General features: G+C 36.2%; 2 protein-coding genes and 2 pseudogenes across 2 annotated transcripts; 2 read left to right on the top strand and 2 right to left on the bottom strand.

Moving 5' to 3' along the window:
- Positions 1-8012: 8012 nt before the first annotated feature.
- Positions 8013-9032, bottom strand: LOC149232578 (thioredoxin-like protein CXXS1). Its single transcript, XM_089376521.1, has 2 exons — positions 8747-9032; positions 8013-8572 (listed from the first exon to the last, which is right to left on the bottom strand). The coding sequence occupies exons 1-2, from the start codon at positions 8825-8827 to the stop codon at positions 8279-8281; spliced, it is 375 nt and encodes a 124-aa protein (XP_089232647.1). The 5' UTR covers positions 8828-9032; the 3' UTR covers positions 8013-8278.
- Positions 9033-111476: 102444 nt separating this feature from the next.
- Positions 111477-112375, top strand: LOC149232577 (uncharacterized; annotated as a pseudogene).
- Positions 112376-112406: 31 nt separating this feature from the next.
- LOC149232576 (uncharacterized) lies at positions 112407-113945 on the top strand (annotated as a pseudogene).
- Positions 113946-174909: 60964 nt separating this feature from the next.
- LOC149232575 (thioredoxin-like protein CXXS1) lies at positions 174910-175599 on the bottom strand. Its single transcript, XM_089376520.1, has 2 exons — positions 175498-175599; positions 174910-175323 (listed from the first exon to the last, which is right to left on the bottom strand). The coding sequence occupies exons 1-2, from the start codon at positions 175597-175599 to the stop codon at positions 175039-175041; spliced, it is 387 nt and encodes a 128-aa protein (XP_089232646.1). The 3' UTR covers positions 174910-175038.
- Between the last annotated feature and the right edge of the window lie 401117 nt (positions 175600-576716).

The following is a 576716-nucleotide window of genomic DNA, read 5'->3' as shown; positions in this document are numbered from 1 at the left end:
GAAACTAGCCCCATGATTTCACCTCCGCGAGAAAGCAAGGAAGAGCTTGTGAAGGTTTCACCAAGAAGCAAAATTAGTTTGATAAAGCAGTGAATTCCACGCATACCACTTCCACCTACACCATTGCTAGTTTCACCATCTTCAACCCTGTCTTCGCCCACACCACCTCTGCCACCACTATAGTTCAATATGGCAAGTGCAATAAACTTTTCGGTGGTCAAAGGAGTAGGGAATGAAGATCCGAACCAATTTTGGTTCATGGTAAGGGCTGTATGGGAAATGCATGGAGTCACAGATGACAATATAAAGAAATCAACACTCGTCAATGCTCTACAGGATTGTGCACTGACTTGGTACATTAAGAATTCCAATGAAAATCCGAACGTAGGGATCACAGATATCCAAGTTGTGCTAAACAAGGAAGATAGCAGGCAAAAAGCAAAGACACACTAAATCATTGGATTTAAGAAAATCGTGATGCTTCTAGGCGAGACCCCCTAGCAGCTGGATCAGAGACTGAAGTGTATAATTCGTGAAGCGAATATGACCTTGACAGATGGGCAACACCGCGCATGGTTTGTAGAATTGCTAACATCGCATCTAAGGAACATGTTGTCATAGCGGAAGCTAACCACTTTGGCAAAAGCCTTGAAGATCACAATGAGACTGCACAAGACCCCGATCAAAGATCCTAACTTGGGGGTTAAACAGATCCATGCGCAGTTGAAAAACTTGTGCCTTGAGATGCAGAGTATGAAACATGATAGGACGGTTCGCCTAGATGCGCACGAGGAGGTATGGTGCATAAAGTACATAGGCCAGGGACATGACAAGGACCATTTTCCAGTCTTCGTGAACTTCCTGGAGGGAGGAGGACCAATGGCATTGAGACCAAAGGCACAAATAGGACTGAGCGCTACGCTTGCATTATGGTGTGCGATTTGTCAGATAGGAGGGAAGCATGCTACATAAAACTGCCATCTATTACAGAAGTATACACATAATTCCTAGTAGTTTTTCTGTAATTTCTATAGGTCAATAGGCCATGATGAGCACACATGTAGAAGTTATGAACTGGTGATGGATCAAACTCCTACCTACAGACTTCAGACCACAACGCAGGCCCTCAATCCAAATTCAGGGATGGCACACACTGGATTTTAAGGGCACAGATGAGATTAAGATGGAATGGGACCAGGAAGAGGTCGCGGACAACTGACATGTTACAATTGCACACGACCGTGACATTATGCCTACAATTGTACAAATCCAACCCGACCATCATGCTTATACTGTACCCAGTTTGTTCATGAGACAAAGGATTGTCCTATGTTGATAGCAAGGTTGTGCAACAAAGGAGCACTCCAACCTTCCCCGACTCAGAACTTGCAAATGATGAGGACTGAGTTGCACGAGGAAGACCCGAATGTAAATATCATACTTTAAAGTGGTATCACGATAGGAGATGACAAAGGAAAGCAACCCGAAGAGTGTGCCTGGTTTTGCAAGGCTCCAATAAAGGAACCAAAATTCAATTTGGAGCGCATGAAGGAGACATTCATGGAAGCTAATAAGAGCTTTGCGGAGGCCTCCACTTTAGGAATTAATGACAAACTGGAACCAGAAATGGACCCATCAATGCTCACTACATTTTTGGAGACATGCATCAAGCTGCTGCATGACAACAGAGGTGTGAAGGGACTGCAAAAACTCATAAATAGATGTGCTGGGATCTCGAAGATGGCCATTATGGGAGCTTGCAAGAAGAATATCAGAGTAAAAGCCACTGCTAAACTCTTCTTTGAATGAGTGTGGGTACACTTGGGGATCCCACAATCCGTCATCTCAGATCAGGACAAAAGGTTCCTCAGTTCATTTTGGTCCAGTCTATGGTCGACAATGGATAGCAAGCTCACCAAGTCCACAGCTTTCCATCCCCAAATTGATGGCTAGACAAAGGTTGCCAATATAATGATCGTACGCATTTTGTGCATGTACAACTAAAAGCATTCATGCACATGGGATTAGAAACTTGCCTATGTCCAGTACAACTATAATCGGGCTCTCCATTGCTCAACTGGACACAACCCCTGTTAGGTGGGCTTGGGATTCCAGCCACTATGTGCCATTGGTGTGGCGATGCCATTTGCAACTACTCAGGAAGATTCGGCTCATGTCCAGTCTAAAACTAATAAGGTAAACAACTTCATTGAGCACATCCAACATATCCACCAATAGGTACACGACATTCTAGAGAAATCAAATGCCAAGTACAAGAAGCGACATGATCAACATCGGGTGCCACACATGTTTCAGGTGGGCGACAAAGTCTAGTTGCATTTGCAGAAGGAGCTCCTTACCGGAGCCTATTAGAAACTCAAACCACTATGATATGATGTTTACACCATTACCAAGGTTGTATGAGAAAATGCACTTACCCTCGGAATTCCCCCATTCCTTGGCCTGCACCTAGTGTTCAATGTGGACCGCCTTCAACCATACTTCCCACCATTGCAAGACATATCAGACATTGCAGAACAACTCACACCTACAGAGTTAAATCTAGATTACATGGAACATGCCAAAACTGATCAAAGCATGGACACACAAATCATGAACAACCGACAACAAAGGATCCAACTATATCGAGTTGTCAAAGCAAGACAACTCCTTCGCCAAGGAAAGTGGCTCACTAGGGACCAAGTTCAGCAAAAGTTTCCTCAACTCATGGAGGAACTCAATGCAATGGGGACCATTGATTCCTAAGGGGGGGGAATGATCCAGGTGGATATTGGTGGCAACCCACCTATTCCACTTGTACCTCCACCATTGTTTCTTTCAATTTTTCAGTTTCCTTATTTGTAGCACAATTTACTACTTTTGGCAGTTTTTCAGGTCCTGAACTTCCAGAGCCGTTTTGAGGCCCAAAACGAAGTCTTTTCGGAAAAATGGGAGCAACCATGAACCAATGTTGCTCACTCAAAAGTTGTAGTCCTCAGATAAATCTTTCTAATGAGGTATTGTGCGCATCAAACGAAGGTCGTATACCAAAGTTATGACCCTAGGAAGTTGATGAACCAATTTACCCAAAAAGGGCCCATAGTTTGGCGCTTGATCACCTTAGGTTAGGTTTTCGGACGTTTAGGGTTTTCCATTGTTTCTCAACTATAAATAGGCCTTCAAGCCTCATTTTAAGACAATTCAGAGGCATGTAGCCGCCACATCTCTTCTCAGAGATAAGCTACCATCGCCCGAGCTTGTTTATTTCCATTTTTGTTTGTAAGCATATTTCAGTATTTTACATCAATGAAATGAAGTGTTATTTTTGTTGCATCTCTGTATTTATGGTTATATCTGTAATTTTTTGCATTCTTGCTTAAATCCAGATCACCAATAAATTGCACGATTTTGATTATGAATACACATAGGTTTTCTACTAGTGAACTTTCATGGTAGAACCATATGTTATTACGGACAAGAGAGTTTTATATTTTTAGAATCAAGTACCAGAGTAGGTCATGGTCCAATGGCACTAGTATAATCCAAAATATGTTACTTGGTGGATACATAAATAGTATACATTAATATTTCTTTCATCTTATTGATTAAACATTACTTTGGGGCAAAAAGCTCCAAAAAATTATTACATCTGATTTATTAGTGTATTCTAGTGATTAAAGTATGGTGGTTACATTTGTTAAACCAAATTTAAATTAATCTATATTATAATGCATGTTGAATTAAAGGATGTAAATCAATCAATCAAGTCTTGGATTGATTATTAAGCATAAAAGACGATTTACTATAATAGATATTCAAATCCCCCTAAAACATGTTACTTATATTTTTAGTACTCTTTTTCCCATGCAAATGAACTACTTTATAGAATTGCATTTAAGTACAAGCGAAAATTATTTTGGTGGAATAAATATCTCTCAACTAAAACTTTTAATACAAATTCATTTCGACATTGGATATTGTAATTTAGCTATAAATCATTACAATACTTTCATAAAAATAAAAATGCTTATTTACAAATTCCAAATTTGATAATTTCAATATGTTTAAATAACTTTAATTTTTTTAATGCCAATTAATATGTAGTTATAAAATGCCATGCCATATCCACAAATTTCATTAAACGATTTTATACATCTATATATATATATATAAATAATAATCTGATTTTCATTTAGTTAATTTATTTTTAATTTCGATTTTATAAAATGTAGATGACATAAATTTTGATATCAAATATAACTTAATATGTATAAGCATTTACCAATTATTTAACTTATATAAATAAACTCATTTAAATATATTCAAACTTTCCCTATACAATTTTAATATACATATATATGTATGGTTTCCTTTAATAGGAAGGATAAATAATAATCGCTTCTCTGTGACAGATATTATTACCGCAATAACTGAGTCAAAGATTAGATAGGATCTGTTTTGGACCATCCAATTTCTTCGAGTTATGTGAAGGCTGGGCAGACATATTCAATCCTAAATGATATATTATATACGTTGTGTGTGTTAGAAGACATGACATATTCGACACAATGTGTAGGAAGAAAGACACGTTATTCTTGGAAGCTCTATATTAAAAAAAAAACACGCTATTGTTGTCATACATTCTCATTATAAAACATAAGAATATTTCTCAATTTCTACATAAGTTTTGAAGAATAAAAGTAAAAAATATAAAATTAAATGAGTAGTATTATATTGTTTACAACAAACCAAACCACGATTATATATATATCAGGTATCTATAGCTTACTTTTATTATTATTTTAGATTCTCTTAGAGATTTTGTTTTTTAAATAAAATTAAATGTTCGATGGTCTATTGTGGAAATTATTTTTATTTTACAATTAAACATTATATTAAAAAAATATTTTTATATATTTTTAAAGATGTTTTGTATTTAAAAATAATATTCTGTAGATTTTCAATGGAGTTAAACAGGAACTTTCAAAGTAAACAATGTGGTTATTAATTTATTTTCCTGAATTGAAAATTGAAAATTAATTTATTTTAGTTCTTAATTTTTTATTACGATTCTAATAAAATATCGAGATATTTATTTATTTGTTTAAAAATATTTAAATGTGGGTAGGAAAAACTCATCGCTGGTTTCAAGATTGAATAATTTTAAAGTAAACCTTCTGATCATTACTTCATAGCATGGCCATTCCTTATTAAGCTGCCGCCATAAACTTTGATTAAATTTTATTTATATAAATAATAAATTAATATTGATTTAACTTAGTTGTTTTAAAGATGAACACGATTTGATCATTGATTTCTTTTAATTTTTAGTAGATTAGATAACATACAATTCTCAAGTATAATATTCTCGTCTTGGAATTGACCACTTCGTTTAAGCCAATGGCATCTTAATGCAATGAAGTCTGGATTAACCAAAACGACCTTAATCCTATCAGTAAATTTAAGCATTCATAAATCAATTAAGTTAAAATAAACACGCTGTGCATAGTTCACATGGTAGGAAAAAATATCTCAAATCATGCGCTCATCTTTGGAAAAGATGAACACTATCTTCTTATCTTGATCTTATAGAAATCTTGCACTCAAACTTTATGAATATGTTACGACTATGCTTTTAATAGTATATTAAGACTTTTCTAATGCGCTTCATATTTTAAAGAATCGACGTAAATTTAATATATGACAACAAGGTTGCGTTTCAAAATGCATATATCCATTCGATGCTTTTGTGTTTGCTTATAAAACTGTTCTATGTATATAATTTTTAATTTAAAAAATATTTATTAAATTTAATGTGACTTTGCGTCTAAGACTCTACCCCTAGAGAATTCTTAATTAAAAAATTATTTGTTAAATTTCACTTGGAGATATTATTTTGAGATTAGGTCTATTTAATATGATTTAGACATTTTTTAATATTTTAGGTTTATCTCTGCAATAATATATTTCATCATATTAAAATTATTTTAGGAACATATTTTTTTTTTCAATTATTTTGTATTTCAGGGATATTATATATAAGTAATAATATTATAATATTAATTTACTTTAAATTTAATTAATTTATATTATTTTAAATTGATATTTTTAAAGTGAGATAGGAATTTCAAAAGCGTTAGTAATTTTGGAGGATTTTTTTTTGGGGTCATTATTACATTCAACTATGACTCCAAAGTGCTCAAGGAAAGCTATCATGAAAATTCAGGACGGTTGAATTTCTCGCTCCCCACCCGTGTTCCCGTTGATATGTCCCTGCTGCTCCGCACCCTATGTGTCTTATGTTTGGGTTGCTCAGCAGCATATTCCGTCATTATGCATTTATACATATTGTATATAATGTGAAATTGTGAATCTGGACTATATTGTAGGTAAATAGGGGAGTCGCCCCCTCTTTAAGAAAATATATAAATAAATATAAATATTATAATTTCACTTACATTAATAAATATAAATATTATAATTTCACTTACATTAATTTTTTTGGTTTATATTTATTTTAAATCAACGGAAACGAATTTATGGGGAATGTGTACTTTGGAAAGATCTGTTGCCACTATTAACTATTACGTCTATTCTGTTATGCCAACCATATTACACCAAATACAAGCACTGTTACTCTCGCAAGATGTGTTATGATCCTATGCGAGCACAATAACACCCTATTACACCAATTACTTCTACTACACCATATGTGGGTGGGTTTTTTGGGGTACTACTTCAAGATGTTGAAGATGTTCATGGTGCTAGGAATTTTTTTTGGTGTAAAACTCTTCCTTTTTATATAGTGAAAATTTCTATTTTTTACCATAATTCACATTCAATTCTTTTAGATTTATTTTAAATTGAAATTTATTAAATATATAAAATATTAAATCTTTTAATGTGTATTTTTAAATCTTTCTAGTTTTATTTCATCTTTCAAAATATCTAATAGAGTTAAGTTTAAAGTGAACTTAAATTTACTTATTTAGTTTTTAATGTTTAGTGATTTATTTTTCTATTTAATTTTTTTATATTTTTTTAATGTGATATTATGGTATTCATTGTATATAGAGTTTAGAGTAGCTCATGACAAAGGAGTTCTATTAATGTATTTTATGATGAAAAGCTAACAAGTTTGAATTTTTTAGCCACAAATATAATTATGAATATTGATTGGTGTGACTTGAGTTAGATGCAATTTTTAAGTAATTTTGGCAACTTAAATACCTTTACTTGCTTAAATATCCTTACTTACAATTTCTCAAATCATATGTTAATCCCATCACTAACCTAATAAAAACTAAAAACTTGTGGGAAAATATCACATCGAGTGATACCAACTCTTCTAAATAACTTAGTGATCCCACTAAAAGACCAACTCCTCCAAATAACTTAGTTATCCCACTAAGAGACCATATTCTGGTTTACACATAAAAGCTAAAAACTTGTTTCTCGTTTACACATAAAAATTAAAAACTTGTGATAGAAGATCACATCCCAGAGGTACCAACTCCTCCAAATAACCTGGTGATCCCACTATTTGTTTCTGATTTACACATAATGATCATGAAATATTTAAGCCTTTAAGTGGACCATATTTGTTTCTACCAACTCCTCCAAATAACCTTGTGATCCCACTAAAGGACCATATTTGTTTCTGATTTACACATAATCATCATGACATATTTAAGCCTTTAAATGGACCATATTTGGACCATATTTGTTTCTGATTTACACATAATGATCTTAACATATTTAAGCCTTTAAGTGGACCATATTTGTTTCTGGTTTACACATAATGATCAGGACATATTTAAGCCTTTAATTTATTATAAATTCTAAAATATTTTAGAAATCCTTAAATATAAGGAAAAATTGATTTTAATTAATTTGACTTATTTTTAATATTTTATATAATTTTCAAAATATTCCAAAATCTCTGTGATGAATTAACGGGTCATCCTGTAACAAAATCGATAAATAAATACAATCAAATTTAGGGCGGCTGATTGTTTTCATAAAAAAAATGTTCAGAATACAAGATTCATTTCTGGATTGATATACACAAGCTCTGAATAAATTGGTGTAGATGATTATTACATATAACACATCATACATCATGTGAAAGCCAAATCTCAGACTAAACAATCCACACAAGAAATTTCCAGTGAATGCCTGTTTAGGTCACAGAGCACCATCAAATTTAAAAGCCATGGAGACAATACATTACAGGAAACACAGATGTATACATTACTGTGCAACTTCTTGTGCAAATTTAGCACGGGCGGGCACGCTCTTGGGCAGATTTGCGGGCCATCTCCGCAAAGTTGGCCACTCTTTTCTGCAGCTCATCAGCATTGGCTCCCACTATTTTGTCCACCTGCACATCATTTTTCATTAAGAGGAAGGTCGGCATGGCCTTCACTTCCATTTTATTCTTAACACCTTTTACTTCATCCACATCAACTAGCAAGAACAGGATGTCAGGATACTTCAACGCCAGATTCTCGAAAAACCCCGCCATGTATTTTGAGGGCGCGCACCAGTCTGCGGTAAAATGCACTGCAACCTGCGATGGTGTAAAATCCTTTTATAAACAAATACAACTCCAATCATTTTAATATATGAAAATGGGTGTCTTCGCCAAAGGTATCTATATCATCTGTAAAATAAAGTGCAGAGATATATATAAATCTGCAACAAATGAAATGAAAGGTTGGATTTAACAGAAATGGTGACTAACCGGGCAGGATTGGGCATGAGCTTGAGCCAAGATATAATCCCATGATTGGTGAGAATTCACAACCAAAACTCTGGAACCCATGACCTTGTCAGGATTGAAAAAATTGATGATTAGATCTTCTATGATGGGTTGTGATGTTTAACTCGAAACGTTTAAAAAATAATTTACTACACAAAATTCCAAACACTCTCTAATATAAATCTGAAAAAACTCCAAACACTCTCTAATATAAATCTGAAAAACTCCAAACACTTTCCAACACAAACCTGAAAAACACTCCAAACACTCTCCCATACAAACCTGAGAAAATACACGAGCATTTATGATTAGTTTCAAAGCTGGTGTGGTGCTTTTATAGCCGAACACGGGGCCCTTATCAGTGGAGTAGGTGTCGTGTGCGAAAGGGGAGGCGGGGTTTTTCCTCCGTTCTCCGGAAAATTCAAAGCAACAGGCAGTCAACCAATTTTCATTTTGTTAACCAACGTTGGCATGCGATCCCGTCTCACAGTTCCAACGAGGCCCTATACTTCCAGTGATGGACATTGTTATTCCCAATTTGGATTTAGTTTGCAAGCTGTCTTTACACAGTATTAGCGATATTATTGTATTTATCTTATTTGATATCAGAAAATAAAAAGGACTTATTTTCCTTGCGAAGTTTTAGATTTTTTGAGGTGAAATTTTGATGTGTTATTTAAACTATTTTTTTTATTATATATATTGATTCAATATCTATAAGCACTTGAATTGTACCAGAATTACCCATCAAAATTATAATTTCAATAAATTCTAACCAAAACCAAAAAAACATCCAAAACAAAACACTAAAATCAACCCATTAAGAAAATAAAACAATTCAAAAAGCTTAAACAATTATAAACTTCATTCAATCATAAAACGTTCAATAATAGTGGAATCAAATGAAAGTACAAGTCACTTCAACCATAAATAGAAATATGTCATTAAACCTATTTATACACGTCATTCCGTAAAAAGTATTAATAATAAATAAATATAATGGAATATACACCTTTGATTTAAAATACTATAGATAAGTTTATATATGTCTCAACGTATTATTTATCGTTTTCAACTCTCTATTTTATTATAGATTTCTATTTTTTAGGTTTTCCATTTAATTACCAGCTACTATTTTAATTTTATCATTCTTTTTTTGATTAAGAAAAGTTGTTTTCAAGCGAAATGAAAACTACTCAATCTAGTATTTTTAGAATGTTAATAGTTTTGTGGGTTAGATTCATTATAAACTTTTAGTTTTTACATATTACAATTTTGGAAAGTGAAAAATATTTTTTCATATATTACGCTTTTTTTTGGTCTCGTTTTTAATTACCAGCTACTTTTGATAAAATAATTATCCGTCTTTTTATATATAAAAAAGTTATTTTTAGGTGAACTAAAAAATGCTCCACGCCCTATTTTTAAAATATTAAGTTTTGGACAAGAGAACATTTTTTCATATTTATATTGTTCTTATGTTTGGTATTTAATTAACAGCTACTTCTGGTAATAATTTTATCATTCTTTCTATGCTTGAAACAGTTAACTTTAAAATGAAATGAAAAATAATCCATATCATATTTTTAAAACATTATTTTTTTTAGCGGGTTAAATTGATTATAAACTTTTACTCATTACAATTTTGGAAAAATAAAAATAAAAAAACTTTTTAAATGAACGATCAAAATAATTTAATTTTAAACCATGTTTTTAATTTAAAAAATTAATAATTAAAAAATTTTAATATAATTATTTATAATTTTTTTTTAATTATATTTTTTGGTTCAAAAGTTAGATTAAATAATACACATGTAAATTCTTATTAATTTTGAGATTATTCTTTGCAATATATTTTATATATCTAAAAGTATGATGGATCTAAATTGATTTTATGGGTAATTGCAAAAGAATTATAGATGATCAACATTATGTATATGTATATGTTTAAAATTTATCTGCTGATTTGAAATATATTTTTTCTCAATTAAAAATATAGATAATATTATCTTTTATCTATCTTCTTAATATGGTCAAAATTATGTCTATGTATATTTGTAAGATGAATTCAAGCATTTTGAATTTACTCACTTGCTTGGAGTTGTTGAGAACATAAAGAATATTATTTAAAACTATACCTCAATAGTTACATGAAGAATAAGTTAGATATGAATAAAGTAAAAAAGTTATAAAATTGTGATCAATTACAAATAAGTTGACATTGTGGTAAGTCTCAATAAGTCTCAATATATTCTTTCTATGCCTTTACTATAGTCACACCAACTAGTTTTTCCATCTTTACATATTGATTAGATGAAAAGGGAGATTAAAATCATAAACCATTCAAACCTTACCTTGAGATATTGCATTAAACATCATATCTTATCTCTCTTACTTCCCAATATTAATAATAGTATTCTTCTCGAACATTAATCCTTGTTCCTTATGAATTGTTAAGCCACAAGCAAATTTCAAATGAAGTGTTACATTCACAATTATTCTAAGAGGGGGTTCAGGGGGCGGGGGTACATTTTTTACTTATTTAAAGATCATAAAGCATCAATTTGATAAATTGAACAAGTATCACAAGATATATGCCAATACCTTGATATGAAAAACCCACAAAAATTGCTTATATCGATGATATCATAGGCACTAATCTACTATTACATCCATTTATAGACACCCACCTACAAGAGATTTCAATCCCCTCTCTTGTTTTGTAGACACCAACCTATAAGAGACATCAATCCCTAGCCACTTTATAGGCACTGATCTACAATAGGAACCAATTCCCTTTGATGCTTCATAGGCACCAACCACCAGGCGACACTAATCATCTCTGCTGCTCCATATGAACAAACCTACAAGAGACATTAATCCCCTCTAACATCAATACCAACCTCTTGGAGACACCAATATCCTATGTTTTTTTCTAGGCACCAACCTATAAGAAACATTAATCCCCACTACTCCAAATATCCTTAGAAACCAACCTGCTTCACTACTTTTGTGTGCCTCTCCACAATTTCTATCAGTTTCTTTTTCTTCCAGCAAGTCTACTTTTTTCTTTTTTCCTTAACCGGGTTTATTAATTACTTATGACTTCACTAGATCTACTTGTCACTACTTCTTTCACCATGTCTACCTCTCCCCAAACTTTTTGTTGCTTTCTTCTTTCCAAGAACAAACATGCACAACATTTCATGTATTCAATTTTTCAATTCGAGTGCTAAAATGTTTACCATATGTACATAGATATCTCTTCTTTGTCTCTTCTAGATTTCATATTCTATTTAAAATAGATATTATGGGAATTAAGGAAGCCTGACTTACTCAAACCATATCTCTGATATTATAGCAAACCAAGGTCTGAAATTTTAATCAAAGGTACATGAATATCTTCTATTTGTGTCCTCCAAATTTCACATTATGAGATTGCGCAAAACAAAAGTTATAACTAGAATTCCAGGTTGACCTATTTGATGAGCTTTCAAGAAGCTTAAATTCCTTACACGATGTCTCTAAAAATATAGGGAACCAAGTTTTAACCATTCATAGATGAGGATCTTCTATCTATATCCTCCACGTTTTGTTGAGAAACTTAGGATATCTAGATTAGGTGATTTCTCTTATTTTGATCATTTCTTGTTATGTATTTTTACTTTACTTGATTCACTTCTTCTTTAACTTTATTATTATTAATGTTCTTATCATCAAACAAATACCAAACAACAAAGAACAATGAGACAAGAGGGCACAAGATATAGGTGATCGACCAAGGCTAAAACCTTTCCAACTGAGAGTAAAACCCACACAGATTCTTTTGTTCTTCTGATCTTCAATTGATGAATTCCAAGAGCTAGACCCCTGACAAAGACTCCTCCAAGGACAAGTCAACATTCCTTGATTTTCACAGCTTCTAGTAATAAACACTATCCTTCCAACAACTTCTTCAGCGAGTTCGACCCCTAGTAAGAACTTCTACAACTTCAAACTAGTAGATTCATGACTTTCACCTTGATGAAGATTCACAAGTTCAACCTTGTAGCTTCAAAGCTTCGACCTAGAACCAACTTCACAAATTTTCACCTTTCAACTTCATAACTTCAAACTTACAACTTCAAAAATTGACCTAAAAGCAACTTCACAACTTTGATGCAACTTCACAACTTCAATGAAACTTACAAATTTCATCTTTCCCAGTAACTGTAGAAACACTAACAAGAGAGAGAGAGAGAGAGAGAGAGAGAGAGAGAGATCCAAAAAAATCGATCTTCTTCTTCTTCTTCATCCTTTTCCAGCTTATATCTTGTGGAGATCGAACTTGCTTGAGTGTGTTTCCAAATGAGGTTGAGTTCCTCCTTATATATATGCTTTTGAGGGGTATGAATTTCTTTATTTAGGTTGAATTTTCCCTTTATTTAGGCTAACTTGACCTCTGTGCCATGATGAGGTCTTGGAGGGTATTTTGACTCTAGTTTAAATCAAATAATGTTTCTTTACAATATGTAACATCCCCAAATAGGTCTTCCTATAATGTAAGCATGAAAACAACAGAATCCAACTGGGACAAATAAATCTTGCTATAATGTTTTCTCACCTGTTCAAAATGAAATTGAATGTTCTATTTGAAATCAAATTGTTTATTAATAAAATGAATGAATAAGTAGGATGAAGTCATCTTATAACATCAAACAAAAATCAATACCACCCAAGGTGTGGTAAAATAAAATTACTACGTCTAAAAATTGTGGTCTAGCATTGTATGCAGGAGATCAAGAGCATCTACGGTATGTTGATAACAGATGTTCAAAGCATATGATAGGTGAAAGAGATAATTTTGTTTCTTTTAATGGAATTAAAAATGAAAAAAATGTGGCTTTTGTTGATAACTCACCTTCTGTTATCAAACGGAAAGGATTCGTGATTTCAAAGAAAAATATCAAGGTTGGAAATGTATTATTTGTTGATGGGTTATGGCTTAACTTGTTAAGTATTTGTCAAATGTTTTATCAAGGAAATGATGTTATTTTTAGATCGAAGAATTTCATGGTAAGAAATATGGATACAAGTGAAATCATAATAAAGGGAATGAGAACTCCAAGAAATGTCTATCTTAGAAGGCGAAAAAGAGCATTGGTTTCTAAGAAGATATGAAGAAATATGGATTTGGCACAAAAGGTTGGGGCACCTTAGCTTTTCTCAATTATAAAAGTCAAGCCATATGGGAGTAATTTGTTACTTTCCCAATATCTCTCCACCTAAAAATAGAATTTGCAAATCATGTCAATTTGGCAAGCAATCCAGAGTTCAATTTCAATCTAAAGAAGATACTTGAAGCAAACCCCTTGAACTTGTTCACATTGATTTATGTGGTCCTCTAAGATAGAAGTCTCCTCTTGGTGAAAAATATTTCATATTATTCATTGATGACTTTACAAGAATGTGTTGGACTTGTTTACTAAAGTATAAAGATGAGGCATTTGATGAGTTTTTCAATTTTTCTAAACAGCATGGCATCCAAAGGCAATTTTCCATAGCTAAAAATCCTCAACAAAATGGAGTGGAATAAATAATGAACATGGCAGTTCAAAAAATGTTATGTGCCATGTTTGATGGTTCAAGAACACCTCACACCTTATAGGGAGAAGCAATACATACAATCGTGGATATACTTAATAAAGACATAGACTTTGAAGAGACATTTTCACGTGTATCTAGACTTGAAGCCATAACAATATTTCTTTCATTTCCCATCTTTCATAACTTTAAAGTATATCAAATGGATGTTAAATCTGCATTTTTAAATGGGGATGAGGAGAAGAATTTTATATTTTTAAACCTGAAGGATTCACTCTTGTAAATAATAAAAATATTGTTTTAAAACTTAAGAAGGTGTTGTATGTGTTAAAACAAGCTCCTCGTTCATGGTACTATCATCTTGATATGCATGTTTAGGAACAAGGATTCAAAAATGGTTTTGGAGATAGCAATTTATATATGAAATTTGACGAGGAGAAACTTTTGATGGTAGTATTTTATGTATATGACATCATATTTTGAAGCAATGTAGAGCCTATGATTGAAGGATTTTCTTCAGTTATGCAGTAAGAATTTTAAATGTCTCTACTTGGTGAAGTAACGGACTTTATTGGTCTTCAAGTTCAATAGACTGAAGATGGTATACCTCTTTATCAAATAAAGTATCTCAAATAGATTATGAAAAAATATGCAATGGAAGACTACAAGCCTATATGCACACCAATGGTAATAGAATCTAATATTGGCCAAAATGATGATTCTTCTTCAGTTAATGAACCCAAATACATATCTATGATTGACAACTTGAAATATCATATAAGTACATGGCCAAAAATTATGCATGCAATCAGAATTGTTGGACAATTTCATGAAAATCTAAAGGAAAGTCATCTCCAAGCAGTAAAGAGGAATTTCAAGTATCTACAAGGAACTCAACATTCTGTTCTATGGTATCCCAAAAAGGAAGATTTTTCACTTCATGCTTATGGAAATGAAAATTGGGAAGGGAATGTTGATGACCTCAAAAACACTATGGAGGAGCATTATTTTTGGGACCTAGCTTAGTTTCATGGTCCTGTAAGAAACAAAGCTCTATTTCTTTATCAACTAGTGAAGTAGAATATGCTTCTATTTACTCTTGTTGTACTCAACTTCTATGGATTATCCAAACATTGCAAGACATTCAAGTCACTTCTCCTCAACATGTACAGATTCTCTGTCATAACACTAGTGCCATAAGTACCACTAAAAATCTTGTCGTGCTTTCCAAAAGAAAACACATTCCCATTAAATACCATTTGCCGAGAGAGCAGGTGCTTGAAAAAAAGGTTAAGCAGGAATATGTTCCTTCAAAGGAAAAAGTTGCAAACCTATTTACAAGGGCACTTCCACATGATTCCTTTGAATATCTCAAATAAAAATTAGGAATGATTCTTGCCTCTTCACTTTCCTAATTGTTTTAACATGCCTATCATGTTTAGCGGGAGTTCTAGCTAAAAGCTCCTACAATTTACATTTTATCTATAGTTGGTATGAATGACAATAGTGCATATACATGGTTTTTTAGTTAAACATTCATGGATTCCTCTCAGTAATGGGAAACTCGATAATGGAAAAGATGTGGCGCAAATTCACAGGGAGCTTCCCATATTTTTTCATCATTTTGTTATTGGTATCTTGATTCTTACATTAGCTTGATGCAATTTGATGGTAATGCCCATATGCTTCTTAAGATTGGTTCATAATATTGTTTCAAAGCATGATTATTGACGTTGGAATAGTTCTTTGGAACTTTTTCTGATTTGATATATATAATGTGATTTGAATTGATGGTGAAAAGCTGGCACCAATTCACGCGAAGCATTTGCTATGCTTCTAATAGATAATTGTTGGCATTATGGTTGCTTGAGCATTTATTGTTGCATGATGGTTATGATGAGTACATATCATTGTTGATGTATGGTTGTTAGTGTTACTATTGTTAAAGATACAAATGTTGTTGTCATTATTTCATTAGTTACCAATGATGCATGGATTCTGTATGACGAAGTTATCGATGATGTTTATATCTTTCCAGACAATGTCAATAAATGTTATACCTGATGAGGAGGAAGTGTATCTTATGTTGGTTGATGTTTTTCTTGAGTTTCTTGGTGATGCTTGGAAACATTACATATTTGGTCTCATATTGATGAGATTCTTCTATGGTGCATGGTGGTTCATGATGACCATCATGATCTTTCTACCTCACTATTTAGGTTGCTAGTTTCAATTATAAATGTCTCTTGATGTAAAGGTCAGGAAAGGATCCATGTTATCAATAATTATAAAATTCAATCTTGTATGGGATATTGGGATCATGTCATGTTATCTATGTCATCCTATTATTTTTGGACTTCGATGTAAATTTTGGGCCAAATATGTAAACCCAATATTTTGGGTGTCTAATGTAATCACCGAGACATTATTGATAGGAAAGGTCATTGTAAGATCATCTTCGGCAAAATCACATAACCAATCTTTTGTCAACGTGTTTCGAACCAACCAGTGTGGTTCATCGTCAGGACAAGTTGAAGAACCAATCCAGCTTAGCGTGATTAAATAGAGCGTGCGGAGACCCCAACAGCTAAAATGCTAACGGCTAGTTTGACCTAGTGACCATGGTCAAACTACTAAAAAAGTAATTAATATTTAGGTAACTAAAGGAATCCCTTTGGTAAATTTAAAATAATTAGGTATATTATTCTTATTATCCCAAATACCAAGAAACACACATATTTTAATTAAGCTGGTCATTATATCCCATAATAGATATTAATTAACCCATATTTAATTATTATTCCAACGTAAAGGTAATTAAACCCTATTATTGTAACTAATATTCTAACTAATATTATGGTAAATCATGATTACCTATAAACCTCATGGCCAATAATCCAAATTTTTATTCCAAGGTAAGTCTATTAATACTTATAATTTAAGGTTGATATGATTATTACTAAAACTAATATTACTGGTCTCTCATAATTTATCCTTTAAACCTAAAGGCTGAAGTAATATTTATTAAAAAGATTTCCATTCCAAATTTATTAAGGTTAACCATGTCAATATTATTTATTATTATTATTTATAAGTTAGGACTATATCATATTGTTATTTAAATAGATAGGTCCATTGAGCTATATAAAATAATAATCTAAATCTTCATGATAAATAATAGATCTAAACAAATTGTTAAACTATTATTCCTAGAGTTTAGTTATATTAGGTAAATATTATAACTAATATTATGGTAAATCATAATTACCTTTAAACCTAACGGTCAGTAATCCTCAATCTATTATTACTTATAAATTAAGTTTGATATGTTTATGACTAAACTAATATCATAGGTATCTCATAATTAATCCTTTAAACTTAAGGGTTTAATTAATATTTAATGAAAAGAATATTTATTCCAAATTTATTAAGGTTAACTATGTCAATATTATTTATTATTAATATTTATAAGGTTTAAATTGCGTTTTTTAGAAATTAGTTAAAGGGAAACTCAATTCTAGGGTTAGAAATTTGATCAAGTCATAAAGTCTTGTACTCTATTTAATATGTAGAAAATATTAAGCATATGATCAGGGAACATGGTCAGTATGCACATTCTGTGATTTACCTTTAGCAGATCATATCTCCAACGATCGGCACTACAAGGGAAGTAGTTCATCTAGCCTAGTTCAACCCGTTTTCATTAATGTCAAAGGGGGAGACCAGCTTGGTGTTTGGAAAGAGTTATTTGAAGAAGAAGTATTGATGTTTGCAGGTGTGTTTATAGGTATTTAAAGGTGTTAAACAAACACCGAAGTGGTTTCCATTGAGTCTAAAGGGGGAGATTGCTGGAATTGTGGCTAATATGTTGTCCTTGATGGAAACCTACTAGATAAAGATGTTACCATTAATGACTATGGAACTAATGCAGATTGGTACAAATGCTAAAAGTGTTATGAATAGAGAAATGACAAGTCAAATATAGATCAATGATAAAGGTGAAGTTTGAGAAAGTATATGCAAATCCTATGAAGAAGGTCCGCATACATATGTAGGTCCTGTATGTTAAATTGATGTATACAATCATAACCATGGTAATATGGATGTCAGGAGTCTTTTCCATGGTATTGGACCATAGTAATTGAAGTGACAGTGGTTATTTGATTTTGTCAAAGAATTCTAATGAAATTACCAAGGGTTTTACCTAAGGTATTGGCTAAGGAGAAAACTATATAAGAAGATGGAGATCATGTTGTTAGGTGTGCAACTAAATGATCTATATATATAGGTGATTTGATTTGGAATAAGTGTGTACTAGGGAGCAAAGATATGGTTCAAATATGATATATCTAAAATTGTTGTGAATATTAGTACTTTCTTGATATATTTTATGCTTATAATTTTTTTATTTGTAGCTATGATGATTTCTTTATCTGAATATAATGAAGTGCGTTGTGATCTAAGTTTAAAATTTTTTGTGAATTGTAGCGATGGTTTAATTAAGTGACTCAATATATGTATGTTGTCTTGTTTCTGATTTTTTGCGTACACACATGGTCTCGGTTGAGTAAAATAGCATATAAATTGTGTGATAATTTACTTAGTATATTGAAATATATATATGCGGGTGTCATGCATGGTAGTCACGTACATACGCTAACATGTTTCATGGATATAACATATATGATGCAGGGTTTGCAGTGTGACTTGATGATGATATTTCATGAGTTCTAGCTTATTTAATGTTATCTATCAATGATGTCCCTATCTTGACTATATGCATCCGACAGTGTTGATTCGGTTGAATGTGGAATGGAATATTGATTGTTAATAATGTGAAAGTTTGGAGATATGTGATTAGTTCAGTGATTTTTGATTGATCTATGTATTTTCCAGTGATTGATTCAATGTTATAGTAATTCATGATTTAAATAATCAGTACTTTGAGATTTATACCTCAGTGTTAAGTAGAGGAAACACGTAGATACATAGGTTTTATTCAGAATAGTCGCATGCATATTCTGATATGTATTTGTTTGGTTGAGTTATACATTCAATGGTTTGATGCTTCTAAATTTCAGTTTATTTAGAGTCCTTCAGTGACTCAGATTCATTATTTTAGTTTTTCATGTTTGGTTTTATTGTTAGTATGGGTCCAATTTCAAAATTTGTTGAAAGGTGGCCTATATATTATTTGATGATTGTTCGATAGGTGGATCTAGTCTAAAACATTCTAAAAAGTCATCCACATGGAGTTGAGGGTTGCAACCCTTAGAAAGGGGGTAGGTGCTCCCTTCCAGTAGGAGCCAATAAACACGTTTACGAGGTTGTGGCTCCTAATGGTACTCCAAATTAGACATAAATGAAGGCCCATTTAACTATCCTTTAGCACATTAATCCTCCCTTTTTGCATTAGATGACATATTTTTAGTTTTAATATTTTCATTAGTAAGGTTTAGAGATAATTTCATATATGTGACTAATATTATTTATTGATAAAGAATATTGGGAACATTATGAAGATTTGTTGGAAGAGATAATCTAGGGACTTGTTCCCTACTACAAGAGGATAAATATTAGATAATAGATCTAGAATATGTTATGAAATTATTTCACAAATTCTACAGCTCCAATGATTGAGAAAATATAGGAATGTGTTCCCTCTCATTTAATGCAGATTCTTAGTGTTGGGAACTGGATCCACTATTTGAGTGATTTTGGAGGGGAAAGATTCCTCCTTTCAAAGATAATTATTCCTCATTGTTTTGTATAAGTACAAATTCAAATTTTCCTCTAGGCGATGTTTTTTCTTAGTCTTCTTGTGGAGAAAACTTGTAATTTTGTAGGTCCACCTTCATTTCTAGCATGGATGTAATTGCATTAATTGAAATAATGAATCTTGGTGCCATTTTTAGGTTCTAAAGAATGGTCTCCTTCATAGGACTCTAGGTTTCCTTGGGCTTGGCCATGCCAGGAGCCCCAAAGCCCTTTTCTACAATTTGCTTTTCTTCTTTTCACTTATTATTCACATGCATCTCTTATTCTTGTTTTTCCTATTTCTGCATTTAGTATTGATGATTTATTGTCACAGGATTGACTTAAATGGTTGAACTAAGTTATTTTGTAGGATCAAAAGAATGACTTCATCCTTGGAACAACTTTTATATTTCGTAGTAATCACTGAGCTACTTGGATTATTTTTCTTATTAACAAATCTAAAATATTCTGGAAGTCCCTTGTAGCAAATAGTAGTAATTTTATGATATTTTTTCTAACATGCTAATCAAGTTTATTTTATTTTATTCCAATCAAATAAGATCATAAAAAATATAAATTTAATAAAAAGAATTGCCCCATTTCATTTTCACTTTATTAGGTTAGCCATTTGATAGGTTAACTAGCTCACTAGTTCTCACATTTCTAGATTACAGATTAGTACTTTTCTACTATTTTTTAGCACATCTTATGTTATGAAACCAGCTTAAGAAACGATAGAAAAGATAGATCAACGCCTTAGAATTCAGCCTCTTCGAGGAGGAAACCTCCATTATATTACATAAATGAACAATTCTTGGATGATACAAATGAAAAGACCTCCTTTCTTTATATTGGAGTCTAAGGGGTCATAACATAATCAGAGCCAACATAACAATAATAATGTAAGGGCACAATAATAACAATAATGGGCTTCTATGGGGCACAATAGTAACAATATGGGCACTACATGGGTACATCAGTATAATAAGTGGGTTGTACTAATAACAATAAGGGGTTACACTAGTAGTATAGGGGCCTAACATGCCCCTCTCCTTCAAAAGGCGTTGTCCTCAACGCTTGAGTAGTTCTTGATGCTTCTGTATAAAATTCTTGTCCTCCCATGTGGAATATTCAGTAGTTCTTGATGCTTCTGTATAAAATTCTTGTAGGTTGTGGAAGGCTAGGAGAAACAACACTTCCATCTTTATAGTTGTGAGGGGTATGCTTCCTAGTTTCCATTACTTTGCTTTCCACTATGTCACAAATCCCTTTTACTATTTCCAAATGTTGTGGTGTTGCTCTAAAGAAGGTGTTTCTCTTTGTATCCTCATAATGTGCTATCATTTCCTCCATGCAAATTGACCATGTAACAAGTTGTTTACGAGAAAAAAGCCCTTCATACCATAAAAATTGATCCGGTTCTAAATATGAAGATGCAATACATACCTTTTGTAACAGTTGTACACCATGTAGATCAAAATATTTCTCCATCTGAAGTATCCAATTTACTGGATCCTTGCCATCAAACTTCCTCATCCTGCTTTTTCTTGATTTTAGGAGCTCGATCTTGAAACGACTGTAACTTTGTACTTTCGGATCTTTAAGTTCTGAAATTGCGACCTATAGTAGCCCTTTATGTGCTCTTTCCAATGCAACTAGTCTGACCCAAATTGGATTCTCCAAGGAAGAGTTATGTGAAATCTCCCACAGTGACTTGATTATAGACTAGTTCAGTAGAGCAAAACTGTACGACGTGCCACGAGTCACTGTTTCGACCTTTGGATCTGAAAAATGCATACAAGAAACCACAGTCTGTCCTATTTCTGTACCTTCTTACGAAATTTCAATCCGATCCCCAGATAGAAAGTTATGACGATTTTCCCCAGGTCACCTGTTTGAAATGTAATTCAGGAGTCTGAAAAAAGACCAACTTCCTCCGATCATATCTCCGCAAATATAGTGCGAAAAGCTCTAAAATTTGGACCTGAGGTTCACTGCGATTTCTTCTCAAATGGGTTTTTTTTGCAACGTCTGAAACATCGCAAAAAAAAGTTATAGCAAAAATTCCACGATGACCTGTTTGGAGCAGCGAAACCCTAGAATCCAAAGCTCTGATACCAAATGTTATGAAACCAGCTCAAGAAAAGATAGAAAATATAGATCAATGCCTTAGAATTCAGCCTCTTCAAGGGGGAAACCTCCTTTATATTACATAAATGAAAAATTCTTGGATGATACAAATGAAAAGACCTCCTTTCTATATATAGGAGTCTAAGGGGTCATAACATAATCAGGCCGACATAACAATAATAATGTAAGGGCACAACAATAACAATAGTGGGCTTCTATGGGGCACAATAGTAACAATATGGGCATTACATGGGTACATCAATATAATAACTAGGTTGTACTAATAACAATAAGGGGTTACACTAGTAGTATAGGGGCCTAACATCTTAACAAGGGTATTTATGAGTAATTCCACTTGGAATGGAGACATAAGAGATGCTATTCAATAAAAATAATTGTCCCATCCCATTTGGATTTGATTTACTTTATCATTCGGTGAATTATATCTTCCTGTAGAAAACCTGTAACGTTTTATAGAAAACACTGTAACTTTATGTAACACTCCTCTAGCGCGTGTAAACTTGATTAAGTTTGCTCAAAATCTTGGCTTTTGTCTCTTAAGGTTGAATAATCAACCATAGGCTCTAAATACATAATTGAGGAAGAATAAAAAATCAATTATGACATGACTTTTTTTAAAGTATATTAGGCATATTTATTTGAACTCATGCTCTTAGGATTTCAATTACAAATTCTTGTTCTTAAATAGGATTAATTTCTTTTAAAAGTAACATTTACATTTATGCAATTATTTTAGGATTTGATTTCATTACATTCACTCCATTACATCATGGCAGTGAAAGAAGGAATAATTGTATGTTCCACATATTGTTTCGATAGCTTTTAAGTTTGTACGAGCCTCAGGTTAGTAATTCAAGTTGGTAGCATTGGGAGTTGTAGCATTCTTGTTGCGTTACTGAGGCTCATAACTTTTGGGTGTCATTTCTGGGGAGGTGTCAAGGTATGCATTTCATTCTTCCCTAATTGATTCATTTCTTTTTACTTTTTGCAAAAACAAAAATTGTATTAAGAATCTTTCACTTCAAGAACAGAAAATTGCATTGCATTAGAATTCTTATTCAAAAAATTCTCCAAAACCAAATCCCTCCATATGATCACATAGTGCAATAATAGCCACATCACCATTCATTTTTGTAGGAATAAGAAGAATTGGTCACAAATAAGGTAGTAGAAATGGATGGAGATGATGACAATGAATAAGATCCTCTTCGATTTCCTGTTCAAGATATAGACGTCAATGTTCATATGAAGAACATCCCTCCATATTTCATTCCCAACTTCCATGGCATGAAGTTAGAGCATCCGGAAATATTTCTCTTTGAATTTGAAATTTTTGTAGATCTTATGCTTAATTATTAAAAACTAAAAAATTGAGATTCTTTTCGACAACATTGAAGGATAGAGCTCTTAAATGGTTCATGTGTTTAGGAACTAATTCAATAAGATCATGGAATGATATGCAAAGGATATTTCTAGAAAAGTACAAAGACCATAGCCTTAAGGAACAAAAATTTAGAATGAATCGAAAAGAAGATGAGAGCCTTGAGGATCTGATAGATAGGTTCATGTCTAATGTTAAGAGAGGAAAATTACATCATTTAGGATCTGACTCGCTAAAAACACTCTTACTTATAAAAATTAGAGATGAGTGGATTGATGTCCCTGATGTCATGACTAAAGGTGATGTATGTCAATTATCTTTTGAAGAAATTTTTGAAACATGCAAACACATATCAAGAAGAAGAGAAAGATTAAGTCAATCAACATCAAGACCAGTAAATAAAGCTAAAATTGGAAATTTTCTTGATAACTTTAAAATAAAGATTCTTAGAAATATATGTGAACAAGTAGAAATGTTAAGAATGGAAAATGAGAAAAAATAAGATGTTGATATTTGTGTTGTGCATGCAAGATCGCATGCTATTCAATATTTCCCATCATTACCAAGGTTGAAGGATGTTTACCAAGAGGAAAATAGAGCAAGTAAATCAACAAAGAAGTTATGTTTTGTAGCTCCAAGAGGACAATGGAAACCTAGTCAACCTAGTATGATGCAAGAATCTAATTCAAAAATTCAAGGTTATGCACATCCATCCCATAGTAATTGGAATACACCCATTCCTTGGAAACCTTGGCCATCTCAACCCCAAAAGAAATCTTGGCAACAAGGTTGGCAAGGACCTTACGTCATAAATTCACAACATCCTCAATATTTTCATCAATATACTTAATATCAAACTCCATGTTATCCTTACCATCCACCTCCACCACAACCACAACCCCAACCACATCCATCTCAGTGATACACTCCCACTCAACTACTTATACCACCATTTCCAAACCCACATAGTGAAGTAGCTTAGCCCACTTACAATGTTGAGCTACAACACTTCCTAACATCTGCTATTGATCTCAATAGTATTTATCTTAGCTCAGGAAGAGTATTGAAAAAAAGTGATTCTCTTGATGCCATTGAAGCACAACATGAAGAAAAATAAGATTCAAATGAGAAGACAAAACAATCATGGGCTACAATTTATGAAAAGCAGACATCAAAATCAAATATTGAGAAGGTTCCCTCATGTTTACCATCAGAACCTCCATGTGTTCAATAGAATAATCTGCAAAAAGAGGAAGATTTGAATTTAATGGTAGAAGAATACATCCAAAATGATCTAAATGAGCAAGTGAACAAAGGGCATCAAATCTCTATTGAGGTTTGGTTCCAAAAACTCAACAAGATGGAGCATCACTCTCTTCTTCACTATGGTTGATATTGTAAAAGTTAAATCATTTGGTCTTTGAAATTTAGTTACATGTGAAAGCATATATTTCAAACATACACATCATAATCTATCAGCTTGATGTGCATATGGCTCCATTGGAAGTATTCCTAAAATGAAAGAGGCTTTGTTTTTCAAGTAGAGTAGGATAGAAAAAGAAAATAAAATTAATAATAAGATAAAAAAATAATATCTCAGGTGAAAACCTCATTTGAGGCGCTTGAGATTGGTTCATTTATGGAAAACATCCATGAGGTGGTCAATGGGTACGAAAAAGAGAAAAAAGATAAAATGAAAAGATCATAGATGAAAACCGCCTTTGAGGCACCTAGGGAGACCTACTAGTTGAAAACCTCACTGAGGCAGCTAGTCGACCTAAAAGAGAATAAAATGAAAAAATGGAAAGAAAAAATATTTTCTCCATGTATCTATCTCTGATGAATGCAAGTGCTCTCCAACCTCTGCAAGCAACAAAGACAAGCTAGCTATGAAAACAAAAGTTGATCGAAAGAATAGTCAAAGAAAATCAAACTTGGAATTTCTCCTCCTTTGCCTAGATGCTCCAACAGGACAAGGCCATGCCAATCCATCACCCTCATCTATTTCCACCATCCACGCATCATTCCCAATATTTTCCCACTCATTTTCCTCGCTCTCCTAAAATTCTAAAGGAGGACTCTGTTTTGCTACAGGAAGCCAAAATAGATAGAGAAGAAAATTGTTTTTATCATATTTTGAAAACTGTGCATCCATTTTCTGAGTTCATGGATGGGGAGATGCATATGGATGATCGTAACATGCTCAAGAAATTTTAGAAAATTATGTTCTACACTTTTTGAGAAATCAACCTACATCACCTACAACCATTTTTAAAATTTATCGGTATTCATGCATCCATTGGCCAAGAGGTTTTATGGGGAGGTACATAAGCATGATGTAAATATAGTCAAAAAAATTATGATCAATCTAATATACCATTTGGGAGATATGGACAAAATGAATATGCTACAGAAGGTTGTCTTAAAATGTTGCAGGAAGGACCATAATTGCTAAAGAAGCTCACCTACAAGATCTCCTCCATCCTTCCATCCATACAATCTTATATACATACCTCTCACTCATATAACCATTTCTCTCCACCCTCCAATCAATCAAAATGTCAAATTTCACCTCTTCACAGTAATGCTACTGGAGGACTTTGTGCCACTACAACAAGTAGATTCGATTGGAGAAAGGGGTCACAAGGTCATGTCTTCTTAAGGGAAGTTTAAGAGAGGTCCAATAACACCAATTTCATCACTCATCCACTCCATTTAACCAAAATTAATCTTCAAATACCATTCATCCTTACATGAAAAAATCAGAGAAAAAAAAAGTTTGTGATCGACTTTTCCACCACCTACATCACCCCTTTATGATTTTAACCTTGTCCTTACAGCTCCTATTAATTTCAATTAATCCCAGATAAGTTAATGAGGTGTTAAATATGAATTAAATGACTTATATAGGAAGAATATTTCTCTTGTAGCAGCCTGTACAATTACAGCTTAACTCAAAATCAATTTCCTTTTCCACTCACACAGAAAAATATCTAGCCACCTTGAGCATCATGAAACTATTTCTGAAGATTGAGAAGGGACACACCCTCTTTAGGAAGAAGTCCACCCACTCCACCAGCATCAAATTCAACACTAGAAAGAAACTTTCACATGACAACCTTATCAGTCAAAGAATCATCAAGCTATGAAGACTTGTGCAAAAGAAAGCAAAGAAAATTAATACCTCCAGATAAGCATGGATAGATCATCAAATCAACAACAACATGCATGACTCTCCAACCCATGATGATATGAGCCCAATAACAACATGCATGCATCTAAAACAACCCAACATCAGGTAGGCACAGGTATCCATTTATTCTTCATCTCTCCTATTGAGCATATTAAGGTAAAAAAAATATTTTTAATGCACATGAGAGAAGGTTTTATAGGTTGAATGTGGCTAGTAAACTTGGACACTCTTGACTAGTAAGACTGCAGATTACTTAAAAAGACATCCAATCTGAATAATTCAAAATGGGGAAAAGTGATGATTACAAGCAAAGAGAAATGATTATAGCAAGAAGGGACAATTATCCACAAGAGCAAACACAGGTTAATTCCAATCCACTAAATGCTCCAATATTTTAACTAAAAGAGGATATAATGTGTTGGCATGACTTTATTTTCACCATTAGTCATTCCAAAAACACATAGAGGAAGAACAAGTTAGTGCCTAGGGTGCCATTGAGGAGTTTCGAACATAGACTATTAGTGCTAGAGGATAGAGCTATAAGCAAGCCTACAAGTGCTAGAGGGCAAAGAGGAGCTACAAGAAGAGTTGGGAGGAGAAAAAAAGGTGTCATAGTGATCTGATATTATATCAACCTTCATGCACCCCCATAATTTCTCTTACAAGAAGTGAGTGACACCCTTCTTCCTCATTTCCACATCAAATTAGATGAGAAGTTTTGTTGAAATTAAGAGCCTATAATAGTCAATTGATCAGTAGGAGGTTTTTTTTAATTTTGGGCTTGGTTGAATCAATTTGAGCACCCTTATTCCTCAATAATACCAAACAGTTTACTATTTTTTCACCACTGAGACTATTTATAAATTTTATAGGTTCTGCACCTACATAAAATCCAAGAGGAATACTAGGAGAAATGGGTGGAGAATTTATTATAAGGAGAAGAAATTGACTAATGAAAGGGAAGCCTAAACCTCCCTCAACAACCGTAATCATAATTAAGTAATTGATCTATCAACAAAAGAAGAATTAGAGGTAAATAAGGAGAAGATTAGAGGAATAACGTCCATCCAAGCTAAGGGGAAGTAGCTGAAGCCTCACAGAGAAAGCCAAAAACCTGGGGAGCCATGACTACCTAGATGTAAGAGGATTTTCCATTGTTGTAGGAGAAAACAAAGCTACTACAGGAGAAACAGGGTTGCTACAAGAGAGACAGGCTGTGCTATAGGAAAAACAAAGGTGCTACAGGAAGGAAAACATTATTGCAAAAGACCCTTATCTTGAGGAATTTCGCTGCCAAACCCTCAGATTTGAAGGAAAACATCATAAACAAGTGTAAATACATATTTCTCCTTACCATATATGAACAAGAAGCCTGCAAAAATTTACATTTTTTCACTAGTACAACCTATGGAAACTTTTGATAAATGTTTACAAGTAAAAAAATGAAATATGGATGTTTCCCTTGAATTTCACCTCATAAGAAGGGGAATTGCAATTATTTTTTAGTGAGCATTAAATCAGACTTCCTCCAAGAAATATGAGAAAGTTTTTATTTTTGACTCTATCATAAAACCCTCATTTAACAAGAATATATAAATTTTCTAGCAAAAATAGACAATTGTCTTGCCCACTTTGGAAAGCTGTATTGGAAGCTATGGGGGGTGGATCTAACCATAGAAATCCCACAACCAAAAAGAACGAGAATAAGAAGATAATGAAGAACCAGAAGAAGATGGAGAAGACAGAAATCAGCCAAAACAAAAACTCAAGGAGGAAGAAGGAATAAAGGAACAAATTATGCTAAAAACCAAAATAGCAGTGCCTAAGAGAGACCTAATAAAAAAAAGAGAAACCCAAAGCCCATTACGAAATCATCTAGGCCGCAAAAGAGAAGAATAAGGAAACACAAGGCAAGAAGGCATTCACCATGAAAATAGAAGTCAAACCATATTGATGAAGAGGGGCTTTCCAAGAGGTCTCTAATATTTTTCTAGTTTTCTTCCAAGGCTTAGAAGCTGTTATGGAAAGGTAACAAGAAAAAGTTAAGCATGAGGTGCAATTTTGGTCAAGATTTGATACATTTTGTGGTGTGCTATAGGTCTACTACGTGATTCTCTTTGTTGCTACATGATCACATCTGAGGGCATTTTGAGGGTTTCAGAGGTGTTCAAATGGTAGAAAACTTTTGCAAGAGATTGTAAAAGAATGTGGAAGACCTTTCCAAACCAAAGAATATTCAATAACCCATCTTGAATAAGGTGGAAAAAGAAGGAATATACAATAGATAGACCAACAAGGCCATGAATGAGGCACAATTAGGTCACTAATTTGCTCAATGGATGAGCAACACTTTTAGGAGGGGGTATGATAGGCCTCCAAATTAGACATAAATTAAGGCCCATCTAAATTTCCTTCAGCACATTAAACCAATATTTTTGCATTATATGACATATTTTAATCTTTAATATGTTCGTTAGGAAGGTTTAGAGATAATTTCATCATTTGTGCATGATATTATTTATTTAAAAAAAAAAATTGTGAGAATATGGGGAAGATTATGAAGATTTGGTGGCGGAGATAATCTAGGGACTTTCTCCCTACTACAGGAGGATCAATATTGGATAATAAATCAACAAGATATTATGAAATTATTGTACAAATTCTGGAGATCCAATGATTAAGAGAATCTAGGAATGCATTCCCTGTCATTTAATGCAGATTCCTAGTGTTGGGAACCAAATCCACTATTTGAGGGGTTTTGGAGGGGAAAACTTCCTTCTTTCAAGGATAACACTTCCTCATCATTTCTCCTCTAGGGTATGTTTTTTCCTAGCCTTCTTGTGGAGAAAACTTGAATATTTGCAAATCCACTTTCATTTCTAGCAGCGATGTAATTGGATTAATTCAAAGAGTGAATCTTATTGCCATTTTTACCTTCTAAAGCATGGTATCCTACATATTACTATGAATTTCCTTGGGATTGGCCATCCTAGGAGCCCGAGATCCCTTTCGTATAGTATATGTTTCCTCTTTTCCCTTATTATTCACATGCATCTCTTGTTCTTGTTTTTCCTATTTCTGCATTTAGTATTGATGATTTTTTGTTGTAGGATTGGGTTAAATTTTTTAAGTGAATTATTTTGCAGGAGAAAATGCATGATTTAATCATTGGAAGATATTTTAAATATCATAATAATCATTTACCTACTTGGATTAGTTTTCTTATTCACAAATCGAAAATTTTTTGGAAGTCCCTTGTAACAAATAGTAACAATTTTATTCTATTTTTTAGAACATTCTAATGAGATTCATTTAAATTTATTACACTTTCATTAGATCATAAAAAAAATCAATTTAATATAAAAATATACTCCATTTAATTTTCACTTCATTAGGTTCATCATTTGATAGGTTAACTAGATCACTAGTTCTCGAATTTCTAGATTTTAGGCCAGTAATTTTATCCTATTTTTTAGCACGTGTTAACAACGATATTTCTGAGTGATTCCACTTGGAATGGAGACCTAAGATATCCTATTCTATAAAATACAAAAATCCCATTCCATTTTATTTTTGTTTACTTGGTCATTCGGCGAATTATATCCTCTAGTAGAAAACTTGTAATGTCGTGTAGCAAACATTGTAACTCCCTGTAGCACTCCTCTAGCACATGTAAACTTAACCATATTTGCTCAAAAAGCTTGGGTTTTGTCTCTTAAGGTTGAATAATCACCCCTAGGCTCTAAATCTGTAATTGAGGAAGAATAAAAGACCAATTAGGACATGCCTTTTTTAAAAGTAGGTTAGGCCTATTTATTTCAAGTCAAGCTCTTAAGATTTCAATTACAAATTGTTTATCTTGCCTAGGATTAATTATTTTCAAAGTTAAATTCCATTTATAAAATTAGTTTAGGATTTTTTTCATTACATTCAGTCCATTACATCATGAAAATGAAAGTACACACTCTACGATGCACATATATTGTGGATAACTCTTAAGTTTGTATGAACCCCGGGTTGATTATTAAAGTTGGCAACCTTGAGAGTTGCAACGTTATTGGTGGAATATTGAGACTCATCAGCTCCCTTCTAGTGGGTGTTAGATAATTCGTAGAGGTTGTAGCCTCATGTAGGTGGTTTCGTACATACTGGCAAGAATCTGCATTAGTAAAAAAATGTAATGAAGATTTTCTTTATTTAATAAGAAAGAAGAAAGAGATAGCAGTAGCGGTGGTTTTGTCCCACATTGGGTTTCCACCTAAAATCCTATTTTTCTATGTGATTTTATTTTACGTTGTCATCCTTTTCATTTCTTTACTACATATTGGAAATATATTTATTTGTTGATGCAATGGTTAAATATAATTATCTAATGCAACACATAAAAAATTAGTAAATTGGATATACGTTGTTTTCCTTCTCTTAAGTCGCTTACATATGTAGCTTTCTTTAAGAACAATAGAATATAGAACTATGTATATAAAATTGAAAGTTAAATTGAATTAAAATACTAATTAACCACCCCACCCCTTGCCCCCACTCCCCACCCCCTCCAAAATATTTTTCCCAAAATATTGACCTAAAAAACAATTTCCCTTGAGGATGAAACACATGCCTCAAGAATAACAATAATAATTTTATTTTTTTATCTTTTCATTAAATACATAAAATCATGATTACATATTTCATTATGAAGACTGAACCTAGTTACATATTTCATCACGTTTCACGTTCTAAAACATCATATAAGAAAACATAGAGTAAAAAGGTCCAAGATGACTCGTTCATCTAATAAATCACATTTTTTCTTCCACCTATAGACTCCAAGAATCACCCCAAAAAAAATTCATCAGCTCCTCTAGAAACCTTAGATATCTTCTTTCTTAAATTATGTACAAATGAACTCATATGCCATTTATTTATAGTCTATATATGTTCACTAATGGGGCTAATATGTAAAACTAGTTGGCTTGGCCTACTCGTACTTTAGATGGGCCATCCTAATCAAACCTTTCATATCCTCATTCCTATGGAGATAGAGGTAGTGGAATATACCATATGAGACCTATCATAATAATTTTTTCAACCATATATCTTATGCTCCAGTTTGAGCTATGAAATTAGAGTAAAAATTCCTTCAAATATAGGGTATCCAAATTATATATCAAAAGTTAAAAACCAATATTTCCAACAATCCTCATCTTTCAATTTTTATATTGTACATATGTAATCTCTCCATGTCATTAAAACAAATGAAAATCATATTACATACAATCCCCCTCTTTGTAGTTAATGGCAACCCTTAGTCAATTCTACAATAACAATGAAGAACTCCCCCCATCTATGATTTTCTTATACCTACAAATTCTCCCCTTTTGACATCAATGGAAAATGGATACTTCCCTTAAACTTGTGCTTCTCCTTATATATGACTCTTCTTTCATATAGAACATTTAGTAGTGTTTTCCTCTCTTCCTCTATTTGAAACTTCTCTTAGTAAGTATAATTGCAACTTTACATCCCTTGTCAATGTTATGTCTCTTTGTCCCTACATGCAACATTTTCTCTTGTACTCTACTCCTGATACTGCACCCCACCCCCCCCCCCCCACCACCATGCTTCAACATCAATTTACTTCTATTTTGGGACTTCTCCCCCTAATCTTACGCAAACTTTATTCTACAAGTTAAATATTTTGACATCAAAGGGATGCTCGCCATGAACTAGTGTTTCTCCTTATTTTTAAACCTCCCCCATTTTCATTTATTTCCAATTGAATTTCACCATTTAGTTCAATTTCAATTACTAATTCATATCCTACAAACCTTTCATTTCACCATCCTTCTTTAATAACTCACTTTCAAAAGTTCCCATCATTTTATTGTGGTTTGATATGTTGCAATAAGATGGGAGAGATATCGTTCCCAACTTTTGTTGTTGATATTTAAATGATTCTCTAGGAAGAGGAATGGTAAATATATTTTTGACTTGTTCCTTGTTACTTGGCAGTAGTTTAAACCATTTCAACACTTTGTTTAGCTACCTACTCCCTTAGAACGTGATGTACTTGATGTGAATGTATTTTGTCTTTAAATTCATCACATGGTTCTTTGAAATGTAAATTGTACTTATATTATTACAAATGCTTCATATTTGTTAATCATATTATATTCCAATATCCTTTAGAGTCTACTTCATCTAGAGAACTTGAGCATAACATGGTGTTGTGTCAATGTATTCAACTTCAACTATGGATAGGGAGATTAAGGTTTGTTTTTTGCTCAACCATGGCACTAGACAATTTCCCAGAAAGAATGGTCCTCCACTTGTATTTTTCTTGTCATGTACACATCCTACCCAATCTACATATGAAAATGTTATTAAAGTACAATATTTTCTTATTGAGTACCATAGGCCATAGGCCAGAGTGCTCCTCAAACATATGACTATTCCCTTAACTAATTGCATGTGTATCTCATTTGATGAAGAATAAAATCTTGCAACCAATCATGTTTTTCCATAATATCTGGTCTTAATGATGTCAAATATAGTAAGCTTCCAATCACTGACCTATACATTGTTTGATTTTTATAAGGGGATTCATCATATTTTCTCAACATGTATCACGTTCACGTCACAACAAGAGTGCTAATAGATGCACACATTTGCATGCCAAATTTCTTTAACATCTCCTTTAGATACTTTCTTTTGGAAATGAAAATACCTTCAAACATTTGATTGAAGCAAGCATACATTTCTATAACTTATAGTGGGTCTTATTGTTGTTTACGATGATCTAAGCCTCATTTAGTATATTAATTTTTGAAAGGACAACTTGTCCCCAAAAGGTGTTTGGAACATTAACTTCATCAAGCATAGTTCTTGCCATTTCTTACATAGCCTTATTTTGCCTTTCAATAAATCCATCTCGTTGAAGGGTTCTTAATATTGTGAAATGTATTTTGGTATAATGTTCTTCAAAAACTTTATTGAATTCAAATAAGAAGTAAACGATCATCCTACGTTATATCTCAATAACTCTTTAAATCAATTTCATTCTCAACTTGGGATTTTAATATTTTGAACCTGTTAAATGCTTCATGTTTCCCTTTGAGTAAACCAACCCATGTCATTCTAGTATAATAATGTATTATTAACATGAGGTATATTTCACCCCTTAAAATTTTTGTTCTTGTTCTCCCACACATATATGTATCATCAATTTCCAATGGCCTTGCTGATGTATGCTCTTTTGTCTTGAAGTGGACTAACGTCTGCTTCCCATGTTGACAAGTCTTGCAAATAATATTACTTAGCTTTGAAATATTATGCATGTCTCTTGTTTCCCCCTTCCTACTAAGTTTATCAAGATGGCCAAAGCTCATATGACCCAACCTTCTATGCCATAACAAAATTCCATCTAGTTCTCCCATGCAAGAATTTTCTTTTGCTCCACTTGATATGTATAGATACTTCAGGTTCTACTTGCATTTACCACCACTTTTCCAAAATATATTTTCTTCAATTCAAATCATATGGAATGAATTGCGGCATAATATCCTTGATCACTTATTTTCCTATCACTTAATAGATTATGTTTTATACCATTAACATACAAACAATTATGAACATTAATTTTTCTATTATCAAGGATAACTATCCCTTTACTGATTATACTAGCTAGTGTATTTTTTCCAAAAGTGACACTTCCTCATTTATCTTCCCTTAGATAGAGAAATTTTCTCTTATCTCAATTAATATGCTTTGAGAATCGACTATCAATGTACCATCGATTTCCTTGGCTTTGAGCATATAGTACAAATCAACAATCTTTTTTTCTTTCTTTCTTCTTTTTCCAAATATTTATGAATTCTTCTTACTTGTTTTTCTTGGGAGGATTTATTGAGCCTCTTTTAAACCAACTTGCTTTGTACCCATATTTATTTAATTCTTAGCATTCAACATAACCTAATATAGGAGAAAATGACTTGTAACCTCCTTAATAAAGATTTCTATATTTTTTTTCTTTAATAGTCATTCATCGAGGTCTTATAAGATCCTCTTCTTATATTTCTAATATCGCCACTTCTTACATAGGTTATGAAATCTATTTCCCTCTGAAAAAAAATATTTCATAAAAATAAATATCCATAAATAAAATTTTGGTACCTGCATGTGAATAACCTTCTTGGTGGAGTAGTTCTTGTAAATCCATTCCTAGGTCTTAGCTAGTCATCACTTTCTTTCTTGTTGTTTTTTTGTTGTTGATAGGGTCATATCTCTCTCGATCCTTAGCTTCATCTTTTATCTATTTTCATTTATTTTATATTCTTTGAGCACGTTGGCACAACTTTTAGGGTCTTATTCTTCTAGTGCCTTTGATCTTAATTCCGATTTCAATGTCTCATGATCTTGATTATAAGAAAGTCTTATTTCAATAAAGGTAGATGTATGGTATATGAGAATGTTATCTAATGATTTAGTCCCCTTTTCAAACTTCGATTTCAAATTAGCTGAGAATTTTCATTTTATGGATCCTTTCTTAAGGATACATCCTATGCTTGTAGCTTCTCACAGTCTCTTTCCTTTTCTATCAGCTGATTTATTAGTAATGAGAAAAAAAAAATCTGGAGAAATTATGTTAACAATATTTCAAACATCTGACATTTTGGGTGAACCCTTCAAACGTCATTAGGGACATGAAGCAAGAAACATAAATGAAGCGAAAGAGACAAATCATTTTAAAATGCAATGGGACCAGGAGAGACGTTAAGGAGAAGGCATTGAAAATTATTGAAAATATAGAAGGTTTTAATAATATTAGAAAAAAGAATAAGATATAACAAAATATAATTATTTTTCATTATGTCATCATTAATCAAAATAATTATAACTATTAGAGTAAGACAAAAATTAATACAAAAGGTATTATAAAGTAATATATAAAATAATAATTAATAATTAACTATTAGAATATTAATATAAAAATAATTATAACTATTAAAATATTAATGTTAAATAAGTGATAAGACCAATTAATATTATTAATAATAGTCCATAGGGTGTTAGACAGACGGTGATCGAACACTCAATTCTCCGCCCCAATTGGAGAAATATATTGGACATGATGAAGATGTAGTCCTGCGAAGCTTACAAAAAAATACATATATTATTATTAATAATTAATGTGAAAATATGAATATGTCTATGTATAAAAATAACTATTATTATTATTAAAATATTAATATGAATAACAAAAAAATTAAATTTATAACAATAATTATTACTAGATTAAGGCATAGTCTAACTTATAGATGAAATAACCTTTCTCATTGGAATGTGGCATTGCAATTTCAAGGAAAAATGTGATTAGTTGTTGTTTAAACTACATTTTGAAATGCATAAATGGATTCAACAACCAAGAAAACCCATGAGACACTCAAATTCTATAGAATAAATGACTTAAACTAATATTTTTAAAAATATCTCTAAAAAGGGTCTTGGATAGTTGTTGATCAGGTGCTCTATTAAGGAACTCCTTGATGTGAAGTCATCGGTTCAATTCCCTTCCCCGATCATAGTTATATATTAGACATGACGAAGATTTAGTCCTACCAAGCTTAGTCCATGGGGTCTGGGATAGACGGTGATCGGGTTCTTTGTTAAGGCACTCCATGATGTCATGTCATTGGTTTAATTCCAAACCTTTATTGTAGTGATATATTGGATATGATCAAGAGGTAGTCTTGCCAAGCTTACAGGAATAAAATATTTGTCAAATTTTGGATAGAATTAATAAAAAAAATAGTTGTCAAAAATATCATTTCGTCTCTATGCTAGACTATGCCTTATATTAATATTAATATTAAAGCTATTCAGAATTAGAATAATTAATAATTATAACTATTAAAATATTTGAATTATTGAGAGGAAAATTTGTCAGAATAAGATGTTATAAAAATTTGTTATGCAACGAACTCATAAAATAGAAGAAAGAGATAGATCAACGACTTATGATGTAGCCTCTTCGAGGGGGATACCTGCTTTACATTACACAAATGGACAATTCTTAGATGATACAAATGACAAGACCTCCTTTCTATATATAGAAGTCTAAGGGGTAACAATATAATCAGAGTCGACATAACAATAATAATAATAATAAGGGAATACACTAGTATTATAGTCACCTAACAAAAATATATAAAATATTAGCTAATAACAAATTATTATAATTATAATTAATAATAATAATAATAATAATTATTATTATTATTATTAAATATTAATAATATTAAAAATATAGAAAAATTAATTTGAAGATGTGAATATGATTAAAGCTAACTATTATTATTCTTCAAATATTAATATTACTACTAATACCAAAAATTATATAATATTAATATTAATACCAAAAATAACTTTGAACTTAAGATATCAAATTTATAAATAATAATTATTATTCTGATTTAATGTAAAACAGGGAAAGGGGGGGAGGAAAAGGGCAGGAGGAAACGACCTAAAAGAAAAGGATAAATGGTAAAGAACATAAGGGTAAGCGGGAGTGGAGCCAAGGAATAGCTTAGGGACGGGTAAAATGAGGGAAAGGCTTGTGAGAAAAACAGTGGATGGTGGGTCACCAAGATTTGCTAAGCTTAAAACAATCCTCTCAGTTAATATTGTTAGGGTTATTTACAATTTCGATGGCTTACCTAATTAGATAGGTAGTGTGGAAGGGAGAAGAAGAGAGAATTCTCACTCTTTAAAAACAAATGAGATGTTTGGTGTTTTGAAAATGCTCAACAATTGCTCATTTTGAAACTCGATTATGGATGTTGTTAGTCATGTGCTCCTTGAAACAGACCTTAAAGGATCTACCTATTTGGCTTATGTACAACTTCCCACATGAGTAATGGATCTCATAGACACTAGGGCCAAGAATGGTATCAAAATTGTCTTTGGAAGACCTAAAGGGTTTGCTGAGGGTGGTCTAGGGTTTGAAGGAGATTTGCCTATTTTCCTTCCACATTATATTGGAAATATGGTCAATAACAATTTGGATGTAAGGAAGGGTTATTTTGGTTAAGGGATGAGAATAGTATTAGCATTGGGTTTATGGTGGAGGGTAAAGTGAAATTCATTTCTAATTTTGGAGAAGGAGTAGCCTTGGGGTTTGGTAAAGAGAAGGCTTTATTTGTTAAAGTATTGGGGGTCAAAGATGAAAATGACATGGCTCACTAAAGTCTTAATAATGACAATCTTTTTAGAGAGATGGTGATGGGATTAGCCATGAAGGTATCTACTAGTATGAGCCTTTTTCTAGTAGACTTCATAGGATAGGGATCCATTAGGACACTTGGAGAGGAGGATGTCGAGAAACGGAAGGGAGTTGTCAACTTCCATTTCCATGGTGAATAGAATATTGGGAGGGATATGCTTAAGGTGGTCTACAAAGGAGTTTAAAGCAAGCATTCCATGCAACCAAACAATAAAGGTGTTATCCACGAACCATTTCTAGAATTTAGATTTTAAATGAGAGTTGTCGAAGGCACGAGACTCGAAGGATTCCATGAAAGTGTTGGCAACAACAAAGGAGAGGTATGAGTTCATGGCGGCTCTTTTGGTTTGGTCATGGAAAACACCTTTATATGAAAAGAATGTGGATGAAAGACATATTTTGATCATGCTAAGTGTTTTAGAGTCAACAAAGTTAGTAATGATATCAATGAGTTTATGGGTTGGATTTTAATAATGAGGGGAAAACGTCAAAACTAATAAGGATATCATGTTTATGAAGATGAAGATGTTTTTTCTTATTAATGAAATCAATGGAGTGTTTGATAAATAACAAGGATTGGCTGGTAGGGGGTTGAATCTTCTAAGAAGGGTAATGTGATAGGGCATAGGTGGGAGCACCAATGGTTCTAACAATGGGTCTCAGGGGGATATGTTTTTTGTGTATTTTTTGGAAAACAATAGATTATGGTAGTTCAAGGCCTAAGGGGTATCAAAACCTTTTGAATGGAAGTATTTGGAGAACGAGATTTGGTAGCTTTAGTCACGAAAGTTGAGATGGAGGAAATAGGGTTGTTTGAAAGAGGCTTATAGGAGGACGATGAAAGGAGTTAAAGAAATTTTGAATCCTAATCCAAGGAATTCTTAATGATAGTGGAATAACATTCATCTTATTTACGTATGAGAAAATCGAGATTATTATTAAGGTTTCTGAGGGCTAATGGTTATTCCTTGGAGATGTAAGGTCAGTGAAATTTAGAGGAACAAAGAATGGGAAAAAATTCTTGTCTAACTTCTTTGGCATCAAAGGGCGAGAGATGAAGGGTAATTGATTAAAAAAAACAAACTATTTCTCTACAGGGAATGTTACAAGGGAGGATAGCTAAATAAAAATCTTTCTCTACAATATTAAAGGGTACCTGGTTAAGATTTTTTAAGGAGAAATTAAATACAATGGAGGGAAAATCATGAGCATTAAGGGGAGAGTATTGAACTAATTTATTAGGGGGAGAAGAGGAAGAGGGAGGAGGGGGGTTAGATGGAAGGGAAAGGGAAGTGGAAAAAACTAAAAATGGTGAGTTGGAGACATTAAAAGAAGAAGAGGGTGGGCGGATTAAAAGAATGGGAAGGAGGGGAATTTAGAAAGGTTTTAATTATAATGTAGTGAGAGGGATCAATTGAATAATTAGTAATAGGGGGTTGATTATAATTGATTAATTGTGAGAGAGATCGAGGGAGGGTTTAGTTAAAGAATAGTTGTAGGGATCTATTAATGAGGAACAAGTGAAAAGAATGAAGGATGGGGAGGTTGACTTAACAAAAGGGGGAAAATGAAGGGATGAAGGGGAGAGGTGTGAGGGGGAGAGGAGGGATTATGGGAGAAAGGAGATGTGTTACGTGATTTATTAGTGTATCCTATATTTTCTTTCCCACCTCTAGTTTTTTATTTAGGAGGAGGATTGATGTTTCATAAAAATCATGATCTTTCTTTTCATATTTTTATAATAGATCCTTCAAATTTTTATTCTTTCTTCCAAGTATTTTGTTTCTTTTAAGGAAATAATAATTTCTCCCTCAATATCTACCTCCCCATCAACATCCTCTTCCTCTTTTTCTTAAATACAGTTCTCTAAGGCTATGAGCAGGCATTGTTCTTGCTCTTCATTAGATGCATTTTCATCACTATATTTTTATGAGTTTCCATTTTTCATATGGACATTTAGAATCCTAATGAGCTCTTTTACCATAGCCAAAAATTTTGAATAGCAACTTAACTTTATATTTTTTAGACCCACTTTTCAACTTTCTCGCAAACTGAGCTTCTTCTTCATCTTATTGAAAGCTAGAATGATTATGGTCCTTATGTCATTTTTTTTTTTAATTCTTGGAAGGTTTCTTCCTTTAATATTATCTTTTCCTATTTGTTGAAAATAGAACCAAGAAATGTTAAAAATAACATCCAGAAAGAAAATCCTAATTTAATTTGTCCTTGAATGAAATTGTGAATTAAATTATAATTCCATATCTCATGAAAGCTTGTAATACTTAACTAATTTAAATTGACTTAGTTGGCTCATTTAATTCGAGTTGAGGGTCTAAATAGAGTCATGTAGACTGTCTCCTACAATTAGGATCACTAGTTGAGATTATTATGAGTCGTAATTATTTAATTTAGTCCAATTGAGTTAAAGTATGTTAAACTAGCTCCAACTGATGGAGGAATTAGTGAGAGAATAGCATCAGTGCTGTGTAACCAGTAGCAGTGGGGTGTAACTTATTATAGGCAGGTGTGAATTACTGTAGTGGGGTGTAACATACTATAGTGGTGTGTAACTTACTGTAGTGGGGTGTGACTTACTACAATAAGGTGTAACTTACTGTGGTGGGGTGTAGCTTACTGCATTGGGATGTAACCTGCAGTAGTGGGGTGTAACCTAATGTTGTGCGGTGTAGCCTACACTGATCAATAAAATGAAGATTCACTTATAATTAACTCATGAATGCTAGATCAAAGAAAGACCCAGTTGAGATTGGAGTTCAAGGAAATTGTACTATCAATTGTAAAATCATCTAAATTAAACATATGGTCCATCTAGATAGAAAGAGGAATAAAGGTAGAAGTTTAATCATTTTTTTGGTGAGCACGAGTTAGTGAGACAAAGCAATAGGAAGCATAAGTTTGTGCGGGGAGCTTCTAAGGGAAAGGAACTAGGAGATTGGAATGCTAGGAATTTGGCTAGGTATTAGCAAAAGGTAGTTAGTACAGGTGGATGATAGAAAATACTTATGCAGGTTGAGCTCAAGGTTCAATAAAGGATATTGTATTCATACAATAATTTTCTTAGAAGTAGTGAGACCAGTAGAGGTAGTGGAGAGGTTTCTCGGGCGTGAGAAAAGAATTGTAATATTCTAATATTTTTTGACTAATGCAATATACAATTAGGAGGGGTTTTTAGCTATGGCTTTCCCCGAGAAATGATTGTGTAATGTGTTGATTGAATTCTTTCTCATGTATGGTTCGTGGTTTCACAATTGTTTAGGTATTTTTACTGATGAGTAGAGTAGTTTCAAGTCTATTATTTTAGTAAAGTTAGAAGCTTGAATTTGCAAGGAATTTCTACATGGTATCAGAGTTAGATTTGTAGAAATTTTGACATGGTATTAGAGCTATAATTGTAGGAATTTCTACAACGTACCAGAGCTCTATTTGCAGAAATATCTACATGGTATCATAATTCAAATCACAATAGAAGAGAAGAATTTGAAGTTGTCCTTGCATATTGATGGAGCTCTAGTTCAGGGAGAATCCAAAAGACCCAATGAGAAAAATTCTTAATGGAGAAAGAAGGTTTCTAGCGGGCATATCAATGAGGCAATGTTTAGAAACACAAAATTAGTTGTGATCATCGATATTCGTAGATTGGGGAGCATAGAGATTTCCCACAGGGAGATCGACACTCAGAGGGATCTAGTTTCATATGGATCATCACTATGGAAGCTAGTACATCAATATGTGGGGAAACTAGACTCATTATTGTAGTAGTTGCAGCAGTCGTGCAGAAGAAATAATAGAGAAGAAGTAGTTGCAATATGAGTAGATCAAATTTAGCTCATGCATGCAAAGCCTTGAGGAGAAAGGAAAGGGTTAAAGACTTGGTGGTCGAGAAGGAGCATATATTATCTCTTAACATGCAACCTCAGATGTAGCCTCAAATGTATCCTCACAAAGTTGTGGAGCATCCATAATCGGAGAAGCAAAGAGGAGACCGAGTGGAGACATCCATTCAAGAGGCTCACTAGCAGAGTTAGTAAAAACACAGTTTTCCCTGTAGACAGTTTCATACATAGTTGATTTAGTTTATTATGTTTGGAAGCTTTTTGTTACAAATTTTGTAGTAGCAACAACAACAGTGACAAGTGTTTCATGAAAAATTGTTGGCTTAGGGGGTCCTGACTGATGTTTAGAGTTAATTGTGCCAAAGAAAACCCTACAATACTAGCCCTTTCAGAATCAACCCGCATAGTGTAGGCTGAAGTCTCACGTGCAGTATGGGGGGATGCTAGAACAAAGTTTCCACATACAGAGATGAGTGTGATGTCTCCCATTGCCTTATATCTACCTCTGCATAGCTTTATAAGTCCCTAGGGATCAGCTCTACACCTTCCTTTAGATGGATTCTAGACCTTTGCGTAGGTGTATGATAGGGCTTTGCAGATCCTTAATAGATAAAATATCCACTTATGCATACCATAAAAAAAAACCTAGGTCTGAGTTCGCACATATCTACTTGAGTGTTTAATAAACACAACAACATGTATGATAATATTCACGCAAATACTCAACATGTATTGCGTACAATTAACAATACTTATCCAACATATTCATGCATCAATACCTCAATATTTAATAAAGGCATTTATTTCATCACAACATATATTGTAAACATAAATAAGCGTACAAAACAGATAAACACATAAATTTATCCAACAATCTTCTTTATTGATATTCAATATGAGGTTACAAACTCAAACTGCCTTGCGCACTCAGCTGCAGGGGTGCACACACTTAGTTGTGGACTCTAATCTAGGCCTCTGCACACTCTGCTATAGAGCCTTTTCCTCCTCTATGACTCACCTCTTACCACTATCTTCTATTGACCCATTATATCCATCATCATTAGACTAATTATTACTTCCTTAAACTCTGTAAGACATGCCTATTTATAACTTCTCTTCATACAATCCCATTGTTCGTGGACCATGGGTACATCTCAAAACCAACTTGAATTTACATAAATAAGAGTTTAAACCCCTTTTTAATTCTAACTATCTACATCCTCCGCATCCACAGTTTGCAGATAATTTACATATTTTTACCAAAATTTACACCAAAACTTGGGTTTTTAACCCCAAAACTAACCCAGCGGACCCAATCCCAATAGGCCGCCAAGACAAAAGTTGTGATTCACCTTCGAGTCACTTGGCTGGAGCAGTGATATTGCTATGAAGATCCCCTAGGTCCACCTGCACAACTGCTACCTCAACAATGCTCTATGTAGCGGCCTGCTAGACTTCTTCGATGAGCTGCTCTTTAGCTAGTCCTTCCGCAACTAGCTTGATCTTTTGCTGTGTTTGCTGCAAGCCCATCAGCCTCTCCTAAATGTTGGTTATTACTTGGTAAGCTTCATCTAACCAAGGTCCCAGCGGACCCTTAGGCACAACCTCCTTCTGTTGGGTTGCTTCTACCTTTCTGCGGAGCTTCTTCTGCTCCTGCAACTTGGTGACGTGTTGTGCTAGAGAAATTGAGCGCATCATCGCCTCGACCTCATCATATTGCTTCTACAACTCGCAAAATTCTGTGTTCAACATCTACAAGGTTGGTTCTTTCTGTAAATTTGTCACTAATTCTATCGTATGTTCAACTAAGGTCAAGCAGTCAGTGACTGCGACATCCAAAGTGGTCATTCATTCTTTTATAGCAGCTTCCGTTGCTCCCTAACCTTGGGCAAAGTCGAAGGCTGTGATTTGATTTGTAGCTCTGTGACTTTCATGTTGAGTTCAAATTGAACTCTCCCAAGCTCTACCTTCTCCTCACGGACGTCTGCAGCTAACTTTAAGAATTTGGCCTCCAGTTGTGCGTCCTCGAGTATGTGCGACTCCAGAACCACCTTCTATATGTCATGATCTATAACCAAGTATCGTAAATTATACCATTTCTATTGCGCGTCTTTGCGCTCCTGGATGTAGACATGGTGGAAATTAGCTTTGAACGTAGCGTATGGGGAGAACTGCTCATATAAGGTTGGGGACAACCTTGATCATTGATTGATCGCCATGCGAAAACTCATTTCCATCAAGACCCAAAAGATATTTGTTTTTGTGACCCACGCGGGGTCCTTCGCGACCTACAGGGAGGCGAACTATGTCGCCTCCAGTAATCCTTCCTTCAACAGAGGAAATTTGTTGTCCTATGGTAGCTACCATGCAACCATCACAACGGAGATCAACAACCATGCATTGTGGAAGGGCTTGCTCTCATCCTAGACCTTGCAACGATTTGTAGGGAATTCACTGCATAAATACCGTGACTAGTTAGATTGCACACCGTTCGCTCATTGCGCAGCTAATGATATCACAGGTGCTAGAACCTCGTCCACGCGGCACTTCCTCATAACCTCTACAGCAAGTATTTGGGTGGCAATCTTCACCATTGGATCATTGATAGAGGTGATGGAATAGTCGTGTGACATTTTCACAAGCTCAAACTCCTTTTTCATTTCATCTTGCAAGTCTTTTTCTACTACCTTTCCACTAAACTCTCTAGCCGAATTCAATCCCTCACGCTGTAGGTGTGTGATCCTGTGGATGCGCATGTCTGTGATGGGCATAGTCGCTCCTAGACATAAGAACCCATCATTTATGAGAGTCAATAATTTCCACACACAATTGGTATTAATTGTAGTGTGGTGATAGGGGGCACACACAATAGGTTCAGTAACGTGGAAGTTTCCACTGCATGGATCCAATCCACCATCTCCAAATCGGTGAAAACTGAATCCCGATAGTAAATGTGCTTCATGTAATTTGTGCTTGGTAGGTGTGGGAACCTCTCATGGTCCACTAGGTCCCAATCCTCCATCTTTAGTGGGGGGATCGACGTGAGGTGTAGACCTTCAAAGGGGACCCGCTCCAGCAACAGGGGCATAGAGATGATGAATTTGTCAAAATTAGGGTCCTCGGTGACCTTTGACTTCCCTTTGCATGGAGGGATGTAATCAGTTAACCTGGTAAAGGGCTCGCTACCTCAGCATCTATGTCTTCGATGCCCTATCCCTCCTCATCCTCCAAATTGAAAACCCACTTGGGTTGCTTTTCATTGTCTCACTTTTGACTCGCATAATGTTTTATGGGTGACTCACACTCCGGTACTAGCTTGTGCTGCTTAGCCTTCTTCAGCTTCTGGGTTTCTCTAACAGGTGTAGGCTTTAGCCTTGGCGACCTTGGCACCGTAGGCATAGGCACTGGAGCTTCCACGCTCAAAACTTTTGGAGTAGCTCCTTCCAATGTGACATCTCTCCTAGTGCTCAGAGTCTCAATAGGGCTTGGTCCTAACATGGTTTCAAGCATAAACTTCTGGTTCAGTAATGGTAAATTGGAAAATGCAGGGCTTGGGACCAAATCCTCAAATAATTAGCAGCTCATAAGCAATAGACCACTCAGCGTAAAAACTCTAAGTGTGCAAAGTGTTCTCTGTTGGACTGGCATGTGTAATTTATAGGGGTTTTTGAGTTCAAATCCAACTGTTCCCCCCAAAATTTGATTATTAATGTTGTTTTTGCGACATATCTTCAAATATTTTGGCCTTAAATTCCGCCATATTTCTCCTCTTAACTATCTTTTTGCTATCAAATCATGAAGAGTGAATCCAACAATAATTTTCTGGCTATGCTGCGTGGCATCTCCCTTCATAGCGCAACTCCTCTTGCGAAGTTCCTTATACTGTAACTAAGGAAAATTTTAAGAACCACCCTAAATTTATATGTATAATAAATGGTCTAATCCCCATGATACATAGGAAAAATGGGAGGCGATTTTATCAATAATAGAATATGTATATATAATTTTTTTTGCGAATCTCTCACCAGATTATATTATCTTGTACAGTGATGGAGAATCTTTCACTGAATTATAAAGTGTTGTAAGATCTCGGCAAATCTTTTACTGAATAATAAAACATTGTGAAGTCTTGGTGAATGTTTTGTTAAAGTATGAAACCATATATGATAATAAGAAAACGTATTCATTAAACTGTAATATACTAACATACATGCTTGGAAAAAGGAAACATAATTTTCTCTTCCTACAAACAATGTTCCAAGTTCTAGTGGCCTTGTTTGTCAAGGTTCTTACAATACCCTCTTTCATATCCTTCTATTAGTTTTGATAATATTCCACAACAAAGTTCTTGTAGGTGTTGATATTTACAACGAGTTCTGTCAAGGTAGGAGAGATTAATCTTTTCTCTAAAACTTTTGTCAAGCTACCACTTTTTTCAAGTTATCAAATTTCTTTCTTATTCCATAGACTCCAACTGCCAGATAAGAAAAAAACACATCAAGTTTGTTTACCCCAACACACCAACAAGTAGGAAGCCCCAACTGTATTATATAAGAAAGTATTAGGTATCCCAAAGGCTTGAAGGGGATCTAATTGAAAAAAGTGACCATTGTGAGAATCCTTCCAATCAATATATGAATATATAAATGTAGATTTATTATTATTTTAATTGGAAATCTTCAATTAAATAATAAAATTTAATTACGTCTCTCCCAATCTAAATTGCTTATTAGTATAATTCACTACCCTCGTACGTCTTGCATTTTTTAACAATGTTGTAACATGTAGATTAATTTCCTTTTTGGTGAACAATCTCCACCTTTTAGGAAAATATGATGCAATGGCTCCAACCCCTACAAATCATTAAGACAAACTAAAAATAGCACAGAAGATGAAAGGTTGTACAAACCAACATATTTTTCAAACAACTAATCCAACATCAGTACCTAAACTTTTTCATGAAGATATCATATTGACAATGTTTGAAAAATGGTGATAAATCTTCTGCGAGGGTGATGCAGAAAGAATGATAAGGTTTCATTGTTTTGAATTTTTTTTGTTAAATAAGAAAAAGTTAAAAACCAATATTAATGGAGATATTGGTATTCTTTACTAAATTTTGTGAAGTGACTAAATGTAGCTTTAACAATTCACCTTAAGATCTTTCTACAATATAACTTCCGAAGTATATTTAATATCTTCATTATCTTAAAAACCAACCTTTATCCATCTTAACTCCATATCTACCACTCTTAGGGGGATGAAATATATTTATCCCTCTGAGCACTTGGTAGACCCAAAATTAAGATGGATCTAAGATGATAGAATTTCCCGTTTAAATAGTCTATGCTCACATGAATAACATGGTATTACCATGGGTCAATACCATGGGTTATCATAAACCTGTAGCTTAAAAATTACTATTATTAATTTATAAAAATCAATAAAATTAATAATTGAATTTTATTTTATTTTTTATTTTAACCAAGCTAAAATGTTTAACATACATTAAATTACAACATCCATTTTTCCTCTTGATCCACCAAGCCCTGAGAGAGATCAACTATTTTTCACTGTATCCTAGTTTGCATATCACGATATTTGATCCCTCTCTGGGCTTACTAGATCTAGAGTAAATATGGATCTATGCTAGTTTAATTCCCCCATTTAAATAGGCTACATTCCACGTGAATACCATGGGTCAATACCATGTGCCATTTTTATTTTTATTAATACTAATATTAGGGTTAATAATCTCTTTTGCATGGTATTAATAATAATCTAGCCCATGGTATTTGGCCCATAGTATTTTGCCCATAGGTTTCACCTAAATATAACTCATTTTTTGAGTGTTCGTAACTATAAGGTGACTTATGAAGTAAATATAGAAAAATGTTTTATTTGTTTACCATACCTCTCTTTATTTATATTTTTATTAATTTACCATACCTCTTTTACAAATATGGTATTTGGTCCATAGGATTCACTTAAACAAAACCTCTTTTTTGAGCCTTCATAAATAGAAAGACGGTTATGGACTGAATATAAAAAGAGAATTTATTTATTTACCATACCTCCACTTTATTTATATTTTTATTTGTTTACACCCTTGCATGTATATAAGGTGACTTATGGTGTAAATATAAAAGATGTTTTATTTATTTACCATACTTCTCATTTATTTATATTTTTATTAATTTACCATACCTCTTTTATAAATATGGTATTTGGCCCATAGGATTCACTTAAATAAAACCTATTCTTGAAAATTAAGGTGAACAGAAGATTGTAACTCCTAATTTCAAGGGCTAAATTTACCTTTTTTTCCCTCTCCCTTAAAATAAGGTGGGCTATTTGAGGCAATTTGTAAAAATGTACTATGATACAAAATATTCGCCCACTAAAAATTTAAAACCCCTTAATTTCGCCAAAGGCCGAACATTCACCCCTAAAATTTTCCATGACTGTAACTTCACCAGTTTCCACGCAGCCCATCTGCCATGGTGTCCTCCAACCCGAGCAGTGTAGTTTATAGTCCTATGCTCCCTTACAACTGCCTAGAGCACTAAGACTCTCCTGTCGTCATATAGTCACTAAGCCGGATCCCCTGTATATGGCTTCAATCGGCTGCCATTCACCCTTGATGGAAAGGTTCTCCAGTCAGCTTCACTAGCTAATCTACACCTCCATCTGTAATATCTTTGATAACATATGGCCTAAGGAAGTGAATATGAAATTTCCTCAAAAACATAGTGAACTTGCCATCATGCAATAATACCAAATCATTTACCTTGAATGTGCACAGCTTCCTGTGTTGATCATGCCATGCTTTTTCATGTTCCTTATGTACTTGCTAATGACATCCAGCTAAGAATTTGTCTTCTTCAGGCTCCATCAACTATGTGAGATGTCATTCCAAGGCTTTGCGATCTTCCATACTTGTGAATGTTGCTATGCATAGACTAGGCACGATATATTCCATCAACATCAAAACTTCTACGCCATAGACCAATTGAAAAGGTGTCTGGCCTGTTAGCTTTTTGCAAGTAGTCTTATACACCCATAGCACTACAGCTATGCACACATCCCAGTCATTATGTTGTGCATTACAGATCTTCGTCAACGTGTTTTACAATACCTTATTAAAGGCTTCAACCATTCCATTAGCTTGAGGATGGTACGATGTGTTCTTTCGATAATTAACCTAGAACTCCTCAGTCAAGGCGCTGATTGTTTTGTTTAGGAAGTGCGTACCCTGATCACTCATCAATAGTTTTGGGTAGCCAAATATGGTCAACACATACTCAAATAATAACTTCATTGTTGTAGCCCATGTACAATCCTTCACCAATTGTGCCTCTGTCCATCTAGTTAGATACTTTGTCGCGGTGATGATATAGCACACACTTGTCTTCTTTTCTCGGGGGTGAATGGACCCACTGAAGTCAGTCGCCCATTTTTCAAATGGCTGCAATGATACCTGAGGATTCAGTGGCAGGTTGTCCCTCTGTGATGGTCTACACATTCTCTGATAAGAATCACATGCCCTCTAATATGATTTAGCATATTTATGCTGTGTAGGCCACCACAAACCCAAATGAAAAATCTTTTGCATCATTTCCTTTCCCGCATAATTTCCTCTCATAGCCCCTCCATGAGCTTCAATGAGGATGATATTCCTTACAAAATTTGGCACATACCGTCGCAATATCTCGTCTGCACCCATTTTATACAAATGACCTACAATCACTGAGAAATCCACTACGCACACTACTAATTCCTTCTTCTATTGACTCATATACCCTTCTGGTGCGATTCCTGTAGTTAAACAGTGGATAATATATGAAAATTTGTTATCTTCTATGTGTACCATGAAGATATGCACATCAGTCAACCCTTCCTCCAAATTAGTAGGCTCCTCTCCTCTCTCAATCCGTGACAAATGGTCAGGTACTGCATTCAACCTTCTTGGCTCCAATGTCACTTCGAATTCATACTCCTAGAATAGAAACAACCATTAGCAGATCTTCCTTTCTAACACAGGCTTATTGACCAGGTATTTCAAGGGGGAATGATCTGTGTACATTTTGAAATGTCTACCCAATAAGTAGTTCTTGAACTTTTGAAGTGTGTACACCATATCCAATCCTTCGTGCTCTATCATTAAGTAATTTGTTTCAGCCTTTCATAATTTCCTACTCACGAAGGCAATAGGTTAGTCTATCTCTCCTTCACCACTTATGTTAGTACTACTCCCAATGTAATGGAAGAGGCATCAACATGTACATCAAATTCCTTCTTCCAATTTGAGAAGACCAAAATCGGTGGAGTGACCATTTTTTCCATCAGTACATCCAAAATATACTGAAATTCGTCATCCCAACAAAATTTGGTGTCCTTCTTCAACAATTTCTCCATGGGCATGATAATCTGAGCATAAGCCTTGATGGAATTTCTATAATATCCTATATGCCCAAGAGTTGCATGCAGTTGCTTGAAACTTCTTGGGGATTCTAAATTTACTATCACTGCAATCTTTGTAGGGTCCACCATCAGCCCTTGCTTGCACACCACATGACCCATCAGGATCCCAAAGGGGAAACATAATAGACATTTCTTTAGGATCAATGTTATCTGGTATCTACGGCACATATCCAGCATCAGACACAGACTTGCTACATGGCATTTCACTAAGCTAAAAATTGTCCAACCATCAAAATACACTTCCAAGAACTTATGGATGAAATCTTTAAACACTTTTATAACTACGTGAGAGAATATCGTGGTTGCATTCTTGAGTCCAAACTGCATGATAATATACTGAAAACAACCCCATTCAATCGTGAAGTTTGTTTTGCTCCTATCCTCTAACACGATCTTGATCTGATGGTATTCCGCAAATCCATCAATGAAGAAGTATGCCTCCTTCCCTCCAATGTTATCCAATACCTCATCAATAAATGGTGTCAAAAAAGGATCATGGATGTAGGCATCATTAATTTTCCTTCTATCTATGCAAATCCTCATTTCTTCCTTATATTTATTTTCTTGAACCACCATCGGGCTCACCCAATCAGATTATTCCATAGGTTTGATAATGCCTTCCTCAAGCATCTTATCCAACTCCAGGCGAACATTTTCCTTGTACTTGGGATTAATGTGATACGACCTCTACTTAAGAGGCTTCACGTCCAGTTTCAATGTAATTTTCATCACACCCAAGTCACGTATGATCCCTTTCAAGTTCAAAAACTTGGTAGCAAAATTATCTTGGTATTCACGGAGTAACTTAGTAACTTTATCCACTGTGGCATCATCCAAGTAGTTCGCGATATTCACAAATTTTGGCTTTGCTTTAGTACCAATGTTTACTCTCTTGGTTTTTAATGGTGCAGTGGTGTACAGGTTATCTATCTATGGACCTTCAACTTCGTGATTGCCTTCTACCTCTGGAATATTAATATTTCTTCGATCTTCATCCTCGCCCTCAGCGGTCACATTATAACATTCTAGGGCATGGCACAGCTGGATGCTCCAATTGGGCTGCACCAACTCCAAAGGATCCTATGGAATTTTGAAGATCGTTGCCTTAACTGCCTGCAAAGCTTCATCAATGCATTTGAACCCATCTTCAAAATTGAAGGTCATTAAGAATCACTCCCTTAATATATCCCACTTGGTGGTGCCATGGCGGAGCTTCATTTCCAGGTACCAATTCATAGGGATTATATCTAGAGTATGATAGAATAAGTGCACCCACTCTAGTTGTAGCTCCATTGCATAAACTTTAGTCCACTTTCCTAAATGATTGCGCAGATCATTTCTCCAACCATGCTTCTCAGTCAGTTGAATTTTAGGACGATCAAATTGTAACCTCATCAGCCTTCTATAATCTCTCCATTCCTTAAAGCTATCCTTGTGCAGACCCCACCAACATGAGGGCGTAGCACACAGTGCCAAATCCAGTGCTTGGAAGCAATGATCCTCACGGACCTCTCATTCAAAGGCATCCAAAAACTTATCTATGTCAGTTAAACCATCATAATAGGGTGAATTTCTTACCTCCGATGACACACAGTGCAACAATTTAGTCATCATGTTGAAGTGAAACATGGATACTTCATGCAACCTATTATGCTAATGCTCTAGTTCTTCTCCTGAATTTGAGGTATAGGAACATTCACTGTCCCATGCAATCCATCCATCAGTTGTTGGATTAGTCTAGTCTTGACCTTGCATAGTTATTTTTTAAATCTGATCCAAGTCATCATCACTTTTTTCATAGTCACAGAAAAGTTCAGTATAGCATGGTCCTTCTGCAAGGTCCAATCGTAGTTCAACTCGAAGTGATTTCCTCTCAAACGGTAGTGTTCTCTTCTTCAAGTTGATGACTCCATTCATATCAATGGCCTAATCAATTCCAAGGAGTGCGGGGTATCAATTGTTGTCGTCCACAATTTCTATTACTTCAAAATCAACCAGCGTGCTCAGACCTTTTATATCTATAGTGACTCCATGTAGTCATCCCATAGGGATGATCTTTTGGTCATTTCCCATCCTTGGTTGGATCAGAAACCACTGGAACTAAGGTCTCCCCATTCTCTCCCATGTATGTTTAGGAAAAATGTTTACGTCAAACCCTAGATCTAGAATAACGATGTCCATCTCATAATCACCTATATTTGTAGTGAGCCTCATCTCGTGCCCTATTATTGCCTTATGTTTTCTGATCTTTTGTACTACACAGTGTCCATCAGGAGCATTTTCTTTACTACCACACTTATTTATCAACTCCTGCAGACCTTTCATAGCCTTTCTATCACATAGAAGTTTCATGTTGGTTTCCAGGAATGTGGTTAGTAGAGAGGGATCAACCTATGTAGGCACACTAGTTTCTAGTACTTTGCTATGAATTCTTGAAGTAGACACCTCAGTGAAGCTTTACTTGGCCTCCATAAATGTTTCCTTCACACATGCCATATTAGAAGTAACTTCCTTTTCTAGGGCCTTACTAACCCATTCATCTTCTTTAGGCTGTTTTCCCTTATCATCCTGAGTTGTTACTCTGCTTCTCAGCACGATATTCACATTTGGATCTCCCTCACAGGGCTCAACTATCATCATTTGTAAGTTATGCGTAGGTTGTTGAGGCTGCTCCTTCTTCTCCTGCATCTTAGCGATCAACATAGAGCATTCTTCTATAGTGTCGTCAAACTAGTTGTAGTATTGGCAAGACAGGCGTGTCCAATTCTGACACTCTCATGCATAGTGCGCTGGCATCCCACAACTATAGAAAATAACCTAACCATGACCTTGACCAGGTCCTCATCCTCCTCGGCCTCGTCAACACCCCTGATATCCTCCACGTGCTCCCCAAGTGCCCTGATTCAAAGGTTGAGTTTTTGCTTGCATTCAATAGGTAGAAGTTCTCTCCATCATCAACTCATAGCTACGACAGTGGTACTCATCGTGGCCTACCAATTTGTAGAAATTGCAGAACAATTTTTGGGGCAATTGAACAAAATTTTGTAGAAAATGACAATTATTTGTTACGTGTTTTCTAGTGACCTCACAAATAGCACACCATAGTGCGGGCCCCACGCTCGATCCTACAGGAGCTTCCTGCCTCATGGGAATCAGTCTCCCTCCTATAATATAATTCGTGAAGATAGAGCAATGGTCTTTATCATGGCCCTGGCTCTTACACATAAGGAACCAGACTTCCTCACATACCAATAGCCTAGTGTTTTGGAGAGTTTGGTATCTACAGATAAACAGTAATTCCCTAGATAAGTAGCTATATCTAGAACACAAGTTTAAAGTATTTTAGTCTTTTCCTATAAGAAATAGATAAGATGAGAAGACCTACTTGTAGTTCTTCTTTCCTCTCATCTCCTTTTTATCAATCCTATCACTCCTTCCCATACTTAATACGCTTGAGAAGTACCTGTAAACATAAACAGAAAACAAAGAATCGATCAAATAGAAAGATCTATTGAATATAAGTGAATGGAATCAGATACATTTCACAAATATAAGCATTATAAGACAATACAAACATATGGGAGAAAGGTTCAAATATTTTATTAAATAGAAGAGGGAATTACAACCATTGTGTCTGATTCAAAGTCATTCCTCCAGCTTGGATCCCATCCACATCACATCAAAAGAATGACAAACTTGTAGCATTACAATACTTTTTTCAAAGCCAATTCTCATAGCAACATTATCTCCTTAGAATTCAACATAATCTAGCCCCTGATCACTTAGATGAGTGGTCCATTTATAGGGAGATGAAGGAGGTTTTGTCATAAATGGTGGCATTGAATGGCCTTCCATACTTAGAATTAGTTCCATGGAGGAAGGGATGAGAGGATAGGATGCATCTTAACTCATTCCTCATCCATTTTTGAGACCATATGAGTTGATAAGTTAGGGAACCTTCTAGATGACTCCAAAAGATAAGAATATTCCCCAAACCCTATGTGAATTTCACTCAAACTCGCCCAACACAGGTGAAAGGAAGCCTAAGTGCTCTGTAGAGCACCCTCACATGGACTTAACTACTCTGCAACACACACTTACATGGGCCTACCTGCACTGGTCCCTCTAAAGGCCATTTCTGGATGTCTTCAAGTCCTGAAACTATCTGAGAAGGAGGCATTCAAAGGGATGACTTGTTTAGGGCATGTAGCAACTGAAATTAGGGTTTGATGAGCCCTAAAACACTGATCTAGATGATGGGATTGATGTGCCCAAATGGATCTGTAACACCTAGCCTCTTTCTCTTTTTTCAAGCTCTGCAATTCCAAGCAGAGGTTCTATAATTGCAAGTGAATTTGCTAGATTCCCAAAGTCGCATCCTGAATAGGTGTCTCATGCAATACCTATCTTCTGTTGTGACAACACAATCCTTAGGTTGGGTAGAAGAGAGGCTATAAACCACTCGTGGTGCTGACCATCTCTGAGATGCATATTAGCTTCATAGATCACACATTTCAGCCTTTGATCTATCTCGAAAGGCATCTCACTATCCCTCATTATGATTTCCTTAAATCTGACAGCTGACTGTGAGTCACACTTAGGCTTACTAAACTCCTTGTTTAAAGAATCCTTAGTATATGCTAGTGTTGCTAAAGGATGATCAGTACAATACTTAATATACCACGTTAACGCGCGATCCTGTAAATAAGTAACTAAGTGTGGCTTCTTTATGCTGTCATCAGTGATCTTCTGTGCGATCCATATAGAATTTGCAACAAACTAGAATTGATATGTATCTTTGTTCCCTATACCCTTGAAAATCAAAAACTTTACTGAGTTCGAGATGTTGAAAAATGGTGGTGGTGGAAATGGTGTGGGTGAAGATGTATGCTGTGGAGGGGAAGGTGGAGGTGGATTGGATCGATGATGTATCTGCAAAAAACCCTATCTTATCAGTTAGACCACACTGTGGGATAAGGCTTGTGACGTTCCCTTATCGTCTCTCGAAGTAGGTCCAATCAACGGGCTATACTCAGGGCTTGCTTTCTCTCGATTTCTGAAGATTCGTCCACTTCGCATAGATCCAAACATCAAAGCAATGGCATAACCCATTTATCACATAAGAGACTCTTTATCCAAGTATTCAAAGATCTCAGATACTTACCTCGTGGTGCCTCGAATAAGCATCACTCAGCTTTGCTATAGATGACACAGGGATCAATCAAGAACTCTATAACTAATCCTCCTATTATTTGATCGACCTAGTGCTTAATGGTGCGCATGATCTTGTCTTCATAAGCTTCTAGCCTTTGCACTAGCTGCATAGTCCACACTATTGGACCATCAAGCCTCCACCTTCCTTGGTCATTTTCCAATATAACTATCCACTCATATCATTCGATCGGAAAGGTGGAGAAGAAAATTTTGTGTATTTCTATGTACAAATATCTATCTACCCATTGCTCCTTTGACAGGTGCAGATTCTTGTTCTGTTACGCTGCGAATTTGTGAATCTTCCTATCAAACTACTTCTCCATTTCCTTCTTGTTTGGATTCCAATGATGTGACATCACACATCTCTTTATGTAGATCCTAATCCCGACAATGGAACCATTTTTTGGCTTAGGAGGTCCTGACCTAGGTTCAGAGTTAATTGCATAAAACAAAACCCTACACTATTGTCCCTTTCGGCATCAAACGACATAGAGCAAGCTAAAGTCTCACCCAAAGTAGTATGGGGGGATGCTAGAACCAAGTTTTTGAATCCAAAGATCAGTATGATGCCTCCTATTGCACTAGCTCTTCCTTTGCGTAGCTCTATCAACCCCCAGGGCTTAGCTCTGCAACTTCCATTAAATGTCTTCTAGACGTTCGTGTAGGTCTATGATAGGATTTTGCAGACCCTTAACAGATAGAATATCCACTTACGTGTACCATAAACAACCCTAGGTCTGAGTTTGCACACATCTACTTGAGTATTTAATAAACACAACAACATGTATTATAATCTTCTTGCAAATACTCAACATGCATTATGTAGAATTAGTAAGACTTATCCAACAAAATTGTGCATTAAAACATCAATATTTCATAAACACATTTATTTCATCACAACATATATTGTAAACATAAATAACCAAAGTAAACAGATAAACACATGAATTTCTCCAACACTCTTCTTTATTGATATTCAATATGAGGTTATCGACTCAAACTGCACTATGCACTTAGTGACAGGGGTTCGCGCACTCAGCTGCAGACTCTACTCCAGGCCTCTATGCACTCAGCTATAGAATCTACTCTAATCCTCTGCACACTCAGCTACAGAGCCTTTTTCTCCTCTATGACTCACCTCTTATCACTATCTTCTATTGACCCATTACATCCATCACATCAGACTACTTATTACTACCTTAGACTCTCTAAGACACGCCTATTTATAGCTTTTCTTCATACAATCTCATGGTCCGTGGACCATGCGTAGATCTCAAAACCGACTTGACTTTACTTAAACAAGAGGCTAAACCCCTTTTGACTTCTAACTATCTACATGCTCCGCATCCACAATTTATGGAGACTTTACATATTTTTACCAAAATTTACATCAAATATTGGGTTTTTAACCCCAAAGCTTACCGAGGGGACCCTATCCCAAAAGAAAAATTCCAAAGGTACCAGATCAAGATAGAGTTGAATTCCTTTATTATTAAGAGGGAGTGGTTAAAATAACAACCAAAAATGTTAAAAATAACATCAAGAAAGAAAATCCTAATTAATTTGTCCTTGAATTAAATTGTAAGTCCATATCTCATGACAACTTGTAATAGTTATCTAAGTTAATCTGACTTAGTTAGCTTAGTTAATTCAATTTGAGGGTATAACTAGACTCATGCAAAGTGTCTCCTACAATTACGATCATTAAGTGTTTAGTTTGATTTGTAATTAATTTATTCATTCTAACTGAGTTAAAGTTAATTAAACTAGTTCCAATTGACAAAGGCACTAGCGAGAGATTAGAAACAATCGGGTGTAACCAATAGTAGTGGGATGTAACCAAAAACAATGGGGTTTCACTTACTATTATGGGGTGTAACTTATTGTAGCCAAGTTTAACTTACTGTAGTGGGGTCTGACTTACTACGGTGAGGTGTAACTTATGGTAGTTGGATGTAACCTGCGGCAGTGGTGTTATAGACATTTTTGTGCCTTATAGCTCTAAGCATGAAATGTCCATAAACCAAGGGCTCCTAAGTTCGTAAAAGTATTGTTCTAACTCCTAAAGGAATAAGGTCAACAAATTACAGCTTCTCCCAGAAGTTCTCCACCAAAAACTGCTCAGAACTAGTCAAATCAGGATCATTTCAGCTGCTCCACTAGCTAGCTGCGTTGCAAAGCACCCAAATACACTAGCTAGGTGCATTGCAACACACCTAAATGCACTACCAGGGTGGGTTGAGCGGGAAATGACAAGTGGCAGAGTCATTCCACGAGGTGGACAGACAATGGAAGCTTCTAGAATCTTCTCCAATGACACTTGCCTCACTGAATTCGACCAGGGATGAGTAAGAGGCTCTCAGTCTCCAAGTGGAAGCAAGAACTGACAGAGAGAAGCCACTAATCAATTCATGAGCTGACTCATCCTCTTTGCATACATCTATATATGGATCCCTCATCCAAGAGATCCGGAGGCTGGACTATTGTACATTGCAAAGAATTGTTGTTGGTTTTGAGATAGATATCAGAATATTGGGTGATTTATGCTTTGTTTGAGGTGAAGAGGGGCTTCTCTACTGAGAGGTTGATGCTGGATCAAGAATCATCAGTTGTAACTCCTCCTGGATCTTCTTGTTATATCAATAAAACTATTTGAGTTTCTCCTACATGCTTGTGTATTATTGATGTATGTTACATTTGTATGTTTAGCTTAAATCTGATCCTAAGCTTTTTATGAGTATGAACCCATGTCTTTGTATAGTTTCCTTCTTCTGTGATCTTGCAGGTACTTGGTGAAGCTGGTCAAGTAAAGGAGCAGGTAGCTAGAAGCTGTCAAAGAGGAGAGAGATTGGATCAAAGGACTAGCGCAAGACACATGTTGGTTCATCCTACTTCTCTTTGTTTATAGTTCATAAAGGAGAATACAAAAGTAGTTTTCTCTGTTTGTTTCTAAGGTCACTGTCACACCTTAGTGGGATAGGGTCGTTCTGAATAGACACTTTTCCTGTTAACAAAATGGCGACTCCACTGGGGACGATCGTCTAGTTGGTTTGTTTGTGTTTCTCTTGTTGTTTGTTTCATAAACTTAGAAGTAGTGAATCGAACTGTGTTTGCCATTAACAAATGCAAAGTAGACATCTGCTGCTTCAATCCATTCATTGGATCTATTTATGATTTGAACAGCTGATTCAAAAATGATCTGATTGCCCTTTGTGATAGCTCTTAGACCTTCTTTAAATCCACCCTCTAATTGTGAATTATTGATTGCTTTTACTTGGCCAAAAACCATAGATTAAACTGCAAACCATGACCCAGAACCCAGATAGAATTCTCGTTTCTGCCCCAGCATAGGTACTGTGAAGAGTTCCTGCATTTCAATGCAGTTCCCGAGAGGGCAACCTGTGTTGCAATCCAGTTTCTCTGTGCAACAGGTGCGCTCATCAACCTAGCCTTGTGCAGCTGAGGTTCTTTGCTTCATTTTTTCAGTTTTGTCTCTGATTTTTGCAGCCTGTGATCAATGTATGTGTCTATTTAAAAACCCCTTTTCTTTGCTGTAATTCCGCCTCAGTTGTATAAAAGAAACTGTAGATGTTTTTTGTGTGTTTGTTACGTCATTTACAGTTTTCCATTGCAAAAGTATAATAGTCGTACTGTCGTCCTTTGATTTAGATCTGTCGCAAGTGTCGATTTTGATCATAGGAGAAAGTTTATTTGCTGTTGATAGTCGATTATGCTTTTACTTTTGTCTTTGGCTTGAATTTGTCACTTTCTAGTGTCGAAACGAGTGTTTATTTCAAAATCTTAAAGTGTCGTAATCATCTCTACCTTTTGATTTCGAAAAGAAGCTTGTTTGTGTTTGTCACTTGAAAGCAAATTCAGATTTGTACAACAACTTTCTTTTTAGGCATCAATATTAAGAAAATGAAAAACAAAACACATGCATGTGCATTTGCATATTGGCAGTCTGTTTGGCTTGATTTAGGAAAAGTGCATTTACAGTGTGCTCTTTGCTCTTTGCGAAAAGATTGTGTCTTTCTTTTCCCTTAGTAGCTAGGATTTTCATTGGTGAAAAGAGATAAAAGCTTGTTTATCATCTTTAGATTGCATTTTAGGAATTACATATACATCTCGTGGTGATCCCAAAAGGCAAACTTCATGAAAGATCAACCTAAAATAAATTCAATGAACTTAATAACACTTTGTAACTTAACGCACAACATTTAGAGGTCTAGGGTAGAGACGTATTCTGGCGTCGTAAAGCCTGGTAACTGTTGTCCTCACTGATGGTTGGGTGATTCCTTCATTTTGAGACGATAAGTGCCAATACGGACTTGTGCTCCCACGTACCGTCGAGTATATATTGGGAGACCCCTATAGGCATAAAACCTTTGTCCATAGGAAGCCGTGTCGGCCGCCCTACTGATCGCAATGCACCGAACACAGCATTCGGGAAGATTGACTGTCGTACCGTAAAAAGTACTCTGCAGTTTTGCGATTGGTTTGGTACTCCCTCTACCTAGACCTCCAGAGCAGTCCCTTTCGTTCCTTTTCAGACTCCTTAACGGAAAAGGTCCATCTGAGCACTTGTCACTTCAGGCTCATTAAAAATCGAAGGAGACTAGAGTCATCTTTTGTTTTTTCTCGACTCTTTAAAACTGAAAAAACAAGTTGTGTCAAAGCGTGTTAAAATTTATTTTAAATGGAATATTCATATCCTTTTCATACGTTGATCTTTGAGTTGAGAAAATGGAGCCTACCAACCAAGGAATTCCCCTTGGTGGAAATCCTAGTCCCTTCTCCTCTTGGGGAGATGTTGGTGCGCCCCATATGGCCACATTGTCGCTTCCAGGACTGAAAATTGGCTTGCCAGTATGGATCTTCTCAACCAATGTCGTTCAGAACACCACTATTCCTGAACAATCGAATCAACAATTAGACGAGTCTAGAGTTACCCACCAGCCTTCTACTTCCTCTAATTCTTCCTCTCCTCCTTTCTCTTCGCTTGACGGGACTGGTAAAGCTAAAAGCCAAGTTCCTAAGGAGAAGAAGGGAAAGAAGAAGAAAGAGAAAAAGAAGAAGGAGCCAAAGCCAAATGGGGGAAAACAAGTGTCGTTTAACGAAAATCCACACACAGCACCGACCAGGCTTAAATCGCCATGTGTCATTTGCAAAGGAGACCACTTTCACAGAGATTGTCCTTGCATCCCCCGGATACTAAGGGACTGGTCTCCTCGTTTGCACAATCCGGTGTCATCAACCTCTGGAGATCATGTTGAAAGCACACCATCAACTAGTGAAAGTGAAGCCCCAGGACAAAAAGGGAAAGCTAGATTTCCTTGTAAATTGTGCGAAGGCGACCATGCCCTCCACCATTGTCCCTTCTTAGACGAAGCTAAAAGAGTTTTGGATGATCGTCCGGTTTCACCATTACGACTTCCTCCTGGATATAAAAAACTCTTGCCGAGTCCGTCACTAGTTGAGAATCCAGCTGGCCCGCTCAAGTGGTCGGCTGAAGCGCCTACCATTGAAGATAAACCAACTGAATCCATACCAGACGAAAGTCAAAGGGTCGAGGTGGCAGTTGACCCGGTCTTGCCTTCAGAGGTTTTATCTTCGGATGATACAGTCACTGAAGAGAACGAGGATGACACCGTCCAAATTCTCTTCATCAACACAGACTCCGACGAACATGGGGGCAATCCACCCGTTCCTTTACCGCAGGAAGGAAGTTCGTCAGAGCCATACCCGGCCGTCTACTCGGTCCCATCTCCAAGCAACCTAGTTACCTCCTTCGACTGGAATCAACTACGCAGACCCCACCTACCGGCGAGTGTACCATTCTGAATTATCGTTCAAATATTTAGAATGGTCATGGCTGGTACCATCATAGATGAGGGGGCTTCTGTGAGTATCCTTTCCTCTATTGCTTGGAAAGCGCTCGGTTTGCCATCGCTTTTGCCTGAGATGAGAAATCTGACAGGCTTTGATAAAGGAACCAGTCGACCTTTAGGGATCCTTCCTGATGTGCCCATAACATTGAGAGGGAAGATAGTTCGCATGAATGTCATGGTCATTCAAGGACCCTTGGATTATGACCTACTCCTTGGACGAGACTATATTTATTGCATGGGAGCCATCGTCTCCTCACTCTTTAGAGTAATGTATTTTCCGCACGAAGGAAGAGTGGTCAAGCTCGTGGACCAGCGTTCATTTCCCAGATCACGCATAGAAAATAGTCATATACTGTCCCTAAATGGTCTCTTCACAAAAGAAATGTCTCAATTCCCAATCCGTCCTCCCGATGAGTGCGAGTAATTCGGAGGGATATGACTGAAACCCAGGGGGCATGCATCCTAGTCTGCTTCAGCAGGAAAACTTCGGGTATAGGGTAGGTTTCCACGGGAGAATATGACTAGTCTGTACCCCGTCCGTCGGTGGAAGAGGGGTTAGTCTAGAATAAGATTCTCTTGTCAAAGTTATGTGAGTTGGCGGACGTCGTCACTCGCCTTTGTTTATCTCGGTAGACATCGCCGAAGAAGTGTTTTGTTTGCACCGCAAATAGAGCAATCTTTGGTAACCTGTAAGAGGTAGGCCTCTCTTGATAGAACAAATGTTTTATCTGCAAATTGAGGGGTAACCTTGAAACCATATTTTATACCTGGGGGCATGCAAACCTTTTGGAGTGCAAGCAAAGGGCAACTATTTATTTTTTAAATTTTTAGGTCCTCTCTTTAAACCTGTAGGCTAACCCTTTAAACTCGTAGGATTAGTCGTCACCAAACATGCATAAAGAAAGGATGTGGGGCAAAAATCTAAAAGCTGCCATTTTTATATGAGACATTCTTATCATATGACTGGATTAATCGAGCAGTTTTAGCACATAGTTCAAGCTCGTTAAAAAGTAAACATAAGACCGAGCAAATGTTTCCACCTGCATTTAAGATCGTTAAAAAATGAACTATCCCCCCGGTAAATAACCACCGTGAATGAAACATTTCATCCATTAAAGCCTTGGTTGTGTTTGCACCGTCACCTCCACTTTTCCATTGGCCGATCATTCACCTCCATTTGAGTGTTTACCCATTTTGAGGAACAGCTGCGAAGAGTGATTTCACTAGCCATCCTTGTGACACTGCCGTGATTGGAAAATTCCAAACCTTACCTGGAATCAGCTGCTACCCATTTTATCACTCGTTCCTCAAAAGACGAGTCTTCTTTAAGCTCTTCTCAACTGACTCGTAAAATGTGAAAAGATTGTCGAGATTTTGCCTTCCAGCTCGTTAAAGCGACCGGAAGTGTTATCCCTCCTCTAGATTTTAATCTTTTTGGACCTGAGGGATTATTGCACAAAAAGATCGAGTGCTTGTGTTGTTCGGCTCATTAAAACTATCGAAAATTCATCCCTTCTGTATTATTTTATACTTTTTCGGACTTAAGGGATTACATGACGAAAAAGGAATTTCGGATTTAACTTTACGTACCTTTTCAGACTCTCTAAAAATGAAAAGGACCGAGTTATCTTTGTCATTAGACTCGTTAAAAAGATTAATAGCGACAAACTTGTCTTTAGACGAGAACGAGTTTGACTATCGCTAGGCTCGTTAAAACATAGTGATGGGTTTGCCCGAAGGGAAAATTATAGAACAAGCATATGTTATCCTCCTCAAGCTTGACAAAAATAAAGAGGTACTGGTTAGCAATGACTGGGGAAAATTTGGGAAGAAAACTCAAAGAAACTTTGTTGGTAGCAAGTCGCTCTTGAACATGACACTTCCACTCCGTGCCTGAGTCGGGTTGGGTTGTTTCATTCACTTGTCACATCGCCATGGTCTCGCCATACCATCCATATTTGGGGTAAATGATACCAATCCATCACATAAGTGTCGCCGACATGTTCAAGAGAAGTCATCCAGAGAAGTCACCTGTGTCCCATCCACTACCATACATTGTACTTCATCCTTTCATGACCGCCATCCTGAAACATATATCATCAGATCATTTTCACCTCCATCAAAATCATTTGCTCCATTCCATGTCATTGATGTGGGATTCATTAAGGCCCTCCTTTGACGGATCGCTTCTTGTCGACATCAACTCATTATCCAAGAAGTTGATCTAGGAACACCCCATTCAGTACTTTGAAGCTTGCATGCCTCAATGGCAAGTTTCTCACATCCGGCGACAGGTATACATCAATGACCTTCGACCGAAAGATTTTGCGTGGTGTTCGACGCCAAGTCCTTTATTCACACCACGTGAATTGTACTGCAATACCTTGAGGGTCATTATCATTATCGGTGATTCCTCTCGCGCTTGTTAACAGTTTACATCATTGACTGGTAATCAAGCGATGTCTTTCCATGTTCGACTTCAAAACATTTCTCACATGGATCGACTTGTACTTCGAGTGAAGATCGGACGAGATTGAAGACCCTGGATCTAGTTTCATCCATATGGGCTGCGATATATATTTAGGAAAATAAAGACATTGAAATGTACATCATTGCAGCACACATAATCATCCTACCAAAAGGATGATGGCTCTATCAGAATCATCAGTCTACCATCAGACGATTGTCTATCCTATGTACATGAAAATGAATTTATAAAGCTGAGCATCGGAATGCCCACCTCAACTAGATCATGAAAACAGTATGAAGATAACGTATTGTATTATATCTTATTAAAGGTCTCCTCCCAGCATTGAAAGAACTTCGGATCCTCCTAATAAAGAATTTCACCTGATAAACGGCCTCATACTTTAGGGGGAAACTATTATAGACATTTTTGTGCCTTACAGATCTAAGCATGAAATGTCCATAAACCAAGGGCTCCTAAGTCCCTAAAAGTGTTGTTCTAACTCCTAAAGGAACAAGGTCAACAAATTACAGCTTCTCCCAAAAGTTCTCCACCAGAAACTGCTCAGAACTAGTCAAATCAGGATCATTTCAGCTGCTCCACTAGCTAGCTGCATTGCAAAGCACCCAAGTACACTAGCTAGGTGCATTGCAACGCACCTAAATGCACTACCAGGGTGCGTCGAGCAGGAAATGACAAGTGGCAGAGTCATTCCACGAGGTGGACAGACAATGGAAGCTTCCAGAATCTTCTCCAATGACACTTGCCTCAGTAAATTCGACCAGGGATGAGTAAGAGGCTCTCAGTCTCCAAGTGGAAGCAAGAACTGACAGAGAGAAGCCACTAATCAATTCATGAGCTGACTCATCCTCTTTGCATACATCTATATATGGATCCCTCATCCAAGAGATCCGGAGGCTGGAATATTGTACATTGCAAAGAATTGTTGTTGGTTTTGAGATAGATATCAGAGTATTGGGTGATTTATGCTTTGTTGGAGGTGAAGAGGGGCTTCTCTGCTGGGAGGTTGATGCTGGATCAGGAATCATCGGTTGTAACTCCTCCTGGATCTTCTTGTTATATCAATAAAACTATTTGATTTTCTCCTACATGCTTGTATATCATTCATGTCTGTTACATTTGTATGTTTAGCTTAAATCTGATCCTAAGCTTTTTATGAGTATGAACCCATGTCTTTGTATAGTTTCCTTCTTCTGTGATCTTGCAGGTACTTGGTGAAGCTGGGAAAGTAAAGGAGCAGGTAGCTGGAAGCTGTCAAAGAGGAGAGAGATTGGATCAAAGGACTAGCGCAAGACACAGGTTGGTTCATCCTATTTCTCTTTGTTTATAGTTCATAAAGGAGAATACAAAAGTAGTTTTATCTGTTTGTTTCTAAGGTCACTGTCACACCTTAGTGGGATAGGGTCATTCTGAATAGACACTTTTCCTGTTAACAAGTGAGGTGTACCCTGTAGTAGTGGGGTGTAACCTACAGTGATCAGTAAACTAAAGATTCAATCATAATTATCTCATGCATGTCAAAATAGAGAAAGACTTGGTTGAGATTGGAGTTCAGGGATAGCGTACTATTAGTTGTAAAATCATCTAAATTAAACATATGTTGCATACAATTAGAAGAAGGCCTAAAACAAATCATTCCTTAATTAAAAAATTCACTAATTTTAACCATTAAAGTTGCATTCAAAAGGAGGAATTAAGGCACAAGTTTAGTCACTGTTTTGGTGAGCACAAGTTGTTGAGACCACGCAATAGGAAGCACAAGTTTTTTCATGGAGCTTGTGAGGGAAAGGAAGTAGGATGTCCGAAGGCTAGGAATTAGGCTAAGTACTAGCCAAAGGTAGTCGGTTAGGAAGAGGATAGAAAACACTTATGAAGATAAAGCAAAGCATATTTTATTCTTCCAATACTTTTCTAGGAAGTAGTAAGAGAGATAGAGAGAATACATAGGTTGCTTGGTCTTGGGCAAAGCATTATAATCGTCTCATATTTTCTCAATAATGCAATATGCATATATAAGGGGTTTTTAGTTGTGGCTTTCCCAAGGAAGTCATTTTGTAATGTGTTGATTGAATTATCTCTTGTATAATTTGGGATTTCATGATTGTTTAGCTGTTTCCGCTAATTAGTAGAGTAGTTTCAAGTCTATTGTTTTAGTAAATTACAATTAGCAATTTGAATCTATAAGGAATTTTTACACTATTCTCGTCTCATATGAAACGAATATTCCATGTAGTTAATCTATATTCATATCTTTTAGTTCTTTCATTTCTTCAATAGTTGAAACCTTTGGATCAAACCTCAATGCAAGATATCTCAATACAGTTTGAACAATTATTGGTTCTTCAATATTTTCAACCAAACCTGTAATAGTTCTCACAAGTGCATCTACTAAAAAAAATGTGATGTCTTCTTCTTCATTCATCATTAAGGATTCAAATTGAATTCTATATGTTTTAATTTTAGCCCTTTTTACCTTTTCATCTCCTTCATAGTTTCTTTGAAGCTTTCTCTAATTTTCTTTAGGAGATTCAAACTACATTGTATTGAAAAATTCAAAATCAATAAGACCAATAGAATGGAATTCATTACTTTGGCATTATTTACAAAAGCATTTTTCCCATCTGCATCTATGGGAGGAATAGTTGGAACTTTATAATCATCTACCAAAAAAATCCATACATCAACAACAAGAGAAATTAGATATGCCCTCATCCTTATCTTCTAGAAATAATAATTTGTTTCATCAATCTGTGTGGATATTTTTGGGAAGGAGCTATCATTTCTAATCATTTATAGTTGTAACATTTAACTTCCATTTGTAATCTTTCTTTTGGTGGAACCTGCATTGATACCAATTTTTCGATTCACAATTCTACTGAGAGGAGGGGTGAATCAGTATAAGGACAAATTTTACTTATTTAATTCATTTAAACATCAAAAAATTTTAATTTCATAAAGTTAACAAGTAACAAAAGACATATGTCAAAACCATTATGGTATAAGATGACAAAGAATATTTATATAAAATATATTATCGGAACAAATATACAATTACATCAATTTCTAGGGACCAGTCAATATGATACACCAATCCCTTATATTATTTTATAAGCACTAGCTTATTAGAGACACCAATCCCATCTATTTCTTTGTAGGTATCAACCTACAATAGTCACCAATCCCCTTTGTTTCTTTAGAGGCACAAACCTATTGGACATACCAATCCCACTGCGGATTCATAGCCACCAACCTTTAAGAGAGATCAATCCCCACTGTTGATTCATAGGCACCAACCTATACAAGACACCAATCCCCTCTACTACTTTGTAGCCCCCAACGTCACTTTTTCTACTTTTTAAGCATCATCCTTCATCAGACAGTAATTCCCTCTGCTACAAATGATGATAAAACTGTCCTACTTCACAAAGAATTCTTGGTTCTTCACAATCATTACTAGTTTCTTCTTCTTTCACTAAGTATTCTTTTTGCTTCTACCTTCACTAGGTTTACTAATTTCTTTTTCCTTCACCTAGTCTACTTGCTACTTCTTCCTTCACCAAGTTTACTTCTCCAAAAGATACTATTTTCGGTACTTCCCAAGAGAAATGTTGTAGATCATGCCACACATTCAGTTTTGAAAATCTACTCCTAAAACTTCTATCATGGGTACCTAGAGATCTCTTCTTTATATCCTCCAAATTTCATAGTATGCTTGAAGTATATTTTATGAGAATTCAAGAAGCCTAAATTCCTTCAACCATATCTCCAAAATTATAGTGAATTGAGCTCTGAAGGTTTAACAAAAGGCACATGCTGACATTCTATCTATATCCCCGGATTTTCACATTCTGAAACATCTTATAAAAAATGTTATAGAGATAACATGAATCTAACCTAATTAATGAGCACGGAGGAAGAAAAAACTCCTTGGAATATATCTTTGAAATTGCAGTGAAGAAATATATCAAAATTTTACAGTTACTATGTGAGGATATTCTATCTATTTCCTCTGAGTTTCACATTGTAAGACATCCTAGAGGAACCATTATAGTGAAAATTCTAGCTTAACTCATTCACCTCATAAATCACATTTATGCTTCCACCGTTAGTTGTCAAGAATCACCACCAAAATTATTCCTCAACCCCTCTTGCCGCGTTAGATATATTCCTACTTAAACTATGTACAAATGAATTCACATGCCATTTATTTATAGTGTTTGTATGCACGCTATGGAGATAAAAAGTAAAATTGGTTGGGTTAGCGTGCTTGTACTTTAGATGGGTCATCATGATGAAATATTTCATATCTCCTCATTCCTGTACACTTAGAGGGAGTTCTTTATACTATTACAAAGGTATCACAATACGATTTCCAACCATATTCCTTATGCTCCAATTTTAGTTATGAAATTATAGTATAAATTGATTCCATGATAGGGTGTCCAGATTAAACATCAACAATCCAAAAAAAATATCTCCACAAATCTTCATTTTCTAATCCTTATCTTGGAAGTATGCAGTCTCCCCATGTATTTGAGACAAACGAGAACAATATTTCTGGCATTAAGTTATTGTTTATTACTTCTTGCTATTGGTGTGATAGGAACTATTCAAGGGAATGATTGATCCCATAAGAATCCTATATAGTTATCAAATCTTATTAAATCATATGTGGGTGGCTCTAGTAGTAAAATTATATGGTTATACAAAAACATTTCTATATCTCCAAGAGAAATCTTGATCAGACATACATTAGTCCATGTTTTTTATGTAAGCATAACCCTGGATCCAAAAGTGGTAAGTAACTCAATTTCCATGTCTTTCTCAAATGTTTCCATAGACAATCTCTTTTTATTCTTATAGAAACATTGGATGCAATAAGACAATTTAGGTTCCTTACAAAATGCTTATTATGATTTTTTACATCATCATTAGTTGCAAAAAAATATATTTCGTTATGAAATAACTCTTTTTTAAAATAACGGAAGGAATTGTCAATACAAGTCATAAGTGACTTATAGTATTTTGTAGTCTCCATTGCATCCAATACATTCATTGGTGAATGATGAAAACATTTTTTATCATTGCTTTGTCCATCTTGCTGCAACACAATATCCAGGGTAAAAATTGATGTGAATGAGTTCCATGATTCTATTTCAGGACCCTCATATGCATATATAGGTTTAGCCATAACACACAACAATTTTTTGAAATCATCGTCTAACATAACTAACCTCCTACCAAAAGGATTGTTAGAATTTTTTAGGAAATCCTAGCAAAGTCTCAACTCAATATTTTTTAACAAAATTCTTCCAATAAACTCATTTCACTTATCATGATGTATTTCACACGCTTCATCTCTTCTTGTAATGTAATTAAATATGACCCTTGTAGATGCATTATCTCTTAAATTGGTACTTTAAGTGTATAATGCATTATTGTGGTATATATGTTGAATGTTGTGATCATTGTAGGAGATAAAAGAAGTAACAAACTATTCTTAGTAAAAGACTTAAACTCCAACACATTTCTAATATCTCGAATCAAATATAACTTTCAAGTTCTTGTCGATCCTTGGATTATCATGAGATTTTATCAACCATTGATCTATAATGGATAAGGATAATATCAAATTATCTTATTTTCTTAATACCCAATCTTTCAAATGCATAAGACTTTTCGTGTTGGTTAGTAAGAATGGAGTTTAACTTTCACTTATGAGATATAAAATGAGTAACATGATTTCAAGTGTCTCCATCCACAAAAATTTCATTTCAATTATGCATAACATCACAATCCCTTGGTCTAAGAATAATCTAAATATAATTGTAACTTAAAAATGTATTCTTATATACAACCTACAAATGATCTCCCACTTATTAACCCAAAAATCTCTATGTAGTTTTGAAACTTTTTATTTTTTATTAGATTCAACAAGATTGATTGGAGGTAATGGATTTCAATTGATATGAAAAGCTTTGTATTGAAGATTTTCCAAATTATGTACTAAATCATCAACTATGTTTCCTATATCTCTATGGAATCATGGAAGGTCTTCCATAACACCAATTCAAACCATCAAAATTTTATGAACTTATCATCTTCTCAATTAGAAGCTAAATTGAACTAAGGAAACATGCATATATTGACTGCATTCTTCTATGGTATTGATTTACCCTGAAATACATATTTCTCATCTCACCAAAATTTTGTGACATCTATCAATGTAGGGTATTCAATATGGGTGGCTCACTTGGTAGATGCATCAATAAGAAAATTGTCAGTTTTGGCATTATACATATCAAAATTTTATTGTTTTAAAACCTTCATACCAAAATTTAGAACCATATAATGATGAATACATTAAAAAAGATGAAGCTCTAGAAGAAAATGATACATATCCTATGAATTTTTTTCCTATCAACAATGATTTCACACAATAAAATCCTATATGCAGATAATGCTAATACATTTGGATTTTGAATATAAGATACATACATCAATGTATCATGCAATGTTTATGATCTTTTTTTCAAATTTTCTAGAATATTTTGCAATGCAATTAACGATATATAATTTGTTATGGATATATTCCATTGGAATAGTTCATCACAATAGATATTATAATATTATAGATCTTAGACTATGAAAATTAATTTTTCCTTAAATTCCAAATTATTTAATTAAAACTTTGCTTAAATTTTTTGGAATGATGAAAAAAAACAAAATTATAGGCACACATATACACCATCCATATAAATGAACACAATATTTAACTTTGGAAACCCAATATAGGAGAAAAACAATGGTAGGTCTTGTTGTACCTCTGAGTTAATAGTGGTCAATTATCAATGCCAGAGAATCTAAGATAATTGTTTTGGGGGTCTTTGTTTTAATTTGGAAGACCAATGAGTAAAACAAATGTAACATTATAATGCCTAACCTTTTGAATAATATTAATCCCAAAGTAAAGGGATGCTATAAAACTTCACACAATGATAAATCTTGAATAGTGGTGAGAAAAACCAAAAACATAATATTATTATTACAGTTTTCAGACAGAAAATTAAACAATAATAAGTATGAAAACCTCTCACTGATGTTCATAAGGTGCAAGGAAATATTCTTATTCTTACAACAAGATGCTGATTATTTATTCATTCAGAGGGAACTAATTAAACAGACAGTTCATTAATCAATTCTATCTAATGATTATCTCTTCAGAAGATTATAGGAATAGATTGAGACACAATTAGTCCTACCCAGGTATCTATGTAGGAAATAAGAATATGAAGAGAAACATAATGTGTTACTTGAAAGACATACAGGAAACACAAACTATGTAAAACTGAATTCAGAATCCTTTGCTTTGTGTTAACGGTCCAGAAAAACTAGTACATCAAAGGTTTACAAATGCTTCTTCAAGAGTGAACTCTCTTTCAATGGTCAACCTGGTCCAATGGTGAACAATGAACTTGGTTCAATGCTAAACTTGTTTCAATGTTTCAACCCTGAACCTCTTGAGAAGAGAGTTATTTATAAAATAGTAGAACTAAGAAAACATCCTAAATTGTTTAAGGATTTATTCTAGGAAAAGGAAATATCTTCATGCAAGAATATAGAGACAGCTATTGAACTAATACTTGTTGTCCCTCTTATTTAGGTTCCGTTGGCTTTGGTCTTTGAAATTTTTCGCTTTAAGCTACTCGTTTATTTGATCTTAACGTTGGATGTCATATTTACTTATGACATTGAATCTGATACACTTTAACCATTTCGTCTTTCATTTGTATGTTCTATCTGCCTCCTCTATTTTATCTTTTAACTGTGTAAATTGTCTTTTTTAACATTTACTGTGTAAATGACTTCTTTTTGCTTTGTCTCTAATTGAAACTTGATCTTTTGTTTTTACACAAAATTTAGATAAACGAAGCCTTTTGAGTAGATATCCTGAGAATCTTGGAGTAAATAGTTTTTTAATTAGTTTCAAAATTGTTTATCCAATCTCTTCGTCTTCTGCTAATCACCTCCAAAATACAACAATTGTTAAGAAAAACTGAGGTTGACAGGGAGGGCCACAATGTCTTCATTTGAGTTGAAAGGTCTGTGGATGGATTTCAAAGTCTTTTCAGGAGGTAAACAAGGGTTAAATGTGTTGCATATGCTTAGGGTGGTGCAGGACGGTTATGCAGGTTTTACTATGTAAATGGACAAAAAGAGTGAAAGTGAGGGTTTTCGCGTTTAAATGGGTAAGTATTTAACTTTTGAAATTTTGCACAAAGTGAACAATGGATGGTTTTACCATACATAGGGGAGTGGTTTTGGAGACTCATTGTACCGCTTTTATTCATGGGGTGGTATTTTTGCGACGACATGAGAGTTAATGTGGGAATGATACATAACCACAAGGGGACCAAGCAAAACCACTAATTTTGTGTGCTCTCGGGCTGGTAAAGGTTGGAGATCGAGAGTGTGGGATATGGTTGTGGATCCTTAGATCTGGGAGCAGGTGATCATATAGCTATCATGCAGTTAAGATTCACGGAGCTAGTAGGTGTGAAGATTAGCGGGCCCGGGGAATAATTACATGTGATTTGTAATTATTTAATGAATAAGCAAGGCTTTAAAATTATAATGTGATGGGTTAATGCAGTGGGACCAGGGTTTAAATGCAACAGGGTTTATTTAACCACACCAAGGGTGGTGGGTTAAATAGAGATATCAGGAAAAGGAATATAGTGGAGGTTTGTTAAGAAATGCGGTAGTAAACCAAACTTAGGCTTAAAAGGGTTTTATGGATTTTTAGGGAAATTATAAGGGAAATTAATATTTTCAAAGGGAAATAGGTTTCACACTAGGGAAAAGGGGTTTTTAGGTAGGGTAATGAGTTTGGAGGTTAAATTGCTAGGAAAATGTGTGAAGGCAATAGTAAGGATGAAAATGAAGGGCAGATGAGGAAATTAAGGGATGATTAGGAAATTAGTAAGTATGTAGTGAGGGATGAAATGAAATGAAGGGAAGTTAACCAAATCAACCTGTGAACATCTTTTCACTTTCATAACTGCTCGTGCACACTGAAACACATAATCAAGTATGGTAAATGTACTTCTGCAACTTTTTTTCTACCTACTCATTTACTTACCCTAACATTTTCTTTTCACTTATTTGGGTGCATTTAGGTTAGTAGACCCTTTTCTTTTGAAAAGAAAACTATCCAAATCAAACCTTATAACATCCAAGTGCTCAAATTAAATTGATCAGCTCCTTATTATTCTCTACCTAACTATTGATCTGCCAAGATTAGATAGTTTGGCTAGATCCTTATTCTCTAACTCTAAACATGAAATTTAAAGCATGAACTAGTCAAGATTAAACTATTTGACTGTCATGGGTTGTGGCATTTACAACAAGCTACACACAACCATTATTTTTCAGAATAAAGTAAAAAGTAGTGGCAGTTGGACTTGCAAACTTTCAGAGTTTGTTGCTTTTTTCTTTTCTCTCTAACCTAACATTTTATTTCTACCTTTATTTTCTAGGGCATCTATTATAACATTTTATTTGATATGGACATGTTTATCAAAATATTTCCCAACATTTTTTATTCAATATTCTTTTTGTCCATATCCTAGCTTAACATTTTTTTAAAAATATTTTAATTTTTTGACTAATTGATTTTAACTTATCAAAACCCAAAAAATGCTACAACATTGGCTCCAACTAGGGACTACTTTCTCCTGTACAATGCAGAGAACTTGGAGATCGATCTACCTTCTCCTCGAGCTATGGAGTTTTTTTCTGTAGAAAATCACACTGACAGCTTGAAAAGTAAAAGAAACCGAAATTTTTACAATGGTAGTAATGAAATCTACTTCAACTTCTCAGTACTGAATGTAATGTTTGAGAAGCCTCCCATTTACAGGATAACTGGAATATCACCGCTCAATATTTTGTACCACAAAAGTGTTGTTTCCCTTCACTTCAACAATTGCTAAAGTTCCAAACCATGGGTTATCAAACTTTCCATGTTTTCCCTTTTCTTCTCTCCTTGAATCCCATCTTCGAACTAGGTCACCTTCCTTGAATTTCCTTTCCCCGGATCTTCTGTCAAACAGGCTCTTCATATCACTTTGATAGTTTTTCAATTTGTATTTAGCTTCATCTCTATTTACATTTAGTTGAATAATCTGATTTATTCTCCTTGAAAAATCATCAGGTTCATCTTTTGAATCCTGTAGGAACTTCGAAACAAGGAAGGGCAAATTGGTTGGGAATATTGCATCTTTCCCATAAACTAAATAGAAAGGAGATTTTTCTGTAAATATTTTTGGAGTAATTCTACTTGCCCATACTACATAAATTAAATGAGAGTCCCAACTCTTTTTATGATCTGCTAGGTCTTTCTTATTACCTTTACTAGACTTTCATTTTAAGATTCAATAAGGCCATTACCTTGTGGGTAATATGGAGTTGAATGATGTAACAAAATCTGGTATTTCTAGAAAAACTCAATCATTTCAACACTAGAAAAAGTTGCTGCATTATCCGTGACAATTTGAGTTGGGCAACCAAATGTAGATAAGATGTTATCTTCAATAAATTTGATTATTACTGAATCAGTAGCAATTCTAACGGGAATTTCTTCCACCCATTTAGTTAAGTATTCTGTTGCAGTGAGGATCCATCTATGATCATTACTTGAAGTAGGATGAATCTCTCCAATAAAATCTAATCCCCATTAGCTAAAAGGTTTTGATACTATTGATGGAACCAGTGGAAGAGCTGTTAATTTTTTCTTACCAGCAAACATTTGACAAATAACACAACTTTTGACCTTTTCTCTTACTTGTATGAACAATGTTGGCCAATAAAATCCTCCCCTTAATATCTTATGTTAGGCCCCTATAATACTAGTGTAACCCCTTACTGTTATTAGTATAACCCACTTATTATATTGATGTACCCATGTAGTGCCCATATTGTTACTATTGTGCCCCATAGAAGCCCACTATTGTTATTATTGTGCCCTTACATTATTATTGTTATGTCAGCTCTGATTATGTTATAACCCCTTAGACTCCTATATATAGAAAGGAGGTCTTTTCATTTGTATCATCCAATAATTGTTCATTTATGTAATATAAAGGAGGTTGCCCCCTCGAAGAGGCTTAATTCTAAGGCGTTGATCTTTCTTTTCTATCTCTTCTTGAGCTAGTTTCATAACATTTGGTATCAGAGCTTTGGATTCTAGGGTTTCGCTGCTCCAAACAGGTCATTGTGGCATTTTCGCTATAACGTTTTTTCTGTGACGTTTCAGAAGTCGAAAAAAAAAACCATTTGAGAAGAAATTGCAATGAACCTTGGGTCCGAATTTTGGAGCTTTTTGCGTGATATTTGCGGAGATATGATCTGAGGAAATTGGTCTTTTTGCAGACTCCTGAATTACATTCAAAACAGGTGACCTGGGGAAAATCTTTATAACTTTCTCTCTGGGGATCAGATTGAAATTTCGTAAGAATGTGCAGAAAGAGGATGGACTATAGTTTCTTGTATGCATGTTTCAGATTAAAAGGTTAAAACAATGACTTGTGGCACGTCGTACAAGTTCGCTCTACTGAATTAGTCTAAAAGCAAGTCACTGTGGGAGATTTCATATAACTCTTCCTTGGAGAATCCAATTTGGGTCAGAATTGTGGCATTGGAAAGAGGACTCAGAAGGCTACTACAAGCCAAAGTTTCAGAACTTAAAGATCTGAAAGTACAGAGTTACAGTCGTTTCAAGGTCGAGCTCCTAAATTCAAGAAAAATCAAGATGAGGAAGTTTGATGGCAAGGATCCGGTAAATTGGATACTTCAGATGGAGCAATATTTTGATCTACATGGTGTACAACTATTACAAAAGGTATGTATTGCATCTTCATATTTAGAACTAGATCAATTTTTATGGTATGAAGGGCTTTGTTCTCGTAAAAAACTTGTTACGTGGTCAATTTTCACGGAAGAAATGATAACACATTATGAGGGTACAAAGATCAACACCTTCTTTAGAGCAGCACCAAAACAATTGGAAAGAGTAAAAGGGCTTTGTGACATAATGGAAAGCAAAATTATGGAAACGAGGAAGCATACCCCTCACAACTATAAAGATCGAAGTGTTGTTTCTCCCAGCCTTCCACAACCTACAAGGGTTACACCACAACAATTGGAAGAAAAAGGAGAAAAAGGGATTTGTTACAATTGTGATAGCAAATGCACTAAAGGTCATAGGTGTGTTGAGAAGAAATTATTTTACATAGAATATGAAGAGGAGGAAGAAAAGGATCAAGAAACATCAAAAGAAGAGGATATACGCCAGGACACCACCCCAGAGAAAGAAGAAATGAATCAGACCATATCTTGTAAAGCATTAGCAAGAATTACTGCTCCTCAAACTCTCAAGATAGAAGAGCATATCAAGAAGAAAAAGGTGCAAGAAGTGAAAGATCACATCGAGAAAGAAGAAATGAATCCAACCATATCTTGTAATTCAATGGACGAAATTACCACTCCTCAAACTATCAAGATAGAAGGACACATCAAGAAGAAAAATGTTCAAGAAGTGAAAGATCACATCGAGCATCAAGAAATGAATCCGACCATATCTTGTAAAGGACTGGAAGAAATTACCACTCCTAAAAAGATAGAAGGACATATCAAGAAGAAAAAGGTTCAAGCAGAGAAAGATGACATCGAGCATTAACAGCAAGTTCTCCAACTTTTAAAGGATAATGCCACTTCGGTGCAAAATCAAACGAAACAACAGGTAGATCAACATCGTAGTGAAAATTTTTTTGATGTATGTGATTGGGTATTTTTACTGCTACATCTCAAGCAAGCTATTTATGAGAAGGAAATGTTGGCAATACTACATGCACTTAAAAAATGGCGACCTTACCGAATGGGAAGGCTCTTCAAAGATGAGGATGTGGAAGCATTGTTTTGTGCTATTTATATTATCCAACCAGATTGGATAAATGAAGCAAGGGATGAATGGAAGAAGGACGAAGAAGTATGGCCACTTATTCAAAAGTTGCAAAAGATCCCAATTTAAGCAATATTGCCAGAAATTGTAGAGGAAGGAAATATCATATTGGAACCTGGAGCAGTCACAGAAACAAGAACCCGACAGCTACGAAATCGATCAATTTCAGAGTATCTCGTCAAGTGGAAGAACTTACCCGCTAAATATTCCACATGGGAGGACAAGAATTTTATACAGAAGCATCAAGAACTAGTCAAGCATTGAGGACAACGCTTTTTGAAGGAGAGGGGCATGTTAGGCCCCTATAATACTAGTGTAACCCCTTATTGTTATTAGTATAACCCACTTATTATATTGATGTACCCATGTAGTGCCGATATTGTTACTATTGTGCCCCATAGAAGCCCACTATTGTTATTATTGTGCCCTTACATTATTATTCTTATGTCGGCTCTGAGTATGTTATAACCCCTTAGACTCCTATATATAGAAAGGAGGTATTTTCATTTGTATCATCCAAGAATTGTTCATTTATGTAATGTAAAGGAGGTTGCCCCCTCGAAGAGGCTGAATTATAAGGCGTTGATATTTCTTTTCTATCTTTTATTGAGCTGGTTTCATAACATCTTATATGCTGTTTCTCTCCAAACATAATGTCCTCAACAAAATCCTGTATTAAACTGGTCAATGATTCCTTTAGTTTCTGATTCTATTAAACATAATAACAAAATATTCAGTGGGTCTTTCCAGTACAAATTTGCATCTATGATATAGTACTTGACTGCTTTTATTTTGAGGGTTTTACACTAGCTTTTGGAGAATGATGATAGACATTCAAAATGGATCAATAAATTTACAATGTCTTGGTACCAATATGACAAAAAAAATCATCAATATCTAAAGGGCTGATCTGATATGAAGGTAAAGGTTCTTGTGGATTCTTTTCTTCAGAATGAAGGGAAAGCTCTTGTGGATTCTCCTCTTTTGCAAGGACAAAAGGTTCTTGTGTATTCTTCTTTTTTGAAGTTTGAGAAGGTTGTTGTGGATTATTCCCTTGTATCTCTAAAACTGAATTGATTTCGAGCACTTTACCATTGGATTAAACTATAAGATTAACTAATCCTTCAACTTTTACTAGCTTTGTAGTTTTGATAGTTAGATCAAACTCTAGAATTTTAGTGATCCATCTATCTCTCTTTCCGTCATTGTCTGGTTGGTTTAAAAAAAAATTCATAGCACTGTTAGGAACATAAGTAGTAATAGGAGAATGTAAGGCATACATCCTAAATGATTTCAAGGCTTGAATAAGGGCATAAGCTTTCTTCTCGATTATGTCATACGTAAGCTTGGCATATCTCATAACCTTGCTGAAAAAGGCTATGGGTTGGTCATGACAATCTTCATTCTTTTGTAGTAGAACAATAGCAAGCCGGGTTGTTTCTGGGGCAACGGAAAAGATACTGAATGGTTTAGTGTAATTAGGGTTGGCCAAGGTGGGAGCTTTAGAGATAGCTTTCTTGATTTGATCAAATGCATGCCTGGAAGAGACAATCCATTTAACTTCATAATCATTTCGGAGCATGTCAGTTATATCTCTTACAATATCAGCATAATTTGGGATGAATCCCCTTAAAAAATTAGTCTTTCCTAGAAAAGCTTGAATCTCCTTCTTCTTTCTAGGTAAGGTCAATGTTTCAATAGTAGACACATGCTTGGGATCAATCACTACTCCTTATTTTGAAATTATATGGCCCAATACTTTTCCTTCTTTGATAGAAAAGAGAGAATTTTTAGGATTCAATGATATTCCGAATTTTCTATACTTGTCAAAAACCTTCATCAAGTGCTTTAGATGTTTCTGATCAGATTTGGAAAAAATAGTTATGACATCAAGATAAATAACCACAAATTTATTTACCTGACCCACAAAATCTACATCCAGAGCTCTCTGAAATGTTTCTCTAGAATTGGTTAAGCCAAATGGCATTTTGGCATACATGAATTTACCCCAGGGTGTAGGAAAGTTTGTCTTTTCTTTATCCGCTAAATCAACATTTACTTGAATATAGCATGAAAAACCATCAAGCATAGAAAGTCCTTGTGCTCCTGACACCATTTGATGTAACTGATCCATTTTGGGCATAGGATAGTTATCTTTTAATGATGCCTTGTTCAAATTTCTAAAGTCCACACAAAGTCTAATTTCTCCATTCTTCTTTCTGACATGAACTAAATTTGCAACCCAATTAGAATATCTAAGAGGGAGAATGATCTAGGCATCTAGAACTTTCTTAATTTCCTTCTCTACAGTTGGTAGAAGAGTTGGATTGATCCTCCTAAGTTTCTACTGATGAGGGAGTTCTTTTGGCTTTAAAGGAATCTTATGCTATATTAATGAAGTGTCATATGTTTTTAGATTAGCATAGGTCCATGCAAAAATGGCCCTATAATTTTGAACTCAAGATATTGAGCTTTGATCTCAAGATCTATATATGCACAGATTTTGATGCTTATAATATCATCATTTGTTCAAATATTAATTTCTTCTATATCATCTTGTGACGAAATGGACTGAACGATATTAAATTCATCATTTTCATCAAACATTTCTTCTAAAGGAATGAGGCCTTCAGGAATAAAATTGTTAGACAATTGAATAATGTCATGATCAACAATTTTTGAATTGAAATTTGAAGTATAGTTTTCATTTTTATTTTCATCTATTTCTTTTCTATCCTCATCAATTTTTAGAACTAAAAAGTCATCTATAACTTGTAGAAAATATTTCAAATGTTCATCATCTTCAAATATCTACCAGCATTTTAGATTATCTGGCATGGACTGTCTGTATCTGACTTGTATTTGATAGAGTACACGGGTTTGATCAGGAATTTTAAATGAACTAGTAGAAATAGCTAAGGCATCTACATGAATATTCTGATCTCTTAGAATATATGTCATATTAAAAGCATCAAATAAGTTTTCAACTGAATCCGAGACTTCATTCTGATAAGACCTAAGTCTAGGATTCTTAGTCAAGCAAATATTTCTCACTTGTTTAACAATAAGTTCTTAATCAGTAAAAACACTTAAGTTTTGAACTTTTCAGCTTTTGGCTAATTGAAGTCCCAAAAGGAAAGCTTCATATTCATCCACATTATTGGTAACTTCGAAGTGGATTTTGCATGATTGGGTGATATTTTATTTCTCTGGTGAAATTAAAACTACCCCGGCTCCTGCCCCATCTTTTGTACAAGAACCATCAAAGAATAGTTTCCATATATCAATTTGATTTGGTTCAGGACTTTCAATTAAAACTTTTATCTTAACTTGAGTTTCATGTTTTTGGTTTGAAGAGAGTTGAAAGCAACCAAAATATTGATCAATTGCATAAATATGATGGTTCCTTAGATCGTCTGTTTTACAAATAGTGTGCACAAATATTACCTCTCTATATAACCTTATTTGTTCTCCCCCATAAACTGGAATAGTGGCGTAAGACATATCCATCTGAAGAGTTCCCCCTAATTTTGTACAGAAAGACCTAGAAACAAGCATTCCAAATTTGGGACAGATATTTCTGACAACTATATCAAGCACTACACTCTTCACTGCAGTTTGGGCAAGGGTGAGTACTAAATCCTTAATCAATCCTAAGAAGGGCACCATTTTAGAATCGAAGGTGACAAGTCATGATAAGATCTAGTTATGTCAAGTTTCAAATGGTTCATGAAAGTTTTTGGCATGAGGTTATGTGATGCTCCAGAATCAAGCATATAATTATATAAAATGGAATCATTTGTCTTAAGAGTTACATAGAAAGGAGGCTTTATTTCATCTATCATATCTGAGCTAAGACTAAAGACAACTACTGGTTTTTCATCTTGCAGACTAATGATACCACTTTCAGCATCAACTAAGGTGTTTTGTATCCATTTGGAGACTTTCCTTTTATATTGCACGTTTTTAGAAAGTTCTGAAAGTGGAATTGGGATTTTAACTCTTTCTAACTGTTTTTCAACATTAATGTAGTCAAAGCATTTTTATCATTGTGAGCAATATCAGTTGACTGGTTTAATGGTTGAATAACAATTGTTTAAGTTTCAACAGCTTTGGTACACGGTTCAACTATTGGAATCCCCTTAGGAGGTCTTCCAAGGCCATGTCTAGGCCTAAGATCATATCTCTTGTTCAACTCTACGATTAATTCAAGGAAGGCATGGTATATAGAAACTTGTGAGGATTTTTTATCTTCATGAACCTGATTTTGTTGTGAGAGAGGAAAAATGATTATTTGATTTAGAAAAATTATCCATGTTATTGATATCTTCAGTAAGAGTCATAGTAATTTCATCAGGTTGTTGGTCATCTATTAGTAAAGGAGTAGGAACCTGCTGATCATTAATAGGTCTCTAAAGAATTTGTAATTGTGGATTCCTTCTATACTAACCTTGATTTTGATTTTGATTTTCCGGTTCAGTAACTATTTTTTGAACTATCCTAGGTTGAGTCTCAATATTGGAAATTATATTAGATAGATTTCTAAGAAGAGGGGTTATTTCATCTATTTTAGAATCTTTAGTTTTAGCTTTAGAAGAACTAGAGGAACTAGAGGCTTCTTGAATAGATTTGAGTTTTCTTTGGGCCTTTTCCTCTTTAGATTTAAAGGAAGTCAAAGCAGCCCTATTTTCTTCCACCTCTATAGCATTTGTTTACATATATTCAATAGTTCTCGAATTTCTCTCTCTTAACATTATAGCAAAATCATTGTCAAAGGCTTTAGAAAACCTAGACTTAGCTACTGCTACAAGGGGTTTACAATCAGTGGGCATCTTATGATAAAGTTTGTTGATCCTTTTGATGAAAGCTGATACAGGCTCACCAAATTTTCTTTTAAGTTCTTCAAATTTAGTTAGAAAGTAAAGAGGATCTTTCTTTACACCCCATTGGTTTTTAAATATGTTTGTAAGCACTTCCCAATTTCTAATGGAATTTACAGCTAACTACCTAAACCGGATTCTTAAAATTCCTTCAAGTGACTGTACAAACAATCTCATGTAAACATTTTCTTATTCAATATTCATGTTGTCAGCAAAATCTAGAAAAGCTTGAAGATGGTCCTTAGCAGTAGGACTAGTTTCTCCATTGTACTTGGGAAGGTATTTCAAATATCCAACTGGGAATGCATCGAGGTTAGCAGGTAAGAATAAAGTTACATATCTAGCTTGTACAATAGGTTATAATTCCATGGTGGCAGGTGGTGTATGAGGTGTTTGTGTGGATGAAGAAAAAGAAGATGAAAAAGAAGAAGATGAAAAGGAGGAAGAAGAAGGTGATTGAGGGGGTGTGTGACTATGTGGAGGTGAAGAAGGAGGGGATCTCCTGAATAACTTTAAAGGAGTCTCAAGAACTAACTTTGGGACCCCTAAAGGAATACCCTCTTTTGGCTCAAAGAGTGGATTTCAATATACAATGATGGTCTCTTCAGATTGTTCAGAATTAGAAGCTTTAGGTCGTTTAGAAGTGGAAGGGAATGAATAAGTGGTATGGGATATGAAATATATGGGTTTGTATTCAAGTAAATGAACACCCAAGTCAGACTTAGTTTTAGGTGATACTAGTGGTAGAGGGGGTTCTGGATGGTTGTCAAAAGAATGAATAAGGAAAGCTAAATATAAATCAAATCCCCTATCTAATAGTTCAGAAACCCTAGGAGGTATTTATGTCAAATTAGGATCATATGGAATATTACTAAAAGGATCAAATGATACTAACTCTTTAGACTGAAAGGAAGAAGAGGAAGAAGAATACGGTTGTTACCTCCTTTTAGAAATGGCTTCTCTTAGAAGTTTTTCAGGATCTGACAAAGGGTTAACTAAGTCAGATTCTTGAATGAGATTTGTTGTGCTTAAAAGGTACCAGTTTGGGCTAGTGGAGTTGCCAGGTGAAATATTTTAACCTTTCTAGACCTTTAATCACCTTAAAGTAATAGAATAAATATCATTGTCGTAAGGAAATCTAATGGAATTTGAATCCCCGGCAATGACGGCAGGCTAATGTTGTACCTTTGAGATAATAGTGGTCAGCTCGCAATGCCAGAGCATCTAAGATAATTGTTTTGGGGGTTTTTGTTTTAATTTAGAAGACCAATGAATAAAACAAATGTAAGACTATAATTCCTAACATTTTGAATAATATTAATCCCAAAGCAAAGCGATGATATAAAACTTCACACAATGATAAATCTTGAATAGTGGTGAGAAGAAGCAAAAAATAATATGAATATTATAGTTTTCAGACAGAAAATTAAATAATCATATGTATGAAAACCTTTGATCGATGTTTAAAAGGTTCAAGATAATATGCTTATTCTTACAACAAGATGTTGATGATTTATTGATTAAGAGGGAACTAATTAAATAGATAGTTCATTAATCCATTCTCTTTAATGATTATCACTTCAGAAGCTTATAGGAATAGATTGAGACACAATTATTTCTACCTAGGTATCTCCGTAAGACATAAAAATATGAGGAAAAATAGATTGTGTTACTTGAATAACTTACAGGAAACACAAACTATGTAAAACTGAATTCAAAATCCTCTGCTTTGTATTAAGGGTCCAGAAAAGCTAGTACATCAAAGGTTTACAAATTCTTCTTCAAGAGTGAAATCTCTTTCAATGGTCAACCTGGTCCAATGGTGAAGAGTGAACTTGGTTCAATGCTAAATTTGTTTCAATGTTTGAACCCTGAACCTCTTGAGAAGAGAGTTATTTATATAATAGTACAACTAAGAAAATGTCCTAAATTGTTTAAGGATTTATTCTAGGAAAAGGAAATATCTTCGTATAAGAAGATAGATATAGCTATAGAACTGCTTCTTGTTGTCCTTGTTATTTAGGTTCTGTTGGCTATCGTCTTTGATATTTTCCCTTTAAGCTGCTTCTCTGTTTGATCTTCATGCTGGATGTCATATTTACTTATGACCTTTCATATGATACACTTCAACAATTTTTTCTTTCATCTCTATGTTCTATCTACCTCCTTTGTTTTATCTTTTAACTGTGTAAATTGTCTGTTTTAACATTTACTATGTAAATGACTTCTTTCTGCTCTATCTCTAGTTTAAACTTGATCTTATGTTTGTACATAAACTTCTGATGAATGAAGCGTTTTGAATAGATTTCTTAAGAATCTTGGAGTAAACAGGTTTTTATCATACGTGGGGGAGTGGTTTTGGAGGCTCATCACATCAATTTTAGCTGTGGGGTCATATTTCTACGAGGGCACGCGAGTTAACATGGTAATGACACGTAACCACAAGGGGCTAGAGTAATACCACTGATTTCTCATGCTCTCCGGTGGGTAAATGTCGGAGATCGAGAGCACACGATATGGCTGTGGATCTCTAGATCTAGGAGAAGGTGATTGGATGGCTATCGCGTGGTCAAGATGCATAGACGGAGCAGGCACGGAGATTAGTGGGCCCGAAGAATAATTACAAGTGATTTGTAACTATTTAATGAATAAGCAGGGTTTTAAAAGTATAATGTGATGGCTTAATGGAGTGGGACTGGGCTTTAACTACACCGAGCTTTATTTATCCACACCAAGGGTGGTGTGTTAAAAAAATTTATATCATAAAATTGAATATAGCGGAGGTTTGTTAAGAAATTTGGGGGTAAGCCAAACTTAGGCTTAAAAGGAGTCTTATGGATTTTTACGGAAATTATAAGGGAAATTAGTATTTTCAAATAGGAGTTTCACACTAGGGAAAAGGGGGTTTAAGGTAGGGGAATGAATTTGGAGGGTAGATTGCTAGGAAAATGTGTGAAACCAAGGGAAAGGGTGAAAATGAAGGGAGGATGAGGAAATGAAGGGATGATTAGGAAATTGGTAAGTAGGTGGTAAGTGATGAAATGAAATGAAGGTAAGTTAACCAAATCAACCTGTGAACATCTTTTCACTTCCATAATTGCTCCTGCCCACTGAAATACATGATCAAGCATGGTAAATGTACTTCTGTAACTTTTCTTCTACCTACCCATTTACTTACCCTAACATTTTCTCTTCATTTAATTGGGTGCATTTAGGCTAGCAGACCCTTTTCTTTCCATTTTCTTTTGAAAAGAAAACTCTCTGGACCTAACCTTATAACATCCAAGGGCTCAGATTAAACTGATGAGCTCCTTATTATTTCTACCTAGCTACTGATTTGCCAAGATTAAACTATTTGGCTATACCTTTATTTTCTAACTCTAAACATGAAATTTAAAGCATGAACTAGTGAAGATTAAACTATTTGACTGTCATGGGTTGTGGCATTTATGACAAGTTGCACACAACCATTATTTTGCGTAATAAAGTAAAAAGTAGTGGCACTTGGACTTGCACACTTTGAAAGTTTATCGCTTTTTGCTTTTCTCTCTAGCCTAACATTTTATTTTTTCCTCCATTTTTTAGGGCATCAATTCTAACATTTCCTTTGATATGGACATGCATATCAAAATATCTCCTAACATTTTTTATTCAATATTCTTTTTGTACATATCCTAGATTAACATTTTTTGAAAAATATATTCATTTTTTGACTAATTGATTCTAACTTATCAAAATTAAAAAAATGCTACAACAGGTCCCTATAGTACTAGTGTAGCCCCTTAATGTTATTGTTAGTGTAACCCCTTTATTGTTATTTTTGTGACCATGTAGTCCCGATATTGTTATTATTGTGCCCCATAGAATGCAACTATTGTTATTGTTATGCCCTTAAAATATTATTGTTATGTAGGTTGTAATTATATTATGAGCCCTTAGAATCCTATATATAAAAAGGAGGCCTTGTCATTTGTACCATACAAGAATTTTTCATTTATGTAATGTAAAGGAGGTTTCCCCCTCAAAGAGGCTAACTTTTAAGTCAATAATCTATCTTCTCTTCTATTTTGTGAGCTAGCCACATAACATTTGGTATCGAAGCTTTGGATTGTAAGGTTTCACTATTATAAACTGTCCATAGTGGAATTTTTTCTATACCTTTTTTTCTACAGAGGTTCAGAAGTTGAAATTTCTACCACAAGGATCTGAAGCTAGATGAGATTTCTGTAAAAATTTCAGATCTGTGTTCAATATATTTTTAGAGATATGGTATAAATATTCTAGGGTTTTCCCATGATCCAAAATTTCATCTCAAATAGGTAACATTTGAAAAATCATCATAAATTCATCTAAGAGCATCATATTTGAATTTCATAAGAAGTGGCCAAAGTTTGAAACAAGGACATGTGGCACTCCATAAAAGTTCGCTCTACTCAACCAATCCATAAGCAAGACATTGTGGGAAATTGAGAATAACTTTACCTTGAAGAATCAATTTTTTTTTCTGACTTGTGGCATTAGAAATAAAACTTAGAGGGCTTCCACCAGACCAAATTTCATATCTTGGAGATCCTAAATTATGGAGCTACAACATATTCAATATCGAACACGTACAAACCAAGAAAAAGGTGTGTATGTTTCTAAACTTTTGCATAAGTTTTGTTTGAAAAATAAATTTGAAGTGATTCAAGGGCAATAGTGAAGCATAAATATCATTGTTTTATTCCAAAATTAATTGAATCAAGAAAATGGAAAAACCTAGTAAGAAACCATCAATCTCTACTGTGATGCATGAGAAAGATGAACACATACAACATGATATTTCAAAATTACGAGACCGAGTGCAACAAATTTCACTCTCACAAAGAGTAACCAAAATTTAAATGCAAGCTAAGATGGATGGTTTGAAGAATGGCTTAAAATTAGAATTGAAAGGTTTGAAAGATGGTTTAAAATCATACATGGAAGGTTTGAATGATGGCTTAAAAATAAACATGGAGGGTCTCAAGGAAGGTTTGACAAAGTTGCTACAAGAAATGCTTCCTAATGGAGAAAAGGTATTAGATGAAACTCATGCTAAGAAAAAAATAAAATGTTGATCGTGATTCCATGGACTCTAATATTGGATTGAGGAACCAACATATTCCAGAGATCGATATGAGGTAGTTTGATGGCAACGATCTAGTAACATGGATACCACAGATGGAGAAATATTTTGATCTCCATGATATGAAACACACAGAAAATGTACACATTGCAATTTTATATTTAGAACCCAATTAGTTTTTATGGTATCGATGGCTTTATTCTCATGAAACTCTTGTCACTTGGTCAATTTAAATGGAGGAAATGGTAGCACATTTTGAGGATACAAAGAGTAACACCTTCTTTAGCCAATTGATAAATATCAAACAAAATGGTTCAATGTTGGATCACATTGACGACTTCCAAAAATTTAATATAAGGGTAAATATTATTCCATATGAACATAGGATTGATGTCTTCATCGGGAATTTAAAGGATAAATCCAAAATGAGGTTCTCCTTTGAGAGCTTGATTCATTACAAAAGCCATTCAACCTGACAAGAAAAGGTGGGAGAAAAATTATGGAAACAAGGAAGTATACCACTCACAACTATAAATATTGAAGTTTTTATGCTCCTAACCTTCCCCAACATACAAGTTTGATGCCACCAAAATTGGAAGAAAAAAGAGAAAAAGAGTTTTTTTATAGTTGTGATAGAAAATACACTAAAGGTCATAAGTGGTTTGAGAAGAAATTATTTTACATTGATTATGAAGAGGAGGAAGAAAAGGAAAAAGAAACATCAAAAGAAGAGGATATACAGTAGTAACCAACCCTAGAGAAAGAAGGAATGAATTTGATCATATCTTGTAATGCATTGGCAAGAATTATAGCTCCTCAAACTCTCAAGATAAAAGGACATATCAAGAAGAAAAAGTTAATAGTATTGATTTATTCCTTGTAAGATAGCAAAGGAGTTGAATTGCTTCCTATATCCAACACCAGAGTGTCAAGTGATGCTTTTATATGGAGGAACTACAAATTGGTCTGGTAAGTTCCATAATATCAATCTAACCATGGGGAAATATGTATTAAATAGTCCAATGCTTTCCATTCCAATGGGTAGTGCTGAGGTTGTACTAGGAGTCCAACGGTTACAATCTTTGGGTATGATAACTTTTAATTTTCAAGAACTTTTCTTGAATTTCCTTTGGGAAGGAAATGAAGTTTAATTAAGGGGTATCGCAGGGAAACCAGGAAAGATAATATGTTATACTGGCATGAAAAATATTCTAAGGAAAGAACAATAAGGAGTAATTGCACAATTATGCTCACTAGAGGTTCAAACATCTAAATCATCTATTTCTCAAGATATCCAAAACATCTTGGACAATCATCCAAAGGTATTTGAGGCTCTCAAAGGCCTCACACCTATTTGTGATCATGATCATACTATTCATTTGCTTCCATAATGTGTTCCTCCAAACATCAGGCCTTACAGATATCCATATGCCCAAAAGAGTGAAATTATCATGTATGGTTGCAGAAATGCTAGAGGCCAATATTATTCAACCTAGTCAAAGTTATTTCTTTGCTCCAATAGTATTGGTGCCTAAGAAGGATAGATCATGGCACATGTGTCCAGAGTATAGGGAGCTCGACAATATCAATATTAAATACAAATTTTCCATTCCTGTCATTGTTGAATATTTGGATGAATTACACAGGGAAATTTATTTAATCAACTTGAATCTTTGTTCGATATATCATCAAATTCGAATGAAAAATAAAGACATTTTGAAAAAACATTTAGAGATTATAAGGGTCATTATGAATTTTTGTCATGCCTTTTGGCCTTACCAATGCACCTTCTACATTTCAAGGTTTGATGCATCCCATTCTGAAACACTTCCTTAGAAAATTAGTGTTAGTATTTTTTGATGATAAACTAATCTACAACAAGTCATGGAAGGATCGTGTTCAACATGTTTTCGTGGTGCTCAAACTATTGGAGGAGAAAAAATTATATGAAAAAACCTCTAAATGTTTCTTTGGAACAAGGTGGAATACCTGGGTCATATTGTATCTCGTGAGGGTGTTAAGGTAGACCATAACAAAATGAAGTCCATTAAGGAATCAAAAATCCCCACAACCATAAAGCATCTTCGATGATTTCTCTGGTTGAAAATGTATTATCACATGTCTTTTAAGAATTATGGAATAATAGTAGCACCTCTAACAACATTAATGAAGAAAGATGTATTTTCTTGGACTCTAGAAGAATCTAAGGCCTTTTAACATCTTAAAGCAGAAATGTGCCAAGCACCAGTATTAGCTACAACAGACTTCAAAAAACCTTTATTATGAAATGCCATGCCTCAAGAAAATGAATTGGTGTTGTTTTAATGCAAGAAGGAAGATCCATTTCTTTTGAAAATCATCTAATCAAAGGAAAGTATTTACACAAACTTATTTATCAGAAGGAATGTTGGAAATACTACATGCACTAAAGGAATGGTGACCATACCTGATGGGAAGACACTTCAGGGTAAAAAAATATCATGATAGTCTTAAATAATTTTTGGAACAAAGATTATATTCAAAAGAGTAGCAAAAATGGGTAACAAATATGTTTGGTTATGACTTCAAAATAATCTACAAAAAAGGGAAACAAAATGTTGTTGTAGATGCACTCACAAGAAAGGATGAGGATGTGGAGCATTACATTCTTCCATTCTATTATTCAACTACATTGGATAATTGAAGGAAGGGATGAATGGAAGAATGACGAAGAAGTGTGAACACTCATTCAAAATTTGCAACAAGATCCCAATACACATGATACATTTAGCTGGAAAAATGATTCATTATGGTAAAAAGATTGCTTATATTTTTGTATGAAATCCAAACTCAAACAAAATATTTTTTTGGAATTACACAACTCTCCCTTAGGAGGACACTCGGGATTTTTAAAAACTTACAATAGGGTCAAGAAGGAATTTTTTTGGTATGGCCTTAAATATGATATTCAAAAGTTTGTGGTGGAATGTGTGTTTCTCCAACAAAATAAAGTGGAGACAATTAAGGCTTGAGTTTGTTAAAAACTTTAGAGATTCCTAGTCAATGTTTGGAGTAGGTTTCAATGGATTTCATCACAGGTTTACTCAAGTATGAAGGACATATTGTCATCATGGTGATAGTTCATAGATTTACCAAGTATGCACAATTTTGTGCATTATCTCATCCATTTGAAGTCATTACAATTTCTACTACATTTAGGGAAACAATTCAAAAGCTACATGGAAACCCAAAGATTATTATAAGTCATAGAGATCCCATTTTCACTAGAAGTTTTTTTATTGAAGTATTTTCTTGTCTGGGTACTCAATTAGCTCATAGTTCATCTTATCATCGTCAATATGATGGGAAAACTAAGATAGTGAACAAATTTTTTTATGTATAACTTTGTTTCTTTACATCTGATAAACAAACACAATGGGTCAAGTGGTTAGCTCTGGCTAAATGGTGGTTTAACACTTCCTTCCATATTGTAGCAACAATGACCCCATTTATGGTACATTATGGATATCATCCACCTTCCATCACATCATATTTAATAGAAAATTATAGTGTTCAAGCAGTGGAAGATCACATCGAGCACCAACAACAACCTCTCCAACTCTTAAAGGATAACCTCACTTTGGCACAAAATCGAAGGAAATAATAGGAAGATCAACATCAGAGCTAAATAAATTTTGATGTAGGCAACCAGGTGATCCAAATTTAAACAGGAACGCAACAAATTATAGAGATAACCATAAACAAAGAGATGCAGAGGAAATAATACTTCATTTCATTAATGTGAAATATGCTTACAAACAGAAATGGAAATAAACCAGTTAGGGCGATGGTAGCTTATCTCTGAGAAGAGATGTGGCAGCTACATGCCTCTGAACTGTGTTATAATGAGGCTCAAAGGCCTTTTTATTATTAAACAATAAGATCAAACCCTAAACAACCAATACCCTAACCCGAGGAGATGTACCACCAAGAGTTTATGGGCCCCGTTGGGGTGAGTTGGACAACCAACTTCAGGGGGTCGCGACGCGGTCATATTATCTCCATTTGACGTGCATGTTAACTCGTTGGAAATATCTCTTCGAGGACTGCAACGAAAAGGATGATTTTAAACAGAAAATGCCTAGTGGTAAATTTCCCAAAAAACGTCGTTTAGGGCCTCAAAACGGCTCCAGAAGTTTAGGACCCGAAAAACTGCTAAAAACAGTAAATTGTGCTACAATTAAGGAAACTGAAAGATTGAAAGAGACAATTGTGGGGATCCAAATGGGATAGGTGGGTGGCCACCAACATCCACCTGGATCATTCCTCCCCCCTTAGGAAGCAATGGTCCCCATTGCATTGAGTTCCTCCATCTATTGAACTTGGTCCCTGGTGAGTTGTTCTGCAATCTCTGATGTGTCCGGTAATGGTGGGAAGCATGGTCGAGGGGGTTCCACATTGAACACTCAGTGCAAGTGAAGGAATGCAGGACTATTATGCTCCAAAGCATTTTGTCTCATGACATTGGTAATGTTGTAAGGACCATGTCAGAGTGGTCTAAGCTTCTGATGGGTTCTGGTAAGGTGTTCTTTCTATCGATGCAACCAGACTTTATTGCCCACATGAAACTTATGTGGTACCCATGGGGGTGAGGAGAAGCTCTTCGTGTGTTCTATCATGACTGTATTCCTCTACAGCTATTGTTGTGTGGAGGAACGCTTCGCCGAGGTCATGGATGTGGCGACTATCTTCCCCTTGCTTTGGGAGCGAACCAAACAGAAAATGAATTTACTGGTCTAGGAGACGATCTTGTTGAATTTCTTGGAAGAGGTCAAAGAGGTGGTGGTAGGTGGGGATATCTCCAGTATCCTGTATAATGAATTACCCAAAGTAACAATAATAGCGCGAGGCCTTGACTCATATATAGCATGTTGCCTCCACAAGTATGCCTAGCCTAATAATACATCACAAACATCTAGAGGTGCAACATCACACAATACCTCGTCTGTGAGGGGTTTGATGATGCAGGGAAGGCGACACTTCTAGTGAACTCAGAGATATCATCCTTGGTGAAGCCACCCAATATTGTACTGGTGCGAGTGTGGTGTAGCTGGTAGGACCAACCGCTTCACGACCTCTGCTGAAATGAGGTTCTTTTGGTTCTCTCTGTCAATAATGAATTGCAGCGGCGAACCCTTCACCCACATCTATGAGTGGAAAAGACGCTCCCCCTCCTCTAGATCTTCAGGCTCATTCTTCTGGATCTTGGTTGTGGCAATAGTGATGATGGGCTCTGCATCAATGATCTTCTTCCCTTTGTCATTCCCCTTGTCAGGTTCTGACTCAGGGTTGGAACATGCGTCTGACTCGAAAGCCTTCAACTCGGCCACCAACAACTTCTTGGTCCGGCACTCACTTGTGTTGTGAGTGGGGCTCTTACGGAACTCACACCACTTTCCTCTATCCTTCTTCAACTTTGTGGTGTTGTTCTTTTCTTGTGGCTTCGACGAGTTGTCTTGGGTTGCCCCATCTTGGCTTTGTCCTTTGGTCTTTGAATTCATAGATCCAATGTCTCACTTCTTCTATTTGAATTTATACTCGATTTTTACAGCATATCACTATGCCATGCTAAGTGAGGAGATGCTCAGGAAGTCCATATCTTCTTGGATGTATCTATGTAGGCAACCACGGTATTTGAGTACCAAATGCAACTCAGAATCCTTGATACTCGACTATGTGTGAAGGGTATGAAAAATGTTTGTGAACTCTAGCACATCTTCGTCCCTTCCCTGCCATAGCATGGTCCACTTTATGTATTTGTCCTCGTAGCTTTTGATAGGGTAGTACTGCTCCTTGGTGGCATCTCGGAATGCATTTCAAGTGGGTGCGACTGAAAATAGTGAGCCCGTACTTTCATCCTTCTCCTCGCAGTAGGTTTCCCACCAGTCCTTGACGTGGGGGGTTGCTTTGAGAAGAGCGAAAACAATCTTTTCCTGACTCAAAAGTTCATGAATAGAAAGATATCCATCTAGCAGATTTAACCATTTATCTACGATATCTACATTTATTTGACCATCAAAGATGGGGATTTCAAAATTAACTTTTACCTTAAAGAGTGTGGCGTTTTGAGAGTAGCTCTTGGAAGCTGATGTGTTGCCTCTCGGTAGCCATTAAAGGATCTGCGCAAAGTTGTCCATCAACGCATTCCTTTCTCACTCGAGGGATTCTTCAAGCAAGATTTTTGATAGGATCTCCTGCCTCCCTTGTTTTTGTTTTCATCCACCATGGGAAGCCATCGAGATTTGCAAGGCTGGTCTTGCAAAGGTTCGACCAATTCAAGCCCTAACTCCTTATATCTCGACCTTGTTGGGGGCATGCGAAGAAAAATAGAGAAAAATTAGACCGCCTTGATACCACTGATCTAGATTTAAATAGAAACGCAACAAATTACAGAGATAACCATAAACACAAATATGCAACGGAAATAATAGTTGAGTTCATTAATGTGAAATACTCGAATATGCTTACAAATAGCAATGGAAATAAACTGGCTAAGGCGATGGTAGTTTACCTCTAAGAAGAGATGTAGTGGCTACATGCCTCTGAATTAAATTACAGTGAGGCTCAACGGCCTTTTTATTATTGAACAATAAGAACAAACCCTAAACAACCAAAACCCTAACCTGAGGAGATGTAACACCAAGAGTTAATGGGCCTCGTTGGGGTGAGTTGAACAACCAACTTCCCGGGGTCGCGATTTGGTCATATTATCTCCCATTGACGTGCATGACAACCCGTTGGAAAGATCTCTCTGAGGACTATGACAGAAAATACATTTTTAGGCAAACAATCGTTGCCGGTAGGTTTCCCAAAAAACATCATTTAGGGCCTCAAAATGGCTCTGGAAGTTTAGGACCTGAAAAACTGCTAAAAATAGTAAACTATGCTACAATCAAAGAAACTGATAAACTGAAAGAGACAGTGGTGGGGGTCCAAATGGGCTAGGTGGGTGGCCACCAACATCCACCTAGATCACTAGATATTTTTATGGCTACAACCATATAAACAAATGTCCTCAAGCAAGGTAAGAAGGATAATAAATTATCACCAAAGTACTATGGTCATTACAAGGTGTTTCAAAAGATTGGTACTATGGAATACAAATTGGAGCTTCCTGTATCTTCGAGAGTGTGCCCAGTTTTCCATGTTTCATGCTTAAAGAAGGTTAGAGATGACAAGCTCATAGTTGAAACAATATTTCCAGAACTTGACGAGGAAGGGAAAATCATATTGGAACTTGAAGTAGTCACGAAAACAAGAACCTGACATTTACAAAATCGGTCAACTTCAGGCTATCTCATCTAATCGAAGAACTCACCCGCTGAAGATTCCACATGGAAGGATGATTTTTTTACAAAAACTTCCAAAACTACTGAAGCATTGAGGACAATAGATTTTGGAAGGAGAGGGGCATGTTAGGTCTGTATAATACTAGTGTATCCCCTTATTTCTATTGCTAGTGTAGCCCCCTTATTGTTATTTTTGTGCCTATCTAGTCCCCATATTGTTGTTATTATGCCCCATAGAAGTACACTATTGTTATTGTTGTGCCCTTACATTATTATTGTTATGTAGGCTCTGATTATATTGTGATCCCTTAGAATCCTATATATAGAAAAGAGGTATTATCATTTGTGTCATTCAATAATTGTTCATTTATGTAATGTAAAGTAGGTTTCCCCTCAAAGAAGCTAATTTTTTAGTCGTTGATCTAACTTCTCTTCTATTATGTGAGTTGGTTTCAGAACATTTATTTCCCTATCAACAATGATTTCACACAATAAAAACCTATATGTATATGGTGCTAATACATTAGGATTTTGAATATAAGATGCATACATCAATGTATCATGGGATGTTAATGATCCTTTTTTCAAATTTTCCAGCATGTCTTTCTATGTAATTATTGATATGTAATTTGTTGTGTATATATTCCATTGCAATAGTTCATCACAATAGATCTTATAATATTGTAACCCTTAGACTATGCAAATTAATTTTTCATTAAATGCCAAATTATTTAACTACAACTTAGCTTAAATTTTTTTAAGCAATGAAATAAAAAAACCAAGTTATAGGCACACATATACACCATCCATATAACTGAACATGATATTTATCAATGGAAACCAAATATAGGAGAAAAAACAACTAGAAGGTGATTCCTATGCTTTGTTTCCTTTGCTTCTATTCTATAATGCACATAAAAAATGAATGGGACCTCATTATGGAGCTTCCTTTTGATATTGGGTCTTGAATGGCTGCTAAAGTATCTTGCTCACAAAATACCACACTCAAATTTTTTCCTTAACTATGAAACAATATATACAATGGTAAAGAATGGAATCCCTTCTCGTCCTAGTGGCATAGTATTTAGGATAGCTTGATAGGCATTTTCAAGTAGGCTTTGTATCTTATAGAATCAACCACATGTGTTAATAATGGGAGATGATGTGGCATCCACTTGTACGATAGTGCTCAACAAGGTGGGTCAACCTACAAGAGACATAACTTTCAGATACAAGTTAATTTAGGTTATTTTCACATTGTTGGAAATGACTTAGTGTGTATATCAACATCAAGGGTGTGTGCACATGTTATAGACATATGTGACATTAAAATAATTTCATTTCATATCTCAAAATGGCTTTGGAAGGTTTGTTTCAAATTCCAATTTTCCAAACTAGGACCTAATAACAAAGTAATCCCTACATGCTACTTCATCTAAATTGCCACCCAAAAAATACCAATATAGATGACAAGTTATATGATGATATAATCCAAATCATACCTCCCCATTTATGGAATTTTTGGTCCCTGAAATATTTGATACATGATATCAAAAATAATAAAAATATAAAAAGTCCTCGACCTTCTCCCTATAGTACCACTTTTCTTTAGTCAAAAGTGATCCTTTCAACCCAGTTTCCAAAGGTCACACTACCCTTGTCCTATAGTTTTTGGATTCTTCTACAAATCTTTGGCTTCTACTAACTCTACTTAAGCACCTAGTGCTAAATCCTCTATGGTCAATAGGACCCATTCCTCCTCGTGATCTTACATGGAAGGTTTATAAAGTAATCTAAAATTATCCACATTTAGTACTGAGTAAATGCACATGTACATGGGTAGACTAAATTTGCAGGTTTTATCTTCCATCTTCTCTAATACCTCAGAAGGTCAATACCATAGAGCATTGATCTTCATTTTGGGACCCTGTAATCTTTTCTTGTTTGATTATAACCAAAATTTGTCTCCTACTTTGAAGGAATTCTTGGTCTTGTTGATTATGCTCGGACTTACAATTTTATTTCTTTTATGTGTTTCACGGACCTCAAAGATCAATGAATTCTATGTCCATAGACTATTTGTACTATGAATATCCACCTAGTGGATTATATATCATTATGGTCAGTTAATAGAAGTAATGTTGTACGACTATTGATGTCTCATTTGTGATATGGAATTTTGACATCAAAAGATGATATGGATAGATGATGTGACATGCTAATGTGGGATGATTGTAAAAGCGAAACTAATGTGGTAGTTGAGTCATTGCATGACATGGAATATATAGGCACCCTAATACTTGACCTATTCATCCTAGTGGAAGTCGAAAGATCCATAAATTTTGTTAATAAGAACTTCTAAGAAAGCCTAGACTTTAATAAAATCCATATCAAAAACCATTACTTGACCATATAATTATATGCTAGAGTAATTCCCCATAATTATATATATTCTATATAGTGGGGAATCTAGAATATGTTAGTTATCATTCTCATGAATGTTTCCCATTCTTAGATATGATCTAGATGTAGATTCTGTTAAGATGTTACTTCTAGAAAATGCACATTAGTGGAAAAAAAATATATTTTGATGCCACTAATATGGCTCATGTGGATGTCCTGTGGATTCCTCATGGAAGTACCATTGATGTGGCATTATCGATGTCATGGTTAACATGTCACTACTGACATGGTATTATGGAAGAATGTTCATGATGTGGCATGCTAATGTGGAATTCCAACATGAAATAACATGGTATAGAATTGATACGAAGATGATGTGGTGGGTGATTCGGAGCCACATAATAGAGGTTATATGGAGACTGGGAGTTCAATATTTAGAACTTTGAAATGATGATGTTTTTATTTTTTCTATATATGGATGTCACAGATTTATCAAGTTTTTAAATGTGACACATATCTGGATGAGAAGAGTTTGACCCACGTTGACCAAAAATAACATGATGGGATATTGATATGGGTTAGATACACAGTAAATCTTAGGTGGAACCTTAGATGGTTACCATTGTGGAGATGATGTGGGTTAGCAGATAATCCAGATAGGAAAAATCAAAATATCTAACTTTTTAATAAAAGGTGACATATGGAAAATATAGATATAAATATTTGGCCAATTAACTACCATTGGGAATCCAAACAACTGGAAAAATGGGAAATGGATGGTAAATAAGAAACCCATATCTAGATGTGACCCCATAATTGACATGCCTAACTTGTAGAGGTGGATAAAAATAGTCGTGCGATGTGAGCACACTATCAGCATATGTTGGCCACATTTTAGATGAACTAGCATAATATGGTGGCATCACATGACCAAAACACTACCACATCTCAGCCGTGTGTCTAGTGTACAAATCTTAACATGCGATAAATTAGAAATCATTTTGCGAGTAATAACTTTACGCCTAGAGATTGGAATGAGATGAAATTTGTATCATTGAAAATCTCTTGAGAAGTAGAATATAATGGTGACCTCAAAATAAGATTGGATATGTTGCAAGAATATAAGAAAATTCTATGTAACCTCCTATAATGACCTTAGGAGTTGTGTATATTACAATATGAATTTTACGTGGAGACCTCGGAAAACCCCTATGGGTTGGAATTGCTTAGATGATAATGTTGGGTTTCACCTTGAGATATACCAAGAGATGGAAGAACGAATAACATAAATGATTAGTATACTTAAGGAACCAAAATATCACCAAAAGAGTTATGTTGATGCCAAGAAAATTGATAGAAGCTATAAGGAATATGTTGTAGTTTTTTGAATTTAGACCATGAGAAAGTTCCTCCTAATTTAGAAAAGGAACAAAACTATCTCCCAAATTTATATGACCGTTTAAAACCACAAAGTATGGAACCTATTGCTTATCACTTTCAACTTCCAACCTATTTCTAAACTATTCAATTGTGTATTAAGTGTATGCCTAATAAATACTATGTTTTGAATTATGATAGTATATAGTCTTTTGAGGAGAGAACATTCATGGTAGAACCATATCCATTATGAAAAAAAGTATTTAAAATCTTTAAAATTTATCATTGGAGAAATTCAATGTCCAATGGGACAAATATAGTCCAATGTTTCCCATTTTGGAAGATATAGATGACATGCATCAAGATTTTGATCTTCGTTTTTACTAGAAATGACCTTAGGACACAAAGCTATGAAGAATTATTACCTTTAATTTAATATTGTTTATCAGTCATTGGTGTGATGGTTATACTAGTGGTTGTTAGATTGAATTTTAGTCAATTGATTTTATTTTATATGTTCAATTGAATTCTCTAACAAGGCCTTCGATCAATGATCAAGTAGAGGGCATGATATTCCTTCATCAATATTCAAATCCCCCAAAGATATGTTCCTAAAGGGTTTGTTGTGAATGTATTTTATGACACACTGAACAAAGGAGTGTACCGTTTGGTTAATGCAAATGAACTATTCTATATAGCTACATCTAACTGCAAGTCCTAGGTGATTTTCATGGAATAACTACCTCCCGATTATAGTTGTTTTCATTATATATATATATATATATATATATATATATATATATATATATATATATATATGAGTATGAGGAAAGAAATCAATCTCCCCCTTAGCCTAAGGGCTAGAGTAAGGTTGCTAGTATCAAGCTAACCCATAGATATACTTGCTTAAAAGTTTACAAGGCTCAAAGCTAATACAACAATATATATAGGCATATACCATTACAACAATATTTATCAAGGAATTATAGTTCATCATGTGACTAATGGGGATTTGAATATTTGGCTATCTAGCATTTTAAAAATTTACATGATGGCAATGTTAACCCTAATTAAAAATTGATATAATTATTATGTATAAACAAAATAAAAATTCAACATTGGTTTTACTGAAAGTGAAGTGGAATTTCATTTGTGAGAAAGGGTGAAATAATTAAATTCAAATAGTTAATTTAATGGTGGTGGACTCTAGATATTGAATATAATATTTTTGTTTTAAAATATAATATAATATTTTTATTTTTTAATAAAATTACTCCTTTTTTTTGGGCTGAGAGGCGCTCTCCAACCAGGATTAGAGATGTGTAGTGTTAATGTAAACATTTTGACTAGACAAAAATAAAAATAAAAGATAGTAGAGACGTGTAACTTAATGTAACGTAATATAATGTAAACATTTTAAAATAAATATAACAAATTAAAAATAACCCTATTAAGTTAATAATAAAAAAAATAAAAATGACCCATGGTATTCATGTGTAATATAACCTACTTGAAGGAAAAATTAAGCTAACCTAAATACATCTTAATTTGATGTTATATATAAATACATAATTAATTGTAGAACATAATGACGATAAATCCATATAAACTATAAAAATAAAACATTTTCAAAATATGTTTGCATAGTTATATGTAATTTTTATTTATTTGTATTCAAAATAAGCTTTCCAAAAAAAATGAATATATCACGATGCTTTAAAATAATTAAATCCACATGAGCATCACTATGTTGCACGCCAATCAATCTATCATAAATATTAATTAATTTTTAATAATATATTTAAAATTATTTAAATATAAAATAAAATTCCAAACATTACTCATGTAAACAACGTGTGCTTTTAATGTTTCGTTGAAATTTTCAATAAAAAGATGTGAATGGAAGTCCCTTCAATACTACGAATATTATTACGGCACTACTGTGTCAAAGATTAGATAGTATCTCATCAATTCCCTATAGTCATGTGAAGACCTATTCAACTAGAAATTGAAGACACGTCATTCTGTGAGCCGTCGTAATTCTAAAATATAGCTATTTTTCCATATGATACATGAGGGACATAGACTTTCGAAAAGTCTTAATTAAATTTTTTCCATATCATACATGGAGGACATGAAAATAGGCCGTAAACTTTTGAAAAATCTTAATTAAATTTTGAAGATTATGAATAGTCATAAATTTCAATTTGGAGGACATGAAAATAGGCCGTAGACTTTTGAAAACTCTAAATTAAATTTTGAGGATTATCAATCGTCATAAATTTCAATTTGTAAAGAAAAGTATAAAATTAAACAAAGTGAACAAATTATATTAAAACATACTTGGAGATTTATAATCGCATGACATAATTTGAAATTCAAAAAAAAGATTAAATGGTATAATATCAATTATTTAAGATAATTTAATTATATTGTATTTTATAATTTAATGATATTATTAATAAAATAATAAGTATTTATGTATTTGTGATAAGATTTTAAAATTTACGTTAAATTAGGTTAGTATGGTTAGATTTGGAGGGTTTTCTTTGGGAAAGGGGAGAAGATTTGAAATTTCTGATAATCGAGAGGAGATATTTAATTTCCAAAAAATAGAGAGATATTTAATTTCCAAAAAATAAAATATATGTGGTGTAAAAATATTTCTTATTATTTTCTAATTTAGAAGGTAGGATTTTTTAAGAGTCTTGCCACCCACGTTTTTAGGATTTTTTTATGAGAATCACTTAGAAGAAGAAAAATCTCATTTTCTGATGTTTTTTGAAAATAATGGCTACAATAGATATAAAGGCATTTGTGTATCTAAAGAGCTTGTAAAGAATCTTGTGTTAAGCTTATTCATGATGATCATATTTCAATAATGGCTAAAATAGACATTAGGGTGTTTGTGTATCCAAGGAGCTTGTAAAGAATCTCATGTTAAGCGTGTTTGTGATTATCATATTTGTAATGTGTCATTTCTTTTCATCCTAGGGACCACATATAAGATTGTGCATGTTCTTAAAAGGAATAAAATTGTTGCTACTTTCAAACCTCTTAATAAAATTAGGAATTCTCTTAGATCTGTTAAAGACTCAGTTAACCCTAAAGACATGAAAGGGGTATACTCAATTTTGTGCTCATGTGGGATTCCTTACATTGGTGAGACTCATCACTCCATAAACCAAAGAATCCAAGAACATGTGGCATACATTAGGCACAATCACTCGTGTTCCTCAGCCTTAGCTGAGCATGCGGCGAATCAAAGCACCATGTTTGCATTGAGGATACCCAGGTCATCATGAGGGTTTATCATTTCCATCATGAGAAACTAAGAGAAGTCATTGAGATTGAGAAATATTCTATGAATCTCAATAGGGATGAGGGTTGGAAATTAAGCAGGAGATAGATTCCTGCCCTCTCCATTTGATAGTTCTTTTCTCTTTTTTCATATTTTGTGTTCTACATTCATTTCTCTCTCTTCTATTTTATTTTTTTCATTCCATCATTTATTTCATTTATAGATTCTCTGTTTCAATTTCTAACTTCCTTATTTTTTCTTTTTACCTTGAGAGTTTAATAATTAATTATTATATGAGAACTATGTTTGAGTCGTCTTCTTATACTCCACTTTCTTTTTTTTGTTTTTTTATGGGATGGTTTACTAATTTATAGTTAGTAATAAACACTTCTATTATTTAGTTTTAACATTGATATTAAAAATAGATTATTAATAAATAAAATTTTATTTCATTAATTTCACAATATATTATATTAGAGCGTTATAACCATTTATTTACTACATATGAACCTTGAAATTGTAATTAAATAATTAATTATTATATTTACTCAATTAATTCTTAACAATTTTTTCCTAACGACTAATTCTGGGCAAGGATCTTTCTCTGCTATTTAAAGCTTTGTGAAGATTTAGTTTTCCAGCATTTGTCCTGAGGATGAACCACATTAGTCGGTTAGAAACTTCGACCAAATCTATACAATGTAATTAATACGAAATACAAACTTATTATCAATATGGATCGCAAAATTCTAAAATCTAAGATCATATCTATTTATCAAATATTTAAAAGCATCATGTGTAGTTCTTTTTATTATTTAATTTCATGTAATGTATAAAAAAAATCACATATTAAAATAAATATAATTCTTTTAAACGGTAAAATTAATTTAGACACATTTATATTTTAACAGTGATAAAACATTATAAATAAAAATCAATTTACTTTTATTTTTTATGTTCAAATAATAATACATTAGATAGTGCCTATGGGGCATTGAATAGATGGTGATGAGGTGTATTGTTAAGGTACTTTGTGATGTGAAGGGCTCTAATTCAAAACTTCTTGGCCAAAATTCCGTTCATGTTAAAGGCTAGTGTGGCCCAAGTCAAGTGTGTTGCCTAAATAATAACTATTTCAACAACTAAAATACTCTTCACTCATAATTTCTCAAATGAAAAAATAAACATATAATCATCTTAAAACTCACACCACTTAATAACCAAAAAAATAATACATTAACAAACATATTTTTATCTTCAAATAATAACAATAACTTAAATAACATAATTTTATCTTTAAATATAATAAATTAGAGAAAAATTTAAGCAGTAATTAACTTAAATAACATAATTTTATCTTTAAATATAATAAATAAGAGAGAAAATTTAAGCAGTAAAGAAAATTTCAATTTAAGATCACAAAATTCACATCGTAATTTCTTTATTAAATTACTTAAAAATCAAATCATATATATACACACACGTTGATTTTATGTAATTTTGCACTCAAACTTTAATATAAATTTAGACATTTAAAATGGACTTTATTAAACATTGTTAACTTTAATATATTAAATAAATTAAATTTGATATTTATAAAGTTAATTAAATAAAATTTGTGTTTTTTAATTTTTTTGTAAAGTTGTACCAGTATATAATTTTGTTTTCAAGGCGTAGTCTAATTTATAAACGAAATAGACATTTTCACTAGAATCAAGTAAAATAATTTCGATAAAGAATATGATTATTTTTTGTTATTTAGAATGTATTTTTGAATCCATAAATAAATTCAACATATGAAAATTTTTTGAACACTCTAATTACATAAATTAAATAACTTGAACACAAGTTTTAAAAATCTATATCATATTTAGTTAAAATTAACCAAAAAATATATCTAAAAAACCATTTCATCTGAATTTTATACAATGCTTTCTTTTAATAAAATTTCATTTTTAATTTATTAATTAATTATATATCAAAATAATAAATAAAATATATATATTAAATTTAATATATATATGAATGAAATATATAAATGTATATATCATACTAATTTATTAAAAAGGGTATCAGAATGTTTGAATAAAGAGTGACATTAAAGACGTTCTTAAATTGTGCGGTAATAAACATATAAAAAAGCTTTGAAATTTCTCGAGAGAAGTCAGTTAGTTGGGAATTTAAAAGCATTTAATGGAAAATAAATCATATCTTAAATATGTGTTGTTTCTTTATATTTTGAATATGTAGTTTATTCTCTTAATTGAAGTTAATTGAGAACTAGGGTGAGGGTGGTTATAAAGTAAAGTTGAGTATTTTCCTAAGTTATAGTTTTTTATATTTTTTTAATGATAATATAAAAATTTTGCTTTAATTTTTCTTGAATTAAATTAAGAGAAAATTGTAATTTTATATCGCAAGATAATAAGAATGAGTTAACTAAGTTAATTTTACTCAATCGACTCAGTTAATTTGAGTTGAGGATTTAATTTTAGTCATGTAGAGTGGTTCCTAGATTTTAGGATTTTAGGTTTAGTTTAATTTGAGTTGTGATAGTTTAGTTTAGTTAAACTAAGTTAATGTGAGTTAAACTAGTTCCAACTATTTGAGGAACTAGTAAGAGGTCTAGCAGTGGGGTGCAACTTCATGGGTTCAACTGGTCACCAAATCAATTTCCATAATTAACTCATGCATGCATGAAATTTGACTTACCTAGTTCATATTGGATTTCAAGGGAAGTTCGCTATCAGTTGTATAATTTTTCGAGTTGTAGAGGTGGTGCATACAATCACATAAGGGCCTATAGGGATTGTGCAATCCAATATGGGGATTTTCCTAATTATTACAGGGCTAATACCTTGAGAGGCATCACAAGGAAATAGGATCTTCATAGGCAACAAAATTGGCTAAGTATTGGCTAGAGTCATATTGTGAGGCAGTGAAATAGAATATACTTGTGTAGAGATTGTTCCGGAAGAACAAGCATTATATTTCTTCTCTATTTTTTTGATATAATGCAATATATGGATAGGAAGGTGTTTCGAGCAACAATCTTTCACCTTATATTACTCTCTAAGGATATGTGATTGGATCTTGTCTCATTTTTCGTCATTTCTCGATCGATTAATTGTTTCCAAAGATGAATAGAGTAGATCCAAGTCTTTTTCTTTAGCATATTACATAATCTGTTTTAATCTACCAGCAATTTCTACATGGTATCAGAGCAAGAATCACAATAGAAGAGAAAAATTTGAGTTTTTCTTTGCAGGTAAATCAAATTTGTAGTATCATTCTTCGGAGCCAGCAGGATGTTGTTTTATAGATTGAGATGTGAGTATGTCCTTGAGGGTAGCTCAGATTATATTGCTTGGAAAGAAAGGATGGAGGCAGTATTGGATGATAATGGGCTGAAGGATTTCATAACAATGATATTCCTAGACCCCCAACAACTGATGCTCAAGATGTGGCAAAGTGGAAGAAATTTGTGGCAAGGGCAAGGAGGACCACACTAGTACAAAATGAGAGATTAGTGACTACGTGACTAAAAAACTTGGTCAACACACTTATTCCAAGTGAATCACTACTAAATTTGAGGAATTTTAAATGACCCAACTAAAAATAGCTATCTTAAACGACTAATTTGCTATAGGGATAAAATATATGACTAAATAATAAGTGGCCCATCTAAGAGTAACTGACTTGAATGACTAATTTAGTCCAAGATTAAAATATATGACCAGATAATACCTGAAAAAATTAAAAATGATTGACATAAATGACTACTATAGTCGAAGAATAAACATATGACCAGCTAACAAGTACATCAAGTACATAAATTAGTCATTTATGCTATTCATTTATAAGTGTGTCACCCCGGAATTGGAAAATTAAAATTTTGATACTGATGTGTTACATTTCAAGAAATTTTATCACTACAGATGGATTTAGATCTAAATATATCTACAATGTTAAAAATTAGAGACCTCTTTAAGGGGGCCTATAAATCCATATGCAATGTTAAAATTTAGGTGGATGGATTCAAACACCCCCTTAAAGGTGTGTACAAATCCATCTATAATGTTAAAATTATAACAATTTTACACTGTATACAATATAAGTTTACAATATAGGATAGTTTTATACACCCTTTGGAAGGATGAACAATAAGAGAGTTAGAAACTACTATAGAAGGGTTTTAAGGATTAATAGTAAATTGTTCCTCACATATTATAAAGACAACACACTATTTGTTGTGGGGGTTTTGCGGTGTTGTTCCACACCATGGTTTATTATTGCACTAAATTAATAGAGATGATGATTTTATTCATTTGAATTTAAAGTATGTTGATTTAAAATTTGTCAATTAATATAAATCTAGATTAATCTAAAGCCATATTATTCTATAAATAATTATACATATACATGGATTCCAAAAATATGTACAAATTCTAATAACGCATTCAAATTCTTATAATGTGCACACATTATTATTAGAAAACCATAGATACTAACAATTCTTGTGGCTCTTTATGTAGAATAACATGCTATGGCTCCCATATCCAAGTTGAAATATAAATACTCCTTAAAGAGTATCTATGTGGTTGTTTCTAGGTCACTGCATGTTTGAGGTACCTAGAGTGAGATGATAACTACAACATTTCACACAATTTGAGGTACCAAGCCTAGTTTTGGTTAGGACATGCAAGTTAAGTGGAACACATGTGATACAAGTGGTTGGTGGTTATGCTTAACTAGTAAGGTCACATTGAAGATGCTTGGTGAGCATGTTTCTTGAGTGGTATTTGACACTCAAGTGCAATAAAATTTCTAGCCACATGACAAGTTGTATTAAATCTATGTTTGAATGCAAAATTGTGGAGTTTTTCTTCACTATCCACACCCATTTCATTGGAGAAGTTGATGGGGCTGTATTGATGAGGATGTTAACAATTCATGTTAGGAAGAATGTAAGGACCTTCCTCAAGGTGCCACTAGGAATGTTATCATGTATAACATGCTAAGGAAACATGATAAAGGGTGCATGACTAGTTTATCTGTTTCATAGCCTTCATGATAAACTCACAATGATCCCTAAGACATTTAGGTTGTTGTACTAGTTTGTTGTGGACTAGGAGGATGAATGATGTCTATCCTAACAAGGATGGATGATCAATGAAGTGTTACAACACAAATTCACCAAAGGATAACATAATATGGAAATGTGTTTGATATTGTGTTAGCCATGGCAAGACAACATCATTGATGAGTGTATTGAAGGTAAGTATAAGCCGGTTGCCACCAGGTACATGACCTTTAGAGAATTACAAGAAGTTGGTTTATATGGAGACAACACAGTCTTACACTAGGTGGTTAGTTATTCACATGTGTTGGGTTCAAGGATGCGATGAAAGGTTGTTTATGTATGCGTGGTGATGACACAACATCACCTATAATGAAACAAGCACTAAGGTGCCTAACTTTGGTTCGATTAGGACATGTTTTCTAGGCATAGTTTGAATGGTACAAGAGGTTGATCATCGTGCACAACTAGTAATGTCACACCATTTCCATAGAAAAACATGGCTTCTTGAGTGGTATTAGATTCTTAAGTGGATTGATAAGTTCACCCCCATGACAAATGGTGTCAACACCACATTTAAATGCAAAAATTATAGTGTCTACTCACCATCAATGGCATGTCCAATAGAGAAGCCGATGGAGCCATGTTTATGAAGATGCCAACAATTAAAGTGGGGGGAGAATGCAGAGATCTTGCATGAGGTATCATTAGCAATGACACAATCTTTGGCATGTTGGGTAAACATGACTAAGAGTGGAGAATGAGTTTATATGTTTGGTATACTTTGTGAGTGACTTAGGTTGTTTCATGAGAAAATTTTGAAGGTGTACTAGTTTGGTGTGGACTAGGATATCCCCTTAACAATTGTTTACCAATGACAAATCATTGTAATACAATCTTAAGGTAGGATGATGTAAAGTGGAAATATGTTGAATAATGTGTTAGCTATGGAAATTCAACATCATTGATGAGTAAAATGTAAGTGGAATCTTGTTTCCACTAGGTACATGATCATTGTGGACTACAATGAGTTGGCCTTGATAGAGACAACATAATTCTATAGTGGGTGGTCAGTTGTTGAAGAATGCCTGGCATGGAGGAGGTGGTAGAATGTTACCAATGGTTGGGTGGTGATGATGTAGAATTATTTACCACTAAATGGACATTTCAACAGTTTTTATAATTCAAGGTGCTTCCCTTTAGTTCAATTAAAACATGTTGGTTAAGCATAGATCATTATGCCTAACTGGAAAAGTTTATTAATGGTATGCAATGAATAATTTTTTATAATTATATAGCATTCTTAAATAATGACTAAATTTTTATCATTATATAGGAATTTCTTAAAATAAAATAAAAAGTTTAACATTGTGACACCTCTCTCTTACTCTCTTCTTCTTCTGTTTTTTTATATTAAATAATCATAACTTCCTTTTATACCAATCTAGATCCATCTCAATTTTATATCTACCAAGCACTTTAGAGGGATCGAATTTCTTTTCAGTCTAAAAGAGATTTGCATCTCAATATATTTGATCCCTCTCGATGTTTGGTAGATCTGGAGTTAAGATGGATCTAGGGTAGCTTAATTGTTAATTATAGTGAATTATATATTTTATTATTATTTGGTCAAAATGTTTAATAAAACATTAGAATATCTCTATTATGCTAGGCTTTTATTTATATTTATATTTCATTTTCTTTATTTTTACTGAGTCAAAATGTTTAACTAGACATTGTACTTTTAAATAGACACGGGAACATCTCTACCATAAAGGTTAGAGAGCCATCAACAATAATTAAAAGTGGAGGAGCTAAATTTATCCCAATAAATTAAAAACTTGAAAAATTAAAAAACTGATAAAATAATATTAAGAATGATCTTTTAATTTAAATTTATCCCAATAAATTAAAAACCTAAGAAATTAAAAAGCCAATAAAATAATATTAGGGATGATATTTTCATTGAAATTTTCCTTTCCCTCTCTTCCATTAATGACTTAGTCGATGTCTTATTGTCTCAATGTTATTTCTTGGGTAGAATGTGGAGAGACCACATTTCATTTTAAGAAGAAAAAGTAAGAGATTAGTAGCATCTATGTTATTCGTGCCTCTCATTGTTGTCGAACGAGGATTTGTTACCAAAAAACTACTTCTATACCTTTTCCCACTACCTTTATAAAATTTACCCAAGTTTTTATAGCAATATATACCTATTGGTTCCACATTTTCTCCATTAAGCCAGGCTTCCCTAAGGAGCCAGCAGGCGTAAGGGATTTGGTGAGAAAAAAACATGACCAAAAATCTTATAGAGGACCAACAATCAATGCCTACCTCCCAATGTCAACCCTCATGCCATGAAACCCCTACAATTGTTCATAGAAAGAAGTTAGTAATCATAAGAATTGCTCTTATATTCATCTCTTTGACCCGACAATTGTTGTTTTTCCAACATTTTTGTGTACATGCATTGATAAGGTTTGAAGCCATTTCACCACTTAATGCTTCAAATTAATGCAAAAATTAATTATTTATCTAGGGTCTTGTTTTGTGTGTAGTGGTTTGAAGATGGAAGAAAATATATGCTAGAAGGAAGATGAGAGGTTTCTCAAATACGAGGAGAAGAAGAAGGTAAATGCTTGTAATTTACTATCCTTTTCTAACTCTTCATTATTGATATCTATGATGCTAAATTAGGACAATTTGTCATAATTATAATGTTATTCAAGTTTACTTTGGCATCTACTAGAAAATGATCTCCACAACACTTTAATACTTATTGGTTTGAACTCCTATAAACTTGATTTTCAGGTATTGGTATTAAGTAATATAGATGTTTCACCGTTGAAGGCAATGGCATTCCAAGCCAACCACGAATCTTCAATTCTCGCAGAAGCCTAAATATTGAAGATTGATGGTGGCATTGGCACTTCGTGTGCACTGTCTCCCATGGAAGTACGATAATGAAAATAAACATTGGTGACTAGCGAGCAATAGCAACAACAACAACAGATACCATAGCTGGATTTGAGCCCGTGATGATCTATAAATATGGGGAAATTTTGTTGATACACCTAAAGCTATGTGATATTTATTCTTATGTTGAGGTACATATCTATAAACACACTTAAAAAAATAAAAAACAATTATTAAGCTTGGTTACAGCAGTTCTAAGAGTCAATGTTATGGTTATGGGGGGAAAAACTTGCAAATATTCATTCACAGTTATTACAGATGGTATCATAACAAGTCTCCTAACTACAAATCAAGACATTGAGGGGGTGATTGTACCAATGTGAGACAATGTGTGTGTTATTCTGGATTATTTGTGTAGGCACTTGTTTACAAAGGTTGAAGAAGCTTTATTAGGGGATTTAGTTAAGCATGAGGGCTCTAATGGTTCTCCATCCCTGATTCTCTTGGATGACTTCACTTCTCTATCTGTAGAAGGAAAGGGAGAAGAGAGAACCATCGATGACAAGAAAGGGCATCAAAAACAAAGGGGAGTAATTCGATATGCTCAGAATGAAGATGAAAGAATCATATGTCTACCTCAAGATATTCCTTTGAGGAAGAGAAGTTGCTACTTTCTGATGATGAACATCTTCCTAAAATTGGAAGAATGGATAATCAGTCATTGGCTCAAAGAAGATTGCCAAACAATGCAATAGATACAAGGATTATAGTCAATGAACTGGATTGTAATCCCATTAAACATGGACATGCAAGGGGCCACATAAATGCAAGAGACAATCTAGTTATCAATGAAGGTGACAAGGTGGTTATGTGGATGGCACAATGAATAATTGAAAATTCATTTGGAATAGTTAAATCTCAAAGCATATCCCAATAGGTTTATGTAAGGTCTAAAAATTTGAGTGATTTACGTCCCCTAGACAAACATGCATTGAGTTTGGGTGTTGAATGCAATGAGTTGAAAGGATCTATAGAAATAAATATTAATGGTATACTGAATACTGCATGCAAGTTTTATGACTCACAAAAAGCAAAAACTTTTGTGGGGTCCAAACTTCAGACGAGATTCAAAATAAAATTAATGTCACAAGGGAGACAAGGAAGTCCATTAGAATAATTGGGGGGTCACCATGCAAGGAAGTGGATATTCAATATCCAGCAAATGAAACTTCTTGACTCAGTGGAAAAGGAAATAATAGGAAGTTGGGTTCAACCAGAGACTAGATGTTATTACATGGAGGAGGGGCAAGTTCTACTGGAGAGGAAGAGAAAGTCACATGTTAAATAAGTGGAAATGATCTAGATGAATAAATGTTATAATCCAAAGACCAATCTAGGTTGACCTAAGAATCTAAAAATTTTATTGAGTTCCCCTAATGAGGTATGTGGATTGATTATTATAGACAGAACATTTTAGCCTTTCACGAGCCTTTATTAGATGCCATACTTTTAAATCCAGAGGAGTGTAGATTCATCTCCATTGACCCATGGAAATAAATGAAAGTAAATACACCCTTTCCATTTTCCTTTCTTGAAACGTGTTCTTCCCAGGGAAAAGTATTGCAAAGTGTGAACATAAAACAAGAAAGTAATAGTGGTAAAGATGCCAATAGAAAAGAAGCATGCAAAGATTTAGTGATAGTGGAAGAGAGATCAAATAAGGAGCATGTGTTTTTTCACATGCTAACCTTGCGAGGAAGTATTGAGAAAGAAAATTTGGAGAGTCTAGAGATGATGGTCACTCAAGGGAAGACTTCAGAGGAGCTCCCAAGGTTTCCACCTTCCAGGCTTAAGTCAGAGGAGAGGGACCCAAACTTTTCATAGGAAGGGCTTGATAAGGAAGAAATGTCAGATCACACAGGATATAGTGTAAAGGAAATGAACATGGAGGCTTCACTTGTATTGGGATCACTTTTAGGTGTGCATGTTGGCTGGGAAATTACATCTTCAAGTTGAAAGCATACAATGGGAAGCATTCGATTGTCTGTAAGTCAAGGCATTGTTGACGATGATTTTGAACTTGTTTCTGGCCAAGCTACTATTAGTTATTGCTGGAGTGAGTATGTTGATTATCCAAACAATTATTGGGATCATGATGAATATGAGGATGATGATGGCCCAAGATACATCAAGCAGCCCATAGAAGACGAGACATGTCTTTTATCTCATGATATTGATTATTGTACTGAAAATGAAAAAGCAACTGGACATGGTAGTATTCAATATCAGAAAGACAAATATAGTGGAAAAGGTGAGGAGGATGAAAAATATTTTGTACAATAAGATTAATACTTTTCAGGTGAACAATATTTTCCATCTAAAAATATTGAAAAAATAGTTGGTTCAGACGACCGAATGGGATAATATACAATTGAGATGTCTGAAGTAAGTGATGGAAATGTATTAATAGCTCAGCATGATGGGCAATTGATGGATGAAGAGGAGTTGAACTTGATGATAGTAGAACCTGTGTGGAAAGCTTTTGTTACACAAAACAATGAGCTTGTAATGTTAGGCATGAGAGTGTTATGAGTGATCTAGAGCTTCCACGACTAGATGACTTTGGCAGTGATGATGATAAACATGGATTGGTGAGGTCTATTAGTGTAGGGATTAATAATTATGTGGTTGAGTTTGGCATTGAAGTGAGAGAAATCCTGGGTGGAGTGATAAATGAAGGAGATGTTGAATACCTCCATGATTGGGAGATTAGTATCTATGGTTCTAAGCAAGTTAAATACCGGCCAAGGAGAACCCATGAAATTTTAGACAAAACTAAAGAGTTACCAAGGCAATATTTGGCTAAATATTATGCTCTAGTAAATAACAAGTACAACTTAACAGGAGGGAGTTATGAGTTTTAGAAACATCAGAGAAAATCTAGGAATAGTCAAGATGGGCAGAGAATTTGTGAAGATCAAAACACAGTTAAACATCATTTCAAATATAGCGATGCTTACAGTAATTGTCTTAATTTTGGAGGGTTCTTGTTTCCATAGCCTTCTAGTATTGGTGATATGGTGGAATCAAAGGCAGAATCTTGAAAATATCTAAAGTTAACCAAAGAGAATACTATAGCCAGTGAGGACACAAATGACTATGGAAATGGCATAGTTGGACCTGAAGATGTCATGGCATCATGGAGGCACAAGATCAATGAAACTTCACTTATTATAAGATCAATGGATGAAAATCTAATTAATACACCATAATCTTCACACACTACTGCATCTACATATTCCAATTCTGAAGTTACTGAATGAGGATTAAGGAAAATGGATACAGACAAGAATTTGAATGAACTAAGAGGAGATCAAGAAATGGGATTAATTGAGGATGAAGAAGTTGTTGCTATCCAAGAACAAGTAATAAAATAAAGGGCACAAGAAGATGAGTTTGATACATCCAATCTCAACATTGTACATAGGAGAGACAAAATTAGCTTTGAGGAAGGTAAAAATTACCATGTTGTTCTAAACTGAGTCATTGTCAACCGCTACCATGTTATTGAATCTCTTGGTTCAACGAAATTTATCAAAGTTATACAAGCTCATGAATTGCACACATGCATGGATGTTTGCATGAAGAACATGAAGAGAAACAAGGATTTTTTTGACCAAAGTATCAATAAAATAAAGATTCTTAAGTTTTTCATCAAGAATGATCCTACTGAAAAGTACCACATTCTATGCTTGTACGATTATTTCTACAATCATGAGCATATATTCATCGTGTGTGAAATTTTGAAAGAAAATTTACATGAATTTCATAAACTTAATAGAGTCTAGAGGAGAGTTGTATTTTACTATGCCAATTTTACACTCAATTACAATTCAATGTCTGGAATCATTACAATTTTGGCATGGCATTGGTCTCATTCACTACGATTTAAAGCTCGAGAATATCCTCGTTAAAAGCTACAGTAGGTGTGAGGTGAGGGTGATAGATCTTGGTAGCATTTTCTTTCAAACGGATCATCCTTGCTCATATGTGTAGTCTCTTTATTATTGTGCACTAGAGGCTATATTAGGGCTCCCTTATGATAAAAAAATTGACATCTAGTCACTTGGATGCATTCTTGCTGAGCTCTATTCTAGCAATTTTCTCTTTCATAATGATTCCCCTGCAACATTTCTAGGTCGAGTAATTGGAATAATCATACCAATAGAGGAGGAGATTCTTTTGAAAGGCCATGATACATACAAATAGTTTTCAAAAAATCACATGCTTTATGAATGGAATTAGGGAACAAATAGGAAAGAGTATTTGATTCCTAAAAAGACTTCATTGAGACACCGACTTCCAATGGTGGATCGTGAACTTATTTATTTTGTTCCTTACCTTATTGAAATCAATCCAAATAAATGACCTTCTGCTGCTAAGGCACTAAAAAACCATTGGTTATTGTACCACTATAAACCTATCTCATCTTGATCCCTTAAGATGAGTATTGGAAAATTCTTATTGTGGGAATTGCTTATGAAATATATGAAATTTTTTTAGAATATACCACAACAATATACTAAAATCAATAGAAGCCTCCCTCCTTGAGTCGAAAGAGAAGGATGGATTGCACTAATTTTCTTAACATGAAAAATGTTAGTTGTGGTGACGTGCTTGGGAAAACAACTGAATGCTCCAGTTTTTTTGTCTTTTCTTGCTAAGAGAATGTTGTAATAATTTTTTCAACCTTTGAGGAATCAATCTACTATCACATTAATAGATGGATAAATCCCTCTTGCTCATAAGAGTGATCTCCCTAGATCCTAAAGGAAACTAGGAAAAGACAGACAATTGAATAGCTCCTTTCCTAGGCTTACATCGTTTGAATTATAAATACAAGAATAAGAATATAAGCCTTTTAACTATTTGGAAAATTATTTATGGAGATCCATGCTCCGTCCCGATGTAACTTCTCACTACTCAAAGAGACCTGAAATCATAGACATAAGAAATAGCAAAGGCATATGCAACATAACAATTCAAACAAGGTTAATCTAATGATCAATGGGATTAGAAATTGAAATTATCTTAACGAATATCAAAAGAGACATAAATCATTCATCATTTCAGTAAGAAAATACAATGGAAAAAAGTTTTCATTTGTATTAATTCGAGGACAAAGAAGAGTTTTCCAGCCTCTGACTTGATGTCATGAGGTTCCTCCCAAATGCCTCTAGCCCTCTCCTTAGATGATAAGCTTTCCCATTTAAATCCAACATCATAAGTGTAATTTTTGGACCTCCCAATCCCTCTAGCCTGTAGCCAATTTATAGGCCATGATGAAGAAGTTTCATATCCAAAAGAGAAGGATGAGATCCTCTAATTGCAGGATTAGGGTTGCTTGATGAGAGAGCATTAGGTCCATGATCTAAGCGGTATGGCTAGAATATATATGACCTAGAATATTTTAGTTGGGTTATATTTTCCCAACAATGCTTCTGGAATTCACTTTTTTTTTTACTTTTCTTTGAGTTATGTGTGTGGTCTATAGTGGAAGATAGAGCACAATTCTGTGTAGGTTTCAGGGATAGAAATTGTAAAATGCACAGAAACTAACAAGGAAAAGAACACGAGTAATATAAAACAAGTGATAAAGCCATTTAACCCAAAATTCACATATTCTTAAGGGTTTTTGATTGTTTGACTTGTAAGGTAGTGTAATGAAACATGTTTATGTATTACAAGAGATCCATTTTAACAATCAAGTGTCATGGTGACAAAATGACGTGTAACATATTGCCCCCTAAAGCGGGAAGTATGGAAGGTAGTTTTTTAAATATTGAAGTGCTTTATCAAGCCAAATATTTGATCACAAACAATGCTTGGAAACCTGCAAGAAACATTCATGCACTATAATGCAATGTATAATCATCACTAAGGTAGGCATTCCCATACTCAGAGTAAAACTAACTCAATGAACAAGTATGGAAAAAATCAAGAATCATATCAACAGTAGATATAATATAGGCATAGCCATCAACTACAAATTTGTCTACATAATCATGAATATATAACGCCCCACAGCCTGGATTAATGAAACTAGATCCATGGTCTTGATCTCCATCTCTTGATCTATAGTACAAATCTAGCCATGACAGTGAATGTCTCAAAGTCGAACATTGTAAAAACCACTTGATTACTATTGAATGATGTCAACCACTAACAAGTGTGAGAGAAATAACCAATAATGGAAATGACTCTCAACGTACTCTCAATACAATCTATATAGTTCGAAAGGATGGTCTGAAGTCAAACACTCACAGAATTGTTCGATGGAAGGCCGATTATGAGAACATGTTTTTGAAAGTGAAAAACATGTCATTAAGAAATGGAGACCTTAAGGTACTGAAGGTTTTTGGATCAAATTCCTAGATAATGTGTTGAATTCGATAGGTCGCGACTTGCTGGAGGAAAGCCTATGACACAAAACACAATGTCAAGTTTTGAACAAAAGTGTGCAAGGAATGACTTAGCGATTTCCAACACGATTGAAGGCTAAAATTTGTAAAGGAACATGAACTAACGTTGAAATTCTATTGAACACATAGTGACATGAAAATTGAGTTGGAAAAATTTTAGTCAATGATAATAGTCAAAACCAGCTGAATACTTTCAATGTGGTTCGATTTACTATATGACAAATGGATTTCCCAACGCGGACACATGTGTGATGGAGTTTCATGTTTAAGAGTGACATACTTCATTTATAATGAATGTCAAATGGATACTCTTTCCCAATTTCCCCCCACCATTACTAGCAAGTACCTCTTTGTTTCCTAACAAGCTTCAGGAGGACAAAATGTTCTTTTCATATAAGATCATCCTTCTAATGAGTCCCCCGAAGTATTTTTAACGAAACCTAGGAAGGAGTGGTTTGGTCTTGTCATGTTTAACAAGTCCTATATTGTTTAATTTTTACAAGTAAAATAAAGGGGTAAATCGATGTCATTTTCATATTTAAAGAGTTTTAAGCAGATGCAAAAATAAATCTCATTCATCCCTTTTACCGTAAAATTTTAAAAAACCCCAATAAAGTAAAGCTTAGTGTTTTTCAGTTTTAGGGACCTAGCAGAAAAACAAAAGTAAACTCCAAGGTTTTTTTTCATAAATTTAGTCCCTCAAGCCATAAAAAGGATAAAATAATGCAAAATATAACTCTACTGAGCATAATTAGTTAACATATACTTTTTCATAAATAGCACAGTTTATTCCCAAAAAGGGGTAATCTTATATTGAATGAGCAAATGTTCAATTATTTTTATGAGTTCAAACAATCAAGTACTCGACAATATTTTCATGTTTCGAGTGTTGGAAATGGGCTTAAAAGACGACTCTAGGGTTTCAATTTTTTGTAAGTTTTAACGAGTCCAAAAATGTCATAAAAAATTATTCATGTCACTAAATTTCAATTTAGTTAATAAGCAAGAAAAGATGGAAAGAACTCGACTTTTTCATGTACGTTTTACGAGCGTAAAGGGATAGGAAAGGATGCTCACGATTTTCATGAGTTTATCATGTCTTGGAAATAATAAATAAAATGGACTATAGGTAGGTTTCATTTTTATATAAGCTTGAAACATAAAAAAAACTATGCTTGAGAGTAGTTTCATTTTTACAAAATCTTGAAATAGAGAAATTATTTTCTTTAATGTGGTTTCAGTTTTACACAAGCTTAAACCAAATAAAAACTATTCTTGAGATAATTTTTCATGCCCCCATCATACCAACATAGGCACATGCTCGTGAAGCTTCATTTAATTCACCTAATTATACAATCAACTACTAATATGCTAATGAAATGAAGGTTAATTTATGACATCATATAAAAGACACGACTAAATTAGGGGAAGATTTGTTTCATTTTTTATCAAGGTTGAGACAATAAAAGAACCATCCTCATAAAGAGTTATTTCAGTTTTTAATGAGGTTTACGAAGTAAAGCAACTATCCTCAAAAATACTTGTTTAATGGCTTTGAAATGGAATAAATATCAAGCGACATCCCTTGATCATGGCTTCCAAAAGTTCTTCATCAAGTGGAAGAACAGTTCTCTAGAAGGAACACATGTTAAGGGTATCATTAGTGATAAGAAAATCATATTCAAATGCCCTCATTTAGAGTTTTACCACGTCAGTTACCATATCTTATTCAAAAGAAGTTGAGAAGGCAGTGAGATGATCACTTGCATTGCTACCACTTCCATATAAGGACCATTCAGGAGTGTCAGATGACTGGTAGTCGAATCAAGATCAATGTATGAAAACTGATCAATGTCTCAATGTTTCCATTATGAGGGAAGGACATCACACGAAAGAGTGTTGATACGACAACTTTCGTGGAATAGACATATTCTGTCCCAAGTAGCAAATTGAAATCTAAGGGACCATGGACTACCATAACATCAATATAGATAGTTTTACCTTGCAAGGTAATAGGTAACCTAGGAAGGATTCCTAAAGGTTCGCTAATGGTTCTGTTCAAAGTTAACAGATTTTGTGTAATGGACACAATCTTAGGGGAACCGAAATATTGCCAAGTAGTCGAGGATAGAATACTAACATAAGCACCTTCATCTACATTCGTGCAACAAACATTATTTCCATAAGCCTTCACAATGATTTGGAAAGTGTTGGAAAAAGGAACACGCAATTATGGCAGTCTACTCCAATAAAAAGGAATAGTCTCATTACCTAGATGGGTTTCAAAAGACACAGATTAAATGCCACAATGTTTAGAAGAATCTGAGGTAACATGAATGAATTGAGCAGTATGAAGATCACTCTCGCAAGGGAGAGTGGGATGAACCGAAAGTGGAATCGATTTGACCACATGTTTCACTCTGCGATGGAAGAGTGGGATTGATTGTACTTGGATTTAGACCAATAACTTCATCAATTGACAGTAGACTGGGTGAAAATTTGCAGTAATTAGTTGGAAGCTGTTCTTGTGAAACAATAAGTTTTTCCAACAATTTTGAGGCTTCATCCATATGATGGAAAATGTGACTATGATGAATCCATTTGCATAATATACAAGGAATCCTAACTTTACCCTTTTTCCATGGAAAATTTTAGGGGCTAATACTCAAAAGTGGGTTAATTTTCCATTTTTTTCCAAAAAAGAGATTCGCTATTTTCCATTTTTTCTAAAAATGATTCACCCAAATTTTGTAGTATAAAATTATTTTATCTTAAATATCAGTAAAATTTTATAGATTATATATAAAGTCAATAAAAATTTGAATACTTTTACAAATATATCTCTAAATCTTTTGTAGTGTCCATATTAGGGGCTAGTAAATTTCCCTGAGGTTTCTAAACTTTAATATAAATTTCCATCCTTAATATTTTCCCTTCCTTTTTCCCATGAACCTCACAATCATTGGTTGATGGATTAATAGTAGGTTAATAATAATTATTTAACCATACTTCCAAGACCATAGGAATGCCGGGACCATTGATGAGAAAGTGGTCACCCTTGCAAAACATGAAAGGGTATTTGGGCTTACAATGCATTGTGGAAGTTTCATCAACATTACAATACTTATATCCATGGTTGGTTGGTTTACTTATTTCTTGTCTTTCTTCTTCTTCTTCCCTTTATTCTTATTCTTAGTTAGATGGTTACTAGCATAAAGACTTTTACCAAGTGAAGAAGAAGAAAGGGAGGAGGACATGTTGGGGAAGAAGGTAAAGGGTCAACATTAGGTTGGTGATGTTGAGATGGTGAACTCAGTTGAGGTGAAATAATTGGTTGAGCTTGTAAAATTGGAGAATCTAGAATTAAATAAGTTGAGAATAAATACAGGTAACCCTATCGTGAATTCAAGAATTGATAATGTAGTCATATAAGGAGGACCAACATTTGCAAATTGAGGTAAAGGATCAACGTTCTCGTCAAAACGAAGGTCTTTCTCGGTAAGTTTTAGCATTGTTTCTACTATATTCAATGCAAATAAGTTTTTATTATTTCTACTAAATAATATTCACACTCCACACATAAGGTCTTGTAAAAAACTAAAAACAAACATATAGCAGAAGCTACTAAATCTAAATTTTCAAACCACACAAACAAGATTGTAGAGTCTCCAAAATGTATTCAAAATATCATCCACTTTCACCTTTATCGCCACCATTTCACTTACATTTCACAACTCCATGACCATATAACCTTTCATTAGCCTCGATTTTTATAATTATAGGGGTTCCATTTCTGATCTCCAAAATTTAATGATTTCTAGTATTATAAGTTGATTAAATGTTTAAAACCTAGAAAAATGCATATACATGCTAATAATTAAAAGTGGCTTGAGTTTCATGACATGTGTAGGTCATTTGGAAGCTTCCAAGGCACCCTTATGTGGCCTCCAATGCTCAAATTTGAATTCCCTTCAAGATATGGAAGAAGATTTGGATAAATGTCAAAGAGGATATGTGTCTCATCATTATCTATTTGAGTTGTAACTCTATGAGATTTTCTAGGGATGTAGGGAGAGAATAATGGACCTCCATTAATGAGGTAGATCCTTGTGTTTTTGTATAAATAGGAGAGCCTCCTCCTTTCAAAGGCACATGTAAATTTTGAGAAATGATCATGTTTTGAATATATAACTTGGATTTGGCACCACGCTCATGAGTGATGTTCACTTTGAGTTGGTTATGCTTGCATTTGAAGCCTCTCAACTCTCCATCTCTCATACTTTTAGATTGGGCACCTACAATGTGTGAGATTTATGGTTTTCATTGATTAATATTTATTTCTTTCATAGAATAATATTTATTTGCTTTCATATCTTTTCATGTGTGAGATGTTAAGAGTGATTGTTTTTATTTTCTTTCATATCAAGAGGGTAAGAGCAATTGTTTTTACTTGCTTTCATATCTAGAGGTTAAGAATGATTTCTTTTTTTCTTTCATTTCAGTTCACGTGGTTTTTATTATTCCTTTCATAGGATCTTGATATGATAATGCACACATGATACTTTAGAGTATATCTCATTTCATGCAATTTTATTTCTGAAAGAGTGGCATGCTTTTCAATTCCCGCAAGTGTGGTAGATTAAGATTTCATTCCTACAAGTGTGGTAGATTAAGATTTCAATTCCTACAAGTGTGAAAGATTAAAATTTCAATTCTATGTGTTGTACTATAACTGTATTATAATTTATTTTGAATTGATTGCTGAATTAGAATAGGTGAATTTGGTTTGTTGTTATTTGGGTTCGTAGTTAGATTGAAGTAACTTGAAAGTTAATTTCTAGCATATTGATGAGCACCAGTATTGCAGCAAGGATGTTGTAACTCCTGGGCTACCATCTTTACTTGTCAACTTGGGGTTCGTACAAAATTGGAGGTGACAGTGATGTATGCAAAAGTAAAAGTGATGGTTCTTGCTGTTGTAATTGTCCAACTGGCAACAGACCACTGGGGTTCCAAGGCAGACTTTTATAGAGTCAGAAGAAGCTTGATTTTTTTATGGAAGGAGGAAAAATCTACTCTACTGCAGTAATGGGAAAAAGCCAACATGTGATGATAAACCACACCATACCCTAATTAACCGTTTAAGAAGCTATGCTAAGGAGAATTGGTAAATCAACAATAAAAAATTGCTACTATCTAAGTTGCAGATGTAAAAAGCATCAAACCATGCTAATGTACAAGAAAAGAGACTAAACCAAATCTGTTTACACTTCTTTTGTTTTTTTAGGTGAAATCAAGTATGCAAACTAATAGTTCTTGTGGATGTGATAAGTGGATGGAAGGTGTTTGAGGATGGCTAGAAGTTTTATGAAGTTATTGGATGGTGTGGAGGGGTCCTAAGAAGCTTTTTGTGACTTCCTAGAGGTGTCCCATCAATCCAGCCTCAAAATAGGCCGTTTCAGGAAAACCTACAGGATGTACTAGAAACCTACAGGATGAGCCTGTAGGAATTACAGGAAACCTATAGGATATAGCCGAGAGCTAATTGGGAAGTGTGGGCGGTGTTGGGAAGGTTAGGAAAGGTGTGTGATGGGTGGAATGGAGTGGTAGAAGCCTTAGGAGCACTCAGGAGTCAATATCCACAATAAGAGATGGCTAGATTCGCTCAATGTGTTTACGAGAATTTCATTGAAAAATGATAAAAAAACTAGTGAGGGCGATGGTGAAACAAGGCATGGCTAAGGTGGATGAAGTGGAAGGTGGATGCTGGTGATGAAGTCTTGGTCTCCTACTAAAGTAAATTCTCTACTTAAAACATGTGTGTCTTCCAAAAAGAACTATGCAACAAGAAATATTTTCATAAACTAAGAAAACATGAATAAACTGCCTCTATTATGCATGAAGAAAGTTGTTGAAAGGAATGAAATCATGAGTGAGATATTATTGCAGAAATGGAGATTGGAAAATATGACAATGAAATCTACCTTGCAACATTAACCAACTACTTAATTAAAGACAACAAACTCCAAAGCTCTTAAAAGAACTAGAAATCTATGTTTTTAGGGCTGCTAAAGGGTCCCTTGCTCAAGTCATGGTCGCAGAGGGAGGAAGTGAGGTTGAGACACCTACTAACAACCTTGTGGTGATCCTTTTTCTCCTTGCTAACTTGCTACTTGAAATAAGGCACAAATGGAAGAAAACTATCACACAACCAATCTAATCTACACTACTTGTAATGGAAATGCATCTACTAAGAAGATTAACAATTAAGCTGTGAATCTACGCTAAGCATACATGTACAATAAAGAGGAGCCTTGGATGCTATGGTTGGGCCCGAACCAAAGAGCTTAATCCCTCTAAGTTAACTCAATGCTGGCTCAAAACAAAACTCATTCTTATTACCAAAATAAAAGATTACATCAAAAGAACTGTCAGAAGTCTTGTAGCTCAAAAATAGAGTAGAGTTTTACAATGAAAATATGAATCCTACTGAGGTCCTAGGCCTCTCTACTTATACATCTGAAGTCTCCAAAGACTTCATTAAAATTACGGAGGCTCGATTCCCAAACTGAAGATAAACTAGTGCTTTGACTTTCACCTACTCGGCTGCCTTCTAGTCCTCATGATTTGGTTGTTTGCACTTCATGCTAATGGAGGAATATTCAAATGGAGGGGTAGTAAATGAGGATCATTTACCTCCTATAATCCCTCTTCCTTGTCCCATTCAATTTTTGACCTTGGTCGTTGCCAAAATTCCTTGCTTTTATCCTCTAATATTGCATTAAATGCACATTAGATCACAAAGAAAATATCCAACTCTAACTCATCTCATAAACAATATATAATCAAAAGTATCCAATAAGTTATGAGAATAGTTGGTTTGAGTAAGCCAGGAGGTGAATTAAGGCCCATATAATTACCCAATGATGAGGTTCATCATCACACCCCTACTGAATGTGTTGCTCATCCTCTAAGCAACTTAGTCAATATTCATATCCTTCATGGCTCTGGTAGCCTCTATAACATCCCATGCCTCTATTTTGGTCTCCTCTTCTTGTTCATGGAAGCCTACTTTCTTCTCTACCTCTTCCCACTACCTCTTTTCTTATTCTTCTTTTCTCCCTTCTAGCATCCATAAGAGTAATGGTGTACTGAGTTTTAGAACTATCCAATTGACCTTCAACCTTTATAGATTACTTGTACATAGGTGTCATGATGAGTGCCTCTCTCAACCTTTTAGGAGAGTGATATTCTCTTATCTTTAAGTTGTATGGTAGTGTGTTCCATCTCCTTAGGAAAGAATGTATACTATCATCTCCTATAAGCCTAAACATGTCCTAAGAATGTGAAATTGCTTGCTCTTGGGTAGCAAGATATCTAGGTTTTAGCTGAGGATCATTTGCAATCAAATTATGGGTAGTGATGAGGGCCATGGGATTTGATTGTTCAGCTCTGATCAAAAGAGTCTCAATTTTCTCTCTTGCAAATATCCTTTTCATCTCTGTAGCTCTTGAATCCTCGTGGTTCATCCATAATGCCAAAGCCATTAATTGTAGATCTTCTAGCTTGGCATTAGGTTCCAAATCATTCATGTCTGTGAGGACCATGTTGTGCAGATAAAACTTAGCCATTTTGGCCCTATCCTCTAGTGTACTTTGATCATAAAGATCAATAAAATACCTGTAGTCCTGAAAAGGCATAGTTCTCCTCTATGCTACTGTCTTAATCTAAAACTGCAACCATTTTTATTTGAGGTAGAGAGCATAGTACTTAGCTGGCATCCTACACTAGATTGCCTCCAAGAAGAGGCTAGCCGTACATGCTAATTGGTTCTCTCTTTCCTGTAGCTATCCCCTCAACCATACATTTTCTGCCTCTAGTTTATTTCTCATTATAGATTCTATGTCCCTTAAGCCACTTAACACTCTGCCCATTTCTTTGAGTTTCTCCTCCATGTGCCTAATGTCTTCCACCCACTTTGATTTGGTGATATGCATCCATTGGTAAGCTCTGGCCCTCTCCTTCTGAAGCTTGAAGAACAGTGGGATGGAAAATGTTTGAGGTATGACCCTACCTCCTTCAATAAACCTATAATAGGAGTCTAGGTTAGGTTGGGGGCTAGTTTCATTTGTCTCTGGTTCCACCTGTTTAGCTTCTTGATGCTCTCCTACCTTTCTTTCCAACTTTTGTGCCTCTTGTAGATTCAAAAGAGTATCCTGTTGGACTATTTTTGCTTGCTATAGATTTTGTTGTGGATCCTGTAGGATTGCCTTAGCCTTTGAGGAAGTTAATATAGTAGTAGGCCTCATTACATAGGTGATAGGGGACTTAGGGGAAGGAATTTTGCCTTTTTGTGTAGGGGAATCTTCAATCTCAATAGTAATTTTGGTTGATGTTTGTGGCTTCCCCTGTCTTATTCATGTGCTCTTTCTTGTCCTGAAATACAGTGGAGTCTTCCTTTGCCTTTTGCCTTTTTACTTGATTGTGGTGCTTAGAGTAGTGCAGGCAGTTGTTGCCTCTCTCTTAGTGGCCTCTGGAGACACCCTAGGTGACTCCTCCTTATGTTTTGTCCCCTATGTTCTATTGCCTTCTTCCTCTCTCTCTTTCCTATCTTCTTCTTCTTGTAGATCTTCATCATATCAATCAATTTCCTCCTTAATTTCCTCCTCTGTTTCTTCCATCATCCTTCTCTTCTCCCTCCTTGTATTCATATTCATCATGTTCCTCTATGTTAGCTCCTTCTTCATCCATCTCATCCTAATCTCCTTTTGTATCTTTCTTCTCCTGTTTTACTTCCTCTTCACTGACAGTAGGACTAACATCATAAGTGAAAGCTTTGATGTCATCCTCTACTAGCATGTATCTGAAAAATGACCATTTTATAGGGGTTTTGAGGTTTTGGAGGGAATATTCAATGAGGATCCTAATCAACCCATGGTGAGCTAATTGTTGGGAATTCCCCTCCTTCACTTTGACGCTTGATTCTATGAATGATTGAAGCAAGAAATATGGTATGTTGAGCCTTTGGTGAGGGATGTTTCTACTCCAAATCTTAATTCTTCAAGGATCCTAAAATGATAGCCATAGACAACACTATATCTACCTTAGCATGAGATGTATTTGATTTGTTGGTAGCCTTCCTCACTCCATGGATATGGCAGACTTTCCCTCTTGACTCCATTTTTGTCCTCAATGGTTCTTCACCTTTTAAAAAGAATTTTATTTTGCCAACCTCGCTATCTCCTTTGTCTTCCTTTGTCCATCGGATTTATAGGGGAGGTGTGGTGACCCTGCTAATGAGATGAGGGGTCAGATCTATAGTGAGGCACCTTATTACTATAGTGGCATGGATTATGTTGTGTGGAGTGAGGGAGAGAGAAAATTCTTGAGTCCCCTCATCATAATACCCTCTGAATTTTTCGAAAAACCCCATCTAGTTATGTCTTGTGAAGATTTCAAGCCCTTGGGGGTGTTATTGGATTCTCACAGTAATTGTGGGCTCTCACCTATTAAAATTTCCTGTCATATTTCTGTTGAAGCTTGACGAGAAAGTGAGAGGGTTGAAACAATTTTTCAAATGCATGAAAAAAACAGAGTTGACTATGTATTTAATTCCCTTCACACAGTTGCTAAATTTGCTCAAATTTAGTGTCCTTGGTTCATTTACTTGCAAAGGGGAATGTAATTTTAGACCCTACCTCTTTAGACTGGTTGTAGTGGTTAACTCCCATGATATCCCTTCTAAACTCTTCTATGCCAATACTGTAAATAGTCTTTGTGTATCCTATAGACTGTATCCTGTAGGAATTCATGTGCATGATCCTATAGGAATTCCTGTGTAGTGAATAATGGATCTTTGCTTCTAGTGAGTGGCCTGGGTTATGAGAGCGACTTGAATGAGGGAGTTTCAAGGAGGTGAAATGTATGAATGCATGGGAACGATGTTTTATTTCGTCTTATGGTGTTTTGGGGTGAGGTGGTGTGCTGGCAACAAAGGTACCTTTCCATTTTTGGATTTTTTGTCCCCACTACCACCTCATGATTTCCCACTCCTCATAATTGAATTCCACCTCGTAGATCCATAGCTTAACCAATTTTTTTCCTACTCCTTATGTGTCTTTCAGTTAACTGTAGCCACATGTGAGAGGAAAGTCGGTTGTGCATGTGCTGACTGAATGAAGGTGGCCAAGTTAACTGGCTACCTTTTCAATTATAAACCAACTATCTCGTAACCCTTACAATTTTTTACTACATGATGCATATGAGAGATCAAGTGGGACACTTACCTTTGGTTTCAATGATACATTGTAGTTGTCGAAGACTAGAGGTGTTGTTGTGTATATTTGTTGCATGCCATTCTTCTTCCTCCTCTTGCTGTCTACTAATGGTTATTTTGTTTTTGCAGGTAACTATGATTGAAGATCTGATGGTTCTACTTTGGAGCTCATGGATCATCATGGTGAAGACTTATTGCTAGTGTGACTAGCATTCTGTGGGATAGGGTGCTACAGGGTTTCCTACAGGATGTCCTATAGCTACTTCTCCCTCATAATTCCTTAACCATTTTACTCGCTGGGGTTGTGAGGATGGTGACATGGATGGAAATAAAGAGTGGGAGTGTGGAGAGAAAAGGATACTCAGGTGATTCTCTTTACTCTTCTATGTTTCCTCTTTTTTTTCCTTTTTTTTGAAGACTGGAAGAAAACTATTGAAACTAATATTTTTTTAATGGTGAGTGCAGGGATGATGGTGGTGGACAAGGTGAGGTGCTAGATCATGAAGGGGCGAATTTTAGGGACCTAACAAGTCCATCGTTTTCCTTCGAATTTATTTTTGTAGGATTTCTGGGTCACTATAATTCGTACAAGATCATCTTGTAGGTTTTCTGGGGATCTTGTAGGAATACAAGGGATCCTGTAGAAAACACGGTCTTTCCATAAATCGAAGAAATGGAGTGGAAAAATGACAAAAATGATGGAGGGATGCATTGTAAGGAGTGAATAAAATGAATATGTGAGTGGCAGGGGTCTCCCTGGGATCCTCTTTTGCTCCTTGACTGTCCTTCTCACCCACCCGCAAATGGAAATTTCATGATATATTTTTCTTTTTTGAAAAACAACTAGGCTGCCTTAGAGATGTTTTCGCCCTAGCTGTTTTCCCTGGGCACCTCAAGAAAGGTTTTCACCTAGGGATCTTCTTGTTCTCTCTTAATTTTTGTTTTGTTTTCTCTCTTTTTTTTTCTCTCGCTTTTTTGTCATCACTGGGCCGCCTCCAGACATTTTCAACCCAAAGATGAGACTCAAGTGCCTCATGGATGTTTTCATACAAGTCCTTATTCTTTTTCCTTTTTCCTTAGTGATTTAATGAGGGAGGAGCTGGAACTTGCTCCACTGTCATCAATGTTTTATTCATATCATCAACGAACTCTTGTTTTGATAAAGGTCTCTTGTACATTTTCAATCGGTCTCCATTAAATGTAGGTTTTAACCCCGTACTTGAATTACCCTCATACAAATTGTAAAACAAATAAGATAAACAATGTGAGAGTATAACACATAAAACACATATACACATAGATTTCCTCTAGATTTGGTCCCCCCTGCTACACAATCGGTGCAACAAAGGGGGGCTTCGTCCCCCTCTAACCCCCCAGTTAACTATGTGGGCTAGTCATGGAAATAAAATAACACAACCCAACATTCTCCCACTTGTTGTTGATTTTCCACAAGGGGTCAAAAGAGAGCTTAGTCATTTTACCAGCCCTTAAATTCCCATTGTCTCTATACACTAAGAGAACTTCTCAAAGCTCACAACTTTTGTCAATGCATATGCAGTATTCTTCGAAGTGTGCACCTATACTAGCAACATATTTTTTTCTTCTATCATATCCCTCACAAAGTGATACTAAACATCAATGTGCTTTGCCTTTGAATGATATGCAGGGTTCTTTGCCAAGAAAATTGCACTTTGGTTGTCACAGTCTATCCTTATAGCTCCATGTACTAACCCCATACTTGAACACAATCTCTACAACCAAACTGCTTCCTTGCTTGCATGAGTGGCTGCCATGTATTCTACCACTGTAGTTGATAGTGCCACTATGGATTCTTTCTTACTCATCCAACTGACTGCACCTTCAAATAGGTTAAACACATACCCACTTGTAGATCTTTTGTAATCCAGATCTCCAGCCCAATCTGCATCAACAAGGCCATGAATATCCAACATTCTATCCAATCTTAATCTTCCTTGGTAGCACAAACCATAATCACTAGTGCCACACAAATACCTGAAAACCCGCTTCACTATTGTCCAATGTTCCTTCCCTAGTTTTGACATAAACCTACTCAATAGTCCCACTGCATGTGCAATGTCTACTCTAGAATAGACATTCCATACATCAGGCTACTGACTTCACTTTCCTATGGAACATGGGACATGTCCTCTTCCTCTTCTTGTATCATGGGACACTGTTCAATAGATAACCTCACGCCTACAGGAATAGTAACCTTCACTGGTTTACTATCCTGCATATTAAACCTCTACAGTATTGTCTTGACATACTTCCTCCAGTTTAACCAAAGCTTCCTCTTTTCCCGATCTCTTTTAATTTCCATGCCCAAAATATAGTTTGCAACACCAACATCTTTCATGTCAAATTTGGAGAACAATTGGGTCTTTAAATCCTGGATAATTTCTTTGTCATTTCCAACCAACAACATATCATCCACATAAAAGAATAGATAAATAACACGGTCACCAATTAATTTAAAATACAGACAGTGATCTGCATTGCTTCTAGTGAAGCCAAGTCCCTCTATAAATGTATCAAATTTTTGATACCACATCCTTGGTGACTGTTTTAACCGATACAGAGACTTCTTTAACTTGCATACTAGTTCTTTCTTACCCTTCACTACAAAGCATTCAGGTTGCTTCATGTAGATCTCCTCTTCTAGATCCCCGTGAAGAAATATTGACTTCACATCCATCTGTTCTACCTCAAAATCAAAAGAAGCAGCAACAGATAAAAGTATTCTAATAGAAGTTACCTTGGAAATAGGAGAAAAAAATATCACCAAAATCAATTCTCGGCACCTGGTAATAACCTTTTGCTACCAACTGAGCTTTGTATTTCTCCACTTTTCCTTCTACATTTGTCTTCTTCTTGAACACCCATTTGTTGCCAATGGGTTTCCTTCCAGCCAGCAACTCCAGCAGATCCCAAGCCTCATTTTTGTGCAAATATGTCATTTCATTAGCCATGGACTCTTTCCAGAGTTTTCCATCCTCTGAATCTACTGCTTCCTTCATAGTTCTAGGATCATCATCCATAATAGATAAAGAAAAAATTGAATAGAAAACAGATGGTATATACCTTTTTGGCCTCCTTCTTTCTCGAACTGATCTTCTCACAGCTGGAGTTTATGGCTCTTCATCTTCTCGTTCCTTCTCCTCTGTAGAGTCTGATTCTTCCTCCTGTAGCTCAAACTCTATCTTCTCAGGTTCCTTTGGTTGGAATTCATGTTTAATAACATCTTTCACCTCTCTGAACACCACATCTTGGCTATACACAACCTTGCTTGTTACTGGGTTCCAAAGCTTATAACCCTTTAAACCATCCTTATACCCAATAAAGATGCACCTTTTAGATTTACTATCCAACTTGGTTCATTTCTCCTTTGGAACATGTACATATGCATCACATCTAAATACCCTAAGATATGAAAGAGAGGGTTTCTTACCAGTCTATATTTCTTGTGGAGTCTTATCCTCCAATGTTGATGAAGGTGACCAATTGATCAGGTTACATGCAGTATCCACCACCTCTACCGATAATTCTTATCCTAACCTGGCACCACTGAGCATGCCTCTTGCCCTTTCCATCAATGTCTTGTTCATTCTTTCTGGAACTCCATTTTGCTGAGGTGTATATGGAGTAGTCTTCTGCCATGCTATACCACACTTATTACAGAATTCTTCAAATTCCTTGTTGCAAAACTCTCCACCATTATCTGTCCTCAACACCTTTATCTTCTTTGTCTGATTTTCCATGAGAGCCTTAAATTCTTCAAACCTATCAAAGGATTCAGATTTCTTCTTAAGGAAATAAATCCATGTATTCCTTGAGAACTCATCTATAAATGATACATGGTACACAGAATTACTGAGTAATGGAACCTTCACAGGAACAAACACATCACTGTGCACAAGTTCTAATATCTATTTCACCCTCTTACTACCAGAGGGGAAATGCACCCGATTGTGCTTCCCATATACACAATTTTCAAAGAAATCAAAATCAAGAGAGATATTACTCATACCTTCTACCATACCTTTACCATGAAGTATTCGAAGGCCCTTCTCTCCAGTATGTCCAAGCCTTTAATGCCATAACATGGTCTTCTCCCCAGACACCACTAGATTTTCTGCTCCACTTTCAGGACCACAGAACTGTTGCACCCATCAACAACCATGTGACCTTGCCACTTGTACAGAGTTGTAATTCAAACTCCTCGCATCAATACCAGTGCTCCCCTAACCATCTTGCAGGTATCCTTCTTGAACATTTTTTTTACACTTGCATCATCCAACTCGCTTACAGAAACTAGATTTCTGGCCAATGCAGAAATATGTAGAACAACCGGAAGTGTTCTAACTCTTCCACCTTGGAACTTCAACTTTACCTTTCCATGACCAACAATTTTAGCCTTCCTGCCATCCCCTAAGAAGACATCACCACCATCATATTTCTCATATTCATAGAACCACTCTCTTTGGGGAGTGAAGTGAAAGGATGCAGATGAGTCAATCAACCATGCCTCATGAACCACATGTGTACTTGAAGAAACCAAGTACACATCTCCACCTTCATCTGAGGTGGTTTTGGCCTCTGTAGAAGGAGCCTCATGAGATCATTTTCGTTTATTAGGAGCTTTAGATTTACAATCCCTTTTGAAGTCATCTTCCTTTCTGCATTTCCATCACACCACCTTTACAAGTTTTCCTGGAGATTTAGATCTCATTCTAGATTTAGATCTCCCACTCGAAGACTTTTTTTTGTTTCTGTTCTAGGACCGTCCTCATATAGATAAGGCATCACCATTCTAGCTCTCCATATTTTTCCGTCTCATCTCTTCCGTCAGCAAGGATGAGACTATTTCATCAAACTACAAGGTGGTTGCATTGCTACCTATTGCAATAACCAGACTATCCCACGAATGTGGTAGAGAACACAACAAAATGATGCACTTATCCTCATCTGAAATTTTAATATTAACAGATGCTAACTAACTTACCACAATATTAAATGCGTTCAGATGTTCTGTCACCGAGTCTCCATCTTTCATCCTTAGGTTATACATCTTTTTCCACAGGAACATTTTACTCACCAGAGACTTAGATTGGTCAAAAGTCCCTAACTTGTCCCTCAAAGCCTTCATTGTAGCTTCCCCTGATACATTCAACAACACTAAATCTGAGACACACAATCGTATTGTGCTCTTTGCTTCTAATCCAAATTCTTCCATTCTTCATCAGACACTCCAGTTGGTTTAGTACCTAGATCTACCACGATCCACTGATCTTTATCCACCAACAGATCCTCCATCTTGAGTTTCCACAACTCAAAAATCTAACCATTAAATTTCTCAATCTCTATCTTTCCATTGATCGCCATCTTCTTTCACCACCAAAATCAATCTCACAGATCTCCTACTAAACAGGGCCTACCACAGGCCCGAGCGAAACCCCTCAGCAACAAAGGTGTCCCCTTGAAGCCAAAATAACTCTGATACTAAATGTAGGTTTTAACCCCGTACAGAAATTAACTGCATACGAATTCTAAAACATATAAAATAAACAATGCGAGAGCATAACACATAAAACACATACACATAGGGATTTTCCCCTGGATCCCAAAACATAGACTACCAGCTTGATTTTTCATTATGTTCCTTTCAATGTTATAATACATATTTATACATGCCGAAGCATCCAATACCATGGTCTGAAAACCATCGCGTCCAAAAAACATGAGTGAAAATCATGCACAAAACCATAGGTGGATATGCCAAACCTAACATAGGTTCCAAAACCAAAATTTTCCAGGGGTTATGGGTACACCTCAGACCCCCTGTGACCCCCACCCCCAGCTACACAGTCAGCGCAATGAAGAGGGGCTCCACCCCCCTCTAACCCCCTAGTTAACTACATGGGCTAGTCATGGAAAGACTATAACACAACCCAACATTAACAAGAAAAATAATGGCTTCTTCATCTACGATTTTGATTTCCACTAAACCATTATCATGTTATATTTCCACAACATAAGGTCTGAGCCATATTATCCTTAACTTAACCTTGAAGTCTTTATACCTAGAATCATATAACAATTCCTAGTCATCTTCCTAAAATCTCTTATCGTTGATATTTTTATCATGCCAGATCTTCCTTTGAAGTTGAACTACCTCTCTATGTAGGAGGGCTTGCATTATGAATTCATCCAAACCATTCAATTGGAACAATCTCTCTTTTTTTTCACTTCTGAGATACAAATCTAGTTGGGCTACCATCCTTAATGTGTTATATTCAAATTCAATGGACAGTAAGGCCTTTTTCCCATAGACCAGCTCATAGGGTGTGAATATAGTGGTGGTCTTCCATGTGGTATTATAGACCCGGTGACCTCAACTAGCATTTCTGCCCAATCCTTCCTACTGCTGCTCACCACCTTGGTTAAGATGCTCTCCAGTGCTCTGTTGGTCACCTCCACTTTCCCATTAGCTTGTGGATGATAAGGAGTGGAGGTCCTATGCTTGATCTTCTGATGGCTGAGCAAGTCTTCGATCATGTTGGAGGTAAAATGGATGCCTTAGTCCATGACCAACTCAATAGGGTACCCAAATTTGTAGGATACATTCTCACTTAGGAACTCAACCACGTTCCCTTCTATTTTCGACTTAATTGCCTTGGTTTCAACCCACTTAGTCAAATAATCAATGCATACAATAATGTATTATTTTTCTTTGAAGGAGGGTCAATAGGCCTAATGAAGTTCATGCCCCACTTGTCAAATGGCTTGAAATTCACTTGAGGCTGCAGATGCATTTCATCTCTTGGAGTAAGCCTTCCCATCCTCTAGAATCGATCACACTAGCTAGTCTATTTTTTTGCATCCTGATGAAGAGTGGGCCAATAATAGCCTGCTTGTAACACTTTGAATGATGTCCTCTTTGCTTCAAAGTTACCTCCACAAGGCCCATCATGATAGGTCAGAAGGATGTCAAATACTTCCTCTTCCATGACACACCTTCACAAGATTTTATCTCGACCAAGTTTGAAAATATTGCCCCAATCCAAGTGAAGGTGGTGCTTTTCCTGACTATCTCTCTCTTTTCTTTGGAGGAAACATTTGGTGGGAACTGTCCTGATACCACATAGTTTTCTATATCAGAAAACCATGGAGAGAGAACTGAAATAGCAAATAAGTGCTCATCTAGTAACTGGTCATCCACCATTCCTTCTTCACCTACAAGAAAATTTACCCGAGATAAAAAAATCTACAACATTTTCCTTACCAAGATTATCAACAATGATTAGATCAAACTGCTCCAATAAAAGTAACCATCTTATAATTTGAGCATTCACATCTAGTTTTTTCATTAAATATTTGATTGCAGCATGGTCAGTATGCACAAATGTTTGATATCCTATAATGTAATGCCTGAATTTGTTTAATGAATGCACAACTACTAGGAGTTCCTTTCGATCACTATTTAATTTAGTTCAGCCTTTGATAAGTTCTTAATGATAAAATACATAGCATAAGGTAGTATTTCATCTATATGACCTAGAGCTGCTCATATGGCTTTGTGTGAGGCATCAACACCAAAATTAAAGGGGAGGGACTAGTTTGGACCCTAGACAGTTGGATGCAGTGGTTAACTTATCCTTTAGGATACCTAATGCCTCTTGACAACTTTTTTACCATATAAACTCATAATCTTTGGCCAACAAACCAAATAAAGAAGAGGCCAAATTACTGAAGTCCTTTATGAACCTTCGGTAGTATCGAGCTAACCCTTGGAAGCTTCTGACATCTCTCTTCTTTTGAGGAGGTGGAACCATTTGGATCATGGCTATTTTGTTTGGGTCCACCTATAGTCCTTGTTGAGATATTGAATGACCTAGCATGGTCCCTATAGTCATTAAGAATTCACATTTTTTGGGACTGAGAGACAAGTTCATTTCAATGCATTTTTGTAGTACTTTTCCTAGGTTAGACAGGGCTTCTTGAAAATCACAGCCATAAGGTGTAAAATCATCCATATAAATCTCCACCGCGTCATGGACTAATTCAGAAAATACTCAATACTTCTCTCTGGAAAGTGGCAGGAGCATTGCATAGGAAAAAAGGAAGGACCCTATAGGCAAAAGTACCCCAGGGACAGGTAAATGTGGTCTTATCCTAGTCTTCTGGGTAGAATTGGATTTGGTTGTACCCACTGAATCCATCTAGGAAAGAGAAAAAACTTTTCCCTACCAGGCCATTTAGCACTTGGTCCATGAAGGGTAGAGGAAAATGATCCTTCTTTGTGGCTTTGTTCAACTCCCTATAATCAACACAAATCCTCCACTTACCATTTTTCTTGGGAACTAACACCAAAGGAGAGACCCACTCACTGGTGGAGATAGCCTAAATGAATCCTGCATCTAGCAATTTTTGGAGTTCTTCTTTGACTATATCTTTAAGAGCCGGATTCATCCTCCTTTGTGGTTTCCGAACAGACTTGCAACCTTCTTGATGTATATGTGGTGAGTACACACTAAGGGGTGTACTCCCTTCATTTCCTTGTAACTCCAAGTGAAGGCTTCTAGATTTTCCTTTAACATGTTTCATAGCTTCTCCTCTTTGAGACTATAAAGAGATGGATTGATTTTCAAGGTTCTCTCTGGGCCAAATTCCATGGTTTTGACATGGAGTGGGTTGGAATCGGCCAACCATAAGTCAATTAGATGATTGTTCTAGGTTTCCTTTACTGCTTCCTCTAAAGGTAATGAACCGGGAGTTGGACTTTGGAGTAGGTGTTCAATAAAGTCATCCTCATTTTGTCTTCCTCCTCCCATGGCTGCTTCCAAAGCATAAAGTTGGGCGGAATAAAATTCATTTTCTTCCTCCTCCTCCAACCATAAAGGTAAATCATGCTCTAAAGGAGGTTGAGCATGAGGGTATATGACTAACTGCTTGGACATATGCCCATTCTTGTTGGTATTATTCGCAGCTCTACAAATAATGTAAGCATCGATTGTGGCCAACCATGGCCTCCCAAGGATGAGAGGATAACCAATAAGCTTAGCCTTAGTCTAGAGAACTAGGAAATTTGCAGGGTACTCGAAGGAGTCAGTGGAGACCATCACATCCTCCAAAATTCCCTCACGGGTTACTGTGGAATAGTCTGCAAGTTGCAGAACTGCTGTGGTCTTCCTCAATGACCCTTGGAGGTTGAGCTTGAGCATGGTGTCCATGGTCATCATATTAATGGTAGCCCCAAGATCAATCATAGTGTGTGGGTCAATGGTGCCATTGATGTGCACATCTACTATAGGGTTTCCAGGGTCCAAATATTTTGGACATATTACCTGCCTCAGCATTAAGCCAGACATCTGCCCAATGACATTAATGGTAGGGGCATCCCTTTTTCGCCTCCCTGGATGCTTGAAGAATTTCTCCTTAATCAACTTATTGTAAATGGGAACATATTTTATTTCCTAGAGAAGGGTATCTTTATAGAGAGATTTTTCAATTCTCCCAAAAGTTCAGTTTCTTCTAGGATAGGCTGGAGTGGTTGGGCTACTCTCTCAGGAAAGGGTGGATTTACATTAAGGTTGCTTTCCTCTCTTTCTTCCTCAACCTCCCTAGGTGTAGGGGGAGGTTGGTTATCCAGGAGAAATCTCCAAAATCTCAAGTTAATCTCCTGGATTTCCAGAGCATAAGATGGATATGATATCTCTCCACTGTATACTTGTTGAGGCTGCCTATTTTTCTGGCTCGGATTTGGCTGGGCAGGAATATGGGGTTTCTTGGGTGGAGCAGACCGTAGGAGCTGTGGTTGGGTAGGTGGTGGAGGTAATAGAATTGGAGCATTGTTGTATTTGGACATCCACCCCTGGAGTGGTGTATCCCACTAAGATTGTGGGAGAGCATAAGGTTGAAATTATTGGTTGGATGGATGGGAATGATACTGAGATGCACAGGACCAAGGACGGGGTGTAGACTAGGAAGGATGAGCAGGGGGTCCCCAAGAAGGTATAGTTCTAGTTTATCTGGGGTTGTTATATGCATGGGACGGCCCTTTCATGCCCTGTTGGTATGCTCTAGGCCCAGGTTGTCTCCTTTTGTTAATGTAGCAAAGTTGCTTAGTGACCCCTTCAGCTCCTTGATATACAACTTTCAGTCTGGGTAAAGAAGGACACTTGTCTGTGCAGTGGTTTTCTTCATAGATCAAGCAAATTTCAATATAGTTCAATGGACATTCATTCTTAGGATGCCTCCTGGTGCATCTAGGAAAAAAGATGGCCAAGGTTCTCTCTGCTTCTTCCTACTTCCTTTTAATGCTCATAGTGTCCATTTGTAAGGCAAGGGTTTGCAACATCTCACTTTTGAAATTGTTGGGTCCCTATAATACTAGTGATTACCCCATTACTATTGTAGTTATACCCCTTATTTATATTGTTTTTCCCCCATCACCCCCATATTGTTATTAATGTGCCCATAGAATCCCTCTATTGTTATTTTTTTGGCTTTATATTATTATTGTTAGGTTGGCTGGATTATATTGTGACTCCTTAGACTCCTATATATAGAAAGGAGGTTTTGTCATTTGAATCATCCAAGAATTGTTCATTTATGTAATGTAAAGGAGGTTTCCCCCTCGAAGAGGCTGAATTCTAAGGCGTTGATCTATCTTTTCTTGAGCTGGTTTCATAACATTTGGTATCAGAGCTTTGGATTCTAGGGTTTCGCTGCTCCAAACAGGTCATCGTGGAATTTTCGCTATAACTTTTTTTCTGTGACGTTTCAGAAGTCGAAAAAAAAACCCATGTGAGAAGAAATCACGCTAAACCTTGGGTCCGAATTTCAAAGCTTTTCGCGCGATATTTTCGGAGATATGATCTGAGGAAGTTGGTCTTTTTGCAGACTCCTGAATTACAGTCAAAACAGGTGACCTGGGGAAAATTGTCATAACTTTCTTTCTGAGCATCGGATTGAAATTTCGTAAGAAGGTACAGAAAGAGGATAGACTATAGTTTTCTTTTATATATTTTTCAGAGTCAAAGGTTGAAACAGTGACACGTGGCACTTCATACAAGTTCGCTCTACTGAACTAGTCTATAATCAGGTCACTGCGGGAGATTGTGCATAACTCTTTCTTAGAGAATACAATTTGGATCAGACTAGTGGCATTGGAAAGAGGACATAGAAGGCTACTACAGGTCACAATTTCAGAACTGGATGATTCGAAATTACAGAGATACATCAGATTCAATATCAGGCTTCTACAAAGAAAAAAAAGGTGTGTAGTTTTTTTTTTTAATTTTTGCATAAGCTTGGTTTGAAGGAATTCAAAGGGCATAGTAAAGCATTATTATCGGTAACTGATGCCTGAGGAAAGAAAATGAAAACACCTAGTAAGGAACCTGAAAGCTCTAGCATGACTCATGAAGAAGAGGAAGAAATGCTACATGATATATCAAAATTACAAGAACAAGTGCAACAAATGTCACGCTCACAAAAGCTAACAGATGCTAAGATAAATGGCGTGGAATCTAAGATAAATGGAATGGAAGCTAAGATGGATGATATGAAGGAAGATTTCAGGACAAATTTGAAGACAGACATGGCAGATTTGAAGACAGATTTGACAAATTTTCTACAAGAAATACTTACTAATGGTGAAAAGGTTGTAAAGGAAACTCATGATGTGAACAAAAGAAATGTTAATCATGATTCCATAGACTCTAATGTTGGATCGAAGACCCACCATATTCCAAAAATCGATATGAGGAAGTTTGATGGCAAGGATCCCGCCACATGGATATTACAGATGGAGCAGTTCTTCGATCTCAATAATGTGCAAAACACACAAAAGGTACGTATGGCAACTTTATATTTGGAACCAAATCAGTTTGTATGGTATCAATGGCTTTGCTCTCATAAAAAATTTATCACTTGGGCAATTTTTACAGAAGAATTGATAGCACATTATGAGGATACAAAAAGCAACACTTTTTTTAGCCAATTGATAAGTCTCAAACAAAAGGGTTCAATAATGGAGCACATTGAGGAGTTCCAAAAATTGAACATAAGGGTAAAAGATATTCCAGAGGAGCATAGGATTGATGTGTTCATAGGGTCTTTAAAGGATAATATCCAACATGATGTTCGACTTTGGGAACCTGATTCATTAGAGAAGGCATTCAGGTTAGCAAGAAAAATGGAAAGCAAAATTATGGCAACCAGGAAGCATACCACTCACAACTATAAAGACGGAAGTGTTGTTGCCCCTAGTCTTCCACAACCTATAAGGTTGACACCACAACAATTGGAAGAAAAAAGAGCAAAAGGGCTTTGTTATAGTTGTGATAGCAAATACACTAAAGGTCATAAGTGTGCTGAGAAAGGTCAAAAGAAGAGGATATACTCCAGGAACAAAGCCTAGATGAAGAACAAATAAATCCGACCATATCTTGTAATGCATTGGCGGGAATTACCACTCCTCAAACCATCAAGATAGAAGGACAAATCAAGAAGAAAAAGGTAATAGTGTTGATTGATTCAGGAAGCACCCACAATTTTATTCATTGTAGGGTAGCAAAAGAATTGAATTGCTTCCTATATCCAGCACCAGAGTGTCAAGTGATGATTGCAAATGGAGGAACAATAAATTGCTCTGGAAAGTGCCATAATATCAAGCTATCCATGGGAGAATATGTATTGACTAGCCCAATGCTTTCCATTCCAATGGGAGGTGCTGATGTTGTACTAGGAGTCCAATGGCTACAATCCTTGGGTACAATAGCTTTTAATTTTCAAGAACTTTTCATCAAATTTTCTACGGAAGGAAAGGAAGTTGAATTAAGGGGTATTGCAGGGAAACCAGGAAAGATAATCAGCTCTAATGGTATGACAAAGCTTCTAAAAAAGGAGCAAAGGGGTGTAATTGCACAATTATGTTCGCTAGATGTTTCCACATTAGAATCATCTATTTCTCCAGATCTCCAAAAAGTCCTGGACAATCATTCCAAGGTATTTGAGACTCCCAAAGGTCTCCCACCTATGCGTGATCATGATCATGCTATTCATCTGATTCCAGGAAGTGTTCCTCCAAACATCAGGCCGTACAGATATCCCTATGTCCAAAAAAGTGAAATTGAACGTATGGTTGCAGAAATGCTAGAGGCTGGTATAATTCAACCGAGTCAAAGTTCTTTCTCTGCTCCAGTAGTATTGGTGCACAAGAAGGATGGATCATGGCGCATGTGTTTGGATTATAGGGAGCTCAACAAGCTCACTATTAAAGATAAGTTCCCCATTCCTGTCATTGATGAATTACTGGATGAATTGCATGGATCAATTTACTTCACCAAGTTGGATCTTCGTTCAAGATATCATCAAATCAGAATGAAGATTGAAGACATTCCGAAAACGGCATTTAGAACTCATGAGGGTCATTATGAATTTTTGGTCATGCCTTTTGGCCTTACCAATGCACCTTCAACATTTCAAGGTTTGATGAATTCAATTTTCAAACCATTCCTTAGAAAATTTGTGTTAGTATTTTTTGATGATATACTTATCTACAGCAAGTCTTGGAAGGATCATGTTGAACATGTTGACAGGGTGCTACAACTATTGGAGGAGAAACAATTATATGCAAAAAGATCCAAATGTTTTTTTGGAGTCCAGGAGGTGGAATATTTGGGTCATATTGTATCTCATGAAGGAGTTAAGGTAGACCCTAGCAAAATTAAAGCCATTAAGGAATGGAAAATCCCCACATCCATAAAGCATTTGCGAGGATTTCTTGGGTTGACAGGGTATTATCGCAAGTTTGTTAAGAATTATGGGAGAATAGCAGCACCTCTAACAACATTATTGAAGAAAGATGCATTTTCATGGACTCCGGAAGCAACAAAGGCCTTTGAACATCTTAAAGAGGCAATGTGCCAAGCACCGGTCTTAGCTACACCGGACTTCACAAAAACCTTTATTGTGGAATGTGATGCTTCAGGAAATGGAATTGGTGCTTTTCTAATGCAAGATGAAAGACCCATTGCTTTTGAAAGTCGTCCAATCAAGGGAAAGTTTTTAAGAAAAGCTATTTATGAGAAGGAAATGTTGGCAATACTCCATGCACTTAAGAAATGGCGACCCTACCTAATGGGAAGACACTTCAAGGTAAAAACGGATCATGATAGCCTTAAATACTTTTTAGAACAAAGATTATCCTCTGAAGAGCAACAAAAGTGGGTCACAAAGATGTTGGGTTATGACTTTGAAATCATCTACAAAAAAGGGAAGCAAAATGTGGTGGCAGATGCACTCTCAAGAAAGGATGAGGATGTGGAAGCATTGTTGTGCGCTATTTCTATCATCCAACCAGATTGGATAAATGAAGCAAGGGAGGAATGGAAGAATGACGAAGAAGTGTGGGCACTTATTCGAAAGCTACAACAAGATTCCAGTATGTCTGATACATTTAGCTGGAAAAATGATTCGTTATGGTACAAAGATCGCTTATACCTCTGTAAGAATTCCCAGCTAAACAAAAGATTCTTATGGAATTGCACACTTCTCCCTTAGGAGGGCACTCAGGATTTTTAAAAACTTACCACAGGGTTAAGAAGGAATTTTTTTGGGATGGCCTTAAATCAGATATTCAAAAGTTTGTGGCAGAATGTTTGGTTTGCCAACAAAATAAAGTTGAAACAATTAAGACATCGGGTCTATTACAACCTTTATCCATTCCAAGCCAACGTTGGGAGGAGGTTTCAATGGATTTTATCACAGGTTTACCCAAGTCTGAGGGAAAGAGTGTCATCATGGTGGTAGTTGACAGACTTACCAAGTATGCACACTTTTGTGCATTATCACATCCATTTAAAGCCAGTACAGTTTCTACTGCATTTATGGAAACAATTCAAAAGCTACATGGAAACCCAAAGATTATTGTAAGTGACAGAGATCCCATTTTCACTGGAAATTTTTGGACAGAATTATTTTCTTGTCTTGGTACTCAGTTAGCTCATAGCTCTCTTATCATCCTCAATCTGATGGGCAAACTGAGATAGTAAACAAATGTTTGGAAGGATATCTTCGTTGCTTTGTATCTGATAAACAGACACAATGGGTCAAATGGTTGCCTCTGGCTGAATGGTGGTATAACACTTCCTTTCATACAGCAACAAAAATGACCCCATTTATGGCACTTTATGGGTATCAACCACCATCCATCACATCATATTTAAGAGAAAATTCTAAGGTTCACGCAGTGGAACATCACATCGAACATCAACAAAAAGTCCTCCAACTCTTAAAGGATAACCTCGTGTTGGCACAGAATAGAATGAAACAACAGGCAGATCAACATCGCAGTGAAAGAAGTTTTGATGTAGGTGATTGGGTATTCCTACGGCTACAACCATATAAGCAAATGTCCCTCAAGCAAGCTAAGAAGGATAATAAATTATCACCAAAGTATTATGGTCCGTACAAGGTGTTGCAAAAGATTGGTACTATGGCATACAAATTGGAGCTTCCTGCAGCTTCTCGATTGCACCCAGTTTTCCATGTTTCATGCTTAAAGAAGGTTATAGGCGACAAGCTCCCAGTTCAAACAATATTGCCAGAACTTGACAAGGAAGGAAAAATTATATTGGAATCGGAAGCAGTTATAGAAATAAGAACTCGACAGCTACGAAATCGATCAATTTCAGAGTACCTTATCAAGTGGAAGAACTTATCCGCTGAAGATTCCACATGGGAGGATGAGAATTTTATGCAGAAATATCCAGAACTACTCAAGCGTTGAGGACAACACTTTTTTGAAGGAGAGGGGCATGTTGGGTCCCTATAATACTAGTTATTACCCCATTGCTATTGTAGTTATACCCCTTATTTATATTGTTGTGCCCCCATCGCACCCATATTGTTATTAATGTGCCCATAGAATCCCTCTATTGTTATTTTTGTGGCTTTATATTATTATTGTTAGGTTAGCTAGATTATATTGTGACTCATTAGGCTCCTATATATAGAAAGGAGGTTTTGTCATTTGAATCATCCAAGAATTGTTCATTTATGTAATGTAAAGGAGGTTGCCCCCTTGAAGAGGCTGAATTCTAAGGCGTTGATCTATCTTTTCTATCTTTTCTTGAGCTGGTTTCATAACAAAAATCTTCTAGCATGTTTCCAATTTCACCCTTGATGGATGAGTTGGAATATGATGAACTGGCCATAGGTTGACTACCCCTACCCTTTTTCCTGGCTACCCTAGAATGGGTTCTAAAGATAGCCTTGATATCCTCATAGGGTAATTGGTAGATATCTCCTCCTACTAAAAAATGTAAGGTATCTAAGAGATGTTCTCTTACTCCCCTAAGTAGGACCAACTTTAGTGACTCAGGATCAAGTGTGCACCTGGACCTTTTGTAACTGAGTTGGAATCTTTATTCATAGTCTTCTAAGGATTCATCATGGCCTATTATCATCCTGAAAATTTCTCTTTAGTATCCTTTGGCTGACAGTAGTCACGATATTTGTTGTTAAAGGCTTGTTGCATCTGAGCCAAAGTTGTGATGCTATCTCTAGGTAAACCCATGAACCAGTGCAACGCTGCATCCTTGAGGGTAGATGGAAATAGTTTTAACATTTTCTCATTATTTGTATTGTCATAGGTTCAACATATAACAACAAAAGAAAACATGAAAGTGTTGGGGTCCTCTATGGTTAGGCCATGGAAATGTGGTAGGGAAAAGGGGCTTATATTTTTCATCTTAGTGTCCCCATTGGTTTCCCTAATGGGGAAGGCACCCTCAACTCTCACTGTATTCCCTCTGTCATTTTTGTTTTCAGGCATTAGTTCAATAGGAATGGTTTCCTCTTCTTCTTCTTCCCCTGTAGCTTCCTTAAATATGTCAGGTTTCTCACCTAAGGGTTCCTCTAGTTCACAGCCATCAAAGAAGAGAGAAGGTTGTCTATTGGATGTGGTCGGGTTATTTGGCAAAAATTTCCCTAAGTTGTCCCTATTCCTACGAGGCATGAAAGGAAATATTTTTGGGTTGGTTTTGTATTCTTTTTTAAACCTTGGAAATTACTTGCAGAATTGAAATTGCTAATTGAATGAAAATTAATGACAGAATGAAAAAATTACTCATTCAATTGAAATCCTACATGTAGAATGGAAAGGAAAGCAGATAATGCAAAATGAAAGAAAGGAAACAAATAGATTACTTTTGCAAAAATAAACTAATTGTAGCATATTGAAGATAAGAAATAGAAGAAAAGAAAGTAGTAATCACATTCTACTCAGACACCTCCCCGACCATGGCACAAAAAAGTGATGAGCGCCAATATTGCAGCAAGGATGTTGCAACTATTGGTCTACCAGCTTTACTTATAAACCTGGGGTTCATACAAACTTGGAGGTGACAGTGTTGTATGCATAAGTAAAAGTGATGGTTCTACCTGTTGTCACTGTTTAGCTAGCGAGAGACCATGGGGGTTCCAATCGAGACTTCTATACAGTCCGAAGAAGCTTTACTTTTAATGGAAGAAGGGCAAATCTACTGTAAGAGAGTTACTCTACTACAGTAATGGGAAAAAGCTAACATGTAATGCTAAACCACACCATACCCTAATTAACCATTTAAAAAGCTATGCTAAGTAGAATTTCTAATCAGAAATAAACAATTTCTACTATCTAAGCTGCAGAAGTAAAAAGCATCAAACCATACTAATGTGCAAGCAAAGAAACTAAACTAAATATGTTTACACTTTTTCGGTTTTTTAATGCAAAATCAAGTATGCAAACTAATTGTTCATGTGGATGTGACAGGTGGATGGAAGGTGTTTAAGGATGGCTATAAGATTTATGAAGTGGTTGGATGGTGTGGAGGGGTCCTAGGAGGCGTTTTGTGACTTCCTAGAGGTTTTCTATAAATTCAGCCTCAAAACAGGTCGTTTCAAGAAAACCGAATTAAAGGAAACCTACAAGATGCAACTGAGAGCTAATTATGAGGTGTTGGCGGTGTTAGGAAGCTTAGGAAAGGTGTGTGAGGGGTGGAATGGAGTGTTAGAAGGTCTAGGAGCACTCAGGATTCAATATCCAAGATAAGAGATGGCTAGATTCGCTCAATGTGTTTAGCAGAATTTCAATGAAAAATGATGAAAAACTAGTGATGGTGATAATGAAACAAGGGATAGCTAAGGTGGATGAAGTGTAAGGTGGTTGTTGGTGATGAAGTCTTGGTATCCTCCTGAATAACCTGCTCTTCTTAAAACATGTGTGTCTTCCAAAAAGAACTATGCAACAAGATATATTTTCATAAACTAGAAAGGCATGAATCAATTGCCTATATTATTCATGAAGAAAGTTATTGAAGGGGATCAAAATTTTCAGTGATATCTTATTGTAGAAATAAAGACGGAAAAAAATGACAATAAAATCTGACTTGCAACATTAACCAACCACTGAATTTAAGACAACAAAATCCAAAGCTCATAAAAGAACTAGAAATATGTGTTTTGGGGGCTATTAAAGGGTCCCTTCCTCACGTAATGGTCCCAGAGGCATGAAGCAAGGCCAAAACACCTAATAACACCCTTGTAGTGATCCTTTTTCTCTTTGCTAACCTGCTACTTGGAAGAAGGCACACATGGAAGCAAAATATCACAAAACCAATCTAATCTACACTACTTGTAATGGAAATGCATCTACTAAGAAAATTAACAATTAAGCTACAACTCTACACTAAGCATACATGTACAATAAAGAGGAGCCTTGGCTGCTAGGGTTGGGCCCTAACCCAAGAGCTTCAGCCCTCTGATTTAACTTAGTACTGGCTCAGAACAAAACTCATTCTTATTACCAAAACTATAGATTACATCAAAAGAACTTTTACAAGTCTTGCAGCTCGAAAATAGAGTAGAGTTTTACAATGAAAATCCAAATCCTACTAAGGTTCTAGGCCTCTCTACTTATACATTTGAAGTCTCTAACGACTTCCTTAAATTTAGGGAGGCTCGGCTCCCAAACTCGACATAAACTAGTGCTTTGTATTTCAATTGCTCAATTGCTTTCTAGTCCTCATGATTTGGCTATTTCCACTCTAAGCTGATGGAGGAATATTCAGATGGATGGGTTGTCAATGAGGAGGATTTACCTCCTGTAAACCCTCCCCCTTGTCTCATTTTATTTTTGACCTTTCTATTTGCCAATTTTCCTTGCTTTCATCCTTTAATCATGCATTAAATGCACATTAGACCACAAAGAAAAATATCCAACTCTAACTCATCTCATAAACAAAATATAATCAAAAGTATGCAATAAGTTATGAGAATAGGTTGTTTAACTAAGCTAGGAGGTGAATTAAGGCCCATATAATTACCCAATGATGAGGCTCATCACATATATAGTGCACACACACTTCTCAAGTTTTACGAAGCCCTCGAGTTGACAATTGAATGATAGGTAATTAATTTTCCTCAACATTTTGGTGCTGTTGCAGGGGAAGTGTGCATAGGAACTAGCTTTGAGTCTAGAGTTCATAATTTTTTAGTATATTTTTCTAGATCTGTTGACACCTAATCCTTCTGATTGGGTTAATTTATGTAAGTAGATAAATAAGAAATATGAACAGTCATCAGGAGATGAACTGAACGTCTCTCCCTCATGTATATAATGAAGACCTACCTGATGGAATAGAACACACAAATAATTTTTTCCTTATGGAGTTACTGCCCGGCCTGACATGGTATCAGAGCCAACTCCTCTTTTTTTTAGCTCTTATGTCCCTTATAACTCCCTAGTATGCTCTCCATATAGAAGCATTGCTCCTCCATACAATTAGCTGCCCATATAATTCAGAGCCTAACACTGCCTACGCTCTCTGGCTCTCTGGACTATCCATAAACGTTTTTTGCCATACTATTCAAAGGAATGAAAGCGCATTAAGTCCATAAACGTTTTCTGCCATAATGTTTTCTACCATACTCACAGTTTACACAGCTGTCATGCTGCCACCATAGTGGCTGCAGCTGTAACTCTCCTCCATAAGTCTGGTCCTTTGCCGAAGGAATCAAGCCACACTATGATCATACCTGAGAAACACATAAGCCATTGGAACATCTCGAGATCTATGGCCCTGTGCGGTGACAAACCTTGCAGACTTGCAGTGAATGTGGGAGTGTTCTAACAATGTCGTTGCGTCTCTAAATATGAAGTCGATGCTGCCTTCAATGTAACAATCTCTCAGGTAGTGCTTTCCAGGGTGTAGATACGCAGTGTCCGATTCATTATCAAACCATCTCTTTGCAGTCATATTGTTATTGTAGTGTCATATTCCAAAAGATACTGAAAGAGTTGAAGGGCGTTCTATTTATCACCGATTCAGACAAACGTTGTTTCATGTTTTTCATCTCTGGTATTTTTTAATGCCAGACTGACAGAACGCTGCTGACCAACAACAACTATAATGTTGAAGACCAACCAAGGTGAGTTGAAGGAATTCAAAGTCGAAACTCCTCTGGTTGTGGAGGAGTGCAGTGCCTTAAGGGATAAATTGCATCCCGACAACGGTCTTGTTGTCGATCTGGATGCCTGCATTTTGGAATTGGTGGTGAGCTTCCTCCAGTTCAGGAAAACGATAAGAGACCAATTTACGGGCGATGATTTAGTGAACATACTAACCTAGAAATGATACTGAACTTGTGTCTCAATCTATTTCCTTGATTAATCAGAAATGTCACGTGAAGAAGAAGGATATTTGAAAGTTTTTGGATGGCATATATGTGAGTGAGAGAGCCACTTTTCTCCATCATTTTTAAATATGCGAAGTAGTGCATTTGGTTAGGGTAGCGAACTAAGCTTTATTTAAGGGTTTTGCTAGTCTAAACACATAAAATTCATGTGTTTATTGTGTTTGAGATGATATCATCATCGTTGGCATATATTTTAATGTTTTTTGGTATATACGTTGAAGACTTTTGGGCATGTAAAATGTGTACTCTTAACTCTGTTTATCACATGGAATTGTATTGAGCCCCTTATTTTTGTTATGCTGATTGCATGGTATTAGCGTCCATATGGATATATAAGGAAGAGATTTGAAATCTTTTGAGAATGCCCTTTTGAGTACAATTTTACTGTATATTGGCAGAAGTATTTTTCTATTAGCAAAAATAATTTTTTTACAAAATGCATTCAATCATATCCATGGTGGGAATAGTTCTCACTTGCAAGGAGAACTATCCTGAATGGTCCTAGATGATAAAACACACCCTCATTTTCAATGAGTTGTGCAAAGGAGTGTGTGTCAAAGATGGAGACATTGAACTAGTACAACCTACCTCAGATAAATAGCTCATCATTTGGGAAAACAAGAATAGAAAATCTTATGCACTAATCGCAGCATCTATAAATGGATAGAGGATTCGCCATATTTCGTCATATTCAACTGCCTTTGATGCCTTACAAAAGCTGAAACAACTCTATGACTCACATTTTGCACTTGAAGTTGTTCAATTCATGATTAAACTCTTCACTCTTGAACTGCAAAATAATGATCCTCTTGCTCTTTCATCTGAAGTAAAGTCTATAATGCATGATATCAAATCCACTAAGGTTGAATTGGATATTACTCTTATCGCTTTTCTCAGGGCACTTTATCCTACTTACTCCAATTATCTTGAGTCATTGCAAGCAAATGGAAATCTCAAAGATATAACCTTTGACTCTCTTGTGAAAAAGTTTGTTGAAAGAGAGAAATATTTTGGAAAGAAGAGAGCCACTGAATCTTCTGAAGAGGCTATGTGCCTTGCTCATAAAGAAAAGCATCCGGCCCAAGATTCTACGAGAGGAAGAGGTGGTCAAAGAGGAAGAGGAAGATATTTTAGAGGTGGGGGGGCAGACATTCTCAAGGAGAAAAAGAATATCTGCATTGCATACACTGCAAAAGAAATGGATCACATGATGCCTCTATATGCAAGCTAACATGGGACCAAATTGAGCAGAAAAGAAACCAACAGAAAGGTAAAACTGATGATACAGACAAAGGTAAAGTACCTAAATCTGCTAACTATGTTGTGGCACAATGTAACATTAAAGTAAATGAAGATTTATTTAATGCTTCACTTGCTTCTTGGAAAAATGATTGGTTGCTTGATTCAGGAGCAACTTGCTACATGACTCACAGAAAAGATTTTTTTGAAGATTTCACTGACAATGTTGATGGAGCAGTATACTTTGTAGACCAATCAAAAATCAAGCCATCAGGGCTTGGCGCAATCAGCCTTAAACTACCTGGTCTTCCAGACTTTCTTCTGCATCATGTTCTATATCTCCCACAACTTTAGAGAAAATTGTTGTCCTTGGTCCACATCCGCCAGAAAGGTCACTCCATTCATATGTTTGATGGCAAGCTTGATGTAAGAAAAGCATCTGAACACCCATTTGTCATGAGGGGAATAGAAGAAGAAAGGCTTCTTAATCTGCAAGGAACCTTTGCTCGTGCACAAAATTTCTCATACACTTCTCACCATGAAGAAGGTACACTTCCATCAAGTTTATTATGGCATGCTAGAATTGGACATTTGAACTATGACAGTATGCACTTGTTGAAGAAAAATGGAGTTGTTGGTTTGCCTACAATTCCTAAGAAACTTAAGCAATGGGATGCTTGCATTCATGGAAAGCATAGCAAATAGTCTTTTCATGATTCACATTCAAGAGAACATAGAAATCTTGAACTCATTCGTTCAGAATTATGTGTTGCAATGCCTATTCCTTCTGCAAATGGAAATAAATATATCATGACATTTATTGATGACTACACTAGAATGTGTTGGGTTTATTTATTGAAGAACAAATATGATGCTTTTCAAACATTCAAGAATTTTCATAAATGGATTGAAAATGATGCACAATCTCATATTGGGTCTATTGACACTGATAATGGAAAAGAATACACATCAAATAAATTTGAAAACTTTCTTCACCAACATGGGATCAAACATCAAACAACTATGCCTTATAATCCCCAATAGAATGGTGTAGCTGAAAGAATGAATATGACAATCTTAAATATGGTACGATCCATGCTCTTCTTCAAAAATGTAAAGATAATGTTTTGGGCTGATGTTGTTCTATGTGCTGCATATATAAAGAATAGATGTCCATCTAATGCTATAAGAAACAGGACCCCATATGAAATGTGGTATGGATATGTTCCTTTGGTAAAGCATCTTAGGGTCTTTAGTTCCACCTGTTATGCCTCGATACCAAGGGTACATAGAAACAAACTTGGTGCTAGAAGTGATAAGTGTAGCTCTCTGGGGTATTCAAACACCTCCAAAGCATACCGCCTCTATGATGAAGTAAATAAGAAGTTTGTTGTATCTAGAGATGTAATTTTTCTTAAATAATCCAGAACTGACAATGTTGTTGAGCAGCAACTTTATCGCTTGGATAGATTCACAAAAGCAAAATCATTTCAAGAATTTGATAATCAGATTCCACATCTTGAAGGGCATATTCCTATACTAGATCAACATGTGGAATCTTCTTCTGAAGAACACTCTCCCCCGCATGAAACTCCAATAACAGATGATTCTTGAAGTGATGTGATTGATAGAATTGGGAGACTCAATCTTGATTTAGTCCCAACTCAATCAATGGAGCAGCCTGGACCGTCTAAAAAAGGCCCCCCAAAGTGGTTGACAAAGACACTTGAAAGTGTTCATCCTTATGAAGTTGGAAAGGCAAGAACTAGAAATTACAACTGCCAAAATGGAGGTGATGTGGATGACTCTAATTCACCTGTTGATATGGATGTTTCTTATGATTGTGAATTGAACATGTCTATAGATTTTGAACCAACTTCCCTCAAAGAAGTTGCTTCTCATGATGAATGGAAAGAAGCAATGCAAAAGGAGTATGATGCCCTCATAAAGAACGACATTGGAAGCTGATTGATTCTCCATTAGGAACCAAACCAATTGGTTGCAAGTGGGTCTACAAGAACAAGTATAAAGTTGTTGGCTCACTTGACAAGCATAAAGCTAGGCTTGTGGAAAAAGGTTTTGTACAGAAGGAAGGGTCGATTATGAGGAGACTTTTTCCCCCATAGCAAAATGGGCTACCATCTGGACACTCTTTGCACTAGAAGCTCAGAACGGTTGGAAACTCCACAAAATGGATGTAAAAAATGCTTTCTTAAATGGAGATCTAAAAGAGAATGTTTTTTATGTCCCAGCCTCAAGGATTTTCTATGAAAGGACATGAACATAAGGTATGCAAACTGGTGAATTCCTTGTATGGCCTCAAACAAGCACCGCGAGCCTGGTATGGAAAACTAACTGAGCATCTTTTGAAACTCAATTTCAAACATTATGATCTTGATGATGCTACTTTATTTGTTAAGAAAGTTGGCAAAGCAGTTGTATATCTTGTGGTATATGTAGATGATCTTTTGATGACAGGGAACAATGAAAGCTACATTGCATCCATAAAGAAGGAATTGGGGAAAATTTTTGAAATGACTGATTTGGGCTATGTTCATTACTATCTTGGCTTTGAAGTAACCCATTCGAAGTCCATATTTCTTTCTCAAAAGAAATACATTGGAGATCTGTTGTACAGGTTTGTCATGACAGAGTGCAATCCTCTTACTACTCCAATGGAACAAAACTTAAAGCTCACATCTATTGAAGGAAAAGAATTTGAGGTTGCAACAAAGTATAGATAGCTTGTAGGAAGTCTCAACTACCTAACTACTACCAGACTAGACATTTTGTTTACCATTGGAATCCTCTCTAGGTTTATGTAAAAGCCTTAAGATGATATCATTATTGTTGGCATATACTTTAAAGTTTTTTGGTATATACGTTGAAGACTTTTGGACATGTAAAATGTGTACTCTTAACTATGTTTAACACATGGAATTGTCTTGAGCCCCTTATTTTTGGTATGCTAACTGCATGGTATTGGCGTTCATATGTCTATATAAGGAAGAGATTTGAAATCTTTTGAGAATGCCCTTTTGAGTACAATTTTGCCGTATATTGGCAGAAGTATTTTTTTATCAGCAGAAATATTTTTTTACAAAATGCATTCAATCATATCCATGGTGGGAATAGTTCTCACTGGCAAGGAGAACTATCCTGAATGATCCCAAATGATAAAACACACCCTAATTTTCAATGAGTTGTGGAAAGGAGTGTGTGTCAGAGATGGAGACAATGAACTAGTACGACCTACCTTAGAGAAAGAACACGTCATTTGGGATAACAAGATCAACAAATCTTATGAATTAATCGCAACATCTGTAAATGAAAAGGTGAGTCGCCATATTTCGTCATATTCAACTACCATTGAAGCCTTACAAAAGCTGAAAGAAATCTATGACTCACATTCTACACTTGATGTTGTTCAACTCATGATTAAACTCTTCACTCTTGAACTGCAAAATAATGATCCTCTTGCTCTTGCATCTGAAGTAAAGTCTATAATGCATGATATCAAATCCACTAAGGTTGAATTGTATATTCCTCCTTTCTCTTTTCTCAAGGCACTTTATCCTACTTACTCCAATTATCTTGAGTCATTGCAAGCAAATAGAAATCTCAAAGATATAACCTTTGACTCTCTTGTGAAAAATTTTGTTGAAAGAGAGAAAGATTTTGGAAAGAAGACAACCACTGAATCGTCTGAAGAGGATATGTGCCTTTCTCATAAATAAAAGCATCCTACTCAAGATTCTACAAGAGGAAGAGGTGGTCGAAGAGGAAGAGGAAGATATTTTAGAGGTTGGGGGGTAGACATTCTCAAGGAGAAAAGGAATATTTGCACTGCATAGGCTGCAAAAGAAATGGATCACATGTTGCCTCTACATGCAAGCTACCATGGGACAAAATTGAGCAAAAAAGAAACCAACAGAAAGGTAAAACTGATGATACAGACAAAGGTAAAGCACCTAAATCTGCTAACTATGTCGTGGCACAATGTAACATTGGAGTAAATGAAGATTTATTTAATGCTTCACTTGCCTCTTGGAAAAAGGATTGGTTGCTTGATTCACGAGCAACATGCCACATGACTCGCAGAAAAGATTTTTTTGAAGATTTCACTAACAATGTTGATGGAGCAATATAATTTGCAGACAAATAAAAAATCATGCCATTAGGGCTTGGCACAATCATGCTTAAACTACTTGGTCTTCTAGACTTTCTTCTGCATCATGTTATATATCTCCCATAGCTCAAGAGAAACTTGTTGTCCTTGGTCCACATCCACCAACAAGGTCACTCCATTAATATGTCTGATCGCAAGCTTGAGGTAAGAAAAGCATCTAACCACCCACTTGTCATGAGGGGAATAGAAGAAGAAAGGCTTCTCAAGATGCAAGGAACCTCTGCTCATGCACAACATTTTTCATACAATTCTCGTCATGGAGAAGGTACACTTCCATCAAGTTTATTATGGCATGCTAGATTTGGACATTTGAGCTATGATAGTCTCCGCTTGTTGAAGAAAAATGGTGTTGCTAGTTTTCCTACAATTCCTAGGAAACTTAAGCAATGTGATGCTTGCATTCTAGAAAAGAATAGCAAACAGTCTTTTCATGACTCACATTCAAGAGCACAAAGAAAACTTGAACTCATTCATTCAGAGTTATGTGGTCCATTTCCTGTTCCTTCTGCAAATGGAAATAAATATATCATGACATTTATTGATGACTACACCAGAATGTGTTGGGTTTATTTATTGAAGAACAAATCGATGCTTTTCAAACATTCAAGAATCTTCATAAATGGATTGAAAATGATACAAAATCTCATATTGGGTCTATTCACACTCATAATGGAAAAGAATACACATCAAATAAGTTTGAAAACTATCTTCACCAACATGGGATCAAACATCAAACAACTATGCCTTATAATCCCCAATAGAATGGTGTAGCTAAAAGAATGAATAAGGCAATCTTAAATATGGTATGATCCATGATCTTCTTCAAAAATGTAAAGATAATGTTTTGGGCTGATGTTGTTCTATGTGTTGCATATATAAAGAATAGATGTCCATCTAATGTTATAAGAAACAAGACCCCATATGAAATGTGGTATGGATATGTTCCTTCAGTAAAGCATGTCGGGGTCTTTGGTTCCAACTGTTATGCCTCGATACCAAAGGTACATAGAAACAAACTTGGTGCTAGAAGTTGTAAGTGTATCTTTGTGGGGTATTCAGACACCTCCAAAGCATACCACCTCTATGATGAAGTAAATAAGAAGTTTGTTGTATCTAGAGATGTAATTTTTCTTGAATCATCCAAAATTGACAATGTTGTTGAGCAACAACTTGATCACTTGGATAGATTCACAAAAGAAAAATCATTTCAAGAATTTGATAATCAGATTCCACATCTTCAAGGAGGTATTCCTATACTAGATCAACATGTGGAATCTTCTTCTGAAGAACACTCCCCCCGCATCAAACTCCAACAATAGATGATGCTTTAAGTGATGTGATTGATAAAATTGGGAGACTCAATCTTGATTCAGTCCCAAGTCAATCAACGGAGTAGCCTGGACCATCCAAAAAAGGCCCCCCCAAAGTGGCTGACAAAGACACTTGAAAGTGTTCATCCTGATGAAGTTGGAAAAACAGGAACTAGAAATTTAAACCCGCAAAATGGAGGTGATGTGGATGACTCTAATTCACTTGTTGATATGGATGTTTCTTATGATTCTGAATTTAACTTGTCTATAGATTTTGAACCAACTTCCTTCAAAGAAGCTACTTCTCATGATGAATGGAAAGAAGCAGTGCAAAAGGAGTATGATGCCCTCATAAAGAATGACACTTGGGAGCTAATTGATCCTCCATTAGGAACCAAACCAATTGGCTGCAAGTGGGTCTACAAGAACAAGTATAAAGCTGATGGCTCACTTGACAAGCGCAAAGCTAGGCTTGTGGCAAAAGGTTTTGCACAGAAGGAAGGGGTTGATTATGAGGAGACTTTTTCCCGCACAACAAAATGGGCTACCATCTAGACACTCTTTGCACTAGCAGCTTAGAATGGTTGGAAAGTCCACCAAATGGATGCAAAAACTGCTTTCTTAAATGGTGATCTAAAAGAGAATGTTTTTATGTCCTAGCTTGAAGGATTTGCTGTGAAAGGACATGAACATAAAGTATGCAAATTGGTGAAGTCCTTGTATGGCCTCAAACAAGCACCGCGAGCCTGGTATGAAAAACTATCCGAGCATCTTTTGAAACTCAATTTCAAACATTATGATCTTGATGATGCAACTTTATTTGTCAAGAAATTTGGCAAAGCAGTTGTATATCTTGTGGTATATGTAGATGATATTTTGATGACAGAGAACAATGAAAGCTACATTGCATCCATAAAGAAGGAATTGTGGAAAAGTTTTGAAATCACTAATTTGGGCTATGTTCATTACTATCTTGGCATTGAAGTAACCCAACATCCGAAGCCTATTTTTCTTTCTCAAGAGAAATAAATTGGAGATCTGTTGAACATGTTTGGCATGATAGAGTGCAATCCTCTTACTACTATAATGGAACAAAACTTAAAGCTCACATATATTGAAAGAAAAGAATTTGAGGATGCAACAAAGTATAGACAGCTTGTAGGAAGTCTCAACTACCTAACTACTACCAGACCAGACATTTCATTTGTTGTTGGAATCCTCTCCATGTTTATGTAAAAGCCTTGTGAGGGACATTGGTCTGCTACAAAAAGAGTTCTAAGGTACTTGAAGGGAACTCAAGACTTTGGAATCAAGTATACAGAGCTGGACAACTTCAACATGATTGGATACTCTGATTCAAAATTCGATGGAGACAAAGAAACTGGGGTATCAACTTCAGGATATGCTATGAGTTTTGGATCAGGAGCTGTCTCTTGGAGATCAAACAAACAATTAGTTCTAGTAGATTCCAGATAGAAGAAAAATACGTGGCAGCAGCTGAAGCAACAAAAGAAATTGTGTGGCTTAGGAAAATTCTTGAAGATTTGCAGGTAAAACAAGTACAATCAACTCCACTCGTGATTGACAATACCTCTTTAATAAAGTTGGCCAAGGACCCAAAGTTCCATGATCGAACGAAGCACATCAATACTAAATATCATCTGATTCGACATCATGTTGAGGCCAAAAAAATCCATCTCTATCATTGTTCCAAAAATGAGAAAATTGCAGACATCTTCACCAAAGCACTTGGATGAGGAAAGCTTGAACGATTCAAAATGATGCTTGGACTCACCAACTTCCCTTCAGATTAAGGGGGGGAATGTTGGCACCTAATCCTTGTGATTGGGTGAATTTATGTAAATAGATAAATAAGAAATATGAACAGTCATTGGGAGATGAACTGAACAGTCTATCCCTCATGTATATAATGAAAACCTACCTGATGGTATAGAACACATGAATCATTTTTGCCTTATGGAGTTACTGCCTGGCCTGACAAGATGCATAAACCGTTTAGTTGCATATCATATATATATATATATATATATATATATATATATAAACCTTCAATCACCTACCACCCCCACTATATCATGTGGTGCAGTAAGAGCCACACATCAACATCATGAATTCTTATTTTTGTAGGTAGAAGAGATTACAAAGGAGGATGAAGAAATGGATGGAGATCCTTTTGGATTTCCAATTCAAGAATCTGATGTCAATGTCTAAATTAAGTACATCGCTGCATTTGTACTTCCTAACTTCAAAGGTATGAGATCAGAAGACCTGGAAACTTTTCTTCTTGAATTTGAAATCATTTGTACATCTTATGGCTAGTCATTACACATTCAAAAATTAAATTTGTTTCAAATTACATTGAAGTATAAAGCCTCTGAGACGGTTTATGACTTTAGGAACAAATTCTATAAGGAAATGGGATGATATGAAAAGAGTATTTTTGGAAAAATAAAAAAATCATTACAAACATAATGACCTTAGAAATGAAGTCTTTAAGATGAATGAAATTAGGATGAAAATATAGAAGACCTAGTGGAGAGATTTACTTATAATATCAAAGGAACTAAAATGCATAATTTAGGATCAGACATATTAAAAACTCTCCTAATAAATACTATAAATGATGAAATGATTGATGTTCTTAACCTGGTGTGAAAAGGAGATGATTATCAATTGTCATTTCAAGAGATTTGTGAACTATGCAAGAACATATCAAGAGGAAAAGAAAATTATGGAAGATCTCCTCAAGACCTAGCTACAGTAAGGGAAATTAAGTTGAAAGCGGGATTGGTAAGTCAAACTGAACTTAAGAATTTTTTAAACATTCTTGGTAATTTAAATGAACAAATTGAGATGCTAAGAATGAAAAACAACTAAGAAGTTGAAAATGTTGCTTTATTTTGCCCTAAATGTACAAAAAATACATTCATTGCATGAATGCCCACTTAATAACATTAAAATTTGTTAAATTTGTGTGGGATCAAATACTACTAAAGACTTTCCATCATTATCGGGGTTAAAGGCAGTTTACCAAGGAGAAAATCAAACGTTGGAACAATCTTGTTATGGGGCTCTTGCCTTGGAAACCTTGGCCATCTCATTCCCAACCTCAAAACCAATCGTGGAAACAAGGTTGACAAGGGCCTTATAGACAAAATCCACCATATCCTAAATATTTTCCTCACTATCCTCAATGCCAAGCTCAATGCTATTTATACTATTCACCTCCACCAAAACATCCATTTCACGCTGAATTCACCTCAATTCAACCATTACCATCTGGACAAGTATGTTATATACCTAGGGGGGATAATATGGGGTACCAAGGGAGGTACCCAAGGTAATAATGTAATAATGGGATGGGCCATAGTAAAACCAATATCATGTAAGGGACCACAAGTAGTTAGTAATAATGTAATGGGCCCATGGTATTAGTTGATGGTATGAGGGAACCATGATAATAACCCATGGTATTGTATGTATGAGGCCTATATATAGGCTAGAGACTCCAAGTCAAGGAAGATAGTGAAGGATTATTGTATGAACAGACATATGGCTTGTAGAGTGTTCTCCTTCCTTAAGGAGTGAATGTATGGTGTTGCCCTACCTTAAGGGTTTGATAATAAAGAAGCATTTCTATCTATTTCTATCTTGTTATTTCTTGGGTTTATTTCTATTATCATATACTTTTGGGTTAGATCTATAACAAGGGTCTTGATATTAATAAAGAATCATTTCATATTGTTTGTGGGTATATTTGCATTATCTTATATTTTTGTATCTGATCTATAATATTCTTGGGTTAGATCTACAACAAGTGGTATCAGAGCACTTTCTTGGGCACAAAAGTGGAGAATTTTTTTTTATTTTTTGCAGGATTTCGGGGGCGGCAAGTTTGCAGATCCGATCTATATGTTTTGGTGAAGAATCTGCAAAATCTAATTGCAGATATGTATTCTTTGTGAAAAAATAGCCGATTTCAAAAAAAAATCGGTTGAATCGGAGTCCGGATGAAGGAGATATCGCTGATCTAAAAATCAGTGGGGTTGCAGACAATTTTTCAGGGCAGCGAGTTTGTGGCACAAATCTGGACGTCCTGGTGCAACATCTGCAAAATCTAATTGTAGATCTGGATTATTTGTGAAAAAATACCCTAATTCAAAAAAATAATTAGTCGAATCGGAGTCCGGATGAGGGAGATATCGCTGATTTAAAATCAGCTCTTTTTTGCAGAAATTTTGGTGACGGCGGGAGAGTTGCAGCAAAAATCTGAAATTCTAGTGTTTGGATCAAGATTTCTATCACATGGGAAGATGCAGAATGATTGTTCCATTCCTGGAAACAGGTTATAATAGGGATTCTGAGCAATATTGACAGAATTGTGACCATTTCAAATTTTCGCCAATTTTTTGTGATGGCGCGCCTAGATCTGAATTTGAGGGACTTGTATCCATTTGATGGCTCTCATCTAGCCAAATGGATAGCACAAATGGAGAAATGTTTTAGATTGAATTACATCATGGATGATGAGACTCAGCAGAGTGTGGGAACAATGTACTTAGACATTGAAAGACTGTAATGGTGGCAAGGGCATAAACGTTGATGTCGAAGGCCCTTGACTTAGGACAAATTCACAAAAGCTCTTATGGACCACTTTGACCGTAAAGCTAATCTTGTGGATAATCTCACACAGATAGATACACAACCTAGCGAAGATTCTATTTTTACAAGAAAGAAGGAAACCAAGGCACCTAAAGGGTTATTTTCTGCTGGTATCTCCTTATTGCAGGTTCATGGATTCATTCAAAAGGAGAAGATCGTTGTGTCTGTAAATCCTAGTTGTAAGCATAATTTTATCAATGTTAATTTGGCAAAAAAATTGCAAGTTCCAACAAAACACATTGAAAACATACAGGTTGATAATGAGAATGTTCAAGTTTATAAAGATTTGAAGCTTTCTATGGATAAGTATGTGTTGCATTGTGACTTTTATACTTCAGATATGGATAACATGGATGTTGTTTTGGGATATCCTTGGATGGAATCTGTGGGCACGGTCAATATTAATGTGCAAAAGAAATTCCTGAAGCTCTCGTATAAAAAGAAGAAAATTACATTACAGGATATTTCCATCAATAAACAGGTAGAGTCCACGGAGGTTGACGCAGAAGATGTTCCAGGGATTGACATATCAGATGATGAGCATATGATGGTTGACAATCAAACACAAACAGAGGCTGAAGCCAAAAAGGTAACAAGTGCTGACACATCTGATGAGGATTCAGTGGTTGAAGTCATATTGGAAACGAAGACACCACAATAGGCACCACAGCAGGGTGAATTAAAGAAAAAGGCACCGTGGGTTAAAACTTCAACATATCATCACCCACATCACCCCGCAAGAAAACAACCAACAAGATGGCAACCAATTAGTCATAAGGACAACAACCCCCGTATGACGGATAGCGAGGAGCGACGATCCACCTACTACACATCAACACAGGAGAGCTGCCACGGTCAACTTCCATCTCAAGCGAGCGAGGCACCAGCGAGATCGAAGGTTCACCTTTCTCTTGGATGGCTAGATGCACGTTCATGGTACCAGTGGGCTACTCTTTTGAGTAGATCTTATTATTTTTGCTCTTCCCATGTTTCGGGGACGAAACATGCTAAGGGGGTGGAATGTTATATACCTAGGGGGGATAATATGGGGTAACAAGGGAGGTACCCAAGGTAATAATATAATAATGGGATGGGCCATAGTAATAAATAAGGTGGTTAACCCATATCGTGTAAGGGACCACAAGTAGTTAGTAATAATGTAATGGGCCCATGGTATTAGTTGATGATATGAGGGAACCATGGTAATGACCCATGGTATTGTATGTATGAGGCCTATGTAGAGGCTAGAGACTCCAAGTCAAGGAAGATAGTGAAGGATTATTGTATGAAAAGGCATATGGCTTGTGGAGTGTTCTCCTTCCTTAAGGAGTGAATGTATGGTGTTTCCCTACGTTAAGGGTTTGATAATAAAGAAGCATTTCTATCTTGTTATTTCTTGGATTTATTTCTATTATCATATACTTTTGGGTTAGATCTATAACAAGGGTCTTGATATCAATAAAGAATCATTTCATATTTTTTGTGGGTATATTTTCATTATCTTATATTTTTGTATCTGATCTATAATATTCTTGGGTTAGATCTACAACAAGTGGTATCAGAGCACTTTCTTGGGCACAAAAGTGGAGAATTTTCTTTAATTTTTTGCAGGATTTCGAGGGCGGCAAGTTTGCAGATCAGATCTATATGTTTTGGTGAAGAATCTACAAAATCTAATTGCAGATATGTATACTTTGTGAAAAAATAGCCGATTTCAAAAAAAAAATCGGTTGAATCGGAGTCCGGATGAAGGAGATATCGTTGATCTAAAAATCAGTGGGGTTGCAGACAATTTTTCAGGGCGGCGAGTTTTCGGCGTAGATCTGGATGTCCTGGTGCAATATCTGCAAAATCTAATTGTAGATCTGGATTATTTGTGAAAAAATACCCAAATTCATAAAAATAATTAGTCGAATCAGAGTCCGGATGAGGGAGATATCGTTGATTTAAAATCAGCTCCTTTTTGCAGAAATTTTGGTGACAGCGGGAGAGTTGCAGCACAAATCTGAAATTCTAGTGTCTTGATCAAGATTTTTATCACATGGGTAGATGCAGAATGATTATTCCATTTCTGGAAACAGGTTATAATAGGGATTCTGAGCAATATTGACGGAATTGTGACCATTTCAAATTTTCGCCAATTTTTTGTGATGGCGCGCCTAGATCTGAATTTGAGGGACTTGTATCCATTTGATGGCTCTCATCCAGCCAAATGGATAGCACAAATGGAGAAATGTTTTAGATTGAATTACATCATGGATGATGAGACTCAGTTGAGTGTGGGAACAATGTACTTGGACATTGAAAGATTGCAATGGTGGCAAGGGCATCAACGTTGCTGTCGAAGGCCCTTGACTTGGGACAAATTCACAAAAGCTCTTATGGACCACTTTGACCATAAAGCTAATCTTGTGGATAAGCTCACACAGACAGACACACAACCTAGCGAAGATTTTATTTTTACAGGAAAGAAGGAAACTAAGGAACCTAAAGGGTTATTTTCTGCTGGTATCTCCTTATTGCATGTTCATGGATTCATTCAAAAGGAGAAGATCGTTGTGTCTGTAAATCCTAGTTGTAAGCATAATTTTATCAATGTTAATTTGGCAAAAAAATTGCAAGTTCCAACAAAACACATTGAAAACATACAGGTCGATAATGAGGATGTTCAAGTTTATAAAGATTTGAAGCTTTCTATGGATAAGTATGTGTTGCATTGTGACTTTTATACTTCAGATATGGATAACATGGATGTTGTTTTGGGATATCCTTGGATGGAATCTGTGGGCACGGTTAATATTAATGTGCAAAAGAAATTCCTAAAGCTCTGATATAAAAAGAAGAAAATTACATTACAGGATATTTCCATCAATAAACAGGTAGAGTCCACAGAGGTTGACGCAGAAGATGTTCCAGGGACTGACATATCAGATGATGAGAATATGATGGTCGACAATCAAACACAAACAGAGGCTGAAGCTGAAAAGGTAACAAGTGCTGACACATCTGATGAGGATTCAGTGGTTGAAGTCATATTGGAAACGAAGACACCACAACAGGGTGAATTAAAGAAAAAGGCACCGTGGGTTAAAACTTCAACATATCATCACCCACATCACCCCGCAAGAAAACAACCAACAAGATGGCAACCAATTAGTCATAAGAACAACAACCCCCGTATGACAGATAGCGAGGATCGACGATCCACCTACTACACATCAACACAGGAGAGCTGCCACGGTTAACTTCCATCTCAAGCGAGCGAGGCACCAGCGAGATCGAAGGTTCACCTTTCTCTTGGATGGCTAGATGCACGTTCATGGTACCAGTGGACTACTCTTTTGAGTAGATCTTATTATTTTTGTTCTTCCCATGTTTTTGGGACGAAACATGCTAAGGGGGGTGGAATGTTATATACCTAGGGGGATAATATGGGGTACCAAAGGAGGTACCCAAGGTAATAATGTAATAATGGGATGGGCCATAGTAATAAATAAGGTGGTTAACCCATATCATGTAAGGGACCACAAGTAGTTAGTAATAATGTAATGGGCCCATGGTATTAGTTGATGGTATGAGGGAACCATGGTAATGACCCATGGTATTGTATGTTTGAGGCCTATATAGAGGCTAGAGATTCCAAGTCAAGGAAGATAGTGAAAGATTATTGTATGAACATGCATATGGCTTGTGGAGTGTTCTCCTTCCTTAAGGAGTGAATGTATGGTGTTGCCCTACCTTAAGGGTTTGATAATAAAGAAGCATTTCTATCTATTTCTATATTGTTATTTCTATCTTGCATTATCTTATATTTCTGTATCTGATCTATAATATTCTTGGGTTAGATCTACAACAAAGTACCCCAAAGATCTATTTCCACTCCACTACATGCACAACCATTTGGAATACCCAACAATAAAACACCTCAATCCACTCATAATGTTGAGATACTGCAAAATAAAGCACCAATTTCCATTGAAGAACAACAATTAGTAGAGGAAAAATATTAAGGTCTACCACCCAATTCTATGAATAAAGATCACATCTATGAAGACTCGCATGGCATGATATCAAAAAGCCAAGGAAGACAAGATTAAATTGAATCTTGGTTTAAGATGGTTATTAGATATGAGGATTCCATTCTTTAGTATCTTCCCACGTTATTCAAATCAAGGCAATTGGTCTCTCATACACTGGTACGTATCAAAGAATATATTTCAAACTTGCATATAAGTATATCTGTCATTTTGTTACACACATGGCTCCATTGGAAACATTCATATACTTAAAAATAAAAAAATTCAAGCAGATAAATTAGGAAAAATAAAATCAAGCTTGATTGCATTTTTCTAGAATTATTTTTGTTTAATAATTTGAAACACATATACATAATATAAAAAAAAAACAATGAAGTGTTTATAAAAAAAAAATAGAATATATAATTTGTTTTTAGATTTGCTTATATATATATATATATATATATATATATATATATATATATATTACAAAAATATTTGTTTATTTAAGCAAATTTGAAATAAATAAAAAATTTAAAATATAAATCATAAAACAATTAAAAAAAATAGCTCATATATATATATATATATATATATATATATATATATATATATATAATTAAACCAATAAAACAATTAACAAAACCCAATTAAAAATAAAACAAAAAAACAATTTCATGTAAGCCAACAACAACGACTTGCTGTAAGCGTTATGTGTGGCTTTGAAAAAAATAGGTGAATAAATATCGTTGTACATTCTCCCCACTCATCTTTGTGACCAAGAATTATGCAGGATGACCTATTCCTATTCTCCTCCTCCAAGTTATTGGTTGTTTTCAAAATCATCCTTGCAGTAAAGGAGATATGTTTCGCTGGAGTTACCGTCTGTGGGAGTTGAATTTAGAAAGATTGTATTTTTTTCACATATTGAAAAACTCGTGAACTGTCTGGATCATGAACATTTTTCCAACAATTCAATTTTTTTACTGAAGACAATAAAAATAAACAAATTTCACCTAGCAGTTATTTGAGCAGAGGCCAAATACGGAGAGGTTAAAAACGTCAGTTTTAGAATGCATTTTGTGACAAAATGAAAGTGAATCTGAAAAATATAAAACATGGGTGTTTCTCAAAATGGGGTGAATTAGGTTTTGTTTGGGTGATTTCCTCAAAATTTGTAACTGTTTGAGATATTTTTGAGGTTCTCCAGAGCCTTATTTGTTAGGTTGCGTGAAAAAAACAGTTTTAAATAAAATGCAGAGACAGTTGTGGCCATGATGGAAGGAGAAAATTTGGTTTTCTCCTGCAAAAAATCTACCAAGAACCCGATCTCTCTGATCTATAGGAGGGAGATCTGTAATGGAGATGGGTATCAAATCTCATTTTTGTTGATCGTGGTTCAGCACTTACTTGCAAACAAAAACATGTAATGTGAAAAAAATATTCCAAACATTTTTATGCAAATCAAAATCTATTGGGAATTTTTGTTTTTCAAGTAAATAGAATTATTTCTAGTTCAAATAAAACATTGCATATGGTTTCCAATAATCAAAATGTGTTTGCAACGTTTTTATCGATTTGAAGAAAGACAAAGATCTCATAGTCCATTTGTAGATTACCTTTTCGATAGATTAACTTCACCACTTTATAGCACATGTGAAATCTTTAGCATAATGGTAATGTATTGAGTTTGAAAGAGGTGATTCAAGAGTTCAAATCAAGTAGAGCAACTTAGTTTTTCATTTAACATTTTGACATCCATACACTAGTCTTTCGGCAAAATGGTTGGATTAGTTAAAATTATTGTAAGAAATCCTGGAACACGACTTGATGGTTTAAATGAGTTTTGATATTTACAAATGTGTAAACTAATGCTTATATTTTCAAGTATCATGCAGGAAGAAGAACTATGAGAGCACTTGACTTAAAAAAAATTATTTTAGCTACTGAAACTGCGTAATTCTACAGTTGAATAACAATTCTACAGCTGAACAACAATTCTGCAGCTCTATATTTAATTCAATGATTTATTCTGTGAAAAAAATTCTAATCAAAATGCATGAGCATCATGCTATCTAATTTTCCTACTTCTTCTTCACATCAGCATCATGTTTTCATGGCACACTTAAGCATGGCAATTTTCACTATTTCACAAAAATTTCAAATAAGCATAACTTTCTCATACGACATCGGTTTTGGATGATTCAAACGTCATCGGAAAGATCACAATGAGATATAAGCAATGAGAAAGCTTTCAACATAATTTTAAATAGTGAAAGAATGAATAAATTGCTAACAGGATATGATAAGTAAACTGAGGCACTAGTTTAAAAACAGGTAAAATTCATTTTATTTTCTTTCATGAATTTGTTTTATTAATACCAATTCTTAGTTTTTTGTGGAAATTTCATAAATAAATCAATTGATCACCTGTTTCTTTTGATAATCTTACATTTCATTGCATAAAAAGCACTAAGTTTTTGCAAACTCTGGGAAGATAAACAGATGGACACAAACAAACAGTGTCTCTCAAAGATCACATTTCTTTCAAAATAGCAGTGTTATAGAAACATAAAAGTGAATTATCCAAGCATTAGCACATGATTTTGGATAAAGAATTTTGAATCAGATCCGTCACAACATTTGGAAGCCTTTCAGATACCAGTCTTACCATTGCATTCCTACTTATTCAGTCGATAAAATCTTCATCTCATTTTCCTTCACAGTCATTTTCCTATCACACTTTCAATAACCTTTAAACCCAGCAATAAAACCATTAAGATCCACTACAAAGCTGATTCATTCCATTTTCCTTTTTTCTTTGCCAACTAAACATTGATCCACTGCAAAATTTTTCATCCATAGTCCTTCAAAATTATTGTTTTATGCTCCCATTACATGATGGAGGATTCACTAAGGCCTCCCTTCTAACAATTCCTGGCCTATTAACATCAACATATTATCTAGTTTCAATGATAGAGTCCTTATTAGTACCTTGAGGCTTGTATGCATTAATGACAAGTTCTCTCGCTAACAATAATGGGAATACATCAATGTCCCTTGATCATTGGATCTTGCAAGTGGATCAACATCATCTCATCTATTCGCACTTTGCAAGATGTACTTAGGTACCTTGGCACTCATCAACATTAATGACGAGTTTGCCTCACATTGGTTAACGACACTCATGAATGGCCAATAATCCAATTACTTCTCTTCATGCTCAACAACAACACAATTATCTGCATAACTAGAATTGTACCATCGGGTTTTATAGCAAGTGAAGACTATATAATTTCAACATTTTACAGTAGATACAACAAATTTAGTAGCAGCAATAAAGAATCCACTTTCACCACCTCACCCACCATTTATGCAACCAAAAAGCACATGAAATTCTACATTCTCTTCCATGATCCAGTAGCAACTACAACTTCTCTACATATGCAGAGTTTGTCCACTTCCTAGGTAAGCAAAAGTATGCTCTTTTCTAGCTTTTAATCATAGAATTCCTTGAATACTAAAATTATAATTTTGGAAAATACTTCACCATATTTCCTTTCTCATTTGAAAAAAAAAATGTAAACACCTTTATGTTACAGAATTATATATTACAGAGTAATGGAACACATAAAATATTGTAGAAATATAAACACAGAAAATTCATAAAACAAGAGAGACACAGATATATATGGTTCATCCAGTTTGGGCTACTTCTACAGAGAAATAGCCAGGCCTTCATTTTATATTATCCAGCAAACTAAAGAGATACAACCTACAACAGATCGGCTATAATTCCCTCTTCGCTCTCAATATCCTCTCTCTTCCTCACTTAGAATACAGATATTCATAGACACAATACGATTCCCTGATATATAGCGAGGGATTGCCTTTTAGGGAAAAAAACCCTAAATTAAACATAAGTCAACCATCAGTTCTCCGCCTAATGAACGACCCAGATTGACTACAAAATTACAACATTTTACAAGGAAACTTTACATATTTTCTTATCTTTCGGGGCACTGCCCTCGATCGCCCCGCCGGCGGGGCTCCCAAAGGTCATAAGCCACCCCCCCCCCCCTGGACCCCCCGTACAACAAATATTTTACACACAGCGTTGTTGCCCCTTTACGAACTGGGGTCTAATCCGGCGATACCTTTGAATACAAAAGATAATTAGGCTCCACTCCTAACAATCTCCCACTATGAGATTGATTATAGCAACTCCACTTCTGTTTCATTTGTTGGACAATGACTCCACTTTGGACCTAGTTTTTTATCATCTTCTTCATCATACTTGAAGGCCAATTGAAATTGAGCAAATTCTTAGTTTTTCCCTGGTTACAACTTTTGTTAACCTATCTGCAGGATTCTAGCTAGTGTGTACCCTTTCCAGCTTCAACTGTCCATCTTCCAATGCTGACCATATGAAATGGTACTTGAGTTGTATATGTTTAGTCTTGGAATGAAATGCAGAGTTCTTAGCAAGATGTATGGCACTCTCGCTATCACTGTATAACTTGCCTAACTCCTGCTTACCCAATTCATCTAGAAACCTTTATAACCAAATCATTTGTTTACTAGCCTCTGTAGCAGCAACATACTCTGCTTCTATTGTTGAGAGTGCAACAACACTTTGCAAATTTGAGACCCAACTGATAGTTGTTCCACATACAATGAACACATACCCTGTTGTGCTCCTCCTCTTATCTCTATCACCTGCCATATCTACATCAACATATCCCTGTAGAGCAATGTTTGAACCACCAAAGCATAATGCTTGATTTGTGGTACCTCTGAAATACCTGGGAATCCACTTCACTGCCATCTAATTTTCTCTTCCTAGATTGTTCATGTACCTGCTTAAAACTCCCACTCCATGTGCAATATCAGGCCTTGTGCAGACCATTGCGTACATTAAGCTTCCAAGTACTGATGCATATGGAACTTTAGATATATGAGCCATTTCTTCCTGAGTCTTGGGACAATCTTCCTTACTTAATTTGAAATGGCTAGCCAAAGGTCTACTAACTGATTTTGCATTTTGCATATTAAACCTTTTCAACACCTTTTCTATGTACTCACTTTGAGACAATGTTTGGTTGCGTTTCTTCCTGTCTCTAGTTATTCTCATACCAAGGATTTGTTTTGCAGCACCCAAAACCTTCATTGCAAATGAGTTTGCCAATTTTCTTTTGAGCAATTTATTTCCTGCATGTTAGAACCTACAACAAGCATGTCATGTACCTACAATAACAATATAATATAGCTTCCATCATTTTTCCTTTTGAGATAAACACAATGATTAGAGTGACATCTAGTATAACCTTGTTAAGACATAAACCTGTCAAATTTTAGATACCACTACCTTGGAGCCTGTTTTTAGCCATACAATCTCTTCTTCAACCTACACACTAGTTTCTCCTTCCCTTTTACCTCATATCCTTGTGGTTGCTGCATATATATCTCTTCCTCCAAATCCATGGAGAAAGGCTATATTTACATGTAACTACTTAAGATGCAAATCTTTAACCGCTACTAGACTTAAAATAGTTCTGATTGAAGTCATTTTAACAATAGGAGAAAATATCTCATCAAAGTTTATACCCTTTTTCTGTGCAAAACTTTTCACCACAAGTCTAGCTTTATACCCTTTTATACCTCCATTTTCTTCCTTCAACTTGTAAACCCATTTATTCTGCAATGTTGTTTTACCTGCAAGCAACCTGGCTAAGTCCCAAGTCTAGTTATGTGCTAAGGAGTCCATCTCTTCTTTCATGGCTTGCTCCCACTTCTTCCTGGTTTCTACCTATACTGCTTTTACATAACATTCTGGTTCACCAGAATCAGTCAACAATACATAATATAAAGAAGAAGACTATCATTCATGGGGTCTACTTATCCTTGTAGATCTTCTAACACCACTTTCAGGTGGTTGAGGTGATTTTCGCTGTTGTGGTTGTTTTTCTAACTGTTGATCATTATGATTTTCAGTTACCATCACCTTTTCTGTGATCTCATCAAGCACTATGTATTCACTATTTTCTTTTTCCTGTTTCTTTTCCCACAACTCATCCTTATACAAAACCTTTTCATTGAATATGACATCTCTGCTCCTAATGATTTTGTGTTTTTCACGATCATAAAAGAAATAACCAAAATCATTAACACCATATCCAATAAAGGTACATTTTTTTTATTTTGCCTCAAGCTTTGTCCTATTTTTTTATTAATGTGGACAAAGGCTTCAAAACCAAAACTCTTTAAAAAAGAGTAGTTTACCTTTTTACCTTTCCATGCCTCCTCTGGAATACCACCATCCAAGGAACTTGAAGGCCCTCTGTTTATTAGATAAATAGTAGCATCTACAACATCTACCCAAAATTGTAAAGGCAATCCTGCATCCAATCTCATCCACCTTGCACAATCCATGATTTTCCTATTCATCCTTTCTGACACACCATTTTCTTGTGGTGTTCGTGGAACTATCTTCTCTCTACGAATTCCATTCTCGAAACAGTACCTATCAAACTCTTTGCTGCAATATTCACCTTCATTGTCTGATCTGAGACACTTCAACCTTTTTCTTGTCTCATTTTCAACAAAATATTTCCATTTCTTGGTGAGAGGATTACCTCCCATCAATGAACCTGCTAGTACTTGTGAGTGTTGCATCTTGGGAAAGCAACACCGTGAAAGTATTCGAAAGGGAGTTGCATACAGAACAAAGAAACCTCTTGAGCTGGTGCATATAGACTTGTGTGGACCTATGAGGACACAGTCGATTGGTGGAAGTTCTTACTTCCTCACTTTCATTGATGACTACTACAGAAAGACTTGGGTTTACTTCTTGAAGTAGAAGCCTGAAAATTTTCCAAAGTTCAAAGAATTCAAAGCCTTAGCAGAGAACCAAAGTGATTGACAAATCAAGGTATTGAGGTCAGATCGTCGTGGAGAATATGACTCAAAGGCATTCCCTGATTACTGCAAACAACATGGGATCAGAAAACAACTCACAACCAGGTACACACCACAACAGAATGGTGTAGCAGAGAGAAAGAATAGGACAATTATGAACATGGTAAGAAGCATGTTGAAAGGAAGAAACTTGTCTAATGAGTATTGGGTAGAAGTGGTTGCATGTACTATTTATGTTATCAACAAATTTCCTACAAAGAGTGTGATGAACAAAGTACCAGAACAACTATGGTCAGGTATGTCTTGTAATGTATCTCATCTTAGAGTATTTGGATGTGTAGCTTAGGCACATGTGCCTAAGGAGTGAAGAGACAAATAGGATGATAAAAGTGAAAAATGCATATTCACTGGTTATAGTGAACAATCAAAAGCTTACAAATTGTATAACCCTGTCAAAAAGAATACCATAATTAACAGAAATGTTGTGTTCAAGGAACAAGAGTCATGGAATGGAACTATAGAAAAAACAAATGATGCACAAGTGCCACTAATGGAAGAAGATGATGTAGCAGAAAATGAGCTGCAAGAATCATAGGTGAAGACACCAAACATAGACACACCAACAAGGACTCCAAGATTTTTAGAGCACCATGGATCTTCAAGCAGATCAGCAAATGAAGATTCTCCCAGCAATCAATCAGGTGGTGAATCAAGCAATGGTAAGAGAAAGATAAGAAGTATGAAATATATTTATGATGATTTCAATGTTAGTTCAAACTTTTCATTGTTGTCATTCCAACCTTCTTCATTTGAAGAAAAGAATAGAGATGAAAATTGGGTGCAAACCACGGATGAAGAAATTAAAGCTATTGAATAGAATGATACATGGGATTTGGTTGATTTACCAAAGGATAAAAATCTCATTGGTGTAAATTGGGTGTACAAGACAAAGTTGAATGAGAAAGGTGAAATTGACAGATTTAAAGCATGACTTGTAGCAAAAGGACTCTCATAGCAACCAGGAATAGATTTTGGAGAAACGTTTGCTTCAGTAGCCAAAATGGATATAGTAAGAGCAGTTCGACCCACAAAAGCTCAAAACAAGTCGAAATTATATCAGATGGATGTGAAATCAACCTTTTTGAATGTAATTCTAGAAGAAGAAATTTATGTGCGGGACCGTCTAGGTTATGAAGTTGAAGGTAACAAAGATAAAGTTTATAGGTTGAAGAAAGCACTCTATAGACTGAAGCAAAAACCTACAACTTGGTATAGCAGAATTGATAGCTACATGATCAAGAATGGATTTTGTAGAAGCAACATTAAACCTAGCTTGTTCAAAAAGGTAGATGAGCATGGGCAAATTTTGATTGTTTGCTTATATGTTGACACATGATTTTTACAATTGATTTTCAGATAAATGAATTTAAAGCAGCCATGATGAATGAATTTGAGATGGCAGATCTTGGTCTCATGAAATATTTTCTTGGCATAGAAGTTGAGCAATCTAAAAGAGGAATTTTTATTTTTCGAAATAAATATTCCAAACATTTGTTGAAAAGATTCAGGATGGAAAATTGCAAACTTGTCCCTACACCAGTCGCACTAGGTACAAATTTAAGCAAGGATGATGAAGGATCATATGTCAATCCACCTCTATTGAAAGGATTGGTATGAAGCCTTATGTATCTCATAGCTACAAGACCAAATATCATGCAAGGAGTGAGTTTTATTTCCATATTTATGGAGACTCCAAAAAGCAGTCATTGGAGTGCAAGAAAAAAGATTCTGAGATACATAGCAGGAACTAGATGTTGTGGCATAATGTGTGCAAGTACATAAAAAAAGGAGTTGATTGGATATACAGATAGTGATTTTAGAGGAATTTTGGATGATAGGAAGAGAACTTCTGGTTTTGTGTTCCATCTTGGTTCAGGGGTGATTTCATGGGCATCTAAGAAGCAACCCATTGTGGCACTTTCATGAGGAGAAGAAGAATATTTAGCGACACCATCAACAACATGTCAAGCAGTGTGGTTAAGAAAAGTATTTCATGGACTCAAGCATAAACGACACAAGGATTAACAACAATATACTATGACAACAACTCAACGATTGCACTACCAAAGAATAGTGTCTTTCATCCAAAGAGAAAGCATATTGATACTAGATATCACTTTATTAGAGAACATGTGAGCAATGGTGAAATTCACTTGAAGACTTGTAAATCTAGTGATCAATTGGTTGATATATTTACAAAGTCATTAGCACAAGATGTGTTTGAGTTTCATAGAAGAAACTTGAGTATTGCAAGCCTAGATGAGACATAGACCAGCACACATGATTGAGTTGTCATGAGTCATGTTTCAGTTTAGTAATAGTAATTAAGGGGAAGTGTTAAAATAAGATAATTATTCCTACATGAAGAGTTGGCTAAACATAGAGAGTCATTTAGTGATTGAGTGTTTGAGTGTTGAGTCAAGTTAAGTGATAGCCGACTTTGACTATGTGATTGCATGTTGTTGCATGTCAAGATATTTTAGGCAAGTAGCTAGTTGGAAAAGGTTAAATAGCCTTCACGAGTTCATTGCAAAAATCATGTTTTGTGTGATTAATAAAAGAGAAACTCATGTTTTATTTGTGAATAATTTATGTGCAAAAATCATGTTTTGTGTGATTAATAAAAGAGAAACTCATGTTTTATTTGTGAATAATTTATGTTTTATCTCCTCTCGCTTTCCAACAAAATCCAAAAAAAAACAACAAGTTTTCAAGAAACTAATTTATTAATAAGATAGCCATCTTCCATAAAAATAAACATTATTTTGACTAGTTTCCTTGGTTAAGAGGTGATTATGCAAGATAAACCATGGATGAGACATTTCAAAAGGAGCGAACAATTATGAGGTGTTAAATGTCTTACCACCAGTGGACAATGATTCGAACGCATGACCTTTTACTGCACAAGCTTGTCTATTCTTCACGATTCCTGGAGGCAGTGTATCGACTCTTCGATCTCGATCTAATCTCTAAATAAATCATAGACTATGACCATGTTTCTTGCCAAATGTTGCATTTGCTACGATGGATTGGTTTGATGCGTACTATACTGATCTATGCATTTTAAGAAGTTGAGCAAGCATACAAGATCTATGCAACAATCAATCAAATTTCTACATCGCAACATTATTTTCCTTTCTGCAAAAAAGGGCTTCTTCATTCTTACTGTATAATAGTTCCAGGAATAAAACAAAGCATTAGTTTAAAAAACACAAAATATAATACTGTCACCATAGAGTGTTTTCCTTCCTCATCACAACTTGGTTTGGAATCGATTTCGTTGCTCAAAATTTACTATGTATTCACCTGCAATACGCAGGGTTCGACTCATAGCTACCAAATTCGGCCGAATTCGCCAAAAAATACGTAAATTCAGTAATACGCTTCGATCCGCAGATTAGTACCGAGGATTCAATACGGTTCAATAATGTTGGGCTACTAAATATTTTGTTGTCAAAAAATTTGCCAAAAGGAATAATTTGTTTACAAAAACAATTTTTTTAACACTAAGCATTTAGCTGTTGATTTTATTACTAGGTATCTGTAAAATTGTGAGCATTGGTGGGTGATCACAACCAAAAATATTAATAGTTGATGTTATTGTTTTAGGTCAGATACTCAAAGGGTTTCAACGTTTTAATATGGAGAGATCACTTCAAACTTACTTTTGATATCTAGATATTTTGAGAAGTTATTAACCAATTTTGTTTTACATTTCTTTTTATTATATGCAATTTTACACTAAAATTGTCTGACATTTTAAATCTTGTGGGTTAATATTACAGAATTAACTAGTTTTCTTTTCTATTTAATTTAAAAAAAAAGGAAATATGGAATATTTTTAAGATGTATATTTTTCTAATTTTTTGTGTACTAATTTTAGAGAGTCCGTTTTTTTTCATATCTAATGAATCCAAATTTGAATTTAATATCCAATCGAATCTTAATTCGAATTCAGTAACTATGGTTCAACTTCTGCATGTATGGGTGGAAATAATCGTACTTACCATTCAATGGGTGACTTCCTTCAACGTTTGACCACGATCTGGGCACATCATGATAAAGAGCTGGCTATCTCATTTTCAACTTGGGGCAGTTGTCAATATTCAACCACATAATTCGATTACCTTCGGCTGGGATTTAACAACCCATAATACAGCGAACATGATTGGCATCAATGCCATTCCCCAAAAAAACCCTAACCAAATCCATATTAGGATTCGATCCAACAGTCATAACACAAAAACATTCGAAAACGGTCATCGATTTCAATCTTCGAGAGAGTGATTTCACCCATCGAAATTCCTGGATGCATATTGTGTAATAACAATGGCATGCAATTTCTGAAGTAACTACTTATTCAATTATTCATTTCATAATTCACATAGAAACAGAGACCATCATCACAATAAAAATATGCAGACAGTGATGTACGATAAACACAGAAGAATATGTAATATGTTTTTCATAATAAATTTTTAACCTACTGAAATTCAAGATCTCCTCTCTTACACTGTAACTGAGAATGTGCTTCTCTTCATCAAGAATCTTGAGGCGCTCTAACACTATGCTCAACTGGAATCCCCAATACGAATTTTACCTTACCTTCCTCATCCATATGATCTTAACATATACTAATTCAAAGAAAGACAAGAAAGTTGGTGGAAAAGGCCTCAACCAAAAATCTCTATTCTCACATTATGTATTCATCTTTATTCTCACATTATGTATTCATTTTCCAATGATATAAATATGTAATATAATTATCAAATCATTTCCATTGTTTTCACCTTGACAAGTCATAAATAGATAATAAAACCATTTTAATTGCTTTAGCCTTGACATTTCAGAAATAGATGAAGTAGGATTATCCGAAATAAATTTCGGATAAAAACTATCTTCCAAGAAATGAAAAACATAAGTTGGTATATTAAGGTTTTAGATTGTATAGGAATAATACGTTGAAAATGATACTTAGACTCACTAATATCCTTTCGAATTAAAAATGCTAAATGTTAAACATGTGAAATTGGTGAATATTCTGCAAATATAAAAAATAAGTAACATTAAATTGAAACAGTAAAATATGGTAAAGTAAAATTACTCCATATTTGTAAAACACAAATATCTCAATTAGTTAATCTTAGAAATGTGAAATCTTTAAAACTCAAAAAACTCAGGTATCTTCTTTTAGCTATAAAGGAACTAAAATAAAAATTATATAAAACTATCATTTAAAGTAACACTCAAACGCCGCAGCCCGAGATCTAACCGTTCTCTACACGATAGTTATCACAATGGACATATCGATGGCATGTGAATCTATGAATCTGACATCGAATAAATAAATACAAACAAATTTTAGGAGGCTTCATTCATTTTCAAAGTTCAGGATACATAATTCATTTCTGGAATAATATGCACACGGTCTGAATAAATTGGTGAGATGATTATCACATATAACACTTCATGTGAAGCCAAATCTCAGAGTAAACAATCCATAAAAGAATTTTGCAGTGGATGCTTGTTTGGGATACAGAGCACAATCAAATTTAAAAGCCATGGAGACAATACATTACAGGACACACAGATGTATACATTACTGTGCAACTTCGTGTGCAAATTTAACGAAAACTAAATTTGGAGGATCAGGCATGGTCTTGGGCAGATTTGCGGGTCATCTGCGAAAAGTTAGCCACCCTTTTCTGCAGCTCATCAGCATTGGCTCCCACTATTTTGTCGACCTGCACATCGTTTTTCATTAAGAGGAAGGTAGGCATGGCCTTCACTTCCATTTTATCTTTAACTTCTTTCACTTCATCCACATCAACTAGCAAAAATAAGATGTCTCGATACTTCAACGCCAGATTCCGGAAGAACCCTGCCATGTATTTGGAGGGCACGCACCAGTCCGCAGTAAAGTAGACTACAACCTGCAATGGTGTAAAATCCCTTTTATAAACAAATCCAACACCAATCACTTTACAAAAAGAAAATCGATGTCTTCGCCAAAGTATCCATACCACTAGTAAAATATGCAGCAGAGAAATAGAAATATCTGCAACAAACGAAATCGAAAGTTGGATTAAACAGAAATGGTGACTAACCGGGCAGGATTGAGCGTGTGCTTGAGCCAAGACGTAATCCCATGATTTGGTAGAATTCACAACTAAAACTCTTGAACCCGTGACCTTCTGCTGGGCATCCATGATTGACAAATAAGTGATGACTAGATTGGTAGGTGGTGTGGAGCTTTTATAGCAAAAGTCAGGGCACTTGCCAGCGGAGTCGTTGTCGTGTAAACAAGAGGAGGTGAGATCTCTGGAAAATGCAAAGCCCAGGCAGTTTCTATATCAATTTTGATTTTGTAAATCAACGTTGGCATGCCAATCAAGTCACGCAGTTCCAAGGAGGCTCAAATTTCAATGACTTCCAAAGAGAAGAAATTGTTATTCCCGATTCGGATTTTGCTGGCCAGCTCTGCATACATAACATTGGCGATATTTTTGTCCTTATCCTACAGAGGATTAGAAATGAAAAGATAGATTTGATCAATTTTAGCAAAACAGTCGAGAATCCAGCGCAGGGCAGACACATCGAGAATATATGTTCAAAAAAATAAGTCTTATCTGCCTATAAATTCATTCAATAATAATGAAATCAAATGAAAGAATAAAATTCTTTCAACAACATATAGAAATATATTCTGATAAAATTAAATTTATCCAATTAATAGAAAGTATCAACAATATATATATATATATATAATATTTGGATATTTAATTATAAAAATTATTTTAAATTTCGGTATATTAAGTATGCAGAATGATCTTTTTTCAAGAGGTGGAAAAACCTATCAAACTCGCCATCTCTGGCTGCTATCCGCGAATGTCAGTTGACACATCACTGTTATCAAGGAAAACCACGCCACCTGAAATAACCCGCTGGTGGTCCGTAAGGGAGCAGGGAGCAGGCTTTCACTCCTGCCAGATGCCTCTGGGTCTTGGGCCGTTAACCTCTTAGGAAGACGAGCTCTTAGCCAAGCAGAAGCAGTTTTAGGGCATACTCCAGGCCCAAGAATGATCTAACTTATTAAATTGCAAAATTGTTATTATTTAATTTAATATGATGTATTATTTTATTATATTAAATAATGAAAATTATAGATTTAAATCATTTTTATAGTTTGTGTTTTATTTTTCATATATAATTATAATAATAATTATAGTTTTATCTATATAGGTAGTTATTTATTTCTGGATTATTATATAATTTTAAATCACAACATTTCTCCTATTTAGTACGATCAAGGTACAAATTTACTACGATTAATATCCAACCATCAATTTTGAGTACAGTTGAATAATATTTTTTTATTACCATATTATTAAAAAAAAAACAAGTTGTATCAATAAATTTTTATTATTATAAATTAATTAAACAAACATTTTTTCATATTTCTAGGACTAACTCATAGTTTAAGGAAAATAATTGTCATTATCTCTATTGCTAAGTAATAAAATTAACAATATTTTTTATTTTTTATTTTTTATTAAGTGTACTCATGATGATTTCCACAGAAAACAATGTTTTGCCAGTCAAATTTTCACAAAATATGGCAGAAAGTTCTCTCAAGTTTAAAGATTTTGGGTGCTACAAGGGTTCTTGAGTGTCTTGAATATTTTTCCACCAATAAAAAAGCAGTTCAAACACTTGAGTTTCAGATTTTTTTGAAATAAAAAAATCACTAAAAGAAAACCGCCATATGGAAAAATTGTCCCCTACCTCGAAAAATTGTGAATATTTATATTAAAATTTGTGCTTGCCTCAGATGATTTTACGAAATTTTTTTTTTTTTACTACTATGTTTGATGTTAGAAATAATCCTTTTTAAAGATAGGATTTTCGAAGAACAACCCAATTTTTCTAGCTATATTAAGAGTAAAATTAATTAGCGTAGAAACATAGACATGCAAAAAAAACCTTTAAAATCTTAATACTTTTAGCCTTGATATAGGCTAAACATGAGAAGGGGAAACATCAGAAGGGGAATTAATCAATGTGTTGGTTTGATTCATAATAAGGGGGAATTCAAATTTGGTAGGCTTCGGATGGCTAGAGAAGATGAATGAATTGGAGAAGACCCACGCTATCTAAGTTGTCTTTAGGTAAATTGTAGTTCATGTAGTTGTTGATGAAGGACTACCATTTCATCACCTAGGCCCTACAATTCGACTATATGTTTAATCAGTAACTCCATAGCAATAGTGAGACGATATATTTTTGCTATGATGAAGCTAGAGATGTAATGATTCTTGTTGCAATTACTCTATAACCCCATTCTAGTGGATTATATTTCCCAAGTTCACGATTTATCATGTCGTTGATAGAAGAAGGGAAATGATACCAACCAACCAACAAGAAGACAAAGATTTGATTTCCTATGAGAACACCTTGGCAGAACCTAGTGGAATAGGCCACTCCAATACAAATGCTCTTCCTTGACACACATAAAGGGGATGCAACAACCCAACACCCTCTAATGAGGACAAACACCCAAACAAATATGAACCACTTGTCTCATAGGAGGATGACCATTGGGGGTAAAAAAATCATAGCCCCAAGAAAGAAGCACTATGAGCTACGAAAACTAGTCACACCACCACCCAGAATCAAGAGAGGAGAGAAGAAAATGAGGAAAATGAGATACAGGGTGATGAAGAAAAATATAATTTCCTAAATCACCACCTTAAAAACGGGGAAGGAAATTACCAAATCAAGGTTCAAAGCAAACCAATTCAAAACAAAAACACTAGTCTTGGGAAGTCAACGTTCCATAAGACCCCAATGTACTCACGGATAGAATGTACCAAAAGCTCATCATACTGCCATAACAGAAATAATGCCTTCTTCTTCATGGATAAAACAAGAGTAGACCAACTTAGACTCTCCCAAAGAGATAAAATATTCATATATGCATTGAGAAGGACAAAGAGAGAAGACATCACAATCCCTTAATGCAACCATTGATTAGAGATATGCGATTTCCTTTAAAAAAAAATCTAATTTGAATTGAAAAATAAGAAATGTGAAGGCTTATAGAAGCAATAAATAGTAATTATCATACCTTGTATTAGATAATTGATAAAAAATGATAGATCCTAAAGGAATTTTATAATTTGGAATTTCCTTGGTTTTCCAAAAAACCCCTCTTCTGCCATCTATCTTGATATGTAAAGGTCACCTCCAGAATTTGAGGCATGAATTCAATCATCTGATGTTTGATCAATTTGTTCCAAAGGATGGTGAGGGGCTATAAATTCATCACACATAGGGGAAATCGAATATCCCACCCATGCTTATTCAATATCAAATTAGAGATATGGCCACCGCCCTCATAATAATCCATAACTAACCCTTATACACATGGTCAATTATGAAATCGGAGGTGTATTAAACAAGAATAAGCCTACATTGGGGGCATGTGGATTGAAGGGACATGCACTCCCTCAAAATCCATCTTTTTGATTTACAATTCTCATTCATAGGAAAAATCAGTCACCAAATTAAGTTTTCACAGATAGTGGTGAAGACATGGAATGGGATAGAAAGAGACTTGATTCTTGTATAATAATACCCTCAATTATCCAATTCTTGATTTTCCATTGGATTTGCTTTGAAATTATTATGCCTGAAAACATGGAAACATTGATAATTAAATAATCGAGAGTGAAGAGTCCTTATACTGTGGAATATTGAATTTAAGAGAGGTCCTTTGAGTTATTTCCATTCTGAAGGTGGTCTACAATGATTTTGGAGTCCCCAACAATAAGAATCCTTTCAATATTTCTTGCTTAGTCAAGAGAAATCCCTTTAAAGAGTCCATGATGAGACCATTTAATATAATTTCTTTGGGTGAAACCTGTTTGACCACTAACTGAAGGTGACCCAAGGCTCAATGTTAAGCCCTCTTAAGAACTAATAGTTTTTTTATTTTTAATTGCACTATAAAAATATTATAGAAATTTACTTTAAAATAAATTTGGATTTTTTATAATTAATATTATTTTCATGTACTAAAGTCAGCAATTTTTTTTAATTTAAATTTAAACCTAACTCAAAAAATAATTCTAAATTCAACTTCTATTTATATATATGTTATTATTACGATATAAAATGACATTATTTATGACAACATATCCCTTATACTTAATATTAATAATAATTTTGTTATTTCTTTTATGTATTATTAATTTTTTTAGGAAGTAAAATAAAAAATAATCAAATAATTTAATTTAATATATTATTTTTAAATAATTCCATGGGGCCTAGAGTAGACGCTGAGAAGGTGTTATTTTAAGGCACTATATAGTGTATAGGTAATTGGTTCTGCTAGCACTAGGTTTGTACATTTCCAAGAGGTCCAAATATTTTGATGATCAATCGCCAACTTCATTTAGAAACAATGAAGGGTTAGGTATTGACCTATGTTAAAACAATATTATACAATGGTGACATAAATATTAGAAACATTTCAAAAGATTTTACTCAAGTTATGTCTAAGATTTCTCTATATTTTGTAGAAAATTGGAGCCTATTGAATGCCTACAGCCAGCGCTACGAAAATATTTCATAGAGCGCTACGAAATTTGAAAAATACAAAGTTTTAAAATGCTTTTTCTATCATTTCAAAGATCTAAGATGTTTTTGGAGGTAATCTAACTTGTGTTCAATCTTGATGTGACATTTGTGGGATGATTTAAAAAATCTAGTTTCAATTTTTACCCTACTATCATGGTTTGGAAAATACAAAGGAATCTTTGAAGCCTATTTTACTAAATTTTCTAATTCTGTTTTTTCTTGTTTTAGTCACATTTTTTAAAAGATGTTGCTGAATAGATGGAGATGAATTTTGGAAAGAAAAAACAGTTTTTCTCAGGGAACAAACCAAGTAATAAATAACTACATCAGTTTTCTAAAATCTATCATGGTTTGAGAGATTCAAATGTATCTTTGAGGTCTATTTTTTGAGATATTTTGAAATTTTGTTTCCTATAAAAATGTGAAGTCAACAGCGGAAGGCTACCTCATTAATTCGACTTGTGGGTCATATATTATCTCCTCCTTGATTATTTCAAATAGTAATGAAGATTCTTTCATATACATTTCTTTGAGATCTTGAGGGTTATTGTAATTAACACTTTCCACAATTTATGGATCTCAAACTTATGTAGTTTTTCTATAAATTAAATGTAAAAGGAGCCTGGAAAAAGGCTGGATTTCAAAACAAAGTAGTCTCTTTTGTTGTGTGCGATAAAATTATTGATATTTTGAAGTGCCAAGAGGACTAGGATATTATGTTCATGATGCGGAGATTCCAGTGATATATACTCGGTCATTTTTCCTCTGTGATAGTTTCCTTTCTATGTGATATCATTTATATTTTATCTTCTGATGTTTAAATGAGATAATGAGACCAAATTCATTAGTTAATGCTCTAGCTGATATGGTTTATACATCTGCACTCTTTCTCATAAAATTTGTAGGATTCATGTTTCATGCCCTACAATAGTGGATTGCTTTCTCCTTCTACTACAATTCAGATGATTTTTTATTTGTCTATAGTTTGTCACTTATCCTACCTCTATCCCTATCAATTCTTATAGTCAATATCTTGGTAATTGTATCTAAAAACTTGATTTGACTCCATCTCACAATGGATTAATTGCTTCATCCCAACCATGCCCTCTTTCCAACACAACCATACTGAAGATATAGCCATTGTTTGAAGACACACCCAATTACTAAGCTCAGTGATTAGGTTGTCAAAGGGATACCTCTCTGGATTCAAGGGGATATCCTTCAATCTACAATATTGGTTTGAAAAGGTTTCCTTAGGAAGATTTCTATTACAAAGAAGAAAATTTCCGAGTGCTAATAGGTTCAAAACTCCATGGACAAAAATCCAACCATGTTCAGGGTTGGGGTGGCCTAATTCAGGTGTGATCCCTAGCTGATTTTGATGGCTTAGATCTCCCTGGGTCATAACTACTCAAGGCACAGGTCAGGCATTTTAGTCATATGAGCACTCAAATTACCTAGCAAGATATTTTTTTATTAATAATAAAAAAAATTATTAAATTTATAATATACTATTTTTTTCCATAAATTACAATTTTGAAAAAAATTATTTTTTAATGAAAAAATGATTTTTTTGTGACTAGAGGAATTGGCAACTGAGCTAGTCTCATACTCACATGACATGAGGTCAATTCCCACCAATACCACTATAACACCTAGGTGCCTACCTATGCACCTTCTACAAACATATTTATTGGGGTTATTTGAACCTCAAACCTCCTCAAACAAAACACTTCATTTTCATCACAATCACCAATTGAATTGGCCCGTAAGATTGAAAATTTTGAAATTTTATTTTAAAATCATAATTATAATAAAAAATTGTATTACTAAATATTCCTCTATAAAATTGATAATTAACCTTTCATGTATTAAAGGTTACAAGTTTTATTAAATAGTTCATCAAATAATACATATATTATAATAATTAGATTATATATTTTATTAAAATATATATAATTTGAAAATATAAATTAAAGTTTGATTGAAGAATAGATCAAATAGTATACATATAATAATAGGTGTAATATTCCCTAATGGGGGTGTACATGTGGGTGAATCTCTCCTTTTAGGATGAGTGTTGGTGTACTACTTGGTTGATTTCCATGGAGCGATGGATGTAGGCAGCTAATGCGGAAGCCATAAGTATGTGTGTAATTAATTGTTTTAAGATTTTCTTCAAGAGGAGAAAGGTTTATCAGAGGTGGTGGTGGAGGTTTGAGGGAATAGGTTTTACCTCATCTTTTGCTTCTCAAAGATACCTTAGGCTGGTATAATTGATGGTTGATAATTGTGTAGTTGGATGGGGAAGTGGAGGCATTGTGTTGGTTAGCGATCTTTGCTTCATCCTAGTTCTGACAACCTCATTGATCCCCTTGCTCATAGTGGGCACACACCTATTCTCTTTTGACCGGATCATGACTCATATGAAGTGGACAAATGAAAGCTGCAACTTTTAGTTTCATTTTTTTGGTGAATGAAATTACAAGTCTAGTAGTCAATTATGTATGGTATTAAAAGTATTGTTCTTGTTGGAGAAATATATGTTAGAAGTTCATCTTTATTTCTATTTGGATATTAGGTGCATGTTGTTTGCACACTCTAAGTACTTCTAGTCTCGGAGTTGGTGTTGCGCAAATGTGTAAGGTGATGGTAGCATTGCTCATGCAGTTGAGTCTTTTTGCAACTAATATGTTCTTATGGCTCTCACTAATTTCTTTTTTCGAGCTTGCCATGGGGACTCTAGTCTTGTATGCTGGTGAATGTATGTACTTCATACTTTTTTTAGGTTCTTGAAATAAATTCTCATGGTTTGTTTTTGTTTCTCCCAACATAATGTTTCTCTGATATTCATGGTTAGATTTCTTGGGACAATAATTTTCTCACTAATTTTGGTTGAGACTCGAGTCTGGGCCTGTATCTATGATGCAATCAATGGTGTACTCATGTTTTCATTAATGAAAATAAATGATTCTTATTTTTTTTTTAAATGTGGGTATATGCATTATAAAAAGGTGTATTAATTGTTTTAAGGGTGTAAATTAGTTGGTAATATATTAAGATATTTCTTTTGGTTATACTATTGGTTCAATTCCTTAATCAGTTTCACATGAGCTTAGTTAGAGATTATATTAGTATGCTTAGAGATTGAGAATCAAACCCCCCTTCCCCCTCCCACCCACACACACACACACATGTATATATATAAACTAAGAATTTAAGACAAATATATACATATTAAAAAGTCAATTGAGATTATGTTCGGTGGTTTGGTGGAATAGTTAATATCCTCCACACATAAGTTCAATTTATGTAGGTTGACATGTTGACACTCTCGAATAAAGTAACTTTTATGCACTCTTAAGTGAGTCTATATGAGGGTTGGCCTAGTACCAACATCCTTTGTCTTTACCTTCAGTTGAGAGAGAGGCTTATTTTCTTCCTTAGATGGTAACCAATGCCCAAACAATTTCATCAATTGAGTTTAGCTTTGGTGGTAGGGTGACATAGTTCTTATCCTCCCCACCTAGGATCAAGTCTTGTAAGTTGGTACTCTAGAATAGAGAAAAAAAATTGTGCTCCAAAATGAGTCTATAATAAGGGCCAACAACCTCTCTCCTTCGTAAGAAGGAGGCTGGTTGATTATTATGAAAATAATATCATATTTTGGTTTTAACAATTTTAATAGTAAATTATTCCATATTCCTAAAATGTATTTAGTAAAATTATTTATATTATAATTTTTTATTTAAAAAGAAACAAATATTATTTTTAATTTTTTGTTTGAATTTATTTAACTATTCTTTTTTAATTAAAAACATTTTTATTATTTTAGAAATATATATATATATATATATATATATATATAAATATATATATAAATATAAATAGAGAAAGATTTCATAAAATCTACTTTTCGAGAGTTTATTTTTCGAACTAGAACCTTAACAAAATCCATCATGTTCCAATTAAATATTAATTTCATGAGATATCTATGATATTTTTTACCAACTATGTGAAATAAGTTTTTCAAAAAAATCCATATAAAAAAATCCCAATACCAACTTATATTTGCATAAAATTACAAAACTTAAAGAAAAAATAATTTATCTAGCATTTAACATCCCCACCTCAACCATTTCTAGATTATTTTAAATTAAAATATGTCATTTCATAAAATATTTGGTTAACGGTCTCATACAAGACACAATAATGCTATCCAGAAATGTGGAGATGAAGAAAAACAATCTATAAAATGTCGATCCGAATTTATTATTCAATTTTCACCTATTAAATTCTTATCATACTTCATAAATCGTAACAATTTTACTGGTTCAAACTCAAAATTCGTCGTCACATCCTTTCAAAACTCTTATATCCACCTTGATTAGTAAATTAAAATACAACTAACATTGTGTATTCTCATTTATATATATACTCAACTTCTTATTTTCAAATGATAACTTCTTATTCTCAACTGATATATGGCTCAAACTTTAAGTAATTTAAAATTGAATAATTTTAAAATTTTATTTAATATATTAAAATTTAACCAAATATAGAAAGTTATTTTAAACATTTTCCCCGCACATTATTTTTAACTCTAACAAAGCTAAAACTAGTTTTATTAATATTTTTTCCTTACAAGGTAGTGTGTGCAAGAGAGGTTATATATAATTTTAAAAGAATAGAAGTTTAAACATATTGTTGGAGTCTTGGAATAGTAACCAACATTGTAGTTGAAGTGTATTTTTTGTGGCTAGGTTTAAATTAAAAAAGAAAAATGTTTTTATGTAGTGATCGGTGATTCATTTTTAATTTCCATATCCTTACTCTTCAACCTCTCATCATAGCTTTTCATCATAAGACTATTCATTAGATTTAGTTTCGGGAAGATTGTGGCAAGTGAAAGAAACCTTAGACTTGGTCTCTTGTTTCCATGTTGAAAGGGAACAAAATCAAAAGGCATACTACTTAGATAACAAGACTACGAAAAGAAATCAAGTCCATTATCATCAAACACAATAAATATACCCAACCTATTGCTTAACCACTCAATGAGCTCAACAAAAAGCATGGATATGACACAACACATGGGTCAATTGATGTTTATTAATTATGGAAACATTTGGAGCTAGTTCAATCACTCCACTCTCGTAACATACTATAACGTCCTCCTCCCACATGCACCCAAGTAAGCATGCCAACTGGAGTAAACATGAGACAAGAGGCTAATATGATCAAATTCAACCTCTTAGGTGACCTTAACAAAGTGGAATTGATGGAAGATCACACATAGTCATCCAACATCATCCACAAAACCTTCAAGAGACAGGTCAACCACTCACATAGCCTATCCCTGGGTCCTACTATTGTTTTAACCAATCTAGGCCAAAATAACACTCCCCATACACTTCCAAGGTGATTTTTAATGCTCCCCAGACACAACCCAAGTAAGTTAGTCTCTAGGCTTATTCTCTGTTTTTCTAGAATTCCAATATTTGAGCCACCTTTTTCAGCCCAGAGCCCAAGACACTACCCCAAATGGATTGATCACTTTAAATTGGTAAGAATAGAAGGAAAAAAGGATGAAAAATAAATAATATGAACAAGACCATAATCAGACCCCTACTAGCCATGATAGGCATGTCATCAAACAAATCATCATCATGTAACCTACAGGTGCAAACAATAGAATTAAATGTAGGGATCTCATACTTATATGAGAATTGTCATCAACCATTTTTTCCTCATGTCATTTGTTGCCTTATCATTTATTAGATCATAGATACATTATACATTAAAATACAAGTAAAAACATGCTAAGAGCCATACATAGTTGTTGTCACAAAATATAGATATAACCAACATAATAGGAACACAAATACAATGGACATATCCACCATTAAAATCCATGTATACATCATTACTTTTACACATGAAAATCAAGGGAATAAATTTCTCGTTAATGAATGCAATGAACCAACCAGAGATGAGAGTAGCATGTACCACCCGATCATATATTGGCCAAGCCAAGTTTCTATTCAACTAATCACACATGTGCCATATTCTAAGCATGAATGTGGGACTCATATAGCACATCATAAAACACTAATCAATATGGATTTCATCGAAGTTCTTTGCCTACACCATGAGTAATTTGAGTGCCTCCTAGTCTCTCAGGGTTTACCATGCATCCATAGTCTGATCCAGGGATCAATAGGTCCTACACTGAGACATACTCTCTAGGCTTTATCGAGCATTCAGTCCTAGAACCACTAGGCCTAATGGAGAGAAAATCCACCTCTTGGCTTTACCGTATATTGTGCCATCACCGACAAGGATTCCTAGGCCCCCCGAGGCACAAAATATGGCTTCATCATAACCCATCTTCTGGTTCACGGGTTACTAGGCCAGTGGCTTCATGATCCTCAGTCCGGTTCAGGGGCCACTAAACCATGTGTTTTTAAAGCTGGAGATCCACCCCACTCAGCGTCAAATCCAATCCGGCCATTCTACATAAACCAAATGAGAGAACCCATCTCATCAAAGGTATCAGGAAATTTCAAGGCTAGGATAAAAATAATGTCACACCTGGAAAAACCCATTCCATGTTAGAAAAGAAGCACATGCAATCCCATGCATGCCAAATATAGCAAGGAAAATACACATGCAAGTCGATACCTGCAATGAAGCCTATTGTAGCTTCTTGATTGATTCCTACCTTTCCTAGCTTGATCTTTGCTTCCTCTTGCCTTCTTTGTCATTCTTGCTCCAATGCTAAAGTGCTGCAAGAAAACTCTAAGTGACCAAGAGTATGAGAGAGAGAGAATAACGAGAGAGAATAATGAGAGTGCTCCAACACTAAACTGACAAAAGGTTACCAACTGATTCTCATAAGCCTTTATATGAACGAGGCTTATATTTTCTTCATTCTCCATTATTTTGCTTCATTTTCTCCTCACATGCAATTTGTGACCTTTCACCTCCCTTTTCTCCTAATTTCCATTGTTTTCATAAATAAATGTGCCAAAAATGTCATTTTTCCTTTCCAAGGTCTTATCCATTTCCTTTCCCAATTTCCTTAGCCATAAATAACAAAATGAACGCACACTAGGCCTTGGGGGACATAGTCCTCACTCAACAACCTGCTAAAAGAATACATACTACTCATGGAGCTTTATAAGCCATCACGATGCAGTATTTACAATGAAATATCTACTGAAAACATCATGACGACATGACAACATACCGCATAGTGGAGCCTTATAACACATCTCATTACGTTATTTACAATGATCATCCTGCTGATATGACATCATAAAATCATGATAACATAACCACATGACATCATACTAACATGACAACATAATGATAATGACATGATACCCATACCACATAGTGGAGCTTTAAAACATAGCTTGTTATGGTCTTTTTTTTACATCCATATATGTGTGTACATATAACAACATCATCATACATATAGATACCAAAACATATGTCAAAACATGTACCAATGTATATATCAAAAAATATACTAAACACCATATCTAAGCCTATATCAAAACATTATAGCATATACCAACCATCATAAGGCATATATGAACAACCATAAAACATGTACCAACCATCATAAAGAAAATAGAAAACCACCATCAAGAAAAATACCAAACCACCTAGAGAAAATACCAAACCACCATAAATAAAATACCATGCCACCATAACGGAAAATACAAAACCACCATAAAAAAAAAAAAAAAAATACCAACCCACCATAAAGAAAATACCACACCACCATATCAAAGCTACTTTGCCTCAATAGGAAAACAAGGAAGGATACATAGCTTGCATCTGATATGCCATCTCCCATGTAACTTCATCGGGCCCAAACTGATTCCATTGCAATTTAACTTGCTTGATTACTCAGTTTTGGAGCAATTGTAGCTTTTTCTGTAATATACACTGTGACTCTAGTTGGAATTCTCCATCTAGTTCAACCTACAATACTGACTAGTCAATCACATGATCAACATCCTTGACATACTTCTTAAGCAAAGATACATGGAAAACATCATGGAATTTCACTGTCGGAGGCAATGTAAGTCGATAGGCCACTTGCCCAATCCTCTCAATGATACTGACGGGTCCACAAAACGTGGTGCAAGCTTGGCACATGATCCAATCCACAAGGAGCTCTTTTTTAGTGTGATGCATAACTACATTTGTTCCCCAACCTGGAACTCCTTGAACAACATGTTCCTATCTTCATAAGTCCTTTCCTATCCTGTGTTGCCTTTAGATTCTTATTGATCACCTACATTTCATGTTCCATGTCTACCAACATATCTGGTCCAATCAATACCATGCTAATTGGATCACTCCAACTGATGGGAGTGTTGCAACTCCGCCCATACAATGCCTGAAAAGGACTCATCCTCAATGACTCCTGATAACTATTGTTGTATGTGAACTCTACCAAAGGGAGGTACTCTTCCCACTTTCATTGTTGATGCATAACATACATCCTCAACATATTGTGCAACATCTTGTTGAACCTCTCTGTATAACCATTTGTTTATGGATGGTAAATTGTGCTTAAGGAGAACATTGTGCCCAAACCTACAAATAACTCCTGCCAAACTTGGAAGTGAACTTTGCATCCTTGTCTGACACAATATTCTTTGGAACACCATGCATTCTAACCACATCTCTAATGAATACCTGTCCCACATCGCTAGTTGAGTACATAGACTTCACTGGAACGAAGTGTGCACCTTTGTTAACCTGTCCATAATGATCATGATGAAATCATGCTACTTCACTATCTTTAGAAACCTTGTGATGAAATACATGGAAATAACCTCCCATTTCCACTCTAGAATCACGAACAGCTATAGCAATGTAGCTAAATGTTTATATTCTGCTTTCACTCACTGACAGACGAAACACCTCACCACAAACTCTACTGCACCCCTCTTCAAATTCATAGAATAGTAATCTCTCTTCACTTTTGTCAGGGTCTTCTGATAACCTAGGTGACTTGAATATGGTTTTGAATGAAACTCCCTCGATATCACCTCCTTGAGCTCACTGCACTCCGTCACTTATATCTTGTCTCAGAACCTAATCAATCCATCTGTTAGAAGATAATAATCCATACCTTGCGCACCTGGACCTGTACATGTACTACCACCTATACCTGTATCACTACATCTATATGTACCTTCACTTGTACCTGTACCTATAATATCACATGTACCTGCACCAACACCCTGTTGTAACCTGTGCACAATCTCCATATACTTGACATTATCCGAACCTGCCTATAAGATTCTATCGTGTAAATCTGTCCCATCGGAGTTCATAGCTGCCAAGTGATGTACCTGATCTCAAAATCGAAATCATTGATCGTGGCCAACCATCTAGCTTGTCTGGCATTTAGATTTAGCTTGTCAAAGAAATACCTCAACCCAATGTGATCACTCATAAGTACAAAGCTCCTGCCAAGAAGATAATGTCTCCAAATATTCAATGCATGTATTGTCACAACTAACTCAAGATCATGGATCGGGTGGTTATTCTTGTGCTCATTCAGTTTCTGTGAGTCATAACATACCACCTGTCCATCCTGCAGAAGGACTCCACCAAGCTATATTTTGCAAGCATCTATGCATACTAGAAACTCTGTGTCCAAATCTGCAATCTGTAGCACTGGTGCATGTGTCAACATCTGCTTAAGATGCTCAAAGATAGCGTCACACTCCTCTATCCATTCAAACTTCTTACCTTTCCTTTGTAATGATGTGATAGAATAGGCAATCTGCGAGAATTTTCTGATGAACCTACTATAATACCTTGTCAGGCCCATGAAATAGCTTACCTCATCCACACTCTTAGGAGCTATCCACTCCATGATGGCCCTTATATTTTTTGGATCTACTGCAATGCCTTCCTTTGAGACAACATGCCCTAAGTAGTGTACCTCACTTTCAAAGAAACTACACTTGCTGAGCTTAGCATACAACTGATGCTCTCTGAACAAATCAACATTGCTGCTAAGTGTTTGGCATGCTCTTCTACATTTTTAGAATATACCACTATATCATCAATGAATACAATAAAAAAATTATCCAAATATAGATGCAACATGATATTGATCAAACACATGAATGTAGCTGGAGCATTAGTTAAGCCAAATGGAACAAAAACAAACACTAGTTCCCATATTTGGTCTTGAACGTAGTCCTGTAAATGTCCTCCTCTTTGATGAGTACCTGATGGTATCTCAATATCATGTTGACCTTCGAGAACACTACTACTCCTACTGATCGAACAAGTCATCAATCCTTGGCAAAGGGTACCTGTTCTTGATTGTCACTTTTTTTCATTTGTTTGTAATCAATGCATAATATGAGAGTACCATCCTTCTTCCTCACAAACAAGACCCTTGCACCCCAAGGTGATAAAGTTGACCTAATGTATCCCCTTTCCAACATTTCCTTCAACTGCAACTTTAATTCAGCCAACTCAGGTGTGCTCATCCTGTAAGGTTCTTTCGATGCTAGAGTTTCCCCTAGAACTAACTCAATGGAAAAGTCTACCTCCTTATGAGGTGGAAACATTGTAACGTCCTGAGGGAGTACATCTTGAAGCTACTGCAAAACTGGGTACCTGCTAAACACATATGCATTCGTAATCTCCTTAACCTTATCACTAGAAATGTGTATTGCAAATAGCATACACCCTTTCCTGCAGCTACACTTTTCTTGCATAGTTGTCACCATCTTAATTGATGTGGCTTTACTCTTACCATACAATAATATTGGTTCTCCATTATCATCAACAGACTCGATAGATTTTTCATAGTAGTCTACCTTGGTTCTATGAAGATACAACCAATCCATGACCAACAACATATTGTACGATCCCAATGGTAACAAATTTAGATGTGTTGCAGTAGGCAAACCAATTAAGTCAAATACACAAGCTCTTACCTAATGATGAACTCTCTTCTTTGTACTTGTAGCCAACTAAGCTAACCAAGACTCTACATGAAATTCCTTACTAAAACCACACTTATCCACAAAGTTAGGACTAACATAGCTATAATTAGATCTAGGGTCAATCAAAATAGAAATAACGTGATCACAAAGCTTACTATCCATCTGAATGATAGATGCATGGTGTTTTCCTGCTGCTTGTCCATTGTTGCATAGATATGTGGAATACCCTGACCAACAATCCCAACAGTTTGTGCCTCCTGTGCACTGTATATCTTAGGCCTTCCACCCTGATGATGTAGAAAATATCTCCTGAGGTGTTGCTCACCACATGTCCAACACTCGATCGACTAGTGCCCTCGATTCTATGTTGTTATTGCTATTGTGACCCATGCCCCTGTCTAGCTACATTGAACTTCTTTTGTGGTTCCATATTTTCTTTCCCATCTGCATGCTAAGGCCTTATTCTTTTAGGCTTCCATTTACCTCTACCTTTGTCTTTTCCCTTCCATCCATGCTGAGATTCATTGTTATGCTTTGATTTTTCATAGCAATTCTTCAATTTCTCAATGACTTCCTCAAGTAACCGAGGCTCAACATACTCAATCCGATCTCTAAATGCTAAACCCAAGCCACTAAAAAATCTCTAAACTTTAGAATTCTCAATAGTAAGATATGCTACATACCTCCATATGAACAAAAACTTGGTGGTGTACTCTTCATTTTTCATTTATCCCATCTTTAGATAATAGAGTTATATTTCCTTGCTATCATAGTACCTCTCTCACAAGTACTTCTTCCTGAAAATCCTCTTAAACTCCTGCCAGCTCAAGTCATCTATCCTGACGTCTCTAGCCCATGTAACATCTTCCCACCAAATGTTTTCTTTAGCTTTCAAATTGAAAATAGCTATTCGAGCATTCATGTTATCTATGCACTCATGCAACTCAAAGAATTTATTCATCCCAAGTATCCAAGCATCTGCATATTCCGACTTCTTCACGTCTCCATCAAAAGTAGGTGGCTTCGCTTTCTTGAATTCATTCGGAAAATATTCCCTATCATTCCTCCTATAAGGATGATGACGATGATGATCATGATGTCTATCGGAACCAAAACTAGAATAGTACATTTGATTATCACCCCTCATATCCAGAGTGTCCAACAACCTACCATCTCTCACTCTATCGCATCTATCCGACCTGTGTCTACCAGGATACCTATTTCCATATGCCCCTTTAGTTCCATCCTCTTGTCCATGGTTGATCCGAAGCAGCCCTTGTCATTGTAATTCTAACAATCTCTGAAGAAGTATAGCATTAACCTCTACTTGTTTCTCTTGTTCCTGTATGATCTTATCAATATCTGCCTTACACCTCCTTATCTCTTCCTTCATGCTCCTCAATGTAACTGCCAAATCAGAAGGATTCGCAACACCATACTACTCTTCAAATTCATAGGGAGAGTCTTTGTAGTCATAGTCAACCATCTTGCTAGCGATTTGAGATTTCTTCCTGAAATGAATAATAGGTCAGATAAACCAAGGTACCTCAGTATAACTCGGGGAGGAGACCTTGTCTGCAAGATCACCAAATCAGCATGATACATGTATAACATAATCATAATAGCATATAGACATACAAAATAAATGTATCAACACATAAGCATCACTCTAGTTAGGGTACAATCATCAATGCAAGGCCATATCAACAATGCATGCTATGACATCATGCATGACAAAAACCATTACTCCACAGTACACATTGCCACATGCAACCAGAAATATGCATAAGCAATGCAAAATCAACTAGACATACGTATAAATGCATGTAGTCACACATAAGCAATCAATTCTTGTAATCAACCTACAATACTAATGAATGTAATCAAAACATACAAGAATGTAACCTAACATACAAGGATGTAAGTAGGCGACTTCAAATCAACATGTAAGCGACATATAATCCATAAGCAACCAGTCACATACTCATGACAAATATGCTTCATGAAATCAATATCAAATTCTCCATGATAACCATACTACAACCATAGTTAGGAATCAAGAAAATGCAACAAGAACATGGTATGCAAGTGTAAGAGACACACATCCACCTGACATGCATGTATGATCAATACATTGCCCACCTATTTTGAGAGTTGAACCATGCTCTAGTACCACTCTATAACACCCTCCTCCCACATCCACCCATGTAACCATGCCAAGCAGGGTAAACATGAGACAAGAGGCTACAGGGTAAACATGAGACAAGAGGCTACTGTGATTAGATTTGACCTCCTAAGTGAGCTTAAGGAAGTGGAATTGATAGAACACCACACACAATAATCCAACATCATCCACAGAACCTTCAGGAGATAAGTCAGCCACTCAGACAGCCTATCCATAGGTCCTACTAATATTTTAACCAACTTAGGCTATAGTATCGCTCCCTAGATACTTATGAGGCGAGTTATAACACTCTTGAGACACTCCCGATGTGATTTAGTCTCTAAGCTAACGCTCTGTTTTACTAGCACTTTGGGATTTGAGCCACCTTTTTCTACCTACAATCCAGGACATTGCCTAGAATCGAATGATAACTTAAAATTGGTAAGAATTCAAGGAAACAAGGATGAAAAAGCAATATGCTGAACAAGCCCATAACTAGACCCCTACTAGCCATGACATACATTTTGTCAAACATATCATCAACATGTAACCTATAGGTGTAAATAATAGCATTAAGTGTAGGGATGTCATAATTATCTGAGAATCACCATGAACCATTGTTTCCACATGTAATTTGTTTGCCTTAACATTTATTAGATCATCGACACATTATCCATTTAGATGCAATTAAAAGCATGCTTAGTGTTATCACAAAATCACTACTGAGGGCTGCAACCAAGCGAGATTTCATGTAACTATTTCAACCTATCTTTAGACCAAAGATTAGCCTCTTTGATCAGAGAGGGCTCTCTCACAAACTCTTGATAAAATCCTTCAAACAATGGATGGCTAACTCCTTATTTAATCATGAAAGCAAAGCTGGTTGGAAACACATCAAACTGGTTCTCATTGGGCTATGGAGTCTATTATATTAAGTAAACAAGGAAAACATGGTCATCTCATGGAAATCAAGGCTCTTTGCATTACATGTCAAACATACTCCACCAAAACATAGCTTGCTGAATACACAGGAAGTCAGAGCATATGATTATGAATTCTGAGTGATTGCATTACAACAAGACTATAAAATAACATAAAGTATAAAACACCATCATTATATTTGAACATGACAATCCATCGAGAATCTTGAGAAGAGAATAACACTGTTTTACTATTACTGTCAAAAAGGTCTTACAATGGCCCAAAACAACTCTGTTTTTCTATAAAATATCCAACCCTTTTTACATCCTACATTGATCCATATATAGGCAAGCAAACTAAACCACCTCGAGCTTCCTCCTCCAGCATGAGGGGAGCCTCGAAGGTGGCTATTAACTATTCCTACATGCTATTTAATTAATGCATTTATTACAAAGTGCTGAAATGTAATTGCACACAATCCTAATCAAACTAAAACATTAATTCCTTTCTCCTCGTATGCTTGATACTTTTCTGGCTCTTGACACATGTCCTTTTGCTGCTTGAGTTGAGATGACTGAAGGAAAGTACACTAAATGAGTTGGCCTTGGATTCCAGTTGTAGGAATTTACAGGGTAAGTTCCTCAGAAAGAATACCAAAAGGACACCGCTCACAACCAGATCTCAAATCAATACACCAGTATTTTTGACGTGGTTAAAACCCTCAGAGTGCAAGGAGGGAAACAGTCCACGGCCTGTCCCAACGTGGGTACAGACAATTTATTAATCAAAGAATGAAAATTTACATAAGCTTCTCTCATGCACGGATATCCCGAACAATGACCCTCCATGCGCTTTAAATAGAACTCATGGACCAATCGGGTGTCAAGCCACGGATCAAGTGTCGGTAATACCGAGGTGAGAGTGAACCGTCGGATCACTACATATCGTGACCGTCGGATTGTAAGTTACAAAATGTACAACGGTAAAGAAACACACTTTACCTAACTCTAACCTAACTCTATGCTAGACCAAGTTGAACTTAACTATATCCTATGTGTCGGAATATCCTAACATCCCCCCTTAAGAACAACTTGGGATAGGATTGAAGGATTTACAAATATGACACAATAGGAGAAGGAAGGAGGCACTAGAGCCTATCCCCCCTTAGTGACAACTTCCTGAACTCCAAGCATATATCGAAGTTTAGTGAACTTCGCCTCTGTGAGAGCCTTTGTGAAGATGTCTGCAACCTGATCATCTGTTGGACAATATTGCACTTCAAGAACATGGTCATGAATGAGCTTTCTGATGAAGTGCATGTGTAGTTCAATGTGTTTGCTGCGCTGATGCTGGACTGGATCTTTGCATAGCTGAATGGCACTTTGATTATCACACCAAAGTGTGGTTGGATGCTGCTGCTCAAAGCCAAATTCTGATAGGATCTGACGAAGCCACAAGGCTTCCTTACTAGCTTCCACGGCACCACGATACTCTGCTTCTGCTGACGAAAGAGAAATGGCAGCCTGTTTCTTACAAGCCCATGTAATAGGTCCTGAACCAAGAGTGAAGACATAACCGGCAGTAGACTTCCGATCATCAAGGTCACCAGCCCAATCAGAATCAGTGAAACCAACTAACAGAGGAGCTGCTTTGGCACTGTAATGAATCCCAAACTGTACTGTACCTCGAACATAACGAAGTATTCTTTTAGCTGCTTTCCAATGACTTTCACGGGGGTTTTGCATAAAACGAGCAACAAGGCCAACAGCAAAGGAAAGATCAGGACGAGTATGGGTTAAATACAAGAGTTTTCCGACAAGTTGACGGTATAAGGTAGCATCAACTTCAGGAGAAGTACAAGAGACTGAAAGTTTGACTCCAGACTGAAAGGGAGAAGGGGCTGGCTTACAGTCTTCCATGTGAAAATGACGAAGAATATCACAAGCATACTTGGACTGGGAAAGGAAAATACCTTCTTGGGATTGCAAGACTTGAAGACCGAGAAAATAGTGTAAGTGTCCTAAGTCTGTCATTTCAAATTTCTTTTTAAGGCTGGACTTCACATGGTTTATAAGGTTGGGATCACTACCAGTAAGAATAAGATCATCAACATAAAGAACAAGGATGATAAGAGAGTTGCCCACTTTCTTGGTGTAGACAGTATTGTCAGAATGACACCTAGAAAAGCCAGATTCTAAAAGAAAGCTATCCATTTTGGCATACCAAGCCCGAGGAGCTTGTTGAGGCCATAAAGGGATTTCTTAAGTCGACAAACGAGGCTGGAGTCTGTTTGTATGAAGCCAATGGGTTGTTCCATATAGATTTCTTCCTGCAAGTCCCCATGCAAGAAGGCAGATTTAACATCCATTTGATGGACTTCCCATTTTAAAGAGGCAGCAAGGGAAAGAACAAGGCGGATAGAGTTCATTTTGGCAACTGGAGAGAAGGTTTCAGTGTAGTCAATGCCTTCAACCTGTGAAAAGCCCTTAGCAACTAGACGAGCTTTATGTTTATCAACTTTCCCATCTGGTCCATACTTGGTTCTGTAAACCCATTTGCATCTAACAAGTTTGCGTCCCTTTGGTAGAGGAACAAGATCCCATGTATCATTTGTCATCAATGAATGATATTCTTCATTCATAGCTGCTTCCCAATGTGGATGGCCTGAAGCTTCTGCAAAAGTGTCAGGATCATGATTTACTGGAGCTTGAGCCAGTAAAGAAGAGGCTCTTTCAAACTGAGAACGTGTACGTCGCTGATCTGTAGGATCACCGGCAAGATCACCTGCTGCATCCCGAGTAGCACGGACCCATCTTGGAAGTTGAGGATCCTGAGAAGGTGGGGGAGGATTATCATCCTCGCTTTCATCATCAGAAGAAGAAATGTTTTCAAAGATAGAAGAGATAGGAAGAGGTGGCACATCCGCCGGACTAGGCTCGCAGGCCGATTTATTTTCATCAAATTTTACATCTCTTCTAATGATAACATTTTTGGACTTAAATGGAATAAGTCTATAACCTTTTACATCTTCAGAATATCCAACAAAAGTACATTTCTCACTCTTAGGTTCTAAAGCTTTATGCTTTTCATCTGGAATATGGGCCCATGCTTCACTTCCAAACACACGAAAGTGACTTACATCTGGTTTAATGGAACTCCAAGCTTCTTCTGGAGTGATATTCTCTAGAACCTTAGTAGGAGTGCGATTGATTATATAATTTGCACAATTAATTGCTTCGGCCCAAAAACTAAGACTGAGTCCTTTAGATTGCAGCATACAATTAGCCATTTCCTTTAAGGTGCGATTTTTCCTTTCAGCTACACCATTTTGTTGTGGAGTGTATGGAACAGTATGTTGCATTTGAATTCCATTTTCGGTGCAAAAGTTGATGAATGCGTTTTTAACATATTCTCCACCATTATCAGTTCTTAGCTTAAGAATTTGATGTCCAGATTGTTTTTCAACAAATGCTTTGAAGGCCAAAAAAGTGCTAAATACTTCGCTCTTGAGTTTTAAGAAGTATACCCAAGTGCGTCTAGAGAAATCATCAATGAAAGTTAAGAAGTACTTGCAGCCAGAGAATGAAGCAACAGGAAGAGGACCACATAAATCACTGTGCACAAGCTGTAAAGGGGCTGAGGCGTGCCAAGAGGCACGTTTGTCAAAACTGTCCCGATGATGTTTTCCGAGTACACATCCGGAACAAACACCATCTTTGCAAGATACCATAGGAAGACCTGTCACCATATTTTCTTTACATAGATGCTGAAGGGAGCGATAGTTTAAGTGACCAAACCGCTCATGCCAAAGTTTGCTCACTTCATCATTATGAGCAACAAATACTGAGGGAAGATGGGATGACCCAAAGTTGTGAAACTTATACAACCTTTTGGAATCATCAGCAAGACCAGTAGCTAGAATCTGTTTAGGATCTTTTAGATCCTTGATTACAACATCATGAGGTGAAAATTCAACAATTTTACCTTCACCTGAATGAGTTATCTGATAGACAGATAGAAGGTTGCAGGATAAGTTTGGAACACATAATACATCATTGAACTGACCATTGTCTAGATGAACAGTTCCAGTCCCTACAACATTAAGAGATCTATCATCACCAACATATATATTTTTGGTGTTACAATCATTTAAAGAAGAAAACATGGCTTGGTTTTTGGCCATGTGACAAGAGGCTCCAGAATCAATGAGCCACTCATGAGAATGAGAAGAAGAAGAAGATACATTTAATGCATAACCAGACTGAGATGATTGACGATGACATGCAAAAAGTGCCGTTCCGGAAGTTGAAGTTGAAGTAGGCTCCAGATGGATGTTATGTTTCTTCATTGCGGCTTCCAAGGCTTCCATCTTCTTAAAGCATTTAGATTCTAAGTGGCCATCTCGATTACAAAAGTTACAATGTCTGTCAGTCCTCTTCCATTTGTTTTTATTGGTCTTGTCATTTTGCTGAAATGATCTTTCATCTTGAGGCTGAGTTGGTTTAGGACCATTCTTTTGAGGATAAGACTTCTTAGGATTCTTTGAATTTGGTTGCTGCTGGGCGGCTAACGCTTTCGAGGAAGAGTTTCCAAGATTAAGAAGACCAAGGTGTAAGAGTTTTTCTTGTTCTCTTATTAAGGAATCACAAAAGGAGTCAAAGGAAGGGGGTTTGTAGTCTTTGCCTTGACAAATGAAAGCTTCCCTTGTAGAATGGAAAGTGGAAACAAATACAGAGTAGGCTGGTCCCAACTTAGTAAGGATGGAATAAATAAGGTTACCATCTTCTTTCTTAACTTTAACACCTTCCAAGAGATATCTAAGGGTCTTGAATTTGGACAAGAAATCTTCAATGCAAGAAAAATTATTAGGATCCAAAGTAAGCAACTCATTCTCAAGTTGATGGGCTCTAATTTCATTTTTAATCCCAAAAACTTTAGCAAGTTTTTCTAATGCTTCATGAGGAGTTTCAATTTCTGCAATGTGGAATCTAAGATCAGGAGAAACAGACATTCCTATCAAACCACGTGCTTGATCTTGTCTATTTTCCCATTTTTCGGCCTTGTCTTCATCTTTGGGTTTCTTCTCTTGGTCTGTGGCTATTCTGAAGAGACCTTTACTTCTAAGTAAATCTCCCATGTAGGCTACCCATTGGAAGTAGTTAGTGCTGTCAAGAATGACTTGGCATGGACTTTCCATTTTTTGAAAAAAAACTGAAGCTGAAGATGCTGAAAGTAAGTGGTCCAATGGATAGATCTCGAAAAAATAGGCGGTTTTAAAAAAAAACGGCTCTGAAAAAGGCTTCCGGATGAAGAAGTTATGGCTTTTTGAAAAAAATTGTTGACGTTGCCGGCAAAGTGCGCGAATGTGCGGGAATGAAAAAATCCGCCCCCACAAAATGGAGACTTGAACCCAAGACCTCTACTCTCTTAAAAAGTCTTTGAACCAATTGATCTATACAAAATATTTGAGAGAGAGAGAGAGAGAGAGAGAGAGAGAGAGAGAGAGGGGGGGGGGGGCCTCGATTTGCGTGCTTGCCTTGGGAAGGCTCTTTTCCCCTACAAAACACAAAACACAAAACCCAACACGAATATGCAAAGAAAAACGAACCTTACGGCTCAAAGTTAGCTTTAGCCAAAAAACTAGAATTTTTTTAAAAAAAAATCTCAAAGTTAGCTTTTAACCGAAAAACTAAATATTTTTCTCAATGTTTCTGATTTTCCAAGATCACACTAAGGTGCAGGGAAAAGAGCATACGCATGAGAAAAATCCTTTCTTTCTGTTTCTGATTTGCCCAGATCGCACAGAGTCGCAGGGCAAAGAGCATACGCAGAAATGAAAGGTATAGATCCGGGAAAAAAAAAAGGCTAAATAAACCGAAACCGAAATAAGCAGAGAGAAAATGACAGTAAACTGCAAAAAAAAACACTGTATACCTCCCGATCTGAAAAATGACGCAGCTAGGGCTACCGGAAACCTTTTCGCGTGAAACGAAAGGGGTTCCTCACTGAAACAGATGCTCCGAACGCAACAGAGCAGTCCTCTCGGCCCGAAAGCAGTCAGAAACAACAGATCTAGGAAACGACAGCCGCATGCAGTTCTACCGGCTTCAGATTTGGATCACCAACGGACGCGGCCCTCAAATAGCTCTGATACCATGTAGGAATTTACAGGGTAAGTTCCTCAGAAAGAATACCAAAAGGACACCGCTCACAACCAGATCTCAAATCAATACACCAGTATTTTTGACGTGGTTAAAACCCTCAGAGTGCAAGGAGGGAAACAGTCCACGGCCTGTCCCAACGTGGATACAGACAATTTATTAATCAAAGAATGAAAATTTACATAAGCTTCTCTCATGCACGGATATCCCGAACAATGACCCTCCATGCGCTTTAAATAGAACTCATGGACCAATCGGGTGTCAAGCCACGGATCAAGTGTCGGTAATACCGAGGTGAGAGTGAACCGTCGGATCACTACATATCGTGACCGTCGGATTGTAAGTTACAAAATGTACAACGGTAAAGAAACACACTTTACCTAACTCTAACCTAACTCTATGCTAGACCAAGTTGAACTTAACTATATCCTATGTGTCGGAATATCCTAACACCAGTCACGTAGATGGCTTCATTAATTAATTAAAGAAGGTGCTCTGTTTTCACGGCTTCTGTCTCCCAACATTCTCCTAAATTGTAGCAATATGTTCCCAGATCTTTTAACAACCCCAGGTATGAAATACTACCATGTTTTTGTATGTACTGTAGATGGTATTGATAAACAGATATCTCTCTTCCACAACTCCCGCTCACAGTATCACACTAACAGTTCTGCGCTTTAAAATCATCACCTACAGCAGTTTCGTAGCGCACTACGAAACTGCTGTGTGATTTAGAAAACACAGTCTTCTTCACTGGTTTCTGCTAACACTGTGCTTATGGCTGCACTTTTTCCAACAGTTGCATCCACTGAAACTTGTAACACATCAAGAGGTCACTCCATCCCTCTTACTTTACCAACAACTTGAATTGCATGCTGAACTTGTGGTATTGCCAAACTTGTGAAATAGGCCGTTGCCTCTGGAATGAATCTTATAAACAAGTCCATAACCTCTTTCACTTAAACACTTAACAAAAATGAGCACAATTACTGAGAACCTGCCCTTGATATGCCTTATACTCTGAGGGAGTTACTTATTTAAAAGCAGCAGCTAAGCCAGTTATGGTATGATTGTGAAGACCACCTTGAAGACCAAGGAACACAGCTGTGTTAATCCTTTCCTCATAGTCATACTTAACCTCTTGCCCCTGCTTGTTGATTTCTTTGATACCCTTTCCATAAAATATTATTGCAGCATGATGACCACGGAGTGACTTGTGTGTAGTAGTAGTCACTACATCTGCAAACTTAAAAGGAAATGGAACTACACCAGCTGCAACAAATCCATTTATGTCTGTCATGTCCGCCAACAACACAGCTTTTTTGCTTGTCATAAACCTTGCGCATCCGAGCATAGTCATTGATCCATTATCATCATTATTTTAAAGAAAAACAGCCACTGCTGCTCCAGAGACCGATAAGTTGGTAAGAAAACCAATAATGTTATTCTTTAGGTCTTGCTCCTGCACTCGAGTTCTCTAGACAACGAGGTGCATAGATATTATAATGTCAATCTGTAGAAAAGGGAACAGAAAAGGGAACAGAAGCATAAAGATCTTTAGATCCTTCTGGCAGTGCAACCTTCACAATAAATTTATCAATGACCACAACACTGAATGAAGATGCAAAAGCAATATTAAGATAACCCCTGCCATCAGCTGCTTGGAAGAGAAAATCCTGTAAGGATAAGCCTTAGCCTATTGTACAAGTGGCTTGCCAGCCTTCAAACATAGGATATCGAGGTTCAATTTCCAGTTCTGTTTTTCTGAAGTCAGCATTCAAAAGTGAGGAAGAAACATTCCCAATTTCATCTTGGTAATAAACCGAATGTGCTCGAGGTAGCAGTCTTGCCACGAAACTCTTAAAAGATGATGAACCTCTAGCATTAGGTCTTGCTTGGTATTCAATCTTTGCAAAGCCACCTTTGATTCGAGCGCCACCATGAAAAAGATGATAATTTTTAGTTATCTGGACATTTCCCCAATGTGAAATTTTTATTTCTCGCACCAGCTCCTTGACGACTGCAAATGATTTGTTATCAAATGATTTTAGCACATTAGCATTATAAACTAAGAATTTTAGCAATCGGTACCACGGTAGAAGGCAGCACCCAAGCTCTGAAAACCTTCCTGGCCAGCGTTATCCCATATTTGCAACGTGAACAATCTATCCTCATACTGAAACTCTTATTTATATATTGATTCATCAGCAAGTTTTTACCCACCGCACTATTGCCAAGGATGACAGCCTTTAACAGAGTTCTTCTACGAGCTGACATGATGAGCTCGAGCTTATGTTAAATGAAGAAGGAGTCGAAAAGATCTAAACTGATTCATCTATTGATCACCCCTTGCAAATCTCGATCGACGAGCATCTTTTTCTGCTCTGATACATGCTCATGCTCGAAAAATCCTCTGCGCCCTTGGAACTGTCTTGTTAGGCGATTCATTTGCAACTCGTATTCAACCTTGTGATCTCTTCCAAGCAGCAAATACTCTACCTGAAGTGACTTCAAACACTTGCGCCCATATATCAAGCTATTATAATAGATATCACAGCTTCATTCACCGGTTCATATCACAGCTTGTTGCGTAGCTTCAAATAGATATATAGCGTATATATTTCCAATGAGAGTCTTTATTTCAAGTGAACGAATTCCTGGAAACAGAACTGCCAGATGCCTCATTATAACAACAGTGACTATTGATCACCCCTGCCACCTGTTTGCGTAGAAAAAGAGTTCTTGTGAAGCTAGGCCACGATGATAATGAGCTACGTCTCTTTCATCAAACACTTGCGCCCATACATCAAGCTATTCCATGAATTTGCCACGGGACCAAGAGACGTGTCTCTTCATAGACTCTAACAAATATATATATACAACTGAGGGTGTCCATTTCAGCTCAGAACTTTCGGTCAAGATAATAAGCTCGGTTTTGAAACAGAACAGACGCAAGGAAATATAGAAAAGATAGAACAAAAGTGAAGATCTGAAATTGGTTCTTTTTCATAGTCCCTCTTTTTCTGTGCAAACCTACATCAGCTTCAAACCTGCGATAACACATCATCCTTGCACCTGAGATGATATTTTGCCTCGATCCTGTGGTAAATTTTTTAAGGCACTCTACTAAGGATAATTTAGTAAAGCAAAGGCACAAAACTTGGATTTGAAGGAACCTAAAGCTAAAGAGGACGAAGAACACGTGGATCATTATTTGGACAACAAATTAAATCTGTAGAGAGGTCAGCTTCGGATTTGTTCAGAATTTTGGAACTATCCTCATATTAGAAGCAAGTTCTCCTTTGGTGAAGTAAGGCCTTGAATTTGTAAACCAGATTTCCTCTTGTAGAAGTACAGATCACAGATTAATAGCAGATTTGAAGTCACCATTGACTTGAACAAAAATCCCTTGCTCCACAAAATAGTCCAATTCTTGATAGAGGTAATCCCTGTTTACAAGTGCATACTTGGAGTGGGAGTGCCAAAATTTTGAAGGCGCTCATATACCTTTCGACTATCATGGAGAGGATGTTTAAGATCTAAGCTCATTCAGAAGGAAAGGCTTTCAAAGAGTAACATAAGCTTCAACTTTTTCAAAAGGGTAGCTGGTTTAATAAAAAACAATCACAAATTGACCACTTCATCGTTGTTTCTTCAAGAATGATGATGTCTCCAAATATTATGATCTCAAATTCACCAAATTCCCTCAGCCAATCCAGGATGTACTTCTTGGCAGCAGAAGGAACCTTCTTTTCCCTTACGCATACTCCAACTATGATTATGGAGGAAAAATCACCGACATCCATTCCCATATTTCTCAATTCCAAAGATTTGAAACAACAACTTGACTCCTATGTTGTTTATGTAGCTGGTATGAAGGAATGTTACCGTGCGATGCTCTTTGGCCACCGTGAGGAACTACACCATCAAATGCCTTGAGAGAATCGACAATCAACCCTAATAGCTCTTCAGATTGCTCTGGCCATTTTGCAAAATCCACAGATCAGAGTATCATATGCAACAACACCAGAGTTATATCCTTTAGTCATCATTAGACCTTTAAGCACATCAACCTCATCCACAGCAGTTGCAGTCAGTGTACAATAGACATGCTATGATTCAGGCCTCCACTGAAAACTCAAACAAATCCCCAGTTTCGTAGCACGCTACGAAACCACTCAAACAGGTAGTGCTGCGAAACTGCTAAAAAGAATCCTGGCGCTGCGAAACTGCTAAACAGAATTCAGGCGCTGCGAAAACACCCTGACTTTAAGCTAGACTAAAAAATTTTGACAACAGCGTTTTCAGTGATAACACTTAGAACCATACATATTTGATGTCACAATATATATATATAACTAGAATAATAGGAACATAATTACAATGGACATATCAAGCATCAAAATCCATGTATACATTAGTACTTTTAGACATGAAAATTAAGGGAATGAATTTATCATTAATGGATCCAATGAACCAACCAGAGCTGGGACTACCATGTTCCATCCGACCATAGATTGGCTAAGCCAAGTCTCTCTTCATCCAATCACCCTCGTGCCATATTCCAATTATGAATGTGGGACTCATATAATACATCAAGAAACACCAATGAATGTGGATGCCACCATAGTTCTCTACCTACATCGTGAGGAATTTAACTGCCTCCTAGTTTCTCAGGATTTACCGTGCATCCGTAACCTAATCCAGGGATCCTTAGTCCCTACACCAAGACATACTCTCCAGTATTTACCATGCATTCCATCATGGAACCACTAGGCCCAACGGAGAGAAAATCCACCTCTTGGCTTTACTGTATATTCTGCCATTCACCAGTAAGGATTCCTAGGCCCATCGACACACACAATCTGACTCTACTGCAACCCACTATTTGGTTTAGGGGTTACTAGGTGAGGTTCTTCATGATCCTTAGTCCAATTCAATGACCACTACACCATGTGTTTTTCAATTTGGATATCTGCCCCACTCAACCTCGAATCCAATCCGACCATCCCACATAAATTGAATGAGAGAACCCATCCCATCAAAGCTATTAGGAAATGGCAAGGTTAGGCTGAAAATACTCTCACACCTAGAAAACCCCATGCCATGGTAGAAAAGAAACACATGCAATCCCATGCATTCCAAATCTAGCAAGGAAAATGCACATGCAAGTTTATACTTGCAATGAAGCTTGTTGTAGTTGCTTGATCAATTCCTGCCTTTCCTTGCATCATCTTTGCTTCCTCTTTCCTTCTTTTCCTTTCTTGATCCAATTATAAAGTACTCCAAGAAAACTCTAAGTGCTCGTGAGTATGAGAGAGAGATAATAATGAGAGTGCTCCAACACCGAACTGACAAAAATTTACCAACTGACCCTCAAAAGAATTTTTATGAATTAGGCCTTTCTTTTCGTCATTTTCCATTATTTTCCTTCATTTTTCTCCTCACATTCAACCTGTGACCTTTCAACTCCCTTTTCTACTAATTTCCATTATTTTCATAAATAAATGTGCCAAAAATGTCATTTTCCCTTTCCGAATCCTTAGCCATTGCCTTTGCCAATTTCCTTAGCCATAAACAACCAAATGAACACACACTAGGATGTCTTTCCCAACATTCATCTTGGAATAAATGTCGCATCGACTGTGGTTATTGTTTTTAACTTTTATTACATGGAATTTTCATGATGTTTATTAAACATACTCTCATCCCACTTCAAATATGGTTATCCTTTCTTTTCCAACAACTCGATGAGATGGAAGTGAGATTAATTATATAGCTCATGATATTGAACAATATTGAGGATTCAAATAAGGATCATATCTAAATATTATGTACTCCTGCAAATTGTAGTTTAGGGTCACTGTTCATTCTATTCCACCTTTTGACTTATTTAAGTATTCAACGTCATTTGTGTTGAATGCTTCATGGCTAATACTTTTTTGGGAGGGGGGATTGTTGAGCATACACTTATAATTAGGAGACAGGGCACACAAGGCAAGTGAATCAATATAAGATAATCTTTATTTGCTTAATCATTCAAGAAACATAAGAAAACAATCACATATGAGAGTTCAGTTGTAAAACATGGAACAAAATATTTACATGAAAACCCTTTGAGAAAAAAACCAGAAAACTTCATTTTATAAGTCTTTGTAGCACGAATTTGAGGAGGAAAAATCGAAAAAGTAGTGTCGGGGAGCTGAAGACGAATAACTAGGGTTATAGACTGTTACAGAGGTTGTTCTCCATGGAAGGTCGCAAAGGAGGGAGCTCCACTCCCTCCTACAAGTAGGCCATAGCCAGCAGCGGCAAAAAGCCAATGGAAAATGATAAAGACCCTTTAAAAGGAAGGAAAAGAAATAGCAAAAAGGAACAAGATGGCAACAAGTCAAGGGAGCATAATAATATTAAGGAAAATGGGGAAGAAGACAAGGAACAAGGAACAAAAGACAAAGCACAAATGGGACCATGTAAACCCAAAGCGGCAGTTGCACCAAGAGTAATTTTAAATGATCCTGTTCTTCAAGCGCATAGGGACCACATGTAGACATATGCTATCATTTGTAAATTCATGGGTTTTATGTCCCACTGAAAAAGCTTTGCAAATGTGGATTAAATACCACTAGAAACCAAAAGGAAGCATTGACCTACTTCTTGGATCTAAGGGTTTCTTCACTGTGGTATTTGCTAATATTGAAGATAAGGATAGAGTGTTTGAAGGAGGTCCCTTTTTTTATGCTGCAGCAGTCCTCTACATGCGACCATGGATCATGAATTTTGTCCCTGAGCGGGATACTTTTACTTTAGTCCAGATTCAGGTAAGACTCTGCTCTCTACCTCTTTATTACTTGCAAACGGAATCCTTATCCGCTATAGGAAATAAGTTAGGACGTTTTGTCAAAGCCTCTGAGGTCACTAGAAGGGGGAAGTATACTTCCTTTGCTAGAATATGTGTGGAGATGGATCTCTCTGGAGCTCTACCAAATGAGGTTATCTTGGAAGTATTTTATGAAGAATGGGTGCAAACAGTAGATTAAAAACATATTCCATTCGAATGTCACAAATGCCACGAGCATGGGCACCTATTCAGAGACTTCCCTTTCCATAAAGCAGAGAATAAGAACAAAGATAACACAATGAAGGATACTGAAAGTTTCAATAAAGTGGTCCATAAAGGAAAAGGAGGAAAAAACGAGCTAAAGACATGAAAATCAGAAGGGCAACAAGCTAGCCAGAATAGGTTCCAAGTTCTCAAAGATGATGAAGGTATAACAAAGGGAGATTAGGCTAAAGGAGGAAGTCCAATGGAGGAGGAGAACGAAGAAGACTGTGAAAAAGCACATGTTAATAATAAGCAAAAAAAAATATGATGAGTCCTACAGAGCCGGAGATGGACCATGAAATGGCCTAGAGTGAGATGGAAACAGAGGGCCATGAGCTTCAGGAGATTCTTGAAAAAGAGAACCTAGATCTAGAAAGTTTCTTGAACCAAGGAACCAAAGAAGGGATAGACCCGTTACCTCCAAAGGAGTTCAATAGAGTTCAACAGCTATTTAAATAAATGAACAATTCTTGGATGATACAAATGACAAAACCTCCTTTCTATATATAGGAGTCTAAGGAGTCACAATATAATCCAGCCGACCTAACAATAATAATATAAAGCCACAAAAATAATAATAAAGGGATTCTATGGGGCACAAAAATAACAATATGGGGGTAATAGGGGCACACCAATATAAATAAGGGGTATAACTACAATAGTAATGGGGTAATCACTAGTATTATAGGGACCCAACATGTCCCTCTCCTTCAAAAAAGTGTGGTCCTCAATGCTTGAGTAGTTCTGGATACTTCTGCATAAAATTCTCATCCTTCCATGTGGAATCTTCAGTGGATAAGTTCTTCCACTTGATAAGATACTCTGAAATTGATCGATTTCGTAGCTGTTGAGTTCTTGTTTCTGTGACTGCTTCCGGTTCCAATATAATTTTTCCTTCCTCGTCAAGTTCTGGCAATATTGTTTGAATTGGGAGCTTATCACCTATAACCTTCTTTAAACATGAAACATGGAAAACTGGGTGCAATCGAGAAGCTGCAGGAAGCTCCAATTTGTATGCCATAGTACCAATCTTTTGCAACACCTTGTACGGACCATAATACTTTGGTGATAATTTATTATCCTTCTTAGCTTGCTTTAGGGACATTTGCTTATATGGTTGTAGCCGTAGGAATACCCAATCACCTACATCAAAACTTCTTTCACTGCGATGTTGATCTGCCTGTTGTTTCATTCCATTTTGTGCCAACACGAGGTTATCCTTTAAGAGTTGGAAGACTTGTTGTTGATGTTCGGTGTGATGTTCCACTGCCTGAACCTTAGAATTTTCTCTTAAATATGATGTGATGGATGGTGGTTGATACCCATAAAGTTCCATAAATGGGGTCATTTTTGTTGTTGTATGGAAGGAAGTGTTATACCACCATTCAGCCAGAGGCAACCATTTGAGCCATTGTGTCTGTTTATCAGATACAAAGCAACGAAGATATCCTTCCAAACATTTGTTTACTATCTCAGTTTGCTCATCAGATTGAGGATGATAAGATGAGCTATGAGCTAACTGAGTACCAAGACAAGAAAATAATTTTGTCCAAAAATTTCCAGTGAAAATGGGATCTCTGTCACTTACAATAATCTTTGGGTTTCCATGTAGCTTTTGAACTGTTTCCATAAATGCAGTAGAAACTTTACTGGCTTTACATGGATGTGATAATGCACAAAAGTGTGCATACTTGGTAAGTCTGTCAACTACCACCATGATGACACTCTTTCCCTCAGACTTGGGTAAACCTGTGATAAAATCCATTGAAACCTCCTCCCAACGTTGGCTTGGAATGGATAAAGGTTTTAATAGACCCGGTGTCTTAATTGTTTCAACTTTATTTTGCTGGCAAACCAAACATTCCGCCACAAACTTTTGAATATCTGATTTAAGGCCATCCCAAAAAGATTCCTTCTTAACCCTGTGGTAAGTTTTTAAAAATCCTGAGTGCCCTCCTAAGGGAGAAGTGTGCAATTCCATAAGAATCTTTTGTTTTAGCTGGGAATTCTTACAAAGGTATAAGCGATATTTGTACCATAACGAATCATTTTGCCAGCTAAATGTATCAGAAGTACTGGAATCTTGTTGTAGCTTTCGAATAAGTGCCCACACTTCTTCGTCATTCTTCCATTCCTCCCTTGCTTCGTTTATCCAATGTAGAGCCTCAAACTTGCACTTGATTATCCATCATTACCTACAGCTTTTCTTCACTTATCCCTCTCTTTTGCTCTATTTTCCACCCAGATCATTACATTTGATGTCTCTAAGCATAATTAGTTAACTTTGCTTATGTTTTACTGTTGGTTTAGATTTTTGACATATAAACAGAGTTTCCGCAGCTGTTCAGCAATTCCGCAGCTGTTCAGAGATTCCGCAGCCTTTTTGTTGTTTGATATGCTCCACGTGTCTTCTCAAGGAACAAGCCACATGGGCATGTTGGGTTGGATGTACACATGGATCGTATGCTATTGGTTGAGCCAAACCAGTCACGTATGCCTTTGGTCAACGCAGGTATTCCCTCGGTCAAACGGTCAAGTTCTAAACGGTGGCACGGGAGCCGTGAGCAGTTGGGACACGTAACTGTAGCTGGCACCTCCTCCATGCCACGAGGACAGCTAAAGACAGAATCCAAGCATAGATTTGTCTCCCATGATGACCGTTTCCCTCAAAAGTGCACAGAGTTGCCTACGTGTTTGCTGCACAAGTTAATTAGCTAAGACTGCGTGTTGCTGCGCATTTAATCAGTTAGGCTGTAGTTGCTTAGTTCACGCAGAGAGTAGTTGCCTCTGTGCTTATAAATAAAGCATGTGCCAACGCTTATAGATTAGCTTTTGATTATTGTAATTGCTGCGCTAATTCTGTTATAAAAACTCTGTTTTAGAAGGTTGTTCCTACAGCACTTTTCACTGTATTTTGACATGCTGGTTTTATAAAAAGAAGACTGTTCTGTTCACCTTTTCATAGCTGATCTTTTAAGTTGGTTGCGTGGATGGAGGGCCCCCATCTATGACAGCCCGTGTACATAGTGTTTGGTTTCATTTTCATGCTTTCAGCAATTTCTATTTCTTTCATCATGTATCATAGTGTACCATTTGATCTTATGTCATTTCATTTCCAGCCTTTATTTTAAACTGATCAGTATTGTTCTTTTGCAGGTTTTTAACCCGGGATTGTTTTTGTCTTTGTGTATTTGCTTTATATCTGATGGTATTTTCAGTTGACAGATTCAAAGTTGCTGCCTTTACTCTATTTTCATAGCTGATTTCTAGTTTAGTTTCTCAAAGTTGTATGTTAACATATTGATGGTCTCTTTATCATAAGTTGTTCATCTTTTAGAGATCAGAATACTAATAAATTACAGCTGGCTTTGAGTACTTTTTAGACTAATCTTTAACTACTTTCTAATGGTGCTTTACATAGTACCATATGTTGGAAGCAGAGAGTTAGGAAGAGTTGAACATTATAACTAGTCTTTAAAGTAGATTTTTCTTATTTTTGATCACTTTTTAAACTCATCTCTAACTACTTCCTAATCGTGTTTTACATAGTACCATATGTTGGAAGCAGAGAGTTAGGAAGAGATAAACATTATAATTGGTTTTTAAAGTGATTTTCTTACCTTTTTATTTGCAGCAGCATGAATGGTGTCTAGTGCCATTAGAAAGTGGTTCTTTGCTTTCAGTTCATTTCAAGTTATTTATTTCTTTTAAGCTTTTTCTTTGCAAGTTTAGAAGGTAGTTAGAAATCACCTGTAACACACACTCACTCATCTAGAAATCACCTTACACACACACTCACTCATCTGTTTATAAAAACTCCATTCCATCTTAGGAAGATAAATTGACCACAAACAACACCCCCAAAATGACAAAAAGATCTAAGAGGTTGCTTAAGTACATATAGTACACCTTCACTTCATCAGCTTACGAGCCCCGGGTTGACAATTAATGACATCAATTTAGAAACACTAAATTGACTAAACATTTTGGCGCCGTTGCCGGGGAAGTGAAATTAAGTAGCCATATTCTTAGAAAAAAAACATAAAATTTCAAGGAAAAAAGTTGATAACCTATCAAAGTATGCTCTCCTCTTGCACTTCAAGGTGATCTGGAGGATCAGAAAAGAGAAAGTTATTGATTTGGTGGTTTCTTGAGTATGCTCTCTTCTTGCACCTAGAGTGAACTGGAAGATCAGAAAAAGAACTATTAACTTGACTTGAAGAAAAATAATAAAAAATGACATGCATAGAGCTAGAGATTCTAGGGGAAGGTTTTTAGCTAGAGCTCGAAGTTCAATTTTTACAAGTCTGTCTGCTTCAAGGGATAGACAAGAGACACCTCCCTTATCTCCAACCGACACTCCTAGTCCTAGAATTCCTGGAATTCAAGAGCCAAGAGTTGACTCTCCTACACCTTCTATTGAATTTGAACCAGGAAGAGACTCTTCTCTTTCTCCTACAGAAAGACCAATTGTAATTGAGGAAGTGGAATCATCTGAAGAAGAAGGAGAAATCTCTTCTCATTCACCTTTTGTAGAGTAACCAGAAGATTTTGAAATCCCTAGGAGAACCATCATGGCAGAGGAAGAAGGAGGTGATAGAGGTAGAGGTAGAGGTAGAGGAGGAGGAGGAAACAACAACAATAATGGAGGTAGAGGTCCCCTTGGAGGAGGAAATAGAGATGGGGATAATTCATTTGGGTTTCTCATTGTTAATGAGGATTCCCGAGCCACTATGAAAAACATATCACCATCTGTCCTCCCAAATTTCCATGGGTTAAGAACTGAGGACCCTGAAACATTTTTATTTGAGTTTGAAGTGGTGTGTCGAACTTATGACTACCTGGATGACTCTCAGAAACTCAAATTGTTCCCTTCAACATTGAAGGATCAAGCCTTGAAATGGTTCATGGGGTTACTCACTCAATCCATTAGGTCTTGGGATGAAATGAAACAGACATTTTTGGATAGGTATTTGGACTATTGTATGCCTACTAATCACAAGGACGAGGTTTTTAAAATGATACAAAGAGAAGATGAGAGCTTAGAAGATTTACTTGAAAGATTTCAATATAACTTGAAAAGAGCAAAAATGAGTAGCTTGGATGAAGAGACCTTAAAAGCCCTCTTATTAAAAGCCATTAGGGATGAATGGATAGACATCTTAAACATGATGGGGAAAGGGGATATTTCTCAACTTTCACTCAATGATATAGCAAAACTTTGTATCCATCTCTCAAGAGGCAAATCAAAAACTCAAAAAGGGCCTAGAGATCCTTCTCTCCTTAGAGCAGATAAATCTGCAACAGGATCAGTAAGTAGGGCTGAAATCGGCAATATGCTTGATGAATTCAAAACTGACATCTTAGGGAGTCTTAGTGAACAATTAGATACCCTTAAGATTCACAATAAACAAAAAGCAGAAGCTGAGGCTTTGGCCATTTTTTGCCCAAAATGTAGAAAGAAACATGCTTTAAGGGAATGTCCCTTGGACACACACGTTGTAGAAACATGTGTAATTTGCTCAGAAACTCATGAGACTAAGGATTGTCCTTCAATACCTGGCCTCAAAGCAGTCTTTCAAGAGGATCCAGATACACTTGAATCTCTCTGTTTTATTGCAAGGAGACCTTGGCAAGGGCAACAGAATCAAGGGTTTAACAACTCTATGAATTCTCAATCCCAACCAAATTGGAATCCTTGGCAACAACCTTGGCCTCAACCTCAAAATGCTTTTCAAGCATGGATGCAAAGCATGCAAAATCCTTATGGGAGATTTGCTCAATTCTATCAATATCCTCCATCATTTCAGAATCAGCAGGCTCCACAACTTCCAAATCAAGGTCAACAATTATCATTACCGTACCCTCAACAACAACAACCTCCTCCACAAAATCAAAATTCTCAACTATCGCTTCAATCCCAGCAGAAATCAAATCAACTTCCCTCTCAGCCATTACCAAATCCAAATAATAGGAACCCTCAAAATGCTTACATGATGGAAGGTCAACCATTCCCTACCTATATGGTTGTTCCTCTCAATGAAGTACAACTCAGATCAGGTAGAATCTTAGATCAACCTTCTACAAGTGTTCAACAACCAAGCATTTCTGAGGAAGAATCTCTCAAAGTCAATAAGGGTTCTGAAGTATCACTTCAAAACCAAAATATCCAAAAAGAAAAAGAAAAAGAATCAACCTCTACAACTCCCATAGTTGAGCAACCTACACCTTTAGCTACACCTCCTTTTCCTGAAAGATTACAAATTGACAAAGGAGTGGAAAAGCAAATATGGGTGCATGACTATAGTTTTCTAGATGAATTGAAGAATGTCTGTATCAAGATCCCCTTGTTACAAGCCATTAAGGAAATTCCCATTCTAGCGAAGACAATAAAGGAGTTGAGTTTGAAGAAAACAGGAAAGAGAACCAGAGATACCAAAAGGATACATCTAGTTGGAAAAATTGCAGACATTATGATGGGTAAGATTACCATGCAAAAGTATGTGGATCCCGGTAGCCCTATTGTCAAAACTCATATTAATGGGGTTGAAATCCCAAATACTTTGATTGACTTAGGAGCCGCGATCAACATCATGAGTAGACAGACCATGGATCAGTTAAAGCTTCCTAACCTTCTCTTTACACCTACTTTACTGCAGCTTGCAGATAGATCAATCATTAAACCTGATGGTGTATTGGAAGACATTCCAGTCTCCCTAGACTCTTGGGAATATCCAGTTGATTTTATGATTTTAACTCCCAAGAACAATCTAGGAGGACATCCTCTTATCTTAGGAAGACCTTGGTTAGCAACAGCTGATGCTTTTATCAGTTTTAGGTCTGGGGACATGTATATATCAGATGGTAATTCCACCAAGAAATTCAACTTGTATCCTCCAGCAAAGGCAATAACAGAAATAGGAGAAGATGAGTGGGTTGATGATGAGGATACTATTCAACCTGTTCTAACCATCTCTAAGATCAGTGAGGATAGTCAAATTCTAAATACATTAGAAAATTTTGAAATACCTTTAGAATATGACTCTACACAGTTTCAGTTAGATGCAGACATTGAATATCTCTCCTCTAGACAGATGTCTCTCTTCTCAATGGAAGAGTTTGGTAGTTCTACAGTTGAAATCCTTCCAGGAAAAACATTGAACATTAACAAAAACTTGGAAAGACCACAACAAGAAGAATTAACTAAACTTTTGCAAAAACATTCCACTGCATTTGCATGGGAATACACTGACATGAAAGGAATCGATCCTAAGACTTGTATTCATCACATCTATATTGAAGAAAACAGCAGACCTATTAGGCAACCACAAAGAAGGATGAATCCAAACCTTAGGGAAATCGTGAAAGAAGAACTCCAGAAATTGCTCAAGGTAAACTTCATTTACCCCATTTAAGATAGCCAATGGGTTTCTCCCTTGGTTATAGTGCCCAAAAAGAATGGTAAATGGAGAGATTGCATTGATTATCGAGAATTGAACAAGGCAACCTTAAAGGATCATTTCCCTCTACCTTTTATTGATCAGGTATTAGACACTTTAGCAGGTAAAAAGTATTTCTCATTCTTGGATGGTTTTAGTGGGTATAATCAAATTCAAGTAGCGCCTGAAGATCAAGACAAAACCACATTTACTTGTCCTTGGGGAACTTTTGCCTACCGAGTACTTCCTTTTGGATTGTGCAATGCACCCGCTACATTTCAAAGGGATGTACTAGGAATCTTTTCAGATCTGATTCATGATTGTGTAGAGGTATACATGGACAATTTCACAGTTTATGGTAATACATTTGAAGAAGCTTTGGAAAATTTGGAAAAAGTACTGATAAGATGTAAGGAAACAAATCTTTCTTTAAGTCATGAAAAGTGTTTTATGATGTTTACTGAAGGGATTGTTTTAGGACATCATATTTCAGGAGATGGGATTAAGGTTGATAGATCTAAAGTTGAAGTCATCTCTAAGTTACCTGTTCCAAATTGCCAGAAAGATGTTAGAAGTTTTCTTGGGTTTACTGGATATTACAGAAGATTTATTGAAAACTTCACTAAGATAGCATCTCCTCTTTTCAAATTGCTTACCAAAGACTCTGAGTTCAAATGGGATCCTGAGTGTCAATCTGCCTTTGAAGCTTTAAAGACTAGAATATCTGAAGCACCCATCTTAAGGGGGCCAAATTGGAAACTCCCTTTCCACATTTCTACTGATGCTTCAGATACAGCTCTAGGAGCTGTTTTGGGACAAAAGGATTTGATCCCTTATGCCATTTATTACACAAGTAAGAATTTGACTCCCACTGAGTTAAATTATACTGTTACAGAAAAAGAGTTCTTAGCTGTGGTACATGCGATCAATAAGTTTAGACACTACATAACCGGCTATGAAACCTTTGTCCATACTGATCACTCTGCCATAAGATATTTAATGAACAAACCTGTTACCAATGGTAGAGTTACAAGATGGCTTTTACTCTTACAAGAATTCAACATCACTGTGTTAGATAGACCTGGAAAACAAAACACAGTAGCTGATTTCTTGTCTAGAATCCAAAACACTAATGAGGATTCTCCAGTAGAAGATAAGTTTCCAGATGAATACTTGTTTGCAGTAACTACCAAGACTCCTTGGTATGCAGATATGGCTAATTATCTAGTTACAGGGAAGCTACCTCTACACTTATTTCCTAATGAGAAAAGGAAAATCATTCAGGAGAGTTCACATTATTCTTGGATTTCTAATGAATTGTTCAAAACAGGGCCAGATTGTATAATCAGAAGGTGTGTTCGGGAAGATGAAATGCCTGACATCCTTAAGGCATGTCATGATGAACCATGCGGCGGGCACTTTGCTGACAAGAGGACAACCTATAAAATCCTTTCTCTAGGATATTATTGGCCTTCTCTCTTTAAAGATGCAAAGCAGTATGTTAGAAGGTGTGACAGCTGCCAAAGAGTTGGGAGACCAACTCCTTCAAATGAAATGCCACTCCAGCCTCAGGTATGCATCGAACCCTTTGAGAAATGGGCTCTAGATTTCGTTGGACCAATTAATCCACCATCAAAGCAAAAGAAGTATATACTGGTTTGTACTGATTATGTTACTAAGTGGGTAGAAGCCAAGGCATTGCCTTCTGCCACTGAAAATTCAGTTGTTCAATTTCTTTTTGAGGATATTTTCACTCGTTTTGGTGTCCCAAGGGAAATTGTAACAGATCAGGGCAACCAATTTACATCTAAATTGATGGAGAAGCTGATGGAGGAATATAAGATCAAGCACAGAACATCTACTCCCTACCATCCGCAATCCAATGGCCAAGTGGAATATACCAATAAAGTTCTTGAAGGCATTATCACCAAGACTGTTCATCTTCATAGAAGAGATTGGGCGGAAAGGCTTCCTGAAGCCTTATGGGCCTATAGAACTACATGGAGGAACATAACAGGACATTCTCCCTATGAACTTGTTTATGGGAAGGAAGTCCTGCTCCCCATTGAGTTCCAAATCAAGACCTTCAAGATGGCAGTCCAATTGGGAATGAGCCTTTCAGAAGCCCAAAGACACAGAATGGACCAACTAAATGAGCTAGATGAAATAAGACAAGATGCAATTCTAAGGACCGATCTAGTTCAGCACCAAAGATCTAAATGGCATGATCGACACATCAAAGAAAGGAAGTTTCAGAAAGGAGATTGGGCTCTATTGTTTGATTCAAAATTTAAGGACTTCAAAGGAAAATTTCAAACTCATTGGCTTGGGCCATATGAGGTTGATGAAGTCTTTAGTAATGGAGCAGTTCGAGTGAAAACTATTGATGAATTTCATACTCCTCTTATTGTGAATGGCCATAGATTGAAAATCTACCAGAGGCCACTCTCAAAAGAGGAATTTGTCAAGTTGTTTAAAGAAGATTCTACAATCAGGTTGGTGGAGAAGGATTCTTCTCCTCCATCAGCCTAATCTTTGGGTTTTGAAAAAAAAAAAAAAAAAAAAAAAAAAAAGAAAAAAAAGAATAAATGTATAAGCATGAAAACCAATCTCTGATTGGCAGTGTTATGCAGAAAACCTGAGGTGAAAATCAGGGTCACTTGACACCTCATGTTTTCCAAAAAAAAAATAAAAAATCTCTCTCTCTCTCTTCCATCTCATTTCGCCATTTCATTCACTTCATTCACCATCTTATTCATTCAACCACTCTCACTCCACCTCATTTCTTTCCATTCATCCATCCATTACATTCCATTCCACCAATAAAGTCATTGTCAGATTTATTTTTACATAGCTAAAGTTGTTTTGTGCAGTCAGAAGGGTATTTCTGCAGTTTCTGCAGCTGAGGAGCAATTCCGTAGCCAATATCCCAATTCCGCAACCAATACACTTTCTGCACCTCCATAAAAAACACAGTTTGTTTAAAGAAGGAATCTGCAGTCCAAAGGTCATCAAAAAAAATTGAAAGGTCATGTAGCAGCAACAAACAATGAGAGGTTAATGTCAGATCAGCGAAAGGAATCAAAACGCAGACACCTAAGGTATGATCTAATTTCTAAACCTATGGTTATAACATTTTGCATAGTTTACGGGTTGTGTTTTTTGCCATTCAATGTAATGATTGCCAATTCCTCTCCATTACTCGACTAGAATCCCCGTATCTCTCAACCTTAACAGCCACCATTCATCACGATTTAAAAGCCCACACATGGCTGCGTTTCCATTTAAATTTTCGTACCTAAGTGACGTAGACAATTGTACTACGACTCTCTGCGTTATGATTCCGCAGCCAAATGTACACTCATGACCGAAGTCTAAGGACTTAACCGTTTCTTCCCATCATTCATAACCCTCCTACGCATGTATTATCCCATTCACGCAGTTGTTTCACTTCCGCATTTTCCTTGCTTTCCACTGCTCTACCTTATTCACCATTCTGTCATCGTAACCATACTCTGTTTCGTTTATCTCCTCTGCTAAACTTTGACCACTATTGTGAATGTATTATGGCAGTTGTGTTGAAGCCGTAAGTCTACTGTGTGGAAACCACTGTTGAAGTCGTAAAGCTGTTGAGTTAAAGCCACTGTTGAAACCGTATAACCCTTCAATAAGAGTATTAAAACAGAGCCAGAGAATCAATGGGTAAACTTCTGAGGGCAGAGCCAGAGGGCTCCAAATTTCTGGAAGGATATCCCCAAGTCAAAGACCCTTTGCAAAAGGCAAATTGGCTCCAGTGCATTCAAAAATTCAAGGGTTATCATAAAGAGGTCACAAAGACTTTTGCACGTTCTTTCAAAGAGAAAGACAACCAAGTGGAGATAGGAGATCTGAAATTCACAGTCACCGAGAGCGGTTTGGCACAGGCCACTTCACTACCACAAACTGGGGAGAGATGGTTCAAAAACCGATCAGTACAAGACCAGCAATGGAAGCAAATTCTGAAAAATCCAGGTATGGACACTAGCATCTTTACAAAAGGAATCCCTGTTAATCTTGTCAAAGAAGAATGGACAGCTCTGCTTCTACTAGTACAAAAATTCTTTACATGTGAGGGAAGGTTTGGAGTTCTATATGTTTATCATGCCAAAATTATGATGCATTTCTTAGGAGAGCATGACATTAACCTTCCATACTTTTTACTCTCAAGCCTTAGAAAAATGTGCTCAATAGTCCAAAGAAACCCAAGAAACATTGAGCCACATTTATACCATCATGGGCTTGTCAAAATACTAGTTGAAGAATAGTTAAAGGCCAAAAGGGATACCTGGGAAAGATTTCTTGTGAGAAACCACTTCGAAGAGGCAGGAGAAGCCTTTGTGCCTAGAAAGAGTAGAAGAAAACGAGAAGAGGTTACCCCAGAAACTGCTGTCCAAGAAGAAACTGTCCAAGACCTTGTTGAAGAAGAAAATGTTGGCCATCATTCTGAACATGAAATTGACCCTGAACCTGCTGTAGACATTGATCAAACAGCCCAAGGAATCATTACAGAAACCCTGCAAGAAATTGTACAAGAAGCTGCTGAAAAGAAAAAGGAGAGTAGGAAGAAACAAAAGAAAGATAAAGGAAAAACCATAGCCCAAGAAACCTACCTTACTCCTGAGAATTCCAGTGAAGAGGACACTCAGCCATTGGCACATAGGTTGGCCCAACTTCATGAGGCTGCCCTTTCCAAGAAGATGCAAAAACAAAAACAGAAGCAACAAAAAGAAAAACAGAGCATCACCACCGTGAGAAGGAGCAGCAGGTTACAAAGCAAAATGGGGAACAAAGAGTCATTCTTTATTGACTTGAGCACACCTACAAAGGTTGCTACAAGACGTGACTTTGAGAAAAGCTCTCCACGTATTGAGTAGGTTGAGACTAGCCCTCCACGTGAGGAAAGTCCTTTTGAGCATGAGCCTGAATTTGAACATGAACTTGAATTTGAGCATGAGCCTAGTCCAAAGAGGTCACCAGAGATTGACCCAGACCAGCAGAGAGTATATAACTACTTAGAAACATTAGAACAAGTTGTTGCTGGTCCAAGCACTGTTCTACCTCTTGAACATCAAGTTCAATCACTGAAGCAAGAAGTATTTGAGCTAGAGGTACTAAATCGCCACATCAAACAAGAAAATGAAAGACTGAAGGAACAGAGCAATGTGGACAAGATGGTCCAAGATAATACTATGCTTCATATGGGCCTTTGGCAAAAGGAAAACAAAAAGCTCAAGAAGAGATGCAAGAAGTTAAACAGAGCTTTGATCAATTTAAAATTCAGGTGTTTGATGAAAAGACCAAGAGTCAATGTGGCCACACAGAGGAAGAAGAGAAGACTAGATGTCTTAGCAGAGGCATCTCAGCAGGTGGATTGAACAATGCTTTCGTTGCATGAGGACATGCAACACCCTCATAGTGGGGGTATGTAGAGCCTCAAACTTGCACTTGATTATCCATCATTACCTACAGCTTTTCCTCACTTATCCCTCTCTTTTGCTCTATTTTCCGCCCAGATCATTACATTTGATGTCTCTAAGCATAATTAGTTAACTTTGCTTATGTTTTACTGTTGGTTTAAATTTTTGACATATAAACAGAGTTTCCGCAGCTGTTCAGCAATTCCGCAGCTGTTCAGCAATTCCGCAACTGTTCAGAGATTCCGCAGCCTTTTTGTTGTTTGATATGCTCCACGTGTCTTCTCAAGGAACGAGCCACATGGGCATGTTGGGTTGGATGTACACATGGATCGTATGCTATTGGTTGAGCCAAACTAGTCACGTATGCCTTTGGTCAACGCAGGTATTCCCTCAGTCAAACGGTCAAGTTCTAAACGGTGGCACAGGAGCCGTGAGCAGTTGGGACACGGAACTGTAGCTGGCACCTCCTCCATGCCACGAGGACAGCTAAAGACAGAATCCAAGCATAGATTTGTCTCCCATGATGACCGTTTCCCTCAAAAGTGCACGGAGTTGCCTACGTGTTTGCTGCACAAGTTAATTAGCTAAGACTGCATGTTGCTGCGCAGTTAATCAGTTAGGTTGTAGTTGCTTAGTTCACGCAGAGAGTAGTTGCCTCTGTGCTTATAAATAAAGCGTGTGCCAACGCTTATAGATTAGCTTTTGATTATTGTAATTGCTGCGCTGATTCTGTTATAAAAACTCTGTTTTAGAAGGCTGTTCCTACAGCACTTTTCACTGTATTTTGACATGCTGGTTTTATAAAAAGAAGACTGTTCTGTTCACCTTTTCGTAGCTGATCTTTTAAGTTGGTTGCGTGGATGGAGGGCCCCCATCTATGACAGCCCGTGTACATAGTGTTTGGTTTCATTTTCATGCTTTCAGCAATTTCTATTTCTTTCATCATGTATCATAGTGTACCATTTGATCTTATGTCATTTCATTTCTAGCCTTTATTTTAAACTGATCAGTATTGTTCTTTTGCAGGTTTTTAACCCGGGATTGTTTTTGTCTTTGTGTATTTGCTTTATATCTGATGGTATTTTCAGTTGACAGATTCAAAGTTGCTGCCTTTACTCTATTTTCATCGCTGATTTCTAGTTTAGTTTCTCAAAGTTGTATGTTAACATATTGATGGTCTCTTTATCATAAGTTGTTCATCTTTTAGAGATCAGAATACTAATAAATTACAGCTGGCTTTGAGTACTTTTTAGACTAATCTTTAACTACTTTCTAATGGTGCTTTACATAGTACCATATGTTGGAAGCAGAGAGTTAGGAAGAGTTGAACATTATAACTAGTCTTTAAAGTAGATTTTTCTTATTTTTGATCACTTTTTAAACTCATCTCTAACTACTTCCTAATCGTGTTTTACATAGTACCATATGTTGGAAGCAGAGAGTTAGGAAGAGATAAACATTATCATTGGTTTTTAAAGTGATTTTCTTACCTTTTTATTTGCAGCAGCATGAATGGTGTCTAGTGCCATTAGAAAGTGGTTCTTTGCTTTCAGTTCATTTCAAGTTATTTATTTCTTTTAAGCTTTTTCTTTGCAAGTTTAGAAGGTAGTTAGAAATCACCTGTAACACACACTCACTCATCTAGAAATCACCTTACACACACACTCACTCATCTGTTTATAAAAACTCCATTCCATCTTAGGAAGATAAATTGACCACAAACAACACCCCCAAAACGACAAAAAGATCTAAGAGGTTGCTTAAGTACATATAGTACACCTTCACTTCATCAGCTTACGAGCCCCGGGTTGACAATTAATGACATCAATTTAGAAACACTAAATTGACTAAACATCCAATCTGGTTGGATAATAGAAATGGCACACAACAATGCTTCCACATCCTCATCCTTTCTTGAGAGTGCATCTGCCACCACATTTTGCTTCCCTTTTTTGTAGATGATTTCAAAGTCATAACCCAACATCTTTGTGACCCACTTTTGTTGCTCTTCAGAGGATAATCTTTGTTCTAAAAAGTATTTAAGGCTATCATGATCCGTTTTTACCTTGAAGTTTCTTCCCATTAGGTAGGGTCGCCATTTCTTAAGTGCATGGAGTATTGCCAACATTTCCTTCTCATAAATAGATTTTCTTAAAAACTTTCCCTTGATTGGACGACTTTCAAAAGCAATGGGTCTTTCATCTTGCATTAGAACAGCACCAATTCCATTTCCTGAAGCATCACATTCCACAATAAAGGTTTTTGTGAAGTCCGGTGTAGCTAAGACCGGTGCTTGGCACATTGCCTCTTTAAGATGTTCAAAGGCCTTTGTTGCTTTCGGAGTCCATGAAAATGAATCTTTCTTCAATAATGTTGTTAGAGGTGCTGCTATTCTCCCATAATTCTTAACAAACTTGCGATAATACCCTGTCAACCCAAGAAATCCTCGCAGATGCTTTATGGATGTGGGGATTTTCCATTCCTTAATGGCTTTAATTTTTCTAGGGTCTACCTTAACTCCTTCATGAGATACAATATGACCCAAATATTCCACCTCCTGGACTCCAAAGAAACATTTGGATCTTTTTGCATATAATTGTTTCTCCTCCAATAGTTGTAGCACCCTATCAACATGTTCAACATGATCCTTCCAAGACTTGCTGTAGATTAGTATATCATCAAAAAATACTAACACAAATTTTCTAAGGAATGGTTTGAAAATTGAATTCATCAAACCTTGAAATGTTGAAGGTGCATTGGTAAGGCCAAAAGGCATGACCAAAAATTCATAATGACCCTCATGAGTTCTAAATGCCATTTTCGAAATGTCTTCAATCTTCATTCTGATTTGATGATATCCCGAACGAAGATCCAACTTGGTGAAGTAAATTGATCCATGCAATTCATCCAGTAATTCATCAATAACAGGAATGGAGAACTTATCTTTAATAGTGAGCTTGTTGAGCTCCCTATAATCCGGACACATGCGCCATGATCCATCCTTCTTGTGCACCAATACTACTGGAGCTGAGAAAGAACTTTGACTGGGTTGAATTATACCAGCCTCTAGCATTTCTTCAACCATACGTTCAATTTCACTTTTTTGGACATAGGGATATCTTTATGGTCTGATGTTTGGAGGAACACTTCCTGGAATCAGATGAATAGCATGATAATGATCACGCATATGTGGGAGACCCTTGGGAGTCTCAAATACCTTGGAATGATTGTCCAGGACTTTTTGGAGCTCTGGAGAAATAGATGATTCCAATGTGGAAACATCTAGCGAGCATAATTGTGCAATTACACCTCTTTGCTCCTTTTTTAGAAGCTTTGTCATACCATGAGAGCTGATTATCTTTCCTGGTTTCCCTGCAATACCCCTTCATTCAACTTCCTTTCCTTCCGTAGAAAATTTGATGAAAAGTTCTTGAGAATTAAAAGCTATTGTACCCAAGGATTGTAGCCATTGGACTCGTAGTACAACATCCGCACCTCCCATTGGAATGGAAAGCATTGGGCTAGTCAATACATATTCTCCCATGGATAGCTTGATATTATGGCACTTTCCAGAGCAATTTATTGTTCCTCCATTTGCAATCATCACTTGACACTCTGGTGCTGGATATAAGAAGAAATTCAATTCTTTTGCTACCCTACAATGAATAAAATTGTGGGTGCTTCCTGAATCAATCAACACTATTACCTTTTTCTTCTTGATTTGTCCTTCTATCTTGATGGTTTGAGGAGTGGTAATTCCTGCCAATGCATTACAAGATATGGTCGGATTTATTTGTTCTTCATCTAGGCTTTGTTCCTGGAGTATATCTTCTTCTTTTGACCTTTCTTGCTCCTTTTCTTCTTCCTCTTCACAATCTATGTAAATAATTTCTTCTCAGCACACTTATGACCTTTAGTGTATTTGCTATCACAACTGTAACAAAGCCCTTTTGCTCTTTTTTCTTCCAATTGTTGTGGTGTCAACCTTATAGGTTGTGGAAGACTAGGGGCAACAACACTTCCATCTTTATAGTTGTGAGTGGTATGCTTCCTGGTTGCCATAATTTTGCTTTCCATTTTTCTTGCTAACCTGAATGCCTTCTCTAATGAATCAGGTTCCCAAAGGCGAACATCATGTTGGATATTATCCTTTAAAGATCCTATGAACACATCAATCCTATGCTCCTCTGGAATATCTTTTACCCTTATGTTCAATTTTTGGAACTCCTCAATGTGCTCCATTACTGAACCCTTTTGTTTGAGACTTATCAATTGGCTAAAAAAAGTGTTGTTTTTTGTATCTTCATAATGTGCTATCAATTCTTCTGTAAAAATTGCCCAAGTAATAAATTGTTTACGAGAACAAAGCCATTGATACCATACAAATGGATTTGGTTCCAAATATATAGTTGCCATACGTACCTTTTGTGTGTTTTGCACATTATTGAGATCGAAGAATTGCTCCATTTGTAATATCCATGTGGCAGGATCCTTGCCATCAAACTTCCTCATATCGATTTTTGGAATATGGTGATTCTTCGATCCAACATTCACATCTATGGAATCATGATTAACATTTCTTTTGTTCTCATCATGAGTTTCCTTTACTACCTTGTCACCATTAGTGACCCTTTCTTGTAGCAACTTCTTCAATTCTTCCATGTCTGTCTTCAAATCTATCTTCAAATTTGCCATGTCTCTCTTCAAATCTGTCTTCGACTCATCCATCTTAGCTTCCATGCCCTTTATCTTAGATTCCACGCCATTTACCTTAGATTCGACGCCACTTATCTTAGCTTCCACACCATTTATCTTAGCATCTGTTAACTTTTGTGAACGTGACATTTGTTGCACTTGTTCTTGTAATTTTGATATATCATGTAGCATTTCTTCCTCTTCTTCATGAGTCATGCTAGAGCTTTCAGGTTCCTTACTAGGTGTTTGCATTTTCTTTCCTCGGGGCATCAGTTACCGATAATAATGCTTTACTATGCCCTTTGAATTCCGTTAAACCAAGCTTACACAAAAATTTAAAAAAAAACTACACAACTTTTTTCACTTTATATAAGCCTGATATTGAATCTGATGTATCTCTATAATTTTAGATCATCTAGTTCTAGAATTGCTACCTATAGTAACCTTCTGCGTCCTCTTTCCAATGCGACAAGTCTGAGCCAGATTGGATTCTCGAAGGAAGAGTTATGTGAAATCTCCCACAGTGACTTGCTTTTATACTAGTTTAGTAGAGCGAACTTGTACGATGTTCCACGCGTCACTGTTTCAACCTTTGAATCTAAAACACACGCACAAGAAGCTAAAGTCCGTCCTCTTTCTGTACCTTCTTACGAAATTTCAATCCAATCTCTAGAGAGAAAGTTACGATGATTTTCCCCAGGTCACCTGTTTTGAATGTAATTCAGGAGTCTGCAAAAAGACCAACTTCCTCAGATCATATCTCCGCAAATATCGCGCAAAAAGCTCTGAAATTTGGACCCAAGGTTCAGCACGACTTCTTATCAAATGGGTTTTTTTTGCAACTTTAGAAACGTCACAAAAAAAAAGTTATAGCGAAAATGCCACGATGACCTGTTTGGAGCAGCGAAACCCTAGAATCCAAAGCTCTGATACCAAATGTTATGAAACCAGCTCAAGAAAAGATAGAAAAGATAGATCAACACCTTAGAATTCAGCCTCTTCGAGGGGGCAACCTCCTTTACATTACATAAATGAACAATTCTTGGATGATACAAATGACAAAACCTCCTTTCTATATATAGGAGTCTAAGGAGTCACAATATAATCCAGCCAAACTAAGAATAATAATATAAAGCCACAAAAATAATAATAGAGGGATTCTGTGGGGCACAGAAATAACAATATGGGGGCAATAGGGGCACAACAATATAAATAAGGGGTATAACTACAATAGTAATGGGGTAATCACTAGTATTATAGGGACCCAACAAAAACACAGACCAAAGGGTTGGAGAGCCAAAAAAACAAAGAAAGGCCAGGCAGCGAAGGAGTGAAAACTATGAAAACCACAACAAGATTAGCACCCAGAAACCCAGGCAAAAAGAGGCAGAAAAAAGCAGAATGAGCTTTTGATGGAATATGGAAAGCTAATGATAGATTCAGGTAAGATGAAATAGCTATCTAGTTACTCCTTTACAAATCTTTAATTATGAAGTTCATTTCTTGGAATATCAGGGGTCTAGGTAGTAAAAGAAAACAAAGATTACTAAGTAATAGAATGAAACAAGCGGCTCCGAATATGATCTTCATCCAGGAAACGAAGTGTTCCATTCAATAAATAAAGGAAATCCATAGTAAATGGCTCAATCAATTTGAGTTTCTGGAAGTCAAAGCAGAGAATACAGCAGGAGGAATACTCATTCTTTGGAACCCACAAAACATTGGCATAATAGATGCTGAGGCATCTAGGGATTACTTATCTATGGTCATTAAACATGTGGGAGATAAGGAAACCTACCTAGTAACGAATGTGTATGGCCCTCAAAGAATGGATGATAAACTTAGGTTTTGGAGAATCTTAGAGATAGATATGCAAGAATACCTTGGATCTTGGGGGGTGATTTCAACGTGATAAAATCACTTTTGGAGAAAAAAGGGGGAACCAGAGTTCTAGGTAAAGACTCTTCGGCATTTCAAACTTTTATAGATAAGATGAAGCTTGTGGACATTGTAACAAATAATGGTATCCTTACTTGGAACAATAAAAGGGGAGGAGAGTCTCAAGTGGCCTCAAAATTAGATAGATTCTTAATCTCAGAGGACCTTTTGTTCAATGACAAGGAAATGGTAGCAAGAATTCTCCCCTTTGGAGGCTCAGATCACTAGCCGGTCCAACTGGAGATTCATAGTATTGGTACCCCAAGGAGCAGACCTTTTTGATTTGATAATATCTGGATTTCCCACCCAGATTTCATCCGCAACATCGACAAATGGTGGTTAGAAGATTTGAACATTCAGGTTACTGGAATGTTCCTTCTTTAGAAAAGACTAAACCACATCAAACTCCGACTGAAAGCTTTGAACAAGAATGAATATGGAAATATTTTTTAGGAGAAAAAATATGTTGAAGGTAAAATGTAGGAACTCAACCAAGCTCTTATCAAGGATGGCTTTGATCAAGTCAAAAGTGATCAAGTTACCAAATATCATAAATACTAGGAGAATCTATGCAAACAAGAGGAAATATTTTGGAGACAAAAATCTAGAGTTCAGTGCTAAAAGAAGGAGAATGTAACACTAGATTTTTCCACAAATCCACTATGGCGAATAGAGCTCATAACAGGGTTTCTTTGATCAAGGACGAAGAAGGAAATCTTCTTAATTCTCATGAAGAAATAGAGTCAGTCCTCATTCAACACTTTTGAAGCATAGCAAAGGAAACCTGTTATGATAGAGAACACTCCATCAAGGACTTCACCAGACATATACCTAGACTGGTGTCTAGAGAGGACAATTTCAACCTTAACAGGCCAACGACTGAAGAGGAGGTTGGTGAGGTTCTCAAAGAAATGAAAAATGGTAAGGTGCCAGACCCAGATGGTTTCAATGTAGATTTATTTAAATCTTGTTGGAATATTGTCAAACAAGATATTCTGAATGTAGTTAAAGATTCCAAGATGAATAGAACTATTCCGAAGGCACTGAGCACCTCTTTCATTGCCCTAATCCCTAAATAGGAGGGTGCTCAAACCCCTGACAGGTTCAAAGACCAATATCTTTTTGCAATGTTGTTTACAAGATAATATCAAAAGTTGTAGCCAGTAGACTCAAACCTATTGTCCCTACCCTATTTTCAGTGGAACAATATGGCTATGTGGAAGGAAGGCAAATTGTCAACAATATCATCTAAGCACATGAGTTGGTGCACTCTCTAACAAGCAAGAAAAAGTCTGGCATGATCATGCAATTGGACATAGCAAAAGCATATGACAAGCTGAATTGGACCTATATCAAGAAAGTTCTAATTGCTTTTGTGTTTGATCACAACTAGGTGAGATGGATCTTGGCTCTGGTTACTTCTTCCAGCTTTTCTATTCTAGTCAATGGTTCTCCCTCGAAGAATTTTATTCCTTCTACAGGCCTCAGGCAGGGTGACCCACTCTCTCCCTTTTTCTTCATCCTCATCATGGAAGTACTGGGTTGATCTATCAAGCATGCAAAGGAAGTTGGCAAGATCAAAGGTCTCCAATTCTCTGACAATGGACAAGCATTGACTCATCAACAATTTGTTAATGATACCATGCTGCAGGGAATCCCCATAGTGAAAAAAGTTCTTGCATATAAAAAAATCCTAAGTGACCTTTCCATGGCTTCAGGTATGGAAGTTAACCTCTCCAAGTCTAAGATTTTTTTCTTTAATACTAATATTGCTATTTAGAGGAACATCTCTAGAATTCTAGGCTTTCAAAGAGAATCTCTCCCCTCAAAATATTTGGGAGTTCCTCTAACTGCTAAGCCATTACACAAGAACATCTAGGAGCCGGTGATTAATAAATTGCAAGATAAAACCAAGAAATGGACTATGAGATCCTTAAACTTGGCTGGAAGGTTGGTGCTTACAAAGGTTGTCCTTCAATCAATTCTAGTCTTTATGCTTTCAGCTCTCCCAGCACCTAAAGAAGTCCAGCATCAACTCAGAAACATTCAAAGAGACTTTCTTTGGGGCAAGGGGAAATAAAGGAAGAAATGGGCCTTGGTAGCATGGAAAAAAATCTGCAAGCCTAAAAACCATGGGGGACAAAATTATGGTGGCACTAAGTAAAAGAACCAGAGGCTTAGTGGCTATCATGTGGAAAGAAAAGTATGCTAGCACATGGCACAATAATGATCACAAAAGGATGGATGGAAATATAAAGGGATGACACATTTGGAATAAGGCCTGGGATAACAGGGGCTTAGTGCAAGAAAACAACTTTTGGGAAATCAGAGACGGAGACTTAGCTTTATTCTGGGAGGACATATGGCAGCAAGAACATATTCTAAAGGGCTATCCAAGGTAAAAGATTTTTGGGTTCGAAACAATAGTTTAGGAAAATGAAGAACCTGGAGGAACTTTTATTTCAGAGATGACAACCCCCTGAAGGCTAAAGCCGAGATTCTAATGAAAGTATTAGAACAAAGGAAAATTTTAGTGTCAGGGGGGAATGACCAGTTGAGATGGGGCAACAACAATGAAGGCACCTTTAATCTTAAGGAAGTAAAACTCATACTATATGATTTAAACTCCCATGCTCCAGATAGGATTTGGCAAAACCTATAGAGGCATAAGGGTTGGATGAAAATCAAGCTCTTCATGTGGCTGATTCTGCATAGGAAAATTTTGACCTAGGATAACATTCGGAAGCGTGGTGTCTTGGGGCCTTCCAGATGCCAGCACTATGAAGCTCAAGAGGAAAAAATGGAGCACCTTCTCAACAATTACATTTTCACCTCCAAGTTATGAGATTATTTTACCTCCATCTTCCAACATTCTAATAGTGACAAAGGAAGCATTATCAACACCCTAAACAATTGGAGAAGAAATTTTTCAGTTAATTAAGTTCTTAACTCAGCTTGGGCCCTTACGCCAAGTTTCATCATTTGGAGTGTCTGGAAAGAAAGGAACAATAGAATTTTCAAGAATGTAAAGAAGCCTTCCCATTGCCTTTATGATCAGATCTTAAAACAGCTTCAGGAAACGGTTGGTACTATAGTTCGAAATCTCCCTATGAATCCACCTTTGTAGCAAATTTGAGAATTCTCAGTCAGCTTGGATTGCAGGGATTTATTCCTCACGGTCTGGATAGGAAGGTTTCAATTTTGGATCCTGAGCTATATTTTCAGCATCCTCCCCCTGAGGGTTTTTTGAAATTCAACATTGATGGTGCTTCAAAAGGAAATCCAGGCATGATCGAGCATGGAGGGGTGTTAAGGGATGAAAATGGAAGTATTATTTTCATCTTCGATTGCCATTTAGGAGGATCCACCAAAAATATCGCGGAATCAATGGAAATGGAGCAATGTCTAGATTTCCTGGTTCAGGATAACCATCAAAATGTGATTATTGAATCGGATTCTGAGTTAATCATCAACTCGGTCAAGAAAATCACCTGGGGTATGAAGCCGGAAAAAGCCTCAAGAAATTGTAGGCTTATCCAAGTCTTTCAACGGATTCATAGCCACCTCTAGAGCCTGAGAATAGTCAGCTTTGAACATGTGCGACGATCGGCCAATAAGCTGGCGGATATTCTGGCCAATCAAGGAGTGATCTGCACAGAAAATAGGGTTGCGATGAGCTGGCAAGAGCTCCCTCAGAATAGCTTGAAAGTGAAATGTTACGACCAAGCAGATGAAGATAAGATGGTGTTTCAAAATAGAGCCATGGAGGTGGAGTTTAGATGACCCAGTAGTTTGATGTTTAGCAGTCTGCACACAGTCGGGTTGACAACGGCTTGCAAGCAAAGGTCAACCTTTGCTACTCGGGTTTCTAGTTTCATAGTAGCTCCTAGAGGTAATTTTGTGGCCAGCAACAACCCCCCTTCTTATTTAGTGTTATTCCTAATACTAAATAAGTTGGGACCCTTAGTCAAAAAATTTAAAAATCAATTAGTACTTGAATTTCCTTTTTAAAAATAAAACTTACCATCGTAAACTTAGGAAAATACCCTTAAAAAATATAAAAAGCCTAAGTTTTATGATAAAGTAGAATCTTTCCTGAATAAAAATCGCATCACAAAAAGGATAACATGATACCTCCTTACAAACAAGAGTCTAATATTGTGGGATCGTGATGCGAAACTACACATTAAGAAAAAATTTATCGCATCGCATGTATAAAGAATCACTTACGGTGAAAAACCTTGAACCGCCTATATGCGATGGCTCATATCGAAAATCGGATTTGGCAGAAAACTGATTAACAAATGATTGACATATATTGTGCTCCTGCGATTTGCGATATAGCGACCTAGCAATCTTGCAATGTTGCGATATTGCGATATTTCGATTTTGCGATAGAGCGTCAAAGAGACATTGCGATATAGTGAGCAAGCGATAAAGCGATAGAACAATCTTGCGATGTTTCAATCTACGACATTGTGAAGCAAATCACAAAATCACTTCATCGCAGATCTTTCGGGCTCGTAGTTCAAAAAAGTATTTTCCATAAACCAAGACCTGGTTATGCGCTTTAATGCTAATTAATGAGTTAGTTGTCAGTCATTAATGGAATATGGTTTTGAACTTATCAAAAATCAATTTCACGTAAGGTGGTATATTTTATACGTCTTCAGCATTTAAGACTTTCCCGTCACCTTTCCTTATCATCATTCTCACTTCACTTGTAAATTGAAGGAACGGAGGACAAAGAACGATACAAAGCAATACGCAGGATACCATGGGAAAGAAAGGGAAAGCCCCGAGCTCTGAAGAGAAGGAAATGGCGCCCTTGTATACAGACACGCCTGTAACAAAGACGCTGGTATTGTTACATGGGAAGGCATGTATAGTCTACTTGAGGAAGAGAATCCCAGAGTGATGGAGGTTGAGTCTACTGCAGGCTCACATGGTTCTTCTGAGGCATCCATTACAGAGCTAGCTTGTTTGTTCTTACACAGGATAGCGGCGAGGCCCAAAATTCTTCCATACACGGACATGATTAAATGGATACTAGATAGCACTAATATCATAGATAGACAGTTTAAAACTCAGAGTCAAGGACTCATTGGCTCATTCACTTCACAAGATTTGAGGCTCATGTATCATTTTCCAGAGCCACAGATGACTTATAACAAACAGCTCATGGAGAAATTTGCCAAAGAGAATGAAGACCTGGCAGAAACCATCAAAGATTGGTCAAGGAGAGACGAACCACTAAAAAAGGTCAAACATGTTATGTATAGCACTGGTTCTCTCACCTCCCCATATTGCTTTGCTTCTGCTATGCTCTATAGACTTTTTGGCGAGCCAGACATTAACAAATTTTCATCTGAATGGCTACCATTATTGGATACCGCCACCAATTCTACTGTAGTGGACTGGGCTAAAATATTGTTTGATAACCTAGTCACAGCCATTGTAAATTACCGGTCTAAAAGAACTGTTTCTCAGAGAATCTATCCCCCCTTCTACTTATCTGCATATGTGATGGATGTGATCTGTTATACTTCCAAGTTACCTTCGATGGGTTGGAAATGGACGACTCAAGACCCCTTACCCATTCATATTTATCATAAAGAATTGTGGGATTCTAAGTTCACTTCGTATTTCTACAAAATTTGTCATTGAATCATGTTGCCCATGTACAAAGTGTTGTACGATAAAGATGTTCCAAGGTTTTCTCCTGAAGCATAGGTAGATATACTCCCTATTGCGAGATGGTTTGGAGAAGAACTGTTTACATATGTTAGGGTATTCAGAAGTCTCGCTCCCCCTCACGTCCTACCTTTGTATGTTCCTGATAAACTCTTGGCACGAGAAATTGCTTATCAAACCTGTGGAGAAGGAGGTTTGACTAAAGATTTGAAGGACAAAAAGAAGGCTATCTAGACACAATTTCTTGTAGCCTGTGGGGCCATTTCACTATTTGATGTAGGCCATGCATTCAACGAAGTAAACATAACGTCTCTACAGTTATTCAAGTTTCCAGGAAGATCATTCGACCCTCATGATATTGCTAAGAATTTCACTATCGCAGTCAAAATAAAGGTGTTTTCTAAAGAAGAAGATCTTTTTGATGACATGTTCCAACAGAAAAGTACGCTTGAAGAAGTTCTGCATTCGGCCCAAATGCAATTCCCTCCAGCAGAATTTCAAGAGTTCAAGATATATAGGGAAAGGAGGTTAGCTAGTATCCCTATGGAAAAACTACGCTTGGAACCCGTAAGGGAACCAACTCCAAGTATTAGTCTTAGTGGAAGTTCAGGCACAAATAGATCTAAATCTAAGTCCAGGAAAGAAACACCTGAACATTCCAAGAGATTAGAAAGTGAGCATGGTAAAAGCGAGGGGTCAATAAAGGATACTGTCCAATCAATAGAGCTCCCACAGCAGCAGGCTTTTACCTCTACACAAATAGATCCTCCCCCTCTCATCGTTCAGCCACCATTAGTCAGAACCGAGCTAGATAAAGAATGGGAGACCTTCAGTGATCTGATCAATCTTGAAGGACAAATTACAAAGACACATGCAAGTGATGTACAGGCAACAAAAGATATAGTCACAGGAACAATTAGCAATGTCTCATATATGGAACATATTCCTGTTACCCCATCCTCTGAACTTATACTCAAGATAGAAGAGATTCCACCTCTTGATGTATTTTATAGTCCACAACACAAGGAAATAGTGAGAAGACAAAGGAAGGAAAGGAAATTGGAAAACGTGCTCTCTCATGATGCAGAGCAATTAGACGTCCTATGGCAAGATCCTACTACCGATCTCACTGAGAATCTCACCAAATTATCTCAGATCGCGGGAGCATATGCCTCGACGACTATTGATTAACCATTTGAGGTACATCAACTGCTAAAAGAAAAGGAAGACTAGATACAAGTTTTGCAACAACAGTTGCAGTAAGCCAATGCCAACAACGAAGCACATAAATAGCTAGAAAGGCTACAACAAGACTTCCAACGAATGCTGATAGGCTACCAGAACAGTTTGGCTGAGAGAGAAAAACAGTTACAGGATATGCAGGAGATGCAAAATGATGATCCTAAACTTACAAAATTCATCACAAAATCCATTTCCTTGAATGAACAACTACTACAGCAACAGGAAGCATTGAGCCAAAGAATATCACAGTGGAACTTGTATTGTGAAATAAGTGATAAAATCACTAATCAAGTCATGGATTTACGACATGATTATGATTTAATTGATAAATGGGTTACTGAATATTTGGCTTCGCAAGGAACAGAGGAGGGAAAAAGAGCAAGCACACCAATAATAAACGACAATCACAAAGAAATGCTCTTTAACAAATGGGATGCACAACTCAGGAAAGCAGAGTAAGCAGCAGAAGAAGCAGCCACGACAGCAAACAATGTTATCGACTGTATAAATGAAAATTTGCATAGAGAAAATCTAATCTCAGAAACCACTCCAGAGTATCTACCTAAAGTACAACAACTACAGACAGGCTGGAGATAGAAAGCTCAAGAAATGGCAGAATCAATCCAAAGGTTAACTAAGTTGACTTGGGATTCTTACTGGATGTACTTGGTAAAACCACACAGCCAGTGCATGACTCTCAAGTGTATCATCAATTCTGCCGAGAAGATGGTGCTAGCTCTTACCGATTTTGTTTTCTCAGCATAGCTAAAATCGGAAGTCGGCCAGCAGACTCTTCTCAAACAAATGCTGAATGGGTGCAATTTCAAGGAGCAGATACAGAAATAATTAGTTAGTAGTTTTAATTTTAGATTCAATTTTAGTTTTAATTTTGCTTTATTTTTTCCTGAAATGAGGATTTTCATTTAAACCGCATCCTACATTTTTTTAATAAGTTATTTTTAGATTTAGTTAGTAGTATTTAAACCCTTCTCATGCATTTAGAGAAGGGTCCTGAAATTTATTAAAAACGTATCCCGAGAACATGCACTTTTGTACCCTCTGAGGAGGTTTTGATGAATGAATGGAACAAGATTTATTGGTATGTGTATTTAATATCTGCTACTGATGTTGTACTTCTGTACTCTTAGTGGATGTTGGATTAAGAATTGATAAATCATTATCGCTTGAAGCTCATGAGTAGGACTAGTTATAAATGGTACTTCTATCTCTTAACTATTTCTGCCTTTGTGTTAAAAGTGATATTCATGTTCAGTTGTTTATATATTGATGCTTGAATGCTTGAGCTATCATTTGGCACTTTTGTACAGTGATAGCTATTTATTTATGCTTAATGTATGAGTAACTTATTATGCGATATGCCTTTCACAACTGTTTCGTCTAACTTTTTATACGAAGTGGTTCATCTTTATTGAATTCTTTTCTCATAACAGTTGAATGATCTTTATTACCAATTGTTATCTGAAATCATTTTAGATCACATAACAAAAGGATTACACCCCGGGTTAGTGTAGACTTAGATATTTCTGCTTATTAGAATACAATTTGCATGTTATTAGATTAGAGTTATAATTAGAGCATCTCACTTAGGAACTTTTAGAAGGGAAATATCAATTCTTCACACACACACACATAAATTGGGAAACTGGTCCTATATCCCTAGTCAGACCCACTATACCAAATGGAAAAGGAGCTGCTAACCAAGGTCCGGACTGGGTAGGTATCCCCCTTGTTGTAGAACCAATTTTCGGGGCTTCAACATATTTGGGGCTAGAAGGAGGGCCCCAAACTGTGAATGGCAAGTAAGTCTAAATCAAAATACCATTCTGAGAGTAAATCACCCTCACCATCTCCCACGATTTCTGCATTGCATTTAGAATCTTTAAATCCAGAGCCAAAAGTCGCGAGAGCAATAGCCGCAGCTACAAACCCTGACATTTCAAAACAATCTACTATTGAACCTCCTGAAGTTGAATCTTTGATTCACAAACTTCAGTGATTTTCTATATCTCCTCAAAGATCTGATAAATCTCAAGGCAGTGTGACTTCGCAATATAACCCTGCTCACCCTCTTACCAGATTAAAGAGCGAAAAGTTTGGTGTTTAGCCAACCGAGTTACCTCTACCTACATGGAAGAGAGCAAGGAAATCTCCTAAAGGTTCTGATAGCAAGACTCTTTCCTCATCATCATCCATCTCATCCTCTCCATCGCAAAGTCAACCATCCACTCCTCCACTTCAGATCATTGTCCATCAGTCCACGGGTACTCCCACATCTCCTCAATTATCTGGAGTCGTAATATCCTCATCTTCTCAACCGCAGGGATCATTTTCTACACTTTCCTCTGTTAATAGATTAGCGATGGACCAATCTCGATGGAATAACCCAGGGGTAGTCTTAATTCCTACACCCTTGAGTCAGCTACTGGCCCATCCCGAAAAATGGCTGCCTAAGTTTAACCCTAAGGTAGGCATGCTAGCGGGAGAACATATAAATAACTTTATGCTATCCATAAATCTCAATGGAGTTACAAACAAAGACGTTGTTGTTCGATTTTTTCCTTATACTCTGCAAGGAATAGCCGGATCATGGTATTTCTCATTACCGTTTGGATCTATTACTAGTTGGGAAATTTTCCAAGAACAATTCCTGACTAAGTTCGGTGATGACAGGTCTACGGCGACACTGATCAACGACCTATCTAACCTTAGGGCCATGTCAAAAGAACCTATCAAAGATTTCAATTTACGTTTCAGAAAAATCTTAAACAAAATTCCTACTGCTTCCAAGCGTAGCGAAGAAGTGCGAAGTGAATGGTATATTACTGCTTTACGATCAAACATAGAAATCTTTGTTGATAGTGCTAACAAAACAACTTTAGTCGAAAATATGAAATAAGCAATAGCAGTGGAGAAATGTATTACAGACTTAGAAAAGAAAAACGTGTTAGAAGAATGAAAATCCAAGAAGGTTTCTTCCAAGGAAGATCCCAAGAAAAAACAATCAAAAGATCCATTCAATTTAGAAGGATTGCAAAAAGTTTTGAAGACCATGTCTAACGAGATGGTCGACATTAAGAAACAAGTGGCAGCAAATTCTTCTAAAACTCCGTACAGACCTTTTAAAAGAAACCCTTCGACCGATTGCAAACCCCCTAACACTATTACAAGTGATGAATCCGAAGAAGACGAAGAGGAAATCGCTACTGAAGAACATACCGATGAAGAAGAAATTGTAGAGTTACAAGGTATGTGGGATTTCATCCTCCCAAATGAAGAGGATCAAGAGGCATCCCTGGTTAGTACTCACAGTAGAAATCAACTTGACCCTCCTCAACCTACCCCTAAGCCAAAGAGTGCAAGCTCAATGACTAAGGATAAAGTCGTAGCCAAGAAAACTACACCTAAAGCGACTCAGACTAGCCTAGTCCAAACAAACCAATCAACTCCATCTAAAAAGCTGATCATTTCGAATGAAATGGAGTATAATATCATAGAAGACATGAAAAATACTAGGGCCAATATCACTTTTTACGAATTGAGTAAGTTAAAACACCAGCAAAAGATACTTTTGAAAGAATTACATGTTGTACCAGTTGCACCCTTGCCCGTTGTTGTAATCTCTCAAGCTTCCCATGATATGGGAAGACCTCCAACTAATGTGATTAATAAAGATGATCCAAATGATATCGCCTTAATTGGAGGAAGATCAAGATCCCATACTCCCCCATTTCTTCTTACTTATGAAATTTTCAATAAAAAATTGGATAATTGCTTAGTGGATTCTGGAGCTTCATCGAATATTCTACCAAAGTCAATATGTGCAAAATTGAATGTTCAACCACAAAAATCCACTGTGCGCATAGTTCAATTAGATTGATCGCAAGTCAAAGTGATTGGCGAATTAAATCAAGTTACCATAAGGCTGTCATCCAACCCAAAGGTATGCCAAGTTATCGACATTTTAGTTGCTGATATTCTGGAATTTTATGGTTTAATTCTTAGCAGAGATTGGTCAGAAAAACTTCATGGATACTTTGCAACTGATTGGTTGCACATGTGGCTCCTTTACAATGGTAAACCAAATCAAATAAAAGTTGAGCAAGAAAGACATCAGAAATACATAGTAACAGAACTGGCGGGAGAAAATGGACCAGTAGCATACAAAAATAACATCATTGGAAACTACTCAGTAGATTCTTTCCTAGGAAATTTTAATGCTCATACTTCACCTTACTTAAAACATTATGTTTTATCTCAAGTAGAAAATTTCTCTCAAACAGATAGTTCTATATGTATTAATTTTATAGATAGTCTGTAAATAAATCTTTATTTTGGAAATTATTTTCTGACGGTTCTAAGTCTAACGAAGGAGTAGGAGCAGGATGTGTGTTAATAAGTCCAGAAGGAGATAAAAATATGCTAACTTGCAGAATCGAATTTGATTGCACCAACAATACCGCAGAATACGAGGCTTTAGTCCAAGGATTATACAAAGTAATCGGATTAGACGTCAAATACCTTCAAGTTTTCGGAGATTCTGAAATTGTAATCAGACAGGTACGTAATACTATAAATTGTTTATCAGGTCATTTAAAACATTACCAATCTTTAGTTCAAGATCTGACTGAATACTTTATATCATTTAATATTTCATCAATTCCCAGCCTCCAGAATGCTAGTGCTGACCTCTTAGCTAACATAGCTTCCAACCTCATTCCTTCAGAAGATTTTAGCCCTGATCGATTTTCAATTGAATTAATTTTTAGACCGTCTATTCCTGATAACATTACCAATTGGAGGATTTTCAACAACGATCCTGACATCGTGAGTTTCCTCACATCTGAAGGATTCTACACCAATCAAATAATTGATGAAGACCAACATGATCGACAATTGCAACAGGATATCACTAACAATGCCATACCTAAGTCAGTAGTCAAGTTAGAAGACCTTTATGAGTTGAAATATCAGTTTAAAAGATCTACCAATTCAAAACTCGAAAGTTCAACTTTGAACTATGAATTAGTAAATCTAGGAACTGATACCAAACCACGAAATATCAATCTAGGCCTTGGTCTAACTCCTAAAGAAAAATTAGCATATATTCGTCTCTTGAGACAATACAAAAGTGTCTTTGCTTGGAATTACGATGAACTCAAAACGTACGACACCTCCATCATCCAACATACTATTCCAATGATAGATGATGAAAAACCTATCCAACAAAAATTGAGAAAGATCCATCCCAATTTAGAAAACCAGATAAAATTTGAACTCAATAAGTTATTGAAAGCCAAAACAATTTTTCCCATTCGACATTCCAAATGGGTTTCCAATATGGTCCCTGTTAGAAAGAAAAATGGAGACATTAGAATCTGCATTGACTTTCGAAATCTTAACAAAGCCTGCCAAAAGGATAATTTTCCTTTACCTCCCATGGAACAAATATTGTAGACGGTCGCGGGATCAAAATTGATGTCATTCTTGGATGGATTCTCAGGATACAATCAACTATTGGTACATCCCGATGATCAATTAAAAACCACATTCAGAACTAAATGGGGCACATATACATATCAAAAGATGCCATTTGGTCTGATTAACATTGGTGCCACATTCCAGAGAGCCATGGACATCACATTCAAGGGGTTAGTGAATAAATCAGTGGTAATCTATTTGGATGATATAACTGTATATTCCAAGAAATGAAACAATCATCTTAGAGATTTAAAACAAGTCTTCCAATGTTGTCAAAGGTACACAATTTCTCTTAACCCAAAATAATCCTTTTTCGCATTAATTAAAGGAAAACTTCTCAGATTCATAGTATCAAAATCTGGAATTCACATTGATCCTGACAGAATCAAGGAGATTTCCTCAATACACCTACCTCACAACAAGAAAGCCATGCAATCTTTTCTTGGCCGGATTAACTTTGTAAAGAGATTTGTTCCAGATTTTTCAAGAATCATATCTCCTTTACAAGAAATGATTAAAAAGAACTCAAAGTTTAAATGGGGTCAAGACGAACATGAGTAATTCAATATGATCAAACAAGCAATTGTTAATGCTCCATCTTTAGCAACTCCAAAATTTTCCGATCCTTTTATTTTATATACATTTGCCTCTGATAGATCATATGCTGCGATACTCACTCAAGCAAATCAAGAAAAGGTAGAAGCCCCAATTGCTTTTTTCAGTTCCAATTTACAAGGGGCTAAGTTAAATTATTCAGATGTGGAGAAACAGGCTTATGTTGTTTTCAAAGCAATTAAATATTTCAAACCCTTTTTACTCAAAACACATACAAAAATCATAGTACCGTTTCCAGTGGTAAGAAATCTTCTAGTACAGAAGGATGTGGGTGAGAAAAGGGCCAATTGGGTTACTGCCTTATAGGAATATGACGTAGAAATCAAACCAACAAGTATTGTAAAAGGTCAAGGCTTTTGCAAAATGCTGACCGAAGCATTGCTGATGTCCGAAATTCCATCTCCAGAGATAGAAATGTACGAGGTAAGCCTAAACGATGTTGAGTCATTATATGATGATATTATTTATTATCTAAAGAATGGATACACTCCTTCAAACCTCGATCATACCAAGAAAATAGCTCTAAGGTTGAAAGCCAAACAATATTAGCTCGTGAATGATGTTATTTTTAGAATAAATTATGATTCTGTTCTCCTTAGATGTCTTGAGAAATCTGAAGCTGAAAAAGTCTTGCAGGAATTCCATGATGGGCCAGCAGGCAGACACTATGTTGGAGACGCTACTGCTCATAAAATCTTACACGCAGGCTATTACTAGCCCACATTATTCAAAGACTCACATAACTGCATGAGGAAATGTCAAGTCTGTCAAACCGCTGCTAGGAGACAAAAGAAACCATCCTTGCTACTACAACCAGTTAACATTCAACAACCTTTCGATCAATGGGGACTGGACATAATAGGTGAGATCGTTCCTCACTCTTCTAAACATCATAGATATATCCTTACAGTGAAAGATTACTTTACTAAATGGGTAGATGTAGTTCCACTCAAGACGGCTAATGCTGAACATATCATCGAATTCATAGATCAGTTCATAATCACCAGGTTTCAATTACCTTCTGCTTTAGTGTTTGATAATGCATCATATTTTTCTGGTAATGTGATGACTGAATTTTCACTCAAAAGGGGTTTCAAGCTTAAATACTCTGCCAATTACTATCCTCAGGGGAATGGATTAGCTGAATCTACAAATAAGAATTTAATCAGAATCATTAAGTGAACCATTGACCAAAATCATAAAAATTGGCACAAATCTTTAATATATGCTTTATGGGCAGATAGAATAATGCAGAAAGCCTCCATCGGCACTTCCCCCTTCAATTTAGTTTATGGGAAGGAAGTGGTTCTTCCAACTCATTTTGCAATTTCCTCTTTAGCCCCTGTTCAATATATTGATGAAGCACCAACTTCCTCCTTACAACTAAGGCAGTTGGAAATAATTAAGTTAGAAGAACACCGAGAACAGGCTAAAATAACTCATGCTCATCACCAAGCATTAGTGAAAGCTTCTTTTTATTCAAACATGATATCCAAAAAATATTTTCAGATGGGATATTTAGTTCTAAAATGGGACAAGGCTCATGAGGAAAAAGGGAAACATACAAAATTTCAAAGAATGTGGCTTGTCCCTTTCCAAATCGTAGAAGTCATAGGTCCGTCTACTTTTATGTTATGGGATTTAACAGGAAAAAGAGATTCTTTACCTATTAACGGACAAATCCTCAAAAAATAGTTCCCATAGGAGGTTATTCTTCTATTTTGTAGAGTAGTTGTTTTAGTTTCATAATAAAACTAGTTGTAAATGGTTGCATTAAGAATTCAAGAAAAAGACACAAATTCTCTTTTAGATTTTGTTTTTTTCACTTGTATAAATGGAATTCTTTTAGAAAACTGATCGTTGTTATTGAAAGATATAATTAAAGGCTCTATACCTAGAAAGGATACTAGTTTCGACCTTGTAAATTTTGATGAAAAGTAACCTTTAGTGGGAAATTGTTTATATCAATCCAATGAAAGGTATCAATAATAAAACAAAGATTCTTTGTAGAAAAGCTCTTTCCAAAAACACTAATATTGTCGTCTAGAGCGATCTTAAGGACACAATGACTTCCTCCCCACGTAGGAAACTACAATGTTCAAAGAATGATCCAAAGATACACTTTAACTTAAGGAGTAAGAGGTCTCATCATGAGCCAACTTATCATGATCATAGATATTATAGCTTGCTGACTTTCCCAATACTGCATACCACAACAGGGCAATGACTCAAGATTGTTGCAATCAAAAGACAAGGGGTCTCATCACGAGCGAGCTTGTTCAGAAAAGCTATAAATCAGTGAATGACTGTGTTATAAATTGGCTACGAAACCAAAACATTGTTCTTTAAGGGTAAAAAAGAAAATGAAAGCAATAAGTGTGGATATGGATTTCTCTTTGAAAGTTGTAAATTTCTCTAAGTAGGATACAGGATCATTGTTGGGTAACAGGTAACCCTGTCAAGGCTATAAACGCTTGCTGGCAGCAGAGGCTCTACCTACGACAAATGAGCATATTCAAAACTGATTTACAGAGAAGGCTTTGTTTTTATCTTTATAAACCAAGTAATGACTGATGTAGATACAAGGACTAGCTTGAGGGAGTAAATAATCAAAGTTGGAAATAGAAGAAACAAAATATCATTGACAGGTAAAAGCATAATGTACTTTGTATTTCTATAATAAAGTTTAATTTTCTCGAAAATTTTCTGTTATGGAATTTAGAATATTCAAAATAAAAGCAGAGATAACTGGTTCTTCCAAGTGAATCGCCAATTGTTGTGGCCAGCAACAACCCCCCTTCTTATTTAGTGTTATTCCTAATGCTAAATAAGTGGGGACCCTTAGTCAAAAATTTAAAAATCAATTAGTACTTGAATTTTCCTTTTAAATAAAACTTACCATCATAAACTTAGGAAAATACCCTTAAAAAATATAAAAAGCCTAAGTTTTATGATAAAGTAGAATCTTTCCTTAAGAAAAATCGCATCGCAAAAAGTATAACAGGATACCTCCTTACAAACACGAGTCTAATATTGCGAGATCGCAATGCAAAACTACACATTAAGAAAACATTTATCGCATCGCATGTCTAAAGAACCACTTACGCTAAAAAACCTTGAACCGCCGATATGTGATGACGCATATCGAAAATCGCATTTTGCAGAAAACTGATTAACAAATGATTGACATATATTGTGCTCCTGCGATTTGCGATATAACAACCTAGCAATCTTGTGATGTTGCGATATTGCGATATTGCAATTTTGCGATAGAGCGGCAAAGCGACATTGCGATATAGCGAGCAAGCGATAAAGTGATAGAACGATCTTGCGATGTTGCGATTCTACAATGTTGCGATCTGTGATATTGCGAAGCAAATCGCAAAATTGCTTCATCGCAGATCTTTCAGAATCGTAGTTCAAAAAAGTATTTTCCATAAACCGAGACTTGGTTATGCGCTTTAATGCTAATTAATGAGTTAGTTTCCAGTCGTTAATGGAATATGGTTTTGAACTTATCAAAAATCCATTTCACGTAAGGTGGTATATTTTATACGTCTTTGGCATTTAAGACTTTCCCGTCACCTTTCCTTGTCATTATTCTCACTTCACTTGTAAATTGTAGAAACGGAGAACAGAGAACGATACAAAGTAGTACACAGAATACCATGGGAAAGAAAGGCAAAGCCCCGAGCTCTGAAGAGAAGGAAATGGCACCCTTGAATACAGACACACCTGTAACAAAGACGCTGGTATTGTTACATGGGAAGGCATGTATAGTCTACTTGAGGAAGAGAATCCCAGAGTGATGGAGGTTGAGGCTACTGCAGGCTCACATGGTTCTTCTGAGGCATCCATTACAGAGCTAGCTTGTTCGTTCTTACACAGGATAGCGGCGAGGCCCAAAATTCTTCCATTCATGGACATGATTAAATGGATATTGGATAACACTGATATCAGAGATAGACAGTTTAAGACTTAGAGTCAAGGATTCATTGGCTCATTCACTTCACAAGATTTGAGGCTCATGTATCATTTGCCAGAGCCATAGGTGACTTATAACAAACAGTTCATGGAGAAATTTGCCAAAGAGAATGAAGACTTGGCGGAAACCATCAAATATTGGTCAAGGAGAGATGAACCGCTAAAAAAGGACAAACATGGTATGTATAGAACTAGTTCTCTCACCTCCCTGTATTGCTTTGCTGCTTCTATGCTCTGTAGAATTTTTGGCAAGCCAGACATTAACAGATTTTCATCTGAATGGCTACCATTATTGGATGCCGCCACCAATGCTACTGTAGTGGACTAGGCTAAAATATTGCCTAATAACCTAGTCACAGCCATTGTAAATTATCGGTCTAAAAGAACTGTTTCTCAGAGAATCTATCCCCTTTTCTACTTATCTGCATATGTGATGGATGTGATCTATTATACTTCCAAGTTTCCTTCGATGGGTTGGAAATGGATGACTCAAGACCCCTTACCCATTCATATTTATCATAAAGAATTGTGGGATTCTAAGTTCACTCCATATTTCTACAAAATTTGTCATGGAATCATGTTGCCCATGTACAAAGTGTTGTATGATAAAGATGTTCCAAGCTCTTCTCCTGAAGCAGAGGTAGATATACTCCCTATTGCGAGTTCGTTTGGAGAAGAACTGTTTATATATGTTAGGGTATTCGGAAGTCTCGCTCCCACTCACGTCCTACCTTTGTATGTTCCTAATAAACTCTTGGCAGGAGAAATTGCTTATCGAACCTGCGGAGAAGGAGGTTTGACTAAAGATTTGAAGGACAAAAAGAGGGCTATTTGGACACAATTTCCTGTAGCCTGTGGGGCCTTTTCACTATTTGATGTACGCCATGCATTAAACGAAGTAAACAACATAACGTCTCTACAATTATTCAAGTTTCCAGGAACACTGTTTGACCCTCATGATATTGCTTAGAATTTCACTGTTGCAGTCAAAATAAAGGTGTTTTCTAAAGAAGATCCTTTTGATGACATGTTCCAACAGAAAAGCACGCTTGAAGAAGTTCTGCATTTGACCCAAATGTGATTCCCTCCAACAGAATTTCAAGAGTTCAAGATATATAGGGAAAGGAGGTTAGCTAGTATCCCTGTGGAAAAACTACGCTTGGAACCCATAAGGGAACCAACTCCAAGTATTAGTCTTAGTGGAAGTTCAAGCACAAATAGATCTAAATCTAAGTCCGGGAAAGAAACACCTGAACATTCCAAGAGATCAGAAAGTGAGCATGGTAAAAGCGAGGGGTTAGTAAAGGATACTGCCCAATCAAAAGAGCTCCTACAACAACAGGTTTTTACCTCCCCACAAATAGATCCTCCCCCTCTCATCGATCAGCCACCATTAGTCAGAACCGAGCTAGAAAAAGAATGGGAGACCTTCAATGATCTGATCAATCTTGAAGGACAAAGTAAAAAGACACCTGCGAGTGATGTACAGGCAACAAAAGATATAGTCACAAGAAAAATTAGAAATGTCTCAGATATGGAACATATTCCTGTTACCCCATCCTCTGAACTTATACTCAAGATAGAAGAGATTCCTCCTCTTGATGTATTTTATAGTCCACAACACAAGGCAGTAGTGAGAAGACAAAGGACGAAAAGGAAATTGGAAAACTTGCTCTCTCATGATGCAGAGCAACCACACGTCCTATGGCAAGATCCTACTAAAGATCCCACTGAGAATCTCACTAGATTATCTCAGATCGCAGGAGCATATGCCTCGACAACTATTGATAAAGCGTTTGAGGTACAACAACTGCTAAAAGAAAAGGAAGACTAGATACAAGTTTTGCAACAACAGTGGCAGCAAGCCAATGCCAACAACGAAGCATAGAAACAGCTTGAAAGGCTACAACAGGACTTCCAATGAATGTAGATAGGCTACCAGAACAGTTTGGATGAGAGAGAAAAATAGTTATAGGATATGCAGGAGATGCATAGAGATGATCCTAAACTTACAGAATTCATCACAGAATCCATTTCCTTGAATGAACAACTACTACAGCAACAGGAAGCATTGAGCCAAAGAATATCACGGTGGAACTTGTATTGTGAAATAAGTGATAAAATCACTAATCAAGTCCTGGATTTACGACATGATTATGATTTGATTGATAAATGAGTTACTGAATATTTGGCTTGGAAAGAAACAAAGGAGGGAAAAAGAGTAGGCACACCAATAATAAACGACAATCACAAAGAAATGCTCTTTAACGAATGGGATGCACAACTCAGGAAAGCAGAGCAAGCAGTAGAAGAAGTAGCCACGACAGCAAACAACATTATCGACTGTATAAATGCAAATTTGCATAGAGAAAAGCTAATCTCAAAAACCACTCCAGGGTATCTACCTAAAGTACAGCAATGATAGATAGGCTGGGGATAGAAAGCTCAAGAGAAGGCAGAATAAATCCAAAGGTTAACTAAGTTGAATTGGGATTCTTACTGGATGTACTTGGTAAAACCGCACAGCCAGTGCATGACTCTCAAGTGTATCATCAATTTTGCCGAGAAGATGGCACCAGGTCTTGCCGATTCTGTTTTCTCAGCAAAGCTAAAATTGGAAGTCGGCCAGCTGACTCTTCTCAAAAAAATACTGAACACATGCGATTTCAAGGAGCAGATACAGAAATAATTAGTTAGTAGTTTTAATTTTAGATTCAGTTTTAGTTTTAATTTTGCTTTATTTTTTCCTGAAATGAGGACGATCATTTAAACCGCATCCTACATTTTTGTAATAAGTTATTTTTAGATTTAGTTAGTACTATTTAAACCCTTCTCATGCATTTAGAGAAGGGTCCTGAAATCTATCAAAAACTTATCCCCAGGACATGCACTTTTGTACCCTCTAAGGAGGTTTTGATGAATGAATGGAACAGGATTTATTGATATCTGTATTTAATATCTGCTACTGATGTTGCACTTCTGTACTCTTAGTGAATTTTGGATTAAGAAGAGATAAATCATTATCACTTGAAGCTCATGAGTAGGACTAGTTATAAATCGTACTTCTATCTCTTAATTATTTCTTCCTTGTGTTAAAAGTGATATTCATGTTCAGTTGTTTATATGTTGATGCTTGAATGCTTGAGTTATCATTTGGAACTTTTGTACGGTGATAGCTATTTATTTATGCTTAATGTATGAGTAACTTATTATGGGATATGCCTTTCGCAATTGTTTTGTCTAACTTTTTATACGAAGTGGTTCATCTTTATTGAATTCTTTTCTCATAACAGTTGAATGATCTTTATTACCAATTGTTATCTGAAATCATTTTAGATCGCATAACAGAAGGATTACACCTCGGGTTAGTGTAGACTTAGATATTTCTACTTATTAGAATACAATTCGCATGTTCTTAGATTAGAGTTAGCATTAGAGCATCTCACTTAGGAACTTTTAGAAGGTAAATATCAATTCTTCACACACACACACAAATTGGGAAACTGGTCCCATATCCCCAGTCGGACCCACCATACCAAATGGAAAAGGAGCTGCTAACCAAGGTCCGGACCGGGTGGGTATCCCCCTTGTTATAGACCTGATTTTTGGGGCTTCAACAAGTAACAATGCAATCATTTAGGTTTTTGGTATGAAAGACAGGATATTGGGTGCTTATGCACACATTGGTTCAGGTAGAGCAGATGTAGTGAAAGGTCAAAATTCGGGAACTCTCGGCAGCCGCAAAACCAGGAATTTTTCTGCCTTGTTCGTATAACTACGCCCAGAGCAGTTTTTCAGTGATCGCACGCCTCACAAGCAGAAATTGGCTTTTCTAATTTGGGAGTGATTCTATTCAGCAAGCTCCACGTAGCAGTGGAGTCCAATGGAATACCGCCCTCATCGCACACTATTGTTCGGTGGGGTAGACCAATACGATATGAACCGCAGCTGTCGGATCTTGCTAGACAGATCTATGGATGGGCTTGATCGAGCATGTTGGAGGGCCCCCACAGGTAAACATCGTGCTTCTAAGCACAACGATATTAGCCATAGCCACAGGATCGAACGTGGAGGTTAGACGGTTGAGATCAAAGTGGCTCGTCAGGAACATGGCGGGAAGCATATTGTTCTTGGCGAGAAGCGGATGTTTATGTATTCTATTGATTCATGGGTCAGTGAGTTATGCGGATCTAAAATCCTTATAGTTTGACACTTATGTTCCACTTTGGGTCCGATTCTAGAATCTAGCTAGCTGGTTCCCAAAGTTTTTGCTTAAGAGAGAAGGGAGGTTTGGGGGTAGGGGTTGGGGCGTCTGCCTTTGGACCATTTTTCAGTTAATGTTGGGTTCTCACCCTAGTCCATAGCTTTTCGAAGCATTGATTTATTTTATCTAAATTTTTTATGTTTAATGAAATAGAAGGTCCGACTCTTGCATTAGCAGAAAAAAAAAAAAAAAATAAGGAAAAAAAAAGTCTTCGTACGAAAACCTACCTTTATAAATATTTACAGGAACTGAAATATTGGAGACACAAATCACCATTACTCAAAAACTTTGTAGGCATCAACCTACTCTTTCATGTCTTTATAGACAATAATTTCCACTGCTACAAATTCATAGACACCTACATATTAGAGACACCAATACCCATTGCTAAAAATTCTCATAGGAACAAACATATTGGAGACATTAATCCCCACCACTAAAAATATTTGTAAGAACCAACCTACTAGAGATTCCAATCCCCATTGTTATGCATATTCATAGGCACCATCCTAATGGATACACCAATCCATTTGATTGAGCAACAACTCTCAATGATATAACTTCTTAAAATGATAATAACATTCACATTACCTTCACCAAGTTCACTTTTTATTTCTACCTTCACCAGGTTTTATTTTTTATTTTTCCTTCACCATAACTACCTACTTATTATGCCTTCACAAAGGTTGTCTACTACTTCTACTTCCCTGAGACTTGACAAAAATTCGAATCTCCAACTAAAATTGATGGGAACTCTCCAAAAGCTTGCTATTTTTTGCCTTTTCCAAATAATGAACTTTTACCACATGCCATGTACCTAATTTTGTAAATTTTATTATAAAATTTCTACTTGAAGAGATTCTATATGTCTCCTTAGATCTCTAAAAATTTCACACTTTGAAAAAAAGTTACCAAAAAAATTCCAATATAATTGAATTGAAACATTCTTCAAGACCATACCGAAAAGCTTAATTCCATAAGGCATATCTATAAAAATACAGTGAACCAAAGCCTAATATTTTTTATAACAACCCCTAGTTAATTTTCCATGTAAATAAAAATAATACCAAGGTCACAAGACATGTATTCAAAGATGAATGTTAACAAAAACACTTTAGTGGGCATCAGTTGTGATTAATTCATAGTTATTTAAATTGGTGAAGGCATTGGTAAAGGAAAAAAGATAATAATTGATATTTTAATTAAGAAAATAAAGGAAAATAGGAAAAAAGAAAGGTGAAGAGGCACAGATTCACATGCAAGGAAAATTAGGGAAAAATGAAGGAAAATGAAGAAAATAGAGGCATCAATGATAAAAAGGAGTTAGAGAATCAGTTCACAACTTTTGTTGGTTTAAATTTTTGATAGTTTTGTGGTGGAGCTTTAGTTCATTCTCTCATAATCTTGCACATTTAGAATAATCTTGAGTCATTCTTGGAGAACTTTGGTATTCACCCAGATTTAGAGAAAGAAGGAAAAGGAAAGCATGGAGTGCAAGGAAACAGTTGTATCAACAACTACTATTAGATTTATTTACATATAATAAGTTGCATGTCTGATTTCCTAGTTGATTTCGATGCACCGTATATGAATGTGATTCTCTAGTTATGTGTTGTCATTAGCATGGATATTTTGTTGGTGTGATAGTGGTTTCAGCCTTACCTTTTCATTTCCAGGATAACAATGGTCTTGTGGGGTTTCCACTTGCTTTTATGATTTCTTCTCAAGTTCCTAATGGTTGGGGGCTGGAATGAATGCTCAAGAATCCCTAGAATAGTTTTGGTTGACTTATTAGTTCTTGGAGTTGTATATTGGGACAAATCGTCTGGAGCACTTTGTGGGTTGAGTTACTAGTACCTACAGCCATGGTTGGAAGAAATGCTTTGGAGCCCTGGAAGGTTGTGGGTAGAGTTACTAGTTCTTGCAGGCCTGTAAAACTTGGGTGGAGATCAATCTGGTTGATGTTAATGATTTCTAGACCATAAAGGTGGAAGCACCGTGGTTGAGGGTTGAGGTGGTTTGGCCTTTGGAAGCCCTACTTCTTTTTGTCCTGGTTTATTCCTTGAGATCTCACATTCATTCTTGGAATATGGCACAAGAATGATTGGCTGAAAGAGGTATTTTGTTCAACCCAATCTATGGTCGGGTGGTATGTGGAAGTCACTGACTTGGTTGGAATTTTCAGATGTGAATAAGAGGTATTTTCGTACTGTGATTTATGGATACTTTCACTGGTTAAGATGTTGAAATTATGGTTGATTTCCGATGGTTTCTATGTTGGTTATATCATGTAATCTATCTATTGCTTTTGACATATTTTGATAAGTTATTGAATGGTATATGAATGCATGGAATAACAAGTGTTATTGCAACTAGATGGAGAGGGATAAGGGCCTTCTTGGTTATTATCAAATGAAGATTATCATTTTATGACGAGATATGCATTCATGACTTGTTGCTTACATGTTTTCCATATGTTTGACAAAATGTATGTTATGGATTAGGTAGTATAGGTTAAGTTCTTTCTTTAATTTTTAATGTTCAACACTGTCATGATGTTAATTATGATTCTAAAAAGCTATCAGTAGTTATGGGCAGTGGTTTGGAGGCTAGCTTGGGAAAGTGGCTCAAAATTTGGAACACTTGGAACTGAACTGGAGATTTTAGGTCATAACCACATGGAAGCAAGATTGCGCATGTGGTTGGGGCATCATAACCACACCCTTTCCCTTTTGTGTGTGCAGTTGGGGTGATATGTCATAGCTAAAGCGTTCTAGATAAGGGATTGATCACCAGGGATGGTTGTTCAACTCATGAGTGATGTGTAGTCTGTGTAGGATGTTAGCAAGTGTTCAGTTATTGGCTCCACTTCCTTAACTGGATCTTGGAGGTCAGGTCATGTCATAGTGACACTCATATCATGCTTAGCTGAGAAAGCTTGTGAATTTGGGTAAATTTTGGAGGAGGCATTATAGAGTGGTATTAGAGCTTTCAAATTCCAACACTCACCAGATGGGCTAGATGTGATTGTTATGCATGCATGTTAGTTTTCGATATGGTTGCTATGCATGCATTGTGATGGTCATCGTTGCAATTTTGTGTCATCATGTTGATGTTGAGATGATTTATATGTTGATTTCATTATGTTTTTGCTAATCTGGATTGATTGTGCAGACGAGATAACCTCCCCTGAAACAAACTGAAGTATTATTTTAATTATCTATATATTTGGTTTATCTAACATGGTATGTTTGCAAGAAGTAGAAGATTAGAGATGAAAAGAAAAAGTGTGGACTGTATTTCACATTACTCTCCTTACTGATCAATTGAGAAACAAGGAGATGAGTACTATCTTGATATAGTTGATAAACTAAGAATTTTGAACGAAGTAATCAGAAGTTGTAAGGTAGATAATGATAGGATAATTAATTCATAGTAAAGACTTTCAAAGCTCAGGAAAAGTAAGTAGAGGTTAATGCATTCATCCTTTAGAGTCTTTGAAATTTGCAAAAGAAGTGACAACCAAGAATCATTCATGGATAGGAGGAAAGGACTAATGGGGGATATGACAGTAGGTCTCGCTCATGAGATAGGTTGGATAGCGATAACATAGTGAAAGGTGTAATATGCTTTGATACATCTCACAAAATAGGTAGTGGTATTAATTTTATTATAGTTCTAACTTGGAGAGACATAATTGTCATCACCCCCATCATCCTTATAGGAAGCATGAGAAACAATACTCGCTAGATGAGTTCAATAAATTCAAGCATCCTAATTTTGATGGGGATGTGAAGAAACTAGAAGATGTAAAATATTGTCTACTTGGAATGAAGAAGTTCTTTAGGTTGCATGATTATTCTGATAATATGAGGGCCAAGACAGTTATTTTCGGTCTCAAGGGAAGAACAAATTTCTATTAAGAATATGTGAAGCATGTTATATGTATCATGATAGAGGAGTGTGGTTGGCATGAGTTTAAAATACATTTCAAGAAGAAGTACTTTTCTGAGAGATATTATGATGGGAAATCCAAGGAATTCTATGAGTTGTAGATGGATTCCATGAAATATGAAGAGTATATGACTAAGTTTCTGGATTTGTTGAGGTATGTGCGATATCTTAGGATGAGAAAACAAATGTCCAAAGTTTCATTAGTGGAATGTTGTTCGCATTTAGATATTGGATTTAGTATGGTGAGCCTTAATCATTGGAGGAAGTCATTCGAAAGCTAAATAATTGTTACGAATAGTCTACGCGTATGTCTAATCCTGAATGTGATTGGAAAGGGATTGACATGACTAAAGGAAAGTGAATTAATAAGCGAATAATACCTTAGGATGGAGGTGATAAGGAGAATGTATCACCTCATAAGAAATTCAATGCAATTGATAGTGGACATGGGTTTCATTCTAAGGAGAAGAACAAAGGCGATGGCAAGAGTCCATTGCAGTGTTGGACTTGTCGTTGATATCATCGCACAAGAGATTTTCCATAATATTATGTTGGTAGACGTTAGATTTACAATGCTCAATAAGCATAGACAGTTGGATATGTTGGGAATAGTATTCCTCCAAATTCTTTAGTAGTTGATAATAGGCATGTTGATCTTCAGGTATCCATTATTGAGATGGAAGGTAAGATTTGTGATCAAGCTATTTCTATTTTGATTGAGGCTAGATCTAACTATAGTTATATCAGTCCTGACTTGGTGGATAAGTGTCGCTTGAACAAAGAAGTGCATGCAAAATCTTGGTAGGTGCAGTGGGCTACACAGATCAAGAAAGAAGCTCATCATTAGGTGTGAGCTTGTGAATTTGAGTTGAATTGTATGCCTACATCGACAAATATCAATGTGCTTCCCTTTGGTTCATACAACATGTTGTTGGGCATGGATGGGTTGTTAATTGATAGGAGTAAGGTAGATTTCCATGACAAGGCTGTTGATTACTTGGATGCTAATGGAGACAGGAGAATATTTGAAGAAAAGAATAAGCCTACATCGGTGGAAATGGATACAACTATGCAAGAAAAGTGTAGTTCATGAAATGGATGTGTATTATTTGCAGTTGATATTTGTAGTGAGAAAGGGAAGGAAGATAAGGATTGTGAAGTTCTAAAGAGGTATCCCATTTTGAAGCAGTTTGAGGATATGTTCCTTGCAGAGATTTCAGAGTTACCACCTCATAGAGAGGTGTACTTTCCAATTGAGTTGGTGCTAGGAGCAACACTAGCATCAAAAGAACCTTACATAATGAGTACTATAGAGTTGGTGGAATTGATGTTGTAGCTTCACGAACTAATTCATAAGGGATACATTATGCTAAGTCTATCACCTTGCAGTGCACCAGTGTTGTTTGTGAAGATGAAGGATGGTACTCTAAAATTGTGCACTGATTATAGGTAGTGGAACAAGGTGACTATCAAGAACATGTATTTGTTATCGCGGATTGATGACTTCTTTTATCAGTTCAAGGAAAAAAGAGTTTTCATGAAGATTGATTTTAGATCGGGATATCATCAAGTTCCCATCAAAGAAGAAGATATTTACAAGAGCATATTCTATACGAGGAATGGGAATTATGAGTTCATAGTGGTTCCTTTTGGTCTTACTAATGTTGCAACTAGTTTGATGTGTTTGATGAAAAGTATGTTGCATGCTTATCTGGACAAGTTTGTAATAGTGTTAATTGATGATATATTGATATATTCTAAGAATGAGGAAGAGAATGCATAACACCTAGCAACAATATTAATATTTCTAAGAGAGGATCAATTTTATTCCAAGATTAGAAACTGTAGTTTCTTTTAGACCAAAGTTCATTACTTGGGACATGTTGTTTCCAAGGAAGGTATAGAAATGGACCCGAAAAATATTAGAGCTATCATGGAGTGGCCAACTGCTAGGAATGTGGTTGAGGTCAGATCATTAATGGAACTAGAAGGTTATTATAAGAGGTTCATGAAGAACTTCTCACATATTTCCTATTATATTGCATCCTTGCAGAGGAAAGGAAAGAAGTATCAATGGATGGAGGAGTGTGTTGTTAGTTTTGAGCAATTGAAGTAGTTACTTACAAATTCTCTACCCTTGAAGATTGTAGATCCTAATAGGGAGTTCATAGTATGTAAACATACTTGGAACAAGGGACTTGGTGGAGTTCTGATGCAAGAAGGATAGGTGGTATTCTATGCATCATGGAAGTTAAATGAGCACATGTGGAACTATGTGACTCATGATCTTGAGTTGACAACTATGATTCATGCATTGAAGATGTGAAGAAATTATCTTCTTGGCAGGAGGTTTTTCTTCATGAGTGATCATCATGGACTAAGGTACTTTGAGAGCTTTTTCTTCATGAGTGATCATCAACCTAATCTGAATGTCAGGAAAGCTAGATGGTTTGCTACTATTAGTGAGTTTGACTTTAAGATCAGGTACATTAAGGGAAAGGAGAAGAAGGTTGTCGATTCTCTTAGTAGAAGAGTGCAAGTGAATCATATTGCAATAGTGATTTCTCATGGGACAGATTTGCAGTAGGGGATATTGCATGCAGGGAAGCATGACGATAGATACCAGCAACTGAAGCAGATATTACAAGAACGGGGTGAAGGTGATATGGATGAGGAGTATCAACTCACAGTAGATGGCTTGGTTAGATTCAGGAATAAGATTTATGTTTTAGAGAGTAGTTATCTCAAGAAGATTATCTTTAGGGAGTTTCATGTCAGGTAGTATTCAGGTCACCAGGGATACCAAAATACTTTCACAATAGTCAAGAATTTATATCACGGGCTAATCGTGAAGAGCAAGGTCACTGATTTTGTCACGAGATGTTTGGAATGTTAGCAGGTGAAAGCTGATTATAAGCATATAGTTGGTTTGTTACAAATTTTTCTGATTCGAAAGTGGAAATGGGATGTCATTTCCATGGACTACATTATAGGTTTTTGGAGGAAATCTAGACAACATGATTCCATCATGGTTCTGGTTAATAGGTTAAGTAAGGTGGGTCACTTCATTGAAGTCTACCATTTCAGCTAATGAGACAACTCAGATATTCATCAATGAGATAGTGGGGTTACCTAGTGTTCCAAGAATATTATATTAGATAGAGATGTCATGTTTACTTCTAGGTTTTGGAATGCGTTGTTTTTAGGCTTGGGGATAGAATTAGCTTTCAATACAACTTATCATCCACAAACAAATAGATAGAAAAAGAGCATTAACAATATTCTTGAGGACATGTTGAGGATGTATGTCATGCATCAGGAGTGGATGTGGGAGGAGTATCTTTCACTAGTAGAATTTTCATATAATAATGGGTATCAACAATCCATGAGGATGAGTCCATTTGAGGCTCTTTATGGGTAGAGTTGTAACACTACCGTCAACTAGAGGCATCTAGTGAATATGGTGTCGATTGGACAAAATATGTTGGATGAGATGGAACATGAAATGGAGATTATCAAGAGTAATTTAAACATACCACAAGACACGTAGAGGGGTTATACATATTAGCATAGTGCATTCAAGGAGTTTCAGGTTGGGGAGCATGTGCACTTGCGCATCAAGCCCAAGAGGAGCTCCTTGAGGATTGGGTCATGTGCCAAGTTGGCACCTCAGTATTGTGGGGCTTTCAAAATCCTTAAGAGGATTAGAATAGTGGCCCACAAACTTGCACTACTGCCAACAATCAAATTCCATGATGTGTTCCATGTTTCATTGCTTAAGTGATGTGTTCAAGAGGTTGATATTGCGATTTATTAGTATGTATTATAGGTGGCACCAAAGGGAGAATTCAAGCTAGAACCACAATGCATATGGTAGCAGAAATAGCTCATGCTCTGGAATAGAGAAATCGAGCAAGTTAAAGTGTAGTGGAAGCACTTTGGGTTCGATGAAGCTACATGGGAGATGGTTGATCAGATGTGGGCTATGCATCCTTCCGTATTTATTGGTTGAGTCGTTGTGTTGGTAGATGTATTTTGGTATGTTTTTTTGTTATAGTTATATATATATATATATATATATATATATATATATATATATATATATATATATCCAATAACTAGTATGTTGTTCATGGTATCTACAATTTGGTATGATCTAAATGTTGCATCAACTTGTGTTATAAAGCACCATGGGAAACATGTTTTTCCAGTTATAAACATCATTGAACACCAAGGTTGGTGTTCTGTCAAGGAGGAGGGATTTCTAATAGCCCTTGGTTGATTTTTCCTGTAAATAAAAATAAGACCAAGGTCATGGGATTCGTATTCCAACCTGAATGTTGGGTAAAACACTTTAGTGGGAATCAGTTGTGATTACTTAATGGAAATTGGAAAAGTTACTAGTAAAGGAAAATAGGCGATAATTGACATTTTAATTATGAAAATAAAGGAAAATAGGAGAAAAGGAAGGTGAAGAGACACAAATTTCCATGCAAGGGAAATTAGAGGAAAAATGAATGAAAATGAAGAAAATAGAGACATCAATGATAAAAGGGCTTCCGAGAATCAGTTCACATCTTTTGTTTGTTTAGCTTTTTGACAGTTTTGTGGTGGAGCTCTAGTTCATTCTCTCAGTGTCTCATTCTCTCATACTCTTACACACTTAGAGTATTCTTGGAGCATTCTTGGAGCACTTTGGTATTCACTTGGATTTGAAGAAAGAAGGAAAATGAAAGGAGGGAGTGTAAGGAAATGATTGGAACAACATCTAAAACTAGATTGCTTTGAAGATAACAAGTTGCATGTGTGACTTCCTTGTTTATTTCTAGATACATGACATCTACATGTGATTCTTTGGTTATGTGTTGTCATTGGCATGGATATTTTCCTAGAGTGATAGTGGTTTCAACCTTGCACTGCCATTTCCTCGATAACCATGGTGTTGTGCGTTTTCCACTTGTTTTTCTGATTGGTGCTCAAGTTCCTGATGGATGCTGATTGGAAGAAATGCTCTGGAAGCCCTGGAATAATTTAGGTTGAGTTAATAGTTTCTAGAGCCGTAGGTTAGGACAAATTCTCTAGAGACCTTGGTGGGTTGAGATACTATTCCCTGGATCTGCGGTTGGAACAAATGCTCTGGAACCCAGTAATTATGTGGGTTGAGTTACTAGTACTTGGAGCCTTGGACAACTTTCGTAAAGACTGCTTTGGTTGATTTTTGTTATTTCTACAGCATAGAGGTGGAATCACTATGGTTGATGCTAGAGGTGCGTTAGCTTTTTGAATCCCTAGTTTCTTTGGTCATGGTTGATTCCATGAGATCCCAAATTCATGCTTCAAATATGGCATAGGGTGATTGGCTAAAAGAGATATTTGGTTTGGCCATATATACGGTCGAGTGTTATGTGGAATTCCTTGAATTGGTTGGCATTTTCATATGTGAATAAAAGCTATTCCCCTACAATGATTTATGGAAACTTGCAACCGTTATGATGTTGATAATATGGATGATTTCAGATGGTTTCTATGCTAGTTATTTGATGTTTATATATGTTGTAATTTGTCTATGGAGATTGGCATGTTTTGATAAGTTATTGAATACTTGATCAATTCATGGAATAACAAGTGTTATTACAACTAGATAGAGAGGACTTAGGGCCTTCTTGGTGATTCTCATATGGAAACTACCAATTTATGATAAAACATGAATTCATGACCTGTAGCTTACATGTTTGCCATTTGCCATATGTTTGATGAAATGTCTATTATGGATTAGGCAGTCAAGGTCAAGTTCTTGCTTCAAGTTTGAATGTTTGTCATTGTTTTCATGTTAATTATGATTTTGAAAAGTTACAGGCAGTTCTGGGAAGTGATATGGAGGCTAGCCGCAAAAGGGGGCTCAGATCTTACAACTGTTGGCATTGAACTAGGGAGGCTTGTGCATGTGGTAGAGGCCTCATAACTACACTATTGCCTTTTTGTGGATGTTTTTGGGGTGTTGGGCCAAAGAAAATTGTTCCAACTTAGGGATTGATCATCAATGATGGTTGCTCAACTTCTAAGTGATTGTAGTCCCTGTAGAATGTCAATAAGTGTTCACTTGTAGGCCCCACTTCCTTAACTAGACCTTCGAGGTTAGGTAATGTCAAACTGACACTCATCTCATATTTACCCGGTCAAGCTTGCAAATTTGGGTAAATGTGGGGGGAGGTGTTACATTGTCTTTGAGGTACTACAATATGTCTCCATAAAACTGTGAAAAATTCACAATTTGAAATATCCAAGGAAATAAGTAAGACCTATTTTAAGCTAGTTTTAGGAGCACTTAGGAACCCTAACTTTCATTAGGAATATCTAATGATGTATACTGAAGAAATGTTTGAAATTTTAAAGACTATACCTACATATCTCCCATATATGCTCAAAATTTCATGTTCTATGACATCTGAGAAAATATGTTATAGAATAAATCTTGAGATGACTTATTTGAACTAGATTTGAGGACCAATCACAAATCCTAACCTCAAAAACATATATCTCCTAAAGTATAGAATACCAAGATCTAAAATTTTAACCAAATATTCCTCTCAATCTCTCCTCATTATGTTCAAAATTTCACCATTTGATACAATCCAGGGAAAAAAAAAAAAGTTATATAAAAAATTAAAGATGACATGTTGACTGCACAAATTACATTTTTTTCTCACACATTCTTTCCTTCAAATGGTTTCTCTTGTTATTCATTATCATAAACATTAATTTCAATACATGTTAATTCAAAAAACGACGTCAATTCATTAATTAAACAACTAATTCCCCTTTTTATATCATTTTTCTATATACCATGGGAAAATACCACATGATTCCTAAAACATTGGTTTGCAACCACCATTTGACATTTTGACTTCTCCTTTTTCACAAGAACCCCATTTTAAATACACTTGGATACTTATATATAATACAAATGGCATAAGACATTTGATAATAATGGCATCAAGTTTTTCAACAATCTCCACCCTTGTCATTAATGGAAATCCTATAATGAGACACATAATCCACCAAGAACAAAAACACTTTCCCCCTTGTTGCAATAAATGCCCACCCCCCCCACCCCGATGTACAACTCTCCCCATTTGACAACAGTAACAAGGGGATACTCCCCCCGAACATTTTCGTCTCACAATTATTGTGCAAAGTAAAGTTCTAGTTGATCAATCAACAGGTGATCTAGGTTGTAAAAGGAATGGAATGAAATGCAAGAATGGAAATGAAGCACACATTGGGAAATATAACAAAAATAAAAATAATATGGTGAAAAGGAAACTTCTATTAATAATTGAAATAAAAGAACATTGTAAAACACAAATTGGCTAGAATGGTGGTATGTAGCTCTGAACAAAGAGAGATGGCATCTACGTGAATTCGTAAAAGATGTTGTAATGCTATATGTATGAAACCATAATTCTAGAAGATGAATTGCCAAATTTTTTGTGGGCCCAAAGCTGGTTAGTTGGTGCATCAATTTCCTAGGGGTGTAACTTTTGCATGCAATATCAATTTGGGGTGCACGATAGATCATTGTAAAGAAATATCTCAGGACTAAAACTTTTAACCAAGGTCAAGGAATTCCATGGTAATTCTAGCCTATTTAATTTCAAAAAAAATTGTTTGGGGGCTCAATGGCCCTAAAAGTTTCGAACCCAAAAACCATTTAAAATTTTCCAAGAAGATAAAGAATTGTTGAGGTAGTGGGAGAGATGGGTGGAAACTGATAGTCAACTTGCTAAAATAGACAAGATCACACCATTATCTATGAAGAAAATAGTATTTTTTGTGCCAATAATCTCTATTAATCATAGTTGTACACAACCAATAACTTCAATAACAGTCTCAAAACTAATGGAATAGTCAAAGCACAACTGACAAACTACCCACTCAAAACTCACACGACTAGTATCTTTAGTTGATCCTTACTCAACTACTTTAGTTTCAATGAAAAGGAGTGTTATGTAAGCATAGAGGAGGAAACACATATTTATGAAGTCCTCAAGCAGTTATTTAAAGTATTTCATAACCATCCATCAACCAATCCATAGCTAATTCCAACAATAAACACTAGCCAATGATTCATCCTTTCATGACACTTCTACAAAAATCTAAAAACATGATTTCCAATCATTTTCCAGTATTCTAAAAAATATGATTTTTTTTAAAATGTGTCTAATTCTTATGATGAGGAGAGTTGTAAGGCACAAATTTCTGGTCCATTGCAACAAGGGAAAGGTTTGATTTCTTAACAAAAGGAAAATAACCTAGTATATCGACAAGGTTATCAATAACATTCTTAACTCTTGGAAAAAGCTACTCATCATTTTTTTCACTTAGGGATTTTATATTCCCCTCAACTAAATGAATATGTTGGTCTTTATATCCTCTTCTTTGATCTTAATTGGGGTGTTAGTCATGCACTAGAGGTTCCTTGTTCTCTATTATGTTTGTTAAAGTGGAGATTTATGTTGTGTGGCCTAAAGTCCCAATTCCTTCCCCTCTACCCTAGTTAATGTTGGACTTTAGAAAAACCACTAGGAATAGTTTATTGGAGTAGTATTCATTTGATTCATCACCCAATTATAGACTCGAAAGAAATCAGAGAGACAGATAAATATTTGGCGAGGCACCAAGTCACGATTAACGATTTGGATTGTGGGTTGAGGGATATTTTTATAAAATTCATGACTTTTGAAGGAACGTCTCTCCATTAGTAAGTGGGAGCCATCTCAAAGAATTTTTTGATGGGAAATATCATTTAGGAAACACAATGTAATTATGTTTTGGGAATAGAAATTAGATACTTACAACTTGTCTTTCGCAAGAAAAATCACCCTATATCGAACTGTTCCTTCACTTGGGGTGGAGGGACTGCTAAGCTCCTCTCTTGCACAATTGAACATGGAAACCATGAATTCTTATGTCCAGGTACAACACAAGCATACTTTTTTTGCTACAACATTGAATGGAAGACCTCGAAGTTGAACCAATAAAGAATATAGCTACTTAAGAGTAAATTTTTCATCATAGCATTTTTGGAATGTACTTCAACATTTCTTTAAAATCCTGAAATTAAACCAATAAAAAATATAGCTACTTAAGAGTAAATTTTTCATCATAATTTTTTTGGACTATACTTCAAAGTTATTATAAACTATTTAGAGAATTTATACTTCGAGAACCTATATAATTTTAATGCATTGGAAATATCTCTTTGATAGCGATCATTAACAACTACATAGAAATACATTGTTATGATGCTGTAAAATTATTACAAACTCAAATTGCAATTTTTTCTTTAATACATATTTCCTAATTTCAATTAAAAATAATATATTTTTTACAACACATATTTCCTAGTTTCAATTAAAATAATTAATTAATTTTCACAACATGAATATTCACATGCTTGAAATTTGACAAAGGGTGATGAAATCTGAAAAGCATAGAGAATGATGCCCCAAGTTCTCTCCCTCCAATGAGAGCTACGTTTGTTAGAACCTAGTAGAAACACCACCAAGCTACATACCCATGTATACATATGTCAAGTTACCTTGCCATTAGACGATATCAAATGATTAGGTGATCATATTGCTAAGAGAACTCTACGTCATAATTACGCATCCAATCCTAATCTTAGCATTATTAACTCTTCAAGCACACTTCAACCCCCAAATAAGTTGTTAGCCATATTCATTTAAAAACATTATAGTTCTCTAATTGATCAAAAATTATGATTGAGATGTGAATGATTATGATGAAATATTCGGATTCCTTAAATTAAGATAACTTATTAAAAATGTTTTAAATCAACCCAATATTCCTCATACAAGTAACTAACTAATGTTTCGTTGACGTTTTTAACAAAAGCGTGTAGATGGAAGTACCTTCCATATTATAATATTACTATGTCAATATTCAGCCAAGGTTCAGGGAGTAATATAATTATGCCAATATTGAGTCAAGGATTACGGAGGACCTCTTCGATCGCCTATATTCATCTAGAGGGCCATTTAATTATATATATAAATAAAGAGAAAGAAACATTATTGTGCGAGCCATCGTAATTATAAAATATAGCTATTTTTCCCGGGTAATATATTATGGACATGAAAAAATGTGGTAGAATTTTGAAAATTAAGAATAATCAAAATTCCGATTTATGACAGTATTATAAATTAAAGAAATTATATTGTAGGTTTAAAACATACAGAAGCATGAATTTGTAAGAAGAATGTGAAAATAAAAAAATATATTATAATGTTTAGAATAGTTAAATTTAGAATCAGATAATATAGTATTGAAATCCAAAATATAGTGTTATAAAGTTTGTTATATATAATTATTATATAGAATAATTTTATAGATTTTGCTTATGTTTTGTGTATTATATTAGTCGAAGATTTAATTATTTTTTCTCTTTGGTATATATTGATGGGGTTTTTCTCGTAAGTGGAGTTTCTCGGTGAGGGGTGGTCTTTTATTTATAACAATATTATTTTTTGAGGTATCAGATTGGTTTGGTCATGGCCTCAAATAACTATGCAAGGTTGTTAGCGCTAAAAGTTTTATTATGTTTTGTCACTGAAAAGGAATGTCGTACTGAAAAAGAATGTCGTACTTTTCAGATCTTCGGATACTTCATGAATGTCATAATGGTTGGTTCAATGAGAGACACAGACATCATCATCGCACATTGCTTCATCTAAAAGAATGTTTTGATCAAATTTCTTGTTGCAACATATATAGGGAGAGTAACACAACGACACATGCCTTATCTAAAGCTATTGCCAAACAAACTCTTGACATATGGAAAATTCATGAACAGATAAGGGAAGATGCATAGAAGTACTAACACTGATTGCTCATAGTTGAATACTAGCAAGCACATAAACCAACATACTATAATTTCTGTATGTGCTATATATTTTTGCTTTTTGATGATGTCATACAACCGTGATAATGACTGATATATGATATGTAACTTCTTTTATATTTATGGACATATATGCCCTTTGTTTAGTGCCTCATTTTAGTTGATCATGGGCTTTTTATACGCCAGATCTTTAAAAAAACAAAAAAAAAATAGAATCCATGGTGATGCATCAAGAAAAATACAGTATTTTCATGAGTTAATAAAAAGTTACGATTATTTCCGAGGGAAAAAAAAATTATTTCCATTATAAAATTTGTATTTTATAATTTTATCTCAAATTTAGTTAATAGGATGGATTTTGAAGATTTCTTTAAATTTAATTAATATCATGGATTTTGAAGATTTCCTTTTATAAGATAGTTAAGTTTTCAAACTTGTGAGAACATCCTAAAAAGTGAATCATATGAAGAGTGAGTATGACCTAAATTTGAATCAATTTTGATTTAGCTATGTTAAAAAGTGATATGGTCTAGCGTGCCAAATTTAGTAATAATGGAAAACAAATATATTTAAATAAATAAATGAGTATAAATACCTTTTAAAGTTAGATTTATCAAATTTTTAATGAGATTAGAGTTATTAATGTGTAAATTTTTTAATTATTTAATCCATTCCGTTAATTACAAAATTTACATTTTAAGAAATTTGATATTTTTCGATATTATAATAAATTTAAATTAATTTACATATAATTAATAAGCATAGTGTAATCAAGCGACTTGTTCATAAAAGAACATTTTTCTTAGATTTTGATAAAATTTGATGATTATTTCATGGAATTCTATCTTATAGCTATTAAGATTAACAATGTTAGATATTCTAGAGGTTCTTGAAAGTGTTGAATCTATTTCCACCATTAAAAAAATCGATTCAAAAAATCCTAATTTTTTTTTTCAAAAATAAAAAAAATCGTAAAATTCCGACCGTTCAAACAAAAATCATCACCGAATTAAACAAGTCCTAATTAACATAAATAAATAAATCCATTTATTCTTATCTTAAAATAATAATAATATAATAATTAATTTTAAGAATTTTGTTTTATAAAATAGTTATGTTTTGAAAAAACGTGTAATAATAAATTTGTAATAATTAGCAAAAACTTCTAAAATAAAAAAACCATATTACAAATTGGTATAGCTAAAATTTAAATTAGTTTAGATTTAACTATGTTAAAAGTAAATTGGTATAGCCAAAATTTAAATTAGTTTAGATTTAACTATGTTAAAAGGTGGTGTAACCTAACCTTAACAAATGATAAAAGAAAAAATAATACATTTAAAATTTGACAATTGAATTAGCAAATATTTGAAGTGCTTAAAGTTATTAATGTGTAGACATTTTATTATTTAATTTCATACCCTGGATTAAACTTTTTTCATAACAAGACATTTGATGGGTTAAATATTAAAATAAATTTAATTTGATTTAATATAAATAAACAAATGAATTTATTTTCGTCTTAAACCCATAATAAATTATATAATATATTATTTTATTTTTAAATATAATTATCTTTTTATTTTTAAATATAATTATTTACATAATAGTTTTATTTTCAAATATAATAATTTAGATAATTAAAATTATATAATATATTTTTTATTTTTAAATATAATTATTTAGATAATAGTTTTATTTTCAAATATAATAATTTACATAATTAAATTTAAATGGTGATTTTCTTTTAAGAAAAAGGATTTTAATTTAGAATCAAAAAAGTACAAAACTTACCTTTCATCATATTATTTAAATCTAATATGAACTCAAATTAAATATTAATCTCATATATATATATATATATATATATATATATATATATTTCATTTTTATTATTAAATTTAATTTTTTTTAAACAAATATCTTAAAAATCAATTAAATTAAGCATTATATATATATATATATATATATATATATATATATATATATATATAATTTAAAAATGTTCACAGGGTATATAATTGATAGTGATGGATTGTACTTTAAGTCACTCTGTAATGAGAAAGTTATTGGTTTGAGAATTTGTTAGCAAAAAAAAGCATATTAAGGGCTGGCATGACCCACTCAAAGTGCAATTCCTAGTTGATTTGATCTACTTAAATGTCATTAAATTATAGTTTTGTAAGCCAAAAGAACTTATAATCATCTTTTTAACACACAAACAATTTATATATATATATATATATATGTGAAAGATTACTTTTTTACATTAATTTCAAGGTAATGTAACACTCAACATTTTGAAATATATCCCTACATATTTTTAAATAGACTTTATTTTAAAAAATTTAAAATATTATCCAATTTCAAATTTAATATATTATGCAAAATAGATATTTATTAAGTTATTTATTCGGCTAATATTTTTGTTTGTGTATAAAAGTGTACATGTGTATAATTTTTTAATTCATTAAATTTAATATAAGTTTATATATAACACACATAAATTTGCAAATTTTTATATAATCATTAAAAAATTGTATTCCAAATTTTATAAAAAAAATTAAGTTAAAAATAATATATATGTGTGAGAAGTTCGAAAAGATGTAGAAATAATAATGGGATATTAAATTTTTGAATAGAGAATTATATTTAGGTATTTTAAGGTTTTTTTTATTATTAATAAATGTATAAAAAAGTTTATTTTTTTTAGAAAAGTTGATTTGCTGGGAATTTGAAATTGTTGAAGAGAAATGAGACTACTTTTAATGTGTTGTCTCTTCACATCTTAAATGTATATCTTATTTTGAGATGAGGTGCTTGAATCAAGAAAGGGTGGGGGAGGGTTGTCACTGTACCACTTGACCACACAATCAGGGCACATGGCAGCATGCTCCCTTAAAGACTTTGTTATAGCATCTGCGAGTAGCATTGGGGAAATCCCTACTCCATTATTTGATGCATAATACATGGACCATAGCATCTGTGTTTGTGAGCTTTGGTGAGTCTCCATTATCTCTTCACGAATCCTCCCACTTGAAATCCAACTTAGCCATTTTGTATGACTGGTATTTCACTACAACCAGTAATGATAATCTTAACTTATAGTTTTATGGATGTAACTAATATCCAAGAAGGACGAAAATCTAGTAATAATTGCTTATGTTCATGTGGCATGCAACTGAAATTTATAATTTTGACTCTGAGAATGGGGTAACATTACCAGTTGTTGGTTTGGAGAAAATTCACCATACTCAGTTATTCTCATCATAGTCTATCATTTCAATGAGGTCTTGCAACATCATTTCCATCCCCACACTTTACTTATATAGGCCCTCTTTTTAATGAGCTAAGATGGGGGTGCCATCTTAACACAATATTTTTCTTCGTCAGTTTGGTGTTTTCCACCCATAGCGTGTGGTAGATATCTCCTTCTGTTTGTAAAAAAACTCTTCAGAAATATCAACACCTTGAGTTTATTAGTTAGAAGCTTATCTATCGTGGAGCTCGGTGCCTTCCTTTTTTCTGTTTTGCTTTCATTTTTCTCAAATTCTCCACCTTTCCTTCCTTTTTTGGCTTTCTCGTCATCCTCATCTTTGGGGAGTTTTTGTTATTGATCTAGTTAGGTTATTTGGTTTCATTTATTGTAGTACCCTTGCTGAAATCACTTCTAAAAAGAATTTTAAGATTTTACAAGTTTCAAATGTGGTTGAAAAGATGAAGAATAAAAAGTGAACATTTTACTGGATTAATATTTTTTTTTTTTTGACTTATTATTATTTTTGGAAATACAAGAGGATCCACTAGGTGAGTAGATAGACTCCCAACTCATAGGAAATAGTTAGAATTACTTATGGTCCAAGAAAGGACATGCAACACAAAAAATAGAAATCCTCCATTTTGGAAAGGAATGACACTTCTTTGTTGTTATGACCACTAGATCTATCATGAATGGAGAGATATGTCACAAGTGGAAGATAGTTTAAAAAAAATCTACTGGAGATAAAGGAAATCTGAATAAAAAAAGGTAACAGTGTGAGAAAAAGATTATACGTATGTTAATAAAGAAGTTAGCCCAGAACTAGTAGGACACTACTTCGGCTTGAGAAGGTGAAACTATGAAAGATTGTTGATTGGTTTCTTGGCAGGAAAGGAGCCTAGAGCTCAAGGGGACCTACTAAGAGGATAGTTTAATAGTTGGGAATAGTGTGGCAACTTCTATTTTATTTCCATAAATTTCAGACAAGTATTTGAGTTATTTGTGATCTTGCGCTAAGTATGTGAACTCTTAGGATCAATTTATGGTGAAGTAGGAAGAAGAATGACCATGTTCAAATAAATAATTTTTTTATGAGTGTTAGATTGGGCATTATTACATTTGTTGCATACGAATGAATTAGGCCTATATTGTTAATAGTCTATGTGGAGAATGTATACATATATGTGTGTATATTAAGTAGGGCTAGAATAATGGAGAAGTGTTACACAGACTACCTAAAGGCTATTCACTAAACTTCGCATAACCTAATAATCCATCTATTGAGGAAAAATGAGTGAGGGAACCCATAAACATGAGCCTAACATCAATTCCTCTTTCTATAAAGATATTGAGGTAACACTTTAACATAGAAGGAAAAGGAAAAAAATGGGGCTTGGTTGTATTGGAATTAAACCTATAGTGTGTGTGTGTGTGTGTGTGTGTGTGTGTGTGTGTTTGTGTGTGTGCATGCATAAATGAGGGAAAATATTCTAAGAATTATAACAATATATTCTAAGCTCCCCAATGTTATAGGAACTATGTTGTAAATGGAGTATATATCAAGGCTTGAGACAAGGTTCGCATGAATACATGCTAGAAGCAACAAAAGAGTTCCATACAAACCTATGAGTGCATGAAGTCTTTGCTCATATTTAATAGTTTCCCTATGGGAACAACATGTAGAAATCTAGTAACAATAGTATACAAGGTTGCCCTAGCTTATATATGTACTTGTAATATCAAATATACATTTAATATATTTATACTTATAGTACACATAACCAAGAGACTATAAACCAAATAACACTGAGAAGTTAATTTCTAGAATCATTATATATACAAAGAGAATCTCAAAAGAAATATATTTCATATTAATTTAACCAAAGAAAGTAGAGTCTCCAAGCCTTCATGATGAAAAGAAAAACCCATCATTTTATTTGTATGCATCAAAGGAAACTAAATATAACATTAAACTTCAATAATTTGGCATTATCAAACTTATAAATAATGCTCTATCTAAGTTTTCTCACAATTGTAGCCAAAAATAAATAAACAATGTGTTCTCATACAAAAAAAAATCCTTATTAAGCAATTCAAACATCCATACTGGCTAGAGGCATCTGGCATTGTGCCTTGTTTTAAAGGAAGTTTTTCAAGAAAGCACATAGCATAGAATAGTAGCTCTTTGGGCTTTTAGAATATTTCCATTTAAGGTTAATTGGAGTTGACTATGGATCAACATGGAAAAGAACTATTATAGTCAATTGATGCAACTCCAAGAGAATACCTGCAATAAAGACATGACTCTAGAAAATAAATACCTAGAGAATGTTGGAAGGAAAATGAGCAAACCCTTCAGACATGCTTTTCCCTTGAGCAAACTAATCTACAATGTTGCCTTAAGTAGACATAATAACACATGAATAAATAAGACCCAAAAAAAATTTGGGGGACAGATATTGACAATAACCTCAAAATGGCAGGAAAAACACCTCACCACTATCAAGGCACAACGATGGTTTTTTGTCATAAACCTTGGTGGAGAAGGAAGGAAATATCATTATAATGAAAATAAAACATTCAGGTCAAGGGCTAGAAATAAGGGAAAAAATCATGGATATACATAAAAGAGTTGAAGTGGTGAAGCTCAAAAGCCACAAGAACCATGTCATCGCATGCCAATAATGTAGAAAGGAGGGACAAATTTTCCCGCAAGAGTTATTGAACCAAACAAAAATGAAATTAGTGTCAAATTCACACAAGAAAAAAAATGTAAACTTTAAAAAGGACATATAAAATGTAAACTTAAGAAGAGACCAAGGTTATCCAGATAATATGATCATGAAGAATTTCCTCTATTGGCATCAACATGCATAATAATCCATGAAAAAACTTAAACCTGAACAAAGATTCATTGTGACAACAAGCTCAACTGGAGGATGAAACTCTAGTGACATGCTTTCCTTCAAATGTGTAGAGATTCACTCTCAGAACCAAGCATGCAAATGGAAATAGTGACAAAGGAGGGAGTAGTGGTTTGTTACCCTAATCGGGGGATGGTTTATATCCACCATCCACATTATTACTCCAGTTGACCGGGACATGGTTTATCTCGAGGCCTAAAACCATGTGGCCTCCGTCATGTGAAGTGGAGAACAGATGGACCCTCTTGATAAAGACACCATTATACCACAACATAGTAAATATACACATTCATACATATATCAATTCTAAAGTATAGTGAAGAAAAACTGATTTGAACATAAACAGGAAAAAACAACTTATATATATAATCATTAACACAGAGATACAATAGAAAAAAAATTGATTTCATTCATAGAAAAAATATTGAACTATGTTTATAAGCATAATGGAAATAAGATTTCTCAGGCAATGGTAGCTTATCTCTTAGAGGAGATGCGGCGACTACATGCCTCTGAATTGTGTTACAATGAGGCTCAAGTAACTGTTTATTATTGGAAAACATGAAAAAAACCCTAAACAACCAAAACCTTAACCCTAGGACATGTAACATCAAGAGTTTGTGTGCCCCGTTGGGGTTAGTTTGGAAGTCAGTTTCCCGAGGTCGTAACTTGGTCATATTATCTATGTTTGGCACGTACGACACCTTGTTGGAAAGGTCTGATTGAGTGCTACAATGTCCATCGCAGGCCACTGCTTATGGCTACGGGCCTATTGCAAACCCCAGAAAAACATCGTTTAGGGGGTCAAAACTACTCCAGAAGTTCAGGACCTAAAAGATTGATAAAATAGTACTAAAATAGTAAATGTTGAAATGAACAGGGAAACAAATTAAACTAACTGGGGGATCTAGGTGGAATATGCGAGTGGCCACCAATGTCGACATGGATCATTCCTCCCCCATTAGGAAGCAATGGTCCCCATTACATGAAAAGCCTCCATGAGGTGACGAAATTTGTGTTGAACTGGTCCCTGGTGAACCACTTGCCCTGGTGAAGGAGTTGGCCTAGTTTGACAACTCGATATAATTGTATCCTCTATTGGCGAGTGTGCTTGATCTATGTGCCCATGATCTAATCAGTTGTGGCCTGTTGCATGTAGTCTGGGTTGAGTTCTGATGGTGAGCTATTTTTCAATGTCAGACGTGTCCAATAATGGTGGAAAGTATGGATGAAGGTGATCTACATTGAAAATTGGGTGCAAAATAAGGAATGATGGGATGTTGAGCTCAAAGGCATTGTCACTGATGGCCTGTGTGATGGTGTATGGCCCATATCGGAGAGGGTGAAGCTGGTGGTGGAGTCTAGCAAGGCGCTCCTTCTACAAATGTAGCCAATCTTTGTCGAACACCTAGAGATTGTGCGACACTCGATGTTGATCATGGTGCTACTTGTACTTAGCATTGGCTCTCTCCAATATATCATGGACCTATTGGTGAATATGGTCAATGAGCTCAACGAAGATGTTACTCCTTTCATCTTCGGACTAAACGTGAGCCAAATTTACCTAAGTGGATGCAAAAGGTATGGACACATCAATGGAGCATAATGGCTAAAACCCCAACCGTACCGGAAAGGGGTTATGGCATGTGGAGCTGTGAAGAGCATTGTTGTAGTTGTGCTGGACATACAGGAGACTTTCATCCCACGTGCGTGGATGCTTTGAGTTGTACATGCACAAAATGTGTACGATCATCCTATTAATAACCTCTGTTTGGCCATCAGTTGGGGGATGGATAGTCGTGGACTTAGTAAGTTTTGTGTCCAACATCAACAAGAGAATTGACCAAGATGCACTCAAGAATATGTTGTCCCGATCTGAGACAACAGACTATGGGATCCCAAAGTGTACCCACACTTGCTCAAAGAAGAACTCAGTAGGCCGCCTTGGTGGCCATCTTAGAGAATCTGTCAATGACCATGAAAACAAAATCATTGTCGTGCTTAGTAGAAGGAAGGCTCGACATGTAATCCATGAAGACAAATTCCCAAGGTTGGCTAGGAGTAGGTAGAGGAGTATATAGACCTTGCTTCTTGAAGGTTGGTTTGGCAATGGCACAGGCGCTGCAAGATATAATGTACTTCCAAACATTCTGATGAAGTTTCGACTAATAAAAACACTCGTGCAATACCGCCATTGTTTTCTCTACTCCGAAATGTCTAGCGATCTGACTGTAGTGTGCCTCCAAAATCATCTTGTCACACTCACTTGAAGGAACAAAAATGTGTCCTAGATGGCATAACAATGTATCTTGAAGGTGAAAATTTGGAACTTGCTTCCCTCCTAGGAGAGTCTAGTATATGATGTCAAATTTTGGATTGCTCTTATAAAGATGCGGCCACCTCGATGTATCGTTCCCATAGGAATCGACCATGGTGACCAGCACCATGACCGGTGGTTGGCAGAGGTAATTAGCGATGCTATTGGTGCTACCCTTCTTATACTTCATGTTCAAATGGAATTGTTATAGATAGGTGGACCATTTCTGATGGTGATTGTTATGCAACTTGCCTTGTATTTGTGTGAACTGTAGAGGTCGATGGTTTGTGTGGATGACCATTTCATTCACTAGAATGTAATGCATCCTTTGACAGCAGGCCTGCAAAATTGAATAAATTTATTGGTTGTAAGTGGGGTACTTTTAGACTATGTCTGAAAGTGTCCCACTGTGATAAGCCACTAGATTCCCATGCGCAGTAAGAACCTCAACAATAGCACATTCAAAGGCATTAGTCTCAATCTCAAATGGTTATTGCAAGTCTGGTAATGTGAGCATTGGTGTAGAACACAGGAAATTATTGAACTTGGAGAATTCTTTTTGTTAGGTTTTTGACCAAAAAACTTTTCTTTCACTTTTGCCTTGGTGACCTAAATTAAAGGCCAAGTGATATGAGAGAACCCAAAAATGAAGCTACGATAGAAACTAGAAAGACCCACAAAGTTGTGGAGCTCTGTCAAAGTGGTTGGGGCTGGCCAATCTCTAATGACTAGTATGTTGGATGGGTCCACATGTACACCTTGCTCATCAATGAGGTATTCCATATATTGAAGCTGGCTTAGGCCTAGGTTGCATTTCTCCAAGTTAGCACACAATTTGTGTTGTCACAGGTTTTGAAGGACCTATCAAATATGGTGAAGGTGTTATTCCCAACTCTGGCTGAAGATCAAGATGTCATCTAAATACACCACCATGAATGTGTTGGTGAAGCTTCTCAAGATGTCATCCATTAGTCTCATGAAGGTTTCAGGAGCATTCATCAATCCAAACGACATGACCAACCATTGAAAAGGCCCTCCTTGGATGTGAAGGAAGTTTTCCACACTTCGGAAGGCTCGATAGGCACCTCGTGATAACCTAACTTCAAGTCAATCTTGCTAAAATATTTGGCCTCTTTGAGCTAATCTAGAAGGTTATCAATCCATGGGATTGGGTACCTGTTCTAGACAGTGATCTTGTTCAATGCCTCATAGTCAATATAGAGCCTCTAGGTCCCATCCTTCTTCTCTATCAATACAATCGGGCTCCCACAAGGTGATTATCTTGGCATGATGTTCCATTTCTACTATAGTTCTTGAATATATCTCTTGATCTCATCGTTCTTTGGAACAGAGCTTCGATAGATCAGTCCATTGGTTAGCGCGCAGCTGGGGTTAGATCGATGGAATGCTTGACATGACAATGCAGCAACACCCTTGTGGGTGAGGCAAAAATATCCTTGTACTCCTCAATGACCTTGTCTATATGTTGTTGTTGTGCAGAGGAGCCCTACTTGGAAGTCGTGGCCACAACCTTTTTCTTTCCCTGGAGGAAAATCACAACGAAAACAATTTTCCTAGTTTGTGAAATGATCTTCCTACATTTATTTACAGTGATAAAAGAGATGGCGTTAGAGGAGGCTACCTTCGGTATCCTGTACAACCTATTAGCCAAAGTAAAAATCACAGAGCGAGGTCTGGACTCATATACATCTTGTCACTTCTACAAGTATGGTTGTCCTAGAAATACATCACAAACTTCAAGAGGAGAAACATCACACAATACCTCATCTATGAAGGGCTTGATGTTGTAGGGAAGGCAACACTCCTAGTTGACATGAAGAACTTGTCCACAGTGAAGACACCCAATGGTGTACAACTGTGGATGTGTTGTAGTCTTCAAGCCCATATGCTTCATGAGCTCTGTTGAAATGAGGTTCTTTTGGCTCCCACTATAGACAATGAACTACAGTGGAGAACCCTTCACCCACATCTGTGAGTGGAAGAGGCGTTCCCCCTCCTCTAGATCTTCAAGCTCAATATTTTAGGTCTTGGTGGTGGCCACGATGGCACTGGGCTCTGCATTAGTGATTTTCTTCCCTTTTTTAATTCCCTTAACGGGTTATGATTTACAGTTGGAACGTGCATCTGGTTCAGAAGACTTCAGCTCGACCACCAGTGACTTCTTTTCCCGACACTCACTTGTATTGTGAGTGGAACTCTTATGGAACTCACACCATTTTCCTGTGTCCTTCTTCATCTTCGTGGTGTCGTTATTTGATTGCAGTTTCGGTGGATTTCCTGGGTATCCCCACCTTGGTTTGTTCCGTTGTTCTATGGTTTGCGGCTGCCTTTTCCTTGCTATGGATTTGCAGGTCCAAAGTCTCACTTATTCTATTTAAGCTTATGCTGATTCTTGGTAGTGTACCAATACATTGTACTGAGTAAGGAAATATCCATGAACTCCATTGTGTCCTGGATGTACATGTGTTGATAGTCGCGGTACTTGAGGACCAAATGTCACTTAGTATCCCTAATACCCAGCTTCATATGAAGGGTATGGAAAATATTTGTGAACTGTAGCACATCTTGGTCCCTTCCCTACCATAGCGTGGTCCACTTTATGTATTTGTCTTCAGAGCTCCTGATAGGGTAATATTGTTCCTTGATGGCATCTCAAATGGAATTCAAAGTGGGTGAATTTGAAAATAGTTAGGGTTCACTCTCATCATTTTGTTCATAGTAGGTTTCCCACTAGTCCTTGACGTGTGGGGTGGCTTTGAGAAGTGAAAAAGTAATCTTTTCCTGAATAGAAAAGTCATCAACAGAAAAATATTATTCCAACAAATTTAACCATTTATCTACTACATCTACATTTATCTGGCCATCAAATATGGAAATATCAAAGTTAACATGTACCATAGAAGGATTGGCACCTCCAAAGTGGTTGATGGATGAAGATGCATCACCTATGGGTAGTTGTCAAAGGATTTGGGAAAATGTATCTATCATCATGTACCTCTCTCACTCGAGGGCTTCCTTGACCATCATTTTGAAAGGATCTCATGCCCCCTAGTCTTTATTTTCTTCCGACATGGGAGATCATCAGGTTTTATGAGGCTAATCTTGCAATGGTTCAACCAGATCAAGACCTAACTCCTTATACCCTGAACTCGTTGGGGACATGCAAAGAAAAACAGGGAAAGAGAAGACTGCTTAGATACCATTGATCCGAACTTCAATAGGAATGCAAAAACTTACAGATGTAATCATAAACATAGAGATGCAGCAGAAAAACACTTCATTTCATTAATAAAAATATATTGAACTATGCTTAAAAACATAATGGAAATAAGATAGCTCGAGCGATGGTAGCTTATCTCTGAGAAGAGAGGTAGCAACTACATGCCTTTGAATTGTGTTACAATGAGGCTTAAGGGTCTATTTATTATTGGAGAATACCATAAAACCCTAAAAAACCAAAACCTTAACCCTAAGAGTTTGTGGGCCCCGTTGGGGTTAGTTGGGTAGCCAACTTCCCAGGGTTATAACTTGATCATATTATCTACATTTGGCGCATACGATACCTTGTTGGAAACGTATCCCCAAGTACTATAGGTTTCACCACAAGCCTTTCCCTACAGCTATGGGCCTACAGTGAACCCCAAAAAAATGTCATTTAGGGGGTCAAAACTGCGTCGAAAGTTCAGGACCCAAAAAAATGCTAAAATAGTAAATGATGAAATGAACAAGGAAACAGATGAAATTGACTTGGGGGTCTAGGCGGAATAGGTGGGTGGCCACCAATATCCACCTAAATCAAACACATGTAGTTTTCCTTTGGCGCTAGCCACATTTATGTTTAAAGAAAATTCATAACTGCACATGGTCACATCTTAATATTATAGCTTGAAACAAACAACAAGGTGGACATGTAAAACATTTGGATTGTGATTTAAATAGTACAAATACCATAACCAACCCATGAAGTTAGTACATGGTGATCCTTTGAAAAGAATAGCAATCATGGTCTCTTAATTTAAGGAATAAACTTGGAATTTTATATGTGAATGATAAATTGTGTGCTGATAAGGTAATAATAAAAATACTAATATCAAGCATGATTTATTTTCAAAAAAGGAAATTTATTATTATGGGGTAAGTTTTGAATGCTACTTGGTGAACTTTAGAGACATGTTAAATATGGTATTAGAGCAAGTTGCAACACTATGACCGATGAGCTCAATCCTATTTTTATTTAACAAAATGAATGCCCTGTTTTACACATAAAGTATGAGATTAAAGAAGAGGATAAGTGATGGTAGTTCCTTAGGAAGGGACACACATAGATGATGACTGAATTTGGGTACACTTGGAAGAACAAGCACCACTACCTATAGTGGAATTAATGAACATAGTTATAGATTTGATAATGGAGTTAGTATGGCTCATTGGAGACAATGAAAAATTGTTAGAGGCTATTGTGAAATAGTAAAAAATCATATAAAATCTAAAAAATAGATCAAATACTAAAACTATGGAACTATTAGCGGAGGAGGAAGACATAGGAGAGACTTCAAAATGGAATAATGTTGCTGATGTAGTTGAGAACAAGGAAGCTAAATATGATAATGAAGAAGCACATAGTTCTACTAAATAACCTCTAAATGAAGGAAAGAAACCAAAAATTGAATTGTAAGGGGATTTCAAGAAAATTAGTCCCCCAACTTATGATGGAGAATCTAAACAAGGAAAAGAGCCATGGCTTCTTAATATTAATCAATATTTTCAAGTTTTTTATTAGTCCAGTAATTTAAAAGCTCAATTAGCTACATAATAGTTATAGGGAAAATACTCCTTCTGGTGGGAAGAAGTCAAAATGATGCACGATTGGGAAGATAATAACATTAATTGGGAGGAATATCAAAGTTTTTTCAAAGAAAAGTACTTAAATGAAATATATTATGACGATAAGGCCTCATCATTTCATGAATTGAAACTCGACCAAATGACGCTGGATGAATTGGTGACAAAATTTACTCGCCTTCTAAGATATGTGTTGCATATACGAGAAGAGAAATATAAGGTACATTTTTTCACTACTTGTATTCCTCCATCTTTTAAAGATAAAATTGACTACAATAACCTCAAAATGATGGATGAGACCATTCTTAAAGTGAGAATCTGCTATTAGCAGGTTAAACAGAGAAATTAAGATACAAAAGTGTTTCCCAATAAAAAGAAAGATAGATTTGTATAAGGACGAAAATGGGTAAATCTATTTCTTTTAGGAATTTTTGCAAGGGAAACAATAGTCTAAATTTCTACAAAAAGAATAATCTAACACAAAAGACTTGGAATGAGTATGGATCTAAACATGTAGACTTGAAATATAAATGTTTTAATGAGACAGAAAAGGAATCATTAAAGTGTTGGGATAGTGGTGAGACCCATCTTCTGAGGAATTTCCCATATAACATAAAATATGTGGAGAATTTACAAAATATTTAAGAAGTTTCCTTAGTAAATGATGTGGTGAGGAACATTTCTTTAATTAACACAACATTGGAGGAACGACAGACAAAATATCAATCCACCATCGTGGAGACATAAAGTAAAATTTTGAAAAAAAACTATTTATGTTTTGTTAGATCATGGTGGCGTTTTGAGTTGTGTTAGTCCTTAGATTATAGAAAGACACAAATTAAACTTAAAAAAAAAAATTGCTCTAGTTGGCTACCGACATGTTGTAGGCTTGAAATGTCCATTCAACATTATGAAGGAAACCACCCAGTCGGGAACTTAAAGCAACTCCTATTCTATTTGGAATGGTGGTTCTGACTAGTTCAATTGGGACAGGTTGCCCTCTTTGTATACCTTCGTTGGCTTAAAGTATGTCTTTAACTCGCCAAAAAATAAAGAGCTATTATATCAGCCCTCTAGCAGAGATCTGGAAAGAAAGTGATCCTTAAGCTAATCTAGGGTTCAACCAAGCCAGAAATAAAGTTTGCCTCTTTAATAAGAGGACTTCTAGAAATGTAATCATTGATATAAATGAAAACTAATCATAGAATGAAAGAAAAATAAAATCTATGCTAACCCTATCTCGATTAGGAAGATGTGGATCTAACCCAACCGAGAGAAAACTAATTAAATAGTTGGGATTTTAACATGCCCAATTTTAGATGAATGTTTGGCTAATGAAATATTTATACTAGCTAATATTGGAATTACCAAAAAATTATGAAATATTTTGCTCAATATCGATGATAATTAAATCGAATTTAGATAACAGATTTCTGAATAAAAGGTTACTCAGAAATCCTATTTAATTATAAGAGCAAAAGAGAAAATTAACAACGGATCTACAAATCCATTGAACTAGATATCGAATTCAAAAACACCTTCATTTTCATCTTAAACAAGAGTTCTCTATTAAAAAGATGATTTTTACATTAAAAAGATGAATTTTACACCAATCTCTCATTAAAGAGATGAATTTTACATTAAAAATAATAGTATTCAAAATAAAAATTGATTAAAACCTGATCTTTGTGCTCTATTCCTTGAATTGATCTCCAACAATATTTCTCAAATCATACGAATCTCCATTAAAAGAAAGAGTTGGGATAGTGCAACCTCTATTCCCAATACAAAGTCTAGAATTGAAAAAAACACACATCCCAATAACTCAGATATGAGTTTTTCCTCCTACCTCTATAGCTAGAGAATCCCTTACAATAGTGATTTAAAATTCCCTCAATGTAGAGAAGACGAGTCCCCCCCCGCCTTTTACATTCGCTAAAATCTTTATCTATAATTACAAATCAAAACCATAATGAGAGAATTGTTTTCGAAAATGATTTTTTCTGACAAATTTAATTGGATATCATTCATTTCCCTCTCTTGCTGGACCAATATCATTGATACAGATCTTCTCTTCCTCATCTCCTTGACTATTCTCCTACCAAAATCCAAGAAAAATAAATTAAAATGCAAATAAAAACAAAAAATACCAAATAACAGATCTTCAATCAAATTTTAATTGAATAAGTAAATAAAAAGAAATTTATTTTCATTGATCCTTTTAAATATATTATTGGTCAAAAAGAACATAATCAAATGGATTTTCAATCAACAGAGTTTTTTAGAAAATTGATATGCAAAAAATTAAACTCGGAAAACTAATTTTGGTTATAAGTTCGGAGCTTACTTTTCTACTACAATTTACACTCATTTAATCACTGAATTCAGTCATGATGATGATGATGATGGTTAATGTCCGTTGAGACCAAACATTGGTCTATCGGACCTAAAGAAACAAATTATTTATTTTTGATTTAAGATTTGTTGGAAATAATACTGAGAGGGGGGGTGAATCAGTATTATCAGATTAATAAAACCTTTTCAATTTCCTACTCAGAAACATATACGCGACTTCTGTTAAGTGAACCAGCGTGTACACGCGACTGTGTCTAAAGAAACTAGCGTATATGCAGATATCTTATGATTCAGTTAATCTTATCTTCAGTAAATGCATCAGAACATTATTAAGCAATTTAGGAGTAAACAGGTGCAGTATAACAGAACAGAATCATCACACAAGAGCCACACACATGAACACCATGATATAAGGTGGAAACCCAATGTGGGTGAAAACCACCTGCTGCAATTCGTCTCTTTCTTTCTTTAATGAGAAACTTCTTTTACAATATACTGGTGCAGTCCTTTACCAGTATGCAGGCTACAACCTGCAGAGGGCTACAACCCTCTCTTTCGTTTTCCAACTACTTTTGGAAGGGAGCTACAACCCCCTCAGCTCTTGTACTAGCTGATCCATTTACTAGTACGTAGGTGCTGACCCTACAACCTTCAGGGACCACGTTTCATCAATTTTCAGACTGGATCCAAGAGTACAAAGCAAACATTACCGCAATACAATCATCAACTTATACTTGCATCATAATTCATTAAACAACCCAATACCGAATCACTGAAACCCTGTCATCAAGAACACAGAACCCAAACCAGAATCTAGAACTCTGCAACAACCACCAGAATCAGCAACAACCTGAAATATCAACCCTTATCATGCATACGCTACTTCACTGTACCAAAACCGCGTGTATACGCGCTTTCTCCAAAGGCAACCCGCGTGCAGATCTAGAAATGATTACTTCTGCCTTTGCTGTCAGATCCGACCCTTACCAAGCGTCCCGAACAGATAACCAACAATACCAGATCCTCTCACTGCGTCAGCCACACACAATCCATGCTCCTTTGCCTAGTGATCTTCTCCTTATATAGCTTTGGGCCTTGTTCAATACCAAGAGCCAAAACCATAGAAACACAATACCATCAACTTCAATACTAGGGATCGACACGCCCGTCGAGACACAATGGTCCGAAACCATAGGCACAACTTCCAAGGACTAACCGCCATGGACCAAAGGTACGTTTCCACATACACGCGCTTTTGCTGAAGCCAACCTGCGTGTACACGCTGATTCTCCTTGATGAACCTGCGTATATCTCTTTCTTGTCCTGCTGTACTGAGATCTGTCTTCTAGTTAAGTTGTCATCACCTGTACCAGTCTCTGAGCACCTGTACCAACCTTCTGAGTGAGTTGCCATCAAGGACAACACTTGAATCATAATGCCAACAATCTCCCCCTTTGGACTTGATGGCAACCACCACACCAAGTCACTCTCCCCCTTTGACATCAAGGGCAAAGGGTGGACCAAGATATTCTCTTCCTTGGTATACCTTCTGCTGACCATACTGCTGTCCATACTCCCCCTGAGTATATGCTGAAATCTCCAAATGTGCTCCCCCTTTGTGTATGCCAAAGTGTACCAATCTATCCATCCTGCTCTTGCTGAAATGTGCTGTTCATGCTCCCCTTGACTGTAGGCAAGATCTGTAAAAGATGTTCTACAAGAAGAACAAAGACTTATACATCATAGAAGACCTTCCTATCACCAAAAGACTCAACATACATTCATCACCCAACCTAGTGGGGATATCCCAATATTGACTCATTCACCTAACCATGTGAAGATACATGATAATACATGAACATTTCATCATTCATCCCAGGCATAGTGGGGAAACCAACATAGGCCGTTACATGACCTTGACATCATAAAAGAGATACATGACATAGTGATGAAATATCTAGACCAAGACTTATGAAAGCCACCAATAGCATCATGATCTGTACCATCAGCCTGCAATACCATTCCTAAACAGTAAGATGTATCACTTAGCTTCATAGACTTTATCAACACCTTCTAACCATAATGCCAACAATGCATTATTCGAAGAATATTCTCCCCCTGAGTGTAAGCCAACCATGTCTGAACCATTTCCTGAGTCTGTTCTGCTCCCCCTGAGCCTGAGCCAACCATGACTGAACCTGGGTCTGTTCTGCTGCCCTTTCTTCATATACGCGACTTTGCAGCCTGTAACTCGCGTATATACGCGACTTGTCTTCAGTCTATCAGCGTATGCAGGATGGAATACTGAATTTCATCACTTTCAGATTCCCCTGTGTCTGTTATGTCAGCTGTCTGAGTTATCCCACACCTTTCTGTCTCTGTCTTCTTCAATTCCTGCAACTGTGATGATGTATGGTCCCCTTGTCTTGAATTTTGAAATCTGCTTCTGCATTCCCTTGCTTTATGCCCATAGTTGTTGCATGTATAGCACCTTATATTTTTCATGTTCCTTCTATCACACTCAAATGCTTTGTGTCCATATGCATTACAGGAAAAGCAATACCCTCTGAAATACCTGGGATGAGATGATCTTTCTTGAACCATTCTACTTCTGCATCTGGCTGCAATATGTCCAAGATTATGACATACATAACATTCAACTTTATTCAGCGGAGGAAATAATCGTCTATCACGTTCATAGTTAGGAGTAAAGGATCTTCCTTGAGGAATTTCTTTTCTTGGTTGTTCCTTGAGCATTTCAGATTTCTCATTAGAGTTTCTTGTCTCACCTTGTGAACTAGATTCACCTTCAACATATTCATGAAAACCAAGACCAGTCTTGATAGCAGGAGATCTTTGACTATTAAGAATATCATCCAAGATTTTAGAACTATCTTGAAATCGTAAAAGCTTATCCTTTTCTTCTAGTTTACCTTTCAAGATATTTACCTCAACTTGATGTTGTTCTTCCTTTTTCAGATACTGCTTCCTTAGGTCTTCTTCAACTTTTCTCCCTTCTTCTACTTGTCGCTTTAGTTTGATCACTTCATGTTCTTGATCTTCAAGATCTTCTTTTAGAGAGAGGATCTTTGATTCAAGTCTCTGAATAGTTGTGCTCTGATCTTTTGCTATATCCTGCAATTTCTCCCTTACCCTGGTTTCCGTTTCCAATAGTTCTTTTAATTTGGCAGCTTCTTCAGTTTCTGCATTCTTCTCTTCATGTGCCATGAGACTTTTAATATCCTCGCTATCATTGGATGAAGCATTCTTCTTCTTGTGCGCCATGAGACTTCTAATATCTTCACTATCATTAAATGAACTTTTAATATGGGAATAATAGCTTCTACCATCTTGTTCATATATCCTTTCTTTGTTATGAGGACATCTAGCAGCATAGTGACCAACTCTACCACATAGAAAACATTTGAAAGGCAGCTTATCTTTGAACCGTCCAGTTCCACGTTCAAGATTCTTGAAAAAATTTACCTCATCTTCTTCCTCTGACACTTCGAATGCGGCCTCTGGTGGTACCTCTAGTCGCATTTCAAAAGCAGTTAGGATCCCGTGAAGCTGTGACATGGTAAGTTTTCGCACATTCTCCTTTTCTTCTACGGCAGATACTTTAGAATCAAATTTAGTAGACAGAGATCTCAAAACCTTTTGAACTAAGACAACTTCCTCAAATTCTTCACCCAGATCCCTCATACAATTCACAATCTCATCCATACGCAGGAAATAATTAGCTACGCTTTCATTACTTCGCATCTTAAGAGTTTCATACCGGATTCTGAGAGTTTGAAGCTTCGCTATTTTTACCAGATCATCTCCTTCGTAGCTTGTAACGATTTTGTCCCATATTTCCTTAGCTGATTTGAGATGCATGATCTTCATAAATTCTGATTGAGTCAAAGTACCCAATAGGACATTAACTACTTTGGCATTGAGCTCATATTGCTTTTTCTCTGCTGGATCTGTAGGAGTTGCTGATGGGAATTTGTATCCTCCTTCTATGAGTCCCCAAACTTCTGCTCCAAGAGACTGTAAATATGCAGTGGTTCTTATCTTCCAGTGAGTAAAATTGTCCCCGTCGAAGACTGGTGGCCTGATGTGTGCCTCTCTTTCTGGATTAGCCATTTTGATGGATCTTTTCCTTCAAGTGATCAAGCTTCCTCTGAAGGACCTGCTCCGATACCAATTGTTGGAAATAATACTGAGAGGGGGGGTGAATCAGTATTATCAGATTAATAAAACCTTTTCAATTTCCTACTCAGAAACATATACGCGACTTCTGTTAAGTGAACCAGCGTGTACACGCGACTGTGTCTAAAGAAACTAGCGTATATGCAGATATCTTATGATTCAGTTAATCTTATCTTCAGTAAATGCATCAGAACATTATTAAGCAATTTAGGAGTAAACAGGTGCAGTATAACAAAACAGAATCATCACACAAGAGCCACACACATGAACACCATGATATAAGGTGGAAACCCAATGTGGGTGAAAACCACCTGCTGCAATTCGTCTCTTTCTTTCTTTAATGAGAAACTTCTTTTACAATATACTGGTGCAGTCCTTTACCAGTATGCAGGCTACAACCTGCAGAGGGCTACAACCCTCTCTTTCGTTTTCCAACTACTTTTGGAAGGGAGCTACAACCCCCTCAGCTCTTGTACTAGCTGATCCATTTACTAGTACGTAGGTGCTGACCCTACAACCTTCAGGGACCACGTTTCATCAATTTTCAGACTGGATCCAAGAGTACAAAGCAAACATTACCGCAATACAATCATCAACTTATACTTGCATCATAATTCATTAAACAACCCAATACCGAATCACTGAAACCCTGTCATCAAGAACACAGAACCCAAACCAGAATCTAGAACTCTGCAACAACCACCAGAATCAGCAACAACCTGAAATATCAACCCTTATCATGCATACGCTACTTCACTGTACCAAAACCGCGTGTATACGCGCTTTCTCCAAAGGCAACTCGCGTGCAGATCTAGAAATGATTACTTCTGCCTTTGCTGTCAGATCCGACCCTTACCAAGCGTCCCAAACAGATAACCAACAATACCAGATCCTCTCACTGCGTCAGCCACACACAATCCATGCTCCTTTGCCTAGTGATCTTCTCCTTATATAGCTTTGGGCCTTGTTCAATACCAAGAGCCAAAACCATAGAAACACAATACCATCAACTTCAATACTAGGGATCGACACGCCCGTCGAGACACAATGGTCCGAAACCATAGGCACAACTTCCAAGGACTAACCGCCATGGACCAAAGGTACGTTTCCACATACACGCGCTTTTGCTGAAGCCAACCTGCGTGTACACGCTGATTCTCCTTGATGAACCTGCGTATATCTCTTTCTTGTCCTGCTGTACTGAGATCTGTCTTCTAGTTAAGTTGTCATCACCTGTACCAGTCTCTGAGCACCTGTACCAACCTTCTGAGTGAGTTGCCATCAAGGACAACACTTGAATCATAATGCCAACAAGATTTTATCCCTATGCTCAAAAAGCTTGAAGAGAAGCCTCCCGAGCTCACTATAAAAGATATTTTCCATGATTTTTTATATTTAACGAGCTATCCTAGGTTTCATTTGGCTATGTAAAACTCAACTTATGAGCTTTCAAAATTGAAGTGTCAATATTGCAACAATTTGTGTTTGGGCCAAAATTAGACATTTTAATTAAAAATTGTAATTCTAATTAGTTTTACAATTAAATTTAATTAATAAATTAAATATATATAAACTATTATTATATCAACTAATTAAATTAAATACATGTTCATTAATTTAGAATTGAATTAAATTATATACCAAACGTAAAATATAAAATTTAATTGAAATTTTTTAAATTAAATAAGGATTAAATAATATCAAATTATTATATTAAAATAAAACTACGCTTAACATGTTACAAAATCGAATATGCAACCAAACTTATGAAAATTATTACGTTAATATATTACAAAACGAGGTCATATGAAAACCAATATGTTTGAGGAAATGTGGCCATCAAATTTCGAGGGACGTTAGGCGTTAAAGTATATCAGGGATCGGATAATGACTGATATCAAAACTCTTTTAAAAGGAGTGTTTTGAAACCAAACAAAAAATGAAGAGGTCGGATACTTAATATCGAGATTTTTTATTTATCGGAAATTCTAATATCAGGAATTTTTTTTTTTTTTTTATCACAAGCTTTTTTATTGAGATTTTTAATATCGAAAGTTATATATCAGGATTTGTTTATCGAGATTTTTATATTGGAAATTTTTTCATCTGTATTTTTATATAGAGACTGGACGTTATTGGAGGTTTGAAAAATGTTTTATTGGATTTTTTTTATAAAAGTGAAAGGAAGGAGGTTAGGTGATGTGGGGTCCATGTGGAGTGGGAATCATCCATTATAAACTACAGAGACTTGGTAAGAAATTCGAAAAAAATGAACTACAATCATATTGCAATTTTGATATTTTAGGTCTGGTAATTTTTTTTTAAAATTGGGAATTGAAATAAATTACTGAGATCCCAAAAACACATCATTTTTATTGTTCTACAATTTGACGGTAAAATTTATCAAATTTCAGATAAGCACCATTTGCAAACCGTGTAGCTAAATGAGATGAAACAAGTACCTTTAGAAATCTAGTGAAAAATCAAACTCACTGAAGCAATCAAAATAGAAATCTGATAAAAACAAAAAATTAGAAAAATTATAGGACGCTTAACCAAAATAAAATATTAAAAAGATGATTTAGCCAAAAAATTATGGAAAGGGTCCTCATTATTTGAAATAAATAAGTCAGAAATGAGGGGGTTGTTGAATTTTCACTTCAACATTGGCGACATAGGAGGAAGAACCAGTTATCTCTGGTTAAGAGATGATGAACTTTAATTTACCCAAAGGTTAAAATTAATGGATTCCACGAAACTGTCTAATAGTAAAAATTTCACATGGGTCCCGCATTAATGAATTAAGTAATATAATCTTGAAAAGGTAAGTACTCAAAACAAACTGAGTTTAGAATCATGAATCCAAATTTTGGGAAAAAATTACTTTAAGATTACCTCCTATGGAAAAATATAAGAATGTACAGATAGAAGTTTTTGATAACGCATATATCCATTGTTATGAATGGTCTCTAGCATCGCTTTGTTGCCAGCGAGCCTAAACAGTATCCCAATGAATTTTTTTTTTTATTCCATATAACCATGGCTCTACTGCCAGTGAGCGTTCATAAACCCAATGAGTTTAATTGTATTTCCCATTCTTCCTCTTCTAATCACCCTTTTGATAAGCACATTTCCGAGCTTTTAGTTTATGATGTAGCTGAGTGAAAGAGGTGAGATGGTAATAGAGAGTTATGTTAATGGATATAACATTTTCATCATGTTGACTCCAAAAATCTTTCTCCATGACTATCAATCAAAGGTTTTTTAAAGTAGAGCGATGGGAGGGATTCGTAGAGTTAAACTCAGGTCAATTATTTCCTTGAAAATACTAACCTTATCACTTAGAAAGGATGTATGTTCCTCCATGAAAATGATTTTGAAGCAAGAGGCCTTCATAATTCCATAAAGATACACCTTTAGTGATAAATGAAATTCACTGAAATAGACAGGGTAATTATTTCCCATGTGTCCCAATCATTGTTGCATGAGGAAAATAACTTCCACATAAATCATGGCAGAGTCACTAAAATGAAGCTAAAATCGAAAGAAAAAGGAAAATAATTCCAAATTGACGCGAAAAAAATTAAAAAAACTCCAAAAAAAAGTAAAAATGAAAAGCTATAAGAAAAAATCCCAAATTTAAAGAAGCAAGTCCAACAAGATTAACTATAAAAATGTCTCAAAAAATGAATAAAAGAGAAATACCATATGTGTGTTTGTATTTTGTTAAGAATCTAGTAAATTTTATCATGTGGAGTTATATGTGATTAGGCTTATGAAATTAAAGGATGAATATAAGTTATGAGAGATAATAAGCCCAATGAGAAGTCTCTCTTTGCTGCAAATTTTCTTGTTTCAAAGAAAAACCTGAATAAAAGCATCTTAATTATTTTACGATAAAATAAATTCTTAATAAACAAGCTAAAGGTTATGAAACTCCCCTGTTTAGCTGATTTGATGAGGATCATTACTACTTCTCCCAAATACTTGAAAGAAAGTGAAAAAAGGAGAATGAGTGAAAAATCTGAGGTGTACAATAATTCTCAAACTCCTGCAAAATAGAGTTAGAAAACATTGAAAACAAAATATAAATAAGTGGAAGAAGATGATCGTGGGCATATGAATCTTACCATTGGAGAATTTCATTTAATTTTACCTAAGAGATATCATTTTCTCGAATAAAAATTACCTCTTCTTTTAATTGGAAATAAACGCATGAAGAAGTTGAACTTTTTGAAATTTCATTTACCCAAAATCATTATTTATTATATCTAAACTAAAGCATGTAGTAAACTAAAAAAATGATGTCTCGTATCAACGAATCAAAAGTAAGCCAAATCCATCAAAAATGAGAATGAAGATATGCTTTTGCGGCAATGATTGTTCTCTTTATATTTCATATTTCATGTAAACTTGATAAGTTTCATAAAACATCAAGAATCAAGACCAAGACCCAAACAATCTAATGCATATGTATGTATATAGAGGTCTTCATATTTTGCATGCTAAATATAGAGTGACATATCAAAACTCAAATATAATAAAAATCAAACATGATTTAAGCATGATCCATTATCTTTTCTTGTTCCAAATTCCTTACAAATTGTTGCATTACCATAGTGGCTACTCAAGAGTTCCTTGAAAAAAAAATGAAGGTGTACACTAAAATATGACTGAGATAATGAAATGAGCATCCACTAATGGCACAAAGGAAGAAACATAAACAAACCACAAGTGATGGAATTTTGATTAGCCATGAAGATTGGTGAGAGAGTAAAAAGAGGCTTATATGCTCATATTGTGAAGAGTGTATATCCCCAAAGTCCCAAAGTCACCCTGAGGAATCAATAATTTTATGTTGGACTAAATTATAATTATAAATGATAAGTCGGTCTATATAGTAATGGATAAATTGACGAAAGGCCAACAAGATTATATAATCCTATATATCACTAATCCAAGAAATTAAAAGGCCTGGAACAAAGAGAAATGGAAATATTAGAAGAATGAATAGGAGAGGATCAAGATTCCAATATTCGCCAATTAGAGACTCTGAGTCACCTCGGAAGAAAGGAATACGACTAAGGGGAAAAAATAAGAATGAGTGGGATGCAATGGTTCAACTCAACTTGGAAATTGTAAGATTCAAAATGGGGAGAGATAAAATCATGGATAGGATTATTTTATGACATGCTGCAAGATTTTGGAGCAAAGTTTCTTTTCTTAAGGGCATTGTTTAATTTAAAATGCAAGAGGTTGTAGACCCATGACATATATGAACAAGGAATGGCTAACAATTCAATTTCATCTACATTAATGATTATTAGCTCATCTCGTGCATTTGTAAAGCAAGGAAATAGGAACAAAAGAAACAATATAAAATAGCTAGATTCAGATGAAAAATAAAATACTTCCTTAAACATGTTGCATATTACAAAGTGTCGACTACTCTCTTTATTCTAAAGAAAACATTATTTTCTTGTACACGTCAAAACTGATGAAGACCTATGAAAAGAACTAAAATGGAAATAACAAATACAATAATAAAGATAAAAAAACTAGAAACAAATGAAGATGAACATATTTATGCATACCTGGAAGAATCAAATTGTAAGCTTACCTCATGAATTCTCAAGTTCTCCCATGCATTTTCATAAGTTCAAAATCATTTTTGTATTCAATTTAAATAACTACTAACTAATGAGAAATTTGCATCCATTTTCCATTTAAGTTGAAGAAATTGTGGTAAAAATGACCATAAGAAATGTTTGTGAATTTAGGGAAAATTAAGAGCATCACACGTGTATGATCCAAATTTCTCTAAGTCACTTTTTCCAAAAATGAAATGGATAATAGAGGAAACATTTCAGCCCATTATTTGTTTATTAAAAATTTTACAATTTAAACTAAACGAATAAAAGAGAGATGAACTGAGAAACAAATTAATAATATTACTATTGTAACTAATTGAGAGAGCATATGACTAAGTATAGTCATACTTCCAGTGAAGCCATTATCTCAGTTTTAATTTTGTACATATGAAAATGTAAAAAATCAGTAACAAAAATAAAACTGCAGCTAAATCATTGAAAGAAAAACCCATCCTCCTATTTATGTCTAAACATAACAAAATAAAATTATTTACATAAGCCTCACCTTGAAATTCTTTAAAACATATGCTTACAGGATCATAAAAATTAGGATGTATTTCAATCGATGCTTGAAATAGGTTTAGTGGAAGAGGAAACATCATGCCAACATTGAATTATATATCTCTAACTATTATAGGTTGTTGTAAGAAAACAATTATATGAACAAAAGAATGTGCATGATTGGAAATCTTCTTTTTGATGAAACGTGGATAACAATGTATAATATTTTGAAAGATGTTACATGGCTAGAAAGAATACAATAGTGGGCTTTTGAATGTCAACATTTATGAAAAATTAATTTGAAAATCAGAAATAAATTAGCCACACATAATCATCGAATAAAATATAAAAATAAGAGGTAGCCAATGGTAATGATTGAAATTATGAAATCGATTTTTATATATGTTGATTAATGCAGTTGATGAGAAACTAGAGATTTGATACTCAAAATGCCAGCAAAATATACCAAAAAAAAAAAAATTAAAAAGAAAGAAATTAAAATGGGGGAAGATGAGAGAAATAGAAATTATAATGTGCATTTATGTTACAGATAATAGTACAACACAATGCGAGTTTTTTGTAAGGACTTCATTTTCACAAGTGGTTGTAAAATTAAAGTCATTTTTGTCTTCATTCACTTGCAGAGATGGGAGAATTTCAAGATTATGATCACAAAAAGGTATGTCATCATCATAGGAGACATAAATGGGGATACATTAATGATTGTTGAAATTATCATGATGACCAAATGATGAAGAATTAATTGAAACATTTAAACTAACATCCTTCCTTCTTCAAGAACATATTCAAAGAATGGGAGTCAATTGAAATAATTTTTGAAGAAGAAGAATAACAAGGTCCAATGTTTTCATCATCATGAACAATTTCGTTAGTATCTTCTTTTCCTAAATCAGAATAAGATAGGGAATCGTATGCGAGATATTTTTCAAAATTGTAAACAATTAAATTTTCTCTATTCTTATCAAAACTTATTCATAATTCATAAATGATAACTCCTTCATCTTTTGAACTATTATCAATGTCTAAAAGAGAAGTTGTATTATCATTTAATGAATTATCAAACAAATTGGAATATAAAGAAAAGTGATAATTTGAATTTACAAAACCTGTAAATTTCTCTTTTAAAAGAATTTTTCTCGTTCCCAAAAATGTGTTCTTTTGAATCTTCTCGATTTGTATGATGGCAAAGTTCAGGATGTTGATCTACATCCTCATTGACAGAATAATTGGAGTTTCCAAAACTCGGAAGAATATGAGGTGGGAAATATTTATTATTACTCATCGCTGATTGGAATTTCTCATTCTTAGTAGCGTTATTAATTTGGGCAGAGTCATTTTTCTCCTGAAATCATTCATTGAAATTATAGCTACTAGAAGAGGATCATTATTAATGGTTTTAGAAATAGATTATTCAAGAGAAATACATGAATTTGCTGATTCTTGATAGTGAATACAAGGGAGACATATCAAATCTTTAAACCAACCTAATAATTGAGATTGAGGAGGGAAATCTTTGGACTGAATTTGCATTAAAATTAATTTAAATCTAATTATGAAATCATCTAAAGATTCATCTTCCATCCTACACAATTATTCCAGCTCATCACACAACTTTTCGTAGTCGTATTGTTGAAATCATGAAGGAAAAATTGTTAAAGCGTGTCCCAACTTTGTATAGAGGCATCTGCAAGTGATAAGCACTAGTCTTTGGATTTTCCTATTAAAATAAGAGTGAATATCCTACAATAATATCTTCATCAATATTGAAACTGTTACAACTTAAAATAAATTGGAGATGACTAAAATCAGATGTATTACCATTGTATTTTAGCTCAGATAGGGTCTCGACTACCTTTACTGAAGTGGAAGTTGGATGAGTTCCAATAAAGCAACTCCAAGGAAGTCTTTTACATGGAGCTATAACGAACACATAAAATTTGAAAGCACGGAATCATGAGAGATATGATTTTATTATGGCCCTCCTTCTAGTGCCAAAACTATTGTAGGCTCGAAATGACCATTCAACATTATAAGGGAAACCACCCAATCAGGAACTTAAAGAAGCTCATTTTCCATTATGAACGGTGGTTATGACTAGTTGAATTAGGTCTAGTTACCATCTATCTATACCTATTTTGGATTAGCATATGTCTTTGATGTGCCAACAAAGAAAGAGCTATTAGATTAGCCCTCTTGTTGAGCTTAGTCAATAGAGTGATCCTTAAGTTGATCTAGGGTTCAACAAAGCCATAACTAAAGTTTGTCTCTTTGATAAGAGGACATCTAGAAATTTAATGATTAATATAAATGCAAACTAATCCTAGAATGCAAGTAAAGGAATGAGATCCTAAGCCTATCTCGTTTAGGAAGATGTAGGTTTAACCTAACCAAGAGAAAAGTAATTAAGTAATTGGGATTTTAACATGCCTGGTTTTAGATGAATGTCTGACTAATGAAATAGCTCTACTGCCTGATATCGTAATCACCAAAACAATTTTTTTTTGGAGACCAATTAATGGTCAATAATTAACCAATAACATTAGGAAATAGTTTGCTAAATGTCCATGATAATCAAATTAAATTTAGATAGCATATTTCTGAGTAAAACGTTACTCATAAATCTAATTTATGTATAAGAGAAAAATAGAAAATTAACAAAAGATATATGAAGCACATGACCTAGATAGGTAATTCTAAAATACATTAATTTTCATATTAAACAATATTGCTCAACATGAAGAACATTTTATACAAATCTGTCATTATAAAGATGAAATTTTCATTAAAAATAATAGTATTTAAAATACAAATTGATTAAAACCTGATCTTTGTGCTTTGTTCCTTGAATTGATCTCCAATAATATTTCTCAAATCATAAGCCTTGTCACTAAAAGAAAGAGTTGTAATAGTGCACGCTATGTTCCCAATACAAAGTCTAGAATTGAAAAAAAAACACATCCCAGTAACTCAGATATGAGCTTTTCCTCCTACTTCTACAACTATAAAATATATTACAATAGTGCTTCATAATTCCCTCAGTGTAGAGAAGAGGAATCCCCTTGCCCCTTCCCTACCCGCATTTTTTACATTCTTTAAAATACCTATTTGTAATTACAAATCAAAATCAAAACGAGAGATATGTTTTGGAAAAGGAATTTTCTCCCACAAATTTGATTGGCCATCATTATTTTTCCTCTCTTATTGGAGTAGTACCATTGATCCAAATCTTCTCTTCCTCGTCTCTTCAATTGTTCTCCTGTCAAAAACCAATCAAAATTAAAGTAAAATGCAAATCAAAATGAAAAGTACCAAATCTAGAAAACAAACATGTTCAATCAAATTTTAATTAAATAAATAAATAAATAATTGTGCTTTCCATTGATCCTTGTAAATGTATTATTGTTAAAAAATAACATAATAAAATGGATTTTCAATCAATAGAGTCTTTGAGCAAATGTAAATGAAAAACATTAAGCTTTGAAAAATAATTTTGGTTACAAATTCGAAGCTTAGTTTTGTGCTAAATTTTAGACTCATTTAGTGACTGAATTTGGTGATGCAGCCACCTCATAGACATTCTTCATAATTTTATCTATCTAACGAGCTATCCTGGGCGTCGTTTAGTCAAGAAAAACTCAAACGTATAAACTTCCAAACTCGAAGTGTCAATAATGCCAGAATTCTCCAAAAAAACTGGACATTTTAATTAAAAATTATAATTCTAATTAATTATAGAATTAAAGTTAATTAATATTATAAAATTAAATATATAATATAAGTTAATTTTAAATTATTATTATATCAATTAATTACAATTAATTAATTTACTAATGAATTAAATTAAACACAAAACTTAAAATATAAAATTTAGTTTACAACTTAATTCAGTTAAATAAGAATTAAATAATATCAAATTATTATGTTAAAATAAAACTACACTTAACACGTTACAAAACTGAATATGTCACAAAACTTACGAAAATTATTACGTTAATATATTACAACACCAAGTCATATGAAAACCAATACGTTTGGCCAAGTGCTTCCATCGCAGTTTGGGGGACATTATGCATCGAAGGCGTTAAGGTATATCAAGTATCAGATAACGACTGATATCATACGATATATGGAATTTTTATTTATATAGACATTTTTTTTATCAGGATTTTTATAACGGGACTGGAAGCGATTAAAGGTTAAAAAAATGTTCTCGGTTTTGTTTATAAAAGAGTAAGGGAAGAAGTGAGATGAAGTGGGGATCATCCATTATAAACTACAGTTATTTGGTAATTAAAAATCTGATAAAATGAACTATAATGACTTTACAGTTCTACAATTTGGCTATGGTGATTTTGTAGTACTCTTAGCAAAAGATGAAATAATTCATAAAAATTAACTAGGAATAATATTGACAATAAATTACTAGTTTATTTACAAACATTAAAATAATATACATTTTGTACATTTTTTAACCCAGAGTGTAAAAATTATCGAACTTCGTATGTGCACCATTTGAAAACCGTGTAACCAAATGAGATGAAACAAGTATCGATGGAAAGCTAGCGAAAATTCAATCTCAATGAAGAAATCAAAGTAGAAATCTGATGAAAACAAAAAATTGGCAAAAATGTAGGACACTTAGCCAAAAGAAAATACTAAAACAGTGCTTTAGCCAAAATATTATAGAAAGGGTCCCCATTATTTGAAATAAATAAGTGAAAAATGAGGGGGGGGGATTGAAATTTCACTTCAACACGACACGAAGGGGGAAGTTACTGTTTAGGTGAAGACATGTCCTATTTATTTAAATGGAAGTAAAACCACTATGAATCTAAATATCCTACCTTTAGGTTCTTACAATATACTATTGGGGATGGATTGGTTGGAAGGAAATAAAGAGATGGTTAATTACTTGGATAATGTTAGAAAATCAGGAAGGCAGAAATGTTTCCTTAATATTGACAATTACTTGTGATACCTTTGCATTCGTATTAACTTTCCTATGTTCTTATTGTATATTTGTTTTATCAAGCAATCATGAAAAACAAAACATGAATATTAATGACACCAGATGTAGGCTCTCAGGTAGGGCTAAAACTCCTCTATAGGGGAAAACCTAATCAAAATATTCCACTAAGGAATTGAAATTGAGATATACCAAGACCCCTAGATTAAAAGACCTTGCTCCTCCACCAAGTCAAACTTCTTATATGATTTAGTAACCTTCAATAGTCTCTTCTAGTCCAACAGTTATTACACAACAACAATCAAGAATTTCGGCCCCCAACAACTTAGAATTTTGTCCCAACTTTAGGACTGTAGTTTTGGCCCTTCCAACAGCGCAGCGTCTTCACACATGTGAGAGAGAGAGAGAGATAAAATTTTAACTTCTTGTGCTTGATAGAGACCTCTTTTTTTTTTTTTTCTAACATTTTCCTCTTTGTCCATTGAATTTTGCAATTTTTCTAGCCCCAGAAGTTGCAAATTTAACTTCATGATCAAGTGCTCCAAATGAGGTCAAGTTGTTGCCTTTATATAAAATATTATTTCCGTCAATTAGGGTGACTTGTCTAGTTTGAGGCTGACTTGGTGGAGGAGGCATAGAAGACCTAATTTATATAAAAATTAATTTATTTCATCATTGATAATTCCCAAGAATGGTCTATTACATTATGACATGCACAAGGACACTTGACATAAACCTTAGAAGCCTATAATGTGCGCTTTAGCCTATAAACAATTGACCCAAGCATGAAACACATGCTTTATTACGTCAATTTTTTTTATAATAAAATTTCATTTTCTTTCTTTTGAAAAATACATTACATCATGACACAAATATAATTATCAATACTAACACTAGCTACATTCTACAACAGATAAAAATGTCACATGTACGATGTATAATTCTTCCTCCAAATTCATGTCATTAAACTAAATTGTTGATCCTAAATGAGTGTCTACAACATAAATTGGATGATTTTATGGTTCTCCTTTACTATTTACAACATATTTCATTTGAATCTCCTTGTACAATCTCCTTGTTTCTCCAAAAACAAGGATGGAGGTGTATAACATGTTCATCTACAAAGTACCAACTACTTTAGCTACCCAAGCGAGATAAATTAGCAATCCAGATCTTGGCGGTATGTCTGCTACTGCAACGTCCACTACTATACTCTTTCATGGAATTTTACTTAAATTCACCACCAAGTCAATCCAACACATTGTACCTTTCTAAAATCAAGTGAAAACAAATCCGTGTGTCGTCTACTGATGTCCAATCCTAAGTTATCCATAACAATTTTAGGCATCAAATTGTATGAATCCCTTGAATCAAACATTTCATTGTGTAGAGCAATGTAATGGGTATTAAATCTTACATAAAAAGGTGGCACATATTCATTTATTTTAGTAAAATGTGAACCAAATAACACCTCAGGTGCATCATCTTGGATATTTAGAGAATCTTGACTATTGATCCTCAAAGTTTGATCAGTTGGTGAGTTTTTTTTCATTTTGACAATTTGTTCTTTGTACTACTGGTTCTTAAACAATTCCGCAAAAGGAATAGAAATTTTAATCTTCCCTATTTCATTTTCCAGGTTTAAAGAAGAGTGGAGATTTTTTGTATCTTTAAAATTTCATTCCTTTCTTATTTCCTCACCTTTCGTAGAGACATCCTTCCTTACTTCCTCTCTCTTCTTAGGCTCTTATATTTTCTTGGGCTCAATTTGTTTTTGTTCCACATTAACGATTCCTGAAGGAGGTTTAACAATAGTCACATTTATGCCACATAGATTATATTTCCTTTGAAATTCAACAATATTATTACACCCCTGCTGATATATTTCTGAATCAAAGATTAACTACTCACCATTTTTTTCTCCTGAACTCCCAACAGACCTATCATATCCTTATTTTGTTAGAAATACTTGTGTCTCTTCATCATCAAAATAGTTCACATGTTGTTGTTTAGATTCTTCATTATCTTCCTCATTGACAAAGCTTTCAAGAAAGGGAGCTATTTCATTTTCCTTCTCACATGGGTTCTTTTAGCAAGGCCGAGCTCCATATGGTCTTCTAAAATGAAGATTCCTTACTTGAGGTTGGGACTCACTTCTAGTAGGATTTAACTGATTGACTAGTTTCTCCATGGTTTTTAGCATAGCTTCAAATTTTGTGTTTGATGAAGAAGAAACTTTTTCATCTTTAAATCCTACTCTTCTCTTAGCTTTCTTGGCCAACATGTTTACCTACACCCGAATAGCTTGATATCCATATCTTCTAATGTAGTAGGATTTTTTTCTCTAAGCTGATATGCTAACTCAACATCAAAACCATCAAGGTAATGTAACAGGGATAAACTAGGATGTAAATTGATATTAGCAGGGATAGAATTACAAATTTTGTTAAACCTAAACGTAAACTATTGCACTAATTTCCTTGGATTCCCTTTTAAATTCTCATATTTTGTGAGTATCTAAAGAGGGTTGTTCTTCACTTCCCACCTAGCCAAGAATAGTTTTTCAAACTATTTAAAATTTGATATAGTTGTTATTAGCAATGTTTTAAAAAACGGCCGAATCCAATCTGAAACGACCGAGTTGATCCGAGTCGTTGGGATTTTTTGTGACCCGGCAGAAAAAACGGAACGAGAGGCCGATTCATGACTGACTCAGCCAAGTTATTGCATGACTTGGCTGTCAGTCATGACTCGGTCAACCCAGCCGATCCTGCAATAACTCGGCTGGGTCAATGAATGCGGCTTGTAACCCCAAAAAAATGCGATTTTTCATATTTTTTAAAAAGAAATTAACTATTAGTTGAGTGTAGGGGACTGCAAGGTGTTTTCTAAATTAGTTAAATGCTATTTGGGGTCCATTCCCCTCTCCTAGTATTGATATGCTATTCAAATTTCATGGTAATGTTAAATTCTTAAAGTAAAAGTGACATTCTCCTTAATCTTCATTTTCATCCTTTTACTTAAATTTTTAACACTACCATGAAATGACTTAGGATGTTTGAGAGTGGTTTTGGCCACATTGGATTTCAATGGAAAATGTAGAATTTTAGATTTCATTCAAAATCTAGCAGACTTATTAGTTTTTCAGGATTTCAGGATTGGAGGATTGCAATGTTTCCCTTGAATTTTGTCATGTATTAGGGTATGGAACTCGTATTTAATCAAGAGCACCAATCCCTCTATGTATCTTGATGTTAGTGACATTGGTTGTCGAACTCCTCTGGGATTTGCTCCCAAACCAGGAGCTTCTGAAAATGTCGCTCCCGCTCCCGTTTTCTCTCTCACTCCCCACTTTCGCTCCTGCTCCCAAATAACACTAAGCCAGATGATGTTGGCAACTCTAGCAGTAGCCAGTAGTACTGGTCACAGACTTTTTTTGTAGAGGCCATTTATAGCCTCCTTGGTTATGTGTTTTTGTTTTGATCTCGATTCTCTATATCATCATCGTGTATGTATTGGATAGTGCACTGCGTGCCATTTTGATATAATGGATATATTCATGAGCCTACTTTGATCATATGTTGTCTTCTATCTATATTATAATGTTGTGTGTTTTGAAACATGAATGAAAATCTTTAAAATTATGTGTTTTTATAAAAAATAAATATTTAATGTATTTTTTACAAAGACCGAGTCATTAAAATTGAGTCGGCCGAGTCGATACCGAGTCGGAGTCGGAGTCGGAGTCGACCCTCGACCGAGTCAGAGTCGGAGTCGGAGTTTTAAAACATTGGTTATTAGTAAAGCTCGAAACCATTTCTTAACTTCCCTTGACAGACTTTGTGCAAAAATTCTGAATTTAACATCTTCATCATCTAACTCCTCTAGAGTAATTCATTCAGCATGTCTACATGTTTTTGAGCTATGAGGAGTCTTGTACAATCAAAATGAAGTAAACGCTAGCCATAATTCAAAGGAATTTCATGTATAGGGGTTGGGATATGGAAAGGGGTATATCTAGCATCCACTGTAGAAGGTAGATTTGAACTAAAGATAGGGATCTAGAATGTAAATGACAGTGAAAGTGAAACTGTTGTTATAATAGTTTATTAATTAGGTATAGTAGATCCAAGAGGATCAATTGAAAGAAAACTGTTTGGGATAAATAATGGAATTGGAGCTAATGGAACATAAAATGATGGAACACGATGCTTGAAGGTGGGAGATTTAGAAGCAATTGTTTGAAGGTCTTGAACGAAATGTTATAATTTATAAAAATACAACCATATGTATTTATTTTATTCTAAATTAGTTATCCTTTGAACAACAGTGGGAGTAAAAGGTTTTGCTGTGTTTCATCAAGGAATATCTCTAAAAAATTGGATTCTGATTTAGATCTAAATAGACTATGTACAAATTTCAATTCTAGTTGAATGTTTTCATCATTTTTTACCTCTTTAGGAAGAGAAAGAGATTTTTCTAAAAGGAAGGTACATATTTTTTTTGCAGATTACTTTTTCCTAAAGAGTTTTTTAGGACTTTTCAAGACATCTTATGAATTTGGATCTAGATGGCTCCTTATATGAATCATTCTATATGCCAAAATTTCCAATGAAATAACCTCAAACTATACACTGTGCAGTTGCCAGAGAAAAATGTCAACCACTGTTCTTATCCAACTTCCTCTTCTCTCTCACAAAGTAGGTCTAATCCTTAAAATAGTTTTGGGGAATATGTAAGTTCCAAAGTCCTCAGTATGGTCGCCAATATGTTAGCACTTAGAAAGTTTCTCTTGGTTGTAGGATGTATCTTACTTTACAATGTGGGTAGATCTTTTGGATAGGTGGTGTTGATGTAGGGTTTGCTTAGGCCTGAAACAAATAGATCATTTGGCAATGGAGTCAAATAGCTAGGGCTTTTAAGGTAATTTGCCAAGATGCTAGTTTTATAATCAAGGTTGATAAAGGCAAGGTGGATAGCATATCATAGACCTTTTCCATTTTTTGTAGATGGGTAAATAAGAAGAAACACAGTCCAGCACAATATGGCATGAAAAAAGAATCCTAAGCTGGCTTTAGTGGATCAAAATGAGAACCTTTGAAAACTTAACTCATAACATCAAGAAATAATGAAATCTAAATTAATTTAACTTTCCAAACATTTAAAGGAAATGTAGTTATGTGATTATTGAAGGAGAAATTCAAAAACACATAAATACACACTAACATACACTATCTGATGAATCTTTATGTCACTGTTTATAATGTATTGATCTTGGAAAATGAAAAGATTGAAGCATTCAAAGCACCCATATAGTGAAACTATAATTTTTAGAAAATCTAATGCTTTATTCATATTCCTAATGCAATATATAGAAATTACAATAGAGTTCATATCGTTGAAGTATGGTATTAGTAATTACAAAATATTTAAATAGTCTTTGAAAGTTTAACTGGAAAAATTACCAAAAACCATATTCTCTCATCTATTTGGATCACTAATCTGGTACATAATCCCTAGTGAAAAAAGAGTACAAGGGATGTTATATGCTTCTGCTAATAGTATCCTGGAAGAAGAATGAACTATATGGAACAATCTACTGCTATAGAAGCTAAAACTATGAATTTAAACTCGCATTCCCTCCTTATAGCCAACTGATGCATGAACTTGGAAATGATGACAAAATTGTGTAATTGTTTTCCCTCTTTACTGCTTGCATTCCTCATGTTGACTCATACACCTCGGGTAAAAAATATCAGACATCCTACCACAATATACTCAAAATTATTACTGCTTTATCATCTAACCATGGTAAACCAAAATGTTTATATATATTAGGGTTTTGGTGCAACAAAATTAGGGTTTGCACTATACTTTGTCTCCTAGAGTCAACTGATCAATTCCCCATGCCCTCTACAACTTGAGAAAGTATTTCAAACTTGTCTTGACTCCTTAGCACCCTCTTAGCTTGCTTTGGCAAACTTTTATCAGTTTTTAGTGTTTTGTTGTTCCCTTTCTCAGCATACTTTGTTTTTCTTCGTCTTTTATTAACTTCTAAAATTGTTTTGTTTTTTGTCATTCATCAAGGATGATGATTGCTTCTTTGTATTTGGGATTCATTCTGGCCTTGAATTTCAACTTAATATTGTTAGTAGGTTGTTGTGAGTCCTCTTGCCCAAAGCCCTAACTTTCTTGGTTTCCTTATCTTCTGTTTTGATTTTCTGTTTACCCTTTTTGTTCTTTGAAATTTCATGTTTTATTTCCTCCTCTTCTAAATTCCTCTCTTGGCTTCTAGTTCTTCCTTCATAGACCTCAACCTCATACTTTGGCATTTTTACAGGGATCTATTCATGTTTTTCAACGTGAGGTTGACTAGATTCTCCTTTAGTTTCATGGGAAGCAACTTGAGGAGGAACTATGTCGTGACCTCTTTTTGATCTTCTAGGTACAAGTGGGTTTGGGTTCCTCTGTCTAATTTTCCTTAATTGTTCCACTTGTTTATTTAGCTCATGGGTATGTAAAATATTAATAAGACTGTGATGAAAAATATCATGAGCTTGTAATTCAAGTCTCTTTCTTGCTTTAGTGCACATCTTCAATAAATTCTAATGTAGGAAATAAGGCAAATTCATTTTCCTAAAACCTGCTAAGTGACAAAGGAATCTCATGTGGTATAGGTAAGCTTTAGAATACATACCCTCATAGGTGAAGAACAACTATAAAATCCAAAGTGTAGTGGCCCATTGAGGTTTCAACTTTCTTTGTAGTACTGTTGCATCCCAATCCTGATTTTGGAAATCTTCTTTGAGGAAGAAGTTCAAATATACATTCAACAACCTTTGCTTCTTAAACCACCTTTCTCCCTCTGTTGGTAACCCTGTTTATTCATAAATTGACTCTTCAGTGACAGGGAACTATAATTTCATAATTCTATTTCTACTACCATCAAAAGAGAGGACAAATTCATGGCACAAGTTGAGGCTGTATCCATTAAACCATTGAAAGACCAGGTCCCAACCTGCACTTCTAAAAAGGTCCAACATCTCAAGGTACACTTTGAAGTACATTCCATCAGGTTCAAACCTTTTCACATGGCCATAATGACCCATTTTTCCAAGATCCAACACCTATAACACCTTTAATGGCCTTGAAATAACTCAACAGGGGATTTCATAACAATTTACATTCTTTCTACACTAGAAAACAATAATTATGGTTTCGTTGGAAAAAATGTTTTTTTTGGTAGAACAAAGTAAACTAGGGTTTATTTAAACACGACTCAAAAAGGATCAAAACTCTTGGAAAATTCTAGTTCACGAAAATAGAGGAATATTATTTGACAAACCACCACTTGGATGCTCAGAAAAAATAGTTTGATGCGTAAAAAATTTAAATTTAGTCCTTTTTGAAAAGCACTACAAAAACATTTTGTAGCACTGCGCTATGAAAAAATTTCATAGCACTACTTGATGTTTTTTTCATATGATATGGTTAAAATTTTCATAAACATAGGGTTAGGCAAAAGGATGTAAATTCCACATTTCCCTTTCTTTTACCATCCTTATGATACACACAACACCTCGGCTTTTCATGATTATTACTTACCAAAAATATGGACTAACATCCTTGACTTGACATAAAGGTGTAAACCTAATGCTAACAACAATTGTGCTTAAAATAGAAAATCCTAGAAAATATTTTATAGTATGTACCAATGCTTGCTTGGAATGCTTGGGATAAGTACTAATGTAAGAAAACAATGTGGCAGCTTACGAGTTTTGAAAATCGAAGGACCGTGAATGAAATTATGATTTCTATAACTTGGAATTAGTCATAGTTATTAACACAGTTAATATGTGGAGTCACTACTTAATTGGTAAGAATTTTACCATAATCATTGATTATTTAACTTTAAAATATTTTTCCATTCAACTAGACATGAATTTTAGACAAGCCAGGTTGATGGATTTCTTGAGTGAATATCACTTTGGTATTCAACATATCAATCAGAAGGAAAAAAAGGTGGTTGACACACTAAGTCAACGTTTGAATTGTATTTGTGAGCTAACAGTAAGTAATATTGAAACAAATTTTACAAAAGAAATTAAGACAACAACTTCAAAACATAGAATTTATAATCAGATCTAGGAAAATTTAAAATATAAAATTGAACATGTAGAAAAGTTAGAATATGGAATTGATGAAAATGGTTTGTCAAGATTTAGAAATAGATCTTATGTCCCTAATGTGGCTAGAATTAGACACTTAATACTAGATGAGCACCATAAAAGGCCCTTCTCATCTCACCTTGGTTACCATAAAATCATCTCAAGATTTAGAAAATATTTCTTTTGGATTTGTATGAAAAAAGAGGTGGTAACATATATGAGAAAATACCAATAATTTCAAAATGGAAAGGTATAAGATAAGTATCCAGCAGGATTGTTGAACCTTATTCCTATAACAGAATGGAAGTGAGAGGTAATTTCACTAGATTTTATCAGTAGTTTACGTAAAACTAAAAAGAAGCATGACTTGATTATGGTTGTTAATAGATAAAATATCAAAGGATACACATTTTATACATGCTAAACCTACTTACAAAGTTTTGCAAGTAGTATATATCTTTATAAAGGAAATTCAAAATATATGTGATCGAAAATTGTCATATCTGGCACGGATGTGAAATTCAATTCCAATTTTTGGAAGGCATTGTTTACAGTAATGGGCATAGAATTGAACCTAAACACTTAATATCACCCACAAATAGATGGGAAAACCGAAAATATTGATCAGACTCTTGAGGACATGGCACTTATGTATATAATGAATCAACCCACTAAATGGGAAAATTATCTGAATTTAGCTTAGTTTTCCTATAAAAATAGTTATCAAGGACCACTCAAAATGAGTCCTTTAAAAGTTATGTATGGGATAAAGTGACATACTCCCTTGAGTTGGAGTCAGCCTAAATAATGATCGTGTTAGGACCAAATCTTTTGCGAGAAATGGAACAAATTATGAAGAAGACAAAAAAAAACCTAATATCGGCTCAAGATAGACAAAAGAGTTACACAAATTTCAAGAGGATACGCAAATAATTCGAAGAAGGGAAACGTCTATATATTCAATTTCGACCGAAAAAGAGCACCCTAAAATAGGCGAATTGTGCTAAATTAGCCCCTCGATTTTATGGACAATTTGAAATAGTCGCGAAGGTAGGGCCAGTGGTCTAATAATTAGCATTTCCAATCCACATTAATGTTCATAATGGATTTCATATGTCTCTTTTGAAAAAATATATTCATTTTCTTACTCATATTATCGATTGCAATGTTGTATAGGTTGAATAAGAACGGAAGTTCTAGGTTCATACTCTACAAATTTTGGACCCCAAAACTAGCAGCACAACGATCATTCCTCTTTGCACAAAGAGAGTGAGGTAATAATTTAAAATGGAAATGAAAAGAAAAAAAAGGGGGCTTGGCTGTATTGGAATTAAATCTAGAATACATACATAACGTTCATAATGGATTTCATATGTCTCTTTTGAAAAAGTATATTCATTTTCTTACTCATATTATCGATTGCAATGTTGTATAGGTCGAATAAGAATGGAAGTTCTAGGTTCATACTCCTCAAATTTTGGACCCCAAAACTAGCAGCACAACGATCATTCCTCTTTACACAAAGATAGTGAGGTAATACTTTAACATGGAAATGAAAAGAACAAGAGGCGGCTTGGCTGTATTGGAATTAAATCTAGAATACATACATACATACATACATACATACATACATATATACATATATATATATATATATATATATATATCTATATCTATATATATATATATATATATATATATATATATATATATATATATATATATATATATATATATATATATATATATATATATATATATATATATATTTGCATACACGAGGGCACACATTCATAGAATCATAGTGTTCAGTATATGATAAGCTCCCTGATGTTGTAAGAAATAAGTTGTACATGGAGTATATATAAGGGCTAGAGATCAGGTTATCATGCATACATGTCGATGAAAAGAAAAGAATTCCACACTGACCTATGATTGCATGCATTCCTAGCTCATATTAATAATGGCTCTATGGGAACCACATGTAGAAACCTAGAAACAAGAGTCTACATGATTACCTTGGCCTATAGGTTTACTGTTAAAATGAAAGATACATTTAATAATTGTAGATGTATAGAACACGTAGCCAACAGTTTGTATACTAAATAACATTGAGAAGTCAATTTCTAGAATCATTATATTTACAAAGAGAATCTGAAAATAAATATATTATATTTGAATGTAACCAATAAAATTATAGTCTCCAAGCATTCATGTTGGAAAGAAAAAACATTCATTGTATTTTCATTCTTTGCCTTAGCAGCTTAGAATGGTTGGAAAGTCCATCAGATGGATGTAAAAATTGCTTTCCTAAATGGAGATTTAAAATAGAATGTTTTTATGTCTCAACCTGAAGGATTTGTTGTGAAATGACATGAACATAAAGTATGAAAACTTGTGAAATCCTTGTATGGCCTCAAACAATCACCGCGAGCCTGGTATGAAAAAATAACTAAGCATCTTCTGAAACTAAAGTTCAAACATTATGATCTTGATGATGCAACTTTGTTTATCAAGAAGGTTGGAAAAATAGTTGTATATCTTGTGGTATGTGTAGATGATATTTTGATGACAAGGAACAATGAAAGCTACATTTCATCCATAAAGAAGGAATTGAGGAAAGGTTTTGAAATGATTGATTTGGGCTATGTTCATTACTATCTTGGTATTGAAGTAACTCAACATCCGAAGTCCATATTCCTTTCGCAAAAGAAGTACATTGGAGATCGGTTGAACAAGTTTGGCATGACTGAATGAAATCCTCTGAAGACTCCAATGGAACAAAACTTAACGCTCACATCCACTGAAGGAAAAGAATTTGAGGATGCAACAAAGTATAGATAGCTTGTAGGAAGTCTCAACTACCTAACTACTACCAGACCAGACATTTCATTTGCTGTTGGAATCCTATACAAGTTTATGCAAAAGCCTTGTGATGGACATTGGTCTACTGCAAAAAGAGTTCTAAAGTACTTGAATGGAGCTCAAGACTTTGGAAACAAATATACACAGGTCGGTGACTTCAGCTTGATTGGATACTTTGATTCAGACTTCGATGGGAAAAAGAAACTGGGGTATCTACTTTAGGTTATGCTATGAGTCTTGGATTAGGAGTTATCTCCTGGAGATCATGCAAACAATCAATTCCAGCACATTCCAAAACAAAGGCAGAATATGTGGTAGCAACTGAGGCAACAAAAGAAATTGTGTGGATTTGGAAAATAATTAAATATTTGCAGGTAAAACAAATAGAATCGACTCTGCTCATGATTGACAATACCTCGGTAATAAGGTTGGCCAAGAACCCAAAGTTCCATGATCGAATGAAGCACATCAATACTAAATATCATCTGATTTGACATCATGTTAAGGCCAAAACAATCCATCTCCGCCATTGTTCCTCTAATGAGCAAATTGTAGACATCTTCACTAAAGCACTTGGAAGAGAAAAGTTTGAAAGATTCAGAATGAAGCCTGGACTCACCAACATCCATTTAGATTAAGGGGGAATTTTGACACCTAATCATAGGGACTGGGTGAACAACCGTAATTAATGTAAATAAATAATAGAAACATGGAGAGTCACCAGGAGATTAAATCAATAGTCACTCCCTCTTGCATATAATAATGAATAACCTAAATGAATAACGTGATTGATTTTAGGAGTTACCTCCTGGCCTGACAATATCAAAGGAAATTAAATATAACATAAAACTTCAATAATTTGGCATTATCAAAGTTATACATAAAGCTCGAGCCAAGTTGTCCGACGACCATAGCCAAAAGCAAAAAATATTTTTTGTTCCAACCAAGAAAAGATTTTGTATTAAGAAATTCCCGCATCCATTCTTGCTTTATTAAATTGTAGGAAGAAAATGCTTCATTTGATTTTTTCCTTAGTTAAATGAAGAAATTAGAATTTCTACTTTAGCAAGATGATTTGGCAGGCAGTTAGTAGGAGTCACATGGAAAAATCACCCAGTTAAGTCATTCAATTCAAGTTTGTGGGCTAGTACTAGAATTGTGTGTAAGTTGGTGGCTACAATCTAGCTATCTATAGGTTTTATCTTTAGTGAAATTTAGTTATGTAAGCTCTAGTGTAGAATAGAGTCAATATGAGTTTAGTTGAGTAGTTGTAAATGTTATTAACTCACTGATCTCTTAGTTAACTATTCAATTTACTAAAAATAGCTCTAGTCATGCATTCAATTTGAATTTCCTAGTGAAGTGGAGGGAAAAGGAATAATTATACTCATTAATATATACTAGTGAGTGTATAGAGTTTGTGCAAGTAGGTGAGTCAAGAGGAGACCAATCTTGCAGTGCATATTGAGCTTCAAGCATTGAAGTTGTCATCGTAATAGATCATTGTTATAGTCTAATATAATACAACTAGAGAAGGATTTTATTTATTTATTTATTATTTTTATTTTATTTTTATTTTTTTCAGTTGGGTTCCCCAGTAAAAACTATTTTCATTGTGATTAAATGATTGCATTTTTCTTCTATTGTTTGTTTTTTCTTCCACAAATTGAGTAGAAGAAATTTGTGTCTATTTTTTTTAGTCTGAATTTATTAGCATATACAAATTTTGAGTTATTTCTACGTGGTATGAAAGCCTTAGTTACATAGAGGTGAGTGAGAGTGGACTAGCAATAGTTTGTGAGATATAAATAATTTTTTTTCTCTAGATTAAAGTTATAATGCACCCTGCAAGTGATAGTTAGGGTGTTATAATGAAAGAGTGCCTAGTAGTTCTAGCTCGTAGGTTGGTTGTGTCTCGAGAGCACTACAACACTAACTCGACCCTACCTTGTTAGGAAAAGTGTTATCATGTGGCCATAATACCCTTTAGACTCCTTTATCCAATTCAAATCAAATTGAAGAGGAATTTGTGCTACACGTATTCCTCTAGTGTGGCAACAATATCTTTCAATGGATTGAGGCTTGAGTATGCATTGGAGGGAACTTCAACTTTCTATGCTTGGAAATATAAAATGGAATTTGTGTTTGATGAAATGGAGTATTAGAATACACAAAAACAGATATTCCAAAACCAGCAGCATCAGATGCACATCAACAGGCTTAGTGGAAGAAAGATACTGCAAAAGCCAAGAGGATTATCTTGGAGGGAGTCAAAGACCATGTGGTTTCGAATTTGCATGCCAATGAGACTTCTTAAGCAATGTGGAAAACCCACACAAATCTATTCAAAAGTAGTAGTGATGCCAAGATATTTCCATTAAAAGATAAACTCAAGAACATTCAAATGAGTAAAAATGAAATAGTTATTCAACACCTCTCTATATTTACATGGGTGAGAGATGAACTTGGAAGAGTTATAGAAATGTGTCATCATCTAAACTTGTGAGATAAACACTCCATGTATGTCTAAAGTTCTAGTACAACTATCACAAGTTGGTTAATGGAAGAGAAAAGCTCTTATATTGGGAGATATTTTGGTCTAATTTGGTGCAGGATGAGATTAGAAGAAACACAAGAGATGGAGTCACATCCAGAACTAACGAGAAAGAAAACTTTTCCTGGGTTGGAAAAGGAAAGAAAGCCAAAGAAAAGAAGGCCCAGGGGAAGGAAGAATCCATCCAGAACCATGCAAAGAATAAATACCTCAATAAAACTGAATTATTTCACTGCCATCAGTATGGACATTATGCAACCATGTTTACACACAAGAAATCCAGTTAGAAACCTGTAGCAGGAACATGATGAGACGCTTTCACATCATATTCTGAGTTGGATTTCACCGAGGGAAAATTTTAATCATGGGATATTATCTTAAAGTTTAGAAACCTTGGTGAATATTACTATTCCCTAATATGAAAAATGTAAAAATTTTGGTGATATTTGTGTAGAAATATTTATAATGAAGGGTTAAAATTTCATATAATAAAATCTAGTAAAGGAAAAATAAGACCAAGATCATGGGACACGTATTCCAAGATGAATATTGGGAAAAGTATCCTAGTGGGCATCACTTATTGTTTATTATGCCTAAAGGGAAATTGGGAAAGAATTTGAAAAGGAAAAAATACATTAATGGTACTGTATTTATGAAAATAAAGGAAAATAGGAGAAAAGTAAGGTGAAAGGTCTTAGGTTGCATGTGAGGAGGAAATTGAAGGAAAATAGAGGAAAAATGAAAAGATTATAATCATCAATAATAAAAAGGATTTTGGGGACCAGTTCATAGCCTTCTTCAACCTTTTGTTAGTTCATTTTTGGAATTAATTTTGGAGAGGAGAAAAGAACCAAGAGGGGAAAGCAAGGAAGTAAGGAAAGGAAGGAAAAAAAGGCAAAGGAAAGGAAGGACCAAGCAAGGAAAAGCTGGATCAAGTGGCTTGAGCAGGAATACTTGTAGGTAGTAGGTTGCATGTATGGTTTCCTAGATAGTTTTGGCATGAATGTGTGTATTTGGTTCATTTGTTGTCATTGGCATGATTTTTGCAGGGTTTGATAGTGGTTTTATCCTTGCCTTCCCATTTCCGAATAGCCATGCTGTGATGGGATTCATTCTTGGTTGAGATTTGCATTGCCTGAAGGTTTTGGATCTAAGTGAGGTTCTCTTAGAAAAATATGAAGGGTTGGGTGTGGAGATGGTTTTCACTGAGAAACCCTCAACAGGTGGGTGAAGGCAACAAAATTCCTCAAGGGATGGTGAAATAATTATGAGTTATCCAATCTCAGTTTGGTTTTGTGATATCAGAACCAATTTGGGTGAGATCATGGTAGTGTGAGGGTAGAGATTTTTTAATCTCTAGATTCCCTTGGTTATTTATGGATTGGTTTGTCCCATGATATCCCACATTCATGCTTGGAATATGGCATGAGTATGATTGGCTAAAAGAAATATTTGGTTCAACCTAGTCTATGTTGAGGTGGTACATGGAACTCCCTCACTTGGTTGGATTTGCCATATGTCAATAGGAGTTAATTTCCTCTTAAATTTCATGAGTAAATTTACTTGTTATTATTTGGATTTAATCTATGTTCTATCATTGTTATTGATCTCATTATATGTGTTGGGTGTTGGAGTTACATTTCAGTGAACTCCTTCAACACTTAATTTGTCAACTCGGGGAGATGTAAACTTCGAGGTGTAGCACAGGAAATGTAAACGATTGCTGGTTTTAACTTCTCTAAATCCTACTTTCAATCCTCTCAGTAAATTGTGGAGAATCAATAAGAAATTAAATTGCAAAGAAAACCTTTTAGAAAAAGAACACCAAGCGACTAGGGGTACTCAATTCAATTCAAGACAAATACTCACCATATACCTTGACAGAAAAATTAAAGCATGCCTTGCAATCAATCTAAAAAGAATATTGAAAGATCAAATATGTTCCTATGATTGAACTCCAATTCTTAAAATAACAACAGGAATGGTTTTCTATTATACTTTTAAATCTGTTTCCTTTACTAAAAATGTCTCATTCCTATACCAGGGCAATCACGTTCCTGTACTGAAATGAATCTTGTTCCTGCACTGGGATACTCTATTCTAGTAGAGGAATGCTCTATTCATTTACTGGAACATTCTGTTCCTGTACTAGAATTTTTTGTTCCTATACTCGAACGATGTGTTCCTACACTGGGACGATTTGTTCCTACACTAAGAACTCTCTATCCCTGCACTAGGATAGTCTTGTTTTCAATCACCCTTCACTCAGATATTAATGTGTTATAGCTAGTAAACTAGAAATAAGAAAAATACAGAAGAAAAATTCATATTGAACTTTAATAAAAAATACTCCCAATCCAAAGCAATCACTCAATAAAAATGACTGTAAAAACTTAAGCGAAAAACTAAAGGGAATTCTTACGATAGTAGAAAGGAAACACACTTGAGGTGTAAATGAAAGTACCTATCCCAAAAGAAAAAAATCAACATTTTTAGTTCTTGGTCAAAATAATAAATATACTTTGCTTTCCAAGATAAATTTTACAAATCATTATCCCAGGAAAATACCATAAAAGGTTCCTATAATCGGTAATGTTTAGTTTGCATTTATATGGGAGATCGTTATAGTCTTGACTTCATACACAGATTTATCATTTCATTCCCAGAGTTTGCATTCATATAAGGGCACACTATACTGTAAGGAAACGAATTAAACTCAAATCATCAAACTCATAACCCTAACCAATCTTTCGAAATAACTTAGAAAAGAATTTCTCAAAAAAGGAAAGAACAGTGTGATGCTTTCAGGAAGGAAATGAAATACTAAAACTAGAAATAGAAATAGAAATCAACCCAAACACATGAAAAATCCTCAGATCTGAGATCACGCATAAAAAATTCACAAGGGTTTCACCAAACCTGCAAGCTCAAGAATGTAAAAGAAACCACTTTGTTCACACTAGCATAACTAGATCTAAACACCCTACGAAAGATGGGGAGAATGAGCTTGTTGGCTGGGCCCTATGCAACCATCTCGTGTCCCTCTACGAGAATTCTAAAATCAAATGCACGAAGAAAACATTAGAGGTAATGACAGGAAATGAAATATGAAACTAGCACTAGCTCCTTATTTTATTCAAGGTCTTCTGCAAATACACATCATAAAACCATGGATCCATCCCAGAGAGACAGGGAAATAGAAGATTACAAAAGATTACAACAACAATGTATCAAGAGTTCTTTACAATATCACTAGCTAAACCTATCCTAGAATCTCTATTTTATACATAGATATTAAGCTCTCAACCGTAATGAAAATTTAACAGGAAAATGTGTTTGAACAATGAATGACCTCCATCTTTAGCCCATCCATAACGCTCCAAGCATGACGCATAAAAGGAAAAAACCTCAGCGAGATGTGCACGCCATTCCTTAACAAATGTAATATTTTCAGTGCCAATCCAGAATGAATGGTCTGGTTGTCCACCTGGTACAGGAATCACAGATGGTACAAGAATTGTGAATCCTGCACCAACCAAAATCTGATTTTGATTAATGAAATTTACTCACCATGCCTTAAGGAAATATGAATAGATAAGTTACAACAGAATATAGGCTTAACCAACCTTTTTAATGAGAAATAATCCCCTATGATCCATGTCCAATAAAATCACAAAAAGATACCAAGAACCATGTCTAAAGGTTTTAGTTTAATTGTGAAATAGAGGTTTGGGTAGAATAGTTAGGAAAAATATAGGGTTAAAAAAGGACAATTGTGATGACCAACAATATGTTGGTTAAAAGCATGGTTCTGTGAAATATTAAAGTCATGGCTCTTATCATGTTGGATTAATAAATGAATGGTCAACGAATGCATGACCTAATAGATGTTATTGCATCTATTATAAGAGGGAATTAGTCCTTCTTGGTAAACCTCATATAAGTTTCAGATACCTATGTTGAGATATGCATTCATGACCTATAGATGTTATGTTCTCAATGTGTTTGAAGGAATGACTGTCATGGTTAGACCGGGCTAGGTCAAGTCCTGACTAAGTCTTCTATTAGAGCATTTCTCTCTATCTTATTTATGAGTCTAGGGAGTTTCATTATGTTTTGGTCGGAGGTTTGGATCCTAGACCTGAAAAATTGGCTCGGATATCGAAGTCATTAACACATAGCTGAGTGAAAAATGTTGTAGTCATTGGGAAACATGCATGTGGGAGTGACTGGATGATTACAGTCACTTGGAGGCCTTATCATGGGAGCGACTAGGGGTCTAGTTCATTGAAAAAGAATTTTTACTCAGGGATTGGGCACCTAGAGTGGTTGGTTAGCTCTTGGTGGTCCTGTAGCACCTAAGGGAAGTCAGTAAGGTCTTGTTTTGTTCTCTCCACTTCATTAAGGTTTTTTAGGAGTTTGATTCATGTCATAGTAACCCTCAGCTCAGGTTTTCCCTGGTAATGTTGGTGAAAGTAGGTAGACATTGGAGGAGGCATGTTACAGAGTGGTATTAGAGCATGGTTCAAACACTTAGACCGGATGGGCTAGATGCATGTGGTTATGTATGCATTGTCATGGTTGTGGTTTTCATGCATGGGGTCATAGTATGGAGCTTGTATTGTCATGCATAAAGTTGGCATATTTATGTCATTATCATTATACATGTATCATGCTAATGTGGATTTATTTTGAAGATAAGATAAGCCTCCACAGAGCGTCATTGAACTATGATTTTTGTTAGTGTATCTATTTGGTTTATATTACATGGTGCACTTGCAGGAAGAACATAACAAAAGGTTATGGGAAAAATGGTAGAATACATTTCATGTGACTCTCCCTACATATTAGTTGGGCAACAAGGAGATGGGTATTCTCTTGATATAGAAGAACAATGATGAGTTTGAGGGAAGAGATTAAAATTTGCAAAGAAGATAATGTCAGGTTGGTTCAGGCTCAAGAAAGACTTGCAAGAGTTTTGTCAGACTTGTATAGATATGGAGATATAAGGGTTAGTTAAAAGAAGGAAGGGAAGACTAATGGAACCTATGGTAGTAGGTCTCAGTTAGGATACAGGTTGGATAGAGGGTATATAGTCATAGGGGTAGATAATTGGATACACCTGACATGAGGACTGGTATGTATGGGTTTCACTCTAGTTCCTCATCTAAGATACATCATTAGATTTTCACTGCCATCATCCTTATATCAGGAGTGAGTACTTGACTTAGAAGTTAAAGAAATTCAAGCTTCCTATATTTGATTTAGAGATGAAGAAGTCGAAAGATGTAGAGGCATGGTTTCTTAGAATGAATAAAGTCTTCAGATTTCATAACTATTAAGGGAATGAAGCTAAAATAACCACCTTCAGTATTCAAGGGAAAACAAATATTTCGTGGGAATATGTGAATAATTTCAAGGGAATTCAAGAAGAATATTTGATTTGGGATGACTTTGAGAGACTCTTTAAGAAGAAGTACCTATCTGAGAGATAATATGATGAAAAAGCTAAGGCATTTTATAAGGTACAGATGGGTTCCATGACATATGATGAGCATACTAGCAGGTTCCTAGAGTATTTGAGGTGTGTGCCTTACCTCAAATATGAGAAAGAAAATATTAAAAGGTTTGAATCAACAGTGGGTTTCTAACAACATATAGTGACTAGTTTGAGTTTGATGAACCATGGTCATTGGAGGAGGTCCTCAGGAAACTGAAACATTATTATGATAAGTCAAATCATATATGTGATCCTAAGCATTATTTTAAGGGGAATGAGAAAGTTAAAGTGAAGTGACCACCAAAGAGGGGAAGACCGTAGGATGCAACTGAGAAAGAGAATGTGGTTCTTTACAAGGAGTTTAATATAGTTGAGAAGACACATGGGTTGCAGCGTAGAGAGTAGTAAAATAGAGGTGATGGTAGAGGAATGTTGAAGTGTTGGATTTGCAACAAATATCATTGCAAGAAGGATTTTCCATTGTACAAGGATGGAAAGCCTTAGAGCTACAATGCTCAGGAGGTGTAGATAGTTGGGGATGTGGGCCATAGTATTCCTCAGACTTATGCAGTTGTGGATAACAAGTAGGAAGATCACAAGGCATCCATTATTAAGATTGAAGGTAAGCTCTATGGTTGATTTGTTTCTATTTTGATTGACCCTGGATCTAATTATATTTATGATAATCCTAACCTAATGGATAATTGTGGTTTGAGAAAATAAGTGCATGCAGAATCTTGGTTGGGTTAGTTGACTACAAGTACTAAGAAGAGAGTTCATAATTGGGTAAGGCCTTGCGCATTTAAGCGGAATGGTATGCCTACAAAAGTCCATCTAAATGTGCTTCCATTAGTACCATATAGTATTATTTTGGGTATGGATTGGTTGTATCTCCATAGCACCAATGTAGATTTCTATGACAAGGTTATTGATTGCCTAAATGATATTGGGGAAAAAAGAATCTTGTAGAAAAAGAATAAGCCTACATTGGTGAGAATGATTAGAGCTATGCAAGCCAACCATAGTCGCATAAAGGGCTGTGTACTATTTTCAGTCCATATTTCCATTGACAAGGGTAAGGATGTCGAGGATGAAAAAATCTTTGATAGGTAACCTGTATTACAACAATTTTAGGATGTGTTTCCAGCAAAGATTTCAGAGTTTCCTCCTCATAGGGAACTAGACTTTTCTATTGAGTTGGTAGTAGGGAAAGCACCGCCACCAAAGGCACCTTATAGGATAAGTACTCAAAAGCTAGTGTAATTGAAGTTTTAATTGAATGAAATGCATGACAAGGGATAGATTAGGTGAAGTGTGTCGCCTTGAGGTGGAGTAGTGTTGTTTGTGTAGAAGAAGAATGGTACTCTAAGGTTATGCATCGATTATAGGATGTTGAATAATGTAACCATCAAGAATAACTATCCATTTTTTAGGATTGATGACTTATTTGAACAGTTCAAGGGAGAAGAAATGTTCTCAAATATTGATTTGAGATTAGGATATCATTAGGTATGAATAAAAAAAGTGGACATCTGTAAAACTACTTTCCAGACTAGGTATGTGCATTATGATTTTCTTGTACTTCCTTTTGGTTTGACTAATGCTCTATATACTTTCATTTTCTTGACGAATAGTGTGTTGTGTCCTTATCTGGAAAACTTTGTGAATGTATTCATTGATGGTATATTGATATATTCTAAGAATGAAAAATAGCATGAAAAACACTTAGCAATAGTATTGATATTTATAAGAGACAATTAGTTGTATGCCAAGCTTAGTAAGCACAACTTCTTTCACACATAGGTACATTACTTGGGACATGTTATTTTCCAAGGAAGGCATAATAGTGGATATAGAAAATTTAAGGGTTTTCATGGAGTGGGAAGCTCCTAAGAATGTGGATGAGGTCAAATCATTCATGGGGCTAGTAGGATATTATAGCAGCTTCATAAGGAACTTCTCGCAGATCACATATACTATTATATCATTGTAGAGGAAAGGAAAGAATTTTGAATGGACTAGAGAATGTGTAGCAAGTTTTTAGCAGTTGATGAAGTTGTTAACAAATGCTCAAGCCCTAAAGCTTGCAAATCCAGATAAAGAGTTTTTGGTGTGCACAAATGCTTGAAAGAGAGGACTTGGTGGAGCCTTGATGCAGGAGGGATAAGTGGTATGTTATGAGTCAAGGAAATTGAATTAGCACAAGAAGAACTATGTGACTCTTGAACTTGAGTTGGCATAAACCATTCATGCATTGAAGATGTTGAGGCCCTCTCTTCTTGGAATAAGGTTTGTGTTGATGAGTGGTCACAATGGACATAGGTACCAGTTTGACCAATAAAATATGAATGTTAGGCACACTAGATGGTTGTCCATGCTCAATGAATTTGAATTTGAGATTAGATACATTAAAGGAAAGGAGAACAAGATCACATATGTTCTTAGTAGGAGAGTGTAGGTAAACCATGTTACAGCGATGAGCTCTTATGTGACAGATTTACAAGATTAGGTCTTACAAGAAGGATAACATGATGACATTTATCAATGGATTAGGCAAAGGTTATAGTAGGGTACAAGTGAATAGGATGTGGGCTATTGTCTCACGACATATGGCTTGGTTAGATTTAGGGGCATGATCTATGTGCCAGATGATAGTGAGATCAAGAAGCTTATCTTGAGGGAGTTTCATGTCAAGCCATTTTAAGGTCACCTAACATATCATAGGACATTGGAAATGATGAATAAGTCATACTATTGGATGAGTTTGAAGAAGGATGTGGCATATTTTATTTCTTGATGCTTGGATTGTCAACAAGTGAAAGCTAAGTGTAAACACCTAGCTAGTTTGTTACATCCTATTCTGATTCTAGAGTGGAAATGGGTGGTCATTTCCATGGATTTCATTACAAGTTTTCCGAGGAAATTGAAGCAACATGAGTACATCATCGTTGTGGTTGAAAAATTGATCAATGTAACTCACTTCATTCTAGTGAAGACTACTTATTCATCTAGTTATGTAGCACAAGTCTTCATCAGGGAGATAGTGAGGTTGCATGGTTTTCTGAAGAAGATTGTGTCAAGCGGAGATGCTAAGTTCACTTCCTAGTTTCTGAAGAAGATATTTGCAAGTTTGGGTATAGATTTGGCCTTCAGTACAATTTATCATCTTTAGATAGATTGACAAACATAGAGGGTCAACAAGATTTTGGAGAATATCCTAAGGATGTATGTCATGCATCAATAGCAGATGTAGGACGAGTATCTTCAACTAGTTGATTTTTATTACAACAACAATTATCAAGAGTCACTAAGGATGAGTTTGTTTGACGCACTGCATGGGCAGGGTTGTAACACTCCCATCATCTAGAGTGATCCAGTGAAGATGGTACTTATTAGACCATACATGTTGGAAGAGATGGAACAGGAAATGCAGGTTATCAAGAAGAATCTAAGGGAAGTACGGGACATGCAAAATAGTTATGCAAACCAAAACATGGCATTTAAGGAGTCTGAGGTTCGGGAGCATGTGTATTTGTGCATCAATACCAAGAAGATATCCTTAAGGAATGGATCATGTTCCAAGTTGGAACCCTGGTATTATGGGCCTTTCAAGATCCTTAATAGGATTGGACTAGTGACCTACAGATTTGCACTGCCTCTGAAAGTTAATTTGCATGGAATTTTCCATGTTTCATTGTTTAAGAGATATGTAAAAGATGTTCATCATGTTATTGATTGGTTTTTATTGAAGGTGGATCCAGGAGGAGAATTCCAACCAGAATCTTAGTGCATATTGTAGCGAAAATAACTCATGCTCCAAAACAAAGCAATCAAGCGAGTTAAAGTGGAGTGGAAGAACTTTGGGCCTAATGAAGCTACATGGGAGATAAATGATCAAATGTTTGCTACGTATCCTTTATTATTTTAGAGTGGAGGAAAATGAGTTTTTGGTATATGTACATATTTATGTATGACTGATATTGTAAATACCATAGTGATTTGTGTTATAACGATCTAATAAGTGGTATAGTTGTCATGTTGTCATGTTTGACATGATGGTTTTCCTTCTAAGCAAGTATTTCATTGTAAATACTACAACAAGTTGGGTTATAAAGCTCCATGAGTAGTATGTTTTAATTTTTTAGCAATTTTGTTTATTGTACGTGTCACTAAACATCGAGGATGGTGTTCCCCTAAGGGGGGTTTCTGTAATAGCCCCATGTTAAAAGTTGATGTAACAAAAGTTAATAAAGGAAAAGTAAGACCTAGGTCATGGGACATGTATCCGAAGCTAAATGTTGGCTAAAGCATACTAGTGGGCATCACTTGTTGTTTATTATTGCTAAAGGGAAATTGGAAAAGGCATTGGCAAAGGCTTTGAAAAGGAAAAAATACATTATTGTTATTTTATTTATGAAAATAAAGGAAATTAGGAAAAAAGGAAGGTGATAGGTCACAAGTTTCATGTGAGGAGGAAATTGAAGGAAAACAGAGGAAAAATGAAGAAATTAGAGGAGTCAATAATAAAAATGCTTCTAAGGATCAACTCATAGATTTTTGCAGCCTTTTGTTAGTTTAGATTTGGAATTGGTTTCAGATAGGAGGAAAGAACCAAGTGGAAAAAGCAGGCAAGAAAGAAAAGGAAGGACAAGAAAAAAAAGGAAAGCAAGGATCAAGCAAGGGAAAGTTGGATCAAGCAACTTCAGTGGGAATATGTGCAGGTAACAGGTTGCATGTATGATTTCCTAGCTTGTTTTGGCATGCAAGGTACATTCATGTGTTTATTTGTTTCATTTGTTGTCATTGGCACAAGGTTTTCTACGTTTGACAATGGTTTCATCCTTACCTTTCCATTTCTGGATAACCATGGTGTGATGGGATTCATTCTTGGTTGAGATTTGGATTGCCAAAAGGTTTTGGATCTGGGTGAGGTGACCTCAGGAAAATACCAAGGGTTGGGAGTGGAAATGGTTTTCTTTGAGAAGCCCTCAACATGAGGGTGGAGACAGGAAAATTCTTCAAGGGATGGTGAAGGAATTCTAAGGCATCCAATCTTGGTTTGGCTTTGTGATCTCAAGACTGGTTTAGGTGAGATCACGATAGTGTGAGGGTGGAGGTGTTTTAGCCTATGATATCCAACATTTGTTCTCGTAATATGGCATGGGGGTGATTGGCTGAAAGAAATATTTGGTTCAACCCAATCTATGGTCGGGTGGTACGTGGAAGTCCCTAACATTGTTGGATTTCACATATTTCTATAAGAGCTAAATTCCTCTTGTATTTCATGAGAAAATGTACTTATTATTATGTGGCTTTTATTTTGGTACTATCACTTTTATTTACCTAGTTATATGTTGGTTAAAAGCATGGTTCTATGACAAATTCAAGTGATGGATCTTCTCATGTTTGATTGATAAATGAATGGTTAATGAATGCATGACCTAATAGATGTTATTGTAGCTATTGTGAGAGGTAATTAGTCCTTCTCAGAAAACCTCCAATAAGTTTTAGATCCCTATTTTTAAATATGCGTTCATGACCCATAGATCTTATGTTCTCAATGTGTTTCACGAAATGAATGTCATGATTAGACTAGACTAGGTCAAGTCCTCAATTAAGTATTATGTTAAAGGTTTTTTCTCTGTGTTATTTATCACTTTGGGGAGTTTCATTAAGTTCCGGGCATAGATCTAGATCCTAGCCTTGAAAAAGTGGCTCGGATCTTAGGGTCATTGGCACATAACTGAGTTAAGAACACTGCAGTCGTTGGGAAGGAGTCTTGTGGGAGCGACAAGAGGGTAAGACTTGCTTGCAGGCCTTGTCATGGGAGTGACAGGGGGCCTATTCATTGAAAAATAAAGTTAACTTATGGGTTGGGCACTTGGAGTGTTTAGTTAGCTCTTGGTGGTCCTGTATTACTAAGGGAAGTCAGTAAGGTCTTGTTTTGTAGGCCCCATTTCCTTAAAGTTATCTAGGAGGTTGAGTTTTGTCATAGTAACCCTCAGCTTATTTTTACCCTTAAAAAATTGTTCAAAGCGGGTATGTATGGGAGGAGCCACATCACAAACATTATGGCGATTTTTAAGGTAAAACAATTTTGTACTATAAAATTTGGGCGAATAGTTTCTAGAAAAAATGGAAAATCGCGAATTTGATTTTTGGAAAAAACATGGAAAATTATCCCACCCGCAAATATTAGCCCCTCAAACATTCCCTGGTTTAACCCTCATTGCTTGCAAGGCAAGTATTGTATGAGGTAGTGTATGTTACTCAAACTCTGGTGCTTCGTTTCATATGATAGGAAATAAGGGGTTATTTAGTAGCTTGGAGGAGAAGGATCTATGAATGCACATAGAGCTTGGAGATGATGGATGACATAATACTAAAGGGATTGGAACTATCACCTTTAAGAGGGAGGCAGACTCCCATCTTCACCTAAAGAATTTAATGTATATGTCAGGTTTGAAGAAAAATCTAGTTTATGTAGTTGTACTTGAAGACAGAGGATATGATGTGGTGTTAAGAAAAGGGAAGGCCTATCTGAAGCATGTTGCTTTAGGACAGGTTAATTAAATTGGTGTTTGGGTTAAAAATATCTACAAGCTAGAGGCAGATGTATAAGCTACATTGAGTAGCAAGGCAGAACAAGGTTAGGACTGAGATGTTGGATAGATCTAGCATAGGCACATTGGACTTCTACACCATGGAGCTTTGAAAATAAATCAGCATATCACCATTGGACTTCCAAAATGCACCCTTGATCAACATGATGCTTTCAATAGATGCACTCTTGGAAAATATGTTAAATCCTCCTTCCATGGTTGAGAAAGAAAACCGGGAGCCATCTTAGAGTGAGTTAATTCAGATGTGTGTGGACCATTTTCCATAGTGTCAACTACAAGCCACATATATAATGTGATATTCATTGATGAATTTTCCCGCAAATGTATGATCTATTTCATGAATAATAAATATGAGGTTTATTTGAAGATTGTGCAATTTAAATCCTTAGTTGAAAATCAGACTAGAACGAAAATCAAATCCCTGAGAAGTGATAATGGAGGAGAGCATGTGTCTAATTCCTTCAAATAATTATGTGTCAAGGAGGGTATTAGAAGGGAGTTGATTTCACCCCACAGCTCACAAAAAAATGGGGTTGAAGAGAGGAAAAATAGAAGTATTGTAGGTGTTACTAGAGAAATGTTTCACGACCAGGGATTTCCACTATCGTTATGGGAGGAAGCTTGCAATACAATTGTTTACCTGCAGAACAGAAGCCCTCACAAAATTATTGGAATGGTTACACCTGAAGAGGAAATCACTAGGAGGAAGCTAGACGTCTCACACTTTCACATTTTTGGATCCACTGTCTATTTTCATCTACCCAAAGATAGCAGGAAAAGGTTGTAGCCCACTACAGAGATGGGGATCTTTATGGGCTATTCTTGGATCCATCATATTTTCCGGGGGTACATGCCCTCACTCTAGATTACTGTTATGAGGAGGGATGTGATATTTGATGAGGAGAAAGACATGAGGATGTCTGTAGAGTGAGAGTTGAGCATAACTCCAAAGGAGGTGCTTCCATCTCCAAAGGAGGAGCCTGTTAGGGACTTAATCTACCTCAAGCTGAGAAAGGTAGGATCTAGGGTAACATTAAACCACGCTTAACCTGGTAGCTAGCCCTACCAGGTTGGGAGAGGGCTCCCTCCCTGTCAATCTCAGAAAATATCACCAACAAAAGCTTGAGATGACTAATGTAATGACTGATTTTAGGTTAGGTACGTGTACAAAGGTGTTTGATTGAATTTAATGATGTTTTGTTGGATCAAATGTGAAAGGTAGATTTGGGCATGGGGAATGAGGCTCAGTTTTGCAGAGATCTCTATGGGGAAAGGTAGGAAAGTGATTTGGTACTTCAAATTGAGTGATATGGCGAGGTTTTAGATAGATGAGGAGTTGTAAAGGGCATGAAGAACTTAGGGATCCTTTTCAATCAACTGAAAACATAGAGAACTAAGCAAACCCTAGGTAGAGCACTGCACTTTCAATGTATTCTACCATTGCCCTTGTTTGATTTAGTTAAGATGAAATAATGGAATACATAAAACACATGTAGAAATAAAATTACAGAAGAAAACACAATACCAAAGCAAGATGCCACATGAAGCCCATAAAGTGCTGCAAGCCACTGGTCTATTCCTTAGCCAAACTGCTGAAATGAGTACACAATAAGCTCCAAGATTTCCCAAAAGTCCAACCATGCTAATGAATAAAAAATTAAAAGATATAGGCAACCAACAACTCATCCTAGCCTCTAGGGGTCGAGCTCATAATATTAGGAGCTATTCCAACAAAATCTAAACTGAGAACTAAAAAGTAGGCAGTGGAATAACTTGCCTCTAAAAACTAGGAAACTGATTCATTTAGTTGAAAACTACCTTTTAATGGATGAATCTACCTCTAAGAGAGGAAATTTAGCATAATTACATCAAAATCCATCAAGTCATATTAAATTACATCATGAGTTTGACATTTAGAAGAAGAAAAGTCAAATTGTCAAGAAACTAGGCAAAAAATAGAGTATTTTTGGTCAAACTGAGAAAAATTCCTCCAGTGCATCGCATTGATCTCCCTATGCGTAGCGCTTTTTTGCAACTGATTTTGGAGGCCTTCCTAGTGTCCGAATTTTCTCCAAGTGGGCTTGCTGGAAATTTCTTCCTGTCTACCTTCCAACACAATGGAATTTGTGAATTTGGCCTCCATTTTCCCCTCCAAAACTGAGTTCTCCCAAGACTGCTTCCTATGTGTCAAGAAAGGGGCAGAAAGGTCATTTTTGGAGTTTTTTTGACCTCTTTGGAAGTCCAAAACTTGTCAAAATTTCTTAGCCATTTGTGAGAATGTATTTTTTTTCATGAAAAATCCAAATATGTTGAGTTTTCCTCCAAAGGATGTCTCCATCAAAAGCGAACGCTAGGTGGCGCGGCGCATTAGGAAGAAAAGTTTGTTTTTTAAGGCAAAAATTCAAAAATTACAAAAAGTGTCCCAATTTTTTTTGAAATTTGGGCTGAATGTCCTCCACTAAGTGCTATGTCGGGCCAAGGAAGCCTCGGCCAAGATCTGAATTTTATATTGCTCTTTTTGCCTCCTTGATGCCTTCTTTAACTTGGCCTTCAAGTTCTTGATTCTTGCTTGGCACACCATATTTCTTGACAGGTAGTGATATGCCATGTTTCTCAACATATTTTTCTCGTTGAGGCCTTCTCTATCATCCTCTCCAAGTGGATATTTGTCCTTTCCAACCAAGACTCACGATTAACATTGATTTCTTATTCAAGTGTTGTGAACTTGACCTTCCTCCTTTTGGCAGCTTGTTGGTTTTCTCATATGTTTCTTAGCTCCATTATGGTTTGTTGATCCTCTAGCTGTTTGTTTCTTTGCTCCAGATATTTGACTATCTACTTGCCTCTTTGTAGGTTGAGAGAAAAATGTTGAATGTCAGCTTGTTGGACTGGGATGATCTCTCTAAGCTTTGAACTTTGCGAGCCCAAATTGGTGTCATCATACTGAATAAGAATAAAATTTGTCTCCTGCCCTACTGAAGGCCACTCATCATGTAATGGCCACTTGCCCTTGTCCTGTACCTTCTCTATTAATGGAGGAAGTGAGAACCCTTCCACCCTGGGTAGAGATAATACTCGCTTTGCTATTGCAAACAACCTTCTAGTGCCCTTTTGGTAGGTGACATATACTGGCACACTAGTGGTTTGCGTCTCATGAAGCTCCTACTGATGTGAAGGTTCACCTGTCTCATGAAAAATTGCTGGAGGTACTTGAGCACTAGTGAATACCTCATGCGAAATGAAATCCTTCCATGAGATGTTCTGTAAACCAAGTTGATGCATGACAACAATCTTTATTAGTGCAAAATGGAATATGTTGTTATACTGCTGTTGAGGAGTCTTCTTGTGCACTAAGGTGGTCATCTTCTCAATATTCCAGAAAATAAAGTAGGGGAGATTCATCATTCTCACCCTAGTGAAGTGCATCAACAATTTGATATGGTAAGCAAACATGTGAGAAAACCGGCCCTCATAGCTAAAATACTTAATTATGAGTTTCATCAAGGGAGCATATGAGTCTTTCAAATATCGGAAGGGAAAAACTTTGTTGAGATGTCTCAAATAAATATCCTTGATGTAAGGCTCATAATGTTCCTTGTTAATCTACTGCCTCTTATTCCACTACTCACTGACATTAGGAATGCCAGTTGCTAGAGAAATAGACTCTGGTGTCAAGGTGAATCTCATACCTGCTAGAGTGACTTGGCCATTTTGAAGATGGAGCACAAACAACCTGGCCAACTCATGATGGTACTGGACTCTCTCTACCATCTCACAGAACTGATAATAGGATTGGTGTCGAAAACATGTGATAGCAAGAGCACAGGCCTGCAGCTCGGCAAGTGAAGTAAGTTCCTCTCGTATATGTTTGCCACCCTTGTGAGGTCTTCTTGGTTCATGCATTTCTCTAGGAGAATCACTGTGTGTCACCTCATCTTGGTCATAGGAAGGATCAGACTGCATGTTTGCTAATGTGTGAGTTTTCTTGATGAGTATGAAGAGATTTATGGTGTTTTTAGTTTTCTGCTACCAAGGATGAGAATGTATGAGGGACTGTGGAGGGAGAGGGTATGAGGGGTTTTGGGAATGTTATTGAGAAGTTTTTTGGGAAATAGGGAGTTTAGGGAATAGTGCGTAGGCTTAGGGATAGTAATTAGTGTTTGGGATAGTGGGAGTTTGGGATATGGGTTTAGTGAATTTTAGGAATATGGGGATTAGGGAATGAGTGAATGAAACTGGAAAATAAATGGAGTGAAAGAGTGAGGGAGTGATGGAGTGGGCTTGGTAGCAAAAACACAAATGCAAACCCTAGGCAATTGTTTTTGAGCTAAATTTGCAAGAAGGTAGGGTTTGAGTTTTATCTCGCTAAACCACCACAAATTTTAAGAAAAACTCTTCACTGGCAAGGGAAGAAAGCTTGACTTACTTGCACACCATAGGATTGAGAAAATTTGGAAATTTGAGAGAGTTTATGGGTAAAATCGGGCTTGCACCTCTATGCGTCATGCCACAAACCCAACACGCCATGCCTTCTATGTGCATCACGCCAGTGTAGTTTTTGCACCGTGGAGGGTGGCACAATGCGTCGTGCCAGCTATATGCGCCGCGCCCATGACTCAATGCACCGCACCCCTGAATTTGCACAATTTTGCTTCAACCTTGCTCCCTTTCTCCAACACGGCCTTCTCTTGCTCAATCTTTCTCCTTTGAATGCAAATGAGCTCTTTGAACATGATCAATGAGTTATATACAAGAGATTTTGAGTTTTCACTCATAAAACCCATTTTTATAATGTTTGCATTGTGACTTACTTTTTAAACTCTGTTTTTGGGCAGTTTACTTCATTTTTTCCTTTGATGAACTGAATGATTTGATTTTTTTGTTTGCCTTGTAGGGGATGGAATTTTTGAAGGTTGGCAAGGTGACCAAGGTTGCCACTGAAGTGGTTTACATATGAAAAAAATGAAATTACATCAAATTTATACATAAAAGTATAAAATACTCTGTTTTTCCTCAAAACATGGTTTTGAGGAGAAATCAATCACTACGTGAGTGATCATGAAAATTATTGTTGCTGGAACTTTATTTGACCTCCCCATGTGCCTGCTGACCATCACTGAGCATTTTGAGACCTTATTGGTGAAAACCCTAGACCTAATGAGACCTAAAACCCTAAAAATGACTTTTACAGATTTAAAGACAAAAAATGACTGCAAATGATCTAGATGAATGAAAATAAGCCAGCACATGACGGAAAATATATAATAAGCCACTACCATCAGATGATCCATGACCCTAATGGAATGCAGCTGATCAAATGAGACACCTAACATGCAATGCAATGAGAGAATTTGATCACTGACGGAGGGATGAAGATACTGACACTAACATTGGCTCCAATGGGGACGGTAGCTCCTTGGAGATGCCAAGAACTATAGATCTCTAGGAAAGCAGGTAGTGCCTTCATCCATTGGGCTATGGAATCAAACAACTGCAAACCCAAAACAAATCATACCAATCCAAAAACATATACATACTGCAACATGTACATAAAAAAATACTGAAAACTAAAATGCTGCCTCGGGCAGCATATTTATGTACAAATATAGCCCACTTTGCTGCAAAATTGATAGATCAAGTAATGTTGTAATGCCATATCAACCAATCAAGTAACTGTGACAAGGATGTTGCTTGAAAGTGCTTCAACCAGGACACAAATGTAAATGTTGATAGCCATACATGCACATAATGAGTCTCGTTATGTAAAAGACAATTTGATTTATCATTCAAACTGAAAAAAATTTCCATGTACGTTGCAATAGGATTGAAAAAACCAGACCCTATTTGCTACCCCAGCTCCTCAATACATGCTTCCAGCTGCAAACTGTCAATGCAAACATCCATGGGAAGATCTATTGTTTCTTGTTTTGAAGGAGGGAGAGTTTCCAAGAACTTTTTGGGATCTCAGAATTCATATGATTGGATCTGATCATTTAAATACTAAATCTCATTCTCAAATTTTTGAACAACTAACACAGAGAAACCGGTTTTAGCTTTAGGAGGAAACTTCAACGATCTCAAAAATTGAAGCACGACAATGAAAAATACTTCATCAATTTCAATATCCATTAACTGATCTCTAACTTCTTTTAAAACTTCACAAGACACTGGGTTTGCCACATACCCTACCATTTTATTTTAGTGCATGAAAGGATTAGTGAGCATTGGAATCTCTGGATTGAGTTGGAGTCGCCAGGTGAATGTTTCAGCCTTCATATGTGTCTGACTGCTATCCACCATCAGTAATCAGATCTGCAACTTGAATGATATTTCCCAGAGAATATCTATCACCTCTTCCCTAGTTTAATGTACTGGTGCAATTTGCAAGTCAGATGTTCAGTTCATAAACTAGACCCGAGATTGACTGAAGCAACATTCATCTACTTATGCACTCACAAAGCAAGTGCAGTTTGAAGGCTACCTGGATAACTTCAGGCTCCATCTGTAGTTTATAAATAAAATAACACTAACAAACAAATAAACAACTTTCTTCCCCAGTAGAGTCACCACTATGTTAGGGCCTAAATCTACCTTAGACTGAGAAAGGTAGGATCTAGGGTGACATCAAACCATGCTTAACCTGGCAGCTAGCCCTACCCGGTCGGGAGAGGGCTCTCTCCTTGTCAATCTCAGAAACGATAGCCAATGAAATCTTGAGATGACTAATGTAATGACTGATTTTAGGCTAGGTATGTGTACAGAGGTGTTTGATTGAATTTAATGATGTTTTGTTGGCTCAAATGTGAAAGGTAGATTTGGGTGTGGGGAATGAGGCTTAGTTTTGTAGAGATGTCTATGGGTCAAGGTAGGCAAGTGATTTGGTACTTCAAATTGAGTGATATGGAGAGGTTTTAGACAGTTGAGGAGTTGAAAAGGGCATGAAGAACTCAGGGATTCTTTTCAATTAGCTGAAAACATAGATAACTAAGCAAACCCTACGTAGAGCACTACACTTTCAATGTATTCTACCCTTATCCTTGTTTGATTTAGTTAAGATGAAATAATGGCATACATAAAACACATGTAGACTTATAGTTACAGAAGAAAACAAAATACCAAAGCAATATGACACATGAATCCCATAAATTCCTGCAGACCACTGGTCTATTCCTTAGCCAAATTGTTCAAATGAGTACATAATAAGCTCCAAGCTTTCCCAAAAGTCCAACCATGCTAATGACTGAAAAATTACAGGTATAGGCAACCAATAACTCATCCTAGCCTCTAGGGGTCGAGCTCATAATATTAGGAGCTTTTCCAACAAAATCTAAACTGAGACTAAAATGTAGGTAGTGGAACAACTTGCCTCTAAAAACTAGGAAACTGATTCATTCAGTTGCAAACTACCTTTTGATGGTTGAATCTACCTCTAAGAGTGAAAATTTAGAATAATTACATCAAAATCCATTAATTCATATTAAATTACATCATGAGTTTGACATTTAGAAGAAGAAAAGTCAAATTGTCAAGAAACTAGGTGAAAAACAGAGTATTTTTGGTCTAACTAAGCAAAATTCCTCTAATGCGCCACGCTGATTTCCCCATGCGTAGCATTTTTTGGCAGCTGATTTTGGAGGCCTTCTAAGTGTCAAAATTTTCTCCAAGTAAGCTTTTTGGAAAGGTCTTCCTGTCTACTTTCCAACATAAGTGGAATATTTGAATTTTGCCTCCATTTGTCCCCCCAAAACGCAGTTCTCCCAAGACTGCTTCCTATGTGTCAAAAAAGGGGCAGAAAGGTCATTTTTGGGGTGTTTTTGACCTTTTTGGAAGCCCAAAACCTGTCAAAATTTCCTGGCCATTTATGAGTATGCATGTTTTTTCATGAAAAATGAAAATATGCTAAGTTTTACTCCAAAGGATGTCTCCATCAAAAGCGAGTTCTAGGTGGCGCGATGCATTGGGCAAAAAAAGTTTGTTTTTTAATGCAAAAATTCAAAAATTACAAAAAGTGTCCCAAATTTTCTGAAATTGGGCTGAGTGTCCTCCACTAAGTGCTATGGTAGGCCAAGGAAGGCTCTACCAACATCTGAAGTTTATCTTGCTCTTTTTGCCTCCTTGATGCCTTCTTCAACTTGGCCTTCAAGTTCCTGATTCTTGCTTGGCACACCATATTTCTGGACAAGTAGTGATATGCATGTTTCTCAACATATTTTTATCGTTGATGGCCTTCTCCAACATCCTCTTCAAGTGGATATTGTTCCTTTCCAACCAAGACTCATGATCAACATTGTTTTCTTGTTCAAGTGTTGTGAACTTGACCTTCCTCCTTTTGGCAGCTTGCCAGTTTTCTCATATGTTTCTTAGCTCCATCATGGTTTGTTGGTCATCTAGTTGTTTGTTTCTTTGCTCCAGATATTTGACTATCCACTTGGCTCTTTGTAGGTTGAGAGAGAAATGCTAAATGTCAGCTTGTTGCTCCTGGATGATCTCTCTAAGCTTTGAGCTTTGCGAGCCCAAATCGGTGTCATCATCCTGAATAAGAATAAAATCTGTCTCTTGCCCTCTTGAAGGCTCCCCATCCTATAATGGCCACTTGCCCTTGTCCTATACCTGCTCTGTTGATGGAGGAAGTGAGACCCCTTCCACCTTGGCTGGAGATAATACTCGCTTTGCTGATGCAAACAACCTTCTAGTGCCCTTTTGGTAGGTGACATATACTGGCACACTAGCGGTTTGTGTCTCATGAAGCTCCTACTGATATGAAGGTTCACCTATCTCATGAAAAGCTAATGGAGGTACTTGAGGGGTGGTGAAGACCTCATGTGTAATGAAATCCTCCCATGAGATGTTCTGTAAACCAAGCTGATGCATGACCACAATCTTGATTAGTGCAAAATGGTATATGTTGTTATACTGCTTCTGAGGAGTCTTCTTGTGCACTAAGGTGGTCATCTTCTCAATGTTTTAGAAAAGAAAGTAGGGGAGATTCATCATTCTCACCCTGGTGAAGTGCATCAACAATCTGATATGGTAAGCATACAGGCCAGAAAATCAGCCCTCACAGCGAAAATAATTAATTATGAGTTTCATCAAGGGAGCATATGAGTCTTTCAGATATCGGAAGGGAAAAACTCTGCTGAGATGTCTCAAATAACAAGCCTTGATGTAAGGCTCATAATGTTCCCTATCAATATGTTGCCTCTTATTCCACTGCTCACTAACATTGGGAATGCCAGTTGCTAGAGAAATAGACTCCGGTGTCAAGGTGAATCTCACACCTGCTAGAGTGACTTGGCCATTTTGAAGATGGAGCATAAACAACCTGGCCAACTCTTGATGGTACTAGACTCTCTCTACCATCTCATAGAACTAATAACAGGATTGGTGTTGAAAACATGTGATAGCAAGAGGTCAGGCTTGTAGCTCGGTAAGTGAAGTAGGCTCCTCTCGTATATGTTTGCCACCCTTGTGAGGTCTTCTTGGTGCATGCATTTCTCTAGGAGAATCACTATGTGTCTCCTCATCTCAGTCATAGGAAGGATCAGACTCCATGTTTGCTAATGTGTGAGTTTTCTTGATGAGTATGAAGAGATTTATGGTGTTTTTAGTTTTCTACTACCAAGGATGAGAATGTATGAGGGACTGTGGAGGGAGAGGGTATGAGGGGTTTTGGGAATGTTATTGAGAAGTTTTTTGGGAAATAGGGAGTTTAGGGAATAGTATGTCGGCTTATGGACAACAATTAGGGTTTGGGATAGTGGGAGTTTGGGATATGGGTTTAGTGAATTTTAGGAATATGGGGATTAGGGAATGAGTGAATGAAACTGGAAAATAAATCGAGGAGTGAAAGAGTGAGGGAGTGATGGAGTGGACTTTGTAGTAAAAACACAAATGCAAACCCTAGGAAATTGTTTTTGAGAAAAAATTGAAATAAGGTAGGGTTTGAGTTTTATCTCACTAAACAACCACAAATTTTAAGAAAAACTCTTCACTAGCAAGGGAAGAAGGCTTGACTTACTTGCACGCCATAGGATTGAGAAAATTTGGAAATTTGAGATAGTTTATGGGTAAAATCGGGTTTGCAGCTCTATGTGTCGTGCCACAAAGCCAACGTGCCACGCCATCTATATGCGTCATGCTAGTGTAATTTTTTCACTGTGGAGGGTGGCCCAATGCGCTGCGCCCACGACCCAATGCGCCGTGCCCATGAATTTGCACAATTTTGCTTCAATCTTGTTCTTTTCTCCAACATGGCCTTCTCTTGCTCAATCTTTCTCCTTTGAATGCAAATGAGCTTTTTGAACACGACCAATGAGTTATATACAAGAGATTTTGATTTTTCACTCATAAAACCCATTTTTATAATGTTTGCGTTGTGACTTACTTTTTAAACTATGTTTTTGGGAAGTTTACTTAATTTTTTCCTTTGATGAACTAAATGATTTGATTTTTTTGTTTGCCTTGTAGGGGTTGGAGTTGTTGAAGCTTGGAAAGGTGACCAGGGTTTCCACTGAAGTGGTGTACATATGAAAAAATTGAAATTACATCAAATTTATACATAAAAACATAAAATACTTTGTTTTTCCTCAAAACATGGTTTTCAGGAAAAATCAATCACTGAGTGAGTGATCATGAAAATTGTTGTTGTTGGAACTTTATTTGACCTCCCCATGTGCCTGCTGACCATCACTGAGCATTTTGAGACCTTATTGGCGAAAACCTAGACCTAGTGAGACCTAAAACCCTAAAAATAACTTTTACAGATTTAAAGACAAAAATTGACTGCAGATGATCTAGATGAATGAAAGTAGGCTAGCACATGAGGGAAAATATATAATAAGCCACTACCGTCAGATGATTCATGACCCTAATGGAATGTAGTTGATTAGATGAGACACGTAACATGCAATGCAATAAGAGAATTTGATCACTGACAGAGGGATGAAGATACTAACATTAACAGAGCCATATTCAAATCCATAGAGTCATATCATGCTCAAAGGAAAGAGGATATTCCAGGAGGATGATGTGGAGTAGGAACATGTGGAGGAGAAGAGAGCAGACTATGTGGAGGCACTAAGTCCCATAGAGCCTTCTAGAGAAGGGAGGAAGAAGACTAGGATGGTTGACATATTGGTGCAAGAATCTCAAGAGAAGGTTGGAGCTCCTAGCTCCTTATGCAGGAAAAGGAGATCAGTAGAGAAATATACTAGATATATCGCACTCATATCAGACTTGCTTGATTCCAAGCCATAGTCTTTAAAGAGTCTATTTCCCACTAGTTGTGGCTAGACTCAATGGTGGAGGTGTATGATTCCATCATGAAGAATGATGCTTGGGAGTGATATAGGTGGCTTGAGACTTATTCAAATTTAGAAGTGGCTTCAGAATATTTCAAAAAGAAAAGTCACCATATTGAAGCAAAACTCATACCAAATTGTAGTGCTTGTCTCCCTTATTCAAATGGTGCAAATGAAATTGAAATCTGAGTATGTATGATCAAGTTATAGTTGGTCAAAGTTTTCGTCAAACTTGGCCAAGTGGTAGTCCTAACGAAGCAACAATTTGGTAGGGTCCCAACGCATGGAATTTGGTCACCACAATAGGAGAATTGCTCTCGACATAATTTTTCCAGTAACCCTTATTTTTCGGAAGGATAATTCAAATAAAATAATTAAAAAAAATAAAAAATATAATATAATTTTTGGTGGCAGTCTGCCACCTCCGCAACCCCCGAAACCATCGAATTATATATTAAATGGGGTGGGTAGGCCACCCCTAGTTGACATGCCCAACCCCCGACTAAGTTACATTATATATACAATGTATATTATAGCCCAATGACCAATGTGATAAACGATTCCACACCATGCCAAGTGTTAGCATCGTATGGGACATGCGGGGTTCAAACCCACCCAGCTCACGTGGGCCAGCCTACCAACGGGTGGTCACACATAACAAAAAAAATAGTGAAAAAATTGCTAAACTTAATATATTACTAAAAATAAATTAGGAATAATGAACTCAAAAAACTACAAGGAACCCTAGCTTCTGAGCCCTGAGCTCTGCACCCTACTGCCAATGCGCAGTCCTGCGCCCCTGCGCCATCAGACCTTCTCAGAACGTCATCATACTCAGAATAGCTTGCAGTAACGGTTCTGGAATATATAGGACATCGCGTCATGTCCTCTCGGAAGGGAGGGGCAGGATCTCAAGCCCCCCCTCCTTCAAATGAACAGCAACGGAATGGCGGCGCACCCGTGTTCTCCTCGCCTCCACCTGGTTCATTTCCAGAACAAGGCCAAAGTTCCGAACAGCCTGACATTTCAGTACAACACCCAGACACGGAAGGGGAAGAGACAAATACTCCAAGAGCGTCACAGCGAAAGGCAACATCGGCCACTTGCATACCCAAGGCAACAGAACGAATCAAAGTTGAGCTTCCCAGCCATAGAATCAATGGTGAAATCCAATACATGCAAGATCATGCACTCATTGGAAAATTTCTCGGGTTCTGGCCAACAGAAAAAGATTTATATGGATGGATCACCTCCAAATGGAAACCCAAAGGGCATGTATCGCTGCTACTAGGCCCTAAAGGCTTCTTCACTGCAATATTCACCTACCTGGAGGACAAAATAAGAGTATTTGAAGGAGGCCCTTACTTCTTCAACTCCGCAGGTCTCTTCTTGCGAGATTGGAAACCGAGGTTCAATCCAGACACAAAAGATCTAAGTCACGCTCCAGTGTGGATTCGCATGTATGGTCTCCCCACGGAGTACTGGAGAGAAGAAACGCTGAAGGACATCGGCGATCGCATTGGCACCTTTATAAAAGTTGCTGAGGAAACCAAGAACAGAAGATTCACCTCATATGCCAGGCTCTGCGTCCAAATGCATCTCAAGAAGACCCTTGCAGACTCGGTAAGTCTTTTTCACGATGACTATGAATGGACTCAACCTCTTGATTATGAACATATTCCATTCCGCTGTCGTAAATGTCATGAACATGGTCATCTGTTCCGAGACTGCCCTCTGACCTCCCAGCTCAAATCTTCTGTTAATGAACCCAGCAAAGACTCTGAGGGTTTCATTAAAGTGCCTTCTCGACGCAGACATACTAAAAAACAGGCTGCTACTCCCTCAAGCCCCAAAAAGCTAGCCTCCCAAAACAGATTTCAAGCCCTCGCTCCTCAAGATCCCTCAGTCTCTCAGCCAAATGTATCCCCTGCCTCGCCTCTGCAGCCATCATCATCCAAGGATCTAAAAAACCCCTCGGATCCTTCCTCCTCTATAATGGCCAATGCTCCTCTTGAATCGAATGCCAAAATGCCAACCATAGAAGCTGATATACACCCCTCATCCATGGATCTTGATGCCGCACTAGCCCTCAGTTTGCATGAGGAGGCTACAGAAGACCCTCAGAACATCCCCATTATTATGGAGGAAGATCAAGAAACGGTAAGTATAGATGGTCTGGATATACTTAAACTTGAAGAGGCCTGCAAGCAAAAAGAATATAATTCAATCCCCCCATGGGAAATAGACAGACTTGCAGGAGTCCTTGCCAAAGCTCAGCACAACAAATGTCTTGGAGTACAAGCAGGCAGTCCATGGGACGGCAAGAAAATCCAAAAAGAAACCAAGAAAAGGGGACGCAAAACCGATTTGCAAAGAACCATCATTCTAGGAGAAATACTTATGGAATCTGGGAGATTTCCGAAGTTGACCACGTTTTACAAGCCCCACCCCCAAAGTTCCCCATGAAGCTTATCTCCTGGAACATGCGTGGGCTCAACAGTCCTTCGAAACACATAATGTTGAAGAATATGATACAGTTGGAAAAACCAGCAGTGGTATTCCTTCAAGAAACAAAAAGTATTAGTACAACGCTTGAAAAGATCCTTCGCAAAGCCTGGAGCGGAAGTAGATCAGTTTTCGTGGACGCAGTAGGGGCGTCGGGCGTGCTCTCCATTGCATGGAATCCACAGATCCTGAAGCTACAAGACTTTCATGCAACCCACCGTTTCATTCAAGCTAATTTTCATCTTATTGGAACGGACATTCATGGACTCCTCACCAATACATACTTCCCGCAAGATATGCACCACAAGCTAGATGTGCTGGAAGCATTAACAGATCTAAACTCAACCAGACAATTCCCATTGTGGATAAGTGGAGGCGACTTCAATCTTATCACTCATCTGGGAGAAAAAAAAAGGCGGGCGCATGAAGCTAGAAGATGACAGTAATCAACTTATAGACATACAAACTTCCAATGGCACCTTCACATGGACGAACAAGCGCAGGGGAGTACACAATATTTCCTCGCGACTTGACCGCTTTCTCATCTCAGACAACACTATCCACCTGGGCGGAGACTTTAACGCTTCCATCCTACCTCAGGGGGGATCGGACCATTGGCCAATCATGCTGCAATGGACGAGACCTGGTAAACACAGCAATCGACCATTTAAATATGAAGCCTTTTGGGCCAGTCATCCCAAATTCAAAGAGGTGGTCCAAGAGGCATGGAAATCATTCTCTCCTCCAGAAGGCGCAAAGATGTTCATATTTCAACAGAAACTCCGACATCTCAAGCAAGTATTGAAGGTGTGGAATAAAACTCAATTCAGGAACATCACGGAATCCAGGCAAAAACTGGAACAGGAAATGAGCACAATACAACAAACAATCATCCTAGAAGGCAGAACAGAGGAATTGGCAGACAAGGAGCAAGCCACATGGACAGCGTTAGAAGCTCGGAGATCTCAAGAGGAAATCCTCTGGCGCCAAAAATCCAGAATAAAATGGTTAAAAGAAGGTGAGAAAAATACAAAATTCTTTCATCGATCTACCATTCAACGGCGAATGCACAATAACATTACCTTCATCAACAATAACCAAGGGGAGAAATTAGAAACGCATGAAGATATGGAAAAAGAGCTAAGGGATTACTTTCAGGAAGCACTCAAGGAACAAACCAAAAGCAGAACAACAGCAATGCAAGAGGTCACTAGGCACATCCCCAAGCTCATCACAGAAGAACACAACAAAAATTTGCTGCAACCAGTCACAAAGCAAGAGGTAGAGGAAGCAATGGCGCAGTTAAAAGATGGTAAGGCTCCTGGACCTGATGGCTTTACTGCAAATTTTTTTCATGATTTCTGGGAACTAATACACGCAGAGGTCTGGGAACTAGTGGAAGAATCTTGCTCCATGCACTGGCTCCTCCCCTCTCTCAACTCCACGTTCATTGCTCTGGTTCCCAAGGGGGAAGAAGCCAATACGCCTGACAAATTCAGGCCCATAGCCCTCTGTAATGTTATTTATAAACTCATCTCCAAGGTAGTGGCCAATCGGCTCAAACCCCTCCTGCCACTTCTTGTCCTTCCGGAACAAACGGGTTATGTCGAAGGTCGCCAAATCATGGATGGCATCATCCTTTCTAATGAGGTGCTCCACTCCCTAAAAATCCTAAAGAAACCTGGTATGATTATGAAGCTTGATCTATCTAAAGCCTTTGACAAGCTTAGTTGGGAGTATATTCAGAAGATGCTGCTAGCCTTTGGCTTTAATGCAACATGGACTAGATGGATCATGAGCCTTATCTCATCTCCCTGTTTCTCGGTTCTTCTCAATGGCTCCCCATCTTTGCCTTTCCGCTCCTCACGAGGCATCCGGCAAGGGGACCCCCTCTCGCCTTTCATTTTCGTTCTGATGGCGGAAGGGCTCAGCCGCCTTATACACCATGCTATCTCCTCTCAAGCAATCAGAGGCATAACGCTTCATGGCCTCTCCCCCTTATCTCATCAACAGTTTGTCGACGATACCATGCTCTTTGGCCATCCTTCTTCTTCTGAAGCTAAATCCTTCAAAGCCTTGCTCGAGCTGTTCTCTGAAGCCTCAGGGACCTCCATCAATGCTTCTAAATCTCAGCTCTTCTTTTTCAATACCCCTGTCTCCATTCAAAGGAATATAGCGCGCATCCTTGGCTTCACCATTGCAGTGCTCTCGTCCAAATACTTGGGTGCTCCTCTTATGGTCTCTGCTCTCAAGCATGCATCCTGGCGCACGCTCCTGGACAAGCTGGAAGCCAGACTCTCATCCTGGACATACCGATCGCTAAACACAGCCAGTCGACTTGTAATGATCAAGTCCGTGCTCTAGGCTATGCCTCTTTACCTCTTTTCCATATTAGCTGCTCCCAAGTGCATACTCAAAGCCATTCGAAATCTTCAGCGGAACTTTCTATGGGGATCCACAGGTCTCAACAGGAAATGGGCCCTTGTTAAATGGTCAAAAGTATGCCAACTTAAATCAAAAGGAGGATTAGGCCTGCGGGATCCAATGCAAAGTAATCATACCATGGGCGCGAAAGTTTGGTGGAACTGGCTGGTCAAACCTCTAATTCCATGGGCAAAACTCTGGCAAGCCAAGTATGCACCTGGCAGTCAATGGGAGGATCTCATCAGAATAAGTCCAAGCATCTCTGGCTCCATGATCTGGAATGCGGCTAAGTTACACAGTGCATTCATACAGGAGTACAGTTTCTGGGAAGTTCATTCTGGTAACTCAGCACGTTTCTGGGAAGATTCGTGGCAACAACTTCCAAAGCTTACCACGATTTTCCACAAACCACTTTGGCAGACTTACATGCAAAGCCACAGTTTGGTTCGCATCTCCCAATTCTAGCAACAACAGGCAAACAACGATTACCAACAATGGAAGCCAGCTTGCTCATGGCAACCGGGATGGCAAGAAGAGACCCACGCAGATATTGAGGAAGAATTAAACCATAGGAAAATCAAGCAGTCAAATAAGCAGGATAAGCTGAGATGGGGGAACACAACAAAGGGAACCTTCACCACGAAAGAGGCTTATATACTGCGATATGCTCCAAGTCAAAACAACAGAGATCCGCTATGGAATAATATATGGCAGCCCAAACTTTGGCCCAAAGTTTCAACCTTCCTATGGTTGTTGAGCAAAAAACGCATCCTTACTTGGGACAACTTGCAGAGAAGAGGATTCATTGGGCCATCAATATGTCCAAATTGCGCTCTCCAGTTGGAAACCATACTGCACCTCATGGAGACATGCCCCCTCGCAGCCCATCTCTGGAATCAAATAGAACGATGCAATCAACGAAGAGTACACCGTCAGGGAGATATCGCAAACCTGCTGAGAACCTGGCACAAATCGCCGTATAAAAGTCCGTTGTTAAACTCTTTGTGGGCTCTCATCCTAGGATTCCTCTATTGGTCCCTATGGAAGGAACGGAATAACAGAGTATTCAACAATAAAAAGCGCCCTCCTGACATCCTTTGGCTACTATTCAAACAAAGTATCCAAGAAACTCTGGCGATAAGAACATGGCAAGAAACAGACTGGCCCTCTTCTCCACAAGAGCTACAGGTCTGGAAATTATGGGATCTCCACATTGCTTGCCCACCTTCTGCCCCCTCTTCATCCCCTCCCAAGATTGGCTCCCCTGTTCATTGGACACCCCCAGTATCATCAGTCTTCACACTTAATTTCGACGGTGCAGTAAAAGGAAATCCAGGACCAGCTGGATACGGAAGTGTCATTCGAAACGACCAAGGTATCATTCAGCACATTATCTTTGGCTCCATAGGCAATGACACCAACAATGTTGCAGAACTGGAAGGCCTATGGAAAGGCATATGTATAGCCGATCAACAAGGATACTATTCGCTGGTAGCTGAAGGCGACTCATTGATCCTATCAACGCAGCCATTCGAATTCAGGCAAGATCACCTGCTGCTAAAGTAGCTTCCAGTTGGAGATTGCTCAGCAGACTTGAAGCACTGGAGGACAGGCTCAGGAGCCCCAATAGCATTATCTTCCAACATGTTAAGAGATCTGCCAACAAGGTAGCAGATCGCCTGGCCAACCAAGGAGTTAATCTGAATGGCTCACCCTTCTCAGGTCATCTCAATGAATCAAAGGACACTCAACTTCAACAGGATTGCCTTTCTCTAGCAAATCAGGACCTTCTACCCCCGGCTCCGGAGGCCTCGGGTGCGGCTGCGGGAGCAACGGCTGGAACAAGTGAGCCTGCATGCAATGAACCTCCCCACACGGATTCGAGCGCCTCTGATCCCTACGCCTGCCCAGTGGTGGAGGAACAACCGTCCACCTCCATGGATGAATAAGTCCTCTGCTTGGCTGCGCTTTCAGTTCCAGAATGGCGGTTTCATGGTTTTTGCACGATACTTATCATTGTATGTAATGTCGGTCAAGTGTCTTGGGACGGGTATGAATGGTAGCTCTGAGTCTGTAATGGGAGCGGGTAGCATAGCTCAATGTCTGTTACGTGTCTTGTCTTTGGATCGTTGGGAAGTTCCGTGCCGTTTTGGCAGGGACAGAAAGCAATCTGCGTGTAACTAGTTTGTCATGTGTCCGGGTCTAGAGTCAGTGGACAACTCCTTAGCTCCACAGTTTTCAGGTTTATGTTCAGTCATAGCGCGCTCAAATGTTCAGTGGCGGCCATCTTAGCATGGCGGATGTACTCTTTTGTAACAATTTTTGTATAATATAATAGCAGTAGTCAAATTTACACAAAAAAAAATATATTACTAAATATGACCTCCAACGGTTAACTCAAAATGTGCCTTCCAATTAAACATTGACCACCGTTACAACCAAATGAAGCACCAACTTTGGAGGGGCGTGGATTTGATCCCCCGACCTCATGGAAACCACTCCAAACTTATCCATTGTGACAATGACTCATGCCTTGGCCAATACACAACTCACATCTACTTAAACACTTATAGGAAATTGGAACAGGTCAGATTTGGAGGAGCGGTAGAGGTCTGAGCGAGAAAGCATGAGTGGCAAAGGCAATGGAACCATGAGTGCGGTAATCCACAAGATGCTGAAAAGATTACATGAGAGGGCCAAAGGTTCCAGTGACAGATTTGGATGAGTTTATAGTCATTTTTTCATGTTCTCGTGCTAGGAGTCCAACCGTGTGGTCTGTTCCCCATATGAGCAGCACAAATGCAGGCATCCAACATCAAGGAATCCTTACAAAAATTTTTGGAATCTAAAAGATTCCCTTAGAAGTTGATTTTCGATAGTGTCAGAATGATGTCGAATTTATAGTCAGTTTTCACAGAATTATTCAGTGAGCATAGTGGTGTGCTCAGAATCTTCATCCGAGTAGCAGATTCTTCAGCCATCTTCAGGAAGGAATCTTTAGGGGAATCTTTGAGATTCCTAAGGGTCCAAAATTTGATAGTGTCAGAAAGAGGCCAAGTTTATAGTCGTTTGACATGATTCTATGCCATCAATTTAGGAGTGATGTATGTTTTAGTAGTTGAGCTTTGTGTTTTTCGGCCATCCCAAAAGTGGAGGTAAATGATGAATATATGCCATGTCTTTCTTCTAATTTTATGAGATGATGTTTTCGTTATTAATATCTTTGATAACCATTATGTTGAGTGATACTTGTATGCTACATCATGTGAGAATTTATTATCTTATCATACTGAAGGGGGGCCCATTTGAGTGAGAGTTCCTATAGGGAGAACATCTTGTGGAGAGACATGCAACTCTGGTTGAGGGAATTTATCGTTTTATTGACAAGGAATGTATTATGTACTCATCATCTCTTGCAACATTTAATGAAGTGACATCCCCACTCTTGACACCAGGGCGTAGAGATGTGACCCACACTTGGTAAACTCCATTACCAATTGTTGGGTTGTGTTATTCTTTCCATGACTAGCCCACGTAGTGAACTGGGGGGTTAGAGGGGGGGCGGAGCCCCCCCTTCGTTGTGCTGATTAGACAATCGAGGGGTCACAGGGGTGGTAGCAGACCCCTTCTCTAGGGGGTTTGAGGGGGGCGGGTAGCCCCCCTCTACGGGGTCTGGGGTAGCGCCCCGAGAAATTTTTTTTTGGACCCTATATTAGGTTGCGTAGACCTACCTATGGTTTTGTTTATGATTTTCACACATGGTTTTCAATGCTATGGTTTTGGGTCCATGGTTTTAGATGTAATGGTTTTTGGTCCATGGTATTGGATGCTACGGCATGTATAAATACGTATTGTAACATTGAAAGGAACATAATGAAAAATCAAGCTGGTGGTCCCGGTTTTTGGATTCAAGGGAAAATGTTTGTGTATATGTGTTTTATGTGTTATCCTCTCGCATTGTTTATTTTCTGTGTTTTAGAATTCGTATGCAGGTAATTTCTGCGTTAAAACCTACATGAATGTGTTTGTGTCCTTTGATTTGATGATCATCATTATATTTCATCTTCTTTACAGTATGCACAAGTGGATTTTCATACTCTCTCATATGCAATTATGCTAACATCAAAGAAGTAAAAGATCTTGGTTAATTTTGGTAGCTCAAGATTTCCATATCAAGTTTGGTTTAGAGCGGTCTTCTCGCCGATGTGATTTGTGAGTGTGAATGATTGAACATGTAGTAAGAAGGGAAATGGAGAACAATAAATATATCTATGAGGACCTCCTTACGATGTCACGCATGGTGTTCATAATGTATTCATATTATGAGGAGAAGATGGCAAGAGAGGAACGAGAGAAAGGAAGAGCAAAGGACAATGCTCCATCTACACCCTCGTGTGTACATTCATATTCTTCATCATCTTCTCATCATTTAGATGAGGATATCAATAAGAGACTTCAAGTAGAGAATGCTAAATTGAGGAGATTTCTATGAGAATAGAAAGAGGAGAAGCATAAATATGAGCAACATAAGAGGCCTTAGAAAAATTGAAGCACAACGAAGGATTATATAAGCCACGATGACCTATTTTAGAATCGACAACTGAGGTAAACATTGTTGATGATTCTTCAGTTTCATTTTCACATGAAACTATTTCTATTGGAAGCATGGAGGTAGCCATTTTAGGAACTAGCATGAGACTCCTTACCCATATGGAGTATAAAGGAGGAGTACTTCGGTTAATGGCCAAGAAATGATTTAGTCGTTGGAGTTTGTATAATGACATCAAATTGCAGGTTTGGGATACACTGAAGGAGAGTTCTCGAAGGTATCAAATATTTCATGACATTTTCCAGGCCATGAAAGAAATAAGATGATTGGAAGACATCACAATCCTTCCATGACAATTCACATTGCAACAAAAGAGCTAAGGTAATTTTTCATTGCCAGAATTGCACCAAATACATTCAAGAGAGCTATAAAAAGTCTTAGTATTTTAGAGTTCATTTTTATTAGAAGAATCTTAATGATGAGAAGAAATCATGGCATATAAAACTGTGTAGTTTGTGTGGTTTACATAACCATGTGATTGTTGAGTGATGGAAGAGAATGGCAACAAGAAGAAGGATGAGGAGTGAAAGGCCTTCTCCACATCTAGGAAAGAAGAAGGTTAATAAATTATGGAGGAAGAAGACATTTTGTAGTCATTGCAACCGAGGTGGACATCAAAGAGCCATGTGTTAGAGGCTCCATCAAGAGTAGCACCTCAAGTCAAAGCGTCCACGCAAGAACCAATTGGAAAGGTTGCTCGACAAGCAAATCCGTCACATGGAGATGATGACCCATTCACTTTCATGAGTGAGAGATGTTTTTTCTAGACATGGTAGATTGTCATGGCCTCATTTAGTAAATCGTGTGTTGCAATTTAAATTGTAAAAGTGATGATGTGTTTTCCATTTTTTATTAAAGCAATGATGATGTTCTGGCCTTTGATTGATAGATGGGGTATCCGTTTCTATTATGACGTAAACTTGACCAAAGAGTGTGTCGTATGAACTCTCAGAAAGTATTTGGATGCTTGGGTCATGATTGGTCATGTAATTGAGCATGTAATTTGCAAATATTTTAATAGAAATTTGTAGAGGATGTAGTTGTTGGTTCTTCACTTATGGCTCCGAAGGACAAGGGTGAAGTAGAAGAAAGGTTGACTTGTGAGGACGATTTTGGTTCAAAAAATGTAATACACTAGTTGCAAATTATGTTAAGCTCCTTAGTGGGGAGGAATGATCCAAGTGGATCCATACATGTTTAAATTCAGAAGTGGGTTCAAAATAGCTCAAAATTCAAAATCATCAGATTGAAGCGAAACTAGCACCAGATCGTGGTTCTCATCACCCTGATTCCAACGGAGCGAAACACACTCAAATCTGAGTTCATATGCTCAAGTTATAGCTGGTCAATGTTCTAGTCAAACTTGCCCAACTGGCACTCCTAATGAGGAAACAATTTGGCAGAGTCCTGGGGCATGGAATCCGGCCACCAGAACGGTTGAGTTTGTTGCCGACTTAATTTGTCCAGTAACCCTTACTTTGCAGAGACAAAATTTAATCTAATATCGATATATATATATATATATATATATATATATATATATATATATATATATATATATATATATATATATATATATATATATATATATATACATATATATATAGATATAGATATAGATATAGATATAGATATAGATATAGATATAGATATAGATATATATATCTATAAACATAATTTTGGGTGGCGGGTTGCCACCCCTGTCATCCAGGGAACCAATGGATTATATATTAAATGGGGTGGTCGAGCTACCCTTGGTGAATCTGCCCAACCCTCAACTAAGTTACATTATATATACCATATATATTAGCACGCAACAACCAATATAGTGGGCGCTCCTAGAATGTTCCAAGTATTAGAATCATATGGGACAAGCGGGGTTCGAACCCACTCGACCCACATGGGTGAGCCCACCAATTGTTGGAAATAATACTGAGAGGGGGGGGGATGAATCAGTATTATCACATCAATAAAACTTTTCCATTTCCATATTCAGATTCATATATGCTACTTCCACAACTTCTTATGATTCAGTTAGTTGATCCTTAATGAGTGCATTAGAACATTATCAACCATATTAACAGTAAACAGGTGCAGTAAAATAGAACAGATCATCACACATAAGCCACACACATGAACACTATGATATAAGGTGGAAACCCAATGTGGGAGAAAACCACCTGCTGCAAGTCATCTAAATCTTCTTCTTAATAAGAAAATCCTTTTACAATATTTATGTACTGGTGCAGTCCTATACCAGTACGCAGGCTTCTACCTGCAGAGAGCTACAACCCTCTCTCGTTCTCCAGTCTTTCCTGGAAGGGAGCTACAACCCCCATAGTTCTTGTACTAGCCGATCCATTTACTAGTACGCAGGCTGCTACCTGCTACAATGCTCCAAAGTTTTCAACTGCTACTGGAAGGGAGCTAACAACCCCCTTAGCTCTTGTACTAGCTAAGATACTAGTACATAGGTGCCGACCTACAATCTTCTCTCCTCCAGGTACCACATTTCATACATTTTCATACTGGATACCCCTGAAGCACAACACATAATTTGAAAGGCCACGTTTCATCCAATTTTCATACTGGACCCATTAATATCATTGAAGCACATAATCAATCAATCTTTTGAATCACCCAAACACTAGATCAATACATATACAAGGATAATATATGTGTTAGCACCCAGATCTAGTCCATCAGATCACATAAATATGAGGCATTATGATCCTGATCCAATATTAGTTCTCATCCATTAATACTGAAGCTAAACACAATCAACCAAACAGGATATGTAGAATACTAACACCTTTAAACTATCATCAGAACCCATCAACAACCAGAACCACCTGTGACTTCAAATATGATAGCTCAAATTGTATACACTACTACAATGAACCAAACCTGCATACATACGCGCTTACACCAAAGCCAACCTACGTACAGATCTATAAATATTCAAACATGACTTGCAACGATTTCAAACTCAAGTTATACCCAGTTCAGATCATTACAAGCGTCAGTATACAGATCTAGAATAAGCATAATCAAATATATAGAGATAGTTCATTTCAAACCATTTGATCCCGATCTATCCTTAGATCTTGTTTTCCATCAACTGGTGAGATCCCTCTTTAGCTCAAATCTAGATCTGCACCATAACCCAATCACAGTATTCCAGATCTAGCACTTTATTAGATATTCAATAATTTAGATGATGCTTTGCCAAATGATCTCCTTCCTCTTTTATAGCCTTAGTCCTTTCTCAATACCACGGTCCAAAACCATAGGATCAAAAAACTGTTGGACTAATACCATGAACCAACCATGAAAGTGCGTGAGATCAAAACTTTTGGATGCAATACCACGAACCAAAACCATAGGATCAAAAACTGTCGGACTAATACCATGAACCAACCATGAAAGTGCGTGAGATCAACACTTTTGGATGCAATACCATGGACCAAAACCATAGGATCAAAAACTGTCGGACTAATACCATGAACCAACCATGAAATTGTGTGAACTTTTCTCTTCATGAAAGTGCGTAAACTTTTCTCTACATGAAATAAACTTTTCTCTGCATAAAAGTGCGTGAACTTTTATCTACATGAAATAAACTTTTCTCTGCATAAAAGTGCGTGAGCGTTTCTCTACATGGAATAAACTTTTCTCTGCATAAAAGTGCGTGAACTTTTCTCTACATGGAATAAACTTTTCTCTGCATAAAAGTGCGTGAACTTTTCTCTACATGAAATAAACTCTTCTCTGCATAAAAGTGCGTGAACGTTTCTCTACATGAAATAAAATTTTCTCTGCATAAAAGTGCGTGAACTTTTCTCTACATGGAATAAACTTTTCTCTGCATAAAAGTGCGTGAACTTTTCTCTACATGGAATAAACTTTTCTCTGCATAAAAGTGCGTGAACTTTTCTCTACATGAAGGAAACTTTGTTGCACTATAATTTATCAAATAAATTTGCCAACACTTGTCTCATAATGCCAACAATCTCCCCCTTTGGACTTGTCATACTGAGAATTGTCATCTGATTCCTTGTCACATCTGATATCTCTTCCATAGATTCATCTAGATATATATAAGTGAGTTGATCTTCTACGAGTTGGTTGCCATCAAGTACAACACATGCATCATAATGCCAACAATCTCCCCCTTTGGACTTGATGGCAACAATACCAAATCACTCTCCCCCTTTGACATCAAGGGCAAAGGGTGGACCAAGATATTCTCTTCCTTTGCTGTCCATACTCCCCCTGAGTGCCTGTTGAAATTTCTGAATGAGCTCCCCCTTTGTATATGCCAAGGTGTACCAATCTGTCCATGCTCCCCTTGAGTACATGTTGAAGTCTCTGCTCTGCTGAAGTGTGCTGTTCATGCTCCCCCTGACTATAAGCAAGGTCTGCAAAAAGATGTTTTACAAGAAGAACATGACTCTATCATAAATGACCTTCCTATCACCAAGGACTCATACATACATCCATTTCCCAACCAAGTGGGGATATACTAGAATTGACTCATCCAGCCAAGTGGGGATACATCAAAAGTTTACACATAATAAAACAAGAACATTGCATCTTCATCACAGGCATAGTGGGGAAACCAAGATAGGCCGTTACATGACCTTGACACCAAAAAAGAGATACATGACATAGAGATGAAATATCTAGAGCAAGACTTATGAAAGTCACCAATAATTGATAGCAGTAGCATCTGTCAAACACTTTTCAGATCAGCAACCATGCTCTCCTTCTGTTCTCCTTCTGCACCTGTTCTAACCAAAACAGCTTGTGTACACGAACCAAGAGCTTCTAAGGTAATGCCAACAATGCATTATTAGAAGTTAATCTGCTCCCCCTGAACCTGTGCCAGATGGTCTCTGTCAGACCCATATCAGACTCTTCTCATCCAGAGTCTGGCCCACTGATTTTATTCATACCAACATATACGCGACTGTATCCACAGAAACATGCGTATATATGTGGATACTCCGTATGAAACTCGCGTACAGCCAATTCCAGATCAGCAACCTGTAAATGTCCTATGACAGGGTATGTCTGCAGATAGATAACAACTCATCATCATAAAATCACTCACATTATATCATATGTGTAAAACACCATAGCCATCAAGATCATCCATGTATCATCACTTGGGAATATCTGCATCAATCAACATATGTAAGTATCAACCTATCATCATATAGGTAGAACTCATCATCATCATGTCTCCAACAATGCAACTTTGAGTAATCATGCATGTATCCAACACTATGTATCTTGAGCTCAAGATCATTTGTCAAGGCTTCTTTATATCATCAACATCAACAATCCTCATCCACATGAGCACCAAGAACTATAGGAATCCTACATCATAACTGTATTATATGATCTTTATGCATATGACGACAACAGCATATGAGTGACTCATCATCAAGTAATGAAGATGTGTATTCAAGCTTTGTACTTCTCCTTATCCTTATGAAGATCACCATGTAAGCATCATATATGCACCATCTAAGAATCAATCCACAAATATGATCTGAACATCAACTATGTAACCCCAAGAATCATATGAGATTTTATCATGGACAACTCATAATCATAGCAAGATATATCATTTAGCCATATAAGCATCATCACCAAGGACTATTAACCATAATGCCAACAATGCATTATTAAAGGCATATGCTCCCCCTCAACCTGTGCCATCTGTTCACTGTTAGATCTGATCATGCATATATCAACAATAAGCATCATCATTAAGTTAGGATCAAAATACTTCTAAACATCTTACAAGTATCAAGACATTTCCACACATCCTCAGCAGACTGTAACTATTAACCAATAGAGCAAATAATGGACTGAATCATATCAGACACTTTTTCTGAGCCTGTCCCCACTGCTTTTCATCAGACTGACATATACGCGACTTTGCAGTGTCTAACTCGCGTATATACGCGACTTCCCTTTATGAAACTTGCGTATGAGATTTAGGACACTGAAGTTGTACACTTTCAGCTCCCCCTGAGTCTGTTATGTCTGTGCTGTGCTGCATCTGAGTACATTGTGTGGTGCCACATCTTTCTGACTGAACTTCCTTCTTCTTCCATATCTTCAAGCGTGATGATGATGTTTTCTCCTTTTGGTATGGTGCCCATACTTTGTTCCTGCATTCCTTAGCTATATGTCCAAGCTTGTTACATGTGTAACATCTTACATGTCTCATATTTCTTCTATAGCAATCAACAGCTCTGTGACCAAACATATTGCAAGCAAAGCAATATCCATTAAAGCAATATCTGCATGATGGTCTTGAAACCTTCTTCTTCTACATATGGCTACAACATGTCCAAGATTATGACATACATAACATTCAACATTATTCATAGGAGGAGTAAAAGATTTTCTTTGAAGAATTTCTTTCCTTGGTTGATGATGAGATTGACCTTTCATCTCCTCATTGAGCATTTCAGATTTTGCAGTCTAGTCCCTTGTCTTACTTTGTGAGCTAGATTCACCTTCAATAGATTCATGAAAACCAAGACCAGTTTTGATAGCAGGAGACCTTTGACTATTAAGAATATCATCCAAGACTTTAGTACTATCTTGAAATCGTAACAGTTTATCCTTTTCTTCTAATTTATCTTTTAGAATATTTACCTCAACTTGATGTTGCTCTTCCTTTTCAAGATACTGCTTCTTCACGTTTTCTTCAGCATTTCTTTCTTCTTCCAACTGATGTCTTAGTTCAAGAACTTCATTTTCATGAGCTTGGAGTAGTTCTTTATTCTGCTTCTTTGATTCTTCAAGATCTTCTTTTAGCGAGTGGATCGTGGCTTCAAGAATTTCATAGTAATTGGATCTATCTCTGAGTTTCTTGATGGTTGTGCTTCTTTCATTGACTTCATCTCTTAGTGATGTTACTTCATCCTGCAACTTTTGATATTTGTCCTTGAATAACTTCCTTACCTTGTTTCCTTCCTCTAGTTGAGCTTTTAGTTTGGTAGCTTCTTCCTTGAAGTCAGATTCCCTTTTGTTCAATAGATCTTGTTGATCTCTGATTTTGTCTGAAAGCCTTTTGAATTCTGCCTCTATTTGATATCTTTCTTGTTCACCCATAAGAGCAAATTCAGTTGTTTCGCTATCACTTTCATCTTTTCCAAATGGATAGATAGCTGGAACATCAGAGGATAGCAAATTCATACCTGATAGTTCATCTTCATTCTGAAATGATTCTGAATCTGATTTTGAATCTGAAGAGCTTCTTACACCTAATCCCCAATCGATTCTCCCACTGTCATAGTTCTTCTGAGATGTCTTCTTCTGCTTATGTGCTTTCTTCTTAAGCTTCTTTCCCATTGTTCCACGGATCTCCTTTAAGCGATCAAGCCTCTACCAAAGGACCTGCTCTGATACCAATTGTTGGAAATAATACTGAGAGGGGGGGGTGAATCAGTATTATCACATCAATAAAAAATTTTCATTTCCATATTCAGATTCATATATGCTACTTCCACAACTTCTTATGATTCAGTTAGTTGATCCTTAATGAGTGCATTAGAACATTATCAACCATATTAACAATAAACAGGTGCAGTAAAATAGAACAGATCATCACACATAAGCCACACACATGAACACTATGATATAAGGTGGAAACCCAATGTGGGAGAAAACCACCTGCTGCAAGTCATCTCAATCTTCTTCTTAATAAGAAAATCGTTTTACAATATTTCTGTACTGGTGCAGTCCTATACCAGTACGCAGGCTTCTACCTACAGAGAGCTACAACCCTCTCTCGTTCTCCAGTCTTTCCTGGAAGGGAGCTACAACCCCCATAGTTCTTGTACTAGCCGATCCATTTACTAGTACGCAGGCTGCTACCTGCTACAATGCTCCAAAGTTTTCAACTGCTACTGGAAGGGAGCTACCACCCCCTTAGCTCTTGTACTAGCTAAGATACTAGTATGTAGGCGCCGGCCTACAATATTCTCTCCTCCAGGTACCACGTTTCATACATTTTCATACTGGATACTCCTGAAGCAAAACACATAATCTGAAAGGCCACGTTTCATCCAATTTTCATACTGGACCCATTAATATCATTGAAGCACATAATCAATCAATCTTCTGAATCACCCAAACACTAGATCAATACATATACAAGGATAATATATGTGTTAGCACCCAGATCTAGTCCATCAGATCACATAAATATGAGCCATTATGATCCTGATCCAATATTAGTTCTCATCCATCAATACTGAAGCTAAACACAATCAACCAAACAGGATATGCAGAATACTGACACCTTTAAACTGTCATCAGAACCCATCAACAACTAGAACCTCCTGTGACTTCAAATATCATAGCTCAAATTGTATACGCTACTACAATGAACCAAACCTGCATACATACGCGCTTACACCAAATCCAACCCGCGTACAGGTCTATAAATATTCAAACATGACTTGCGGCGATTTTAAACTCAAGTTATACCCAGTTCAGATCATTACAAGCGTTAGTATACAGATCTAGAATAAGCATAATCAAATATATAGAGATAGTTCATTTCAAACCATTTGATCCCGATCTATCCTTAGATCTTGTTTTCTATCAACTGGTGAGATCCCTCTTTAGCTCAGATCTAGATCTGCACCATAACCCAATCACAGTATTCCAGATCTAGCACTTTATGGGATATTCAATAATCCAGATGATGCTTTGCCAAATGATCTCCTTCCTCTTTTATAGCCTTAGTCCTTTCTCAATACCACGGTCCAAAACCATAGGATCAAAAAACTGTTGGACTAATACCATGAACCAACCATGAAAGTGCGTGAGATCAACACTTTTGGATGCAATACCACGGACCAAAACCATAGGATCAAAAACTGTCGGACTAATACCATGAACCAACCATGAAAGTGCATGAGATCAACACTTTTTGATGCAATACCACGGACCAAAACCATAGGATCAAAAACTGTCGGACTAATACCATGAACCAACCATGAAAGTGTGTGAACTTTTCTCTTGCATGAAGGGAACTTTTCTCTGCATGAAAGTGCGTAAACTTTTCTCTACATGAAATAAACTTTTCTCTGCATAAAAGTGCGCGAACATTTCTCTACATGAAATAAACTCTTCTCTGCATAAAAGTGCGTGAACTTTTCTCTACATGAAATAAACTTTTCTCTGCATAAAATTGCGTGAGCTTTTCTCTATATGGAATAAACTTTTCTCTGCATAAAAGTGCGTGAAATTTTCTCTACATGGAATAATATTTTCTTTGCATAAAAGTGCGTGAAATTTTCTCTACATGAAATAAACTCTTCTCTGCATAAAAGTGCGTGAACTTTTCTCTACATGAAATAAAATTTTCTCTGCATAAAAGTGCATGAACTTTTCTCTACATGGAATAAACTTTTCTCTGCATAAAAGTGCGTGAACTTTTCTCTACATGGAATAAACTTTTCTATGCATAAGAGTGCGTGAACTTTTCTCTACATGGAATAAACTTTGTTGCACTATAATTTATCAAATAAATTTTCCAACACTTCTCTCATAATGCCAACAATCTCCCCCTTTGGACTTGTCATACAGAGAATTGTCATCTGATTCCTTGTCACATCTGATATCTCTTCCATAGATTCATCTAGACATATATAAGTGAGTTGATCTTCTACGAGTTGGTTGCCATCAAGTACAACACATGCATCATAATGCCAACACCAATGGGAAGTACTACATAACAAAGAAAATGGTGGAACCACGTTAAACTTAACCGATTACCAAAACTGTGAAACTACCAATGGTTAATTCAAAAGGCACCTTCCAATTAAGCATCGACTGTCGTTACAGCAAAACAAAGGACCAAGTTTGGAGGGGAAGTTATTTGATCCCCCAACCCCATGGAAGCCAGGACAAACCTAACCATTTGGCCAGTGAACCATGCCTTGGAAAATCTAGCTGTCCCATCTACTTAAACACTCATACACCATTGAAATGAGCTAGCAATGGAGGTCTCGGTAGACGAGAGCTCAGATAACTAGCTTTCACTAAAGATAAAACCTCTAGACAACTAGATATTAACACCAACTTGTACACAACTCTAGTACCAGCCCACAAACTTGAATTTACTTGCTTATCTAAGTGATTCGTACATGCCACTCTTACTAACTTCCTACCAAATCGTCATGCTCAAGTGGAAATTCAAATTTCTCCATTTTTCTAAGAAACAAGCAGGGAAAATTGTAGGGGCTAATATTCGCAGGTGGGCTAATTTTCCATATTTTTTCCGTAAAAAAAGATTTGACAATTTCCATTTTTCTCTAAAAGTATTCGCCTTAAGTTTATAGTACATAATTATTTTACCTTAGAAATTTCCAAAATATTATATTGACTAACATAAAATAATTGGAAATATAAATATTTCTATAAACATATCACCATAAATTTTACAATTTGCATGTTAGGGAGTAGTAGATTCACCAAGGTTTCTAAACTTTAAGATAAACCTCCATCCTTAAAATTTTCCCTCGACACAAGTCAAATGAAACCTTTTCTTGCTACAATTTAACACTCCCTCTTAGTAATAAAATGGTTCTAAACAACCCTAACCATTCTCCTATGGAACTCACACTTTCCTTTTGACAAAGCCTTTGTCAAGATGTATGCATCCAACTCCTCTATAGGAATGTACTATAACATGAAAATCCTCCTCTGCAAACAATATCTTAGGCGATGGTACCTGATGTTTATATGCTTGGACCTATCACGAAACACTTGATTTTTAGAGTCTTTTATACAACTATGGTTGTCACAATGGATCAATGTAGGATACATCCCTTGACTAAAGAGACCAACTAGGATCTTCCTCATCCAAATATCCTCACATGTTTCTTGAATAGAAACCATATACTCAACCTCTATTGAGTTCACTATTGCAGATCTTTGTTTCCTACTATACCAAGAAACCACTATTGAACCAAAACTGAAGAATGCTCTTGATGTGCTCTTCCTATCTAAGGGACTCCCTATCGAAAATGCATCTATGCCTTGTAGCTTCACTCCATGACTCTTCTTGTACCATAAAACAAATTCCATTGTGTTGTTGAGATATCTAAGAACATGTTTTGTTACTTTCCAATGAAGCTTGGTAGGCTCCACCATGAACTAATGGAGTTGGTTCACTAAAAAACAAATATTGGGCCTTGTGTTCACTAAGTACATCAAGGACACCACCAATTATCTATATATAGTGTCATCTACTGCCTCACCTATAGAAGCATCATCCTTCCTCTAGCTAGAACCAAGATGAGTATCCATGGATTTTCAATCTTACATATGGACTCTTTGAAGAATTTTACAGGTGTACTTCACCTATCTAACAATTACCTCTCCATCTCCCTACCACACCTCCAAGTTGAGGAAGTAATGCATGAAACCCATATCCTTCATCTTGAACTCTCTTGCAAGGTCCTCCTTGCAATGCTGGATCAACTTTTCATCTCCTGTCAATATGAAATCATCCACATAAATGACTAAAATGAGCAGACTATCATCTACCTCAATGTAGTATAGATTGGCATATGATTCACTCTTGGTGGAGCCAAATCCACTAAGATAAGAATCTATGCGAGTATACCCAGCACGAGGTACCTGCTTGAGACCATAGAGGGCTCTCTTAAGCCTACACACATGTATCCTTACTAAAAGTCTTCAACCCCTCAAGCTACTCATTATACATATCTTCCTCAACCACTTCATTGAAGAAGACAATTTTAACATCCATTTGATGGATCCTACTATTGTGAATGGAAGTATGGTCAAGATAGATGTGTATCTTTCCATAGGGGGGAATTTCTCCTAATAATCAATCACCTCCACCTATGAGAAGCCTTTGGCTACAAATCTAGCCTTATACTTCTAAATACTTCCATGAGCTGAATGTTTCACCTTATACACCCACTTGGATCCAATAGTATATTTCGCCTCAAGTCTAGGCGCAAACCCCCTGATCCAAATCTCTTAAGTTACCAGAATTAACCAAGATATTTTACTTCTATGATGTTAGCATAATTGGATATGAATGATTATGAAAAGTAACATGTTCAAAATGTAAATAATATGAAACATAATGATGATCATCAAATCAAAGGACACAAACACATTCATAATGGAGTTCATCCAATGTGGGTTATGTCTCTGGACCCTAGTGTCAAGAGAGGGGAGGCTGCTTCATTAAATCTTGGGATGAGTACATAGTACATTCTTTATTACTACAAGGGTAAATTCCCTCAACCATAATGGCATGTCTCTCCACACGACGTTCTCCCTATAGGAACTCTCACTCCAATGGGCCCTCCTTTAATATGACTAGCTAATAAATTCTCAAATGATATGGCATACAAGTGTCCCTCATCATAATGGTGATCAGGGATATCAAGAACAAAAAAATCATCTCAGGAAATTAGAAGAAAGACATGGCATAACTGCATCATTTAGCTCTAAGAAAATCTTTTCATCATCTTGTGGATTTCCCCACTCATGGTTCCAATTCCCCTGTTGCTCAATTACTAAAATAGCCCGAGTCATGCATACAATTCAAATTTCCTCGTGAAGTGGAGGAAAAATGCATAATTGTAATCATTATTTTATACTAGTGAATGTAAAGAGTTTGTGAAAGCATGTAAGTCAGGAGGATATCAATATTGCAGTGTAGGTTTAGCTTTAAGCATTGAAGTTGTCATTGTAATAGATCATTGTTCTCATATAATATTATACAAATAGAGGAGGGGTTTTCCTGAGTTGGGTTCCCTAGTAAAAGTCATGTTTATTATGATTGAATGATTGAATGTGCTTGTATCGTTTGTTTTTCCTTCCAAATATTGAGTAGAAGAAATTTGTGTCTATTGATTCCAGTTTGGATTCATTAGTAGCTAAAAATTTCAAGTTATTTCTACATGCCTTGTCTTAAAGGAAAATTTCCAAGAAAATACACAACAAAGAATACTATCCCTTTGAAGCTATTCAAAATATTTCCCTTTAGGTTATTTGGAGTTGAGTATGGCTCGCCATGCTAAAGAACTAGCATAGTAGGCCGAGGAAACTCCAAGAGAAAACATGTGATAAAAGCATGTTGCTAGAAAATAAACACATAGAGAATGTCAGAAGAGAAATAAGAAAACCCTAAAGAGAATCTTTTTCCTCGAGTTCCCAAAGGCCATAATGGAAATAGCCTACATGGTTTCCTTAGACACAATAACTCATGAAGGAAGAAAACTCACATAAAAATTAGGGGGAAAGGCACTGACAATTACCTTGAAATGGTGGGTAAAACTCCTCACCACTCTCAAAGAACAACAAGGACTTTGTGGTCATGAACCTTAGTGGAAAATGAAGGAAATATCATCATAATGAAAAGAAAACACCTAGGTCAAAGGTTATAAATAAGCGGAAAAAAACATGGTTATACTTGAAATATTTAAGGAGGCAAGGTTGAAATCCCATGAGAACCCTATCATCGCATGCCAAGGACATGGAAAGATAGAATAAATTTTAATACAAGTGTAAGAGAACTAAATAAATCATAATAATTAATAAACTAAAAAATAGATGACTAAAAAGGATGACTACAATTGAAATTCCATTTTCTAGAGGGATTTTTTGAAAAATTCCATCGAAATATGCCTATGAAATATATTTACTAATTAATTATATTTTAAGATTGCATGTAGTTTGATTCTCTTAAAATTAAAGATGTGAAATTTTTCATGTAGTATATATTTGTATTTCCCTCAAAACAAAATATTTCATTATAAGTATTGTTAGGGCTCCAGGAAACTCTCCTAGATTGCAGCTTGGAGATGCTCGGTAACATGTAATATTCAATATTGTTCTAAGAACTATTGGAATGGATGATGGTTTGGATCAAGTTAGATGACCATTTTAGTTCTATTCCCACTCAAGTCATACATGAACACCCTCAACAAGACAAGGCTTAAAACCACTAATGCTCAATAATTTGTAGATTTAATGGATAGATGGAGAATACTGACTGTATCAGCATATTACATGCATAAACACAAACAAATGACTAGCTACAGGTAATAAAAGAGGATACTGACTATACTGGTAGATGCACATATGACCACATATGAATGATTAGCCATAAGTAGCAAAAAAGCTTGCAAGTGTAAGTTATCAAAGCATATATAAGATAACAGTTAACTAGCCTTATACACAAAGGAAACAATGAACAAGTTGTTCAAGTGCAAGCATAGAACAGTAAAGAGCATGGATGTTGAACATATGATGGTAAAAGAATTTTGTATTGCTAGAATAAATAGAGAGCTTGAAGGAACAAAGTAGCAATAGTCTCTAGAAGTTGAACCTCTAATACATCTTGTCTTCAGCTATTTATAGCTTGTTTACAATGCTCCTGAGCTCTAAGAGGCTCAAAGTCTTAATCTGCCTAATATGCATTATTAAGTAATTTGATGCCCCTCTATCTCTTAACCATTTGATTCCATGAAGACAAGCATGGCTTGGAGATTTTTCCTCCTTCTTACATAGGAATAACAGATTTACGATATTTTGGTTGCTTGTTGCGTTGTCTGGGAGTTCACCTATGCCAGAGACGCTGCATGATGATTTTGTTGTTTTATGTATGAGCCGCACTATCTATTGATGATTTTCGGCCTCTATCCCTATCTCCCGGCCTCTGTTGGGTAGTGGAAAGGGTCTACGTGCCATTTTTTTTTTCTCATTAAACTACGAACTATGACTATTTCTGTTATAAACAGAAAGCACAACCATACTGAGAAATCTCGTCATTCTCTGTCCTTTTCAAACTTCAAAAAATCCTTAAAAATGGTTTATATCCTCTCGGGTCTGCCCTTGTTGCCATCACAAGTCGCAAAGAAGCCTGCCCCCGAATTTCAAAATATATATATTTTTATCTCGAAACCCTTCCAGGTCTGGGTTGTATTGCTATCGGTGCTACCGTGTGTTCCTTTGTATTTCATTTAAATAATGAAATACATTAAAATACATTGAAATTTGGGCACCGATAAAACTGAAAAAATATACATTTTAACTATGAAACCCTTTTGGGTCCAACTATCGGGCAACACCATAAGCATATGTTAAAACCCCACCCCTTTGGTTTCCGCCGATGCGATCCAATCGCAATCGTTGATCGCTCATTCCTCAGGCCTTATATATATATAGATATACATATATACATACATATATACATACATACATATATATATATATATATATATATATATATATATATATATATATATATATATATATATATATATATATATATATATATAGCTCCCCACTGATGCGACCTGCCGATCCGATCATCGGTGATCATTGATCGGCGGTGTCATGTGCCTGCTTTAAGCCTGTCACCTCTGCCCGACCGATATGCGATTTGCCATTAGATCTGGGTTGTTGATTGGCCAGATCTAAAGGTGGCTGTGTAATGCCAAATTTAGGCCTCCGATAATGCTTTTTCATGGTTTTAGAGTGCTTTGATCCTTCCGATAGTGCATTTCTTGCCTTCCAAGGGCTTTCCTCTTACGCCAATTTTGATAATTAGATGATCTTTGAGCCAAAATTACAAATGTCAAGGGAAATAATGGATTCATAGGCATGTTTCTAAACAAATTTGGAAACTTCAAGAACCTATATGGATCCATTTGTGGGCCTTTTGCCAGCAAGGCTAACATTGGCTCCTTCTGGGGATGAAATCCTCCCTGTGAGGTTTCAAGGATTTTAGATCAATGCCTTTCCTGTAAAAAAAAAATTAAATCTTCCTTCTAGTGTTCCATTGGGCATGGAATATTTTTAGAATAAACATAAAAACTGAGAGAAAACCATATTTACAATACCAAGGCTTTAAGGCCTTAAATGAAATAAAGTTTCAAGAACCGCCCACTTAATAGGCTACCAAAAGTATCTCCTCCTTCTAGATTGTGCAGGATGAATGTATTGTTGTGTTGAGCTTGAGTGATGACAAAAGGACCTATCCAAAAGGAGTCAAACTTGCCATGATTACCTCTCTTTTCCTTAAACGCATCCCATTTAAGCACCCAATCACCAACTTGGAAATTGTCCACTTTTGCCTTCCTGTTAAAGGTTTCTTTGGTTGCCTTCTAATGAGCCTTTGATTTCTCAACCAGCTGCTCTCTTATCTGATGTAGTTCAACCAGGTTATTCATTCTTCTTACCATATCATTCTCTTCATCTTATTCTTCTTGAAACAACTTAGCCACAGGGAGAATGAGTTGGATGGGGAAAACAACATCAACACCATAAACCAGTTTGAATGGAGAATTCCCTATGGAATTTTTGATAGTAACTCTATCAACCCATAGTACAAACTTCAACTTGGAATCCCAACTCTTTTTGTTGTCCTCTAACATCTTTCTTATTACCCTTACAAGATTTTTGTTAGATGCTTCTACTAGGCCATTTCCTTGAGGATAATATGAGGTAGAATGCACCACTTGAATGCCCATGGATTTAGTCACATCCATCAATTCTTTTGCCTTGAAAGTTGCTGAATTATCATTGACTGGTTGTTATCGTGAAATATAGTGTCCGCTCAGATCTGCTAGTCCCACTAAGACTGGTATCTATCTTAAAAACAAACAAACTAAAACCACTTTCGTTTTCCTTAATGAAAAGTAGATAAGAGTAGAATGAAGGACACCAACCTCAGTCTTGCACTTGGTTCCTTGCTTGATTCCTCTCCTTTTTGACAGATCCTTGCCACTTCTCCTTCATCTACCTTGCTTCAAAGAGCACCTATGGAATCAAAGCAGCATAATACTATCGAAGAACAGAGATCTACAATCATAAACAATATAGGACCAGATATATATTGACCACACAAATGCATATATCATAAAACATACATGAATGTGGAGGAAAACTTGAATAGCTTTATTAATAATCAAGAATAGCAAAGAGGATTACAACCAATTGTTCTAACCTAGTGTCATCCTCTAGCATGAAAGCCCTTCTTTCACCTCATGAAAATCGTAGGTCACCCAACACTATGATATTCCAACAGGAAACCAACAACACTTCCTTACAAGATACAAAATTCCAGCCTCTGGATCTCTGGGATGAGGGATCCATATATAGATGATTGCAAGGGGGTGAGTCAGCTTTTGGGATTCTGATTAGTGTCCTCTCTAATAGTTCTTGATTCCACTTGGAGATTGATGATCTCTTACTCATCCATGGGCGAATTCAGAGAGGCAAGTGTCACATGAGAAGTTTTTGGAAGATACCATGATAATCCACCTCACAAATTGACTTTGCCATTTGTCCACTATCACCCATCGCACCCCATAGAAGGGCTTTTCAGTATGCATCACACCTCACATGTGAATTTAGGTGGGATTCATCGCACTTTGACCATGGAGCAGGTGAGATGGTCCAGTTTTGACCAGTTCTGAGTAGTTTTTCATGGAGAACTTCTCGGAGATGATGTAATCACCTGACCTTGATATTTTAGGGGATGGAACCACACTTTTAGGGACTTAGGAGCCCTTCGTTTATGGACATGTTTGATTGGGGTTGCAGTGCCCAAAAATGTCTATAATAGTTGCCCCCTAAAGCATGAGGTCGTTAATCTTTGATGTCGGGTGAAATGCTTTATCATGAGGATCTGAAGTTTTTTTGAGCTGGAAGGCGACCTATAATAAGATACAATACAATACATTATCTTCATAATATTTTTCATGATCTAGCTGAGGCGGGCATTCCCATGCTCAGCTTTATAAATTAATTTTCATGTACATAAGACAGAAAACCGTCTATGCGGGAGACTGATGGTTCTAATCGAGTCATCATCCTTTGATTTGGATGATCATTTGTGTAGCAGCAATGTACATTTGATGTCTTTATTTTCCTGAATATATCATATCCCGGATGGATGAAACTAGATCTGGGGTCTTCAATCTCATTCAATCTTCACTCAGAGTACAAGTTGATCCATTGAAAGATGTTTTGGAGTCGAAAATGGAAAGACATCACCTGATTACCAGCCAATGATGTAGACTATTAACAGGCACGAGAGGAATCACCGATAATGATGATGACCCTCAAGGTACTACAATACAATTCGCGTGGTGTGAATAAGAGACTTGGCGTCGAACACCACGCAAAATCTTTCGGTCGAAGGCCATTGATGTAAACCTGTTGCCGGAAGTGAGAAACTTGCCATTGAGGCATGCAAGCTTCAAAGTATTGAAAGGGTTGTTCCTAAGTCCGCTTCTTGGATAATGAGCTGATGTCGACAAGAAGCGACTTGCCGTAGGAGGGCCTTCATGAATCCCACATCTACGACACGGAATGGATTAAATGATTCTGGAGGTGAAAACGATCTGATGATAAAGGGTTCAAGGTGGCATCATGAAAAAATGGAGCGTGAATGTATTGTAGTGGATGAGACAGGTGAATTCTCTGAGCGACTTCTCTTGAACATACCAGTGACACTGACATGATGGATTGGTAGCGTTAACCCCAAATGTGGATGGTGTGATGGACCAATGGTAGTATGACCAGTGAACGAAACAACCCAACTTGACTCAGATGTGGAGTGAAAGTGTCATGCTCAAGAGCGACTTGCTACCAATAAAGTTTCTTCAAGTTTTCTTCCCAATTTTTCCCTAGTCATTGCTGACCAGTACCTCTTTATTTTTTCCAAGATTGAGGAGGATAACATATGCTTGTTCTATAATTTTCCCTTCGGGCAAAGCTGTCGCTATATTTTAACAAGCCTAGCGACAGTGAAACTCGTTCTTGTCTGTATGGACAAGTTTGTCGCTATTCGATTTTAACGAGCTTAACGATAAAGATAACTCAGTCCTTTTCAATTTTAAAGAGTCTGAAAAGGGATGTAAAGGAAACTCTAATGATCCTTTTTTGTCATGTAATCCCTTAAGTCCGAAAAAAGTATAAAATAATACAAAAGGAATGAATTTTTGGTAATTTTAACGAACCGAACAAGGCAAGTGCTCGATCCTTTTGTGTAATAATCCCTCAGGTCCAAAAAGATTAAAATCTAGAGGAGGGATAGCACTTCCAGTCGTTTTAACGAGCTGGAGAGGCCAATTGCTCGACAATCTTTTCATATTTTACGAGTTAGTTGAAAAGAGCTTAAAGGACACTCGTTTTTGAGGAACGAGTGATAATTTTGGGTAGCAGCTGATTCCATGTAAGGTTTGGAATTTTCCAGTCACAGCAGTATCACAAGGATGGTTAACAGGATCACTCTTCGTAGCTGTTCCTCAAAAGGGGTAAACAATCAAATGCAGGTGAATGATCGGCTAAAACAGAGTGGAGGTGATGATGAGAACACGACCAAGGCTCAAAAGCTGATGATAATGCATTCACAATGGTTATTTATCAGAAATTGGTTCATTTTTTAATGAGCTTAAACTCTGGGGAAACGTTTGCTCATTGCTTATATTTATTTTTTAACGAGCTTTAATTCTGCGTTAAAACTACTTGTGCCAGTCGTATAATAAGGATGTCTCATCCAAGATGCCATTTTTTATGGAGCTTGCACCTTTCAATGCTTTGCCCCGGTGCCTCTTGCATGCAAGCTAGGAATGACCAACTACGCCCCCCAACTTAACTACCAAGATCACTACCAAGGTTAGGTAGGAAACTTTTTCCTTTACTTTGCTGGTGCCATGGTGGCCCTTGCGAAGATGAATGGTCGATTTGACCACTCACCCGTCCTAGGCGGTTGATGTCAGTGGAATCATAGAGTTAACGTTAGTCGGTCACTTCTCGCTTCCTCACAAGACGTTTGCATGCCCCCAGGTATAGTGAAAAACTCCCAAGTTACCATATGAAAGATCTCCATCCGTGTTGCAAACAAAATGCTTCCTTGGTGATGTTTACTGAAATAGACAAAGGCGAGTGGCGCAGTCACCTCCACTCACATAACTTTGACGAGGGAATATTATTCCACTCTAATCCCATTTTCCTAAACGGACGGGTGTGTTAGACTAGTCATATATCCTCCGCGGAAACCTACACTATACCCAAGGTTTTCCTACCAAAACAGACCAGGGTGCATGCCCCCTGGGTTTCAGTCATGTCCTCCCGAATCACTCGTGCTCATTAGGTGGATGGACTGGAGATTGATGAGACATTCCTTGTGTGAAAATACCATTTAGGGATGGTATTGGACTATTTTCTATGTGTGAGCCGGGGAACAAAAGCTGGTCTACGAGCTTGACCACTCGTCCTTCATGCGGAAAACACATTACTCTAAAGAGTTAGGAGACAATGGCTCCCATGCAATAAATATAGTCATGCCCAAGGAGTCGATTATAATACAAAGGTCCTTGGACTACCATTACGTTCATGTGAACACTTTTCCTTCTCAATGTTATCGGCACATTGGGAAGGATCCCTAATGGTCGACTGGTTCCTTTGTCAAAGCTTGTCAGATTTCTCATCTCAGACAGAAGCGATGGTGAACCAAGCACTTTCCAAGCAGTTGAGGAAAGGATACTCACAGAAGCCCCTTCATCTACGATGGTACCAGACATGACCATTCTATATATTTGTGTAATGATTCGGAATGGTACACTAGCTGATAAATAGGGTCTGCCTAGTAGGTTCCAATTGAAGGAAACAACTAGGTTGCTTGGAGGTGGGACCGAATAGACGCCTGGATATGAATTTGACGAACTTCATTCTTGCAGTAAAGGAACAGGTAGACTACCCTCATGTTCATCAGAGTCTGTGTTTACGAAAGGAATTTGGACGGTGTCGTTCTCATTCTCTTCGGTGATTGTGTCAACTGAAGATGGACCTTTCGAAGACAAGACCGGATCGACTGCCACCTCAACCTTTTGACTTTTGTCTGGTATGAGTTTGACGGGTTTATCTTCAATGACAGATGCTTCGACCGAACACAATGGCGTGTCAGTCAGATTTTCAACCAGTGATGGACTTGGCAAGAGTTTCTTATATCCAGGAGGAAGCTGTAATTGTGAAACCGGACGGTCATCCAAAACTCTTTTAGCGTCGTCCAGGAAGGGACAACGGTGCAGGGCATGATGTAGACATACAATTCCTAAAATTCAATCTAAGATGATAAAAAATCGTTTAATCTTCTTTTTGCAATGAAAATCCTAGGTACTAAAGAAAGAGAGACGGTATTCTTTCAACATAGAGCAGAGAGCAGACACTAGATGCACTGTCCTAAATCAAACCAACAAGCAGTCTACATGCAAATGCACATGCATGTATTTGTTTTCAGCTTTCTTAATGTGTGAGTGACAAGAAGAATGCTAAGTACAAATCTAAATTATCTTTTCTGAGCGATAGTACTAACAGATTTCTCTTCGAAAATGAAAGGAAGATAATGGCGACACTTTACTATTTCGAATTGAAAACTGCTTTCGACACTTGAAAAACTACTAATTCAAATCAAATACAAGAGTAACTATATAATCGACCATTAAGAACCATAGAATTCCTTTCTTTGATTGAAAACGACACTTCCAACACTTTCAAATCAAAAGACGATAGTTTGACTATGCTACTACTTTGCAAAAGAGAAATGAAAATGGCGAAAAATACATAAAACATTCACAGTTCTTTGCACAATGGAGGTGGAATGATGGAAAAGAAGGGGGTTTCCACAGTGGTATATTGATCACAGATAGGAAAATTCCAAAATAGAGCTGGAAAGAGTGAAGAAAAACAAAAACCTGGAGGCAAAATTAGCCTTTTCTAATCATCGCACCTGTAACACAGGGAAACAGGGATGCATCCCACCTTTTGCACATGGGAAGTGTGATGCATCCAGGTTTCCTTGAAGAGATGGTGCGATGGTACCAGGACGAGACTTTACTTGGCTCTTGATCACAGTTTGCAACTCAGTTCAGGGATTTAGGCCGAGCAAGTGATGTACAATAAATAAAAATCACAGGGGCTGATCTAATGAGGTTACTAGAGCCACCACTAGGGCAATTAGAAGGTTTGCAAATCGATTGTTCAGTTTATAAAAAAAACCTGGGGATAGACTGAAGCAGCATTGATCTACTTTGCACTTGCATAGCAAATGCAGTTCGAAGGCTAGCTGGCTTGACTTCAGGCTCTGTCTGTAAGTTTATAAAACAAACAAATATAGACAAACAAATAATCTATTCACTCCCTAGCAGAGTTGCCATTTTTTTATCGGGAAATCTAGTGTCCACTCGGATCTACTAGTCCCACTAAGACTAGTAGCTATCTTAGAAACAAACAAACTAAAACCACTTTCATTTTCCTTTATGAAAAGTAGATAATAGTAGAATCAAGGACACCAACCTCAGTCTTGCGCTTGGTTCCTTGCTTGATTCCTCTCCTTTCTGAAAGATCCTTGCCACTTCTCCTTCGTCTACCCATCTTCAAAGAGCACCTGTGGAATCAAAGTAGCATAATACTATCAAAGAACAAATATCTACAATCATAAACAATATAGGACCAAATATATATTGACCACACAAATGCATATATCATAAAACATACAAGAATGTGGAGGAAAACTTGAATACATTTATTAATAATCAAGAATAGCAAAGAGGATTACAACCAATTGTTCTGACCCAGGGTCATCCTCCAGCATGGAAGCCCTTCTTTCACCTCATGAAAAGCTTAGATCACCCAACACTATGATATTCCAATAGGAAACCAACAACACTTCCTTACAAGATACACAATTCCACCCTCTGAATCTCTGGGATGAGGGATCCATATATAGATGATTGCAGGGGAGTGAGTCAGCTTCTAGGATTCTGATTAGTGTCCTCTCTCTAATAGTTCTTGATTCCACTTGGAGATTGATGATCTCTTACTCATCCCTGGGTGAATTCAAAGAGGGAAGTGTCACAGGAGAAGTTTCTGGAAGATTCCATGATCATCCACCTCACAAATTGACTCTGCCATTTGTCCACTCTCACCCATCGCACCCCATAGAAGGGATTTTTAGTATGCATCGCACCTCCCGTGTCCATTTAGGTTGGATGCATCGCACTTTAACCATGGAGTAGGTGAGATGGTCCAGTTTTGACCAGTTCTGAGTAGCTTTTCATGGAGAACTTCTGGGAGATGATGTAATTAGCTGACCTTGTTCTTTTAGGGGATGGAACAACACTTTTATGGACTTAGGATCCCTTGGTTTATGGACATGTTTGATTGGGGTTGCAGTGCCCAAAAATGTCTATAACACTAGTATGCTTGGGCAACCAAATCTAGTGAAAATATTCTCATTCAAGAATTTTATGACAACCTAATGATTGGAATTCTTAGTGGGTATAGCCTCAATCCACTTGGTGAAATAATTAGTCGCTACCAAAATCCTTTTGTGTTGGCCACTGGAATGTGGGTTGATCTCACCTATAAGGTCTAAGCCCCACTGCTGGAAGGGACTATTGACATGTACTGGCTTCAAGGGAAGATATTTTATTTGTTGTCTTCCCACAAACCTCTGAAACTTGTCACAAGCTTTTACAAAAGAAAACACATCAGAAAATAGAGTAGGCCAATAATATCCAACCCTCAATATTTTGTGAGCTGTGGTTTTCCAATAATGATGCCCTCCACAGATGTTAGAATGGAACTAGTGTATGACCTCCACATAATGTTCTTTATTTAGACATCTCAAGAGGATTCCTGATGGGTCTTTCCAATAGAGAATATTTTTACTAATGCAGAATTTCACTGACCTGAGTTTAATGGCACGAGCTTGACTTGAGCTAAGCCCAGGAGGGACTTCTAGCTTTTGCAAAAAATAAACTATGCTGTAATACCATTCACATGTGGCTAGATTTTCAGCCAAAGGCTGATTCTGCTTTTCTCTTCTACTATTTCCTTTGTCTGTTCATTATTTGAATTTAGACCTATGTAATTTATATCTAACAAGCTGCAATTTTCTTCAGCCATAAGCTTGGCCAAGCCCTAGCCTTTGACAAGCTTAGTGGTCTTCACCTCTATGTCAAATTCTATGAATTTTGCAATCCATTTTGCCCTCTTTCCATCAGTATCTGTCTGAGTTAAGATATATTTTTACTGAGGCTGAAGGTACATATGCAATTACTTTCGAATGCAAAATATAAATTTTGAATGCTTTCAAAGATTTAATGAGAGCATAAGCTTGTTTTTCAATAAGGTCATACCTTAATTCAACATCCCTTAGAGTTTTGCTGAAAAAGGCCACGGGGTACTCTATGCCTTCAACATTTTTCTGCAACAAAACTGTTGCAAGTGTATCATAAGAGGCAAAAGAGAAGATGCAAAACCCCTTAGTGTAATCTGGGCTTCTTAGAGTGGGAGCTTCCATGATAGTTTGCTTGATGGTTTCAAAAGAGCTTCTTCAAGAAGCTGTCCATTTTATTTTTGATCCTTTCTTCAGCATGGAAGTGATACTCTCTACTAGATCTGCAAAGTTTGGAATGAACCTCCTTACAAAGTTAATCTTACCTAGGAAGGATTCGATGTCCTTTTTCGAGCTTGCGATGGACAAAGTCTGGATGGCTTGAACCCTTGCTCGATCAATCTTCACAACTTTAGTAGAAACAATATGTCCCAGAAGTTTTCTTTCTTCTAGAGCAAACTGTGACTTCTTTGGTTTCACTGAGATTCCAAACTGCCTGCACTTTAGGGAGACCTTCTTTAAATTTTGTAAATGGTCTTTGTGGTTGCTGGAGAATATTGTTATGTCATCTAGATAAATAAGGACAAACTTTTCCTTCTCTCCCACAAAATCAATGTCCATGGCCCTCTAAAAAGTAGCCCCAACATTCATCAGTCTGAAAGGCATATTTCAGTACATGAAAGTGCCCCAAGGAGTAGTGAAGGTGATCTTTTCCTAATCTTCAGGGTGTACAACTATCTAATTGTAACCTGAAAATCCATCTAAGAGAGACATGACTCTAGCCCCTGAGACTCTTTGCAGCAAGTGTTCCATGTTGGGCAGCGTATAGTTATCTTTTTTAGAGCACTTGTTCATATTTATGAAGTTGACACAAAGCCTGATTTCTCCATTTTTCTTTATTACCACCACAAGGTTGGCTATCCACTTTGAAGACTTTAGCGGGTCTATGATTTTGGCATCCAACAGCTTCTTGATTTCTTTCTCAATCAAAGGCAATAAGAGAGTATTGATAGCTCTTAGTTTTTTCTTAAAAGGTATGGTGTTCTTTTCTAGTGGGATCTTATGTTAAATGATGTTTACATCATAGGTTTGGAGATCGCTACACTCCCAGGCAAAAATGTCAGTGAAATGCTTCATGAGGGTGCAATACTCATAATTCTAGGCAGAGGACAAACGCGTGGACAAATTTATGTTTTTTGGATGGGTTGGGCTACCTATATTATGTTTACAGACAACAGACTCATTCTTTTTTTTGGCCACATTATAAGGCACGTCATTATGATTGAAAATCCTCTCTAGATGCACCAATCCTTTTGCTATGTGATTGCTGGGTAGTTGAACGATTCTTATTTGGCTGATTTCACTTTTCAGCTTGGACTAGCCGCATTCTTCCATTGTTTCATTTTCTTGATCGATGCGTGTTTTAGAAAATTCCCCCATGACTTGCAAAAACCTGTTAATTTCCTCATCGTCTTCAAAAACCCTCCAATATTTGACATTTTCAGGAAAAGATGTTTTGTATTTTACCTGAACCTCATATGTCAATTTAGGAGGCAAAGGAGGAATAAACATGCTAGCAGAGACAACAAGGGAGTCGGCAAGCTGGTTCTTCATTCTTGGAATATAACAAATAATGAAATTATTGAAAGAGTCCTTGAGCCTCCATACCTCATCTCTGTATGCGTTAAACCCTGGATGCTTAGCTTGGAAAGTTTTATTTACCTACTGAATAATGAGGTTTGTGTCCCCAAACACTTTTAGGCCTTCGACACCCATTTCTTTAGTAGCGTTGAAGCCCAGAATCAAAGCTTTGTACTCTGCAATGTTGTTTGTGACTTGAAAGGTAAATTTGAAAGATAAATGAATATATTCATGTGTTGGGGACACAAGGACTATCCCTACCCTTGCAACTTATTTAGAGAAAGCCCCATCAAAAAGCATATCCCAAATGTGTGGATTTTCTTCCTCTGCTATCTGACAAACTAGTTTCTTGAGCTGTGTGGAGGCCAACTGAGATTCTTCAATATGAAGAATGTATGCTCCAAAATTAGTGTCAACAATGTAAATGGGATGATTAGTGGGATTATTCTCATCGTCGATGTTATAAGCCAATTGTACCTCTCTATATAATGTCTTGCTCTCACCTCCAAAAACTGGGATAGTAGCATAAGATAGATCATTTTGTAATGATCCACCTAGTCTCTTGATCCAACCTCTGGAAAGTAACATGCCAAACTTGGGGGGTTCATCTACAACCACAATATCCATCATCATGCTTTTCATGGGCAACTGAGACAAAGTGATGGCTAGGTATTTGATTAATCCCATACATTTCACATTTCTAGAGTCAAAAGAGAATAGGTCACGATAAGGCTTGGTAATGTCTAGACCCAGCTCATCCATGACAGCCTTGGGCATTAGATTATGGCTAGCTCCAATGTCCAGAACGTAGTTGTGAAGGACTTTATCATCAACAGTCAGAGAGACATAGAATGATTGAGAGCTGTATTCACAATTTTCAATCATTAGGCTGAGAATAACAGCTAGCTTTCATCTTGGAGATTCACATAGTCAATGGAGGCTTGGATGGATTTAGGCTCAAGGGCCTTGAGGATCGATATTTTTAAGGACTCATTCTTCAATAGTTCAATCAAAAGCATAGGTATTCTTAGTTTTTGAATTTCTGATTGAAAATTAAAAGGAGAAGGGGTTTTTTCAAGATCTCTTACCTCATGAGTTGGAGCATTGAGGTTGATGGGATTAACTGCTAGTTGCTTATGCTTATAAGTTGGTTGTACTGTAGGGAAAACAACTCTTTGAACATGAGTTCCCTTGGAATTATTTAACTTTGACCTCAAATCATATTTTTTTTGACCTACAGTTTGTAGAGCAGCTTCACCATCCCATTCTTGGTTAAGTTGGTCATTGACAAATGACCTTCCATAGGAAGTTGAGGTCAAAAAGGAGGCATTGCCTTTATCTTCTAGACAATGGATCTCATCCTCTTCTTCAAACTACTCTTCTTCCATGACTGTATTTTGAAAAGTAGCCCTCACTCTTTGGTCTTCATTAGCATCTTTGGTTCTTTGAAAAATCTACAATTGCTCATTAGTTCTTCTATATGGATTTGGATTTGGATTTCTACGACCAAAGGTATTAAGATCTCTCCCTTTCCCCGAGTGTTGCTCATCCTTTAGTTTGGAGATTTCAGAGGCTAATGAATCTATCATTTTGGTCATTTTATCTATCTTAGGATCAGAGGATGATGAAGGCTCGCCCCTATGTCTTCTTCTATCAACATTTCCCTTGAGCTTCTCTGCAGCCATGATGTTTGATTCCACTTCCAAGGCTGCATCCTGCATGTCAGCCAAAGTAGCACATCTCTTTTTCCTCAAAAGTAGGTAGAAGTCAGAATCAAAAGCACTGGCATAGGTGAGTTTATCAGAGGTAGTAGTGGGTTTTACTTCAGCTAGTATCTTGTCGTACATACGGTTAAACCTCTTATTAAAATCCGACAACAACTCACCATTTTCTCTCTTCAAGTTGCCAAACTTAGTGTCGTAGTAGAGGAGATCCTTCTTATCCCCCCAATGCTTTAGGAATGCATCATCTAAAGCTTCAATGTCTGTTATAGATCTTGGGGTTACTTCTCTAAACCATTTTCTAGCCTCTCCATCTAGGCTTTGGACAAAGGCTCTCATCCACACACCATCTTCAGTAATGTCCAAATTATCAGCATAACTATAAAATGATTCAAGATGTTCTTCAGCAGTAACAACTTCAGTCCCAGCGAACTTAGGCCTATATTTATGATATTCTCCAGTAGGCATGGCATTCAAAGGAGTGGGCAGTATTAGGGGTCCATACCTAGCAGCTATGATTCTTTCAATTTTGGTAGGTGCTTGTGGACCTCCCATAGCTATGGTGGCTAAAGGAGTACTAACAGTCTGAATGATAGAGGGTTGAGGAGTGACTGACAGGACTAAAGGAGTATGATGGATAAGAGGTGAGGTTTCCTTTGGGCTTAAATCAAAAGGAGAACCTAAAGAACAAGGAGCTTTATAAATCTCTGAAAATTTTTCCTCATTGCTAGTATTAGATGCTATACTCTCAACATGTATTTGTTCTATTACAAGCTTCCTTGATGAGATATAGGAGATTGTTTATGTTTACCTAAACCTGATGCTCCTTTCTGCAATAACTTTCTTTCTTTGATGATATTTTCAAGGTCAGGTACTAGGTCAACTCGTAGCTTCTGAGGATGTCTACGAGTATGCTTCACAAACTGAGCCAGAAATATGAAGTGGAGTCGCCAAGAGGTTTGACCTCCAGTAGAGTTTCCAAATAGATGATTACAACCAAAAAGGTGCCAAGACTTTGTCTATCATCAAAGATATATCTATGTCGTTTCCCAAGGTAGCCGAGCTTCATTTTCCTCTCCCCGGAAATGGTGCCAATTATGTTAGTAATCTAGGCAACTCTCCTAGGTTGCAGCATGGAGATGCCTAGTAACATGTAATCTTCAATATTGTTATAACAAAAATTGGAATAGATGATGGTTTGGATCAAGTCATATGACCATTTTAGCTCTATTCCCACTCAAGGCATGCATGAACACCCTCAACAACACAAGGCTTTAAACCACAAATGCTCAATAATTTGTAGATTTAATGGATAAATGGAGAATACTGACTGTATTAGCAGATTACATACATAAACATAAATGAATGACTAGCTACAGGCAGTAAAAGAGGATACTGAATGTACTGGTAGATGCATATATGACCACATATGAATAGCTAGCCACAGGAAAAAAAGAAGCTTGAAAGTCTAAGTTATCAAAGCATAAATAATATAACAGTTATCTGGCCTTAGACACAAAGGAAACAATGAACAAATTGTTCAAGTGCAAGCATAAAATAGTAAAGAGAATGGATGTTAAACATATAGTGGAAAAATAAGTTTGTATCGCTAGAATAAAGATGAAGAGCTTGAAGCAACAAAGTAGCAACAATCTCTAGAAGTTGAACCTCTATTACATCTTGTCTTCAGCTATTTATAGCTTGTTTATAATGCTCCTGAGCTCTAAGAGGCTCAAAGTCTTAATCTGCCTGATATGCATTGTTAACTGATTTGATGCCCCTCTATCTCTTAACCATTTGATTCCCTAAAGACAAGCATGGCTTGGAGGTTTTTCCTCCTTCTGACAGAGGAATAACAACTTTCAGATATTTTGGATGCTTGTTGCATTGTCTGGGAGTTCTCCTAAGCCAGAGAGGCTCCATGATGATTCTGTTGTTTTATGGATGAGATGCGTTGTCTATTAATGCTTTCTGGCCTTTGTCCCTATCTCCCAGCCTCTATTGGGTAGTGGCAAGGATCTGTGTGCCTTTGATTTGTCATTAAATTGTGAACTGTGAATGTTTCTATTATAAACAGAAAGCATAGCCATACTGAGAAATCCCGCCATTCGATGTCCTTTTCAGACTTCAAAAAGTCCTCAAAAATGGTTTATATCCTCTCGGGTCCATCCTTGTTTCCATCGCAAGTTGCAAAGAAGCCTGCCCCCAGATTTCAATATATATATATATTTTTATCCGGAAACCCTTTCGGGTCTGGGTTGGATCACTATCAATGCTGCCGTGTGTTCCTTTCTATTTCATTTAAACAACAAAATACATTAAAATACATTAAAAGTTGGGCATTGGTGGAACTGAAAAAATATAGATTTTAACTCTGAAACCCTTTTGGTTCTGGCTATCAGGCTGCATGATATGCATATGTTAAAACCCTGCCCCATTGGTTTCCGCCAATGCCATACAACAATGCGATGTGATCGCAATCGTTGATCGCTCATTCCCTAGACATTATATATATATATATATATATATATATATATATATATATATATATATATATATATATATAGATATATATATATATATATATATATATATATATATATATATATATAGATATAGATATAAGTATAGATATATAACATAGCTCCCCACCGATGCGACCGACCAACCTGATCATTAGTGATCGCTAATCGGCGATGTCATGCACCCTCTTTAACCTTGTCACCTATGCCTAACCGATATGTGATTTGTCGATAGATCTGGGCCGTTGATCAGCTAGATCTAACAATGGTTGTGCATGCCCAGTTTAAGCCCACAGTAATGCTTTTTCATGGTATTAGAGTGCTTTGAGCCTCCTGATAGTGCATTTCTGCCCTCCCAAGGGCTTTCCTCTTACACTGGTTCTGATCATTAGATGATCTTTGAGCCAAAATTGAAAATGTCAAGGGCATTATTGGATCCATAGGAATGTTTCTAAACAAATTTGGAGACTTCAAGAGCCTATATGGATCCATTTGTGGGCCTTTTGCCAGCAATGCTAACAAGTATAGCAATTGTAGAGAGGTTGGTCACTACAAAGACATAACCATATCAAAAAATACAATCTTTCAAAGTGGTAAAATACAAAAGATTTACTAGAGAGGAAAAATTAAAAATACATGTGGAATAAACAAAGCCTCAAGGTCTTCAGGAAACTGAGGAAATAACTGTTGGCATTATGATGCATATGTTGTACTTGATGGCAACACTCTCATAGAAGATCATCTCACTTATATACATTCAGATGAATCTACAGAAGAGATATCAGATGTGACATATTACAGGATAGCTCAAAGGAATCAAATGGCAAGCTCTTTGTAAGCAGAGGTTCAAATATTGTTGAAATTATGAAGGACGCAGGTACACCTTACAGAAAGTGCGTCCCCGCAGGTAATCCATGCAGAACCCGCGTCCAGAGACGTAGGCCAGCCGTTCAGGCGGTGCGTCCACCCAGTGCACACATTTCAAGACAGAGAAAAGCACGTGGGGGTTTCTTGTGTGGTTTCTAGCCGACGGTTTTGCATTTCTATGGTGTCGGCTCGTGGTATTGTTCCATGTTTTGGGGAGAAGCTTGCCTATATAAAGCAAAGGAGTTCATTTGGATTATGTACCATCTTTGTTGAATATCTTTTGGTGAGATCTAGTCCAGATCTATGAAGGCGAATCTTCTAATGGACTATGATCGCTATGGCGCACGATCAGATCTGTAGATCTGACTGTTTGGGTTAGTCTTGAAGTCTTAATATCTTTCATATCTAAAGAGACGCAGGTGCAGTAAGGGTTCGGGTGCGTCCGGGACGCAGGAGCGAACCGGTTCAGGTGCGCCGGACGCAGGCGCAGAAGGGTTCAGGTGCGCCGAGACGCAGGCAGTTCAAAAGACTCAGAGCGAGGGACGCAGGCTAGCAGTTGAGCAGAGTGCGTCCGGGACGCGGGCTAGCAGTTGAACAGGGTGCGTCCAGGGACTCAGGCCAGCAGTTGAGCAGGGTGAGTCCGGGACTCAGGCTAGCAGTTGAGCAGGGTGAGTCCGGACTCAGGCTAGCAGTTGAGCAGGGTGCTTCCTTCTCTTAAAATCTTTGTTTATCATTGTTGTGTTCTGGGTTTGGTCCTATTATTGTTGATCTGGTTACTTCAGTTGATTGGGTGTTTCAGAAGATTGTTTGAGCTTCAATGTTGTTGTTGGGTCCAGTATGAAAATTGGATGAAATGTGGCCTTTCAGTTTATGGGCTATGCTTCAGTGTATCCAGTATGAAAATTGATGAAACGTGGTACTTGGAGCAGAGAAGATTGTAGGCCAGTGCCTACGTACTAGTATCTAAGCTAGTACAAGAGCTAAAGGAAATCTTTGGAGCATTGTAGCAGGTAGTAGCCTGCGTACTAGTAAATGGATCGGCTAGTACAAGAGCAAAGGGGGTTGTAGCTCCCGTACTGGTATGAGGCTGCACCAGTACAAATATTGTAAAAGGATTTTCTTATTAAGAAGAAGATTGAGATGACTTGCAGCAGGTGGTTTTCTCCCGCATTGGGTTTCCACCTTATATCATTGTGTTCATGTGTGTGCCTTATGTGTGATGATCTACTTTATGTTACTGCATCTATTAACTGATAATATGGTTGATAATGTCCTAATGCACTCATTGAAGATCGATTAACTTAATCTTAAGAAGTTGTGGAAGTAGCATATATAAATCTGATTATGGAATTGAAAAAGTTTTATTAATGTGATAATACTGATTCACCCCCCCCCTCTCAGTATTATTTCCAACAATTGGTATCAGAGCAGGTCCTTTGATAGAAGCTTGATCGCTTGAAGGAGATCCGTGGAATAATGGGAAAGAAGCTTAAGAAGAAAGCTAATAAGAAAAGGAAGTCATCTCAGAAGAACTATGACAGTGGAAGAATCGATTGGGGATTAGGCATAAGAAGCTCTTCAGATTCAGAATCAGATTCAGAGTCATTATCAGGTATGAATGTGTTATCCTCTGATGTTCCAGCTATATTTCCTTGTGAAAGAGATGAAAGTGATAGCGAAACTACTGAATTTGCTCTTATGGGTGAACAAGAAAGATATCAAATAGAGGCAGAATTTAAAAGGCTGACAGACAAAATTAGAGATCAACAAGATCTATTAAACAAAAAGGAATGTGACTTCAAAGAAGAAGCTACCAAACTAAGGGCACAACTAGAAGAAGGAAACAAGGTAAGAAAGCTACTCAAGGACAAGGAAGACCAATGTCAAAAATTGCAGCATGAAGTGACATCATTAAGAAAAGAAGTCAACGAAAGAAGCACAACCATCAAGAAACTCAAAGATAGATCTAGCTACTATGAAAATCTTGAAGCTACAATCCTCTCACTAAAAGGAGATCTTGAAGAATCAAAGAAGCAGAATACAGATCTACTCCAAGCTGTTGCAAAACAAGAAAACGAAGTCACCAGCTTAAAATCTCAACTGGAATGTGCCTTCCGAGTTCGTCAAATGCAGCAGGATCTGTATGAACAACAAGAAAAAGAAATTCTCAAACTAAGGGAACAAATGGAAGAAGGAAGGAAAGCTGAAGAAGTTTTGGAAAAGAAATCTCTTGAAAAGGAAGAACAGCTTCAGGTTGAGGTAAATATCTTGAAAGGTAAACTAGAAGAAAAGGATAAGCTTTTACGATTTCAAGATAGCTCTAAAGTATTGGATGATATTCTTAGTAGTCAAAGGTCCCCTGCTATAAAGACTGGTCTTGGTTTCCATGAATCTGTTGAAGGTGAATCTAGTTCACAAGGTGAGGCAAGAAACTCTAAAAGGAAATCTAAAGTGATCAACGAAGAAGTGAAAGATCAATCTCATCATCAACCAAGGAAAGAGATTCCTCAAAGAAAATCCTTTACTCCTCCTATGAATAATGTTGAATGTTATGTATGTCATAATCTTGGACATGTTGCAGCTAGATGTAGAAGAAGAAGAGTTCAAGACCATTATGCAGAAAGGTCATCTCAATCAAGGTACTTTTATGGATATTGCTTTGCTTGCAATATGTTTGGTCACAAAGCTACTGATTGTTACAGGAGGAATATGAAACATGTAAAGATGTTATGCATGTAACAAGCTTGGACATATAGCCAAGGAATGCAGGAACAAAGTTTGGGCACCATATCAAAAGGATAAAATGTCATCATCACGCTTGAAGATATGGAGGAAAAAGGAAGTACAGTCAGAAAAGGATGGCACAGTACAATGTACAGACATACCAGAATCAGAGGAAGCTGAAAGTACAGGACACAGTGCAGTAACAGGAGACCTGCGTGCGGACGCAGGCCAGACCAAGTCCAGGTGCGTCCAGGACGCAGCTCAGTAACTGAAGATCTGTGTGGGGACGCAGAGCGACTGAGGATAAGGTGCGTCCCTGAAGCAAAAGGACGCGGCGCGATAGTAATTTTGGGTGCGTCCCTGAGTAAAAGTACGCGGCGCGATAGTGTTTTTGGGTGCGTCCCTGCAGCAACAGGACGCAGCGCAGCAGAAGATGAAGTGCGTACCTGTCTCAAAGCATTTATTGGCTGATTCTTCTTGATATGCATGATCAGATTTAACAGATGGCACTGGTTCAGGGGGAGCATATGTCCTGAATGCATTGTTGGCATTATGGTCCTTGGTGACAATGCTTATGATTCATCTTGCTATGGTTATGAGTTGATCACATGATCAGATTTATGGTTGATTCTCTAATGATGCTTGCATGGAGTCTTTATTTTCCTTGGCACATACATAGATGAGGTTGGCTGATTTCATGGATGATTATTCAAAGTCGCATTGTTGAAGACATGACGATGATGAGTCACTCATATGCAGCTGTTGACATGTGCATGATGCATGATTTCTTTCTTGGCACAAATGGATGAGGATTGTTGGCTAGATACAGGGATGATTATTCATACATATGTTGATTAATGTTGATACTCTCATTTGATGACACTTGATTCATGTAGATCTGGATGGTTGTGAGTTGATGTTGACAGATACTATGGAGCAGATTATACAGTGTTGTTGATGATGTTTGTCATTTGAAAGGTCATAGCAAAACTCATGTTGTAATGGTCTATTGTAGTCATCTCTTCAGGTCATGTAACGGCCTTTGTCCCCCCCACTATGCATGGGATGAAGATGTAATGTATTTGGTTTTCATATTTCTGATGTATTCCCACTTGGTTGGATGGATGATCCTTATTGTGATGGGTGATGGATGTATGTATTGAGTCTTTTGGTGATAGGAAGGTCATTTATGATATATAGAGTCATGTTCTTCTTGTAGAACATCTTTTTGCAGACCTTGCTTATAGTCAGGGGGAGTTTGAGCATGAACAAGCACTATACAGCAGAGCAGACATCTCAGCTTGTTCTCAGAAAGACCATTATCAGTTTGGAGCACCATGACATATACAAAGGGGGAGCTCATTCAGAGACTTCAGCAGATCTGGTTCATAGTCAAAGGGAGCATGTTCTTAGGGGGAGCATACCCCTTTGCCCTTGATGTCAAAGGGGGAGAGTGATTCGGTGTTGTTGACATCAAGTCCAAAGGGGGAGATTGTTGGCATTATGATGCATATGTTGTACTTGATGGCAACACTCTCATAGAAGATCATCTCACTTATATACATTCAGATGAATCTACAGAAGAGATATCAGATGTGACATATTACAGGATAGCTCAAAGGAATCAAATGGCAAGCTCTTTGTAAGCAGAGGTTCAAATATTGTTGAAATTATGAAGGACGCAGGTACACCTTACAGAAAGTGCGTCCCCGCAGGTAATCCATGCAGAACCCGCGTCCAGAGACGCAGGCCAGCCGTTCAGGGGGTGCGTCCACCCAGTGCACACATTTCAAGACAGAGAAAAGCACGTGGGGGTTTCTTGTGTGGTTTCTAGCCGACGGTTTTGCGTTTCTATGGTGTCAGCTCATGGTATTGTTCCATGTTTTGGGGAGAAGCTTGCCTATATAAAGCAAAGGAGTTCATTTGGATTATGTACCATCTTTGTTGAATATCTTTTGGTGAGATCTAGTCCAGATCTATGAAGGCGAATCTTCTAATGGACTATGATCGCTATGGCGCATGATCAGATCTGTAGATCTGACTGTTTGGGTTAGTCTTGAAGTCTTAATATCTTTCATATCTAAAGAGACGCAGGTGCAGTAAGGGTTCGGGTGCGTCCGGGACGCAGGAGCGAACCGGTTCAGGTGCGCCGGACGCAGGCGCAGAAGGGTTCAGGTGCGCCGAGACGCAGGCAGTTCAAAAGACTCAGAGCGAGGGACGCAGGCTAGCAGTTGAGCAGAGTGCGTCCGGGACGCGGGCTAGCAGTTGAACAGGGTGCGTCCAGGGACTCAGGCCAGCAGTTGAGTAGGGTGAGTCCGGGACTCAGGCTAGCAGTTGAGCAGGGTGAGTCCGGACTCAGGCTAGCAGTTGAGCAGGGTGCTTCCTTCTCTTAAAATCTTTGTTTATCATTGTTGTGTTCTGGGTTTGGTCCTATTATTGTTGATCTGGTTACTTCAGTTGATTGGGTGTTTCAGAAGATTGTTTGAGCTTCAATGTTGTTGTTGGGTCCAGTATGAAAATTGGATGAAATGTGGCCTTTCAGTTTATGGGCTATGCTTCAGTGTATCCAGTATGAAAATTGATGAAACGTGGTACTTGGAGCAGAGAAGATTGTAGGCCAGTGCCTACGTACTAGTATCTAAGCTAGTACAAGAGCTAAAGGAAATATTTGGAGCATTGTAGCAGGTAGTAGCCTGCGTACTAGTAAATGGATCGGCTAGTACAAGAGCAAAGGGGGTTGTAGCTCCCGTACTGGTATGAGGCTGCACCAGTACAAATATTGTAAAAGGATTTTCTTATTAAGAAGAAGATTGAGATGACTTGCAGCAGGTGGTTTTCTCCCGCATTGGGTTTCCACCTTATATCATTGTGTTCAGGTGTGTGCCTTATGTGTGATGATCTACTTTATGTTACTGCATCTATTAACTGATAATATGGTTGATAATGTCCTAATGCACTCATTGAAGATCGATTAACTTAATCTTAAGAAGTTGTGGAAGTAGCATATATAAATCTGATTATGGAATTGAAAAAGTTTTATTAATGTGATAATACTGATTCACCCCCCCCCTCTCAGTATTATTTCCAACAATAACATAACTTGAAAAACTAAAGCATAACATGAAAACATTAGCTAGAATGAATGGTCTGTATCAGGTGTCTCTACCAATATAAGATCATTTTAGCTTCGTAGAGAGCATCTAGAATATGGAGGAATGCCTATATGCTTTTCAATATGCCCCAAATTGGGATAAAGAATAGAAATTTGACACTAAAAGTTGTCGAATGAGAGGAGAATTTCCTCGGATCTACCATGTCTATCTAATAGTAGTTTTCTAAGAAGATACTTCATGTTCAAGTAGATGTGCATGATTTACATATATTGGTTGTACTAACCATACATGTGTCTACATTGAGAACTCAATTTTCCACATCAGGGAAAAATTTTGTGTTCAACATGAGGCATCATGGGTTGGTAATCTCCATCTTAGCTTGAGAAATATTTGGTTATATTGGAGCGGGAGTGATCTCTTGAAACCATATTGTTGAAGCTTCAAGTCTAATATAATATTTTGTATGCCCTCAATGCCCATGATCTTGATAATAAGAAACCCCTTGTTGAACATGAGCCCATTGTCGGGGAAGCACTATAGCATGAGGGGAGAAGTCATTCCTAAATAAGAGTATATATTCTTCACGAGTGGGATAGGGGAGAGACTAGAGAGATGCTAATTGAGTAATAGAGGTCCACAGAGTGGCCTAATCTAATAATGGATGCTCTAAAGTGTGCCTAAAGAAGACCAACTCACAAAAAATTAATCAAGATTGAGGAAGAGAGCTAGAGAACCCAACATCAATGTAACATGTCTATAAAGTTCACTAAGTAACATTCAAAAATTACCCAATAACAATATATTTTTTTTAAATTACAACATTCTTAACACAGGCATTTTGACTATTACCTTATTAACACATGATAGATCATTTACATTTACAATTCTAGGTTTATTCCTTACATTAAGAGACCATGATTTCTACTCTTTTCGAAGTGTTGAGGTGAAAACTCACCACCCTGATTTTTTTAACCTATTTTTTCAAATAATGGGAACCCTTTTCGTAAATTTTGGCTAAATCACCTTTTAATATTTTCTTTTAATTAAGTATCCTACAATTTTGCCAAATTTTATTTTTATCAGATTTCTATTTTTATTGCTTCGTTGAATTCAATGTTCCACAAACTTTTTATTGGTTCTCATTTTCTCTCATTTGGATGCCCGGTTTGCAAATGGTGCTCATATGAAGTTCGATAAATTTTACCGCAACGACTAAAAGATGTACAAAGTGTATATTATTTTAATTTTTGTAAATAAACTAGTAATTGATTGTAAATATTGATTTTCAGTTAATTTTTACTAATTAATTCATTTTTAACTAACATTCCTAAAAAATCACTGCAACCAAATTGTTGAACAATTAAAATTATGGTGTTTTCAGATTTCATAAGTCTATGATGAAATCCCAATTGTAAAAGAATTAAGAGATCTGAAATCTCAAAATTGGAAAGTGGTCATAGTTCATTTTGTTGGACTTTTAATTTACCAAATGACTGTAGTTTATCATCGATACCCTTTAATTAAGTGGTTGTAGTTTTTTGATGGAGCTTAAAACATATTGAAAACCCTTATGAGTCCCACTCCACATGGACCCCACTCCACCTCACCTCCTCCCTTACACCTTCACACCTCAGGTTCATGAAATATAAGAACCCCAAAATATTTTGGAGCATCCATCTAGAAAAGCTACGATAATATCTCCCTCCTATATACCTTAAATAAGCTTTGGTTCATAAAACTCATTCCTTTGCATATAAAAGAACCTCAGTGCTTATGAAAATATCACAACCTCATAAAGAGGATTTATCGTAACTCTCATTTAAAATAATCCGATGCTTGATATCGTTCAATGGCTCAGCATAATTATTTTGTATCATATATTATCTGCTAGATTTTGTTCAATAAATGCTCCTCCTTGATAGTAATAAAGCCTCCTCTCCATTAATAATGAAGCCTCCCTCTCATATTACATAGAGACTCTTATTAATTCTCGTAGCCACTTGGGTCCATAGACATGGACCAATAGCCATTTGACACGTTTAACAAAATGATTTTAATATTAATTGTTTTATTTTATTTAAAATTAATTTGAATTTAATTATTTTAATTAATTTCAATTATAATATAATTATAATTAGTTTGTAAATTAATTGAAATTATATATATATCTATATCTATCTATCTATATATATATATATATATATATATATATATATATATATATATATATAAATTGATTTCATAATTATAATTAATTAATAATTGTGCAGTTAAATAGGATTATAATTTTGAATTAAATTCTCTTATTTTTGTCCTAGACATAATTTTTTCCAAAATTCTCGTGATTTTGAGACTTTAACTTCGGAAGCTCATATGTTGAGTTTTACTTGGCCAAATGGGGCCCAAAATGACATGTTAGATACATAAAATCATGGAAAATATTTCTAAAGTGGTTGCATGACTAGATTCAGGCATTAAATGAGTGTAAAATTTAGTAGAAAATGAAGCTTTGAAATTGTAAGAAAAACTGATTTTTTGAGTTTTATTTTTGCATTTTCATTTGCTCAAAGCTTCTGTTGATTGTAGATCCATTCGATCATGTTCTATTTGAACAATAAGATATTTACAGGGATGAATGGAAAGCACACATTTCTTTTTGTGTACTTATTTAATTAAAATTTCATTGGAGATGTTTTTTTTCTAGATTTGGTATTTATTATTTTGATTTGCATTTTAATTTAATTTTCATTGGTTTTTGGTGGGACAACAGTTAAGGAGATGAGGAAGAGAAGATTTGAATCAATGGAATTTCTCCAACAAGAGAAGAAAACTAATTTCTTATGAACTTTGTTGGAGCAGATTTGTAGGCTTCAACAACTCTCCTATTTGGAATCCATTTTTGTAATTAAAAATAGTGGTTTGTAGAATAGAGTGGGGGCTTCTCTCTTCCACAATTATTTAATTCTTAAATCACTATTGTAATAGGGGTTTCATGTTGTAGGTAGAGAGGATCAATATTAGATTTGTGAAATATTGGGATTTGTTTCTTTTCATTCGGAGCTATGTATTAAAGGTAGAGCTTGCACCATTGCAACTCTTGCTTTTAGCGGCAGATTTCATTCTTTGGAAGAGATTGTAGGAGATTGGATTTAAAAAACAGAGAGGGAGAATAGGTTAAAATAGATTGGTATTAGAAATACTATTATTTTTAATGTGAATTTCATTCTCGATGGCAGAAGTATGTTAATTGGATTTAAATTATGCACTACTGTCAATATGAATACCTGTTTTACAAATTATCTATCTAATATGTTTGTCTCATGAATCTGTATTCAATTGTATATTTTTCTCTGATATATTAAAACCATATTTCTGTGAAACTATTTAATTACAAATCTATCATCCAATTCTAATATAATTTCCATTGCCACTATGTGAACTACTTCTTAATGTTATGGGTTAATCATTCATTGTTAATAGATCTCTGATCAACATGTTTGGTAACTACAATATTAGTTAATTGAACTACTTCATTAGCTACATATTCATCTTGATCCAAACATTCTTGTAGGTTTTAACCTCGTACAGAAATTACCTGCATACAAATTCTAAAACACATAAAATAAGCAATGCGAGAGCATAACACATAAAACAAATATACACGGAGATTTTCCCCTGGATCCCAAAACTGGGATTACCAACTTGATTTTTCATTATGTTCCTTTCAATGTCACAATACATATTTATACATGTGGAAGCATCCAATACCATGGATCGAAAAACATTGCATCCAAAACCATGGACCGAAAACCATTGCGTCCAACACCATGTGCGAAAAACATGCACAAAACCATAGGTAGGTCCGACCAACCCTGGGCCCCATAGATTGGGGTTACCTACACACCTCAAACCTCCTATGACCCCCCGCTACGCAATCCGCGCAACAAAGAGGGGGCTTCAACCCCCCTCTAACCACTTAGTTAACTACGTGGGCTAGTCGTAGAAAGAATATAACACAACCCAACATTCTCCCACTTGTTGTTTTCTTTCCATAGGTGGCCACAAGAGAGCTTAGTCATTTATCCAACCCTGCAAAGCCCATTGTTTCTCTACACCAAGAGAACTTCTCAAAGCTCACAGATTTTGTCAATGCATCTGCAGTATTCTTCAAAGTGTCCACCTTTACTAGAAACACCTTTTTGTCTTCTATCATATCCCTAACAAAGTGATACTGAACATCAATGTGCTTTGTCTTTGAATGATATGCAGGGTTCTTTGCAAAGAAAATTGCACTTTCGCTATCACAGTCTATCCTTATAGCTCCCTGTACTAACCCCATACTTGAACAGAATATCTGCAACCAAACTGACTCCTTACTTGGATGAGTGGCTGCCATGTATTTTGCCTCTGTAGTTGATAGTGCCACTACATATTGTTTCTTACTCATCTAACTAACTGCAACTTCAAATAGGTTAAACACATACCCACTTGTAGATCTTCTCTGATCTAGATCTGTAGCCCAGTCTGCATCAACAAAGCCACGAATATTTAACACTCTGTCCAATCCTGGTCTTCCTTGGTAGCACAAACCATAATCACTAGTGCCAGGCAAATACCTAAAAACCTGTTTCACTGTTGTCCAATGCTCCTTTCCTGGTTTTGGCATAAACCTACTCAATACTCCCACTTCATGTGCAATTTCTGGTCTAGTACATACCATTGCATACATCAGGCTACCGACTGCACTTGCATATGGAACACGGGGTATGTCCTCTTCCTCTTCTTGTGTCTTGAGACACTGTTAAGCAGATAAATTTACACCTACAGGAATAGGAACCTTCACCGGTTTACTATCCTACATATTAAATCTCTGCAATATTGTCTCGACATACATCCTTTGGTTTAACCAAAGCTTCCTCCTTTCCCGATCTATTTTAATTTCCATGCCAAAAATATAGTTTGTAGTACTAGGATCTTTCATGTTGAATTTGGAGGACAATTGGGTCTCCAAATCCTGGATAATTTCATTCTCATTTCCAACTAGCAACATATCATCCACATAAAAAACCAAATAAATAACATAGTCACCAATTAATTTAAAATACACACAGTGATTTGCTTTGCTTCTAGTGAAGCCAAGTTCCTGTATAAATGTGTCAAATTTTTGATACCACATCCTTGGTGACTGTCTTAACCCATACAGAGACTTCTTTAACCTGCATACCAGTTTTTTCTTACGCTTCACCGCAAAGCTTTCATGTTGCTTCATGTAGATTTCCTCTTCTAGATCCCCACCAAGAAATGTTGTCTTCACATCAATCTATTCTACCTCAAAATGAAAAGCAACAACAAGAGATAAAAGTAATATAATAGAAGTTACCTTGGCAACAGGAGAAAAAATGTCACCAAAATCAATTCCGACCACCTGGGAATAACCTTTTGCTACCAACCGAGTTTTGTATTTCTCCACGTTTCCTTCTGCATTTCTCTTCTTCTTGAACACCCATTTGCTGCCAATGCGTTTCCTTCTAGCCGACAACTCCACCAGATCCCAAGCCTCATTTTTGTGCAAATATGCCATTTCATCAACCATGGCCTCTTTCCAGAGTTTTCCATCCTCTGGATCTACTACTTCCTTCACAATTTTGGGATCATCATCAGTAATAAATAAAGAAAAATTTGAACAGAAAGAAGATGAACTATACCTTTTCGGCTATCTTCTTTTTTGAACTGATCTTCTCACACCAAGAGTTTGTGGCTCTTCATCTTCTAATTCCTCCTTTGCTGTAGAGTCTGATTCTCTCTCGTTTAGTTCAAACTCTATCTTCTCAAGTTTCTTTGGTTGGACTTCATGTTTAATAACATCTTTCACATCTCTAAGCACCACATCTCAGTTGTACAAAACCTTCCTTGTTACTGGGTTCCAAAGCTTATAAGGTTTTAAACCATCCTTAAACCCGGTAAAGATGCACTTTTCAGATTTACTATCCAACTTGGTTCGTTTCTCCTTTGGAACATGTACATATGCATCACATCCAAATACCCTCAAATGTGAAGGACACGGTTTCTTACCAGTCCATAACTCTTGTAGAGTTTTATCCTCCAATAGTGATGAAGGCGATCTACTGACGAGGTAACATGCTGTCTCCACTACCTCTGCCCAGAATTCCTATCCTAACCCAGCACCACTGAGCATGCTTCTTACCCTTTCCATCAATGTCTTGCTCATTCTTTCTGCAACTCCATTTTGCTGAGGTGTATATTGAGTAGTCTTTTGCCATGCTATACCACACTTCTTACAGAATTCTTCAAATTCCTAAATGGAAAACTCTCCATCATTATCTGTTCTTAGCACCTTTATCTTCTTCTCTGTTTGGTTTTCCACTAGAGCCTTGAATTCTTTAAACCTATCAAAGACTTCATATTTCTTCTTAAGGAAATATATCCATGTATTCCTTGAGAAGTCATCTATAAATGATACATAGTACATAGACTTACCCAGTGATGGAACCTTCACAGGTCCAAACACATCACTATGCACAAGCTCTAATATATGTTTCGCCCTCTTACCATGAAAGGGGAAACTCACCTGATTTTGCTTCCCATATACACAATTTTCACAGAAATCAAAATCCAGATAGCTATTACTCATACCTTCTACCATAACCTTACCACGAAGTATTCGAAAGCCCTTCTCTCCAATATGTCCAAGCCTTTGATGCTACAACATGGTCTTCTCTCCAGAGACCACTATATTTTCTACTCCACTTTCAGAAACCACAAAATTGTTGCACCCATCAACAATCATTCTACTTTGCAGCTTGTACAAAGTTCCAATATGAACTCCCCACATCAAGACTAGTTCTCCCCAAACCATATAGCAGGTATCCTTCTCGAACATTGTTTTTACACCTACATCATCCACTTGTTTACAGAAATTAGAATTTAGGCCAATGCAGGAATATGCAGAACACTTGGAAGTGTTATAACCCTTCCACCTTGCAACTTCAACTTTACTTTTCTGTGACCAATGATTCTAGCCTTCATATCATCCGCTACGAAGACATCACCACCATCGTATTTCTCATATTCACAGAACCATTGTCTATGGGGAGTGAAGTGAAAGGATGCACCTGAGTCAATCAACCATGCCTCATGACCTACATGTGTACTTGAAGAAGCTAGGTACACATACCCACCTTCATCTAAGGTGGTTTTCACCTCTGCAGAAGGAGCATCATCAAATCCCTTTCATTTATCAGGAGATTTAGATTTATAGTCCCTTTTGCAGTTCCCTTCCTTTCCGCATTTCCAACACACCATCTTTACAAGTTTTCCTAGAGATTTAGATCTCCCTCTAGATTTAGATCTCCCACACCATGACTTATTTTTGTTTCTATTCTGGGACTATCCTTGTACAGACAAGGCATCACCATTATGGGTCTCCATATTTTTTCGTCTCATCTCCTCCATCAGCAATGATGAGACTATTTCATCAAACTATAAGGAAATTGCATTACTACCTATTGCAATAACCAGAATATCCCACGAATATGGTAGAGAACACAACAAACTAATGCACTTATCTTCATATGAAATTTTAATATCAACAGATACTAACTGACTTACCACAATATTAAATGCGTGAAGATGCTCTATCACCGAGTCGAGATCCATCTTTCATCCTCAGGTTATACAACATTTTCCGTAGGAACAGTTTATTCACTAGAGACCTAGATTGGTACAAAGTCCCTAACTTGTCCCACAAATCCTTCACCATAGCTTCCCTTGATACATTCAGCAATACTGAATCTGAGACACACAATCGTATTATGCTCTTTGCCTTCTGATCCAACTTCTTCCATTCTTCATTGCACACTCTCGTTGGTTTAGTACGCGGATCTACCACGATCCACTGATCTTTATCCACCAATAAATACTCGTCTTGAGTTTTTACAAGTCAAAAATCTAACCATTAAATTTCTCGATCTCTATCTTCTGACTGCTCGCCATCTTTTTTCGCGACTAGAATCGTTCTTGCAGATCTCCCACTAAACAGGGTCTACCACAGGCCCGAGCGAAACCCCTCAGTATCAAAGGAGTACCCTTGAAGCCAAAACAACTCTGATACCAAATGTAGGTTTTAACCCCGTACAGAAATTACCTGCATACGAATTCTAAAACATATAAAATAAACAATGCGAGAGCATAACACATAAAACACATATACACAGAGATTTTCCCCTCGATCCCAAAACTGGGACTACCAGCTTGATTTGTCATTATGTTCCTTTCAATGTTACAATATGTATTTATACATGTTGAAGCATCCAGTACCATGGATCGAAAACCATCACGTCCAAAACCATGGACCGAAAACCATCGTGTCCAAAACCATGTGCCAAAAACATGCACAAAACTATAGGTAGGTCTGCCTAACCTAATGTAGGGTCCAAAACCAAAATTTTCCAGGGTGCTACCCCTGACCCCATAGAGTGGGATTACCTGCACCCCTCAAACCCCCTATCACTCCCCTCGTTACGCCAATCGGCACAACGAAGGGGGAGCTCTGCCCCCCCTCCAACCACCTAGTTAACTATGTGGGCTAGTCGTGGAAAGAATATAACATAACCAAACAATTCTAAAATCCCAATTATGTTAATAGCTTGTTCTTTATTGGGTTATATCTACATCTTCCTAATCGAGACAGGCTTAGGGTTTATTTCATTTTCCATGCATTATAGGATTAGTTTTCATTCAGATTTATCATTACATTTCTAGAAGTCCTCTTATCAAAGAGGAAAACATTAGTTGTGGCTTGGTTGAGTCCTAGATCAGTGTAAGGATCACTTTCTTGCCTCAAATCAACAAGAGGGCTGATCTCTTGTCTCTTCTCGATTGGTAAGTAAAAGACATACTTTAAGCCAACAAAGATAGAGAGAAGATAATTGGACCTAGTTTAACCAGTTGGATACACCATTCCAGATGGAAAAGGAGCTACTTTAAGTTCCCGATCGGGTGGTCTCCCTTATAATTTTGAATGGTTATTTTGGGCCATCGACATTTTGGTGCTAGAAGAATGCCATAGTAAATTTTTTTCTTTGATTTTTTTTAATTTTTACTCTTATTACTATGGCTCCATGTAAAATACCTCCTTAGAGTTGCTTTATTGAACCTCATCCAACAACCACTCTGGTAAAGATAGTCTAGACCCTGTCTTGGATAAAGTATAATGGTAAGACATCTTATTTTAATCATCTCCTTCAATTTATTTTAATTTGCGATAATTTTAATATTGACAAAGGTGTTATTTGCATGTTCGTTTCTCTTACCTTGACAAGTAAAGGCAAAGACTAGTGCTTATCACTTCTATTTGCTTCCATACATAGTTGGGACATCTTTTTGAAGATTTTCCTTCAAGCATTTCAAGAATATGATTATGAAAAGGTTTGTGATCAGTTAGAAGAATTGTGTAGGATGGAAGGTGATACTTTTGATATTTTTTATATTAGATTTAAATTAATTTTAATGCAATTTTAGTCGAAAGATTTTCCTCCTTTATTCTAATTAGTTGGATGGCTCAGACATTCAGTGTCTTTGTCCTGTGATAACTATCAAGAACCAGAAGGCATGTCCATTGTTGATAACGATATAATTTCTCAAAATGACATCTTCAATTCTTCACAAATTGAAATTACAAATGCTAATCATTATGCCAAAACTACTCTAAATTTACATATTGTTGGTCAAGTATAAATTCAACAAAATGCATGAACTATTGGCAATAATTAGAAACAATTAAATCAACAACAATTTAATAAACCAGAGAATGTGAGGAATGCCTAATCCACTACAATTAATTTGCTATCCTCTTCTGGTGATAATCAACCTTAAATTACGGAGCAACTTGGTAGCAATTTGTAGATTGATCAAATGCATGAAAAATCTAAGTTTTGTTAAGGTAATAATCAACAATCTGAAATGTCTATTTTTCACAATAAACAAAATCATTTAAGCAGGGAAAGTTTTAGGTACATAAACTCAAATTATATTTTTTCTATTTACGTAGATCTTTTTGATAATTACATTTCGTTAGACAATTCTTCTTACACCGATATAATTTCAGAAAAATAGAGAAATTGTCATTAATAATGAATTTCTAGTTAATTCTTGTTTGGATGGAGAAGATATAATTGTCCATAATCTTAACAGTCCTGGAAATTATATTTATGCATGTAACTTTTCGCCTAGTTCTGATTCACCTTATTCAGAGGAGGGGATTACTAATGAAATTATTTATAATGATAAATTGAAAACCAAAAAATCTGAGCCTCATTCCTCCTTTTTCTTCAAAAATAGTTTTCACTGAATCCGATGTTCCTCATTCCATAAACAAATATGTTTTTGAAGATAAAAAATACATTAGTCTAGATATTTCTGTTAATTCCTATCATCATAATGAATTTAGTAATTATGAATATATCCCAGTCTATCATTCCTACGATGATGACATACCTTGTTGGGATCATAATGTCGAAATTTTCTCTTCTCTGCAAGTGAATAGAAATAATGATTTTAATTTCATAATTTATGTTGATACTCATGGAAATGAAATATTTGCTAATAAATCCCAGTTTTGTTGTACCATTATTTGTAACATTAATTTAAATTGTAATTTGTTTCATTTTCAGTTCCCTCAGTTTGAATTAGTTATTCTTTCAGATTTCATTTTTGAACTTGTGAGCACATTGTGCTCACACTTGGAGCATTAAGGAATTTAACACTCATCAAGTGAATTAATAAATTCTTGTGGTAATTAATGGAAAAATTTTAGTTATTGTCAACAACAAATTCCTATTTCTTATTTTTATTTGTTGTTCATTTTATATCGATACATGCCCTCATTTAAATTGATTGTTTCATGAACTCTGGAACATGATAGTGTAACATTACAATCTAGTCAACAATCTAAATTTTCCACGGGTCTTCTAAAAATTCTATTTAACTCCCATCTACATATTGTTAATTCATTTGGGAAAAATATGGTAATTCCATTTTTTAATATTTCTTTTCATGCACTCTTTTTTGTACACAATACTGCTAGTTTACAGCAGCTTACAACATTTGAAGCCATCTCATTCAATGTTGTATTGTTGTTTTCTCTTCCTTTGAACTTATTTCAAGTATCAATGGAAATTCATGTTGATTTTTATGACCCTGTAAGAATCTGGTTGGATGAATTTCAAGGAAATAATTTTGTAAGTAAGTTTATTTTGTTGAATTTGTTAATTGTACATAGTAGGCTAAATTTATCATTTAATAATTTAGTTGCAGTTTTACACCTGTCGATTGACCTATACATACATGCAAGAGTTAAAATTAGAGAATGATTACATTGGAAGTATAACTATACTTAGCCACATTCCCTTTCATTCAGTTAGGATTAGTGATAAATTAGTTTAGATTTAAATTCCTTTCATGTTTGTATTTATTTTAATATTGCATATTTTCGATAAGCAAATAATGAGCCCAATTTTTTCCCATGACATTCCCTTTCATTTTCTAACAAAGTGGCTTAGAACATATCAAAATTCGTATATCGTCTGATCATACATGTTTGTGATTCCCTTGATTGTCTTTCTTATTCAAAACTTCATCACACTGTTGAAAATGTTGTTGTTATAAAATCATATATGGTGAAGTTTCAAAGAATTTCTATGGACTAACAATTTTTTAGAATATCCAATTTTCAATTCACAAGTATTTCTAGGGGTTCACTTTCACCACTCTTTTCCCTCAATCTAACGCGGATGTAAATTCAAAGCTCATTACATAGAATTTTAATTTAGATTAAATAAGTAAATGGTTTTGAACATATGTAAATTTTGGGAAACAAATGGGAGAACTTGAAGATTCATGAGGTAAAATTATAGGCAAAATTCTTCTAGGTATGCATTGACATGTTCATCTTCATCTATTGTCAATTTCTCTTTTCTATCAATTTGCTTCTTATTTATGTTTTGTTTCTTTTGCAGATCTTGATTAGCTTGATTTGAAGACTTGATTTTTATTTACCTTTACAATAAAGCAAGCAGTCATCTGTCTCCATACCATTGTCATATTGAGGGGATTATTTGCTTTTCATGAAAATCTTGGTATTTTATATTGTTTCTTCTTTTATTATTTCCTTACTTCACAAATATACGAGATGAGCCAACAATAATTAATGCAGCTGAAATCGAATGTTAGACTCTTCCTTGTCCAGATTTGCTACAAGAAAAGGAAATTGCAAAATCATGCAGCATATGATCGTATCCACGATTTTATCTCTACCCATTTTGAATCTCATTTTTTCCAGGTTGAGTTGAACCACTACACTTCACTCATTCATCTTGCATCCACTTTAGTCACATTCGTTTCTACCAAAATGAATTAAAGCCTCTAACTCGTAAATCTTGGAGTTCTAATCCTCTATTATTCATTCTTCCAATATTTTCATTTCTCTCTATTTTCAGCCTTTTAATTTCTCAGACTAGTGAGATATCAGATTATATAATATTGTTGGCCTCTCATCAATTCATCCATTACTAAATAATTTGACTGATCTTGTTATCATGATAGTTGAAATCTTGGATGTATTTATAATTAAAAATTTATCAAACCCCAAGCTTTCGTTCCTTAAGATGACTTTGAAACTTTTGGGGATATACATTCTTCATGGTTTGTGCACATGGGCATGTTTTTACTCTTCTAAAAAATCTTCCTGGTTAATGACTATTTCATCACTTGTGGTTTGTTTATGCTTTTCCTATGCCCTACTATTGGATGCCCATTTCATTATCTGAGTCATATTTTAGTATGCATCCTAGTTTTCTTTTCAAATAACTCTTCAACAACCACTGTGATTATGCAACCAATTGCTAAAGAAATTTGGAATAGGCAAAGGTATGGATCATGGTTAAATCATGTTTGATTTCTCTTATATTTGAGTTTTGATATATCACTGTGTATTTAACATAAAAAATTTAAAGACCTCTCCAATTGCACATATGCATTACATTTTTTGGGTCTTGGTCTTGATTCTTTACATTTTATGGAGATCATGGAGTGAATATGAAATATGAAACATTAAGAGAACAATCCCCGCCGCAATTCATAATGAAGCATATCTCCATTCTCATATCTCTAGATTTGGTTTACTTCTGATTCATTTAATGTGAGAAGTCATTTTCTAGTCTACTTCTTTCTTTAGTTCAAATTTAAAAAATGATGATTTTGGGTCAATGGGATTTCGAAAAGTTCAACTTCTTCAAATTTAAATTCTAATTAAAGTACGAGGTTCTGTATTTTTGAAGAAGATGATATTTCTTAGGTAAAATTAAACGAAATTTTCCAATGGTAAGTTTCATATGCGCACTTTCATTCATTTTGATTACTTTACATTTACTTCCAGCTTTGTTTTAAATTTTTGCTGATATATATATCTTTTGTAGGACATCAATAATTTTGTTTCATACTTCTACTAGCTTAGATTTGACACTCATTCTCCTTTGTTTTGTTTTCTTTCGAGTTTTTGGGAGAAGCAATAATGATGTTCATAAAGTCAACTAGACTAGGGAGTCCCTGAACCTTTAATTTGTTTCTCAAGCACTGTTTTGATTAGAAAATGGTTAAGATGCTTTTATGTAGGATTTGTTTTCAAACAAGAAAATTTGCAACAGACAAAGACTTCTCATTCGGCTTAATTTCATCGCATGACTATTATTTCCCGTATAGTTTCGAAGCCTAACTATTTCTAACTCTACAAGATAAGATTCATTAAAAATATCAACATTAGATGAACAAACATATGGTTTTCTTCTTTTATTAATTTGTTGAGACATTTTATAGTTAATCTTGTTGGTGTTTCTTCTTTAAATTTGGGATTTTCTTTTAGTTTTTTCTTTCTTAATTTTTACATTTTTTGGAGTTTGCTGATTTCTTTTTCACTTCAGTTTGTAGTTCTTTTCCTTTTACTTTTGGTCATCATTCTATTTTGGTGACTTCACCATGATTTATGTGGAAATCCTTTTCCTCACCTAACAGTGGTTGACAGCTATGGGAAATTTTTACTCTGTCGATTTCATGAGTTTCATTTACTATTAAAGGTATATATTTATAGAATCGTAAAGACCTCTCGATTTAAATATTTTCCATGGAGGAAAATATATCATTTCTAATTAATATTGGTCACCATTTCAAGGAAAGAAATTACTTGAGTTTAATTCAATGGATCCATCCCATCTCTTCACTTTATAAAAGAATCTCATTGATAGTCGTGGTGGAAGATTTGGAGTCAATATTATGGAAATATTATATCCATTAGCTTAAGTTTCTATTAACATAACACGTATTTCACTCAAGAAAATCATAAACTAAAGCCCAAAAATGTGGTTACAAAAAATTTGATCGAAAGAGGAAGCATGGGAAATACAGCTAAACTCATTGGGTCTATGGACGCTCACTGGCAGCAAGGTCATTCTTATATGACATAATAGACAACAGAGACCGTTCATAACAATGGATATATGCTTTATAAAAAAAACTCTTGTCTGTACCTTCTTCTCTTTTTCATACGAGGTAATCTTAAATAATATTTTTTCTCCCAAAAGTCGAATTCATGATTTTCAAGCTCAATCTGGTTTGAGTACTTTTCTTTTCAAAATTATATTTCTTAATTCATTAATGTGGGACCCATTGAAATGTTTATTGTTTGAAGCTTTAATAGAATTCCTCACTTTTAACCTTTGGGTAAATTGAAGTTCATCACTTTTAAACTTTGGGTAAATTGGAGTTCATCACTTTTAACTAGAGATAACTGGTTCTTCGCCATGTGTTGCCAAGTCTTGAGGTGAAAAATAACCACCCCCATTTTTTTGACATATTTATTTCAAATAATGGGGACCCTTTCCATAAATTTTGGTTAAATCAGCTTCTTAAAATTTTGTTTTATTTAAGTATCTTATAATTTTTCCAATTTTTTATTTTCATCCGATTTCTATTTAGATTGCTTCATCGAGTTTGATTTTCTATAATATTTCTATCGATTCTCATTTTTTCTCATTTTGATGCATGGTTTGCAAATGGTGCTTATCCAAAGCTCGATAATTTTTACCGCCAAGGCTAAAAAATGTACAAAGTTTGTACTATTTTAATTTTTGTAAATAAATTATTAATTGATTGTAAATATTGATTTTTAGTTAATTTTTACTGATTAATTCATTTCCACTAACGATCCCACAAAATCACGAAAACCAAATTGTAAAACAATTAAAATTATAATGTTTTTGGATTTCGCAAGTCTATGATTAAATCTAAATTTTAAAATAATTATGAGATCTCAAATATCAAAATTGAAAAATGGTTGTAGTTTGTTTTGTTAGAATTTTAGTTTACCAAATGACCACAGTTTATCATCTGTACCTTTTATTTAAGTGGTTGCAGTTCTTGGATGGAGCTTAAAACATATTAAAAATCCATACCAGTCCCACTCGACGTTGGCCCCACTTCACCTCAGGCTCATGAAAATATCAGAACATTGGAGTATTTTAGAGCATCTATTTAGAAAAGCTACGATAATAGCCTCCTACGATATACCTTAAATAAGATTTGGTTCATAAAACCCATTCCTTTGCATATAATTGAACTTCAGTGCTTATGAAAATATCAAAACATCGGAAAGAGGATTTATCGTAGCTCTCGTCTAAAATCTTTCGATATCTAAACCTTTTGGTGTTCGATATCATTCAACTGTTTGGTGAAATTCGTTTATATAATTAGATTAACGGTTGAATTTGGTTTAATAAATTCTCCTCCCCAATACTAATAAAGCTTCCTCTCCATTTCTTATAAAGCCTTCTCTTCATTACTAATGAATCCTCCCTCTCATATTACATCGAGACTCTTATGAGTTATTATAGCTAATTGGGTCCACAGTAATGGACCAAAAACCAATTGACACATTTCTCAAAGTTATTTAATATCAATTAATTTATTTTATTTAAAATTAATTTGAATTTAATTATTTTAATTAATTTCAATTATAATATAATTATAACTAGTTTGTAAATTAAGTTAAATTTTAAATTAATTTGTATATAATCAATTTCATAATTGTAATTAATTAATAATTGTGCAGTTAAATAGGATTAGAAATTTTAATTATTTTTCTAATTTTGGTCGACGCATAAAATTTCAGAATTTTGGAATTTTGACACTTTAATTTTGGAAGCTCATAAGACGAGTTTTTCTAGGTCAAATGAGGGCCATAATGACTCGTTAGAGAGATAAAATAATGGAAAATATTTCTGAAGTCATTGGATGACCAGATTCAGCCATTAAGGAAGTCTAAAATTTAGAAGAAAATTAAGCTCTGAATTTGTAACCAAAAATAAGTTTCTAAGTTTAATTTTTCCTTTTCATTTGTTCAAAGCCTTTGATGATTGTAGATCCATTCGATTATGTTCTCTTTTACCAATAAGACCTTTACAAGGATAGATGGAAATCAAAAAATTCTTTTAATTTATTTATTTAATTAAAATTTGATTGGAGATGTTTGTTTTCTAGAGTTTGTATTTTTAATTTTGATTTCCATTTGAATTTAGTTTTGATTGGTTTTTACGAGGAGAAAAATTAAGGAGACAAGAAAGAGAATATTTGAATCAATGGAATTTCTCCAGCCAGAGAAGAAAAATAATTTCGAACAATGAAAATTATTGGAGCATATAATTTGTTCTTCAACGACTCTCCTATTTGGAATTCATTTTTGTAGTTATAAATAATGGTGCGTAGAAGAGAGTGGGGGATTCTCTCTTCTACAATTTTTTAATTATTAAAACATTATTGTAATAGAGGTTTCGTGTTCTAGGTTTAGAGGATCAATCTCAGATTTGGGAATTATTCTTATTTGTCTCTTTTCATTATGAACTGTGTATGAGAGGCAAAGATTGGACGATTGCAACTCTTTATTTTAGCAAAACGTTTATGATTTGGAAGAGATTGTAGGAGATCATATTTAAAAAACAGAGAAAGAGAATAGGTTCAAATAAATGTGTATTAGAAATACCATTATTTTTAATGTGAATTTCATTCTTGATTACTGAATTATGTTAATTGGATTTATATTGTGCACTATTTTCAATATGAATACATGTTTTAGAGGTTAGATATATAATATGTTTGCCTAATTGAATCTATTGTCAATTGTATCTTTTTCTCTAATATATTAAAACCATATTTCTGAGTAACTATTTACTCATAAATGTTTCATCTAATTTAGATTGAATTTCCATTATGTGAACTCCTTCCTAGTGTTATTAGTTCATCATTCATTGTTAATAGATCTATGAACACCATATTTGGTAGTTATAATGTTAGTTAATTGAACTATTTCATTAGCTATATATGCATATTAAACCAAAGATGTTAAAATCTCAATTATGTTAATATCTTGCTCTTGGTTGGGTTAGATCTACATCTTCCTAATCGAGATAGGCTTAGGATTTATTTCATTTTGTGTGCATTATAGGATTAGTTTACATTTATATTAATCATTACATTTATATAAGTCCCCTTACCAAAGAGGAAAACTTTAGTTGTGGCTTGGTTGATCCCTAGATCAACTTAAGGATCACTTCCTTGCCTAAGCTTAGAAAGAGAGCCGATCTGATGTCTCTTCTCTTTTCTTAAGCAAAAGACCTACTTTAACCAAACATAGATAGAGATAAGGTAATTGGACCTAGTTTTACCAGTTTGAACCACCATTCGAAATGGAAAAGAAGTTGCTTTAAATTCCTCACCAAGTGGGCTCCCTTATAATGTTGAATGGTAATTTTGGGCCATCAACACAAAGGATGACCATTTTAAAAATATTTTTTTTTGGTTATGGTACTTGGAAAATTTAAAATAAAATTAAAATGCTTTAGATGTCAAACTTGTTGTTTGTTTCAAGATATAATAATAAGATGTGACCATATGAACATATCAATTTTGTTTGGACATAAACGTGGCTACTGCCGATGGTTAACTACATGCATTTCTTCATTATACTTTAGAACTAATATATGTATGAATGTCTATATTTACTATGTTGTGGTACTAATTGTGTTATTACCGAGAGGGTCCAACTGTGCTCCACTTCACATGATGGAGGCCTCAATATAGCCCATCGCCTAGTCATGGGCAACAAAAATGTGGACAACAAAGATTTATTTTGAACCTTTGATGGTGGATATCTATCATCACACAATGAAGGTAGAAAACCACCTCTCCCTCCACCATAGTCACCATTTTTGTGTTTGTTTCTCAGAGTGAAGCTTTGCAACTTTGAAGGAAAGCATGTTTCTAGGGGTTTGTCCTCCATCCAAAAGAGTTTCAGAGATCTAGGATTTTGTCCTTTATCCAAAAGTTAGAAAAGAGTTCTAAAACCATTGCATATTAATTGTGTGCAATAAAATCCCAAGCTAGTTGGATTATTATAAAAGAGAATCAGAATGAAAAGTTAGTTTTCTTGGCAAACTGAGTAACAAGAGTTTGTATTGCGCGTAATCAATATGCAATCCAAAAAAATATATACTAAAAAGTGTTTTATTAAGTTTTCTTGTCATCATATATAAAAATGTATGTTTAAGTTAGTGTTAAGTTTTTCACTTATGTCTAGAAATAATATATTGGCGTGTGCGTAAAACATTGTTTTATTGTGTGTGTAAAACAATGTCTTGGTAAAGTTTTATGAATGTTAATTTCAATGTGGATAAAAAGGAGAAGAAACCTCTATTCATTTCTATGGTAAATGTCTTTTTTCTTTTAAAATATAATTTTCAAAGATACTTTTTTTTTCATTGGATTTGTACAACACCCAGTTTTAGAAAATTTAATTTTAATTTGATATGTGCATTACTTTGTTTCAGTTAGTTTTTATTCTTATACCTTTTCTGTTGTAATTCTCAGAGAGATCTTTACAACGAGCTATCATGCATGTCTGATCTGATAACGAGATCTTAGATAATTATTAAAGTATTACAGACTCACGTGCATGGATTTTCCTATGTTACTTTGTGTAATAGATAGATAAGATTGTGAAACACATAGACAATGAAGCAGTTAAAGAACATAATAGACAACACACATAAACACAACATGTTTAATAAGGAGTTCACCCAACACTTCTGGGCTACGTCTCTTGGTCCAGCCTTCATTGGTGACCTCTCTATTATGTCTTCAAAAACAGAGTTTTGCAAAAGTATGAGCTCAATTTGAGTCTCAACACATAACAGATACAACAACAGGAGTTTCGCTTGAACCCCTCAAGCCTCTTTGAGTACACAGACTCTCTCTATCACTCCCTGTCTCTATCTTTACTCTGTCTCAGCACTGCCTTTCATGTTTTTTGTTAATCTGTGGCTTTAAAGCCAATCAGCGCTCTCTTTTTTTTTCACCTTCTCGGGCTCCCTGGCTGCCCGACCTCCATCCACTCAAATCCCCTTCTGAGTGTTAGCAATCATTGCTAAATGCTTTCAGGGATGGTGGCCACCTATTCTGTAACAGAATGGGTCATAAGGCCTTTGAAAATGTTGATATAACCATTCTTTGTTTACACAAAGAAATACATTCAAAACTATTAAATTCTGCCAAATTTTCATTTATCAGACTCGAAACATTATGAATCTACCTTATAATTCCTATCGGGTCTGCCTATATATCCACATTTCATCTGCACCTTTGATTTGGGAGATCTAGAACCAACGATTGTGGTTCATTTTAGGTAGCTCTTTCGTACGGTGGTTAAGCACCCGAGAAGGGTGGTTTTCTCTCTCCCTAGCTTGGACATGTGGCAGCCAATGTATGGGATTGGGTGGAGTCTAGCCCAAACCACTTACCACCTTTGGCCTGCTCGGAATCCCACTTATATCGTGATTTCCCTTTCTATTTAAAAATACAATAAAACATTGAAAAACCCTGTAAAATGGTTTCATCGGACCTGAAATCATATATAATAGCATTAATAAACCCTTTTGGGTCCGGTTTCATCGCATCAGTGCTTTTTCCTTTGTATTTTGTTTATTTAACGAAAATGCAAAATACAAAGGAAAACCCTGTTTTCTGGATCTCAAAATATATATAATATCATCTATATTTTCATCAGGTCCAGCTATCATGAATCATATTTATATTGGCCCCACTCCATTGTAATGTTCTGATGCAATGTTGCGATGTGATTGATCCTAATCGCATATCGCACATACTCCGAGTTGTTTGTAATCGCTCCTCTGTATTTGTCGATTGCGATATTGCGCGTTAACCTGGGTCGTCGATCTGCGTGCATGATCGATGGTCCTCGTTGACCCGTGCTGAACGCGATCGCTACTGTCATGTGATAGCCCCTGATTGCCTCTGCTTTCCATCGCCAATTGCGATACGCTGATCAGATCTGGGCCGTTGATCGACCAGATCCGAGGGCTCTGATACAAAGCTGTTTTAAGCCTTTGATAAGCATGTTTTCACTTCTTTCTCCATGTTTTTGCCTCGCGATAGTGTAATCTAAATTTTTAACAAGTTCTTATTTTGCGATAGTTTTGAATGTTTAAATACTTAGAGGGTTTTCTAGGATCCATTTGGATGACACCTTCCCACTGAAAACGATTTTGGACCACCAAAAGTTTGTTTCTAAGAATCAATCAAGTGAGGATACAACTTCCTCACTTGCCCAATCTCTATCCATTTTGTACGGCTTGGTTTTGAACCTTTGAGTTCGATTCTGAGGTACTCAACATCCTCTCTGTGCGTAGTTATCACCTTCCTATCTAAAACTGTATCTTCCTACAAATCATTGAGATATTCAGGCAATAGATAATCAATAGAAGGCAACTGACTTTTCTCTTCGGGATCTTCAATCAATGAAGGTTCAAATAGTCTCAAGTTCTCTACATTGACTACTAAATAGATGTGCATGTAAGCTGGAAAATCAAGGTGAAGAGCATTCTCTCCAATTTTCTCAAGTATCTTGAAAGGCCCATGCATTATTTTCTTCAACTTCTTACCTTTACCTTTCATTTTGTCTTTATTGATGTACAGCCAGACTTGATCAGCACCTTGGAAGCTCAATTTGATGCTTATCATGCCTTGCCTTGTACTTGGCTTGGCTATTTTCTAGTTGTTCTTGCACTGCCTGGTGAATTTCTCGGATCTGTTCAATGAACTTGGTTGCTTTGTCCACATCATTGTGTTCATCAACTGCTATGTCTTTACTAAGGAAAATCCAAGGGAGACCTTGGTGTAAAATCAAAACAAGTCTCAAAAGGATATCTTTGTGTAGAAGAATGTTTAGCATGGTTGTAAGCATGTTGCACATAACATAAATGTTCATCCCAAAGCTTGGGATGCTTGCTGCAATAGCCCCTGAGCAACTAGATTATTGTCCTGTTGACCACCTTTGTTTGGCCATTTGTTTGTGGATGAAAGGTTGTGCTCTTCTTCAGTCTGGTGTCCTTCAATTCCCATAGACTTGACCAAAACTTCCCAACAAATCAGGAATCTCGATCAGAGACAATAGAAGTGGGTAATCCAAAATGAACCCATACATGCTGAAAGAACAAATTTGATGTTTGTTCAGCTGTAATCAGCTTGTTACATGGTATTAAAATACACATTTTGTTGAACCTGTCCATAATAACATATAAATAATCATGACCTTTTCTAGATTTCTGTAGTCCCCCAACAAAGTCCATTGAAACACTTTCCCAAGGATGAGAAGGAACTAGAAGTGGAGTGTACAAGCCTAGTTTTCTATTGTTGGGCTTGCTTTTAGCACACATGGTACATCCTTTAATGTATCTGGAAACTGTTTCATGCATTCTTGGCCAATAACAGAACCTTTGTAGCTGTGCAATTGATTTACTTACACGAAAATGACCTGATATTAGAGAAGAATGTGCTTCTCAGATTATTTCAACTCTTTCAGTTTTAGGAATGCATAACTTTCCCAAATCATACAAGAGTTCGTTCTTAACATGATAATCCAATTCTTCTACTTGTTTTCCATGACTTAAAGTTTCATATACATCTTTAAAATCTACATCTTGAGCATATTGTTCAATGTAGATTTCATGCAATACTGAGTTATGCTTAAATATAATAGATGCATTTATAATTTGTCTGTATAACATAACTGCAACCTTATTGTGTATGCCTTTCTTATATCTGATGACAAGATGAAACTATTGTAGAAAACCCATCCACCTATCGTGTCTTGATTGTTGCAATTTAGTTTGTGAGTGTAAATATTGAAGTGGTTGATGATAAGTATGTATAACTATTTCTTTGCCCAATAGGTAATGTTTCCACTTTTTCACACTCTGCACTAATTCATACAATTCTTTATCATATGTGGGATAATTAACTACTACATAATTAAATGTCTCAGAATGATAACTTATGGGTTTACCATGTTGCATCAACACTGCTCCCATGGCACAGTCACCGGAATCTGTTTCAATCTCAAATGGTCTTTGAAGATATAGCAATGCCAGTACTGGTGTTGTACCAATTTTTTCTTTCAAGGTGTCGAAGGATTTTTGCTATTTGCCTCCCCACTCAAACACCTTTCTCAATCCTATCAAAGCATGTAAGGGAGCTGCAATCAAGGAAAAGTTAGCAATAAAATTTCTCCAATATTGTGCTGCTCCTAGGAAGCTCCTAACTTCTATAGCAAATTTGGGTTTAGGCCAGTTCACAATGACTTCAACCTTAGAGGGATCTATCTTCAATTCACCACCCCCTACAATATGACCCAAATAATTTAAATATGTTTTGCCAAATTCACATTTTGATAACTTCACATAGAGATTTTCTTTTTTCAAAACATCTAGAGTCTGCTTTACATGCTTCAAACATTCTTCCCATGTTTTATTGAAAACAAGAATGTCATCTAAATATACAATTACAAAATCATCAATAAAAGTCCTAAGTACATCATTCATAACTCTCATGAAAGTGGCAGGAGAATTAGTTAAGACAAAAGGCATAACTAGCCATTCATACAACCCTTTCTTTGTTTTGAAAGTAGTCTTCCATGCATCTTGTTCTGCAATTCTGGCCTAATGGTAGCCACTACGCAAGTCTAACTTGGAAAAGTAAACAACTTATTTCAGCTGATCTAATAGATCATCTATGCGAGGAAGAGGATAACGATTCTTGATCGTTATTTTATTCAGTGCTCTATAATCAATGCATATCCTCCATGAGCCATCTTTCCTTCTCACCAAGACAATTGGAGATCCACATGGTGATGTGCTTGGCCTTATGAACCCTTTTTCAAGCATCTCATGTACCTGCTTCTTGATCTCTGCATTCTCTAAAGTAGATAACCTATACATTCCGATGTTAGGCAATGGAGCATCTTGCTGCAAATGAATATCATGTACAATTTCCCTTTTGGCTGGTAGACCTTTAGGTTCTTGAAATAGGATATCATATTCTAAAACAACTTTTTCTATATCATCTTTCTGTTTAGCATCACAACCTTCAAAAGCATTGATTTTATCAGGGGTCTTTTCCTTTACAACCATTAGTAAAAATTGCTTGCATGAATTTACAATTCTTTTCATCTACCCCGAGTTAATGAGAGTGTAGTTATTTTTGAGCTAATGAGCTCTTACAATATATTCTATTCCATCTTTTATGACTTGATACTTATTTTCAGTTCTATAGAAAATGGATTTTCTATCATACAAGTAACGACTTCCTAAAACAATACCACATATATCCAAGGGAACTATATCCAACTCAACCTCATCTACAAAAGTTGACCCAAAAGCAAACCTTAGTTTACATTGTCTAGTCACATGTAGCTTTGCTTTATCACATATCCAACCTAATGGATATGGCTTCTTGTGAGGTGTGGTTAGTAGTCCCAACCTATTTACAATTGCTTCAGAAATAAAGTTTACTTGTGAACCACCATCAAATAAAGTATCAATATTTTGATGCTTGGAAATAACTCTAATATGAAAAAGCTCATGTATTTTCCTCTCATTTTCTTCATTATCAATAGATTGTGCAGAATTACTAGTAGATGCTTTGGAATTTTTACCTTCTATACCTCTGGCTATGACTGTTGTTTCATCACCTGAATCTGACCCTAAATCTTTTTGAATAGCAGAAAAAGTCTTCTTCTTCTTCCCATCAAACTTCTTGGGTTTCAGCTCCAGATGCAAAGACTAGCAGTGTTCATCATCATGTGCAACCTTATTGCAGTGACTGAATGAAGGTTTTCTTTGATCTGGATCTTGGGAGGAGGCCCCCAAGATCTAAAAGATTGAAATGGATATTGGGGGGAGATATCCCCAAGATCTGAAAACTTGAATTTCCAGAAGAAAAATAGGAGAATGCCCAATAAACAAAAACCACAAAGAAACTTTTTATTAAAACCGATAATAACTGTAAAGGCTACATTGTGGCGGACAATCTATCCTTTTACAAAATGTGACTTGTTACTTATAGTATTTTTTAGTTACAATACCACGGGTCAATTCCATGGGTGAGTGAATACCATGGTTGGATTTTACAATACCACGGGCGGATGCCATTTACAATACCATGGGTAAATTCCATGGGTCGATGAATAATATGGGTGGATGAGTACCATGGGTGGATTTTACAATACCACAGGCGGATGCCATTTACAATACCATGGGTAAATTCCATGGGTCGATGAATAATATGGGTGGATCAGTACCATGGGTTGATGCCATTTTCCATGCGGATCATTCCTCCCTCCTTAAGAAGCAATGGTCCCCATTACGTAAAGTTCCCTCCTGCAAAGCCTTTGTGGAATATGAAGAGCCACTAAGGATAAGGGTTTTATGCGGTTAACCCAAAACCCTGATAAACAAAGATCCAAGGATAGAGATACCATGTAATGCTTGTGACCAACTATGATTTTGACAGTGTGTGGCCTAGCAAATGGACTTCGATGACAAGGATTTTATGCGGTTGACCCATAACCATGATGTTGGTTGTTGATGAAGTAGCAGGTGTCTACATAGCTTGGGGTGGGATGGCACGTTTCCAAATAACCCAAGTCGAATGCTGCTATGTTGAAACTGATGAATGTGAAGCGGGTGCCTACTAAAGTGGTGTGGGAGGGAATTTTCCTTCCTCTCCTTCCATTTCTTCTTCCTCTTTTCCTTGTTCTTGCTTTCAGTGGGTTTTGATGACCCCCCAATGTCTGGGTCCACATTCTTGCCTCTAGCCTCTAGATGTGTAGCCTGAACGAATACCTCATCTATGCTAGTGGGGTTAAACATGAGAATGGTGTGCCTCAAATAGATATGTAGACCACCTATATACCTCAGCAAAGTTACAGGTGAGTCTAGAGAAATGCCTAGAATTAAAGCTCTTTTTCTAAATTCCTGGGTATAGCTTTGTACACATTGCCCCTTTAATTGGCAAAGAGTTTGCCAACTCATCATTGTTTGTTGCATATAAGTTAGTTGATAGAATTGTTTTTTAATGGCAGAAACAAACTCACTCCAGGTAGAAAGAATTTTACCATGCTTCTTCAAATCAGCGTGTGTCCTGCCTTCCCACCACACTAGGGTAGTTCCTCCAAGGTGAAGGATGGCTAGCTGAATCTTTCTCCTTTCTGAATCGATGTTCTGCACCATGCAATATACATCAATCTATCTAATCTAGTTATCTAGCTTTTCCACATTTAATTCTCCGTCATATATTGACAAATCAAATTTTACATCTAATTTAGTCTAAGTGTTAGAAGGAGGCGATTACATAGGAGGCTCTTTCCCTTTCCCTTTGCCTTCCAAATGGTAATCTAGAAGAGGTTCCTCTATTCCTTTGTCTTGTTTGGAGGTTGAAGTATCCTCACCTCAACCTTTCTTAAATTCTCGATACATCTCTTCTACCATGGCTCTCATGGTCATGAAACTGTCCATGAACTGAGAGTCTGATTCCAATGGAATTTCTTCTGCCATTTTCCTCCTAAGATAGATGCTTCCTATTTCTGGGTTAGTCTCAACAAATTCTCCTTCTCCTAATTTGAGCTTTGACCTAGTTAGCATTCAACAATCTAGAAATAGCTTGTCTAACCTTAGCAAACCTAAAATTCTGATACCACTTGATCAAATAATGATATCTTAGACAATTATTAAGGTGTTACAAACTCACGTGCATGGATTTTCCTATGTTACTTTGTTAAATGGATTGATAATATTGTGAAACACATAGACAATGAAGCAGTTAAAGAACATAATAGACAACACACATAAACACAACAACTTTAATAAGGAGTTCACCCAACACTCCTGGTCTACGTCTCCTCATCCAGCCTTTAGTGGTGACCTCTCTATTATGTCTTCAAAAACAGAGTTTTACAAAAGTATGAGCTCAATTTGAGTCTCAACACGAAATAGATACAATAGCAGGAGTTTTTCTTGAACCCCTCAAGCCTCTCTAAGTAAACATACTCTCTCTATCACTCTCTGTTCTGTCTTTGCTCTGTCTCAGCACTGCCTTTCCTATTTTCTGTCAAACTGTGGCTTTAAAGCCAATTGACACTGTCTTTTCATTTCACCTTCTCGAGCTCCATGGCTTCCTGACCTCCATCCACTCAGATCCCCTTCTAAGCATTAGAAATCATTGCTAAATGCTTTCAGGTATGGTGGCCACCTATTCTGTAACAGAATGGGTCATAAGGCCTTTGAAAATGCCGAAATAACCATTCTCTGTTTACACAAAGAAATACATTCAAAACTATTAAATTCTGCCAAATTTTCATTTATCAGACTTGAAACAATATGAATCCACCTTATAACTCATATCAGGTCTGCCTATATATCCACATTTCATCTCCACTATTGATCTGGGAGATCCAGATCCAACGGTTGTTGTTCATTTCGAATGGCTCTTTCGTATGGGGGTTAACCACCCTATAAGGGTGGTTTTCTCTCTCTTTAGCCTGGACATGTGGAGACTAATTTATGGGATTGGGTGAAGCCCCAACCCAAACCACTTATCGCCTTTGGCTCGCCCAAAATTCCGCTTATATCGTGATTTCCATTCGTATTTAAAAATACAATAAAACATTGAAAACCCCTATAAAATAGCTTTATCAGACTTGAGATCATATATAATAGCATTAATAAACCATTTCGGGTTTGGTTTCATCGCATCGGTGCTTTCTCCTTTGTATTTCGTTTACTTAATGAAAATTCAAAATACAAAGGAAAACCCTATTTTACAAATCTCAAAATATATATAATATCATTTATATTCTCATTGGGTCTGGCTATCTCGAATCATATTTATATTACCCCCACTCCATTGTAATGTTTCAATGTGATGTTGCAATGCGATTGATTACAATCGCATATCACACATACCCCGAGCTGTTTGTAATCACTCCTCTATATTTTCTGATTGTGATATTGCGCATTAACTTGGGCCATCAATCTGAGTGCTTGATCGATGGTCCTCGTTGACCCGCGTTGATCACGATCACAACTGTCATGTGATAGACCTTGATTTCCTCTGCTTGCCATCACTAATTGTGATATGCTGATCAGATGTGGACCATTGATTGGCCAGATCTGACGGCTCTGATACAAAGTTGTTTTAAGCCTCCGATAAGCCTGTTTTCATTCCTTTCTCCATGTTTTTTCCTCCCGATAGTGTAATCCAAATTTTTAACAGGTTCTTCTTTTCTGATAGTTTTGAATGTTTGAAGACTTAGAGGGTTTTCTAGGGTCCATTTGGATCAAGGTCAAATGGAGATAATATGACCAAGTCATGACCCCAGAAGTTGGCTATCCAACTCACCCCAACGAGGCCCATAAACTCTTGGTGTTACATCTCCTCGAGTTAGGGTTTTGGTTGTTTATGGTTTGATCTTATTGTTCAATAACAAAAAGGCCCTTGAGTCTCATTGTACTTCAATTCAAAGGCATATAGCCACCACATCTTTTCTCAGAGTTAAGCTACCATCGCCCTATCTGTTGTATTTCCATTTTTGTTTGTAAACATATTTCGGTATTTTACATTAATGAAATGTAGTATTATTTCCACTGCATCTCTATATTTATGGTTATCTACGTGATTTTTTGCGTTCCTGTTTAAATCTGAATCAGCGGTATCAGAGCGGTCTACCTTTTTCTCTCTATTCTTATTTGCATGTCCCCAATGAGGTCAGGATATAAGGAGTTAGGGCTTGAACTGGTCGAACCTTTGCAAGACCAACCTCGCAAATCCAAATGGCCTCCCATGGCAGATGAAAAGAAAGACAAGGGGGCAGGAGATCCTATCAAAATCTTGCTCGAAGAAGCCCTCGAATGACAAAGGAACACGATGATGGATAACTTTTCCCAGATCCTTCAGCAGCTACCAAGGGGCGATGCATTAGCTCCCAACAACTACTCTGTAAATGCCACACCGTTTAATGTACAAGTTAGTTTTTAAATCTGCATTTTCAAGGGTTAGATAGATGTAGATGTTGTCGATAAATGGTTAAATCTGCTAGAGGGTTATTTTTCTGTTCATGATTTTTCTAGTTGGGAAAATATTATTTTCTCTCTTCTTAAAGCAGCCCCCCACATCAAGGACTGGTGGGAAACCTACTACGAGCAGAAGGATGAAAGTACAAGCTCACTATTTTTAGCCACACCCACTTGGAATTCATTCCAAGATGCCATCAAGGAGCACTACTACCCTATTGGAAGCTATAGAATCAGCTAACCAATTTTGAGATCTTGGAATGTGCAAATAATTAATGTAAATAAATGATCTTTGCAACAACCTCACCCTTAAATATTGGCGATATAATGATGGATCTCTAACCCGATAAATGTTATTTAACTGAGACACTATCAATTGAGAATCAAGATACACTACCAACGAGTCGATCCCATGAGAGATTGCCTCGGATAATAAATTGATAACAGCTGTATACTCGGCCATATTGTTTGAAGCAGGACCGATACACACGCCTCTCGATGTCATCAACTGACCAGTTGGGTAATAAAGTACCCAAGCTGCGGAAGCAAGATTCCGAGTGTGCCGACTAGCACCATCGGCGAATCCAAAATAAACCAAATCATCCATCAACACCTGCCAAAGCAGACAAAAAGTGCTGATATCAGAAAACGCTCGATAAGATATGTACAAATATACATAAAATACAAAGAAGCCATTGCCTGGCCAAAGCTAAGCAAAGCACTTCCTGAGGTAGAGCCCGTCAGGGGGCTCCGCCAACTGACTCCTAGGGATGTTTATAGGTACGACGATCGAACCAATCAATATACTCTCTTCGGCAAATAAATGTGTCGGAGCCAAAGGGACCGTACAAACATCACTAGTCGAACTGGAGGACCGAGATTCTACTTCATGCACAGGGGAATGAAAATATAACCGACGATGTAAATCTTCCAAAGGTCGATCTACGGCCGTCATTGCTTCGAATATCGCTTCATCCGATGGAAAAACAATATCCGAGCAATCCGATGCAGAGGTGGAATCAGGGGTCCGAAAATGAGCCACATCAGCATCTATTTCTTTCCCAGAGGAAATAGTAGAATGGTTATCTACAGAGTTATCGATAGATTCACATCTAGGTTCTGCTGCAGACATGAGAGATTCTATTTCACCCACCTTGTCGTCACCTGATGTGGTCACAGATGAAGCTAAGGTTCCAGGATTCGAAGAATAAAGAGTTTGGACAAACTCTCTCCGTAAAGGATCCCTGGAGGATGAAATTGTATCTATACCAGCTGTAGGAGGGGGAAGGTTAAACGTACCCATCAATGAAGAATACATCCCGACTCCTGGACTCTCAATAGGCGGACGGGGGTTACCCACTAAAGGAATGGTAGAGTCAGAGTTTGCTTGAGGATCAGCTGGACAATAGTCCAATTGGTCAACCTTAACGATTTTCCCCTCATAAGGAAAGCAAATGACACGAAATAGAGTCGAAACAACGGCTTCCATCTCGTATACCCAGTTCCTTCCTAATAGGAGATTATAATCTAGGTTAGCGTCTATGACTTCTACTTCAATATTAACGACCTTTCCTCCAACACATATAGGAAAAGCCGGGATAATCCCGTACGGTCTATGAGAGTGACCATCAAATGCTGTCAATAGGGTGGGTGAAGGAACAACCGTCGGTGATCCAATGGCCTTCCAGCATGACATAGACATGACACACGTGGAAGCTCCCTCATCTACAACCGTCCGGAAAATATTCGTTTTCTGGTAGGTAGACTTTATCTGGAAAGCCATGTGATGAGGAAGTCTCTTTTTGACATTACTCATATCAAAAGAGAGAGCTAAGGAATTAATTGGATCTACTGCCCCCATTGCCAATAGCAAGGCACTTCGTTGAGTAGGACATGTCTGGAGAACCTCTAACGCGAACATAGCACATGGACTCTGAGCCAGATCCTCGACAATGGAGTAATTCTGGGCTGCCCTAATATTAGGGTTGATAGTCGCGCGTTTAGCTGAACCTTTCGGCACCCGAGGTATAGTCTCAACAGAAGGTCGCTCAATATGAAGTGGGTTGTTAGTTTCGGGAACTGATTTACCCTTAGAATTTTCACCTTCACCATAATCGCGTGACCGTGTGGCCACATTAGCGTGAGCACCCATCATGAAAACATTTGATGACTTGTCCCCTTCCTGGTTGCCCCCTGCGGAGGTACCAGGGTTCGAACTTGCGCCAGCAAGAAGTTGCTGCCCTTGGGGAAACGGGTTAGTTTACATAAAGTGGACCACGCTGCGGCAGGGAAGGGACCAAGACATACCAGAGTTTACCAATATTTTCCATACCCTTCGCACAAAGTTGGGTATCAAGGATTTGAAGCACCATTTGGTACTCAAATACTGTAGCTACTTGCACAAGTACATCCAGCAAGAAATAGAATTCCCGAACATCTCCTCGCTCGGTGCAGCATATCGTTATGCCGTCAAGGTCGAGCAAAAGTTTAAATAGAAGAAGCGAGAATTTGGATCTGCAAATTTGAACCAAGGGAAAGGTTCCCCAAAACTACAGAACAGAGGGCAAAGCCAAGGCGTGGCGGCTCAGGACAACCCAACGAAGCCGCAAGCAAAGAATCGTCGCGAAGCCGAAAAAGGACACGGGAAAGTGGTGTGAGTTCCATAAGAGCTCCACTCACAAAAAAAGTGAGTGTCGGGCCAAGTAGTCACTAGTGGCTGAGCTAAAGGTTTTAGAATCAGATGCATGTTCCGACTCTGAGTTAGAACCCTACAAGGGGAATGACAAAGGGAAGCAGATTATCGATGCGGATCCCAATGCCACCATTGCCACCACAAAGATCCAGAAGGAGGAACCCGAAGATCCAGAGGAGGAAGAGCATCTCTTCCACTCCCAGATGTGGTTAAAGGGCTCCCCACTATAGCTCATTATTGAAAAAGAACCTCATTTCAGCAAAGGCCATGAAGAGGCTAGGCTTACCAACCACAACACGTCCACAACTATACACCATCGGATGGCTTCACCATGGACGGGATCTTTGTGTGAGCCAACAATGTTGCCTTCCATACAACATCAAGCTCTTCATGGATGAGGTATTATGCGACATTGCTCCCCTTGAAGTTTGTGATGTATTATTAGGACAACCATAGTTGTGGAAGTGACATGCTGTGTATGAATTGAAAACCCATGTTGTTATTTTTACATTGACAATAAGTTGTACAGGATACTAGAGGTAGCACCGCCTACTGCCAAATCTTTGGTTACTGCAAAACAATGTAGTAAGCTCATTTCCAAAACGGGGAAATTTGTTTTCCTGATGATATGCCCTCAAGGAAAGAACAAGATGGTGGCCATGACCTCCAGACAGGGCCCCTCCGCATGAAAACTACCGATGGACAAGGTCGTGGATGAGTACGAGGACATCTTCACCTTCCCGCAAGGGTTCCTCTGCATTATCAGGTCAAGCACTCCATCGTTTTGACCCTAGGTGCACTGCTTCCCAATGGACCAATATATCGATGCTCTATTCTGGAGAATGATGAAATCAAGAGGTAGATTTGGGAGCTGTTGTAGAAAGGTCACATCCGTCTGATTTCATCGCCTTGTGCTAGCCTGATCATGTTGGTACAGAAGAAGGATGGGACCTGGAGACTCTGTATTAACTATCAGGCGCTAAACAAGATCACTATCTAGAATAGATACTCGATCCCATAGATTGATGACCTCCTGGACCAACTAAAGGGAGAAAAAGATTTCAGCCAGATCAATTTGAAGTCAGGATATCACTAGGTACCAATTGAACCCTCTCATGAGTGGAAGACTGCCTTCAAAGCCAAGGAGGGCCTTCTCGAATGGTTCGTTATTCCTTTCAGACTGGCAAATGCTCCTACAACCTTCATGAGGCTAATGGATGACATCTTGCAGCCATTCGCCAACTCATTTATAGTGGTATACTTGGATGACATCCTGATCTTCGGCCAAATTTTGGAAGAGCACCTCTACCACATCCGACAGGTTCTCCAGACACTGCGACAACACAAGTTATGTGCCAATTTCTAGAAATGTAATTTTTTCATGCCCCAAGTTTAGTATCTGGGATAGATTATTGGTGAATAGGGTGTGCATGTGGATCTAGACAAGATCCAAGTCATTCAGGATTGGCCATATCCAACCACTCTGATAGAGTTTCACAGCTTTCTAGGTCTTGTCAACTTCTACCGCAGGTTCATGTTGTGATTTTCTCATATCACTTGGCCCTTGAGTCAAGTCACCAAGTGAGGAGCGAAAGCAAAATTATTTTGGTCTGAACTTCAATAGAAGGCATTCATAGAGTGGAAATATCGCCTCTTCTTGGCACCAGTGCTCACATTACCAGACTTGTAACAACCATTTGAGGTCAAGACAGATGCCTCTAACTATGCTATTGGGGCAATCCTTACTCAACACGGGCATCCAGTGGCATATCACAGTGACACACTTTCAGACACAGTCTGGAATTATTCCACTTATGACAAAGAGATGTATTCCATTGTGCATGCATACTGGCAATGGAAGAATTACATTTTGGGGAAGGAAACGGTCATCCAAACAGACCACCAACCCCTACAGTTCATACATACCCAAGGGAAATTGTAGAATGATCACCATTAGAAGTGGTCCACATACCTGTAACAATTTCATTTGAATATCAAGTATAAGAATGGCAGCACCAATAATGTTACATATTTCCTCAGTCGACCACCGACCATGGCGTTAACCATCGTGCTCAACTCTTGTGGGCACAAGAGTTTTGATTGGCCACTTCTCTACAAAAGCGACCTAGAATGTGGCCACACATACGAAACACTCTTGGAGGGTCAGCATGTTCCAGATTTTCACCTCCAGGATGCCCTATTATGCCACCCAGATCACCTTTGTGTTCCTTCAAGTGAGCGTGCCAAGATGATTTGGGAAGCAAACTACAGTCGGGCTGTTGGGCATTTCAGGGTCGAGAAAATGGTGGCAGTACTGAAAAAGTATCTCTATTGGCTAAATCTTCCAGGGGATGTTGGGAAGTACATCAGATCATGCACTGCCTGCATCATTGCCAAACCGACCATCAAGAAGCAAGGCCTTTATACCCTGCTACCTACCCCTAGTCGACCTTGGGAATCCATCTCCATGGATTACATGTTAGACCTTCCTTCCACTAAGCATGGAAATGACTGTGTTTTTGTGGTCATCAATAGGTTCTCGAAGATGGCCATTATGGTGGCCTGCAAGAAGAATATCACAGTCGAAGCCACTACTAAACTCTTCTTTGAACAAGTGTGGGTACACTTTGGGATCCCATAGCCTATCATCTTAGATCGGGACAACAGGTTCCTCAATACACTTTGGTCCAGTCTCTGGTTGATGCTGGACACCAAACTCACTAAGTCCATAGCCTTCCATCCTCAAACTGATGGTCAAACAGAGGTTGTCAACAGGATGATCGTACACATTCTACACATGTAAAACTCAAAGCATCCACACACATGGGATGAGAGCCTCCCCTATGCTCAGAACAGCTACAACCGGGCTCTCCGCAACTTGACTAGCCACAACCCTTTTCAGGTGGGTTTGGGATTCCAGCCACTATGTCCCATTGATGTGGCCATGCCATTTGCAACTTCTCACTCATATTCGGCAAATGTCTAGTCCGAAACAAATAAGGAAAAAAACTTCATTGAGCACATCCAACATATTTGCTAGCAAGTCCATGACATTCTGGAGAAATGAAATGCCAAGTACAAGCAACGACATGATCAACATCAAGTGCCACAAAAGTTTCAGGTGGGCAACAAAATCTGGTTGCATTTGCAAAAGGAACGCCTTACCATAGCCTATCGGAAACTCAGACTATTCCGATATGGTCCTTACACCATTACCAAGGCTATGGGAGACAATGCACTTGAGCTTAGCATTCCCCCATTCCTTGGCCTGCAGTTAGTGTTCAATGTGGACCACCTTCGGCCATACCTTCCAGCATTACTAGACATATCCGACATTGCAGAACAACTCACAGCCACAGAGTTAAATCCAGATTGCATGGAACAAGCTACAACTGATAAAATCATGGACACACAGATCAAGGACACTCGCCAATAGAATATCCAACTGTATCGATTTGTCAAACCAGGCCAACTCCTTCACCAAGGAAAGTGGCTCACCATGGACCAAGTTCAGCGGAAGTTTCCTCATCTCATGGAGGAACAAAACACAATGGGGGTCATTGCTTCCTAAGGGGGGAGGAATGATCCTGGTGGATATTAGTGGTCACACGCCAATTCTACATATACCCCCACAATTTCTTCTTTTAGTTTTTTCAGTTTCCTCAATTATAGCACACTTTACTATTTTTAGCAGTTTTTCAGGTCCTAAACTTCCGGAGCTATTTTGAGGCACTAAACGACACTTTTTTGGAAATCTACAACCAGATTTTTTTTTCCAAAATCGTCTTTTTTGTCATAGTCCTCGGAGATATCTTTCCAATGGGCTATCATGTGTGTCAAACAGAGATAATATGACCTAGTCATGACCCCCGGAAGTTGGTTGTCCAGCTTGTTATCACTCAGATGTCTTCCCCAGAGGTTATCAAAAGAAGGAATAATTTGAGGTAACCATAAACCTAACCTTTTAAACTCATGTTCTAGCCAACCTAAGTCCAAAGAGGGCTCTCTGTTTATAATTTAACTTTGTTTTGACTGGGATTTTAGGCTAGTTCTTAGTGTTCATAAGGTTTTGAATTTGGTTGGGTGGTGGAATTCTAGGAACAGATGGATGGAACAAGGCCTTCAAGCCATTAGGCTATGGAGTCAATCAAAGGATGGCTTAACTGGACCAAATCACTAAAGGGAGTGTTCACAGGGCAGGCTAATGAAGCGAAAGGAAAATCTTCAAAGGGCGAATGAATGGAGTGATTCTAACCAGGGTAAAAGGGCAATGAAGAATCCTTAGACCAGGACCAGAATGAAGAACATAAGGTGATCATCAACAAAGAGCAATTCATAATTCTTTGCTACATAGGCCACAAGAAGAAACTACGGAAGTAAGGCAACATTTAAGAATTCCCTAACTCAGATAGTTTAGCAGAAAACATTAAGAAGGTAAATAGTCAAGACAGAGGACATCAAAGAAAGTTTTGAAATATCATTCCTAGTTTACCATTCAGATTTCATAGAAACACATATGATTATTAATAAACATAAGGAAAAACAATAATACACATGAGAGAATACTTATCTGATTTTCACTTTACAGAAGAATCCTGTAAATTATCTAAACTTTATTCCATGATCTAGCAAGCCAATCTAGTCTTGATACAATAGAACTTTAACTTGATAGGAAAATGTCTATAGAAATGTCTTTGAATCCACCTCAAATACGTCGAAATTTGAAGCATTTATACAAAAAATATTACAAAATATCTCATAATAGTTTGAGAATTAGTCTAGGAAATAAAAATATCTTCAAGCATGAAGATAGAGACAAATGGAAAACTACATCATGATGTCCCTCTTATTATGGTAGTGCTGGTTGTTGCAGTTGAAATTGAGCCCTTTTAGGTTGGCTGAGATTTGTATGCTAGAAACACCTTTGTCTTTAATCTTTACCGATACTCTTTAACCTGTTACTCTTTGACCCTGTTTACCTGTTTCATCTAGCTGCCATTCAGGTTTATTGTGGTAACTTATATTAAATCTATCTTTTTTTCCCACCATTCATCTTTAGGTAACTTTACCTTGAGCATCCTTCTATATATTTCGTCTGCCTCAGTGTATTTGGAAAACTTTGGTTTGGTGACAAATAGATGTTTCACCTCACGCTTTAGGAAGAATAGATTTTCTAAAGTATCATATAATACTTTCTCCATTGGCAATGCTTTGACTCCTGAAGTGCTCGCTTTTTCCTTAGATAATTTCTTAAATCTGTCAACATAGTCCAATTGGGTCATAATTTTATCATGGATGACCATGGGACTTGGAAGGCCTTTCTCCATCAAAATTTGAAATTTTGTCATGAATATGTCAATGCCAACCTGCATGTTATGGCATTTTTCCTTTAGTTTAGGCATAAGGTTTCTTTTAGAAAGAACCTTTTTGATTTCAATGATGGCTTCAACTCTGTCCTCCACACCAAGCTCATTTATTTCATGCCTATTCTTGCTGTTTAAGAAATGGATGAGTCGATTAGCATCCTCAGGCTGGTCTCCTAGGTCTTCTTTTATCTTTTGAATTGCTTCGGTGGCCACTTTCACCAATTCTGTTTGCTCGAATATCACTTGAATTGATGTCCAAATATAATTGAGAGAGTAAATGATATTAGCCTAGAGCATTTCTTTAGTCTGTCCTAGTGGCTTTTGCAAAGTTAAATATTTTTCAAGGACCTTTATCTTCTCGCCCATCCTTAGGGCTCTCTGTGCTTCTTCATTCTGTTGTATTTGGGCAAACTTGTAGTCAGTTTCTAGGCATGCCACTTTCTCGTTAAGCCTCTTAAGCTCTATTACCTAGATGGACATTTCTTCTGTGGCTTTCACTAACTCTGTTGATTTTTCTATTGAGGTACCTATAGTTGTATACTGAGTTATGACTAGCAGTGTTATATCATATGGAGTTGTTGGTGCTAAAGAGGCTTCCAATGTTGAAGGGATTACAGTTGTTACTATGGGAACGGTAGCTGTGGAGTTAGTGGCCAATTCAATCTGTTTGGACTGAATCAATGTGTCTAATTCTTTCTCTATTTCTTTCAATTGGTCATTTAGCTTTAGGACCAAGTCCATCAGCTCTTCTTGTTCTTTTTGTGTTTCCAAGACTTTTGTTGTTTGTGGATGATGCAATGGTTGAATTTTGAGTTGTTTCTTCAAAGTAGCTTTGTCATCATTCTTCTTCTTGATCATTTTTTTAGTGGCCTTCACATCTTTGGGGTCGTGTCTCAACTCAATTATTATGTCCTCTAAGGACATTATTTTGGTGTCTTTTTCCTGTGAAGAGGCCTTCACCAATTTGAACTGAGCTGATATATTTTCGAGTGTGTTCTGCAATTGGTGTGTTGTGATGGCTTTCCCTGTCAAGGTGGAGTAAATCATCTCCCTTGTCTATTTGTGAAACTCAATCTGGTTAATAGGATGTATGTCCTTTGCCAACACTTCAAAATCTATCTTCTGGAAATCAGCTGCTGATCTTGGTTGTTGTGTGGTAGGATTCATGAATGTCATTTGCATTTTGCCTTCTTTCACATCATAGGTTGACATCAATCTAGTTTGGTTGGTAGGTTCCATCTTGAGGTATTGTGCATAAGTCTGGGCCTTTAGCCTCTCATTCCTGGCTTTGATGTCCTTGTACCTTTCTCAGATATCTTGATCATTGTCTGTTGGCATCCTCAATGAGGACACTTCAACACTCTGTTGCCTTTCCAACATCTAAGAATGAGATGTGGAAAGTTTTGGTGTGCCCCCAGAAGGAGTGGCATGCCTTCTTCTTTCTTTCTCTGGGCTGGTGGCCCCCAATGTTTCTTCTGTGAATTCCTACTCATATATAGGATTTAACCTCTACCTTTTGACTAGGTTGGTTTCTGCATATCTTTGTATGGTTGCTCTGTCTGATGTAGTGGCTTCCTCCCTATTCCTTTTGAGGTTCTTCTCCTCATTTAGAGGAGTTTGCAAGTTAGGGGGAGTACTCATATTGGGCTGTTGTGTACCTGTTTGAGTCAGTTCTTCTGATAAGTTTGGTTGTTCTGACTCCTCTTGCACTTGGGACTCTTCTTTTGTATGGTGTTCTCTATGTCCCTGTGATTCTCCTTGTGCTTGAGATTCTCCTGGCACCTACAGGAAAGAACCTTCATCAATCCTTTTCTCTAGATCAATTAGTGCATTTTCAACAACAACTTTAGTGATATCTCTGTCCACTAGAGTATTCTCCACCCATTCGAATTGGTTTGCATATTTCTCTATCTCAGGGATTCGGTGGTGAATGTAGGGAGCCATCTTAATTTTCTGTCTTCTATTGTAGATGAAGTCACAGGGGTCATATCTCCACATGAAGCTTTGTTTTATTTTGAATCTCTAAAGGATTTCTTTTGATTCTCTTCTAGCTTCTCTGCTATTGCATACAAAAGGGCCTAGTTGATCTTTGATTCTGACCTGGGCCTTATTTTGGGCTTTAACAAAATATACCTCATCTAAGTTGATTATCTTCTTATATTACTCCAGAGAAAACGAGCTCATTGGGAGGTATCTGGGTGGTTTCTATGGGGCCAACTCACAGCCATAGATCCTAATTTCTGTGTGATTTTGGTACAAGTACCAATCTCCCACTTTGTGTTGTTTTGACAATTGCAGGATCCTCCTGATGTCTGAACTGAATCTTGGAGGGGGACTTCCTAGCAGCATGGTCACTACTGGATATACAAAAAGATCAATGAAATATGTATATGGATATGGGCAATCATGCTTATGTATCAAAGGAGTCCAAAAAATTACTAACCTAAGATGACCTTTAGCATCAAGCTTTTGGAGAGTGAATGGGAACTTGTCAGCTTTATAGTATAAGAAAAGGTTGCACAAAACTAAAGAATACTTAAACATTATTTCATTACCCATTCTCAAAAATTGTTCATGCATCCTATCAGCTATGTACTTGGCATAATCGTACATGACAATAGGGGGTTGTCCTGGAGTAAAAATGGACATGAAGGCTAAAATGATTTCATCTATGTACTCATTGGTGGTATAGCCTAAAACACAAGAGATCATTGCTATTATATCAAAACCAAATGGGGAAATATGGTTGCCACATATGGACGGGGTTCTGTTGTGACATGCTTTGCCTCCCTGATGAAGGTCTGAAGCATTTTAGAAATATTGGTAGTGGTAAGCTTGGGAAATTTGTCTAGTAGGTCTCCAATTGAAATAGGGGTTAAGTTCTGCCCTGGTTGTAATTGCAACATTTCATTGATTGACTTGGCAGTGATGGTGAAAAGTATGGTTTGGTCAGGGGACATCACTTCTATTTAACTAGGAATGTAGTTTGCATGATAATAATGGACAATCTCTGGAAATATGTGCACCTCAGGGAATTGATACTTAGGCAATTAGACTCCCAAAGACCTATTTTATTGGCTTCTTTTAGGTGTTGGTCCCTGTATCGACAATACAGCTTGATAGGGGATTCAAGGACAAAGGTGTCCTTGATTTGGAAGTCTTTATCAGTAAGGGGAAGGTTATCCAAGTCCAGGTGAGGAGTGGAAATTGGCCTAACATCCATAGCAATTGGGGCTGCCATTCTCAGTTCTTGTGGATTTAAGAATGGGGAAAAATGATTTTTCAATCAATTAGGGCAACTGGGTTCCAATACAGAGTAGTCTTGGGTCATTGTGTAGTTCTTTCACTTAATTTTTTATTAATTTCAAACAATGCAAGTAATTGGTTCAAAAATGAGACAAGGTTTCCTGTGAATTTGGATAAAATCCCTGGAATTTTGGGAATATTGACTTTGAACAGGTCGATGGGCGATTGTGCACAATTGCAGAAAGTCTGTGTGAACTGGAGGGTGGACTGTGAGTTCAATGGATTCTTCAGGTTAGCGACTGGACGTAGGTTGGTTGTTGGCATTGTGTAGTTGCGTGCATGAAGATCTGGAACTTTACTTTCACAATAAAACAAATATTATGAGTTTTTGGCTTTATTAACAAAGTCAACATTTGGTGGGTGTTCGGGGAATAGTGGTACTTTTGGTAGTTAGTGGGGTGATGTGATAGTTTGGCGTTTAGCGGGCAATGGTAAGTGGGTTTTTTCACACCGCTTATGAGCACTGGGTGGTTTTGGGGGGAGGACACCTGATTCCACTCATTGGGTGCTACATCGCATCGAGGGCTTTAGGGAAAACAACCCATTTCAGGCAGGTAAAGTTCAGGTTTTGGGCCCGTGCAAAACGAATGTGGATTATTGGATTTGAAGGGGGAAGATCGGGTGGCGATCAGTCGATGAAAATGCATGGATGGTAGTGGAGGGGGGCGAACGGCAATTAACTTGGAGGTTTTGTATTTAATATGGGATTAGGGTGAGATTAATGCATCGAGCATATTTTTATTGGTGGAGGGTTTGACTTTTAATTAATTGTTGATTGATTAATTAATTAATTTATCTATCAGGTTTGGGTGTTTATAATTTTTATATTTCAAACTTCGGGGATGGGGTATTAATATTAAAGTGATTTTTTAAATACATAGGGTAAAAGGGTTATTTTTCGGGAATTAATATATAAATAAAATTAAAAGTTAATATGAACATCCCAAAAAATGGATTTAGCGCTAAGTATAATGCATATTTGTAAGTAATTTGTTTTTCATAAACACATTATAACTTAGGCTAAGTGTTATTTTTGTGGGTTTTTCAGAAAAGCGGTTTAGTTGGGGGTAATGGCTTTTCCTTAGGAAAAGTGGTGTTTTATCTTAGGAAAAGGGATTTGTTTGGAAAAATGAGGGAAAGTGAAGGGGGTAATGTTTGTGGGGGGAATTTTAGTACTTAGGACCTATAAGTCACCGGGCCAAGGGTTCAATCCCTCTAGAAGTTAAAGAAATGCTCTGAGCCCCTTTGACTTAAGATTTTGGGTACTTAAGACTTTTCATTGGAAATTAGTTAAGTGAAAGGTGTAATGAGTGAGGGAAACTAATCAATTGACTTTGTGGACTTGATGCATGTCCAATTTCTCATTAATACTTGGAATTCTCATGATGAGGATGATAAATATGCTTTTTTCTAACAATCATCACAATTGCACAACCTTTCTACTACTTACCCATCTATTCATCCTACCATTTTTACTTATCTCTATTAGGGTACACTTAAGCTAGCAAACCCTTGTCAAAACATTTTTCTTTTCTTTTACAATAGTAATCTAACTAAATCTAACCTTATTACATCCAAGGGCTCAAATTAAACAATTAACTCCTTTTATTCACTCTACCTAATCTAATTATCTGCCAAGACTACACTGTTTGGTCAGATTTTCATTCTCTAACTATAAGCATGAAATTGAAAACATGAAATAGCCAATTTTAAACATTTTGACTATCATGGATTGTCGCATAGGTTGCAAACTGCACACAATCATTTATTTTGTACAAAAAGTAAATAGTAGTGGCATTTTGACTTGCACACTTTCATGGTCTTTTCTTTCCTTGGGGTTAATATTTTTTTATCTCTTTTGACCTTTTATTCTTTTTGTCCTTTGATTGTTCTTTTAAGACATACCCTTTTTACATTTTTTTATTTCTGAATATGGAAAACATTTGCAGAAAGTAAAGGTATGTACATATTATAGGTTTAATCTCAACCATTTAAAAATTATGACTCCTATTGGTATAGGAACCTAACAGTGGCTCCATTTGGGGATGGTATTTCCTGGTGAAATGTCAAGAACATGTAGATCAATGGAATTCTAAATTGTTGTAATGTTCTTTTGCAACCTTTTCCCTTTCACTTTTCTGCCTTATTGCTATTTATGACAGTAAAACCTTTGAAGCTTAGGGCCTTCTCTTCAGGCTTCAACTCCAAAAATTCACTCTCCATTCAACTCTAAACTTTTGAAAAATAGAATATGTACAAGTGATTAGTGAAATTAGAAACTAGGTTCTATGTAGTGTTTAAGCATCCAACCATTAACTGGTCCTCCTTCTGCTTTTGTGCCATCCAATTCTCTAAGGAAAAAAAGCATTATTACCCCTAAAAGCATAAATGATATATGGGCCCTTGCATAGGAAGTCAAACTTTGCATTGTTTACCTTTGTCCTCTCTACTTGAATCCCATTTCAAAACTTTTTCTCCTAGGTATAAATCTTTTACCTTGGTCCTTTTATCAAAAGCCTTCTTGATCCTTCCTTGCACAACTTAGGATTTGATGCACATTTATTCCCTGGTCTGCTGTAAGTGAATTATCTGGTTGATTCTCCTTTGAATATCATTTGGCTCAACCTACACCTCTTGGAGTAGTTTCATCACTGGTGTTCCCAAGTAAGATGGGAAAACAATCTCCATTCCACAAATTAATTAATAAGGATGGGTACCCGTGGATTTCTATGTGATTAGCCTATCTACCCATAAGAAATTTACTAGCTTCTTGTTCCATGTTTTCTTATTATCTTCCAACAATTTTTTGATGATATTCACGAAACCCTTGTTGGAGGACTCTGCTAGTTCATTCCCTTGAGGGTAATAAGTTGTAGAGTGACATAGGGTTATATGATACTTATTACAGAAATAAATCATTCTCTTAGATTTCAAGGTTGTTGCATTATCAGTGATGATAATGGTTGGGCACCCAAATCTAGATAGGATGTTGGATTCAAGGAAGGTCATTATAATAGTATTAGTGGCTTGCCTTGATGGTACGGCTTCTATCCATTTGGTAAAGTAATCGGTAGCAGTGAGAATCCATTTGTGTTGGGCAGAGAAAGGTGGGTGGATTTCACCAATGAATTCAAGACCCCACTATTGAAATGGTGCTTCAACAGATATTGGTTTCAAGGGTAAGGATAAAAGTTTTCTTTCCTTAAAAAATCTAACATTTATGACATGAGGTTACGAATTTCTTTACATCAAAAAACAGAGTGCGCCAATAAAAACTGACTCTTAGAATCTTGTCAGTTGTGGCTTTCTAGTAAAGATGTCCCCCACAGTCACCTGCATGAAACTCTTGTAACACCTTGTATATTCTTCTTTTAATAAACATTTAAGAAGGATGCCTTCGTGGTTCTTCCAAAATAAAGCATTATCAATTATGCAAAACTTTAAAGATTTCATTTTTAATAACCTGCTTTTGGTCCTCAATAATTCAGGAGGAGCTTGTAAATTTTGTAAAACATATATAATCTCAGCATACCATGGTTATTCAATAAAGGCCTGGCTAATTGGTGGAGTCGCCATCTCCTCTCCATTATCGATTTCTGCAATGAAATTTATGTCTAAGGCCTGATAGTTTGATTCAACCATGAGCTTGGCTAAACCTTGGCCTTTGATGAACTTTGTAGGTTTGATTTCTAGGTCATATTCTAATATAGTAGCTATCCACTTCCCTCTCTTTCCATTTGGACCATCCTGAGTTAGGATGTCTTTGACTACAGCATTGGGAACATAAGCTATTACATAAGAATATAGAATGTAAACTCTGAAATATTTGATAGCTTTGACTAAAGCAAAACCTTTCTTTTCCATTATATTATACTTTAAAGGGGTATCCTTCGGGGCTTTGCTAAAAAAGGCAATAGGTTGTTCATAACCCTCATCATTCTTCTGGAGTAGGACAACAACAATTGTGTGTTCTGAGGCAAATGAAAATATAATGAAATCCCTATCAAACTTTGGACCGATCAAAATAGGTGTTGATCCAGGTGGATCTTGGTGGCCACCTGCCAAGTCCACCTGGACCCCCCATTGTTTCTCTCATCATTTTCAGTTTCCTTAATTGTAGCACAACTTACAATTTTTAGCAGTTTTTCGGGTCCTGAACTTCTGGAGCCGTTTTGAGGCCCTAAACAACGTTTTTTGGGAAATCTACCGCCAGCGATTTCTGTGATAAAAATCATCTTTTTCGTCGTAGTCCTCGGAGAGATCTTTCCAACGGGCTATCATGCACATCAAACGAAGATAATACGACCAATTCGCTACCCCAGGAAGTTGGCTATCCAACTCACCCCAAAACGGGGCCCACAATTTGGCGTTTCATCTTCTAGGGTTAGGTTTTGGAATGTAAAGGGTTTTCCATTGTTTCTCAATAATAAATAGGCCTTCGAGCCTCATTGTAAACACAGTTTGGAACAATTCAGAGGCATGTAGCCGACACATCTCTTCTCAGAGATAAGCTACCATCGCCCTAGCTGGGTTATTTCTATTTCTATTTGTAAGCATATTTCAATATTTTCCATTAATGAAATGAAGTACTATTTCTGCGGCATATCTGTCTTTATGGTTATCTCTATATTTTATTGCGTTCCTATTTAAATCCAGATTAGTGGTATCAGAGTGGTCTGCTTTTTCTCTGTTTTTCTTTGCATGTCCCCAACGAGGTTGAGATATAAGGAGTTAGGGCTTGAACTGGTCGAACCTCTGCGAGACCAACCTCGCAGATCCCGACGGCCTCCTATGGCGGATGAGAAGAAATATGAGGGGGAAGGAGATCCTATCAAAATCTTGCTCGAAGAAGCCCTCGAGTGACAACAGAACGCGATGATGGATAGTTTTGCCGAAATCCTTCAGCGGCTACCCAGAAGCGACGCATCGGCTTCCAGCAACTACAATGGAAATGCCACGCCCTTTAAGGTACAAGTTAATTTTGAAATCCCCATATTTGAGGGTCAGATAGACACAGATGCTGTAGATAAATGGTTAAATCTGCTAGAGGGTTATTTTTCTGTTCATGAATTTTCAAGTCGGGAAAAGATTGTTTTCGCTCTTCTCAAAGCAGCCCCCCACGTCAAGGACTGGTGGGAAACCTACTGCGAGCAAAAGGATGAAAATACTGGCTCACTATTTTCAGCTGCACCCGCCTGGAATTCATTTTGGGATGCCATCAAGGAGCAGTACTACCCTGTCGGAAGCTATGACGATGAATAAATAAAATGGACCACGTTGCGGCAGGGAAGAGACCAAGATGTGTTGGAGTTCCCCAATCTTTTCCATACCCTTCGCACAAAGCTGGGTATCAAGGATACAGAGCAGCATTTGATACTCAAATATCGCGACTGCCTGCAAAAGTACATCTAGGAAGAAATACAATTCCTGAACATCTCCTCGCTCGGCACAGCGTATCGATATGCCGTCAAGGTCGAGCACAAGTTTAAACAAAAGAAGCGAGACTTTGGATCTGTGAATCTGAAGCAAGGGAAACGTGCCCCTAAAACACAGAACAAAGGACAAAGCCAAGGCCGGGCAGCCCAAGACAACCCGCCAAAGCTGCAGGCAAAGAACAGCGTCGCGAAGACGAAAAAGGACACGGGAAAATGGTGTGAGTTCCATAAGAGCTCCACTCACAACACCAGTGAGTGTCAAGCCAAGCAGTCACTGGTGGCTGAACTAAAGGTTCCAGAATCAGATGCATGTTTCGACTCTGAGTCAGAACCTGACAAGGGGGATGAAAAAGGGAAGCAGATCATTGACGCGGATCCCAACGCCATTGTTGCTACCACAAAGATCCAAAAAAATGAACCCGAAGATCTAGAAGAGGAGGACCATCTCTTCCACTCCCAGATGTGGGTAAAGGGCTTCCCGCTAGAGTTCATTGTCGATAGCGGGAGCCAAAAGAACCTCATTTCAGTAGAGGTCGTGAAGCGGTTGGGCTTGCCGACCACAGCACATCCACAACCATACACCATCGGGTGGCTTCACCAAGGACGAGATCTTCGTGTGAGCCAGCAGTGTCGCCTTTCGTACAACATCAAGCCCTTCACGGATGAGGTATTGTGTGACATTGCTCCCCTTGAAGTTTGTGATGTATTATTAGGACAACCATACTTGTGGAAGTGACATGCTGCGTATGAATCAAGGCCCCACGCTGTTATTGTTACATTGGGAAATACGTTGTACAGGATACCAGAGGTAGCACCAACTACCGCCATCTCTTTGATTACTGCAAAACAATGCAGTAAGCTCATTTCCAAGACTGGGAAATTTGTTTTCTTGATGATATGCCCGCAAGGAAAGAATAAGACAGTAGCCATGGCCTCCAGACAAGACCCCTCCGCACGACAACTACAGATGGATAAGGTCGTGAAGGAGTACGAGGACATCTTCACCTCCCCCGCAGGGGTTCCTCTGCACTGTCAATTCAAGCACTCCATCGATCTGACCCCAGGTGTGCTGCTACCCAATGGACCAATTTATCAGTGCTCCTTTCTGGAGAATGATGAAATCAAGAGGCAGATTCAGGAGCTGTTGCAGAAAGGTCACATCCGTCCGAGTTCATCACCTTGTGGGAGCTCGATCGTGTTGGTACAGAAGAAGGATGGGACTTGGAGACTCTGTATTGACTATCGGGCGCTGAACAAGATCACTGTCCGTAATAGGTACCCGATCCCACGGATTGATGACCTCTTGGACCAACTAAAGGGGGTAAAATATTTCAGCAAGATCGATCTGAAGTCAGGATATCACTAGGTACCAATCGAACCCTCTGATGTGTGGAAGAGTGCCTTCAAAGCCAAGGAGGGCCTCTTCGAATGGTTGGTTATGCCTTTCGGATTGACGAATGCTCCTGCAACCTTCATGAGGCTAATGGATGGCATCTTGCGGCCATTCACCAACTCATTTGTAGTGGTATACTTGGATGACATTCTGATCTTCAGCCAGAGTTGGGAAGAGCACCTCCACCACATCCGACAGGTTCTTCAAACACTGCGGGGACACAAGCTGTGTGCCAATTTGGAGAAATACACTTTTGGCATGACCCAGGTTCAGTATCTGGGATACATTATTGATGAACAGGGGGTGCATGTAGATCCGGCCAAGATCCAAGTCATTCAGGATTGGCCATCTCCAACCACTCTGACGGAGCTCTGCAACTTTCTAGGTCTTGCCAACTTCTACCGCAGGTTCGTGTTGGGGTTTTCTCATATCACTTGGCCCTTGAGTCAAGTCACCAAGGGAGGAGCGAAAGAGAAATTCTTCTGGTCTGCATCTCAATAGAAGGCATTCAGAGAGTTGAAAGATCGCCTCTGCACGGCACCGGTGCTCGCGTTACCAGATTTACAACAACCATTTGAGGTCGAGACAGATGCCTCTGACTATGCTATTGGGGCAGTCCTTACTCAACACAGGCATCCAGTGGCATATCACAGTGAAACACTTTCAGACACAGTCCGGAAGTATTCCACTTGTGATAAAGAGATGTATTCCATTGTGCAGGCCTGCCGACAATGGAAGCATTACATTTTGGGGAAGGAAACGGTCATCCACACAGACCACCGACCCCTGCAGTTCATACAGACCCAAGGGAAATTGCATAATGATCGCCATCAAAAGTGGTCTACATATCTGCAATAGTTCCATTTGAATATCAAGTATAAGAAGGGAAGCACCAATAATGTTGCAGATTACCTCAGTCGACCACCAATCATGGCATTAACCACCGTGCTCAACTCTTGTGGGCACGAGACTTCTGATTGGCCACTTCTCTACAAAAGCGACCCAGAATTTGGCCACACATACCAGAAACTCTTGGGGGGTCGGCATGTTCCAGATTTTCATCTCCAAGATGCCCTGTTATGCCACCTGGGTCACCTTTGTGTTCCTTCAGGCGAGCATGCCAAGATGATTTGGGAAGCACACTACAGTCGGGCTGCTGGGCATTTCCAGGTCGAGAAAACGGTGGCAGTACTGTAAAAGTATTTCTATTGGCCAAATCTTCGACAAGATGTCGGGAAATACATCAGATCATGTACTGCCTATGCCATTGCCAAACCAACCATCAAGAAGCAAGGCCTCTATACCCTGCTGCCTACCCCTAGTCGACCTTGGGAATCCATCTCCATGGATTACATGTCAGGCCTTCCTTCCACTAAGCATGGAAATGATTCTTTTTTTGTGGTCGTCGACAGGTTCTCGAAGATGGCCATTATGGCGGCCTGCAAGAAGAATATCACAGCAGAAGCCACTGCTAAACTCTTCTTTGAACGAGTTTGGGTGCACTTTGGGATCCCACAGTCTATCATCTCAGATCGGGACAATCGGTTCCTCAGTACATTTTGGTCCAGTCTCTGGTCAATGCTGGACACCAAACTCACTAAGTCCACAGCCTTCCATCCTCAAACTGATGGCCAGACAGAGGTTGTCAATCGGATGATTGTACACATTCTGCACATGTACAACTCAAAGCATCCATGCACATGGGATGAGAGCCTCCCCTATGTTCAGCACAGCTACAACCGAGCTCTTCATAGCTCGACGGGCCACAACCCTTTTCAGGTGGGCCTGGGATTCCAGCCACTATGCCCCATTGATGTGGCCATGCCACTTGCAGCTACTCACACAGATTCAGCTGATGTCCAGTCCGAAATAGATAAGGCAACTAGCTTCATTGAGAACATCCAACATATTCGCCAGCAGGTCCATGACATTCTGGAAAAATCAAATGCCAAGTACAAGCAGTGACATGATCCACATCGGGTGCCACACAAGTTTCAAGTGGGCAACAAAGTCTGGTTGCATTTGCAAAAGGAACACCTACTGGAGCCTATTGGAATCTTAGACCACTCCGATATGGTCCTTACACCATTATTAAGGCTGTTGGAGACAATGCATTTGAGCTCAGCATTCCCCCATTCCTTGGCCTACACCCAGTGTTCAATGTGGACCGCCTTCGGCCATACTTTCCACCATTGCTAGACACATCCGACATTGCAGAACAACTCACACCCACAGAATTAAATGCAGATTGCATGGAACAAGCTGCAACTAATCGAATCATGGACACACAGGTTAAGAACACTCGCCAACAGAATATCCAACCGTATCGAGTTGTCAAAGCAGGCCAACTCCTTCACCAGGGAAAGTGGTTCACCAGGGACCAAGTTCAGCAAAAGTTTCCTCATCTCATGGAGGAACTCAACGCAATGGGGACCATTGCTTCCTAAGGGGGGAGGAATGATCCAAGTGGATCTTGGTGGCCACCTGCCAATTCCACCTGGACCCCCCCCCATTGTTTCTCTCATCATTTTCAGTTTCCTTAATTGTAGCACAACTTACTATTTTAGCAGTTTTTCAGGTCCTGAACTTCCGGAGCCGTTTTGAGGCCCTAAACGACTTTTTTTGAGAAATCTGCCGCCAATGATTTTTGTGATAAAAATCATCCTTTTTGTCGTAGTCCTCGGAGAGATCTTTCCAACGGGCTATCATGCACGTCAAACGGAGATAATACGACCAATTCACGGCCCCGGGAAATTGGCTGTCCAACTCACCCCAAAATGGGGCCCACAGTTTGGCGTTTCATCTTCTAGGGTTAGGTTTTGGAATGTGAAGGGTTTTCCATTGTTTCTCAATAATAAATAGGCCTTCGAGCCTCATTGTAAACACAGTTTGGAACAGTTCAGAGGCATGTAGCCAACACATCTCTTCTCAGAGATAAGCTACCATCGCCCTAGCTGGGTTATTTCTATTTCTATTTGTAAGCTTATTTCAATATTTTCCATTAATGAAATGAAGTATTATTTCAGCTGCATATATGTCTTTATGGTTATCTCTATATTTTATTGCGTTCCTATTTAAATCGGGATTAGGTGTTTGTGTTAAGGCTAGCTTAATATCTTCAGAAGACCTTTTAGCCTCAATTGTCCACTTAATAGTCGAATATTTTTTCAACATGCTATTTAATAATCTAATTAGTTTTTCTAAGTTACAAATAAATCCTCTAAGAAAGATTATTTTACCTAAAAAGGCTTGTAGTTCTCTGATGCTCCTAGGATGCTATATCTGTAAGATGGCTTCAATTCTTGCAGGATCTATTCATATAACATCTTTAGAGATTATGTGGCCTAACATTTTTCCCTCTTCCAACCCAAATAGAGATTTTTTAGGATTCAAAGAAATTCCATACTTTCTACATTTAATGAAGACCTGCCTTAGATGATCTAGGTGTTGTTTATCAGATTTAGAGAATACAATGATATCATCTAAGTATATTACTAGGAAGTCATGGATTTCCTTAGCAAAAGCTATGTCCATAGCTCTTTGAAAGGTGGCCCTTGCATTCTTTATCCCAAAAGGCATCTTCACATACATGAATGTGCCCCAAGGAGGAATGAGTGCAGTTTTTGCCTCATCATCTGGGTGAACTAAAATCTGGTTGTAACCAGAAAACCCATCTAGTACTGAGATCCCGGTTGAACCTACTACCCTCTATAATATGTGATCCATTTTTGGGAGAGGGTAGTTGTCCTTGAGTGAAAATTTGTTGAGATTCCTAAGGTCAACACACAATCTAATATCACTAGTCTTTTTCCTTGTGGGCACAAAATTTGAAACCCAGTCAGAGAATCTAATTGGTGCTATGATCTTCGCTTCATACATTCTTTTGATTTTCTTTTCAATAGAAGGCAATAGAATGGGATTAATCCTTCTAAGCTTCTATCTAAAATGTTTATGGTTTTCTTTTATGCGGATAGTGTGTTGTATTATGATGGTGTCATAGGACTTGAGGTCCTCATATCTCCAATCAAAGACATCTTGGAATTCCTTTAGTAGTTCTATGTATCTCACTTTTTCAGCAGGAGGTAAAGACTTTGAAAGTTTTATCAATTTAGGATCTTCCTCACAATCTATGTTACACTCCCCTATGTCAGATTTTAAGGGTTCCATTTTCGGTTTTCTAGGGACATCATTTGAGTCAAACAAGTCTTCTAAAGGAGTTAATCCTTTGGGAAAAGAGTTTTCTTTGAGATTAATGATTTCAGTGTCTTTGTTAATTATCTCTTCAATTTCAACTTGCTTTAGGTTTTGAATATATGGTTTAGTAAACTTTGTGGGATGGAATCTATCTATCTCTTCATTTTCTAATTTGTTAATTTCTATTTTATATGTAAAGTCAATATCTAATGTTATGTCAGTATCTATGTTGCTATTTACAAATTCTTCCTCTAAAGTTAAAAATTTGTTTATTTGTTGCTCATTAGTAAATACTTGCCAATTTTTCAAGTTGTCTGGAATAGCAGGTATGTGCCTAACCTCAGCAGTGTACTGATGGTTAGGTTGAAATGGTAACTTACAAGTGCTGGTAAACATTGCTAAACTATGAGCCTGCATATTGTGTTTTCTTGGGATGACTACAAGCTTAGTTTCCAAAAAGGTATTTAATATTTCTACAACTATTCCTCTATAAAAACATAGCCTAGGATCTCTAGTCATATGTACAACATTGATTTGTTTAATAGCCAACTCAGAATCTCCCATAATAGAAACTCGTATAGTTCCTAACATTTTAACCAATTTGAGACCTAAAAGAAGTGCTTCATACTCAACGATGTTGTTAGTGCATTTGAAGTTTAGCCTGTAAATTGTAAATCCACACTCCTGCTCATGCACCTAGTTTGTTCACTGACCCATCAAACTCAAGATGCCATAGTATTTCATGTTCATAATTCTTACTGTCTAGGGGAACAAAATCTCCTTTGATTAAGGTATCTTGATCATCTTTTTTATCTGAAAGCTCTTAAATTTGGACAATTTTATTTTTTGTTGCAACTGCAATTTCTTTTGGTTCTGAAGTAATGTTGTTTGAAGTATTTTCTTGGTTTGGCTCAGCATTGTACAAAATGAAAGAATCGATGTCAGGATGCATGGAATATATAGGAAAGTTTTGAGGCCTCTCCTGGCTACTCACTACATACTTCATTAGGGTCTCTTTGTACAGTTTTTTAGGATGTCCAAAGACTAAAATTGTGGCATATGACATGTCAAGTTGCAAGGATCGTTAGAGTTTAGCCCCCCATGATTTAGACAATAGCATGAAATATTTAGGTGGTATATCAGCAACAACTATGTCCATAAGAATAGTCTTAGCAGGGTATTGTACTACGGAAACACACAGGTCTTTGATCAGCCCTAGGCACTTTACTTGACATGAATCAAATGAAAAAAAATCCTTGTAAGGCCTAGTTATATCTAAGTTCAATTTCTCCATAACAGATTTAGGCATTAGATTGTGTGAAGCCCCAGATTCTAGCATAGCATTGTGTAGGATTTTATTGTGAATGTTAATGCTAATGTAAAAGGGTGGTATCCCTCGCTGCACTATTTTTCCATTAAAATCAAGACTAAAAATAAGCAGAGGCTAATCATCACATAGGTCAACAAAGTATTCATTGTCAACGAAGTTTAAGGATTTTCTTATTTGAGATTTGTAAGTTTCATGTTTAATCAGCTCTGTTAAGGGAACCATGATTTTCAATTTAGCCACCTTTTCCCCCAAATTGAAAGGCAAATGGAATTTTTTTGTTTGAGTGTTTGGAATTTTAACAGCAAGGTTTGGAGCAGATTGCTCTTCATTTTCTATATTCGAAGTCCTTTTTAGTGGATTTTCTAATATAATGTTTGGAGTTTCTTCCACAGTCTCCTTGGATGGGATTGATGTGGATGGTTGATTATCAGGGGGTTTTTCATTGGTTATATCTACAATGGTGGGACCAGAAGGATTCCGATTTCGTCTCGAGAGGATTTGGAGAGTTTTTATAACTGGAACTGCTTTAATTTTCTTAGGTTGATTTGGTACTTCTTTCTTGTTTTGGTCAGGAGTGTCAGTGTTCTTCTTATTCCTCAAATTGTACTGTTTTTTCACTTCGAAGATAGCAGAATCATACCCTTGCTTTTAATCAAATGATTCTTCAGATTGGGTCTACAACTGCTGAAGCATGTGTAATTCCTGATCATATTGAGTCGAAAAGACAGTTTCCTTCTCATCTAATCTCAGTAAGTTAATTTGTGTGTCTTGTTCAAGGACTTCTGAATGGGAAGTTTCAGCATAGTTTTCTTGAAAAGGTGGCCTAATATTTTGATCATGTCCATCTTTTCTAGTATTCTGATTTTGATTCTTTCTAAAGTTTGCATTTCTCACTGGAGGTGCCTGTTGATTATCCCAGTGAGGCTTCCTTTCAATTTTCTCCATCCTATCCATTAGTTTTTCATTCCTTTGGCTAGGGAATCCATTTTAAGGTCAAAGGGTGAGGTTTCATCTTTCAAGGGTGCTCTCCCTTCATTCCTAACCCTAGCTCTTTTTGCTATCAAATTAGCTTCTACACTAACTGCTACACTCTGCATGTCTTCTAGAATTAGAGGGTTTCTCTCTCTAAGTTGGAATGCCATATCATTATCGAAGCCGTCAGGAAACTTTCTTAGAGGTAATCCATGTGGTGGTCTAAGGTCAACTAGTATTGCATTGTATATATTGTTAAATCAAGTACAGTAGTCCTGAACTGTTTCATTTGGTCCTCTCCTAATGTCTTGATATTCTAAAAGGATCTGAAGAGGATTCTTTTTCTTTTCCCATCTATTTAAAGATTGATGGTAAAATACTTCTAAACTACCTATGTTATTAGTAGGTAAAGATCTAAACCATGTTCTTACATCGCCAGCTAGAGTCTGAGAAAAAAGTCTCATTTGGACATCTGCAATATCAATTTCATGTAATTCGAAATAATCTGTCATCTTTCTTGTATGATTTTGTGTGTATAGGGTCCTATGCCATCAAATTTGACAATTTTTTTTTGGTAGTCTTGTGGCATGGCACCTAGTGGAGTAGGCAACACAACACGAGCATATCTATTTGCCATGGCACTAAGTTGGGCAAGACTAAGAAGGGAAGTTTGGGTTTCAAAGGATGACACAATGGGTAGTGAGGAACTGGGAGTAATGGGTGACTGATGTGTAATGGTAGGTTGGTGGGGAAGTGAAAATATAAATGGAGGTGAGGAATGAACTTCAAAGACGGAAGGGAATAAAGGTGAACTACAGGAAGTTGAAACTGTTTCAGAAAGCTTAGGGATCTTAATAGTAGTAAGGGATGACTGAGGGGAATTTAGAATGTATTGATCAATTGACAATTTTTCCCTTTGGACTTCAAGTTCTACAGTAAATTATCGATCTACAACTATGTCATCAAGTGCACTCTCAGACCTGGTTCTAAATAGGGAAAGGTCAAAAGACTCATCAAAGGGGAGGTCTTCTAAAAAAAACCACTCATCCAGGTAGGAATCTTCTTTAATTGAAGGCGTGGGACTGATTGAACTTTCTTGTCTTGTAGATATTCTTGAAAACACATTAGGATTATCAAATACTTGGGGAGGGTTGGGATGAGGATTGGCCCTAGTATAGTGAGTTCTCCTTGAAGTCGGAGTTTCAAACATTTGTAGTTACTTTCTTTTTATGGGATTTTTATAAACAACTTCTAATAAATCCATTAAGAGGCTTGAAATAAAGATTTGAAATTTCTCAAAGGTTTATTAAGACTGAGGATTTGAGTCCCCAGTATGGTCCCCACTATGTTATCACTCAGAAGTCTTCCCTAGAAGTTATCAAAAGAATGAATAATGCGAGGTAACCACAAACCTAATCTTTTAGACCCAGGTTCTAGCCAACCTAAGTCTACAGAGGGCTCTCTCTTTATAATTTAACTTTGTTTTGAGTGGGATTTTAGTCTAGTTCTTAGTGTGCATAAGGTTTTGAATTTGGTTGGGTGGTGTAATTCTAGGAACATATGGATGGAATAAGGCCTTCAAGCCATTGGGCTATGGAGTCAATCAAAGGATGGCTTAACTTTCCAGATCACTAAAGGGAGTGTTCCAGGGCAGGCTAGCAAAGAAAAAGGCAAATCTTGAAAGGGCTAATAGATGGAATGATTTTAACCAAGGTAAAAGCACAATGAAGAGTCCTTAGACCGAGATCAGAATGAAGAACAAAAGGTGATCATAAACAAAGAGCAATTAAGAATTCTTTGCTACATAGGCCACAGGGAGAAACTACAGAAGGAAGGGAACATTTAAGAATTCCCTAACTAAGATAGTTTAGCAGAAAACATTAAGAAGGTAAATAGTCAAGAAAAAGTGCATTAAAGCAAGTTCTGAAATATCATTCATAGTTTACCATTCAGATTTCATAGAAACACATATGATTATTAATAAACATAAGGAAAAACAATAATACACATGTCAAAATACTTATCTAATTTTTCACTTTACATAAGAATCCTGTAAAACGTCTGAACATTATTCCGTGATCCAGCAAGCCAACCCAGTCTTGATACAATAACACTTTAACTTGATAGGAAAATGTCTACAGAAATGTCTTTGGATCCACCTCAAATACTTAGAAACGTGAAGTATTTATACAAAAAATATTAAAAAATATCTCATAATAGTTTGAGAATTAATCTAGGAAATCAAAATATCTTCAAGCATGAAGACAGGGACAGGTGGAAAACTGCATCATGTTGTCCCTCTTATTATGGTAGTGTTCACTGTTGTAGTTGAACTTGAGCCCTTTTATGCTGGTGTTGATGCCTCGAAAATTGCTGCAACAACATGGGGGATAACCACCCGGTCCGGACCTTAAAAGCAGCTCCTTTTCCGTTTGGTGTGGTGGCTCCGACTGTTTATCTAGGTCCAGTTACCTTCTCCCTATTGCTATTGGTTTATAATGTATCTTTAACTACCAATAGACAGGGACATCAGATCACTTCTTCTTGCTGATCAGGCAAGAGAAAGACCCTTAAGCTGATTTGGGTTAAGCCAAGCCACAACTAAAGTTTTGCCTCTTTGAGGAGAGGACTTAAAAGAATGTAGAATTTAATCTAAATGCAAGTTTATTCTATGATGCAAGCAAAAGAAACTAATCTAAATCCTATCTTAATTAGGTAGATATAGATCTAACCCAACCAAGAGCAAGATAATCAAAATATTGGGATCTAAATATGTCTTGTTTATGATGAATATCAAGTTAATGAAGTAGTTCAATTAACTGATATTATGGTTACCAAAACACATTCTATTGAGACCTTAAAACTGAAATAATAAACCAACAACATTTCAGGAAGTAGTTCACAAAAATGATATTGATTACCAAATCAATAAATCCAATAATTGAATAATGATATGTGGAAATAGTTCACAACATATTACCACTCAATAAATCAGTTTTAATAAGGCAGATTTCTGAGTAAATAGTTACTCAGAAATCAGAAATTAATCCATAAGAACAGAGATACATGATAACAACATTGAGACAAACTACCCATATTGACAATAGTGCACAAACATGAATAAAATTACACATTCCTGTTACCATAAAAATGAAACCGATATTTAAAACAGTAGTATTAAAAATACCAATTTATTGCATCCATTTCTCTGTCCTTGGTCTGCAACAGCCCTTTACATTGCTTGAACTTCTGCTTTCAAAACTAGAGCCACAATAGTGCAAGCTTTGTTCTTCATGCATAATTCAATATACAAAGGGAAAATCCTCAATAATCCCCAGATCTGAGATTTTTCACTCCTCTCTCCTACAACTCTAAATTCCAATTACAATAGTGCTTTTAGAAGTCTAGCATTGCAGAGGAGAGCAGCCCGTTTTACATTCTGCAATCTATTATTTATAATATTTGTGAAGGAATTCTTGAGAGAAGAGTTTGTTGAAGAGAAATCTGTTAAATCCAATTTTATTTGCTCAAAAATCCTGATCTTCAATTGCTGGAGCCTTCTCATTGATTAAGATCTTTTTCTCCATATTCTTTCCACTGTTTTCCTGCAAAAAGAAATCAAAATAAATTAAAATGCAACAATAAAATCAATGATGGCATTGCTGGCATTTACTTCAAATTCTATTTAAATAAATAATTGAAAATAAACTATAAACTTTCTCTTGATGCCTGGGATGGTTTAATTGGCCAGAGATATGATTAACCAATGGATTTGCAATTAGAAGAGGTTCTGGACAAATGACAATGAAGAAAATAACTCAGAAAATTGATTTTGTTTTCAAAATTCGGAGCCTGATCTTCTGCCTGATTTTTGACCCAATAAATGAGTAAATCTGTTGGTGAAACCTCCTCCAAAATGTTCTCCTTGATTTTCCCTTTCCAATGAGCCGTCCTGGGCCTCATTTGGCCAATTATAACTCAATCTATGAGCTTCCAAAGTTGAGGAGTCAAATCTGGCATGAATCTGGAAAATCTGTTGCTGGGCTAAAAATCAGAATTTGCTTTAAAAATCTAATGCTAAATTAGTTTTTAATTTAATTTTTAATCATTAATCTAACTAACTAATATCTAATTAACTATTTATAAACAAATTAAATCTAATTAAAAACTAATTCTAAATGATATTTAAATCTAAATTAATCAAATTAATTAAATATCATAAATTAATTAATATGATTAATTTAAAATTTATCAATTAAATACTACATATTAATTTAAATAATATAATATATTACATATTATTAATTAATTAATATAATGTAATATATATAATATACTAACATATTAACTAATATTAATATATATTAACATACATTACTTCTTACCTTCTCCACTCATACGTATGCGTGTTCTTTTTAAAAATCTCAAACTAATATAAAACCCAAAGTATGCCTTTTGCTTTAATGCTTCATGGCTTTTCGCCGATCGGCATATCGGCGTCTTTAAGAAATGTGTTGTTTTAAAGCCCGATGCGATATCACATTTATTCCTGATGCGATATATATAAAAATACCTTTGTTTAATCGGTGATCGGGGAGAGTGAGATATCGGGTTCTTTAAATTTGTCATATATGAAAGTCCCCGATGCGATATTCCATTTTCGCTTATCGGCACTTCGCATCGGGAAGGATAATGAGGTTTTTTAAAACTGTGTTAATGCAAAAGTCCCGATGCGATATGTTTTTTGATTTTTTATATTTTTCATATATTAAATTTTAATTTAATTAAATTAATTATATTTTTAAATAATAATTAATTTAATTAATTTAAGATTTAATATTAAAAGTTAATTTTTTATTTTGGTTTATTTTATTTTAATGAATTTTAATTAAGTTGTGAAATTATCTAAACTGCAGCCACTTCAATGTTTGGGTTTCTGAATTTAGGATTTGATTTGGAATTTAGAGTGAATTTCTTAAAACCCCGATAATTAATAATTTAGCTGCATGACTAAAAAAAATGAAAAATGTTAGTAAAAACTTGCTACGGGTTAATATTTAAAATGAATGCATTATTGAACTAATTTATCTACAAAATGAAATATTGTACATTTTATGCATTTTTAACCCAGGCTAGATAAATGATGAGACTTCAAAGGAGTGCCATTTTCAAACCAGTTGACCAAATGAGGCAAAACAAGCATCAATGAGAAGCTTGTAAAAAATCGATTCTAAGAAAACAATCAAAACAAGAATCCAAAGAAAACTAAAAATTAACAAAAGCGTAGGGAAATCAACTAAAATAAAAATCCAAAAAAAAAGGTGTTTAGCCAAATTTTTATAGAAAGGGTCCCCATTATTGAAGTGAACACATCAATAATGGGGGGTTGTGTTTTTACCACAACAATGGCGACACGTGGGAGAAGAACCAGTTATCTCTGTTATGAATGAGATTTTCCTAAAATTAAAGCAAAAATAATTAAAGAAGAGAAAATTATGCTAGAAATGCTTGACTAAGTTTATTAATCTGAATAAAAACAAGAATCATCTAATTGTAATTTTTCTCAAAATTTCTCATGAATTAAAATATTTCAAAACTCTATATCAATCCTTAATTAGTTGTAGAGATAAAGCAAGTGTCACTTTACAGCTTAGCTTTTAAAATGTACTCCTTTGTCATAGGTAGAGCCACTGCTGCCAGCAAACATCTATAGTTTCGACAGGGTTACCTTTTAATCATAAATGATTCAGAATCCCATCTGTTTAAGAATTATTGATCTAGAGATAAATCCATTTATATATGTATTTTTTTTTTTTTATATTTTATTTTTTTATTTTTTATTAAATCTTAAAAGCCATTGTCCTAGTATGGTAGTCAGATAGTTGACAATGCCATTCACTGGTTAAAATTGGACTGAACAAGCTGGCTCGTGATGAGACCCCTTGTCTTATAATTGTTTGCAATCATAAGCCATTACCCTGGTTTGTTTAGCAGTGTTGGTAATGTCATCCTATTTTCCCCTATGATCATGGTAAGCAGGCTCACGATGAGACCTCTTATCTTTTAAGTTTAAATATATTTCTGGATTATTCTCTAGAAAAATAAGACTTTTTGGGACAGGGAGAATCATTAACTCCTTAAGAGTTAAGAATGACAATTTCAGAGTTAAAAGTGCTTTGCTGTAAAGTGTCTTTACTTGGTTAAAAATAACTTTTCTTGACTGATAATAGAACTTTGAAAGATCCTAATAAAATTTTGAAATCTCAAAATGATTACAGTTTGATGAAAAAAGAAATTTTCAGATTTTATGATACTTTGCCAACTTCTCTTGATTGGTAATCTCTTCCTTAAATATGTTTACCTTTATAATAAGAAAATTAAATTTTACTAAGAGATTTTAAGAAAAAGTTAATAGGTGACTATTAACGATTTTTCTCCATGTATCCTGACCATTGTTAGGTAACAAATAGGCCTTCCATATAAATAATGGCAAAGTCACCAAAATCAAAGCTGAAATCCGAAGGAAAAGAATTCTTATACTACAATGGGAAAAGAAATCAGCGAACAAAAATAAAAACAAAGAAATCTCTAAAAATGGAAAGGAAAATTCAAATTTCGCAAGATAAACTCGAACAAGAATGTTTATACCCATGTCTCCAACAATAGGAAGAAAAAGAAAATAAGCATGTAATCATTCCTTCTTATGTTGAGATTTAGAAAAACACACCTTGCAAAGTTGTGAATGCTTTAGGCTTTTAGATAACAGTGATCGTAAAATTCAGCCACAATGAATAATTTCTGTTTGATATGAATCTTCTTGTTTCCAAGCATCATCTTAATCATTTTCTAAAAAGGAATGCTTAAAGAAACAGATTAAAAGTTCATAAACTTCCTGGTGTAACTGTTTCGATGAAGATTATCGCTGCTTATTGAAATCAATCCAAGAGAAGAGTATGGACTTTGAAAATATGATTCGGCAGAAGATTGAACCATTTTATGAAGAGCTGCAAAACAGAGTTTTATATCAGCATAATTTAAAAACAAAAATGAAACTAGAGTGATGAAATGGAAATTAATGAAAATGGGCACATGAATCTTACCATTGGATAATTGCTTTTGATCTTACCTGAAAGGTATCAATTTTCCCAAACTAGCTGACTCCTTATTTTAATTATCATTAAAAACATGAAGAAGTCACACTAACCAAAATCCTATAACCCAAAATCATTATTTATTTTATTTAAACTAAAGCAAGCAGTAAAAAAAAATGGAATGCTTAGTGCTCAAGGGAATTGAAATCAAAAGAAATGCATCAGAAATGAAAATGAGAATTTGCAGTAATGACTGTTTCTCAAAATATTATTAGTTTTATATAAACTCCATGATTTGATAAATTGTCAAGAATCAAGACCAAATCTAAGATAATAAAATTTAAATATAAAGATAGAGGTCTTGAATTCCATTTTTAATTATGGAATTATATATTTAAAACTAAAATGTATGAGAAATTGAAATGATTTTTGTATGCTGCAAATTTGTCATCAATTGTCTTTTTACCATAGTGGTTACCCAAGCTCGCTTTAACACATCGCCTCATCGGATGATCCACACAACATGGTTCTCCATCATGCTTTAAGTTTAATTTGCAAGACTTCAATTTTATTGCTATGCCATATATTGATTAAATGTTAACGGCTTAGAGGCATGCATTGGAAGTTCTTGCATCAAAGGTTGCAATGGCGAATTGCCGATATGAAAATATGCGATGAGAAGTTGTACTATGAGATAGAGCGATCGCATCATTAAAGAAATATTATATCGGGGGTGGGGGCATATTTACACTGTGCTTCCCACATCGCGCATCGCACATCGCAGAATCAGAGATTTGATGTAAGCATAAATAACAATGCGACGAAGCGATTGCGATATCGGCGATTGGCAAACTTTTGGTACCCGATATAACACGATATGATTCTTGTGATGCCGATGTGCGATGAATGTCGTAGCTAATCGGCGATCGGCAATCGGCACAATCGGCAATCTTGAGCACATGATGTAACCATTCTCGATACGCCGACATGCGATGAAAAGTGGACCCGATAACTTTATGATGAAAATTTGATAACATATCGGATCCGAGACATCGGCCCTTTAAAAGTTATGCTCTTACCATTATTGCGATTAAACGGACGCGATAATTTTATAACTTTGATTTGAATTTCGTATCGGATCTGGAATTGGTCATCGCAATATCGGCAAAGTCGATTATTATAGATCGGCGATTCACGATAATGATAGTATACTTCAACTGCAAAGCTCCGATATGCGAAATGCGATATGGCATATGAGTAAGATAATACATCGGAGGTCTTTGATGAACAATTTGTTATCAAAAGAAATGCTAAGAACTACTTCCGATGAAATCTTTTGATGCAAATGGTCTTATGATATTCCTTGAAATTTCAATTGGATTTTCTAAGTGAATAAAAGCAAAATTAAAAAATGCTTAAATTCTAATGCATCACAAAAATTTCCCTGAGCCTATTGCAAATTTGAAATGGGTTTACTGCTTACTTCAAGTTTTTGAAAACAAATGAAAACCTGCAAATAAAACAAAACACGAATCAAAAATAAACTAAGGAAAAGAGAAACTAATAAGAGATGAGAACGAACTTGCAAATGCGTACCTGAAAGGAAATTGTCTGCAAATTTTACCTTATGAATCTTCAAATTCTTCCTTCGATTTATCAAAATTTTGACTTTGTTCAAAATCATCTCATTATTTATTCTAAATCTAAGTGTGCAATCAGCCTAAATGAAATCAATCATTCATGTTCATGGAATATAAAATTTACCAGAAATAAATATGAAACTATGTTTCCTTTTCGAAGTGAAACAATAATTTATTACCTCTGCTCATTCCGAATTAATCTTGAGAAAAATCTGTATTGTTATAGTGACTGTGTAATAATGCCTTCAGTAAATACAGATGATGCATTTTACAGCATCAGATAATAAACTAAAGATTAGAATGAGATTAAGCCACTAATTGTAGAAAAATATCAAAACAAATTTGAATGTGTGTACTTGGCAAAATGGACATCCTTAAGGTCAGCTTTTGGCAAATTCCGAGGAAGATAATATGAACTTCATATGATTACCGTGAAAGGTTGGACTGACTACTAATGATGGAATTAAAATTAAGCTTATCATAGACAGTCATATATTTCATGGGATAATGAGATCATGAAGCTTTTATATCTTGAACCTTTATCATATAAATTTTAAAAGAAAATCTTAGAAGGAAATCTCAAAATAAAGAAAAGTGGCTTTGAAGTAATCGATGCCATGTGCAACTTTAATTGAATTTAATCAAGACATTATTCAAAATAGGCAGAGTAGACATATTGCTATAAGAAATTTTAAAAAGGAAAGCAAGAATTAAAATTTTCTGATAAGGAAAAATGTTTCCACTGGACATGTCTGAGAAGGCTGATTGCTTTGTTTTATTTTTTAATCTACAAAACTGTTAAAAACAAATTAACTATACAAAACAAACTAACTAATTTAATTCTACTCCTATTCTAACCATATACATGAAAATGACTAGGTATAGTCATATTTCCAGTGTAACCATTCTCTTATTTTTATTCCCGCGTTTATGTACAGTTCAAATGTTAGTAATAAAAATACAAATTTGACTAAACTAAGGAAAATAAATATGAAATTAGAATGTACAGTTATTGTTACCAAGTTGATTAAAATCTCATTCTCTTGAAATTTCGTTTCCAATTGACTACCAATTGGATCATAAAAATCTGGATGGGTTTCTATTAAGGATTGAGAAATGTTCAAAGGAAGAGATAACAGACCAGATTGTGAAGATGAGCTTTTAGATTCTTTGAACTGAAAAAATTTGTTAGTGTTATGTACAAATGTTAAATCATTGTCAATTTTACTTGAAGGAAAAATTTCCAAACAATTTTCAAACGAGTCAATGAAAAATGGATGGAAGCCTTTCAAATAAAATGGCAATTTATTAATTGAATTGAATTGCTGGCCAGATTGCGAAAATACATTCTCTTGTTGATATTTCCTTTGAGAAGATAGAAGCTTTTGATAAGTAATGAGCATCAATTGACATTGATATGTTAACAGCTCTTGATGTTTATGGTTATAATATGAAACTTCAATTTCCCAATTCGGCAATGCATCAATTGAGTGTTTGATAGTAAGGTGTTCAATATGCCAGCGAAAAGTGTGAAAATTTTGCAAAATAAAATCAGAAAATAAATCTAAGTTTAAACAAAATAGATGTGAAAGAAAAACTAAAATGAAATCACTATTTTTACAACTAATGTTACAGCACAATTGGGATTGTTTTGAAATAATTTCATTTTCACAAGGATTGGCCATAATTATGGAATTTGAATAATTTTTAATTCCGACTTGTGAATTAGAAAACGAATTATGATTATGAATAGGAATGGGAGTTTGATCCTCATATGAATCATAAATTGGACTGATTTCTTGAATGGTGAAATCATGAAGATAATTTGCTGCTCTAAAATGAGGATTAGTTGGGATAATTCCTAAATTGAAGCATTCCTCATCCTCAGATGTTATTTGAATTTTATCATGAGGATTCTCTTGAGAGGAATAGAAATCAACATCCTCAATGTCAGAGTAATTATCATAAATGACTTCACAATATTCTCTACAATTCCCTTCTATCTTATCCAATATATCAAAACAAGGAGGGACAAGAATTTCATGTTCATTAATGGCAAAAGAATGATCAATTATTGTTTCTTTATCTTGATAAAAATTTAATGGTAATTCATTTAAATCATCCTCTTTATTTTCTGAAATATCATTAATACCAAGAGGGGAAAAATTACTATCATTAAAAATATCAGGATAAAGGGAAAAATGTGAACCTGAAACAATGCATTTAAAATTGTCTCTGTTTGAGAACTTTTGTGCATTATGCTCATTGTAAATTTCAGATTGCAGATTATTCCTTTGCGTGCGTATGCTTTCTTGAAGAACGCTGCTTTGCTTCTCTAATTTTGGCATTTGCTCATCATGGAGAAATTCAGAAATTTGTACAGCAGTTTGCATTTTATTTACTTTGATTGCTGCTTGTACTTGCTGATTTGCGATTTGATTTTCCGAATTTACTTCAAAGTAGCTTTCAGATTTCAAGGCGGCTTTTTCTCCAAAATTGCTGTTGTTGTCTTCTTGCATTTGAATGGAAATATTTTCCAAGCTTTGTGAAACCACTTCATCACCATTTATTTGTACATCCAAATTGGGATTCTCATTTATATTGGAAGGGGATGGAACAAAGCTTGAATTAATTTCATATGGATTGGGAATGGGTGGAAGAGAACAAATATATTCAAACCAATCTAATGATTCTTCTTTCATAGGTTTATCTTCATCCTTAAATCTTAAACAATTCAAGTGAAATCGAATATGAAAATCATTAACAGACTCATTTTTAAACCTTCGTAGATATTCAATTTCTTCACATACCTGTTCATAATCGTAGCCGTCAAATTTATAAATGAAAATTGTAACAAATTGATCCCAGCTATGGATTGAGGCAACTTGAAGAGTTTTGCACCAGTTTCTGGCTTTTGCCACAAATGTAAGAGTAAAAATTCTGCATAAGATGCCTTCATCAATTCCTTGAAAATCATAATTTGAAACATTTTGAATAAATTGAAAGACATGATTAAAAGCAGAAGAATTTCTCTTACCATTGAACTTTACCCGAGACAAGAGTCTTACCACTTCGGGTGGAGTATTGGAGGATGCACATCCATGGATACAACTCCAAATTGGAAGTTTAAGAGGAGCCATCACAATAAATAAAATATTAAAATTGAAAAGACTCCAATAGACAAATATCTCAGGCCCTCCTTCTAGCGCCAAAAATGTTGATGCCTCGAAAATCGCTGCAACAACATGGGGGATAACCACCCGGTCCGGACCTTAAAAGTAGCTCCTTTTCCGTTTGGTGTGGTGGCTCCGACTGTTTATCTAGGTCCAGTTACCTTCTCCCTATTGCTATTGGTTTATAATGTATCTTTAACTACCAATAGACAGGGACATCAGATCACTTCTTCTTGCTGATCAGGCAAGAGAAAGACCCTTAAGCTGATTTGGGTTCAGCCAAGCCACAACTAAAGTTTTGCCTCTTTGAGGAGAGGACTTAAAAGAATGTAGAATTTAATCTAAATGCAAGTTTATTCTATGATGCAAGCAAAAGAAACTAATCTAAATCCTATCTTAATTAGGTAGATATAGATCTAACCCAACCAAGAGCAAGATAATCAAAATATTGGGATTTAAATATGTCTTGTTTATGATGAATATCAAGTTAATGAAGTAGTTCAATTAACTGATATTATGGTTACCAAAACACATTCTATTGAGACCTTAAAACTGAAATAATAAACCAACAACATTTCAGGAAGTAGTTCACAAAAATGATATTGATTACCAAATCAATAAATCCAATAATTGAATAATGATATGTGAAAATAGTTCACAACATATTACCACTCAATAAATCAGTTTTAATAAGGCAGATTTCTGAGTAAATAGTTACTCAGAAATCAGAAATTAATCCATAAGAACAGAGATACATGATAACAACATTGAGACAAACTACCCATATTGACAATAGTGCACAAACATGAATAAAATTACACATTCCTGTTACCATAAAAATGAAACTGATATTTAAAACAGTAGTATTAAAAATACCAATTTATTGCATCCATTTCTCTGTCCTTGGTCTCCAACAGCCCTTTACATTGCTTGAACTTCTGCTTTCAAAACTAGAGCCATAATAGTGCAAGCTTTGTTCTTCATGCATAATTCAATATACAAAGGGAAAATCCTCAATAATCCCCAGATCTGAGATTTTTCACTCCTCTCTCCTACAACTCTAAATTCCAATTACAATAGTGCTTTTAGAAGTCTAGCATTGCAGAGGAGAGCAGCCCCTTTTACATTCTGCAATCTATTATTTATAATATTTGTGAAGGAATTCTTGAGAGAAGAGTTTGTTGAAGAGAAATCTGTTAAATCCAATTTTATTTTCTCAAAAATCTTGATCTTCAATTGTTGGAGCCTTTTCATTGATTAAGATCTTTTTCTCCATATTCTTTCCACTATTTTCCTGCAAAAAAAAATCAAAATAAATTAAAATGCAACAATAAAATCAATGATGGCATTGCTGGCATTTAAATCAAATCCAATCAAATTCTATTTAAATAAATAATTGAAAATAAACTATAAACTTTCTCTTGATGCCTGGGATGGTTTAATTGGCCAGAGATATGATTAACCAATGGATTTGCAATTAGAAGAGGTTCTGGACAAATGACAATGAAGAAAATAACTCAGAAAATTGATTTTGTTTTCAAAATTCGGAGCCTGATCTTCTGCCTGATTTTTAACCCAATAAATAAGTAAATCTGTTGGTGAAACCTCCTCCAAAATGTTCTCCTTGATTCTCTTTCCAATGAGCCGTCCTGGGCCTCATTTGGCCAAGTATAACTCAATCTATGAGCTTCCAAAGTTGAGGAGTCAAATCTGGCATGAATCTGGAAATTCTGTTGCTGGGCTAAAAATCAGAATTTGCTTTAAAAATCTAATGCTAAATTAGTTTCTAATTTAATTTTTAATCATTAATCTAACTAACTAATATCTAATTAACTATTTATAAACAAATTAAATCTAATTAAAAACTAATTCTAAATGATATTTAAATCTAAATTAATCAAATTAATTAAATATCATAAATTAATTAATATGAATAATTTAAAATTTATCAATTAAATACTACATATTAATTTAAATAATATAATATATTACATATTATTAATTAATTAATATAATGTAATATATATAATATACTAACATATTAACTAATATTAATATATATTAACATACATTACTTCTTACCTTCTCCACTCATACGTATGAGTGTTCTTTTTAAAAATCTCAAACTAATATAAAACCCAAAGTATGCCTTTTGCTTTAATGCTTCATGGCTTTTTGCCGATCGGCATATCGGCGTCTTTAAGAAATGTGTTGTTTTAAAGCCCGATGCGATATCACATTTATTCCCGATGCGATATATATAAAAATACCTTTGTTTAATCGGTGATCGGGGAGAGTGAGATATCGGGTTATTTAAATTTGTCATATATGAAAGTCCCCGATGCGATATTCCATTTTCGCTTATCGGCACTTCGCATCGGGAAGGGTAATGAGGTTTTTTAAAATTGTGTTAATGCAAAAGTCCCGATGCGATATGTTTTTTGATTTTTTATATTTTTCATATATTAAATTTTAATTTAATTAAATTAATTATATTTTTAAATAATAATTAATTTAATTAATTTAAGATTTAATATTAAAAGTTAATTTTTTATTTTGGTTTATTTTATTTTAAAGAATTTTAATTAAGTTGTGAAATTATCTAAACTACAGCCACTTGAATGTTTGGGTTTCTAAATTTAGGATTTGATTTGGAATTTAGAGTGAATTTCTTAAAACCCCGATAATTAATAATTTAGCTGCATGACTAAAAAAAATGAAAAATGTTAGTAAAAACTTGCTATGGGTTAATATTTAAAATGAATGCATTATTGAACTAATTTATCTACAAAATGAAATATTGTACATTTTATGCATTTTTAACCCAGGCCAGATAAATGATGAGACTTCAAAGGAGTGCCATTTTCAAACCAGTTGACCAAATGAGGCGAAACAAGCGTCAATGAGAAGCTTGTAAAAAATCGATTCTAAGAAAACAATCAAAACAAGAATCCAAAGAAAACTAAAAATTAACAAAAGCGTAGGGCAATCAACTAAAATAAAAATCCAAAAAAAAAGGTGTTTAGCCAAATTTTTATAGAAAGGGTCCCCATTATTGAAGTGAACACATCAATAATGGGGGGTTGTGTTTTTACCACTACAGCTGGCTGATATTTGTACGTTGGAATCACCTTTGTCTTTAATATTTTACTGAGACTCTTTAACCTATTACTCTTTGACCTTGATTACATGTTTAATCTAGTTGCGATTCAGATTTACTGTGGTAACTTATAGTAAATCTATCATTTTTTCCAACCATTCATCTTCAAGTAACTTTACCTTGAGCATCCTTCTATATATCTCGTCTGCCTCAATGTATTTGGAAAATTTTGGTTTGGTGACAAATAGATGTTTCACCTCATGCTCTAGGAAGATTATATTTTCTAAAGTATCATATAATACTTTCCCCATTGGCAATGCTTTGACTCCTAAAGTGCTTGCATGTTCCTTAGATAATTTCTTTAATCTGTCAACATAGTCCAATTGGGTCATAAGTTTGTCATGGATGACCATGGGACTTTGAAGGCCTTTCTCCCTCAAAATTTGAAATTTTGTCATGAATCTGTTAATGCCAACCTACATGTTATGGCATCCTTCCTGCAGTTTAAGCATAAGGTTTCTTTTAGAAATAACCTTTTTGATTTCAATGATGGCTTCAGTTCTGTCCTCCACACCAAGCTCATTTATTTCATGTCTGTTCTTACTGTTTAAGAAATGGATGAGTCAATTAGCATCCTCAGGTTGGTCTCCTAGGTCTTCTTTTATCTTTTGAATTGCTTTGGTAGCCACTTTCACCAGTTCTGTTTGCTCGAATATCACTTGAATTGATGGAAAAATATCATTGACAGAGTCAATGATATTGGCCCAGAGCATTTCTTTAGTTTGTCCTAGTGGCTTTTGCAAAGTTAAACCTTTCTCAAGGACCTTTATCTTCTCACCCATCCTTAGGGCTTTCTGTGCTTCTTCTTTTTGTTGTATTTGGGCAAGCTTGTAGTTAGTTTCTAGGCTTTCCACTTTCTCCTTAAACCTCTTAAGCTCTATTTCCTGGATGGACATTTCCTCCATGGCTTTCACTAACTCTGCTATCTTTTTTGTTGAGTTACTTGCAGTTGTAGACTCAGTTGTGACTGGTATTGTTGTAGTAGGTTGAGTTGTTGGTGCCAAAGAGGCTTCCAATGTTGAAGAGATTACAATTGTTACTGTGGGAATGGCAGCTATGGAGGTAGTGGCTAATTCCTCTAAGTCCTCTAAGGTCTTGATTCTGGTGTCTTTTTCCTGTGAAAAGGCTTTCTCCAATTGGAACTGAGATGATATATTATTCAGCAAGTTCTGCAATTGGTGGGCTACGATGGCTTTCCTAGTCAAGGTGGAGTAAATCATCTCCCTTGTCTGTTTGTGCAACTCAATCTGCTCAATAGGATGTGTGTCCTTTGCCAGCACTTCAAAATCTATCTTCTGGTAATCAGTTTTTAATCTTGGTTGTCATGTGGTAGGCTTCATGAATGTCATTTTCATTTTGCCTTCTTTCACATCATAGGCTGACATCAACCTTGTTTGGTTGGTAGGTTCCATCTTGAGGTACTATGCGTAAGTTTGGGCCTTTAGCCTCTCATTCCTCGCTTTAATGTTCTTGTACCTTTCTCTAACATCTTGATCTTTTTCTATTGGCATCCTAAATGACGACACTTCAACACTCTGTTGCCTTTCCAACATCTAAGTATGAGATGTGGAAGGTTCTGGTGTGCCCCCAAAAGGAGTGGCAAGCCTGCTTCTTTCTTTCTCTATGCTACTCGCCTCCACTATTTCTTCTATTAATTCCTACTCAGAGACAAGATTTAACCTCTACCTTTTGAATAGGTTGGTTTCTGCATATGTTTATATGGTTGCTATGTCTAATGTAGTGGCCTCCTTCCTATTCCTTTTGAGCTTCTTCTCCTCATTTAGAGGAGTTTGCAAGTTAGGGGGAGTACTCATATTGGGCTGTTGTGTACCTGTTTGAGTGAGTTCCTCTGATAAGTCTGGTTGTTCTGACTCTTCTCGCAACTGGGACTCTTCTTTTGTATGGTGTTATTTGTGTGCCTATGATTCTCCTTGTGCTTGAGGTTCTCTTGGCACCTGCAGAAAATAACCTTCGTCAAGACTTTTCTCTAGATCAATTAGTGCATTTTCAACAGCAATGTCAGTGCTATCTCTGTCCACTAGAGTATTCTCCACCCATTCCAATTGGTTTGCATATTTCTCTATCTCAGGGATTCGGTGGTGAATGTAGGGAGCCATCTTATTTTTCTGTCTTCTATTGCAGATGAAGTCATAGGGGTCATATCTCCGCATGAAGCTTTGTTTTAGTTTTGATTCTTTGAAGGATTTCTTCTGCTTCTCTTCCATTTTCTATGCTATTGCATACAAGGGGGCCTAGTTGATCTTTAATTCTGAGCTGGGCCTTCTTTTTGGCTTTAACAAAATGTACCTCATATGAGTTGATTATCTGCCTGTAGTACTCCAGAGAAAATAACCTCATTGGTAGGTATCTGGGCAGTTTATATGGGGCTAACGCACAACCATAGATCCTCATTTCTGTGTGATTTTCGTACAAGTTTCAATCTCCCACTTTGTGTTGTTTTGACAATTACAAGATCCTCCTAATGTCTGAAACTGATTCTTGGAGGACGACTTCCTAGCAGCATGGTCACTACCTGATATACAAAAATATCAATGAAATATGTATATGGAAATGGGGAGTCATGCTTATGTATCAAAGGATTCCAAAAAATTACTGACCTATGATGACCTTTAGTGTCAGGCTTTTGGAGAGTGAATGGGAACTTGTCAGCTTGATAGTATAAGAAAAGGTGGTACAAATTGAAGAATACTTAAACATTCTTTCATTACTCATTCTCAAAAATTGTTCATGTATCCTATCAGCTATGTACTTGGAATAATCATACATGACAACACAGAGATGTCCTGGAGTAAAAAATGACATCAATGCTAAAATGATTTCATCTATATACTCAATGGTGGCATAGTTTAAAACACAAGAGATCATTGCTACTATATCCTAACCAAATGGGGAAAATATGGTAGCCACATATGGAGGGGGTTTTTTTGGGACATGCTTTCCCTCCCTGATGACAAGACACCTCAAATCGATAAGATGAACATGTGCTCAGTAGGACTATCTAAAGGTTAATAGTGACAAGTGCAACAATTGAGATAAATCTTCAAATGTCGATGACGATAACTATGCAACAATGCTTACAACATTGTGTGTGAGTACAACTGATGTTCACATAGTGAAAAAAAATTGCGCACACAAAGACAAACCTTTAAAATTGCTAGAACAAGATCGCAAGAATGATATAACAATCAACATGCCAAAGGATGACAATTGGCCTAGCAAGAGAAAAGGAAGAAAGACACCTAGAGGGAACATATGGAATGACTTTTAGTGCTTGAAAACATGTATGTTATTGAAGATAGAATGATATAACAATGATAAGAAGTACTTCAAGCTACACTAAGTGATATACCTCAAAAGGATGTAATTTACTTACCAAACTTACCCTCGAGATGGTTATGCATCCAACAGAGCTTGCATATGGTCTCAATATTTTGTCATCATGTGGTTACTTGGTCCTTCTCCCCAAACACTATAGAATGATCTAATATGTCATCTTTTCCTGTAGTCATTTAGAGATACATCTGTGAAGTTTCAACAGGCAATGGCTACTACAAGATGAGGCCTTGGGAGGACCATCTTTGCAGTTTCTGAGATGCAAGACACTACACAGTTTTTGAGATGCAGGACACTACTATGGGATGGGGTCCTCAGAGGACACCTTTGCATAGTTTTTGAATGTAAGATAGACTGGGAAGTTGTGGGACAATACTATGCAGTTTCTGAAGACAAGTCACTTCTACAAGACGGGATCCGAGGAGGACACCCCTGCACAGTTTCATGTTGCAAGTCAGACTGGGCAGCTGAGTGAAAACACTGTGCAGTTTTTGAAGACAGTGGGTTTCAGCTATGGGAGGACACTCAAGGAAACCACTGCCTAGTTTTGGATTCCAAGGGAGGGTGGGATATCTTTGTATTATGCAGTCCCAGTAGGCAAGGAAAAAATATTTAGGGTAGTAGAAGAAAATTGTGCAGTTTAAGAAATCTAGATGAGGCTAGGTTGCTCAAGAAATTGGCTAAGTGTGAGATAATTGGAACTAATGTAAACAATGATATAACTTATATATGATCACCCACGAACACTTAGTGATATAACATAGACAATCCAAAACACATAAAACATACCCTGCATGATGCAACAAACTTCATGACAAGAGTGCATGAAGTCAGTGTGAAACATGTCTATGTTATGAGAAAAACCCATACCCACAAATATTTCCCATTAAAGCAAAACACACTTCCATTTTTCATGAAAAACGATAATCATTATGCCCAAAGATGACACATGCTGCTTAAATATGAGAATGCTAACAACTCTTAAGATGAAGGAGAGGGGGCTTGAGATCATCAACTTACCAAAAAGTGACCAAGGAATGATTGATCATAAGATCCACGGAAGGCTCCTAAATTTGCATGCAGGGCAATTTTTTTGATGGTGGTTGTAGCCGCTACAACATTGGTGACACACTAGTAGAACTCACGCTTTCCGTATGAAGCTTGTCTCATGAAAAGCGAGTCTAACGCATCCGGAAGTATTTTTTGATTCTTTGATCGACATCGATTCCTTACAAGCATGTGTGAAAGATGTAGTCCCTACCATTCTCTTGATCGGTCAACACACATTCCAAGCCAGGTCATTTGATTTGTTCCAATTGGGGATGAGGGGTATATTGATACACAAGTAATATAACTGTTAGAGTTTTAGTTTCATCTCCGGTGTTGCTCCACTACCAAGAGGCTTAGATAGTACCTTGGTGAAGTCACACAGGAACACAAGCATTGCTTTGGTGCCAGTGATCCTGGACAATACCCCTGCAGAGATAATTGTGTAACTTCTCTGCACATGATGGCTTTCTTTTCTACCACTTTATTCATTTTTCATTTTCATTTTTTTTTAAAGAACTGTGCATAAGCACTTATTTATTTTTCATGAGGTGGAAGAGGGATCCCAACTTATTGAGACAAGAAGAGGTTGTCCATTCAAATAAGTATGTTATATATACCTCTGACATACTTGTTAAAGTTTTCCCCCTCACCTTACTCTACTTCACTAACATGACCAGGGTTAACCCACAAAAATCGATTAGAGTAGGTGGCACTAGTTAAAAGTACAAGCGTTATGTTTTCACCAAAACTAATTCTAAACAGAACATATTTTCCATCAAGGTATCATTGACTAAACACAACAAGATCTTCATAAAGACAGAGGACAATAGATAACCAAATGTTGATATCTGTACAAGTCCTGTTTATTTTCTTGGCTAGTCTCAAGTGCCAAACATGGTTTTATGTGAGGCTAAGCTATGGTTGAAGCCAAGCAACAAAGCAAGAAAGAAAAGAGCAAAAGTAAAGAAAAAGAAAAAAAAGTAAGCAAAGGCAACATGCAATATCCTCATGATTTGATGAATCATACAAAGGAGTTGATGAGAGGTAAGAATATTCACCCTCTGCATTTCTGGAAATGACATATGAAATATGGAGTGGATTTCAAAGGAAGTATGTGTCCTCTCCATTATACAATGACAGGCTAACATCTGGTGCATTCTGTGAATGACCAAAAGTAGATGCATCTGAGAAAGAACTCTCATACAGAAAATTAACAACGGCAGAATCACCAAAGATGTCAGAAAAAAGCGGGTGAGGTGCAGACAAAAAGAGGTCATCCTTCACTGCAGGTTCTTATTTAGATTCCCACACATACTCATCATAAATAACAGCTCATGTTGGCTACTCAACACAAAATCTTTCAACAAATTGATCCCATGAACAACAAGTGTGGAGTTCGGAATGGGAGAAAACAACATAGTACAATCTAGAGGATCAACAGAACACAGGGATGGAGTTCAAGGAAACAAGTCAACGTGAAAACTAATAGTCTTGTCAGTCAAATCTGCATAGAAATCAAGAGCAGGTGGGGTGGACCGTGTGATGGTTCAGTAGATGGGTGCGCACCTTCTCCCACCTCACACCGCAGGGCTAGATTTGTTTGATTAGATGAGGATGGACAGTCAATTGTGACAACAACCTTGTCCACCTTGGATTTAGTAGCTCTAACATTGACATATGTTGGGAAGGGTTTTAATGATTCTAACACTTATGGATTTTCAGATATGTGAATAAGGTATTTAAATATTTCATGAAGAAATTTCCAATCAATTTCATCCTCTAGGATTTTAAAGGAAAGATTACGAAAGCGATCCCAAAATTCTAAAAGGGATTCATGAGGTGCTTTCAGTAATTGCAACATTCTCTTTTTGAGTGTGTTATGGTCATGATGATGGAAAGAATGGTCTATCTCAACAAAGAACTAATGAAGCAAGTGAATGGATTTATCAGGAAATGTGACACACCATTGCAATGTGTGCCCTCAAAGAGTGAATGCGAATAATGAGCAAGCCACATAATCCTCAAGATCTTCCAAGGTATCATATAGAGCTACAAAAGAAGCTCTATGCCTAGGCCAATTTGTTTCACCTTCACCTTCATAAGTTTATTGTGAAAAGAGATCCCAGAAATTGCTCAATACTTCAAACACATTTCCATAAGACATACATCTCAGAGGGTGAACTATAACATAAGCCATGATATATGTGTAGAGATTTAAAAGAAATTTTGGGGACTCATCTTGTCATCTGGCCCTCCTAGTGCCAGAAATCTTGACGGTGTTGGACATGCCACTATGTCAGGCGATCTCCCTGGTAAGAAGTCCCAACTAGACCTTAGACCATTTGGAGTAGGATTCCCAACAATGGGTAGTAAAGCTATGCCTTGATTGCGATAGTTCACAGAGGTAAGTGTGATATCTTTTTCGAATGAAATTGTGTGACCTTAGAGTGACTAAAGAGAGATGCATGGGAGGGATCTAACACATGAATGGGAAAAGGAATTATGTCCCTTAGAAGCATGTAATAGTGCGTAGCCTGAAAGGAACATACAAGAAGAATGAAAACATGGGATGGAAGCATAATAGTCCATAATCCAGGGTGATGGTTTAAATCAACAATACAATTCCAACAAGATTCACTCAATCATATACAAAGTAGCTCATGCACGAATTCATAGGCTAAATAACATACATTGCTAAAGCAACTAGAATAATCCAACAACAATAACAACATATGCATGAAAATGTGTTGGCTCTGTTATATTATATAAAGTAAAAGATCCATCCATACATACAACCATGACAACCACTAGCCCAATAGTGGAAGGTTAGAGTCAACACCGCCTTCTCCTCCAAAGAGATGTCCTCACTCTGCATTATGGAGAAGCCGAGTCTCATCACAATACTCTCCAAGTCCTCTCTAACCAATGCCTAGCAAAGGCATGGCTCCCAAAATCCCATTCTATGAGTTATGAGGTTCTATATATAACAAAGGGTGGGTTGACCCTTGACATTCCCCTTTGACTCTTGGACTATGCTCATTACTCATGAAGTGCATTACATATAACTCTTTACATTACATATGATTTCTTGAATTCTCTCTTTACATTACATATGATTGCTTGAATTCCACTAATGACACTTAGAATTTCACTTTACATTATATTGGATTACAAAAATTATGACTCACAGTAGTGAGTTCGCTGAGACAACCCATAACACAAGTGGACATGACAATATTGACATGTACTACTAGCTGACTATGGTGTTCATGTCAAGTTGTTATGCTTTTAAGTGATGGATGTGTCCTCGAATGTACTTTGTCTTCATCTCCGCATATCTTGTTGTTGTGGGGTCTTCAACGGTCTTGTTTTTCGCAAGTCGATTCCATGCATGTGTTTCCTTCACTTGTTATTTTATGTGCTTCATGCGTACGTTCAACTGTGAGCAAGTCTTCTAGCATGTACTCCTTCTTCATCCCGTTCATTGTTGCACCATGATTCATCAATCTACATGTTCCTGTAACTCACTCATGAGGGGACAACATCAAATCCAAAATTTCCTAGCCTAGCATGATGCATTATTCTCTTGTTTTGGGTCGAGGTGATTGGAAGGGAGAAAAGGACACTACAACTGCATAGAGCACAACTCATGTTAGGATGAGAAGCTTTCGAGGGCTATCAGGAACAATTGCACAGAGGTCACTAAGAGGTAGATTTGGGCAATTGAAAATAGCAGTGATAGTTTCAAGGTGAAACCTAGTTGGACATAAATGCATAATTCCAGGAGGAAGACAAGGCAAGGTGTCTTGGGGAACTATTGGATAGTTCTACACATTTTTAAATGTGATGACATGGCAAGTCACTCAGGGTCCAGCTGAGAATTTGTGTTGATTCTCTGAGGAAGACAAAGTTGAGCAGGAAGGGATGTTGTTCATAAATTCTATGCAATATTCCAAAGTAGGGCATGTCGGGCTATGGGGAGCTCCTTGTCATAACTGCTCATTTATAGGAGACAATGCATGATAGGTAGTTGTTGTGCAATTTCTAAAAAGAATACAGAGTGGGGCAGTAGCAAGTGTACCAGCCAAATCTACACAATTTTTAGGGACAATGTAGCGAAAGCCAGGAGGAGACTTGACTTAGCATGACTGTGGAATTTCTAAACGTAGTGCAATGTAGGCAGCCAAGCATGTCTACATAATTTTGGACAGGAGAGAAACCATGGGTCATAGTATAGTTCATATTTTATGGTAGACTAAAGGGAGGCTGGATGAGTGATCGTGCGGGAAGCGTAGATTGGATCGGACTTGGGGACAATTTCTATGCAGTTCTAGGAGATAGGTAGCTTGGTCACTTCCATAATTGTGTAGTGCAGACTTCTTGGAGGATAGCCTCAAGCACTATGTAGCAGAGCAAAGTCACTGAGAGTTTAGACTACATAGTGCAGCGCAGTGTGGAAGCAAATGCACTTAGAATTTTAGGAAAAATGGCTAAGTGTGGGAGAGAGTGAACTTGTGCATACATGACATCCTGATAAGACACTTAGCATGACTCAATGAAAATACACCTCAAATCAACAAGACAAACATGTGATCAGTGGGATTTTCTAAAGGTTAAAAGTGATAAGTGTGGCACTTGAGACAAATCTGCAAACGACCATGATGACACTTCTGCGATAGTGCTTACAACTTTGTGTGTGAGTACGACCAATGTTCACATAGAGAAAACATCTCATGCACAAAAAGAAAAATTTTCAAAATTTCTAAAACAAGATCAAAAGAATGATATAGAAATCAACATGCCAAAATACGATAGTTGGTCCAACAAGCGAAAAGGAAGCAAGACATGTAGAGGGAACACAAGGAATGAATTTTAGTGCTTGCAAACATGCATGTTATTAAAGACAAAATGATATAACAATTATAAGTAATACTTAAAGCTATGCTAAGAGATATACATAAAAAGGATGTATTTTACTAACCATACTTACCCTTGATATGATTATGCATTCAAAAAGGTTTACATGGGGTCCAGATATTTTGTCATCATTGGGTTTCTTGGTCCTCCTCCTCAACTCCTTGAGAGTGATCTATCATGTCATATTTTCCTGTAGTTAGTGAGAGATAGATTTGAACAGTTTCAATGGGCAACGAATGTTGTTGGGATGAGGCCCTAAGAGAGCCATCTGCACAGTTTCTGAATGCAAGACATATTGGAAAACATGGACAACACTACGCGGTTTTTGGGATGCAAGACATTGTTATAGATGGGGTCTTGGGAGGACACCTATACACAATTTCTGAGTGCAAGACAAAGTGGGAGGTGTGGGACAATAGTGTGTAGTTTCCAAAGATAGGACAACGTTGTGGGATGGGGTCCTAGGTGGGTACCCCTCCACAATTTTAGGTTGTAAGTGAGACTAGGCAACTGAGGGACAACACTTCATAGTTCCTGAAGATAATGAGTTCTGGCTAGGGAAGGGCACTAAGGGAAACCACTGCACAGTTTTCAATGCCAACGGAGGTTGGGGTATTTGCGCATTGCGTAGTCCTAGTAGACAAGGGAAGAAGCTTGAGGGTTGTCGAAGAAACGTGTGCAATTCTAGAAAGTTGGATGAGGCTAGGCTTCTTGTGAAACTAGCTAAGTGTGAGATCAGTGAAAATGATGTAAAAAATGATAGAACTTGACTATCATCACGCGAAAACACTTAGTGATATAACATAGACCATACAAAACACATAAAATAGCTACGTGATGCAACAACCTTCCAGACAATTGTTCTTGAAGTGAGTGGAAAACATGTCTCTGTGATGAGAACAACCCATACGCACAAATATTTCCCCTTGAAGCAGAATAAACTTCCCTCTGCATGACAAACGATAATCCTTATGCCCAAATTTAACACATGGTGCATAAATACGAGAACATGAACAACTCTTAAGATCAAGGAGGAGGGCTTGTGATCATTAGATTGCTAGTAAGTGACCAAGGAACGATCGATCACTCAATCCATGGAAGGCTTCTAAATTTTCATGTGGGCCAAAATTTTGGAGTGTGATTTTAGCCGCTACAACATCTCTGACACACTAGTAGAACTTTAGCTCTCTGTATGGACCTTGACCAATGAAAAACAAGTGTAACTCATCCAGAAGTATTGTTTGATTCTTTGATCTTCATGGCTTCCTAACTGGCTTGTGTGAAAGATGTAGTCCATGCCATTCTCTTGAGCAGTGAAAACACATTCTAAGCCAGGTCATCTGATTTGTTTCGATTGGGCATGAGGGGCATATTGATACACAAGTAATATAGCTGTAAGAGTTTTAGTTTCATCTCCGTTGTTGCTCCACTGCAAGTAGGCCTTGGTAGTACCTTGACAGAGTCACGGAGGAACACAAGCATCACTCTGCTGCCAGCGAGCCTAGACAATACCCTGGTGTTACAAATCCATTTGGGAACATCACTCCCATCATTGAGGTAAGTGTTTTAGGGCTTATCAAACCCTAATTCTAGTTGCTACAGGGCCTAAACAAGTCACTCATTTGAATGCCTCCTTCCGAGACAATTTCTTAACAAGAATACATCCTGAAATGACCTCTAAACAGATGAGTGCAAGTAGGCCCATGTAATGATGTGCTGCAGAGAAGTTGAGTCCATGCCATGGTGCTTTCCAGAGCACTCAAGCCTTCATTCACCTATGCTGGGCGAGATTGAGCGAAATTCACATATGGTTTGGGGAATATTCTTATATTTTGGAGTCATCTAGAAGGTTCCCTCACTTATCAACTCCTATGAGCTAGAAAATGGATTAGGAATGAGTTAAGATGCATCCTATCCTCTCATCCCTTCCTCCATGGAACTAATTCTAACTATCAAAGGCCATTCAATACCACCATTTGTGACATAACCTCCTTCATCTCCCCATAAATTGACCACTCATCTAAGTGATCAGGGGTTAGACTATGTTGAATTGTAAGGAGATAATGTTGCTATGAGAATTGGCTTTGAAGCAAGTATTGTAATGCTACAAGTTTGTCATGCTTTTGATGTGATGTGGATGGGATCCAAGCTGGAGGAATGACTTTGAATCAGACACTGGTTGTAATTCCGTCTTCTATTCAATAGAGTATTTGAACCTTTTTCCCATATGATTGTATTGTTATATGATTCTTATATGTGTGAAACGTATTTGATTCCATCTACTTGTATTCAATAGATCTTTTTCTTTGATCAGTGCTTTATCTTATGTTTGTGTTCATAGGTACTTGTCAAGCATGTTAACTATGGGAAGGAGTGATAGGATCGATACAAAGGATAAAAGAGGAAATCGGAACTACAAGTAGGTCTTCTCATATTCTTTGTTTTATCTATTTCTTATAGGAAAAGGCTAAAGTGCTTTAAACTGTTGTTCTAGATATGGCTACTTATCTAGGGTATTAGTATTTATCCGTAGATACCAAATTCTCCAAAACAAATTGTCGACTCCAATGGGGAAAATAATATTTCCTAGTAGCTTATCCACCTCCTAAGACACTCTTGCAGACCCTACTTGTGTTAATTGATTGTATTTCAGCTCCTTTGCATTCAAATTTTGGTCAAAACTGTGTCAAACTGCCTTTTGAAATAGCTTACTATCACCAGCGCAGGCTTGTGAGGGACACAGTGCGCTACAGAGCACCCTTGGCTTAGGAACAATTCTCTGAAGTACACTATCTCCCATTCAGGGCTACGCTGATCCTCCTAGGGTCAGTTTCCAACCTTTGGATTGATTTTTTGCCAACTTTCTTCTATTTGTTTGCTTGCTGATTGATCAATGAATGTCATGTTTCAAAAAACAAGTTTCTATATCCTTTGCTAGCCCTACTTTGACTTGATTGACGAATGTTTCTTAAATGTTTTCTTTGTCATTATCTGTCCACAGTCAAATTTAGATTATAGTCCATTAATCTTTGTTCGAAAGAAAGTGTCATAAAAGTATTATTTTCCCTCGAAACAGAACTATCATAAAGTCGTCGTTCTTGTTTAAGATTGATTGATTGTATGTGAATTAGTTTCCTTTTTGTTGAAATTCACATTAAGGAAATCGAAAAGAAATACATGCATGTTGCATTGAAACAATTTGTGTGTGTTCATAGGAATAGCTTAGGGAAATTACATTAGATTGTGCTCTTTGCTCTTTGATCGAATGAAATCTGATTGCTCTATCCCTAGTAGCTAGGATTTTTATTGTTAAATTTAATGGAAAGAATGCTTATCATGATAGTTTCACTCCTAGGAATTTCAGAATACATCACGTGGTGAACTTGAAAGGAAAATTCCTAAGAAATATCAACTTAAAATTAACATCAATTTACCTAATGGAGAATTGTCATTAACGGAAAACATTTAGTGGTTGTAGGCTAGAGATGTGTTCCGGTGTCCTAAAACAAAGAAAATGTCGCTAACTTGTTTACAATACATCCCGAGTGTGATACCTCATTCCATGTATGTGATTATATCGTAGCTCATCCACGTAGCTTTAGGTATATAGGGCGGTGTTACGGTACGAAAAGTATATGGGAATGCTCTCACTGTGTGGTTATGCGTTAGACAACTCTTATATGGATTGGGCCTCCACATACTTTTAGGTATATATAGGAGGAGAACACTATGTTGCTATCCATCCTTAGGTAACCGAGTCAACTGCCTTGTACTCTGCGATACACTAAACACAACATTTAGGGAGATTGCTTGCCCATACTTCTTGGCTCACCAGGAGGTATTCTGCAGTTCATGGTTGCTTGGTAAACCTTTTTCTTAGCTTACCCCTTTTTGTCTATTTATTTTTGTAATAAGATTAATCAGAAATCATGGAGGAACATCAACCCTTACCCCGTCGTTTGTAGAGAACAACGAGTAAACCACCTTTGCCACCCAAAGCTACACCTATTCCGTCAAAGTGGTCTCGCTTAACTGATTCAAGTACAACAAGAACTTCTAGTTCTTCATATAAATTACCCGAATCATCCATTCCGATAATTACTGAGACTCCACTTACTCCAACTATTTCTGGTACATCCATTTCTAAAGAAGAAGTTTCACAATTACCTATGGGAATTATCACTGAACCTACTAAAACAGTAACCAAAGTTGTTCAACAACAAGTTGATCATCAACTTAAAGTTTCTCAACAAGAAATTACTTCTGAACTTGAATCAGTTCAACCAAAATTTTATCCAGAACCTATCACAGTCCAAACCGAAGTTACTTCTGAACCAGAAGTTGTTCAAGAACCTCTCACTGAAACTGTTGTTCTTTTACTGGAACATTTTGACTTCGAATTTGAACATTCAGAAGTTGTTACTTTACAAGAAGACGATCAACTGGTTAACCCTCAGACATCAGTAACTACTAAAACTTCTACTTTATCAACACCAGAAGTCTATTATGGACCAGACGGTGAAGTTCTTCCACCTGGTTTAATTATTGTTGAGTAAGAATTTGAAGAAGATAACACACCTGGAACCGCATTCCATTTTGGAACTGGGCTTTATCTTTACCCTCGTACTCCTCATTTTACTGCTCCTTTTGATCCTGCTTCCTTGCAAGTACCCATTGATTCTTTAGGACAACTTTTCGATCAGTTAACTATGGCTAAACAATCATCAACATCCAAGATTGTATCATCTCATGCAGCTGCGGAAGAATCTGTTGTCATAACCTCTTCGATGTTTTCTACTATGCCTGAGTCGCACCTATATGGTGATTCGTTCGTCCCGGTTGGTTACCAATCATTATATGGAACCCACTCAGGGGTTGCTTCTACACCATGGTCATCACCCATTTCCTCAACCAGAATTCTACCTAGTTCTTCTTTAATGGGAACTCAACATTTCAATCTTGCATATCAATATCAAACTAGGAAATCTAGTCAACAATGACCTATGTATCCATTACATACTGGATTTCCGCAATATAGAGAGCAATATGCTTATTCACCTTATCCTCCATATCCTAGAGGACCATCATATGGTAGTATCCCACAATATTCATGTCAGCCTGGAATTTGATTTTGTCAGTGAAAACCAACAATGCCAGTTCAACCAACGCTTGTGTATCCAAAGCAACCAATGCAAACTATGTTAGTTATTCCTACTACACCTTCTGTTACCACCGTACCACACTCACAAGTTGAAACAGTTGTATCTCAACTTGTACAAACTGGTCCTTCTACCTCGCAACCACAACTTTCAGGTCAAGAAGTTCAAGTTTCTCAAGATGTTATACAACAGGCACTTGTGTCTCAGGTCTAGCAAACTTAGGTTAGTATACCTTTATCCGGAGTGACTCAGGCTTACACTGGTATAGTTTATTCACAACTTGGCCAACCTTTCATTGTTGGGCAACAACAACCGTTAAATCAACAACAATTGTACCAACAACAAAAATAGTTGATTCAACAACCATGGTAGTGCCAATTTTAACAGCCTCAATTCTAGCAATTCCAACCCCAATTTGGACCTGCCCAATAGGCTAAACCTGGGTTTGGACAATATCAAACCTACCAAGGTCCTGACCAACAAGGCTTTTCCAGTTATGGACAACCATAAATTCAGCCTGGTTATCAACAACCACCTTATGCCAGATTTTTTCAACAACCACCTTATCAAGGCTACCAAATTCAGATGCCCTCTGTTGGTATGCAAAGACCTATTGCTCAGGAAATTCCATCATACCCTGGGTATGCTCAACCTGACTTCAATCAGTAGTTACAATTTGTAGCAACTCTAGAATTACCAGATTTAAATCGTCTCACTAACGATCCAATCTTATATGCACCTTGGTGGCCAGTAATTCTGCATAAGCTACATTCTGACATTCCGAAATTCAATGGAAATTCCAGAGAAGACCCATCAAATCATGTCATGACCTTTCATTTGTGGTGATCATTAAAATTATTAAATGATGATTCGGTTAGACTCTATCTTTTCCAAAGAATGCTTACTGGTCCGGCTACAAAGTGGTACATTGATTTACCATGAGCTTCTTTCGACAAATTCACGACTTTAGCCACCACATTTCTAACCTACTTCTAGTTACCTATCAGATACGAGACTGGAAGGGAACTCCTAACCAACTTTAAATAGACTAATGCTACTCATATATCAGATCATATTCATGAGTGGTAGTGTCATAATCCAATGGTTAAGACATATGTTCCTGATCAACTTTTGGCTGAATGGTTCATAAAATCCTTGTTGCCATCAGTCACTGAGGATGTGGCGAAAGGTGGAATTGTGACAAAAGAGCAAGTAATTACTCATGCCCAATATTTGGATTTGATTTACACACAATCCAGCATGCTCTATGACAAAATTCCAAATGCACCCCGACTAGCTTTCACTATTCCTCCTCCTCCACAATCGAGGAAGGACTCTCATGCTGGTGACGGTGTGATTGGTTCTTCGAGCACGCAAATGGAAGGTAGACCATTTAGTCAAACTCTTTCCATTTCCAATAAAACTACCAATGCATCAGAAAACATTCTTGCTTCCGAAGTTAATGTCGTGTCATTTGACAAAGGCAAAAATCAAAACCACCTAGGAGGCAAGAAGTGGAAAAACAAGAAGAAACAAGATAATTCCCTTCAAGAGAAATCATCTCATTCCTCTACTTTGGCAAGGAAACCTCGTTATCCATGGCGAATTTGTAATGATGAGCATTTCACAAGATTTTGTCCACACCACTCAGAAGTCTCTAAGCTTCTAAAGACTTCTAACACATCTGCAGTGTTGATTGATCCGTTTCCAAACCCGGAAACATATTTGGTTGCGACAGACCATGCTTGCACATCCCAAGTACTTATGTTATCCATTACAAAGCCACAAAATGAAGTTTTGGTGTCAAAGAGAAATAAATACTATGGAAATCCACCATCATCATTGAATAATCAGGCCAGTGATCATTCTAATCCTTCGACTTTGACTTCATCTAAAAATATTCAACCACCTATTGCACTAGAATTGACAATAAAACCACCAAAGGTAGTTGTACACAAATCAACATTTAAGCCTTGAGCTCAAGCACCTTAGAAATATAACATAGTAGAATACCTTGCTCAATCAACTTTCTCTATGTCGACACTCGAGGTGTTACAAAACTGTCCCTCCCTGAAGCAGGCTTTATTGTCAGCAATTGGTGGAATAGACCCTATGGACTCCAATCTTGTGGTTTTTAACCATGTGGGATATACACCACAGTTACCGACGCAGTTAACTTTCCTAATTCAAGTAACAGCTATCAATAAGAATGTTCACCGAATGATTATTGATGAGGGGGCATATACTTGCATTATGTCGATGTGCTGCTGGAAAACACTTGGTTCACCACCATTGTCACGATCACCAACCACGTTAAAAGATATCGACAAATGAACATATACTCATTGTGGGATTCTGAGTAACCTACAAATTGAGCTAGGGGGAAAAAGTTACTGTTGAAGTTGAGGTGGTTGATGGACCCCTCAACTATAACATTTTACTAGGAAGGCCATGAGTATATGCTATGGCTACTGTGGTTTCCACTTACTTTTGTACTATTTCATTCCCTAAGGGTGGAATCATAGTAATCGATCAGCTTTCCTTCTTTGCATCTAGTTCTCAGGCTACAGGAAGCATTCCATTGGTACACGAACCCTCACTGTCATTTCAAAGTGTTGGTATAGGTATCTTTAAATATCCTTCCCTAATGGGAAATTTTACCCTACCATCACCATCTAATTTGGTGGAAGTGGAAAAAGTAGAGACTTGCAACATGATTTCCTCCACGTTATCTTATTTAAGGAGGATTACCAATGATTCTGACGTTGAGAGTAATACTACAGTTATGCCACTAAGCCCCATTGAGCTTGCATAGCAATCAATTTTTCTGGCTTTTGCGGAAAACCCAAATCTACTTTCACCAATTGTATGGGTAGATCGTTCATTAGAATACAATACTTCTTTGGATCCTTTTTTACATATACATTCTATGAATGAAGGAATCATCCAATCAATATTGATGATAGGAGAAGAATCTTCGGAAGATTATCATCATCATTCCCATCTTCCGGATGACATCAAATATTATTCAAATGAACTTAACCACCCTTCAGTTGTTGATTTCCTTTCGAATTCTATATTTATAGATAGATTAGATTCCAAGCGGAACCTGTCAAATATTGAAGAAATGATTTCTATTAATATTTCAACAAAACCTAATGTTGTATAAAACATTCGTGTTGGAAAATATTGTTCTCCATTAGAACTTGATAGTTACCATACTTTATTTCGTCAATTTCGAGATACATTTGCATGCTCATACTAGGAGATGCCAAATATAGACTCTAGTATTGTTGAACATGAAATCAAAATATATCCTGATGTCAAACCATTATGACAGGGGCTTTGACCTGTTCATCCAAACAAATAATTTTCCATTAGAGTAGAAGTTGAAAAGCTTTAGCATGCTAGCTTCATTTACCATGTACCTCTTACTGACTGGGTTTCCAACATTTTTACTGTCATGAAGAAACAAGGGACAATTTGAGTGTGCGTCGATTATATGGATGTAAATCCGGCATGTCAGAAAGATAATTACTCTACTCCTTTTATTGGCCATATTATTGATGAATGTGCAGAATGCGAAATATTCTCATCTATGGATGGATTTTCCAGCTACAATCAAATCAATAATCGCCCATAGGACCAATCTAAAACAACTTTTATTTGTCCATGTGGCACATTTTCATATAGGAAACTCCCATTTGGTTTGAAGAATGCAGGGGCTGCATTTGAGAGGGTGATTAACGTGATTAAGCACATTGTTCAACCTTACCTTAACGATTTACTTGCTCATTCATGAAAGCAAACTGATCACCCGCAACATTTGAAAGCAATATTTTTATAGTGCTGACACTACAAGATATGACTCAATCCACACAAATGTGTGTTTTGTGTTGGTTGTGGTCGATTTCTTGGATGTGTAGTGTCTAAAGATGGAATTCCACTCGATCCATTAAAGGTTCAGGCAATTCTTGATTTACCCAAATCTTTTATAGTTACAGAGACTCCAAGGGAAGGCTAACTTTCTAAGGAGGTTCATTTACAATTATGCTGAAATGGCTAAAGGACTTACACTTCTTCTAAAAAAGGGAATACCCTTCCATTGGAATCAGGGTGTGCAAACTTCCTTTAATTATCTTAAAGATACCTTGATTAGAACATCATTAATGTATTCTCCAAATTATCAAAACGAGTACTACCTGTATCTCGCCGCTGCAGATACAACCATTGGCATGGTTTTAGTCCAAGAGGAAAATGGGATTGAACATCTAGTTTATTATTTGAGCCACAATCTCAATGATACAGAAAGTAAGTACTCTTATGTCGAGAAACTAGCTTTGGTAGCCGTGCAAGTTGTTCAGATATTTCGCCATTACATCCTACTCCAGAAGACCATGGTCATTTCGAATTGCAACCCTATGACATACATTTTGTCACGTCAATTGTTGGGGGGAAAATACTCAAAATGGATAGTCATTTTATAGGAGTTTGATATGGAATTCATCAAGTCCAAATCAAAGAAACCTCTAGATTTTTCCAAGCTACTTTGCAACCTTCCCTCGACCTCCATTGATTCAACATCTGAACCATTGATTTTGGATGAGTCTTGGTTTCTAATATCATCCTCTGACCCATGGTATGGAGATATACTGATCTATCACTAGACCCAAACTTTTTGTCTTGATACCTCTCGCTCGCAATGACATATATGATACCAAGCCAAGGATTATCTGATCATTGGCGACACTCTTTACTGTCGTGGTATCGATATGATTTCACGGAGGTGCCTCACATATGAGGAAGCCAATAACGCATTGAATGATTGTCATTCAGGTGCTTGTGGTGGATACTTATCTAGATATGCTATCACACAGAGAATTCTCTGTGTCAGTTACTTCTGGCCAACTATATCCAAATATTATATTATTTTCATCAGAAGATGTCATGCATGCGAGATTTATGACCAAAAAACTAGATTACCACCTACAACATTGCATCCAGTCGTTACTGTTGGACCATTCACCAAATGGGGAATTGATTTCATGACATGTAGCCCCACCTCGGCCAGGGGGCATAGGTATATTATAGTCATCATTGACAATTTTCCCAAATTGGCTAAGGCGATGCCAACATTAAACAACAATGGAGGAGCGACTGCTCTTTTCTTTCTTAACCATGTGGTGGCCCAGTTTGGTGTACCAAAAGCCATAGTTACAAATCATGGGTTGCATTTTCGCAATCACATGATTTTGATTGCTAAGTTAGGACTATCACATGATAGTTCTACCCCTTATTACCGACAAGCGAATGGACAAGTTGAGGCCATCAACAAAGTCCTGAAGCGGATGTTGCAAAGAATGATAGGGGTTCAAAAATGAAACTCGCATTTAATCTTGTAATTTTCCTTGTGGGCATATCAAACCTCAGTGAGAAATGCAATTGGATTCACACCCTTTTAGTTGGTGTATGCTTTAGAAGCAGTCTTACTTATATAATGTGAAATTTCATCTCTCAGACTCGCGATTGACCTGTTACCTGACATTTCTGAAGAAGAAGCTTGTTTCCTGGAACTAATCCATCTGGATGAAACCCGTCGTGATGTCGGATTGGCTAACGAATCGCATAAGAAATGAATCAAGGCATAATATGATAGAAATGTTAAGCATCGTATCTTCTCGGAAGGATACCTAGTCTTTCTTTATGATCAGGAAGCTGATAAACTTGGAGCAGGGAAATTTGAACCAATGTGGATGGGTCCTTATATTGTCAAGCTTATTTTGGCAAAACGTGCCTACGAGTTAGCAGATTATGATGGGATTCTATTGTTGTAGCCCTGAAACAGGTTGTACCTCAAACGTTACTATGCTTAATTGACTGTAGTAAAGCTCACTGTATATATGCTTTCATTTTCATGTGTGTGTGTGTCAGTGTGTGCCTTTTAGAGTTTTTACCTGGTTAGTAATCAAATTTTCATTTGTTGCAGATGTCCGAATCTTTGGAACCATTTGTTGGTTACGATAATGGTGCTAGTTGTAGTATGCAGAACCTACCTTCTGCAGCATGGGCTATTTTCACTACAAGTGGCGAGTTAGTGAGTTTTCGAGGGATATGTATCGGTCGATCGATGTACAACATCGTTGAGTATAGAGCATTAATCTAACTTCTCTCTAATGCCATTTCACTTGGCATTCACCGAATCATCATTAGACTGGACTCACAACTCATCGCACTACAACTTACAGGTGTGTATATCGTCTGAAACACAACAATTATTCATATGTTCCTTAGATTTCGTATTTTCGAAACGAATTATGAATATATTCAATATCAACATATTTCCATAAAATTTAACACATTTACTGAATCTCTAGCAAATTATGTGTTATATAGACATTTGAAACACATGTAAAAGTAATATTTTAAATTCACGTCATTAGTTGAATAGGATTGCACATAACCATAGAAAAATCTGAAAGTAAAATAGATAGGTGTTTTAAAAGTTTTTACAAAATTTGTGTCCAAGACACGTTTGGTCATCAGAATAGAAAAACTCATAATGCATGCAAAACATCCTAAGTAGATCTAGTGGTGCTCATGATAACAGGGCACAACATGTGCTATCATGTGCAAAATCCTAACCCAACGGCTAGGAACACCAATAGTGTGGTGCTGTAGCATCATAGGTAACTCCTCAATCCAGACATCTGTAATACCAAGGGTTAATCCCTCTATGTACCGATCCTGCAACTATACTGAGGTCGGCCAAATCCAAGTCCTGGAGAACTACTCTCCCAATGTTTCTCCACTGGACCACCTGCACTGTGTTGGTGTCCCACAGGTCGAACAGTACCCACATCTGCATGCATGAGAATGATGTTAGTTTAGTCTTGGAAACATTAAAAACATAAAAAAAAATGTAGAAACTTAAAAAAAAAACACATTGGTCAAAGAATTTACCTATAACACCCTATTGTGCTCCAACTGGTAGAATCAAATCTGGATCTCCACAAAAATCCATCCCTGAGTATGGATGCTCCTCGATGACAAGGTGTTATCGATCGATGATCTAAATGTCACTCGTGAGTGATATCACTTAATTAATTAATGAATGAAGGTATTACAGACTCATGTGCTGGTGTGTGTCTATGTTATCTTAGGCAATGGATTGATTAGATTGCAAAATACACAGACACTGGAAAATGGAAAAAAGTAAGAGAACACAATAAGCAAATACAAGAACACAACACATTAATAAGGAGTTCACCCTATTCTCAAGGGCTAAGTCTCCGGTCCAGCTTTCAGTGGTGGCCTTCTTTTATTTTGTCTTTAAAGCAGAGATTTACAATGGGGAGCTCAACTTGAGTCTCTTGAAATAGAGGATGCTTAGTAGGGTGGTTCTTGGATTCCCCGAGCCACTAGAGTGCACAGACTCTTTCCTTACCAAGTCTCGTCCTCTCTGGTCTTTAATGGGGCGAACCCACTATGGTACTAAATTCTCGATAGATCCTTCTAGGGATTGCCTGAACCTCTCAAGCCTTTTGTTTGCTCGATGCTGCCTTATGCTGCAGGTCATCTCGGCTCTCTATTTTTTTGCCTCTTGCTTCGCTATCTCTTTCGTCTTTTTCTCACTGTTCCCCTCTCTAGTTTTTCCCCTATTCCATTCTTTGTCTATTCATGGCTTAAAGCCAGTTTGTCTCATGACTGCTCGCTTCCTCTTCCGCCCCTTCGGATCACCTACTACTATTCACTTCAAGTTCCCTACCTCTGCATCATCGCCAACGTCTCATAGGGAGGTGGCCAGTTGTCCTCTCATGAACTGCGCCAACGCTTCCTCGACAGTTCGGTATTTCAGTTACACTATGGAATGACTCATCCGCCAACTCAGTGGTCAAATTGGACTTTAGACTTTTATATGCCATGACTTATTCCCTCGTCAGATCCGGTTTTCCATCGGCCGCAATCTCTGCTATCAGATCTGGAGCCCCCAGATCCTACGATGTTCGATGTTTTGTGGGGTTGACTTGCTCGACCATTAGGTCACCATGAAAGGTGGTTTTCTCTCTCATCCACTAGGCACGCATCGTGTGATGAATGGAATCACTCATTCTTTACCCAAACCTGCTTACCACCAAATATGCCTCTGATATTCTGCCAGTTCTCGAGCATGGTACCCGCCTTTCTCCTTAGCGCTTTCCCTATGGTTTCCTGGCTTCTCATGCGACCGAGCACTCGGGGCCTTTCTTTCTCAAGGGGTTTTTCCTAGCGATGCATGATTAGCATCAGAAATGGCCTTTGTTTCCTGATCCAAGCTCCCTAACTGCCAGTTTTCCTCCTTCACAGTCTCCATGGGCCTCGGTTAGTATGCTTTGACCGAGGTCCTCGTCATTCCTTGCTAGCTACAATAGCCAATGTCCAGAGGTCTTCCTAATAGCTCTTTTTTCATAAATTCAAAGTCTGTCCTGATTTGATATGGTCATGGCACTTTGATAATTTTCATGGATCCAATTTGGATCACGGCCTTCCCACTGAAAAAGCTTTTAGACAACTAAAGGTTAGTTTTCAAGCATCGACTAAGTGAGGGTACAATTGTCTCACTTGTCCAATCGCTATCCACTTTGCATTGCTCGACTTTGAACCCTTGAGCCCAATTCTGAGGTACTCAACATCTCCTCTGCACGTCGTCCTAACCTTCCTATCTACAACTATGTCTTCCTACAATTAATTAAGATATTCAAGTAGTAGGTCATCAATATAAGGCAATTGACTCTGCTCTTTAGGATCCTCAATTAGTGAAGCTTCAAACAATCTCAAGCAATCTACATTTACAACTGAGTAGATGTGCATGTAAGCTGGTAGATCAAGGCAAAAAGCATTCTCACCAATTTTCTCAAGTATCTTGAAGGGTCCATACCTGATAGGCTTTAGCTTTTTACCTTCACCTTGCATCCTGTCCTTTCTGATATACAGCCAGACTTGGTCACCAACTTGGAAACTATGCTCAATCCGATGCTTGTCATGCCTTGCCTTGTATTCGGCTTGGCTATTTTCCAGCTGTTCCTATACTGCCTGGTGGATCTCTTGGATCTATTCAATGAACCTAGTTGCCTTGTCCACATCACTGTGTCCCTCAACCATGGTGTCTTTACCAAAGACAAAATCCAAAGGAGACCTTGATGTGAAACCAAAACATGTCTCAGAAGGAGATCTTTGTGTAGAAGAATGCTTTGCTTTGTTGTAATAATGCTGCACATAGCATAAATTTTCATCCTAAATCTTAGGATGTTTGCTACAATATCCCCTGAGCAACTGGATCACTATCATATTGACTACTTCTGTCTAGCCATCAGTTTTTGGATGAACAGTTGTGCTTTTCTTCAATTTGGTGTCCATCAGTTCCCACTGACTTGACCAAAACTTCCCCACAAATTGGGTGTCTTGATCAGATACAATGGAAGTGGGTAATCCAAAATGAACCCATACATGTTGAAAGAATAGTTTTGCAGTTTGTTTAGCTGTAATATATTTATTACAAGGTATCAAAATACACATTTTGCTGAACCTATCCTCAACAACATACATATAATCATGACCTTTCCTAGATTTAGGCAGTCCTCCAACAAAATCCATGGAAACACTTTACCAAGGGTGAGAAGGAACTGGTAATGGAGTGTACAAGCCTAGTTTTACATTGCTAGGCTTTCTTTTAGCACACATAGTACACCCTCTTACATATCTAGAAACTGTCTCGTTCATTTTTGGCCAATAACAAAATCTTTGCAGATGTGCAACTATTTTACTTAGAGAAGTGTGTGCCTCTCGAACTATCTTTACTCTTTTAGTTTGTGGAATGCATAACTTCCCAGAATGATATAAGAGTCGGTCCTTTACATGATAATCCAATTCTTCCACTCGTTTGACTTGACAGAATTATGCTTATGTATAGTAGATGCATTTATAATGGGTCTAGATAACATATCTGCAACTTTATTGTGTATGTCCTTTTTATATCTGATGACTAAATGAAAATGTTGTAGAAACCCCATCCATCTATAGTGTCTCGATTGTTGCAACTTAGTTTGGGAGTGTAGATATTGAAGTGGTTGATGATCAGTATGTATTATTGTCTCTTTTCCCATTAAACAACGTTTCCACTTTTTCACGCTTTGTACTAATGCATACAATTCTTTATCATATGTAGGATAGTTAACTGCTGCAAAATTAAATATCTCATAATGGTAACATATGGGTTTACCGTGCTGTGTCAACACTACTCCCATGGCATAGTCACTGGCATCCTTCTGGATCTCAAATGGTCTTTGAAGATTAGGTAGGGCTAGTACAGGTGTTGTACTAATCTTATCTTTCAACGTGTTGAAGGATTTATATTGTTTGCCTCCCCACTGAAACACCTTGTTCAATCCTGTTAAAGCATGTAAGGGAGCTAAAATACTAAGGAAATGTTAGAAATGAACATTCTCCAATATTATACTGCTCCTAAGAAGCTTCTAACTTCTGTAGCAGATTTGCGTTTAGGCCAGTTTACAATGACCGCCACCTTACAGGGATCTATCTTCAATTCACCACCCCCTACTATGTGTCCCAAATAATTCAAAGATGTTTTGCCAAATTCACATTTTGAGAGTTTAACATAAAGTTTTTCTATTTTCAAAACATATAATATTTTCTTAACATGCTTTAAGTGTTCTTCCAATGTTTTGCTAAATATCAGAATGTCATCCAGATACACAATAACAAAATCATTAAGAAAATGTTTGAGTACATTATTCATTAATCTCATGGAAGTAGCAGGAGCATTAGTTAAGACAAAAGGCATAACCAGCTACTCATACAATCCCTGCTTTGTTTTGAAAGTAGTCTTCCATGCATCTTGTTCTGTAACTCTGACTTGATGGTATCCACTGTGCAAGTATAGCTTGGAAAAATAAACAGCTTCTTTCAATTGATCTAAACTATCATCTATGCGAGGAAGGGGATAACAATTTTTTATTGTTATCTTGTTCAGTGCTCGGTAATCAATGCACATTCTCCACGAGCCATCTTTCTTTTTCACCAAAATGATTTGTGACCCACATGTTGATGTGCTAGGTTTGATGAACCCTTTCTCATGCAACTCCTACACCTACTGCTTGATTTCAACATTCACTAAAGCCAAAAACCTATACATTCCAATGTTAGACAATGGAGCATCTTGCTGCAAAATAATATCATGCACTATTTCCTTTTTGGGTGGCAGACCTTTAGGTTCTTGAAACAAGATATCATACTTTGAAACAACCTTTTCTAAATCAACTTGATGTTCAACATTACAGCCTTCAAATACATTGGTTTTATCAGGTTTCTTTTCCTTTACATCCATCAGTAAAAATTGTTTGCATGAATTTATCATTCGTTTCATCTGCCCCAAGTTTACGAGAGTATAATTATTCTTGACCTTATGAGCTCTTGCAAAGTATTCAATTCCATCTTTAACAAGTAGATACTTGTTCTTTGCTCCATAGCAAATAGCTTTTCGATCATGCATGTAAGGACTTCCTAAAACAATTCTGCATATATCCAAAGGAATTATGTCTAAGTCAACCTCATCTACAAATGTTGACCTAAAAGAAAACTTGAGTTTGCATTGTTTATTCGCTTGTAGTTGTGCTTTATCATTAAACCATCCTAATGGGTATGGTTTCTTGTGAGGTGCAGTTACTAATCCCAACTTCTTTACAATTGCTTCAGAAATTAAATTTACTTGTGAGCCACAATCAAACAAAGTATCAATCTTTTGATGTTTGGAAATAACTCAAATATGGAAAATCTCGTGTATTTTTCTCTCATTTTCTTCATCAATAATAGATTGTGCATAATTACTAGTAGATGCTTCAGAATTTTTACATTTTATACCTTTGGCTGCAATAGTTGTTTCATCTCCTAAGTCCACAAATCTTTCTAAATAGCTGCAACAATCTTCTTCTTCTTTCCCTTGAACTTCTTAGGTCTCAGCTCTAGGTGCAAAATCCAATAGTGCTCATCATCATGCCCATCCTTTTTATAGTGAGTGCATGAAGCCTTGCTTTTCTGTGCAGTGTTAGCCTTCCTTGCTTTCCATTTCTGCTTTCTTTTCTCCTTATTCTTGCTTTCAGTGGGTTGGGATTATCCCCCAACTTCTGGACTTCCATTCTTTACTCTAGCTTCTAGATGAGTAGCTTGTATAAATATCTCATCTATACTAGTGGGATTAAATATGAGGATAGATGTAGCTATGTAGACCACCAATGTACTTCAACAGAGTCTCAGGTGAGTCTAATGAGATTCCTAGAATCAATGCTCTCTTTTTAAATTCTTGAGTGTATCCCTATACACTTTGCCCCTTCAACTGTCGAAGAGTTTGCCAACTCATCATGGCTTGCTACATGTAGGCCAATGGATAGAAATGTTTTTTGATTGCAAAAGCAAATTCACTTCAGATAGAGATAGTCTTATCTTGTCTCTTCATTTCAGCTTGGGTCCTACATTCACACCAAACCAAGGCAGTGCCTCCAAGGCGTAGGCTTGCCAGCTGAATCTTTCTCATGTCTGAGTCGATACTCTACACTCTGCAATAAACCTCAATTTGTCTAATCCAATTGTCTAGTTTTTCTGCATTCAACTCTCCATAATATATAGGTAAATCAAATTTGACATGTAATTTAATCAAATATGCCTTATTTTTATGTTCAAGGCTATTAGGAGGTTTGAGAAAGCTTTCTTCTCTGCCTTTTCCTTTTGAATGGTCATGGAAGTGACACTCATCTTCTCCTTTGTCTTGTTTGGAGCCTGATGAATCTTCATCCTTGTGTTTTCTAAAGTCCCTATACATTTCTTCTACCATGGGCCTTATGGCTAGGAAACTATCTATGAATTGAGGATCTGGCCCTATAGAACCTTCTTCTGACATTGTATTCTAAGAATAGACTCTCCCAATTTCAACATTAGTTTCGACCAACCCTCCTTCTCCTAATTTGAGCTTTGATCTAGTTAGCATCCAACAGCTAAATCCAACACAAGCTTGTCTAACCTTGACAACCTAAAGCTATGATACCACTTGATCTGAATGTCACTCATGAGTGATCTCAGTTAATTAATTAATGAATGAAGGTATTATAGAATCATGTGGTGGTGTGTGTCTATGTTATCTTAGGAAATGGATCAATCAGATTGAGAAATACATAGACACTGGAAAATGGAAAACAGTAAGAGAACATAGTAAGCAAATACAAGAACACAACACATTAATAAGGAGTTCAACCTTTTCTCCAGGGCTACGTCTTTGTCCTAGCTTTCAATGGTGGCCTTCTTTTATTGTTTCTTTAAAGCAGAGATTTACAATGTGGAGCTCGGCTTGAGTCTCCTGAAACAGAGGATGCTTAGTAGGGTGGTTCTTGTATTCCCCAAGCCACTAGAGTGCACAGACACTTTCCTTACCAAGTCTAGACCTCTCTAGTCTTTAATGGGAGGAGCCCAATGTGGTACTCAATTCCCGAGAGATCCTCATAGGGATTGATTGAACCTCTCAAGCCTTTTGTCTGCTCAATGCTGCCTTACGCTGCATGTCAGCTTGGCTCTCTATTTTTCTGCCTCTTGCTTCGCTATCTCTTTCGTTTTTTTCTCACTATTACCTTCTCTGGACTACTCGCTTAGTCTTTCACTCCTTCAGATTGCCTACTGATGTTCGCTTGGAGTTCCCTACCTCTACGTCCTCACCAACATCTCATAGGGAGGTGGCCACTTGTCCTCTCATGAACTGTGCCAGCTCTTCCTCGATGGTTTAGTATTTCAGTTACACTGTGGAATGACTCATCCGCCAACTTAGAAGTCAAATTGGACTTCATAATTTTATATGTCGTGACTTAATTCCCCCATCAGATCTGGTTTTCTGTCGGGCACAATCTCCGCTGACAAATCTGGAGCCCCCAGATCCTACGATGTTCTCTCTTTTCACGCGGTTGACTTGCCCGACTGTTAGCCCACGATGACAGGTGGTTTTCTCTCTCATCCGCTGGACACACGTCGTGCAATGAATGGAATCACTCATTCTCTACCCAAACCTACTTATCACCCAATATGGCTATGATATTCCACCAGTTTTGGAGTGTGGCACTCACCTTTCGCCTTAGCGATTTCCCTATGGTTTCTCATCTTCTCATGCGACGAAGTGCTCGAGGCCTTTCCTTCTCAAGGGTTTTTTCCCAGCGATGAATCGCGGATTAGAAATGGCCTGTATTTCATGATCTGAGCTCCTTAACTGCCAGTTTTCCTCCTGCGTGGTCTCCATGGGCCTCGATTAGCATGCTTTGACTAAGGTCCTCGTCGTTCCTTGTTGGCTGCAACTGCCACTGTCCAGAGGTCTTCCTGATAACTCTTTGTTCATAAATTCGAAGTCTGTCCTGATTTGATATGGTCATGGTACTTTGATAATTTTCATGGATCCAATTTGGATCAATCAAGCCAACTAAAGAATGCATTGGAAAAAATGATTGTTGAATGACCCATATTTCGAGCCGTCAATTCGACCCACCTCTGCGTATGTGGATCTCTTGGACCAGCTACAACCAGTGATACATGTTGCGGTTGCATCAATGGAATTCACTCTAAGGTAAAAGTGATTAAGATCGAACCATAGTAGAAATTATTCGTCTTAACAATTTTTACCTTGGTCAATTGTTCTTTCAGTGAAGAAAGCATGTCCTCGCACTAGTTGAATACCTTTGGCTGTAGACACTCAAGTGCATATTGCATATATGATCTATTTGACAAATGTTGTGTCACACTGCCATCCAACATTGTGATTGTGAAGAGGATCATTCTCAAAGGAAAATCACCTACATCCCTGATGTTTATTTTCCCATCCTTGTTAGGCTGTGTACATGGCTGACAAAACTAGCGAATCTAATCTCTCACCGTTTCACCTCCACGGGCAAATCCAGAAAGTGAGATGGGGGCACCTCGCCTCGACAGTCCCGTAAGAAAGTAAATGTCATTAATGGTAATATGGACCATCTTCTCCCTTATGTGAAAAGTCTGATCTGTTGGATCCCATGCATGAACAAGGAACTGCAATAGTTCTATCTGTTGCCTCATTCCATACAACTTGAAGTATTTGAGTAACCCACAGTTTTTGAGGGCCTCAATCGTAGTCGGATTGTTTAGGGACACTCTGTCTTGTTATTCATGCTCTCTTTCTCGCCATGTAATCAACATTCTGATCTGATGAAAGCTTGAAATCCAATCATAAGCTAAGTTAGGATCCTTTCCATGCAAAAAACAGGTCAAATTGGGCAAACTCCCCCAGTGCAGCCCAGGAAAAGAGACAGTGTGATGCAGAGCAGGAAACCTTCTATTTGGGTGCTCTTTAGCGTAGTTTTCGATGTGAAAGCCTACGCTGATCCCAAGGCAAGAAAACAAAACCCCAGAGGCCCCAAAAAAACACTAAAACATGCATGAAGTGACAAAAGAATGACCTAAAAATAAAGATGAGGTGTAGATCTCCTACCTAGTCAAGACAGCACGAGAAATGGTCCACAAAATCTCTCATAATCAGCTAATGAAGTTTGACGTAAAAAACTAACCCAGAGCACAAAACTAAATAGTAAGTTCCAAATGGTAAAAATGTCATGGTAAAGACTTGTTTTATGTTTATTTCATGTTCATTAATCGAGTAAACATTAGTATTTACCTATTTTTGCCTATAAAACAAGTATTTTTAATCCATCTGGTCTTGTTTTGAGTAGGTTTTACAGCTGACTTATAGAATTTGACGTGCTCGATTGTAAATTTTATCTTTGACCACAAAGCATACATTTATCTCTTTTTCAATCTCTATTAAAAATGAAAAAATAACCCCCTAAGAGTCCTATTTAAGCTCCTTTCAGACTCTCTAAACATGAAAATATTGAGGAGCACTTGTCCTTTTCATCTCGTTAACGAATTGGAAATGACATCTACTCAGTATAAGTTTAACCCTTTTTCGAGCTGACATAGATTAACTATGAAAAAGGAATTCATTGAACGAACATGGTCAATAGGTTCTCTCTGATATTGTTTTACACTTTTTTGAGCTTGAGAGACAAATCAACGAAAAATAACTTGTGGAGTTTTCTTTTTGTCCCTTTTCAAACTCTGGAAACATGAAAAGGATTGAGTTATCTTTGTCATTAAACTCGTTAAAACATCAAATAGCGATAAACTTGTCCATCTAGATAAGACTGAGTTTCACCTTCACTAGACTTGTTAAAACATCACATAGTGATAGATTCACCTGAAGGGTGGAATTACACAACAAGAATATGTTATCCTCCTTAAGCTTGATAAAAAATAAAGAGGTACTGGTCAGCAATGACTGGGGAAAATGGGAAAAAGGCAAAACCACTTTATGGTAGTAGGTCGCTCTTGAACATGACACTTTCACTCCATCACCGTGACTATTTGGGTTGGGTTATCAGCTTGATGGTTACCATACCATTGGTCTATCATACAATCCATCACTTTGTTTTGGGTCAGTTCTACCAATTCATTTCAGTGTTGCCGACATGTTCGAGAGAAGTCATCCAGTCAAAATTCATCCTTTGCAATACCATAAACCTTCAATTTCATGATTTCCATTCCTGAGCCTTGTGTCGTGAGTCAAATTCCATCTCCAAAATCATTACACTCATTTTGTCTCGTTGATGTGGGATACATCAAGGCCCTCCTACGACGAGTCGCTTCTTGTCAACATCAACACATTATCCAAGAATTTGACTTAGAAACATGCTTCTAGTACCTTGAGGCTTGCATAGATCAATGGAAAGTTTCTCACTTCTGGTGATAGGTTGACAACAATGGCCTTCGACTGAAAGGCTTTGTATAGTGTTCTACATCAAATCATCTATTCACACCATGCAGAATGTACTGTAGTACCTTGAGGATCATTATCATTATCGGTGATTTCTCTCACGTCTGTTAATGACTTACATCATTGGCTGGTAATCAGATGGTGTCTTCCCATGTTCAACTTCAGATCACATATTCACATGGTTAGACTCATATTTGAATGAACAATTGAATGAGATAGAAGAACCCAGATCTAGTTTCATCCATTCGGGTTGCGATTTTAGGAATACTAAGTCATATGTACAATGTCTTTACATTGATGGTCATTTCGATCATCAGTCTATATCTGTACACAACTGTTTATGTACATGTAATGAAAGTTTATATGTTGAGCATGGGTATGCCTTTCCTTATCAATTCATATAAAAATCAAAATATTGTGATATATGTATTGTAATTGATGTAGGTCACCTTCCACTTCGAAACCTCCTCATCACATCGTAAAGCATTTCATTCGACATTTGCACTTTTCGACTTGATGGTTTAGGGGGCATCTCTTATAGATCCATTTGTGAACATCACTCCCGTCTTCCAGATCAGTGTTTTAGGGCTCATCAAACCATAATTCTAGTTGCTACATGCCCTAAACAAGTCACCCTTTTGAATGCCCCCTTCCTAGACAGTTTCATGACCATAAGACATCCTGAAATGACCTCTAGAGGGACCAGCGAAGGTAGGCCCATGTAAGGGTTCGTTGTAGAGTAGTTGAGTCCATGCCAGTGTGCTCTACAGAGCACTTAGGCCTTCATTCACTTACAATAGGTGATATTAAGCGAAATTCACATACGGTTTGGGGAATATTCTATCTTTTGGAGTCATCTAGAGGGTTCCCTCACTTATCAGCTCATATGAGCTAGAAAATGGATGAGAAATGAGTTAAGTTGCATCCTATCCTCTCATCCCTTTCTCCACGGAACTAATTCTAAGTATGGAAGGCCATTCAATACCACCATTTATGACATAACCTCCTTCATCTCCCTATAAATTGACCACTCATCTAAGTGAGCAGAGGTTGGACTATGTTAAATTGTAAGGAGATAATGTTGCTATGAGAATTGGCTTTGAATCAAGTATTGTAATGCTACAAGTTTATCACACTTTTGATGTGATGTGGATGGGATCCAAGATGGAGGAATGACTTTGAATCAGACACAATGGTTGTACTTCCTTCTTCTATTCAATAAAGTATTTGAACCTTTTTCCCATATGATTGTATTGTTATATGATGCTTATATGTGTGAAATGTATATGATTCCATTTACTTGTATTCAATATATCTTTTTCTTTGACCGGTTCTTTGTCTTCTGTTTGTGTTCACAGGTACTTCTCAAGTGTGTGATGTACGGGAAGGAGAGACGGGATCGATACAAAGGAGACAAGAGGAAAGCGAAACTAGAAGTAGGTATTCTCATCTTCTTTGTCATTCTCATCTCTTATATATTACCTAAGGAAAAGGCTAAAGTGCTTTAAAATGTTGTTCTAGATATGGCTACTTATCTAGGGAATTAGTATTTATTCGTAGATACCAAATTCTCCAAAACACCTGGTAGAGTTACTTTCATAACCTCTCTACATAGGAAGCCTTTCTCTTCTTACTCATTCATTTTTCATTTTTAATTTTTATTTTCAAAGAACTGTGCATAGGAACTTATTTATTTTTCATGAGGAGGAAGAGGGATCTTGACTTATTGAGAGAAGAAGAGGTTGTGCCTTTAGATAAGTATGTTATATATGCCTCTGAAAATATTGTTATAATTTTCCCCCTCACCTGACTCTGGTTCACTGAGCTGAGAAGGGTTAACCCACAAAAACCGATTAGAGTAGGTGGTAATAGTTAAAAGTGCAAGTGTTGTGTCACTTGAGAATGGGGTACTGGGAGGACACTTGTGCACAATTTCTTAATGCAAGATAAACTAGGCAGCTGTAGGACAATACCGCGTAGTTTCTAAAGATAAGGCAGTGTTGCAGGATGGGGTCCCTGGAGGACACCCCTTCACTGCTTCAGGTTGCAAGTTAGATTGGGAAGCTGAGGGAAACCACTGCGTAGTTTTTGAAGACAGTGGGTTCCAGTTGGGGAAGGAAATTGGAGGAAACCAATGAGAAGTTTTGGATGCCAAGTGAGGTTGGGGTCTCTGTGCATTGTGCAGTCACATTAGGCAAGGGAAAACACTTGAGGGTTGCAGAAGCAAAGTGTGCATTTCCATAAAGCTAGATGAGGCTAGGTTGCTCAAGAAACTGACTAAGTGTGATATCAATGAAATTGATGTAAACAGTGATAGAAATTGACTAGCATCACACACGAACACTTAGTGATACAAAATAGACCATCCAAAACACATAAAACATACTCTGTGTGATGCAACAAAATTCGTGACAAGAGTGCATGAAGTGAATCTGAAACATGTCTATGTGATGAGAACAACCCATACACATGAATATTTCCCTTTGAAGCAAAATAAATTCCCTTTGCATGTCAAATGATAATCCCTATGCCAAATATGACACATGCTGCATAAAGATGAGAACATGAACAACTCTTAAGATCAAGGAGGGGGGCTTGAGATCATCAACTTACTAATAAGTGGCAAAGAAAGGATGGATCACAGGACCCACGGAAGGCTCCAAAATTTTCATCCGAGCCAAAATTTTGGATGGTGGTTGTAGCTACTACAAAAATATCATGGAATTCACAAACATTTCATAACAAGTTACACTCCTCAACAAAATGGCATCACAAAAAGCAAAAATAGAGAAATTATGGAAATGTCAAGGAGTGTGTTAAAGGAAAAACATTTGTCAAATGAATGTTGGGTTGAAGCTATAACATGCACAATTTACATTATAAATATATGTCCTACCAAAAGTGTAATGAACATGATTCCTGAACAAGCATGGAGTGGAAAAAAACATAGTGTTTCTCACATGAGAGTATTTGGATCTGTACCATATGCACGTCCTGGATGAATTCAGAAAGATGTTGGATAACAAGGGGGAGAAACACATATTTTTTGGTTATAGTGATGAATCCAAAACATATTTAAACTATATAATAAATGAACCAAAAAGGTCAAAATCAATAGAGATATACAGTGCATAGAAGTGGAAGTTTGGGATGGAAGTTTGGAGAACACACTTAATGTCACAAAAAATATACCACAATATGACAAAGAGGAATCAACAACATCATGTACTCCTACACCTATTCAATCTCAACAAATTAGTCTTCAAGTGACATCTTAAACAAGCAATAAAAAAGCCTCACATATACAATCAAATACTCCCTCAATTGTTATAAGAAGAGCTTCGGTGTAAATCACATATAGAAAGACCTTTATCGACGCGTTTCGAGCCAGCAAGTGTGGCTCATCATCAGGACAATTTGAAGAAACAGATCTAGCTTTGCATGTTAAATAGTCTGAGCAGGGCCTCCAACAGCTATCTAGATTAACAGCTAGCTTTGACTTAGGGACAACCAAAAAGTCAAATTGATTATTTCAAGGAAGATAGCTAATGACCATACCTATATATAAATATATAATTATATAAATGAAATAATTTTAGAAGGGGTTTACGTTAATAATTAGTTAAAATAAATAATTTAATAATTAAAAATTTTTATTAAATGGGAATTAGTTAAATTGAAGACCTAACTTATTTATAAATAAGGTAAATGTAATTAAAAAAAATAAATAATAATAATACTAGTCAGCAAATAAATAAATAATAATAATATATATTCATTAGATAAATAAATAAATAGATAAAAATATATATATAAAAATAAAAATAATAATAATATATATAAATTAGTTATGAAAGAAATAATAAAGTAAATAATAATAAGAAAATAAAAATGATAATAATACTAATATATATTCGTTAATAAACAAATAAATTACCAATAATAACAATATATAAAAATCAGTTACGAAAAAATAATAAAATGGATAATAATAATAATAATATATATTCGTTAATAGATAAATAAATAATTAATTACAATATATATATATATATAATATAAGATAAATAAATAAATAATAATAATAAGTAAATAAATATTAGCTATGATAATAGATACCAATATCAATCACGAAAAAAGAAGCAACACAAAATAAATAGGAGAAGGACTGGAAAGAGTCCAGAGCCTAAAAGGATAAACCCTAGGAGATAGGAAGGCTCGAGGGGAACGACGAAAGCGAAAAAGATGAAAGGGGGGGGGGGGGGGGAGACTAAGATGAAAGGGAAAGGATCCAACACCTACTGATCTTCCAGCCGTCATCTCTATTGAGATTGTTAGGCCTTCTTTCGATCTCAATAGCTTCCCTAAGTTTCTGATGATGGAACTGGGCAACCTTGGCAACAACCTTAGCCTCCTCAATACAAACATGATGCTTGTTCTTATCCACATGCTCTGCTAACGCTGAAGACTTGGTTCTCCCATGACTCAAGTCAGCTGCATGTTCGCTAATCCTCTGATGGATGGAGCGCCCTGTTTCCCCGATGTAGGGGGTCCCACAAGAACAAGGGATCAAGTAGACACCCTTCATGTCCTTGGGGTTAACGGGATCTTTAACCGATCAGAGGGAATTATGAATAGTTTTGAGGGGTCTAAATGTAGAGGGAATATCATACCTCTTAAGGATCTGAGAAATCTTGTATGTGGTTCCTTGGACATATGGAAGGTGGACACCTAGTCGACGTTCCTTAGGTTCTTTCCTAATAACTGCATTTCTAGATGCTTTAAGGAGAGCTTTATGACCTAGGTGCCTACTATATCCATTTTCCACAAAGACATCAAGGAGATGGGATCTCTCCTTATCAAAGCTCTCATTATCAGAAATCCTGAGGGCACGAGTAGCGAGGGTGTTAAGGACACCCATCTTCTGAGCAGGGAAATGATGGGAATCGGCATGAAGATACTGCTCAGTATGCGTTTCCTTCCGGAACACAGAGTGGGAGAGATATCTGTTCTTATTCTTAGAAATAAGAATATCTAAGAAAGGGAGGCAACCATTGACCTCTTTCTCCATGGTGAACTTAATGGCAGAGGACTGACCGTTGAGGTGATTGAAGAAGTGATCCAGCTCCTCTTGGCCATGGGACCAGATGACGTTAGTGTCATCCACATACCTTTTCCAAAGCTTGGGAAGGAGACGAGCCGAGGCTAAAGCTTTGGCTTCGAAATCTTCCATAAAAAGATTCGCAACAATCGGGGAAAGGGGGGAGCCCATGGCAACACCACAAGTCTATTCAAAGAATTCACCCTCGAAATAGAAGAAAGTGGAAGTGAAACAAATCTCAACCAGATGCGTGGTATTGGGATCTGTTAGGCGATATATCACTTCCAAGGCCTCCTTTACAGGGATGCAAGTATAAAGAGAGACCACATCAAAGCTGACGAGAATGTCCTCAGGGTCAAGCCTAATATTCTTAAGCTCCTTAATGAAGGAAGCATAGTCCTTAACGAGGGATTCAGTGTAGCCGACAAGGGGCTTGAGTTTAAGGGCAAGGAACTTAGCAAGAAGGTAGGTAGGACCACCAATGGTGTTGACGATAGGCCTTAAAGGGGCCCCTTCTTTGTGGATCTTAGGTAGCCCATAGATCCTAGGAGTAATGGGATTCCTCTCAATGATTTTGTGGCACAGGGAACTCACTGAGCCACTAGACTTGATGGCGAGAGCCACTGTCCTAGAAATCTTCTTCAGAGGGTCCTTGGGCAGTTTTTTATAACTGCCACTATTGTGAAGATGATCTAACATCTTCTTACGGTAATCATCCTTGTCAAGGATGACGGTAGCCCCTCCTTTATCAGCCTTCAGAACGACAATATCTTCGTTCTGATTTAAGTATTTCAGCGCAGAGAATTCCTCATTGCTGAGGTTCTTCCGAGGGGGCTTAGCCTTTCTAAGGACAATAACATAATCCTGCCTGATAGTGTCCTTGATATTATCCAGAATATCTCTAATCCTAAATTCTACGTCGAAAATAATGTCATCCACCGGGATGCTTCTAGGGGCAAGGGCAAAGTTTAAACCCTTGCTTAAAAGGCTAAAAACAGAAGGGGAGAAAGAAAAACTAGAAAGGTTAACAACCTTATTATTCCGAGAAGAAGGGGGAGGAATAACCGGGTCCACATTCAAAACCTCATTGCTATCTAAATCATTGATATTGTTAAGAAAATATTTATCATCATGGAATAAAATATTATTATTAGAATCACTCAAACTGTTATCCGAACCAATATTATTCATACTATTAATAGAACGAATATTATTCATACTATTATTATTATTCTCCTGTATAACATTATAAATATTGTAATTCTTACTATTATTATTATTCTTGTTGTTATTATCCTTATATGAATAATTAATAATATTATCATTGTTATTGTTAATAAGATTCATGTTATTATCCTCACATATGATATTACAGTTAATATTATTATAATCATTAATATTACAATTAAATAATAAACCGTTAATATTATTGTTAGCGTTATAATTATATGACTCATTATTATTAATATCTATACCAATGTTAATATTACGATTCTTATCAGACCTATCATCCATATTATTCATATTTACGCTATCACTATTATGTAAATCATTATTATTAATGATCTTACTATTATAATTAATACTACTATGCCTATATAACTTATTAAAATTACCATTTTCGCTATTATTGTAATCGTTATAATTGTTATCGTTATTATTGAGGTTTATCACAATCACCGGAAGGATTGACCTTGCGGACAGATGGCTTCCTGCACATGGAATGATGCAAATGACCAGGCCTACTCAAATGCGAACTTCCCTTACGGTTGGCAACGTCACAGCACCGATCATTGGATCCCCTGCAGACAAATGGCCACTTGTACGCAGACTGATGAAAATGGGTGTCCTTAACACCCTCGCTACTCGTGCCCTTAGGATTTCTGATAATGAGAGCTTTGATAAGGAGGGATCCCATCTCCTTGATGTCTTTTTGGAAAATGGATATAGTAGGCGCCTAGGTCAGAAGGCTTTCCTTAAAGCATCTAGAAATGTAGTTATTAGGAAAGAACCTAAGGAATGCCGACTAGGTGTCCACCTTCAATATTTCCAAGGAATCACGGACAAGATTGCTCGGATCCTTAAGAGGTATGATATTCCCTCTACATTTAGACCCCTTAAAACTATTCATAATTCCCTCCAATCGGTTAAAGATCCTGTTAACCCCAAGGACATGAAGGGTGTCTACTTGATCCCTTGTTCTTGTGGGACCCCCTACATCAGGGAAACAGGGCGCTCCATCCATCAGAGGATTAGCGAACATGTAGCTCAACTAAGACATGGGAGAACCAAGTCTTCAGCGCTAGCAGAGCATGTGGATAAGACCAAGCATCATGTTTGTATTGAGGAGGCTAAGGTTGTTGCCAAGGTTGCCCAGTTCCATCATCAGAAACTCAGGGAAGCTATTGAGATCGAAAGAAGGCCTAACAATCTCAATAGAGATGATGGCTGGAAGATCAGTAGATGTTGGATCCATGCCCTTTCATCTTAGTCTCACCCCCCCTCTTTAATCTTTTTCGCTTTCGTCGTTCCCCTAGAGCCTTCCTATCTCCTAGGTTTATCCTTTTCGGCTCTGGACTCTTTCCAATCCTTCTCCTGTTTATTTTGTGTCACTCCTTTTTTCGTGATTGATATTGGTATCTATTATCATAGCTAATATTTATTTACTTATTTTTATTATTATTATTATTGATTTATTTATCTTATATTATATATATATATATATATATATATATATATATATATATATATATATATATATATATATAGATATTGTAATTAATTATTTATTTATCTATTAACGAATATATATTATTATTATTATTATTATTTATTTATTTATTTTAGTTATTTTTTTTTATTAGTTCTTTGTAACTAATCTTTATATATATTATTATTATTTTTATATATATTTTATTATATATTTTAATTTATTAATTTATTTATCTATTAATGAATATATATTATTATTATTATTATCCATTTTATTATTTTTTCATAACTAATTTTTATATATTGTTATTATTGGTAATTTATTTATTTACTAATGAATATATATTAGTATTATTATCATTTTTATTTTCTTATTATTATTTACTTTATTATTTCTTTCATAACTAATTTATATATATTATTATTATTTTTATTTTTTTATATATATTTTTATCTATTTATTTATTTATTTATCTAACGAATATATATTATTGTTATTTATTTATTTGCTGATTTGTATTATTATTCTTTATTTTATTTAATTACATTTACCTTATTTATAAATAAGTTAGGTCTTCAATTTAACTAATTCCCATTTCATAAAAATTTTTAATTATTAAATTATACATTTTAACTAATTATTAACATAAACCCCTTCTAAAATTATTTCATTTATATAATTATATATTTATATATAGGTATGGTCATTAACTATCTTCCTTGAAATAATCAATTTGACTTTTTGACTGTCCCTAAGTCAAAGCTAGTCGTTAATCTAGATAACTGTTGGAGGCCCTGCTCAGACTATTTGACACGCAAAGCTGGATCTTTTTCTTCAACTTGTCCTGACGATGAGCCACACTTGCTGGCTCGAAACTCGTCGACAAGGGTCTTTCTATATGTGATTTACGCCGAAGCTCTTCTTATAACTATTATGGATCATAGAAGTCTCAATTCAACAACTCCTTCAATTGGACAACAAAAATCATCAACAACAATTTTTTTTCATGCAGGGACATCAACTCCACATCTACAAGTTCAACATCAAGTGACACATCAAATCCAATTTTGGGAAGCACAAGAAGACAAAAATTAAGATGTTTAAGAGATATTTATGAGAAAAATGTAGGTGATAGTATTGAAAGCTTGAATTCTCTTTTTTCTTTATTTTCTCATATAGATGATCCAATTAATTTTGAAGATGCAATTAAGGAGGAAAAATGGGTAGTAATAATGGATGAAGAAATATATGCTATAGAAAAGAATTATACATGGGAATTAGTGAATCTTCCACAGGGAAAAGAAGTCATAGGTGTAAAGTGGGTCTATAAGACCAAACGAATTACGAAAGGAAGGATATAAAGGCACATAGTAAGACTCATTGTTAAGGGATACAAACAATAGTCTCGAAACGATTATGAAAAAACCTTTGCATTAGTTGCAAGAATGTAAACAATAAGGACAATTTTAGCAATATTAGTGAAACCTAAGTGGAAGATATATCAAATGGATGTGAAATCAGCCTTCTTGAATAGAGTATTGAAAGAGGAAGTGTATCTGGAGCAGCCACCTGGTTGTGATGTTCAAGGACAAGAAGACAAAATGTATAAACTAAATAAATTTATTTATGAGTTGAAGCAAGCACTGTGCACATGGTATAGTGAAATACACTCATATTTGTTGAACAATGGCTTTAGAAAAAAGTAATGGTGAGCCTACTGTCTATATCAAAGAAAGTGAATATAATTTTCTAATTGTGTTTTTATATGTAGATGATTTAATTTTCATGGGGATTGATGATATTCTCATTGCTAATTTCAAAGAAGTAATGAAAAATGAGTTTGAAATGAAAAAATTGGGATTCTTAAGGTATTTCTTAGAAATAGAAGTGAATCAAATGGAAGATGGGATTTTTATTTCTCAAACAAATTCTTCATCAAACATCATAAAGAGGTTCAAAATGAAAAACAACAAGCCTATTCCAACAACAACAAACAAGGGCTTGAAATTCGGAGAAAAATAGTGTAGCAACAATGTAAATCCAATACTATACAAAAGTATAGTTAGTAGTTTGATGTGTTTTACTACAATTGGACCTGATGTCTCAAGATTCATGGAGAAACCAAAGGAGACACAATGGATAGCTAAGAGAATTGTAAGGTATGTTAATGGAACCAAGGGATATGGTATTATTTATACTACAGCAAATAGATTTAGGTTGGTTGGATATATCGACAGTGATTGGGCACGAAGTGTAGTTCAAGAATCATTTCATGGGCTTCCAAGAAACAATCAATTCTTTCACTTTCCATCGTTGAAGCTAACCTGCAAAGAAATTTGGATGAGAAGAATGTTAAAGGGATTAGGACATAAACAAAAAGAAAAAACAACAAATTATTGTGACAATAATCATGCACCTGGGCTATCCAAAAATTCATTTTTTATAGAAAAAAGTAAACACATTGACACAAAGTATCATTTTATCAGAAAGTTAATAAAAAATGGATACATCTTAATAATTTTCATTCATATTAATCAAACCATTGGGAAAAGGAAGCTTTGTTTATCTAAGAGACAATTTAGGCACGGTGAATATCAGTAGTTGTGATTAAAAAAATGTGTTGAAAATAATCCAACCTACTTCATTAAATGAACCTGATCATTTCCAGTAGTTATGATTAAAAGAGTGTGTTGGAAATAATCCCAACTACTATATTAAATGAAACTAGTCATTTCCAACGTGCAAAAAAAATCCAGTTGTAGATTTTTCTTCCTTCAAGCAAAAGAAATAGGAAACTTGCTCTTGACCAATGTATCATTTTTTTTCATCTCAGTAATAAACAATGAACATAATAAATTAGCAATTCTGGAAAATATCTGGCACAAGTTAAATTGATCAATGTGAGTGTAGCCCAATCAATATGTAGCCGCACAACTATGTAATAAGAAAACGTTTTATTAGAAAAATAAGGTATATTTAAGTTAGTTTTAAAATTCTCACCGGTGTAAGGGATAGTGGTGTGTGAGTAAAACATAGTTTTACTATGCGTAAAACAAATTCTTCGCAAATCTCTACAAATGTATTTGTCCCTTTGAAATGGAAATAAAATATATATTATTGCATGCTCTATTCTAGTTTTAATTTTCGTTGAATCTACCCAATACTCTGTTTTGGAAATTTTAATTTGATCTATGCATTATCATGAGCGGTCAACACACATTCCAAGCCAAGTCAACTGAATTGTTTCGATTGGTGATGAGCGGTATATTGATACACCAATAATGTAATTGTCATACATTTAGTTTCATCTCTCGTGTTGATCCACTGCCAACTGGTCTAGACAGTATCCCGACAAAGTCACGTAGGAACACAAGCATCATTCCGCTACCAACAAGCTTGGACAATACCCCGACAAAGTTACTTGAAAAACCTCTATGTGCAGGAAGCATTTCTCTTCTTTTGCCTTATTCATTTTTCATTTTCATTTACTTATTTTTTTCAAAGAGCTGTGCATGTGCACTTATTTATTTTTCATTAGGCGGAAGAGGGATCTCGACTTATTGAGATCATAAGACCTTTAGAGAAGTATTCTATATATACCACTAACATAGTTGTTAAAATTTCCCCCCTCACCTTACCCTAGTTCACCGAGATAACAAGGGCTAACCCGCAAAAACTGATTATAGTAGGTGGCACTAGTTAAAAGTGTAAGAGTTGTGCTTTCACCAAGACTCACTCTTAATAGAATGTATTTTCCTTCAGGGTATCATCAAATAAATAAAACAAGATCTTCATAAAGAGAGAGGACAACATATAACCAGGTGTTGATAGTTGTACAAGTCCTCTTATATTTTCCAAGCTTGTCTCAAGAGCCAAACTCGGTTTCATGTGAGGCTAAACTAACGGTGCAACCAAGAAAATAAACAAGAAAGAAAAGATCGGAAGTAAATAGAAAGAAAAAAAGGTAAACAAAGGAGGCATGCAAAGAAAATAAAGAAAACCAGAAAGCAAAGCAAAGTAAGAAAGAAAACACTACTCCTATGCTAAAAAGTGCATGGGCTTGCTCACGTAAAGTGATATTTCCATTGTAGCCGCCAGCGCATTGGTTGGCCCATGTTGGTGAAGGCATGTTTAACAAGAAATATATCTATGAAAACCAAAAAAGTAGAAAGATAAAATAGTGAATACAAATACACTCTGAGTTTAAAAGCGTCCATAAAAAATAAAAGAGTAAAAGCGTAAGATAAACACTCTATGGACCTATCATGGTTATGCATCACACTATGTGCAGATGATAAATGTGCAAACTCTTTTGACTGTGACAAATGAGCAAACATGAGACAGAAGGACAACTTACATTTAACAAGGGTGCTCATTGAGTATGATTCCTCCAGTGCATGATCAATGGGATCATGTGATTCAGGTGGAGTATGTGGAATATATGAACTAGATTAATCTTCAATGAAAATTGGAGAGTGATGAGGAACCTTGGGTGTTTCATAAGATTTTTTATCTGAAATGGAATAGACCTCAAGATAGCGAAGGCTTGACATAACCACCAACTCGGGCTAAAGTACCTTGACATCCTATGGGGTTTCAGCTTCATCATCGGATAAATCATCAAAGATGGGTGGCTTAGAAACATCAACAATGAATGAATCAACATCACAATGGCATGAAGGAGTAAAGAGATCACGATAACCATGATCAAAAAATTCGATATGTTCATTGACATCCTCATGATCTAACGAATCATACAAAGGGGTTGATGAGAAGCAAGAATGTTCACCCTTGGCATTTCCGAAAATGACAGATGAAATATGTAGTGGATTTGTAAGGAAAGATGTTTCCTCTCCATTACACAATGAAACACTGACATCTAGTGTATTTTGTGAATGATCAAAAGTAGATGCAACCAGGAAAAAATTCTCATATGGAAAATTAACAATGGAAGAATCACTAAAGATGCCAGGAAAATACAGATGAGGTGAAAATAGAAGGATGTCATAATTCACTGCAGGTTTTTCTTCAGATTACCAAACATACTCAACATAAGTAACAGTGTAGGTTTCTTACTCAACAAAAACTCCATCAAAAACTTGATCCCGTGAATAATAAGTGTGAAGTCTAGAATAGAAGAAGAAAACACATCCCAATCCAGAGGATCAACAAAACATGGGGATGGAGGTTGAGGAAACAAGTCCACGTTACAAAAAATAGTCTTGTCAGGAAAATCTGAGTAGAGATCAAGAGCAGATGGGGAGGGAGGGTGTGACGGTTCAACATATGGGTGCGCACTTTCTCCCACCTTGCACCGTGGGGCTAGAGTTGTTTGATGAGATAACAATGGACAGTCACTTGTGACAACAACCTTGTCCACCATGCATTTAGATGATCTAACATCGACGTATGCTTGGAGGGGTTTGAATGATTCTAACATGTGGATTTTCAGATATGTGAAGAAGTTATTGAAATCTTGCATGAAGAAATTTCCAATCAATTTCATCCTGTAGGATTTGAAAGGTGAGATTACGAAAATGATCCCAAAATTGTGCAAGGGATTCATCAAGTGCTTTTTGTAATTGCAATATTTTATTTATGAGTGCATTACGGTCACAATTATGGAAATCGTGGCTTATCTCTTGAAAGAAATGACAAAGAATGTGAATGGATTTATCAGGGAGTGTGATACACCAATGCATTGGGTTCCCTCAAAGCGTGAATGTAAACCATGAGAAAGCCCCATAATCCTTAGGGTCTTCCAACTTATCATAGGGAGATTCAAAAGTAGCTCTATGCCTAGGCCATGTTTTTTTGACTTCACCTTCATATGTTTATTCTGATGAGAGGTCCCAAAACTCCCTTGAGACTTCAAACACATTTCCATAAGACGTACATTATGTTGGAAATACTGAGAGGGGGGGTGAATCAGTATTTCTTTTTCCCACTATTGTTTTACCAGTTAAAACATATATATTCAGAACACAATATGATCAGCAGGAATAAATGCTTTTATTAATATAACTGTGCAGTAAAATAAATACAATATATAGATGGTCACAATCGGTTGCCAAGCTCCAACTTGGACTTTGGTGAGGCTCCAACCTCCAGAGCACCAACTCTATTTTCCCAAGACACCAATCTTGGACTTAAGAGCACCAACTCCCAAGGACTTCAATCCTTCATGCTTTTGAGGCACTAACCCCAAGGACTCCAATCCAATCTCACTTCTGAGGCACCAGCCTCAAGGACTCCCATCCTTCTCACTTTTAAGGCTCCAACCCCAAGGACTCCAATCCTTCTACTCTCAGAACTCTTCTCTACTGAGTTCTGTCTATTTACAGCTTCACTGTAGTCTCCAAACTACAGTATCAATGACAACCATGTCTTCTTATGGATGAGTCTTCACAGCTCTACACACTGCCCACGCATAGTCTCCAATAGCCTTTTCTGCTACTGCTCCCTCTATAACCTCCACTGCTTCTGCAGCCTCTACAGCCTCTGTTTCTTTTACTACCTCACACTTTGGTTCTTCACCCCCACAGCAGCTCCAACAGTGTTCAACAGCCGCAGCAGTGTTCACTAGCAAATTCAAACAATGCTCCACCACCTCTGCTGCTTCTGCTACCTCATATTCTGGTTTGTTTGCAACAACCATCACCACACATGCAGTCCTCTGTTTACTGTTTTATGCATACCTGTCTTTGTCCATTCGTTTCCTCTTTCTTGCTAGCTCTTCAGCTTCCTTCTCACCTGCTTCAGCTTCCTCACTTGTTGGCTTGTTTGTCGCTGTAGCTTCCTCTGTCCATTCGTTTTCACAGGACACGTTGAATCAATGAGAAAGGATCAAGTCATCCGTAGAGAACACAAGTTCAAGAACTTGTAACAGCGCTGCTTTTCCAATGATTGTGGGAATACATAGGGATGGCATTTTTTAACAGACAGCCATGTCCTTATCATAATCATAATCACCATGATTTGGTTTCTCAAGCTATCGGGACTGTTCCTTACAGTATTTTCACCTCCACACTTAAGAATCATAGCCACCCTTTTATCACCGCTTTTATGTCTATCGAAAGCTTTCCTTAGGCTATGTGCCTTCCATAAACCTTGGACTTACTTAGAATCAGAGCCACCTTTTTTATCTCCGCTTTTAATCACCCATCGGAAGCCACCAACCGAGCCTTTAATCAACCATCACCGAGCGCTTTAATCAACCCGCCACACTTATAGAATCAGAGCCACCCTTTTATTGCCGCTTTTATGTCTATCGGAAGCCACCGCCCAACAGTGTCCACACATACAATCAACACAAGCATTTCAATATATGTCTTAAGGCTTAAACCCACAGCCACATATAATATATGGGAAACATTATAAAACCCCTTTATAAAGATTTTGGTCACATATACATTACTACACAGGAACCCATGTAAATCCGCTCAAATGAACATTCACGGATTTCAAATCTTATCCGCCCGCCTTTATAGTTATCGGCGGGTCTGGATTTCGGCGATCACAATAAGTCCCTTTACTCCGACCTCTGATGAGGAGCGGACCCGATGCTCTTTTAGACTCCCTTCTATACTGATTTCGAGTCCGTCAATTCGGCGAGTTCACCTCAGCGACTTTGTAATACAAAGGGTCTGCGGACCCGACACTCCTTTAAGCTCCCTTCTAAAGAGATTTCGGGTCTGGCATATCGGCAGTTCCCCATCGGCAGATTTGCAATGTAATGGGTCTGCAGACTCGATACTCCTTTAAGCTCCCTTCTAAAGAGATTTTGGGTCCGGCCTATCGGCAGTTCCCTATCGGCAGATTTGCAATGTAATGGGTCTGCGGACCCGATATTACTTTATGCTCCCGTTTATAATGGTTCGGCTCCGGCCTGTCGGAGCATACACTTCGGTGGTTGTGAAAGGCTCCACTCCTCCGATGCGATATTGATTTCGGACCTGAAATCCTTATCCGCTGCACTTCATAATACTTCGGCTCCGGGATTTCGGAACATACACTTCAGCGGTTCCAAAAGGCTCCACTCCTCCGATGCGATATTGGTTTTGGACCCGATATGGGTTTGGACCAATCTTAATAAGAATTCACGTCCACCCAATGTTTCGTTTAATGGAGCATATATATGGCATATATATATGCTCTGTTCCATTTGCTTTGTTTGCTCCTGTAGATCCGCTACCTCTGTCTTCTCCATTGCTCCTCTTCTTTGGCATATATGTATGGTCTATAAGTATGGCTCCGATAGCTCCTCCGATGGATCCACTTGCTCCTGTAGCTCCTCTGATGGCTCTGTGTGCACCTCCTCTTTGGCATATACCGATGGCTCTATATATATTGCTCCTCTTGGCTCCTCTTGCTCCATCTGCTCCTCTCGGTCCATTTGCTCCATTTGCTCCGATATGCCTGTTTTACAGGCAGCGTTCCTCTTGCTTTGACATGGCTCTCTGATGGCTTGGTGGCTCTGTCTGCTCCTCTCATCTCCATCTACTCCTCTTGGCTTGGCAGTGTCTCTCAAAGACAACCTCCTTGCATATATGTCTGTTTCCTCATATATATATGATATATATATATATATATATATATATATGATATATATATATATATATATATATATATATATATATATATATATATATATATATGGCTCGGCTATCCTGATGGCCTTTGCTCCTGTCTCTTCATGAATCTTCTTTGCATCCCCTTGGCTTCATGTCATCCTCTAATATCCAGAATATTGCCATATTGACATCAATGACAACCTAGTTCAACACATTACAGAGGGTGAACTGTAACATAAGTCATGATAGATGTGCACAAATTCAAAATAGATTTTGAGGACTCAACTTGTCATCTAACCATCCTTCTAGTGCCAGAAATGTTGACGATGTTGGACCCTGCAACATGTCAGGGGATCTTCCCGGTAAGAAGTCACAACTAGACCTCAGCCCATTTGGAGTAGAAGTGCTAGCAATGGGTAGTAAATTTATGCCTTGACTGTCATAGCTCACAGAGGTATGTGTGGTATCTTTGTCGAACAAAAGTGTGTGACCTTGTAGCGAGTCAAGAGAGATGACTGGGCAGGCTCTAACACACGAACGGGAAAAATAAGTTTGTCCCTTAGAAGCCTGTAATAGTATGCAACCTGAAAGGAACACAAAAGAAAAATTACATCATGGGTTAGAAGCGCAATAGTCCACAATCTAGGGTGATAGGTTAAATCAACAACACGATTCCAGAAGGATTCATACAATTATATACAAAGTAGTTCATACACGAATGGGTAAGTTATATAACATATATTGCTAAAGAACCCAGAGTATTCCAAGTACAGTAACAACATATACATGAAAACATGTTGGCTCTATTATATTATATATAGTGAAATTTCCATGCATACATACAACTATGAGAGCCACTAGCTCCAATACTGGAATGTTATAGTCAACACCACCTACTCCTCTAAAGAGATGTACTCGCTCTTCACTATGGAGAAGCCAAGGCTCGTCACAATACTCTCAAATCCCTCTCTAAGAAATTCCTAGCAAATGTTTGGCTCCCAAAATCCCTTTCTATGAGTTATGAGGTTTTATATACAGGAAAGCGTGGGGTAACCCTTGACATTTCCCTTTGAATCTTGTACTACCCTCATGACTCTTGAGCTTCATTAGATATAACTCTTTACATTACATATTATTGTTTTCATTCCACTAATGACACTTGGAATTTCACTTTACATTATCTTCGATTACAACAGTTACAACTCACAATAGTGACGGGGCCGAGACAACTCATAATGCAACTCGACATGACACTATTGCATGTACTAGTTGAAGGTGGTGTCCATTTCAAGATGTCGTGTTGATAAATGATGGATGTGTCCCCGAATGTACTTTGTCTTCATCTTCGCATTGCTTGATGTTATAGGGTCTTCAATGGTCTTATTCTTCGCAAGATGCTTCAATGCATGTGTTTGTTTCAAATATTATTTGATGTGATGTGAGTGTAAGTTCAACTAGAAGCAAATTTGCTAGCATGCGCTCCTTCTTCAATGTATTCCTCATTGTGCCATGATACATCAGTGTACTTATTCCTGCAATTCACTCATGACGGGAAGACATCAAATCCAAAACCTCCTAGCCTGGAAAGTTGTATTTTTCTCATGCTTTGTGTTATTGTGACCCAGAGAGAGTACAAGACACTGAAACTGCGTAGAGCACATCATAGGCCGGGATGAAAGGATCCAGAGGACTGTTGGGAAAAAATGCGCAGAGGTCACTACAAGGAAGATTTGTGCAATCCAGAATAGTAGTGAGAGGTATAAGGTGGAACCCAAATGGAAAGAACTGCACAATTCCGTCGAAGAAGACAAGGTGGGGTGTCGAGGGGAACTTCTAGAGAGTTCTACACATATTTCAAGGTGAGGATTGGGTAGGTCACTCAGGTTCCAGCTGAGAATCTGTGCAGATTCTCTTAGGAAGAAAGAATTGAGAAGAAACGAATACTGGTAGTAAATTTTGTGGAAATTTCCACAACAGGGCATGTTGCGCTACGGGGAGCTACTAGTCATAAGTGCACATTTTTGGAAGATAGTGAAAGACATGAAGTTACTCTGTAGTTTTGAAAAACAGTGTAGAGTGCGGTAGTAGTAGGCGTACTTGCCAAATCTGCAGAATTTTTAGGGATAGTGCAGGGTAAGCCAGCAGGAGGCCTAACTCAACATTATTGCGCAATTTCGCAAGCAGTTGCCCATGTCTACATAATTCTGGAGAGGAGAGCAGCCCCAGGTCCCATTGTAGTTCAAATTTTCGGGTAGACCGAAGGGAGGTTGGATGAGTGATCATACAGGAAGCATAGATTGGACCAGACTTGGGGACAACTTCTCTCGAGTTCTGGGAGACTGTTAGTTTGCTCACTTCCAGGATTGCATAGTACAAGCTTCCCCAGAGGAAAACCTCAAGTTTTACGCAGTTCTCGGCAGTAGAGGAGGGTCTCTAAGAGCTGATATTGTGCAATGCAACGCAGTCAGGGTCTGGTTGAAAGAGGGTTCTCCAGTCAACAAAATTTAAGGAAAAATGGCTAAATCTGGGAGTAAGTAAACTTGTGCAAACGTAATATCATCATCACACACTTACAATGACTTGATGATAAGACACCTCAAATCAACAAGATAAACATGTACTTAGTGGGATAGTCTAAAGGTAAGAGCGACAAGTGCGACACTTGAGATAGATCTTTGAATGACCGTGACAACAGTTGTGTGCAAAATGCTTACAATTTTTTGTGTGAGTATGACCGACTTTCACATAGAAAAAACAACTCACACATACAAAGACAAAACTTCAAAATTTCCTGAACAAGATCACAAGCATGATATAGAAATCAACATGCCAAATGACAATAGTTGTTCAAACAAGGAAACCGGATGCAAGACATGTAGAGGGAACACATGGAATCAATTTTAGTGCTTGCAAACATGCATGTTATTGAAGGTAGAATGACATAACAATGATAATAAGTACTTCAAGCTACTCTAAAAGGTATACTTCAAAAGATGTGCTTTACTTACCATACTTACCCTCGAGATGATTATCCATCTAATGTAGTTTTCGTACGGTCTCTATCTTTTGTCATCACTCGGTTTCTTGGTCCTTCTCCTTAACTCCTTGAGAGTGATCTAGCATGTCATATTTTCTTGTATTCACTAAGAGATAGATCTGTTTAGTTTCAACGGGTAGTGACTGCTACTAGGATGAGGCCCCAGGAGGCCCATCTACATAGTTTTTGAATGCAAGACAAATTAGACAGCTTGGATGACACTACACATTTTTTGAGATGCAAGACTATGCTGCAGGATGGGGTCTTGGGAGGACACCTCTGCATAGTTTCTGAATGCAAGATAGACTTGGCAACTGTGGGACAATACTACACAGTTTATGAAGACAGGGCACTGTTGCGGGAGGGGGTCCTGGGAGGACACCCCTATGCAGTATCAGGTTACAAGTCAGACTTGGCAGGTGAGGGACAACACTGCGTAGTTTATGAAGACAATGGGTTCTAGATGGGGAAGGACACTGGAGCAAACCACTACGCAGTTTTGGATGCCAAGGAAGGTTGGGGTCTCTGTGCATTGTGCAGTCTCAGAAGGCAAGGGAAGAAAATTAAGGGTTGTAGAAGCAAAATGTGTAGTTCCAAAGAGCTGGATGAGGTTTGGTTGGTCAAGAAACTAGCTAAGTGTGAGATTAATGAAACTGATGTAAATACTGATAGAAATTGAGTATGATCACATGCAAGCACTTAGTGATACAACATAGACCATCCAGAACACATTAAACATACTCTCCATGATGCACCAACCTTTATGACAAGAGTGCGTCAAGTGAGTGTGAAACATGTCTATGTGATGAGAACAACCCATACGCACGAACAATTCCCCTTGAAGTAGAACAAACTTCCCTTTGCATGAAAAACAATAATCCCTATGCCCACATATGACACATGTTTCATAAAGATGAGAATGTGAATAATTGTTAAGATCAAGGAGGGGGGCCTGAGATCATTAGCTTAACAATAAGTGAGCTAGGAACAATCTATCACAGGATCCACAGAAGGCTCTGAAATTTGCATGCGAGCCAAATCTTTTTAGGGTTGTTGTAGCTGCTACAACAGGAGTGTGGAATTCACAAAAAATTCACAACAAGTTACACACCTCAACAAAATGGCATGACAAAAAGGAAAAATAGAGAGATCATGGAAATGTCAAGGATTGTGTTAAAGGAAAAATAATTGTTAGATCTCAAACTTTTGTGATCCATAATGTAGATAGATATCTTTCACATTAATCATATTATCAGGATTTGGTCGATGTTTCGAACTAGCAAATGTGTTCCATCCTCTGGACAAGGCGAAGACTCAATCGATCTTACGGAATAAATAGTATGGATGCCTCATTTCCTAGAGTCAATTCCTGAAAACTATCCGTTGGTGGATTAATCAAATTAGTTAATTAGGTAGGTAAAATATTATTGATAATAAGAGTTGTTTATTAAAATAATAATATATATTGGTTGGAAATTAAGTAAGAGATGGATTCTGGCTCTCACCTCTTGATTCCTCTCTTTTTCCTGGTTGTTTTTATTTCTAGGTTACTTTTAAGTGATATTTTATTTATAATTTATGTATATAACGTTTTTATTTTCAATGTTAATAAGGGCCCCCTTTTCCTCACTTTGCTGTTTTAATTTAATGAACCATTCTTATTAGTTATTATAATGTTAAGATAAAATACTTCCTTCAAAAATAGATTTTGGACTTCAATATTTCTTTAGAATATTTTATAACAACTAAACTTTTAAATATTTTTTTTTAATATTTAAACAAATAAGTTATTATTAAAAGATATATAATATTAAATATTTTAAATAGATAATATTTCAATACATTTTATTTATTTGGAGTCCTAAGAGCTAGTTTTCTAACCAATATATATTATTATTTTAATAGACAACTCTTATTATCAATAATAATTTTCCTACCTAGTTAACTAATTTAACTAATCAACCAACGACTAGTTTTCAAGATCTGACTCTGGGTAATGATGCATCCATGCCATTTATTCCTTAAGATCCATTGATTCTTCACCTTGTCTTGAGGATGAACCACATTAGTTGGTTCGAAACATCAACCAAATTGTGGAAAAACACTTGTCAAATGAATATTTGGTTGAAGATGTAACACACACAATTTACATTATAAATAGATGTGCTAACAAAAGTGTAAAGAGCATGACTCCTAAAGAAGCATGGAGTAGAAAAAGAACAGAGTGTTTCTCACATGACAGTTTTCGGATCTATGGCATATGGACATGTCCTGGATGAATTAAGAAAGAAGTTGGACAACAAGGGGGACAAATTCATATTTGTTTGTTATAGTGATGAATCCAAGACATATTTAAGCTATACAATACATGAACCAAAAAGGTCAAAATCGGTACATATGTATAGTTCATAGAAGTAGAAGCATGGGATGGAAATTTGGAGAAGACACTTAATGTGACAAAAAATATGCCACAACAAGACAAAGACGAATCAACAACAACATGTACTCCTACACTGGTGAGTCCTCTTACACCTATTCAAGCTCAACAAATTAGTCTTCAAGTGACACCTTAAATAACAAATCAAAAAGCCTCACATATACAATCAAATACTCCTTCAATTGGACAACAAAAATAATCAACAACAAAATGTTTTTATGCAGGGACATCAACTCCACATCTACATGTCCAACAACAAGTGACACATCAAATCCAATTTTAGCAAGCAGGAGAAGAAAAATATTAAGAAGTTGAAAAGATATTTATGAGAAAAATGTAGGTGAGAGTAGCACAAGCTTGAATTCTCTTTTTTCTTTATTTTCTGATATAGATGATCCAATTAATTTTGAAGATGCAATTAAGGAGGGAAAATGGGTAGCAACAATGGATGAAGAAATAAATGCTATAGAAAAGAACTATACATGGGAATTAGTGAATCTTCCACAAGGAAAATAAGTCATAGGTGTAAAGTGGGTCTATAAGACCAAAATAATTATGAAAGGAAGGATATAAAGATGCATAGTAATACTAGTTATTAGGGGAAAGAAACAATAGTTTGGAAAATATTATACAAAAACCTTTGTGCTAGTCACATGAATGGAAACAATAAGGACAATTTTATAAATATTAGTGAAACATAAGTGGAACATATATCAAATGGATGTGAAATAAGCCTTCTTGAATGGGGTATTGAAAGAGGAAGTGTATGTGGAGCAGCCACCTAGTTGTGAGGTTCAAGGGCAAGAGGACAAAGTATATAAACTAAAGAAAGTTCTTTATGGGTTGAAGCAAGCACTGTGCAGGTGGTATAGCAAAATAGACTCATATTTGTTGAACAATGGCTTTAGCAAAAGTGATGGTGAGCCTACCCTCTATATCAAAGAAAGTGATGGTAATATTTTAATTGTGGTTTTATATGTAGATGATTTTATTTTCATGGGGATTGATGATCTTCTCATTACTAATTTCAAAGAAGTCATGAAAAATTAGTTTGAAATGACAAATTTGGGATTGTTAAGGTATTTTCTAGACATAGAAGTGAAGCAAATGGAAGATGGCATTTTTATTTCTCAAACAAATTATGCACCAGACATCATAAAGAGGTTCAAAATGAAAAATAAGAAGCACATGAGAAGAACAACAACCATGAGTTTGAAATTGGGGAAAAAATATTGTAGCAACAATGTAAATCCAACATTATACAAAAGTATGGTTGGCTGTTTGATGTGTTTTACTGCAACTAGGTCTGATTTAATGTATGAAGTGAGTTTAGTCTCAAGATTCATGGAGAAAGCAAAGGAGAAACATTGGGTAGTTAAGAGAATTCTAAGGTATGTTAATGGAACGAAGGGATATGGTATTATTTATACTACAACAAATAAATTAAGGTTGATTGGATATATTGAAAGTGATTAGGGAGCAAGTGTAGTTCAAGAGTCATTTCATGGGCTTCCAAGATGCAATCAATTCTTTCACTTTCTAGATTTGAAGCTGAATATGTAGTAGGAACAGGGGGAGTGTGTCAAGCAAGTTGGATGAGAAGAATGTTAAAGGGATTATGACAAACAGAAAGAAACGACAACAAATTATTGTGCTGAATATGTAGTAGCAACAAAGGTAGTGTGTCAAGCAAGTTGGATGAGAAGAATGTTAAAGGGATTAAGGCAAACAAAAAGAAACAACAACAAATTATTGTGACAATAATCCTGCAACTGCGCTATCCAAAAAATTATTTTCTTTTTACAAAAGAAATAAACACATTAACACAAAAAATAAACACATTAACACAAAGTATCATTTTAAGAGGGAGTTGATCAACAATGGATAAATTGTTTTGTAACATTACACGTCTCAAAAACAATTTGCATACATCTTCATCAAACTAATCATTGGGAATATGAAGCTTTCTTTATCTAAGAGACAATTTGGGCATCCGGAATATCGGTAGTTATGATAAAAAGAGTGTGTTGGAATCCCAACTACTTCATTAAATGAACGTGATAATTTCCAGAATGCAAAAAAAATACAGTTGCAGATTCGTCTTCCTTAAAACAGAAGAAATAGGAAACCTGCTATTGACCAATGTATCATTTTTTTCATCTCAGTAATAAACAATCAGCCTAATAAGTTAAAAATCCTGGAAAATATCCGGCACAAGTTAAACTGAGCAACGTGAGTGTAGCGCAATCAATAAGCAGCCGCGCAACTATATAATAAGCAAAGGCTTTATTAGAAAAATAATGTATCTTTAAGTTAGTTTTAATTTTTTCACCGGTGTAAGGGATATTGGTAAAGCAAAGTCTTGGCAATGCTTGGTAAAACAAAGTCTTGGCAATGCTATATAAATCTTCATTTCACTGTAGATAAATGGAGCACCAGGCCCCATTTATTTCTCTATTTTTCTGGTAAATGTATTTGTCCTTTTGAAATAGAAATAAAAAAGATATTATTGCATGCTCTATTCTAGTTTTTATTTTCGTTGAATCTACCCAACACTCTGTTTTGAAAATTTTAATTTGATCTGTGCATTACTCCGTTTCGGTTACTTTCTGTTCCTCTCCCTTTTCTTTCAAGTAAATCAATAAACAAATACAATCAAATATCAGCAGGATTAAGTCGCTTTCAAAGTTCAGGATACAGGATTCATTTCTAGAATGATATGTACATAGTCACAATAAATATGATTCTCACATATAGGCGAAATCCATACTCGGATTTTCCAGGAATGCCCTTTTGTGATTCAGAGCACCATCAAAATTAAATGTCACGGAGACAATACCTTACACGACACGCACATATACATTACTTTGCAATTTCTTGTGCAAATTATGGGCAGATTTGTGGGCCATCTGCGCAAAGTTGGCCACCCTTTTATGCAGCTCATCAGCATTGGCTCCCACTATTTTGTCGACCTGCACATCGTTTTTCATTAATAGGAAGGTGGGCATGGCCTTCACATCCATTTTATCTTTAACTCCTCTCACTTCATCCACGTCAACTAACAAAAACAGTATGTCAGGATACTTCAGCGCCAGATTCCGAAAGAACCCTGCCATGTATTTTGAGGGCACGCACCAGTTTGCAGTAAAGTACACTACAACCTGCAACTTCAATGACTATGAAAAAAGAAAATCGGTGTCTTCACCAAGGAAATCATTACATTACTAAAATATAGTGCAGAGATATAGAGAAATCTGCAACAAATGAAATGAAAAGAAAAGTTGGATTAAACACTAACCGGGCAAGATCGTGCATGTGCTGCAGACAAGATGTAATCCCGTGATTTGGGAGAATTCACAACCAAAGCTCTGGAACCCATGACCTTCTGCTGGGCATCCATGATGGACAAACAATTGATGATTAGATTCTAAGGCGGTGTGGAGGTTTTATAGCAGAAGTGAGGGCCCTTACCAGTGGAGTAGCTGTCGTGTGAAGAAGACGAGGTGGGATCTCCCGATATTTTTATTGGATCCCTTTCGGTAGCTGTCGTGTGAAGAAGACGAGGTGGGATCTCCCGATATTTTTATTGGATCCCTTTCGTCGAGATCCCTTTCGTCGAGAGGGGTAGGATTGATCCAAAGATCATCTCGTTCCGATATGTATTTATGGAGATATGAATTTATTTAGATTATGGTTTTATTATCTAGCTGACCAGCTTTTATGTAGGCTCAGGAAGCCCAAATGTCATGTCTATTCAACCTTATGATTTTAGTATAAGTAAGAGAGGATTTGGAGTCATTAGGGACACACTCTTCATGTGATCTCCTCCTCATCTTGGGTTTTTGGTGAAGGAGAAACACACAAGAAGTTACGCTGGACTAAAGATGATGCCCTAACCACTATGATGCCCTAAACGCTGTAATACCCTAGCCGCAATAAGCCACAAGCTTATGAGGATGCACCCCGAGACCTTATGCGCTGGATCTTAGTTAATAGAGACTGACACTTTGACGGTGGGGAAAATAAGATCGGAAAAGACAAGATGCAGTCACCTCGCCTACACAACAGCTGAGAGGCATCGAGTGCGAGCATGAGCCTATTAAATATTTATCTGTAGCATTTTCTCTTCTCCTATATTCGTAAAGAAAAAGCGGCCCGATGCCCATATCCACAAATACAAACCATTCTCTCCTCAACGCATTGGCCCTTTGATCTATCCCGCACAACTGCAGACTAGAGATGGACGATGCTACGGCCCTAGTATGAGACTGTCATAGGTCATGAATCATTGGTATTACGCACTCGGCTCCATGGAATAAGAGTGTCGTGTTTGGGGCGAGGTCGAGGGTTTGAGATTTATAAAATGATGAAGAGCGAGCGGAAGATTATAGAGCTGGAGTCAGGATGGGAATTTATGCAAAAGGGAATTACGAAGCTTAAGAACATTCTGGAAGGAATTCCCGAACAACATTTCAATTCCAAGGAGTACATAATGCTTTACATGACTATTTACAACATGTGCACGCAAAAGCCTCCGCGGGATTATTCACAGCAACTCTATTACAGATACAAGGAATCTTTTGAAGAGTACATTACTTCGATGATTCTTATACGCAGGGTATAGAGATAATTATACGCAGTCAAAAGGTGCCACTTGTTATAGGCAGTCAATCCCAGATCACTGGTGCAGCAAGATATATATATACACAGCAATATTTACATGCTGTAATGGAGATACCTTCCTACACTGTCAAGAAGTCACCGTCTACGCAGTCACGGAGACAAGCCTCTATATGCAGTCAAAGGAAACCTGCCTCAGACATTCTCCTACTCAATCACAGATAGACAAGAATTCAAATGGACAGTAAGCTGTAGTTTTGTTGACAGTAACCCCTTCTCTGAGATCTCGATCAAAGGAGCAGATCTCGGATGCCATGAATGAACAAAAGAGCACAGTGAAGATCTTAATGGATCTCATCATTGGAAGATGCAGTAGTAACAAAGGTACAAGTAAAAGTGCAGCAATGATGCCACTGTGATGATAGCATGATGTATGTGATCTTAACTAGCATGATGATGCATTGTTGCATCACGATGAAGCAACAAGAAGGCAGAGGCAGCAGCATGGTGGGCAGCACTATGAGATCATGTGCATGGGTAGTACAATGATACATTAGTAGGGGTAGCAGCATGATGATGATCCACATTCGTTTGAGTAGCATTATGGTGGATAAGATCATGGGCATGGGCAGCATGATGATAATCATGATTAGAGGAGCATGGTGCGGTATGCAATGGTGGAACTAGAGGACCAGATGCAACACGATGATAGGTATCAGTTGAAGTGGAATGTCTTCAACTGATTTCATCATTATAGGAGTTGATCTATGCTTAAATCTAGACAAGTCAAAGTATTGACTTCTGTTGTAAATGTACTATCTCTCTCTCTCTTTCTCTACTGAAATTTGAACAACATAAAAGAAGAATTGACTAATGGTTTCCCCACACGTTGTGGGGTTTGTCTCTGGCTTGCGCCACATCTTGTGTCCTCTTGTCTTTGTTTGTCTTCTGCGATTTATATTTATGTTCTATCTAAAATTTATCTTAATGTTGATGTGATTGCTAAGTGTGAAAATTTAAATAAATTGCTTTAGCGTAGAACATACCAAAAATTAACATGGAATCAGAGCTGAGGTGAAGACAATGCCCAAGCAAGAGTGAAAGAGAAATCACCAAAGACAGTTGGGACAAGACAGAAGGATCAATGGGTTCCTCACAATTCACTTAGGGTGAAGTCGAAGCAGAGCATATTATCGGAATGGCGCAAGATCACTTCATTGGGAAGTTCGGATCCAAGGGTGGAAGGAAAGGTAGATGTCTTGGTTATGAGTTTGGCCCTTATGCGAAGGAGTGTCTGAATGACAGAGATGCAAGTCATCAAAGACATGATTGACTCTTCAAGGAAGCAAGGAACCCCCGGTAAGAAGAATCAAATATTTTTTGTGATAAGATAGAGAAGTGTTATCTTGTATTGGCCCTCTCCTTCAGATTCTTTGGGAATCTGGCATATTGATTGTAGTGCTTCAAGAAACTTTATCAGATAGAAGGGTACACTCTCTAATTTGGTAGAGATGGAAACAATCATGGGATTACACATGGATCTGATGCCACCTATCCTGAAAAGGGAATGGAAGTCAATGTTTTTATGGTGGCATTCGCCAATGGAAAGGTATGTGTTTGAAGATTGAATTTTCGAAGATTCTTTTGACTTCAGGGTTGTATCAAGTTGCAGGAAGTCCAATGGGGACCATGTCCATTGACACAGCACCGAAGGTCTATGAGTCAAATAGTGACAGAGATGCCTGAATTCAAAAAGAGCATGAAGGTACATGTATGAGATGTACGGAAGGAAAATCTTACAAGGGGACCTTTCCCTCTCATGTAGTAGGTCCACAAGTTTGGAACAACCCAAGGGGTTTGAGATTGATGATCAGGAATCTCACATATGCTGGTGGAAGAAAGCCCTCTAGGGCTTGAAGCAAAGCACCCTGGGTGTAATATGATAGGATTGATAGTTGTCAGATGAAGCTGAGATTCACTGAGAGTGAAACCGATCCAAACCTTTACCCAAAGGTTGAGGATGATAGACCTCTCATACCAGCACCTATGTCTGACAAGTGCAGACCCTCTCATTTGTAGAAGATAGAGGGAGTTGGATTCCGGATGTGGAATGATAAACTCCAAGCCTATGACTACCTCGAGGATCATAAGTTATATGGTAGTGATGTCGAACTAGATTTGGGAATGCCTCTGAGTTTCATAAACTCATTCGCCTTTATGTTCTTGGTGAACCTCCGTCCAAACATATGTTTTGCAGTTAGCATGGTGAGCTCCTATTTGGTTGAGCCTCACTAGATTGGTGCCAAGAATCTTCTGAGATATCTTCAGGGCACAATCTCTCATGGATTGAGATACACTACCGGAAAGATGAAATTGCATTATTATTCAAACGTTGAATGGGTAGGTAGTGTGGAGGATCACTAGAGCACTTTTCAGTGTTGGTTCTCTTTGGTTTCTGCTTCGATGCACAAAGTAGAAGTTGGTCACTATAAGCACTACCAACACCAAATACATGGCTATGAGTATGATCTCGTATGAAGATGCATGGTTGCGGAAGCTCTTAAGTGAGATATTTTTTCTCAGTGACAACCAGAGGTGGGATTTGATTATTAAGGAATTCCGTATTCAACAATTTCTCCAGCACACAGACATCAAATACTGCCATATTTGGGATATGGTAAGTCAATGAGCAAGGAGGTTCCATCGCACTGAGATGATGGATAGGTCAGAGCCCCAGGGAAAGATCAAATTTGTGATTTTCCTGAATGACTTGGAGTCATTGAGAGACCTTTGTAGAAAGGTCATACATGTTTCATACATTGAGCTCTGGGAGCTTTGGGGGGCTTGCTGTTCTTACTAGAGTAACGTACAACCTCGGGGTGACTCACCCTCCCCTAGTGGTGTGCACTGGAACAAGATGATTCGCTCTCTTGTGGGACAAGATGATTCGCTCTCTTGTGGAACAGGATGATTCGCTCTCCTATCTAGCAGGATGATTAGGTCTCCTATGAGGCTTGGATTGATGTGTTCTCCATGGCAACTGTAGGAGGATTGGTGTGTTCTCCTGTGAGGCCTGGATTGATGTGTTCTCCATGGCGAATGTAGCAGGATTGATGTGTTCTCCTATGAGGCTTGGATTGATATGTTCTCCATGGTGATTGTAACAGGATTGATGTGTTCTCCTATGAGGATAGGATTGATTAGTTCTCTTGTCAAGGCATCCTACCCATGCAGTCTAGGACTCATGGGAAGTACCCCTCATCTGATCATTGAGCAGGGAAATGAAGTTAGGGACCATAGTAGTACTGATGGACACATCGTTGTACCTATCGTACTCCCTACACTAGGATGACCTCCATTGATCTGGGATCAATAATACTAGTCTGAGACTAGTGGTAGGAGTTGTACCCCTTATGATGCTGACTTCAGGTCAGTTGAGACTGGTATGGGACCAATGGTACATACTCTGAGACTTACTTTGTGTTAGTGCAGTACTGCTCTAGGACCAGTGAGATAGGTACATACTATGACGCTGACTTCAGGTCAGTTGAGACTGGTTTGGGACCAGTGGTACACTCTCTCAGACTGTGATACCTATCTAGGACTAGTGGTAGGAGTGGTACCTACTATGAAGCTGACTTCAGGTCGGTTGAGACTGGTCTGGGACCAGTGGTACACACTCTAAGACTGACTTCGGGTCAGTGGAGAATGGCATGTGACATTCATGATCATTTCTTCTTCTTCGTAGTTCAGCAGAGCTAAGTTGAGCAGAGTAGAGCAAAGCTAGTAGAGCCAGTAGATCTGAGCAGAGCTAGCAGAGCCAATAGAGCTAAGAAGAGCTAGCAGAGCCAGCAGAGTTGAGTAGAGGCAGTAGAGGCATCCGAGCTAGCAGAGCCAACAAAGCTAAGCAGAGCTAGCAAAGCTAAGTAGAGCCAGCAGAGTAGAGCAGAGCCAGTAGAGCTGAGTAGAGCAGTGCAGGGCACTGATGGCAGAGATAGTATAGCCGGGCATATGGATTAGTGGATGGTGTTCTCCCTAGTTGAGAGGGAGTGTTGAATTCGAAACTAAGGCCAAACTCCATGTGGGTTAGCTTATTTATGTCAGCTGATATTTTTTTTGGATCCCTCTCGTCGAGAGGTGTAGGGTTGATCCAAAGATCATCCGATTGCGATATGTATTTATGGAGATATGAATTTATTTAGATTATGGTTTTATTATCTAGTCGACCAGCTCTTACGTAGGCTCAAGAAGCCCAAACGTCATGTATATTAAACCTTACGCTTTTAGCATAAATAAGAGAGGATTTAGAGTCATTAGGAACACACACTTCATGTGATCTCCTCCTCACCACATCTTGGGTTTTTGGTGAATGAGAAACACACAATAAGTTACGTTGGACTAAAGATGATGCCCTAACCACTATGATGTCCTAATTGCTGTAATACCCTGGCCGCAATAAGCCACAGGCTTATGAGGATGCGCCACGAGACCTTATACGTTGGATCTTAGTTAATAGAGACCGACACTTTGATGGTGCGGGAAATAAGATCAGAAAAGACAAGATGCAGTCACCTCGCCTACACAGCAGTTGAGAGGCATCGAGTGCGACCATGAGCCTGTTAAATATTTATCTGTAACGTTTTCTCCTCTCCTATTTTCCTAAAGAGAAAGTGGCTCGATGCCCATATCCACAAATAAAAACCATTCTCTTCTCAACGCATTCGCCCTTTGATCAATCCCGCGCAGCTGTAGACTGGAGATGGAAGATGCCACGACCCTAGCATGAGACTGTCACAGGTCATGAATTGTTGGTATTATGTGCTCGGCTCCACGGATTAAGAGTGTCATGTTTGGGGCAAGGTCGAGGATTTGAGATTTAGAAAATGATGATGAGCGAGTAGAAGATTATAGAGCTAGAGTCGGGATGGGAATTTATGCAGAAGGGAATTACGAAGCTCAAGAACATTCTGGAAGGAATTCCCAAACATCATTTCAATTCCGAGGAGTACATAATGCTTTACATGACTATTTACAACATGTGCACGCAAAAGCCTCCACAGGATTATTCATAGCAACTCTATGATAGATACATGGAGTCTTTTGAAGAGTACATTACTTTGATGATTCCTATACGCAGGGTATAGGGACAATTATACACAGTCAAAAGGTGCCACTTGTTACAGGCAGTCAATCCCAGGTCACTCACGTAGCAAAATATATATATACACAATAATATTTACACGTTGTAATGGAGCTACCTTCCTAAGCTGTGAGGAAGTCACCTTCTATGTAGTCATGGAGAGAAGCCTCTATACATAGTCAAAGGAAACCTACCTCAAACATTCTCTTGCTCAATCATAGATAGACAAGAAGTCAAATGGACAGTAAGCTGCAGTTTTGTTGACAATAACCCCTTCCTTGAGATCTCGATCAAAGGAGCAGATCTTGGATGCCATGAATGAAGAAAAGAGCACAGTGAAGATCTCAATTGATCTCATCATTGGAAGATGTAGTAGTAACAAAGGTACAAGTAAAAGTGTAGCAATGATGCAACTGTGATGACAGCATGATGTATGTGATCTTGAGCAGCATGATGATGCATTATTGTAGCACGATGAAGCAACGAGGAGGCAAAGGCAACAGCATGGTGGGCAGCACTATGAGATCATGTGCATGGGCAGTGCAATGATACATTAGCAGGGGCAACAACATGATGATGATGCACATTAGTTTGAGCAGCATTAGGGTGGATAAGATCATGGACATGGGCAGCATGATGATAATGATGATTAGAGCAGCGTGGTGGAGTATGCAATAGTGCAACTAGAGGACCAGATGCAACATGATGATAGGTATAAGTTGAATAAGAATGTCTTCAATTGATCTCATCGTTATAGGAGTTGATCTATGCTTAAATCTAGACAAGTCAAAGTATTGACTTCTGTTGTAAATATTCTATCTCTCTCTCTCTCTCTCTTTCTCTGCTAAACTTTGAAGAACATAAAAGAGGAATTGATCAAGGGTTTCCCCACACATTGTGGGGTTTGTCCCTAGCTTGCGCCACATCTTGTTTCCTCTTGTCTTGGTTTGTCTTCTGTGATTTATATTTATGTTCTATATGCAGTTTATCTTACTACTGATGTGATTGCTAATTGTGAAAATTTAAATAAATTGCTCTAGCATAGAACATACCAAAAATTAACACTATATGATGTTTTTGTTGCATCACGTGCAAGCATTTATCATTAGCCAACAATTCTTCATCAAATTTTACATCAACAATATTAATTGCTCATTTCAACATAGCATTGACTGCACCAATGGAAACTTCATTGTGCTCAACAAGCTCTGTTGCTCGATTCACCAAAATTTCATCAACAAGATCTATTGATGGATTTATGAAATTTTCATCATCAAGCTCTGTTTCTGGACTGTCATATTTTCATCAACAAAATCAATTGCTAGAAACACCAAGTTTTCATTAGCAAGCTCTGTTGTTGGATTTCCCAAATCTTCATCCACTTATAGTTGTCCACAGTGGGATTCATGACTATCAATGTGCTCCTTCTCTCTTTCTTTTGCGACTTCTTCACTTAAGTTATCCACGTGTGGCTCAACATAGTGGGATTCAATAATCTTTCCATGTCGTTGTAGATCCGTTTCTATAGATCCACCTTTATCTACAACTTCAATGCTCCCCCCTACACCAAAACATCTCTCACGAGTATCAAAGGCCTCCTTGGTTGTCTTGGCTTCTGAGATCAAGGGAAGAATGATGTCATTGGTGGATTCTTTTATTCATTTCATTACAAAGGCATCATTTTGCCTCTTCACTTCCAGATCTAAAAAGATCTCAAACATCTCCTCTTGTCGTCTTGACTTTCTTAGCCTCTTGGCTTTTCCCATTTGAGTGATGAAGGAATGCAGCCCATAAAGAAATCAAATTTCAAACATAGCGATTGATTTCTCTGCTACACAACTTTGGAAAAAATAGGTCTACATATTAAAAAAAAAAACCAATACATTCACAGATCCTTACAATATTTCAATATTGTCAACAATTTTGAACAACATCCTTTTTTTAATTGTTTTTTTTAAGTCCTTAAAAGAGTCCCATATAATAAACTCCTTTTCAATACAAATCATTAAAAAAACACTCCTCTCATTTTTAAATAAAACATCCTTTTATAAGTTCTTTTCATAAGAACTTTCATGAAACTCTTTTTTTTATACTTTAAAAAATAAACTTCTAAAAGCATTCTGGGGCTTTGATTCTTCGTGCATTGATTTCTTGTGCGGAAATTTTAACCTTCACGGCTTACCACACGTAGATCCTCTAGTCTTTTGAAAACATCTTCTACGGCTATGTGCGCTCCTCTGTATGAAGACCACTCTTCAGGGTATTGTAATTCATGGTGACGTCAACAGAATTCGGCTAACACTGGTTTGGCACAGAGGAGCCGCGTGCGAGCAAAAAACATGCAAGGAAATGAAACTAACGCGTCTCTTCAAATTCTAAACTACGGTAGTACGCTTAACGAGGATTTTAGAGTCCTCATTTGTGCTAATAACACACTGTACCAAAGTAATATAAAGCGTTATCTACAATTTTTTTTTAAATTGATTTTGAGGTGAACTTTCTGGTTTCTTTGCTCTACTGCTGCTTCTTTGCAGGCTTCTTCAAATCTTTGATGCTATCTGAAAGAGTCTTCCACTCTCTCTTTTCTTTTCTCGACTGCTGCTTCTTTGCAGGCTTCTTCAAATCTTTGATGCTATTTGAAAGAGTCTTCCACTCTCTCTTTTCTTTTCTCTACTGCTGCTTCTTTGCAGGCTTCTTCAAATCTTTGATGCTCTTTGAAAGAGTCTTCCACTCTTTTTTTTCTTTTTCGCATTAGGCTTCTTCAAACTTCCACTGCTCTCTCAAAGAGTCTTATGCCATCTTGCCTATTTTCTCTACCTCTTTCTCTTTGCTCATGTTGTTGCTCTCTCAGAGAGTGTTATGCAAACTTCTTATCTTCTCTTCCTCTTCTCTTAAGGAGTTTCACGCAAGCTAAGCTCCCATACCACGACAAAAATTGGAGAGAAGAAAATGTGGATAAGAGGAATTTCTTTTCTCAATATTACAAATCACTTAAATAATATTACATTGGAAACATCACTAATAAATGATTCGAGTGAAACTCCACTTTAATTGAACTCAGTGAAACTGAACAAGGACACTTGGAGGGACAATTTTGACACCTAACAAGTTGCTGGAATTAGATTCTCCAACACTCCCTTTCATGAATGAGAGTTTCTTTCTCTCGACAAAATGAAAAAGCATGAATTTATCCATAGTATCCTCTTCAATTTTCGTCCAATTCTTTATTTGCACCATTGTTTGGATTCTTATTATCTGTAGACGATCATATCTGGGGCTTTCAGACGCATTTTAAAATTTTTAATCACTTAAACTTACAATATCAAATAATGTGGAAAACCATTTACGATTTTCTATCTAAAGAGTTTTGAAATCAAGAAAGACCGTTGAAGAAAAATTTAACCAAAGAATAATGCTTATTATACGGTGTTTGAAATCAAGAAAGACCGTTGAAGAAAAATTTAACCAAAGAATAATGCTTATTATACGGTGTTGTATAAGGGGATGCGTAAGTTTATGAGTAGGTTTTTTTTGAAATAAAAATAAAAATAAAAAATTATTTTTTAAATAGAAAAATAATGACCACTATAATTAGAAAAATATGAACATGTGGTAAAATAATTGGAAGTAAAAAAAATGTGTAAATTAAATGTTTAAATCTTATACTTTTGTAAAATATTTTAACAACAGATTTAAATAAGTTATTTGAAAATGTATGTTAACTAATATATGTGGATATCAACTTCATATATATATCTATATCTTGATTTTTTTTTATGGTTGAACATTTTATTTGGTCTTATATATATATATATTTATTTAGCATTCAAAAATACAATTTAAACATATGAAAAATAACATACAATATGTGAGATCCGTACTTAAGATGGCTCATGTTAGATCCCTATTTAAGATGGATCTATGTTGGTTCTATAGTCCATCCATGTATGCTGGTTATACAACCTAGTATGAAGGGATGTGTAAGTGAAGAAATTTGATCCCTCTCCACTCATGTTAGATCCATACTTAAATGGAGCTATGATGGTTATACAACCCAGTATGAGGGGATGTGTAAGCTTATTCGTGCCCTTTTAAGAATAAAATAAAAGATAAAAATTACATTCTAAATAGAAAAATAATGTCGACTATAATTTTAAAAAATGAACATGCTCTAAAGTAATTAGAAGTAAAAATAATGTACAATTAACATGTTGTAAAGTAATTAGAAGTAAGAATAATGTGTGAATGTAACAGCCCTAGTGAAAATTCCATGTAAAAATATGTAAATACCACGGATGATGGGACATGTATTTCAAGCTGAATGGTGGGCAAGACATCGTAGGGGGTGTTCATTTGGTTGTTTATGGCTAAGGAAATTGACAAAGGTAATGGCTAAGCCATTAAAGAGGAAAAACGACATTTTTGGGACATTTATTTATAAAAATAATTGAAATTAGCTGAAAAGGAAGGTGAAAGGTCACATGTTGCTTGTGAGGAGGAAATTGAAGCAAAATAATGGAAAGTGAAAAAAACAGAGACCTCATTAATAAAAAGGCTTCTGAGGATCAGTGGGCAAGACTTGGTCAGTTCAATTTTGGAGCTCTCTCTCACATACCTTTGGATAGTTAGAGCTTTCTAGGAGCACTTTGGAATTGGGAAAAGAAAGTCCAAGAAGGCAAGAGGAAGAAAAGATCAAGTAGGGAAAATCAAGATCAAGAAGCTACAATAGGATTCATTGCAAGTATCAACTTGCATGTGTATTTTCCTTGCTAGATTTGGCATGCATGTGATTGCATGGGTTTCTTTTCTACCATGGCATGGTTTTTGCGAGGTGTGACACAATTTTTAGCCCAGCCTTGTCGTTTCCTGATAGCTTTGATGAGATGGGTTCTCTCATGCGTTTTGTGGGGGATGGCCGGATTCGATTCGAAGCTAAGTGGGATGGATCTCCAAATTGACAAACACATGGTGGTACTAGTCCCTGAACTAGACTGAGGATGCATAAAGCCACTGGCCTAGTAACCCCTGAACCAGACTGTGGGTTGCGGTAAAGCTAGATTGTGTGCCTCGGTGGGCCTAGGAATCCTTGTCGGTGAATGGTAGGATATATGGTAAATCCAAGAGGTGGATTTTCTCTTATTTGGGACTAGTGATTGCGGGATGGAATGCACGATAAAGCCTAGAGAGTATGTATCGGTGTAGGGCTTGGTGATCCCGGGATTAGAGTGTGGATGCGCGATAAATCCCGAGAGACTATGAGACACTCGAATTCCTCATGATGTAGGCAGAGAACTCTGGTGGCATCCAAATTGATTGGTGCTTTTGATGTGTTATATGAGTCCCACATTCATGCTTGGAATATGGCATGGGGGTGATTGGCTGAAGAGAGACTTGGCTCAGCCAAGCAGTTGTGAACATTGTAGTTAAAAACGTGAAATGAAAGTAGGAATGGAGGGAAAACCTGGGTTTCCCTCTTCCATCCAGAGCGTATTTAGCACTGTGGAAAGTGATATGGGAGGTGTTCCTTCTCCCCGGCTGGTAGAGGATGCACTGTCTGTTGTTGTCTCTCCCAAAGTGCACAGCAGGATATCTCACTAACTCTAGAGCTTAGCCAACTAGAACAAGTTGATGTTCACTCGAGTTTTCTTGATGTCATCAACAATATTGTAGTCTAGAGGTGCTTGACTCATGAAGTGTTCGGGGTGGAAGGGATGCTCATGTTTTCTAGCAGATTGTTTTGCATCTTTCTACTCATGGATGTACTCTTATCCGTTGCTATGTTCCCGTACATGCTCTGTGTTTGTTGCTTTGAGGGATCCAGTGGGTCAATCTTCCTTATCAGTAGTTTCACATTTTCTTGCATCTCCCTCAGTGTGGGGCAAGCCCCTTTGCTTCGAAGACTGTAATGGTCAGTTTGTTTATGGGGATGCTTCTCAGTGTTTGTTTTTGCCATTGTTTGTGAGCATTGATAAGTGTTTACCACATGCTCAGAGGTTGGTGGCTCATCAGGTGCAACCTCTTCATCATTGTATGTGTCCTCCGGTTGCTCCTGCCTATGGCTTCCTGCCTCGAGTGTATTGCTAGTAAATTATATATTACAAAGCAATGAAACACAAAATATATTGCATAAATATAAACACAGAACACACATAACAAGAGAGACATAGATATACGTAGTTCACCCAATTTGGGCTATGTTCATGGGAAACAGCCAGTCCTTCCTTTTATATTATCCAACAAACTGAAGAGATACAACCTAGAGTAGATCCGTTGTATCTCCCTCTTTGCTCTCACACAGTCTCTTGTCTCTTTCTCACTCAGAATACAGATCTACATAGACGCAATACAATTCCTTCATATATAGCGAGGGGTTTCCTTCTAGGGAAAAAAAACCCTAAATTAAACATAACTTCTACCATCAGATCTCTATGTAATGAACGGCCCATATTGACTACAAGATTACAACATTTTACAAGGCAATTTTACATCTATTTTTAGCTTTGGAGACACTGCCCTCGATCCCCCACAAGGGGGCGGCTCCCAAGGATCGCAGCCACCCCCCTTGAACACCCTTGCAATGTAAATATTATGGGTGGCATTGCTGCCACGTTACGAACTTAGGTCCAATGCGGTGATACCTCTAAATAAAGAAGATAATCAGCCTCCACACCAAACATGTACAACTGTAAAAAGTATTTGTGACTCACTTCCAGCCCAGACAACAGTTCTCAGGATGATGTTCTTCGTGGAAAGAACAAAATTTCAGATCTGCACATTGTTCGAGTCGGAACACAGCCTTTTGCATAGTTTTTGGAATGAACCCACTATTGCTTGATGCACTTCTTACTTGTCTCTCCTTAGGTGGGTGGCTGCTTGCAAATGTGTCTGATCTATGTTGTTTCAGTTCGAACATTTTAGTGGACAAGCTCTTGACAAGATGGGTGAGGGTCTCAATGTTAGTTTCTTTCTTGTCTCCACCCTTACTCGCCATTGCTTGGTACTTCTTGCTTACATCCTTGGTGAACTTCGACGATTCATCATCCTTGATGACTCCAACTGCACACAGGTCTTTTTCAACAATGATAGCCTCTTCACAGTTTTCCAATAGTTTTGGTCTCGCAGCTTGCTTGACGAACTGCACAACGTTGGTTGGCAGTGCGGACGTGTAGTAATCAATGGTGATAGAGTCATGAACCTTAGTGTCTGTTGGGAACCTATTCAGTATATGCATAAACCTCTAATTGAAATCTTTCACCTTTTCTTTTCCATCCATGTTGAGGCTTCCCAACTCTTTGAGTGGAATGGCTGGGGTCTTGTCATCAGCAAATGTCTGAAGGAATAGATGTTTAAAAGAACCCCAGTTCTGTATAGAGTTTAGGTGGAAGGTAGTGATACCAAGCAACTGCCCAACTGTCCAAGTTACATCGAAAAAATCTACATGCTACATCGTCATAACGTACCTCAAGGGTCTATAGCTGTAGGTAGAAGTTGTCTAAGTGGTCTTCCACCTTCACCTTACTGTGAGGGTTAAACTTGATGTTCATTCTCTCTGTTCGCTTCGGTATCTTGTCTAGAATAGCTAGGAGAGCCAATGGTCCCTGAGTTATTATGGTGAAGTAAAATTATAAGTGTGGATGCTATCGAATTCCTCTAACCTGATAATGGTCCTAGCCACAACAGATACTTTCTATGTAAGATTTCCTTAGGTTATAATCAATCAAGAGGGCCTAACTCTTGGTCGCTTGTCCTGCCTAATGATGTCATCACTTGCTCGCTCCAGCAATCTCTCGCTTCCTTCTTCAAGCTCCTTCTTCTGTCGTATTTCTCTGTGGCTAGATCTAGATCTAACTCTACGGTAGGATTCTACATCTAATCTTCTGTGGTTAGTTCTAGATCTAATCTTCTGCCTTATTTCTCTTCGGCAAGGTTCTACAGAGAAGTAAAATATGGCTACTCGCTTCACGAAAATAGTTGTTGGCTCAGTTCCATTTCCTTCTGGAGGGCAAGGTCCTGCCCATATCGTCAATGAAGCCCCGACTCCCACTATCTAGGTGGTTCAAGCCTCACTTGATGAGGCTTTGAAGTTTTCTGAAAGTGCCCTAATTTGCCAGTTCAATGGTTTTTGGCCACGGCCGACAGCTCTCCACAATTGGATCTCGGAGGTATGGAAGCCTATCATTCCTGATGAAATTAATATCTACCCCTATGATAGGGGTTTATTTATAGTAGATTTTGAAGATCCTAAAAGCAGACAATGTATTCTAGATTCCAGCCCTTGGTCTTGGGAAAAAATAGGCCTATTCATGAAGCCATGGAACCCATCATTCGATCCCTCAACAACAATGATAACCTCAGCACCAGTTTGGGTGAGATTGCCAAGCCTACCCTTGCATCTCTAGAATCTCTCCTTGCTAAAAGCCATTGGAAATGCAATTGGGAAATTTTACTGCAGGTGCCTAGAAACAAAGGAATATGCCAGAACCACTTATGCACGAATTTGTGTGGAAATGTACTTCAGCGCCAGATTCCCAGTGGAAATAAACCTAACAAGTAAAGACTATGTGTGGAACCAGAAACTTGATTATGATAGTGTCGTCTTTTGATGTCGATCCTGCTTTGAGATAGGCCATCTAGCCAAAATTTTCCCAAAAGCCTCCCAGAAAAATTCTACTAGAAAAGACCACCATAAATCTACTTGGTGGGAAGGAGCACAAAAATAACACTACACTGTCATCAAAGAAGAATACTCTATAGAAAACTCTGAATCACAAGAAATTAGGAAAGAAAGAAAAAACTCTCAGGACAAGCATGGAGAAATCCCCACCCAACAACAAAAAAGTGAACTCGACAACCCCTCAAGCATCAACCATTATGAGGATTCGAATACTGCACAAAATAAATCTTCATTTAACAGCAAAGCAGATGTCCTAGACCAAACTTCTTCTCCGACTATCTTCAAAAGGACGAACAAAATAGATTGCGAAGTTAAGACACCAATGTCCCAAGAATTAGAAGAAATGAAGGAGATGCAAGATAAAAGAGGTTGGAAGACTGTAGAAAAAATTGAAAGCTACAACACCAATCTTGCCAAGAAAGATGAGGAGCCAGACAATTATAAACTAAGAAAATTATAGGTCCGATAGACCAGTTTGGTCTCAGTGGACAGTAACCACTATCATCATCATCATCAATAATAGACAAATTGCAATTCAACCTACTTAATGAGTGAAGAAACATTAAGACGTGAATATGTAATATTACAAAACATGTAGGAAATCAATCAGTAGTTGCATATACTAATATCAAAGAGAGATTACAACCATTTGTCTTGACGTCGCAGTCTTCCTTTGACAAGACTAGGTTCCCACACACTTCTGCTAGCACACCATGATGGCTTCAAACAACAATAGTTTAAAGGCTCTTCCCTTTAAGGTTCACTCCAAACCAAACACACTTCTGTCTCACACAACTAGATGGCTACAAATAGCAATAGCTTTCTTGTTTAATCAAAATAGTATACTCACACTCAGCCAACACTATAACCATGACAACAACTTTCACACTGGTTTGTTCTTGGGAAGAAGGGAGGTTTATATAGGAAATATGGATGGGAGATGGATCCTCTTCTCATGGGAGAAGGACTTATCCCTTGAGGTAGTTCGATCATTATAGGGGAAAGGAATCCAAACTATTATTCTCGACCCCATCCAGCCAAACCATTTACTAGACTTTCGTTACAGAGCTTCTAGAGCTAGAAGCTTTGGCTCTTATTTAAAAAAATTTCCATAACAGGACTAGCATGACTAGAACACAACTCAGTCACACCAGTTGGCATGACTGGAACATAGCTCAGTCCCACCAGTCAGCTCGGGGAATAGTGCTAATCCCTACACATTAGCGTGGGGAAGACAAAGGACACTATCATCGGTCTTGTAAACTAAGAAAAACAGAAGTTTCAGGGGAAGTGGTGCAAAAGGGAAATGATATGCTTGTGAAGAGGGATATAATGGGAGTTTCTTCATGACGGAAAATCATGCAGGGTTCACTGTAGAGGTCCTCCAAGATCAAGGAACGGGGAGTACAAGGACAGTGACCAAATGATGTGTAACAATTATCCATTCATGATATGGGTCAACCATCTCTTTGACTTCTTCATACTCTTCCTCTCCTTCAGAGTCTAATGTGTCCGACTATTAGTCCATTGGTCAGTCTCCTCTTCCGCCTCCTCAACTGTCTTCCCCTCTGCCTCCTATACCCAACTCTGATCCCAAGATCACAAGAGTGCCTTGTTCACTTTACCTGAGGATGGGAGATTTCTTTTCGTCTTCAATAGCTTCTCCTAGACCTTCAACTATGTCAATGGTTTCTTCTTCCAGCGATGATACAACATCACTCATGGGAGTGGCTTTTGTCTTCATCACTTCACGTGGAAAATTTTGTCTGTCTAGGATCAGTGCGATTGCTTTTGTGAACTAGCGAGTGATGGGGTGAATGGAGTGAAGGTGTTAATCAGGAGTCTCATTCTCAAAACTAGGAGGTGAGGGGTAACCAATCGCAGAGTCACGTGTAGGTGAGAGAGAGTGTGAGTTATTCCCTTGAACAGATGTTTGTTGAACGAGTGTGAAGGGAATTTCAGCCATGTAAAACTGGTTTCTCTCCTTCTAGCACCAGAAAATGTTGATAGTGCTAGATGCACCAACATTCATGGGATCACCCCAGTATGAAGTCCAACCTAGACCTCACACCATCTGGTGTTGGAGTCCCATCCGGTATCATGGCCCGGTTTCCATCGTCTTAAAAATTTGTCTCAACTCTTGCTTGTCTGCACAAGAGAGTAGTTTGCTTTGTCTTTGAAAAATGAGGTTTGCGTGCCTGGTGAGTGTAAGTGTACTTGTGCCAATGGTTCTTTCACTGTGAGGGTAGAAAGGTGAAGGTGAGTTCTAGCTTGAAAGGGATCAGTCCCAACTTGGCTAGGAACACATAACACAAAGGACATACACAGCTTCTGGTGGATAAGTCCACTTGAATGCGGCAGTCACAACATATAAGGTACGATAACATGTACATCAATCATGGATCAGTTCAAGATGAGTGCAACGGTCGTTATAGCAAGGTTTATATGAAAGGTCTGTCTGATGTTCGACAGAGCAGTAGACACGAACATGACAACATTAACAGCATATACAACACATTTCCATTAATAGATTATGCATTAAAAAAATGAATCAGTTCAGATGTAGAACACATGTTTAAAGAAACATGCATTACAAGTGTTAAAGATCAGTCTTACAACAAATACAATACATGTGTGAAAATGTGTTGGCCTATTGATACGCTTGTGAATTAAGCGGCAGTTCCAAGACACATCATTACACCATACATCACTAACCCCATCAGCGGGGCATTGAAGCCACTACTTACTCCTCAAATAAAATATTACAAACTCTCTTATCTATGTGGGAGGAGAGGTGCAAAGTCCCTTCATGTACAAATGAGGGGGGTATTTATAGCCAAGGGTGAAACTGACCCTTGTGGTTATTCGACTGCCCTCATGACCATTCGACTTCCATGAATTTTCGCCTTACATGACTCTGTGTTCAACAAGTCAGTTTCTTGGACTTCTACGCTACATCACATTGATTGAAAACAAGCCCATAATGGAGATGTGGGAAACATGATTCATGAATTGTCTCGACATGACATGACATGACAATGCTAGTACATTCATCCTGATTCTGGAGTGCATATCAAGCTATAATGTTGCTGAGTGATGGATGTCTTGATGGTGTATCATAGCTTCACCTCTGCATGGCAAATGACATGGACTCTTCGATGGTCCTTGGTTCACTTTATGAAGCTTTAGCATGTTGTTCCTTTCTTTCCTACTAGAATGCTTGACAAGCTCACTTATTTGTGAAGGTGCATGTTTGTCGCATTCATCCACTTCACATGCTTTGTTCGTTGATCTGTTGGTGAACTTGTCCATCTACATGTGTGCCCTTCGTTCATCCGTCTCATGGTCTTGACATGTTTGTTAGTGTACCTATACCTGGAGTCACTCATGATGAGACGACGTCAAATCCAAAACCTCACTAGTCTACCATGACATATGATCATTTGAATGCAAGTGACTAGGAGAGGCAGTAGGGCTATGATGCAGGATGATGGCTCTTGGAAAATTCTGCTGAAAACTGCGTAAGAGTCACTAAGAGATGGAGACAGGTGATGTGGGTTAACAGTGACTGTCTACAAGGTCTGGCTTGTTTGTGAGGCAATATAGCGCAAATTTTGGGAGGAATAGTCTGAGCTGCTAGAGGGCAAGGAAAGCATGCTCTACACATTTTCCAGAATTAATAGTCAGCAGGGGCTAGATAGCCAGATTTGTGCAATTTTCTAGAGGAACGGGTTGGGTTGTAGGAAGGGTTAGTAGGAAGGCATTGCACAGGTTTTTTGGGGAACTGCCTAGGAGACTGGCAACCAAATCTGTGGAATTCCCAGAGGGAACTTCCAGTTGGCTGTTGGGGTCACTGGCAGCGAGATTTGCACAATTCCCAGAGGGAAATACCAGTTGGCTGCTGGGGTCACTGGTAGACATATTTGCGCAATTCCTAGAGGGAACTTCCAGTTAGTTGCTCAATCGGTGGTAGCGGAAATTGTGCAAATCCTAGAGGAAACAGTTAGTCTATTACTGGATGGGAAAATTGTATTAACACCGGAAGGCTGGCCTGCTGATCATCTCTACACAATTTTGGAGTTGAGCTAACTGATGGGCAGCGAGAGGCCTGCTCATGAGCATTGCGCAATTTCTGAGATGAACAGTCGGTCAACTATCTAGGTGGCCAACATGAGTGCTGATTGAATTTCTTGCAGACAACAAAGCTTGAAATAACTATCTTAGTGCTTTTGCACTATTCTGGTTGACAGTCAATCAAGTCGAAAGCAGGGTGATGGTCCTACTGTCAGTGAGGAGTCTGGTTGTCAGAGCTTCAGCGAAAATGACTGTGTGTGAACAGTCGAAAGATGCATAGGTGATCATACAGACACACACTCACATGCCTTGATGACGAAACTATCAAACCATCTAGACACATATGTTCAACATGACTGACCGACAGTGCAAGCGACAAGTACAACACTCATGATCGAGACGATGCTTGCATGACAATGAATGTGACTCCGTGTGTGAGTGCGATAGATGCTTTCATGGGGAACAAATCAAACACATATGAAGCAAAGACTCTGAGCATAACGAGAACATGGTCACAAGCATGAATTAGACATCAACCTTTAGAAACTTGAGTGCAATAAACAAGCAAGGCGAATGTAAAGACTCACACGAGCTCACGGAGTGAACTCGGGTGTGTGCAGTCATCAAGTGAAACTTTTCAAGGGAGGTTCTGAAATTGGTGTAGGCCAAAATTTTGGAGGGTGGTTGTAGCCGCTACAACAAGTATCAAAGACATCGTTATACAAAACACAATGAGTTAAGCATATCTTATGGTAGAGAAGCACCAATTTTTAAGTCATAAAAATAAAGAAATTAAAAGTACTATTTAAGAATTAATAATTATAAATTATAAAAACCAAGGGATTTTAAACCCGATGGAATAGCATTAGACCCTAGGATCAATATTAAATCGTAGGAATATAAACCTTAAGACTGGTATTAGAAACCTCACAATTAATACTATAAACCCAAGGAATCAACAATATAAATCCACAGAATAAATAAGACCAAGGGATTAATGTTATATACCCAATGGATTATAAACCAAGGGGAATAATATTAAACACAAGGGATTAATATTAGAAATCCAAAGGATTGATAAACCCAATTCCACAATGTCAAGAGAGGAAAATGTTAAGCCTTGACATTAGAGAATTAGATTACAAATAACAATAATTATGAAGATGTTGGCATAATGAGACGTAGCCAACCTTTTTATGGTGAACATAGATAGCCATAGTGAAAGTATTTCTAAGCATAGTGAAAATATAGTCAATGAAGTTTAACAATAATCACAACTTGTTAACCATAATTTAACAATTGTAAACTATCATCCACTGTGACCACCATCGTTTGCATATGATATATTAATATAGTGTAATATAACATTACTAAGATATTAATACAATTTTAATATACATATTTATATTGTTTTCACTATAAATAATTTGGACATTAAGACAGGCTTAGTATGGTTGAGTTTTATTGACGTGGTCAATAATTTGGACATTAAGACAGGCTTATAGTGTAATATAACATTACTAAGATATTAATACAATTTTAATATACATATTTATATTGTTTTCACTATAAATAATTTGGACATTAAGACAGGCTTAGTATGGTTGAGTTTTATTGACGTGGTCAATAATTTGGACATTAAGACAGGCTTAGTATGGTTGAGTTTTATTGACGTGGTCAACTATAGTGTGCATAGAAATAATTGTGAACAACAGTGAATGTGACCATCATGTTGTGCGACATAGTATAACATAACCTACGATGTTTGATAGTGAAAAGTCAAAGCTTGATAGTCAATATTAAAAGAAAAAAAATATGAGAGATGTTTTTATGCATATTAATGTTTTTTATTGAAATTTCGTTGTTTGAGTTTAGATGTAATCTTTTTAGTGCTTACTTAATATTTTATGTTTATATAATAACATTTGATATTTTGAAAAATCATTTTTATCTGTTTCTCGTTGATATTAATATTTTAAAGGATTTGATTATATTTTAATTTGCTATAATGTATTGCAATATGCGAAAATATATTATAATATTCTAATATTTCCACGATATATTGTAATCTGCCAAAATGTTTTGTAAAGAAGACAGATGTTTTCTAATATTCTAGAATCATGGTGACAATGTGACAAGGGTCTACAACTCGTTCCATATAATATATTATGGAAATAGCAATGCACATGTGAGAGGTGTAAGAAGTTATACAATATTGTCCCTAGGTAACAATACAATTTCAATATCAAAATTAAGTAATGAAGAGTAACAAAGAAATCATTATATAAAACATACTTAGTTAAGCACATATTTCGGTAGATTAACACCAATTTTTGAGTGATAAATGGAAAATGTTTTAAAATTTATATTTAAAAATAATAATAATAATAACTAAGGGATTTTAAATCCAATGTAATAACATTAAACTTTAGGATCAATATTAAACTGTAGGAATTCAAATAGTAAGAATAATATTAGAAATTTCACGATTAATAATATAAATCCAATGAATGAACAATATAAATTAAGGAAATTAATAAAGTGAAGGGATTAATATTATATACCCAATAGATTATGAACCAAAGGGTATAATATTAAACTCAAGAGATTAATAATAAAAATCCATGTAATTGATCAACTCAATGAATTAATATTAGAAAGCCATAAAATTAGTAAAGCAAATTCCATAATGTCAAGAATCAACAATGTCTGCGGTTGACATTACAAAATTAGGTTAGAAATAATAATAATGAAGATGTTGGCATACTAAAACATAGTCAACCTTTTTATGGTGAAGATGGACGACGAGAGTAAAATATTATTAAAATATTATTAATAATAGTGAAAAGATTTGCCCTTGACATTACAGAATTAGGTTAGAAATAATAATAATGAGGATGTTGGCATACTAAAACACAGTGAACCTTTTTATAGTGAAGATGGACCATGAGAGTAAAAATATTATTAATAATAGTGAAAATATAGTCAATGGTATTTAACAATATTCCCAACTTGTTAAACCTAATTTAATAATTGTCAACTATCGTCAATTTTGATCGCTATAATTGAGTATGATATGTTAATATATTGTAATATAACATTACTTCCTTATTATTACCCGGATGCAAGTGACATAAATAAAATTCAATGGGAGCATTTACGACCGTCACATCGTCATGCTGCCTCAAGCGACACGCTCCTCTCTTGATTAGCACCAAGCCCAAGCAGGTTCACCTTATGTGCAATTACTTCATCTTGCAGATTGATTTGATGTTCCTCCTCGACAGCTATACACAGGCAATCTACGGTTTGGTGTTTGTCTTTTGGTCATGGCCTTTCCCTTCTGAAGCATCCCCGTCGAGGAAATTCCTTTGCTCAGTGGGAAAAGCTTACATTCATTCAGGCGCCTGATTTACATTGTTCTTCCCCACCCGACTGGTCCAGCTATATTCACTGCTATCTGCTCTATCCCGTGTTTTATTTCTGGCTCAATATTTTTTGGGTTGGCAGAATGGTCAAGGTCCGGCAAAGATTGCTGAGTCGTCATGGTGGAAGCCGAGGAGGAGGAGGCAGCAGGCGCTCTCAGACTTCTCAGCCTGCTCCTCAAGCACCGATGCCTCCGGCTAGTCCCTCGCGCAGAACGATTCCATATCATGCTTTTCAAAACTTTCATTTTAGGTTTCAGAGCAATTTAAATCAGCCAATCATCTCTGTAATATTTCCATAATCTTCACGGAAGAGGAGTTTTCTCTCCAAGCCTCTGTAAATGACATGGCAGACTCATCCCAGGAAGGGCTCAGAATTGCTGGTCTCCTCAGCACAGAGCAACAACATGGCAACATTGGTCAATCAAGTAAGCAAGGTGGTTCGAAGGAAGCGAGCAAAGGAATGGCTGGACAGTTCGAGCAGTGATCCTCTGGATATGCAGTCGGGTGGAAGCCACCATGGCACGTCGGCATCACTGGAAGGCGACAGTAGCTCAAGCAGCTCTCTTCAGGCCCCGAAGTCCCCCTGGTGGCAGCGGGGAGGGTGAGGAGATATGCGGTGGTGGCATATGGTATGGCAACGAATTCCCGGTCGAGGAAGTGCCAATGGACCAAGACAAGCTCACTTGATGACTCCCGGTGGCCTTCTCAGCTCTCTTTTGTCTGGTTTTGGGTCAATCATTTTTTATGGTGTTGTTGGCACGGTTCTGCTTCTGTTACTCTATTTTTGCTTATGAATTTTTGGTCTGGAAATGGGAAGATCTTAACCCATCCTAAATGTATGTCTCCTGTAAATAATCTCCCCAAATATGAGTTAGTTCGGTCAGTTTTGAAAGCATACAGGTCCTCTATGTTGAAGCTCAGTCCTCCTTGTAATTTTATGGTTACTTTATATTAATAGATTTAGCATTTACTGAGAAAAAAAAACTTATTATTACATTATTCGTAGTGAATAACAATGAACGTGACCATCATGTCGTGCGACACATTATAACATATTAAACGACATTAGATCGACAAACTCAAAGCTTGATAGTCAACATTCAAATAAGATAGTTGTGAGATAATTTTGACATAGATTAATTCTTTTTAGTAAAATTTATTGTTTTAGTTTATATATGAATTAATTTTTTTAGCCTTTCGTTCACATTTTGCGTTTACTTAACAACAGTTGATATTTTGGGAGATATTTTTTAGATGTTGCTTGCTGATATTAATATTTTAGAGGCGTTTACTGTATTGTAACATTCTAAAATGTATTACAATATGCTAAAATGTATTGTAATATGCCAAAATTATTTGTAAAGCAAAGGGATGTTTTCGAATGTGCTACAATGATGTTGATAACATGGCAAGGGTCTATAACTCATGTCATATAATATATTGATGTAGGAATGAACAATGCATATGTGATGAGGTGTAAAAATTTATGCACTATTGTCCCTAGGTAACAATGCAATGCCAATCTTGAAACCAAGTAATGAAGAGAACCAAAAACATCATTATAGAAAACGTAATGAGTTAAGTGAATCTTTCAAGTAATGAAGAGAACCAAAAACATCATTATAGAAAACGCAATGAGTTAAGTGAATCTTATGGTAGAGTAACAAATTATTTTAAAAGTAATATTTAAAAATAATAATAATTATAAATTATAAAAATTAAGGGATTTTAAACTCAATGAAATAACATTAAATGCTATGATCAATATTATATTATAGGAATATAAATTTCGCGATTAATATTATAAATCCAAAGAATAAATAATGTAAATTCAAAGAATTAATAGACCCAAAGCATTAATCTTATGTACCCAATAGATAACAAATTAAAGGGAATAATAGTAAACCTAAGAAATTAATATTGAAAATCCAAGGTCTGCATGGGGTAGCTCAAGTGGCAATGGCCGTGGAAATGAAGTCTCACCGAACTAGAGATCTTAGGTTCAATTCTTGTGCTATCCTCCCTAGAAATGGGGTGAATAATGGACATTAAAAACTCGAAAATGAGAGGGTCCTGCCAAGCTTAAAAAAAAAAATAAAAAAAAAATAAAAATCCAAAAGATTGATAAACTTAAAGGATTAATATTGAAAATCCAAAAGATTGATAAACCCAATTCCATAATGTCAAGAGAAAACATTGTCCTCCCTTAACATTACGAAATTAAATTTAGAAATAATAATAGTGAAGTTGTTGGCATATTGAAACATAGTCGACCTTTCTACTCTAAACAAGATAGCTGTAGTGAAAGTGTTATTAGCTAGAGTGAAATGATATTTAACAATGTTTAACAATAGTCACAACTTGTTAACCATAATTTAACAACTATCAACTATCGTCAACTTTTGTCACCATCATTGGGTATGATATATTAATACAATGTAATATAACATTACTGACATTAACACATATTAACTCATGTTTAGTATGGTATTAATATTAATATTAATATGCATATATATGAATAAATAATCTGGACAATAACACATGTTCAGTATGGTCGAGTTTCGTTGACATCGTCAATTATAGTGTGCATGAGCATCGTAGTGAACAACCGTGAACGTGACCATCATGACCTGAGACATAGTCTAACATATTGAAGGACGTTAGTTAGAAAAATTCAAACCTTCATTGTCAACATTAAGATAAAAACGCTGAGAGAGTTTTTGTGGAGATTTTTTTTGAAGTGAAATTTTGTTGCTTTAGTTTAGACAGAAATTAATTTTTTTTTTGTATTTAGTTAATATTTTGTGTTTACTTAATAGTAGTTGATATTTTGAGAGATCGTTTTTAGTTGTTCTTTGTTGATATTAATATTTGAAAGGAGTTTATTGTGTTGTAATATGCTAACACTGCCCTAATGTATTGTAATATACTACAATTTGTAATATGCTAATATTGCCCTAATGTATTGTAATATACTACAATTTGTAATATGCTAATATTGCCCTAATGTATTGTAATATACTATAATCGTTTGGTGAAGAAAAGGGATGTTTTTTAATATGATGTAATGTATTATAATATGTTAGTAATGGTTATGTAATACGGTACAATGTATTTCTCAAACACATTGATTTTTATGGAAAGTTGATTATATAATATGTCCTAGTGTATATTTCTTTTTAAGAATTAGTTTTTTTTTGTAATTTAATATCTCGTTTTTTACTTTGTTTTCAAGAATGTTGTTCAATTTCTTATCTATCCAACCATTTGGATTTTTCTCAATTATATTGATTGTCAAAGTGTTTCTCGACATGAAGTTATGAAATATATTGCAAAATATGCTCCAAAGGTGGAAACCTGATGCAGGTGCATTAGGTCGAGTACATAAAAATGATAAGTTATTAAAGTTAAGCCAAGAGCCTAGCAATGTGATGGATTGATCACATGTCAAGGCTAGATTATTTTAAAGTTTATTTTTGAAAAAGTTTTTGATATTTAGTTAAGATTAGTTAGGAATATCTAGTTAAAAAAATGATTTTATAGCTAGTAGGTAGTTAGGCGTAAGTGAAATTGATTCACATCCATGAACTCATTTGTTGGACAAGCTTATTTAGTTTGGAAGAAGAGACGATGAATATTTTTTGGGTGCTGGAAATTTTGGTGTGAGATTGAAGTAAATTGAACAACATTTCTTAGACGAGTGGTTTTTTGTATCAGCAAATCGAATTTGTAAGTGTGTGTGAGACAATTATTTTCATATGTGTTTGTGAAGTTTATGCACCATAATATTAATATCTGAGATTGAAATTGATTTGGTATTTAAATTGTTGTGTTCAATGAGGAATTCTTGCACTATATTTTCTCTGTTATTTACATTTAAATGAGAACCTGGACAATCATATTTCAGTTAATACTTTAATCTAGTACTTTTTCATCCAATATTATGTGTTGGAAAGAGTCATTTTACATTTCAAATTCGAGAATACAGAAAACTCTGCATCAAGAAAACAAAAGAAAGAAAATTCGTAAAGGAAAACCGTCACCAATTTTGTGGGTAAATTTCTGATCAAAGGAAGATGAATTTCGAAATTCTGGCATCTAGGTTTTTTCTAGACCAGGGTCTATTTCATAATCCTAGATTGATTTCCCAAAATGGTTCTTTTTTTTGGAGTTATGAAGGGATCTTTAAACTATGTTTTTACCAACTCTAGGGCCAAAAAAAAAAAACAATGTTGTTCCTCATGTAACAACATTGTAGTTTGTTGTGAGAGTCTATAACAACACTGTAGTCTGCTAAGAGAGTGTGTAATGACACTGTACCCTTTTGTAAGAGTGTGTAACAACACTATAGTTTATTGTGAGAGTCTGTAACAACACTGTAGTTTGTTGTGAGAGTCGATAACAACACTGTAGTTTGTTGAGAGAACTTGTAACAACACTATAGTTTGTTGTGAGAGGAAAGATTTGATGTTCATCCTATAACATCATTGTGGTTAGCTAAGCTAAAAACCATCAATTACTGGTATCAATGCTTTAATGTTGTTAGTATCTACAGTATAGAGAGATGAATAGGCATGTAGGAAGGGCACGAGGTCGAGGAGGCAGACCCGTGGGAAATGAAGAACTCTGGGAAGAGATAAGGAGACTACAAATTCGGTTAGAAGCCATGGAAGTAGGGAGACAACGGGATCTTGAAGGTGGAGATGTTAGTGAGGCCGAAGAGGAACTTGAAGAAGAAGGAGTAGCACCTGTTGAAGAAGCTGTTGAGATTAAGTTGTTGAGAGTAGTATTGGGCTCAAGTTCAAGGCCAAAGCCTGAAATCTCTATTTATGATGGTAGTTTGAAATATGAGAATCTACTAGATTGGATCAATGAGATGGAAAAGTATTTTGAGTACGAGGAAATTGATGAGGATAAGAGAGTCAAGTTTGTCATGACAAGGTTGAAAGGCCATGCTACACTATGGTGGGACAATGTACAAGATGAAAGAAGGAAGGAGGTAAAACCATTGATCAAGAGCAAGGATAGAATGGTGGCAAAGATGAAGAGTAAGTTCTTGCCGAAAGATTATCAGCTAACTCTTTACAAACAGATGAAAAATTTTAAACAAAAGATAATGACAATGAGAGAATACACTGAAGAGTTTTACAAGGTGAATTTGAGAGTAGGCTATGTAGAAGATACCCTGAAAAAAGACAATAAGGTATATCAATGGTTTGAGTTTAGATATTCAAGATGAAATTAGCATACTTTCTCCAAGGACAATAGAGGAAGCATACTAGTGCGCTTTGAAGGTACAAGAAAAGATAACTAGGAAGCAAAACACTGTGAGAGGGCGTGGTTTTTCCAAAGCGAAAGGACAGACAAATGGAAGAGGAAAGTTTCATGCACAAAATAATTATGAAGGCATCTCAAATTAGCCAGGGCAGTGAGATAAACAAGGTGGTAGCAGACGAGGAAGACCTTTTTAGAGAGGTAGAGGTAGAGAAAGAGGTAGAGAGACTTCCTATCAGTGTTACAAATGTAACAAATTGGGTCATCAATCTTTTTAATGTCCTGAGAATGACAATACGGGACAACAAGTTGCATACATAGCTCAAACCAAAGCAATAAAGGCACAATTACCTGAGGTAGAGAATATGCCAAATACTGAAGAGGTGTTGATGATGCACAAAGTCCTTTTAAAACGAGCAAAGGAGACTGTTGAGCTAGTCCAAAGTAAATCCTTATTCAAGACAATGTGTAAGGAAAAAGGCAAATGATGCAAATTTTTGATTGATAACAAAAGTACAGATAATCTAGTTTCCCAAGAAATGGTGGAAAAATTGGGATTGAAAAATATTAAGCACCCCACACCTTATGAGGTATCATGGTTGCAAAAAGGACACCAATTGTTGGTGCCTGAAGAAAGTGAAATTGAGTTTCAAATAGGCAGGTATAAAGACAAGGTGCTCTATGACATAATGCCAATGGACGTTGCCACATTATTTTGGGTCACCCATGGCAATTTGATAGGAAGGTGACACATGATGGAGAGATAAATTGTTATAAGTTCGAAAAGGATGGCATCAAGCACACTCTTGTACCATAGAAACAGGAAGGTATAGCTGAAACAAGCAGTTGAAAAGCACTTCTACTTAGTGGAAAGAAATTTCTACAACATGTGGAAGAAGAAGAGCTAAGCTATGCAGTGATTTGCAATACAAAGGTAGTACTTCTGCACACCAAAATTGTAGCTTTACCTCTTGATTTTTAGGAGTTGTTGCATGAGTTTCATGATATTGTAGTTGACAAATTTCCAAGTGAGTTTCCACCCAAAAGAAGCATCAGTCATCACATAGACTTGATACCAGGAGCAAGTCTTCTAAACAAGGCTACATATCGAATGACACCCAAAGAGAACGAGGAAGTGAGGAATAAATTCCAAGAATTATCGAAAAAAGGAATAATAATATAAATTTTGAGTCCATGTGTCATACCTACAGTATAAGTCCAAAGAAATGTGGAGAATGGAGAATGTGCCCTAACTCTAGAGAAATCAACAAGATCACTAGTCATTACAAGTTTCCATTTCCATGGATGGATGATATGATGGATTGCTTGGGTGGAGCAGCTTACTTCTCAAATATTGAACTGAAAAGTGGTTATCACCAAATTTGTATCAGAGAAAGAGATGAGTGGAAGAGAGCTCTCAAGACCAATGAAGGTTTGTTCGAGTGGATGATCATGTCATTTGGATTGTCAAATGCATCGAGTACCTTTATATGGCTGATGAATGAAGTCTTGAAGGAGTTCATTGGTAAGTTTTTCATTGTTTACTTGGCTGACATTTTAATTTTCCGTCAAACTAAAGAAGAGTAGTTAAGAAATTTGAAGTATGTTTTACAGAGGTTGCAGGAAGAAAAGTTATTAATTAACTTGAAGAAGTGTTATTTTATGAAGATTGAACTTGTATACTTGGGTTTTGTCATTTCTAAGGATGGCTTGAAAATGGATCCAGAAAAGACAGAGGCAATTGTAAATTGGTCCTCAACTAAGAATTTTTTGAGGTGAGAAGTTTTCATGGTTTAGCCAGCTTCTACATAAAATTTATCAGGAATTTTAGTGGAATTTGTGCACCTATCATTGACACCATCAAGAAGAATAGGCATCCATTTTATTGGACAATAGCATCGGAAAAAAAGAATTCAACTATTCAAGAAGAAGATCACTGAGAAGTCAGTGTTGAAGTTGCGAGACTTTAATCATCCCTTTCAATTGAGATGTGATGCTAGTGGGACAACCATTCGAGTTGTATTGAGCCAAGAAGATAATCCTATTGCATATTCTAACGAGAAGTTAAATGAGTAAAAACAAAAATACTCTTCCTACAACAAAGAATTTATGCAGTGGTTTAAGCTTTGAAGCATTGGAGGCATTAATTGATTCCTAATGAGTTTGTTCTATACACGGATAATTCTACCTTCCAATACATCATGCAGCAACATAATTTAAATCATAAACATGCAAAGTGGGTGGAGTTCCTTCAAAGTTTCACTTTTGTTTTGAATCACATTAGTGGGATGGAAAATAATGTTGACGATGCCTTGAGTATGAGATGCTTAATCATGTAGGAAAGTCAAATACAAATTCTAGGCTTTGATTATTTGAAGGATGTATATGACATTGATGCTCATTTTAAAGAATCTTTTGCAACGTGTAAAAATCCAGTTAATAGGGAAAACAGTCCATGGATAGAGATTATGTTGAAAAATGGGCTATTGTTCAAGAAGAATCAACTATGTATTCCCAATTGCTCAATGCAGGAAAATTTGGTCCAAGAAAAGCATAATGGCAGGTTGGTTGGACACTTTGGTGTTGAGAAAACACTGGGCAGTTGCGCCACTTCTATTTTTTACCTAAGATGAAGGCAGATGTACAGAGGTACGTGAGTAAGTGTAAGGCATGTCAACATGCGAAAGGGAGAAGTTAGAACACTGGATTACACATACTATTACCCAGTCCCAACAGATCTTGGGATTTGGTGAGTATGGACTTTGTTCTGGTTTTACCGAGAACTCAACGAGGTAATGATTCAATCCTTGTAGTTGAGGATAGATTTACTAAGATGGATCATTTCATTCCTTACTTCAAAACTAGTGATGCTACCCATGTGGCTAATTTGTTTTTTGATGATATTGTTCGGTTGCATGGTTTGCCAAAAATTATAATCTTTGACATGGATATAAGATTCACCGGACATTTTTGGAGAACCTTGTGGAAGAAACTTGGCACTAAGCTAAATTTTAGCTCAACTTATCATCCACAATTTTATGGGAAAATAGAGGTTGTAAACATGAGTTTAGATGATTTTTTAAGTATTTTAGTAGGTGACCGACCAAGGCAATGGGATCATGTGCTAGCCCAGGTTGATTTTTCATACTATGACTCACCAAATAGGAGCATGGAAAAGAGTCCATTTGAGATCTTGTACAACATGCATCGAAGGGAAATTTGTGAGCTAAGATACTTGGTAAATATTGACGATAGAAGTGCTGATGGGAAGGGTTTTGCAATAGACATGAGTGAGCCACATGACTAAGAAAAACAAATATTACAAGATACAAGCAATAACTACAAGAAATGAGAAAATGTACATAGGAAAGAGGTAAACTTTGAAGTGGGAGATATGGTCCTAGCTCACCTGAGAAAATAGTGGTTTCCAAGGGTAGAATATAGCAAATTGAAAATGAAGAAGATAGGACCTTGTAAGGTCCTCCACAAGTTTTCGATGAATTATTATGAGCTGGAGTTACCTCCAGGAATTAACATTTCACCGATTTTTAATATAGCAGATTTGTATTCCTTCACAGTTGGTGATTGTGATCAATCTTCTCATAATCTTGACTAAGTTGAAGCAAAGGAACAACAAGGGCGGAAGAAAATGTCTCTGGAAAAGATTTTAGAGGCTGAACAGATTTTGGATACATTTGTTGCTAAGAAGACCAGAAGGAAAGAATACTTGGAGTATCTTGTGAAGTGGAAAGATCATTTGATGGAGGATTCTACTTGGATGGATTAAGTGACACTACAGAAAGTAGGTCATTCTATAGAAGATCTTATGCGTAGGAGCTCATAAAATTTTATTTTTTGGGGAGTTTGATGTCGGTGCATTAGGTTGAGCACATAAAAATGATAAGTTATTAAAGTCAGACCAAGAGCCTAGAAATGTAATGGATTGATCACATGTCAAGGCTGGAACATTTTAAAGTTTATTTTTGAAAACGTTTTTTGATATTCAGTTAATATTAGTTAGGAATATCTAGTTAAAAGAAATGATTTTATAGTTAGTGGGTATTTAGGGCTAAGGGAAATTTGTTCGAATCTGTGAACTCATTTCTTCGACAGGTTTTCTTAGTTTGGAAGGAGAGAGGAGGAACATTTTTTGGGTGTTGAAAATTTGTGTGTGAGATTGAAGCTAATTGAACAAAATTTCTTATACCATTGGTTTTTGTATCAGCAAATCGAATCTGTAAATTTGTGTGCGACAATTATTTGCATATGTTTTTGTGAGGTTTATGAACCATAATATTAATATTTGGGGATTTAAATTGATTTGGTCTTTAAATTGCTATATTGAATGAGGAATTCTTGCATTGTACTTTCTCTGTTATTTACATTTAAATGAGAACCTAGAGAATCTTATTAGTGTTAATACTTTAATCCAGTACTTTGGCATCCAAGATTTTGTATTGGAAAGTGTCATTTTACATTTCAGATTTGAGAATACAGAGCACTCTGGATCAAGCAAATAGAAGAAAGAAAATTCATAAAGGAAAATTGTCACGAATATTGTGGGTCAATTTCTGATCAAAGGAAGACGCATTTCGTAATTTTGGCATATGGGTTTTGTGCAGAGCAAGGTCTATTTCATAACTCATGAGTGATTTCCCAAAAATATCCTTTTTTTGGGAGTTGCGAAGGGATCTTTAAACTATGCTTTTACATACTATGTGGCTAAAAAAAAACAATGTTGTTCCTCCTGTAACAACACTATAGTTTGTTGTGAGAGTCTATAACAACATTGTTGTGCATCAAAAACAGATCTAAAAATTATCATGAAATCTTGACAATGGCTGCTAATGAAAGTGGATGTGAAGCTCCTACATTGTCTTCATACAAAAGGTTTCTTGTAACAATGATTCTTGATCATTGAATTAGAGCACATGAAACTTGCCAAGTGTTGCTAAAGTTACCTCTTGTCTTATGTAGCTGGACATATTTTTTATTGAATGTTGGGAAGAAAATATTCCAAAACCTATCAGTGTATTGTGATGAAATTACCTGCCAAAACACCTTTGTTTATCTTTGTCAAATCCAACCCCACTTTTTGGAACTTTGCATTTGATAGAAATAACAAGATCATCATCATTTCATTGAAATTGTAGGGAAGAGCCATGGAGAGCATAAGATTTGAATGCAATTATTTGAGTGTGGCCACAATTTTATGTTATTCCCTGTGAGGATTCAAAAGAGTCTGAGACATTTTGTTGGACTCAGTTGCTTTGTACAAGCCATTTTGCGACATAACTCCAGATATGGGATTTCAAGTGAAATTATCATTGAGAATTGAAGGAATTTAAGATACGACACATGGTATGTTAATGGAGCTCTATTGTCAAATGAATCTAATGAAGAAGGTGTTGAATTTCTCATTCATGAAGATGATATTAATCAAGATTTTGAATAGTGGCAACGTCTTTCCCGAATAATTCCTCCGAACAATGTTAATATTTATGACATTTAAAATCCTGGTCAAAGGGACTTCGATATTAATTATAATTGGTAGACAAAATGGCGTCATATGATATTGTAGAATAGGCTATCCATTTTGTAAAGAATGCTTAGTTTTTGAGTGTTGTTGATGACATATCAATTGGGGAGACAACTGTCTCACCATCTTCTTTATCATACAAACAATGAGTTGCTTCTGAAATCATTTTACACCATTCTATTGATAATGGTAACCATGATTCTCTCAAAATGATCATTCAAGGTATCATTGGAACTAACAAGTCTACTCTTAGTCATTGTATTTCTCATTTTCTTTCTTCAACAACGAATGATAGCAATCAATTATTATTTCTCGCTCTAACTAGTATAGATGCTTTTAATATACGTGGAAAAACAATATACTCTGCTTTGAAAATTCTTATCAGGAATATGAAACCACTAAATGGGTAGGCTCTAACCATGTTTCAAGAACAAATAAGGTACAATCAATATATATTGATTACTGAAATGATATTTATAGGTCCAAGGTTATTCATACAGATAGATAATGATTTGCAAGAAGAGTTCCATGATAACAAGTCTTCTCCTTTTGGTGGTAGGTCAATGACTCTTGTGTGTCACCTTAGGTAGCTAGCGCCTGTTAAGGATAAAAATTTATATGTAGGTAATAAATTAGGGAAAGGGGCGTGGTAAAGCTTCAACATTGTTGTGACTTTGGATAAATTTTTTAGGAAATAGGATGATGATCTGAAAAAACCCATTTTTGCGAATCTTTTGACTAATTTCAAAAATGCGAAACCTTTTTTGCATTATTGGGATCTTCTGAAGTCACGTGTTGATAGTTGATTTCCTCTAGTGCAAAAGATTTTATTTGATTCTATGGTTCACTTGTTTGCAATGATAATTTGTTTAGTCTACGCAACCGAAGAGTCCTAAAATCTTTGAATTCCATAATTGCAAGATGTGTTGTGGAATGAACGAGAAGAACATCAATAGTTGACAATGTGGATGATGTCTTGAAACATGTAGTATTATTATGTCATGGATAACGTGTCATGCTAGCATGTAATTTGTGGGTTGAAGATGGGTTGGTTAATGGTGCACTTAGATATGTTGAAGATACCTTATATATTCTTGGTTCAAAGCCCACTAAACTTCCATTATTCACTATGGTTATTTTTGAAAAGTACGGAAGTGTTTCATCTGGCATAGATTTTCCAAACATTGCTCCTAAAACACCTATTGTTAGAGAAAATCATAAATAAATACCTTTGAAAATGGAATAGGCCCTCACTATACATAAGTCAGAGGCCCTGACTTTACAAACATCTACTATCAATATTGGAGATAAAGAGAGGTAGAGTTTGATATTTACAACTATATCAAGAGGGAAATCCATAGATGGTCTATGGATATCACCACCTTTATCTTTCCAACATTATGCAAAGATGAAATATAGTGTGGAGGTTACACTCATGAAGAAAGAGGAGCAACAATTGAACTCCTTGTCATTGTAACGTGTATATGCTCAATAGATTTGAATGGTATATCATAGTTTTGAAATTATAGGATTACTTTTTAACCATTTCTATATATATTTCTATATATATTAGTAATTTATTGATTGTATGCATTTTTTGAATAATTTGTTACATTTAATATGGTTATATATTTGATCTTTATTTTTGAAATAAAATTTCCTCACATTTACACATGAATATTCTCCCATATAAATTTTTTATTTTACTTGTAATGTTTTAAATGAAGATTGTATCGATTTAGTATGGTTATGTTACATTGTAAATATTAATGTTTAAAATGAAGATTGTATCCCTTTAATATGGTTTTGTTACAATGGAAATATGGATGGTGTTGGTATTTATGTTGATATGCTTTTATTGAGTTCGATTCATATCAATTGAATTCAACTCATTATTCTTTGTAATGCACTTACGTTTTAATTATATTAAATATATGTTTATGTTTATTTATTTGAAAACTTATTTTGTGTTGTTGTTTTCAATCAATTAATTATATATATATAATTATATATATCTATATATATATTCTTTCTGATTGACATATAGATATGGAAATTAAAAATCTTGTTTAGTATGCCTCAGTGATTCATTATATTACTAGAGTAATAAATTTCGTTGGTTTTCGAAAAAGGATTGATAGAAAGGTTGGTTTTCAACCTGATTTTATTGATGAGAACTTGCGGGTTTTAAACGAAATGAAGTCAAATGTGATTTTTTCCTTGCACGTGCATCAAAGAGATTGGTTGGAAAGACAGAACAGTCGTGATGATTACAGTGTAGATTTGAATTGGTGTTTATTTTGTCATGGATCTAGTTGTGATTTGGAAAAAATTGTTTAATAGTAATGTTTGACGAAGTCTTTGAACTTGATTTCAAGATTAATTTTCCAGGTTTAAAGAAAAACATACTTTCTAAATAAAATTGTATTTATTTTTTCGACGTCTTTACTATCGATTGTTTTTCCTTCATATGGCTATGTTAAAATTTGTATATGAATGGTGTTGCAATTTAAATGCTTATGTTATCAATTGAGTTATACTTATTCTTCCATCTTAGAATGTTATGTTTTAATTACTCATTGTTGAAATGTATCGATTGTTTTTCTTTCATATGGTTATGTTAAAGTTTGTATATGTTAAAATTTGTATATGAATGGTGTTCAAATTTAAATGTTTTTATTTTTTTTTTGGTTAGATTTGAATGTCATCAATTGAGTTATACTTATTTTTCCATCTTACAATGTTATGTTTTAATTACTCATCGTTGAAATGTTAGGTTACGTTATAATTTATTCAACGTCTTCTCCTAACATCACATAATAAGGGTTTAAATTATGCATTTTAGTATTGCTTTTCATAATGGCTTTATGGAACCCAATACGAAATCCCTTTGCTACTTGCATCACTGCATTTCAAAATAAGGGTTTATATTACAATTTAAAATGTTTAATTAAATAATAGGGTTTTTAATGTTGGGTTTTATATTATGGTTTTCATATTGATTTTAATGTTAGCGTTCATAATATTGGTTTTCTATTGCTAATGTTTAAAATATGTGGTTTGAGATTTGTGTTTAATGTTTTGAAGTTTGAGCGGTGTAGGAATTTGTCTAATGTCGCATTATGACAAACATTTTTGTAATGTGACAAGTGACTTGATAATCATTATTCAAATTTTGACATTGTATTAAGATTTTTTTAAACATCACATTGTAACATTGCAATCGAGGTTTATCTTGATACGTTCACATGGTGAAAAAATTCTTCGATGCCATATTCTGACAAACATTGTCATTGTATGACAATTGATGTAATACTAATTATTAGAATGTTACTTTATGTTGCAATTCACTCAATGTTGCCTCTCAACAATGTGAAAGCAAGGTTTATAAATGCATTGGTTTTATTAATTCATTTTGTTTATAATATTAATCTATAAGGTTTTTAATGTTAATCCTTTGGGTTTATAATATTTATCCCTTTGGTTTTCAAACCCTAGGGTTTAAAATATTAATCCTTGGCTTTATGAGTTAATTAAATGGTTGGGTTTAAAATATTTCCTTTAAGATTTGGGTTTCAAGTTGTGAAATTATAATGGTGTTTAAATGTATCAGCCATATTCATCAATATAAATACATTGGGTTTATAGTGGGCTTATAATCGTCAACCATGGTCAACCATGCTTTGTAATATTAATACCTTGCATTTTCAATATTAGTTTCTTTGGTTTATCAATCCCTTCTGTTTATAATGTTAATCCTTTTTGTTTAATATTATTTCCCTTGGTTTATAATGGATTGAGTTTATAATATAAATCCATTCTCTTTAGTAGTTGCTTGGATTTGTAGTATGAAACCCTTCGGTTTTGCCATATCAATCATAATATTTATAACGTTAATCTTAGGGTTTATATTCTAAGGGTTTAATATTAATATTGGGTTTCAATGTTACTACCTCAGGGTTATAATCCCTCAGGTTTTTAGTATTGATCCACTAGGTTCACTAATCCATTGGGTTTGTAATATTGATTTCAGGGTTTCTAATGTTAATTAGAAGGTTTATATTTTTGGGGATCAATAGATACCATGCAGTCTAGAATATCAATCCTGGTGTTTATATCACTATGGTTCAATATTAATAATAGGTTTTAATGTTATTCGCTTGGGTTTATAATCCATTGGATTTATAATATCAATCCTAGGGTTCTTAATCCCTTATGTTTATAATATTATTCTTAGGGATTAAAGTCCCTTGGGTTTATAATATAAATCATTGGATTTAAGATTGTTCTCTTGGGTTTAGTGTTAATCCTAGGGTTTAATGTTATTCCCTTGGGTTTATAATCCCTCGGGTTTTTAATATTAATACAATGACTTTATTAATCCGTTGGGTCTATAATATTGATCTTAGGGTTTCTAATATTAATCATAGGGTTTTTATTCCTAGGGTTTAATATTAAGCCTAGGGTTTATAATATTAATCTTAGGGTTTATATTCTTATTATCTAATATTAATACTAAGGTTTAATATTAGTTTTTAATATTCTGAGATTGGAATGACACTAAAATCTATCCAATGTTGGAGTTTGCGAAACATCCTCGCAATATGACAAGTAGTGTGACAGTCATTATCATAATGATACATTACATTGTGATGTATTCAATGTCGCATTGCAACATTGAATAAAATAGGGCTTAATATTATAGTTTGTAATATTGGGTTTAAGGCTTAGGCTTCTTTCTAGTTTATAATATTGTGTTTACAGTTTATATCATACGTTAATCAGATCAATCTTAGGGTTTGTAATCCCTTGGGTTTATATTATTAATACTAGGGGTTATAATCCCTTGGTTTTAATATTGTTCCTTTGGGTTTATTATTAATGCTAAGGTTTAATATTATTCCCTTGGGTTTCTAATCTATCATATTTTTAATATTAATCCAATGTGTTTATTAATCCATTAGCTTTATAATATTGATCATAGGGTTTCTAATATTAATCATATTTTTTATATTACTAGGGTTGAATATTAAGATAAGCTTTATAATATTCATGTTAGGGTTTATATTCCTATGTTTTATTATTAATGGTAGGGTTTAATGTCATTCCCATGGCTATATAATCCTTGGGATTATTAATCCCTTAGGCTTATAATATCAATCCTAATGTTTATAATATTGATGTTAGGGTTGGACATTTAGTTTACCGTTTATAATATTTATCTTAGGGTTTATATCTCTTGGGTTTATAATATTAATCCCTTGGGTTTGTCACAAATATTGTCTCAATATGTAAATCAACCATTGTCAACCATTGTCAATCATGGTCTGATGTGACATAGTGACCAAGTTTGTCTCAAAATGAAAATCAACCATAGTCAACCACAGTCAGTCATGGTCAATAATGGTCCACCATCACATTTGGCAAAGATTGTATAAATATCAAAATCAATCATGGTCAATAATAAAGAGCCATAGTCATTCATGGTCAATCATGGTCAAACATTGGGGTTTAATGTTTATTTTAGGGATTACAATATTTTTCTTATGGTTTGTATTCCTTGGGTTTATAATATTAATCCCTAGAGTTTGTGTCAAAGATTGTATCAATATGTAAATTGACAATGGTCAACCATGGTCAACCAAGGTCAATCAAGGTCAATAATGGTCAAATATCGCCCATCGTCACATTGTGAAAAATGTTGTCTCAATATGAAAATCAACAATGGTTAACCATGGTCAATCATGGTCATCTATACTCAACCCTGGTCAACCATGGTCAAACATGGTCATGTATGGTCAAGCAAGGTAAGGTATGGTGAATCATGGTGAACCATAATTTATAATATATTGATCCCTTGGGTTTTTAATGCTAGGCCCTTGGCTTTATGAATCCCTTGGGTTTATAGTATTAGTCACTTTTTATTAATATTATTCCCCTTGTTTTATAATCCATTCGGTTTATAATATTAATCCATTGGGTTTATTAATCTCTTGGATTTATAGTATTAATCCCTTTGGTTTACAATATTGACCACAAGGTTTATATAATAATCTTAGGATTTGTATTCCTATGTTTTAATGTTAATCCTAGGGTTTAATGTTATTCCCTTGGGTTTATAATCCCTTGTGTTTTCAATAATAATAGAATATCCTTCAAAAACTAAATCATATGATGGTGATAAAAAGGTATAAGAACTATCCATGAGCCAACAGTCAAATCATTTTGCAACATGCCACATGACTATCATTTCGTAGCACACCTCCCATGTGATCGATAGCAGTGAAATCTAATCACCATAATACAAATGGAATAATAGATAATTAAAAGTAAAGGTTGATAATGAGTATTAATGAGGGGGGATCATAAATTTTTTTGTCATTTTAGTTATTAATGAGAATAGTTTACAATTGATGTTTGAATTAGAGGTAGGGTAATAGACAGGCTAAAGTGAAAACATTAGGACGAAAGTCATGATAATTGTTTGGGTGGAGCTATAATTCACAGAGAGCCTTACAATATGGAGGCTATTAAGGCTAATGAGACTGCATGGGACATTTTCATTTAGGTTGAATGGATTTAATTTTTAGATAAGTTTTAGTGGTTTGACATCCAAATTTCACTGAAGTTCACTCAGACTTTTAATGGTCAAAGGGCATTGGTCTGAAAACTTACCATTCCAATTAATAAGGAGATATTAGTAGTGAGTACCAAACTTCCCTTGCCTACTGAAAAGTGTTACAAAAATACCAAAATCCCAAACAAAAGTTGCCATCCTTTCGTAGAAGATATTGAGTCACTACATGATTCGAAGATAGGAGTTATAGGGGAACTACTGCTATCAGTGTGGCGTGGTGTTCTTTATTTTGTTTAAAAATTCATTACTTACTAATGACATTATAACAAGGTCCACCATTATCATATCCATATCCTTATGCACCTATCTAGAATAAAACCCATGCATATGCCATATTTTCTGCTAAAGAGCCTAACTAAAATGATTGTAATTTCCCAGAAGAGGAAAAACCATGAGTTGGTGCTCTTTCATCATGTGATTATCAAAATTATTGTCAAGGGCGAGTTGACTAGGATTGCACTTCTATGGGGACCATTTTCGTAGGGAATAAAGCTCAAGCCAAGGGCATTTGTCATCCCTCTCAAGAAGAAATTAGTTGCAAGAGGGAAGAAGGAGTTTGTTTTAGAGGAAAACCCTAAAAATGTTACTGTACTCATGCATCCCATTGAGAGAAGGGTAAACAGGCCAAGGATAGTGCAATTGACATTATGGTTGATGATAAAATAGGGTTGGAGCCATATTTGAACTGTTGGACATGGACATGAGTGATATTGATGTTGAAAATTTTCCATTTCAGAGTGAAAGTGACTTCTCTTTACAGGAAGAGAACTTGAAGTTCAAAATGGGGACCGCCAACGTCAAAGTAAATAATTAAAGATCAAAAGGTAAGGTTGTGGTACCTAAACCCTTTGGATATTGTAGTCCATCCTACCAAACTTTCTTGACCAAAATAAGAGACTTATGCTGTAAAATCACAAATTAAAATCCCAACTACAAAAACTTAAGTTGAGAATGAAAAATATAGATACTTTGTTAAGGGCTATTGATGAGGCTGAGGGGCTGCAAGAAAGGATTGAGTAGTACTCCTAGAAGTGCACAACATAGGCCCAACAACTTATCAATAGTATTCTTGACGATATCATTAAAAACACTTATGCCTTTCTCTAATTAAAACTAAATCTTCTTAAATAGTATAATATGGATGAATTGTTTGCTATCGGGATAGTTGACAAAGAAACCCATTGATGGGTGATTAAAATATGAGGAAAATTTGGTTCACAAATTACTTGGATCAAGAATCCAAGTGGGATGTTGATACCATGAAATGGAAGGAGAAAGCTTTAAAGAAAGAAGAACTCAAAATAATAGTGGTAGATTTAGACATGCAAGGGTTTACTACTTGAATCCCTTCTAGGATATACTCTATCTATTTGCATGATAATTGGGTATTTGCAGCTCTAGTAGAGTGAAGTAGGTAAGTCTCATGCATTTTCTCAACCACCATAATTCTTGGACATATACTCCAATGGTGAAAATATTGATCAAAACCTTCTCTGAGAGTTTTATCTCTTTAATTTCATCTTGTCTAATAACTCTAGGTGGAATCCTAATTCCTCTATGCGAGATATTCATCATTGGGCCTTAATTTGTTATATGAATAATATGTTGCAATCGAAAAAGGCCCAGAGTTATTATTTAACATTAGAAGAAGAATCAAATTTAGTGGTTAGAGAAGAGTACCCTCTTATAGGGCTAGATCAAGATGACCTTAACATATTAAGGATGGATCTAGGGGACACAACAAGTATAAATACATAATCAATGGTTCACTGTCATAGAGTATTGATAGGTAGCTTGAGCCAAAATGTGTAATGTTTTGTTGATTGCACAAGACATATGGAATGCCCTTCCTAAGAATCTTCAAAAAATATTTCGATTAGGGTATCCTTATCTTTCTTTGGCACTTAATAGAACAAATTTTTATGCCAGTTCTATATTGAAACATGGAGCATAGTGGATAGGTTTAAGGTTCCATTTTCAAATACTTTGGTGTCCCACCCGATACTATCAAGCGCTTTTCCATTGGGATGGGGTGAAAGAGAAAAGATGTTGTAAGGAACTGGAAAGCTCCTTTGGCTACAACTATTTCGGGAAATTTGGTCATCGGTCTTATTCATGGAGTGACATATATGCTGGACTTCCTAAATGGGAGGACGGTGATGCCTAAGGACACACATCATAATCGATAGGGGAGTGTACGAGTTGTGAAATTAACCCTTATTGTTGAAGAACCATACCCCTTATTTTGAATGGTTCTTATTTTTTCCTTATGAAACACTCAAATACTCTTAAAGTTATGATATCATGGGATACTAAAGGTATCATACATGTTTTACTAGTTTTATATTGTACGCTATAGATTAGATTTAAAGACTTAGTTAAAAGGGTAGCTTAAATCTATAGTGTAATTATTTATGATTGAATAAATAAGAGAGCTAATCTCTATTGTTCGAGGTTGTAGTTGTATTATTAACCAAAAAATTATAATTCAAATGGATAACATATTAAAAAATATAAGCTGCTAAAAGGAAGTAACACATATTAGTATTGTTCCCTGGAAATCATCATCTGAATTACAAGTTGATACAGGAATGTTTTGATATTTTCTTAAATAGTTAACCATTAGCCAATTAGATGGATCGAATGTATTTCATGATTCCTTCGAGTCTAAGAAGGATGTTTCATTTCCTAAATAATTAAATGTTTCAATAGTTTATATACCTTGACATGCAATGGTAATTGTGTCACTAGGGCTCTAATTTGTAATTCAGATGTAACTATGTCAAGTATTTGTAGTCCTCTTTGCATTTTATATGTAACTATGTCAAGTAAGTATGGCCTTATTTTGGTAAGTTGAGGTGAACTGTTTGGATAGAGTAACCATGGGGATTAATTAGTTATTGAGGCAAACATTCCCTTGTTCTCTATAAATATGTATGCTTAGATCTATGATGGAGATAATAGTTGTCAAGAATCTATTATAATTTTATTTTGATAATATATTGCCTATGGATGCATGCTTTATTACAATAAGTATATTGTTGTAAATCACACTTTGCATGCAGGTCAAACCCTAGGCAGGTAAGCCACTCGGCACATTTCTTTCTACTTGTTTATTTATATGTGTATGTTCTTTCCTTACAACGTTTGGTTTCATTATTGTTTAATAGGTTAAAGATAAACCAAAGTGTGGTGCTTTAGTGTAATTCATATTAAACACATTTATTTACCTTTTTGGGCCAAGTTCTAAAATCAGCATGTTTGTGTAGAGGTGGACACATCGTTACTGCAAAATTGGTAGTGACTATTGTGAAATCAACAAACTGCTACAAAATTTCCAACAGTGCTACAAAATTGTACGTTTGATAGGAAATATTGTTTGTAATTGGATAATGATTTGAACTCTAACATTTTTTTGAACTTATGGTCATACAAATTCATTAATTCAGCCTATCTAGATCTTAATTTTCTCCAACTGTAGGATTCATTAATGAGAACAATACTTGATTGAAGCTTTAGTACTTGTGCATACAACACAAATTCTTCACAAGTTAATGAAACCTAGTTGATAATTAAATGAGCATGTGAATCATATCTAAATAAAGATACATATATTCACATTATCAATACCATCATGGGTTAATTGTCAATAAAGATTAAGTCCAAGATAATGCACTACACCATAGCACAAAACTTTGGAATAAAATTAAAAATTTATATGAAGGTGATGATAAAGTCAAGAAAGTCAAACTTCAAAAGTATAGAGCTAAGTTTGAAAATCTAAAAATGGATGAAAAGGAAGATATTGGGACTCACTTACTCAGAGTAGATAAAGTTTTCAACTCCATCAGAGGATTAGGAGAAAAATTTGAAGATCCTTTGATTATACAAAAGGTATTGAGATCAAATCCCTTAAAATACGATGCCAAGGTATATTCCATAGAAAAAACCTAGTGTAACATACTCCTTACTAGCCCTATCCCATACTAAATGTTGAAGGAGGAAATAAATTTAGTGAGATGAGCTCTAATGTCCCATCTTGGAAATGAGGTCTAAATTTTTGTTCTTGTTTAGTTTCCTCAAACATTAAAATATATAATTTCATTACATTAGTCTCATCGAGCCCTTTCCAATAATGTAAAATTTTCCTCAATTTGATTGTCAGATAAAAATATAGATTCCCTCAAAGCTTTGCCTATCGTGTGGCACCTAGCATCGAACCTGGCCTATCTATATTCTCATACCTTACCTATATTGAGGAAGTTAATGGGATGATTGGGTATCCATTCATGGCCCAAATAGGATTGGATTCATTGGTTTGGAGTCGCTCATTCTTATCACATAAGAAGTTTATATCAAGAGCATCAAAGTATTGTTTACCCTTTTCTTTCTTAACCTATGAAATATAATCCCCTTTCTTCCTCCTCATACGGTGAAATTGTAGCTAGACATTGATAGCATATGCCCACACAGTTGGAATTTTCAGGAGATGATTTGATCACACATTTTTTTATTAATATTAGGAGGTATGACACTCATGATCCCCACATGGTGCCCATGTGAGCATCCATGTCATTTCCCACATGGCAGTTTCCAACTTGTTCATGATGGTGTCACATCATACCCTTTTCCATTTCTATTGGGATGTATGCACATATATAAATAATATAAGGGTGAACAACCTTCCAGATACATATGTCGTTTCGACCCCCTATTCCACCACACCCCAGAAATAAAACCTTGGTGATTTTGTTATGCACTTGACTTGCGACAAAACTAGAATACCAAAAATATGAAACAATATGGCCTGAAACATAGAATTATCACATGAAATGAGACAAGATGCAAATATATTTTATTATTTAGAAGAAAAATATAGTGTTCACTTGCCTCTTCGATGGGGGAACCTCCAACAGAGGAGAGCTCAATTACAGTAAGACTTGATACCTCTTCTGTTTCTATCCAAGACTATTTATAGCTTTATGACATCCAAAACCCTAACTACTAGTGGTCCTTTTCATAATATTAGTTAACCACTTCATTTATTAACTGCGACCTATTTATAACTAGTTGTGGTCCCTTTTGTATAATGCGGGTCAACTACTTACAAATATTATTAATGTGGATAACTGCTTATGGGATTTATTGATTCAACTAAGTATGACACTGACGGGACCTATTACATGAATGAGGTAGTTAGGGTTGGACCTTAACATGCCCTCCCCCATCAAAATCAATGTTATCCTCAAGTTTGAAGTTACAGAAACTACTGAAATATATTGGTTGGTTCCAATGTCGCATCTTCTGGAGTCGTGTATTTCCACTTGATGAGGAATTTATTGATCATGGAGTTGCAGAGATTTATTTCATGAGTATCGAGGACATGTTTAGGCTAGAGCCACAGTGAACCTTCCTCATCAAATTTTGGCATACTGACTTGAACCCTACAATTTTTCCTTGCAACTTTCTTAAGGTAGGATACATGGAATACTGGGTGGATTTTGGAAGTAGTCGGTAGGGCTAGTTTGTAAGTGACTGCTCCTATACATTGAAGTACCTAATAAGGCCCATATGATTTTCAGCCTATCTTCTAGTATTCCTTTTCTTTGAGAAAGGTATGCTTATAAGTTCAGAGTCGCAGGAACACCTGGTCACCTACTTGTAATGACCTCTTTGAATGGTGTTGGTCACCATGTTGCTTCATTCAATTATTAACTTGATGCCGATTACCTTTGAGATGAGAAATCATAGTGACACAGTTCTACAGGAGCTAATCAACTAACTGTACTTTGGAGTATTTAGGGATATAAGAAGTTGGTGAAGGTGTTATTTATCCATACACTTCCTCATAGGGAATCATCTTGGTGGCTTCATGATAGTTAGTATTATACCGCCATTCAGCTAAAGGAAACCATTATACCCATTGATGTTTCTTATTTGAGGTGAAGCACCACAAATAGGTCTCCAGAAATTTGTTGGCAACTTTTGTTTGACCACGAGTTTGGGGATGATATGTTAAACTCATTTGGAGGTGTGTTCCTTGTAGCTTAAAACTTTTATGCCAAAAATTACTAGTGGAAGTAGGGTCTTGATCAGACAAAATGGAATTTGACATGCCATGGAGTTTGAATATTTAGTCCATGAAAACCCGAGCCACCAATGTTGGGGTAAATGGGTGTAGGACAGTGCAAAAATGAGCATATTGGAGAAGTCTATCAACAACCACCATGATGAGGATTTGTTTCCTGACTTCCAAAGAACATTAATGAAATTCATGGAAACATCTATCTAGATGGAAAAAGGGAGTGGTAAGGGTTATAATGTTCCTAGAATCTTGATTATTTCCCCTTTGGTGCACTAGCATACTTCGCATTCAGCTACAAAATTAAGGATGTCTTGCTTCATGTCAGTCCAAAAGAAAGATCAATGTGTGCATGCATAAGTCTTCTGAAAGCCTAAATGTTGAACAATGGTAGAGGAGTGCAACTCTTCCACGTTGTGGGTTTTGAGGATGGAGTTTGGGGTGAACACCACTCAATCCTTATAGTGGAGAACCTCATCCTTCCAAGAGTAATCCTCTGAGGAATTGGAATCTTATTGTAATTTGTTAATGAGTTGAGACAGTTAAGGGTGGGAAAAACATTCACCACAGGTTGTTAAATACAATCAGGTATTGGTAGAGAGAGGGATAATAGGGTGTCCTCATCCTCAAAATGGCATGATAAGGCATCAACCACTACATTTCCATTCCCCTTCTTATAAATTATCTCATAATCATATCCCAATATTTTTGCAAGCCATTTTTTTTGTCGCGACTATAAAAGTTTCTTTCGAAAATATTTTAGGTTATGATGGTCAGTGCCGAATTGGAAGAAACGCCCCAATAAGTATGGTATCCAAGTGTCTATTTCATGTAAGATGGCCATAATTTCTTTCTGATATGTAAATTGACCCATATTTTTGCCACTCAATTGTTAACTAGTGAAAGTCAATGGGTTACCTTCTTGCATTAATACTGTGTCAATGCCCGTACCTTAAGCATGACACTCAATCACAAAAAACTTGGTAAAGTAAGGTAAGGTCGATACTTGAGTGGAGCACATAGCCTTTTTGAGAGCTAAGAGGGCCCGTTGAGCTGCATCCATCAAGAGAAATTAATTTTTCCTGAGAATATTAGTGAGGGGTATAGTAATGCAACCATAATTGTAGACAAATTTGCGATAGTAGCTCGTGAGACCCAAGAATCCATGCAAACTCTTCAAGATTTTTGGTTGGGGCTAATATTAGATTTCCTGAATATTTTTCGAATCAAACCTCACTCTATCATGCTCCACAATGTGTCCCAAATACTCTTCTTCTTCCATGCCAAAGGAGCACTTGGATAATTTGACAAATAATTTTTGATCTTGGAGAAATTTCAATATTTGGTCACCATGCTGAGGGTTTTTGTCCCATGTTATGGTATAGATGAGAATGTCATAAAAAACTAGTAGGAAAAGTTTTCTAAGATATGGTTTCAGAAGGTGTCTCATGAGCCTTTGAAAAATGGATGGAGCATTACAAAGACCAAATGGCATCACCAAGATGTTAAGAAATTTGCGGCAGAGAGATAAATTATTACTGAGATTTACCAAGATTTACAAAGAGGAATAATAAGATAACCAACAACAATACACATAATATTTATCGAGGAAAGCCCCAAATTTTGGGAAAAACCCAACCCAATGAGATCTCATTAGCATTGGCCAAAACCCTGGCCAATCCTGTTAAGTGAGCCTTCACCGCTCACCTCCAGGCCTACATTACAACGAAGTATTCCCATCCTTTTATAAACTCCATTACATGCAATACCATGGACCATAATACCATGGGTACACTATACCATGTGTCCAAAACCACTACTAGCTAACCAGGTCAACCTTGACTCAAATCCCGAGTCAATTTTACCGAACACAAGAATTCATAATGCGTTTCATGAATTCAGAAGGCTATCTTGGGAATGTTAAATTCCTTCATGTGTATTTGATGATAGCCCAAGTAGAGCTGTAGCTTGGTAAAAAATTTAGCACCATGCAATTCATCAAGAAAATTATCACCTATTAGAATAAGAAATTTTTCCTCGATAGTGAGCTTGTTAAGGGCTATAAATTGAGCACACATGCACCATTCTCCATCTTTCTCTAGAACCATGACCAGTAGAGATGAATAAGGGTTTTTTTTGGGACAAAGAACACTACCTTTGAGGAGGTCCTTGATGATTTTTTCAATTCCATTCTTTTCTGAAAAATGATATCAATATGAGTGGATATTTGGTGGTTGGGCACTTGGGACCAAAGTGATGTTATGATCATGTTCACCCCTAAACTGTGGGAGATCCTTAGGTTTTTCAAAGACCCACTCATGGTGATCTAATACATGTTGCATATCATGATTAATATGAGGGGAGTGGATTCAATGGCCTAGATGGAATTAAATTGGGCTACTATCCCATTATGACTCTTTTATAAAAGCTTCTCGATTAGATGTGAGATGATGATAGTAGGAACACCTGCCTGGAGTCCCTTCAATGTATGAGTTTGGTCGTTTTTATTAAAGATCATATATAACACCTAGAAATACATTGTGACAAGGCCCAGTGTGCAGAGCCATTCAATACCAAGCACAGTGTCATAATGACCCATTTTAATGGAAAACATGTGGGTTTTGAGGCAATAATCCCACATCTAAAGCTTAGCATTTTCCAAATTTCATTCACATTTCAGGTCTCTCCATCAATGATAAACATGGAAATTAGATATCTCCTGTATAAAAAAATGAACAACTTATGCTACTATCTTATGGACAAAGTTATGAGTGTTTCTGCTATCAATCAACGCCACTACTGGATGATGTTTAATAAAACCTTAGATTTTGAGAGTATGGGGAGAATAAATTATATCAAAGTAATGTAGTCACATAATTATTTCATATGGCATAGCTATGAGATCATTTTCTGGGTCAGTTTGGGGTTCACCTGCTTCTTGCTTAGGCACTTCAGTGGATGGAGCTTCATCAGATGAGTTGCTTTCAATAGCATCATTTTTAAATAATTTTGCTTCCTTGCATTTATGTGTTGTGGTGTACTTGTCATCAAAGTAGTAGCAGAGTCCATGTTTCCTTCTTTTGGCCATTTTTATTGATGACATCTTTTGAAGCATAAGTATTCGAGTGTGGCCTGCAACCTGGGTGGGACATGCCTTTTGAATGAAATTTAGATGACTAGACTGGGAATTTAAGGCAACTTCTCCATCTAAGGCTTTTTGACATGCATCCAAGCAATTAGTTGGGTGATGCATTTGGACATGGGCCTGGATGGCATCCTTTAGGCTAGTGACAAACAATTCCAAGTAAAAGGCATCTCCAAGTCCTTTAGTTCTGATGGCTAGTTGTTCAAAAGTTGCAATGTAGTCCCTTACTGTACCTACTTGTCTGAGCTTAGTGAGAGGACCCAAAAAGCGAGATTCTCGATCAAAGCAGTCAAAAATGGATTATGAAAACATGTTCCAAGCTGGCCTCCCTAGATAACATTTATAATGTCACTACTACCACTACCATATCTCTTGGTCCACGAAAAGGGATCCCACATTTACTTTAGCTCCATCCTCAAAAACAATATTAAGGAGGAAATGTTGTTCCATTTGTGCCACTGATACTGCAGGTTTAAAACCATCAAATTTTTACATGTCCAGCTTAGGTGTCTGGTGGCTCAAAGATTGGTAATCTCCATGGAAATGAATGTGATGGCTAGATTCTCCTTCTACATGTGCATCAACACTATGTTCTTCCCTCATGGGTTCATGAGGCATCTTTATATCTTTCAATGCCTCTTGGATCTGGGAGCAAATGAGCACCTTGAAGTCAATGAATTTTTTCTCGAGGTTGTCGAACTTCTCAGCAAACCTTTCAGCATCCATAACATAAGACCTAGTATCGAGCATACACTAACCCCAGTCATATTTTGAGCTTACTTAAGAGTGGTATTCTTTGAAAGAGGGAAACCTTAGGATTCTAGTGATATGAGTAACTTGAAGCCACGTTGGGAATAATTTAGGAACACTTGAAAATTACAAGCTTGCAAGTGAATGGTACCACTGCGACCAACTCATCATCCTAAATCTTATGGGCTATCAAGAGCATCCAAAGAAAGCTTTATACTACTAACTATCTTGCCAAAATTGGGCCTATATTGTAGGAACAGAAAGTCCAAGGTCCTAGTACTGCATAATATGTTGTGAAAATATCATTTGGACTATGGCTGCCAAAAGCCTCACTACACAAAGAGTCTAATATGTGTTTCCAAAACCCCAACTGGTGAATCTAATTTGTACAGTGACAACAGAACCTCGACTACTGGATTTGAACTGGAAAATGGTGGTCGAACACCTACAACTGGATCTAATTTGGAAAAAATGTTAGGGGGAAATCTTTAGATAGTTGAGGGAACTATGGTCTCAAAGGAGTGTCAGTGTTACCACAGGGGCTTCACTGGCGGACCAATAAATTACCACGTGGGTTCATATTGGGGGATATATATTGAGGAAAATTTGACTTAATATATCGGGGGATATAAAGGGGGTAAAGGGTTTTTATATTGATGGGTATAAAAAATGGAGCTCAAAGTTAATGAAAAAATATAAAGTGGTATAAAAAATGTTAGTGAAAAATGGATACCTACAATATCTAGTTAAAGTAGGGGCTTTTTAAATTGGGGAGGTGTATTTGGTTAATATTGGTAGGGGGGTTAAATAATTTGATTTTTAGAGCTATTTTCCAATATGTAGTCAAATTAGTGGTATTGTTTAGTATGCCATGAACATAGGTGATATCTCACCAGTTCATTTAGTGAAGCCCCCGTGGTTGCTACAGCTCACAATATAGGTAGGGGTCCAAGGATAGTACCCATCCCAATATTTAAGGGCATTAACTAAGGAGGATCGATTGTACCCTTATCCATACTACCTAACTACCCTATTGTATGTGCGAGTAATCTCCTCGAGTGTTGTTTTCAGTGTATTGTAGCAGCAAGACAATTGATGACTTAAAGGTTAGGTTTTAGGTTACCCTATGGGTGCTTCTGATATACCCAAGCATACATGGAAGTGCAATGTATGCATGGTTCTGTCTAATGTGCTACTAATCCAATGGGTACCCATAGGGCTTACAAGGCATTCTAACATGCGTGACCACCTCTTGTAGTTCCTAGATGCATCCCTTCCCAAATCCACAAGTTTGTGTGCTCAACAACAAATCCTATGGTTTAAAGACGTTGGAACATGTCTCTAGCCTAAAAAAAATACTATGAAAATTTTAGGTACATATGACCTTGGAAAGAGCTCTGATACCACTTGTTCTGTACTTGATCTCTAAGAAAATGAGAATACTAGAAATATAAAACAATATGGCCTGAAAAATAGAATTATCACATCACATTAGATAAGTTGCAAAGATAATCTATTATTCGGAAGCAGAATACAATGTTCACTTACCCCTTTGAGGGGGCAACCTTTGACATAGTAGAGCTCAAATAAAATAAGACTTGATAATTCTTCTCTTTCTATCTAAGACTATCTATAGATTTACGACATCCAAAACCCTAACTATAAGTGGTCCCTTGCATAACATGGGTTAAGCACTTTATTTATTAATTATGGTATGTTTATGAATAATTATGGACCCTTTTCTATAATGCAAGTCAACCACCTACAATTATTATTAATGTGTATAACAAATTATAGGCTTTATTGACTCAACTATCAAATTATGATTCTGATAAGAATTATTACATGAATAAGGGAGTTAGGGTTGGACCCTAACAAATTTCCTTTGTAGTATCTTATTGAAACCGCTAGGGAGGAACTATTGGGGTTATATGGATCCCACATGGACCCTTCCTCGAGTGTCTCCAAACACTATTCATTGTAGTTGCATTCTAGAGATCCACCCCTACCATATTATCCCGACCCTTTCAACGATGCCCTCAATTCACATACACTAGGGTTATGGGGATTCGATGTAAGCACATTCACCAATTTTGCATAGCATGATGAACCTTTCCACATGCATGTCTTCACCTTCACGTGGGCCCCTTAGCACCAAATCACTCAAAGAATAAAATATTAATAGGGTTGCACCCAACACCCCATGAATTCACGAGGGTAGTCATGCCAAGGAGACATCACCAAACTTTACCATAGGGTTAAATCATCCACTCTAGATCACTTCCCTTCAGTACTTCAACATGTCACTCATTAATAGGCCACTTGGCCCCACCGAAACCCCAAATCCAAGTGACATATGTCTTGCCTCCTAGGCCACCACATCGTCCTAAAGCCATGACACATGCCATGCTATCCATGGGCCCCATTAGATCTTTTGTTACATGATAAAATTAGATTTCATGTTATAATTGGATTCAGGGTCCCTATGTCCTAAGACGTCAAAATTATAGCACAGACCCATTGTACCATGTCATCCTAGTGATTTGATCCCAGTGGGATTGTACTGAGATCCCATTAAAATCTTTCGGGTAATTCTTCTAGGTCATGTGGATGGTGCTGACATTCCCTTGAAATCCATGGATATGGGCTACCTCGCATGCATGTCCTTGGTCATATCTTTGGGTTCCACTGCTTACACAACCTTAGTAACTTCTCTTGGACATATGGTTTGACAGGGAGTTTTACTTCATGCCCCGGGTAAATTAATTTTGACCTCCACTCCTGCAACACTTTAAATAGTGCCTATTCAAATGGAACATAAAGCACCAACACACTTTCTCCTCCAGGCCCTAGACTTCTAGCCATCACAACATATATGCATATAAGGTTTTCAACTATCGGTGTTCAAAAAAATTAAACATTTTATATGGATAAAAAACAAGGCCTTTTCCTAGGGCTTCTAAAGCCATAACATAATAAAAAAAAAATTGCAGCTTGTCTCACTACCACTTCTAAGATTTTATGGAGACTTTCCTCACCCTCATTCTTGTATGCAAGGGTTTACACATGTTCATAATTGCATATATGTGTATATTCCCTAATTTGTCCATATTGGGATTTTAGATAGCCTTGACCTATCAGACCTCCACTACAACCTCTCTCTCTCTCTCTCTAGATATATATATATATATATATATATATATATATATATATATATATATATATATATATATATATATATATATATATATATATATATATAGCTATAGATAGATAGATAGATAGCTATCCCTCCTGAGCTTTCAATTTATAAAATAAGGCATGATGGCCGACTTCTTTTAGTATAGGCATTCAATTTATTTTTAACAAAGATTGTCTTTCTTTCCATACACAGTTATTTAGACAAATATTTAGGATTAGAATAAACATGGGAATAATCCATTCCTTAGAAAAAATATCTTGGGAATAAACCCCTCATTTCCACACAGGAAAAATGGAGTTCCATGATGTGATCTGGAACCATTTATTAATGCATGACATAAATTCATAAAAACAACCATAATCATTCGATAATTTCATGCACGAGAATTACATAGAAATGCAACATCACTTAGAGTTATATATCAATTTCCATGAAGATATTCTTTAAATCTGAAACTCTTAACTAAATACGTACAATTAGAATAAAGTCAATACCCAAATTAAATGTGGGACTTCAATTTTCCACCCAAACTTAGTCACCCCCAAGCCATATCTATAATCTAAGGGGAATTTCTTCAATATTTTTCATCAAGAGGTCATACTCAGCTCAAAGAGGGCATGGGTTACTTATAAAATCAGGTGGTTTATTATCTCTTTAGAAAGTAGCCTGAGTAGCTTCTCAGCCAATTTTTGGCAAGCACTCATTCCCATTTTCCTTCAAAAAAAAATTAGGCTCCTCTAGGCCAGAATTTAGCTTCTTAGGTATTTTATTCCCTCCACTTTATAGGTCTTTGCATTTCTTCTCATATACTTCCCCAAGAGGAAAATCGAACCCCAACATTGTTGTGAAAATTCCTTTATTAGTTTCTCAAGGGTTCTTCTTCATGTTCCTCTTTGACTCTTCCTCTTGTTTTTCTTATTAGTTGCACCATAAAACTAATTAAAGGTGCTAGATAACCTCATCCAGGTTTATCTTTCCTCTTCCTTCTTAGATCATGGATTTGTGTCCCTTTTATTACATGAAAATATACTCATTTACAATTTAAAGTATCATTACAGTACAAAAATTAAGGGAAAGAGTACCAAAGGTTTCACACCAGGGAGTTGACCAAGATGGCAATTGAAGAATTGCATAGAACTCTTACAACATACAAAATTAGAATAAATACAGAAGATGGACCATCAAAAAGAGGATCAATGTTTAAAGCCATAAGAAATACAAGAAACAAAGAACTCAAAATTGAAGGAACTTTAGATGATGATTTAGAGGTAAAAGAATCAAATTTGATCAGGAAGTTAAAAGGGTGAACCACAAAACAAAAAAGTGTAAGTTTCCTTCTAAATGTTTGGAATGTGGTAGAATGGTTCATTATTCTAAGAGACGTCCTTTTAAGGAAAAGAAAAATTTCTACATGAAAAATATTTGTTCCAAAGAAGTCAACAACTCCTTATATGAAAGCAATATAAAAGAACTAGATAGAAGAGAAGTTCTCTTCATAATCCAAGAAAATCAAGATATTTGTCATGGTGATGAAGAGGTCAACGATTCAGATGATGAAGAACTGAATATGAGAGTATATTATTTTTAGGGACTCCAAAAAGTTTCATGCTTTGAAAAATAATATGTAGACCTTAAAGGAGAAATTGAATGATAGTGAAAAATAAAATTCCTTACCTGGAAATAAAAGTAGAGAATTGAAAATCCTACCTGAAAAACACAATTAAGAAAGAATATCCTTAAAGGCCCAACTTGAAGAAGCAAATAGAGTTGTGTAAGTATGATGACTCAAATGATGAGAGGTAATAAGATCATAACAAGTTGGAAAAGAATATTGTGAGATTGATATCTGAAGTTGATAAAATTAAAAAGAATTTGAACAAGTTACTAGTATTCGATAATATTATCAATTATCAGAGATCACTAGAAACTAGATCAAGTCATGGCTATACAAGTGCATCTTTAAGCAATAAGGACAATAGGTCCAAGGAAGAAACTAAAATAAGTCATGTTGATGATTCAAAGAACACCGATCACAAGGACCAACGATGGATTGAACCTCCTCTAAGGAAAAAAAGGCTTCAAAAGATCATCTTATTCTCGTACGTATGAAATCATTTTTGTTGGCCATTCTTACTCTTGCAGAAATTTTGGGCTTAAATCAATCCACTATAAAATAAATACAAGATACAATTTTGTGACAAGTAGGAATGGTTACAGAAGAAACAAATTAGTAAATGTTCATGTACATACAAACCAGATCTATAATCCATTTGAACAACTTATGAATTATAACATTGTATGCTATAAGCGAAATAATATTTGTCACAAGGTAGAGGATTGGAACCTTGAAAATGTTCCAGCCATGAAGACAAAGAAGCCAACTATTAAATGGGAAATGAAAAAGAGGGAAGATTTCAATATAGCATTGATCATTGAAGATAAACATGATGAATGGTACGTAGATAGTGGATTCTTGATACATGTTACTAGAGATGAAAAAAATTTCATCCAGAAAGAAAAGAGTGGCAGTGTTACATTTGGAGATAACTCTTCTATTGAGATACTTGGAAAATGTGTAACAAGCCTTGGAAGCAAACATATGACAACACAAAATCTTTTTCTATTTTATAATTTTAGGCACAAACTTCTCAATGTTGTAGATATGTGTGATCAAGGGTATAATCTCTTGTTTGAATATCAAAAGTGTAAAATCATAGAAGAAGACTTAGGAAGATTGGTTGCAATGGCCATAATAAAACCAAACAAGATATATGTTCTAGATCAAGGAGAGAGGAAGAAAATTGAAGCCAATAAAAAGAATCATAAGGACAAACAATGTGACAAGAATAAGAAGAAAGAAGTCATGTTGAATGCCATATGTTGAGGGGGAGTAACCTGAAATAAATAAGCCACCCTTTTCAATTGATTTAAAATGGGGATAGAAAAGGAAGTGTGACATGAGAAAGAAGGAAGTGAAGCATGGAAATAGGGGGAGCATGTTTGTTGACATCAATAGCAAATGGGGATATTGTTGGAAAAATTGTCATTGATGTCAAAGGGTTAATGGATTATCATTTGGTTGATGATTTGAATGCAAAAATCAAGTAATTTTGGTTTCAACAACTCCTATATTTATACCCTAGATCATTCCATTTCATTTGATAGGTGGAACATTTTTTTGATCCTTCTGGTTGGAGAGATATTAACTTTTTATGTTTAATGCCCCAAATAGAATGGTTTTGCATTATACCACGCCATATTATATTTATGGTTTTAATAATTTATGGAGGCTCTTAGAAGAAGGTAAAAATTACAATAATATTTACCAAATAAATGTCTCCCAATCATCTTGAACGAAGATGATATGAAAGTCAAAAATTGAGTTTTAAAATATCCTCTAAAATGGGTGAACTTCATTAAAAACATGCCTCTTCAAAGGGTTGATTTGACCCAATTATAGGTTTGTTAAACCATTGAATATTTCCCTAGTCATGGAAAAATGCAGGCATAAATTTGGTGCATATGAGGCACCATTCATGTGGGGAGTAGTCCAAGGTCAGAGATTAAAAGGGACATCTAAAAGAAGCCATGATTTTGTAAGTGTCTTATGAAGCAATGTCTATTAGGTAATATGAGTCATGGAACAAATATATAAGAAAGATATAGCACATATATAACTGAGTTATGGAGCATAATTTTAGTTGCACTTTAGAGAAATTAAATATTTGAGTTCTGGATCACCTTGTAGTAGTGAATTTTAGCCTCCATGATAGCATTGTAGCATATCAACTTTTGTCCTAGACTAAGCTTGATCTGACAAAAAATAGACTTGAATTTCATAATCTTTGATGTGACCCAACTTCGTCCTGCTTGTGGTAGACTATTGCCTCTTTGAGGAAACATTTAGAGGCCCATATTTAGCCTTTTTGAGGCTTAATTTGAGCCTGTAATTAGAGGCTAACTTCAAGCTTGGTTAAGTTGATCTTAAGGGTCATCGTAAGAGAAGAACTTGTCATGCTTCTTGTAGAAGACCTTTGATCTCTGTGAGAAGACATTGGAAGTGTTAAAGAAGACCTTGAAGTTCATATTTGAAGTTTTCTTGAAGTAACCCTTGTAACAAGTTTGAATCATGCCTTTGGAAGCATGCTAAACTAGTCCTTCAAGCCATTTTTAGCAGCCCTTGGAACCATTCTAAATCAACACTTTGAAGCTATCTTACAGAATTTTTTCTAGTCCTCATGAACACCTTGTGGAAATTTAAAGAAAATTAGATACATTATTTTGGAGTATCTCTTTTAGAGTTATCTTTATATCAGACTTGATATTTTTCTTGAATAAGGAAGCACTCCTTTGTTAACTTCCTTAAGCTAACCTCGAAGACTTATGACATAGAATCAAAGGCATAGTAAGGGAACTTGTGTTAGTGATATGAGGTAGGTATTTATATTGTTGAATTAATGTAGCATGAAAATTGGACATGAAAGAGGGGCAGTGTTTGGATTGAAAATAATCAGGGTCTTAATTCTTTTGTAATTGGGTCATTTTCCCTAGTACATGAGCCCAAGAATATTTTCTTTTGTCTTTTATTCTATAAGTTGGTAGGGTGGTGCTAGGGAAGGAAATTGTATCTTCTGTTAGGAGGTTGTAACCACCTTGTAGTGGGAGTTTGTAAATCTTAGGGTTGTATCCCTTCTAGTTGTAGTTGGTAAATATGGAAGTTGTAGATTCCCTTGTAATATAGATATATTTTTCATACACATGTCTATGTGTGTTCATTTAATGTGATGTTGTTGGTTAGATATTTTGATAGTTAAATTGTTGAAATTTACTAAATGTTGATTCAACCCCCTCTCATAATTTCCAACACTATGAATTTATTGGTTTCAAATTAATGAATCTTGTGTGCAAATGTGTCGACTCATTTGTTAGAGAAGGGATGGAGAGAAAATTCCAATAGTAAGAAAACTCATTTTAGAAAATCCTAGTCTTTGAAACACAAGGAACAACCTCTTTGATCATAAAATAAGTCAAGATCCCTTATCCACCCTCGTGCAAAGAACATCAAAATTATGTAAAATTTTATGAAAAAAAGTGTAAATCTATGAGAAAAGATTCGTGCACATAGAGGTGACGAAACAAACTTCATCAGGGCTATGGACACTGACTAGTAGCATAGAAATGCTTGTGATTTATTGGGTGACTCTGTTAGGGCTATCGACACTCTTCGGAAATGGAGCAACACTGGATACCTGTATGTAATTATGAAAATTTTAAACTCACATACATAATATATCAATTTCCTATCAAAATGTTTTGTGTGTGACGAATATTTTTGGTAGTCCGTCTCAAAAGTTTTTGGCAAAATGTTTGGTTTGCCAATAAAATAAAGTTGAAACAATTAAGACCCTGGGTGTATTACAACCTTTATCCATTCCAAGCCAATATTGGGAGGAGGTTTCAATGGATTTTATCACGGGTTTACCCAAGTCTGAGGGAAGGAGCGTCGTCATGGTGGTAGTTGACAAAGCTACCAAGTATGCACACTTTTGTGTGTTATCACATCCATTTAAATCTAGTACAATTTCTACTGCATTTATGGAAACAATTCAAAAGTTACATGGAAATCCAAAGATTATTATAAGTGACAGAGACCCCATTTTCACTGGAAATTTTTGGAGAGAATTAGTTTCTTGTCTCGATACTCAGTTAGCTCATAGCTCATCTTATCATCCTCAATCTGATGGGCAAACAGAGATAGTAAAAAAATGTTTGGAAGGATATCTTTGTTGCTTTGTATCTGATAAACAGACACAATGGGTCAAATGGTTGCCTCTGGCTGAATGGTGGTATAACACTTCCTTCCATAGAGCAAAAAAAATGACCCCATTTATGGCACTTTATGGATATCAGCCACCATCCATCACATCATATTTAAGAGAAAATTCTAAGGTTCAAGCAACGGAACATCACATCAAGCATCAACAACAAGTCCTCCAACTCTTAAAGGATAACCTCATGTTGGCGCAGAATAGAATGAAACAACTGGTAGATCAACATCGCAGCAAAAGAAGTTTTGATGTAGGTGATTGGGTATTCCTACGGCTACAACCATATAAAAAAATGTCCCCAAAGCAAGCTAAGAAGGATAATAAATTATCACCAAAGTATTACGGTCCGTACAAGGTGTTGCAAAAGATTGGTACTATGACATACAAATTGGAGCTTCCGGTAGCTTCTCGAGTGCACCCATTTTTCCATGTTTCATGTTTAAATAAGGTTATAGGTGACAAGCTCCCAGTTCAAACAGTATTTCTAGAACCTGATGAGGAAGGAAAAATTATATTGGAACTAGAAGCAGTCACAGAAACAAGAACTCGACAACTACGAAATTGATCAATTTTGGAGTATCTCATCAAGTGGAAGAACTTATCCATTGAAGATTCCACATGAGAGGATAAGAATTTTATACAGAAGCATCCAGAACTACTGAAATGTTGAGGACAACACTTTTTTGAAAGAGAGGGGCATGTTAGGTCCCTAAAATACTAGTGATTACCCCATTACTATTGTAGTTGTATCCCTTATTAATATTTTTGTGCCCATATTGTCCCCATATTGTTATTATTGTGCCCCATAGAATCCCTCTATTGTTATTTTTGTGCCTTTATATTATTATTGTTAGGTCAGCTGGGTTAGATTGTGACTCCTTAGACTCCTATATATAGAAAAAAGGGTTTTTCATTTGAATCATAAAGGAATCATTCATTTATATAATGTAAAGGAGGTTTCCCCTTGAAGAGGCTGAATTCTAAGGCATTGATCTATCTTTTCTATCTTTTTGTGAGCTGGTTTCATAACATACATTATAAACCAAAACCAAGAAAAGTAACTTAGATAATAAAAGTATAACTGGGGATAAACAAATAAACTAATCGTACCCATAGATCCAGATCAATACTTCATAGTGATCAAAAAACTCCAAAAATAAGGTCTAAACTAAAGATACTAATGTCTTATCCATGAATCAGAAAATGTTTTAGCCATTACAACAACTGCAAATTTTTGGCCTATTCTAAAATTTGAAGTCCCCTACTTTGACTCTTCAAGTAATCAATCTCAGTGATGTCCCTAAGTTAGGTGACAAATGTTTTCACTTGCTAAATTTTGAAAAATGAACTTGTCGCAAATTTCTATGCCTTCTCATGTCCCACTAAAATTTAGTGCATCACAATGCTATTTTCTATATCTATGCAATATTATTCCCTAATTTGGCTCATGAAATACAAAATTATGATAGAAATTTACTTTCTGATAGTGTGACTATTCAACACTCATCACATTCCCTTAATAATTTATGAAAGAAGTGTCACGAAACAACATTTAATGCACATAAACACTGCCGCACGTGTGAAATATATGTATAGTAGAGAGATTGCATGTCCTTCTTACTGTACTATTTAATCACTCTAAGATCTTGACTTGCCGATGAAAGGAAGCATATTTGATCAAAATATGCTAATAGAGGACACACCACCATTAGGAGATCAATCATCGTGCTAGCGTTTCAGTAAGTCATCACACCCTTCTTTAGTTTGTTCTGAATCTTCACATTCCATCGACCCTTCACATTCTGACCATTTCATATTCTAACTCTTAGATTTGAACACCCTTTATTTTTTTATATTGCTAATGGCTTCCATTTTCCATATTTAGTGTCAGTTACCTTTCATTATCTAAGCCCACATCTTCTATAATTAGCTATTTAATTTTCACTCTTGTGCCACACCCTAACAAAAGTCTTCTTGCAACATCGCCCACTCTACCAGATTATTCCATGGAAATGACATGCCTCATCTAGTTTCAATCATATGTATAGTGGGAGAAATTTATTCAATTGATATTTAGACTTTCACTGCAAAATCTTGCACTCAAGTAGAGTTAGTCATTCTTTCATCATTTCTACTCTTCTTTTGCTACTATGTTATGAGAGTGACTTATTTATTTCATTCATCTTGTCACAACCTACCCTATCTTTTTACATCATAACTTGTCCTGTAAACTTCATTTTATTGTATCCTTCTTATGCAAATTCCATAACATGTTAAGTTTAGCATCTAAGCTGCACGACACACTCTCTAGAGTTAGTTTCTGAAACACATTATTTTAACTTTACTTTCATAATTTCATTATGTCATCATGAATATCTTTGAGATTTCAGGTATCGTGGGTTTGCAATGCTTCATTATGTCTCCATCAATGGCAGACATGGCTCCACTCACAAACAAAAGGCCAGGGAAGGAGATTGTAGAAACATGTATAGAAGGAGTAGTTTTAAGTCCTATCATATAAGTCTCCTTTTATACAGACATAGATTGCTATATATAGAAATCAATGTTGATGACCTAGTCAGGTATTTATCAATCATTTTCTCACTAGGAGGTAACCAAAGGAAAAGAAGATAATGAAGTGTATCTTAATGTCAAGAAATATCGGTTTAACAAAGTAGAAGCAAATCCTTTCATCATGTCATGTGTTGAAACCATTGAGTAGATATTTAAGTGGATCAATGGGAAATATATTACTGTCATAAATAAACATGGTATATATAGTAACATACACATATTAATATGTCATTGAATATTACAAGATGCCAAATCACCAGCTAGACCTTATTGTCAAATGGTATGATAATTTTCCTATGGCTAGCAAGGATATCCTCTAGACTTGGTGGCAGGATCTAAGCATGTTCTGATATCAATTTGATGGGATTTATAAAACCAAATTATTAATAAAATCATATCATATGATAGAAGAAATGTGTCTTAGGTTATATGGTAGAAAAAATGCAAAATTACTGAATAATGTTGGGTAGCAATGATGTAAATATGTGCTCGAGAAGTGAAAGTAATTTAATTGGGAAGACATTCTAGCAACCTCTATTAAGGCAAGTGTATAGGTATCCAAACACATTTTTGAGGGAGAGAAACTTGAATATTTTATTTCATTATGCCTGCTAGATGTCAAATGTGGAAGATGTCAGTTTGAGTCATCATGATGGAGGTGTAACTTCACTTTGGATGTATCATCGATGCACATTTACTATATAATTCTATGGGATACTAGCTACAAGAGATTGTAGCATCAGATCCCTCAATCTTTTATCTCACCAATATATGACATACTATTCAATATCGAATCCCTTTGTGTTTCAGATAGAGATAGGGAATTACTTCAACATATTTCCAATTAGTTCACTTTATGGATTCAACATATATAAGGGTATTCAAAGCTTACAACCCTCCCCATAAGCTTCCTTTATTTGTTACATATAAGATAATATTACAATAGGTAGCTTACGAGACTATAGTGGGGCTTACTAGCATATTGGTTAAAAAAAGTAAATCTCCACGTCCCACATTTCCTCCATATATAGGAGCCTACTATGTTCAAATTTTCAGAGAGGTTGAGGCCAACGACTTAGAACACTTTAAGTTCAACACACTTTGCTTTCACTAATACTATTATATGGATATTTCTGTGAAGGATTGTAAACTAATAAATTATGGATGACCATACACCTCAGTCATTAATGAAGACATAAACAAAGTGAATAACTTCTACAATGCCCCTAAGGTTGTGGATGTAAGAAAAGGGGTTGGTACTTCTTAACCTACAAGTGACCTTGAATCTCGAGAAAAAGAATCTCATCAAATGATGCACACCTAAGAGAAGAAATATACTCTGAAAATAGAGGGAAAGGGAAGCACCCAAGAAAGAAAGGTTAAAAAATCATAAATTTTATTAGGAGGCTAAGAAACAAGAAGAAGAAGAAGAAAGAAGGAAACAGGAAGAAGAAGTAACAACCAATCTTGAGAAAGAGAGAATTGAAAAGGAGATGGTAGAAAAGAAAGCTAGAGAAGGAAGGCTAAAGGAGAAACGTCAACAAGAAGCATAAACTATACAAACTCTTATGAATATTAGTCCTCTTACACCTTTCATCGACATACATTCACCACTTTAAGAGGTGGTCATCCCGAAAAAAGAGGAAGATAGAGTGATATATATTTCAAGGATCATATTTAATGAGTGTAAAAAACAAAATTACTCAAGAGAGGTAGAAATACTTAGCCATAGAATCGACCAAGCCGATCTCAGTCATCACAGAATGGGAAATAGTAATATATTCTACAAACAACCCTACAGTAATAAATTTTCTAGGATTCGCCTTCAATTTCTCCATAGATGATTTGGAAACTCTAACTTATTGACATTAACCATGATATTTTCTTTTATGATGTTTTCAAAATTTCATAAAAAAACACATAAAAACCATGTATGCAAACATTTAAAGAAGAGGAAAGATAAAGAAGATCATAAGACAATGAACATAAAAGTTTGATAATGGTGTTTTTCCAATGTGGACTACGTCTTCGAGCCCTACTTCAATAGTGGGGACATCACTTCATTCATCTAATAAAAATAAAGGCAAGTACATGGAAAAATATATCATTATACCTCCATTCTTGGGAGTGACATGAAATTCAGCTACTAAAATCACAACAATCGCAACATCAGTAGATTTGTCTCGTCCTTTTAAGACTTTCGACTATAAACATAAGCAACTTTTGACAGGTGCATTGTTGTCTTGAACTTCATTCCCAATAATTAATGATGAAGGTGGGTTTCTTTCATGACACCTCAATTTTTCTGCCTTTATGAAAATAATAACTACACCATTACAATCCTTGTAGAATTTTGGTCCAAATGAGTATAAAGTTGGCCACATTCTTCCACTTGCAATTCTATCCCCACAAGGAATATTTTAGATTCCCCACAACATGAAAAGGGAATATTCCAATGAATATCCATGGGAATATTATCCGTGGTTTTCTCACCACATCGTTTTGTCTATTCATTGCTTCAACCTTGCGTCAAGGTTTCGCTCCTCTAAGTTCCCTCCTCTACACTCACGACCTCCATCCATGATGAGTTCAGTTAGGATAAGAGTGAGGTTTAAATATAGAATAGGTGGATTTATTACCAAATTTATCCTCTAGGTTTGATGGTCACCGTTCCATTGGGCAAGTCCCTCACCTAGTGCGGGTCATGGGATCAATACCTGTCATGGGCCATATATATAATAAAATGTTTTTTTTTGTTTAAAAAAAAAACGATGCTGCTCGCTGTTTTTAGGTTGTCATCGTAGTTCCACTAACATGCTGACAAAATCATAGTATTAATAGTCTAACAGTTGGGAATGTATTAGAACTCTTCTTGGCCTTGGAACGCGTTCAACGTTCAGCCATATATTTAACCATGTGGATATGGTGTATGGTTATATATAACCATACTTTGTTATGATTTTAATATTCGTTAGTTTTATTTGTTAAAACCATATTTTTAATAACCCCACCATAACCATATGAATTTTTTAATATATTCGTTGATGGTTATATAACCATTTTTCTTTTTTTCTTTTTATGGTTATATTTTTTTAATATTTTTTTTGTTTTTATATGATTTTATTTTCAATATTTTTTTCTTTTTTTTTGTAAGGACAAGGAGCCAATGATTGGATGTCATGTACCAATGGATAATAGGCTAGTTTGTTGCCATGTATGTCTTGTGGGTCCTAGGTATAATGTTTTAGGTCCCCATTTTCCTGCTTAAATATCATGCAACCAAATCACAAAATAGAATAAAGGATAGATTAATGACTTGAAAAACCTCTTCAAGGGGGCACCCTAGGATTTACATCACATAAATGAATAATCCTTGGATGATATAGATGAAAATACTCCTTTGTATATATATGAATTTAAGGGGTCATAATATAATCAGAGCCTACATAAAAATAATAATGTAAGGGCACAACAATAACAATAATGGGATTCTATGCGGCATACCATTAATAATATTGGGGGTACATGAGCACAAAAATAACAATAAGGGGGTTGCATTAACAAATGGAAATAATGAGGCTACACTAGCATTATAGGGACCTGACATGCCCATATAATTCAAAACAAGTGTTTTCCTCAATGCTTGAACTGTAGTTATGGATGCTTCTATATAAAATTTTCATCCTCCCGTGTGGAATCTTCAACAACTAAGTTCTTCCACTTAATGAGATACTCTTAAATTGATTAGTTTTGTATTTGTTACATTCTTGTTTCCATGAATCCTTTAGTCTCCAATATGAGTTTTCCTTCTTCTTCAACTTCCGTAAATGTTTTCTAAACTCAGAGCTTGTCACCGATAACCTTCTTTAAGCATGAAACATGGAAAACTAGGTGTACTCGGGAAGATGCAGGAAGATCCAATTTATATGCCATAGTGCCAATATTTTGCAACACCTTGTAAGGACGATATTACTTGGGCGATAATTTATTATCCTTCTTAGATTGCTTGAGGTACATTTGTTTATATGGTTATAGCTGTAAAAATACCCCATCACCTATGTTGAAACTTCTTTCATTGTGATGTTGATTTTCATGTTGTTTCATTCGATTATGTTCCAAAGTGAGGCTATCCTTTAAGAGTTGGAGAACTTGTTATTGATTCTCAATATGATCTTCCATTTCTTGAACCTTAGATTTTTCTCTTAAAGATGATGTGATGGATGGTGGATGGTATCCATAAAGTGCCATAAATCGAGTCATTTTTGTTATAGTATGGAAGGAAGTGTTATATCACCATTCAGCCAAAGTTAACCACTTGATGCATTGTGTTTTCTTATCATATACAAAGAAAAAAATATATTCTTCCAAAAATTTGTTCACTATCTCAATTTTCTTGTAAGACTAATGATGATAAGATGAGATGTGAGTTAACTGAGTACCAAGAGAAGAAAATAATTTCATCAAAAAGTTTCCATTAATAATGGGATGTATGTCATTTACAATAATCTTTGGGTTTCCATGTAGCTTTTGAATTGTTTCCATAAATGTGGTAGCAATTTTACTAGCTTTAAAAGGTGTGCAAAATCCATTGGTAATGACACTATTTCCTTTGGAATTGGGTAAACCTGTGATAAAATCCATTAAGAGCTCCTCCCAATGCTGACTTGGAATGGCTAAAGGTTGTAACACACCTGGGGTCTTAATTGTCTCAACTTTATTTTGTTGGAAACCCAAACATTCTACCACAAACTCTTGAATATCATGTTTAAGACCATCCCAAAAAAAATCCTTCTTGATCCTATCCTAAGCTTTTAAAAATCCCAAGTATCCTCCTAAGGGGGAGGTGTGCAATTCTAAAATAATCTTTTGTTTAAGTTAAGAATTCTTACATAGATATGAGTTATATTTGTATAATAATGAATCATGTTTCCAGATAAATGTATCAGATGTACTAAGATCTTTCTAAAACTTTTGAGTGAGCTTCCACACCTTTTCATCATTCTTCCATTCATCCCTTACTTCATTTATCCAATCACATTGGGTAATAGAAATGGAAAAGAGTAATGCTTCCACATCCTCATCCTTTCTTGAGAGTGCATCTACAAAAACATTTTCTTCCCTTTTTTGTAGATGATTTCAAAGTAATAGCCCAACATCTTTGCGACCTATTTTTGTTGCTCTTATAAAGACAATATTTTTTTTGAAAAGTTCTTAAGGCTATCAGGATCCATTTTTACGTTGAAGTTTTTTCCCATTAGGTAAGGTTGTCATTACTTTAGTGCATGTAGTATTGGAAACATTTCCTTCACATAAATAGGTTTCTGTAAATACATTCCCTTGATTGGATAAATTTCAAAAGAAATGGGATTTCCTTCTTGCATTAAAGCAACATCAATTCCATTTCCTGAAGTATCACATTCCACAATAAAGATTTTTTTGATGTTTGGAGTAGCTAAGGTCGTTTCTTGGCACATTTTATATTTAAGATTTCCAAAGGCCTTAGTTTCTTTTGTAGTCCAAGAAAATTCATCTTTATTTAGTAATTTTGTTAGCGGCACTACTATTCTCCCATAATTCTTAACAAATTTGTGATAATACCCTTTCAACCCGAGAAATCCTCAAAAAATATTTAGGGTTGTGGGGATTTTCCATTCGTTAATGGCTTTAATTGTTTTATTGTCTACCTTAACACCCTCATGAGATACAATGTGACCCAAATATTCCAGCTCCTATACTCATTGAAACATTTGCAGGATTTTGCATATAATGTTTTTTCCTCGAATAGTTTGATTACCCTGTCAAGATGTTGAATTTGATCCTACCAAGTATTTTTGTATATTAGTAAATCATCAAAAAATACTGACACAAACTTTCTAATGAAAGGTTTGAAAATGGAGTTTATCAAAAGTTGAAATGTGGAAGGTCCATTAGTAAGGGCAAAAGGCATGACCAAAAATTCATAATGACCTTCATGGATTCTCGATGTTTTTTTCAGAATTTCTTGAGTCTTCATTCTAATTTTATGATATCCTGAATGAACATCCAACTTGGTGAAGTAAATTGCTCCATGCAATTCATCCCACAATTTGTGAATGATAGGAATGGGAAATTTATCTTTAAAATTGAGCTTTTTGAACTCCAAATAATCCAGACATATACACCATGATACATCCTTCTAGTGCACCAATACTACTAGAATAGAGAAAGAACTTTTCATTGGTTGAATTATGCCAACCTCTCAAATTTTTGCAAGCACACATTCATTTTCACTTTTTTGGCCATAGGGATATTTGTAAGGCCTTGTTGACAATACTATACCCAGCAACTTGTCACGGGATCTCCCCGGTAAGAAGTCCCACCTAGACCTCAGATCGTTTGGTGTATGAGTCCCAGCAGTGGGTTGTACTTTATTGCCTTGACTGCGGTTGCATGTAGAGGAAAGTGAGATGTCCTTGTTGGTAGCAAGGGTGTGACATGCACAACAAGCCAAGGAAGGTGCATGAATGGCTCTAGAACATGGAGGGTGGAATTAGTGCGCCCCTTGGAAAGTTGTATGAACACGTAGCTTACAAGGGAACACACGAGCAAGGATGCATCACAAACTGGAAGGAAGGTGAACCAACAATCCAAAGTTATGGCAAAAATAACAACAAATTTCAGCAAGATTCATACATACATATACATAAAGAGTCTATACATACATGCGTAAGAAAATAGATACATGTATCATTAGAGTAAACAAGTTAACTGAAATACAATAACAACATATGCATGAAACATGTTGGCTCTATTATATAAAGAAGCGAAAGTTCCAATCATACAGTACAACCATGACCAACTACTAGTCTTGATAAGGGAATGTTACAGTGACTACCACTTGGTCCTCCAAAGATATGTACTAGCTCTATAGTCTGGAGAAGCCAAGGCTCATTACAATACTCTCCAAGCTTTCTCTAAGATACCCCTATCGGAAGCTTGGTTGACCAGAAGCCTCTATAATGAGTTATGAGGTTCTATAAATAGAAAAGGGTGGGGTGACACTCGACATTCTGCTTTGTGACTCCTCAACTACCCTCATGACTCTTAACCTACTACATGACTATTACATTCAACTATTGACACTAGGACTTTCACTTTAAAAGATGTTACGTACAATTTGCACATGTACCCATGTGAGTCAAAATAGGCTTGAGAAAACCATGCAAGCTATCACTAACACTCAGATAGTTGTGGTTATACCAAATCTTCTACATCCTTGTGATGATCGATGGTGAAAAACTAATTCCAAGCTTGGTTGTTCATGATGGTGCCTGTGCGCTTAATGGTGACATCCTGCTGAAAGCGAAATCTTGCCTCCGTAGCATCTAGGTACACCAATATGGCTCCTCTGTCCAACTTGTCTGATAACATGCACATCATCGTCTTGAGTGCAGTTGGACCAACAACATATTGATGCATAGTGTCTGTGTTGATATCCATCCAAGTGTGTTCTGGTGACCTTGCGCATCAACTTGTTGAAATACATGCTCAGCTCTGGTCCAACTTACTTCTTGTTTTGATCCAAAAATGGATTTTGGATAGACTCCTAAGTCTAAGTGTTCCTCATAGAGGAAAATGAAAGTCTAGGGAAGTTCTTAGAAATAACCCCATGGTAGAGATCTTTTCATTTTAAATCTACTGCAACTTGAATGGGAAGAAATGGACATAGGATGTAGAAGTTATCGCAGAAAGAAGATGCCCTTTGTTCTTTGGAAAAAGAGGCAAAATCCCCTAAAAATGACAAAAAACCCTTATAAAGGGAAATCACATCATAGATTGGTCAAAGAGGCAGACTTAAGAGAAAAGGGGAGAGATCCGTTATCTTTGATCTCTAATATATCGGGTTAGAGGTAGGCCTGTGTGCGATGGTGGGACCTCGGGCAATGCGATTGCGATCGCCGATATCGGTGGATCTTCATCGGTGATGACATGAGACAAGGGATGGACCCCTAGGCCAATCTAACTTACGGTTATGATATATCGAATTGCAACGTCATATCACAGTGATATAAAGGAGTGATAACATGACAGACCCTATGGGTTTTTATAAACTTGGCCTAATAAAATTTGAGTTCCGGTAAAAGTGACTTTTCTGTGTATTAATGCTTTTTGGTGTAAAAAATTGAAATACAAAGGAAAGTGATAAATTAGACCCAAAAGGGAATTATAAATGCGGCACATGTTACTGGAGTTTCGATAAAGTAGGATTTTGGGTGGGCCTCGAGTGGTAAGTCGTATTGGGCTGGCTCCACCCGATCCCATACAATGAACGATGCGTGGCTGGCGGAGGAGAGAGGAAAACTGCCTTTTCAGGCGGGTAACCTCCGTATTCCTAAGCCAACTGAAATCGCATACTGACCATTGGATTGGAGATCCTAGATCGATGGTGGGGCTTGCGACAGCAACCAAAGGCACACCCGATATGATTATAGGGTGGATGTGATAAATTTTGAAGTCCGATAAAAAGGATTTTGTCGGGTTTTTCACGTAGTTCCCGTGTATTTTGGATTTGACCCAAAATGCTTATATGATGTGATACACTACCTAATGGTGGACCCGATAGGGATTTTAGGGGTGATTGAATGGGATTTCAAGTCTGAAAATCACGCCCGATAGTGTATTTTGTAGACATTCTTTGTGTAATGGAATTTTCTCAATTTTCAAGTTTTTGCCTAAGAGAAGGCCTCAAAACCTTTGTAACCGCTCCAAATCCTCATGCCACACTGCAAGAAAGCGTTTTTATAGGCAATGATGCATTTTGAAGCCACAGAGCTGCAGAGCCAGATGGCCAGTCGAACTGACAAGGAGATGGGAAGCCGCAGAGGTTCAGAGAGATGATGATACGTAGAGAAATGGCTGGGGTAGCCAAAAAGCCAGAAAAGTACCTTAAAGGAGGTAGAGAGATCAAATAAGAGAAGCAAAGAGAGCAACTGAGGGAATCTTTGGGGTCACTTGGAGGTCAAGTGAAAAGCTAGAGAGCTGAAAGTTACAGAAAGCAAAATGTTAGGTCCCTATACTACTAGTGTAACCCATTATTGTTATTAGTACAACCCCCTTATTATATTGTTGCGCCCATGTAGTCCCCATATTGTTCTTATTGTGCCCCATAGAAGCCCACTAAAGTTATTATTATGCCCCTACATTATTACTGTTATTTCAACGCTAATTATATTATGACCCCTTAGACTCCTATATATAGAAAGGAGGTCTTGTCATTTGTATCATCTAAGAATTGTTCATTTGTATAATGTAAAGGATTTTTCCCCCTTGAAGAGGCTTCTTTCTAAGGTGTTGACCTATCTTTTCTATCCTTTTTTGAACTGGCTCCATAACATTTGGTATCAGAGCTTTGGATTTTGGGGTTTCGCTACTCCAAACAGGTCATCGTCGAAGTTTCGCTATAACATATTTTATTTGACGCTTCAGAAGCTAAAATAAAAACCCATTTGAGAAGATGTCTCACTGAACCTTGGTTCTGAAGGTCAAAGCTTGTGTCCCTATATTTCCAGAGATATGATCTAAGGAAGTTAGGGTTTTTCCAAGCTCCAGAATTTCAACTAAAACAGGTCATCGTGGAATTTTTGCTATAACTATTTTTCTACGAAGTTTCAGAAGCTAAAGCATTACCCCATTTGAGAATAAATTAGTTTGAACCTTAGATCTGAATTTCAGATCCTGTCTCGCTATAGTCTTAGAGATATAATCTGAGGAAGTTAGGGTTTTTTAGACCCCTGAATTACATTCCACACGGGTGACCAGGGGAAAATCGTCATAATTGTCTCTCTGAGCATCAAATTTAAATTTTGTAAGAATTTTTAGAAATAGGAGTTCTTTTAGTTTCCTATACATCAGTTTCAGATACTAAAGTGGAAACAGTGAGACGTGGCACGTCGTACAAGTTCACTCTACTGAACTAGTCTATAATCAGGTCACCATGGGAGATTTTGTATAACTCTTTGTTGCATAATCAAATTTTGTTAAGACTTGTGGGGTTCGAAAGTGAACTTAAAGAGATACCGCAAGAACAAATTTTAGATCTTGGAGATGTGAAATTACAGAGTTATAGTCGTTTCAAGATTGAGCTCCTAAAATCAAGAAAAATCAAGATGAGGAAGTTTGATGGCAAGGATCTGGTAAATTGGATACTACAGACGGAGAAATATTTTGATCTCCATGGTGTACCACTGTTACAAAAGGTATGTATTTCATCTTCATATTTAGAACAAGATCAATTTTTATGGTATAAGGGGCTTTGTTCTCCTAAACCACTGGTTACATGGTCAATTTTCATAGAGGAAATTATAGCACATTATGAGGATACAAAGAGAAACACCTTCTTTAGAGAAACACCACAACAATTGGAAGAAAAAAGAGAAAAATGGCTTTGTTACAAAGTGGAAAGAAAAATTATGGCAACAAGGAAGTCTACCATTCACAACTATAAAGATGGAAATGTTGTTTCTCCTAGCCTTCCACAACCTACAAGGGTTACACCACAACAATTGGAAGAAAAAAGAAAAAAAGAGATTTTTTACAATTGTGATAAAAAATGCACTAAAGGTCATAAGTCTTCTAAGAAGAAATTATTTTACATAGAGTATGAAGAGGATATATGCCAGGAGCCAACCACAGAGAAAGAAGAAATGAATCCGACCTTATCTTGTAAAGCATTGGAAAGAATTACCACTCCTCAAACTCTCAAGATACAATGATATATCAAGGAGAACAAGGTTCAAGAAGAGTAAGATCACATCAAGAAAGAAGAAATGAATCTAACCATATCTTGTAATCCATTGGCCGGAATTGCCACTCCTCAAACTATCAAGATAGAAGGACATATCAAGAAGAAAAATGTTCAAGAAGTGAAAGATCACATTGAGCATCAAGAAATGAATCTGGCCATATCTTGTAAAGAATTTGAAGAAATTACCACTCCTCAAACTCTCAAGATAGAAGGACATATCAAGAAGAAAAAGGTTCAAGCAGTGAAAGATCACATCGAGCATCAACAACAAGTTCTCCAACTTTTAATGGATAATGCCACTTTGGTGCAGAATCAAATGAAACAACAGGTAGATCAACATCGCAGTGAAAAAAGTTTTGATGTAGGTGATTGGGTATTTTTACGACTACATCTCAGGCAAGCTATTTATAAGAAGGAAAGGTTGGCATTACTACATGCACTTAAGAAATGGCAACCTTACCCAATGGGAAGACACTTCAAGGTAAAAATGGATCATGATAGTCTTAAATAATTTTTAGAACAAATATTATCTTTAGAAGAACAAAAAAATTGGGTCACAAATATGTTGGGTTATGACTTTGACATCATCTACAAAAAAGGAAAGAAAATTTTTGTTGCAGATGCACTCTCAAGAAAAGATGAGGATATGGAAGCATTGCTTTTTGCTATTTCTATTATCCAACCAGATTGGATAAACGAAGCAAGGGATGAATGGAAGAAGGACAAAGAAGCGTGACCACTCATTCAAAAGTTGCAGAATATTCCAATTCAAACAATATTTCTAAACTTAAAGAGGAAGGAAAAATCATATTGGAACCTGGAGTAGTCACAAAAACAAGAACCCGACAGCTACGAAATTGATCAATTTCATAGTATCTCATCAAGTGGAAGAACTTACCCGCTAAAGATTCCACATGGGAGGACAAGAATTTTATACAGAAGCATCAAGAACTACTCAAGCATTGAGGACAACACTTTTTGAAGGAGAGGGGCATGTTAGGCCCCTATATTACTAGTGTGACCCCTTATTGTTATTAGTACAACCCCCTGATTATATTATTGTACCCATGTAGTCCCCATATTTTTATTATTGTGCCCTTACATTATTATGGTTATGTAAGCTCTGATTATATTATGAACCCTTAGACTCCTATATATAGAAAGGAGGTCTTGTCATTTGTATCATCCAATAATTGTTCATTTGTGTAATGTAAAGGAGGTTTCCCCCTCGAAGAGGCTTATTTCTAAGGCACTCATCTATCTTTTATATACACCCTTATTATATTGTTGTGCCTATGTAGTTCCCATATACTTATTATTGTGCCCCATAGAAGCCCACTAATGTTATTATTGTGACCTTATATTATTATTGTTATGTTGGCTCTAATTATATTATGACCCCTTAAACTCCTATATATAGAAAAGAGGCCTTGTCATTTGTATCATCTAAGAATTTTTTATTTGTGTAATGTAAAGGAGGTTTCCCCCTCGAAGAGGCTTATTTCTAAGGCGTTGAACTATCTTTTCTATCTTTTTGTGAGGTGGTTCAATAACACAAAATATAGAGAGCTGAAAGTTGCAGAAAGAAAAAGCCAATGCTAAGAGAAACTACAGCTGAAGATCCAGAGCTAAAGAGCCAGAGGCAAAGCCAAGAGCCAGAGCCGAGAGCTAGTGCTAGAGCCAGAGCCAGAGAGCCAAGAGCTTCAGAGCCAGGGATAAGATGGTGTCTAAACCTATGGTGTTATGTGTAAACCAATGGAGTTGAGCCACAAAGCTTGTAAAAGGACTTTGCCATAATCCCAGAGAGACTAGTTGAGTTGACTAGAGCTCATGGAGACGTAGCCCAAGAGTTTTGGGTGAACTCCTAATTAAATTGTTGTCTTATGTGTTTGTTTTATGGCTGCATTATTTATTGTTATATGTATGTTATATCAGCATAAGC

This window comes from Pinus tabuliformis, chromosome J (genome assembly GCF_031772625.1).
Source record: "Pinus tabuliformis cultivar Carrire ecotype Pingquan chromosome J, CPIR1, whole genome shotgun sequence".
Lineage (NCBI taxonomy): Eukaryota > Viridiplantae > Streptophyta > Pinopsida > Pinales > Pinaceae > Pinus > Pinus tabuliformis.
This window is presented reverse-complemented; position numbering and strand designations above follow the sequence as displayed.

Bases quoted from the DNA above. Each gene is read 5' to 3' on its own strand.
- LOC149232575 (XM_089376520.1), bottom strand. From the start codon at position 175,599: ATGGATGCCCAGCAGAAGGTCACGGGTTCAAGAGTTTTAGTTGTGAAT. The intron at 175,324-175,497 runs GTTAGTCACCAT...ACACCATTGCAG, and splicing joins CACACGCTCAATCCTGCCCG to GTTGTAGTCTACTTTACTGC.
- LOC149232578 (XM_089376521.1), bottom strand. From the start codon at position 8,827: ATGGGTTCCAGAGTTTTGGTTGTGAATTCTCACCAATCATGGGATTAT. The intron at 8,573-8,746 runs GTTAGTCACCAT...ACACCATCGCAG, and splicing joins CTCATGCCCAATCCTGCCCG to GTTGCAGTGCATTTTACCGC.